Source organism: Mustela lutreola, chromosome 9 (genome assembly GCF_030435805.1).
Source record: "Mustela lutreola isolate mMusLut2 chromosome 9, mMusLut2.pri, whole genome shotgun sequence".
Taxonomy (NCBI): Eukaryota; Metazoa; Chordata; class Mammalia; order Carnivora; family Mustelidae; genus Mustela; species Mustela lutreola.
The window spans coordinates 66152215-66728930 of NC_081298.1; the positions used below are offsets into that span (position 1 = coordinate 66152215).

Consider the following 576716-nt stretch of genomic DNA (forward strand, 5'->3'; position numbering starts at 1 on the left):
TCTGCAGGGCCATTTGGATCCCCCTTGCATTTCGTTGTCATTCACCAAGCTTTGCTTTTGACTCCCGTGACTCTGTCCATCTTTCTGGAGCTGAGGCTACCTCAGCCTGGCCTGCCTTACCAGTCTTGCCATCGGCCTGTAAAACAACCCTCACCCTCCTCTGTGATTCTAGCTGGTGAGACTGTGACTCTACCCTGGGATATTGGCAGAGGGGTTGGTAGGAACGCAGTGGTGGGAAGAGCAATGTTTTACTTCTTTGGCATATTTCAGTATTTTTTATAGTAATTCCTACAAGGAGGCAGAGGCTTTCCCTAAGAGATCAGAGGAATTCCGGATGGCTTCTTCCTGCCACAGCCCCAAACTGAGATGGTATGTGAAGAGCAGGGCCTCCTTCTATTCTTTCAAGATGGAGAGACTGGACAGACCTGGGTTGACTTTGAGCTTGAGCTCTGAGATTGGGCTGTTCACATCGAGCAACAAGGGCTGTCATGTGTATCAAATGACATGTCCAGAAGGGTTTAGAAAAGCCCTAGAGCACTGCAGATGAAAGGGACCACGGGGTAAATCCTAAGCCCCTCGTCCCTCCCCTATCGACTGCTGTGACCCAGCTTCTCGAGGCCCGTCATGGCTTGCCCGACTATCCTCTGTTCCTCTCCCCTCCAACCCACCCAGCCACATGCAGTTGTACTCTGAATTTGGCTTCAGCCAGGGGCCGTGGCTCTTTGTGGCTACAAATCTCTTCTGCTGTTTCCATGTGAAGTTCTCTCTCCATTAAGTCAAAGCATGTCAGAAGCCACAGCGCTGTGGGGGACAGCTCTTCCTCCTCCCTCTGTGCTCTTTCCTTTCTTCCTCACTCCCACTCCACCCCACCCCCATTGCTCTCTGGACCTACAGGGGACCCGCTACACACCTGGAGGCCAAGGGCCACAGGTTGCTTGGGAGCCAGGCCCTGCTTCTGGCACCATCTGTCACCTGCTTCATGCCCCTGACCTCAGTGCAGCACAGAGCTGCCTGGACTCGGGCCCCCAGGACTGGGATTATTTTGAAAGCCCTGTTCTCTTGAAAACATAGTTCAAAATCTGTAAGGTCAGAATCAGTGGTTCTAAGCTACATTTTAGAATCCCCTGGGGAAACTTTAAAAAAATCTCGGTGCCGGCCCGTTCTCAGACAGATCACATGAAACTCTCGGAGGACTGGATTCAGGCCCAGTACTTTTTTTGTTAATACCTTCCCCCCAGCCCCAGGTGACTCTGATGAGCAGCCAAGATTGAGGGCTGCCTCAAAGAAAGTATGAAGGCACCATCACCAGTGATCCTGTGCGAGGTCCCGGCTGTCTTCCCAACCCTAGAGGTTTAGGAGGAAGATAGGCCCAGCTCTGAAGAAGAGTACCGTATTAGCTTCTGGCCGAGGCCTGAGGGGAGAGGATGGCACAGGCCCTGGTCAGTCTGGGTAAAGCTAGTATCGGAGTGTCATTGGGTAGAGCTTGTTCTGGGTAGAAAGGACCACAGGAGCCTTGAACCCTGGCACCTCTTACCAGCCTGACTCTGGGCAGGTCTCCTCACAGACCTTTGTTTTTGGCCAAGGGCAGGGTTGCAGGCATACAGAGCCTGTGGGTTGCCCAAAGGGTGGGTTTGGGCTTCTAGATACAGGATCACAAGGGCTGGGTGGGCTTGTGGGGACCAGTGCCAGAAACACAAAGCCTGGTCTGGCTTCTCTGCAGCCTCCCCAGAGAAGAGACGATCCTGGATGGCAGGAGGAGCCAAGTCTATAACCGTGGAAGCTGGGAAGTTAGGGATGATGAATTAGCAAGGGAGGGGTGAGAGATGGGACCCGGAAGTTGGGAAAGAAGTATAGCCAGAGGTAGGGGAAGCCCAGGGGGAGAACTTGTTAACCATACCCTTGGCCAAATCAGTGCTCAGGAAAACGTGTTACCCTCCTGGAGAGTGGTGGGGGTTCAGAGAGGCCCAGCCAGCAGCTGAGGAGGTAGCAGTGTGGCTGCTCTTTGTGGGAATGTGGCTTACTGCCTGAGAACTGTAGACCGGATGGTGGGCCCAGGCCCATCGACGCTGCATCTCTGGACACAGGAGTGGGCTAGGCAGGGACAGGAGGCGGGGATTGACAAGGCATTCCATTCACCCGGGTGGAACTGAGAGGCCTAGAAGCAGGGCAGGGTCGGACAGCAAGGCGGTGTGCTTAGAGATGTTTGGGTCACAGTTGGAGCTCAGGGCTTGATGAGGGCTGGCCATTGCTCCCTCATCCTTTTTCAGAAGTCCCAGAGCTCAGAGGTCCTGCCTGGCAACGGACCTCTTAAGGTACGTTCTTCTTAAAGAGAAAGGAAGTTGCTGGGGAATCCCGTGTTCAACAGGGCCAGAGAGGACACTTGGAAGCATGCCAGGCAGCATCATGCCTGCTGAGGCTTTAAATCCCCACCCCGTCCCGGGCTGGGCATGGGCTCTGGGTTGCAGAGTACCCCTGAGCCCACATGCCCAACCCTGTGCCTCAGGGAGCTTTCACCAAACTGTCTGCCTTAGTTTCCTGTGTCTTTTCCTATAGCCTTTGTTGCCTCAAACAACACAGACTTACTGTCTTATGGTTCTAGAGGTGAGAAGTCTCCAATCGGTCTCATTGGGCTCAAGTCAGGATGTTGGCAGGGTTCGTTCCAGAAGGAGCCTCCTCTGAGAGGCTCTGGGGGAAAAATGGTCTCCTTGTCTTTTTCAGTTTCTAGAGACCATCCGCCTTCCTTTGCTCGTGGCTTCTTCCTCAAATCACTCTACACTCCTGTTCCCAGCACAACCACTCCTGGCTCCAACCGTCCTGCTTTCCTTTCGTGAGGATCCCTGTGATTGTATTGGGTTCACCTAGATGATCCAGAAAATCTCCCTTTCTCAGGGCCCTTAATCATGTTTGCAGAGCCCCTTTACCGCGTGGGAGAAGAGGGTGCCGGGCTGGCTCAGTCTGTAGGGCAAGGGGCTCTTGATCTTGGGGTTGTGAATTCAAGCCCCACGTTGGGTGTAGGGATTGCTTAAAGAAATAAACATTAAAAATCTTTAAAAAAGAAAAAAAAAAACATGTAGGAGAACATATTCCCAGGTTCTGGGGATTAGGACAGAGACAACTTTGTGGGGGACATTATTCATACCTTCACAGCATCTATCTAACCTGTAGCTGGGATAAGGGAGTGAGGCATTCTTCTGCCAGAAATACTCCCCGCACCCGCCCTTGGTGTGCTAATTCCAAGCACCCTCCCCCTTCTTCCTAACTGGGGTAGGTGCCTCTTATTAATGCCCCAGCAGTCCTTCAAATACTTGCCTGAGGCCAGCATTGGACTGTGGGCTCCGGGATCATAGAGTCGGGACCTACTGGGCATCAGGGAATTTCCCGGTGCCTGGCACAGCATTAGCAGTTAGTAGGTGCTCATTGAATATGCCATGTGCTCCAAGACACACAGTTATCCTCTAGGAGATGGACAGGCTTGTATAAACTATGTTATGGAAGTTCCTTTGATTATTTTGGACCACAAAGAATTATTCAGCGAATGGCCATTAGCCTGAATAACCTTAGTTGTTGCTGGTGTTGGGTACTGACAGAAGTCATCTGATGAAATAAGTTTTTAAAAAAGAGGAGGTAAAGAAATTGAGTACCGATTTAGAAGTTCTTCCTGGAGGTTTGATAATAAGTTTTCAGGTGTTAGATGTTATAAACAAGCTCTCTCTAGATCACTTAAGAGGTACTTGTGTTAAAAGTTGCATTATGGGAAGTGGGATTGGGTGGGGCGGGGGGGGGGGGTCTCTTTTAGTGTTTTACAAGTGTTACTTCTAACTCCAGATAGAATTTCCAGTTAGAATTTCCAGGGCCACATTATTCCGGGATTTTAAAAGCACCCTATATTTTATTTGTTTTAATTCTAGCATAGTTAACATAGTGTTTTTGTTTTTTAGAGAAAGAGAGAGAGAATGAACACGTGGGGAGGAGGGTGAGAGAGAGAGAGAGGGAGAAGCAGACTCTCTGCTGAGCAGGGAGCTTGATGCGGGACTCGACCCCAAGACCCCGAGATCATGACCTGAGCCGAAGGCAGACACTTCACCAACTGAGATCTCCAGGCGCCCCAACATATAATATAACCCCAACAGTGTTTTATTAGTTTCAGGTATAGTCAAAGTGCCCAGGCTTAAATAACTTATATGGACATGAAAACGAAGTTTCTGGAAAATTGTGTCCAATGATCCATGTATCTACAATGCAGGTGAAGATCCTAATGGCGAAGATGCTTATTTTTACACTAATTTGTAGAGTAGGATTAAATACACATGTAAATTTATGAAGAAGATAAAATGGTTTGGGACCAACTGCAGGCCCTTGAGCAGCCACAGGAGACTCGGGAGGGCTGCGGCCCTCTGCCGAGCTTCTGCCTTAGCCACCCTCAGGGTAAAGCGCTGGGATGGCATGGGGGTTAGGTGAGAGGGAAAGCTAAGGTCAGCCTGTGGGAGGAGACAAGCTGGCCTTGCTCCGAATTTCTACCCCAAGTCTTCCAGGAGCAGGAGAGCCTCCCTAGAGTCCAGAGGGTCCCACTCGTGAGGGCACATGTAGGCACAGCTGAGGCCAAGTGTGTGGGGATGGGGGGCTGCCCTCAGGAAGAATAATCCCCCGGGCCTGTGCCTGCCTGATTGTTCTGCCAAGCGATAGTGTCCCCTACCGGGATGGTGAAAGGTGGGCAGTGGGGAAGAGATGCTTCGGGAAGGTATGGGAATTGGGTCCTGAAGAAGGAGGGGTACAGAGTGAGCCCCCGCAGGTGTTCTGGGAAGAGGACTTGCAGGGGTGGAGCAGCTGTGGGGGTGGGGCACGAGTCTTTGAAGCCACAGGAGACTTTACAGAGGCACAGAAGGAAGAAGGAAGGAGGAGAAAGAGAGCAAAGCCGAGGGAAAGTGCTGCTCCAAGCTAAGAGAAGCTGTCTGGATGCAGGACAGTGCCCTGGCCCCAGCTCCCCTCTGTGACACACCCCCAGCTTGCATGGGGCCAGGCCCCCGAAGCCCCTGCACTCTTGGCAGGGTGCTTCTCAAGGCAGCCCTTGGGGAGTGGGAGCAGTGTGGGAGGACACCACCCACAGCCACTGAGCCCTGGCCCTTGGTTGGGCGGCGGGTAGTGAGCCTTGGGCCCCTGGGCACAAGACCAGCGTGCAAGGGAACCTCTAATGGCCTCTTTCTTCCTCTGCTCTCCCCACCAGCCGAAGTGATTAAGATCACAGTTACAGATGGGGAGTCTTTTTTATTTTTTATTTTTTTTTATATATAATTTTTTATTTTTTATAAACATATATTTTTATCCCCAGGGGTACAGGTCTGTGAATCACCAGGTTTACACACTTCACAGCACTCACCAAAGCACATACCCTCCCCAATGTCCATAATCCCACCCCCTTCTCCCAAACCCCCTCCCCCCAGCAACCCTCAGTTTGTTTTGTGAGATTAAGAGTCACTTATGGTTTGTCTCCCTCCCAATCCCATTTTCTTTCATTTATTCTTCTCGTACCCACTTAAGCCCCCATGTTGCATCACCACTTCCTCATATCAGGGAGATCATATGATAGTTGTCTTTCTCCGCTTGACTTATTTCGCTAAGCATGATACGCTCTAGTTCCATCCATGTTGTCGCAAATGGCAAGATTTCACTTCTTTTAATGGCTGCATAGTATTCCATTGTGTATATATACCACATCTTCTTGATCCATTCATCTGTTGATGGACATCTAGGTTCTTTCCATAGATGGGGAGTCTTGACATCAGAGTCAGGCTGTTCGAGCTGGAAAGTTTGCTCGGGATGGAACGGAGCGCTAGTGCCTCCACCATCTTTTGGCCCTTCAGAGGAGGGGGGAAAGTCGGCTTCCCTCTTTCTTTCTGAGAGCTCTGTCTTCAGGAAGATTCATCTTCTCTTCATTCTTGCTCCCTGCCCCTCCCCACCAGCTGCCTTCCCTACTCCCCCTCACCCAGGGCTTCTCCTCCCCCACCCACTGCTTCCCCCTTCCACCATCCCACACTCCTATTACAGAGGCCAGACACCCTGCAGCCTTTAGCAATGTCAGTGTCCCGAAAGGCAAAGAGAGGCAAAAGGAAACAAAAGAGACAGAACAACCAAGGGGAGTACCTGGACTGGGGCTGGAGGAAAACAATGCTCCGAAGAACACGATCAACCAATGGGCATATGGATGGGACAGAGGATAAAAGAGCAGGTCAGTGTCAAACCTGGGATCAAGTCCTGCATCAGGCTCCTTGCTCAGCCGGGAGTCTGCTTCTCCCTCTCCCACTACCTGCTGCTCTCCCTGCTTGTGCGAGCGTTCTCTCTCTTTGACAAATAAATAAAAGCTTTAAAACAAAGTCCACAAGGACAGTTAAGGGAGAAAGAGAATCAGAGAGTGAGTGAGAACAGGAGAACAGTGACAGCACCAGTCTGGGGACCACCCTCTCCCCCGCCATGTCACATGGTCCCGGCAGGCAGGGCAGTGGCATCACATGGCCCGCACACAGCTCCTGTGGCGAGTCCGTCATGTTTCCGGGCTGCCTGGCATCTTTTGAACCCTCTTGCTATTTGGGGACGTTCCAGCCTCTTGAGGGACCTCCACTTAAGGAGTGTCCTCTCTGGCCGCAGAAGGGCGACAGCAGCAGGATGCACTGAGCATCACTCCTTCCTCCTCACCAAAGCCGGGGCCCAAGCCTTCAGCCAGTGGGGTGAGGCTGTGGCACCCCAGACCTACATCGCCCCCTTTAATGCTGCAGTAGAGGCCCCCCCCCCATGATGCACGTTTCCATGGACCCCAGAGGGACCAGCATGCTGCTTCAGGGACAGGCACTTCCTGTGGCTCTCCCTCAAGGGTCCATGAGTCGGTGCTGTGCCGGGTCCTCAGAAGGGGGCTGGTGGCCAGAGCACTGGCTCTGTAGGCCAGGACCTAGGTTCTCGGGCTCCGTGACCTCTCTTCCTTTCATGGGGACCAAACCCACCTCCCAGGGTGGTTGACTACCAAAGGAGCAACATGACAAGTATGTACATTGTCGAGTGCAAGGAGAGTATTACTAAAGGCTGCCACTTTCTTGCTAAGAGATGAGCCAGTTCAGAGTAGAGTTATGCCTTTGAGCCCAGCCTGGTTTCTGATGCCATCAGAGAAGCCAGATTGTGGCTGCTTTGGCCCCATGTCCATGCCCCACAGTTACTGTTCTCGGGCTCCTGGAAGCACCCCTTGTCTCTCTCTGGGAGCGACCTCCAGGGGTCTCTGTCCTTTGCAACTGGAACAGTCTGATAAAAATTCCAAGGAATTTCTGGCAGGGGACAGACAGGATACTCTCTCCATCACCACCTTCCTAGCCTCCACAGTCCTTCAGGTTGGCACCGTGGGGGTTGGTCTCACAGGTCGCTCATGTGTGAGGCTCCCTGATTATGGGCTGCCATCGGGAGCTGGCAGCATGGGCTGGGGGAGGTTTGTTTAGTTGGAAGCTTCCCAAGGCTGAGAAATATTTGCATGGTGATGACATCCGAGAGCCCGGTGGGGGAGCGAATGCAACAATGAGCTCTTTGGTATCAGAAAGGAGTCTGGGTGTTGGTGGCTGAAATTCCATTCATATTTATGCCTGTAGATAAACACTATTAATACTGAAGGGCTGTGTCCCAGAGCCTGCCAGGGGTGCTGGAGGTCCATGGGGGCGACTATGCAATCCTGAGTCTTGTCCCCAGACCGCAGCCCTTGTTCTGGCACCATGGATGGGACACTGTGTGTGTGTGTGTGCGTGTGTACAAGGGGAGGTCTGCAGATGGGAACTGGGGGTCAGGAAACGCCCGAGTCTCCACTTACTGCCTGACTCTCTAACATCTGACCAACCTCGGTCAGCTTGTGTCCGGAGTAGGAAGGCCTTCCCTCCCTTTCTCCATTCTCTTCTTTGTAGGGTGAGCTTTCTAGACCTTTCTCCAGGACTGGCACACGAGGTGATGCCACGTGTGGCCTCAGGCAGTCTTGGTCACTGCAAGGGTCCTCAAGCTGGTGGTGAGGGTGTGAAAGTAGTAACATGATACCAATTGTTTAATCACTGCAGACTGAATGTGTTTTCCTAAAGCATCACAGTGAAAGGGAAGCTGGGCCCCCACCAGCTCCAAAAAAGGCCCTTCCTCCCTGGAACAGCAAGGCTGTCCCCACAAGAATGGGGCTGAGGGTGAGGGCGGAGGAGGCAGGACCTCCATGAGGCCATGGGAGTGGGAAGTTCTCGCCTGTGCCAGGAGAGAATGGTACCCACTCTCTTCCAAGTGAGTGGCTGCAGCTCTGGGGGTGCACCTGATGATCCCATGGGGCACACAAAGAAAACAGAGCTTCTCTGCAAACCCCCGTCATCCTTCCAGATTGTGATGCATGTTTCTTCGATACAGGGTATACTGGCATGGGTGTGACGTGTTTTAGGAGTGCACTGGCATGGACTTCACGGAGAGGTGGTTGGTCAGGCCGCATGCAGCGGGCACCCTCGGCACGCAGCTCTCTCTGGGTACTTCTCCTCCAGGTACCCAAGATGTGCCACCCGCAGTGCCCACAGGCAGCGGGAGGCTCAGGCCCACGGGAGGTACAGTGGCAGGCGGAGGGGAAGCTTACTCTGGCGGCCCCACCCAGAACCCCCCACTGCCTCCTTCCAGTCCCCTCCAGGCTTCAGCACCTGCCTAACACCTCCCCCATCTCCCCCTGCTCCCACCAGTCTCTTCCCGGGCCCCTCCCTGCTTCCTCCTCCCCACCCCTCCCCACTCATGGCTTCTCAGGCCTCTTCCTGCAACACTCCCTCCTCACTAAGCACTCAAAGCCTGTTCTGGGATACCTATTGGAGGAAATGAACACACTGCATTCCTTCCAAGGATCTCTTTATTCCAGACCTTTATTTCAAATTGCCCACAACTTGGCCCAACCCTCAGAGGATTCCTCCAGAGTAATGCTGCCAGCAGAAATGCATTTGGTGCCTGTCCTGTGACCAATAGCCAACTACCAATCTTTGGGCATCCCGAGACAAATCATTTGCATCTCTCGTTAGGTTTTTTTCTAACAGAATTTCAGAATAAAAATAGATCTCTATCATATATATATCTATATATCTATATTTATACACACACAGAGAGACAGAGATCCTTCAACCAAGCAGTGAAGGCTCTGGTGTCCTCTGCTGTGTCCCTTGTGGTGCAGGCAACCAGGAGGGGGCAGGCCCTCTCTGGGAGGCACCCGGGGGTGCACAGTGCTGAGCCAGTGTGGTGAGGAGGGAAGGCCTTCCTACTCCGGACACAAGCTGACCGAGGTTGGTCAGGAGGGCGTTTCCCTGAGGAGCAGACTGGGCAATGACGAGCAGGACAGCCCTCATCCCGTCTTTCCACACACCTTAAGATGAGAGAGACGTACCAGATGGAGCTTTAAAAGTAAAACCCAAAGTGCAGATAAAAAAGGAATTCCCTGATAAGGCCACCCCACCCCACGCCACGCCACCCCAGGGGGCGGAGTAACTTCTTGGGGAGAATTCCAAGACCATCATGCAGCAGGGCTGGGGGAACCAGGGCAGATACCCACCCACCAGCTCCAGGTCCCCGGCTGACAGAGATCTGCTCTGTCCCCTGCACTGGTCTCTGACTACAGTCCTCACTGGGCCTCAGGCACCGGGGGACCAAATGGCCTGTAGTGGAAATGGACTGTGGATGAGAGGTACTGGGGTCAGTCCCAGAGACTGCCCACCTGCATATTATTATCTCAGAGGGTTCTGCATTGCACCCATTGCCCAGAAACCCAAGGCCTGAAGGAGTATGTTGATGCAAAGTGTGAGGAAGAGCTGGGTCCAGCTGCCATGTTTATATCCTAGGGTCTACAGCCTAGGGCTTAAGGAGGCCGCTTGGGCTGGGGCATGGTTCCAGAAAGATATGCATGGCAGAAATGGGAGGGGAGTTAGGGCCGGTGCTCAGTGCCTCTGGCCAGACACCAGAGGCCCAAAAGGCACTTGACAGCAGAGAGGAAGAGCAGTGGGGCCCAGCCAGCCTCATGGGGTAAAGAGGAGCATCCTGTAATAGCTCCAACCTGGGAGAGGAACCCAGAGATCCCATCCTCTTCCCACTTGCCAGCAGAATCTTCAAGCTCTGAGTGCCTGAGGCAAGACCTGAGTTGCCCAAAACCCAGTCCTGAGACTGGGGCTGAGATCAGGGCCCTAGGGCTTCCCAGGCACAGAGGCACAGGTAGAGGTGAAGTTCAGCTGTGAGGCTCCCCAACCTGCGCTCTCAGGGAGCAAGTCTGGTCACTTAGGGTTCAAGCAGACATCTCCCAAGGCACTGAGCTAGGAACCGGGGAAAACCCTCTTGACCTAGTCAGAGAGCAGTTTGTGGGGTCCATCTTTGGTGCTGAAGATCAGGGAGCTGAAGTTCGAGGCCAACACCTCTGCACAGTCTCTGGGCAACCCAGGATTGGGGATGTGGAGGGTGGCAGGTGTACTATGGGAGCTTTTAGACAGTGGGGGGAAGGGCTTAGGAGACCCAGACCCTTATTGCACATTGAGATGATGCAGAGACACTCTGGGGCAGATGCTCCCTTGCTGATGTGACTTCCCAGCTACTTCCTTCCTCATAAATGCCATGAAGGCGGTCTGAATCCCAAGGAGCAAGGGATTTGTTTTCGATGCAAATCTGGTCTACTGGGCTCCAGATGAGCAGCTCCCAGACCCAGCTGGCCCTGGAGGGAAAGCAGGACTGGAGTGGGGGGAGGCGAGGAGAACTAGGGCTGCAGCCTGCAGACGTGTTCCCTAGAGATGTATTTCCCTGAGGCACCACGCCTCCCCTGTCCTGTGCTCCCTGCTGCCTGCCTGTGTCCGCCTGCCTCCCGCCCCCTCGGGCAGCTCCCTCCCACCCTGCCGCTGCAGTGCCAAGTCACAGCTCTCTGGGGATGATGGAGAAGGGCAGCACCGGGCTGCTGGCCTCCAGCTCAAGGGCAGTGAGGAAGCAGTCGACAGCAGCCTCGCTCTGGCCCTGGGCCTGCAGCACCTCGCCCAGGCCCTGCCAGGCCTCATGGCAGGTGCTCTGCCTCTCCACAGCGTCCCGCAGCACCTTCTGGGCCAGACTCTTGTGGCCCAGCCGACTCAGCATCAGACCCTGGGGGGGCAAGCACAGGGCAAGGTTAGTGAGGGCGCCCTGTGGCAGGAGCATCCTGGCCATCAGGGCAAGGGGGCAGCTCAGCCACCAGAGAGAGGGCTCAGTGTCTCAGCCTTGGGAACCATCAAGTGACGGTTGTCGTTAACCCATGCAAATTGTACCTGTCCCCGCCCTAGCCCCCCGGATCACCCACCATGGGAGCTCCGTCCCTCCCAGCCTTGAGGATGAGCTTTCAAGTCAGCTGACCCAACTGTGTGCCTGCCCATTATAACTGGGGATGCTGGCAAGTTCCCTCTCTCTGGTCTTCCGTTTCCTCAGCTCTAAGTGGGAAAGACCGCAGTGCCCACCCTAGGGTTGTCAAGTTCGCACGAGTCAGTGTATGGAAAGCACTTGAAGAACACTGTCTGGCATGTGTGAGCTCTCAGTCAGTGGGTCTCTCACCCCGAGGCCTTGCTGCTACCCTGTGGAGCCACCCTTCCCCCCAGGGGTGTGGAGGAATGTGTGCGGCAGGCTTCAGACTCTACAACCTGAAGGCAGAACCTTAAGCTTATGGGTGTGTGTTGGGGGGAGGGGGGCACAGCTCTTTGGCCTGCATCAGCAGTGGTCTTGGTGGGACATCTGGGTCCTGGGACCTACGGCCCATCCCAGCCCGGCCTGGCAGGTGAGGGTCACAGGAGGGCGTTTGCTGGGTAGGACAGGCTCTGGTAGACGAATCAGGGGTGGCTAGGAAGCTTGGTGCTGCTGTTTGTCTTTAACAACCCTGCTGGCAGAGAGAGGAAGTGACAGGAATTGTCACAGAAGTTTGGGAAGTGAAACTGGGATGGTGTCCCTTCTGTGTCCTCTTTCACTCATACTGGGGCAGGGTGCAGGGAGGTGGGAGGACAGGGTAGTGAGTAAGGGGTGGGGGACAGGACCCCCCCTTTGGCCCCCAGTCCCAGAAGGGCTGCTCTGCTCCATCCCACTGATCTGTGTCCTAGCCCTTAAATGCAGCATGGGATGGCAGCACGGGGGTGTTGGGGGGAGGCTCCACTCATTCAAAGACGTGAGGTAAAGCCTAACACTGACTTCCTGGACAGGCGGGGGCTGGGCTGGGGGAGAGGAGCTGCCTTCTATGTTCCTGGAGCCCCCCCCCCCCCCCCAGCCCCGGGCGCCCGCCCACTGATGGCCATGTACATTTTTAGCTGGAACATTTTCCTCCTCACCACGCTCCTCAGAGTTAGGCCCTCTGTTGCTATGGAGACCCACCGGGAAAGATGCACATGCCCGATTTCCTAAAGTCCTCTGAGGCTTGGAACACAACCAGCGAGGCAAGAGTAAAAGACGGCACTCAGGCAGCCCTAGGCAAAGCCTCTCCCTCTCCCAAGGTGCTGGCCGTGGTCCTGGGGGGTGGGGACAGAGAAGGAAGGGGGAGGGATCTTCATCTCACCTCTTCAGGACAGGACAAAGCTGTCCCCAGGGAGCCCCATGGATGGGGTGGAGGGCAAGCGAGCTAAGGCAGGGCGGGGCCGGCCAGGAGCCGTGCTGACTCAGGGCCGCCCGGGAGTGGAGGGCAGCGCCCAGTCTGGCCAGCAGGGCCCTGGGCCAAGCCGTGCTGCCGGCATGGCCTGGGAGCTGGACCCTGAGCAGCAACCGATGGAACAGGGCCCACAGGGAGGAGGGAAGGCGGGCGAGACGACGGGCCGCCAGACACCAAAATTAAGCACCAAAAATGGAAGGTTTGCGCCCTGGGAGTCCTGCCCATGAAGGAGCAAGAGAGGACAGATGCGAAGGCCAGCGGGGCCTCATGGTGTGGGGGTGGGGCCACTGTGGGGTTTACATACTCAGTTTTCTAGATCAAGCTTCCACGGAGGATTCTATTTGAAAAGAGGGCTCTATCGCTAAAAAGGAGTTCGAAAAACCCTGATCTCCAGCGGTGTGTGGGTGTTTGGTAAGGGGCCAGATGTGGCCGCAGGCTAAACAGGGGTGTGTGTGTATGTGTGTGTGTGTGTGTGTGTCTTGCTCTGCTGGTTTTACTCAAGGTCTGCAGCAGGCTTCTCTGCATGTTTCTTGTAGAGAAAAGAGCCAGGGCTCCACAGCCAGAAGACCTAGCTAGGCTGGGCTGGAATCCCAGCTCTGCCACTGACAAGTGCAGTGACCATGGGCCACTGGCCTGTTTTCTCTGAGCTGTGGTTTCCTCATCTGTGAACCAGAGGACAGAATGGTACTTCCTGGTAGGGAATTGTTAAGAGTCTGCGAGGATGAATCTGCAATCATGTAGGCAGGGCCCACAGTGTGCTGACAGCAACGGGAAGCGTCCCCAGGATGAGCAGAGGGTCCTGTCAGAGTGAGGAGTAGAAGATGATTTCTCTAGAGGGCAAGGCTCCCTGTGGACAAAGACTCGGCCTGGGGTGGGGTTGGATCACATCCCCCATACCCTGGGGTGCTGACCTCAGAGCCTGAAAGGAGACACCGGGCTGGGGTCAGGCTGGGGCCCCGAAGCCCAGGGCCTGTAACAGGATCTGCTGCCACCTGCCTGAGACACCCGTCTGTTCCTGTTCGTGTTTGGTAGCAACTTGGAGCTGTTTGCTGCCTGACAACTGGGCAGGGCCAGCCTCAGGACGACGTGAGGTCTCACCTGCTCTGCCCCCAGCCTGGTGCTGTGCCAAGGGCCTGCCATCACCACCCCCTGCTCTGCACCCCCACCCTAGCCACCCAGAGAACAGGTCTCCAGGGAGATGGTGGGAACACCGTTCCACCCAAACGTCCCTGATGACTCTTCCCCACTCTGGCCAGGGGGCACCCTGAGCCAAGAGAAACCAGACCTGCCAGTAGGTGACTCAGCCTCTGACCCTCACCTGGGAGACGCCACAGCCAGGCGGCCGCAGCAGTCAAAAAGCAACGTGCGAGTTGCTCATGGCTGTTGAGCAACACACCTTTGGGAGGGGGCCAAGGTTACGGACATTCAGGGAGGGCAGGGCTATGGGGAAAGGCCCCGGAAATTCCCAACTTCATTCATTCCTCCTACCCTCCCTTCCTGGAGCTCAGGGAGGAGGGAACATCTGGCCTCATCTCAACTACCCAGGACCCTCCTCCTCCAGCAAGCCTCCCAGGATAGCACCTCCTGGCCACGCCATCGCCTTGAGGTTATGATTCATTACTGGTGGGCTCTCTTGTGCAAGCCATCTTAGGCTGAGAGGGGCAGGGTCCGTGGCTCCTGCCTGCTTGGCTATTCCCCACAAGTTGGCAGCTCAATAGAGTGCAGGTGGGAGGGTCCTGGGTTCTGAGCCAGGTATACCAGAGGCACTTAGGTGTGCGCGTTTGCTGACCTGCTTAGGGCTACAGGGACAGGCAGCCCGAGGGGCCCTCCCTGTTGGAAGATAAGGTTCTCTGGGGGTGGGGGGGAGGGGTACAAAGACTGCAGCCTGGGATGGGGATGAAGGAGAAGACAGGTCCCTCCTTCCTTTCTCAGTATTGCTACTACACACCATCTCACCCCATTAATTCAGTGCCTGACATTGTTGGCCAAGAGGGGAGGGGTAGCCGGAAGGTCTCGGCTGCATGTGTCTTTTTATTCTTCTGGGTTGGGGATGGGGGGGCCATACCCTGGGAAGCAGCCCCCAGCACTAGGCCAGCTGCAGGCCAGGCTGAGAGCTCCCTCCCAGTCCCTTCCCTCAAGTATTTATAGAAGTTATTTTGGGAATTTTCTTTCTGAGCTCAAGGCACATTCCTGGGATTCTGTAACAGCCTTTCCAGTTGGGAAGCAGGGAATCATTGCTGGAGCCTCCTGGTCCCAGGAGCCCTCTGCTTGGGGACCCTGGGCTACAGGGAGGAGCCTGGGGTGGGGCCACCTCTGAGGTTGCTCCCCTCACCCATCCTGAGGCTGACACACCCTGCGGAGGAGGCCCACATTCCAGCCGGAGCTGAGGCGCTCAGGCCCTCTCCGGATGCCAGGTTCTCCCAGGTGTCAGCCTCAACCCGTCCAACCAGACTGGGAATGAGGTGTCTCTCCGGGCTGAGAACAGAGCCCACAGAGCACCACATCCCTCCTGGAGCTGGGGCAGCTCCAAGGCCCCAGGCTGGTCCCACCTCCCTTTTGGGAAAAGGGGCACAAATTCTTCTAGACCCCACCCAACATCTGGTTGACAAGCTCCCCTAGGCTTTCATCCAAAGAGGCCAACAGACTCACTTAGAGCCCAACTAGGTGGGGGTAGCAGAGGCAGCCGTGATCGTGTGGCAGAACCCATTCCTCCCTTCAGGCTCCTGCCTACCCCCACACTCCCAGGTGAGATGTTGAACACCAGTGGGCCTCTTGGTGGTGGTGGTGGGGTTGTCTGTCTTCAGAGAGCCATGGACAGACTCAAAGGTGAACACTAGCTTGAGGAGAAAGCACATCACCTCCTAGGGGGCTCTGCCTTTTCCCCTCCCACATTTTGGACTGGTTTCAGGCTCTGGGCCTCTGGAGGCTCTGACCACTCTAGGGCATAGGTGGGCCCTCAGGCCTCGGTCAGGAGCCCAGACTGTGGATGATCCAACTGAACACCCTGTGAGGAGGAGTGAGGGGGGCACCATCGCAGAAGCTCCCTTCTCTGGATGGGAGGCGAAGCTAAGGGGAGGGGGCTCCTAACCCACTGGACAAGGGGAAGGCTGGAGCCTGCTGTACCCTCCCATCACAGGGAGTCTTTCAGACCATTGATTTTGGAGCTAAATTAAGCCAAAAGTGATGTGGGAAACAAAGGCAGAAGAAAAATTATTAAATTTCCTTACCACCTACAGCCCATTGACAAGTCCTTGAAACAGAGTGAACTTCCTCTAGGGACTCAGCTGCCTCGATGTTGACACTTTGCTAAGGGCAAAAGGCAATCCCCTCCAGACCCCTCCCCTCCAGGATACTGTAAGCCTACTTTAACATATAAAAATCCCTCTGGAAACTTCCTTTATCTCTAAACCTAAGATATGTGTTGGCAATCATCCCCCAAGCATAAAGCCCACTGATATCCATCATTAGATGGTAAAAAATGACCTTTCCCCAACAATAGCTCAAGGTCCTGGAAACCTTGCTTCCAAAATTCCTGAGAGACTTACACTATCCCTAACCTCCTTTCAACTTGTAAGTATATAATGGGCCACTCCTCATGACCCCAGTGCAGCTCTTTCTGCCCACGGGTCCTGTCCCCGTGCTTTCATAAAATCACCTTTTTGCACCAAAGGGATGCTGAGGACTTCAGGAGCCTACACTTAAGCACAAGGCTTTCGCAAAGTCTTGAGCCAGAGCCAAGGGAGCCTGCCTTCACCTTCTTGAAGGTCTCTGAGCCTGGGCTGGGGGCTGCACCAGCCCAAGAATGAGGTGGGTAGGCAAGGGCCTGAACCCTGGTGAGGCCACCGCTGGGGGACATGCCCCACACAGCGAGCCTCCAGAAATCCCTTCTCCCTCCCGCTCCACTCCACTCTACTTTCCCACCAGGGAATGCAGTCCTCAGGCAAGACTTGGGAGGGATGAGAGAGAGAACTCAGAATAAAACAACAGCACTCGGAGGCCAGATGGCCAACAAGACGTTCCTACGGAGCTTTCCTGCCAAATAGAGCAATGTTCCCTGTCTATCAGAGCTGGTGGGGCAGACGCAGATTCTATGGAGAGGAGCTGTGAGCATGCGTGCACACATGTGTGTGTGTGTGTGAAGGACTCAGGGTTCCTGCACAGACAGCACAACACAGCACAAGACTTCTGGGCCTTCCCGTTCCTCCCAGCTGCCTGCGTGCTCCTAGCTACTTGCCATAGTTCAAGAAGCCAAAAAGGAGGGAGAAGCCTAGAGCGGGTGGGTTGTCCAAGACCCCAAGGCATCAGGCCCCAGGAACCAGAAACCCTGCCGTTCTGTGTGCTTACTGGCCTCAGCTGGCACCAGGGAACCTTCAGAGGGCCAGGTACTGGGTGTTACTCTGCAGCTGCTCAAGACACCTTTCCTCCTTCCAGTCAGGAAATAGGCTAAAGCAGCCTGGCCTGACAGAGGTCAAAGCAAAAGGCCAAGCAGGGCCTCCTCAGAACCTGGCCTTTCCTGCTCCTCCTCCCCAGCGGTCTCAGGTCCCCAGCAGGCCTCGTCTGCTGAAGAGACCAGCCTGGAAATGGTTCTCACCCTCACCTCAGTCTCTGGCCTACTGAGCCCTGCTCTCAGCTAAGGTCAGCCTGGCCTTGCACTGTGGATACTCCTGTACCAGGCACAGGGCATTTGGGTCTGGGGTCCTGCACACCTCTGCCTTGGCCAGAAGCATCTGATGGGCTCAGTGAGGACCAAGAGGCTCTGCTACAGTGAATCTCTGGGGCTCGGCTCTGGGCCTCTACTTCCCTCTACAAACCCTCTACAAACCACGAGTGTCTGTTCCCAGCCTTCCATGTTTCAGCATGGAAAAGGTAAAAGTCACCCCAACTACTGGGCCATTAACTTACAGAATTAGTTAACTGAATAGAAACAGAGGACCTAGGTGTTTGGCATTGTGATGACCATTTTCCAGATGAGAACACTACGGTGCCAAGAGGTTGAGGTACTTGGTCATGGTGAAGCAGTAATATAGGCAAAGGGGGGCTTGGTCCAGGTCCATGAGACTCAGAGCCAAGCTCCCACCTCCAGACCCAAGCTGGGTCTCTGATTCTAGGGCTTAAATACCACCCCAGCCAACCAGCCCCAAACACAACCTACAGGTAGCTCTGAGGCCCTGGTCCCTGCCCAGCTCCCCCTCCTCCCTTCTCAGCACCCAGCTGGCAGCCCACAGAAATCTGGACATCCAGATGTTCCAAAGTGGGACATCCTTTGACTGACATCCTCAATCAAAGGCTGAGCTTAGGCTTCGGCCCTCTGCCACCAAGTCTTTTACACAAATGGTGACAAAAATGCATGTTGATTTATCTTTTCACAGCACTTAGGTCATCTGAACGCTAAAAGCTTCTTTGGAAGTCACAAGGGCCTAAATTATTACCCCCATTAGACAGAAGGCAAAACAGAGCCAGTGTTCCAAGAGCCCTGGAACACGAAGGCTGTTAGGGCCGGCTCTTTGTGTCACGTGGGTCATCTCTCCTGTCCAGTCCTGCCCTCTAGGTGCTCTGTGCCACCAGAGCTCACCCGTATGGCCTTAGAGAGCAGAGCCTGCTGTGGGATTCCTGGAGCACCTACATGGGGCCCATCCCAGCGCCACAGGCCTGGGTGGGGCAGGGTGGGCCAGAGCCCAGGTTCTGGCTGATTCAGGCCCCACCTCAGGGAGAGGCCAGGATGGTGGTGGCCAGCTTCTGGGATGTGGGGGATGCTATGGCAAGCCCCAGCCTGGGGAAAGAGAGACCAGAGATTCCGGGGCCAAATGGGGCCGGTCACATGCTATGGCCATGCCCCTGAACCCCAAATGCACCGGAGAAATGAGCCGGCAAGCTCCACAGTGGGAGCGAGGGGACCGAGTGCAGGGAACTAATTCACTGCCACATGCTCATCAGGGCAACAGATGACAGAAACGCTGTCTTCCTGTCTTTCCAGGGGCATGTGGAGGAAGAATAGGCTGGGTCATGAGGCCAGGACTGCTTCAGAAATTATATCCCCAGGAATTACATCACAGGAGCCAAAGTTCATTCAGGGCAGTTTCCCTCTGGGGCTGGGGGGCCTGCAGAGGAAAGGGTTCTGGGGAGACAGGGCAACCAAAGCCTGGAACTCTGTCCCAAGAAGGAAGCATGACCACGGGCAGGGCCAACCAGGAGCAGGGAGTCCTGGCCAGAGAGGTGCCAGGAAACCCCAGAGCCTGTGGCTGGGAAAGCAGGGTGGGGTGCCGCCCACAAACACGGGGGGTGGGGAGGCGGCATGCCTATCTACTTGCAGCTGAGGGTCTCAAGGGTTTTCCGCAGTGAGACAGCCTGCATTGAAGCATCCATGCATGTGGCTCCGCCAAGGGGCGAGGAGAACGGTCAGTCTGTGGCCAGGGCTAGTGACCCTCCAGGACTGAAGTCTTCCTTGGAGGCTCTCCTTGGCTTGACCATTCTATCAGTCCCTCTGGCTTGCTTGCCTTCCCCGGGCGTCTCTGTTCCCTCAGATATGCAGAGAGCCTTCTGGGAGGCGATGGGGCAGAGACAGGCTCAGAGAGAGAGGGCTGCTGCCCTGGATTCCTCACTACCACGCCCCCCGTGGAGTTCAAAGAACAGTGTCACTCGGGGGCCAACACCTCTGCTGATCTTGGGAAGGGCCATGCCTCCTTTCTCCTGTTTCTTCAGGGCAGGCAAGAAAAGTTCAGGTTTTCCCTTCTTAACAGGATACTTTTGCCCATAAATTCAGGGCTGAACACTCAGGTCGAGTGAGCAGGCTTTCTGGCTACCGGAAAGGGAGGTCAAGACAGAGCTGGCAAAGATGATCAGGACCTGCCCTGAGGTTTCGATGGGAATTTCCATCTGTAGGGAGCACGGCTTTTTCTTTCTGCATCTGGCAGTCTCCAGAAGTGAGCTGGCCATCCATGAGCCCCGTGGAGGAGGCAGCCCACAGGGCCAGGGCCCGATGGCACAGACTCCTCATGGGCACCGGAGAGGTATAGCTGGGTGGGAAAGCCTGAGCTGAGCCCAGCATGGAGCCTGAACCATGGAAAGGCCTCCCATCCCTGCCAGGGCAGGGGGATGGGGGTGGTGGGCAGTAGGCCTGGGAAAGTAGAGAACCTGCTTCTGGGCCAAAGTTCATGTTCTTCAAATGTCTGCCTCCTAAGAGCAGTAGCCCAACACTCCCAAGGCTTCCTCTGGCCTGTCCCCACATTTCCTGTTCCATGCATACAGCCACAGGGAGAGGCCGTGAGGCGGGGCTCCTAGTATTCTATGATCTTGCTCTCCAGACTATAAAGCGGAGCCCGGCACCCACACAGCTCACCAAGGGATCCAGAGCTCTCCCAGCCCAGGCCATGGGTGGCTATGCTCTCAGAGGAGGGGCGCCTCTCCTCTCCTTGCTCCCATCAGAGGCTGATGTCCTCATAGAAACACAGTGGTGTGGCAAGGCCAGGACATCCTCCTTGGGAATCTGCTTTGGCAATGACTGCATGGGGAGGGGATGGATACCAGTTTCCTTCCATGTTCCTTTCTCCAGATAATTCTCCAAGGATGCACCAACCTCCAGAATTCACAAAGGTTGAGACAACTGATGGGTCTCTCTCATTCTCTACTATTTTTACAGTGAATCCCTTACACAAAGGCCAAGTTGACTTAGACTGCCAGGGAGTGGCTTCCCTCATGTTGTACCATGGTGAAAAAGATCCCAAGGTCACACCAGTTGCCAGTGAGAAAAAGTGCTGTGATTGATTAGCAATGTCTGGACTGGGTGAGGAACTGGACAGCAGGGGCCTGTATGCTGTTTGCCTTCTCTGATGCTGCACTGTAGACCTCTAGAAATGTCACATCCTGTGATTAGCACTGGTCTAGGAACGACAAAGATTATTAGTCATCTGCCAAAGGAGACATCAGGAATGTAGAAGTTATGCATGTCTTTTCCTTAATTACCCAAGTGAATTAGAGCCAGAGCCAGGATGAGATCCCAGAGGTTCTGAGCCTGCAGCCAGCCTGGGAAAGACACTTACATCAGAGAAGGCAGGAGATCAACATGCAAAGGTGTTCCTGTGTCTTTGGGCAAAGAGGGCTTTATAAATCTTCTCCAGGCTTGAAATTTGCTATTCTCCAGGCATATGTGTGGGCTGCCAGCAGGAACAGAACGTGTGGAAAGCCAACGGGTTGCCCACGCCAGAGCTGACTGCCCCTCTGCTTATCTGTGACTTTAACAGTGGGCACGCCCGGCTCTGACTCGCTCTCATTTCATCCCCTCAGCCAGGCACCCCGGGGAAGAGAACAGGGGCCATTTCAGAAACATCTGTAGGGAGCCACTCTGGGCTGCTATTCTGTTACTATGGAAACCCGCCTCTGGAACTGGCCTCAATTTCAGGAAAACAGCTACAAACAATAATGAGCATAAATGAAGAATGGGCCACTGTTATTTCAAAATCATACCTGTTACTGGACTTCATTGGGTTTTAGGGTCCAAGACGCAGGCTCTGCTCTGCAAGCGCAGGAGAAGACAGATGTCTCTCTGCCTGGCTGCAGGCCTAAGGACACAGCCCGCATCCTCCCTAATCAAGTTTCTGGATGGGACCCCCAGGGAGGCATCTATCACAGGAGCTAATGTCTGAACTGCGGGAGGAAGGAGGATGTGCCTTGCAAAAAACAAACATTTGCTGAGCAGACTGCAAGGCAACACGCAGCCATGTGGAGGGGAACGCAGGCCAGGGTGTGACGTCACCGCGTGGGCGGTCTTCAGCTGACGCGGAACATTCACACAGGCCCAGGGCAGACATCCTTTAAGAAATCAAGCAGCAGGAATAACAGCTGAGCTGGGAGGCTCTAATCTGTTTTCAGGGGCTACTGGGGTTGGGAAGGACCCTATAAAGACCACCTGGCCCGGCTCCTCCCCCAAGTAGGATTTCTGTTCTCTTGGCAATGACCTCAACAGATACCTCCTGAGCTTGTACTTCTCCTATTCTTGAGAGCTATACTGTTGTTCCTGACACAGAGCGGAAATCGAACTCCCCGTGGCTGCTCCTTGGGAAGGAATCAGAACCCTTTTGGCAATGATAAACCTGCAGCCATCTGGGGTCATTCTGACCTCTTTATGTTCTGCATGTGGCTGATGTTGGGGATGCCCTCCCCTCAGAGGATGCTCATTTGGGGCATCTGAGGTGGGACCTGCACCCTGATAGGGGAACACTGTGTTGCTAATGGGATGTTCCTAAATTATACTTCAAAAATCACTGTGTTGACACATGCCTATACATTACATTTATCCTGATAACCTGCTCTCTGAAAGCAGCTAAGGAAATAAATAAATAAATAAAAGTAACTAAGGAAAGGAAGGAAAACCAGTTATCTCGCCGGTCTACTATACCAGCTGTCAGAGCAGGTATTCAATAAATGTTTCCTGCACCAGAGAATCCCCATTGCATAGATAAGTCAACCCGAGGCTCAGAGATGGGGGCCAACTTGCTCACGATCTCCTGGAAAGAGAATGGCAAGGCCAAGCCAAGAACACCAGCATCCTACTCCCAGCCTTCCAGACCTTCCCACAGAAAGTCACAGAACCGTGGGCACCCAAGTCCTGAGTGTCACGTCCCAGGACTGGGGCCTGCTGGGCCCTCTAACCCACCCCCCAGGGGCCATTTTCCATGTGTGCTCGAGCAAGGCCTGCCGTGACAGCCCACCCATGACATCCCCTGAATACCAGCAAAGAGACACGGAGCTCCTTTAAAGTGGGAGTGGTAGCCCAGTGAGCATCGAGGGCCCGAGGACTCCCAGAAAGCCGGGCATTTTGCCTGGAGTGTCCAGGACAAGGAGCTGAGGAGGAATCCCTTTGGGGTTACACTGCTTTACAGAAGCTTAGAGCAAAAAGGAAGTCATAAATATCAACCCATCCTAGATTTTTCATCAACTCAGGCAGGCTCTGACAGAAGGGGAATGGCCTGCCTCCACAAACCGGTTTGCCAGGTAGGGGGCCACCTCCCTGCAGACAACAGGGCCCACGCAGACGCAGACGGTAGAGGGGGTGAGAGGGGAGGAGGGTCCCCGAGGCTCCTCTCGGGGCTGGGGACTGACTCACCAGGCTGTGCATGATCCGCACACCATCAGGGTTCACTGTGAGTGCCTCCTTGTACAGCTGCTCAGCCTCCTCCAGGTTGCCCTTCATCTCAGCAAGCCGGCCCCGCATGTAGAGTACCGAGTGCGAGGTGGGGAAGAGGCCCGCCGCCTCTTGGATGCAGAAACCTGCCTCCTTGAGATGTCGCTGCTCCATGAACAGCTCAGCTGTGAAATCAGAAGGACAGTGGGAGGTGACCATGGGAGGAAAAGTCAGAGGCAGAGGCCCCCTCCCCACATCTGACCATAAGCCCCCAGAGTTTGAGGGTCTCAGGTGATGGGAACCTCCCCTGGAGTCACGGCAGCATGGGCCCCAGCTGGTTCCAGGCTGTGGGGGCAACAGCAGGGGACGGTTTCTGAGGGCTCGCTTGGTATCAGGCATAGACTGTCTCCACCGACACGACAGCCTGCACACCAAGCACTTCTATTAACCTGCCTCAGGGAGGGGTTCACTGGGCACAGAGAGGGTAGGGAAGCTGCCTAAGGCCATAGGGAGAGTCTGTTGTGCACCTGGGGTTGGCATCAGGCTGACTTCCAAGCTTGGCAGTGGAGGCACAAGTGGTATGCGTAAAGGTCGGTGGCTTTCTGCAGTGTCCCTCTGCCTGATGACCACGAGGGATGTAGGGATGGAGGCTGGTCAGGATGAGGCAGGTGCGTTCTCCCTAAGGCCCACACTCCTGGAGACGGATAGCGGGCCAAAGCCTGCTCCCAAGTGTCTTCTCTCACTTACTCCTCCCAAACGGCGCTCTCATGGGCCCTGGGCCCTGTGCTAACAAACTAGGCTGGGGGGGGGGGTGCTGCACCTCACTCTAGTCCCTCCATAGAAAGGGGCAAGACAGCACTGGGCTTCCAGCAGCTCCAGCCTCCCTCCAAAGCTCAGGGCTTTCTGCCACAGCAAGAGAACAGGGGATACTCATGCCTTTCACCAACAAGCTCGGAAGAGCTGTCCTATAACCAGTTGGCCTTCCTCCCCTAGATCACTGGAAAATGGGGCCATCTCTGATCCCAGGCCAACTCACATAAAGACATACTTCAGATCCACACCCAGAGCATGCACTTTTTAGAAACAAATTGGCTAGGCGGGCAGCTCCGTCATGGCCCGCTCAGCCTTCCTCTCCTGGCAGCCCCAGGCTCGGCTGCCCCTCCCAGGGCTGGTGCCTGAGCGCAGATGGGAGCACAGAAGGGCACGCAGAGCCTGGCTGGTGACTGTGCCAGGAGCTGTTCCTAGCACTGTCCAAGGGCTGAGGTTACACTAATTCAGGTTAGGTCTAGAGTGGGGTGGGTAACAGACATCCCCAAAGAAACTCCCAGAAAGAGGTGGAAAAGCCGGACCCAGGCATCACGTCTTCCTGTTCCAACAAGCTGCAGGAAGGAAGCCTAAGGCCTTGACTGCAGCACACGGCACTTGGGGTAATCAGCATGAGTGTTGCCTAAGGTTCATTGTGTAATCAAGAAGCTTGCCACATCCTATAAGATGACAGAGGCCTTTTTCAGCAAGGGGACTCTTTTCCTCTGGTGGAGATGAGAATTTGCAAGAATTAAGTAAACACAGAGGAGCCCCATTATCAGGCCAGAGAGAAACTTAGGCTCTTATCCCCATAGACAGCCTGAGAGGCACAGTCCCAAGACAGAAAGCACGGGAAGGTGAGGCCGAGAAGGGCAGGCTTTGAGCCAGGGCCTTGCTGGGAGGGCTGGCCAGAGCTCAGGGTCTTGTCTAGCCCGACCTAGGCTCTCCTCCCCTCTCTTCTGCTGTTGTGTTCCCTTCCGGAGCTGCTGCTTGGGGCTCTGAGCAGGCTGGCTTTGTAAGTGAGGGTCCAGTGTACAACTATTACGTACTGACCATGTGCCTGGCCCTTCCAGGAGAAGGAGAAAGAGTGGAGGTGGAGGGAGGTGGGACAGCTGAGCAACCAAACCGCTGGAGTGAGCCAAGGCAATGTAATGACAGGTGCCAATTCTGAAAGCTCTGGGCACTCAGGAGGAGTCAGGTCAGCTGTGCTGGTATGGTCAGGGAAGTCTTCCTGGGGGAGGCAATATTTGAGCTGGGGCCTGAAGGCACAGGGGCAGTTGGACTGACACAGAGAAGGGAAGATGTGCCAGCCCAGATGCCCCTTTCTATGGAGTTCCATAACCGAACTCCCCAGGGTTACTGGGGGCAAGGGGAGAAGCAGAAGGAAGCGTGAGGTGTGAGTGTTGGGGGCAGGGAGGCTGCTTCCTCTACCACCAGGAGCTCAGAAGCTCAGCTCAGAGGCTAGGCCCTCCACTCCCCTCACCCATGCCCAGCAGACCCGGCACACCTGCCGGCCTCATCCTGCCCCTGCTCATTAAACTGTTTACAACTCTCTGGCCTGCCTTCTGAGTCCTTGTCTCTGGAGGCTGTTTCTCGTCTCTCCCTTGGGGGCTCCTCCTAGTGCCTTCATATCAACAGATTTCAATTACAGGGATCCCCACCTCCCTCTTTCCTCGGGTCCCTGGGCCTTGTTGGGCTAGCCACACACCAAAGAACATGCCCGGAAAAATAGGTAGGGCTGCTTTGGTCCGATGGACTTCATTACCAGTTAGGCAGGAAACCAGATGACACAGAACAGAGCCAGAGAAGTGAGGTCTCCTGAGGGCTCCTGGCCGCCTTGCACACAGTCCCTGGCACACTCCGCCTCCAGGGCGGGGCCTCTGCCCTGCAGCCAGACCCACAGATCTGGGGGCTGCAGGGCACCCCTTCTTCCCAGCCTCAGCGTCCCCGGGCAACTGTTTTACCAAACATGGTGCTCCCCAGCCAGCCAGCATCAGCTCCAGCAGGAGCCGCACGTGGCACCGTGCCCGTCCACTGCCCTGATTTCTCGACCTCCCGGCCTTAACTGCTGGGGCCCCAAGGTACCCACCCATCCCGGCCTCTTCCCAGCCAGGGCTGGAGCAGTATTCCCGGTTACCGGACTTGGCTTCTCACAGTCCGGGCCACCACCCTGGCAAACAACCCTTGCTGTCCCCAGCACGGAGGGGCCTCTCCCTTCCCCTCAGCGCCTTCTCTCCCCCTCCATCCCGATTTCCCCACTTCTCTCATCTTCCTGTCTGCCTACCCTTGACCTCCCCTCCTGCCTCTGTGTCCCAGCTTTCCTCCCTCTTCCACCCGCCCCCCTCTGTGCTGCTCGGGGCAGGCTCCAAATGGAAAACATCTGTTCCCTGGAGCTTTGCAACAGTCCCTTTTATTATTTTTTTCTCTGAGGCATCCTGATCTAACCCTGCACCCAGAGCTGGTTCCAGTCTTTCTGTCAGAACCAAGCCCCATCGCACCCCCAGGACGGGGGATGAACCCACTCTCGATGGGCTGTTTGCACACACTCTTGGCAGGGAGGGCCTTGCCCCGGGGTCTCCTCCTGAGCAGAGGGGCAGGTGAGGGAGGGCTCAGGGTCAGGTCTGCGGCCTTTCAGGGGCCTCCCTGCGTGAGAGGTGCTTCCTGAAGACCCTCCGTAAGACCTCAGAAAGGAGGGGCACCCAGGCTAAAGGCAGAGGCACCTCAGTGGGAAGCTCAGGAAGTTAAGGTTAGGCCCTTAGCTAGCCTTGAACTCCAGAGAGGATCACCAAAACTGCCCCCTAAAGGACACAAGCGTCCTCCCCACAGAGCAGACCTTCAGGACATATGGACACCCAGAATAAAGGAGAAGGAAGAGAGGCAGACAAGGAAGGAGAGAGGCAGCTAGGGAACCAAGAGAATAAGAGAGAATCCAAAGGTCTAAAGGCATTCTGCAGGTGGTCAGAGACCCTCCACCTCAGGGACCCAGAGAGGGGCCCAATCTTCCTCCAGCCACAAGGGAGTCAAAGCTGCAGGGCCTGGGCTCGCAACTTCCTATCCCCGAGAGGCAGCTGGGAGGTGGGGGTGCTGCTGAGAAGAGAAGAAGAAAAAGCCCAAGCAAGGGAAGAGGGGACGTGGGAAGAAGGCACAGAAGGCAGGAGGAAGAAGGGCGGGGAGCGGGGATGGAGGGGAGTGTGAGGGAAGATGAAGAAAGGCATGAGAGGTGAGGGAACAAAAGCACAAGAGGAGCATGTGGGACCAAGAGTAAGGCAGAGCTGCTCCCTTGGCTGTAGTTCTTTTTTTGGAGAGGGGAGGGGGGAGAGAGAGAGAGTAAGGGTGGGGGAGGGACAGAGGGAGAGGGAGGATCTTTTCCCCTTTTTTTGAGAGGAAGAATCTTAAGCTGCGCTGACACGGGGCTCGGGGCTCGATCTCACAACCCTGGGTTCACGACCTGAAACTGAGTCGGACATGTGAATGTCTTCCTGAGCACCCAGGCGCCCCTCCCTTGACTATAATTTTATGATGAAGATGATCTTTTGGCTCAGCTCCGGCCACCCCACCCCAGTTCCCCAGTCTGCCCAGCTCACATCCAGGGTAGCTTTTACCTACCCGTGCCCAGGACCTCCTGAGGACTGTCTCCATAGGTGGTCCCCACTCTGAGCTGCCTTGGGCACAGGTGCTCTGCCCATCCTACAGGCTCTCTGGGCATAGATCCAGCCTGGACGGGGGGCTGTACTGGCTCTTGCTTGACGCATCTGTTTAGCAGCTGCGGCTCTGTGCCCAGTGCCCAGACACTGTGAATCTGGCATTTGGGAGCCGAGACTCAGGTCAGCTGCCCCGGACCGAGTGAAAGCCCATGGCTGCCTAGGAATGCCCTGGACCTCCAGGGCACGGGAACCCTTCCTTACATCTCTCTCCCTCCCTCCAGCACACTATTAGCTCCCAGAGACACGAGCTGCAGTGTCAGAGGGAGGTGGGCCATCTTGCTCTTCCAAAAGGCACCTCTTGACATGTGGACATGGGGGCATCTGTGAGGCCTTGTGCCATGATCACACGGACCCGCTGCCAAAGAGGCAACATTCCTGGGACTCCTCTCTCAAGGGGAAGCCCCCTGTGATGTTTGTCACATCTGACTGGAATAGGACAGAGGCCTGGTGAGGGCAGGCAGAAGGACAAGAGCTGGGAGACGAAGGGTACCATCTCCCAACCTAAGTGGGGGGACTGATGGGGCTGCAATAGTCCAGGGTGTGATTCATCCTGAATGAAAGCTGGGGGACGAGCACCTTCAGAAATGAAAAAGGAGGACATTCTTCCCTTCCTGCGCATTTGCTGTAGGGGCTGGAATCATTAGTTGGGGTGGGTGGGGGTAGGGATGCTGGTGAGGACACTCTCAGCCTAGGTCAGGTAGGACGAGGTTAGGGAGAAGTTTTTGCCTCAGGGATGTGGTCGCAGCAGCCCTTCATTCCCTAAGTGCTCGGCACATGCTTGCTGCTGATGGCTTCTGGAGTGCAGACGCTCCGGAATCCTCCGACGCTCAGAAGGGAAATCCTGGGACACTTTCTTACTTCCCTTTCTGGATGTGGCAGGCGTCCCTCAGTCTCTTCTCCCTTTCTCCGATAATGACAGAGCCCCTTTTTCATAGGGCATACAGACATCCAGAAGAGCGATATTTCCCAGAGTTCTCTGCAGCTAAGTGTGGTCATGTGACGAAGTTCTGGCCAATGGATCATGATGGAGACTGATGTATGCAAATTTCACACTAAATCCTTTCAGGGAGGGACTGTCCCCTTCTACTCTTGCTAGTTATGCCTTGGAAGGTGAATGTGCTGAAGGTGAATGGGCCACAGGGGTGAGAGTGACACCCCATAGAGAACAGAGCCCACATAATGGAAGGAACCTGGGTCCCTGGACCAGGAGAGCAGAGCTGTCATCCCAGTCAAGGGCACCATCTCTGAATTGTTATGAAAGGACAACAAAGTGTCTACCTTGCAGAAGTCCCTGCGATTCTGGATCGGTCACACACACCCAAACCTGTCTCTCTCTCTCTCTCTTTTTTTTTTTTAAAGATTTTATTTATTTGTTAGAGAGAGAGGGAGAGAGAGTGAGCACAGGCAGACAGAATGGCAGGCAGAGGCAGAGGGAGAAGCAGGCTCCCTGCAGAGCAAGGAGCCCGATATGGGACTCGATCCCAGGATGCTGGGATCATGACCCGAGCCGAAGGCAGCTGCTTAACCAACTGAGCCACCCAGGCGTCCCCCAAATCTGTTTCTTGATACCACACTGCCCAACCCTTACCTGGCACCACATTCAAAGCATTCAGATTTTGTTCTCAAGAGTTTTCCTGGGGCTGAATATCTTAGGATAACGTCCAGAGAAGAAAGGCTAATGTGCAAATTACTGAAGGACATGTATTTATACTGATAATTCCCACGCCTGATTACAAGCTTCAGGAAGTTAACCTTCCTGGAGTTACGAGACTATACTAGCACCCCGAGCATAAAGCCACATACCTGAACCATGGAAAGTAGGCTTGTGGAATGCAAACACATGTTCATTTGCTGCTGGTAGGAGACACCGCACAGCAATAAAATAAAGACCTTGGGAGTTCCAGAGTAGACAACGCACAACTCCGGGATCTGATCACCACCTCACTGATCCACATGGTGACGGCCCCGTGTGGGCGCAGCCTTCTACCCCAGGCACATGGACGGGCTGGGGTTCCAGTGTGCCTCTTGGGAGCCGGGCTGGCTCCTTGTCTTAGAAGAAGACAGGGGGCTGCTTGCCTAAGGGGAGGGCTTGCTTCATATCCCTCTGGAGTTTCAACCTTTCTCTTGCCACTTAGGACACAACAAGCTGGCTGGGGAGCATGACCTTCACATATTCCTAGCCTCCTAAGGGACCCTGATACGCTAACTGGGGCCATGTTTGCATTATTAAAATGCTTCCCTGTTTAGCCTGTGCAACCTGGGGAATTTCTTTCCCCAGATTCAGAACCTCGGGTGGGAGAGTAGGCGGAGGACTGCATGGTAATGGGGCCATATGTGAAATCCAGGGAGTGGAAAGCCTTAGATTCCCAGTGAACCATTTTCTGCCTCTAACTTGCAATGTCTGCTTGGCTCAGGAACTTTCTACCTGCAGCCTCCTCTGCGTCTCCCATGGAGGTGGGGGGTGTAGTGTAGGTGCCAGCCCCTGGGGAGAGATGGGCTCCCATCAGGGTAACCAGAAAATCGGGGAGGAACTTCCCTGAGCACCTACTATGTGCCCCACATGGTACCAACTGCTTTAATCATGAGCTCATTTTAGATCAGGACGGGCCCTAGGGAGCTGGCATTAGAACCCAGCCGTGGGTGATCCCAAGGTTGTCTGTGTCCCCAGTAGTAACTGACCCTCACATTCCATGCCAGCAGTGATGCCCTTACCTATCAAGAGGGACTGTCACCTGAATGGCCACCTCAGGGTTACCAGCCCTCTACCATCGTGAACTACACCCCCAGACCTCATCTCTTCTCCAGCAATTCCATGAGCTTTCTGGGGTCTGAGCTAGTTTTACTCAGGGGAGGGTGGGCAAGAAGGATGGACGGGGCCTGTATTTGAGCTAAGAGCACTGTCTTTCTTAAAATCTTCTTACATTTGTATTTGCTGCTGGGGAGCCTCCCCCCAGGCAGGCCCTGTCCCCATGTGGTAGAGAAAGAAACCCACAGCCAGACAAATGTAGTGACTCTTCTTGGACCAAGCAAAGAAGAGCGAGCTGAAACCAGAGCTCCAGGTTCCGGATCCTTAAACCTTTCTGTGAGCACTGCGGTCTACATAGGCCTTGTCAGGGGTCTTCACAGCCCCAGGAACCAGCCCCCACAACTCCAGAGCAGGACACGGCTCTGAGAGGCTTGCAGGCAGGTGGTAGGTGTCACTGGGGCAGGGGGACACTCACCAGCCTGGAGCCAGATCTGCTCCAATGTGGTCCACAGCTGCATGGGGCCCTGCTTCAGGACGGAGCTGGGCACCGTCAGCTCCGACATGGCCTCCTCCAGCCGGGAGGCTGCGATGGAGGATGCGTGCCGTGAGCCTGCCGAACGAGAGGAGAGGCGGCTGAGTAGTCATGAACCAGCTCACGGATGCACGGGGAAGGGCCCTCCTTGGCCCCTCAGCCACGACTGGGATGAGTCGCTCAGAATGGGCAGCTGGGCAGCAAGCCCACTCCGAGGAGTCGATCACTAAAGAAGACAGGCCTGGATGCTGGCCAAAGTGCCTGTAACACTAAGATCAGAAATGACCCGGATGTCCAACAACAGGGGGTGATTCAAAATCCACGCAGGGCTAATTGTCTGAGACCCCGCGGCCATCGCACGAATGGCACAGAGGCACGGAGCTGGAAGGAGAAGGGTGCTCACGGCACACAGTTGGGGGGGAAAAAAAGCCATAAAAGGGTACAACCAAGGGTTGTACAAACAAGGGTACAAAGAAATGGCCTGGAAGAAAGATCTTAGAGGCCATTACTATGGTCTGGGGGGTGAAACTGAAGGATTTTTCTCTTCTCCCTTCTCTCTTTGCTTTCTCTTTTCCCAGATGCACATTACTACTTCTTCTACAGAAAGGTCCCATTCAAGGCTGTGCTGAGCCAAATCCTTGAGTAGAAGCAGCTCGGCAGGCCCCTGTGGCTCTGAAGAACCCCGCCCCCCACCCCACCCGGGCAGCTCTGAGTGACTCTGGTCCCTGCTCAGGATATGTGGCTGTTGACATTTTTACACTTCACATGCAGATGAAACACGAGCCCTTTCTTCTCCCCCTAGCTGGGGCAATAAAGGCTCCAATAAACTCAGGAGACCTCGGAACACTCCCAGATGGTCTCAGTTTCCAAGATGAGCGCCCATGGAGCCTAATCATTTGCTCATGGTTCATCCCCTCTTCTCCGCAAGGGTGCCGGGCCCCCCTTCACCATCTCTGCTTTGGAGTCAGCAGCTCTGCAGTCAGCCCAGTGCCCCTCGGATGTGCCCCCGAGTCAGGTATGGGGCTCGGCCCGGGGCAGTCCAGCTCAGTCAGGGACAACAAAGGCGCACTCGGCTCACATCCGCAAGTGGACAGAAGGAGCAATGCCACAAACACAACTCCTTCGTGCTCTGTTCTGTGACCTGTTCTTCTTGTGCCTTGGCTATTCTGCTTTCATTGTATCCTCATTGAAACAGTCCACTTTGAGCTTAGAGTTGTAAATCAAAGCTCAGCTCATTCCTTCCTACTTGACTCCATCTACTAAGGTCACTTTAGTAGTAGACCCTGGCCTCAAGCTTAGCCTCCAGGGAGATGGTTTCTGGGCTCCACAGACGTCTCTCTGCTCGGGCTCTCCTCTCTGCACCCCCACCCAGGAGGCAGGGTCCCTCCTTTGCCTGTTCTAGCTGCTCACTTCCCACCCCAGAGTCAGCCAGAAAGGGGCCCGACGGCAGCTCCTTAGCTCCTCAGAACCAGGCTCTGGGGCTGCAGCTGCCTGGGAGCAGGGTGGGTTTGGCCAGGCGGGGCGATGCCACTCTCCCCACTTGTGCTCGGGCCGAGAGTGAGCCATGAACCCACATAGACAGCCGCCCGCCCACAGGCACGTTCTTACCGGAGTCTGCATCATGGGCGTCGGGCAGAGTCAGGTGCATGCCGCTCTGCTTCTTCAGGGTGATGCCCTCGCCGAGGCTCCCATCCTTTTCCAGGCCTCTGAAAGGCAAGGGAAGGCCAGGCCCTGGTGAGGCGGAGGGCTGGCAGGAAGAATAAGGGAGCCTTGTGCCAGGCCAACTCTGAGGCTGATTTCAGGGCAGGGAACTGAGTCAAAGCGGGACCATTAGAAAGGACCACCAGAGTGGCAGAACAGATCAGAGCTCAGGTGTGGGGTTCTAGAATCTGGGTCACTCTAGTAGCTACACTGACATGCTGTGAATCCTCAGCACATCTACACACACACACACACACACACACGCTGCCAACATGTGCCTGTGGGGTCATCAGTCTCCCCGCTGTTCCTCAATGCTACCACATTTCATCCCCACGGCTAACATTTGCTCATGCTGCTGCCACCAAGAATGTTCTCGCTGTTCTTCTGATCCACCCAAAACCCTCCATAATTTACAACTCAGCCCAGTGCCCTTCATCCATCCAGAAAGCCCTCTGTGGCTCCCGTGCCCTTCCTCCCTTGCACTCCATCAGCATGCTGCCAGCAGCACGTTCGAAATTCTCCCTCCTCTGAAGTGTGTGATGCTAGAAGCGCCCCAGGCCAGCAGGAGGTCTCTGCTACCTCCTGCTGCTTTCACAGTGTCTAGCAGAATGCCAGGCACAGAGCAGGCACCAAGGTCTGTCTCCCAAGGAAAGCCTGGTCTTCATGGGCTACCAGAAATGCCCCCAGCCCACATCCCAGGGAAGGAAGGTGTTCCTCACCCCATGCCCGGAAGAGCCAGGTACACAAGCATGGTCATCTCCCCTGCCCCCAATTCCCCAGGTCCTCGAAGCTCCCACACCATAGAGAGGCTCCTCTTTTCTCAGACTGGAAGGTCGGAGAGCTGCCAGCTCAGAAAGGTAGCACAGTCTATTGTGCCCATTGCCGCCAGGCGCTCTGCCCAGTTCTGGGGTCGCCCTTGAACCTGCTGCCTGGGAAAAGCTTGGAGAAAGGCCAAGGTGAAAATGGCAGGAGAGAAGGCAAACCAAGTCCTGGGGCCAGAGGCTTCTTCCCTCCACTGGGGCGCCCAGACGTTGGTCCCAGCAAGAATGCCAGGGCCCCATGCCTGCCATTTAAACTCGGGCTCATGCTGGCCTGAACTTGGGCCTGCTGGTGCACAGCCATTGTGTGGACATTAGAGGAGACCACCCACAAAACACAGTAGGTCCCAGTTGGGGCCTTTCCTCCCCATCCTCTTCCACTCCCGGAGGCACTTGAGTGTGGTGCCGAGGAGCCAGAAACACAGGCCACCCCTCCTCAGCTGTGGGACCCTCAGCAAAGCTACTTAGCCCTTCTGAGTCTTAGTTTTCTCATTTTGCTTAGTGTGTGCAGTAATCAGCGGGGGAGGTCGGTCTCACGAGGTTTCCGTGAGGAGTGTGGGAGGTGACAGAGGCAGGTGCCAGGCACCCACAGCCTCTTGTCCCACCTGCTCTCCCAGCCCCTGACGGGGACACTCCAAGGGCTCCAGAAACAGCCCATCTCAGGGACCTTTTGCCACCTGGGTCTAGGCCAAGATATAGCATCGCTCCTGCTCTAAAGAACCTGGCGGCCAGGCAGGAGGGAGCGTCCACGATTAACACTTAGAAAGACCTAGTCCAAGAGCATTGAGATAAAAGGGTCAGAGGCTGGGTGACTGCAGGCTCCGAGAAAGAAGGCATCTGAGCGGGGCCTGAGGGGTGTGAGCTGGCCAGGGTGGAGCAGAGAAGGAGGGCACCTGGGTTGGACAGGTAGGCCAGACCTTCAGGCTGTGGATTCTGGCCTCTGTCCTCAGCTGCCCCAAACCAGATTTCACAAGTTCTAGTTTCTGCTCTGTGGCTCCAGGTTCAGAAACCATGCTCCCTATTCTGGGGAAAGCCAGGAAGGGTACAGGATCCCGCCCTCTGGTCCTAGCAATGTGACTACAGAAAGCTGGCCTGCCTGAGCCCTACCTGACCTGAGTGGGGAACTGCAGGAGGTTCCCCGAAAGAGGTGCCTGGGGAACCTAGGAGGAGCTCCACTGGGCCCTCATATCAGAGACGAGTGTGTGGGTGGTGATATAAAGCGACCCCAGTGTGATCCTACAGCCCCAGCCCCTGTGAGAACATGGGGGCAGCCCCACAGATCTGCTGCCTGGAGGGGGCCCCTATGCCTGGAGGCAGAACACAGCTCGGGGGGACCCCACCAAGGCCTCCTGGATGGGCAGGCAACCAGCCACCCAGCCGATGGGGAGTCCCTGCCGCCTTCAAGGACAGCTCCTCTTTGTAAGGGGAGCCGGACTGCTGACCTGCCAACGTAGCTGCTGCCAGTGAGCAGCTAGCTGTGCAAGGGGCCTCTCAGGGCAGGTCCCCTCACACCAGAGTCTGGGCCTCACCCCCACATCACCCAGCTGCCAGAAAGCTCCCCATTCCCTTTCTGGAAAGTCCCTCACCCCAGAGCCTCCTACTGGCAGCTTCTACTCACTGGGTCCTGCTCTGCCCTGGAATCTCCCAGGCCTTTCAAAGGCCTTCAAAGAGAGGCAGACCCTACTTTGCCCAGGGATTGCTTTAACCCCCCTGGATTAGCCTGGGGCCCCCTCTGTAAATTTCACCATTAGAGACACATGCCTCTGGGGGACTGCGAAAGCCTTCTGGTCCCTGTGAAAATGCAAACACATCTGTCAGAGGGGGTCTTCCGGGAGAGGACACAGCTAGCAATTTCAGGGAAGGGAAGGGAGTCAGCACCAGAGGACAGGAGGACTATGTGCATGGGCCTGGCACAAAGCCCTTTTTTTGCTTTGGGCTGCACAGTGTCTGAGGGGATTGGAGCAAAGACTTTCAGCAGCTTCAACCTGGACTAGAGTGCCTACTCTGACCCAGGAAAAACCTAGAGCCCAGGCTGGGCGCTATGGTAGGAGACAGGATGTGTGGAGCCGGTGTGTGAGTTGGGGAGGGTGGGTGGAGCAGGCCCTTCAGGAACTCAGCTTCCCCCTCCTCTTCTAGCTTCCAAATGGAGCCAGGAAGAAGCGCTGGGCTCAGGATGGCTGGGACTCAGAGTACCCAGGTTCAAGCCCCAGCACTACCATGAAGCAGGTGAGTGACTCTGGAAAATTCTAGAAGGGTCTTGGACTCTCAGTTTCCCTCCTGGGCTGAGGCTAAGATCTGACAGTGTTTAAGATAGGAGCAACCATCCCAGAGCCTGGCCCAGACGCTCAGTAATGACTTCTTCTTACTCCTCTGAACTTCCGCTTCCTGAGATGGTTCTTTTTGTCCTTGCAGAGGACTGTCAAAAAGGTTAAAATTAGCCTTTGGATATGAAAGGCCCCAGGAGCAGTAAGGAGCAGACTCTGATTCAAATACTGTCACCACCCCAGGCATCATAGCCACTCAGCTGTGGGTTGTTGCCTTGGCAACCACCGCCCGCCAATGTGGCCATCCACACCATGGGCAACCCCGGAGACGATGTCGGCCACTCACCCCATCTGGGAGAAGTTGTACAGGGTCTGCCACAGCCGCAGCATCTGTCTGCAGGTCACGAGGGCTTCCTCCGGGCCTTTCAGCACCTGCTCCAGCTTCACCTTGGTGAACATCAGGCTGCAGGGAGGGACGGCAGCAGTTAGCACGCTGCTGCAAGGGCTCCCTTGCCCCTGACTTTTCTCCAGGCTAGGACCCCAAGGCATTCTGCCCCATCACTCTGCCGGTCCCCCACATCCACTTGGCCCCCATCCCAGACCCTCCTGACCAGCCTCTGAAGCACTGTCAAGTGTGGCTACGAGTCTCATTTGTTCCTCCTACCCACACCCACAGCATGCACTGTCCTCAATGACTGTGTGGCCATCCTTGTATTTACACGCTCCCCAGTGGCCCCCATATACAAGAGACAGTCCCAGAAGGCAACTCTTAATCAAGAAATGAAGCTAAGCAAGGAACTGGCAAAGAAAGGGCCCCTAAAAGGCAGAATTCTGCTTTAGACCTTGCCAGCACACAGTAAGTGCTCAGTTAACATCTCACTTGAAGTGCAGACTGTTTGCTGACCCTGGATACATGAGGACAGTCATTAGTCATGTGCTACTTTATCAAAGAATCCTTCACTGGATTTCCTAAAATAGCCAGCTCCCCTTATATGTGCAATAGGCTTAAAGTGCCACCAGATCCTATCTGGTTGTCGTTTAGAACACAGCCACTCTGCAAAGCAAGAGAACCACTTCAGAACCTCTTTCAACTTGAAAACTGGGAGTCTTCTGAGGTCAGGATGGTGTGTGATGTGGGGATGTGGCCCTGATGGGGGCTGGGAGGAGAGGGAAGGGGCTGGCCCCACCAGAAGGCAGACCACAGGAGGGAGGCCAACTGCTTCCTCCCTCTGCCCTGGACACAGCAGAGACCATCAGAACACTGCTCCTCAGAACCAGGGCAGAGGGTCTGGGCATCCTGCATGCCAGGTGTTGGCCCTTCAGTTGTCAGGGAGTCCTCGAGTCCCAGGGGAGGGTGGGTCAAGGCAGCTGGGGTTAGGAAATTCAAGGCAGTGGCCATTTACTAACGGCAGTGGAAGTCCTGGATTCTTTATACCGTGCGTCCTGCCAGCCACCCTGATGCACACCAGCTGCCTGGGCAGCATGTGAACTTGGCTGAGCCACTGAGACCCAAACAAGGCTGTGACTCTGGTTCTCACCGGGTGGGGAGCAGTGAGGCCCTTTTCATCCTGGCATCGCTGTTGGACAAATGCACATGACTGTCAGGCCCTGTACTTGATCACTGCCCGCTGCTTCTGCCGGCCCATCTGAGGCTGGCATGCAGGCCCTCGCAGCGGCTGAGTGTGCTTCCTGTGATCTGAGGCTGCAGGCACCGGATGGGGAGGCCAGCCTCCGCCTGGGAGCTTGCCACTCTGATCTTCTCCCTTACTTGGAGCATCCCCATCCTCCCACTGCTTTCCAGTCTCACCTCTCCATGTTCGTCCCTTCTCAAGTCTGACCTTAAATTCCACCTTCCCAGACGCTGAGGTTGCCTTGTGCCCTTCTTAGAAAATCTGCTAACTGGCTGGCTTACAAGGCCCTGAGGGCAGAAAGCGTGGTCCCCACCACATGGACTGCACAGGCCCGGGCAGGAATGTGGTCTCTGCATCCTAGTGCAATGAGAACCAGCCCTGCCATCCCTACCCTCCCTTCCCGGATTCTGCAAGGGTCCAACACTCTGCAAGTATTAGGCGCCTCCGCTTTAGGAATCTGGAGTAGAAGACACAGTTCCGCCTTCAAGGTAATATATTGGTGCTAAAGATGACACGGTGCCCAGATAATCAGGTAGTTCAGACTCAGTGCAGGGAAGGTAGAGATCAGAGATCCTGCTGGGGCTGGCCTGTGATGAAAAGGAGGGTGGGGTAGGGTGAGGTGGGGTGGGTTGGGAAGGGGCAGGAGCCAGAGGCTGGAGCAGCTGTCCATGAGGAGTGAAAACCCCTTCCTGCAGACTCAGGACACATCCACGCTCAAGAAAAGAACATCCAGGCAGGGCCACTCGGGGCTGGGCTAGGCTGGCTCCCGGGACAGTTCCCTGGGCACACCAGCCCGGAAGCCTTCCCCTGCGATGGCTCCTCCTCAGCTCCTCTCTGCTCGGCCCCTTCCCCCTCCTGTGTCCCCGAGGGCCAGTGTGAGTGGCAGACCGGACCACACCATGTGCCTAGAACATAAGTGACTGCAAGCTGAGCTGGCAGACGGAGACTTCTACCAACACAGGCTGTTATCCTCGTGGCTGCTGACATTCCTTTAGCGTGAGTGACCTAGCGCGGAATTTCTCAACCAAACCACATCCTTTCTGGGCTGGGGCAAGCGCTCCAACAGTCAGTTACCCTCTGGTCGGATCCTTCCCTCCCGGATCCTGGATCCTGGAGGCTCCAGATTAGCTCCTGAGATTTCCTTAGTCTCACAGCTGAGCACTGCCAAGAGGGATCTTCCTCAACAAAGAACCCTACCCAGACTGTCCGAGACATCAATTCAAGTGCCTTTGCACTGCGACCTTCCATTCCTGCCGCTCCTCCTGGGGCGCCCGTGTGCTGCTCCTACGGGTATTAGCAACAACCTGAATTGGGGGACAGGCTCCTGGACTCATCTGTGCCCTTCTGCACATCATCGCCATTGTTGGGACTCACCCCTTCCCTCCAACTGCCGGCCAGCTCCTAAGCAGAGGTCACCCTCGGACTACCTGTGTGTCCCCATGGCGGCCGTACACATGCCCCTCCAGGATACTCTTCACTGTGTTGTACTTCGTCATCTGCACACCTGGCGGCATGCCTCTAATTCATCGTTGGGCTCCCTCCACTCCTCTGTCGCGGTACAGGACACCCTCCCTATCCTGTATGCCAGGATGCATGGGGGGGCCTGGTTCTTCCCACGACAGTCGGAGAAGCCTGTGAGTGCTGGTGTGTTACTGTGGCTGGTGGGCAACACTTTCCAGCACACATTGGGGGTTCATGGAAAACGGTGCTTCCAGGCAGGGCTTCAGGGAAGCTGCTGGCGATGGGGGCCAGGGGATATGAAGGGCAAGCCTGGGCTCCCCACCCCTTCAGCCAGTCCAGCCTCTGGCAGGCCTGTTTCATATACCAAATGGATCCAAAACATCACCGGAAGAAAGGATTCTGAGACTCTGCAAAAGCCCACTATTTTAATTCGGTGGTTCTAGCCCTCCTCAGAGAAGCTGCAGCATGACCACCCCTGCCCTTCTCTGAATATTCAGGAGTCTTTCCTTAGCACTTAATTACACAATCCATACCTCTAGATATTATCTATTTATACACATTATCTATTTATATATGCTTATCTTTTTTTTGCCACATAGGCTTCTGAGTTCAAAGACACATTCCTATCGAGCGTTTTTAAATTCAGATAATCTAGAAATGGTCTATAGCCAGTCATGCCTACAGATGGTAAAACCATTGTCTATCCTGTCCTGTGTCCTGCCACGCATCCCCCCCAGGGGGGCAAGGACTCATTGTCCAGGGCCCTGCTTCCCGCCGCAGCACGGTCCTCCCTGCCTCTCCAGTGCCTGACACAGAGCTGAGCAGTGTCTACTTAGTTGTGGGGGGAGTTGGGTCATTACAACCAGCACATTCAGGGTCTCGTGATCTGTGTTAAATCAGAGCTGATTTCTGGCACCACCACGTCCCATGGCTGGGTCCTGCTTAGGAAGGAGGGGAGGACTCTGTTTGCTCAATGCCTCATCGCTGCAGAGCAGGCTATGGTGCCTCACAGCAAGCAACATGCTGGCTGAGTCTGTTCTCAGCTGTCTAGAAGCTGGGTTTTAACGGGGCCTGGATGGGACATGAAGCCATCTGGCTTCTTAGAGGACTCAGGGTCTTCCACCTGGAGGACAGTCACCCAGGCAGAGCCGGAAGTCCCACCAAGCAGTGGCCCTGACACAGGAAGACCTAGAACATGGGCATCTGTGGGCCCCCTGACCGCTCCCCAACGGGAGCCACCCTGGGAGAGGAGCGGCCATACTGCTGACCCCACACGGCAATGTCGTTCAGAGCAGACACACACTGGACCGGGGGTGAGAAACCCAAACGGAAGTCCCAACTCCACTGTCACCCAGCAGGAACACGTCACGGGTTCCAGTGACACAGGAGTGACATCTCCCACCAGAGGAACTGCAGTAATCTCTATGCGGCCACTGAGAAACACACAGCTGCACCCAGTCCTCAAGCACAGGCCAGCCCTGCGGCTGGGGGCAGGGACCCCCGCCCCCAAGCCACGGGCCTCACAGACCCAGAGGGGTGGGTTCCAGGCCTCGTGCCCTGGAAGGCTCTCAGAAAGCCTCCGTGGCCTGTTTGGCAAGGCAGGTGGTCCTCTGTGTGGATCCTGGGACTTCAGAAGTGTGTCAGAAAGGAAAGGGATGGGAAGGTATGGACGGAGGCCCAGCCCAGCAGGTCCAGGTGAAGCAGCTGCGGCTGAAACCCCTCTTGCAAGCACTTTCCTGTTTGTTAAGCAGTATAGGCCCAAGCGGAATAAACCCGAGGTCTTACAGGACTGAAGGCCCTTCCCACGCCTTGCATCGGAAGGCGGATGTGAAAGTGAGTGTGCTCTCTGGGGAAGGGGAAGGAGCAAGAGTCCATGTAAACACACCATGGGTTCTGTCCCACCCCAGGGGGGAGGGCTATGGGAAGGATTCCTGGGTCCTGGATCCACAGCCCAATCCAAGCAGCATGTGTGCCCTGGTCCTTGTAGGGAGGCCCAGGGAGGCCACAAGGCCACTCTCCAGGAGCTCACACCTTCCCTAAGAATGCCACCAGAGCTTGGAGGTCCACACTGGCCACCTCATGTGGCCAGGCTTGGGGATCCCTTAGGCAGTGTCTAAGGGTGTCCCCACCACACACACCTCTACCGTCGTTCTCTGCTCAAGGCGGGGACCGGCCACCTCCCGTGTCACCTGCACCGTCCCGCAGCTGGGGGTACAGACAGGCACTCGACCAGCATGGATAGGGCCAGCCCCTGCTGGACCATGAGGCATCTCAGCCTTGCCAGCATCTGTCTGCCTCTGGGCCAGCCCTTTTCCTTGAGAGGAAGATGCAGACCAGGGAGGCCGGTGTCTCTGGGTGTTCCCAGAGGACATCTTTGCCCACCTGCCCAGCCGCTCAGGCCAGGGGCTGCTGGAGGAAGTTTTGGGGGGAGGCACGGTTAGCCTGGCATCTGCCGCTTACTCCCTCACTTCCTGGGCCCTGCTTGGCCCCTGTTCCTGGGGTAGGATCAGCCTGCTAATTATTTGTTAAAAGGATTAAGATTTGGAGCCATTCCCATCTGAGGCACAGACAAATCATTTTTTCCTACTGCCATAGAGATATCTTAGGGTGAGCCTCCTCAAAAGTGGGTGAACATGAGCCCTTCCAAAGAAAATATTTTTTAAAAGAATTATTTTGTAAACGGGATATTTTTGTGAGGACGGCTTGAGCTAAGCAAGCCCTGTCCTGGGGTCAGAGGTTATCTTGTCCATTCTCCTTTTCCAGGAGCCTTGGATCAGTCTCTCCTTTGTGTCCCCCACCGGCTACTCCCCCCAGCACCCTGCTCCCAGTGGTAGGGGAGTACGTGCAGAGCACAGGCAGCTGCAGGAAGGACCTGGGCTGTAAGCACCATCAGTCCATATTTTCCCTTTCCGGTTCCTTTAAACAGCTCCCTATAAAATCACTCAGCACGTACAATAAGCGCCTGAGCACGGCCACAGCTGTCTAGCTGAAGGGCCCACCTCTTGCCCGTGGCTCACTCCCCAGCACACAAGAGCACATCATACTGAAACAGCCGTGGGCACCAGACAAAGCAGGTGCACGCCCAGGCCCCTTCCTAGCAGGTGCCTTCACCTCTCCGGGACAGTAACGGCACCACCCAGGAAGGCTTGCTGGGACGACCAAGGACAACAGAGCCCTATAAAGGCAGCCCTGAGGTACCTGGGTGGGTCAGTTGGTTAAGCAGCTGCCTTCGGCTCAGGTCATGATTCCCTGGTCCTGGGATCAAGCCCCGCATTGGGCTCCCTGCACAGTAGAGCGCCTGATTCTCTCTCTCCCTCTGCCTGCTGCTCTGCTTATTTGTGCTTTCTATCTCTCTGTCAAATAAATAAAATCTTAAAAAAAAAAAAAAAAAAGAAAGAAAAAGCTATGTGGCTGGCACATAGCCACCCCACAAGATAGGTCTCCTCAGCTCATGCCATCACTGCCAGTCTTCCCTAGCAGACTCTGTGCCTGGCAGGGACCACGTCTTTCTTATCTTCATATCGACGGACCTGATGTCACTCAACAAATCTTTGTTGAATAACAGAAGGAGTTCAAGCCACAAGGGCTCAAAGAGGCCTGGGGAGCTGTGGGCATTCCTGGGATCAGAGAAGTCCAAGAGAGGCTGCAGTGTCCCATGGCACTGTCCATTCTTCCTGGTCCCATCAACCCCATGCCACTGGCTCATGCCACTGGTCATCGTGGGAGCCCTCTCCACAGTGGGGGAGGGGATGGCAGCAGGTGTGGCAAATGCACAGAAGGGGGAATTATCTCTTTAAAGGACAGTAATTAGTAATTCCGGCTGATGGCTGTGCCGTGCTGTTTTAATGAAGAGTTCTATTTTTACAGAAAACACATAATTGAGTGAAAAAGCAGGCTATTCTTTGAGTCAGGCGGCCACGCCTCTGGAAAGTCTAAGTCCCCGGCCGGGGAGGCCAGAGTCTGCACACCGCATGGGGAAACAGGAAGTGGGCCCCATCCTCCGTGGCCCACGTTGGACTCGGCACTGAAAAGCAGGCTCCACGTGAGGTGACCCAAGTTCAAACCCTGGTTTCCCCTCTAGCCACCGGGTTTCTAAAGCAAGTCCTTTTACCTTCTCAGAACTTTAGTTTTGTATCCGTAAAATGGGAAGGATAGTGTCTGTACACCCAGGGGTGGGGGTGGGGGTGGGGCTGTTCTGTGGAAAAACTGCAGAAAGGCCCAGTAGGGGGCTTGTGCTTCGAGAAGTGCTCCATCCAGGTTTGCCCCACCTGCTGTGGCTGACCCATTCCCGATCCCACACAGCTGCATACTTATGCCCTCAAAGTGGGAATAATGGGGTTTGTTCATCCTCCCAGGGTCCCTGAGGAGATCAGGACTTAACACATGTGGAGCAGTTCAGAGCCTCCCACAGAGCACGAAGCGGATGCCCCACTCTCCTATTATTATTCTCCAAGCTTGTGGGGTTCAAGCATCTTGGGGCTGTCCAGCCCGCCACCTGGCTTGGGTTCTGGCCTCTGCTCTCTGCCCTGTACCAGCTGTCTGACCTTGAGATACCATCTAGCTCTCCCAGTAGTTTTTTCAAGTAGGAGGGCTGTAAAGAGCAGAAAATAAACACCCCCGAACAAGAAAACAGGGTAAGCGGAGCGAAGACTGGAAGATGTCAACAGCTGTGTGGGGGTCCCTCCTTCCCTCCAGAGCATCGGACTAAACCACTCCCATGGTCTACCCATTTGAGGGTCTAATGGGGATGCTGGGTGTCCAGCAGAGGGGCCCCCACGGGAGGAGGCGGGGGCAGAGCACAGGCCACAGTGTCTGCTCCAGAGAGTGCTTCCACCCACAAGGGGAAGTTCAAACAGAATATCTAAGGCAATCAGGAAACAAACCCAGAAGAGAATCCAGTACTCAATTGAGTAGTTCAGTTTTCCATTTTGACCAACAGGGGTGAGGGGTGGGGGGTGGGGGGGCTTCTAGGCAAAATGGAACTAGCAGGCTGGCCTAGCAGGGGTGATGACTTGGAGGTCGGGCAGGAGGCCCAGCTGAGTGCGCTCAGAGGCCCCACCGGGAGGACAGGATGGGGACAGGCTGTCTGGTGGGAGTCACCCCCACCACCCCCATTCAGGCTGCAGTCACCTGGCTCCAACACCTGGCTCTACCCAGTGGCCCAGGAAGCCAGGTGGGTGCAGGGCAACATAGATTGCACACACTCCTCCAAATTCCACGCCTCTGGGAGACTCCACCAGGGAAAATAACTGGTTGAAGTCAGACACATGCTCTTTGAGGGTATTATTTTAAAGTAACTCCAATAGGAGTGACCTCCCTGAAAGGCAGAGGGCCAGCAGGAAGCTCAGCCTTCTCACCTTCCTAGAGACTAACCCCCAATACGGAAGGGACCCTGACAACAGCTCTTAGCCCTAAAAACCAATGATTTCCTCTTGGGTCTGGTGCAGTAACTGACCTACGGACCCTCATCTTTTGAAGCTCATACTGTTAATTCCTCTTAATTCATTCAAGATGAACTACTTTTGAAGTATTAAACATCAACAGCCAGCAAACTTAGTGCTTCCCGAAATGAGCCCCTCCTTGCTTCAACAGCCCTGGTCCCGCAGGGAGAACAGCCTCAGGGCATTTCTGAGAGCAAGCCTGCACCTAGGCCTTCTTATCTGTACTGACCCAAGGTTGACCTAGCAGGCCTCCAGGCCCTGCTTCTCTCAGCTGCTGCCTAGCTCCAGTTATCTCCAGATGACTCTCCAAACACAAATGCCTGATCTTGAACAGATAAGAACCCAAACCCTGCAGAGCCTTGCCCTGACCATTCAGGAGTGGAAGAACTTCCAGAAAGAAGGCCCCTAGATAGAAGAAAGGTAGGATCCCAGTCCGGTATAAATCACCAAGAAGCAAACACACCTCAGGCTAGGTCTATATCCTCTGCCCAGTGAGCAGACCCTGGGGACCCAAAGACCACCCACTGCAGAAGGGAGGCCAACCCTGCCTCAGGGGCAAGAATACCCTCTCCCCCTGGGGCAGAAAGGCTTTGTCCTGGGGCTAGGCCACAGCGCCTGCCTCCAGCAAATGTTGTAGGCTGGGAGATCAGGGAGTGAGCATCAGGAAACAAGGAGCTAAAATCACTTCAAAACAAATTAAGAATTCTTTTTGGGGGGGAAAACAAACAAACAAACCACCTGCAAATAATACTTTCCTTTCCTTCTCTTCCCCAAACCAAACAACCTGGGTCATGGACCCTCCTGTGTAAGCCTAAGCAGACTGGCGGCGGGAGACCGAGGCCCCTGACTGCAGTGTCCCACAGAGCAAGATCACAGGAGGCTGCACAGAACCACAGGCAAAGGGAAATGCTGAATGTCAAAGCAGCTTAGCTGATGAGGAACTGACCTTTGGGGAAGAAAGTGCTGGTGCCAGTGATTATGCCTGGCTTAACACTTCCCTCAGCCACAGGGCCTGCAAGTTTAACCCCTGGCTCTTGTCCTCATGGGCGGGGAGAGGGGGGTGCCCACTGCTAGCCAGAAAAGTTTAATGAATCCAGAAAAGCGATAAACTCTGTTCGTGTTAATACCTTTGATTCCAGCCCCTTCACTGGAGTGTTGGTATTTTAAGTGTCTTTTTGATCTATTACAAGTCCTTCATAAGAGCCATCCAATAAACACAGCGGGTTTAAGTCAGAAATGTTAACACAGGCCCGGGACTCTGAGCCTTCTACCTAGTGGATTGCACCAATTGAAATAACCTGAGAAGAAGGTGAGGCAGCCCAGGTAGATCAGACAGGTGCCCTTGAGGCCATAGTTAGCCTCAACCAGAACCAGCCAAGGTCTGGCCCCAGCTAGCCTAGTTATCAGCTCAAACATTTTCCAAAACAGCCTAGGTTTCCTGGGGGAGATGGCTGTGCCGATAGTTTGTTTACACAGGGCGAGCTCCAGCTTGTGGAGAGGGCCGTATTATTCCTGCGTTGAGAGAAGGGCGGTATCCCCCCCAGGTTCTGACACACCTTCCCCTAGGATCTTCTAATTCCCCCGGGAACCTGGGCTGGCCTAGGCAGAAACTCCCAAAAGGGCCTAACGGGACCCCCCAAGGGTGGGGCGGGAGGAGGTGGTCTTGCCCGGTGCTTCCTCTGCCACCCGCCAGTCCACCCCTGGTCTGGGTTTTTCAAACCCAGTCTGGCAGGCTGCCAGGTCTGGGTGGGGGCAGTGACTGACAGGCTGGTTATTGGAAAGCTCCCATCATGAAGCCGAGGAATTTTGTTTGGTTACCATGGTGACCTTCACTACAAGCGCACTGACTAAAGCACAAGGAATCTGTTACCTAAAACCAGTGCCCCTGGAGCCCCAGCTTCAGGAGCCATGCTTATCAGTGGCCTGTACCCCTTGACCCCATATTCCTGCCCCTCCCCGGCGGAGCCTCCCAGCTGCCTCCGGCTGCCGTGCTGGGACTTGTGCAGGCGGCTCCCAGAGCTTGCACACGACCAGACCACGCACGTTCCGCTGTGGGGCCTGGCTTGGAAACCAGCTCTAAATAGGGAGTCTGCTGCCCCCCTGAGGCCCCCTGCAGGCCGGCCAGCACACGTGTCCAGGGCTTAGTGGGAAGCCCGCAGGATTTCAGGAAGCTGTGCAGGGTGTCTGGTTGCCCGGTGCCAGGTTCACACTGTCCCCACGGGGACATCAGTCTCTGCTTCATCACGTTTCTGCCTTTTAAACTTCTGCCTTTTAAGCCCAAGCTCCGTTCACTCAAGTTCATCCTGCAGCATGGAAATCAAGGTATTCTGTGCTGTGCTTTCTAATCCCTGAATTTCAAGGGATTTTCCGAAGTTCGGCTCCACAAGGGCTGGGTTTCTCTCCAGGAGTCATCTGTCTGCCTGGAGGAATGGTGGCCTCCCTTGGGCACAGCTAAGGAGCTCCCACACCTCTCACGGGGCTTCCTGCCTAGGCTTGTGCCTCCTGGGCCTGCAGGAATGGCGCCCTCCTCCAGCTCAGTGCCTTTCACGCACCCTGCCCACAGGGGTCCCACGCTATGGTCCCACACTGCGGGTGTGCTGCCTTCCAGACACCCCGCTGCCCTTGAACATGCTTCTAAACCGACTGCAAGACTTCTTTTTGTCTGAGTCTCACCACAGGACTCGGAGGCAGGACAGATGTCCGTGTCTGGTATTTGAGAAAGCTTCTGGAAGTGGCACAGGAGACAGACAGCATGACCCACTGTGACCCTCATGTGGGGATAAGCTCGCATGGAAAGGGCTCCATTCCACCCACTGGCCTGCCCCCTGCACTCCCATGCCCCGTGCCTGGCTCCCTCCACCCTCAACACTAGCCTGCCAGCCTCTTCCGTCACTAAGACAGCCTCTGGGAGCCAACGCACGCACAGGTTCTGCAGAAGAGAAGAGCCCCTGAAAAGCCTCAACCCGTTAGAGCAGCCTTGGGGGGCTCCCGGTGGCATACGGAGCTCAGGCTCTCACATGGAGACCTCACTGGGGACACAGAGGCCAGGGTAAAGGGGTTTTGATTTTTTTTGTTGTTTGTTTTGCTGCCATGGTATTGACGGGACCAGCAGGTGAATTATCTGCTGTGACAACAGCTGGGGCCACACGCAGCTTGTTCTTGGCACAGGGAGCAGCTGGAGGAGCAGAGCTCAGGCTCCAGGGAAGGGCAATGACATTTTTCAGTGATCCCTGGCCGGTAATGGGCTCAATGACATTTCCTGCTAATCCACGGGTTTCTGTACTCTGCCATCCCATCTGTGGGGACTGGAACTGCCTTATTCACAAAGAGCTGTGGTCAGGCTCTATGGTCACTCCAACAGAGCTCTGTGGCCTGTGGATTTTCCACACCCACTCCCAACCTCCTAGATATAGGTATTTTTTTAAGGGTTGTTTTTTTTTTTAAGGTAACAGAAATGTATTATCTCACAATATAGGAGGACAGACAAGACATATATAAATATATATATATATATATATATATATATATATATATATATATATATATTTTTTTTTTTTTTAAAGTTAGTTTTGCAGTCTTTTAGGGCTGGCTCCAATCAAGACAGAGGTCCTCATGACCTTCCAAGGGAGGGACTCATGGTGGCTTCGAGATAAAGAGTCTGCCCCTGTTTCTCTATCCCTACTGTCCCCACATGGGCAGGCTTTGCAGAGCAAGGCACCTCAGAGAATGGGATGCTCGGGTCCCCAGGCCTTTCTGCAGTGACATAAACCAGAAGAACCCTAGGGATGGTACTCAAACACTTTCCCTTCTTGGGTTTGAACCTCAGAGAGGTCTCCCTACTGCCAGCCCCATGGCAGGAGCTCCTGATGCCCTGGCAGTGACCTTGTGGTGTCTGGATGGAGCCATTCTGTTCTCATGCAGAACCCACCCCTTTAGAAGGCTTCTGCCAGCAGAAGTAGGGACACAGCTGACACAGAGTGGCATGGATATCCTACAGATCAACCAAGCACACAGTCTGAGCCAGGGAGGGGCCTATCACCTGTTTTGGGTTTAGGGTCCCATAGATGATCTGGTGAAAGCCATCTCCCTGGACACAGTAGCATAGGCACAACTGTTACGGTTCAGGTCTAGGCATTCTTGGTGGCCTAGAAGCACACCCATGGGCCTCATGACCAGGAGTCCCCAACCTCCCCAAGGACCACGTCTCCCCACCCTCCGCGACGACACTTTCAGTGAGTGAAGCCTCTGGTGAGGGAGTTGGCCCCTGAGTAAGGTGAGGGCGGGAAAGGGGGAAGCACCCGTGAAAGGCAGGGCATACATACTACTGATGAGGGGGTGAAAGACTGGGGAGAAGAGGGGCTTCTTCACCTAGCCCCAGAGCCCAGGGGCAGGAGGCGCCTCCCCTGAGGTAGGCTAGGGGTTGAGGGAGAGCCAGAACGCTGCCCTCCAAACCCAGCTTCCCCACCCTACACACTGTGGGCTCCAAGCAGATTTTCAAAAAGTGCCATTAGCCTCCCCACCTTAGGCCAGGGGACATGATTCTGTCAGCAGAAAACTTCAACCCAAAAGCTGGGAAGAAACACTGCATCGAGATGCCAAATGCTGGAACAGGAGGGCCCTTAGGGGACTGGGGGCCTGAGGAAGGGCCAGGTGGGCAGTAAGAGAATTCCCTGTGCCACTTCCTTCAGGACAGCTCTGTCCCCCTCTGCTCCCAGCCTCCACTGGCAGGTAACACTGCACTTGGGAAAAGGACTTGCTCATTAAACAACGTCAGATGCCAGGCCCGGACTCTTTCTTATGACACACACTCTGACCTGGGCCAGGGCCAGGACCCCTTCCCACTCTAGGAGTCTAAGATTCTCCTCCGCAGGGGCACCTGGGTGGCTCAGTGGGTTACGCCTCTGCCTTTGGCTCGGGTCATGATCTCAGGGTCCTGGGATGGAGCCCTGCATCGGGCTCTCCGCTCAGCAGGGAGGCTGCTCCACACACCCCCCCAACTCTCTGCCTGCCTCTCTGCCTACTTGTGATCTCTCTGTCAAATAAATAAAATCTTTAAAAAAGAAAAAATTCTCCTCCGCACAGTTTTTGTCTCCATCAAGCCTAACCGACAATGGAGTAAACACACACACACATGCACACACCTGTGTGCACACACGCACACGCACACAAGCACATGCATGGCTGGCAGCAGATAGTGGGTCAGACTCTGCCTGACGCTCATGAGAGTGGAGCTTGGAAAAAAGTGTTGTCATTGGTACTGGAAGAGGAGGGCCTTTGTCCTTTGTGTATTTTCACTGAAGGTAAAAAAATAAACTTCTACACAGTAGGTAATGCTGTACTGTGCTTGGGATTAATGAGACAAGGGAACTCATCTCTTGGCCACATACACTATTTTATCTGTGTTTTAGTATTCCCTAAGCTATCTGCCTTTTCAAGTGAACGGATTTCACTTTCAATTTCAGTAATCTCCCAAATGCAGGGCTGAGGCTGAGGGTCAGGTCCAGCTCCTCAACACTAAGGACGGGCTCTGTAGAGTTGGCCACGCAGCAGCTCTTCTTACTCCTGGCCCATGGGCAGCTGAGCCCCACTGGAGACAGGATGGCAGGAGGACAGGAAGGGTTAGGAGTCAGAGTGGGCACAGGGTCAGTGTGGACTAGGAGCAGTGGGGCTGACCTGCAGGGGGAACGCCCGCCCTTGGCTTTATGCACTGGGGCTGCTCTTCAATGGGGCACGCTGGGAGCTTACCGTAAGGGCTCCCTGCTGCTCCCAAAACACACTTCTTGAGCCTTGGTGAGGCCAAAGTCATCCTGCAAGGTTTGCAGGCAAAGCTACCCATAGCATCCTCTGAAGGAGGCCAAAGGCCCAGGAAAGCCAGCTCTGCTGCCAGTGAGTTGGGGATGGACAGAGGAGATGCCCAGGCCCCCCACATGAAGGGAACCTCCTTTGGCTGGGTCAGCTGCGGCTTCCCTTTATCAGCTAACATGGCTGCAGCACCCACCAGTTTCCCCTGATTCTTTGTGAGCCTGTCTTCATTGCCAGTGTAAGTCTCCCATCCAGTGAGCTGGCACTGCGCTTCTTTCTGCTCTCCAAAGCAAGACAGCCTTGGCTGTGCTAAATAGACCCGAAGGGGGAACATGGTGGGAATAGGGATGCTCCAGCGCCCATCATCCTGGCCTCCCAGGATCAAGGGAACAAGATCTATTGTCCCCAGTATCACATGCCTTAGGGAAGAGAACAGAAAACAAAAGATGACCGACTTCCTTACTTCCTCCTGCAGAGCCACACACCTTCCTGCCACAGCTGGTCCAGCATGTCTTCTGTTCCCCAGTGTCCTGACTGGGTGGCAGTGGGTCCTCTGTGTCTAGGTGGGGGCAGGAAAGTCTGACCCTGCCACACCCACCATGGCCTGGGCCAAATGATCGTGAACCCTGCTCCAAAAAGAGGGGCCCTTGGGCAGTGTGACCTGGTTGAGGGGGGCAGATATGGAGCGCCAAGGATGGAGGGAGAGGCCAGGACTGCTCAGGAAGGAGGGAACCCCTTTCTCCCAATGCCTGTGACCTGCCTAGGGGCAGGGAGGTGGTTCACTGGGCCTCTGCCAGCCCAGCCAGAGTGAGCAACTCACCCTGAACTGGTTGGGCCAGGGTTATGATTAGGTTACACAAGCAGTGTCCCTGTGTGGCTCAAACACAGAGCCCAAGGCGAGGTGGAAGCAGCTCCAGCACGTGCATGTGAACACAGTCTCCCCTGGGGTCCCTGTTCCCCCTAGAGCCTGCGGCTGTAGCATGGAGCTCACCACTCACGCCACCCTCCCCCCATGCCTCCAGGCACAGAATGACAGAGCCTTCTCTGACCCCATGGGGCCTGCCCCCCTCCATCCTCCAGCCAAGGGCTGTGCATGCAGTTGGCACTTAATCAGTGTGCGCCGGCTGGCTATGTGGCAGGGTGGGGGCGCGCACGGGCACCAGTGTCTGCGGCAGGCCGGCCCCTAGCCGTGTCCACAGGGAACTCACTTGAAGTTCTCGGGGTACTCTGTGATGGCCATGTTGATGACGTCCAGGGCGTGCTGGTAGTACTTCTGGGCAGAGAAAAGGAGGGCCAGCAGGTGGAGGGCATTGGCATCATCCCCGCACACTTTCAGGGCCTCCTGCAGCTGCTCCATGGCGCTGGAGATCTGCCCGAGAAGACAGCGGGCTTAGCAACCTTCTCCACCCAACCTCCCCCCAGGATTCCAGGGCTAGTGCCGGCCAATGAGGGCAGAGCAGACTCAAGTGAGACCCTGGGCCTTGGGTGCAGTGCTCTGACAAGAACACACGGCCCAAAGTACTGTGGCGAGAGGGTGCTATCATCCCAGGTCAGGCTTGGGAATAAAGAGGCAGGTTCATGGTGCAGCACAGAGGACCTGGGTGGGTGTGGGGGCTCCAAGGAGGCCAGCCCGGTCCCTTTGTGCAGAGCCAGAGGGGGCCTCTCCGCACCTGTCCGTGCAGGGATGGAGGTCAGCACTCAAACGCCCCTTCCTGCTCAGAGGCCCACCTTGGCAAGAGCTGCAGCTCTGGGGTCGGCAGGGAGGTGGTGGGGAAATAGAAGCTGGCCCTGCCACTTCTTCGCTAGAGTCATCGGTTGACCTCTCTGAGCTGCCGTTCTTAGCTACAAAGTGAGGAGGGCAGTCCTGCCTGTGCCAGGAGCTGAGAGGGTAGGATGACATGAGAGAACATTCTGCCCAGTTCTGCACATGTGTGAGATGTGCCTATCCCTCCTCAAGTCCCCAGAGCCCAGGCAGCCTCAGAGCAGTAATACACTGCCTTCTCATCCAGAGGCTTATCATGAACTTGACTGGCAAGAGAAGCACCGGCGCTTTTATGGAGGGTGAAAACTACAGAGCTCTCAGGTATGTGCACCCGTGTTCTTCGGAGCACCAGAGCAGAGTGCTGCTCCTTGAGGACAGTGGCAGAGAGGTACCAAGAGCCTCACCCCGGACCTGGAAGTCGAGCCTTGTGGGGAAAGGTTGGTGGAAGGTGAGGACCTAAATGCTTCCTGCAGTCACTCAGCAATGTCTAAGGAGACCGAACCCTTCAAGGGGCCTCGAGGGCCAAGATTAATCCCTTCCTGGGTGGCCCCATGGGCTTTACCACATTTTCTGACTTAATCCTCACTGGGTCCCTCAGAGATGCAGGGCAAAGGGACTCATGTAACAGATGAGAAAACAGGGATTCAGAGAGGTCAAGTCCTTGCAAAGGGTCACGTGGCTGGGCAAAGCAGTGGTAGCAGGAGCAACTCCACAGCCCTCAGGGACCTGGGAGTTAGGAAATGCGACAACCCACCTGGCGGACAAGGGCCAGCTGCAGCGAGACATAGAGGATGACTTGGGGGTCACTGGGCGCCAGCTGCTGGGCTCTGTATGGGGAGAAGGAGTGACAGATCAGCGAGCAAGGACTGGGCACCCTGTGTGTGCCATGGGCCTCCAGCATGCCAGCCCTGGGCTGTGTTCTACAGGGAGAAATGTCAGGGGTTCTCAGAGGTTGCCCAGTGGGGGAGAATGGTGGTGGCAGCCTGTGGGCAGCAGGCTCCCAGTGAGCTGGCCAAGGCCCTGTGATGGCCTTAGACAGAGCCTGGAGCCTGACCTCTCCTCCGCAGGACAGAAGGGAACAGCCCTGCCATTGGAGAGGCTGTGAAGGGCCTCTCTGGGACAGAAGCCTGGGGAATGAAGAGCTGGCCCTGGTAGCTCCGCAGGCATTGGCTCAGATGGGACTCTGTCACCTCCCTGGGTTCAGGAACAACGCCGCCAGGCCAGAGTGGGGCTGGATGTGCTAGTATGTTCCCATAAAGGTAGCACTAGATGTCTAGCACCGCCTACAGGCTAGCATCTTTCACAGCAGTACTGGGGAAGGGTTTCTCTGGCATCCCCCTCCCTTCCTCCCTCCAGCACCCTGGATGCCAGGAAATGTCTGTGAGGACAGCATGGGGGCTCCTTACAGCCCTCAAGTCAGTGAAGGGCTGGCAGGAGGCAAACACCAATTTTGAGTCCCTGCTACACTTAAGGTGCATTCGCGAGGTGCTTCTCTAGCTCTATCTCACAGAATTCTCACAACAGTCATGGGCTAATTCCCGGGTTAGAGCCCTGAGCTGCAGTGGGGAGGAGTCTGGGGGCAGTCTGCCATCACTGGAGGGCTCAGCCCACCCACCCCACCTCACCCCAGAGGCCTGTCCCCACTTCCCACATGAGCTCTCAGAGCCTTGGTTTCCTGGTCAATAAAATGGGGCCTGAAACCTTCAGTCTGCCTCCAGCAAGGGGTCCAGGGAGATAAAGCGTGTGAGTGTGCCACCTGGTGCCTCTGCTGGGCCGGTGGTCCCCTCTCACCTGTCCAGGGTCTGTAATGCTTTCCGGTGCAACTCATCTTGCTTGGATTTCAGAGTCGCTGCAGAAGAGAAGACAAAGATTGAGCTGTGAGGGGTTGCCAGACCAGCTCTGCCCCATCCCGGGCACGTGAGCCCTGGCCAGCAAATGCTTGCATTCAAGCAGTCTCTGTGGGATGGTGTGGGGCGTCCGCTTGGCCCCAGCTTCCCAGTGTGTGCCTTAGCATACCAGCTCCTTTCACCTCTTTGTCTTCTCTGCTACCTAACCCTTGAGAGACAGCCTCCAGGGGCTGATGCCTGCTTCCGGGGGCTTCCTTACTCACAGGACTCTGCTTTTGTAACCATTTTAACAATATTTCAGTGTTAAAATTTAATGGCAGGCGTTTGAAGCCTTAGGTGCACACCTGGTAAGCTTTAAAATGACTGTCAACCAGGCCCCAGCCCAGCCCTGGTCAGATTACTCTTCCACGTTTAGTCTGAATGGGACACCATCTCTCCCCTTCCTGCAAGCATAGAGAAGTCGGTGACTGCCTCACTGATGAGGGCACACGTGGCTGAGCGGGCAGGGTTCGGGAAAGAATGCCAGGCTCAGGGCAGCAAGAGTCGAATCCGTCCTCCAAACACAAGTATTTATTAAGCCCGACTGTGTACCCAGCGCTGCCCCACGTGTCAAGGGAGGTTTAAAAGATCCCAGAGGGACACAGCAGTGCTGAGGTAAGAGCAAAGCAGAATTCAGACACCCCGTGGGGTCCAGGCGGGCAGCGTATTACAGACTGCGAGCACCGAGAGTTCCAGAGGCGGGCAGCAGCTCTGCCAAGGGGCTGGGGCCACGCCTGGAAGGAAGCGCCCATGAAAAACGCATGTGTGAGAGTGATGAAGTCTGGTAAAAGAGTAGAAATGGGACTGAGGTGTGTGTGAGTGTGTGTGTGTGTGTGTGTGTGTACTCGAGGGAGATGTGCTGGGTGGTGGGGTGGGCACTGGTGGGAAGAGATGCCCGAGGGGCCCCTGGGAGGCCTGACCCCCCAAGCAGAGGCTCTGAGGCCCCAGCACTCACCATCAGTGGCCTGCAGGCTGTAAGTGAGGCCCAGTGCCAGGTAGCCCTTGGCAAGGAATTCCCCGGCTTCCTCCCCGAGGTTGATCACCATCATGGCAAAGCGCTCTGCGTCCTCCAGCTGCAAAGAGGAGAGGCACAGTTCACTGGGAGGGCCTTCCTGGCCCCGGCATGCCAGAGGTGCAGTCACCAGCCTGGGACACGCAGAGCCACAATTCCTCACGTGTGAGCAGCGCACGATCATAGGCCAGGTGCCTTGTCTAAGACCACACCACCACTAGGTGGAAGAAATAAGGCTATTTCCTATAGCAGCAACTCCCTAGACCTCTCCCCTGCAATCCAAGGGGCTGTGCTCCACATCACAGGGTGGTAGCTCTCACAGGAAACAGCTTCCCTCGCCCTAAACAGCTAGCTCCCTAGAGCTTACTCTGCCAAGAGTAGGGACCCAGGACCGGCCCAGTCTGTGACAGCTCCTTGCACCATCTGGTCTCCGTCTGTGCCTGCCCTGTGCAGCAAAGAGAGGGAAGCCGGGGCCGGGGGGCAGGCAGGGCCCTGGGACTGGTCTTGGGGACACCGTCAACCCTGCAGAACAGGCAGGCTGCCTCTGGCTCTGTCTGCGAGCTCGCTCCCGGACACAAGGAGCTCAAACTTTTCAGGGGAAAAAGGCCTGAGGTTGTTTTTGTCCTGGGAGCAGGAAGAACTGTTCCAGTTGGAAAGGGGCCAGTGGGCGCAGATCACGTGTGCACACACCATCACACATGTCATGTGACACGAAGAGGGACACACACAAGGCAGCCCTCTCAAGCCATCTGGGGCACCTAAAGCAGTCAGGCCAGTCAGGGAGGCGGGAGACAGCTGAGGGTCTCTGCCATGCCCACTCATAGCCCACAGGCCTCTAAGATGCCCTCCTCCTCCTCCCCAGCCCAGGAATGTCACCTGTCCATTAGTCTGGCACAGCAGTGTATTAGTGTTAGCGTCACCGAGAACAAGGACTGGCATACCCCAAAGGCCCACTGAAACCCAGATGTCACGGCCCACTGTGGGGGACATCTTGCCTCCAGCAGAGGCCCATCAGGGAGTTACCTTCAACCGAGGAGTTAAATTCAAACCCAAGTTGGCTCCTGGCCTTCACGCCAGTGTTGTTCCTGGCTACCCCACCCTGGAAGGAGAGGGTTCAGCTCTGCACATCTTGTGGCCTGACCACTGGCCACAGCCGGGATGCCGGTAGCCCTTCCAGCCCTGGGATGTGGAGCTGAGACCCCAAGACAGAGGCCATCGGCAAAGGGGATTTGGGTATGCCTGCCCTCTGCACACACCTATGGGAAGCCCTGTGCAGGAAAAGGGCTGAAGGAGCAGAGAGCCCACCATGCGGGGAGGGAAACAACAGAACCAAAACACGAGGAAGCAGAGCATATGACTTGACAGCCCAGACAACGATGGGGCAGTGGGGGGCAGGTCAGGGGGTGCTGAATCCCTCTGAGGCCTGTCTGCCGGCATGATACGTGCCGACGAGGGCAGCATTCCAGCCCCATCATGCTGCTGCTCTGCTTGCTGGCCTGGGCAGTGGGCCACCTCCAGTCTGGGGAAGCTGGTCACTGAGAGGAACAGGGAGTCTAAGGACCTAAGCTCTGACACCATCATGCCCCAGATCTCAAGGTCTTGGGGAGGCCGTAGCTTAGGAAACCCGTCCACTGCCTGCTGCCCAGCCTCCGCCAGCCAGGCAGGCCGAAAGCTGGAGCGGCTAAGATCAGTGTCCGGTGGCACCTGGCCCAGCGGGACCTGGAGCAGTGGGGGCGGGGGGTGTGTGAGCCTGAAAGACAAGCTGTGGACACTGGCTGTGGTCCTTGCCCAGCACCTGACAGCTGAGGAGTCAGGAGCAGATCACTTAGTTTCTGTGCCCCAAAGGTCCTCTTCTGCGAAATGGAGACTCAGACCCCCTACCCCTACCTGCTCCTCCGCACAGACCTCTGCTAAGGCTTCTGCAGCAGCAGGCTCTGTGATGGGCCCAGCTGGGGAGCCCCAACAACAAGGGAGAGGGAGGCCTGTATGAGCTCGCACACAATCCCCACAAGACAGGGTAGCCCCCGAGTAAGGCCCCACCGTGTGATGCTGGCATGGGGCCAGCGGGGCTCCAAGGGAAGGACAATCATGTGGCTATAGTTGTCCAAGGAAGACTCATGGCCGAGGGGGGACATGATTAAAGGGTTAAGTGAACAAATTGCCCCTCACCCCACATCCCATGACTGATGAAGCTCATCTCATACGCTGTCTTTAGGCATCATTATGCCCCATTCAAACAGGAGCAAGCTGTTTTATAAACCACCAAGTACAAGTTACAGATTCTAGAAACCCATCGCATCTATGTATAGACATTCTTCCCAAGACCATGTCCTTCTTCTCAGCAAACTCCAGCTTTGATCTCTGGTAACTCATGTAGGGAAGGTGCCGGGAATGAAGCTCAACGGCTACTGGCAAACAGGGAAAAGTCACTCTCCGGTTCACACACATCACAGTCTGGGCCAGGAGAGCTCACCAGACTTTAGCTTTAAAAAAAAAAAGTGCAGGGGCACCAGGGTGGCTCAGTGGGTTAAGCTGCTGCCTTCGACTCAGGTCATGATCTCAGAGTCCTGGGATAGAGTCCCGCATCAGGCTCTCTGCTCAGCAGGGAGCCTGCTTCCTCTTCTCTCTCTGGCTGCCTCTCTGCCTGCTTGTGATCTCTGTCAAATAAATAAATAAAATCTTTAAGAAAAAAAAAAAAGTGCAAAAGGGGTGCCCGGGTGGCTCAGTTAATTGAGCATCCGACTCAGGTCATAATCTTGGGGTCACGGGATCAAGCCCTGTTCCATGCTAGGTGTGGGGCCTGCTTGGGATTCGCTCTCTCCCTCTCTGTCTGCCCCTATGCACCCCCTCCCTCTTTAAAAAGTGAAAGCAGGGGCACCCTGGGTGGCTCAGTTGGTTAAGCATCTGACTCTTTATTGTGGCTCAGGTCATGATCTCAGGGTCAGGAGATTGAGCCTGCTTGAAATCCTCTTTCTCCCTCTGCCCCTCCCCCTCTAAATAAATATATCTTTAGGGCGCCTGGGTGGCTCAGTGGGTTAAGCCGCTGCCTTCGGCTCAGGTCATGATCTCAGGGTCCTGGGATCGAGTCCCGCATCGGGCTCTCTGCTCGGCGGGGAACCTGCTTCCCTCTCTCTCTCTCTGCCTGCCTCTCCGACTACTTGTGATTTCTCTCTGTCAAATAAATAAATAAAATCTTTAAAAAAAAAAAATCTTTAAAGACAAAAAAGGAGTTCTAAGTCAAAACCCATGAATGGGTCTCAACTTCCAATGTGAAAGCCACAGCTCTAATCCAGCGGCTGACCGAGCTGCCCAGCGCCGGTCTCCAGCCGCCCCCATCATCCTGCCCCCCGGGACTACCTCACTTAGCCATTCCAGTCTCCAGTCACTTCCTCTGGTGGCCTCGAAAGTCAACAGCTGGTGGAGCTAAGGTTGGGGCTTCTGCTCAGGTTACAGTGCTGGGCCCTCCTTGCACATCAAAACACCTCCAAAGGGATGGGTTTTTAAAGTTCTTTTCCACCATTCTCCTTCCAGTGATATACTGCTTTTTAATATCTTTTTTACCTACAGCAGCCCTGTCACTTCGCCACAAAGTCCAGGTAGAGACCCTCCATGCCCCCATGCCCCTCCTCTAAACTAGAGCAGTTTAGAGCCTGATGGCACAGGTGTCACACAGCTGAAGGTTCTGGGGCACAGGGAGCTTAGAGGACTTGTCCGAAGCCACCTGGCAAGGGAGTGACAGGCCTGAGTGTCCAACCCAGGTCTCCTTAGCCTGCGTCTGGATCCTTCTGAGCTGCCCAAGTCACGGCTGCCCTTGGCAGTTTCCGCCTTTCTTCCTCTCTGACCGTTTGGGAGAAGGATGCAGGAAGACTCTAACGTTTGGACCCTTTACTTTGGTTTTCCAGAAGGGCCATGTTCCCGTGACTTCACAGGTCCCGACAGCTCTCCAGACTGTTCAATTTGGTGCCTACACAGACAGGCCTCTGGCTCGGTGGCCTCATCCATCTTGCACTGGGCCAAAGAGGTTGTTCCCATGGCATTTCAGCCTCTTCCTCCCTTCCTGGGAATTGGAGAAAGTTCCCTTCTGAGCCTGCTAAGCATGTTGAAACAGCACCTCTGGTTCTCAGGCCATTCCAGGCCCCCGGGGCCTATTGCTAACTGCTCCACTGAAAACGCACTTCTCCCTTCCTGAGAGGAACAGGGCGAGGTTTCCTCATTTCCACATCCAGTGGCATGGTGGCTGGCATTCTTTCTTCCCTGCCTCATAAACCCTCAACTCGTCTTCCTGGCTCTGGCCACCCCTGGATCCGAACAAGGAAGGTAGAAACACAAAAGCACCTCCCTTCTGAGAACCTGGTGTTTTGAAGGTACTGTTGCTCAGCAGGTATCTGCCGTGTTCGAGACAGCGACGCTCCTTGGCTCTGGTGTCAGAGCCACCTGTATGGGGTGTTTGTGACTGCCAATGGGGTACAGAGGAGACCCAGAGAGGGTGAATTATTCCCTGAAGTCAAACAGCTGCTAACTGGGTAGGCAGGGATTTGAACTCTATGCTCTCTGCCTCCAAAGCCTGTGCCGTTTCCACACTTCTTCCCCTCAGGAAAGAAGCTGAAAGACACCACAGACCTTTTCCAGAGGAGCTTGGCCTGTTTTCCTGTTTCCTAACTCCCCTCTCGTGTGTGACATGCAGCACACATGCACACCCCCATCTCCTATCCTCCTAGGGAAGCCTCAACTTTTTAAATTATATACATTTTAAATAATTGTGTTTGGAGAAATACTAAAATAAAATATTTACAATTCTTTTCTTCCTGCCCCAAATGACCAGCTGGGGACCTTGGCAAGACATCAGCCACATCAAGGCAGGAGGCTGCCACGCACTGCTATCCCTAGGTCAGAGCCTCAGATGCCCCCTCCCTACCTAGAGGAGCCTCAGGCTAAGCCTCGGGGCCAGTGCTCTCCCACCTGCCCCCACGCCTGCCCTGGGGGGCAATCACCTTGCAGAACACCCCATGTCAGCCAGCCTGTAACTGCCTGGGTCCCTCTGCCTGGTGCACCATGACCTGAGGGCCATCTTTCTCTCAGACCCAGGCTCAGCCTAGGGCGTCCCACACTGGCTCTGGGCACACAGACAGGACGTGGGGACAGCAGGTGCTCCACCTCTGGGCACATGGCCACCCCGACTGGTTTCACCCAGCGCAGCTCGTTTTTCAGATGTCCCAGTTTCAGCTTCCCTTCCTGCAACCTTGGCCAAGCTGTCCCCCCAGATTTCTGTCCTCTGCTCATGGAGCTTGGCTGGGCAATGGCTGGGCCTGCTGGGGCTACTAGGAACCAGAAGAAATGTGATGGCAAAAGGCAGAGGTGGCCTCAGATGCCTTTCAGGAACTGTGCTCCATCCCAAACACCAGCACCCTTCAGCCTGTCGAGGTCAGACCCATTCTTCCTGCTCGTGGCCCTGGAATAGAGAGTGCTGGGCTGCCCCTCTTCTGGCCTCCTTGGCAAAAAAGGCTGCCTTTAGCTACCCACGGTCTGCTCTCTGCCCAGCACCAATTTGGGAACGTGGGACCCACTGAACCAGAGGCAGACTTCCCACACCATCCCTCCCAGCCAGCTGGGGTGGGAGTCATTCTAGAAGATATGAGTAGACATCTACCCACATGCAGGGTTCTTTGCTGGGAAGAAGGGCTCAGGGTGCAGATGTGGTAAGTAAAGAAGCTCCCCGACTAGTTGGGAAGAGAAGTACCACAGAACGCAGAATTGGCTGCTGAGCGGCTATGCTCATCAGCCAGCAGGATCTATCCAATAAGCACCGATGTGGACTCTGGGCTGGGGTTTCAACAAGGAAGAGAGACAGTATCTGCCCTTAAGAGACACAGGGGATTACCAGGTAAAGTGTTAGGTGTCCAAGGCAGGTATAAAAAGGGGCTTCAGGGAGGTCTGGGAGTTCCAGGTTAGGGACGGCTGCCAGGAGTCACCCCCACCCCTCCAGCAGGACCTGGCTTGAGCCTGGACCCAGTTTCAATCCTGGCTCAAACCAGCCTCCAAAGCCATGCAGGCTTCTCAGCTGAAGTTAAAGAGCTCACCGTCCTCCCCAGTTTTGATGACAAGTCTGCATGTTTAAGTTTCCTTTTGGGCTTTTCTATTTATGTTGTCATTGATGACTTTGCTCCTAACTCATCTGATTTCAATTTGGACTGATTGGATCCTAATTTTATTACCATGTAATCTGAATGCATGTAATGACTGTAATTACGTCGCTGAGGGAAACAGCTCCTCCACGGCGAGAAGGCCTAAATTTAGGCTTCCTGGCAAGGGCGCTTGCCGGCTGGGTGGACACCCATAGCCACCTCAGAGCTAGAGGCCTCGGGGAGGACAGGGGTCCATCCCAGCCCCAGCTTGGTGAGGCGATGGGTGTGAAGCCCCTCTGAGGAGCCCCAAGAACACTCAGGAGCATGAGCGAGGGGTCAGCGAGCCCACCGTCTCTGTGACCCCTAGCTCCCGCCACGGCCCTCTGTTGCAGAGCAATGGTCTGGGTGTCTCTGCTGACATATCACCCACATCCCCACAGCTCCCCACCTGTAAGATGCAGGGTGCCAACAGGTCCCCTGGAGAGACGTGAGGGGTAAGGGGTTTCCCCACTAATCCCAGGGTGGGGGAAGCAAGCAGTGATGAAAGAACCTACCACAGGCCTGAGCCCTCCACAGTCCAAGGCCTCCTCCTCTGTGCATCTCCTGACCCGTCCAGCCTTCTACATACTTTATGTCATTTATGCCACATCTGAGGAACAGACTGTTATCATCTCCATTTTAAGAATGAGGAAACCAAGGCACAGCAAGGTTGTATACCAAGACCACCTGGAGGTAAGGCAGGGAAACTCTAACCCAACTCACACCGCAGCCACTTCCTAATGCCTGGAGCAGAGGTGGTTCTGCCAGATTTCCCCTCACTGAAGCCACACTCTTTGAGCCTGGGGCCAGACACCATGCTTCCCCCTCCTCTGCCATTCACAGTGAGGGGGGCCACAGCGGCCATGCAGGCCTCAGCTACAGAATTCTGAGAACCAGGAGACAGACGGGAAGGTACTCTTCCCCCCCTTGCTCCTCACGCTAGGGAGGCAGTCCTCTTTGTAGTGAAGAGAGGACAAGGCCCACGGGGCAGCGAGGTGGGGACCCAGAGAGGGTGGGGGCCAGTTTCTGGTCCCTGGGAGACTTGGCAGGAAGGCTTCAAACATGGAGTCTCCCTTCCCAGGGCTGGATGCCTGAGGAGGGGCCAGTGGCAGTGGGAGGCAGACAGGCTGCTGTAGGCCCCTGGGGCCTGGAACAAGCTGGGCACCCAACCACAGAGAGGGTGGGCTTGGGAAGTTGGGAGAACAGGCAGGGGAGGCCTCTGTGTGGGAGTGGCTCCCCATGGGGAGACATGGGCCTGAAGGGCTGATGAAGGAATGGGAGCTATTTCGTCCGAAGAAAAGAGAGGTGGTAGGGCAGACAGCAAACAGGCAGGAGAGGATACATTTGTTCTAGGATGGCCCCTGACCTCAGGAGGCTGGTGTGGGCACAAGGAAGTGGGGACCCTTGGGAAGAAGGCTCCCAGTAGGAGGAGACACTTTTGCAGAGGCTCCGCCCCAAGACCCTGCAGGCTCAGAGCAGCCCCTCGGGGGAGCCTAAGGAGGAGAGGGCCCCAGGCCCAGTGCCTTTCATGGCTCCGTGCTGCTGGCTTCTGGGAGGGCCTCAGAGCCAAGCTGCCGAATACCTGGTCTATGTGGAGAGGGTGCACCTGCCCAGTCAGCCACCTTGGCAGAGCCCTTGGCAGGCAGCTGAGCACAGGGCAGGGGCCCGCAGGCTGAGGCCGCAAGGAATGAGGGGCCCAAGAAAAGAGGCCACCTCTAGTCCTGCCCACACAGCACTGCCCCCCATAGTAATGTGAACATCTGTCCAAATGACGGCCAGCCCAAATGTTCTGAGTCCTGCCCACTACCGCACCACTGGGCAGGCAGGGGCCCCTGCTACTTTTGACTTTACATTTGGTTCCCTGGAGACCACATCTCAAGACTGAACCATAAACCTGATACCAGCCTGAGTCAGGGAACCTACTGCTACAGACGGAGGCTGGTTTTCTCAGACGATTCCTCCTTCCAGGCCTGCCTGCCTCACAGCTCCCCACACAACCCCCACCCCACCCCTTATACATACAGCAAGGTGTGCATGCCCTGATCTCATGCCCACCTGCCGCCCTTCTGCAGGAGCCGCTGGGCCTAGGTCCCTGCCCCCACAGCTCACTCACCCAGTGCAGGGACCCAATGCAGACCTTGGCGGCCATCAGGGGCACGGTGGGGTCCGAGGGTCGAAGCTTCATGCACTCCTGCAGCAGTGACACGGCGTAGGCTGACTGCAGAAGAAAGGGCAGGTGACACCATCACTGGCAGCCCTGGGTCTCAACAGACTGGGGGTCTCATGCCTACAGCAGGGGGCTTTCCCAAATAACCAGGCCTTGCTCTGCACCCCTTTTCCCCTAGGAGGCAGGAAGAGGGCCCAGCGGGAGGAGCCCTGGCCATGCTGGCAGACAAATCCCTCCCTGGCCCCAGATTCCGCATCTGGAGAATAGAGGCTGTGAGCCTTGCCCAGGTAACAAAAGTTCAGGTAACAACAGGTAGAATTGCTTCTAAAAGAATTCAGATGTGAACTACAGAAATTTCAGGGGCAAAAAAGGGCTCTTTCAAACTTCTGAGTTCAACAGCCTTGGTTTACAGGTGACAAGATGAGGCCGAAGCTCCAGAGAACTGGGAGGCAGGGCCGTGGTCAGGAGATGAGGGGGGCATAATGGCTGGCAGAGGAGAAGGAGAGAAGCTGAGCTGGCAGAGGCAGAGAGACCCTCCAGACAGGAGTCTGGGGCCCCTCAAGGCTGCAGGGCCTAAGTCACAGAGACAGAGCCAGAATGGACCTACTGAGGATGGCCACATGTGGACAGAGGCCAGGACGGGAAACCATCCTCAGGCAGGCAGTAATGCTACCAGTCACAGTAAGGAGAAAAAGAACACCAGCTAACACTTATTCAGATGTTACTATGCACCACACAGTTATAAATCAGAGCTCAGCAAAACACAGCCCACAGGCCAAATGTGGCCCTCTGTCTTCTTCTGTGAATAAAGTTTTATTGGAACTCAGCCACGCCCATTCATGTATGTATTGCCTACGGCTATTTTTATGACACAGTGGAGTTCCACAGAGACTGTTTGGCCTGCATAATCAAAAACGTCTACTATCTGACCCTGTACGCAAAGTTTGCTTTCCCCTGCTCTAGGTGCTTTATAAATTAAAATTTCACAACTTTCCTATGAGGTAGGTGAGCATGTCCCTATTTACAGATGAGGAAACTGAAAGGCAGAAAAGTTATGTAGCTTATTCTAAGGCACAGTACCCATCCATGGCTCTAGGCTTGTAACTGCCCTTTCCTGCCTCTGCAGTGACTCCTAGGGCAGGAGAAGCAGCCTGGGTCGCCCCGCTAGACAGACAGACAGACACACACACACGCACACACACACACGCACACAAGACGCATACCACTCAGGGCTTCTGACTGCGTTCAACATTTTTCCAAGAAACTCAACAGGGACACCCCTCCCCCCAAGTGTGCACACTCCATACTTGTGTGACACCCCAGGCAGGCAGGGGCATGTGTGTGAGCACAGTTCCCCTGTACTAAGCCCTACTGTGAGCCAGGCTTCCTTACCATTACTTAGCTTTCACCCTCCCCAGCAACTCCAGGGGGACCACTGAGGCAATGGGGTCTCTGGAAGGCTTATCAGTTCAAACTCAGTGTGAAAGACTGGAAGAGAGAGAGATGGATGCCCAGTCTTTCTCTAACTACCCCTCCCTTCCCCACCAGCTAAAGAAAAGCTCTTCTCAGCCCAGATATCACAGACTGAGGCTCTGGGCTCAGGCATATCAGGCCTGTTCGAGATGTCTCAGCCAAGGGCTGGCTCTGTGCCTGGTGCTGGGCTGGGGTTGTGGGGTCACTGCAGGAAGAGGGAAGAGGCCATGGCTCTTGGCTATCAGGTGCCTGCAGAAAGGCCAGGGGGAGAAGACCAAAGCTACCATCCCCCGATGCTCTCTCAGAAAGCGAGGGTGTGAGACCCAGCACAGGTGGGCGACCGCAGATGTCCTATTCCAGGCCTGAGCTGTGGGGAAGGGGCCCACGTGAGGGGCCTGAAGGAGTCACCAGGCGATCCACTTCTGTGAATGCCACTCCCAACCCCTGGCCACGGAACCCCAGCCACACACTACAGCAAGCTTCGGGCTCCCCTAGGCCTCCTTCCCTGGCTGCTGCCCTCTGCAGAGTGGAAGTTTCTCTGTCCTTGAGATGGAGGTTCTACAACCCTGACCATCCATGTTCATGTCACACAGACACAAAGCATTGCTCTTTCTTTCTTTCTTTCTTTCTTTTTTTTTTTTTTTAAGATCTTGTTTATTTGACGGAGATCACAAGAAGTAGACAGAGAGGCAGGCAGAGAGAGGAAGGGAAGCAGGCTCCCTGCTGAGCAGAATGCCCGATGCAGGGCTCCATCCCAGGACCCTGGGATCATGATCTGAGCCAAAGGCAGAGGCTTTAACCCACTAAGCCACCCAGGCGCCCCAGCATTGCTCTTTTAGGAGCCATCAGAGGACTCTAGTAAGGGCAGGCAGCTTGGGGTTTTGTGTCTTTTTTTTTTTTTTTTTTTTTTGTCATGGCGGTTACCTAGCAACACAGACAATGTGACTGCTGAGGAGACCAAGAGAAGGAGCGACCTAAATCATGTCATGGACCTTGTCTTTTCTTCCAGCAGGCTGAGGTGTCCAACATATATACGTCCACCAGCCACACCTTTGGCACGAGTGCAGGTACAAAACCTTGATTCCTACCTTGGGCTTTAGCAAAAGCCCAGCTCTGTCCACTCTGCTGGAGGGCTGCCTGGGCCAACTAGACAGACTGAGCTGGTGTGCAGGGTTCCTGAGGGGGCAGGGAGTGTGCTTCCAGAACAATCTCCTGCTGCAGCAAAGGCAGGCATGGGTATAATTCCATGTCTCCAGCCTGTGGAGCCTCACGTGTGAGGAACTCACTAATCACCCCAACACCCTGCCTGTAAGCCCATTCTTGTGCCCACCTTGCTGGTCTGTGAAGGAGTCGGGCTGAGATACCAGCTCCCTGGAGCCTGGGATGTGCTGGACTGTGTGTGGACTCTGTGAGCCCGGCTCCTCTCAGGAGGGACATCGAAGATCCCATCCCTCCCAGGAGAACACCTTCTCCCTTGACTGGGGAATTTCCCGGCACAGGGTCAGAGATTAAAGCTACCTTCTGAGAGATTAAAGCTAGCCTTCTTCAGAGGAGGGCTCCCCAGCTTTCCTTTGCATCTCAAAGGGTCCCACAACCCAAGAAGGGTAAGGACCACGGCCCTGGCCCTGGCGCTGGGCCTCTCCTCCTGGCCCACACTCTCGCTATTGTAAGATCAGAGGTTCTTTGTTTCTCCAAGGCAGGAAGACACTGTCACATGCAGCTGTGAGCTGTCTGCCCAGGCTCCGAGCCCCACCTCCTCCCCTCCCTCAGGCCTTGCTCTAGCTGCAGCCTGAGCTCTCCCTGAGCCTTGGCAAGACCCTGCTGAGCACAGAGCCAGGATAGACCAGGTCTGTGCCTTTAAGATGTTTTGGGGGGTGATCAACATGGTGGTGCTGGGGAAGAGGTTTGGGAAGACAGAGGCCCACTGGGGGTTGGGGGGGAGGAGATCCCCCCACTTGATTCTCACTCTACTTCCCTGGCTCCTTCCCACCTATTCCGCGGCAGCACTGCTCTTCTTCCTGTTTCCTGCCTAACCTTTGTGGAGGAGGTGCCGGCAAGCCAAGGAGGGCCCTCCTCTGAGCCGAGCTGCTGGGCTAGAAATGGCAGGTGGCACAGATGGGCGGGGGAGGGGGCAGGAATTCCCTCAGCCCAACAAAAGGGCTCTGGGTGTTTACAGCTCTTGGAACGATTTGCAAGTTCCTGCCACCTTCTTTCCTGCCTTCGTAGCATCCTCGGCTCTAACACCCTCAGCACCCAGCTCTGGAAAGGTTTTCCTTTCATGTTACTGCTGAAAATAGAGGCTTATGTAAGTGTAATTCTCATCAGAGCAGAAACCAGGGGGTGCTGGAACAGGGCTTGGTGGGTAGAGAGCAAAGGCGGCCCTGGTGACTGGGGATAAAGTCAGACCCCTTGTGCGGGGCAGAGAGAGCTCCCCTTGCCTCTGTCCCAGCCACATCCACTGGCACAGTTCTCCCCCCAGACTCCCTGTGGGCACTGCCCCACTGCTCCACCTTTCAACCCTTTCGTCCTCGGCAGGTCCTTCCATGGGAAGGTCCTTTCCTGATGCCACACCTGACGGGCAGGAAGAGAGCTACGGCCCAAATGAATGCATCCCCACTCAGAACCTATGCCCCACGCCTGTTGCCTGCAGTGGTACTCAACAAGTCACACATGGAAGTGCGCTGTTGCCCCAGGTGTAACTCCCAGGTGGACACCAGACTCACACGGGGATCTGAGTGTGTGATCCTCTGCTGCCCCTCACTCTCCCAGAGGTGAAAATCCGATGCTGGAGAACATTTCTGACTCACCAAGGAGCCCTCTGCCCAGCCCTGGAGGGGACTGGAGGAGAGCAGAGGCCCCGAAGGCAGGTGTGCCACCTCCCTCCCCCGCAACACGATCCCTGGGTCTTACCTTCCCACAAGCCACCATGGAGAGGGCCACTTGGTACCAAAGGTGAAATTCTTCAAACGCAAACTTCATGGCTCGCTCTAGGCACTGAGGAGAGAGAGCCAGTTAGCAAGTAGCCCCCCAGAGGTCCTCCCACCTCCCACCCCCCGGCGATCCAATATCCCCCAGGACAATCACTGCTCAGATCACTTCCCATATGAGGCTGCAGGAGGCCCATACTTGGTTTCGTAAGAAAACTTCAGGCATAACACCTGTCCCTGCCACTGGACAGATTATTCTGTGTGACATTCCACAAGTCTCCTACCCTCTCTGGCCCTTGGTTCCTACCTCCCTCATATGTGACTGCCTCACAGGGTGCTGGGGAAAAGGGAATGAAATTGGGTCTGGGTTTTTAACATGTCAGCATCCCGTGAAAATAATTACTAGTATTTATTATTGTTGTGCATGGTACCACTCTGTTTTTTTCACACGTGTTAATAACTTACACATGGTTCCCAGCCACCCTGGGAGGTGGGTTCTACCATTAGTCCCATTTCATAGATGAGAACGGTGAGGTCTGAATGACTTGCTAGAGTCACAGAGCCAGTAAGTGGCAGAGCGGGCTGGCCCGCAAAGCCGCCCAAATGGAAAGGCTTTTCTGCATTCTGCTGTTCTCTATGACCACTGAGAAAACAGACTGCCCCACCAGCCTGTCCGATCCTGGACAACCCCAAATCAGGGACAGCCTGGTGAAATCTAGCAGATACTACAAGCACTTCCACACGATGGAGGCAGAAGCCAGGCTGTGAGGCCAGGATTCACCACGTGGCCACGGACAGGCGGGTTGGGGGCAGAGGTGAGTTTCCGGGACCAGACAGCATGGATGTTAAGAGCTCAATGCCCTGGGTTCACGAGCTGGCTCAGATGTACCCCTTCCACCATCGAGGGCAGGAAACCACCTCTCCAGGCCTTGCCTTCCTCACTGGTAAACTCAAGAGAACACCACTTCAAGAAGGTAGCACCTAAAAGCACCTTGCATGGTGCTGGGCACAGGCTGGGGCTCAAATGTCACCAGTTCCCTCAGGGGCCCTCCTAACTTCGTGGAAAGAGAAGCTACTATAGGAATGGGCCTCTTGTGCAAGGAGACAGGGGCCCCAGAGCCACTCTTGATTCCAGCCCATATTTGAAAGTTCTAAAATACGTGCACACCATTAGCCTTGTGAGGAACGGAGAGAGGGGCAGCTTGCTGCCTGCCTTCACTCCAGAGAGGAACCACCCTGGGAGCGCTGCCCCAGCAGGTTTTGCTCAATAGAATGGGGTTGCTCTGTCCAACTCAGGTGGGATGGGGTCCGGGGTCCTGACACATACCCAGCTCAGAGCTCTGCCAGCAGAGGCAGTCACAAAACACCAGCGTCATCCATGCGGGAAGCTGGGGGATGGATAATTTCCCCCCATGCTTCTTTATACAATGCCACGTGTTCTTTCGAAAGAAAAACACATTAAAAAGCTAGTAAAACCACCCAAACCCAAACCACTCATCCTGCCAGGAAAGCGCAGCTCTCCCAGCCCTAGCAATGGAATGGTTCCCAGCCCTATCTCCCAAGGAGACGGTACCCCCCTGGTGGAACGGGGAAGGGACTATGTGGGAGGTCCAGTGGTGGCCCCACCTGGCTTCTGGGGAGGGTGTGGGTCACCTTACCTCGGAGAGCATGACGTACTGGCCCCTCCTGCCCAGTGTGATACTCAGGAGGTCATAGATGGCTGCCGCGTTCCGCAGGCTTGCCGCCCGGTCCTCCTCCTGCTCTGGCGCCCGGCTCAGCACCACGTCCCGAGTAGCCTGTGGGGGGACATGGTTGGGGAGAGAGTAAGCACAGAAAATAAGCAACGGCCTGCCCCCGAGTCCCAGGGACTGTCGCCCTTACGCTGCTAACCCAGGCCACGCTCCCGAAATCAGCCAGGGCCCTGCCCCCACCCCCATGAAGGCTCCCATGAAAGAGAGAAAACCTCCATCCACAGCTGAGGATGGGGTAAGGAAGCCGTTCTGAGGGGCCCTGCTCTTCGGTGTGTTAGTCTACAAAGTCTCAAACCTACAGAAAAGATGCAAGGGTGACGGTGTTGACCACTCCTGCTTTGTCGCTCTCCGGTATAGGATAATAAGAATAGAGTCAGGAAGGTAAGATGACCCTTGACCCCTAAGTACAACCGCCAGAGAAATGCCTGTATTTCAGGAAGTATAAAACTGATCTAACTACCAGCTCACAGTCAGATCTATGGTCTGAGGCTTCTCATCCCAGAACCCCATCCAGGTCCACACCAACATTCTGGGGCCATGTCACTTCTGTCTCCTCTCATCCAGAAGGGCCCCACAACCCTCGTCTTTCAGACCCTAGCATTTTTGAGGATAGAGCGGAACAGTTTTGTGAAACAGTTCCTTGAAACTTGTAACTGTCCATGCACAGAAAGAGCTTCAGGTAACATCTGGAAGTGTCTAGATCAGGTGGTGGGCTGTGCTGCTGCTGCTTGACTCGTGGGCTGTAGCCCCTTGGTGCCATCAGCACCTCTGATAAGGACTTTCCAGCCCCATACCTCCTTCCCATCACCACTGTGTTCAACCCAGACCCAATGCTCAATTTCTTCAGACAACAGACCTCTCCTCTCAGAGCTCCCTAAGAAATCTCCAACACTAGGTGCTTGGTGCCTAGCAGTCAGGAGTTCAGCAGCTCAAAGCTGCCAGGTAGCTGCTGGGCCCTGGGACTGGGGGTGCTGGGAAAATATGCTTAAGGAGTAGGAGACTGTACATTCTGAAGTGGGAAGCTCTGTATCACCAAGTTTGAAATCTCCCCACTGGAGATTTGGGACTCTCTTGCTCTGGGGCCCATGGTCCCACTCCCTCTTATAAACCCATACTCTGGAGACACTCCGGCCTGGGAGTAATCAGCATGAATCATGGGGTCTCTGAGTTGAGCAGCACCAGGGCAGAGGCCAGGCTAGGAATGCTCTGTGACCACACACACACACACACACACACACACACACACACACACACACACCCCGAGAGGGCTGTATCTGCTGGAGCAAGGCTTGGTTCCAACCAGATGCTCCTGCTGGCTACTCCCAGTATCCTTCGCCCTCTGTAGTAGGCTGAACCCCCTTTTGTGTGTTGGAACTCGTTTTCTACTTGCCCACATAGGACCCCAAACCTGAGGATGCTGGGACAGAAGGGATGCTGGCCCTTAAAACCAATTTCTCACTGTCAGATCCACATTACTCTTCCCGTCGAGAGATGGTCTTCAAAACCTCCCTCTGGGCAGGAGTATGAAGCCCTTCCCCAGGTCAGGAGCTGAGGCCCCCATGGGTGAGGAGCCAAAGAGGCAGAAGAAACCCAGTCAGTGGCCTTCAGAGTGCAGGCTCTGAATGCATCCTGTTGTGCAGGCCTGAAGTACGTGCCCAGAGGCTTCTGGAAGCCAAAACGCCTCTAAGACCCAAGAAGTGACTCATCCATGGGGGCACTTCAGCAAGGCAGGCCAGTGGCCGGAGGCCGTGATGGGTGCCCGTCCAGCCATAGCAGGTGGAGGCTGCTGCCAGCCCCATGTACACGGAGCAGCCCACGGAGAAGGTTCAGGGTGCCAGGAGATCCCCAGAAAGGATTAGGGCTGGTACCAGCCTGACAAATAAGAGCCGGTGAGGAAGCCCAAAGAGTTAAGGGGAGAGGAGCAGAGAGGGAAAGCGCCAGAGAAAACCACCCACACAGGCACCATCAGGAAGAGAAGAAATTCTGAGAGGCTTGGCAGGAGCTATTTGACAAAGCGAAGTAGGAACACAAGACTGGCCACGTACCTCCCCACTCCTCCCCTTCCAACCCTCCCCTCCAGAACTCCCCAGCTCAGCCCCTGAGGGTGGGGCCCCGAGAGAGGGTGGGGCCCTGAGAGGCAGCCTCACCAGGCAGCCAAGACAAGGGTGGAGGCAATGAGAGGATGGGGCCATGGGGCCCAGAAGCAGCAGCGGGAGTAAGGAGTATTTGTGCTCAGTGCACTCTGACCTAGAAATCTGCTGGAAGAGAGGGATCCTGATGGAAAGGGAGCAGCGCAGGCAGCCTGCAGTGGGGTGATGGGGGGGCTCTTCTGTGGGGTATGGAGGGAAGCCTGGCTTGGCACATGCAGGATCTGGAAGCTATCCATGCAGACCAGTCTTGTTTTGGGGATGGTGGGCAGCGAGCTATGCCCACAGGTTGGCCTGTCCTTGAAGAGTAACTCCTGTGGACCCCAGCTCCCAACCTCCTCCAAACTGCCCAGGCACAAGGTCGAACTCTTGTGGCTGCCATGAGGCCTGGCCCACCCGGCCAGGTTCTCTCCCAACCTCTCCCAGTCCTCCCTCTGCCCCACAGAACTCCCCGCAGCACCCTCTCAGCACCACGGACTGTCTGTACCCTCTGTCACCCTGCGTGCCTCTGGGCTCCTCACAACTCAACTCAGATACTTGTCAACCTGACTGATCCCACCAGGCAAGGCTGCCCCCATTTTGTCCTTTCCCACCATGGGGCACACACCCCAGCCCCTGTATGCCCAAGGTTTCCCTTGTTCTGGGGCAGGGACATGTCTCACTGTCTACAGCACCTTCCTTGGTCCATGTTTGTAGAACGGGTGATGTTGAGCAAGAGTTCTGGGCTTGGTGTGGAACCGGTCTCCTCTTGCCCTCAAACTTGACCTTTAGGACAACAGTGTCTCTGTGTGGGGGGTATGGGAGGGGTGTGGCGCAGAAGGAGTAGATTTCCAGCACTGGTTTAGGATGAAGTCAGAAAACCAGGAACAAAACTGAACATGTCCTCAGCCTGGGGACTGGGCCTCCCCTGTAGGCCGACAGCAGAAAAAGGGTCTCCTGGGGGGGTGGGTCCTCAGAAACTGGCGCCTGTGTCAAAAGGGAAGCAAGGTTCTACAAAGGAAAACCGAAAGCAGAAGTCTGTCCTGGTTGCTATGGCTCCAGGGCAGGGCTGCGTTGGGAGGCGGGGGTGGGGCTCACTGGGTGAGGGAAGCGGGGCAGAAGGAAGAAAGCTGTGGTGGCCAGGGAAGGGGCAGGAATTCGTGCGCCCCCCCCCCCCAGGGTGGGGCCTCAGACACTCTGCTGGGGGCTTCCAGTTACCTCCTGCGCCTGCGTGCCCTGGGTAACCTGTTCCCTCCTCCCCTGGGCTTACCACCCTCAGGCCAAGGACTCTCCCAAATTCCCTGAATGCTCAGCCTGCCCTGGACTAGTCCCAGCCACTCTTTGCCTTCACCATTCAAACGGCCTCGCTAGGAAATCCTTCAGATCAAATGCAGACAGAGACAAGAATGTGCCTATGACCTATACAGCGAGATATAGACACTGACTATTCTTTTCACCAGCACCAACCTCACTCCTCTGGGAATCACCAAGAATATTCTCCTCCTGTTCCCCCCTGCATAATCTCTGCCGCCACCTCTATGGATGCCTCACCTTTGTATGGACCACACATTTTGTCCCAGGCAGGGTCCTGAGCTATACCTGCTCCTAACCCAGGCCCCCTGGCTGCCCCCACCCAGGGAAGCCTCCTCCAAAAGCATGCACCTCTGACCCCCCTCCTCCAACAGCTCATCATTGCCAGCTTGACCCGTATCTGGTCTTGGGAGAAGGATCCAGAAAGCAAACTTAGGGCCTTATGGGAGGACTGGCAGCGGAATTGCCATGTCCCCAGGCTGGCCAGCCCGTCTGAAAGCCAAGGCAGGCAACACTTCCTCCAACAGTCCTCCTTCCACTGCCACACATTAGCTTTTCAGGGTCACACCCCTCACATCTCATCCGGACTCACAGTAACCCCAGGGAGGTGCAGGAGCAAACCACTAGGTCCCCTTTGCCGATGGGAAACTGAGGCTCAGAATGTGAACTAATTGTGCAAGTTCCCCAGGAGGTAAGGCTGCACCTCCAAGGGCCCGTCCGGGACAGCTTCTGTTGCCTCATGGGCACCCCCTGCCAGCCCTGGTCCCGACTCTCTGCTGAGTGCAGGGCCTCAGACAGCACTGACCTTTGTTTCCAGCCAGCCCTGTTTCTCCTTTCTAATCCCCGACAAGAACAGGGTGAGAGAGTACTTTGCAAGTGGCATCTCATGATGACCTCATGTACCATTGTCCTATTTCATAGATGAGAAGACTGAGGCCCAGGGACTTTCCCCAGGGCACACAGATAGATGGGACCCAGATTAGAATCTAGACATTCTGACTTCAACCCCCAGAGGCCTCTGAAGAAGTGTGCAATAGCCTCGTCCATGCCATCAGAGGCCCTGGGATGGCTCTGCATATGGGGAAACCAGAGCAAAACACCAAACCAGACCTTCCCAATCAGGGAAAAAGCCCCTTGGGCAACATTTCCAGGGCCCTGCTCCACCCTGTTCTCAGCCACAGCTGCTCCACCTTGGCCAAGGACCCAGTCTCAGGGCCTGCAGCTGGCACCCCACAAAAACACCCCGAAAGGAGTCCTCTGGCAGCGTCTGTGCCTGGCACCTGCCCCTCCCTGGAGGGCACCGTCATTTTCCGCTCCTGCTGTCGTCCCCCACCAGCAGACATAATTACCACGGCTCTCAAGCTGCCAGTCCACGGAGCCAAGAAGTAACATACTCTGTGATGGGTCCATCCACCCAGAGCCCTGGCCAGACCCACGCCGGCCCCCACTCTCCTGCCGCGTCAGGCTTCTGCAGCAGACATCACAGCTCTTCCTGCCAGCGAGGGCGAGAGGCTCTCCCACCCTACCGAGACACCCGTTTGGAGCTGGCAGCATGCCCAAGCAGATCCCCTACCGTGGCTGCCTGCAGCAGAGCAAACCAAGGGCCAGACGCTGGAAGGATCCATGCTCCTCTGCGACTCCCAGATGGAATCAAGCCCAAGAAGCACTTTCCTTCTTTTTTTTTTTTTTTTAAACAGAATGGTATCCTCAAACCAATTTTTCTCCCAACCTAATCTGAGCCTTACTGTTCTCTAAAATGACCGAATCAGAAGCCAGCATTTATCAGGACAAAACAAACCTGTCTTGAACATCTATAACATACCAGGCATCTGTGTGTTCATTTTCTGGCTTTGTCTGTACAAGAAAGGCCTCATTAGCCTCGTTTTACAGATGAGAAAACTAAGGAGCAGGGAGGGAAGAACTTGTGGAGGCCACACAGATTATGAATGGCAAATTCAAGGCTCAGACTATTGGGTCTGACCCTGGATTTGACACAGTTCACCTGTAGGCTCCAGTCCCCAGAAGCTACCCATCCTCCCCACTCAGCACTAGGCCTTGGGAACCTTTTGGTTCCCAAGCACATGACACCAGCAGCAACTTCTCCACCAGCTGAATGAAACAGACCCACAGGTTCAGTCTGTCTCCACATATATTTTTATGCCTAGATGAGTATTTTTGAAAGGATCAAGACTTCTGTACTTCCTGGTTCTCCAACTGTTTGAGAAAATCAGACTAGTTTGATCCAGGGTTCTCTTAAAAACGAGAATATACACTTGGGCTTCAGCAGACTTGGGTGATTCATTCTGATACAAGGACCAGGATTTCCTCCTGGTCCCTGGATCCATCACCAGGAGATGGGAGTCCATCTGGGATGGGGGACAGGGATTGAACTCATCACTGTATTTCCGGGGTCAAGTACGGCCTGGCACACTACAGCTGCTCAAATGAGATGGGACGGACGGACGGACGGAGAAGCAAATGTATGGGTGGATGGATCGATTTTAACATGTCCCCAAACTAGGTCTAAAACACAAATCTTCAACCAGTTATCACTTGCATACCTTGCATTTCTGTGACAGCATTTGTAAGGATTCTATTTACCTCTTGAAAGATGGGGGGGGGGCATTCCCTATTCATTCTAATCGTGCCCAGTTAGCCTATAACAAAAACCACATCCAAGGTAACAGCCCCACACTCAGGACTGCCTGAGTTCCAGACCACAAAATAGGGGCTGACATGCTCAGGAAACCCTCACACTCCCTTTCTCAGAGCAGCTACTCTGGTGATCCTGGTGGTGGACAGCGTTGATGATTACGTCTCCTGGGCTGACTTTTACTGCAGCATAATGAATCCTGCAGGTATTAGGCAAAGCTAAGTAGCAGCCAAGGTAGCCAGCTGCTGTTCTAGAGGCTTCTCCCTATCAACGTCGCCAAACCCAAGCAGTACCAAAGGGAGATGAGGAAAACCCTGCAGGTACCTGGAGGCCAGGCTGAGCCTCAGGGTCCGGCCAAGGGATCAGGTCAGGGATCTGACTGAAAATGGGACCCGCAGGGAAGGAGGGCATGAAACAGGAGCTAGAGACAAGGCAGAGGCTGTCTGGTCACTCTGAGAAACAGCTCGGAGCCACTGAGGCCAGATCCAGATCATAGGAGGAAAGCTCTGTAGAAGAGAAGCCAAAGTTCTCCCCTCAAGTCCTGAAGTTTCTAAACGTGTGACAGGCTGGGTATGAGCAAGAGGAAACAAACCAGCAGGCCTTGGAGGAGTGCCTCCTCCCAGCCCAGTGCACGATTTCCTCTGCTTAACAGGCTACAGGGAATTCCCAGGACACCGCCTGGCAAGCAGGCCCACACCCCAAGCTTTTGGGGCAAGCCACCAAGTCACACGGCCTCCGGGAAAAGGGTAGGAGCTGCTAGGAGGGAAACTGCATATTGAGGAAGACTCATCTTTGTTCCAAATGTGGGCCACCTTTTTAGTAAAAGAAGATTCTCTACTCTGAGATAGGAAGAGGGCAGCTTAAAAGTTTGGGGTAGGGGTAGGGGAGGTAATTTAAAGGAAAGGCATCTGAACTCTGCTCCTGGGCACCCAGATCAGACAGAGGACACAAAAAATGGCTGGGGGAGGCAGAATCCAGCCTCAGCCCCCCTGCTGTCTCACGCCCATAGGCATGTCTCTGTTGGCAAAGCCCTCCCTGAGCCTCGTTTCATTTGATCCTCAAAATTACCCCCTTGGCCCTTTTACAGATGAGCAAACTGAGAACCAGAATAGCTCAGAAGCGGCAGAATCAGCCTGTGGTCCAGGGCTTGGGCTCCATGGCCCGAGCTTTTGGAAGCTATCTAGGGAGGCAGACGGGATTGGAACCACTGCTGTGAGGATTATTAATATGTGACCTTGACCAAGACAGATACCTGTCCTGAACCTTACTCTTCTCATCTCTAAGATGGGGAACATATTAGTTCAAGACTGAAACACATGAAATTGTTATTTTTCATATGGTTCAACATAAAATGACTCCCTCTATGAGATCATTGGCTTGGAATCTGGCAGAGAAAGGACAGAAGGAATGTTTCTGTTTTCACCTTTTTATCTCCCACCTGTCCTCAGCACGGGGGCGGGGGGGGGGGGTTCCTGAGACAGGAGGCTTCGGTGCCTTGTCATCTGAGGGTGTGGATGGGGAGATGGCTCAGGTGTGGGGGTCCGGGGGAGGAGGAGGTCTATGTCTGAGATTACATCATTAGAAACCAGGGCTCAGGGGCACCTAGTGGTTCAGTTGGTTAAGCCACTGCCTTCAGCTCAGGTCATGATCCTGGATTGTGTCCCACATCGGGCTCCCAGCTCTGCAGGGAGTCTGCTTCTCCCTCTGATCTCCCCTCTCATGCTCTCTCTCAACTCTCTCTAATAAATAAATAAAATCTTAAAAAAAAAAAAACAGGGCTCCATCTATGATCAGAGCGAGGGCCCATTTTCTGTGAGAAGTGCACTGTTCTCCCATGAAGATCAAATCTGGTGCTCGGCGTTTCTATCTGCACCTTAGGCGAACCAGTTAGATGCCTCTCCTTGGAGTAACCACTTAGCCCCTCACCTGCATGACCCCACAAACCTTTAAGTACCCCAGCCGAGCTGAGGAAGGCTATGAGCTCTCCCCACCCCAGTCCGGTGTTCTAGCTCCTCCTGCCTACCTGCTGATGGACCCATGGAGATAGAGGAAACCCACTGACCAAAGCACTCATAGTCCAGGTACTCAAGGGAACATTCAGTTCCATCTCTTTAGGAACCTGGCTCGTGGGTGCTTGTTTCTTAAACTCCCACTTCCACACACTGCTCTCAGGATGTGCCAATTTAACAAAGTTAGTTCTCAACCTAGGGCGGTCTCCAGCTCCCAAGCTCCGAGGGGCCCCTCAGTCAGAGGGCTGAGACCCAGCCCTGGACTCCTCCCCAGCACGCCACCACCCCTGGCTTCTGCAGCTCCTGCACAGCCCTAACCCCCTCCCCCAGACCAGTCCAGGCCATCCTTCTCACCACTCCCTGGACCACCCCTCTCTCCTCCACTGAGGCTCCACGGCCCATGCAAGCATGCGTGTGTGTCAGTCTGCACACGGGTGCATGCTTGGCTCATCTTCCCGCCTGCCGTGGGGGAAACAGGTGAAAACAGCCAAAGAGCACTTCATACAGGCTTCATCTGGCACGCGTTACCTCTCCTCTGCTTTCTTTTTCTTTCTTTTTTTTTTTTAAGATTGTATTTATTTATTTGACAGAGATCAAAAGTAGGCAGAGAGGCAGGCAGAGAGAGGAGGAAGCAGGCTCCCTGCTGAGCAGAGAGCCCGATGTGGGGCTCGATCCCAGGACATGGGGATCATGACCTGAGCCGAAGGCAGAGGCTTTAACCCACTGAGCCACCCAGGTGCCCCTGCTTTATTTTTCCATAGCACTTGATACTTGCACCTGGATATTGTAGTTCCTCATTAATTTCCTGTCCACCTCCCTCACTTGGATGTAAGCGCCACGAGGGCAGAGACTTTTTCTCTATTTGCTGCTGTGCTCCTGGCTTCTAGAACAGGGCCTGGCACAAAGATGATGATAATAAACCACTGCATGAACGAGTGAATTCCTTGAACAGGCAAACTCACCTCTGTGCACCATCTTGCAGGGGAAGACACTTACAGGGGAGTTTTAACTCGGAGGTGTTAGAATTGCCCATGGCCCTCAGCTAACTGTGGCAGAGCTGGAAGCACCTGCTCCTTCCAATCCCTCCCATCAGTCCCAGAACCAGCACAGGGCTGTGCTCAGCAGCCCTGAGCTGGTAATTGTCTTTGTAATCCCAGAAGAGGTGTTGGGGACTCCTAACTCAGGCCCCCAAATACAGCCTCGTGCACCAGACCCAAACCTAGGAAGTGAGACTCACCCTCACGCAGGGGCGCAGATACAAGGACCTTGCTTCAGGGACGTCCGTGGTAGGCCGAGCTGGGCCAGGAGCTGGGCCAGGACCTGGCGGCCTATGCCCAAGCCCCCGCAGCCCTACCCCACCAGGGCAGAAAAGGAAGGGCTTGGAGCTTACCATGGACTCACTGATGAGGAGCAGCAGGAGGGCTTCCTCTATATTATCCTTCGGGCAGTAGAGGCTGAAAAACACAAATGGCAGCCCCAGCTGCAGCACAAGCCACTCCAAGCAGCACGGCCAGCCCACCACGCGGCCCTTCTGCCCTGGAGTCAGAAGCAGCCCTGGTAAGGTGACCCCCTCCTGCATAATTCACAGACACCAAACACCACCTGCAGCTCCTCCTCCAGCCCCAGAGTGGCCGGCAGGGCCAGAAATACTGCAGGTGCTCTGGGGGAAGACATGCCCCTTCCAGCACCCAGGGCTGCACGACACAGCCAGGGCAAGGAGCAAGGGAGAGCTGTTCAGATCCCTTTGTCAATTATTAAACAAATAAGAGAGAAGGTATATGCAGACGAGTAGGAAGGCAGGCAACCTCCAAATAATTTGACCTTTGGATGCCTTCTAGGATGTTCCTCTCAACCCCCATCCTGGAGACTGTCTTCCCTAGTCTATTTGGCTCCTGTGGCTACTGAAGAGCCTGCCTGAGAGTGAGCTGGGAGGCAGCTGGAGGTAAGCACAGGGCAGAGAGAGGGGACATCAGAGCCCCAAGTGTGGCATGAGATGAGCACGGTCCAGCGAGCTTACTTGTCTCCTTCATAGAGGTGAGGTTTCCGCAGGGCCTGTGTGATGAAGGAGTTCTCCTCCTTGCTCATGAACTCGGGCAGCGGGTGGGACAGGGGGCTCCAGTAGCACTCCTCACTCAAGGAATGTAGCAGGACCCCTGCCAAATGCTTGGCCGCCATCTGGCAGAAAGGGAGGAACTCAGACCCAGAATGCCCCACACCCAGCACCCAGCCAAATCCGCCTGCCTTGCAATGCACTGCCCTTTCGGAGGCCCATCACTCCACTCCATTGCCAAGGAGCCCCCTGTTCTGTTTCCAGCACTGAGCCCCTCCCACCCCTTCTATTGGCCTTTGATGGCTTCAACTTAATCTTCTGTCCTCTCCTAGACAGAAGGTTTGTCTCCTCCTCTGGCCCCACAGAGCCCAGCACAGCTCTGAGTATTCAGCACACCCTCACAGAGCACGAAGTGACTGGCACAGCCAGCGCTCTTGACCAGATTCCTTCTTTTTTTTTTTTTTTTTTTTTTAAGAATTTTATTTATTTATTTGACATAGAGAGATCACAAGTAGGCAGAGAGGCAGGCAGAGAGAGAGGAAGGGAAGCAGGCCCCTGCTGAGCAGAGAGCCCGATGTGGGACTCGATCCCAGGACCCTGAGATCATGATCTGAGCCGAAGGCAGTGGTTTAACCCACTGAGCCACCCAGGCGCCCCGACCAGATTCCTTCTTGATCCTTAATCACAAATTCTAGACTGAGAAACAGCTGTGGCTCTGATTTGAGCTGAATTAAAGCCTAAGAAGGTAGGCCTGAATTGGGGCAGGAAAAGGAGTCCAGGTTATTTATTAAGCTCATAAACAACCCCTTGGGGCGCCTGGGTGGCTCAGTGGGTTAAAGCCTCTGCCTTCAGCTCAGGTCATGATCCCAGGGTCCTGAGATTGAGCCCCACATCAGGCTCTCTGCTCAGAGGGGAGCCTGCTTCCCTTTCTCTCTTTCTGCCTGCCTCTCTGCCTACTTGTGATCTCTGTCTGTGCAATAAATAAATAAAATCTTAAAAACAAACAAAAAAATACCAACAAAAAAAACGAATCTGTAAGAGTTAGCCTACCACCCTGCTAGGGAGGGATGACATCAGACTTTTACTCTGATCTAACGCTAGGGGCTCCGTGCAGTGCTGTGATAAGGATGCTGAGGGTGCTTCCTGGGGCTGGTGGGAGAGAATGCGGAGATCGATTAACAATGTCTGCCATGAGCACAGACAGGGAGAGGAAAAGTATGTAACATATTGTCATCCCTGATTCAGAGGCTGCCTGCTAGTGCTTCGGTAGTTTCCCACTGAAAGTGGCCCCCATATAAGCCAGCCACAGCCAGCACCCAGCCCCAAGGCCTCGCCGTGTTACCACTTTGAAGTTCTGAGTTGCTTTTGTCTCCACGGTGCGTAGGACCTCCCGTAGCTCTCTCATCCCTTTCACAATGTTCCTAAGGGAAAGACAGCAAAATCAGGGTCATTCTCAGCCTAGTTCCCACAGACATCGTCATCAAACCTGCAGACACAAGCAGGAGCCCGCCCATTTGAGTTTTACTTGAGAACACTCAACTAGAATGAAAGGTCAGAGCTATAACATCAGGATCCTAGAAGCCTAGAAGCCCAGGACGTTGTTGATCAAAGAACAGGAAGGATCCCTCTCCCCCACAGCCCCCTAGAACTCTGGCTTCCAGTTGACCACCAAAAGGAGACCAAGATTGAGTATTTCAAACAAGACATCATTTGCCCTAAAACCCTTGTCAGACGTTCTGACTTGAATCAGCCTCAAATTCTCCATCTTCACCCAGTACACCTGGTCAATGCTAGAGTCCATCCATACCTCTCAGTGCCCGTCACCAGGGCCCTAGACCAGCCTGCATCACCGGGGGCCTGGATAACCACAAGGACCAGTCTTGACTCCCCCCAACCCCTGACAGCCCTCTGGGCCCTGAAATAACTTGCAAGCTTTTTAAAGTATGACCCAGAATAAAAAATACATTTAAGCTGTAATACAGCACGCACATACTTTCCTTACATAAAACAGAAGCAAGCTTCTTGACCTACTACTTAGCTCTACTGTGTGCAATCCCCTCTGGTACTTCCAATTTGATGTCTTGCTCTGTTTCTCTTTTTTTAAATGCTGGTTGCAGCCACTAAACTGATCTTGCGGCCCACTAGTGGGTTATGGCCTGTGGTCTGAAACACTGCTCCATGGCCCCTGGAGGGGTCTGTATGCCCAATATGCAAATGTCATCTATTATCCCCTGCCCTCCACCCTCCCTCCCCCTGCCCCAGGCAAGGCTGGCCCCTTTGTCAGCATCCCCAGCGCTCACAGAATCCAGCCTAGGCCTTCATCTTGGCATCGTAGGGTTGGCAGGTCTGCCTCTTGCCTCTCACCCATCTCGTCCCCTGCCACTCAGGTCCTTTTTGAACAACCCACCATATCACCTCTGTCAACTCTTGGCACAGACTCTCCCCACTGCCTTAAACAGCCCTTCTGCACTCAACCTCAGAAAGCCTTCCCAATAACACTTCCTCCTTGCAGCCCTCCCAGACCCCTCCCCACCCTCACCCCTCTGGCCTACGTCCCTCTTGCACCCTGTTAATTCCTCTTTCAAAGCATGACCTTGTGTGGTCATTTTCCGCTTACGGGCTAAACCGTCGTGCACCGTGCACTCAGAGGGCACAGTGTCTTGCTGTGCCCTCACAGGGCTCCTGTCTTGCTCCCGAAGCTCAGCACCAGCACAGCTACTGGTACACAGGTGCTCAGCAAATATTTGGGCCCTGCCCTTCTCCTTTGCTCTGGGAGTTCCCTGGATCTCAGCTCACAGCAGAGAACAGAGGCTGCCAGGTCAGGAATTTTAGAAATGGAAGACCACAGAGAGGTGAAAAGCCAAAGGTGGCAGCCAGGAAAGCTCCAGGCACCCTTCCTGCATCTTTCATGCACAGAAGAGATTCCTGGGAGCTTTGGGGTCTGGACCCATGAAAGGACAAACAGGCAGACCAAGTCCCTGCCTTCTGGGAACTTCTGGTTTCAGAGAAGAAAGCAAAGATGTGCCAACTACCAACATTATAAATACAGACCCTTATCGCAGGGCTGAGGGTGGAGACAAAGACCCCAGGGACAGAGTCAGAGTCACAGTGACTTTCCCAGTCTGTCCAGAGCTTCAGAAGAACCAGGAGGGGCTCACAGGCCAGGGAGCCACAAGTGCCCTCGGTGACAATTCAAGTTTGGGTGCTGCCATGGCACAAAGTAGCCTAAGGAAGGGGTCACCTCCGTGGGCTGTACACGGTGTCCTCCTCAACAAACCAGGCCTTCAGTGTGGACAGCGTCTCCCAGACTTGTCATCTGCATCCCATGGTCACAAGTTCTGCCCCTAGTTGCACACTACCAATGGTCTTACTTAGCCAACACTTTTCTTTACATCTTCTTTTTTACTTTCATAGACGTATCTTAATCAAGAACACCTGGAATCATGGATTTGGTGTGTGAATTTTTTTCTTTTTTTGCCAGTAGACATTAAATACAGAAGTACTTATAAAAGGTCAGTCTTTGGGGTGCCTGGGTGGCTCAGTGGGTTAATCCTCTGCCTTCGGCTCAGGTCATGATCTCAGGGTCCTGGGATCGAGCCTCACTTCGGGCTCTCTGCTTGGCAGGGGGCCTGCTTCCTCCTCTCTGCCTGTGTCTCTGCCTACTTGTGATCTCTGTCTGTCAAATAAATAAATAAAATCTTTAAAAAATAAATAAAATAAATAAAATAAAAGGTCAGTCTTTGTATCACTCAAAACCACCTTGTGTATCACCAGCGGTACAGTTTGAGACACAAAATATTAGACCACAGTTTCTCAAAGTGTGGTCCTTGGACAAGCAGCATCAGCATCCTGGAAACTTAATAACAATGCTAACTCTGACATACACAAACACCCCCCACTCCAGACCAGCTGAATCAGAAACTCTGGGGTGAGCCCAGCAATCTGGGTTTTATCATGTTTTCAGGGGGTTACCGTGGTCATTCAGTTTTGAAAACCACCGGTATGGGTGATGCTTGGTGTCTTCCGGTTCTCCCGTACGAAGAAGCCAGTTTCCAAAAGGGACCACCTGACACAGAAACTCCAGCTTTTCAGCCAAATCCTAAATCTGCAATCTTGAGAAAGTGTAGCAGCCACCCGGAGTCCTTGTCTCCCTGCCCACAGGAAGAGGATTCCTCGCTGGCTCATAGTGCCATCAGGAAGGGGAACATGGTCACAGCCCAAACACACCCGAGCATGTGGGACAGGCACCCTACATAGTAGTATTTTCCTTTCCCCTTTTACTTCAGGTCCTAAAGATCTTCTTAAAGTTTGTTTTAATTTGCCACATTATTTTGCTTGGAAGTCCAGGAGTGAATGAGTAGAGGGCAGAGAACTTGAGGGGCCTGAGGGGATCTCCCAGCCTTGTGTCCACCTGTCTCCTCTCACAAGCCCTGCCCCCACAGGGGACACACACACACAGGACTTCCCTGGGAGACACACCACACGCAGGGACAAACTGGGGGTCCCCAGGACCCCGAGTAGGAGGAGCCTGCAGCAGAGGCCCTCCAGTCCCACTGAGGTCTCTGCCTTAGAAAGGAACCCAGAAGGCACCTGGGAGGCTCAGGTGGCTGAGCAACTACCTCCAGCTCAGGTCATGATCCTGGAGTCCCGAGATCGTGTCCTGCATCAGGCTCCCGGCTCCGAAGGGAGTCTGCTTCTCCCTCTGACCTTCTCCCCTCTCACTCTCTCTCAATAAATAAATAAATAAGAAAAGAACCGAGAGTTGGACAGCTGGCTAGGGGTCAGGCCAGCTGAGGGGACAGCCCAGCACCAGCCGCCATCAGGAAAGAGCAACAAGACAGACTTCATGGGCTTCCAGAAAAGAGAAGAAATGGCTGGCTCTGGGAAGTCTGCAGGAGAGTGATGCCCTGGCAGCTGGGCCAATGGCCACAGGCTGGGCCAAGGGGCTGGGCCCTGGGACTGCCCCAGAGCCTTAGGGCCCAGAGACAGCCCATGGCTCCCAGAACCTGTGGGTGATTTTCCACTCTGCGGGCTCCCTGCCAGCTTCCTCCCTGGCAGCCCAGCTCAGGCTGCTACCAGGAGCCCAGAGCCAAGAGGGACCATGGCCTCTTTCTCCCACTCCACCTCAAGGTCTGTCCTCTCTCTACCTTTAGTCTCTGCATCATCAGCATGAGGAGAGGGCATCCAGACCACGCACTGACATCGCCTACAGGGTGCAGAGAAATGTAGATGCCCAGGGACTATGCCTCCCCCGATACACACACACATACACACACACAATGAAGGATTCAGAACTGCATTTTCACAAGATGCCCTGTCCCAAAAGTTGTGTAATTTTACTATTTCCAAATCTGTAAGGGATTCTGGCATCTAAATCAGCTCCCAGAAATCCTTTCGCAAAGCAAGTAATCACTCTCAGGCATCTTTTGGGTAAATCCCAATTTTTATGGAATGCCCATAAAGAGAAAAACCAACACAGAGGCTCCAGTGGCCAAGGCTGTATGGGGAGAGATTTGGGGTCTCCTCTGACCCTGACCTCTTCTGAGATGTCGGGAACACTCCTTTGCCTCAGTTTATGCCTCCAGGGAACGGGAAATCAGGTGGGGTTTCTCCCACCAGCCTGAGCGAAAGCTCCCAATGCCAGGTAGAGCTGGGGCTCTGCCCAGCCCCGTGAGAGGGCGGCTTGAAAGATCTCTCTGTTTTCTGTCTCTCATGCTGACCTTTCAGAGCAGAGCGGCCACTTTTAACAATATCCAAACAGGGCCTCAGACCAACCCTGGCCCAGAATGAGGCTGCATGTGGAGAAGCCAGGAAGCCATCGATCCCCCAACTCAAGTCAAGCCTGGCTGGCTGGGAACAGAAAGACAGAGATGTGCAGGCAGGGATGGGTCATCAAGGGAAGCCTCCAGGTGGGAGATGCGAGGAGATGACAAGCCCCTCGCAGCCCCCTCTTCAGCAGTAGGCAGTGGGCAGATTTTCTTAAGTAGTCTGTCTTCCGCAGTCTTCACAGCTTCCAATGAGGCTGATACGGCAGGCTTTGTTCTCCCAGCGACCAGCACAACGCTTGACACACAGGAGGCACTCAAGAGATCACTGTGGAATAAATAAACTCCCATTTTCCAAAGGGAAAATGAAAGCCTAGTAGACACCGGCCTTTCCAGGCCATTGCTTATCCAAGGAGAGAGGCGGGCTGACCACAGGTACCAAGGCTTCAGACTTCTCTCCCTTTAAACTAAAAAGATTCCCGAGAAAGACAATGCTTGTCTTTTGACCCGGCAGGGTTATACTTTTCCTTTCCTGGCTGTGTGAACTCTAGGGCTCCTGAAATTCAGCTAAGTGACTCATCTTTCCAAAGTACCTACTGTGCACCCAGTGTCTGGCTGGTCATCAGCCCTGTTGACAAGAGACATTCAACGAACACTCGTGGAATGAACAGAGAGACAGAATGAGGAAATGAATAGCTTGTTAGTGGCCCCGCGGGTTTAAGGAACTCAGTCTGTTAAATCAGACACACTCCTGATTTATTAAGAGCCTAGCAAAGTGTTTTGCGTCCAGTAGGTCCTCAATAAATATTGTTTTGTTTTGCTTTTTGGTCTGGTTTGATCTGACACAGAGAATAAGAAACTGCGTGAAGTTTATGGTTGAATAGAATCTAAAGAGTCACTGGGGCAGGGAACCCCAGCCAGAAGCCCCCATTTCAGGGCTGGCATTAATGATGTAGTAGAGGTTTCTGGTCAGGGACCCAGAAGAGGACAGCCAGTTGGCAGATCCCAATAGCTGGAGGGTTGAATCAAGAGACAAAGTCAGGTGAAGTTCAAATACTTATCAGGCTGTTCACTCCTGCCACGGACCTGTAGCATCAGTTTCAAAAACTAAAGCTCTCCTCTTTGCCCCAAGTCCCAGAAAAGCCAGAAAAACACTTCCCTTGCAGGGCACTGAGGAGATCTGGGCAAAGAGATCTTTCCTGCCCAGCGAGGTGCAGGACGAGTAGTGAGTACTAACAATAAATTCAGGCTGTGCTTTAAGAGAGCCTGGGAGAGTGTGTCCTCTCCAATGGGCCTCAGAGGTCTCCCTGTGCCCCAAAGAGTGACACAGGTCACTAGGAGGCTCTCCGGGGCTTCCATGTTGGATTCTGGCCCCTGAATCCCCCTTAGTGCAGTCTGTCTCCTGCCCTCCTCAGCACTGCAGACAGTGGGGGGCTGCTACAAGGCAAAATCGCAAAATCCAAAATCGGAGCTGTTGAACACACCCCTCACGGAGTGGGGTGGGGGCAGACGCACAGGAGGCCAGACCTTCTAAGCCCCTCCCCCACAGCCATCTGCAGCCCAGGCAGCTTTCACTGCCTCTCAGCTAAGCATCTCTCTGGCAAGGTGAAGCATGTGGCAGTTGCACACCCACACACACGCACACATACCCACACCCCTCAGCGAGGGAGAGAGCTTTTATAAGGCTGAACACTGCCAAGCCCCAGGAAACTCCCTCAGAAAGCACACACACACTCCCTTCCTATTGTTTGGTTTTGGTACAGTGAGCACATATTGCTTTAGTAACTTAAAAAAAAAAAAAATTTTTTTTAACGTGAACGAAACATCCAGCCCACCTGGTTCAATACACATGGCTCAGGCTCCCTCTCAGCCCAGAGCCAAGAAGAGGCTCTGCAGGTCTAGGGAGAAGGAAGGGGATAAACCATGCCAAAGAGCATGGCCCCTTGCCCACTCTGAGGGAAGAAGCCTGTGGCTTATGTTCTTGTTTTGGGGAGCTGCCCAGAGGCTAGGGTCCTAGTGAGGTCAGGGCCCCAGACAGGGACAGTCAACCTTCCTGCTACTGCACTGCCCTGGGCTTCCCTCGTGCCTCAGCCCTGGAGCTGCTTCATGCAGAGGAAAACCAAACCTCCCCCTCAGCGTGGGCTCTGGGACCGGCCCCATTGTCCGCAGCCACCAGAACACAGAAGAAAGGTGCCCTCTCCAGGCAGCTGGCACCTAAGGAACTACCTGGAACAAAGCTCCGATCAGAGTCCACGGCTGCCCTCTGGTGGCAGTGAGGGGAATCGAACTGAGGGTCTCAAACCCCTGCCCTCTGGAAGGGGCCTCTCTCAATTCATAACTTTCAGGTCAGTTCATAACATTCAGTTCCAGGTCGGTTAGGAACCCTGTCATCAGCTACAGGGCAAGTGACAGGAATGAACAATGGATCAATAGGGCAAGGCCTCTAGAGAAAAATGTCCCTCAAACCTACTAAGTCCAGAGGCACCTGGGTGTCTCAGTGGGTTAAAACCTCTGCCTTCAGCTCAGGTCATGATCCCAGGATCCTGGGATCGAGCCCCACATCAAGCTCTCTGCTCAGCAGGGAGCCTGCTTCCTCCCCTCTCTCTGCCTGCCTCTCTGCTTACTTGTGATCTCTGCCTGTCAAATAAATAAAATCTTTACAACAACAGCAAAACAAAACAAAACAAACAAACAAAAACCCTACTAAGTCTAAAATACTTAGGCCCAGGTTTAACCACAGCCCGGAATAAAAGAGCTTTGGAGGTCAAGCAATGCCTGCACTCCCGATTTGTACAGTGGAGAACACCGCACCCTCTAAATCCTGTCATATCCTCACATGGAAGGATGAGGCTGGACTCTGGGAGCAGGCACTGCTTGTGGCCATCTGTCCTCAGGAGAAGAGCACCTCAGTCCACCCAGGGCCCACATGGAAATGGGCCCCAGCTCTGGGACTCTGCCCAGAAGCAGGTCCCACTACCTCCCCTTGCTCCTCAGGCCCCAAGGGAAGTCTTCTAACACTGAGAAGCTCCTGGTCCCCAAGAGCCCACCGTATCCCAGCAGCACCCCCACCTCCCTGCCTCCCTTCCCTCCCTAGCATCCAGCAATGTCTGATGGCTACAACTGGCTGCTGACTGCCTGCTCTGTGCTGGGATGGAAGGTCCCTAAGGAGGGGAGCTCGTCTTGTTCCCCTCTTCAACCTCCATGAGTCAGGTGGGATGCCTGGTGCACGGTGGCTTCTCAGAGGCTACCTGTGAAATGAACGCTTGGGCTGTTCTCTGGTATTTGTTCCTTAGTCCCTCCCCCTTACTGGGCTATGACCTCTCTTTATGTGGGCAAGGATTTTACCACCTTCCCAAACACCCTAAGAACCCCAGGTGAAGTAGAGGGGATTTAACCAACAGGAAATGGCTCTGAAGCCCTTAAAAGGCTTTTCAGAGCGGCCCTGGAGGAGAAGACACAAAGTCAGACATGGGAGTCCCACTGTAGCCCTGAACCTCTGCTTCTCACACCTCAGGCTAAGGCAGTGGTTCTCAGCTGGGGGTGATTTCGCCCTCTAACACCCGAGACATTTATCAACGTCTGGCCACGTTTTTGGTTGTCACACTTGGGGCAGAAAGAGCTCCTGGCATCTAGTGGGCGGAGGCCAGGGATGTTGCTAAAGCCTACGACGACCTGGTAACTGGCTCACAATGTGAACAGGTCAGTACCTAAGAAACCTGGATTGAGGTGCCCTTTTTTTTTAACTTCCTAACAATAACAAATATAGAGAGAGAGCCATTGGAACTGGTGATTCATCTAGGAAGATGGAACTCTGACCTGAAGACCATAATGAGTAATTACGAGAGCCCACACCACTGTGGCGGGTGGTAGGCAAGGCCCGGGACTGTGGGGGCACAGACCTCGCTCGGCTCCAAGGCTTGCTGGCTCTGGGCAAGTTATTCCCCCTCTCCTTTCTTCAGGAAGCGGGGACATTAGTAGTTCTTCATGGGATTCTGCCTGGCAGGCAGTAAGTATTCAACAAGCATGAGCTACTGTTAAGAGAAAAGGGGGAAAGAAATTATTTAAAGTCCAGCCGGGCACAAGGGACCACAACCCCTGCTTTAAAAATATCTTTCACGTTCCCGAGCCACCTCTGGGCTGGACGTGGGCACAGGAAATGGATGAAGGGGCTGAGCTGTTGACCACATGTCCCGGGGACTGCTGCTCAGCGCTCAAGCTTTCAAATGTTTGGGCTGTTTGCTTGGAAAGAAATGATTCAGTTTCCATTGCTCTTTATTTGGGAGGCACAGGGGGGCGGTGGGAGGGGAGAAGAGTCAGCATCCTGTCTTTCAAGATGAAAATCTGTGCTTCAGAAGGAAGGAGGAAGCAGGGTGGTGAGCAGAGCGACAGGACCAGAACAGTAACTGGAACTACTAGGGCTCTCCTAGAGGGGTGAGGGTTGGTTAATGCTCTGTCTGCTGCTGGCGGAAACACACACACACACACACACACAGCCAGAGTGGGCAGAACACAGACAGGGAGGAAGAGGCCCACTCGGGAGGGGTGGGACCAGCTTTGGGAAGAGGAGCCACCCACCATGAATGGTGACTCAGGGTCCCAGAGGAGTGGAGAGAGCCCTGAGTCAGCATAGCCACCATCAGTCCAACAACCACCAGGGCCCTGTCCTTCCCCCACACACCCCCACCCCACCCCACTGGAAACTTCGCGGGTTTCAAGGCTACTCAGAACCAAAGCTGGATCCCAGTGGGTGAGGCAGGGCAAGTTACTGTACCTTGTTGAGGCTCCGTCCCCTCTCGAGTGACCTGGGGTTACCAGACTCCCTTCACAGGACACTGTCCCCTCTAAACACATGCACACAGCGGGTGCTTGATAACTGCCCTCCTTCCCCTACCCAACCCCCTGCGGGCTGAACTTGACAGTCACCTTAACCTTGAAAGACCTGCAGCAAGTGTGGTGTGGGGAAGGGGAGCGGGCAGCCCTGAGGGAACTGCAGAGGAGAGGGGGTTCACAGCAACACCCACTGCGGTCTAAGCCCAGTACTCAAGGTGCTGTTCATTCCTGCCTCTCCTTGGACCCTCACTCCCGCCGTGGATACAGGATAAACAGAAGCCTCCTGCTCGAGGAAGCGGAGCCAGGGGTTGGGGGGTAGAAGAGGAACCCTCCCAGGGTTGCTGGGTGGTCTCACGCTCCCAAGGCCGACCTAGGCAACCTCCAGATGCCTAGGGCACTCCCCCAAACTCTTCAAACCGGAAGCAGAGGCCACACCTACCAAGCCTGGAGCACACTTGGAGCAAAGGCACAGGAGGCAGGAGCAGGGGAACATTACTCCCACCCCCCACCCCCCCCCACCCCCCCCCCCCCGGCTTCCTGCTGCAGGCACAGGTGGGGTCCTGCATGTGTAATCCTGGCTCTGCTGAGGACAGGCCACTTACATTCTCTGTGCCTCTCCTCTCCCACCCCCCCACCCCACCCCGCAGAACGGGGACGCAACAACAGCCCCTACCAGAGGGCTGCCAGGACAACCAAATACACAAGTGCCAGCATGGGCCTCCCACAGACTCAGCACGGATCACACGATGAATATTTGTTAAACGCCAGACTGAAGGGCACACGGGATTCCCAAAGATCAACTCCTAGGGGGTACCACACAGAAGAGCACCTCTACCCTTCACACCTACAGAGGCCTTGGGAGGGACGGCCTCTTAAACACACAGCAGGCATCACTCAGCACACGTTTCTGTAAAGGGCCGGGGAGTCCGCATTTCCGGATCTGCTATCCACTGCACTCCGGGTGAGAAACAGTATGTCAACGGCACTGTGGCTGTGTTCCAATAAAACTTTACTGGCAAGCACAGGCAGCGGCAGACCATGCTGCAAAGCTTCTGCTGAGGGGGCATCTCGTCACATCTCCCCTCACCCCCGAGAGCAGCACCTGCAGACCCGAGGGTGCCCCCCCACCACCAGGGCAGGGGCAGGGGTGGGCCAGGGCAGGGGCAGGGGCTGCCTGCAGCTAGGGGAAAGGAACCAAGCGGCAGCTGCCTGGGGAGCAAAAACAGGAACCAGCCCACCAGACCGCTGGGTCTCCGAAACTGAAGCTTCGCAACCAAAATAGGAAAGAAGAGCACAGACAGTGGAAATGGAATGGGGGGCAGCGTGCTTCCCGGGGCCCCGGCATGTCTTCCAGTCCTGCACCTTCCCAGCCACAGGGTGGGCTGAGGAGCCCAGGACTCTGGGCCAGCCCCACCCTCAGAGGATAAGCGGCCTGGGCTCTCTGGGCCTCCTGGTCCATGTGTCCCAAACAGGGACACCACTGCCTCCCTGGTCTGACGCTAGAAACACTGAAATGACAAACACAAAAGGTGTCCAAGCCTGGGCCAGCAGCTTACCCAGCTGTGGCCTGCCACGAAAAATGATACAAACAAATGATAACAATGTCTCCAACTTTCCAAGCAGCTGAGATGGATCCGGAGCTCTGGGAGGTATTCTCACCTGGGAGCTGGGTGACAGCCTGTCCTGGTGGGGATCCTTCCACCCTGTTCTTACCACTCAGAAGACAGGGAATCAAGCAGTATCCCCTAGTCTAACAGTGAGGGGAGAATGGAGACAGAGAAGGGGCGCACAGGCCTCCTCCAGGCCAGGGGTCCAGCTGGGGCAGGACTGTCCCCCTCCCCAGGTGTGTACCTCTGTCTATTCAGCCTGACAAGACGGGAACAGACCAGCCCCTAATATTCCTCTGGAGAGAGCAGACACCACACACACCCAGATCAGAGAGGCCAGATGTAACATGACCAGAGTCAGAAGCATCTCGGCCCCGAGAGAAACGTCCAGGTCCCACTCAGCTGCCAGCGACCTACCCCTTCTTCAGGTTTGTCACATAAGCGCTCTGGAGGGCGGCTTCCAGGAAGTAGGTGAGCTCATAGTCGACTGGGTGAGAGCCTTTCAGATGCCGTGACGTGGTGTTACTTGTGATCTGGGAAGGGAACACAGAGCCACTGTCTCAGAGTTCTCTATCAGAGGGGCTAGAGTGAAAGTCAGCCCTGGCGGATACGGCAGCCCCATCACCAGACCGCGTCCCTAGACACCTCAGAGGCACGCCCTGTGCCACTCTCAGACCATACGCAACCTAACTGGCTTTCGTTTAACATACGTCTGAAACACGCTCTCCTCATCCTAATGCTGATGCCCACAACAGTCCTGCAAAGCTGGTTTTGTCTGCATTTCATAGATGTGGAAACTGAGGCTCAGAATGTGACTGAGGTCACAAAGCCAGCACACACCTAGACCTCGAACTTCAGTTTGGCCATTTACAGGCTCAGGCTATTTCTACGACTTCTTGGTCTACTCATTCAACAAACCCTTGAAGGCCTACCATATACCAGGTGCTGACTCTGCCATGTAGCCACGGAAAGTCAGAATAGCCCAACGGCAAAGACCCCAGCTTCCAGGAAAACGTGAGCAGCAGTTGCATTATTAACTGAATAGTCCTCAAGCCTCAGCTCTAAGAGGGTCACCCAGTCCCATAGAGATAGGCCTGCCTGCCCCTTGTTACCTCCCTTCCCTGAACCAAGAAACAAGTCAATGAGCTGTCCCCTTACCTTTAGAAGAGCTTCTTAAGTTCCTTGGAGCTTGGAGCTGGGTCTTAGGAGGGACACACAGCATTTCTGAGAATGCACAGGGTTTCACGGCCTGCCCTCCCCCAACCCGAGATAAGTAGCTCCCAAGGCCCATTTGTCTGCCCACTGCCACAGGGCCCTGATTTTAGCCCTGCACACCATCACAGCCCATCATCGCAACTTCCAACTGAATGGGAGATGACCTATTCCACAGAAGTTTTCTCCAAACCATAGGCAATTCCAGTGGGAAGGGCTCCTAAAACACTGCTGTCTAGCCGGCATCCACGTGACCTTGGCAGAGGTCAACTCACGCAGGCCAAGCCTCCCGGCCAACTTCTCCCAGGGAATGCAGCTCAAGTACTGTTTTCCCCGAGTCCCCCAGTCACTTCTCCCTTCCTCCTAAAATCCAACCAAGCAGAGGGACGCTAGGGTAGTGACGCTCAACAGGGATGTGATTTTACCCTCCAGGGACATTTGGCGTATCTGGAGACATTTTTGGTGACCACCCCGTTTTGGCTGTTGTCATCTGTAGAGGCCAGGGATGCTGCTGAACATTTTATAACCCCTGGGCAGCCCCACACAGCAAATACTGGTCTGGTCCCAATGTTGAGAATGCTGGGGCTGAGAAAGCCTGCTGTGGGGGAAATCGGCCTGGCCCAGGGATGATTCCTCCACAAGGGCCTGTCACAAGACAGGTGCTGGGTTGACATTCTGGCACCTGCCAAAGCAGGTGAGGCTCAAACGTCTCCGGGCTCTGACCCTGGGAGTGTAGGAGTATAGCTCTGATCTCTTGTTGGGGAGAATTCCGGGGGTGGTGCCCAGGCATCCTGTTCAGTAGATGGTTAATAGGGGCTAGAAGGCCGGCTAGGGGGGCCCAGGGTTGGTGTCCTGAAGGAGGAGGTGCTCGGGAGCTGAGAGTCAGAGGGCCACCCTGGTGGGAGAAGCTGCCTTTCTCCAAGGCACAAAGGGCCACCCACGGGCTTAGTGGGGGCTTGCTGTGACAGGCCCTCCATGGAGGCAGCTGGAAGCAGAACACCGTGGTCCCAGCTCACCTTCTCCAACTCCTGCAGGAACACCTGAGCAATCCAGGAAGCCCTCTCGAAGCAGGTGATCACCTCCTCTTCCCTCTCGGTCAGGCGGTGGCGGGAAGCGATGGAGTTGGGCAGGCGTTCCAGGGAGAGGCCTGCGGGAGGAGGACGGCACCTCAGACCTGCCCTGCCCCGAACCCCCCCACCCCCCACCCCAGGCCCTGTCCACGGGCCCTGTCCATGGGCCCGAGGGTGAGCTCACCCCCCGGAAACCCAGGCTCAGGAGCAGCCAGTGGGGGGCAAGGTCCAAGGCAGGGAAGGAGGAGGCTAAAGCGGTGGTACTGGCAGTGGCTGGGTTCAAGCTGCAGGCTGACAGCGGGCACCCCCAAACCCGGCACAGGGAACCACACCGTTGCACCCCCATGTCCAACTGCTGCCTATCCTTCCAGGCCAGCTCCTCCAGGAACCATTCCTGACCCTCCTCCCAAGGCACTGGACAGAGACACCCACTCCCCAGCACTCAGCATCTCTATGCTGCACTGCGGGCGCTGACACCCAGCTCTTCTCCCCGCACTGCCCCCGCTCCCCCGCCCACTGAAAGCAAATCATGAGCCTTTCTGCACCACCACTGCGGTCCCTAGTATCTGCACACAACAGAAGCTGGAGCCAGGCCGCACTGCACAGTGGCACTGTGGCACCCTTCCACAGAACCAGTTTCAACCTTGCCTAAGTTATCCACGCACGGGTCAGCCTGCAGGAAGCGGACAGCTGCTGCCTTTGCCCTCCAGGAACCCACTTCCATTCTCCGGCCCCAACACCTCGCCTTCCCCGTGAGGGGCCCTCCTGCAGCATCCGAGTGCAAGGACCCCACTCCAGCTCCCAGGCAGAGCCGATGAGCATGGGGCCCCGGAAGTGTACTCTTTCCACTGGGGCTGGGAAGCTGGGAGTTCGCCAGCCTGTGAATGCTAGGGAAAACCTGCCTTAAAATAAGGCTACATAATGTGAATACAGTTCACGTGACTGAGCTGTACACTGGCACATGCTTACAAAGTTTTGTTATTTATTGTTTTTTACCACAATTAATTTTTTAAAATAAAATAAAGTAAAATCATTGCTCTAAAGCAAAAACAAAAACAAAAACATAAAACCGCCTCAAACAAGAACAAAATGCACCAAAGAAAGGGTCAAAAGCCAAGAAGGCACTATTGTGCTCATTAGCAGAGAGCGCTATAAAGGAAAACAACTATATTTGCATCTGTTTTGGATTCTTTTAAGGCCAGGAAAAGACTAAATAAGTTCATAGTCATGGGAAAAAAAAAAATCTAGAGTCAAGATGAGACCAGACTGAAGAGGGCAGATCCCTAACGACATCGTCTGAGTACCTGTCCGAGGCTCTACCCCCAAAACGTCCCAGTACGCGAGCCGTAACACCCCACCCCGTTTTGGGTCAAGTCAGTCTCAGCTGTGTTTCTGTCACATGTGACTCACGCACAGCCCTGACTAGAGAGTGCTATCCTGGACTGCTGCTTCCTCACGGGCAGAAGCCTGCTCTCTCACCTTCGCGTCACCGCGGTACGTCATACACAACAGGAGGAACAGTACTCAGGAGGAACCCACTGGAGGGGCTGTAGGGATAGAACCCCAGCTCTCTCCCGCCCCACGCCCCAACAGCCAACTGATGATGGTGCCCTCAACACTTCCCTTCCCCTTCTCTGCCTCCCTCGTTTCAGGCTTTACCTCCCTAGTGGACGGCCCCTGCCTCCAGCCTTGTTTTAACGCGTCCTGTGCCCTGCTCCCAGGGTGATGCTTCCAGAACTCCACCGCTTCAACCTTCAGGGTCCCCAGTGCTACAGGATGATGTCCAGACTCCTGGTGCTCTGCACCAGCCCCTCCAGGATTCCATCCCTGTCACTGGGCCATCCTTGTCACTCACCATGTGCTACAGGCTGAATGTTTGTGCCCCGACCCCCAGTCCCTATGTGGAAAACTTAGTGTCCAAGGTCATGGGTATGAGAAGCAGGGGTCTGTCTGTGGGAGGTGATGAAAGGGATTCGTAGCCTTATTAAAAAGACCCCAGAGAGTGGCCTCACCCCTTCCACCATGTGATGACAGCAAGAAATCAGTGGCTTGCAACCCGAAAGAGGGTCCTCCCCATAACCCAAGCACGCTGGTGCCCTGATCTCAGACTTCCAGCCTCCAGAGCTGTGAGAAATAAACGTATTGTGTATGAGCCTTCTAGTCTGTATTCTGTTAGAGCAGCCGGAGCTATGACACCAGAGCTGCCGCAGACACACCCAACCTCCTGTTTCCGGCTGCTGACCTTGTTCAAGGTTGTTCCTCCTACCTGGAATGCATCCCCCACTCCTGCACCTAACCCCCCAAGTCCACCCCAAATTACCACTTACCTTCTGCCCCTCCTAATATACCCTGGTATGACCAATCATTCCCTCCTGGGGCTTCAGTGTTTGCCTGACACACTCCTGTCCCACCATTTCTTATGCTTACTTCTTCACACGTGCGCCCAGGCTGCACACTTTTCAAGGCACAACCATCTCACACTCATCTTTTCACCAACTGGTGCACAGTGGGCATTCAGCAAGCACTGGCTGGCTGGCAGAATACCGGGCAAGCCTGACCCTGCCAGACAAAGTACAAAGTACCTAGCAGCAAATACAAGGTAAGGCATTCTCGTTTTTCTTGGCAAGATCCCAACTCATATGGATTCAGTGACCTTGCCCTCTGCCAGACTGTGGCGTGAATGGATCCAAAGGTTGGGGTGACTCGGCCCAGGCGAAGGCAGGCACAGAAGGTGAAGGCCCTTGCTCAACATAAAGACTCAGTGACCAGGGTCACTGAGTGTCACCATGTCTCCTTGCCAAATGACTCACGACCAGGAGGACCTCGCTCACGTTGTGCTAAACGGGGCGGAGGGAAAAGTGGGAGTCCTGGAGGAGACGCAGAGAGAAGGCAGAAGGCAGGCACCATGGCTCACTGCTGGTGCCGGCCCTACCCCCCTCCCCAGCTGCAGGGCCTGTCCACCCTGCAGGAAGGTGGGACATATCAACTGTTCAGAGGCCTGGCCTGGGAGACCAACGCATACGGCAGGAGGATGCAGACATTCCAGAAGCCCTACGGTGGATCTGTTTCAACACGGTCATTCTGTGGCTTCCCAGGGAGACACGCTGTTGGCTGAGCTCCCCACTTCCCCACAGCTGGGTACAGACCTGGGAAGGAGGATGCCTGCCGCCTGGCCGGCCAGGCTGCCTCCAGCGGGCTGACCACTGCAAAGTGCTGAGCTAAGGGACATCTTCCTGACAGGCATCACCAGCCATCACTTCATTTGTTCCCTCCACGCCCAGCAGGGGCCTCTCCGCCATGCTTCTCTGGAAATTCTCAGTCCCATTTTCCTGGAACACTTGCTGTGAAACCTCTCCTCTCTGAGGCCTTCTTACGCCTCCTGACTTCAGAACCAGCAGCACGTTGGCCCTGCCTCTCCTTTGCGCATGCGTTTTTACCACCCTGGAACCATTCCTCTCTGCCCATTTGTGATTACTCTGGGCACCCAGTGAGAGCAGGGCCTGGTGACTGGTGAGTGGGTGAAGGCACCCATTCACTTACATGGAGGAGAGCCCACAGGCTTTCTCCTGCTCCACTTAGAAAATGGTTTTTGCTGAATTCATAAACTGTGGCAGATGTATACAACAGAATACCGCTCAGACATAAACTAAAGGACAAACTCTTGATATACATACAACATGGATCAATCTCCAAGAAATCAGGTTGCACAGAAGATGCCAGATATCGAAAAAGTCCATGCATGTTCAAAAAAGGGCAAAATTATAATCTGTAGTAATAGAAACCAACCAATCACCCATCATTGCTGGGGGAACTGAGGCTGGGGGTAGAGAGAGAACCAACTGGAAAAGGGCCTGTGGGAAACTTCTGGGGGGTGATGGCAATGTTCTTTGTCTTTCCTGGGGTACTGGTTACCTGGGTAATTACACCTGTCCAACTCACCAAATGATATACTTAAGACTGGCGTACCTCGCTGAAAACTTATCAAAAATAATGGATAGGATGCCTTCTCCAAAGGAAGCAGTTGTGAGAGCAGAGAACTAAAAGACTGAACTACAAGAGCTATGGTCACTAAGGTGGTCCCCTGTGAGATGATCTCCAATATACACGAGACCAAACAGCTTCCTGGAGCTGGCAATGGCTTTTCCTAATGAGGGTCACAGCCTAATCATCCAGTTCTGCCCATAAAAAGGAGCTTCTTGACCTTACATTTGCTTTTTGACTCCCACGAAGGTCCATTTTCCTATCCACAAACATCTGATGGGAAACGCACAAGGGGACTCCAGGGCTTTGGTTGGTCCCTTCACCCTCTGCCTCCTGAGCCTTTCCACACAGGTGGCCAAACCACAATACTAGATCCCAGATGAAATGTGCCTTTTCTGAGCCGAGCCCCCAAAGGACCCTGGTGGTTGTCACACAGTCCTGTGAGTGGCAGGAAGCGAGGAGCTGCCAGGAATCTCAGCGCACTGCGTCTCAAGTCCCACTGGCAAAGGGGCCTTTCTGTGAAAACACTCAGCTCTATAAGCCAAGGGAGGGCCCCTTCCAAGAAGAGTGCTTGCTTTTACGTTAAGGCAAGTCATTAAGTCTGGACTCTTGGTTTGGAGGCAAGCTGATCTGGTTTAACCCTGGGCTCAACACCCAGGCGGGTCCGCCTCTTCAGGCTAAGATGACTCATCACATCACAGATGGGCGTCTTTCCAAGAAGCTCCACCCTTGGAGCCCTGGGCTTTAGATGCAGAGGTGGAGAGCACATTTCCTCTGCAGTGGAACTTTCCAGTTTGGCGGACCCCTCCTTCCCTATGGCACAAGGCACCCACAGAAGGCTAAGCCCAGAGTTAGGTACTTGGGTTGGTGGGGTAAGTGGGGGAGAGGAAGAAATGCAAGTGATTGCTTCAGCCCTCAGGGAGGAAGCCTCAAACCAGGTAGGGAAGAACCTTTATAAATCATACTCAGAAGCGGGCCATTGTGAGAATGCAAAATGGTACCGCTGCTGTGGCAAACAGTGACAGTTCCTCAAAAAAATTACAAACAGAATTATCTTATGAACCCAGCAATTCTGCTTCTGGGTTTAGATCCAAAGGAACTGAAAGGAGTGTCTCAAAGAGGTATTTGTAAACCCATGTTCACGGCAGCATTAGTCACAACAGGCTAAAACATCCCAAGAATCCACTGATGGGATGGATGGATAAAGAAAATGGGATACGTGCATACAACATACAATGGACTGTCACTGAGCCTTCAAAAAGACATAGCGTATGCCACATAGATAAACCTTAAAGCCATTATGCTAAGTGAAATAGGCCAGTCACCAAAAGATAATAGTCTACCAGTCTACTTCCCTGGGGAACCTAAAGGAGCCACTTCATGGAGACAGAAAGGAGAAGAGAAGTTGTCAGGGGCTGCTCGTAAGGGCAATGAGGTGATGTTTGGTGTGTACAGAGCTGGGGTTTTGCAACATAGAGTTCTGGAGGTTGGCTGCACAACTGAATGTCTGTAACACCACTGAGTTGTATGTCCGCTTAAACATGGTCCAGATAGCGAATTTTATGTTCCATGTATTAGACTACAGTTAAAAATAAAATCTTTAAAAATTAATTAAGATGCTTAATTTATTTTATAGCTATTTTACCAATGTTTTAACCTACAGTGTTAACCTACAGGGTGCTATTAGTTTCAGGTGTACGATCGAGTGATTCAACACTCCCATGCATCACCCAGTGCTCATCAAGACAAACGCACTCCTTACTCCCCCCTCACCTATTTCCCCCAACCCTCCCACCCTCTCCCCTCCCGTAACCATCAGTTTGTTCTCTATAGTTAAGAGTCTGTTTCTTGGTTTGTCTCTCCCTTTTTCCCCCCTTTTCTCATTCTTTCTTGTTTTTTAAATTCCATGTAGGAGTGCAAGCATACTGCACTGGACTGACTTATTTTGCTTAGCATTATGCTCTAGCTCTACCCATGTTGTTGCAAATAGCAAGATTTCATTCTATTTTATGCTGACATCTCATTGTACCTGTTTACCACATCCTCTTTAGCCGTTCATCAATCAGTGGGCACTTGGGCTTCTCCATATCTTGGCTATTGTAAATAAAGCTGTTATAAATATAGGGGTGCTTATATCTCTTTGAATTAGTGTTTTTGTATCTTCTGGGTAAAGCCCCAGTAGTGTGGTTACTGGATCACAGGGTAATTCTGTTTTGAACTTTTAACCTCCATACTGTTTTCCATACTGCTTTTCCATCAGTGTGCATTCTCACCCACAGTGTAAGAAGTAAGAAGGTTCCTTTTTTTCCACATCCTCGCCAACACCTGTTGTTTCTTGCATTGTTAATTTTAGCCATTTCGATGGGTGTGAGGTGTAATCTCATTGTGGTTTTGATTTGCATTTCCCTGATGATCAGTGATGTTGAACATCTTTTTGTGTCTGTATATTTTACCAATTTAAAAAAATGAAAAAAAGGGGAAAGTGGACAATTTGACTCCATGTGCCTCCAAAAAATTATTTATGCTTTGATCCAATAATTTACTTCTAGGAATTTTTCACTGAAAAATAAAATCGATGGCATATGCAAAAATTTCGTTTCAAAGATAACTATGGCAGCACTGAAGATGAGATTTAACCTACAGGTCCAATAACAGGGAACAAGCTTGCTAAACTACAAGAGATTCTTACAATGAGATTCTATGAAGCTTTAAGCAGCAACCATAGATATGTATTGAAAAATGGTTATAAAATACTCACTTTAGGGATGCCTGGTGGCTCAGCGGGTTAAGCCTCTGCCTTCAGCTCAGGTCATGATCTCAGGGTCCTGGGATCAAGTCCCACATCAGGCTCTCTGCTCAGCAGGGAGCCTGCTTTCCCCCCCTTCTCTCTCTCTGCCTGCTTCTCTGCCTACTTGTGATCTCTCCCTGTCCATGAATAAATAAAAATCTTTTAAAAAAAATACTCACTTTAAAGATTATAAAATATGATTGTATGAACTTATTTTTGTTTTACAAAAAACAAAAAACAAACAAACAAACAAAAAACACATATAAACCTACAGGAAAAAAGACTGGAAGTATATACCCAAAATGTGTATAGAGACCTAAGTCTTGGTTTCCTGAAACACAAAATGGGATCACTACCAACGTCCACCTCATGGGGGATGGTGAAATTGAAATCCGATGATATTGTATAGATGAGAACACACATGCTCTCTGAGAATGTTAAGTCAGGCTCATAGTGACCTCTCTGGGAGGGATTTGGTCCTTCCCTGGAGTGACAAATGAAACCTCTAATTCGAGGAGAGACTCCTTTCAACAATCCCCCGATAAAAGTACTAGAGTCCACACTAAATCCAGGTCTTCTGGTTTCAACACTGTCTGCTGTCTTGGCCCAGACTCCCTGTGTCTCCCCCTACCTGCTGTGACCCCCCAGGGGTTCCCGAAAGTCTCTGGGCCACCCTGGTGGCCCACTTTTCACGTGCATATCTGATGGCTGAGTTATAGCCGTCTTCATGTCGGTACTCGGGCCTCGACTACCCACCTCAAAGTCTAGCAGCACTCCACACCCCGAGCCCAGGAAGGCACTCAGCAAAGGCCAGGTGCATGCACAAAGAACACGCCTAGTCCCTTCTGAGATGCCCCAGCAGCATTCCCCGCCACTGGTTTCTCTCCCTCTGGAGGCCAGGCCCTGGCTCCCAGGACTGCGGTGTGGGGGCAGGGCAGCAGCACCCAGGGTCCTGACCCGCTTCCCCACAAGGCCAGCAACCCACGCCCCTTTGCAAAGGAAGCCAAAATCAACAGCTAATTCCTGCCATACCAGGACTACAAAAAAAAAAATCCAAACCAAATATGCCACTATGTTCTGCCCCTAGGAGCAGTCCGGTGTCTTTATTTTCAAAAGTTTCAATAAGCCACAAGTTCCCAGGTGGGAGCAGAATAGCTTGGGGTTGCACTGACCGAAAGAGAACAGAAAAACAAAAAGAAAAACTCAATGAGTGAGGAGAAGAGAATTTGCAGGTCATCATTCTCAAAGTTGCTAAATAGTTTTGGTTTTTTGGTTTTTTTCTTTACATTTTTACTTCCCCCGGCACCTTCACCATTTAGCACTTAGCTGTGGTATGTGGGGGAGAACCGAGGCCATTTTTCCTCCACGGATAGTCCCATCTTCCACCTGTCAGCTGGCGGCAAGCCTGTCCAGAGCATGGACGGCGGCCTCCCTGGTGCTGGGCTGGGAGCAAGACAAAAAAAGGGGCAGGACTCATCACTGGAGAAATGAGGGGTCTTTTCTCCCTCACATGACCACACTGAGCTAGCGACAGAGAAACGAAAGTGACACAGGCCCGAGGGGGAGGCAGCCATTTGCCAGGAACAGCCTTCTGAGAGGTGAACAATAACAGCGTGGCTTGTAGGGCTGAGCCGGGAGAGCTGGAGGTGCTGGTAGTGCAGGCCCTGAAGCTCTTGCCTGCCCATCAATGCACAGCTACCTAGGGCCAAACTTCTAGAACACCAGCAAAGTGACACCCTGAGCTTTACCACAAGGCTCTCAATGCCCCCTCATTTCCCAGCCAGTCCCACACCCACCCCCAACAAGTCACCTCCATTTCCCCTGGGCCTTCTCCTCGGAGTTTTCCTTTACCTGGAAGGCACCTCTTCTACTCAACTGCACATGATTCCTCCTTAAGTTCAGGTTCACCTCCAAGTCAAACTGGAAAAGCCTAACAACCAGCTATGGCTTGTTCACTTCCCTCTGCGACAGAGGTTCAATCCAACAAAAGTATTTTGGGGCATGAGGGATGACCCCAAATGCTGGAGTCAGAGAGAGCCTGAGTTCAAGTGCTGACCTGGTCACTACTGGAGTAACTTGAGCTGCCTGAGCTCTGGTATTCTGCCCTCCATACCTTTCACCTGCTTTGGTAAGAGCACCTGATTTTCCTTTGAGGAACCATTCCTGCAACTCAGTGCAGAAGATTCAGGTGGAGAAATCCCATCTCTGGCATCAACTCTGAAACCTGGATGAGACCAAGCCAGGTTAATGAGGCACTCTCTCCTCCTGCCATTCTAAGTGCTATGCACAGAACCATGTAAACCTGGAGGCTGCTGAGAAAGACATCAACACAAGGAGCCCCTGGATCCAGCTATGCCTGATGCCCTACTATCCATCTTGACTTTCTATTTACATGGGTGCATTCATTTCCAGTGCCTTCCTCCTTTTTCTTGTTGCTTTTCCAGCTAGCTGGAGTTGCATTTCTGTCATTATAACACTAATTCTGATTATAAAGAAACTGATCCCCAGAAGCATGATGTCAGAGGGGACAATTTCTGAAGTGCAAGACTGGCTGAGTTAAGATCAGCTTTGAGTGAGGAATTACCATCTCTCAACTAAGAAACTGGGATTCTAGATACACAGTGGCAGTAATGCCTGTTGAAATGCAGCCTATTTTATCTTGAGGTGAAGGCTGAAGCTTTAGGGCATCTGGAAGAACACTTTAGGATATTAGCCAACATTGGATACTTCTTAGGGTCCACAGTGAGGCCTACAAAAAGGACAAGCTTCACTCCTGGCAATCCCTCTGGATAATACAGCATAGTTCAGGGGCCTGTTTTTCTTGTGGACAATAATCCGAGGTGGCTGAGGGTCAAGTCAAATAATCAGGGTCGGAAATTTTCTCTTTTTTTTAAAGTAGGCTCCATGCCCAGCATGGAGTCCAACACGGGACTGAACTCACAACCTTGAGATCCAGACCTGAGCGGTTCTAAGAGTTGGACACTTAACTGACTGAGCCACCCTGGCACCTGAGGGTTGGAAATTCTCTGCTCCTACTGAAGGTACACCATAGGAAACAGAAAGACCAGATCCTATGGAGAGCTAAGGCTGGGGCCTGGGAAAGGCCTGATCCGCCGGAATCTCAGAAGGACCCTGTGCTTTGGCTCCCATGCTACAGGTCTAAATGCAGCTTGACAGCAAGAAGCATGAGCACCCCCAGCCCAGCCCACTGTTTACCCACTAAAACTGAAGGCTGGGGGCTGACAGGAGCCCTGAGGCCTGCTGCAGAGACAGAAACCTCTAGGTCTGGATCTAGAGCCAATGGTTTTGTGTCAATAAACAATAAACCTTTGGTACTAGTTTCTTATCCACAGAGATGAACTGATGCCAAATGTCCAAAGGTTTATTCCTAGGTTGTTCTGGAGAGCATCAGAGCCAGACCAACCCCAAACCTGGAAAACAAGGCCTCAGAACACTCAACTCTTTTTTTTTTTTTTTAAAGATTTTTTATTTATTTATTTGACAGAAAGAGATCACAGCAGGCAGAGAGGCAGGCAGAGAGAGAGAGGAAGGGAAGCAAGCTCCCTGCTGAGCAGAGAGCCCGATGCGGGACTCGATCCCAGGACCCTGAGATCACGACCTGAGCCGAAGGCAGCGGCTTAACCCACTGAGCCACCCAGGCGACCCTCAGAACACTCAACTCTTAAGGCAATCCCAGGCATGTTACCCCCATTTGGAAGTGGGCTGCTGATAAGCTGCACTTTGCAAATGCCCCTCTCAAGTGTCAAGGCAGAGCTCCCCATAGAGCAGAAGTGGGGGCAGCCCCATGGCTGGTACACCATGGCCAGCAGGAAGTTCATTGCCCTGCCCCCAGCAGGCCGCAGAAATAAGCTACAGACTAGCCACCTCTGGGGTGTTTCCGTTTCCTGATTTTTTCCAAGTGGTAGACTCCACTGACGCTATGATCGGTCGGTCTGTTCGGGGACTGGACAGGAAAGAGTGGCACCAGTTAGAGCTTGTGACTCATCAGTCTGGCCATAGCTCCCACATACTTAGCTCCTCCTCCAATGCAGCTGCTTCCCCCAGAGCCACATCATACCAGCAGCAGACTTTGCTCACCTGACTGCCACTCCCTTCAAGGGAAGGGACCCTAACTGTTCATCCGGGCATCCCTGGCATGTGCAGGCTGAAGCCCCTGCTGGCAAATTTCACTTTCTCCAGGAAGACATGGGCCAGGGATCAGGGGTTGCCAGATGCCTGGCAGGAGGAACATACTGACTTCGAACTGGGGAGACTTGGTCAAGGTCCGAATGAGCTTCAAGGAGGAAGAGAATGCTACAGTTTGCAGCTATGACCGCAGAAAGCCTGCTGGTGGAGAGGAACCTGAACTGTGCCTGCAGGGAGTCGTAGGGCTAGCTCTGTGCATGATCAATAAAGGGGACTGTTAGGCACGAGCAGCAGCTCAAGTAAAGGTGAAGGGGCAGAACTCTGTAGATCACATGGGACACCAGGAGCAGAACTCATTCAGCTGGAGCATGAATGGCTCCAGGAAAGGAGAAGAGGGAGAGAAGCCTGGGGGTGCAGAAGAAATGACCACCTGTGCCCCAGGGGCTTCAAGTTCAGCGGGGTCAGGGGCCATGAGCACACAGAATCACAGGCTCTGCCAAGGGCTTCACAGGGTGGGCAGCACTGCAGACGGACCTTTTGAGAAGGGCCTCAAAACCAAATTATTCTTGATTGCTTTTTAACCAAAGTAAATCCAAAATAAATGGAAGACATTCCCCCAAAACAAACCAAGATGGTGGCAGGGCAACACCATAAAATCAGGTATCTACTAGGGCGCCTGGTGGCACAGTGGGTTAAGCATCTCACTCAAGGTTTGCCTCAGGTTGTGATCTCAGGGTCATGAGACTGAGCCCTGAGTCAAGCTCCGCACTCAGCATAGAGTCCCCGAAAGTTTCTCTTGCCGCCCCCCGCCCCGCCTCTCCTCCATCCTGCACTCACTTTCGCTCTCTCTCTAATAAATAAATAAACCTTAAAAATAAAATAAATACCTATCACATGTACTTGGAATGGGCTCAAACGTTGCGTTTCCCCTGGTCTGACATGCTCAGTCAGGGGGTGGGGGGCTGACAGAAGTCACAAGGGTGCCACTGCAGGGCCTGGGGAACAGGGTAGGAGAGCAGCACATTTGCCACTCCAGTCCACGGTGATTGATGTTGACACAGAAAAGGATGTTTTCCGACCAGCTCACCCAGCAACACCACTGCCCCAGGATGCGCTCACACTAAGTGGACCCAGGGAACAATGGTTCCAGGCTTCACTGGAGGCTGCAGCTCTTAGTCAACACAGGGCTAACGGAGGCCAGGAGAGGCTGAAGCCTCCCATCTAACCAAGGCCCAGTAGGCCCTCTTCTGGGCCACCATCAGGGACAGAAGGACGGTGCCCATAGATATCGTCCCTCCTGGCTGGTCCCTGGCTTCTGCAGGAGAGGTTCTGTGTCATCTGTACTCCCCTTGTCTGCGTGAACCCCTCTCCACGGTAACTGTAATCTGCTCCCCAGGGGGCTCCTGTGTCACAGGCAGGACACAAGTGTGAGAGAGACAACCACAGCCATCAATCTAAGCTCTGCTACTTGTAGGTTGCATGACCTTGAACAGGCCTCAGTTTCTTCATCCATAGAGTGGGAATAACAACTGCCTCCCACCTCAGAGAGTAGAGACACGGATGAAACCCCTTATGGAAGCTGGAGGGTCATGGAAGCCCCAGGCAATACATACACCTGCGCAGGTGCCATTTCTGCATTCCAGGTAGGAGAAACCCAAGCCTGCCACAAGTGCCCCTTCTCTCAAGCACCTCTGTTGGTGTCTAGGGCCCTCCCTGAGAATCAGACAGCATCTTCTGGTCTAACCCACAACCCCCTGACTTCAGAGTAAGGCTTAGTCCTTATGAGTGTTGCCTCAGATGGACACATTGCCAGATCCTTCTGCCATGAAGGAGAAAGTGGGTGAGTTGCATGAATTTTTATGCCTTTTGGGCCCTGAGCCTGCTCCTGACTCCCCTAATAAGAACAGGAGCTCTGCACCGGAGTTACCCACATACTGTGCCCCCACTGAGCCCCCGGGCCTGGCCACTTCAGACTCCCCAGGGACGCACAGCCCCATCCTCCTCCCTCCAGCCCGGTGTGCCGAGAAAACCCTCTGCCCCACTAGATGGTACCAAGGTGGAACCACGAAGCAGAGCCCAGCACAAAATGGTAAAGGAGCTGTGGCGTAATGGCCTGGACTGGCAGGCTCCTGGAGGAGGCCACCTGGAGATGCACAGAGCCTGAGGCACTGCTGGCAGCCACGAGGCTGCCTCAGGGGGGAGCAGTCTAGTTCAAACACAAGCTGGCTGCTGTCCTGGGTAAGTCACTCCACTCCCATGAGCCTCGCTTGCACGTCTGGAACATGAGGGATGGGCCTAGATTGCTTCTATGATCTGCCTCCGTCCAGGAGACTGAGCAGCCCTCCCACGGGCCATCTCTGAGCTCTGGCTGCCCGGGTTCGATCAATCCCAGCTCTGCCATTTCCAGGGGAACCCATGCGTCCCTTCACCTTGTTGACCATAACTCCTTATCTGTAACAAGGGAATGAAAAGAACACCACCTCTTCAGGATTACTGTATGGATTCAGTGAGGGCAGGGAGTACTTGGCACGGAGGGAGGGATTCGTAACTATTATTCTTCTGTGAGTCCTGTGGCCTTCTGCCGTCACCATCCTTTCGATAGACTGAACGCTTGTGTCTCCCACCAGCTCCCATGTTGTATATAGCCCGAAACCCCAATGCGACGGTGTCTGGAGATGGTGCCTTTGAGAGGTAGTTAGGTTTAGATGAGGCCATGAGAGTGATAGGATTAGTGGCTTTATATGAAGACAGAGAGATGGAGGAAAGCCCATGTGAGGGCACAGCAAGAAGGTGGCCATGTGCAACCCATGCAGAGGGCCCTCATAGACACCAAACCTGCCGGGACCTTGATCTTGGACATCCCAGCCTCCAGAACTCTGAGAAATAAATCTCTGCTGTTGGAGCCACCCTGTCTGTGGGAGATTAAGATAACCCCACGACCCACCACCCGCATCCCCTACTCTCTGCACGGGGAAACCCACGAGGTTCCCCAGAACCCAGGATAATCAACATCCTGCTCACCCTGGAGGCCACATGCATGATCTCAAGCACACACAGGGTCAGGTCAGACTCAGCATGCCAAGCAGCAGGGCGCAGTCGCTGCAACAGGACAGGGAGGAGGAGTAGAGAGGAGGCAGGTAAGTGGGAGGCCACAAGCAGTCAGTGAGAGGCGGGGAGCTAGCACAGGCCGAGACCAAGCAGCCCACACCGGCGGCTCTTGGCTCCTTACCTCCCCTGCAGGACCTCTGAGCACCAGGACTGTGTTCCCCCAAGAAGCTGGAGGCGTGCTGGAAAGAGTAGAGAGCAGGAAACAGGGAGCAGTAGGTAGAGCCAAGTCTACAGGAGAAAGTGCTGGAAAGGGCCCCCACAGAAGGGTGTTAGGTTTGGGGAGTCCACAGCAGAGTGGTTTTCAAGAGGCCCAAAAGTCCCAAATGCTAAATGTAACAAGCCCCCATGACTGGCCTATGCTAGGGCACAGAAAAAGGGACGAGAGCGCACAGGGAGAAGACTCCACCTAATGGGTCATCCCACATGTCACCTGCCCTCCCGCACGCTGGTGCTGCGTCTGTCCAAGGTGACAATCTCGGCAGACTTCCTGCCATGATGTGAACAGTCTCTCCAAAGGGAAAGGGACCCAGGGGTGGACAAACAGCCCTCCAGCAAAAGCCAGGGTCAAAGTAGGCCATGCCCTGCACAGATGTCAGTCAATCCCCGGGATCCTAAGGAGACAGTAGGGAGGTTCCAGTACAAATCTCTGGGCAGTTCTGGGCACGGTATGTATCCTCTCTAGGCCTCAGTTTCCCCATGTGTAAGATGGAGAGAATGTCCCTACCTAAATCAAAGAAGGTGGCAAACACTCTACCATCTCAGACACCCAATCCCCCTATGGTCGTAAGCATGTCTAGACTTTTCTCTGGGGACTGGTTGGTGCTGAAATAAGGAAACGACCAAACATCTAAGACTCCTGACAACAATCTGGGCAGAGGGACTCCTAGGACACTTCACTGCCACCAAGGGCCACCCCTTAGGGCACTGCAATCCCAGGGTTCATAGATCCGGGGAAGGAGGAACCCGAAGCACAAGGTCTGGGGTCAGGCTTTTACTAATGTGTAACCCCTTCAAGGTCAGTTCAAGGGCACCAAATAGTGTCCCAAGCAGGCCACCATCCATAGCCCCGTATTATGAAATTTCTGCATCATTGACCGTGAGTGCCTGGGATCTCACTAGAACACCACTCCCTCTGGGAACTGGCTCTGACCTGCCCACCCCTGCCTGGGTGCCCTCCACAGGTGCCCACAAATACCTGAGGAGGGACAGGCTGCTCTAAACCACCGGGTACCCGACTGGCAGCCAATGTCAGTCACCAGCACCAGCCTGACAATGTTTAAGGGACATCGTTTAAGGCTCCCTCAACCTTGTGACCCAGAGGACGCCTCCTGGTCACGGTCACCCCAGTGAGGGCAGGCATCACAACTCTGTTCCACACACAAGCCAGCTAAGCCAGGAAAGGCAAAGCGGTAACCTGCCCAGGGATGTGCAGGTGGGGGACTGGTTTTTGACAGAGCCAAGGTGGGAACCTGAGTCCTCTGACATCTGGCCTGGTGGCTGCCGCCCGCCGGCGCACCCTGGCGTGCCTGGTCGCTGCTGGTGTCCGCCCGGCAGGTCAGCGCCCGAGTGCTACTAGGGTTTATATATCTTGGCCGCTGGCCAACAGCCACCACAGCATGTGGCCTATGGCGGCCACCTGCTGCTGGCAAGTGGGGCCAGACTGCAAGGGACTGAACACAGAGGGTGGGGAGCCACGGCACCCCCACTGGGCCCACACCTACCTTTGATGACAAAGGCCTCTGCCAGCAGCCGCATCTGATACAGTGGCTTGTTCTCCATGGACATGTCATCGATCCCGGCCCGTGCATACATGCTGATGGCATCTCGGTACGAGCCCTCCATGTAGTGCAGCTTGCCCTGGATCAGCATGGCCTCACACAAGTACTGTGGCTGAAAGGGCAACAGACCCCTTAGTGGGTTCCCGCCCTGACGTTCCCGCCCCAGTCCCACCCCACACCCTGGGATGAACCCCTGCCTCCTCCCTTGGATCCATGCCAGCTGGCCAAAGCCGCTCCTCCGGGAAGCCCTCACTGGCCATCCAGCACATGTGACAGTTCCCTGCTCCCCATGCCTGCACTATGGCTCTCAATGAAATTCTTACATGAGTGCCTAATCGTTGCAGGTGTGTGTGTGTGCACGCATGTCTTTTTCTATTTTTTAAAAGATTTTATTTATTTATTTGATAGATAGAGACACAGTATGAGAGGGAACACAAACAGGGGGTGGGAGTGGGAGAGGGAGAAGCAGGCTCCCTACTGAGCAGAGAGCCCAATGTTGGGGCTCGATCCCAAGACCCTGGGATCATGACATGACCTGAAGACAGATGCTTAACAACTGAGCCACCCAGGCGCCCCAATGTGTGTGCATGTCTTATGCCCCCAACCAGACTCCAGGCAGACTGCTCTCTCCTGAAGCCCCACAGGCATCGGCCCCGGGTTAATGCTCAGGAATTCAGGCATTGGTTCTCAACACAAACGGGGAATCAGGGACCCAGCCAAATGTTGTGGGGCCTGAAGCTCACATAACTGGGAGGGGAGTTCTCTTTACATGATTATCTGTACAAATATACAGGGAGGTCAAAAGCTATGAAAAGAAGCTGTGCAGGTAAGGGGCCAGCGGCTGAAGCCACAGCTGCGACAGCAGGACCTGGGTAGGGAGAATGGCCCCATCAGCAGTGAGGGAGGAAGGCAGGAGAGCCAAGGCCTGCAGGGCCACTGTCCTCATCTCAAGTGCACAGTCAAGTGCTTGAATTCAAACTTGTTTTCTTCCCTTTCTCCAGTGCTGCTTATGACTAAATCTTCACTCCATACAGACTCTTGGGGACTCCCTCAGGCTCCAGGAGGTCTGGTCAGCCCTGCCCCCAAGTCCTGCCCTTGGGCATGCGTCCAGTCCTACTCCAGTATCCCCTGCTTTCCATGACAACTTCTCCAGCCCTCTGCCTCCATGTCTGTGCCCCACCAACCCACTGCCCCTCTGGGCCAGGCTCTGGGCACGGCTCTCAACCCCAGCAGCAGTTGTGTCCACAAAGCTCCTTGGAGATACAGTGCTGGCCCCCAACCCAGGCTCTGTCACCAGCAGGAAAGTGCCACCCCTTTTTCCTTCTGGGAGATTGGAGTTTGGGGAACCTGTAGTCCCCAGGAAAGCTTCCACTACTCCCAACCACCCACTACCCTCTCAGAAGCCAACCAAGAGATAGGGAACAGAGCAAAGCCAAAATCTCTTAGTACATTGGTGTTTTGGTCATTGTAAATACACATTTTTCCCTTGCCTTTGCACACACAGTTCCCTATCTGGAACAGTATCCCCCTTCCCCTTGGTCTATCCAGATCTTCTTTCATCCTTTGGCAGCTTACTCAGGCCCACCTCTTCCTTTTTATTTTTTTTCCTTTTTTTTTCTTTCTTTTTTTAAGGCCTAGAAGCCTCCCTGAGTACCAGGGAACTCCTTTTGCTGCTGAACTCCTATAATGCCTCTGCCAAGTGGACCCTGTCAGCCCCTGTAGGCCTGACCTTCTTTGACTATGGGTTAACTTCCATGGCTGAATTTTTCAAGCACACTTGCTAGTCTCCCCAAATAGGCCACCTACTCCCTCCACCAGGGCCACAAATTATGCACTCCCAGAATCTTGTGGCCCACGGTCTCCCCTTGCTGGGCAAAGATTCTGCTGTTCCCCATACTGGTTCAAACCACAGGCCCATTTTCTCACTGCTCGGGCTTGTCTTCACCATGGGTGAGGGCGAGACAGTGACACCCACCCCTCACCTCCCATGACAGCAATGCCAAAAGCAGCAGAGTAACCCAAGTCCAGAAAAGGGCTTTGAACTTTTCTTTAGGAAGGAGTTAGATAAATACAGGCACGAGTCATTATCATTATTATCCTGCTCCACTGTAAATGTGGAGAAGGGCAGCTGAGCTCAGAAGGACACATTTCAGGGTGTGATGACAGGGAGTAGCTCCTAGTGGTTCCTGCTGGACCAATGGCAGCTCCCAACAGAGCTTCCACCAAGCTGGGGGAAAATTAAGGACCAAGTGAGTGCTTCAGATGCCAAATGTATACTACTTAAAGAGCTTCCTTTTACCCTGAAAGCATATCTGTCTTGCTTTTTGGTGTCAAAATGTATTCTCTTTTATGGAATGATGATAAAAGAAGGTCGTTTTCTTGTTGTTGGGTTGGTTTTTCTGTTTTATTTTGTTTTCATTTTTAATTTGTTTTTTTGTTTTATTTTAATGTCCTTACTGGGCAGAACTGGCCAAGTGTTGGCTGAGTGACTAACCTTTCCTGGGTCTCAGTTTCTTCCCTTGGAAAATGGGGATAACAGTAACTCCCACAGCAGGTTACGGAGAGGACCAATGAGATGGCACCGATGCCTGGTGCTATGGTGGGGGGAGGGAACGGCCAAAGTTACAGCAAAAGTTAGAACTGAGCTAGACAGGATCTCAGAGATCGCAGGCAGGAGGTTCCAAACTGCCCTGATGGGCCCACCCTGCTCACCTCTCCCCCCACCTCATCAGAGCTACTGGGGATACTCAGCACTCCAGCCGGGGCTTCATCTGCTGCCAGCAGAGACCATCCCCCAGCCACACCCTGGCCTTCGGGGTAAGACAGAGAATCCCACAAACTACTTTTGATATTTGATTGTGCCTAATAAACAACAAGATTTTGGCTTTGGCCTGAATAACTGTGACTATCTGAGTGCTGCTGGTGCCTGTGTTATGTCTTTGATTAAGAAAGCATGGTAAAATCTGTTCTTTAGAAAGGTGATTGGGCATACAAATGGTTTTCCTGATAATATACATAAATGCTACCAGCCAACACAAAGAATGAAGTATTGCCATGGGGAGAGCTCCAAGTGAAAGTTCTGGTCAAAAATGGATCCTATGGCTCTAGTAAGAAAAGAAAGCCTGATGTGTGTATATGTGTGTTCATTAATGCACAGAGAAAGGTGTGTGGGGCACACACCAAATGGTGACCAGCGCTAAACTCCAGGGATAGGGTGGCCTTGAGGCTGGCAAAGAAGAACTTTTATTTATTATTCAAACAGTTTGCTTATTTAATGACTTGTTAACAATAAGCCCAAGTTGTTTTACTGTAAAAACAATTTTTAGGGATCCCTGGTGGCTCAGTCGGTTAAACCGCTGCCTTCAGCTCAGGTCATGATCCCAGGGTCCTGGGATCGAGTCCCACATCAGGCTCCTTGTTCAGCGGGGAGCCTGCTTTTCTCTCTGCCTCTGCTTTTGCTCGCTCTCTCTCTCACACAAATAAAAAAAAAAAAACAAAACCCAATTTTAAATAGTTAACAGAGTCTGGAAAAGGAACAAAATTAAAAGGGGTTTTGGAGGGAGGAAGCTTGGGATCCATTAATCCAGTCCAGCCCTTTTGATTGGCAGATGAGGAACTGGAGGGCCCAAGAGGTCAAGGGAGGTTCTCCAGGTCAAAGAGCTAGTTTATTAGTGCAATACAAAACCTCCCACTCCTATAGTCATCCCTGCTGAGGAGTCTGAAGGCAATATCCTTAAACTCCCCATACACTTCCACCACAAAAAAAGCCCCACACTTCTTGGCCTGGTATTTCAGTCCCCACTTCCTGGCCCCAAAGTACCTCCATAACCTAATTTCTCACTGTTCCTTTTGATCCCGCTGTTTGATGTACTTTAATGAAAATCTTATAAGAGGAAATCTTATAAGAGGAATCTTATAAGAGGAAATGATATACTGCTTCCTTCTTGGAATGCCCTATCCTATCTCTATATGTCAGAACTCTCCCCCAACCTTCAAGGTACAGCCACTGTCCCCCCACCAACCATAAGAGTCCAATTCTAGTCCTACCATCACCCTAGGTTGACTCCCCACCTCACCCTAAGCAGTAGCCCCCTCGAACTTGCCCCTCACGTACATTACTGCTGTGGCATGTGTCACAGTCCATCAAGGATAATCTGCCAAGAGGACTTATTTTCCAGTAAACCTGCAACCTGCCTGAGAGCAGGCTCCACACTGGATTCATCTTTAGTACCCTCAGAGTACAATGCCTTGTGCCCTCAGTCACCATAAAAGCCATTTTAAAAAAGATTTTATTTATTTAATTTTCAGAGAGACAGAAAGAGAGAGTATGAGCACAAGCAGGAGGAACAGCCCACAAAGGGAGAAGCGGACTCTCCACGGAGCAAGAAGCCAAATACAGGACTCGATCCCAGGACCTTGGGATGATGACCTGAACTGAAGGGAGATGCCTAAGTGACTGAGCCACCCGGGTGTCCCACCATAGATGTTTAAGTCAATTAATCTATTACTCTGGAACATCTCTTAAAAAATCATGTCCTGTCTGGTTCTCTAATGATGTACCCATACCTCTATTACAACTCAGGATACACTGTAATCCAGACCAGTCTCAGACTTTAATGTATACAAGAAATTGCCAGGACAGCTTGTTAACACAAGGATTCTGACCCAGATTTTGCATTCCCTGGATGATACCCATACCACAGGTATGCTTGAAGCAGCAAAGGTCTGGAGAGAGTGGACGATACTTCCCTTGGTGCCTTTTATACAGTAGGTGCTCAATAAATGCACATAGATTTAAACAGGCTTGCCCTGTTACTGAGCTCTTCTGTCAGTAGCCAGACATGTTTGCCTGTTTCCAACTAAATCATGGGCTCACTGAGGTCTTATTTCCCTGGAACCCCCAAAGAGCAAAAGGACCAGGCACATACTAGCTCAACCAAGCATTGTATAATAGAACTGTAACATAAACCACATGTATAATTTAAGTTTTCCTAGTAAAATCTTCTAATCACACTAAAAAAGGCAAAAATAGGGTGCCTGGGTGGCTTAGTCAAGTAACTGTCTTTGGCTCAGGTCATGAACCTGGGGCCCTGGGATCAAGCCCCGGGCCCTGGGATCAAGCTCAGTGGACAGCCTGCTTGTCTCCCTTGTGCTTGCTTGCTCTCTTACTCTCTCTCCCCACAAATAAATAAAATCTTTAAAAATATAGTTAAAAAGAAATATTTCTAAAAAATCAAATAAAAGGCAAAACTAGGTGAAATTAATATTAATAGGATATATTATTTAATCTAGTCTATCCAAAATATTGTCATCTGAACACATAATCAGTATAAAGAATGAATCATCTTGAACACTCCTCATTTTGTGCTACATGGTCAGATTCCAGCGTGTGTTTTCCACTTACAGCACATCTCAGGTTGGACTGGCCCCATTGCGAGTACTGGAGAAGCACACGCCGCAGGCAGCTGCTGCGCTGAACAGTGCGGAGCCAACCCTTTAGGGGGCCTTGCTGCTCAGATGACCCAATGAGCCAGGGACCCTGCACACCAACAGATGGGAGGCAAGACAGAGAGGAGAGGAGGGGGCTGCCCACTTACAGACAGCCTCCCGTGATTAAGGATACTACTCAGGTGGTTTCTGGCTTCATTCATCTTCGGCTCATTCTTCTCAGGCAAAGGGATGGAGTCTTTTATCTTGGCGTGGTTCTCCTTCAAACACTGCTCCAGGAGGGCCTCGGCCAGGAGCAACTTCCCAATGTCATCTGAAAAACAGGGCAGGGATCCCCTGAACACGGCAGATCCCCTGACACTAGCCCATGTCCCTGTAGCCACCCGGCTATCCCACCCCAGCACAGAAGCAGCCCGAATCTGAGAAAAGAAATAAAGACCCAGTTTTCATAAAGTTAAACAGCCTTGAGAGTCAAAACACAGCCATTCTATCATACTCACAGCACAAACTGCTGTGTTTATTTTCTGTAGTTTAGTGGCTGGGGATGCAAAGTTCCCAATACCTAGGACAAATTCCCAGAATTTCAGAATTTAAAATGAGGGACAAAGTCACACCAATGCCCCACTGTGGGTAGCAAGTTCTTACTCCAAGAAGAAATCCCCCCCAAAAACAGCCCAAGAAGAAAAATATCGGAAGCAACTTAATGCATTTTCATGAGCTCCCAATTTCCGTATAACCAGAGTTGGTTTTCTGTATTTTTACAGTATTTTACCATAACCAGGGATAACCTAGCAATGAAAGCAAAGAGTTAAGGTGGGCAGCAGATGCACTGATGGAGCAGGGCAAATCCATGGACATGTCCAGTCCTGGCACTCTCTGGAGTTCTCTCCATATGTCAGCCTATCTCCAAACCTCACTGCCTGGCAGGGGAATTTGTACTGTTTGGTTCTATCTGCCACCTCCCCACACAGCACTGAAACCTCCAGGCTTGTGACCACCACAGCAGCGTCGACCCGGGGAATGGGTGGGATCCCCAGGGCTCTGAGATCACATGTGGTTTCACGACCACCATTTGGTGGCTGTGCTCAGTGTGACTGGTTCGCTGCCCCTTCCCTGAAACCAGGGTGAGGACCAGGCCCACCACCCAACAGAAGTTCCCAGCATACTGGGAACTTCTGCCAAGAGAACTGGACCCTCTCCACGGCTGGGTGAGGAAGCCAAGAGGCTCGGGGAGTCACGGGCCAATCGAAAATGCCTCCAGGAAGGTCTGCTTGGTCCCCAGCCTTCCCAGAGCTCTTTCTACTTGCCAGGATGGCGTTCTTAGACCCACCCGGGAATACTACTCCTTACTCTCAGGACCCCTGCAGTTTGCTCACAGCTCAAACCCACGGACTCCAAATTGCAGGCCTCTGAAGAGTCTCTCCACGGAGAGGAAATTCCCCACAGAGAACAGCCTGAAAGCCCAGATCCCAGAGAATGGTCCCTGGAGATTTTCCCTCTGAGGATGCCACAGTCTATTAGTGATCCTTGGCTGTCCGTCCCGTGATTTCGAAAATTAACATTTGGAGGAACTGCCCAAAAAAGTTCTTGTCAAAGCTAACCTCTGTCCCTGGTGGTGCAGAAGTGGGTGGGACCTCTCAAAAGACCCTGATGATTTGTATCAAAACTACGTGCACCCCATCGACTCCACAGTCCCACTGCTACAGAGGGAGGTCTTGGCACGTGTGTATAATGACTGATATAGAAAGTCACTCAGCGTTATTTATAATAGTAGAAAATTAGAGATAACTTTTATGTCCATCGACAGGAGGCTGATTAAATAAAGCACAGCACTTCCATAAAAAGGGACACCACACTGCCACGGAAAGGAATGAGAAGGTCTGTCTGCGCTGTTGGAGAATGAACTCCAAGACAAATCACTAAGAAAGCAGAGGGCACACAGCAGACGCAAACGTGTGTTTATGTATAAACACGTGATGGTATACACACATATCCCGATGGCCTTCCTGGCTTACGGGGAAGGTGGCAGAGATGGAAAGAGGCTTTTCACTCTTTACTTTTTGGTCCCTTTGGAAGGTTGACCCATGGGACTATATTATCTAGGCAAAAATAAAATCTGAGCGGCACCTGGGTGGCTCAGTGGATTAAAGCCTCTGCCTTCGGCTCAGGTCATGATCCCAGGGTCCTGGGATTGAGCCCCACATCAGGCCCTCTGCTCAGCGGGGAGCCCGCATCCCCCTCTCTCTGCCTGCCCCTCTGCCTCTCTGTGATCTCTCTCTCTCTCTCTGTCAAATAAATAAATAAAATCTTTAAAAAATAAAAAAATAAAAATAAATAAAATCTAAGTCAACTCAAGAATGAAAGCCAATCTTTTCCCTTTCCAAATCTCAGCTAGGAGGAGGGCTGGTTTGCTAAGCAGTGGGGGCCTGAGCAGTATTCCAGAGCTGTGGGCCACCAGGCCTGGGGCTCTCCTTCTCCAACCTGGTTTGCACCTGTTCAACCAGAGGAGAGTTAGGAACCCACTCCTTTTGAGGGAACTGTGTATCTCCCTCCATAGTCCTGCTGGGCTGGTTTCTCGCTCATCTGCAGCTCCCCACCAGGTTCTGCCTCCACCACCCAATGGCAGGAGCTGGCTCTGCTGTTCCTTTCAAGCCCAGAGAAACCAGCTTCCTCCCCAGCAACCCTGAATCTGGAAATACTCCCCAGGGCACACTCCTCTCCTCAAAAGAAGGGGCATATCCTCTGAACACATGCTGCTCCAAGTGTGGTGGGTGGACTGGGGTGATCTGTGTCTGTCACCCAGTTGATTATAATGTGACAAAATAATTTTAGAATCTGTTGACTTGAATAATAAAAAAATGAGAGGCAGCAGTTTGTGTATCTTATGAAAGTATCAGAGCCCAACAAATTGGGAATTAAAAAACAAAAAAGACACGAAAGTAAGCACTGCCCTGACCATAGAGTCTCTTTCACTGCAAAAGGGGGGAGGGCAGTGTTTGCTGAGGGCCTACTGGGTGCCGACTACTTTACTGTATAGTATCCTTTGATCTGCACGGCCCTAAAAGGTGGATATTACTACCATTTTATAGATGATAATAAAGATATGTAATATTGCTATGGTCCCAGCCCACAACAACATCATACCACATTCGTTGGTATGATGCAGGCAGACCGGCTGTCTGCCCTGCAGCCCATGCAGACCAGAGCTCCTGGTGGTTTAGAAATAAAGAAGTCTAAGGGCTGTGAACAGTACGTTCAAAGGTAATAGTAGTTCCAAGTAATAGGACTTCCAAATAGGAATTCCAGTAGCAATTCCAAAGGCAGGGATAAGAATTGTTCTTACTGTCACATACCTGTAAGTTTCAGACTGTTCTGTAAACTCACACTTCCCGGCCTTCTCACGCCTCTTGTGCACCACTCCCTGCCCCGCCCCCACCCCTGCCCTTCACCCCCCACACAGAGTCTGTGTTTGGTTTAACAGACATTCAGCAGGTGTTGGGAACTGAACTGACTTTCTTTTCTTCTTTGCCCACATCACTTCCCTCTCTACTCTGCCATCCTTCCCCTTCCTCTGAGCATCCCACCATTCCCAACTGGCCAGTCTATGAGACTGAAGACTATTTTAGAATTAAAAGTTCTAGATTTCCAGTTGTTCAATAAGAATCCAGGTGGTTTTGAGGCTTTCCCATTATTCCTTCTCTGAAGGTAAAATATGACTCTTTGTCATCTTGTCTGAAACCTACTCCTTATCCCGATTTGGGTAAAGTGTTGCAGCTTCTCCCCTTCCTGACAGTGAAACAGATTCTGGAAGCCTGAGTAGGGATTCGTGCGACCCAGTCCAGCCGCCTACCCTGGGCAGAGGCCCCGAGGAGGCCCCCACTGAGGCCCCTCAGACTCCCCACCCACCTGGTTTTGAAGGCTTCTAGCAGCTACCTTCCCATCTGCTCTCAGGGTGCTAAGTTCCAGGGACCCACTTCATAGATACCTGCCCCTTCCCCAGAAACCACATTTGCAGGGTGGTGCCCCATCTCCCCAGCCTGCCGATCTGCAGTCAGAAACCTGGGTCCAGCCAGGTACGCCCTTCCCCACGAAGTCAAACGGGGACACAGTGGTCTCTGCAGCTGCTTACCACGCAGGACCGCAGAGGGCTGGGAACTTGTAACCACAGCGAGAGGAGGAAGAGGCCAAAACTAGTGAGAGGCCACCTGCCTCAAACACACCCCCTCTAACGCCAACTGAAGAAACGCTCAGACCAATCTCCAGTTCAGGTTAAAAAAAAAAAAAAAAAGAGAGATGGGGGTGACTATAGATTAGGAGACTCTAGATGGATGGCTAGATAGATAGAGGGGCAGACAAGTGATAAAGAAAGTACACCTTAATTTTGCCGAATGTTTGAGATTTTCACACACAAAAAAAAATACTGCGGGAGAAAAGAGGCACCCAAACTACTAAGCAAATGCAATATGTAGGAACCCAATTGTAGCAAATGAACTGTAAAATTAAATCATTAGATTTTAACAGTGGGGGTGGGGGTGATAATAGTATGGTGGTTTTGTTTTTTCAAAAGAGCTCTTATTTGGCCAAAAAAGAAAGGATTATACAATTGATTACATAAAAATAGAAGACTGCAAAAAGGAAAGAAATTTCAACCCACTATCTAAACCATCATCTTATCTCACACTAAATCATCTTGTCTATGACATTCTGACTTACTGAAATCCTCCTTTCTCTTTAGAATTCTTTAGTGTAACAGACCTCTGATCTTAATTAAGAAAAACCACTTTTGGGGCGCCTGGGTGGCTCAGACGGTTAAGTGTCTGCCTTCAGCTCAGGTCATGATCCCAGGGTCCCTCTATTGCTCCCTCTGCTTGTGCTCTTTCACTCTCTCTCTCAAATAAATAAGTAAAATCTTAAAAAAAACAAAAACCAATTTTTTTTTTTTAGGATCTTACACTGGTTCCCAAGGGTCACCCCTTCTTTAGGTATGTGCTTACACTCCTGTAAATAAATCTCTTTGCAACTGAAAGGCTTCTTATTAATAAGTACCTACTACAGTATTCAGTGTGGGTAAAAAAATAGGTTGGGGTGTAGCTCAAACAAGATCATTCTTGAGCTCATAATCACTGATGCTGGTTAATGGATACACGGGATTCATTGTTCTGCTTTTCTGAGGTTTTGGAAATTTTTCATAATATTCATTTCTTTTTCTTTAACTGCCTGGATGGGTTCTTTGTTTTTACATGAACCAACTCCATCACAGCCAGCCACACTCTGGGGTTCCCCTGCTCCATCCTGACCAAATCTAAGCCGGATGTGTTTGAGAGCAAAGGTGCAAACAGTGGCACTTCCCCACTGGGCAGGTGGTGGGAGCAGCCTCCCCAGAGAAGAGGGGGCAGGGGCCCCTCAGCCTGAGCATCTCCTGACTCTTCACTCCCACCAGACCCCACAGAGGACACTCCCCAGGGAGTCCTCCCCTCTGGCCCTCTGAACTGAAATACATGGCCTGGAAGTGGTTTTTAGCTTCTGTAGGAAACCCTGCAGATACAAGCTGGGCTCAGGGCCTCCGTTTGCAAAATGGGGTTCAACTGGGGTTTAGCTCCCCCCTCAATATGTTCCCTCTCCTCTCCTCAAATATGTAACTGTTGAAGCTTCTGGTCACTGGTCTAAGCTCTGGTCACTGACTCTAAGAGGCCATGTAGTACAATAAGAATCTCCCTTCTGGTTTAAAGGGGTCAGTGCTACACCGCTCCAAAAAAACAGGCCCTCAGCTCCTCGGTGATCAAGGAACCATGAGGAGAGAATCAAAATAGCAGACAATCCAAAAAGTGCTCTATGCATAGGTTTAGGAGTCATTTATTTTCCTTCCTTGTGTGTGTATGTGTCTGTGTGTGCTGAGATAGTGTATCCAGATTTAACAGTGGGAGAAAAATCATTTGCAGAACCAAACTCAAAAGTTGGCAGGAGAGACTCCACTGCTCCCCTGAGTCTCCCTCCTGGTGCCAGGCAGTCCCCACAGTGAAGCCAAGCCAGGTGCCTCATGCCCCGCCCCCACGTTCACTAGTAGTAGACCTGATGGCAGGAACTGAGACTTGCATACAGGCTCTGCCACATACACATTACATGACCTCTTGGGGCCTTGGTGTCCCGATATCTAAAATGGAGACAATACGTCCTGCTCTCCCTATAAGGTTGTTTACAAGAATTTAAAAAAAAAGGAGGGGGGGAATCATTTTATAACCATACAATAACATTTATAAACTGTATCATATCAGTGTTTCCCAATATTGCTTCATAGAATATGGTGAAGGCAAGTTTGAGAAATGTGCTATTTATACTCTAACCTTGACTTGTACATCATAGGCAAGTGAACATATTAAAGGCTCTGAAGGAGTGCCTGGGTGGCTCAGTTTGGGTTGTGATCACAGGGACCTGGGATTAAGCCCCACATTGGGCTCCCTGCTTTGTGGGGAATCTGCTTCTCCCTTTCCCTCTGCCCCTTCTTCCACTTATGCTCTCTGTCTCTCACTCATTCTCTCTCAAATAAGTAACTAAAATCTTTGTTAAAATAAATAAATAAATAAAGGGGCACCCGGGTGGCTCAATTGTTAAGCGTCTGCCTTAGGCTCAGGTCATGATCCCAGAGTCCTAGGATGGAGCCCCACATCAGGTTCCCTGCTCCACCTGAAGCCTGCTTCTCCCTCTCCCCCTTCTCCTTATTGTATTCCCTCTCTCACTGTCTGTCTCTCTCTCTCTGTCAAATAGATAAATCAATCTTTTCAAAAACAAATAAATAAATAAAAATAAAGGTTCTGAAAAGTCCTGCAGTTAAAAAATAAATCTGTTTAACACTCTTGAATCTATTAGGTCCAGTTTCTTTACTTTTTGGCCTCCCTAAGTTCTTTCTTCTTGGAATACCAATTAACTATGTAATCTCCTTGAGACCTCTAGAAAGCAGTTTAGGAGATACAGACCCATATGAACTTGAAGAGGTCAAGTTCCTGTGTTGGCCCAGCCTGTTTCTCTGTGAGGCCAACCTTACTCAGATTCCCTTAACTCACCCAGACCCCAGTGCTCTTTGTATAGGTCCATTTCCTTTCCACACTCAGAAGCCCACACCACTACCTCGCTCCTCATTGGCATGCTCAGCTTGATCTCAAAGCCCCAAACTGACTGACTGTCTCTGTCACTAGCCCCCTCAGCATCTTTCTATCCTTCTCATTGGGCAAACACACTTCGCCTTTCCCAACCCCAGGCTGAGGCCAGCACACATTCTGCTGCTTCCCAAAAATTCCTTTTCCTCTGAGCTCCGCCATCTACCACACATTGCCCTCTGGTGACCTCGCTGCCTCCCCATCCCTTTTGGCAACTCCTCTCACTGGGATTTTGTGCTACACATCATTAAGAGGTTACAGTGCCAGTGGTTAAAAGGATATACTCAGAAGCCTAGACTCGAATCCTGCTTCTACCACTTATTGGCTAGATGATCAAGTTATTTAATTTCTCAGAGCCTCTGTCTCCATTATCTGTAAGTAAGGCAAACAAGAGTGCCTTCTTCATGGGTTTGTTGGGAAGAATTAATGAGTTGACTGAAATGCTTAGTAGGACAGTGCCTGGCACACAGTGAGTGCTGGGTAAGTGTTAGCTATGACTCCTACTATTATTATTATTCCACAGGCTGGGCAGTCTTTAAACCTCTTCATATCTGCATTCATTGACTCCCTGCCTCCTTCCACAAGGCTCTAAAGTGGTGGTGCACGAAGAGAGCAGGCGGAGGGCGCTCCAGTCTGAGCTGTGGGCACCAGGAACAGAATTTGAGGCTGGAGACTGGGGCGGGGTATTACCCCTGACTGCCACATCGGGGTGCTTTCCCGCCCCAGTGTAAGAGCCCAGCCCAGCCAAACCAGCCCTACTGCCAAAGTCACGGAGTGCTAGGGCTAGATGGGTCCCGAGCCCGACCGCAGATGAGGAAACTGAGGCTTAGCCGGCCTCTTCCCCACTTCACCACCCCACCCTGGCACTCTCGCCAACGCAGCCCTGTCTGCTGTGGACAGAGCACTGTTGTCAACTGGACTCGGAGGTTGGGGCAGGAGGTGAGGCCAAGAAGAGAGACGGATAGCCTTCACCTGAAGGAGTTTAGGGACCGGGTGCGGGGTGGAGGGACGGCGTTAGGAGTCCAGCCCTTGCTCTGAGCTGATCCGCGCAGATACCACCATTTCACAGCAGGCGGAGCTGCCCACAGGATCCCAAAGAGCAGGGAGCGAGAGCCGTTTCTCTCTCTCCCCCAAAGCGCCCAAACCTGCATGTGATTTTTCTCCTGGGGCATAAGAACCTTTCTCGTTACTCTTGTTGCTCCTAAAACCAGCACTACAGGAAGGGTAATACCGAAGGCGGCCGTCGCGGCAGGGGAGCAGTCAGGCCCGCTTCCTGGAGGCGGCGGCGCACTTTGCGCGCGGGGCGCTCGGGAGCCAGCCCCCTCCCTCACTTACCGGTGTCCAGCGAGGTGAACGCGGCGCTCGGGCTGGTTCGCCGGTTGCCTCCGCCGCCGGGCACAACGAGCGTCTGCAGCTGCCGGACCAGCTCGGGCATGCGGTCCCAGTGGCCCTCGGCGCGGCAGCGCTCCAGCTCGCTCTCCACCTTCAGGTGGGAGCCGTGCGCGCCCTTCGCAGCCATCTTCGCGCGGGCGCTGTCATGGGAGGCGCGGCCGAGAAGTGGAGACCCGGCCGGGGGCGGCGTCCAGGCTGGGGCGCACACGCGGGCGGGGACGGCGGGGGCGCGGGAGGCGGCCGGGGCCCAGGCGGCAGCGGGGGCCCTGGCGGCTGCCGGCGGGCAGTGGCAGCAGCAGCAGCACCCAGCGCACCGCCCGGTGCCTCCGGGCTGGGGCTCCGGCTGCGCGGCCCGGACGCGTCCAGGAGCAGCCTCCGCCTCTGCTGCAGCAGCTCCTGGCGCTGCTGCCGCCGCCGCTGCTGCAGCTGCTGCCACAGCCCCCGCCCCGGGCCCGGACGCCGCCAGCTGCGGACCCGCCCCTGGCCGCTGCTCCACCTCCGCGGGGGCGTGGCCCGGCCTCGGCGAGCCGGGCGCGCCGGCGGCCAGCGCGGCCACAGCAGCCAGGCGCGCGACGAGCGCTCGCGGCCGCCCCGCCGCCACCGCCAGGCCCCCGACGCCGCCGACTCCGCGCTCACTTTAATACTGCGCGGGGCCCCGGCGCCCAGGGGCGCCTCGCTCCCCGCCCCCTCCCCATCCCATCGGGGCCCTTGGCCTGGGGACCCCCCGCCCCGGCTTTGTGTGGTGGCCTCGTCACCGGCGCTGCCCCCGGCACGTCACAAATCCGGGGAGAGGCCGGCCGGCCCGTCGCCCCGGCCTGCGAGAGTGTGCCTCCCCGGGAGCCGGCCTTGCTGGGACGCGCGGCCCTGCGCGCCACCTCCGCCCCCCTCCGGGTTCCCGGGGATGCTCGCGCTGGAGACGCGGAGCGCAATAGGCCGTTCGGAGTTCGTCGACTCTCTGGGTGTCTACACTCTGAGTGACTTTTCATTTTCTTTTTTAACAGCGGAGTTCCTCTTTCCAACCTGATTACCTCGCACGACCTGGTTGGCCTGTCCTCTGCGGACTCCCGTTACCCTGGAGTTCTTAAAGGCGTTAAACTGTTAAGCTGTTTTCCAGCTTGGTATTTCTTTCTTAATTCTGCTGTCTGAAGACTGTAATCAAAACTCGCGGCAGGGCTTAGCCTGGCGCCCGTGGGGTACTAAGAAGTTCGAAGGATTACAGGGTGGCCTGAAGGAGAAGGGCTCTGGTTAGGAGGGGCCCGCGTTTGGGGCTGCTTGCCGTACAGTGTGAGGATTGAGGCCATGATGCAGGAAATCACAGCGACACCAAAAAGCTCCCCGTATGTAAGTGACAGACATATTGCATAGTGCAGACCGAAGACTCCAAAGTCAAAGTCAGGGCAAGCTTTTAAGTATAGTACAGACTCCTAAGAGTTAGAGGAGTCCACCTTCCGGCTCAAGGTGGAGAGCTTTGCCACTGTCTGACGCATGATCCCGGGAGTAGGCTTGACCATTTTGGTGTCAGGAGACTCCAGTATTTCGCGCATCAGGACCTCTCTAACTGTGGTAAGGTTTCTGTCCAGCAGAGCCCAGGGTCCTGGCGATTTAGTCATCCCCTCGGCTCTTTGCTATCTGGGATTACCTGTTGAAGGCCAATCTTCTGCCCCCCCCCCCAAAGCCCTGTTGGTTGGACACCCTCCAATCCAGGTTCCAAAGGCAGCTCCATTCCTTGCTGGGGCACAGCGTTTTCTGACTTAGCTGCTGCTCTGAGCACCTGCAGTCTGTTCTGAACTCCCAGGGGCCCGGAAATAGACAAAGGAAAACAAGGACAGCCCTGGCAGTTGGAATTTAAGGCCGGTTTACTCCATTTACACAAACACCGTGCCCATTTCTGTCACCTCCTCTAACTGGCATCTGGTTAGCCTTTGGCTGCCCTTTCTTGTCACCAGAACCAGCTTTCCGTTGGAGAGACTGTGCATGTCCTTTGGATGAGGGTACCCTGAGAATACCCTGCCTCAGGTCTGACGTGCCCCAGAGTCAGCCCTGGGGCAGGCAGGGGACAGCAGAGTTGAGGAGGGGAAGGCAGCCCTGATAGAAATAAGCAAACCTCCCCTCCTCCACTTTTTCTCCCTCTTCCTTTGCCAACCCTGCTCCCAGGTGGCAGGACTCTGGGAAACTAACTGAAGAATTGCCGCTTTTTCCTTTGACTCATGCACCAAGATTTGTGTGAGTATGGGGCATGGGAGAGAGGAACACAATATCGTGGTTAGATCTTCCAATGAGCTGGTCCTCAACAGTGCAGTCACATTCCTGGTCCCTTTGTAGTTCTTTTCCAGCAGAGATAAGCCCCCAGCCTGCTAGTGACCAGCATTTTTCAGGGGCATAGAGCCCGTAGGAATGAGAGCAAAGAGCAGCCATGATTGTATTAGTAATATTAGCCAAACTACAAGGCATGTGGAAAGTGTGGTGCTAGTTTTTATTTTTTAATAATCTGAAATCTCTCGGATGAGAGTTTGGGACAAATTCTGATAAAGATTGTCATGCTTTGTGGGCTGCAAAATGGCTATCAAAATAACTTGCTGATCAGGAGAAGCTGGATTGATTGCTTAACAGAGTGACTGATAGTCTTTTTTTTTTTTTTTTTTTCAGATACAGTGATAACGTTCCTTTACTGAAATTTTACCATATTCCAGACTCTTTGCTTAATGCTTTATATGTATTATTTTATTCAACCTCTAGAACAGCCCTCTAAAAGGCTCCCCCTTTGGAGTAGATTTCTTTTTTAATAAGTAGTACAGAAGTGATAACCCTTAGTATATCCAACAGTATACAACATATTTTTCCAGTCTGTTTAAAGTACATAAACTCATATATTTTTAAGTTAAAAATTTTATAGGTTACACACAATGTTACATTACTTTCTGTTATATCACAATATAGTGATCCCACATCTCTGTAGATTATGCTATGCTCACCACAAGTGTAGCTAACATCTGTTACCACACATAACTATCATAGTATAAGTGATAGTATATAGTATATTTCCTATGCTGTGTCTTTTATTCTCATGACTTATTCAGTCCATAACAAAATGTGTATTTCCCACTTCTCTTCATCCATTTTGCCTGTCCCCTCACCACCATCTTATACACAATTTTGAAACTTTTCAAAAAATATATTTTGTACACCTTCCTAGTTAGAAAATAGAAATTCATTATATGCTTTTTAAACAGTAACATAAACTCTACTGTATAAATTACTACAATAGAGTTGGAGTGACTGATAGTCTTAGCACAGCTAAGACTGCCTGACAGTCTTAGCACCTCAGAGAAAGTCTTGGAGTTCACAGGAGGTAAATCGACCTACCAAGAAAGGTGTAACTAATTTTAGGAAGCAATGAAGATGGTAGTGAATGAAGGACCAGCCAAGCTGACAAAAGACTCTACCAGTTCAGATGTTACCCCTCAACAAGGTGGAGAGGCTCTTGCCACTGGATCACAAGAGAAGCGGGTCTCGATTCTAACGAGGTTAAGGGCTTGGAGAGATCTCTCTCGTGTGCTTATAGGTTGAAGGTTTATGACATTTAGGCCCAGAATGGGAGGGTACTGAAGAGCTAATCTGAATTCAGAAAATGTCTGTTTATGTTCGGGTTCCCAAGGAAAAGGTTTGGTTAGCAAGGATGTGGGTAGGTCATATTAATGGCATGCCTGTTTAGAGAAGTTAGGATTGTTCTGCCTGCAGTGGCCCAAGGAACCTCATAATTGTCTTAGTTATTGGCCAGACACACATTGCACAGCTCATTGTCTGGAGTAAGGGATTTTCCTCCATGGGATGTCTTGTCTTGTAAACTGAGGCATAGTGGTCTCCCAGGTACTATTTTTGATTTTCCCTAGTGAAGACAAGTATTAACTTTTGATTTAAAGAGACACCAAAGCGGGGCACCTGGCTGGCTTGGTGGGTGGAGTGTGAGACTCTTGATCTTGGGGTTGTGATTCAAGCCTCATGTTGAGTGTAGATATTACTTAAAAATAAAATGTTTTTGTTTTTGTTTTTTAAATAAAATGTTTTAAAAGATTAAGAGATGGGATGCCTGGGTGGCTCAGTGGGTTAAGCCTCTTTGGCTCAGGTTATGATCTCAGGGTCTTGGGATCGAGCCCCACATCTGGCTTTCTGCTCGGCAGGAAACCTGCTTTCCCCTCTCCCTCTGCCTGCCTCTCTGCCTACTTGTGATCTCTCTCTCTCTCTCTGTCAAATAAATAAATTAAATTAAAAAATAAGGAGACACCAAAGAAAGTACGACACAGATCTACAACTGTAAAACATATGATCTCTGTAGCCGTTGAAGATAGAATATTATTTGAGTTTGATCCTAGCCCTGGGGTCCTAAATGAATCTATATTCCTGTCCACTGGGTTTTTCAACTGAGAGGATAGGAGAGTCACAAAGACCGGAACAAGGTGTGAGACTCATTTCTCTTTATGGCTCTTGGTTATTAGTTTTATCCCTTCTTTTCTCACCTTGTTTTAGAGGCTATTATGCAAGTTTGGGTAGAGATTAACCTTGATGGGTTTAGCTCCAGTAGAATATCATAATTTTTACTGATAAAAGAGGTTTAATCTGCTTGATTTACACACAGAAGTACTGATAAATCATTAACTGAATGAGCCAGGATCTGTTTATGAATAGGGCTGTCCTCTGGGACCAGACCAGAAGGAAGAGACCATCAGGGAAAATATTTAATATGGCAGTTCCGTTCACACAGTAAATCCCTTGCTATTAAGTTAATGAGTATGGTGTTCCTTGGTTAAAGGTTTGAGGCTGATGGTTATGGGCGGGGCAGGGGGGCTGGGGAAGGTATGGTGAGGATAAATGTGTGACTGGAGTAGTTTGAAGACTGCAGGTAAAAGGTTGCATAGTAGTGGTCAGGCTTAAGATTGGTATTTTTGTGTCCATATCAGTAAAACATCTGTAAGGTTGTCCTTTAATTTTCAGAGAAATGTTTCCTTGTGAGTTTAAGAGTAGAGAAACTGAACACCTTCACTGATGTCTCCATTGTTCATTTCTTAGTTTTAGAACTCTTTCAAAATATTCAGCAGGGTTTTGGAGGTCTGGCCTTGGGGCAGACCCATTCTAGTCTTTGCTTGCATGTTAACGCTCCTCTATTTCTGGTTCAAGTGCATTCACAAAAGGATAAGAGGGCAACCAGCATCACGTCTGCTCCAGGATCAACTCCTGCGTGCTGTCTATAGGTATTAACCTATCCCTGAGGTCTCCATCACATGTCCCCTCTTTTGGCTTGAACAACTGAATCAGAGCACAGTCTATTTTTCCAGGAAAGAGAGAGGATAGCCTCCAAAAGAGCCTGACAACTCTATAGCTTTTCTAAACCCCTTCGGCTCCCTGTGCACTTGAAGGCCTTTTTAGTCACCACTGGGGGTCTTCCCATTCTGATTTTTTCATTGAACTTCTTCCATCTAAGGGTCATACATAGGAGTTACCCAGGATATATGTGGCTGCTCTGGGCTATATGTTCCTCAAATGATTCTAAATTCTTCTGCAATGTTTCGCTCTTGTCTAGGCCCTGCAGAGTCTCTGGCAATGGCTTTCAGCTGAGAATGAAATCAGAGCTTAGAATCCATCATAAGAGGTTTTCTCTATTCCACTGGAGGTTTACTTTAAAGAGGTAAGTGAGCTTTGGGGTACCTAGCTGGCCAGGAAGGAGGGGGAGTGGGTCAGAGGAAGAGTTAGAGGGGTAGCAAGAGATGGAAGGGCACAGCCTGGGGAAAGAGGATAGTCGGCTTGATTTGGGGTTTGGGGGGGGGGATAAAAGATTTAACTTGTTCATATTTTTCTTTTGCTTTGGCCAAGCAATCTGTTAAGGAAGTAATTTTGCAATCCAGTTTCTTTTAGATGCTTCCTTATGCTGATAATAATGAAGACCGTTGGGTGCTTGGAATTACATTGCCTTTACATTCTAAGGCATCTCCCAAGTAAATAACTTTGTTTATATTGAAACTTCCTCATGGTGGCCACTGTAATTCTAAATTATCCTAGGTGAAATGATGCTATTTGGAAAGACAAGTGCACAAATTTGGATGTAGCATAAATACATGTAAGAAGCTAAAGTCTGGCCCAAGGAAGGCATGGGCTGAGTTTTCTACTGAGACAGAGCCATGAGAACCTGGCAATGGTCAGTCAAGACTTGCTTGTGTATCCTGTGGCTCAGGGCCCCCAACCTCACACTAAACCTTCTCCAACTGGGGCTCCGATGAATTTATACTTCCTAGCAGATAGAATATGTGGATCTTTGCTGAACCTCAAAACAAGTCTGAGGAAAGTTCTCATAAGTGGCCCAAGACAAAATTTGTCCCCAGGCCACGTTAGGGACATACTTATTGGGATCCATATCTGTTCTTGCCCCTGTCACCCTGCCTCTTACAGAGGCATAATAAAAAATGAGCAGGATGGAAATAGACAAGGAGTCATGTTGTTAGTAATAAGGCAGAGGTCGACTAAGAAGAAAAGATTTTCCAATATGCTCAAATGATTGAAGGATTCCTGAAAGGGTTTCCCTGTTACTGGAGACAAGTAGACCCTGTATTTGGGGAGCTCGGGCCCAAGACAAGACTTACATTTCTCCCTGGCATGGTCTATAAAAGACTCATGAGGGGCCTGAGGGCCTGAGAGGAGCACCCTTTCTGAGTCAGGGTCTTGACCACAATGGCAGGGAGTCCTCACTGGGGCTCATAGTCAAAGGCTGCTTCCTGAAAACAGTGACAAAACAACTTTGTGAGAGTGCAAAGCTGAGTTTGTTTTGATCACAGGAAGGGAAAACAGGACTATGGCTAGTCATAGTAGCATCTATATTGGGACAGCCACATCTGGATATTTATGAAGCGTTGGGTCTGTTTTAAGTCCCAATGAGGGGCTTGATTGGAACTCGGCAAGAATCACAATACAATAGCTGGGTATTGGGATTGGTTAGATGTAGTCTATTGAAAAGTTGCCAAGTTCTTCAAAAAGGTTGCTTCTTGGAGCACCTGGGGGGTTCCCTCTGGTTAAGCATCTGCCTTTGACTCAGGTCATGATCCCAGGGTGGTCCTGCTCAGCGTGGAGCCTGCTTCTCCCTCTTCTTCTGCTTCTCTCCCCTGCTTGCTCTCTCCCCTACTCTATCTCAAATAAATAAATAAAATCTTGAAAAAGAAAAGAAAAGAAAAGTTAGGTTACTTCTTGAGGGGCACTGACTGGCTCAGTTGGTAGAATGTGCAACTCTTGATCTTGGGGTTATGAGTTCAAGTCCCACATTGGGTGTCGAGATTACTTAAAAAAAAAAAAGGTTACTTCTTGAAATTTCTGCAAAAAACAATAGCTGTTTACAACTTTTCTCACCCCAGGCAAGCGTTTCCTACACTCAAAAACTCATGTCAATGTCAACAGCAGGCTGAGTGCAGGTGGTTTGGATTCTTCCTGTGTACTGATGTAAAGAAGTATTCTGTGTGATTGTTCCCACATTCCCTCACTTCATCAGATCGCTCTAATTTATACTCGTTGTGATAGTGCTGGGTGTAATTAGACCATCCAGAGGTGGAGACATCCCCTCCCTACTCTTACTCCCCTCTTCTCTCAGACTCTTGTATTTGCTATTCGGGGGCCCCCAGAGCCCTGTGTTCCCAACAGAAACCCTGAAAACCCTAAATTTGAATATAATGAAAACTTTTCTTCATAGCTATCAGTGCTTTCATGGACTCAGATCATCTGGATGTGGGATACAGAGCCTGCCCTGTCTTCCGTAGTCCCATGACCCACAGTCCTTCCACTTGGAAATCAGCTTTCACTTATGATGGTGGTTGTTGGCTCATGGCATTTCTGGCCCATGCTGTCTCACATCTTAACGATTAGTACTGTAGACTGGCCAGCTGAACCTAGGATGTTGCCATGAAAGCTCTGCTGGTTGTAGGGTCAGTCTTTCCCTTTGACAGCTGCCAGAAAAGTGCAGGTAACCATTAGGAGAGGGGAAAGGCCCTTATAAAGGCGAGCTTCAGGGGTGTCTTGGTGTCTTAGTCGGTTAAGCGGCTGCTTTCAGCTCAGGTCATGATCCCAGGGTCCTGGGATCGAGTCCCACATCGGGCTCCCTGCTCAGCAAAGAGACTGCTTCTCCCTCTCCCTCTGCCTGCCGCTCTGCCTACTTGTGCTCTCTCTCTATCTGTCAAATAAATAAATGAAATTTTTAAAAAATTAAAATTAAAAAAATATAAAGGCAAGCTTCAAAACCATGCATTCTTTATGCTTGGCATAGTGGGTACTCAGTGATTATTTATGACATTAATTTTAGAATCTTAGAATATTAAGAAGTTTTCTCAGGCCTGGGAGAGGAGAGCCCTGGGATGTCTCCTAGCCCCTCCCCTCCTCCATTGCATGTTTGCAATACTAGCACCTTCTCTGTGCACTGACTTCCCTCCCACCCCCTGGGTCCTTTCTGTTCCCTGCAGTCCCAGATGACTCCTGTTTCTCCTCAGTGCCTTCTGTGTCTTTTTGCAGGACTGCCACAATGGGTACCCACCCCAGAGTGGGGCCCCATACTTTCTCCTAGCCTTTGCCCGTGCTGGTTCTCTGCCTGGATACTGCTATCTTGGAGGTGAGGAGTCAGCCCAACCCAGGAGCCCTCAGAGCCTTTCAGCTCATGTTAGCTGGTCTAATTTTAAGTTCCACCACTCCTAAAACCAACCTGAGTGTATGCCCTTCAACGATTATAGCAGTTCTAGGCCTTAAAATGTTGCTTTGCTCTATCTCCTATTCAAATCCTTCTTTCTTTTTTTAAGTTTTGTTTGTTTGTTTAGTAATCTTTGCGCCCAACCCTGGGCCCAAACTCACAACCCTGAGATCAGGAGTCATATGCTCCACGGACTAAGGCAGCCGGGCGCCCCCTTACTTTCTTTTCTACCTTTTTAAAAATATTTTTGTTGTGGGGCGCCTGGGTGGCTCAGTGGGTTAAGCCGCTGTGCCTTCGGCTCAAGTCATGATCTCAGGGTCCTGGGATCGAGTCCCGCATCGGGCTCTCTGCTCAGCAGGGAGCCTGCTTCCTTCTCTCTCTCTCTGCCTGCCTCTCAGTGTACTTGTAATTTCTCTCTGTCAAATAAATAAATAAAATCTTAAAAAAAAATATTTTTGTTGCGAAAAATAACACAGTTGAAGGAAAGTAGATAAAACATAATTATTATGAAGCACTTCCATTAACTATCCATCTGGAAAAAAGTACGGTTTTACCAGCATCCCAGAGGGCCCCCAGTATATCCCTCCCCAAATACAACCCTGTTCTTTCTAAATGTAACTGCTGGCTTTTTATGGTAATTACTCCATTGCTTTCTTTGATAGTTACTTTTGTTCTTTTATGGTAATTACTTTCATTGCTTATTCCCAACTTCCCTCTTCCCTCTTTCTTTCTTTCCCTCTCTCTTTTTTTTTTTAAAGATTTTATTTATTTATTTATTTGACGTAAATAAATGTCCTCCAAGAGAGGGAGGACAAGCAGGGGCAGATAGAGAGGGAGAAGACTTCCCGCTGAGCAGGAAGCCGGATGCTGGGTTCCATCCCAGGACTCTGGGACCTTGACCTGAGCCTAAGGCCGATGCTTAAGGACTGAACCACCCAGGTGCCCCGTCTCTCCTTCTTACTGAAGTATAACGACATACAGTGTTATAAAACTTTTGGTGTACAATGTGTTGATTTTACTCCAACGTCTGATAAAGGATATCTGATTTAGAAAAATCCTTTTAATCCTAGTTGGTTAAAAGTTTTATTTTTTTTAAATGATGATTGGAGTTGAATTTTATTAATTATTTTTCTATACATCCTTGTATTTCTAGAATAAGATCAACTTAGTTGTATCTGTTTCCTGTTGCTTCTGTAACAAATTCCCAAATACATAGTATCTTAAAATACCACACTTTAATTATCTTACCATTCTTGAGGTCAGAAGTCCAAAGTGGGTCTTGAGGGCTAAATCGAGGTATTGGCAGAGCTGTGGTTTTCCTAGAGCTCTAGGGTGGTCCCTTTCTCCATCTTCAGAGCAAATCACTCCAATCTCTGCTTCCGTGGACACAACTCTCCAACTCTGACCCTCCTACTTTCCTCTTATGAGCACTCTTATGGAAATTAAGAAAAGCTTCTTAATTGGGCTCTATCCAGGATAATCTGCCCATGTCAGAGGCCTTAATTCAGTCACATTTTCCAAGTCCCTTTTGCCACGTATGATGACATTTTCACAGGTTTTGAGGATTCGGATGTAAACGTCTTTGGGAGCCATCATACTGTCCGCCACATTGGTTATAACATATTTTCCTTTTTATATGTTGCTTGATACAATATTTTACTTAGAATTTTTGTATCTGTGTTCGAGAGTGAGATTTGGCTAAATTTCTCTTCTGAAACTACCTTCACTGGCTTTTGGTATCATAGTTAAGCTATCCATATAAATGAATTGGCATGTATACTATTTATTTGCTATCCTCCAAAGTGTTTGTATACAGTAAACATTATTTTCCCCTTAGCTATTCAGTTTTTAAAGTACTGATTCAACCTATTTAAAAATTATAGTACTTAAAGTTTCTGTTTCTTCCTAGATCAATTTTAAGTAAGTTGTATTTTTCTAGAACTATATTCATTCCATCTAACTTCTCATATTTTAAACAAAAATTATTCATAAAATCCTCTTATTATCTTTTTAGTGCTTATAGAATGTATAGTGATATCTGCTTTTTTCATTCCTGGCACTGGTTATTTGTACATTCTCTCTCTTTAGTTTTTTTCTCTTTTTAATTTTCTTGATAATTTCCAAGGATTTATCAATTTTATTGGTCTCTTCAAAGACCCAGCCTTTGGTTTTATTGATCTTTTCTATGGCATATTCTTTTCCATTTCTTTAATGCTGTTATCCTTATAATTTCATTTATTTTACTGTATTTAGGTTTCTTTGGTACTTTTTCTTTGTTAAGATTTATTTATTTATTAGAGACAGAGCGAGCGAGCACACACAGAGGGAAGGAGCAGAGGGAGAGGGGAGAGAGAAAGCTAAGCAGACTCCATGCAGAGTGCAGAGCCTGATGTAGGGCTTAATCCTATAACCCTGAGATCACAACCTGAGCTGAAACCAAGAGTCAAATCTTAACTGATTGTGCCACACAGGTGCCCCTTCCTTTGGACTTCTATAAGAGTCAGAACAGGTTAGGTTATGTTGCAATAACAATCCAGAAAAAAAAACAAAAAACAAAAAACAAAAAACCTCGGGCATTTCTACGACATAGTTTATTTCTCAGTCACTCTAACTGTTCTGTCCGGGTTGGCTGGCTTCTTCTCCATACTATCTGTACCTTGGGACTTGAGCTGGCAGAACAGCCACTGTCCAGAACACTGACGGTCATCATGGCAGAGGGAAAAGAGACAGTGTGGTGAACTAGATGTTAAATCTTAAAACTTTTGTCTAGATGTGACACATCACAGTCCTGTATGAATTCCATTGACTAGAACAAGAAATAGAGCTAAGCCTGATGTTGATGCCCAGAGTTGGGTTAGTGAATCTTTGTGAATAGTAATATAGTATCCCATGACTTCTTTTTCTAACTTTTTGAGATTGAATCCTAGCTCATGCATTTTAGATCTTTCTTACCTTGTAATATATATACATTTAAGGCTGTAAATCTCCCTTTATCACCTATATCCCATAAGAATTGATACATTAAAAACTTTGTTAACATTTGGTTCAAAATATTTTCTAATTTCCTTTGTAATACTTTATTTGACCTGTGCTATTTAGAAGCATTTCTTAATTTCCAAATAAGTGTGGAGTTTTCTAAGTTAGTTTTTTTTTCTCATTGTAATTTCATTGAATCAGAGAATATATTTTATGTAATTTTAAGTCTTAGACTTCTTTTTGACCTCAGTTTTGACCACAGGATCTTGGGAAGAAGACCTCAAGCCTCAGATGACACCTCAGCCCTACCAAAACCTTGATTTCAGCCTTGTGAGACTCTGAGCAGTGAGCCTACTTGGTCCTTACATGGACTTTTGATTTACACAACAGAAAAATAAATGGGTATTGTTTTAAGCTGCTAAGTTTGTAGTAATTTATTACATAGGAACAGAAAATTAAAACAATGTTTCATGCGAATGGACATATCACTCTTTTTTCTTTCTTTCTTTCTTTCTTTTTTTTTTTTTTTTTGTCCAAAGATGTCTTCTCATGTTTGTATGTGAAGATTTTAGCTGGATGTAGAATTTTAGACTAGCGGTTTACTTTTAGCCTTTAAGATACTGTACTGCTTTCTGGTTTCCACTGTTGCCGTTGAGAAGTCACTTGTCTGTCAAGCTGTTGCTCCTTTGAAAACAATCTTTTTCCTCCTCTGCCTGTCTTTAATCTTGTTTCTTTTTCTTTTGTTTTCTGCAGATTTATTTTAATGTGTCAAGAGTAGATTTCCTATGATTAGTTTTGCTTGGGATTCGTTGTTCTTTGTGATTCTGAACTTAAAGTCTTTCATCAGCCATGGAAAATTATTTTATCTCTTCAAATATTGTCTCAGCCCATTCTCTCTTCTGCGACTCCAACTAAATAAAAGTAAGATCTTCTCACTGTATTCTCTGTATCTCTTACCCTTGCTTTTGGATTTTCTGTGTTGTCTCTCTTTATTTTAGATCATTGCCTTGGCCATATTTTTTTTCTTTTCTTTTTAAGATTTATTTATTTTAAAGAAAGAGCACATGAGCAGGGGGAGGGACAGAAAGAGAGGAAGAGATTCCTCAAGCAGACTCTCCACCGAGCACAGAGCCAGACCCTGAGATCATGACCTGAGCTGAAATCAAGAGTCAGACACCCAACCAACTGAACCACCCATGTGCCCCATCCTCTGCCAGGTTTTCTAAATAATTGACTCTCTCTTCTCATGCATCTAAACTGTTGAACCCATCTCTTGAGTTTTTAACATCTCTTACTGTATTTCTCCATTCTCAAGTTCTATTTGATTCTTTAAATAATCTGCCATTTTATCACAGAGAGAAGTCTTCCTTGACTTTCCACATCCTTGCCACAGGCCTGTTTGCATGCCCCTGTCACCATGTGCTTCCACAGCAACCCGGGCTCTAACCAGACTTACTGTATTTTCTTACCTTCTCTCCTTTAAGTATCTTGAGGATGGTAGATATCATCTACTCTGTATCTCCAGCATTTCACATCGTACCTGAATAGCAGCACTCAGTAATTGTGGTGAACTTTAACTAAAACAGCCTCCCTGACCACCTAACCCTGAACCCACTCTGAGAAGATGGAAAACCTTCGGGAAAGTCTCCACAACTCACAACTGTTCTTTGTGTGAGGAGAGTCTCCTGAAGATGGAATGCTAAGAGATGCTCATTTCTGTATCCAGGCTGATGGGGAGAAAAGTGGCAAGCAAGACAGACTCAGAAAAAAGAGGCTGGGGAGACCTCAGCGGGGTGAGTCTCTGAGAATGAGCACAAGTTACTGGGCAAGCTCAACTTTTCTGGGCTATGGAATTGGCTGGGTCTAATCCCATTACACCCAGACCTCCAAGGAATGAGGAGCTCCTAGCCAACATCTGAGTGGCGCTGCTATAGTGTATCTAGAAACTCAAGGCAGAATGGCTTTTAAAAAAGGAATGTTGTACAACCAGTATGCTGAATATGCAGGATTTATGGGTTGTATCCACCAAAGCTACTTTATTTTTGTCTTCCACTGCTTTTAATCCCTTCCAGTGGAGGAGAAGATGGTCTTTTCCAAGATGGTATATAAAAATCCTGCCAAGCTCATAAATTTTTCTTGGCACCCTTAGGTAAACATTGGGGGGTCACTTTAAGTCATAAATGCAGCCTTAATTAAATAATTAAAAGGGTCAAGCCTAATATACTAACCAATATTTAAATCTTCACTCAAAGATAAGATTTCTCTCCTACTCCCCCAAAGCTAGGGCCTGTGGCAGGAGGGCTGTGGGCAGCTGGGACAGAGCTGTGTTTAGCTTCTCCTCTTACTTACTTCCTCTTGCTGCTATTTCTGGCCCTTTCCCCTCTCCCCCTCCCCCTCCTCCTCCCTTTTTTTTTTTTTTTTTTTTTTTTTTTTTTTTTTTTTTTTAAGATTTATTTTATTTGAGAGAGGGAGAGTGAGCAAACAAGAGAGAGAGCACCAACAGAGGGAGCAGCAGAGGGAGAGGGAGAAGCAGGCTCCCTGTGGAGCAGGAAGCCCAGTGCAGCATTCAGTCCCAGGTCTCTGGGATCATGACCTGAGCTGAAGGCAGATGCTTAACCAACCAGGAACCTCCATTTCTGGCCTTTAAGGTTGAAGTGGGGAAAGGAGGAGAGGGAAGGGGGATAGTCCTGGTGAAATGGCTTTGTGGGGCCTATACCTGGGGACCCATAGACCAGAGGTCCTCAGCAGACATTGAAAGTTGATCTTGGGGGATTTCCCTGAGGTTCTGGGAGACTCCTCTGCTGGGCTTCTCTGACCCAGTTCCTTCATCTTCAGCAGGGACCCCCCTGACCTCTGCCTCGCTCCTTATAGCCTCAACTGTAGCACCTGTCACCCAGCCTTTCACTGCTGGGACCCCTTGTCCTCACTGGCCACTCTTGTTTGGGCTCCACCCCTGCCTCCTCCTTACCTGGTCCCCAGGACTTCTGTCTCATTTGATCTGCACATAGAGAGTTGAGCAGTTTTCATCCAGGCCATTTTCTCTCAGCCAAGGCTACTTGGTCTTCAGAACCAGCCAGCACCAGGCCATTGTCTATGTCCTCCTGCAGTGACCACACCTCAAGCTGCCTGAGTGGTCCCTCCCCTTGAAGGCTCTCTCACTAGACTGAAGGGTGAGGGGGCACAGATGACGGTGCACATTTTCCTAGGGAAGTCCTCCTCACAAAATCCTCCCTGAATCTCCCCTCTTCTGACTCTTGTATTTCCCCTCTCTGGGTGAGGAATGCCCTGGGTCGAGGACCAAGACACAGCTAACCAGATTTTGAAGATAGCCTTTGAGATCTTTGTGGTCTGCTCACACTTTGCTTTGATGCTCAATAACATATCTTGGCATTTCAATCAAAACCCTACTTAACATCCTGTTGGACTGGTTTTTAATCAGAATGAAACATCATTATTGTTTTTTTTTTCTGATTATGAAATTAAGGCACACTACTTATAAAATTAAACCAAAATACAAATGTAAAAGACAGTTGTAGCCCAGTGCAATTTTACCTCCCAGAGATAACTCAAAGGTAAGACTTTGCTTTATATCTTTCCAGACTTTTTTTCTTTGACACACTTTGACACATGTGCGCTTTTATTTTATTTTTTTTTAAGATTTTATTTATTTATTTGAGAGAGAGCACAAGTCGGGAGAGGGTCGGGGGGTGGGTGGTAGAGAGAAGCAGACTCCTCACTGGGCAGGGAGCCTAAAGCAGGGCTTGATCCCAGGATCCTGGGATCATGACCTGAGATGAAGGCAGAAACTTAACCAACTGAGCTACCCAGATGCCCCTTTCACTTTTGTTTTAATAGTGGAAATGGTATTGTACTGTAGGTGAACTCCAGAGAGCCTTTTCCCTACTGCCATAGGATATGTTAGCCCTCCCATCCCTTATGTACCTAAACTTATGTTGAAGTAGAAGAATTGATGAGAGCCTGGGCAATTACCTTTGTAGACTGAGTATCTAAAGGGTCAGTTTAGATATTGAATTAACTGGGTTTTAGTCGGGTGGACTAAATTTAGTTTCCTCTCTCCTCCCATCAGGACGGGTGCTTTAGAGGAAAGAAGATCAGTCAAAGAAAATTCAAGGGCTATATTTATTTCACATGAAGAGTACTATGTACATTACAAATGAAATTGATAGGTTGGAGGGTGTGTACTTTTTCAAGGCTTTTGATCTGCATTTCCACTGCACATCAGAAGACATTTTTCCTATATGTATTTTCATAACACTGGATATTTAAATTTTTGCCAGTCTCACAGGCCAGAAATAATAATTAAGCCTTTCCTTGTTTTTTTAATAAGGTTGAGCAAATTTTGCGTTAGGATAGAACATTTACTCATCGCCAGGGCTCCCTTTGCCCAAGTGTCCATTTTGATATCCAGATAAAATCTTAGTGAGTTTTGCCCAGGCTCAGGTTTTAAAGAACTCAGGCTAAAACAAATGGGCTCCAGAGTGGACTGAAAGAGGCCTATCCCTTCCCCAGGCCACAGGGCATAGTTGGCCCTAGGAAAGTAAAGGTGGAAGGAGATGCTTCCCAGAGAACTCCTGGAGGCCACCATCCGTGCTGCTTTAGGCCTGATCTGTCACCTTCCCCATGTTCACAGAATCTTGATCACTCCCTCATACCCCCAAAGCCTCATTGCATGCCCTGTCTCAGTAAACACTAGTGACCACAGACCAAAGCTTTTGTCCCAAGGGTAGCCAGGCTACCCATGGTCCAATTAATTAGCTGTTACAGATAGCTTGGCACTAAAAGATGGGCTCAATGAGAGCCCATCCCCATTTCTGGGGATTGCAACGAAGAAATGTGGAAAGAATGTATTTGTAAGCAGTGGGAATAAAGTTGTAAAGATAACAAGATAATGAGCTGAGCCTGGGGCAAGCCCAGGCCAGGCTAAGTCCACAGAGAGAGAACGATGTGCAGAGTCAAGGATCTATTCCCCTCCACACAGGGCTCTCTCCCAGGCCTGCACTGCGGCCTCCCACAACTAAGGCTGCAGCCCCCATGCCTGGCTCTGAGAGCCTGCAGCCCTCCAGCCCCCTGCTGCCTGCCCCCTGTTGCCTGCCCCCTGCAAGCCTGCAGCACCTTCAGCTCTGCCCCACACCTCCATTTACCTTGTGCATGGCCCCAGCAGTCACACACATGTTGTGCATGCCCACTGCCATTTGTAACAGCAGATAGAAGATGCTCCTGATAGACTCCAGATTGGGCTAGGCAAGCCACTCAGAACATCAGGGGAAATGTTTTCATTATAAAGGATAAAGGGTGTGTGAGCTTTTTCAGAAATGTTTTGAGCACATACAGAGCAAATTTATAGGAGCTTGCACGAAAAAGAAGACAAAGTGTTTTACACTAAATCCTCTCATTGAACTTGGAAGGAAGAGGGCTGTTTGCTTTAGGCCTGATCTTGGCAATACTGGTAATATATTATTATTAATAATATATTATTATTACATATAATAATATTTCTAAATGACCCACTTTATCCTCCACTTCCTCTGTTCTACCTTCATGCAGTAGAGGATGAGCCATCAATCAGTATGGAGAGGTTCATTTCAATACTCTGGAAAGTTCTGCGAATATATGGCACTTACTAAAATGAAATATCCTTCCAGGAGGATCCGTTTCTATCATTAAAACTTTACCCTTTTTTGAAAAAGAATGCTCTATCAAAAGAAGTCCCTTTTCATTTAATTTTCTCCATGTCAGGCATGGTCCTTGAGAACCATGGACCCTGAGAACCCTTCTCCTAATCACTCACAAAGAATAACGAACCACTTGATGACTAAGCAAAGGATTTGAGCTAATTTTTGGAGTAAACACTGGCTGGAAAAACTCCAGAAAGATTAGCTGCCTCTGCTTGTACAGTGACTATGAATCTGTAAAGTAAAATGCCAACTAAAGTTTTGTTTTTTTTTAACAAATTCCAATTTTATTTACTCCTAATATAAAATGCCAATTAAAGTTTTATAAATTAAATCTTATTAGGAGGGCAGAAATGATGACCATAGAAAATGTCCTCTATATGAGGAGACTTGTGTAATGTGAGCAGCCAGACTACAGTCTATAGTTGATTGAATGTGTTTAGCTAATGGCCTGTGTGGATCCCAGTTTCATGAGTCAAGGGCAGTTGCTCAATCCAGCTCCCACCTCCGCTCTGGAGCCTTCTCCTACCAGTCGGGTTCATGTTCATTGTCTCTGAACTCAGTTTTAACATGATCTGTGTCTTACAGTTCTGCTCTTTTCACTTTTAATATTCAATTCCTGCAATGCTTTTTTTTTTTCTTGAAGAGGTACTGTACTCAATACATTTTACAATGTCATGTCCCTCATGCCTCTTCCCTTCTTTTCTGTTTGTTATTGTAATCTTCAGTATATTTGTAAAAATCAGCATTCGAGATACAGACACCAGTAGGTGTCACTGATGGATAAGTGAATGAATTGTTAAACTGATTCACTCATCTGTCCCTTCAGTTACTGTTATTAAAACTGTGGTTAGAGTGGCACCTGGGTGGCTCAGTGGGTTAAGCCTCTGCCTTTGGCTTGGGTCATGATCTTAGGGTCCTGGGATGGAGCCCCACATCTCTGCTCAGTGGGGATCCTACTTCCCCCTCTCTCTCTGCCCGCCTCTCTGCCTACTTGTGATCTCTCTCTGTCAAATAAAAAAATAATTTTTTTTTTTTAAACTGTGGTTAGGGATGCCTGGGTGGCTCCGTTGTTAAGCATCTGCCTTTGGCTCGGGTCGTGATCCTGGGGTCCTGGGATCAAGTCTTGCGTTGGGCTGCCTGCTGGGCGGGAAGCCTGCTTCTCCCTCTCCCACTCTCCCTGCTTGTGTTCCCTCTCTCGCTGTGTCTCCGTCAAATAAGTAAAATCTTAAAACTAATAAAAACTGTGGTAGGTGTTGCGTAGAGAAGGGAAAACAACTGTTAATGTTGCTTAGAGAAGAACAAAACAGAATGGTGGGGGTTGGGGGGAAAAGATGGGAGAGAAGTCAGGAAAAGGTTTGTGAATTGCCTTTTCCTACCATTCATACTACATTTATATATGAATATATTCCATTCATGGTCTCTTTCTTTGAAAACATCTTGAAATCATGGTAAAATAAATAAAACTTTTTTTTTTTTAATTCAACTTTTAGTTGATTGGAGAGCTAAGCTCACAGAAGGTAGGGAACATTCTCAGTGGTCAAAAATTAAGAGGGAGCTCAGTTGAGGAGAGGGGTAGAGGGAATGTTGAATGAGTTGATTTGGAGCACCTCCAACCCCAGGACTTTATGAGTCTTCAGAACCAAGGCAATTTTGAACGGACCTATAGCAACAGAAGAGGAGACCTTGGATTAACAAAAGTAAAGAGACTTGACACTTCTGCATAAAACCAGGACTCTCAAAGGGTTATACCTTTGGTGAAAATAAGAACCAAAAATGAAATGTGCAGAAACGCACAGAGAAACAGTGAAGTTTTATCTCTTATCCCAGCCTCTTGCTTGGGGGAAAAAATGTTCTCCTGAGAACTTATAGTACCAGGATGCTCTTATTTAGGTCTAGAATTCAGTTTTACACTGCCTATAGAAACTGGGGGCCTGCGGATTGAAAAATTAACTTTAAAAATGAATACTCAACAGACAGAAGCAAACATAAAATCTCTCTGAAGAAACACCCCCTCCATCCAAGCCATGCAGGATTCCCATATACAAAACCACTAAAGATGAGCTCATCATCTAAAATTACAAAATGCAGGAAGAGGGGCACCTGGGTGGCTCAGTGGGTTGAAGCCTCTGCCTTCGGCTTGGGTCATGATCCATGATCCTGGAATGGAGCCCTGCATCGGGCTCTCTGCTCAGCGGGAGCCTGCTTTCCCCTCTCTCTCTCTGCCTGCCTCTCTGCTTACTTGTGATCTCTGTCTGTCAAATAAATAAATAAAATATATTAAAAAAAAGAAATGGTAATGTGTTTGACATTACCATTGTAATGCTATATCATTATATATACCCATGGGGGAAGGTATATCTACTAAGATGTTTAAGAAATCAACAGTCGTTGGACTTTTCACCAGCAGCTGTGAGTTTTTTGATAATAGTCAGGGATGGAAGAAGCGAAGTCATTAAATCCGGATGGCCATCATCTCCACCACCCCCATGTATGGTATGCCTGAATTCAGAACATCCAACAGAAGCCAGAACTCCACGGTGTTTCACTCTTATCAGAAAAAGGAATAAAAGGAGAAAGATGAAGTCCTACCCCAGTGCATTAATTAAAGCAGATTTTAGTCGCATCAGTAGTTTGAACGGCCCCTTTTGTGGTTATCCTGAGCTTTGTGTAGCCTGGGATAGTGCATCTGGGTACAATGCAGGCCGCATTTCATTGTTCAAAGTGGGGAAGGGATCGTGGTCACCAAAGGGGATGCTGGAAAAGCGAGGTGGCTTCAGATTCTAAGTTAGGTCCTTGTCAGGTAGGTCAATTTTAGCAAAGAATGCGTGTATGAAAACAGAGGGCCTAGAAAGTAATCTCTAGAACTACTTGTGCCTGGGCACCCCTTGGAACGTCTGCGTGTGCTCTCGGAGGTACTCGTGCTTCTTGGGAAACAGTGATGGGTCATGGTGATGGAATGAGGAACACAAAGAGTGTAAGATAGGCTGGCTGGTTCTTGTGACTTTAAGTATAAGAGAGCTTTAAAAAAATTGGGGGCACCTGACTGGCTCAGTCGGTAGAACATGTGACTCTTGTTCTCAGGATCATGAGTTCAAGCCCCATGTTAGGCATGGGGCCTGCTTTAAAAAAAAAAAAAAAAAAAAAAGTTAAATTGAAAAAAGTCACAAACCCAGAATTTTAAATTCTTAGCTCAAACCACAGTCAGAGCCTCTAGGACTGTCTTTAAAAAAGTCTCTTTTCTCTGAGAAGCAGCTAAAATCCAGATGCCGTGTCTGATACTGTGGGAACCAATATCACAACCTAAGATGAATTTATAAACCCATCGCGCCCTTCATGAGGAACCTGAGGCATTGACTAAGAACATACGGGACCTTGGGAATTAGGATGGGGAAATCAATGAAGGTGAGGTCACTGGGGCTTATTGCCAGTGGAAGGAGCTTCTTTCTCCCTTCCATCCTCAGTTCCCTTCCTGGTGTCCTCTATTAGCGGAGCCAGCAGAAGGCAACTGACCTGAGAGGCTAGGAAATGCTGTTTGCTGGGCTAGCCCCCTTGTGATGCAAAACACAAAAAGACAGAGGTATGGCTCTGAAGACAAGTATGCCCAGGACAGTCACCCCTGTGCTTTCTGCATGTACCACTAATGTCAGGAGCCTTGCCATGGCCTCTTATTGTCAAGTGGGATGTACTTTGCATTGTCCTTATCCCTGTCCCAAGCTCTCACCTGGTTTACTTTGCTGTTACACCTGACCCCTGGGAGTGCTTGGGAATCCTTGCCTCCTTTTGCTGAACTATGTTGGGGACTGGGGACTCCTTAAGGATGCTCTTAGACCCTAGAGGTCACCCTCAGTACTGTTTCTCATTGTTCAGATCCCATATTGGGCTCCGAGGGGCTTGTCATCTCCTAGAAAACACGTGGGGAATGTAGGGACACTGCCCTGCGCTCTCATGCTCTCAAGGCAGGAGCCCTTGAACCAGTTAGGGATCATCTTTAAAGGGATCCTGCACAAAAGCGTGTTTGCTGGGATGCTAAGGAAAGCAGATACTGAGAGAGGACCAGGAGCTTTTTGAAAGAGAGGTGTCAAGGAGACTGTCGTGAGGGACCCAGCTGGGAAGCCACACAGAAGCACCCTGACTGAATCAGCATCAAATTGATACGGGGAGGAAGAGCCAGCTTTCTGTACCAGTCGGGTAGGAACTTCCTTACCCCCACCACTCTCCAGTCCTCCCCCGACTCTGCCCTGATATGGTCACTAATAGCAGCTAGCCACAGGAGGAAGAGCTGGTGACTGACAGAGGGGATCGATCGATTGATTATTTTTTCAAATATAAGATTTTTTTTTAAAAAGCTTTTCCTAATTTGTCAGAGAGAGAGAGTGAGAGTGCACAAACCGGGGGAAGTGGCAGGCAGCTGCTGCTGAGCAGCCCTCCACATTAGCTGTTCCCTGAGCCCCCAGCGACCTCCACCTTGATCAATTCCGTTGAGGCCACATCTTGCTTGGCCTCTGTATCCCTTTGGAATGCAAGTGACAGTCTTACAGTAGCTTAAGCAAATAGGAGTTCTCCCCGCTTAATAGGATATCTGGTGGCAGCAGCCGCTGGTGCTGATTCAGCAGCCCCAGAGGTAGCCTTTCTGAAATTCTCCCTGACATCCTCCAACAGATGAGGATGACTGCTGAGGGGGTACATCGCCACTCGGGGCTGGAAGACGGGGAAAGGCCTGCACCAGTCACTTAGCTCTTTTATCAGAACTGCAGAAGATTTCCCAAGTTTCCCTGAGTCTCACTGCCAGAACTGTGTCACGTGGCTGTCTAGCTGCCAAAAAGACGGAAAAGTGAGTATTGAACACTTTTTAACCTTTATTGTAGAGACTGACAGGAGGAAGAGGGTGGACAATTGAGACGGGGTACCACCCAGTATAAGTCACCAGAGTCAGCATGATGCAGCTCTCTTTGGTTTCCTATAACCCACTCACACGCCTCTTTCCCATATGCACATTTTACATGGGACATACTCATTCCTCCATAAAGGAGATAATCCTGAAGTTTGACCCAGCTCCCACAGACAGCATGGAGTCCAGGTTCTCTGGGGTGCAGGCCCCTCTTTCAGGTCCAAATGTGGTTGCTCGTGGCCTGATGACTCAAGCTAATGGTTAAGTTCTCCACTAAAGTGCAAAAGACAGTACCAAGTGTTGGGAGAATAGGGAACAACAGAACTATCCCATGCTCTTGCTGGTGTATAAATCGTCACAGCCACTTGGGAAAACGTTTGGCGGTATCTGATAACGCCGAACATCTGTGTTCCCAACTGCCAGCAATTTCTATTCCAAGGTAGACACCTGACGGAGAAGTGAACAGACGTGCGATAAAAGAAACGTTCTACAACATTCAAATCAGTGGTATTTGTAATAGCCTCAAACCCAGATGTGCATAAACAGTAGAATAGAATAAGCGTACAGAAAAGAGAATGATCTAAAACTACACACACTATAGATGAATCTCAAAATGATATTGAGTCAAAGGAGCCAGACACACCCACTCAACAGGGAGAGGAGCTCCTGTACTTGAGACCCTTCCATACCTCACCCTCTGTATTACCAAATCTGACTATTCATCTGTATCTTTTATGATAAAATAAACTGGCAAACGCAAGTAAACATTTCCCTGAGTTCTGGAAACTACTCTAGCAAATGATCAAGTCCGAGGAGGGGGTTGTGGGAACCTCCAGTTTGTAGCCAAGTCGGACAGACCTTGTAGGTAACCTGGGGACCTACTACTTATGACTGTCATCGGAAGTGGGGAGCAATCTTATGGGACTGAGCCCTTAAACTGTGGGGTCTGCACCAAGTCCAGTTAGTGTCAGAATTGAATGGCATTATGGTACACTCAGCTGGTGTTGCAGAGAATTGCTTGGTGTGGGGAGAAAATCTACATACCTGGTGTCAGAGGTATCCTGTTTCTGAGTAAAGGAAAACGGGAGTGTCTCCTTCCTCTATAACAGTACAAAATAAAATGTATCAAAATGCTCCCAATGCACAATGTGAACAAACAAAGTTCCCTTCTTGGGGGGGGGGGGTGGAAAGAATGAAAAGCAGAAAATAGCCCTTTCAGTAACCCACCTCCATCCATGCTAGACAGCTAGAGCAAGGGATTTCTTCTGTGGCAGTACATCAAATTTTTCGTTGGGGAATCTGGTGGCCCCTCACTTCTGTCCTTGGGTTGTGCAAAATGCACAGTGTTTGAGTCCTACTCCCTGTTGGAAGGAATTCAGGAATCTAGGGATTGCCCTAAGGGTTAAATAGTAACAGAGGAATGTTGACCACGCTTGAGATTTTAGGGGCACAAATGATTCCCACAATCATTTGTTAGGCTTCTGGTCAATTCCATGCATAAGTAATCACAATTAAATAACTTGCATAATTTTTAAGTAGCTTTCTAATTAAAGATTTAAAATTTTTTTCCCCAAACAGGTAACACTTCTCTTGATTAAAAAAGAAAATCAAAACAAATCAAATCAAGGTCTTATTGTCACTTCTGGTCTCTTTTATCAGTTTCTTGTGTATACCTCGAGTGGTTTTTTGTTTTTTTTTTTTTTTTTTTTTTGCAAAATCAGCAAACCAGGCATTAGACTATTTAAGTCTTCGAGGGGCTGCTTTTTCGTGTGCTTACAGTTGAGAATTAAAAACAGCAGCAGAGAGAGACGCCACTTCAAGTCTGTTTTTGCTACCTTGAGCCTCAAGCTTATCTTTTTTTTTTTTTTAAAGATTTTATTTATTTATTTGACAGAGATCACAAGTAGGCAGAGAGGCAGGCAGAGAGAGGAGGAAGCAGGCTCCCTGCTGAGCAGAGAGCCCGATGATGCAGGGCCCGATCCTAGGACTCTGGGATCAGGACCTGAGCCGAAAGCAGAGGCTTTAACCAACCCACTGAGCCACCCAGGTGACCCTCAAGCTTATCTTCTGATAAAGCAGCCTCTTCCCTGTTTCCACTCGTGCTGGCTTCAGCTTGGGTGTACAAAGAAAATTATCTCAAACCAGTGAGGCTCCAGGTTGTGGGACTTGACCAGTCAGTAGAGCTGGGGAAAACAAGAGTAGCTCCTAGAATTTTGGCTTAAACAACTAAATGGATGGCAGTGATATTTACTAATGTGGACAAAACAGAAAGGTACATGTTTGGAGATGAAAATTAATTTGGCAGGAGGCCAAGTTAAGTTTTGAGATGCCAGTTAGACATTCATGTAAAGATGTCAAGTGTGCAAGTTTTTTTGAAGAATTAGGAATTATAGGGAGAGATCATCAGTAAAGAAAAATTTGAAGTCACCTGCTTATAAATGGTACCTAAATCCATAGGACTAGATGAAATCATATAAGGAGAGTGGGTAGATAGAAAAGGGGACTCAGGATAGAACCATCCCTGGGCCCTTTGGTATCAATAGATTGAGCAGAAGATAAGCTAGTGAAAAGAACCCGAGAAAGAATAGCCATGAGGTAGGAGGGCTAAGAGTGCCTGATGTCAGAAAACAAGAGAAGAAGTGTCTCAAAGTGGGAGTGGATGACTGTGTCGAATAGTACTGAGAGGGCAAGTCAAAACAGAGAACAGAGAAGGGACCACTGAATTTGCATGGAGTTAGTTGTTTCAGTAGCATGGTGCAGAGGAAATGAGAGCTAGCTTGTATGATGATGATGGGAATTGTCTATTAGAGAGGGAGCAGTTTGTAATTCAAGAGACACGATAGAGGTTAAGATCCACAGAAAAAGTGGAAGCATTGGGCAAACAGAATCAGAGCTCAAGACCATGTCTTATTTGTCTATCTGTTTGCTTTTAGCACAGTGTCCAGTACATAAGAAGTACTCAAGAAATGTTACTCAATCAATGAATAAATGAGCAAATGGAAGAACGGATGGATGGCAGGTGCAGGGCTGAAGAATGAACTAGGTCAAACAAGTTCAGAGTAAGGAAAGAACGGGGCCTTGAATTAACAGGGTTTCTTCAGGGACTTTGAGATCCTGGGCTTTTTCTCTGGGAGAGGGCTGACAGATTTCAGTCTCAGATGAAGATGGGAGAAGGAATGAGGAGTCATTGTCAATGGCAGTTACCTTGGCCAACTTTCAAGGCACTGATGTCCTAAAGCAGAATGCAAGGAGTGTTCCGGGATCATCTACTTAACCTCTTTCTTTCTCTCCCAGTCTCTCCCTTTCTGGATCCAGCATCACATGAAAGATGAGTATGTATCTTTATGAACACAAGTGGGATAGGGGATTTTAAAAATGACAGTCCCACATTCATTTACCCATCTGGTCAGTAGATCTTCATGGAACAAGAGTCTGGTATAGGAGAAAGTTGTAAAAGCAGCATTACGGCGCGTGGGGCTTGCATCTGTTTCTTTCTTTTTTTTTTTTTAAAGGTTTTTTTCTTTTAACATTTTATTCATTTATTTGACAGAGATCACAAGTAAGCATAGAGATAGGCAGAGAGAGGAAGGGAAGCAGGCTCCCTGCTGGGCAGAAAACCCGATGTCGGGGTCGATCCGAGGACCCTGAGATCATGACCCCAACTGAAGTCAGAGGCTTAACCCACTGAGCCACCCAGGCGCCCTGTTTTTTTCTTGAAGTGCTTTGTCTTCTACTAAGATAGCAGGTGATTCCACAAACTGCACAAGTTAGGTGGTATTTGAACTGGGCTGCCCATAAAATCTTGGCGGGACTCCTATAATACCAGTGAAAGGTACTGCAGATATACAGCTTGTGGAAAACAACAAGCAGGCTGGAAGCAGGCCAGTCTTGGAATCGCAGGATCCGTGGCTGGCTCCAACCTCTTCTAGGCGTTTCATCAGAAGAAGAATTAGAATTCCTATGTCTCTCTTCCCAACCTGCCTGCCGTGGGAGGTACCAAGGAACCTGTAAAGGTGGAGGCAGACTGGAAGCCAGCTGTAGCGTCTGACCCACCCGCATTAACCATTATCCGTCCCACGCCGGACTACATTCCTACATTCCCAGCAACCGCTGACACCCTATCGGTGCAGGTAGCCCAATCCGGACCCAAGCCGACTGTCGCCCTAGAGAAGGCAAGCAAAGGAACTGCTTCTGCCTGGCCCTTGATGGCCTTGAGCCCTTTACACGTGGAATCATCACAGCGGTCCACACCGCCGGGCGCCGGGAAGAGGCGGGGCTCTCTGGCGCCAATGGGCGGGCAGAAGGGAGCGCGCGTGCGCCCAGAGAGTCAGGCCGGGGGCGGGGCCAAGTAAAGCGTTCCGGGGACGGGGGCTGGCGAGGTTCATGCTGGAAGTCTTCGCGTCTAAGGAGAACTGGAAACTGGGCAGTGAGGGTGAGTGAACCCTGTAACACCTGGGACCCGGGCTTCGGCCTCTGAGGCCCGTGACCCCAACCTAGGTAATGAGGTCTGTGGGGCAGCACTCAGGGGGTCCGCAGTGGGGCGGGATCCCGGCGCCCTTCTTCCCGGCTCGGGGCCCCGGGGCTCCTGTCGGGGGACGGCAGCGGCCTGGGTGGGGGTCGCTGCCTCAGGAAGCTCAGCGGGCTGGGAGAAGAGACTCTGCTGGAACAGAGGCCGCCGGCGGCTTCGAAGTCAGATGGGTCCGGCTGGGGCCAAGAAGTCCCTGCCTTCTCGGACGACCTGCACGGAGGCCTGGGGCGTTAATCTCTGTCGCCAGCCGGTATCCCATCTGGGGGATGGAGACAAATGGGTCCCGGACGGGGCGAGTGGAAGGCAGGGGAAGCGGACTTCCTCTTGTATCCCCTTGCAGCCGGCGCCCAAGCCAGAATCCTGGGCGTCATTCTCCCCTCCCGCGCGACACCCTTTTACCCCCTCAGTCGAATCCATCGAACAACTCTCAGGTATTTCCACTTCGCCCCTGGTCCACAGCCTCCCTGCTGCAGCTAGCTCAGGCCCCCATTGCCCCTGGACTACCTCAGCGCCCTCCTGACTTGTTCCCAGCGCCTCTTGAACCCCTGTATTTGTAATGTACTGGAAAGCCAGAGCGAGATCTTAAAACACAGAACTGGTCGTGGCACCAGACGCCTTCCCCCATTCCCTTTCCGTCCTTCAGAGGATTCTCATTGTTCTTCCAGGCGCTAAAACAGAGCTTATATAGGCTGTTCATGAACTCTTTCCTCTTTTTGCCTTACTCTAGTTCTCTTCCCCACTCTGCTCCATTGGATTCGTTCCTCTGGCCACACAAACCTCCTTATCAAATGGACCAGGTATAGTTCCTGCGTATCCTAGAGTACCAGATTTCAGTTCCCCGCCAGCCTGCAGAATTATTCAGACAAGCTAATCATATCCTTCCATCTGCCTCTACTGTGTCTTCAACCTTATAGAGCCTTGTTTAGTTCCTGAATTGGACCAAGTTTCTTAGAGGCTCAGATGTTGGTTACATTGTTTTCATTCTGCCTGAAGTACTACATTTTAGTAGAAAACATCCTTCTTGTCCTTCATGTGTTACTCCAGGTGTAGGCTGGGGTTTCTTGTGGTACTCCGCAGGTGTCTGTTTACTGCTCTCTTTTCCACCAGGCTGTAATCCTTGTGACAGGGTCCATCTGGGTCAATGTTCTGCCCTCCGTACCTTGTGTGGCACTAGGCTGTTAGTAAAGAGTGTGTTGGTTGAATGCATAAATGAAGCTTGGCCGCTTCATGGGCTCCCGAGATAAACATATGTAGATCAAGTTATTGAATGCCCTGCTTTTCAGAACCAGTTTTCAACTCCCCTCTGCCCTCCAAGCCATGTAGCAATTTCTTTGGCCTAGGAATGTTCTATTGTTGCCTTCAGTCCAGGACCAAAGCGGTGGTAAATGGGAAGTATTGTTCAGAGTTTTTCTTTGACACTGATTTTGGGTACAGGATGTCTGGATATTGGTGAGTGTGGTTGCTTTGAGTTTGAATTAATTGAGGGCCACTGGCGTGAGAGAAAATCTGCTAATAGCTGCCACAGTCTTGATGGGAGGAAGGCCGGCTCAAACACTTACATGCTGATAGGGCAAATGGAACGAGATGGTGGGCCATGCTGGCCAGGCCAGCCCTAGTGGGAGGGCTCCAAAAGGAAGTTATTTTTCCAACTTGGGCCAGATCTGTGATAGGGAACAACACATCTGGGTGCCAGAAGCCAGTGCCCTGAATCAGATCTGAAGGTGTGCTATTCTGGGGGCAGTTTAGCTCGTTGTGTTAGAGTAAGGGAGAGACAGATAAGATAGGCTCCTGGCCCTCATAGAGGGAGGGAAAGAGAACAGTTTGTGACTGTGTGTCTGAGAGGCTGCTGACTAAGGTGGGAGGAGAGAATGACTGGTGTGGCTGGAAGAATCCCCAGACGACTTGTGAACGGGGCCTGGAAGGGAGAGGGAGGATAGATTAATGAACAGTGGGAGCAAAGGCTCCGAGCCTGGAACAGGCTGCTGGATCAGCAAGGGGAGCCCTGTTACACTCCAGGCACTGCAAAAGACCCACCACTGAGCATGGCCTGGCACTCTCCTCCCAGGACTGAGGCTCTTCCTTGTGAGGGATGTCTCAAATATGGTTTGGGCTCTGAAGTGGCTTTCAGAAGTCTCTCCTGTGGATTACCCGGCCCCCCCAAATCCTTTTTAAAAAATAATTTGGCCTTTATAATGTCTCAATTATATTTATATTATATATATACATATATACATGTGTATATATACATATAAAATAATTTGTGGTCTTTATAATTTCTCAGAGAAGGCAGTGAGCCTGGGAACTGCTGGGGCTTATCTACCAGGCTGTTTGCTCATGGTCTTGAACTAAGTCATTGGAGTATGGGTGATGCAACATGTTCTTCAGACAAAAGGGAATTGCTTCTGTTTCTTTTGGAATGTGACAGTTTAATTTGTTAGGTGACAGATTCCCTGTTTTTGTTGTAGCACTTGGAGGGAGAGTTTCTCCTCCGTGCTTGTAGATTGGGTGTAGACTGGGTTTTTCTTGTGTTCTGTTAGAAATCTGTTACAGTGAACCAAAATGGGCATGTTCAAAACCAGTGGTTCTTGGCCTTTCTTCTGCTTCCCTTGAAGAAGGGATAATGTGGACCCATAGTTATTATATTACTTATCACTTGGTTGCTTTTCGGTGTTATTTAAGTAGAACCTGTCCTTCCTACACACACACACACACACACACACACACACACACAATTTGATACATGAAGCCTCCAACCATATGGTTATAGGAATTATAGGTTTTAACCTATATATGGTTTTAGGTGCTATGAGTTCATTGATCACCCAACTGTCTGACAGAGATCTCCCATAAAAAAAGGTTTTATGCTCTTTATGCTCGGTTACATTGATATCAAAACTTGGCAGCATATCTGTGAAGGTGGGAATCCTTCCAGCCCTTAAGGACCATGGCACACAGGCTGAGAACTACCAGCCTTTTTGCCAAGCACTGTGCCTGATGCTGGGAATGTGGATTCAGTCCTTGCCCTCATAGAGCTCAGTCCAACAAGGAGCACTTACAAGTAATCAGGCAGTTTTCAGGGTCTCATTCACAACAGTTGTCAGACAGGACCCTTCTGAAGGGAGGCACTGGGAAGCATATGGGAAAAATGCCTAAGCCAGACTCAGAATTGAAGAAGGCTTGCTGGAGAAAGAGATGCCTACTGTGCATGAGTCTATGGGGTTTGGGAGGAACTGGCTTCTCTCTTTGGTCTCTCCTGTCCCAGAACTTCCAGACACGTGGTTAGACCAAGCTGTTCTGTGCTGGCCTAGGCAGTCACTGCGAGGAGTAACTTGAGACCTTGTTTTCAGGTACTAGGTACAGTGGCAGTGGCCTTGTCAGGGTCTGGACAGTTTTATTTGATAAAACTGGAAATGTAGTTTCTGTTACTGAATTATTTTCTAGAGATGAAAATTAAATGAAAGCTCCCTTTTTTATTCCATCCATACACATTGGAACAAAAGTATGGGGGGTAAATAACATTAAATACATATTTGTAAAGAAAACATGTTTTTAGTAGAAACTTCAGAATTCATAGAAAAGTAAGTAGAAAAATTAGAATCACATCTTGTAATTCAGAAAATAATATTCAACAGTTTTTAGTCATTTTTTAAAAAAAGATTTTATTTATTTATTTGACAGACCAAGATCATAAGTAGGCAGAGAGGCAGGCAGAGAGAGAGAGTGGAGGAAGCAGGCTCCCTGCTGAGCAGAGAGCCCGATGCGGGGCTCGATCCCAGGACCCCAGGATCATGACCTGAGCCGAAGGCAGAGGCTTTAACCCACTGAGCCACTCAGGTGCCTCTAGTCATTGTTTTATGTATGAAATATGCATATACTTTTCTGCTTACAAAATTATTCTTTTCCGACTTCAGCAGTCTGCTCTTTTTTATTTAAAGTATATTAAAAATCTTTTCTTATTGTTAAGTTTGACATTGCATTATGACGTCTCTATATGGTAGTAAGATTAGATGCTGCTTTTTGGCCTTCTGGAAGTTATATCCCAGTGATGGTTGTTCCATTAGGGAGGGGGACTATGGGAGGGGATACTGCTGATAGGCAAAATGGGTTTGGGAAACTTCCCGAACGTTGTAGGGATGACATTCTCCCAGAGAATTGCACCTTTTGGGATGGGTGCAATACAGCTACTTCTCAACGGCAGGTGCAGGGAGCAGAGGTATCAGCAGCTTTGGAGTCAGCTCTATGTGAGGTGGGTGCAAGGGAATGATTCCTACCTTAAGCTTTCCCTCTACTGCTGTCAGTTTGGGGTGGTGGCTATAGTTGGCCCATTAGAAATCACTGGCCTTGTTACTAGCAGTATCTGCACTACCTTTTGGGAGGTGAATGTGTAGTCTTTGTGTTGGTGGGAGGTCTCTTGGCTGTCCTTCACCTTCCTTTTTGAAGTCAGTCTGTAAGTCTCCGGAAGGACTGGGAATTTCAGTTTAACACAGAGTTAGTTGAGGCCTGCTTGAGCCTTGGTGGGGAATCCTGGGAATAAAGCACTCCTGCCCTCAGGAGCTTGCAGGGGCGCTGACTATGTCTTACTGACCATAGTTCCAGGTCTCTCCAAACTCCATGGGTACTTGATGGCCTCCTAATGTCTATGTAATTCTTCTTTCCAGAGTTCTTCCACAATGGTTGGACTGCATCTGTTGCAGTCGTGGGAGATGAATGAGGCAGGGTTTAATAGCCTTTGCTCTATGTCCCTAAGTGCAGGCCTTCATGTGACCTACCTCATCGTATGACCTGCCTCATTGCTTACCTTAACTACCACATTCCTACCCCGGTCTTGCTCCACTAATTACCTTCCCCGCACTGTGCCACTGGGTGAGCCATTCTGAAACCTAGCTCTGTCTGCTCTCCCACTCACAAATCCTCTGTGGCTCCGCATTCATCCTCCAGCCTCCTTGGCCTAGCATGTGAAGCCATATCCATTATGGCCTGGTCAATCTTTGTGTCCTTTGTCCACTGCTCTGCCTGCTTCATACCCTCTAGGCTTCCCCCAACTGAACCACTTGGAGTTTCTTTCCCACTTTTCTGACCTGCTTCTCGCTCAAACCATTGCCTTAGGCCTTCAGTCCCTGCACGTCCAATGTGTACTCATCTGTCCAGGCCCGAAAGTATCCCCAGGTCCATCAGCCTTCCCTGATCTTTCCCTTACCCAGAGGAAATTTCTTCCTCTAAACTTTCAGTTTTTTTTTTCTTTAGGACACCTCACTTTGTGCCTTTTTTAGTGTTCTCCATTGGAAACATTTTACCAAATTGTAAGCTTCTTACAGGCAGGAATAATCTTCAGATCCCTTTAAGCTCTCATGAGTTGCTTGGCATTCTGAAGGAACTTTAGGAAATGTCATGGGGCCCTCCCACCCCCTACTTGAATGCTGGGGACTTGGAGTGCCCAAGGTCATCCCACAGTCTAGTGGTATAGCTGGCCTTGGGCCCAGTTGGATGTGTTCTCTTTTGTCTTGTTCCATTCACTGAGTTCCTTCCCCAGAAGCACACTGTGTCACGTTTTTGAAAGAACCTTAGCTCTGGTGTTTTCACATGGACCTTCTGTGTTCCCCGCCTCCCAGGTACTGGCGACCATGAGATCTCTGCGGCTGCTCAGAACCCCCTTCCTGTGCGGCCTGCTCTGGGCCTTTTGTGCTCCAGGTTCCAGGGCTGAGGAACCTGGGGCCAGCTTCTCCCATCCTGGCAGCGTGGGCCTGGATAAGCATACAGTGCACGACCAAGAGTACGTATTCAGCCAGGGCTGGGGTCCCAGGGCCTCCCCTCTGCAGCAGCAGCCTGTACCCAGCTGCGATGGCTCCCTCTATCCACACTTCCCTCTGTTATTTGTACAACTCCTTGACATTTTTCAAGACCGATACTCCATAGAATTCCATAGAACGATAGCCATCTGTAAATCAGGCAGTTTTTTTCCACCATTGTTTCACACGTGGAGGATCTTGAGGCCCAGATGGGATAAACGACTTGTCTGAATTTATTCTGTCTCTCTCTCACCACAGACAGACATATAGACAACCGCCCAACACACACATGCACATTCACACTCACATGTGCACACACATTCTCACACACGTACACACAAGTAGTAGTGGCAGAACCCAGGACAGAACTAAGGTTTCTTGACTGACCAGACGTTTTTCTTTTTTCATTGGCACATTTAAATATTGAATTATTTGTTGCAACTTTTGTCCTGGGCCTGTTAGCCTCATACATTATTTGTTATCCTTAAATTGGCTCAAAACCATTTTTTTAATTGCTAGCCCCCAAAGTGTTAATGCAGCATTATAAACAATAAAGAAGGAAAAACACCTGTAATTTTGCCAGCTTAACAGGGGACCTGTTTGACTTTTTCCCTGCTCCTTTCATGGCCTTGCCTGTGTCTATCATCCTTGAGTGTGCTCTGCCACTCTTTCTGTTTGTTTTTCTGGGAATGGTGAGCTTTAGGATCTTGAACTTTTCAGTCCTTAAGGTTTTGGCATGATCCCAGGGTTGTTTCCAAGTGGTCTGAATCTAACTGTTGGTTTTTAGGCATATCATGGAGCATCTAGAAGGTGTCATCAACAAACCAGAAGCAGAGATGTCCCCACAAGAACTGCAGCTCCATTATTTCAAAATGCATGATTATGACGGCAATAATTTGCTTGATGGCCTAGAACTCTCCACAGCCATCACTCACGTTCATAAGGAGGTAGGTCAGCCGTGACTCAGTGGACAGCATCTTGGAAAGCCTCTTTCCCCTCCTCCCTGCCCCGGCAGTTCAGTCCCCAGTCTTGATGACCTGTGCTGTCCTTGTACAACAGTATTGCTACATCTCCTTTTTCTGCTCACCACTCCATTTTGCCTCTTCCTGTTCGGAGCCCTTTTGCGCAAAGGGTGTCCTACGGAGGCAGAAGCCCCAGGGCCTTGTATCTCTGACAAGGGCTACAGGCATTTCTGCTGCACCCCAGAGTTTGAGAACCAGCTCCTGAAAGGCAGACCACATTAAAATGCAGAGGAGGGGAAAAGTTGTTTTATTTGAGAAAGTGGTGAACCAGGGGCCCAAGGGGTCAAGGGACTCAGCAGTAATTGAGGGTTTGTGTGATATTACACAGTTCTCCACACAAAGCCATTTACAGAGCACTTTCAAGTGGGTTAGAGAACTCGTTTGATCTTTGCAACAGCCTGTGAGTCGGCAGGGCGGGCACTGTTATTCCCCAGTTTAGAGGTGAAGGAACTAAAATCAAGACGTTACATCTCTAGGTCTAGTGTCTGTCCCGCTCTGCCGCACTGCAGTGTATAGAGAGGAGGAGAGGCAGAGCTGGGGATGTGAGTGTGCTCCTGTTGGCTGCCAGGAGAGTAGATTTGGGTTTGCTGTGGGGAGCACAAATGGCTCTGTGTGGCAGAATGGCGGTGTCATGGGAAGATCGTTGGCTGAGGGAGGCGGACTGATGGATGTGGGGAGAGACTTGCGTCAGGGAGAGAACCTGAGATTCAGCAGTCCTGGCAGGCCAGGCTGGTGGTGGCTATAGGAGAGCAAAGAATGCCCACAGGAGAGGTGGCAAAGGAAGAGTCTGCCAGGGACGTGAACAGTGTTAGCTTCGCACTCGGCACAGTGTGCTCTGCTGTATCTGCTTCTGGAGCCGGGCCAGGCGCTTCACCTCAAAGATTGTAACAGGTTCTCCTGGTCAGCAGCACCTTCCTCTTCTTGTTCTGACCCCAAGATGCTGTCCAGGACAGACTGCTTGCACTTTCCAAGGGCGTGCTGTGCCCAGACCTGACGCTTGGGAGAGCCTGGGTTGTGAGTTTGTGGGTTTATGGGAATTAGGAACCTCATAATTCTGTGTAAGCCAGACCTAGGTTTCTACAGCGAATGTGGATTACTTTTGTTATTAGGAAAGCATGAAAAGTAATTATTACAACAAATAAGCAAGGGCCTGCTTTGATTGCATCTTTTTGTTTGTTTTTTTTTTTTTAAGATTTTATTTATTCATTTGACTGACAGAGATCACTAGTAGGCAGAGAGGCAGGGAGGTGGGGTGGGATGGAAGAAGGCTCCCTGCCAAGCAGAGAGCCTGATGCAGGGCTGGATCCCAGGACCATGAGATCATGACCTGAGCCAAAGGCAGAGGCTTAACCCACTGAGCCACCCAGGCGCCCCAGCATCTTTCTTTTTAACTGCAAATAGAAATCTAAATTGGATTGCTGTAAATTGACTCTATCTGATGCATGGTTGTAGATTCTCAGAAGCAGCCACATGCTACACTGAAGGAGCTTTTGGATACGTGAGCACAGACATTTTAGACATTAGCTAAATACTTCCAGTAAAATGTGCAACTCATCATTGTCTAATTTGTATTTTGTAGGAAGGGAATGAACAGGCCCCACCAATGAGTGAAGCTGAACTGATTAACTTAATAGATGGTGTTCTGAGAGACGATGACAAGAACAATGATGGATATATTGACTATGCTGAATTTGCAAAATCACTGCAGTAGGCACTGTTTGGCCATCTAGTTACATGCAAATGTGACCCGTTTTACAATGTGATCGAACACTTTTGGTAATGCAAAATAACTCATTTCCAACTATTGCTACAGTATTTTGGTAAAAACCTGTAGCAGTTTATTACACTGGGGTAAGAAAGAGGGATCAAGGGCAATGTAAGAGAAATGGGACATATGCAGCATCCCGTACTGTTCAGTCTCTTACTGGACAAGGGCTTGATTAAAGAATTCTCTTAAGAATATTGGATAATTGGAGCGTAGTACTCAGGAACTTAACTGTAGAATACTGCTAGTCTCTTGGTTTTCATTCAGGCTACCTGAAAAGTAAGACAAGCTTTGCCAAGTGGACACACTTCTCAGTAACAGTGAAGGAATAGCATAAATGCCAAATGTTTCCCCTGGTGGAACCTGTCTCTTCAGGTAAATGTTGTCAGTATTCTGCAAAGTGTCCCCGTCCCCCATCCACATCCATCTGTCCATCACCATCCACCCCCCCCCCCCACTCCCTGGGCAAGGGAGTATTAGGCTATTTTAAAGCCACTGTATAAGGATACCAGATCCTGAGTTCAGCAAGCCTTAGCATCTAAATTCTGTATCTTCTGGCACTTTGGAAGGAATACACCATTGACCTACATGATTTTCAATATTTTGTAGAACTACTGCCACCATCTTTCTTTTATGTCTTCTTCAGCTTAGGAGAGACCATGAAGTTAAACGTGTTTTTTATTCTAATCATTAGCAAATGTTTTAGCTTTCTTAATATTTGTATTTAACCCTTGTTTTGAGGGTTTGTTTTTGAAGTTTAGAAACTATATGGAATACAAGGACTGTATCCCTCCTCCTTGGTGCAGCGGGGGATAAAGCTACTAGCTGGTCTTGCCTAAGTGAGTGAGAGCACCAAGCACCAATTGCTGCAAGCTCTATTTAGAAGGAATGGCGTTTAAATTACCTCTTCTAGCTTAAATATGTGAATTCTTTCAGATCAGGAAAGATTAGATAAAGAAGCCTAAAAACTCTTAACAGTGCGAATCTCAATAATGGTTGAAATTGAGAAGCAGCAGCAAATTGTAATTTGGTTTATTGGATGTGATAGTGTGCCGGGATGGAATACCCAAAATGATGGTTGAATGGGGGAAAAAAACTGCATAGGATTTGCTGTAAGACACATAGAGACTTATTTTCTTTATTAAAGTATTCTTATAAGAAAGCATATGTATTTGTAAAAATGGTTTCCTGTGTCCAAGTATTTGTGCAATCAGAGCTGAATTGTAAACTATTCTTGTAATATCTAGTTATTTTGAAAGATTTATATAATGAATCCTGGATATATGACCAATAAAACTGATGAAACAAAATAAAGAGCAGTTGATTTTGTCCACACGGGGTCTTCACCCACATAAAGGTTTTGTTTAATACAGATGTTTACATGTGCCTATCCTATCACAGGCCCTATGACCCTCCTGGCTGTGCCCTGTTCCTTTTGGCTGGGGTAGATTCCCAGTAATCAGTCACTTTCTCCTTTGATGCATTTTTTCTTTTGAATGAAATCACTTTTTGGACCTTTTTTCCTTGGCCATGTTCAGATTATGATAGCATTGTCTAGCTTAGGAAAATACTGTGTTTTCTCCTGGAGTCTGGCAATGGTTTTTTCTTTGCCAGAAAATTTAATTACGTAGCATTTTTGAAAGTCTCCCAGGCCCAAGCAAAAAGTACAGTCTCCCCTGGCGTTTTGGGAATAACACTTTGTTCTGCCATTTGAAAAGGAAAGCAGGAAAGAAAGAGGGTGGGAGGGAAGAAGGGAGGATGGGAAGGAAGATGGTTAACCATTGCCTTCTTTCTCTCTTGCCCCTCAAGATCCTTGGATCTTGCACTGGCCCTTCCTCATCCAGAGCTGCCCCTCTGGGTGGATCTAATGAGGGGCTCACAGTTGGAAGAACCTCATACTGTTGGCAGCTAGGAAGGGACTGAGACAGCTGGGGAGCAGAGAAGCAGATCCTCAGAAGGCAGTCACCCCCATTAAATAGACAAGACAGAGATCTCCTTCCTCCTCCACAGCTAGTTTCTCTGTAGTTATTTCATTCTGGCCTTTGTGGTCCTGTTTAACAAATGTCCCTGGTGGGAGGAGCCTGTGTCTAGAGACGCAGAGACCTTCTTCTCATAATCCCTCCCTCTTGACCTCTTCTCTCCTACACAATACCTTGGCCTTCTCTTAGCCCACCTTAAGGATTTTTCAGAATGTGTCAGGAACAGCTCTGTACTTTCGTTTCCTTATCCCTAAAATGGAGATAAGTCTACCCAAGAGAGGCAGCCTTATATAAGCATACATTTTGGACTGAGGCAGACCCCGGTTAGACTCCCAGACCTGCTACTCCCCAGCCATGAACTTAAAATTTAGTTTCATACACACACACACACACACACACACACAATAAGAGAGGTTAAGAGGATTAACAAAGTGAGAGAAAGTGTAGAAAGCGTCTAGTAAGTGCCTGACACTGAAGAGTACTAAACACTGAGTCACCCATTCTTCTCTCTGGCTAGAGAGCCTGGGCCCCTTCCTCATTGCAGTGGGGGCTGAAGGGGCTGTCAAGGGATTGAGGACTCCTCAGGGGCAGAGGCTGAAAGATCTCTGCTTAGGTTACTCCACTGAATGTATAGATCATGGATGTCAATCCATTTGTCTGTCAAGGAACTATAGAACATGTTAGGATGTTCTACTATGTGGTGGTAAAATTAAATGTGATATCTGTGTGTGCATAATGTCTTTAACATACTCTTATTTTTCAAGGAAATTAAAGTACTGCATTTTGAATGATCTGAAGCTAGTAAGTATTGCTAAATTGCTCTCCAGAAGAGTTGTACTAATTAATATTTCATCTCTGTTGTAAGTGAAGAACCTATTTCCTTTAGCTAGACCCACAGCATAACCTGACAAGCTTCTCTAAACACAGAGGTATGAGACATTAGTACTTTTAATTTTTGGCTAGTCCTGCATTTGTTCATTTGTTGATTCATTCACTGAATGTTTATTGTATGTTTGCCATGTAACCTCTCCAGTCTAGATTCTGGATTTTAATTCCTTCTAGAGAGGAGAAAGAGAAAAACTTTTTGTCATATTCCAGATTCCCCTGAAGATGTTATCATCAGAGGACACAAATATTCTTCCATAGCATTCCCAATAAAAACAAGAGCTAAATCACATTTCTACCTCAAGAGGAAATCCATTTATCAAGGACCCAACCAAGGATCTAACATTTCAACTATGGAATTAGTAGCAGAAACTATGAATGTTATGTCTCAACTTTTGGATGTCAAAAACAAACGAAACCCAGGACTTCTCCTTTTGGGGAGATGGAATAGATAGACTTCTCTCTATTTCTGTAATGAAGTATGACAAAACCCTGGGAAATTATATATAAAACAAACATAGGACTCTGAAAGGTGGATAGAACAAGGCAGACTGGTTAGGGACATTGGCATGTGAACAAATACATGGCGGTGAGTGCTGTCTTGTGTTTGTTTTTTGTTTTTTGCCAAATATATCCCAGACTTGGAGCTAAGGAAGCTGGCAACCCAGGAATTCCAAAAGGAGCATACATAAAAAAGCCCCAACAAAAACCTGCTCTCTAGCCAGGGAATGAAGAAAAGAGCAACCTCATAAGACAAAACTTTCAGGCAAAAACTGTTCTATTCCAGCCAAGTGGTGGCCCTGCCAGCAGAGGCTGAGCAGGGAGCCTGGGCTGCCATCCTTCTAGGCTGTAAGAAAGTGTGGTCCTCCTTCCTGTATCTGAGGCGATGCCAGAGGAGGCCAGGTAGGGAGCTGGGACCTTCATTCCTCCCACTCCCTGGACAGTAACACAGCCCCTCTCTTGCCCACAGGGTCAGTGGAGCGCACATATGGAACCTGGCCCTGGAATCCCACCCCCAACTGGCTGGAGTGAGACTCCCTTCCCCCTTCCTGCTCTGTGTCTGAGGAGGCCTGGTGGAGGGTCAGGAGTTTCACCATCCAGTGATAACAACACCACCTCTATCTCTGAGTCAGTAGAGAACCTGTAGGGAATCCAAACTCCTGACCCCGCCCAGCAGTAAGGAGGAGCTGCTGGCCTCATGTATTGATGGAGGCTGAGTGGGGAGTAGACCTCTCCCTTCACCTGTCAGGAAGCAGGCAGCATCTGCCCTTCCCCTGCCACAGCAGTGTCATGGAAAACCAGTTAAAACAGGTTTAAATAAGATCCAGTCTCATTATATAATACAAAAATGCCCAAGTGTAGATAGAAAATTGCCTATCATACCAAGAGCCAGGAAGATCTCAAACCGAAGGAGAGAAGATGCCAGCACTCATAGCGGGTGTTAGAATTATCTGATGAGGGTTTGAAAGCAGTCATGACAAAAATACTTAAACGAACAATTAGGAACGTGAAACCAATGAAAAAACCAAGTCTCAACAAAGAAACAGAAGATATCAAGGGTAGCCAAATGGAAATTTGGGAACTAAAAAATGTAATAACCACAATAGAAACCTCAACAGCAGAATGAAGGGCATAGAAGAAAGAGCAGTGGACTGGAAGACAGAACAATCTATGCTACCCAATCTGCCCAACCCAGAGAAAAGAGCCTCCCCCCAGAAAATAAAAAAATGCATGGACTTCAGGGGCCTGTGGGACCGCAACAAAAGACTTTACATTCTTCCTTGTCATCAGCCCCAGAAGAAGAGGAAGAAGGTTGGAGCTGAAGAAGTACTCAGAGAAAAAATGGCTGAAAACTTTGTAGATTTGACAAAAGACAAGAATCTAGAGATGCATGAGCTAAGCAAACCCCAAGGAGAATAAGCCCAAGGAAACCTACTGAGACTCATCATAGTCAAACTTCTGAAAAATAAAGACCAAAAAAAAAAAAAAAAAAATCTCAAAAGCAGTGAGAGAGAAACAACAGCTTACCTATAAAGGAAAACAGCTTGAATGATGGCATATTTCCCATCAGAACCCATGGGTGCCAGAAAGAAGAGGCTCAGTAATTTTCAAGTACCAAAGGAAAGAATTCTCCATCCAGTATCCTAGATCTTGTGAAAATGTCCTTTAAGAATGAAGTGGGGGTGGCACCTGGGTGGCTCAGTGGGTTAAAGCCTCTGCCTTTGGCTCAGGTCATGATCCCAGGGTCCTGGGATGGAGTGCCACATCGGGCTTTCTGCTCAGCTGGGAGCCTGTTTCCCTTGCTCTCTCTCTGCCTGCCTCTTGGCCTGCTTGTGCTCTCTGTCTGTGAAATGAATGGGTAAACTCTTAAAAAAAAAAAAAAAAGAATGAAGGCAGGGCACCTGGATGGCTCAGAGGGTTAAGCCTCTGCCTTTGGCTCAGGTCACGATCTCAGGGTCCTGGGATCGAGCCCCACATCGGGCTCTCTGCTCAGCAGGGAGCCAGCTTTCCCCTCTCTCTCTCCCTGCCTCTCTGCCTACTTGTGATCCCTCTCTGTCAAATAAATAAAAATAAAATCTTAAAAAAAAAAAAATGAAGGGGAAATCAAGATAATTCTCAAAGGAAAACAAAGAACATTTGTCACCAGCAGACCTGCCCTAATAGAATGGCTAAGGAAGTTTTTTAAACAGAAAGACACAGTAAAAGAAGGAAGTTTAGAACATCAGAGATGGAGGAAGATCATGGAAAACAAAAATACATATACCTACAATCAACTTCTCTCAAATTTTGTAAATTATGCTTAATAGTTAAAGCAAAAATTACAACACAGTCTGATGTTCAAAATGTATGTGATGTGGAAAAGATATTTAAGACAATTAGATTGCAAATGGAGGAGGGTAGAATAATAGAAAAGCAAGTTTTCTGTACTTCACTTGAACTAGTAAACTGGAACAGTCAATGTGGAAAACAGTTTGGCAGCTTCTTTAAAAAACTGTGTAGCTACCATATAAATCAGCAGTTGCATTCCTGGGCATTTATGTTTGCACAAAACCCCACACACGGTTCATAGCCGCTTTATGTATAATAGCCGCAAATCAGAAACAACCCAGATGTCCTTACAAGCTGTGGGACATTCGTCCTGTGGGCGCCCCGCCCAGCAACTCAAAGGAGCAAACTGTTGATTACGAGCAACCACCTGGAAGCCTGGAGAGAGTTATGCTGAGTGAGGATTCCTGAAGTGACAAAAGTCACAGGAACAGATTAAGGAGGAGGTGGGACCAGGCGAGAAGTGGTGTGGCTGTAAAAGGGCAACATGTGACATCCTTGTGGTGAAACGGTCTGTTTTCTTGACTAAATCAGTGTTGATATCCTGGTTAGGATACTGCATTATGGTTTGGGATGATGCTACCATTGAGGGGTGGGAACTGGGTCAAGGGTGCACAGGAGCTCGTTCTCTTTCTCTTTCTCTCTCCTTTTTTTACAACTGCATGTGAATTATCTACAATTATCTCATGATAAAATCTTCAAGAAATAGTATTGAAAGACAGGGACTTCTCAACACCACAGTGGCCATTTTGAACTTGGGACCCCAGGGACTGTGTTGAAACAGGCCTGTTGTTTAGTGTCTGAGCCCTGGGGCTGTGTTGGCAGCGCTCATGATTACAGGCTTCTTTCGGGAGCTTTTAGAGAATTTGCTTTGCGCTGCCAGAGTTGAAAGGAAACATTGCACTGGGCATTCTCTGTCCATGAATTTCTAATTGCTTTCCCACTGGGTGGCTGGGGAAGGACAAGCAGGTCATGCCTGCCAAGGCTAAAAGGCCCTGCTGCCCATAGGGGAGAGAAAGTGTGAAGAGGTCCTTGTGTCCTAGGGGAGTGTGGTAGGGGGGTGGCCTTAGTGGAGGCTGAACTGAAGCAGACTCAGTGCCCTTGTCCCTAGCTGTGGCTACAGCCAAAGACAGTGGAGTGATGGGAGGTGTGGCCATAGTTGTGAATCTGAGAGAAGAGATCCAGCAGGGGTCCAAATTGAGATCTGGGGGAGTAGCCTTGAACTTCATAGATGTTAAAGAATCAGAATGCAGGAAATAGGGAGGGCTTCTCTACGAGGCAGGCTTTGGTGTCTATAGCTAAGTTCTGTGGGCTGTGGGGTAGGAGATGGGAATAAGGTGACCATATCTGAAGGGACAGGAGTGCTAAGCAACCCCAGGGGAAGGGGTGTATAAATGGTCGACCGCACCCGCCACCCCAGCTCAGCAAGTCAGAACCTGCTCTTTAATGGAATCCTGGTGACCTGTGTGCTCATTCAAATCGGAGAAGCACTGCTTTGGAGAGAAGGTGCCAGACACCTAGTGGGAAGAGATCTGAGCTGCCCGGTTCCTGCTGCTCTGAGAAAGGGTGGTTTTACTCTTCTTGGAATTCCAATAGCCTCCCATTGAATTGCCTTTTTCTACGTCTGGCCGACTTGGTTTCTATGTTGTTTGTAACCAAGAGAATCTTACTAATGCATGGGGCAAGCCGAAGGGACAACCATCCCCTCGCCCACCCTGCCCAAAGAATCAGCCAGTTTGCCTTGCCCACTGGATTCTGTCAACATAGGGTCAGTCCTCGGTGTTTGTAGATGCTTTGAGTCTTGTTCAGTGGAATTCCTCCTGAAATGAAAATGTTTTCCATCATTTATCTTTCAGTATCAAGGATTTTCTCAGATTCTTTCCAAAGGGAGAGTTTGCTGGGCTGAACAGAGAAATCATAGAAACCCTCCCATGTTTACACTTCGGCAAAGCCTGGCTCTGTTTCCCTGGATAGGGAGAGGACTGAAATTTCTCTGTGGGGCCCCTTTTAGTAAAATGCAAAGAAGACATCCATCTCTTCTCCTCCAAGGAGCCCTTTCTGGCTAGTCCAGTTCATGGTCACCTGTCCCTTCTCTGAACCTCTACTGCAGTGGTCCTTGACCTTTTGTATGCCATGGACTCCTTTACAGAATAAGGTTTTTGTATACATAAGATAAAAAACAAAGCATTTTTTTAAAGTTTATATTTTAATTGTCCAGGGCTCATCACGACACATACCCTTTATCCCCATCACCTATTTCACCCATCCCCTCCCCCACCTCCCTTCTGGTAACCCTTGCTTTGTTCTCTATAGTTAAGGGTCTGTTTCTTGGTTTCTCTCTCTCTTTTCCCTTTGCTCATTTGTTTTGTTTCTTAAATTCCACATGAGTGAAACCATATGGTATTTGTCTTTGACTTATTTCTTACCATAGCTCCATCCATGTTGTTGCAAATGGCAAGACTTCATTTTTTGTTAAGATTTTACTTACCGGGGCACCTGGGTGGCTCAGTGGGTTAAAGCCTCTGCCTTCAGCTCAGGTCGTGATCTCAGGGTCCTGGGATCGAGTCCCGCATCGGGCTCTCTGCTCAGCAGGGAGCCTGCTTCCTCCTCTCTCTCTCTCTCTCTGCCTCTCTGCCTACTTGTGATCTCTCTCTGTCAAATAAAAAAAAAAAAAAAAAAAGATTTTACTTACCTATTTGATAGAGTGAGAGAGAGCCCTTGAGTGGGGTAAAGGGCAGAGGGAGAAGCAAACTCCCCACCGAGCAGGCAGCCTGATATGGAACTTGACCCTGACTCCGTGATCATGACCCAAGCCGAAGGCAGACATCTAACAGACTGAGCCACCCAGGTGTCCCAAGATTCCATTCTTTTTTGTGGCTGTGTAATATTCCATTGCATAATGTATACCACATCTTCTCTATCCATTCATATTGTTGGACACTTGGGCTGCTTCCATAATGTGGGTATTGTAAATAATCCTGCTATAAATATAAGGGTGCATGTATCCCTTTATATTAGTGTTTTTGTGTTCTTTGGGTAAATACCCAGTGGTGGGATTGCTGTATCATAAGGTAGTTCTATTTTTAACTTTTTGAGGAACCCCCATGCTGTTTTCCACAGTGGCTGCACCAGTTTGCATTCCCACCAACAGTGCACGAGGGCTTCCTTCTTCTCCACATCCTCGCCAATACCTGTTGTTTCTTGTGTTGTTGACTTTAGCCATTCTGACGGGTATGAGCTGATATCTCAGTGTAGTTTTGACATTTCCCTGTGATGAGTAATGGTGAACAAACATCTTTTCATGGGTCTTCTTTGGAAAAATGTTTATTCATGTCTTCTGCCCATTTTTAATTGGATTATTTGTTTTTTGGGGGTGTTGAGTTTTATAAATTCTTCATGTATTTTGGATACTAACCCTTTATCAGGTATGTCATTTGCAAATATGTTCTCCCATTCTGTAGGTTGCTTTTTAGTTTTATTGATGATTTCCTTCACTGTGCAGAAGCTTTTTATTTTAATGTAGTCCTAATAGTTTCTTGGGGTTTTCTTGGCGGGGTGGGGGGGCGGGGGTTGCTTGACCTATCTAGAAAAAAGTTGCTATGGCCAATGTCAGGGAAATTACCGCCTGTGTTCTTTTCTAGGATTTTTATGGTTTCAGGTCTCATATTTAGGTCATTCATCCCTTTTGAATTGATGTTTGTGTATGGTGTAAGAAAGTAGTCTAGTTTCATTCTTTTGCTTGTAGCTGTCCAGTTTTCCTAATGCCATTTGTTGCAGAGACTGTCTTTTTCCCATTGGGTATTCTTTCCTGCTTTCTCAAAAATGAATTGACTATGTAATAGGGTGTTTATTTCTGGGTTTTCTATTCTGTTCCATTGACTTATGTGTTTATTGTTATGCCAGTACCATACTGTCTTAATGACTACAACTTTGGGTTGGGAAGCCCAGAATTGTGATGCCTCCAGCTTTGCTTTTCTTTTTCAAGATTGCTTTGGCTATTTGGGGTCTTTTGTCATTCCATACAAATTTTAAGATTGTTTTTTTTCTAGTCCTATGAAAAACGTGCTGGTGGTGTCTTGATAGAGATTGCAATAACGTGTAGGTTGCTCTGCATAGTAGACATCTGAACAACATTCGTTCTTCCAATCCACAAACAAAAATGTCTTTCCATTTCTTTGTGTTGTTTTCAATTTCCTTCATCAGTGAAAAAAAAAAAAAAAAAGCATTTGTAAGAAGCCAGTTATACTGAAATACAAATACCAAAATATTTTAAAAGGTGAGCAATTTTTAGGGGCACCTGGGTGGCTCAGTGGGTTAAAGCCTCTGCCTTTGGCTCAGGTCTAATCACCATAATTTCAAAGTAGTGATGAATAAATAATTTGAGGTATCTGCAACAATTGTACTGCAATAGGAAAACATTTTATAATTTCTATGAAATAATGAAGTCACAGGTTCTGCTACTAAACTTCACGTTTGTTGCTTGATTCATAATCGAAAAAAATGCTGAAGTTTCATTAAAATCAAGCTGTAATTTTTTCCCACTCAAGTTCATGGATCCCCTGAAGTGTATCTAGGAAGGGTCTGTGGACCTGAGGTTAAGAGTCCTTGCCCTGGGGAGTACGAGGTCAGTAATATGCAATAAATTCATTATAACCACTGAAGTAACAAGTGTTTTTAAAACCATAAGCCAACAGGTGTATATGAAGTGGCATTCCAGTCCCCTGCCCTCCACCAGAGTCTGCTCCTCTTCACCAGGATATTGTTTTGGCAATGGACCAGAGTATTATCTTCTCTGTACTACTGTATCCCCTGTACTACTAGTCCCACTCCAGTGCACAGCAGGAGGAATACTAGATCAGCATTTGTTGACTCTGTCTGTAATGACTCTTTGAATGCCAATATTTGATGATTCTGAGATTTTTATTATGTTGAAACCCTCAGGTCTCTTATGACACAGTGAACCACTAGATGGCAGCAGCGTTCCACAGACTGTCCTTTCCCTGCCCTCAGTATCCCATCCAGGGGCTGTTTATTTTTTGAAGGCTCAATTCCGTTTCAGTCCTGGAAAATTCAAGCTCACTCCCCTTCCCGCTTCCTCCCACCGCCATGGACTTCCCGGACAGGATTATCGCTGTATGATTTTGTTCCTCCAGTAAGGAGGAATGGGTAGTTAGTTACAGAGATTGTTCAAAGGGACGTGCAAAATGATCTGACTGGTCTGCGTGGGAAATTCGATCCCTCCCTGCATTTACAGAGCACCTACTACGTGTCAGACCTAATGCTACGCTTCACTTACATGGATCCACTGTCCCTGTCACAGGTGCAAGACTACATGTTGAGAATGGAGGGGAAGAGCAGCCGGGTCTTTGGGGAAATGGAAAGGTTTAGGGCTGCAACAGAGAAGCGTTGCTGGTATGAAGAGTAGTGTTCTCCCTGAGCTGTTCCCTCCACCAGGAACATTTAAGTTACAACAGACTCTGTGATCGCAGTGAAGCTAAAATTTGTATGTGGATGAAACCCAAAGGCAACACACAAACATGAAATCAGAAGTTGGGGTGCGATTAAAGAATGACGCTCTATAGCAAATGTTCTTTATACAAACTCCTCTGTCAATTGCCGTTACAGAACAACATAAAAACGTTAAGAAAATAATTGATGATGCTAGTAAGAAGTAGACCTTAAGCTAGCCCTTGAATATATTACCCATGCTTTTGGTAGACGAATCAGGTTTGGTGAGACCTTATAGTAGGTCGTGTTTGGGTCGCTGAAACTGGGAGGAACACAGAGGGCTTCTGTGTAGACTCAACCACGTTTGCTTCAAGGTGGAACAACAGCCTTTTAATCTTCAAATGCAGGAGGCAGGCTGACTGACCTCAGAGTGGCAGAGCTGAATTACAGGGTCCCTTTAATTTGATGGCACCCTCCCTTACTTCCACGGGATCCTCGGCAGAAAGATGGGCTGCTCCTCTTCCTATCTCCCTGTATCAAATGGCCACCAGAAGACCCCCCCGCAGAACACTCACATACAACAATGACAAAAACACACATGCGTGCACACTGTTTGAAAAGAGTAAAACCAGCATAGACTGAGCTACTTTGGGGAAAGGCAGGATTAAGCTGGCCCCAAGCCGTGGAAGAGATGCCCAGGGAGAGGAGGGGCTGTGGTGGCGCTGGGGACCCAGTAAACTCTGAACCGGTCAAGGCAGTCTGTGCCTTCACTTTGATAAGGTAACCTCGGCTTTTTCAACTTCTGTGCTCCTGTGCTTTCTTCTCCTGGTACAAATGCCGTCAGAAGGATCCCCACCTCCCACACTCTTATTATGATGGCTCTCCAGAGAGGCCAGGCTGCCCAAGGTGGTAGCAGCAGAGAGTAGGGGGGGAAGGCGGTGCATGGAGAGGCATGGGAGTTGATGAGACACAAGTGGGTTTGGAAAATAGGGTGGATTGAAAGAATCAAACCCTCAGGGAGGGGTGAGGGGAACTCTGCCAGTGCCTTGCACCCTGGAGTTTATATCCTCACGTTAATCCTAAAGGTTTATTCCAGCAAGCCCTCCAGGATGTTACCAAAACTCAGAAAGTCTAAGAAAGCTGAAACCCCAACAGAAGTGAGAAAACTGTGCTTTTAAAAAATATAATCTGTGGGACATGTGGGTAGCTCTATTGGTTAGGCAGCTGCGTTCAGCTCAGGTCATGATCCCAGGGTTCTGGGATCAAGTCCCACAACAGGCTCCTTGCTCAGCAGGGAGCCTGCTTCTCCCTCTCCCTCTGTCTGCCACTCCACCTGCTTGTGCCCTCTTGTTTGCTCTCTCAAATAACATCTTTTTTGAAAAATGTACTTCTTCATATTTTAAAATAATTTGGCAACAGTTTTTCTCTCTTGATGGTAAATGAAACAATGGTGTGGCTTGCAATCAGTGGAATCTTAGATTTGGTGAAAACAGATAATCATAAAGATAGAGCCATGAGCTCACCACCGTGATCCAGCCCCTACACGGACACCCAGGCCAGAATCCTAGTCCAGGTCACAGGGGATAATTGTCATCTCTCTCCTCAGATATGGGGGCTCCCACTGCCTTTGGGAGACAGGCGTGGGAGGAGGGTCTTGGGGTGACTGGATTGATCACCTTCTTGGCAGCTGAGGGCTGGGCTGTCTTCAAACTCCAGGGCACATCCAGGTGTGTGTTTAGAATGCAGGTTTTCAGGGCCTGCCCCGGAGGGTCTGGTTGGGTGGGTGTAGGAGTGGAGCCCCAGCCGACTCAGCCAGCCCTGGCTCCTCCTGGTGCCAGGGGACTCTCTGCTTATGGGCAGCATGTCCGTCATGGGTTCAGGAAATGATCCTTACCCGAAACTTGGAAACCCGAGTTTGCTTCCGGATGCTATCGGTCAGGTAGTGTGCTGAAGCTGGCTAATCCTGGTTCATGTGGAATTAGTCATAAGTTTCCATGTAGATAATTAACATTGAATAGTAAGGATACTATTAAACAACTTCATATAACTCTCTACAGTTTAACAAACTGTATTTAACGTGGCATAGCCTCACAAGGCAGACACTGCTATCCCCATTTTTCAGATGGGGAAACCAAGACTCAGAGGAGCTAAGTGTCATGTGGCTTATAAGTGAGGCAAGAACCACAGCATTTGATGTCCTTTCCCTGCCCCCTTCATTTTTCACAGCAGAGCCTGTGTGAAGATCTCAGGGTGGGTGGGATTGAGACAGCCCAACCCCCCAAGCCCCACAAGTTTCCTTCCCAAATCTTAAAGTAAGTTGGAAACCTTACACCCCCCCAAGGGAATCACTTGGGAGTGATGACCAAGCAAAGTCACAGAAGGTGCCATCAGCCGATGGTTTCGTGAATTCACTTACACAAACACACTGGAGGCAATGCTCAGCTCTAAGCCTTCAAACTATCAAAAGTTCCCAGATGTTTCCCTGGATTGTGTTCCTTGACTGCATGATGATTCCTCTACCCTCGTTCCTGTGTGTGCAGGGGAAGCAGAGCTCAGGGCTGAGGTGGCATTTCTTTCTCTTTCCCTTGGCTGCAATGAGGCTCGTGGTTTTCTCCAAGACAAACACTAAATTCTTGAAAGCTGAGACTGTCCACTCTGGGTGTGAATGCAGATGGTGATTTAGTCTTTGGTTTCTCCAAGTAAGAACTTTATTGCCCACGCTGCTTATTGACTTACGAGCTGATTAAAAGGATGGAAAAAAACCTCTCCCAGCTAAAGACACACACCAGACTTTTCCAGAGTTTAAAGAAAGTTGCAATTCAGCAGCAGTTTGGCTGCAGTTGACAGAAGGAGGTTTGAGCCAAATTCAGCCTTCGAATTAAGAAGGTGTTAAAAGGTTCAGGCTTGTAGCTCTAAGGAGTACAATGTCTTCCCTTAAAAAAACGGAAAAGTTAGCTTCCAAAGTTGATTCCCTCAATCTTGGGTTTTGATGAAAGGATAGAGGGGATTATTCAAATAAGTCAGGAATCCAGAGGGAACCGGGGAGACCTGGCCGATGGGGGCAGCATGACAGTCCTGATCAGCTGTCCTGATCACATCACACACTGGCCACCTGGGCACATAATCCCTCTGGGTCTCTGAGCTCTCATCTGTCATTGGTCGGGGCAGGGGAGGGGTGCGGCTTTTCACATGGAGACCTGGAGCTGACTCTTGCACAGATGGGTCTAGCCAGCACAGGGTTTTGACTCCCCTTTCCCTCTCTTGCTCCTCCCTGCCTGTCCCCCTCCCACTCCCCTTCCCTCCCCTCCTCTTCCATTCCCGCAATGTGCAAGCCATCAGGAGGGCTGTGCCCCTACGATTCATCGATTCATCCTTCCTACCATTTCCTGATTTTTATACCCATTTCACACACCCACAGAATAGGAGCCTGTTAAGGACTCTTGCAGCTTTAGAGATTCTATGACTAAGATCTTTGTGATTCATTCACATTTTGAAATACTAAAATCATTGGGCTGAAAAATATTCGTTGATATGTTAAAGTATTCACAATGTAATGCCAGTATATTAATAATATGCTCTTACCAGAAAGTCATGTACAAAAACGGGAACCATGGAAATCTCTGGGCTTTGAGATGGTGGATGACTCGTTTTTTAATCTTTCTGCATCACATGACATCATAATTATTAGTTTCTACCTGACGCCCTGGTGAACTGTAAGCTCTCTGAGTGCAGGGTCTGTGTCTAATGTGTTTCTTGATGTATCTGTAGTGCAGGTATGCAGAATGCACTAAATAAATATTCATTGAATGAATTTGTGAATGCTTTTCTGGGTTGTAGGAGTTGTCCGATGAGCATATATTACTTTTTTTTTTATTGTATTTATTTATTTATTTCGAGAGACAGCATAAGTGGGAGGAGGGACAGAGGGAGAGGGAGAAAGAGAATCTTAAGGAGGGCTCATTGTCACTACCCTGAGATTATGATCTGAACCGAAACCAAGCGTCAGATACTCAACTGACTGAGCCACTCAGGCCCCCTGAAGTGTATATTACTTTTATCATTATTGAGGCGTAGGAAAAGCAATAAATGTTAATGTAAAAAAATAATAAATTGTACTCTGATAAAAATTCATATCCTTAAAACAAACAACGTCAACAACCCACAGACATTTGAATATTAAGTAAGTAGCCAAATGTTGAACGGGGCTTATGCTGTCGTGTCATTTTAGAAGGAGCCAGCACAGGGTTGGCTGTGCTCGGGTGGCTCAGTCAGTTAAGCGTCTGCCTTCTGCTCAGGTCATGATCCCCATGTCCTGGGATGGAGCCCCGAGTTGGTCTCCCTGCTCAGTGGAGAGCCTGCCTCTCCCTCTCCCTGCCACTCACCCTGCTTAAGCTCTCTCTCTCTCTCTGACAAATCAATCTTAAAAAGAGAGAGAGAGAAGGAGACATTGTCAGGGCACCTGGGTAGCTCAGTCAGTTAAGGGTCTGCCTTTGGCTCAGGTTCTGGGATCGGCTCGCTCTCTCTCTGTGTCAAATACATGAATAAAATCTTTAGAAGGAGACACTGTCAGTTCCAGGGGCCCCCAGCCATGGGAGTGTCTCCAAGCATGGAATGTTCCCTGAGAGTCAGCTTTGAATAGCAGGCGCACCTGACAGCCCCGAGCCGCCTCAGGCTGAGCTGACCGGGGGAGGGGAAGACAGACGTCTAAACTGGGTGAGAGTTTGGGTGTTTGATATTCAATCGAAGTAGACTTTTTATTATAGAACATGAGATGATTTATTAAGACTCAAGAGTAACTAGAAAGCTATGGAAACTGCTCACAATTTTGTTGGAAGAATGGGAGTGACCCAAGGCTCTTCTGAGCCTCTGCTCACGCCCTCCTGAGGTATGCATGGATTCCATGTAAGAGATGAGTACCACCGCGTCCTTGAGGGAGGCTTCTGGACTCCTGGAGCCCTGCTTCTTAGTAGCCACTGCCCAGCGCAGCCCTGGCGCGCGTTCGATGCCTGAGGTGGCCAGCAAGTGTTTGTAAGGAGAACGACAGGGGATCTTTGGGCAGCTGGGTCTGCCTGCTGCACTAGTGACATGTGGTGAAGGGCAGAGGAGCAAGAAAGCAGACCGAGAGGATGCGTGTGTGTGACAACGGCACGGAAGGACCATGGTCGTGCGCACTCGTCAGAGCCCCCAGATGGGGTCAGCCCCCGGGTACCCTATCCTGTACCAGGGCCTCCTCCTAGGGTGTTTGTTGCCTGGGGTGGAAGGTCAGCCATTCGGCTTCATGTCAATGAGCCTGGGCAGAAACTGTGTTCTATTTTGGGTTCCCCCAGCAGCTCGCACTTGCTGAAAGCTTGCCATTGGATTCATTGATTGGCAGGGCAGGGCAAAGTCTATTTGGCTCTCAAACTTGGCTGTCCATCAGAATCACCTAGAGGGCTTTTAAAGCTCTGGTGCCCCGCTTCCACCCAGGCCAGTTACGTCAGACTCTCTGGGGGTGGACCTGGGGATCTGGGACCTTTTGAAGCTCCAGCCCCCTCCCCCACCCTTCCCCACCAGAAGCCCAGGCTGGGAGGTAGAGATGTACCTGAACTCTGGCCCTTCCTGCTACCTGCCCCAGCCTAATCCTGGCTGACCCCTGAGGGCTCCACCAGAATACTGTCCTGGGGCTTAATGAGCAGGTGAGAGGGGCTGGGGCGGGTTGGCGGGGGTGGGGGGGTGGTGGTGGTGGTGGTGGAAATGCCCCGCCTCTGCGAGGCTGCTTCTGTCTGTGCCTCAGGATGTAACCATGGTCACCAGCGGCTCAGGCTGAGATTTACGAGGCAAAAATTTCTCTCTCCATAAAAATGTCCTGTGTTCCTGTCATGAAGGGTAATTGAGGCTTTTAGCCCCTGTGTCACAGTCATCTCCCATCTCCTAGTGTTCCTGGTGGCATCGCCCACGGGGAATTAAGTCATAGTCTCCGGCAGTGAGTAACAGAGACTGCAAAGTGGACCTCCAGACCCAGTGAGTCAGCCAGGACCCGGGTCCCTGGAGAACTGCTCCTCCCACCCCCGGCCCTCACTTCCCCCAGACTGTGCCCTGTGGCTTCTGCTTCCCTATCTATTAAAGGAGGTGACTGTATTTCCTTCTTGGAGGTCATGCAAGTGAAAACCTAGAGCCTGCTGGTGGTGGTTCCTTTGAGCCACTTGAGTGCTGCTTCGTCCCCACAGGCCTCACATGCTTGCACAAACTCAATTTTATCTGCAGCAGGAGCTAAGTAGGTCCCACGAGCTGAATTCCACACAGCTGTGAGCTGGGGCTGAGGCCGCCACTGTTGGGTGATTGTAGGCCCATCGCCTTTACCTGCCAGGAAGCCCTGTTCCCTCCGAGCACCCAGTCCAGTCTGAGGGCTGCTGTCGTCTTAGCAGCCACGAAGCTGCCCCTGCTTGCAGCTCCATGAATTTGGATTCTGGATTTCTCGGTCCTCGACCGACCGGGGAACTGGAGGCTGTAGAGCCCGTGTCTCCAGAGGCCCCTCCCACAATTCCACTATGTCTCTGGCCCAGCTCTGCCTCGTCAAGGTGGGCAAGAGAGTTCAGGTTTAATCTCATCATGTGTTGAGGGCATTTCGTGTGTACTTTTTGTATATTTATGGGGTGAAATAGTGTATTGTTTTTGTTTTAATTTACATTTGTTCCAGATCCAACCCCACCAATTTATTTTGTTTTCCTTCTAATCTCAACCCAGAGGCATATATAATTTGGACTAGCATGTAATGAGCTTTGCAGTTTACCAAACACGCTCACATGTAAGAGCTAATGCAGTCCTCCCATCCAGATGATGGGGCTGGCTTACTGTTCCCACTTTGGGGATACGGAAAGTGGGGCTAAAGGCATTTAAAGACCTGAGATGCAAGTGGGCTGGAATACAAATCTGATGTCCTAGCTGTGCTGTTCCAGCCACCAAAATACCTTTCCTCCTGACTTTTTTTTTAAAAAGATTTATTTATTTATTTGAGAGAGAGAGAATGCATGGGGGGAGGGAAAGAATCCCTGAGTGGACTCCTGGCTGAGCACAGAGCCCAACATGGGGTTCAATCCCAGGACTCCGAGATCATGACATGAGCTGAAATCAAGGTTCAGCCACTTAACTGACTGAACCACCCAGGCACCCCCCCCCCACTCCTGACTTTGAATATGACTCTACAAACCTACACATTTTAAATTCTTCTCTTACTTAATGCTATTTCAGGAATATGGTTACCTTTTTTAGGGTCATTCTGGTTATCATTGGAATAGCTACATAAAATAACATTTTGCTGTTAATTTACTAGTTAGCCTTGGGTTGTTGCTCACTTAGGCCATTCTGGTTTGCTGCATTAGAAGCAACGCTATTGCAACCTTTTGGGGTTAGAGCAATTTTCTTCCTCTAAATTACTTTCTTAGAGAACATTCTCAAAAGTGGGATTAAGGACTAGAGGAGCATGAACATCTTTGTGATCTTGATTCACTTTGGTATTACTGACCTCCAGAGGAACCATTTACTCATTATCCACCATCATATGCATTCATTGATTTGTTGAACCATCCATCCCTCCCTCCATCCATCCATCTGCCTGTCTGTCCATCAGTCCAACCATCCATCCATCCCTCATCCCTTCCTCCATCCATCCATTATTCCTCCATCATCCGTCTGTCAGTCCAACCATCCATCTATCCCTCCTCCCTCCTTCTCTCCATCCACCCCTCCCTCCACCCCTGCCCCACCCACCCTTCTCTCCAACCCCTCCCCCATCCATTCTTCCCTCCATCCATCCATCTATCTGTCTGTCTGTCCAACCATCCATCCATCCATCCATCCATCCACCCACCATTTCCTCTATAGGCCTTACGTATATTGCACAAGACCCAGAAAGAGTGTGTTCTTGTATACATGTGTGGATGTGGGAAACACATCCATAGGAAAGGTTCCTGTTTCTACCCTTTTCTTAGACCAGCCTTTGCTGCTGTTTTCCTGGCTCCCCCTGAGCAACATGTTCCCAGGCCCTGTCCCCCACTTGCTGCCCTCAACTGACTCCTCGTTGATGCTGGCAGTCCTGGCTCCCTCAGCTTCTCTTTGCTTATTTTGGAAGGCCTGGCCATTTAGTTACAGCCACTGGAGTCATTTGGGACCAACTGTTTCCCCAGGGCCTGACTGGTTGAGGGTCTGTGCCAGAGACAGCTGGCCTGAGTCAGGGCAGGTCAGGTCTCTAGGGGAAAGAAAGGCCAGCAGTAGCTCTGGGATGTCCTCAAAGGCAGTGTCCTCTTGTGGGAGACTTGACTGTGGGTGAGCATGGCCCAGCCTCCCCTTGGAAGGTCACAGGATGCTTCTGAGATGCTGTGCTCCCTTCTGCCAACAGCCTGTGGCCCACCAATCCCAGGCTGTGACAGTATGCAAGCGTGTGATCATGCATGTGTATGTGTGTGTTTAGGGACATGGGTGGGGACTCTTCAAGAGAAATGAAGAAAATGGATTTTGTTTTAATTTTTAAAAATCTTCTGTTTATTAAATAAGTAAAATATTACTATAGCAGAAAGTACAGATGAGCAATATAAAAAAAAAATCATCCTGATTCCACCATCTGGCAGTGCCCATGCTAACATTGGGTGTACCACTTTGTATGGGATTGGTACGGCTAAAGCATGGGGACCTGACCAGGGCAAGGATGGGATGAGGCTGGAAGGTCTGTGTCGCCAGGAGTCACGAGCAGGCAGGTCCTGGCCTTGTCCTCAGACCTCGGGTCAGGCCTGACTCTGGCCACTTCCTGGCTACATGATCCTAGGCAAGTCACCCAATTCTCTGGACTTTCACTTGCTTATCTGTCAAACGGGAACAGTAGAATCTACTTTGTGGCATTAAATGAGAAGGATCATGTCTCATGCATGGCAAGTTGGTAGAAGCTTTTGGATAGGTGTCAGACCCCCTCCAGTGAGTTTGGATTTTCTCCTGTGAAGCTATATTTTAAGCAGGGAAGAGTTTTTCTTTCTTTCTTTCTTTTTTTTTTAGAAGATTTTATTTGTTTTAGACAGAGTGAAGTGAGAATGTGTGTGTGTGTGTGTGTGTGCGCGTGCGTGTGTGTGTTTATGTATACATGACCAGGAGGAGGGGCAGACAGAGGGGGAGAGAGAGAATCTCAAGCAGACTCCCCGCTGAGCGTGGAGACTGACATGGGCTTCAGTCTCATGGCCCTGAGGTCATGACCTGAGCTGAAATCAAGAGTCAGACACTCTACTGACTGAGACACACAGATGGCCTGGGAAGAATTTATTTCTTATGACTGACTGCTGTGAAGCCATATTTTAAGCAGGGAAGGGAAAAATTGATCTCTTACGGCTGATTGACTCTTTGAAAACCATTTGCAGAATCATGGGAGGTGTGAGGGAGTCTCACTCTTACAGACTGCTGGAGAGGGGGGCAGAGTTTCAACATAGAGCAGCTGGGTATCACGCAACAGAAAACTTGAAAAACCCTTTAGTGCGGCAGTGCAGTTGTAAACATCTCATCAGGTGGAGATTATCAGTCAAGATGCATGGCCAATGGTATGCATTCCTAGTGCTGTTGTCAACATTCTTTTAACCCTGATGTGTCCTTAGGATGGGATTACTACCAATAGTGAATGTAATTTTAGATTTGGTTTTATTAGCATGAAAAAATGTTTGTAGTTTATTGTCGAATGAAAATAACAGGTCACAAGAGTGGATCTATAGCTCAATTTCATATCTGTAAAAATGTACAGGCACCACTGTGTGTAGGAAATGTTGGGAGAGATTTCTAAGACCCTCGTTCCTTGGCTTAAGACACCAGAGATTCCTGGGGCTCTGGGGTGGCTCAGTTGGTTAAGCATCAGACTCTTGATTTTGGCTCAGGTCATGATCTCAGTGTTATTGAGAAGAAGCCCTGTGTTGGGCTCTACACTGCACATAGAGTCTGCTTAAGATTCTCTCTCCCTCTCCCTCTGACCCTCTGTGAGCTTGAGTGCTCACTCTCTCTCTCTCAGAAAAATTTTTTAAAAAGGACACCATTGATTCCTTAATGGAGTTCCCTGAAGCCGGCCCCAAGGGGCGTTAGTTACTGATAGCCAAATGCTTCAGGACCAATTCAGAAACAAGCCCATCAGCCCACAGGGTTCATGTTCCTCAGAATGTTCCCTGGATCAGGAAATAGATGCTTTCCTGCCTCGGTTTCCCCAGGGTAGGGTGGGGGCAGGCATTTGAAGGAAACTGGCTGCTCTCAACACTGTAAGCCAAGGAGAATTCAGCTTCCTAGAAGCAGAAGACACCAAGGTTAAACCCCACTCTTTTCATTCACTTGAGGGAGCCAAGAGAATCAAGGTCAACACTTGCCTTGGAACATCAGCCTGGGAGTGTTTATGGAGCCCCTATTATGTGCAAAGTAGTGAGGTGTCCAAAGATAAATGAGCCACATGCCTTGCCTTTAAGGAGTGCAGTTGGGGTGGGGAGGACAAAACTGCAGTAGGAAGAGAAGGGAGGTCCCAGAGTGGGGAGGGGGTACCCTGCTTGGGGGACTTGGGAAAGGCCTCACTGAGGAGGGGACTCTGAGCTGGTTTTGTAGGGTGAGGACACAGTATGGGTAGGCACCAGGCATTGGCCCAGGGAAATAGCATGTGCGGGACAGAGGCACCAAAAGGCAGCATGTCTCAGAAAGGCTCCGCCATCTCGGCTCCTCTGGACATCTGCTTTCTACTCTCCAGCAGCCTGCTTTCTCTGCTTTCCAGACTACAGGCTGGGGAACACAGCCAGAAGCTAGGGTTCTGGTCAGGGAGCCCGTGGGACCGGAGCTGGAATCTTAGTCTCCATTCCCATTTCTTGAGTCCTGAGCCCACTCCTGGCTTTGTCAATGGTGTCGGTGGGGCAAGAGCTGAGGACGCCTGTTTGGACAAGGCTGACACCTGATGGGCAGAGGGCAATTCCCAGAAGGAGGGTGGGGGCAGTGTCGCAGGGACGGGTCCCATATCCCCCCTGTACCACTAAGGGGTGGTTCCAGAAGCCTATGCCCGTAGAGCTCACATCCCTGCTAGCTTTAAGGCACATTCTTACCCCAAATGTGTTGGGAAATTGCAATTTTCCAGGTACGTGCTGCCCTACATGCACTCAGAGGGGTTGAGGCACACACGTCCACGCAGGCACGCACACACATCCACGCAGGCACGCACACACGGATCCTCACAGACCCAGAGCAAGAGGAGAAAAGTCAACTTCTGCAGTCTGGCTCCTTCCTCCCAGGATCACCAGCACAAACAATGCACGGTGACTCATCGCCTGTGACTCACAGCGCTGCGGGGCCTGAGGTCCTGCCGGCAAAGGGCGAATGGCTCGTTATTTGTCCTTTATGTTCTCTGAGATGGAGGAGCCCCCCAGCCTGGCCTGAACCTCCAACCCAGGGGAGCCTGATGGGGAAAAGCTCCTTAATTTAGGAACTAAAGGAGCACCCTAGGGAAACCCCTCTGACCTGTGTGCGGGGCTGGCAGCAGGGGTGTTACTCCATGAAAGGATTTACGGAAGACGTATTTCAACATAGCATTCCCCACTGGGCATTCGGAACAGGGTATGATTTCCCAAAACCCAATTTCCTGGCCTCCTTTCAGGAATCTGCTGGTTGTGCAAAGTGAAGTTGGTGTGTTGAGGGTGGGGCTGGGGGGGAATATCTTGGTGTGGAGTGGAGGGACAGAAATTTCCAGAGGAAAGGAACGGCCAGAGAGGGTCCTAGACTATTGGGGCCACATCCTACGACCATCTTGGGCACAGAAGCATCGCTGGCCACTGGCGGCCCCCTTTCTCCTTGGCCCTACCCTCACTTTCCCTGTCACCTGGCCCGGGCTCATGGCCAGAGATTGAAGGAGAAGCTGCTGTGGTCCTCGCTGGCAGCCCTAGTCTCTTCAGCTGTGCCTGAGAGCCTGGCGCCAAGGGATCAGACTCCTTCCCTGCTATCAGGGTCTAGCCTACATTCACTGCGGGCCCTGTGACGTTCAAGGGTGATGGGGACATGCCGCAGGCTGGCTGTTCAGCCAGGAGCCAAGAGTCCCACATTGAAAGCCTCAGGAAGGAGGGCTTTAAATTCTTATCCTGGGGTGGAGATGCAGGGAAAAGGGGCCATTCGGGCAGCAAACTTTCATTTAGAAAAGATGTTGCTGTGTCCTAGAGCAGGCTTGCACAGTTCTGGGAGCCAGATACACAAGCGTGAGGTCAGTAGCCACCCATGGTTCTGGGAGAAGGTGTGGCTGGGTATTCGATCCCTCTGGGCCTGAGTCCAGCCCTGTGGGCACAGGGAGCCGAGCTGTGTCACCTTTTCCCGTGGCCAGATAGATAAGGAGCTTGACGGTTGCTTGATGAAGTGGGCGTGGCTGTGGTGTCGGTGCAGCGGTGGCTGGTGGTGCATACTGAGCCTGCGGCCCTGTTGGGAGAGTTAAGATCTGCTCTTGAACCCTTCTCTCTGAGGGTTTAAGTTACTGAAACAAATCAGGGTATACCAGATAGTCCTGGGACTGAGACCCAGTGGCACGGAAGGACTACGATAAATCTCTGACATAAGTCATTGAAAAGATAAAAGGAGATGAAAGTAGTGGCCTGGGTGACCAAGAGGGACAAGCACGCTCTAGATGGATGCTATGTCATGAAGGACTTTCAGAACCAGGAGATCAGGTCCAGCCTGGCACGAACCCCACAGCCTCCAGGGACTCTGGAGAAGTTGCCCTAGGAACCTTGAGGACCCACAGCCCAGCCAGCAGATTGAAGGATCAAAAGTTTTTATAATTTGAATGAAAACTTTAAGGAACCACACACTTGTTCTGTATCTCAAGCTGGTAAGTAGTGGTTCATACCACGTACCAAGTGAGACAGGCTAGAGTATGCTACAGTACCAGAAAGCTCTAAAAATCTTAGTGGTTTAAAACAATAAATAAAGTTTACAGTTCTGTAGGGACTGTGCCTACTGTCAGTCAGGGATGCCATTATTGGGAACTTTGACGGTTGTCGTGGAAAAGTGCATACTGACTTTAAAACTGTCTTGCTGGAAGTGACTCCGGTCATTTCCACTCACACAGCAAGTCACACAACTCCACCTGGATTCAGGTGGCTGGGGATGTACACCTTTTCCAAGTGTCCAGAAGGAGAGAGAGAGCCAGAGCATTTGAGAACAGCCCCAGTGACTTCCACACACAAGCAGAGGGCATGGCCCACAGCAGGTTTCTGCTATAGATTCTGTTTGCCCAGGAATTCTGAGAAGGGGGACAGCACCATGCTAGGAATCAGGGAAGTCTTCCTGGAGGAGGTGAGAACTGAGGTTTGCTCGGAAGGTAAGCTGAAGGACAGCTTACCTTCAGACCTACTGATCTAGACAGGAGGAAGAGATCAGAGGGAGCAGCCCAAAATGGCAGATTTGGAAGGAGACCCTGTCTGTTGGCCATAGGGATCCTGTACTCACATACCCTTCCAATCCTGGTCTCTCTAAGCTTTAGGACTCATGGGGAGGAGAACAAAAGAAGCGGCTGGGCTGGATGAAGCAGAGATGAAAATTTTGGTGGCTGGTGACCAAATGAGGAGAGGAGACAGGCAGAGTCCCCTGTCGTCTTGTGCTTACCTGCAGGCTGGGCCCCTGGCCCTGTGTGAGCCCTGCCACGGCCATACTCATCTCTGGGCACAGAGGAGGTGCCTGTACAGAGAGAGGGGCTCTGGTCAGATATGTGGCTGTGCTCTCTGTTCCTCCTTCAGCCAGTGGACCCCAGACCCCCACAGTCGGGTCTTCCCTAGAACCAAATAAAGGGCCTTATTTGAGAGAAAGGGCCTCAGAGGGGGAAATGAGTCCAAGGTCACTCTGCCCATCAGTCACCCAGAAAAAGCAGTGGCTGAGGCACACTCGTGTCATTCTGCTTCATTCCATAGTGGGTGGCATGAGGCATCTGGAGAAGGGAAGACAGGGCCTTGCTGGGAGGTGTTCTGGTCTGGAGAAGGTGTGGCCCTTACCTTTGAGGCAGCCGCAGGCAACGCCTTGGGGCCGCTCTTGTCTGAAATGAGGGGGGCTCCACTCTGTTTCCCATCCTTCATAGCCATTAACTAACGTGGACACTAGGAAACCTAGGTGGGTAGAGAAGTCTGAGACTTCATTTGACTCCCAAGTGGGGCCACTCACAAGTAGAGTCTTCAGCCTGGCCTATCTCTAATGCCAAGTTGTTGCAAGGAATAAACGAGCCCTTTGATAAAAAAGGGCTAAGTCACATGATCAATATTAATTATAGATAATTTCTTTTCTGGACAGACAGAGATCACAAGTAGGCAGAGAGGCAGGCAGAGAGAGAGGCGGAAGCAGGCTCCCCGCTGAGCAGAGAGACCGATGTGGGGCTCGATCCCAGGACTCTGGAATCATGACCCAAGCTGAAGGCAGAGGCTTAACCCATTGAGCCACCCAGGTACCCCAATTATAGATAATTTGAAAACCAGGGCCTATCTACAGGTCAAGGCCTATCTGAGGTCAAGCCCCCAGGAGTGGTCTCAAGACTAGACCCGTCCCTCCCTTAGGCATGGTCACCTAGGACCAATACCCTGGGGGCAGGTAGTCTCCTGCAGGGCCAGCTTCCGAGGAGTGAGGAATGAAGGAAGGGTAGCAGGCTCCTGGGCTGAGGGAGGGTGGGCAGGGTGGGGATGGATGGGAGCCCGGGGAATCGGGAAAGAGGAATAGGCCAGAACACCTCCTGGGGCAAAGCTGATGGAGGGGACTCAGTACTATGTCCTGGGGTAGGAAGCAAGAGAACAAATTTATGATATTGGTGGTACAAATCCTATATACTGACCGATAAGGACCATGGTGGGAGATTGAACTTGCAGTGGAGAAGGACAGCAGAGGGGAAAAATGGAGAACATGGCAGCCCCAGCAGAAGACTGGCCACATTAGCCTCAGACCAGGGGTGTCCCTGTCCCTCTGTCCAGAGGCAAGCTCACAGTTCTCTGAGGAACTATGGGGTGGTGATGGCCAAGGCAGGGCTGGAGCAGGAGAGGGCTTGGCCTGGGGAACAGAGACCAGGCTCCAAGGATTGGGCAGCGGACCAGACACAAGGGCCAGGTCTCGGCACCCCCCACCCCTGGAACTGCATGTTTACAGCAAAAAGGTATTTGACTCTCCCTCAGATGGGTGCCTATGTCCACAAGACTATCCCCTACCTTATCTTGTCCAGTCAGTATCAGACACCCCCTGGGCTGTGAGCAGGGCAGGCTGGCTTTGCGTCTGAAGGGAAGGGGGATGGTCTTCGCCCCTTTTCCCTGCACAGACCCCCTGGTGGGCCAAAGGGCAGGACCACCTGCCCAGGCTTCGTAAGGAAACCTAGTGCACCCAATGACGATAATGGCTGCTCACTATTATCTAGCGCTCAACTCTGCTCCCAGGTCTCTTCTGCTGCAAGTCCTCACCACAGCCTTGCTGTGAGCACCCCCATTACCCATATGGGGAGACAGGCATGGACAGGTGGCAGTACTTGCCAGAGGTCACAGGGCAGGAGGGCATAGCTAGACTCACCGTCCAGCTCTCTCGGGCCTGCTCCAGTCCCAGCAGGAGCTGATCTCCTTGTAGTGACAAGTCCTTAACTCCCAGCAGATGCTGGCGCTGTGAGGGCTCCTGACCCAGGAGGGGAGAGGCCGGCTGGGCAGAGGGGTCGCAGAGGTCTGACAGGTCCAAGGGCAGAAATGAGGGTTAGGGGGTAAGAGGGAGGGAGGAGCTGGGGCTGAGGAGCAAGGTGAAATCGACAGCAAATGCAGACCCCATTTGGCATATAAGCAAATAAAAGTGAGCCTCAGTGGGCAGAAGCCATGTCATGGAGACAGCCCTGCTTTGGATGTTTGTGTTTTAAACAACTTGCTCAAACACCCTGAGCCAGGCCAGGGGAGGGTGTGTTCTGGGCTACTCCTGACAGACTCCTTCTTGGGCCCTTAACGGCCTATGACGTCAGAGAGGTCTGAACACACTGTAAGTTCCAAAGAAGAAAAAAAAAAAAAAACCCACCTAGCATACTGGAATGGGGGACGCTGAGGGGGGAAGGGCAGGAACCCCTCAAACTCAGGTAGGTGCTGCCTTCAGAAAAGCCTCAGGGGGGCTTCTGGGATGCTATTCTAGGCCCATAGCAGACTTTGCCCAGGAGGCTAGAGAGGTGGGCCAGGACACTACTTCTGTGATTTCTGCTCCTGCTGCCTCTCTCTCCTGAATGGCTGCTGATCCCACACCTTCCTCTCCATTCCTACCATCACAACTGTCATCCAGCCCTTCTTGCTTCTTCCTTGGGCTATTGCAATAGCTCCCAGTAGCACACATTGCCCCCAATCTGTCCTCCACACTACAGGATAGATATGAAGATCTGTTTCTTCTGAGGAACAGATCTTTATATCATGTTCTCCTATCTCCCACCCTTCAGTAGCTCCCTACAGCTCTCAGGACAAAGCATAAGCTCCTTAGGCTGTTCACTAGGCCTTCATGTTTTGCCCTCACTTAGCTTCAGCCTCACGACAGGTATCCCTCTTTACTTTATATTCATTCCATTTCAAAACCTGAAGTTTTCCCTGCACCATGCTCTTTTATACTTCTATGCCTTTGCATATTCTATATCCTCTGCCTCCAGATTTGGTTTTTGTTTCTGTGTTTTTTTTTTTTTTTTTTTTTTTCATTTTGGTTTGCCTATTGAGCTCCTACTCATCCTTCAAAACCCAGTGTAGAGCCATCTCCTCTCTGAAACTTTCCCTGGCCTCCTTGACCCAGGAAAATGTTTTCTTCCCTGACCTGCTCTCTTACCCTTACCTTGGTGAGGTTTTCTTATCTGTCTTCCCTACTAGACTAAGAATTCCTGGAAGGGAAGTTCCTTGAGTTCAGTGATGCTCAGCACAGAACCAGGTACATGGCATGGCCCAGAAAATGTTTAGTGAGTTGAATTTAATTCAGAGGCAGAAGGAGATTCAGCTCCTATTAGGGAGTCACAGGCCTCTCCTCAGGAAGGTCTGCCTGTCCGAGGGAGAAAGGCTGCCCTTTCTTGCCATGATAGCGTGGAGGACACTCAAATATAAATCAGTGCAGGAACACACATCAGGTATTAATGTGGCATCAACTCGTTCCAAAGTGGAATTCTAGAACCTTGAAGTTGAAAGGGACCCTGAGATCCAATGTTCTTGTTTTTATGCAAGGAAACTGAGGTCCCAAGCAGCTCATACCCCCCCCCCCACAACTTATCCATGTCGTGAGTGACTCAGGTGGGACAAGAAGACAGGTCCCCGCAATCACAGTTTGGGGACTGCACCACTTGGGAAGTCAGCCCCTCTGAGGTGTCACCTGGGGTTCAGCCTCTGTCCCTCACCTCCAGGTGCTCATCTGCACAAGTGGAGTCAGGGTGGGCTTCCGGTGAGGCCCCCACATGGTCTGCCCGCACCAAGGCCCTGCAGTTCAGATTAAGGAAGTTTCTCCGAGGCAAGGAGCCAGTTTTTATCATAGGAACTGCGGTTTCCTGAGAACACTGTGTTCCCGGAGGCCTCCCCTCCTCTCTGCAGAGCCCCATCCACCCCCACACCCTCTCCACGCAGGCACCCATTTTTGAAGTTCTGGCCTCTGCTCCCCATCCTCCATCCCCAGCCACAACCTGCCTAGGCTCTCACATCCTCACCCCAAAGACCAAAAGTCTGAAGTCATGCTCTGATCTTCCGTGTGACACGCAGGCAGTTGGTCAGAGTGGCCTTGTGGTGAGAACTGGTGTTCTAGGCAGGAAAGGGTCTCATCTAAGTCCAGGTGCATGTGAGCTCCATCGGGCACAAGACACATTCTCCCTCTGCACCTCTCCAAGGCAGCAGCTCCCCCTCCCCTGCCGCATCCTCTGTCCTCCAGCCTCCAGTTCTCGTGCCTTGTCCCCCTGCCGAGTTGAGTGGAGTTAAGTTGCTGTTGGGGTTGGGAACCACACGTCAGGACTGCTTTTCAGCTGCAAACTCCCAAGGGCCAAAGACACAATCTTTTATCTCCAGAGGCTCAAGGGCACAGCCGGCCCTCCCTTTTCTCTTCCTTTTTCTTCTTTTTGCAGTATAGCTCCCACCACCTGCTCTGGATGGCACGGCGAGATGAGAGGGCCGTAAGATGGGTGTCAGACCAGAGGACCCTGAAGGCATTTAATCATTCCCAACCTCCAGGCTGCTCACAGAAAAAGATGAAGGGAAGTAATAGGGATAGTTTGTCACTGGTTGGAGCTTTGACCTCAGAGTTAGGCAGCAACACTTAATGACCTTTTTCCTTAGGGAGTCAGGCCCCAGAGCCTTGGCCCCAAGAGCCCCTTCCCCCTAATGCCACAGAAGCCAGCACAGAAGCAGTGGGGGCCAGCGGGTGGGCCTTCCTGGAACAGAGGCAGGCTCACCTTGTCTGACTGCAGCACGTGGGGCTGAGGGAAGAAGGTGGGAGAAAGAGCTGTCTAGGGCTACTTGCAACAAGGGGGGTGAGGGTGCACACAGAGAAACATCTGTTTGAAGGGAGAGTTATCCATGGGCCTTTCCTCTTTGGGCTAAGCTCTGAGCTCAGCACTGCTTTGTGTTGGCCTGCAAGGGGCCCGGCCCCAGGGCATGAGGTCTTTAAATAGGCACAGTGACCCCAACCCACTAGCACATTGGCCCAAATGACATCCTTGAACTGGCTTAGGAGGGCAGTGGGAGGGGACAGAGAGAACATTCTCCCCGCTGGAGCCAAGGGCCACACCTGTACCTCTCCCCAAGCCCTAACGTGCCTACCTGGCTTTTTTTGTGGGGGGGGGGGGGCTTGCTTTTTATTGTTTTGTTTATTTGACTGTTTCCATGAAGGCCCTGGAGGCCATTTTCTTTTTACCAAGTTGTCTAGGCTCATTGTGGAGAATCAGGTGGCAGATGGGGGCGGTCTAGAGGGTTCTTCAGTGCCTGCCTTCTTAGAGGAGGCCCAGGATGCCTGGTGACCTTAGAACTGTGGCATTGTATCCTAACTGAGTGATGTTCTTTCCCCACATCTCACATTTCTTCAATTTCTCTAAATCCCCTCTCCCCGCCAAATATATACATATATTACTCAGATAAAATGGAGTTGCAAGGCAGTTGGTGTCGTGGAAAAGTGGCAACTCTGGGCTGCAATTTCTGTGTTCTCACTTCCCAACTACAAGAGCTTAGACAAGTTCCTAGCTCTGTGGGCCTGGGTTTGCTCATTTGCAAGACAGGGGCCTTGTCTTCCCAGGTGGCTGTGATGCTATGTGGGGACCACCTGGGCTGTGCCCGGCAGCATTACATGTTCAGCGAGAGGTAACGGTTACTCTAGATTAGAAAATAAATGCAAATAATAGTAATAATGAAAACTGACAGGTAAAGAACAGTCAGACACCAAACCAAGGATTTATATCTAATCCTACTCAATCTAAGAGTAGCTCTGTAGGGTAGGGACTATCATTAGCCCCAGTTTTACAGAAGGAACCTGGGACACAGTGAGGCAAGTAACTTGTTCAAGAAGTAGAGTCAGGATTCAACCCAGAGACCCTGACTCCAGAGTGGTTATTTTAGGAAGGGGCGGTGAGAAGGGGGGGAAGTGAAGCTTTGGCCCAGAGGTTGGTCTGCTCTTAAATATGGGAACCCTTTGGAGCATTTGGTAAAGATCTCATTGGGAAGGTTGGCTTGGCTAGGCTGCAAGACAGGGTTTCCTGATTCATCCCACATGGATGCTGGGTAGAGAGAGGAGCCTATCCTATCTTTCAGAGTTTCTGTTGAAAGAGATCATTTAGCTGCTCATCCAACTCGGATGCGTCCCAGGCAGCCCAGACCCAGCCAGTTGCGGGCGGGGGTGGCAGGGGGAAGCAGTGGGCAGGGCCCCATATCTCTGAGCGTGAGGACCCGAGAGGGGCTGAGATGGCAGCCGTGCTGACTTGCAAAAGCTATCTGTTGGCATGCAGATGGAGTGAAGGAGAGCTTGTAATTGTAGCCATAAATCAAATGTGGACAGGGAAAAAAACCGTCAGACTTTTTGCAGTTATTTTGTACAGAAGAGGTGGAAAAACACAGCTGTGGTGTGAGAGCTGGGCTGGCTGGATGTTGCCAGAGGTGGGACTTGCGGGTTCGCCACGGACTGCGGTGGGTGGGTTGGTGGGGGGGAGGTCCCTGGTCTCAGAAAGCTATTGCAATGGCCCTCGCTTTCAGGATGACAAAATAGACTGTTCGCGGAGAAGGTAGGCCCTTCCTCGCGGGGGCTATCCTGGAGGATACCTGAACAAGCCCAGCGTATCTTTAGCACTTTGCTTGCCTCTTTGTGGGTTTTGAGTTCGGGCTTTGCCACATAGAGCCCTGTGCCCTTTGGCAAGCCCCTAAAAGGTAAAGGGCTATATGCGTCTGCTGCCTGCCATCTGCTAGCTCCTGGGGTTGGCCTTCTCAGCTGGAATGTAGCTTCTTCCTCACTAATACCCCTGATTTAGTTCAAGCGTTCACTCCCTGCCCCCCTCCTCACCCCTCCACCCCCCAGCCTCCTGCTTCAGCCAGGCTGGGCCCATCCTTAGCTTCAGGAAGTGGTTCCCAACTGACTTCAGCCAATCCTGGCTGTCCCATTTGTTTTGCTTGTGATGGGCTTAGGCATGCACATGTAACCCAGTCCTCGCCAATGAGATATAAGGGCAGTCTGCTGGGGGTGCTCCAGGGGATTCCTTATTCTCTCCTACTCTTAGGAGAAGATGGTCTCTTACACTTTTTGATATTGTGCTCACAGCCACCGTGAGCATCTGCTCCCAGAGGCTGGCAGCGGGGATGAGGAGAGCAGAGCCGAGAGGTGGAAAGAACATGGGGCCTTGAGCCGCTGTGTTAACCATTGCTGGGGGCTGACTACCTTGTGATTTCCTGTTGTTGTCTAAGCCATTTCGAGTTGGGTTTTCTGTTAAGGGCAGTTGCATGTCCCTACCAGTTCTTGCTTCATGGAAAAATAGGTAGGTTCTGGAAATGTGTTCTTTTCCCCAAGTTAGAGGGTCCAGAGCTAGATTGCTTGGTCTCAGGGGTGTCATTCTCTTTTAGCTTTCCAGATAAGAGGGCACCCCCTCCCTCAGAGGCAAACACGTCCCCAGGGTGGGTTCAAATAACAGCTACTGTGGCCCTCCAACATTCAGGCCTTCTCTTGGGGTAGGGCTCATCATGGCAAGTGTGTTCTCTCAGGCAGACACACAACGATCTTAGAGTGCCTGTCCACTAAATGTCCCTCGTGGCTGTATTACGGGTGCCTGGCTTCGGTATGAGCTATTAATTGGAATGAGATATTTTACATGTGATGTGACTTATCAAGCAACCACTGTCTAGTTCGGCCTCGGAATGTCTTGTGCAAGTTGGAGACTAGGAACTCCACGATGCCTGCGAAAGATCTCTGGCTTTCTAGTAAGGGATCCTGGAGAATCTGCTCCATCTGGGAGCCTCCCACCCCAGCTCTTTGCCTGGGGGAGCTTATTAAAGCAGGACTGTCAGTTCCCTTGGTCCAGAGAGAAAGATTAAAGACCTACATCCCCCCCCTCCCTCTACCCCCACCCCACCTGCCTCCAAATCAGACAGCTGGACCACTAAGATGCTTGTCCCTTTCTGAGATGCTAGGGGACCAGGCAGAGGTCAGGGTGGAGACCGTTTCTGCTGGAGAAGACTCCCAGCCTGTGACCTGTATTTGACTAAAGGACCCTAACCAAGTAGGCCTCTGCTTGGTGTCCTGGGAGTCAAGTGCTCAAATCAAACAACCCCAGAGAGGACGCGTGAGATTGGACATGGACTGTCCCTGCTCTTACTCACATAACTGTCCCTGCTGTGGGGCTCTGTAAGGCCCAAGTTGAATCCATGAGTGGATCCTCAGTGGGAGGGCAGGGCAGCAGGAGTCCTGAGCCTAGCTGAGTCACAGTGAGAGCAGGATGATCTGCTCTCTCCAGGGACAACCTCAGCAGCTTGGGGCCAGAGGTGGACATCAGCCAAGAGAAGGCAGGGAGTACCTTGGGACTTTGTGTGCTCTGTCCTGCTATCCTCACTTCCTTGCTCATGGGGATGGAGCTTGTTCTCTTGGAGGCAGTGAGTGCCTTCCGTCCTATCCTCAGTTAGGAGGAAACAGAGACCGGTGACTCATAACAGCCTTGGGTTCAAATCCTGGCTGTGCCATTACTATTTGTGTGACTGTGTACTAGTTCTGTGACCACTGTGTCCTGCTGTCCTCAAGCACACAGTGGGGAAAAGCACAGCCTCCCTCTCACGGAGGGGTCAGGCATGTCACTTATGAGAGTCGGCATAGGGAGAGCACTCAGATCGGGCCATGGTAGGTGGCTAAAAGATGTGAGCTGCTATCATGACCTTGAGTCAGCCAGCAAGCGAGGCGGCCAACTGGGTTCTCTCCCAGAGTTGTTATCTAATCATAATCCCCCGTTGGTCGGACATGCTGGTACACCACAGTTCTGAACACAGCCCGGATTCTCCTTCAGCCCATGATTGACCCGGTCCTTTGTTACCGGTTCCATTTGGCCAATCGCCAGCAAGTAAGGGAGCTCTGGGATCAGCTGCATGGGTCAGCATGTGTAAGGGGGACAGGTGGGTTTTCAGACCCCTTCATCTAGGCCAGCTGGAGGTCTCTATGAGTCACGATGAGGACAATCAGGACCACCTAATCTAAAAAACCGAGGATTAGAGGACCTGTGGCTGAGCTAGAGAAGGGCCAGCAAGGAGGGCTGGCCAGGAAGCGATCCTGGCATGCAGGCTTGAGGGCTCTGGTCACAGAAGGCGGAAGGGCTGAGGTGGGCAGCCAGTAGCCTGGCCTGAATCACCCACTCGGGAGGTTGCCCATGGTGCTCATGGGACTCGGGTAGAACCCTGGGCAAAGCCATGAATGACAGCTCCCCAGGACTTTGGGGGCTGAAGCGAGGGGTTGAGGGGCATTCAGGATGGCTCCCCTAGATGCTTTTGCTCCTCTCTGAGCTGTGTTCTGAGCATGTCCCATGTGGAGATGGAGTCCAGGGCTGAGGGAATGACCTGTCATATGCAAGTAGGTGGCTGGCCCACACTAGAGACCTGGACACCTCTCTTCCGGTGATGCCCAAAACATTTGGGCAGGAGTGTTGGTGCCTGGGTGGCTCCGTCAGTTTAAGTGTCCAATTCTTGATCTCAGCTCAGGTCTTGATCTCAGGGTCATGAGTTTAAGACCTGTGCTAGGCTCCACGCTCAACATGGAGCCTACCTAAAATAAAAAATATTTCAAAAAAAAATATTTCAAGGGGGATGTCTGCCCTCATCCACCACACTTCTGCCCCGAGGCCTCCCTCCCGCTCCCCTACAGCTGTTCCCCAAACTGGATTAAGTGGTTTCTTCCGAAAAGTCTGCCTCTAGATGGTCTCTTTTTGAGTCTGAAAACAATCTGACCATAAAGAAAAGTTTGAAAAAAAATCAGCCATGTAATTGCCAAACATTGTTATTTTTCCTATTTTTCCAGTCTTGGCCCAAGTGTTGGCCTGTTTTCACCCCACCATCCTGTGTCCTACTTGTAAACCTGGCACCAGAAGCTTCAGTTACCCATTCTTATGATACATTAAATTGGCTCAAGGTTTTTTCCCAGTATGTGGTTCCCTATCTGCCCCTCTAGGTCTACTCTCCACTGTTCCCAGCCTGCTTTGACCTTGGTTGGAGGGGCACACCTCTAGGGTCTTTTGTGTATTTAAATTTCAGTTCCCTCTTAATCACCTCTCTAAAAGACCTGTCCCCCACTATAGTCACATTCTGAGGTACTGGGCATTAGGGCTGAACAATTCAGCCCATGGTGTCTTTTTCCTGCCCCTTCCCTGTGGGGTCACTGGGGCCTGGCTGCGCCCTCTGCAGAAGGTCACAGCTCTTGTCCGTCTTTTCAGACAGCCCCCAGCTGGTTCTCTCCAGTCCCCCTCAGGCCTAGGGGAGCAAACAGTGCAGGGCTGTTACCAGCCCTTGGGGTGTGCCCACGCACACACCCTGCCCTCACCTTTGTAAATGGTCCTTTTATTTCTCTCTCTCCTGTTATCCTTGTGGATCATGCCATCTGTCTCCTGCTGGGACCCTGCTGGTTATACCAGAGACAGTGGCAGACTCAACAGAGCTCCCAGCAGCGCTGAGGATTTCTGGGGGTGCCCCCCAGCTTCAGCTCACCAGTTTACTGTCTTTCCTTGGTGTTGGGAAATGTTGTCTTGGTCACACATTAGAGACAAGAGAGGAGAGATGGAGATAATCTTTCCTTTGCAGTAGAGCCAATAAATGCCCCACAGAGAACCTTACAGACCCCCGAAGACTCCCCCATGGCCCTTCCTCCCCACAGATATGCACTGAGTGTCTGAATGTTCCATTTGGAAGCTTCTCCCCCCTCCAGCTGCCAGCCCTAACTCTCAAATTACGGTTCTTTCTTTTGTATTATCCAATTCAGTGGCCTCTGCCACACTTTCAACCCATCCAGGCCATTCCCTGGGGGCTCCACATTTCACACCTAAGACACCCTCCTGGTACTGGGCCAGCTGTAGGTGGTCCCTGAAGACTCTGCCACCATCTGTAAACTACCAGTTCCCTCTTCTGCATTACAGCCTCTTTCCACTTAATACTGTAGAAGGACACGCTTCCCGTGTGTCATGCACACTCATGCTGTCCCAGAGAGGTGGCATCTCCGACCGCCCCCCTGTGTTGGGCATCTATGACATCTATGCTTCATTAAACAATCTGTAGACCCAGTACCTTCCTTCTTCATTCTCTTAGTCGCAGGGATGTGGAAGTGATCTAGGACCGCGTTTTCACCCCCTTGCCACACAGAAAGCTTTGACTTCCCCTGCGTTATCCTGCTGGTGGTGGTTAGTGGTGCTGATCCTGGGCCTGCGGTTCTCAGGACCACCACTGAGAGGGACTCACAAAGACCACAAAAGCCATCGGCCTTGGAGATCATGTGAAAGGGAACATTTGGCAAGGCCAGTGAATGTCGAACCCATGCTGAAGGAATTAGGATGGGAAGAGCTTTGCCACCAAGATTTTAATAGCTGCTGCTGGCTCTACAGACCTCTTTCCAATCCTGCCACCTGCATAACCAGCCAATGAGAACAGTTGCTTTTTCTATGGAGCCTAACAATCGCAGACTTTCCCAAAGTCTAGGCCGTGGAACACTGGTCACATGGCATCCTCTGAGAAAAGAATGTTGAGTGGTTAAGAAGGTTTGGAAAACACTCCACTTCTAATGTATTTGGTAAAGCCTCAGAATCAGGCAATAATAGAAAACACATTCATTTTTAAAACCCATTATTTTCCAAAGTTATTAGACCTTTTCTTTCTTTCTTTCTTTCTTTCTTTCTTTCTTTCTTTCTTTCTTTCTTTTTTCTTTCTTTAACATAATACCATTTAACATCTCACAAAACTTGAGGTTCATGGCACAGACTTTAGGAAACATTGCCCAAAGAAACATTACTGCAAGTCTCTCCTGAATTAAGACAAAAGGTAGAATTATCAAAGATGGTCAGCTTTATAATCCTGTGAAAATTGCGGATACAAACATGACCCCTAACCAGAGTGCGGGATGAGGTCATCTTTTGGTTGGGCTAACCAGGGGCAGTCCCGGGGTATACTGAGTAGCTACAGAAGAAAGTACGAATTAGGTCAGGGAAGGTTTGGGGAAGGTCTGGAGTCATAGGGAGCAGTATCACAAACCTAAGAAGTTAGGGATATTTGGGACATATTGTGAATCTTTTGAAGGAAAATCAACATAGAAAAATCCTACTCTGTTCCTGACTGTTTTTAACTACTCTTTTGAGACTGGGTTCTGAGCTGGGGCACGGGGGTTCTGTTCTTAGACTTCCCAGCTACCGAGCCTGGTTCTGTTGAGGCAGGACAGGGACGGCTGGAGGGCAGGCATCTGGGCTCAGGCCCACCTTCCCATCATCCTCTTTAGGGGATCCTAACTCTGGGTCCTAACTTTGGCATTTTAGTGCCATTTAGCCTTGCCTGAGGTGGTTTGCCTAGGGTCTCATCAACTGTGACCTTACCTCCTCCCACCCCCATGCCCTAAGGCAGTCCAGCCTGCCCCCAAGATCAGCGTGGACCCCAGGAAGGAGAGAGACTGCTGGGAGTGCTGGCCCAGGAGCCAAGGAGTTCTCCACAGACCCTGGCCTGGAACTGCAGCAAGCCGGGTGTTGTCTGCTTGCCAAGACGGACAAAACTGCCCCAGAGAGATGGGGAGAAAAGGGAGAGGAGTAGGTGAGATCTTCCATGCGAAGAGAAAGGGTCCAAAAGGTCATTTGTCGTGTGGCTGGTCTGGCCGTCCCTCTCTGCACTTCCAGCCAGACCCAGGGCACAAAGTGGGCCCTTCTCAGGCCCTAAAGTGGAGGGTTGCCAAGACCATGTGGCTTTGGGGAGGGGCGGGGACAGGAGCGCTGTACCCTCAGAGCTGCCGGTGATACTGAAAGAACCCCATCAGAACAATAAATTTGATGGCAGAAATGAGAACAACATGGACAATGAGGCCAACAGCAGCAACAGAGATGATAATAGTTCATCCCTTATTCATGGAACTAGTATTCACTGAGCCCCCGAGTGAATTCACTCCGTCTTACTGTTCACTGAGGGGACATTTGGGTGTGTGAGCTGGAGTCTGGATGGAGGCAGGGGCAGGGTATGGTGGCGGGTGGGGGCAGGCCTGTGGGGTAGGGCCCATGTGCATCAGGGAGAAGGAGGAAAAGGCTGGGGGAAGGCCGGGCGTGACTCTTAGTGACAGCATGAGGCCTGTGACTTTCTCCTGTGGCTGAGGGAGCCACTGGTGGTCCGGAAGGACTATGCTGGCAGAGGGGCGCTGGTACAGGCCTGTGATGGGATGGGAGAGAGGCTTGGCCTGGGGGCATCTGAGCTTCCGCAGGGCTGCCTTAGGAGAGTCTTCTGCCCTGTTCTCTGTGACGCCCACCCGTCAGCTCTTTGGAGCTGCCAATCTTCCCTTCAGGGAATTGGTGTCTTTTGGGCTTTTTGCAGCCCAGCCAAGAAGGGGAAACTCTCAGGCTTTCTGGAGAATCACATCTGACTGAACCCGGAATTCGAGGGAGTGGCTAACAAGCCTCTGGGAATCAGGGAGGCACCAACGACTGGAATCATCCACCTGGTGTAAAATAGCGCCAGCCCCTCCAACCAGCAGGGCTTCCTCATTGGCTGCACATTGGAATCACCTGGGACACCTAAAGAAATACTGATCTGTGGGCCACAGAGGTTCTGATTTAGTTGGTCTAGGGCGTGACTGGGCATTAGGACTTTAAAGCTCCCAGAGAGTTCTAGTGTGTGACCAGAGCTGGGGACCACTGCCCTGCAGCATTCGGAGGCTTTTTAGTCAGCAGTGACCCTGAAGCCACAGGCCTCCCCAAATCCAAGTCCTGCCTAGACACCCAGGGGTGGGCTCTCCCTAGGGTGACTGTAACACTAGCTTTCTTGAAGTGCCCTGAGGTCCTGAGAGGAGACTTCCTGATTCTCAGTGGAACCTGGTGAGGCCTGACACCAAGAGGGCCCTGTCCCCAGCACCTGTCTCTTTCTGTCCCTCGAAGCTACTCTTTCCTGCCCTGAGGCAGGAGCCCCACCCCAATCTGCCAAATTTTTTTTGAGAACCACTCAAGATAAAAATTTTCAAGATCATCTAAGAAGACGTGTGTAACCCACTGGAAATTTCAGGGCAGTGAGTCATTGTGCTCCTGAGCCCCTCGGATTCTTATGTAAGGTTGAATCACTTTTTGTGAAGTCTGTGCATAGCAGAAAAAAAATGGAAGGCTCTCAAGATGTGTGTGTGTGTGTGAGAGAGAGAGAGAGAGAAACAGAGGAAGTGAGAGATAGAGAGAGAGAGAACCAGAGAGCAAAAGAGCCGTGGCATCTGTAGCTTTCAGACACTGGTGGTAACCCTGAATTAACTTCAGAGGTTCCTCCTCCCCTCTCCTTGTTCTCCACTCCCTGTACTCCATTTTCCATCCAAATTTTACCCCTTCATAGAAGTGACTTATTTATTCCAGAGCACAGCTACTTGGGCTCAGGCACAGCTTGTCCCCGGATCCCCAGGACAGGGAGGGTACTGTGGGTGGGATGCCTCTGTTCCGCGCATCCTGGCTGGGGGCCGCACCCCTACTGTGTGCAGGCCCCAGAGCCCAAGAGGTGGGTAGGACATGCCTGGGCCCGGTTCTGGGTCTAGGTCCTTTATTTGTGGATTGCTCAGAAAAACACGGAGGCTGTGGAACAGGATCTAAGAGAATAAAGAATTGCAGGCACTTCAAGGGAAGTGAGGGAGCCCATTCCCTGGGGAATAAGTTTGCTTTTTGAGAGTTTGACCACAAAACTGACACGCAGATGTGGAGCAGACAGAAGCAAAGTCATTGTAAAAAAGAGAGAATGGGCCTAGGCCGGCAAGACCGATCTGGATGTAAAGAGAAAGAGGACACCGTGAGGGTGTCTAAGAGCCAGGCCCCAGAACACGGACACACCTGGTTCCCACTGCCTCACAGAGGGAAAGGGAATCTGGCTGCATCCTCCCAGTGACCGGCATGCCTGCTGGATGCGGGGCTGCCGAGGCCTCACACTGGTGCTGTCTGAGATTTCCAACCCATCCCCAGGAAGGACAGGCCCTGGCTTTGAGTCCAGGCTTTCCGGGACTGGCTCACACAAGAAGTGTGCCGTGGGAAAGGGGCGCCATTACATCTCCAGATGGGACAGCGACCAGGTAGTGATCACCTTCCTTGTGAATGAACAAATCCCTCTTTGGGGTGACAGAACAGTCCTGTGAGTGTGCCCTGTGGCACTCATTCCCTCCATCTTCAATGAAAGAGCATCAGGGCAGCCTGTGGAGGTGGTAAAGTCATCAGTAAATGGAACCTGTTGGTCTTCCCCTGAGGGTCCCCAGTGCCACACCGCTTTCTCTTCCTCCTGAGCGATGGTGTTCAGCAAGGTAGCCACTAGCCCCCCCTGTGGCTGTAATTTTCTAGGGGCGCCTGGCTGGCTTGGTTGCTAAGCATGCAACTCTTGAGCTTGGGATCAGGAGTTTGAACCCCATGTTGGGTGTAGAGATGACCCAAAAATGAACTCTTTAAAAAAAAATAATTTCCAGCATTGATTACATGTAGAAATTGTAATATTTTGGGTATATTGGATTAAAGAAAGTGTCATTAAGATTCACCTCTCTGGGGGCACCTGGGTGGCTCAGTGGGTTAAAGCCTCTGCTTTCAGCTCAGGTCATGATCCCAGGGTCCTGGGATCAGGCCCCACATCGGGCTCTCTGCTCAGCGGGGAGCCTGTTTCCCCCCTCTCCCTTTGCCTGCCTCTCTGCCTACTTGTGATCTCTCTGTCAAATATATAAATAAAATCTTAAAAAAAAAAAAAAGATTCACCTCTCTGGTTTCTTTTTACCATAGCTCCTGCCTCAAGCACCTCCAAAATGGAAATAAAGGGACAAAGACAACAGAAGAACAGACAACAGCCACAGAATCTTGGAAGCCAAAATCGGGTGGGTGAGGGGTCATGGACTTTATTGACCAGATAAAGTTGAATTCAACATTGATATACATTAGTGTCCCCCTTAAATTCACGGTCACCTGCAAGCTCACAGGGTGACCTTATTTGGAAATAGGGCTTTGCAGATGTAATCAGTTATGTTGAAAAGAGATTTTACTGGCTTAGGGAGGGGCTGCAGTGCCGTGGTCCCCATGAAGATACAGAGACACACACAGAAGCCCATGCTGGCTGCAGGCAGTATGGGGGTGGGGGGTCTCAGGTTTACCCAAGCTCATTGGCTCCTGGGCTTGGGGGCAGGGGAACAGAAGGCAGTGGGGGAGAAGCCACCTGGCTTAGCCAGCTCGGAATCATGTTTTTTTTGGCTGGAGCTGGGATTCCTCTTAAGGTTCCTGCCCCCAGAGATCAGCGTGGCTGGACTGGGTAGTGGGCGGAGTGTGTTTCCTTCTGTTTGTCCAGGTTGAGAGAGGGACCAAAGATCATCCATGGAATGTGTGAGGGACAAACAGCTCCCTCCAAGCCTGCCATCCTAGTGGGGGCTGTGGGACTGTCTTTAGAGGTGGGAGTTCAAGGGGCTGGGATTCAAAAAGGGTCTGACCCAGAACCCGGAAACAGCCCACGCTTTTGGGCGATTCTAGAGTTTCAGGGAAGCAGGCTGGACTGTTCTGGCTTTTCTAAGGTTTCCAAGGGATCCCAGAGATGACCTTGAAACCACTGTCTGGAGCCTGTCAGAAGAGACTCTCATTCCTCTGCACCCTGTACTACCTAGTATTATTATTTTTTTGTTATTGTTGAATGACTTTCCTAGAAACAGGTCAAGAGCTCAGGTCATCCGATTTTTACTGTGCAGGCCACCTGCACCTAACCAGGCCCCTCCATATTTGCTTTGAGGGGCACCTGATTGTCCTCTCTGCCTTAGAGATGCCATCCCTGGGGCATTGGTCACAGCTCCAATAGGAGCAGTAACACAGCAAGTCATTCTTTCTACAAGTATTTACCAAGTGCCATGAGGCCACGTGCCTGACCTCTTCCCAGCGCTGGGTGATGGGATGAGCTCTGACCTCCACTTTCTGGGCAGGAGTTCTCTGGCAATGCAGGCACTGAAGGCAGTGCCTGCATTCAGGCTGCCCAGGCGAGCATGGATTCTGACCAGTGAACGACTGGCTAGGCCAAGGACCTGGACTTGGCATAGTATCGAAGTGAGGGTGAGCTCTGGCGGGGGCCTGGGTGCCTCTGGCTCTCTTAGCAGGGAGCCTGCTTCCTTCCCTGGGCCTGGCTCCAGCTCTCAGCCTCTCCTCTCGCCTGCTTCTTATCTCCATTGCCAGTGTTTAGAAAACGTCATCCTGAATGGCCAGGGCTGAGAAGCTGTGAGAGCAAGAAGGGATTTGCTGCAGGGTGGTGGGGTGGGGGTGGGGGCCTGGGGGCCTGGTTTTGGCTCTCAGAGCTTATCAAAGCTGGAGGGGCCGCCAGAGGATGGCTACTGCTGCCAGATCCCCGTTCCCTGGCCCCACCAGCCCACCTCTCCATCACCTTGGAAAGGTTGAGATTTGTAGCTCTGATAGATGGGTGAGGGAATGAGATGGTTTCTCTAGACCGCAACTCCCCCCACCAGCACTTTTTAAACAGGAAATCCAAGGACACCCACTTTTTTTCTTGGTCAGCATAAGGCCAGAAGACCGACCCCGTGTGCTTAGGAAGAAGCCCTTCCAGCAGCCATGTGCAGAAGGCAACCATGCTGGGACAGGGGGGCAGCAAGGCCAGTGAGCCAGCCCACCTCTGGACCTTGCCCTTTCATGGGGAGTGCAGGCTTTAAGGACTCAGTGCCCTGGAGTGACAGAGCCCCCCGAACTTGCCTTCCTTCAGATTATAAGGACTCCAGTCACTAGCACTTCTAGTCTCTTGGCCATTTTCCAGTTCCCATGAGGACTGAAAAGAAAAAATGGACATTAGATCCAGTAATGGGGACACAGATAAACAGAGGGTGGGGGGTGTCTTGAGATTAGGGGCCCCTAGATTGCTGATAGAGCTACCCCTGGCAGGTTATTCATAGACCAACCCCTCCCCATGGGCTTTAGTGTATACCTAGGGGAGGCACAACCAGGAGACAGATGTTTTCTCCAGATTTTTCCAACCTTATGGCTTTTATAATTAGCTGTGGAAAAAACATCTTTTCCTTTCTTCATTTCTTTGAAAAAGCAAGATTGGCTTAAACACAAAGTGATCATTGGGGCCTTTTGAAAGTAGAAAAAATAAAGAGATGACCTTTTGAGAATAATGCTTCATTTCCTCATTCTGCTCCCCATCTCTCCCCAAGGGCTCGGGCCCCAGCCTCCGTGGAGAAAATGCCCCTGCTGTGGCTTTGACTCTAGCAGAGATGGAAGACCAGATAACAACCCCATGTTTCAAAGCCATTTTCCCCAAGGGCCCAACTGTTTGCAAAGCCTCTGAAAAAACCCTGGCCAACCTCCTGGGCCAGCTGCTGGCCTTGAAACTGAGGCTGCTTGGCCTGTCCAGGAAGCCCGTAAATCCCCAAGTCGGCAAGAAACTGCATTCTGCCTGGCTGCAGGCCCTGGACTGTCCTCAGCCAGTCTAGAAGCTGGTGTAAATAAGCACATTTATCTGAGGTAGACCTGGTTTTTTTCTGAGGAATTGTATTCCCTCAGGGGCATCAGCAATCAAAAAGTTGGTTGTTCCCTTTGGGAGCCATCGCTCTTTCCCACCTGACAGTTGATATTTAATTGATGGCGGCTGTCCTTCATAGGGCTTTTAGCACACCACATGTTATTAGTAAAATTTCAGCTAAAATGTTAACTCCTTTGCTTCTGAGGCAGAGAGTGCTGGTTCTCTTAATACCTGTTTAACCTGTTATAAGCCCCCCTAGGGATGGTTGCACATATATCATAGGTCAAAAATTCGAAAGTGTTGCATTCCCTGAGGCCTGAACCAAGCACAGCTTGCAGATGATATTTCCTGGCAGTTGAGGCAAACTGTGAGGGGAGAGTTACTCAGGATTGCTTCAAGTCTGGGAGAAAAGGAGGACCTTTTCTCTCGAGGGTTGAAGAACTGGGGAAACCATTCTGGAAGCCTTGAGGACATGGGATGTCAATATTAGAAAGACAAAAGATGGCTAACAGGTAGAATTTGGGACCCCACTGGGACCATGCGGCAGATGAGAGGCAGATGAGGCTAAACAGCTCAAGTAAATCTTCAGGCACTAGGCATGGTGGTGGGTTCTAGGAGAAAGCAGGGGAGTCCTAGATATAGCCCAGGCTGTTCTCAAAGCCCAAGAGCATCAGGAGGGAGGCTGCCAGCAAGACTGGCTGCCACAGGCCTTTCTTCTACGCATCCTGGCTCCTCGATGGCTACCAGGCCCCAGGCCAATCCCTGCATCTCTCTGTGCCTCGGTTTCCCCATCTGTGGTAGGGGATAGAAAGGTAGCTGAAGGAAAGGATGGGGACATGAAGGTTCCCCTGGGAAATGCTTAGTACAAGGAAGGAGCCAAGTGAGAAGGGGTGACTGTTGTGGGGACGCCCGGCCCTCTTGCCAGCTGAGTTCCATCTTGGCCCCAGGAGCCAGCAGGCTTTATAACCACAAGTGATCTTGAGATGGCTCTTGAACCACAGAGCTCGACAGGCGGGCAGTCCTGGCCCCCTCATGGACACACCGCTGAGTCTGTGCTGGCTGGGGGCATTCTGCCTCCTGGGCTTGTCCCTGAAGCTCTTGGTGGGCTGACAGTGCCCCAAGAGATCCTGGCCAGGCCTCTTCCCCTCTCCCCAGTCCTTCGCGCTTGGGTGTTTGGGATTAACATGCATCCCTTGAACCTTTTCATTTTTCTGCCCAGATGGAAACTTGGCCAGTTACCAGGCCTGGATGTGCTCGCGGTATGGCTGGGCTCAGGCCAAGCCCATGGTAATTATAATCACATGTGAGGCGCCCGCTGGCTCGCTGGGCGCCGGGGGCCAGGGGAGAGCATGGCTGCCAGTGGGGAGGACCTGGGCTGAGCACTGGGCTCCGGGCTCTGGGCTCCTGGCTCAAGGCAAGTGTGTGGACAGCAGGACCTTGGGCTCCTGCCCTCACCTCTCTGACCCTCGGTTTCCTCGTTTAAATGATGGGATTGGCTTACAGGAACTGGGAAGGCCCTGCCTATGCTCTAGGATCCCGGAGAGCATCAGCTGTGGACCGGCTGTCATGTGGACAGGCCCCCTCTGGTCTTCCCAGCCCTGGCCTGGCTTTCCACGGATCCGGAGTGGGACCTGTGCCTGCCCTTCTTCATCGATCTAGATGCTTCCTCACCAAACCCAGCGCCAGGGCCTATTGAGACTGTCAGGATCCCAGGGGCTGCGGGGGGGGGGGGGGGTGTAGCCCACCAGGGTGGGATTGGGGGTGCATAGGGAAGAGTCGAGAAGGAGAGGCAGAGAGTATCAAAGACAGCCTTCCCCAGCTGCCCTCTGGCACAAGGGCAAACGAGATCCCAAGTGCAGAAGCCCAGGGGCAGGAGTTGCCCCTCTGCTTGATTCCATCTCTTTCCCAGGGTAACATTACTCTGAGTGTGGATGCCGCAGCCCAGAGGTTCTTTATGCAGTCGATTGTTGTGGCTTTTTCCATTCACAGCGGAGTCTCTGAAGGCTGGAGGGTGAGGAGCTAATGGGTGTGACCACAGGCAGGGCTCACATTCTCCAGCACACGGTCTGTGCAGAGGCGAGGGCGAGGAGAGTTTCGGCAACTTCGCAGAATCCTTGCAGGTTCTCTCCCTCTCCCCACTTCTTCCTTGGTCTCTCCTTTCCTCCCCCGCGGCTTTTCTCACTCCCTCTTGTTCTTTCTTCCTCCCTTCTAGTCAGAGGAGCTGAATGATGTGGTCGAAAGAGAATGGCCTGGGGGGCAGGCAGCTTTGATCCTTAAGCCTCAGGCTTCTAGTCTACGATATTGGATGGCTGGCAGGGTTAATGATAACCTAACCACGGCATTGTGGGTAAGAGTGAATAGGATAGGGGCACTTGGGTAACTCAGTTAAGTGGCTGCCTTCAGCTCAGAGTCGTGATCCCAGAGTTCTGGGATCAAGCCCCATGTCATGCTCCTAGCTCAGCGGGGAGTCTGCTTCTCTCCCTGCTGCTCCCCGTCTTGTTCTCTCTCTCTCAAATAAGTAAATAAAGTCTTATTAAAAAAATTGAGTGGGAAAATATATTCAAAACTCTAAGCAGAACAGAGAAAAGTATTGATAAAAGGCAGCTTTATCCAAAGTATCAACAGAAATTCATCTTAAAAGATGAGTTATACTTAACATTTGTTCCCATCCTTAATAAAAATCAGGTAATTAAGACTTTTTTCTTCCTTGTTCTTTTAAAACAGAATGACCATATTCAGACAGATGGCTCTTTACTGCCTGTGGCTTCTGGTTTTCCTGCCTGAATAGAACTTAGAACCAGGCTGCCAGGGGCCTCCCATGCACCCCCCGAGGCCAAGTCCACGCAGAGGTAGGCGGGTGCTGCGGTCTGGCCAGGCCAGAGGACCAGCACCCCTCCAACCATCCTTCCTGTCTACTCAGCAGAGCGGTCACTGCCACTTCCTCGGCTGCGCTTGATGGGAATGAGGGGTTCAAAAGCCACGGTGTCCCAGGAAGAAGGGAAGAGGCATGGGAACTGAGAAGTAGAAGAGACATTTGACTATGTGTTGAGATGTGAATAAAGGCAAGATATTGGTCTCTACCCAGGATACTGTGTGGAGTACTAGACACTTAGGCAGGGGACAGGGTTGGATGCAGTGAGCAGACCCCTGTGGGGGGGTGCTGGTAAGTCACTCCTCCCTCTGTCTTCTCTGTCCTCATCGAAAACTAAGGGACTAAACACCAAGGTCTCTTCTGTCCCTAATCTTCCATGACTCTCTGATCTGTATGAGCCCAAGTCTGGTGGGCTCGGCACGAAGGGTAGGACTCTTCGTGCCTCCCTCCATCCCCAGATCTTCCCCCTGCCTGTGAAAGTCCACTCAGATCCCTGCTCCCTTGGACACAGACGACCAAGCGTGATACTTGCCAGATGGTAGGGCTACTTTCTGGAATCGTGAAACGGGGGAGCCGGAGCCAGCTAGCAAGCCCGACAGGGAAAGGGTGCTGGGGCTTGAAGCCCAGGGTGAGCAGAGATCGCGAGGGAGCTGCTGCTGGAGGCAGACAGGAGAAAAGCCAGCCACAGAGAGGAAAAGGGAGCCGGCACAGAGGGGAAAGAGGTGCCATCAGAGAGACCTCACAGCTCACCAGAGACAGGAAGAGCTCCTACTTCCAGAGACTGCCTTGGTTCAAGGTCAAATGTACTCAGAAAAAGACCCCTTACACTGAGGCTCTGGAGAGGCTTTTGGGGGAGGGGGGCACAAGATCCTGAACGAACAAAGAAACACCTTCCTTATTCTGTGGGTGGAACCGAGGTCACCTCTGCAGACCCGTCGTCGTGCACGTGTTAGGAAGGCTCCCTCCCGTGGTCCTGAGCACTGCCGCTCCACTGCTCTTCCCGCCAAGAGGTGAAGCGGTCTCTCCTCCCGTGAATCCAAGCTCGGCAAGGTGAGTTATTTTGGCCAGTGAAACCCTAGCAGATGTCAGCAGGGGCTTGAAACCCACTTGTGCATGAGGACTGCCCTCTCTCTGGCCACGGTTGGGAGCAGAGACTATGATGTGGGTGGGTCTGAGCCGGCTGAAGAAGCCACATGGAGAACAGAGGTCTGTCGGCCTTCAGCTTGCCGACTGCTGGACAGGTGAGTGAGAATGTGCCAGGCCGTCCACAGCCCTAACCAAACCATCAGGTGACTACGGCTGCATGCATGACCCCAGGCAAGACCAGTGGAAGACCCCCAACTGAGCCCAGCCAAACTGCTGACCTACAGAATTGTGAGCTGAGAAAGGGGTGGCTGTTTTGAGCCACTAGAGCGTAGGGGTGGTTTACTATTCTACCTGATACGGTCCCTGCGTAAGCGAGCCTCCAACATCCCCCCCGCCCCTGCCAAATATAGAGTCGGGCCCTGGAGGGAGACTCTGGTGGCTCTCAGGGGTGTGTGGCAGAAGCTGTCATCCCCAACAACAAACCATCCTCCCCCTTTTTCTTTTTAGGAAAGGAACTTTTTAGTAACGGCACCAGTCCAACGAACTAGAGACTCTTTTTTGCAGCTAAGTACGATGACATTTTTACTGATGGAATGGAATGAAAGGGATGTGTGCAACTTCTGTGTTACTTCTTTAAAAGGAATTTGCTTGCTCTACACTTCCTCCGTTCCCCCTTCCTGGAGGCTGGAATGCAGAGCTGGGGCCAGGAGGGTGGACCCCTGTGGCAGGGAGGCAGGACCTCGTAAGGTGGTGGCTCCTGTTGCCTAACACAGCTGACTGTGGGGAGCATTGTCACAAAAGGGGGGCTGCTGTGAAGGCAAGTGCTGGGCAGACAGGAGTGTGTCCACCACAAGAGGCTCCAAGCTCTCTCCCAACCCCTTTCTCTTGTCCCTCAGCCTCCTCCAGCTCCTACAGAAGGGACCGAGAGAAAAGGGGGTGAGCAGAGGAAGCAGCATGTGCAAAGGTCCAGAGGGGAAAACGGTCACGCTATGTTTGGTGCACTGAAAGCAGCTTGGAGTGGTGTGGGGGGGGGGGGCAGATCGGTGGAGGAGCGTGGCAGGAAGATGTGAGGCTGCTACCATGTCCTGAAAGGTGTTGGTCTGTGGGGAGTCCGCAGCTGGCTGTAACTTAAATAGAAGACTCTAGGTGCTGTGTAGAGCGTTGAAACATTTAAAGGGGACCAGGTGGAGGCAGGGAGGCCGGTTAGGAGGCTGTAGAAGTCGTCTAAGGAACAGACAGAGGAGAAAGGTGGTGCAAAGGAACAAGGCAAGCACGTTCAGAAAAATTTAGGAGGAAAAACGGACCAGATTTGTAGATAAGTCTGCTGTGGGGGATGTGGAAGAGGGAGGATTCCAGGCTGACTTGTGGGGCTGCAGACACCATTCACTACGACAAGGGACACAGGCAGAGAAGTGCTGTGGGGAAGGTGAAGCCAGTTGGCTTCTGTCTTGAACTTGCTGGGTGGGAGGTGCCCAGCAAGTTGGGACATTCAGATTATCGATGCTTTTTGCATAGACCAATTCTGGAGTCTTTTAATTGGTTGCTCTCCATTCCCTGCCCTCACTTTTAAAAATGAAATTAAGTCCAACCAGATTAAGATCCCAGATGATACACTGTCCTGATCACAACCTTCAGCGCTCTCCTGCTTTCTCAATGTCAGTCCGAGCTCTTGATCCCAGCGTCTGAAGTCCAATGTCCACTCTCCTCTGTCCACGTAGGCCGCAGCTCCTCTTCCTCGTCCTTTGTTCTGGCCACACTGAATCACTAAGTTTCCCCTTTTATAGTTTGCTGCCTTCACACCTTGCATCAGCCTGGAGCGCCCCCTTCTTATGGATACATATGAAAAATTTCACTTATCCTTCAAAGTCAAGTTCATACACTATTCCTCCATTAATTGGTCCCTAAATCCCTCGCTGGAGAGATAATCCCCCCGTCTGAATTTCCACAGTATTTTCTCTGTCATATTCTATATGCGCTATATATGTAAGATAAGACAGTGATTGACAGGCCTGGTACCAAAGGATGTAGGGACACAAGTAATTTTGGTTTCTTTATGTGGCATCTGTTCTCCTGCTTCTGCCCCAGAACCTCAGTTTTTCTCTAGGAACCACCCTTTCCCTACTCTCAGTCTTTGTGGTTTGGACAGGGCTGAACCCCACCCCGCTCATGAGACAAGGCCAAGTCGGGACTTATCAATCCAGTCGGACTTTGTGGGGGAAAGGGGCAGAAGGAGCCTTGGAAGGGAGAGTCAGGGCTGGGGTGGTCCCATTTATAGCTGTATTGAACCTCTTTTCATGTGCTCCTTGGCCATTTGCAGATCTTCTCTGGAGAAATGTCTATTTTGCTCTTTTGCTTGTTTTTATATTGTGTTATTTTTTAATTGAATTATAAGTGTTCTTTATATATTCTCCATACAGATCCCTGATCAGATAGATGATTTGTAAATATTTTATTCCATTCAGTGGGTTGTCTTTTTGCCTTCATGGTATCATCTGCAGCACAATTTTTAAAAAAATTTTAAGCATATTAAAAAAAACACTTTATTGAGGTATAATTTGTATACCATAAATTTCACCCATTTGAAATGCTACAATTGATTTTTAGTACATGTACAGAGTCAGGTATCACCTATAACCATCATCATAACATAGTGTTAGGACATTTCCATCACCCCCCAAAGAACTTTTGTGGCCATTTGCAGTCCACTCCTGTTACACCGGCAGCCCCAGCTTGCCACTCTGGATGTTTGGGACACCTCCTATAGCTGGAATCATACAACATGAAGTCTTTCACTTTTTCCGGATTTTTTCACGTAGCATAATGTGGTTGAGGTTTATCCGTGTTATAGCATGGGCCAGTAGTTTAATGGCTGACTAGAACTCCATTGTGTTTCTATTCAGTAGCTGATAGACGTTTGAGTTATTTCTAGTTTGGTGCTATTATGAATAGAGCTGCTCTGGGTCAGCGCCATTGTGTCAGGAGCTCGGCTGCCATAATGAAACACGGTGGTCTGGGGGCCTTAAACTATAGTTATTTCTCACAGTTCTGGAGGCTGGAAGCCCAAGATCCCAGTGCTGGCCCATTCAGTTCCCCTTCCTGGCTGGTAGATGGTGGCCTTTTCTCTCCCTCCTCTCCAGGCAGGGAGAGGGATTCAGTTTCTCTCTACCAGTGAACATACTAATCCCATCACAGAGGCCCCACACTTACGACCTCATCTAAACCCAGTTGCCTCTCAAAGGCCCTCCCTCCAAATACCGGGGAGGGAGGACATCAATGTAGGGATTTGGGGGGACACAAGCATTCAGTCCATTCTAGTAATTACTGATATGATTGGATTTTCATCTACCTTTTCGACATCTCTTGTCTGTTTTGTTCCTCCTTTACTGATTCCTTTTGTGTTAAATAGCTACCATTTTAATTTCTTTGTTGGTTTTTCCACTGGGTTCTTTTCTTTTCTTTTCTTTTTTAAAAGATTTTATAGATTTGACGGAGAGAGATCACAAGTAGGCAGAGAGGCAGGCAGAGAGAGAGAGGGAGAAGCAGGCTCCCCGCCGAGTGGAGAGCCCAACGTGGGGCTCGATTCCAGGACCCTGAGATCATGACCTGAGTCGAAGGCAGAGGCTTTAACCCACTGAGCCACCGAGGCGCCCCTCCACTGGGTTATTTTCTTGGTGGTTGTTCTAGGGAAAATTGGCATCTTAACTTATCACAAGGTAAGAGGATATTTAACATTTTATATGACGATTTGTTAGCTTGAATTAGTCAATAATTTAGTATTTAATAGAGGATGTAATTTAAATATTTTATATTTACATTAAATTTATACTAATGCAAGTTATTAGTTATTAAATTAACAATGATTTCATAAATAATTATTTCTTTAAAATTTAGGCATTTGGTATGTGGTCTCTGCCTGTCTCCCCGACCCTCGGGTCTGCGTGCGTTGGGGGCAGATGTGCCTTTCTCATATTTGCACGGGTGTATTTTTTCACATAGCTATATTCATGTACGAATTGTATATTATGACTACCCCAAATATTTGTCCTGCTTTTTATTTTATTTATGTATTTATTTTTAACCTTTAAACTTAACATTTTGTTGTAGGCATTTTTATTTGCCATAGATCTCTGTGAACTTCTCTTATAAAAGTTACCTAGGATTTCCTGGAGGGGGCAGGGCAGATTTCAGTTAACCATTTCTTTGCTTTAGGACAGTGAAGCCATTTTCAGTTTTTAGCTTTTTTCCTCACATGGCAGCGAGCATCTTGGTGCATCTCACACTTTCCCCATTTTAGAACCTTTGGCAAAAATCCCCACTGGTAAGATTACTCTGTTGAAGAGAACAAATATTTTTGTAGTTCTCAGTACCTATCACCATATGATTTTCCTCAAGAATGGTGGGGTGTGGTTGTGATGCCAACTGGGTACCAACTGGATTTTTTTTTTTTTTTTTTTTTGTATTTGACATTGTCTTTCTTTGGCTATTAGCTAGGTTGGAACATTTTTCTGTAAATCCATTTACTGGTTATAATTTATTTTATGTAAATAAAATGCCCCCATCTATTTATCGATAAGGCTCTTTGTTGGTTTTTAAATTTTCAGTTTATATGAGCTCTTATGTAATAATGCCCTCCTCAAAACTAGGAAGGAGGCAGAGTATAAATACATAAAAACAGACAGTAAACTTTTGTGTCCTTTATTTGCTGCCAATATTTCTCCCCACTTATGGCTTCCCCGCCATTTTTTTTAATGCAGAAATTTTACATTCTTCTGTAGCCAAACCCGCTAATCTCTCCTTTGTGATTTTATCAGTGATTTCCAAGTTTAATAAAAGACGTTCTCCCTCTGGAGATTTGATGAATGTTTAAGTCTCTCTTCTTTTGGTTTTCCAAGTTATTAAAAAGTATGGAGCTCTTTAATCCTTATAAAATTTCTCTGTAAAGACTCCTTTTGGTCTGAGGAAGGGGATGATTTCAAAGTATAAGTTTCTCAAATTCAGCAGTTTCCTTCCCTAGTTTCTTTGCCTGTGATGGTACCTGGGGCTGAGACTGACCAGGTCCTGCAGGCTGTCTGTCTGTCTATCTGGCTGGACAGAAGGGATGAGAATGAGAACTTGCCTTTTGAGCTACACCCACATCCAAGGGGCTGCACAGGGTCCTGGAAGAACATGACTTGGAACTGAGTTTGGCCCCGTGCGTGTGGACCCCCAGCCTCTCATTCTCCCTCCGCAAAACGGGGCCAAGAGTGCCTGACAGACAGGGCTGTTGTGAGGATGATAGGAGATGAAATACAGAAAGTTCTAGAACACCACTTGGCCTATCATGGATTTCTCAGGGCCCTTTATACCGACTTGACTCCTGGGTCCCACCTGATGACCAAAGGTGTCCCTGAGCTTCCCTCACCACAGAGTGTGGGCAGGCCTGCCAGAATAGTGAAGAGTATTTACTTTTTTAGGTGAGAAAATGAAGGGCTAGAAAGTTTAAATGGCGTGCTCCCTTCAGCAGCACACAGACTAAAATTGGAACCGTACAGAGAAAGCATGGCCCTTGCACAAGGATGACATGCAAATTCGTGAAGTGGCCCATATATATTTTTAAAAGGCAGTTTAAGTGTCAGAGCAGCAGATGTTTTTGACTGTTCTGACACACGGCACCCTCCAGCCCCGCTTTGCCTCAGTGCCTCAGGGTCCTCAATGCGAAATGGAGATAATTGTCTCCATCAGTCTCCACTGCTGAGGGGTTATTGGATAATCAAACGAAAGGCTCTGAAAGAGGCCACAGAAAAATCCAGAGCCAAGGTAGCGTCCCCATGGGCGGCTCAGTCCATTCCTCCCTCAGCCTAGACACAGATGAGGCCTTGTGTTAGGTCTGCGAGCTCCCTGCCTCCCCACCCCTGCTCCCCAGGAGAACCATGCAGAGACTCTGTGAAAGCCCCTTGTGCCTGCTGCTTGCTGGGCAAGAGGCCCAGGGCTTGGCGGAAGCCCCAGGAAGCAGAGCCTGGAGGTGAGCCGCACTCAGGCCCCACTGTGTTCAGCTAAGAGCAGCTTCTGAAGTCTCAGAGAGCCAAGGTGAGGAGGAATGTGGGGTCACCTTGGCCTCCCCCATTTCACAGATGTGGAAGCTCGGGCTCAGATAGGCAGCCACATAGTGGTCATGTCAGACCATGGGCCAGGGGGATCCTGGCTTCCAAATCCAGTGCACTTCCCTCTGTTGCTGCAGTGGCCTCTTTGGGAAGGGTTCCTCTGGCCCTTCCAGAAAATTCTTTGCAAGTTAATGACATTTGAACAAAACTGCATGATGTTCGAGGGTCAGAGTGCTTGCTTTGACAAGCATAGCAAAGCCCTAAGAACAAGATGCCTCCACAGTTGGGAGGGAGTTTCCTGGGAGCAGAATTTTCCAGAAAGGGAGAGCAGCATTTTGAGTTGGAGCTTGAATTTTTTGAAGAAGCTGGAAGAATGTGGGGGCAGGGGCTGGAGGCAGGCAAAGGTAGTACAGAAATTTGACACCACTACCCCACCCTGGCATTTAGGCATTTAAAAATAAAGTTGCTTTCTCTTTTAGCACTTAAAAAAAAAAAAAAAAGGAGAAGAAGAAGCCAGACTACTCGCATTGAAGTTTAAGAGGCTAGCAATAGTCCTGAACCCTGGCTGCACATTAGAATCCCCTGGCTGGTTTCAAAATCCCAGTGTCCAGATCAAACCCCCAAGCAAGCACACAGGAGTCTCTCAGGGGAGGACTCAGGCCTCAGCAGTTCTTAAAGCCTCGCAGGTAATTCTAATGAGCCACCAAGGTTGCCTAGGACACCACCAGACCCTGCATTACTTTGCCATCTGGTTTGTGAATCTAAACACATAAACATGTGGGGCAAATGTGTAATTCTGTTCACCACACACACTCTGCCCAGGCCTCAGGAACACCACCAGGAGAAATTCCACTCCTCTTCCCCATCCCACCCATTCCCAGTTCAGTCTTACTTTTAGGGCCCTGCCACAGGCCCACCTCCTCCAAGAGACAGTCCCAAATCAGGATAATTACTCTTCTACTTAGTTATATTGTGCCTCTGATTTGACTAGGGGCCCATGGCCAACATGTGGATCTTTCCTGTGGCTTTACCTGATGTGGGTTGTTCTTTCTGTGTTTAGCCAGGAGTATATTCTCTGCCCAACGAGATGGTTAAACCCTCTGAGGGCAAGACCCCCAGACTTTCTCTTCCCAGAAGCCCTGAGCAGACCAGGAGCCTTCAATCAAGACTTGTTGTCCAGGAGCTGAATGAAGTCATTGGATCCACCTGAGTTATTCTCCACACATTTAATTCTGACAATGACCCTGGGAAACTGGAACTGTGTTATTACTTTCTATCTCCATTTTATGATGAAAATGAAACTCAGCTCAAAAATCTGGATAAGGGGGCGCCTGGGTGGCCCAGTGGGTTAAGGCTTCTGACTTCGGCTCAGGTCATGATCCCGGGGTCCTGGAATCGAGCCCTGCGTCAGGCTCTCTGCTCCGCGGGGAGCCTGCTTCCTCCTCTCTCTCTGCCTGCCTCTCTGCCTACTTGTGATTTCTGTCTGTCAAATAAATAAATAAAATGTTAAAAAAAAAAAATCTGGATAAGGTCACACAGATCAAGGAAGTGGCAATACACCAGACCCATCGGGCTTTCTTCCCCACCACACAGGTTTCTTCTACCAATAGACATATCCCCAGAGCAGGCAAGACCTTGTTGGGGGCCAAATCGGGAGGCCTCTTCCTCCTGGAGACTTCTCTCTCTGACCAGGCAGTAGGGCAGTCAGTCTGGGAAGCTGTTTGGTCTCCAGCTCCTCAGATTTGAGAAGATGGTATAACAGGATAGAAGTTTCTGCTGAGATCTGAAGATGAGAGGCGTCGGTTCCCAGAGTCACTGGAAGCAAAAGGCCAATTTTATAAGGAAACATTTTTGAACTTGTTTTTACAAATCTTATAGCCCTTTTTCGGGTGCAGGGTCAGTTTGTTGGAGAATTGGGGGAAATGGCTTGTTTATTGAATGCCAGTTTCCTCCTCTGTGAGGAAAGTACCTGCCTCTCACATTAAACCCAAAAGGGGACTTTGTTGGAGCTTCTCAGGGAGATGAAGATGGGATTCCTGCCCTTGGGGTGGTGGACTGGTACTTGACTCCCACTTGTCTAGAGATGGTTGGCCAGTTGCCCAGTGAACGAACCAAGGGAGAGGTTGCTATGCTGAGATCAGCCTGACATCCCTGAATCCTCTGGGAGGAAGATGCATGGATGTCTCTCATGGAACAGAGTGGAAAGTGTCTGTTGTGGTTGAACTTTGCCCCAGGACCCAAAAGTGATGGCTGATACCCCTGAATCAGAGACAGAGCCACAGAGAAATGCAGCCACAGGTGGGGACAGAGGGTAGGGAATGGACTCTGGGGGCTTGCCTTGCCTCTGGGCCTCTGTCCTCTCACCTAACTGTGGAGCCCGGCAGCGAGGGTGGTTCTGTACCTGGCGAAGCCTTTCTTGATCCCATCGGCCCTCCTGGGGACTCTGTGCCCAGCGGTCCCCTCTCTCATGCCACATTGTATCTGTCTGGTCATTGACCATCTTCTCTTCCAGGAGAGTGGGGAGTACATGTGTTTTGTTTGCACAGCTCGGCTCAGCAGGGTACAGTTTTCTGGGGTCACTCAACACAGGGCTCTGCAAACTTCTTCTTAAAGGGCCAGAGAATGCTTTCCACTTTGCAGAGCCGCACAGCCTCTGAGGCTGCAATCCAGCTCTGCGGTCGTGGTCTGAGAGCAGCCCCAGACCTTCCATAAATGAGTGGGGGTCCTTTTGTCTGGTGACACTCTGTGTGCAGAAACAGGCTGCTGGCCAGAGGGCCGTGGTTGGCCAGCCCCAGACCCGGGGCTTCTCATGAATAAAATCACCCGTGAGCAAAAGGGAAACCTGCATGACATTTGGATGGGAACACGTGTGCATCTTCAGAACAAGCATGAAGGCAGGGCAGCCTGAGTGATGGGGCCCTTACAAGGGACGGACGAGTGGACTGGGGACTGTGATGTCCTCACTGAGCCATTGATGGGCCACGCATGGTCAACAGATGTCAGTGCCAGTGATTAGCTGTGGTAGAGGGCTGTTGCTGGGATCGCAGAGGATTCTGGATGTCATGTACTTAGGATGGGGCTTGAAACTTAGTTTTGAATAAGGCTGCTACCATTGTCAAATCTAAGACATACTTTTATTATTTTTTAAAGATTTTATTTGTCAGAGAGAGAGAGCACAAGTTGGGGAAGTGGCAGGTAGAGGGAGAAGAAGCCTCCCTGCCGAGCAGGGAGCCCATTGTGAGGCTCAATCCCAGGACTCTGGGATCATGGCCTAAGCAGAAGGCAGATGCTTAACCAACTGAGCCACCCAGGTGTCCCTAAGACGTAAAAAATTACAGTAAAATATGCATAAAATAAAATTCGCCATTTTAGTCATTTTTCAAATGTACAATCCAGCAGCATTTAATACATGCACTGTGTGTGCAGCCATCCACATTACCTAGCACTGGAACATTTTCATCACCCTGGAAGGCAGCCCGACGCACACTGAGCAACGATTCCCCATTCCTCTCTCTTCTAGGCTCCGCAGAACATACATTTTTGTTTTTAATTTATTTTCTTCCATCTTCACATCCCTGAGACCCAGCTGTGCTTACAGTCAAGGGTCTTAGGATCGCTGCTTTTCAGGCGGCAGTCCCATGTCCATGTTACCGAGGGCATGAGCGTAAACCAGGTCGTAGGTCTTTGGTAGAGTTTCGTGCATTCTTGGGTATTTTATTTGTTGAGTTTAAACTGCCATCCAAACTGCCTTCAAGGATGCTATGATTCAACAGAAAAATGAAAAAGTTGTTGAGTAGGAAGAAAGATACGGAACACAGCGGCAGGGCATAAATTTGATATTAATGAAGCAGATATACATCATCAGAGGAACAACCACCGTCTGTGCTCCCTCTGAAGCAACAGCCAAGTGCTTTCTGGGAGAGGACAGGAAGCTACCAACGGTTCAAGCTGAGCTATATTTTATAACTGAGATACGTCTAGAAGACGGGCTGTCACATAGGAAGCAAGGCAACTGGAGCCCAGAGAAACTGAAATCCTTTAGGGTAGATGATAAACAATTTCAAAGTAAGGAGAGGTTGGTGTGACTGGTTCATGTGTCACATGGGACTATTATTAAGACATCATGTCTCAGTTTCATGGCAGTATTATTTTTCTTGATGGCACATAAAAAACGGTGTATCTTACAATTGATGGCATCTTAAAATGAGATACAGTGTTATTGCCATCACGTTGCACAGTTATTTCTATTTGCTTGTTTCCCCCCACTAGACTGTCAATGTTTGAAAGACAAGGAGTTTATCTTACTGCTGAATCCTCAAGGCCTTGGCCAGTGTCTAGCGTGTGGGAGGAATCAACAAATGACGTGGAATGAACAAAACTCATTTGGGAGCTGAAGCTGAAATTAATCAGGATTAGCACCCAGCTTTAAGGTTTCTGTGAAAACTAAGTCAAAACCCAGCTTTAAAAATCCTGACTCGTCCTACTCCATGAGCATTTACTTGGTGGTGGTTTTGGTACCAAGTGGTATGACCTCCCAAACAATGGCCTCAATGGGATGTGAACTGATTACTGCCTCAGATTAAGGAAGTGTGGAAGTTAAGTGCCCAGGGGATGGTGGTACAGCAGCAGGACCATCCGGTTCTCAGGTTACTTTGGTCATGATGCTGTGCCAGCCTTACACATGGTATCCACCTCTAAGGTCTAAGATGGCTGCTTGAGCTCCAGACATTGTGTTCACATTCCAGCTGGCAGGAAGTACGAAAGGAGGTCAGAAAAGTAAATGTGAGTCCTTCCCCTAAACCATAAAGGCCACTCCACTTGTACTCCATCAGCTAGAACTTGACTACATCTAACCTCATGGAGCCCAGGAAACACGGGCTTTTGTCTAGGCAGTCACGTATCCCACTAAAATTCAGGGGTTCCATTCCTGAGGAAGAACGGGGAATGAATGTTGAGGGACAAGTAGCAGGCTCTGCCACAGCTGTGAAGCTCTGTGGTGTTGCTTCCATGGGCAACATGGTAAGTAGGCTTGTTCTCTCCTGGTGCTGGAAGGCTCTCCAGTGGCAGGAGGGCACAAGCCGGGCTGCGAACGTCGGGTAGGATTTAAATGAGCAGAAAGAACGGCTAAGGACATTTCTAATGGGAGAATGGCCACACAAGGGCTCAAAGGCAGGAAGGCACAAAGGTGTACCTGTGGGTTAGTAGGGTACCCTCGATCAAGCAGGGGCCAGGTGTCAGGAGTTAGCTAGCTTTTCCCAGCCCCAGAGCAGGGGGCCACCCCCAGAGCCTTGGTTTCCTCCTCTGTAAAACAGGCACAGAGACCATCCTATTGTGAGGATTCAATGAAATGCGGCAGGAGGGAGCCCTTATACACTGTAGATGTTCAAATACAATAGCCATTGGGGCACCTGGGGGGCTCAGTCATTAAGTGTCTGCCTTTGGCTCGGGTCATGATCCCGGGGTCCTGGGATCGATGCCCGCATATCAGGCTTCCTGTTCAGCCGGGAGTCTGCTTCTCCCTCTGCCTGCCACTCCCCCTGCTTGTGCACACTCTCTGACAAATAAATAAGTAAAATCTTAAAAAAAAAAAACAAAAAAAACAAAAAAAACCAAAAACCCAAAACCAAGAGCCACTGTCATGATAACATAGGTTCAGCCTTGAAATGGAGGAAGAATTTGCACTCCACACCCCCTTCCCTGGCAGCTCCCCACTCGCAGTGCCCCTGTGCAGGTATGACATGCAGTGGAGAGTGGAGGGCATGCAGGCAACCAGGGGAACAGGAGCCTTTAGTGGGGCAGAGAAGGGCACAGAGAGGCTCCTGGAATGTAAGACAGCGAGGGGGAAAATGCTGGGAGAGTGGGCCTGGATTGTCCTAGTGCCTGTTGCCCTGCTTTCCCCCATCAAGGAGCACAGTGATCAGTGTCCTGGGCTAGCCAGGGGTCAAGTCTGGGCCCCCGGGGCCCATGCAGGCTCGTGGGTTGGGTGCCAGCTTTCAGGAGGGCCAGCCATGGGGCTGGGGGAGCTCCTGTGGCAGAAACCAGAGGCGACAAAAGCTGAAAGTGAGGGTAGAAAGTGCCGGGTTGGGCCAGCCTTGGTCCAGCTTGGGCCTGGAGGTCTGACCAGGCTCTCCACAGAGATGGAAGAGTGTTTTAGTCCGGTAGGGCAGTCATAACAGAATCCCCTAGTCTGGGAGCTTGAACAACAGACACTGATGTCTCACAGCTCTGGAGGTGGGGAATCTGAGATCTGGATGCCGGCTGATTTATTCTCAGTGACAGCCTGCTCCTGGCTTGCAGATGGCCACCTTCTTGCTGTGTCCTCACATGGCAGAGAGAGAGGGAGAGAACTCTGGGCTCTCCTCTTCTTACAAGAACACTACCTGAACCTAATAACTTCCAAAGGCCTCACCTCCAGAACCTGTTCCAGGGGGTGAGGGGGTGGTATCAGGGTTCCAGTAAAAGAAGGAATGCAAACATATGTGAAGGAACCCAGACACTGAATCCATAACAAACACCTTGCGGCTGTTAGAAATCTGCCCTGGGCCCTGTGAGGTCCTGCTCAGCCCCCATCTTGGTTAGGGCCCTGGGCACCCATCATGGCGGTCGTATTTCTGTCTGGCCTGATGGAGCAGTCAGGTGGGAGCTTGGGAGCCACTTCCTCCTGCTGATGTGCAGGGAGGGAGGCTGCCTCGGCGGGGTGGGGGTGGGGGACGGGGGACGGAGGGGCGGGGGGCGGAGAGGCCCTGCAACCCCATCCCAAGGCTACCAGGGCTTCATTACACTGATGGAAACAAACTACCTTCCCCCCCAGCTTCATGAGATTTCTGCAAAGTAGGTTACGAAGCCGTAGTGATGAGTGCAGAGGGCAGGACTGGAGGGGAAGGAGAGTTAGAGAAATGGCCAGAGAGAAGCACCAACCAGGTCAGAGATGCCGAGGGGAGAGTGGGGAACAGGGGGGAGGAAGATGCGAAGACACGGAGATGGGGACAGGCAAAGAAAGACACTGGAGCAGAGGGAGTCGGAGAGAGAAATCAGAGGACAAAGTGGTCAAGATCCTGAGAGATGTGTGGGAAATGGGGTGTGTTAGAAGATAAAGCTGAGGACAGTGAAGAAGCCCCGAGGGAGGGGAGACAGACTGAGGGCCCTTTCCTACTCCAGCCAAACCCAGGAGAGAGAGAAAGCGAAACCCCGGTCTGTGCTGCGCAGCTCACTGGGCCCAGGGTCTCCCCTGGGTCTGGCCTGGTTACCTTCTCTCTAGTCCAACCCCTCACCTCCAGATTGGGTACCAGGGCCTACGGAGCCGAGTGAGGAGGGCTATTGATCAGATGGGTCCAGGGTGGCCAGGCCTGGGGGTGGGGATGGTGACCTCCAGGGTCCCCTGTTCGTCCCAGGGCTCACGGGACAGCAGCAGGCTGTGGCAGTGCTGGGAGGGAATCAAAATCCAGGGCTGAAGGAGGAGATGTAGAGATAAAGAACATCCCACATTCAGATGATTAGCCACAAGTTGTCCTCCCTTCCGGAGAGTGTGGTCTTCTTGAACCAGATGGTTGTGAATCATGCCCATCTCAGAGCACAGCCAGCCCTTTCCCTGAGAGCAAATCCCAGCAAGCTAGGGCCCTGTCTGACCCTGGCAGGAAGTGAGGCAGCTTTCCTAGAAAAGAATTCCATGGGCCTGTCCCCGCACCCATGGGGAAGCTCCAGACCTTAGGAGTTGGGTTCAGGACCCAAGACCAGGTTTGGCCAGAGTGGCCAGCAGGGCAGGGGACAGCCTGGATGTGTGTGTTGGGTAGAAGGAGCTAGCGGTCAGGGGTCTCAGAGACCAGGGAAGGACAACCCAACTAGGGACAGGGTGTACAGGAGGGGGAGGCAACAGACCACACTGAGCCTATAGGGGGCAGCAGAGGGCAGGACCTGCCTCGTGCCCTCTGCCCAGGGCTCCCCTGCATTTCCTCAGAAATGTTTGTGTCCAGACAAAGGCCCTGGGCAGGGGCTCTGAGTGTCATGAGCAACAATGTAGAAGCAGCTGGCAGCATGTCCTTGGAAAAGATCCCTTAAGAAGGTGAAGACAGCAGCGTTTTTCTTCAAAAACAGGGTGATGGGCGAGACAAGAACGGCAAGAGGCATTCCAGATTGGCTGGTCCCCCTTCAGGACACAGAAGGGGGCAGGAGCCTGCCCAAGGCCACACAGCCAAACCGTCATGTTTGTGTGTCTGCTTATAGGTCACTGAAGTGTAGTTGACAGCAAGGTTGTATTAGCTTGGTGCAGGGCAACATTGTGATTCAACAGCCCTCCTTCCTTGTACTCAAGGTCCCCACGGAACAGTACATTGTTGACTACATGCCTTGTGTAGTACTTTTCATCCCATGATTGGTTTTATAACAGGAACTTTTTTTTTTTTAAGGATTTTATTTATTTGTCATAGAGAGAGCACAAGCAGGCAGAGGCAGAGAGAGAAGCAGGCTCCCCGCTGGATAAAGAGCACGATGCGGGACTCGATCCCAGGACCCCAGGATCATGACCTGAGCTGAAGGCAGCGGCCCAACCGACTGAGCCACCCAGGCACCCCTATAAAAGGAACTTTTTTTATTTTTTAAGTAGGCTGCATGTCCAATGTGGGGCTGGAACTCACAACCCTGACCTAAAGAGTCGCATGTTGAGCCAGCCAGGCACCCTTAGAAATTTGTACTTTTTTTTTTTTAAGATTTTATTTATTTATTTGACAGACGGAGATCACAAGTAGGCAGAGAGGCAGGCAGAGAGAGAGGAGGAAGCAGGCTCCCCGCTGAGCAGAGAGCCCGATGCGGGACTCGATCCCAGGACTCTGGGATCATGACCTGAGCAGAAAGCAGAGACTTTAACCCAGGTGCCCCGAAATTTGTACTTCTGAATCCCCTTCACCTCCTCACCTATTCCCCAACCCCATCCTCTCCGGCAACTGCCAGTTTGTCCTCTGTATATAGGAGTCTGCTTCTGGTTTTGTTTTGTTTTGTTTTGTTTTTGGATTCCACATATAAGTGAGATCATAGGGTATCTGTCTTTCTCTCTCTGACTTACTTCACTTAGCATAATACTCTCTAGGTCCATCTATATTGTCATGAAAGGCAGAATTTCATTATTTAATGGCTAGCAGGCTAGCATTTGATTGTATACATATACCATGTGTATGTGTGTGTGTGTGTGTGTGTGTATATATATATATATATATATATATATATATATATATATATATGTATTGGTTTTTGTTTTTTTTTTTTTAAGCAAGAGAGGGTGGAAAGGGGCCGAAGACGACAGAGAGGATCTTAAGCAAACTCCTTGCTCAGCATGGAGTACAACGCAAGGCTCCATCTCACAAACCAGAGATCATGACCTAAGCCGAAACCAAGAGTTAGATGCTTCATCAACTGAGCCACCCGTGTGCCCCTATACCACATTTTCTTTAGCCACCTTTTGATGCTCTGTTCACCCATCTAACTTGCCTGCATTTTTCAGGTCTTATCTCAGCCTGCGATATAGGCAGGATTATTCCCATTTTACCAACAGGAAAACTGAGGTTCTCTGGGTGAGTTGCCACAAGATTCACCCCAGGCTAGAACTGAGAGGAGCCTGGGCTCCCAGCTCAGGGCTGCCCTCCTCCGCTGTGACAAGGCAGCTCATCTTCCATAACGTGGGGGAGGTGGCCTGTGCCACACTGACCGCTTGTCCACCCTCCCCAGCTTCCCACCCAAGCAAGCCCACCCTGTTTTGGCAGAGAAGGTGGTCCCCTGAGTGGAGCTCTCATTCTGTGTCCCTAACTAGACGGGCCCATCCCAGGCTAAGGGATTGGTTTATTTGGTGAAAAGCCTTGTTTTCCTGGGGCTACTCTTTTACATCGCTGCCCCCTTCCTGGCCCTTCGCCCGAGCCACCTCAGTTCCTCAGTGTGGGTGCGTGTGTCAGCTGCTGTGCTGGGCTGGAGGCTCTGGGGCAGCCACAGCGCCGTGACACATGGTTTGATGTGGGATGGGAATATTTTAAATCTTAGTTATCCTTCAGGGCAGGGAACATGTGGTTTCCAGAAGTCCGAGGGCACCGGTTCCCTGAAGAGGCGGAAGGGAAGTGAGGAGAAAGTGTCCAAAGGGTAGGGAGGGTGTGGGGGGGACCAGACTGAACTCACACAACTCTAGCCAGCCAAGCGTGGGCCTGGGAAAGACGCTGTCTGTGGACAAGTGTGGGTCGGTCCCTCTATACCCTGGAAGCAGCGCCCCCCCAACCCCAGCCCCCCGCCCTCTCGGGACCCCTGCTCCCAGCACGATTCCCACAGCATCAGCAACATGTTTGTTTTCCCGGTCTCCCTGGAGCAGCTCCTTCCACCCCCCGAGAGCGCCTCTGAGCCAAATGCTTCCCCCTTCTGTCAAGAGAGGGTGTGAGGAGGGGCCTCACATTTTCCTCGTCCCCCAAGCCCCAGGGAGACTGGAGAGACAGGACAGCAGGGCTCCAAACTCATCAACCAACTGCAAATGTGCCCATCTGGGTTTGGCACAGCGGATGCAGGTTGTCTCCTGCCTATGACCAGCTGGGCCAGGTCAGGGAACCACACCCGCCCCCACTCAAGAGGGATGCCCGCCCCCTCCCGGGCAGAGTGGCCAGACGGTGGCCAGGGAGCAGCCAGAGGACAGAGACAGCATGGGTGGCAGGCTCTGTGAGGCAGGCTCTTCCATTTGCTCCAAAGAGACGGATGGAGATGCCCTCAGTCCTGAGGTGTGGGAAGGTGGAAGGGCCTCTGCTGCCAACAGCTTCAGGACTGGGCTGGCCGGCCATCTTCCCGGGAAGCCTCCATGAGACTCAGCAGCCTCTAGGACCCTCTTCCCCCAAAGCTATGCGATTGGCCCGCTAGCCACCAACCTGAAGCAAGTCCCCCGCTTGGGTCCCTGGTTGCGTGGACTCACTGGGTGAGGCCCGAGCCGAGGCTGGCCTCCCTCCCACCTGTCTGGGCTGCGGTCTCAATCCCTAGGCCAGTCTGTGCAGCAAGTTGAGGACGTGGCTTTGCTGAACTTTGTGTAGAAAGAACTGTTTGTGGCCAATATCCTCCAAGGGACTCTGGGAGAGACAGGTACCAAGAGCTGCCTGGAGGTACCCCCTCCCCCAGCCATTAGGACTTTGACACAGGGTTCCTTCATTTATTGAGAGCCTACTCTGTGCCAGGCTGGGGATATAGAAGCCCAACCCATAGAGCTTTTATTTTAAAGATTTTTGAGAGAGAGCTCATGGTATTAGCAGAGAGGAAGGGAAGAGGGAGAGGGAGAAGCAGGCTCTCCGCTGAGTCCAGAACCTGACATGGGACTCGATCCCAAACTGAGCCAAAGGCAAACGGCTTAATCATCTGAGCCACATAGGGGCCCCCACATGGCGCATTTAGAGGCAGGTAGGGAAGCACAGAAGTAAGCCATAATCACAATCAAATGTGGTACATACACTGATAGGGGAGGTTAGGGTGTCTGGGTGCTCGTGGGGCCCTCACTCAGTTTTGGAGGTCAAGGAAGCTCTTCATGGAACATGAACACCTAAGACAATGCCTGAAGATGTTAAAGTGAGTGGCAAGGGTGGGGCAGGGATAGGGATGAGCTTTCCAGGTTGACAGGACAGTGGGGGCAAAGGCGAGAGGCATGATGGTATTTTCCAGAAGCAACTCCCAGAACAGGTGGTGGAGGAGGAGGGGAGGCCTGTGGAGACAGGCAGAGGTCCCTCACAAATGACCTAACATGTCTTCAGTTTTTATACCTTTCTTGATTCTTCAGCCAGAATTTTTCTCAGCCTCCTAATTCTAGCATGAAACCCAGTGGGAAATAATGACTTCCTGCCCTCCCAAGGAAGAAAACAAAACCCCAGTAATTTCTGCCTAGCCCCAGAATGGCAAAAGTTGACCCACGCTTAGGGTAGCCTAGATGATGGGAGTTTTCTCTTTTAAAAACAGGGCTTACTGGGTGCCTGGGTGGCTCAGTGGGTTAAGCCACTGCCTTCGGCTCAGGTCATGATCTCAGGGTCCTGGGATCAAGTCCCGCATTGGGCACTCTGCTCAGTGGGGAGCCTGCTTCCTCCTCTCTCTCTCTCTCTCTCTGCCTGCCTCTATGCCTGTTTGTGATCTCTCTCTGTCAAGTAGATAAATGAAATCTGGGAAAAAAAAAAAAAAAACAAAACCAGGGCTTACTGCTTTTCTATTTATAAAGGTAATGTGTGCTCAATGTAGAAAAGTAGAAAGATCACATATAATCCCTTCATTGGAGATCATCAACATTTTGGAATTTTCCTTCCAATCTTTTTTTTTTTTTTAATTTTTTTTTTCCGGTTACATAGTTGAGGTAGAACTAAATATAAATTTTCTTAAAAGCTTTGTACCCTTGATGTAACAGAAGTATGTTCTCTTGTTGTTAAAAAGTCTTCTTTATTTGTAAGGGCCGTGTCCCATGGAGTCTCTCCAGTTTCTCTGCCAACTCCAGGCCTCAGTGTCTTTGAGAAAAGTGGTGCCGGGGGCCCCTGAGCATCACAGTCACCTGGGATCCCCGGGGGCCAGCCAGGTTTCTCACATCAGGAGCTAGCACATGAGGCTGGAGAAGCTGCAGGGCTACCGAGCCCCTCCAGGTGCCGGGCAGCTCGGGTATAGCCTGAGGGCGGGCTGCTGTAAACCCTCCGGGCTGCGCTGCCCCTGCATAGCTCCTAGGGACTCATCGAGCTGAGAAGTCTCATTTTAATTCAGACACAATTATGTCTACCTGGTGGAATTGTCAGGAAAAAGCAGATACTGCCCTTGGAGCTCGGGGTCTGGCAGATGGAAGGTGCTCTGAAACACAGCAGCTGCTGTTAACGCTGTTCCCCAGTAGACAGACACTGTGTCCACACCCGCCCCAGGAAGGGCTTCACGCCCCCGGGACCCCGGTTCACCTCCTTTGCATCAAAGTCAGAATTTATGCTCGCCTTCTCACATCTATCGTACGGCAGCTGTTAAAAACATGTCGGATCACATCGCCCCAAGACAGAATATGTATAATTGCGACTGTCCCAGAAAGACAGAGGTTTATGGCCACAGGTGACCAGGGAAGGCCTGGGGGTGGCGGGGTGCAGAGGGTTCCAAACAGCGGGTGAGGGGCTGTCAGGCACCCGCTTCCCATCCAGTTGAGGAGGAGGGCTAGCCGCCTGTGCAAGCTGTCACTGGATGCGGAGGAGAGAAGCCTAGAGATGGAGAATAAGCACAAGTTCTTAGGGCAATTTGATGTTGCCACAAAATCTAAGTGTGTGATCCTCTCTTCTAGTAAGTCCTTTTTTGCTGTATATTACAAAAGCATTGGTCTGTGGCCGATCGAATGCTTACAAATTTGGGTCCTTCACAGAAAGTTTGAGGCACTGGTCTCGAGAGCGATACATGGTATCCTCTTTATTCCTCAAACAGCCTCTGCAGGGTCGTGAGGTAGGGGGTCCTTTCTCCTCCCTTTGTCCCCTGCCGGGAGCTAGCATCCATCCCAGCCCTTGCCAGCTAAGCTTCAGCTGTTCCCCATCTCCTCGTCCCACCCCTGCCACTAGGCATGGCCAAGACTCCGGAAGAAGACCCCACAGAGACTGGGGTTTCTGCAGGAGATGGGGGCGTTCCCTCAGGGTGAGCTGACACAGGGGGCTGCCGTGTTCCTGACGTGTCACAGGAAAGAAACTGCCCGGAGAAGAATCTGCCCTTCATTTGCCATCACGGGAGCGTTCCCTCCAATCCCAGCCCAATCCCGCTGCTGCGGCTGCTGTCCTGAGCTTGCCATCAGCTAATTGCCCAAGCCCCTGCTACATGCGGAGATGGGGACTTTGCTCTGGGAATACCAAGGGAAGGTATTTTTGGTAAGCACTTACTCTGATTAACTCATTTAATTTTCAGGACAGCCACATGGGAGAGGTCCTGTTTTTACCTTGCATAGAAGAATCTCAAGTAGGTTAGGGGACAGGCTTAAAAATCACAAAGCTAATAAGTGGCAGGTGTGGGGGTCAAGGCTGCGCTACTCTTGACCCTGAGCTTTTCACTTCAGTTTGGTGCCATGGACCTGCCCAGGAGGGGTTTGCAGTCCAGTGGGGTGTGTGAGACCCCTGGAGAATCTTACAAGAGTCAGACGGTCCTGACTTACGGCCAAGGGAGGGAGGGAGGAAGGGAGGGGCAGAGACCATGGGGGACTTTGGCGAGGGAAGTAGCCATTCTCAAGGCCCTGCTCCTCAGCTCCCCCGTGCTCCCCTGGGAGCACACTCATATCCTGTGTCCTTGCCCCCTCCCTCCCCAGACATGATCTCACTCCTTCTCAACCCTGGAGGCCCCAGAAAAGAGATTTTTTCCTCCCACACACGAGAACTTGGAGACCCGCAAGCCCCCTATCCCCCTGTTCGGGCTGCCCCGGTTCCCTGCAGGGCCGGGATGGGCGGCTCAGTACCCCATGCTCCTCAGCCCCTCCTGATACCGCACCCCATCCCCAATTTCTCCCCAAAGCTCTTTGCCTTCAAACCATATCTTTTGTACTTTCTGTCCTTGAGAAGGATTTGCAGTAGGAATCCCAGACGGAAGAGCCCTGCTGGAGGTCTTTCTGCCTTTCTACCCTGGTATCCTCTGCTCATGGGGGGCGGGGGTGGTGTCAGTGCGGTCAGAGTGGGACCCTGGCAGCCGGCATCAGGAGGTCCAAGATAACATCTGGTTGCCTTAATCTCTCAGGAGCCCGTCACTTAGACTTTCAGCATCCCTATCCTAGAAAATCAGGGTGCTTGGGAGGATTAAATGGGAAATCACTGAGAGAGCTCGCTGCCAGCTCTTTGGCTTCCCTCAAGTTCTCGGCTTTCTTGAGTCTTGCCCACCCTTTAAAGCTCGCCTCAAGCCCACCACCTCTAGGAAGACCTCCCTAAGTACACCAGCCTGATCTTTGGCCTGAAGGGGTCATCATCGATACCTGGTCATCTGCTGCATGGCCCTGCAGCTCTAGAGACACGGGAACAGCAAGTATCACTCAGGACCATGCGTTGGAATCCACCATGTTTCGCCGAACCAGACCCAGTGCAAGCTCGAGTTTACTCTACAGCCGAGCTCCTTTGTCTTAGGACTGCTCGTCTTCCCACTGTTTTTACTGGCGGCCAGATTTGAGGGCTCTCAACAACCCAGGTTGGAGGGGGTGGGTCTGGGGAGAGATTTTGGTTATCCTGGTTATGCTGGTAAAGACAGTGAGGCCAAGAAACTCCAAGAGCAGGCCAAGGTCACAGGACTGGGCAGTTGATTGCAGAGTCCGGGTTCAAACCCGAGTTTTGATGCTTTTTCTACTCCCTAGGCGCCACAGTGTCATCGGGGCCAGAATCAAGCCAAACCAAATACCGGGAGCATGTCCGTTTGGGGCTCATATGACCTCTGGGGTGGACTTTTGCTTTTTCTTTGCTTCCCCTACTCCCTCCTCCAGGTGTCCCTCCCAGAAGTCGACCCTCTTCCCCCCAGAGAGCCAGCCCAGCCCAGTTGGCAGGGGTGGCTCCAACTCAGAAGCCCTAGACCCGGCCCTGTGCATAACTTGAAACCAGGTTTTCCCCCCAGGTTCTGTACCCCCAGGCCAGCCTGCCCTGCAGATCTTTGCTCTGGGCAGCACCAATAGTCCCACTTCCAAAAGGCCCTGGAGGCTAGGGGACGGTTTTAAATAGCCACTGACAAGCCCATTTGTGAGGCCTGGTTTCAATTAGTTATCAGTGCTTGATTGAATTAGGTTTAATTGTTGGTGGGCGCTGAAGTGATGAACGAGGTGTGGCTTTAAATAGGAACGGCCTTGTTTCAGCCTCGACCTGAGCAGGAACTAGAGTGCAGATCTGCTCTCCTCCTGTTCTGAGGGCACTGGGAGGAAGGTGGGCTGAGCTAGGCTGACCTGGGCTGCTTCCCCTGTTCACCAGGGCTTTATTATTCCAGCAAAGAAATTCGAAAAGATCCTGACGGGGCCTGTGGGAGGTGAAGTCTCGATGATTTGATCAAGCAACCCATCAGTCACTTTCCTCACGGCCCTTTGACTGGGCTTGCTTATTTCCATCTGTGCCGTGCAGCTGTCCCCAGACCCATCTTCCCAGAGTCACAGAGGAAGAGGGGGACAGGGCTGAGCAGACAGCTCTGCTGTGCTTGGGAGCCAGGAGCCCAGATTCAGGCCTCCCTTTCCTTTTCTGGGCTCTCGGATCCTGCTTCACCTGTAACCTAAGACGAAGCTTTCCCACCCACTTCCTTCTAGTAGTTGTTGTGGGATCAAGGGGCTCATGTGGAGGAGGAGCCCTGAAAACTGTCATCTGTGCCATTACTGCTGGCAAATCAGAGCCCCCGCCCCCCACCCAGCCCTGGGCTGCCAAGCTGGGGGGGGTGTGGGATGTAGATATGTGGGTGGGGAGAGGGAACCTCAGTTTGCCCCTGTGGCCCAAAGGCCTTTCCCACCCACAGGGCACCACCAGCTCAGTACCTTGGTGTCTTCCTCAGTTGCTGGGACTTTTCAGTGCTTTGGGCCAAGTACGAGTCCCTATCCGACCCCTCTTGCCTGGTGGCCTGCCTGGTGGGCTCCCCTGGCTGAACCGTTCACCCTAAGCCTCCCGTACTTTCCACCCGGAGCCCAGGGCAGCATTCACAAGTGAGGGCAAGAGAAGCCTCACAGGGCCAGGGTGCTGGATCGGGATCCGGATCCTTGGGAGAGCACCCACGCCGTACCCATAGCCACACCAGTCTGAGGGCAAGAATATGGATGATCGAGGGTCATCTGGGGCCATCTTCCCATTTCTGAAGAACAAGTATGGCCCAGGGTGGAGGTCTGGATCTCCTCCCTTTACCTGGAGTCAGACTGAGGATTTTTGGGGCCTGTGGGAAAGTGACAGGGAAGGAGTTTTTAGCTCAACCCTGGAAAGCCTAAAGATGTGGCTTTCCCAGGGAACACCAGGGGAGCTCAGACAACGCCTGGGTGAAACTTCTATTGAGAGTGCTGCAGAAGGGATGCTCCCCACATCCCCCTGCTGGGACAGACCCAGCCATGTTGGAGCTGGAGGGCCACAGCCTGCTTCCACCCTGACCTCCTCGCTTCCTGAGCTTAACCCAACTGCCTCATGGCTCCCTGAGCCTCCAGCCCTGGGTTTGTGAAACAGGGAAGTGAGGCCCTCCTTGGGGAAGCTGGTGTGAGGAGTTGGAAATAGAAGCTAACAGATGCGAAAGCACTCCTTGCTTGGCCCCGGGCTGGCTGACTGTGGACTTAAGCCATTGGGGGCTGGCCCTGGGGACCAATGATGGTCTCCTGCAACTCTGGGTGGCCCCCACTTTAATCGGCACACTGGCCCCAGGCACCCAGCGACCCAGGTGCAGAAGCCACCAGGTGCCTGCAGTGCTGATAGGGATGTGCTAGGAGCGGGCAGGTAGAAGCACCGGGTCCTTGGATTGACATCCTTGTGGAGGGGGCTCTGGAGGGGGCAGGGAAGAAAGCGCGGACCTCGTTTCCCTTTCTGAGCTACATGTGACAGCTGTAACTGTGCCCGCAATGTGCTGGGCAGCCAGCAGGCCCTGATAGGGCCTGGGCCACATTCTCTAGGTCCTCTTCCCACAGAAGTGTCCAGGGGGTGGACTTGGGCCCTCTTCACAGTGCCAAAATAAACTAGCATTGTTTCCAGCAACACAGGAGGCCTCAGTGAAGCAGCTTTTGCCAAACCCCACAAGGAAGCCAGGGAAGGGAGGGGAGCCTGCAGTGAGTGGTGCCCCCTCCCCCACCCGCCTCCTTAGCTTTCTCTTGACTTCCAGAAAACTCCACGCAGGCAAGCAAGCCCTAAAGCAAATACTGGTGGGCACTGTGGGAATCTGGGTTTTTAGGGCATAAAGAAGGGACTGGAACTCCCATTTGTTGAATGCTTACCATGTGCTACTTACCTTGCCTATAAAGATAGTCGTGTTCATGGGCTGGGGATACACAGAGACCTGGGTTCAAATTCTGACCATGTTCTTTTGCTAACTACGTGGTTTGGGCAAGGAAACAACTTCTCTGAGCTTGTTTCTTCATAGGGAAAATGGAGCTCATAATGCTATACTTCAGAGCATTGGGCTGAAGATTCACTTTTAGTTAGTAACACAGGGCACATAAAATGCACTCAATATGTTAATTGTCATTGCTATTAAACAGTTGCTATTGGTAACCATACCAGCATCATTATTATTAATAGTATTCTTTTCAAACTTCATGACAATGCCCAAGAGGTAAGTGCTGTGTGCATCTATTGCTGGTATAGAAACTGAGGCTTCAGAGTGCGATCGAGGCCGTATTTCAGGGCCTGATGGTTAATGAGTGGCAAGCTCAGGATTCCAAATGGGGTCTACCTAGCTCCAAGGCCCACGCTGGTCATGCCTGCTTCTGAGATGGGGTCGACTGGGCTTCCTGACACAGGTTGCTCCGAGGCTTCCAAGCTGGAAAGCAACAAGACCAAAGCCTGTGGGGGATCACTGTCATGTCCCAGCTGGTCCTTGGACTTCACAGTCTCGGCCACCATTCAGCTGGGCCTGGCTGACCACTAATGCTCACGGTTGCCCTTGCCAGGCCCCAGGGCTCCTCTGTCCTTGGAGCATCCACCCAAAGCAAGTGTCTGCACAACTGGACCCCAGGCTGCACAGCTGTCTTCCCATTTCTGCACACGGACAGCTTGTCGAAGCTGAGCCAAAGCAGCCTGGGATTTCAATTTTGGCTCTGTTTCTCACTAGCTGGGTGACACTGGACTTATTACTTGCCGCCTCTGAGCTTCAGTTTTCTCATCTGCAATGCTAGGACAACGGTACCTAGCTCTGGATCCCTATGAGAATTGCACGAGCCAATGAACATGACAGTAAGTGTCTGGAAGGTGTTTACTCCTCCACCTCCTGCCCTTCCCTGTGTCTTGAAACAAGCGCTCCCTGGGACCTGGGACTGTGGGGCCCCAGGCCAGGACCCATTTTTCCTCCTTAGACATGGACTCTCCCCGCATGTCATCCTTAATGAAAAATGAATAACTCATGTGTTCGTTTCATTAAATGCTGCCTCCACAAAAGTGTGGGCTTGTGCAATTCTCCAAAGACTGTCAACTGGAAGATATCTCAGAATTCCTCGTAAATCAAAAGGTTTCATTTTGCTGCCAAGACAGTCAATTTTCTCTGCCTTGAGTCAGGCCGAGGGGCGGTACTGGGCTGGGATCTGAGTCAAGAGACCCGCCTGCTGGTCCAGACTCTGCCGATGACCATTGCAGGATGAGAGCAAATCTCTTTTTGTCTCTAAGACCTCAGGTTCCTCCTCTGAAATATGGGTGGTATGTGTGTTGGGGCAGCCTGCTAGAGGGTCTTCTATGCCCTCCACCAATTTGAAAATGCTGGAACTTGATCTTTCCTTCTCCGTCTGCTTCCCTCTACCCTCGCAGACTCCACCTCTCCAGTCCCCTTCCCGCCCTCCTCCTTCCATCGCTGTCACGTCTACCTCTCCTGTCAATCAGACCAGATCAGCCCAGAGCAGGCACTGGAGAAAAAAGGTCTATGCGTTCCTGGCAGACGACAATATTCTAATGCCCTTATTGCAAAAGCAGCCCTTCTTTGGGGTGAAAAGAAGGGCAGCCAAACTCTGTGTTCGTTTCTATTATGGGGTCCAGAAAGGCAGGCGGGGGCTGGGGGTGGGCAGGGACGTTCACTCTTGGAGTTAAGGGTGGATACATTTAGAAGTAAGAGATGGCCTCTGCTCTGGCCTTGGGAAGGGGCCCTGGGCCAGTCCCTGGGGGCTTCATGGTTGCCTGGTGGAGCAGGTTCCAGGCCACCCAGAGGGGTCCAAGGCCTGCAGGGGAGGGAGGTGGAGAGTACCCAGGGGGAAGGGCCCTGAGGCAATTCAGCCTCCTAAGAACTGCAGTCTGAGTCGGTCTCCTGTGGAGGAGAGGGGAGAACAGCGAACGTGTTTGGGTTTCTTCACCACTGGGTCCATCTGACTGACAGAGATAGAAACAGAGGACTAGAAAGACTGCCCGGTGAAGGGGTTGGGAGGGAGAGGGAGAGCCAGAGAAAGGGGGAGGGGACAACAGAGAAGCAAAGAAGGGAAAGAGGAAGAGAGAAAAGACAGGAGGGCAGAAGAGAGGAAAGCAGGCAAGAAGGAAGAGAAAAAGGAAAGAAAGAGAACGAGAAAGGAACATGTCCCCCAAAACTCATCATCTAAGTGCTCAACCTCTAAGACTGAGGGGGCAAGGCAGGCATGCGGAGGACCAGCCCTTGGTGGTGGAGGTGGGGGGCAACTTCCCACCATCCCCCTCCTGGGCCCTCCTGGTGCCGACCCTCCAGGCCTCCCCAGCAAAGGCCAGTTCTGAGCTTCCTCATTGCACCAGTCTGCGACTCCTATTTACCCCAAACACAAGTGAGTAATTGCCCCAGAGCTGTGCAAGGAAGCAGCAGGCCTTGTGTGGGGGGGCGAGTCCCAGCAGCCTAATTCGATGGGCACAGAACTGAGGATTCAGAATACAGCACGCACTGTCCCCCTCACTACATCACTAAGTACGCTCTCGACGGTTTTACCACACCAGCACATTTACACATACAAACCCCCTCTATTCCCCACGTTTGGTTTAAAAAATCTCTCCACTCGTCCTGCAAATAAAATCCCATCAAAGACCTATGACCAGTAAGAGCTCTGTCCATCTGTCTGTCGGTTCTGTCCGTCCGTCCATTCATCTAGAGTCTGCCCTTTCAGGGACTTTTAATTGAGTATCTAGAGTGTGCCAGGCACTCTGCTCTTAAGGGGTCAACAGAAAGAGCTCAGGCCTTGCCCTCAAGGGGCACACTTTCTGTAGGGTAAGCACACATAAACAGTTATTAGAATCTATCATGATAAATGGAATAATAAGGGTGTTAGCAATCGTTATCCAGGAAAACCAAAACAAGACAAATCAACCACGCCAGGTGACTGTTACAGGTCACCTGTAACAGAGTGGGGTGCGGGGGGTGTGGCTCCCGGCTTCCAGCAGTAGCCACCCTGCACTCTGCGCCCCCACTGGGAGATACAGGACTTGGTCAGCGACAGAGCCCTGATGCAGATCTGGCATCTACTTTTCAAAAGAAAATACTGTTTTGTAAATGCGCAAAACTTATTCAGAGTTTAAAGAGTACCTATAAAGAAAGTATCTCTGCAACCGCCCATGAGATCAAGAAATAGTCGCTTACCTGTGAAGCATCCCCCGCTCCACACGTCTCCTGATGAAATCTCCCTCCCTTCTCCACAGAGGTGACGTGATTCGGACTTTTCTGGTCACCATTACCTTGCTTTCCTTGATGGTTTTACCTCTCTGTACGCACCCTGAAAATATTAGGGAAAGACGTAAGAGACAAAATGGTCGGATGATAGCCATTTCATACAGTTTAAGCTAGTTGTGTAGCTGATCTTTATGCTCGGTAAATAAACACTTACTGTACGCATTCTTTTTTTCTCAATTGAGATATAATTGACTTTGTGTAGCCTGCCCTGCTGCCTTCTTCTAGGATGCAAGTATAATAAATCCTTTCATTTCATATGCATCCCCAAGTGCAATGTCCATGCGTGTTGGAGTGATCAGTAAAGAACCTACAAGGGACTTACTTCCTTTATAACACATTTCCTAACCACTCTTTTTAAAATTCATTGTTCTTGGGGCGCCTGGGTGGCTCAGTTGGTTGGATGACTGCCTTCGGCTCAGGTCATGATCCTGGAGTCCCGGGATCGAGTCCCACATCGGGCTCCCAGCTCCATGGGGAGTCTGCTTCTCCCTCTGACCTTCTCCTCGCTCATGTTCTCTCTCACTGTCTCTCTCTCAAATAAATAAATAAAATCTTTAAAAAAAAATAAAATAAAATTCATTGTTCTTTTTAATGACTCATTCTTGTTAAACTTTTCATTTTATTTATTCTGTAAGGTTTTTAAAAAATTTATTTATTTATTTATTTACTTACTTACTTACTTATTTGAGAGAAAGCAAATGTGAGAGAGATCACAGAGGGAGAAGGTGAGGGAGAAGCAGAGTCCCAGCTGTGCAGAGAGCCTGATGCAGGGCTGGATCCCAGGACCCTGGGATCCTGACCCAAGCTGAAGGCAGATGCTTAATCAACTGAGCTGCCCAGGTGCCCCTATTTTCTAAGATTTTATTTATTTATTTGTTTATTTATTTATTTATTTATCTGAGCACGATCAGGGGGAGCAGTAGGCAGAGGGAGAGGAAGGAGCAAGGAGCTCAATGTGGGGCTCAATCCCAGGATCCTGGGATCATGACCTGAGCTAAAGGCAGACGCTTAACTGACTAAGCCATCCAGGCAAAACCTCCTCCACTCTTTTATTGCAGCATCATTTTTAAAAAGTCTTTTTCTTTTTCCCCAGTGCTCTGTAATCCAACCTCTATCATATGTCAAGTATCCCTATACACGTGAATCTGTTCACGGGCTCTCTCTTAGGTTTCACTGATCTATTTCTCTACGCCTATGATGACACAGTGTCTGAATTACTATAACTTTATAGTAAGTCGTAATTCCTGGTAGGACAATTCCTTCACTTTGTTTTTCTTCTTCTTATTGCACTCTCCTCTGAATTTGACAACAAGTCTACCAAATCCTACATGCAATCATGGGTTGGGATTTTGATTGGAATGCATTGAACCCACATATAAATTTGTGGGAAAGGACATCTTTATACTGCAACTCATCCATTCATGAAGATAGTATACCTCTGCATTCCTTACAGCATCCCTTAATGTCTCTCAATAAAGTTTAATATTTTTTTTTTATAGAAGTCTAGCCTACAGGCCCTTGGAGCCCCATACTGCTGCCATGTCTTCTGGGGCCAACGTGAATGCCCCACAGCACTTTATGGAGCCGCTCCAGCTGGAGGCCAGTGTGGAGAGGGTCAAGGTCTGGCAGGCAGCTGCAGAGCTTCAACAGTGCTGTATGCGGAATGCTTGCTGGTAGGTAGACAACCATAAGAACTAGGTAGGTAGGTAGGTAGGAAGCAGCACCTCCAGATCCCAGGATCTGGGCCCCTGGAGATCCTTTATCCTAAAGGATCCTTTATCCTAAAGGCTGGAAAGAAGTTCGCTGAGGCATGCTTTTAAGTGTAAAGCGGTGAATGACTGACTGCCTCCAAGTCTCAAGAAAATGCTTCTCCAGACAAATGACTTTTAGATATTTCACACCTTTCTTGTGGCCTGGTCCTAGAGCCAAAATTCTACAGAAGTTCATGAGTTTCTTCAAATAAGGAAACTGGGTGAAGGAGGATACTTTAAATAATAATGGCCTCATTCTTTTGGTAAAGTGTTTTTATGTTTAAAACCAACAAGAATGTTACCACCAAATACACAACACCTCTTTCATAAGCAAATTACTGTGTTTCTATACTTGGAATAGAAATTGTTTTATTTACTGGATGTATGAATTATTTTATTTACTGGTGCTTACATTTTGGGAAGGGAAACCTTTTTGTTAAAAATTTGAGTATTTGGGGGCACTGGGTGGTGCAGTCCGTTAAGTGTCTGACTTGATTTTGGCTCAGGTCCTGATCTCATGGTCCTGATTTCCAGCTCCAAGTCTGCTCTCTTGTGCTCTCTCTCTCTCAAACAAATAAATAAATCTTTATTTAAAAATTGAGTATTTCTTTAGTTGTTCCTAAGATTTTATCCCATAACAAAACTTGTTTTTTTCTTTTGAATATAACAGTTTCTAAATGAAAATAAGCAAGTTGAAAACTGGGGGAAGAATAGACTTTATTAATCAAATGATGTTGTGATTTTTCTAAATGAGAAGATTGTTTTACTTGTAACACTAAGTATGGGAGCTGTTTCTTAGCAAACTTGTTTGGAAGATTCATGTTGTGTGGTGATTAGATTGCCTCATCCTGTTTATGAAGCAGATTTGGTCTTTGTCTTAAGTTCCTCTACTTTATAACTGTGGTTGTACTCAAACAAACCACATTATTTCATATCTTTAAAAAAGATGTTTAAATAGTGGAATAATGGAATATTGGAATAATGGGAAATACAACCTAAATGAATTATTAATGTCACAAGTATTTTACTTCGATGATGTGCCTTTGATTCAATTTGGGACACTTTTAAAAGGGTACTTTATTTGTGTTTGTAATAATCTTCAATGAGTTTGGAAATGAAATTTCTGCTTAATTCATAATTTTCCTAAAGTCTAACATTTTATTAGACTCAGTCATAAATACCTCATTTTTGATGAAAGTGTAAATTATCACTTTTTAAAAAATTTCATTGTCTCATGTTTATTGTCCATGTATTGAAAAAAAACTCATTTTAGGTATGTTTCTTTTATACCCAGCAATCTTGCAAAACTCTCTTATTAGTCAAGTAATATTAGTAGACCCTTGGGGTTTTATTCACATAATGTTATTTGTACATATTCAAAGTTTTGTTTATGTTTTTCTCAATCTTAGCCCTTACTTTTTTTTTTTCTTTTTTACTGAAATGGGTAGGACTTCCAGCACAATGTTGATAGAAATGGTGACACTTCTTGTCTTGTTTTCCATCTCAAAGGCAGTGGTTGGACAAGACGATCTCTTGAGTGCCTTCCAACCCCCAAATCTTGATTTTCCTCATGATCATATTCTTTCTGGATAAGGCAGCTACTCAGCCTTCTGGAGTCTTTCTCCCAGTCCAGAATAAGAGTCATGATTTGTATCCAGGTCTTCAATAGTTGCATACGCCCAGTCTGAATCAGAAGATCTTAAGAGTTTGATCTCTTATTCTTCAATACGTCATACTTATGGAAATCATTTACTCCCAAAAGTCAGTTCCTCCCCAAAGTCTCAAACTATTTCTGGTTCACATTTTGAAACATGAATTAAAAAAACAAAACAAAACAAAACAAAACAAAAAAACCTGTTATGAATGAGAGGTTGGCTATGTGTTCTTTCTTTCTTAAAACTCTCCCTGTTCAGGGCGCCTGCGTGGCTCAGTGGGTTAAGCCGCTGCCTTTGGCGCAGGTCATGATCTCAGGGTCCTGGGATCGAGTCCCGCATCGGACTCTCTGCTCGGCAGGGAGCCTGCTTCCCTCTCTCTCTCTCTGCCTGCCTCTCCATCTACTTGTGATTTCTCTCTGTCAGATAAATAAATAAAATCTTTAAAAAAAAAAAAAACTCTCCCTGTTCAAATGGAGATGCAACGTTGGGGGTTTGGGGGGTAGGAAAAGAATAAATGAAACAAGATGGGATCGGGAGAGAGACAAACCATAAGAGGCTCTTAATCTCACAAAACAAACTGGGGGTTGCTGGGAGGAGGGGGGTGGGAGAGGGGGTTGAGGTTATGGACATTGGGGAGGGTATGTGCTATGGTGAATGCTGTGAAGTATGTAAACCTGGCGATTCACAGACCTGTACCCCTGGGGCTAATAATACATTATATGTTTATTTAAAAAAAATTTAAAAATAAAAAAAAACCCCTCCTTGTTCTCCTTCAAGGAGGTAGAGGAGGATAATGACTTTTCCCCCTAGTCTAACCCCTGCCTAAAAGACCAGTCATGCTGTGCTGTGCTATCTTCTCTGGGGTCTCCAAGCTGCATCCAGTGGTAAGGACACCAGGTGCAGCACAACTGGGCTCACCTGACTAGCCCTCTTTCACTACCAATACCTAATATTCTACCTTTATGAAGGTGATAAAACAAACAGCTATTGGATGAAAGTTTACGAAACAAGAATTGAGGCTCATGTTCTCCATGTTGTTCCATCTTCCTTGTACAGGAAGGAGGCACAGATATAACAGACCTTTGAACAATGTGGGGTGAGAGATGCCAACCCTCCATGCAGTCAAAAATTCACAAACAACTTTTGACGACCCAAAACTTAACTACCAATAGCCTACCATTCACCGTAAGCCTTACTGATAACGGAAACAGTCAATTAACACATATTGTGTATGTTATATGTAATAAGTTCTGCATTCTTACAAGAAAGTCAGCTACATAAAACAAAATGTTATTAAGAAAATCATGAGAGAAAATACATTTACAGTCCCCTATTGTAAAAAGCCCACATATAAGTGGACCCATGCGGTCCAATCCCCTGTTGTTCTAGGGTCAACTGAGCATTTCTTTTGAAATTTAATATCAGCATAGTTGGTTTCTCCTGTTGAACAGTTAGGTTTCTGCAACGGGGTAAACACTTTTAGATGGATTTTCATATACTATAAATCTTGTTGTTCGGGGGTTTCTGGTCCCCCGAAGCAATGTTTGGGGCATGAGGTTTGAGGGAGGCATATAAAATATCAGCTCAACTCATTCAGACGAGATTGTTGTCTGCATCAATAGCAAGTCTCTTGGATGAAATGTGGTCATGGTTAAAGGAAAGGGTTTTCTAAATTCCTTTAGCTCTCATGTAAGAGTTGGGTCTGCCCGACTAGTTCTGAGAAAACGAAGAGGGAACACCTGCTCCTTCTATTCTGCTAGACCGTGAGCAGGAGATGGGGGTAGAGAGAACAGATGGGTCATACACCAAGGTTTTTCTCTGCTGCCACCATTCTTGCCTCCACCACCTTTCCCACACACAATCTGGCACTCTGGGAGTTCCCGAAGCATCCAGAAAAGTATGAAGGCGACAGTTAGTGTCTGGGCCAGGGATCCCTTACCTGTGCAGGTGGGGGAAGAGTGCAAGTCCCGGAGAAGCAGCCATGTAATGACATGGAGGAGCAGCAGGAAGCGGTAGCTAGGGAAGCATGAGATAGCGCCAGAGCAGGTGCCAAGTGCTCACTCGCACAACAGGCAGGGACCATGGGTTCCAGGGATGCATCCAGGCATAGCACCCCAGAAAGCCAGATGGGGTCCATCCCACTGAGGTGGTCACCAGTGCAGGAAGTGGGCTAGTCCAGCCTCTTGCGGAGGAGGGCAGTGAGAATCCAGCGTAGGTCGCAGGGACTCAAAGACCCTCTCCCAGCTGCCACGAGGAGCTGGTCACAACCATTGGCCATACTGGGTTCAGAAGCAGAGAAAGTAGTCTCCCAAAGGTTGAGATTCACTTGAGTCATACAAGTTATTTAAGACCATCTTAGTGATTGAGTTAGATTGGAATCTAATTCCAGTCTAATTTTAGACTAATTTGTCTAAATTTACCAATTTAAGTAAAAACTAATGTTGGTATAAAGAATACATTAATATTGGGGTGCCTGGTGGCTCAGTTGTTAAGTGTCTGACTTCAGCTCAGGTCATGATCCCAGGGTCCTGTGATCAAGACCCATGTCAGGATCCCTGCTCGGCTGGGAGCCTGCTTCTGCCTCTTGCACTCCCCCGTTTGTGTTCCTGCTCTCACTGTCTCTGTCAAACAAATAAATAAAATCTTTTTTAAAAAAGAGAATACATTAATATTACATATTAAAACTTTTTTTTCAACTTAAGCTTTCTTCTTTTTCCTCTGATTTTATAAGAAATTTTAAAACCTTTTCATGGGCTCCTAAAACTGTCATGGGCTCCAGGTGTCATGCCCATCGCATCTGCCCTTGCCCTGGGCATGCCTCGTTGTTCTTGTCTTTCTCCTCTGTAAAATGGGTTTGCTGGACTACATGACGGAATGCACACAAGACTTAGGCTCATGGTGATAACACTGGTTTCTTTTCTTCATTTCCATGGACTTGATTTTCTATTTCAGTGATCTTGCTGCATGTGTGGTTTTTATTGTGAGTCACCTTCAAATTCTCTTTGGAAGTAGAAGGGGTATAACTTAGAAATTCAAATTCCTTTTTACTTCCTCAGCACTTAGCACAATGCCTTGCTTTATATCCTCAATCCTTGTTTGTTGACTGTGCCGGTAAATGGCTCTCTCCCTTCCCAGCCTCCGCCCACCACCCTGTCCCACGCAGGGCCTAACACAATCCAGAAGCAACCTTCCTCTGTTTCTTTTTCCTCTCCTCTCTCCCTCAAAATTCTTCTTTCCTCAGTGGCCTGGGCTCAGCAGGACATAAGAGTGAGGACAGTTCCACCAAACCCAGTGATCTCCTCACAGCCCACTGGGGTTGGATTCTAACCCTGTCCTGTCAACGAGGAACCTGTGGTGCAAAAAGTAAGGAATTCACTCAGCAAATGCTGAGACATGGATTTGAACCCTGGCCTCTCTGACTATGACATGGGTGTGATGGGTTAAGCCTCCATGATTTGCAGTTTTTACATTGGACTCCTCGGGGAGGTAACCCGAAGAAGGCCTTTCCAGACATGAGAGAGATGTCTGTAGACACTTTGGGGGATTTCTTCACGAGGTTCAAATCAAACACTGAAGTCCCCACAGGCATGGGCTAATAAGCTTTACCACTCTCACCTGTGCCCCACCATCCACCAAGCTGAAAGTTTCTGTTGAAACCCCCTTCTTGAACGTTAGAGGCCAGTGATGCCAGAAGTAAGGGTGAACAACAAGGAGCCACAGAGATCAAGCTAAGGGGTTAAAACGTTGTGTCCGTCAAGAGGCCTGAACACGTTTCCTTCATAAGCCAGACATCTGGGTGCTTGTCCTTGGCCCAGCCTGGAGCTTTGCTGATGGTAGCAGTGCAACAACGAGGGAGCGCCTGTGAGGCCTTAGAGCCAGCAGCACGTGGCAGAAACATTGGCCCAACAGGACCCAACACGTCACCACCCTTCGAGCACCTACTGTGTGCTGCGTGCTGGGGAGAGACGCGGGAATAAAATGTCTTCCCGCTGATCCAAGAGAAGGCAAGGCAAAATTTGCCCCGTGACAGGATAAAATCTGCAATTAAAAAAAAAAAAACCCGAGGCATGTGAAAGTTTATTTATGTCTTATTACACAAGCTCCTCCATTCTCTGCCTCCGCCCCCACCCCCAATCTGTCATATTCGGGGATCTGGGGCTCCGAGCATTAGAATGAATTAAATAGATTCGGTGGCATGTCAGGGCTGGGAGGTGGAGAAAAGAAGGTGCAAGAATGAGATGTGGAGGGACAAGTTCAAAAAAGACCGGATATTGGAAGTCAATGCATGATCTCCGGGAGCAGAGACTGCGGGTCAGACAGACACCTGGAATGTTCCAGTTGGAACCATCATGTTCTCAATAATAGTGACAGTCTCACATTTCATGAATGCATCCACTGCCAGGCCCCCTTCTAAGCCTTTTACACATATTAGCCCATGTTATCTTCCCAAGTACTTTGGGAGGTAGCTTCTATTGCAAACCCTATATTACTGATGAGAAGCCAGAGAGGACCAGGACTTGAGCCACCACCATGCCACCAAGAGGCACCTCCTACCCCACCTAACCGTCATGCACCTGGGGCCTCTGCCCAGGTGGGACTGTGGGGCAGGTGAGGTCTGGGTCGCCTGTGGGCTATGGCCCCCGCCCAGAAGGGCTTGGAGCAGAAAGTGGGGAGTGGGACTGCATCCTGGCTCAACTGCTGACCCGGTGGCTTTGGGCAAGTTCCTCGCCCTTTTCGTGTCTCTGGTTCCTTGTACAATGAATGAGGGTCGATGATGATGGTGGCGACACAGCACACCTCATAGGGTGCGTGATGGTTTAATACGGTTCTGCACAAAAGGGGTTTAACACAGTGCCTGGTCCAAGTGCTCAGCGAATGGCAGGCGGCCCTGAGACTACGAGTGGATTCCTAGGAGAGCTCCCACCACCCCACAGGGCTTTGTGGACTACCCGCACACTCCGGTTCACTCAGCACCAGTGTCTGGTCCAGCCTTCCGCACTCACACAGCCCAGCTGGCGACTCACAGTGGCACCACAGAGAGGCAGAAGACTGAGGATGAGCAGCCCTGCCTGTGGAGCCTGGCCTCAAACCCATGTCCATGGTGGGAAATGGGGATGACTGCCCCGGACCCATGGGAACACCTCAGACGCGGGAGGCCTGTGACAGGCCACAGGGATGCTGGAGACACCGGCTGGTTCCTACCTCTGAGGGGTTATGGTCTGGCAGAGGCACGTGGCTCTCCCACATGAACCAATTAGTGGACCAGGCAGGATTTCCCCAGCACCGCACAAATCCTGGACTAAAAGAGCGGGTGTGAGCAGAGCAGAGAGGGAGAAGGCCAAGGGGCTACAAGAAGTGATGTGTGTGTGTGTGCTCTGTGACTTGGCTACCCCAAGGGCTTTGGCTGACCTCCACGCTTTTGACTAGGCATGTAGAATTTTCTTTCTCCTTTTGGTAAGGGGGCAACACTGTAGCCAGAGGTGAGGCACAGCCAAGCCATAGGGCCTCCTTCTCAGGGCCACTCTGGGCTGGGCTCACGCTGCAGTATTACCAGTAGATGGGCCAATAAAAAGAAGCCCTTCAAAGATGTGCTCATGCAGATGATTCTATCCCACCTGTCAACAAGGGAGGCCTGGCAACCATCTGTTAGATTCTTTATTCCCACCCCTCCCCTTTCATTTTTAACCACAGATTTTCACAGTTTGCATTACTTATTTAAATCTGTTATTTAAAAAAAAAAATACATGTATTGCTAAGTAAGCTGATGACAGCTTCTGCCCATTGAAGCCTCTTCTTCCCATTTTCCATGGCTGCCTGGGATACGTGGGAGATCCTTATATGCAAGCTTGTGTCCTTTGAGCAGGCTGGATTTAAGATTCAGGATTTAGGACTTGATGCTCTGTACTTGAGTTGGGGGAGGGGCACGCAGAGCCAGAATTTCAGCCTTGGGGCTTTGTTGCTGACTCTCCTGGTCCCTGACTGTGAAATTTAATGGGACACAACCTTAAGACTAACAATGAGCTCTGGGTTTCTCAATCTTTACCATGGGGAATGTCGATCCCTGCTTGAACCCAGAGATGACACCGCATGCTTAAATTCAATGCTCTTTAAGTCATGCTGCATAGCCAAACCATCAGTCAGTTATTAAGCACCTACTGCGTACCAGACCCTGGACACCAGGCAACAGCACTACCTCGGAGTGAGAGACGAAGTCCCTATTCTCACGGAATTGACACTTCAGTGCAGGAGAGACAGACCAGAAAAGCCAGTAAGGACAACTGGGGTCAGTGCTGTGAAAGAAACTAATGGGACCATATAAAGAAAGAATAGTGAGAAGGACCTCTGGGCAAGGAGAGCCCCTGGGGAGTGACGTGGGAGCTGGGACCGGAGGATAAGAGGCAGGAACAATCCTGCTCACTCACAGATGGAAAGCCAGCACAGAATCACCGAGGTACAAAGGGCCTGACATATTTGAAGAGCAGGAGAATAATCTCGCCCTGGGGCTCCTTCCCACGCCCTACCCTCCAAGACACTGAGGTCTCCTGCGGCCATCTCTGTCTTAGGTGCTCCTCAAGACTGGGGAGGACCAGACCCTGTGCTTGTGTCATTCCTGCAGAGCACCCTGAGGGGCCTGGCCTCCCGGCTCGCCCAGTGGCTCCAGGCATTGCCTGCCTACACCTGGCCAAAGGCCCACAGGAGATCTGAAACCTCCTCTCCCCAACACCGGCTTGTCTCTTGTCTTCCCCCTCAACTCCCGCACTGGCCAGCAGCAGCCAGCTCCCCGGCCCTGCTGCCTTCTTGAGTCTCCAATCCCTCCCCCACAGCCTCATCAGCCAGCTTGGTTTTTGCTGTGGTCACAGAGCCCCATTCACTTCTCCCGTCCAAACCTTCAGCCTTCCACACACTGCCAGGAGGGCGCTACTGCCCATGGGCCTTTCTTTCCAGAGACAGCGGATCATTTCTTCAAGGCCTCTTCTGATGCCACTCCCTTCCACACTCCCAGATGCCTTTCTCCCTCCTCCCCCTATGTTCTTGGCACTTCACTGTAACACTTATCTATTGCTAATGTTTGAATCTCTTCTTAGGTTCCCAAGGTCAAGGTCTGAAGCACGTTTATATTTTTCTTCCTAATACCTGATGCAGAGGAGATGATCAGTAAAGATTTTTGAATGAATCCCTCATGAGCCCCTTGGAATAATGGCCTCCTTCATTTACTCAGCATTCACCAAAGCTCTTTCAAAACTCTGTCCTGTTCTCTGCTCACAACATTCTGTAAGAGCAGATGATGACCCATAGCACAGACAGGGAAGTGGAGAAACATTATCTGACTTACTCTAGAGTGTACACTAATTAATGGCAGGCGGGGACCCAGGCCTAATGGCCTATTCCTAGTCCAGAGCTCTTCAGCAGTCTCAAAGCATCCAAAGCCTGGAGCCAGAAAAACAGAAAATTTCTCAGAATTAACATTAAAATATAGGTTGAATGTACAAAGCTCACCCAGTTATGACACAAACTTTATTAAAGTGTATCTTAGGATATGAGCTAATACAGCCTCTCAAGCATTCATGCAAGAAGCATTTATTGAGCACCTATTGTATACTGGGCTCTGCTCTGGGAGACTCTAAGGAATTACAAATCTCTCCTTCATAGCATTTATAATTATTCAGGGGGAAGAACCCACAGTGACACAACAAATGGAGGACAGAAATCAGTATAAGGTGTTACATAGGTAGATACAGAAGCTCTAGATGGCACCGGGTTATTTCAGAAAGCCTCCTGGAGAAGGTACTAGGAGGTCATTCCTATGGGAGGGGGGAGTGAGAGTGGAGAGGAGGAGTGGAAATGAAGAGCAGGGACAGAAAGACACAGTGGAAATGGGGGCAGCCCAGGGACTGGCTGGAGTGAGGAGCTTCAGGGGGACACCTGTGGGAGTGTTGCTTCTGGAAACCAGCAGAGAATCTTGAGATGGTCTTCCTGGATGTTCTTTCCACAAGCATTTCTCTGCTTCAGTTGCCAGAAGCAGTTTTAAGGAAAACTAACTCAATCTCTGCACAGAATAGATGCCTTGTTCCAGGGGATTCTAAGAGGGTAGGATCTGTCTTCTGATTCTACTTAGCTCAACTCAACTCAGCTCAGCCTAGCTCAACTGAGCTCCACTCAGTTCAGCTCAACTCAGGTCAACTCTGTTCAGCTTAGCTCAGATCAACTCCACTCAACTGAGCTCCACTCAATTCAGCTCAACTCAACTAAACTCAGTCAGCTCAGCTCAACCTCCGCTCAGCTCAGTTTAACCTCTCTCTTCACACGACCTGCCAGCCATAGGTCATCACCTTCCTATCTTCAACCGCTACAGACAAAACTGGTAATATAGGTAAAACACATAAATAGAGAAAATTTCTCTTTTCTGTCCCAACCTTAATCATGACACTACATGCCCCTTTACCTCTTCCTTCTCCCCTCCCAGGCTCTCCTAATAAGAAGCAAGAGCCCAGCTCCTTTAGTGAATATGGGAGCTGGGGGATGGTTGGCAGTCTCCAGCCATTATGGGAAAGCCTCTGGAGGACACAGGCCAGCCAGAGTGTGACTCCTCTTCTCCCCTTGCAAATGGAGCCCATGGTGAAATGGGCAGGAGGACAGAAGGGGTCATTGCAGGCCAATGGCCTCACCTGACCTGACACTGAGGTTGTGCTGGAATACTAGTGAGGCTCCAGAGTGTCCTTAGGTTGGCTATAAAGGTTATAAGAAGGTTCCTAAAAGACCAAGTACTTGTGAATTGCATGGAAAAGCAGGTTTGGTGGGGCCCTTCTTTATTCCTTTGTTCAGAGCCAGGCCTCAGGGCTGACTGGACAGTAGGCAAGGCAAGGTTCTACATTCTCTCATTCTTTCCTCGAGCAACTGCTCATGCATTTTAGCAACTCTTTAACCTCAAAGACCCTCAAAGTTGGTCACTGTGTAGCTGTGTAGATCACATGCATCTCTGACTGAGCCCATTGGCCTTATCACAACACCCTTGAGTTGTTGTTCATACCCTATAGAGGCCACCAAGTAGAAAGTCATATAGTCCCATACTGCTCCTCATGGGTCAACACAGGAGACAGTCACTGATGAAAACATCTATAGTATTCCAACACATTTCCTGGGGAAATTTTCCTTACCTCTTTTCATAACTTCTCTCAAGGCGTAAAATCCCTTATCCAGCTCTAACCTGAAATTAATCTCCTACTACAGTATCAGCCAGTTCTTTTGGTCTGATCCTCAGAGACTGCCCATTGAGGGAGGAATGCCAGGCTCTGCACCATTACTGGGAGTGGATGGCTGGGGAAAAGAAACAAAAGAGGAGGGGAAATTCCTACAGCCATTTTGAAATAAGAGGAATTGTGGTAGATGCTGAAATAACTGATTGCTACGGTTTATTGAGCACTCCCTCAATGAACTTTACAACCATCCCATTTGAGCATCACATGGAGGCCTCATTAGCTATCCTACAAATAAGGAAACTAGAGCCTCAGAGATGAAGTTACCCGCCTGATGGCATAGTAGCTGAGGGCAAAGCTCAGATCTATGTAAAGGCTTATGATCTCAACCTTATAATATTCATGTATTAAAAAAAATTATGGAGTATCTACTACATGCCAGGCATGGTTATAGTCATTGAGAACATGGGCAAATACAAATACAGACAAATATCCCTGCCTCACCTATTTCGGAGACATTCACAGAATCACAACTGCCGTGGGGATGTAAGTATTCAGTACAGATGAGTCAGAGTGGCCCAGAGACACTGAGTGGCATGCTCTTGGTCACTTAGGATGTCCAAAGGAAGAATCAGGTGTCCTGAGTCTTGGCCTCCCCTTGCTATTGTTCCCCATCTTTGGAAGTGAACGTTCACCAGACAGTCATAAGGCCTTTGATTTTTTGGATTCCTTGCCTGGGAAGTCCTCCTCCATGCTTTGGCGGGCTTTTCCTTCCCCAGGACCTCGTCTTAAGGCCTGGGACCCTGGTGTACTGAGCTGTCTGGGTGCCTGCTGCTTGCAGAGGGCTATGCTCTTTGTCCTAGACCTTCATCTTCTGGAAGTGCATAAATGCATGGCATTAAATTTTTTTTAATGCATGATATTTATGAGTTTTTTTTCCTCCTGGGGCCACACCATGTTCTGAAATGTGAACATGGCAAGCAGGATGGTTACATTTTTAGATCAGTAAGTACAACCAGATGTGTGGATGGGGCTGAAGAAACACAGCAAACTTTTGAGAGGTATGCAGGGCCCTTCGACATGGCCTGTTTCTCTCATCTCGTCTCTGGGGAAATGAGTTCATGACTGGAAAAAAGAAAAGAAAAAAATGCACAGGTCTAAGTGCTCTCCAAATGAGTACCAGGTTCATGTACCCCTGGCCAAGCAGGGGGCCTGGTCCTGCATTCGTGCACCCATCTCTCAGTGATGGCAGACAATTGCCAGGTGCCTGACCCAGTTCTCTCTCATCTCAGTCCAACACACAACCATGAAACTGATGAGGAAAATGCAGGTCAGTCTGGCTTAGTAATTTGGGCAGAGTCACACAGGTAGGCAGCAGCAGGGCTGAGATTCACAGCAGGACGATTGGACTCCAAAGTCCATTTTCCTTAGACCACCACATCATCTCTTTAGAGCAGTCTCTCACTCCCCAGGAAGGCACTGGTGAGGGGTGGGAGACCTGCCAGGCTCCAGCAAGCTGTGGAGGCTCTATCCCAGGTAACAGTGGGAAACACCTTCCAGCAGTGTTGGGGCAGGCAGTGATAAGGACACAGGGGGGTAAAAAGTAGAAGTCAGTCCTGAGGAATTCAAAACCAAAAGTGAGGCAAAACACAGGAGCATCTGTAAGTTGTGAATGGCACATTTCACTACACAATCACGCTTCAACTTGCTTTTGGGGAAGCACTTAAAGCAAGTGCTTTAAAAGTTCTGAACTGTGACCTAGAGTAATGTGGGAAGCATTTCAGGTGGAGGGATTTAAGCTGCATCTTGAAGGGCAGGAAGAATTTGGAGAGGGAGAAGGTTATGAAAAGGTAAGACGCTGAGAGTGTGTAAAAGGGCTGCAGCACAGAAGGGGATTAAAGGGGTGGTATTGGGGAGATGAGAAATAATATGTATTAAGCACTAATCATGTGCCATCAACTGTGCTGGAGGGCTTCTATGTATTAGCTTATTAACTTCAGTCAATTATATTTAGTTTTAATTTACATGTAAGAAAATACATACATTTTAAGGGTACAACATAGCCTCAGTGACCTGTGCAATAATATCAACCAGTTTGATGTCCATGAAATTGGAATTCCAGATAGACAAGAGGAAGAAACAGAAAAAAAAATGTTTCAAGAAATTATGGCCATATTTTTCCTTCAAATTTGGTGAGAACTATAAACATATAAATCCAAATGTGTTACACAATATGATTGAGTTTCTGAAAAACAGTGACAAAGAGAACATCTTTAAAGCACCCAGAGAAAAAAGACACATTTTGTACAAAGGAACAGAGAAAATTAATCACGGACTTATTATTAGAAACTATGCACTCCAGAAGACAGTGGAATGCGTCTTAAAGTGTTGAAAGGAAAAAAAAATGTCAACCCGGAATTTTAAATCTAGCAAAAAAATAATTCAAAAGTGAAGGTGAAATGATGACTTTTTCAGACAGATGAAAAGATGAGGGCATTTGTTGCCAGTAGGCCTGAACTTAAAAAATATTACAGTTCTTCAGGCAGTAGGAAAATGGTGCCAGATGGAAAGCTGGATCAACACAAAAGACTGGAGAGACTGGGAAATGGTAAATATGTGGATAAAAATAAAAGACCTTTTTATCCCCCCTCATTTAAAATTTTTGCAAAAAAAAAAAAAAGATTTAAAGCAAAAGAATGTATTGTGGGGTTAATAACACATGCAGCAATAAAACATCTGACAACAATAGTACAGAGTACAGAGGGAAAATGGAAGTATGGGAGGTTGGGAGGTTCTGATATGTGAAGTAGTGTAATATTATTTGAAGTTAGGTTGTGATACATTTATTTCAAGCTCTAGAGAAGCTACTAAAAAAAACAAAATGATATAGTTAGCAAGTCAATAATGGGGATAAAATGGAATACCAAAAAAGTACAATTAATGCAAAAGAAGACAAAAAGAATAAAAAGGAAACAAAGAACAGATGGGACAAATAGAAAATAAGTAGCCAGATGGTAGATATAAACCTGACTCTATCAATTACATTAAATGTAAATGATCTAAACTCTTTCCCTTGATGAGCAGATAGCTTTCAGAAACAGACTCTCTCCCTCTTGAGGTGGGACTCTTGCACTAAACCCTCAAGGATCGAAGTGGAAGGGATGGTGACTACTGGAAGGGAGCCTTGACTCAACTGGCTCTCATGGGAGCTGGGACCTGAGATGGGCAATTTATCCTGAGCTAAGGCTATACTCCCCATTTTTCCAGGAACTGGGTCCTCTAGCTGTTGGCCCCTGGCTCTTTCAGGACCTCAGCCCACATGTGATCATCATGGTAAGCATGTACTTCTCTCCCCTTTCGGCACCACAACCTTCTGCTTTGGCTCCCATTTCCAAATGTCAGCAACCTCTTAGTTTCTCATACTTATGCCCTGAAATCTTAGCGTGTCCTGGATCACCTTTTTTTAATCAGGCCACGGCTCAGAAGAGGTAACCTCAGGTCAGAATCCCATGCTGGTAGGTAGTTGTACCTGTAAGGGGAGGAGGGGCAGATTCTCATGGGAGTGGGCCATTGGAGAGTGAACAAGATTGGCCTTACATTAAAGAATTCACAGAAAAAAAGTTTCCATGTGGCAATAGCCAGACTTAGACCTTGAAGGCCTGAACATGAGCTAAAAGAACATTAGTTCACATTGTCCTTCTTGCCTTCTTGTAGAACTGGGCATAAGGTCATAGGATCCATATATGACTCTCTTATTAAAGATCTTCCTTTATGTATGATTCCAGCAGAGAAGTTTCATAATTTGCTTGGTTAATTCCTCACTTTCCTGGGAGGGAACAGAAAGTTAGAGTGAAATGCTGGTCAAGCCAAATTGCAATTCCCTGCAGGTGTTGGACATGATAAACTGGCAGGTGTTTGAGTAGAAAGAGCATTGATCAACCTCCCCACCCCAAATCAGGAGACCTCAGACTCCCTCTGGGACTCTGAGTTCTCCCATCCTTAGGGCCGGCCCTGCTCAATGTGGGGGCTGAGCAGCAGGGTGAGGCCTGGAGGGATCTGGAGTCAGCAGAGTTGGGGTAGGGCCCCTGCTTCCAGCTCCATAGACAGCCCTGCCAGGATGGCTTGGAGCTGTTCCCTGGCCTGGGACCACCCCTGGGAAGCAACAGGCTACAGGCTCTGAGATAGGGCATCAGAACTGCTGGAAGGGTCACAGAATTCTGCCAGAGCTAAAGCTGACATGGCCTCAGAGCAGCCCATGGAACCTGGGGTCAGGAGACTAAGAAGCCCAGCCCTGCTCAAGAGAGCCTCGAAGTGACCACACTTTCTTATTCCTGCTTTCATCATATTAACCCAGGAATAACCAGTGTTTTCAGCATCCTAAATCACATATTTGGAAGCTGCATCAGGCTAGAAAAACACAAAACCTACAGAGTTGGCCAGGTTCAGATTGCCTTCAGACTTGTCACACTTGATCCTGTATTCAGCCCCATGTCACCAGGTTGTCCTGCCTCAACAAGGCCAGATACTGTCGTTGTCCTTGTTGAGACACCAGCCAAGTTCCAATGTTCTAGCCAAATGTCGCCATCTCCAGAAACACTTGCAAGAACTTAGACTTGGAAATCGGCTTGGTAAAGAGAGCTTGACAGAGAAATCCAGCCAGCTGTAGGGGGTGGGGGACTGGGTGGGCAGGGGCTGTGGAATCAAGGTGGGCAGGACTGCCTCGGGCCTCAGATGGCCATCTAGGTGCCTCTAGGGACTTGATCTCTGCCCCCAGGGGGACAGGACTATCCTGACTGGCCCCACCTCAGGGACTAAACCCTCCGGGTCCTGCAGACCTCCCTGATTCCAGCATGTTGTAAGATTGAGTGAGGCCACATGCCAGCCTCTGGGGGAGCCCTCACCCACTCTGGTAGGGTGCTACCTACTATAATTGGGTCACCACAGCACATTAGCCAGCCTGTCAGATACGGGAATACGACCCCCTTTGCCTTACTCACTGCACCAGACTATTAGATCAGTGCAAAACAGAAGAGCTGTGCAAATATCCATGCACTGAAAAAAGGTAACGATAGCACCTGCTGGAAAGACATTTAACCTGAAGGCCTTATTTTGTTACTCACAGCATTTGCCTGCAAAAAAGTCAAGAGGGATCTCCTTTCCCTTTTGCTATACTAGACACCAGATGAGATGTCTTCCCCCTTACTTTGTGGAAACTGCATCTCACCAATGCATTTGGTAAAGGAAACCAGCCCTGGTAGCTACTGTGTGCAGTAGGTCATGATTGTGGTTATGGTTATGGTTAATTGTCTTGGGGTGGGCTAACCACCTAGAAATTTAGAGCATGTATGTAGCAGGAGAGCACTTGGACAGTCTCCAGGTGGCTGGACGGGTAACATAAACTCGAGAGCGGCCGGAGGGGCCAACGTTTTCTACCTGGCCCCTGACTCAACCCTGGGGCACAGAGCCCACACAGGCTCTGCCAAGGGATTCCTCCAAACTTGCTCTAACGGCCTCGTCCGCTCCTTCCTTTTCTCCCTAGCAGTGGTTTCTGTTTTCCTTGAGCAGTTTTGGTTAGATTTATTCCTGGGTACCTGATTTGTTTTTATTCTATCCTAAGTGGCATTTAGTTTTAACAGAGAGAGGTTGGCCATTTGGGAAGCTGGCAGTCTGGTCCCTGACTTGAGGCCAGTTTGGGCCCCCAGAGGAAGCAAGCTCTCAGGCCACCTAGCTACTCTTTCTGCTTCATTCCTTGCTGGTGATTTGAGTTTCATTCTGCTATCATTTCCTTCTGTCTAAAACAAAACAAAACAAAACTGCCTTTAGCATTGCTTTGTGCTGGGGCCAAAATCTCTTAGTTTTCTTTCATCGCGAATGGCCTTATGTTGCCTTCATTCATGAGGGAGATTTTTGCCCGATAGAAAGTTTTGGGCTGACAGATTTCCTTTTCGCCCTTCGAAACTCTTGTTCTCCTCTCCTGGCCGTCACAGTTTCTAATGAGAAGTCAGCTCCTCACTCAAGAGTTGTTCCCTGTATGTAAATGTTGTTCTTTTCTTGTTTCTTCTGCAAGGTTGTCCTTTGTATTTGGCTTCCGATAGTTTGACCATAAAATGCTTTAGTATATAGCCCCCTTGGTTTCTCTGAATACTCTGAAGGTATATATTTATGTTTTCAACAAATTTGGGAAATCTTCAGCCATCATTTCTACCAGTTGGGTTTTTTTTTTTTGTTTCCCCCTTCCCTATTTTCTCTCTCGTGTCCTTTTGGAATTTCAATGACACCTATTTTAGGCTGATATTATCTGAGAGATCTCTGAGGCTCCCTTTATGCTGTCAATCTTTCAAAAAAACAACATGGGGTGCCTGGGTGGCTCAGTCGGTTAAATCCTCTGCCTTTGGCTCAGGTCATGATCCCAAGGTCCTGGGATTGAGCCCCACATCGGGCTCTCTGCTCAGCAGGGAGCCTGCTTCCTCCTCTCTCTCTGCCTGCCTCTCTGCCTACTTGTGATCTCTCTCTGTCAAATAAATAAAATCTTAAAAAAAAAAAAGAAGAAGAAGAAAAAACAACTCTGGGTTTCCTACTGGATAATTTCTAATGATCTATCTTCAGGTTCTCTCACTTCTCCCTCTGTCTCCATTCTGCTGTTAAATTTATCCAGTAGATTTTCTAAGTCCAGTAGATCAAGGAGTTACCTATTTTTGTTTTTATCTACATGCTGAAATTTCCTGTCTTGATTCCTTGTGAGCATACTTTCTTTTACTTCATTGAAGATAGCTTCCGATAACTGCTTTAAAGTTCTTTTCTGCTAATTCCACATCCAGTTCAGCTCTGTTTTGTTTTGTTTTCTGGTTGTTGTTGTTTTTTTTGTTTGTTTGTTTGTTTTGTTTCTTTTTTAGGGGGGTTGCTATTAATAATTTTTTCTCTTGAGAATGTGTTCTATATTCTTGGTTGTTGGTATGTTGGGTACCTTTAGATTCCTGGACATTATGAAGGGGAAATTACAGAGACTCTGGTTTATGTTATTTTATCCTGATGAGTCTTATTTCTTTTCTTTTTCTTTCCAAAAAAATTCTTCCTTCCATTCTTCTTTTTCTCTTTTAAAGAGGGCATGTATCTTTGTTGGAGTCCAACTGCAACTGACGCTTCCTTGTTCAGCACTTCCGAGCTTAGCTGAGCTCCTCTGTCTTCTGCAGGGCTGCTGTGGCTTTGCTCCACGCACCTGTGATAGGAGGCAGGCAGAGTGTGGGGAGCCTCCCCCAGCATGTGTGCTTCCCCTGCCCTCAGGCTCTTATGTCCCTGGAAGGACAGCACATCATCTCCCAGCACCCCCAGCACCCCATAGGCTATGCTGACTGCCTGGCCCTCATCTGGAAGCTGTGGAAATGGAATGTCATTCACACAACTCCCCTCCCACAGGTGTGGCCTCCCGCCACCATCTGCCTGCTTCTGTTCACTCACAGTGCCTTCAGATAGTTGTCTTTTACTTTAGTTGGGAATCATTTGTATTCTGTTCAGAGTTTCCAGCTACCACCTACGGGGGCAGGGAGGTGGTCAGGTAGGGTCTTTCTCAGGCAATACCAGCAGTGCAAATTCTTCTTGAATTTAAGTTTCAGCTTCACCAATTTCTAGCTCTGTGACCTCAGACAGCTGCCTCACTTCCCCAAGCCTTGGTATGCACATCTGTAAACTAGGATAATAAGAGCACTTGGCGTAGAGGGTTGTGTTGCGGATAAGGACAGATAAAATGTATGTCTGGTGTGGAGCGATGAAGGAAGGGCAGCTCTTGCTGAACTCTGCATGCTCCCGAATGGGGGGGAAGTCAGCTGATTCCGTCTTCCCAACCAACTAGATGCGCATCTAATGAGCAGCGACTGTGCGCCCAGCACCAGACGGACAGTGAAGACCTTGCAGTCAAGGAGGTCACATCCTAGTTGAAACCCAGGGGGCAGAGCACAGTGGCACAGGGCCTCAGGAAACAGATGCCAAGTGCTGAGGAGAAGGGGTGGCAGGGACTCACACATGAGGACATGGTCTTCCTCAAGAGTTGCATAAAGCTCCTTTTTCTGCTTGGGAAGGCAATTTCACCATGAGGTTTTCAGTAACAGGCCCTTGCGGTATGAATTAACAATCTCATTGGCTGGCAACGAATACATTGGTGCCAGATGAGCTTCTCAGACACATTTTCCCGAACCTCTTGTGTTTCCTGGTCCTAGTGGAAGGCCTCCCCTGCAGCTCCCCACCCCCACCCACACAGTCAGACATCTGTCATACCTGTGACACCTGCACGGGAGGGAAACTCTACCCACCTCATGTCCCACATGGATACTCTCAAACATGATTTAGCTGGGCGAAGAGCTGAGGTCATCCCTTTACTACCCTCGGGACTCACACTGAGCCAGGCCGATGAGCAGGTGGCTCCCCGATTTGGTCCATTCGGGCTGCTCTAACAACATACCACAGACTGGGTGACTTATAAGCAGCAGACACTATGCTCACTGTCGGAGCCTGGGAGTCAGATCAGGGTCCTAGCACGGCTGGGTGAGGGTGGTCTTCTGGGTCACGGACTTCCCCACAAGATGGACAGAGGCTGCCAGGAGGCTCTCTGGAGCCTCTTTTATAAGGTACTAACCCTGTGTATGAGGACCCTACTCTCACAACTTGCACTCCTCCTAAAGACCCCGTCTCTGAATACCATCACCTATGCCCGTTAGATTCCAACATAGGAACTGGGTCGGGGGTACTGACATTTAGACTGTCCCCTCCCCAAATGCTGTGACTTGGGGCATTGAGAGACCCACTTGTCCCTCCCCATGTCTCCTCTCTCCTGAAATTGCTGTGAATGGTTTAGAAAGGAAAGGCAGAGGATTGCCTGCTAGTAGGGGCTCTATCCTTAATTCAGGGAAGTCATACTACTTGCTTACAGATGTTGAATGTCACAGCTGGCAGAAGATATGTCTGGAAATCACTCTTTAGACTTCTCCCATTTGTTGGGGATGCTTTGGCCACAAGACATCAAAATAAGTAAACAAAACAGGACAAAAACAAGTTCCTTCAGTAGGGATGGAGCACGTGCATGGGGGGGGGGCAGGGAAGCCAGTCATTCAACTTCCTCCAGGCTGACATGTATGTGTCAGGCACTGAGACGGGGCTGGTGACACACAGGTGACCTAGGTTCCATTCTTGCTCTTCAGGCTTTCACCACTGGCTGAAGTGTCTGGAATGAAAAATCAGTGTGGGCTCTCATGCAAAAATCTGTTCCAGTAATGGAGGAACAACCAGAAGACAAAGGGAAGCTGGAGGGGGTGAGAGGTGTCAGAGAAAACAGGAGTGTGGATAATGGGGCCTGGGGCTGAGCAGTGCTTTGCCAGGCAGGTGGGGCTGAACGGACAGAAGGAAGGCCAGGGTAAGGACAAAGAACAGTAGGCACGGAGACAGGCCGGAGAAGTGAGTGGTGTTCAGGGCTGTGAGAATCCCAGAGTGGCTGGGGCGCCAAGCGCCTTGTTGGGGAGAGCAGCAAGAGGAGGTGGTGGGAAGGTGGTCAGTGGTCAGACCACAAGAGGCCCTGGTGTGTCAGCCCAAGGGATCTGGATTGCATTCATTGCCTGGGCCGTCAGTGGGGCAGCGGTCTGCAGAAGTGATGCCTGGGAGCTGAGGTGAGAGGGCAGGCTGGGGGAAAGGCAGGCCTGAGTAACCAGGCCAGGGCAAGTAAAGGAGAGGCGGGAAGAGCATTGGGCACGGCCTGCCACACAGTCAAGCTTAGGGCTGTTCCCCAACCTGAGATTGTTTCTTGGGATGAATTTTAGGGTGTTGCATTTGCTTGTTGTTTTATACAAAAAGCCTTGCCTAAAATAAAACACGTCACCATTTTGATTTACTTCTTGGCACCCAAAATAACCCATGTGGCAACACAGCACAGGCTCAGGGACTCTCTGGTCCAACTCCTGATTTAATGGAAGGTCTTTCAGAAAAGGCTTGACCTGGTCTGAGTTCCCTGCAAACGGATCCAGTGCAATCCAACCAGGTCATCTGCACACGACGTGGAAGGACAGAGTGTGTCTGTTGAGAAAGTGGCTTTCAACCTTCCACACAGAATAGTTTTGAGGTTTCAAATGGAATATTTTCCATTCTTACCAAGCACTACTTATATTTATGATTAGCACTGCTGAGGCCAAAACAGTGGTGCTGGCTGCAGGGATCTGAAGCTGAGTATCTGCCCTGTAGGTCCCTTTTTAAGCAAACAGCACCCCATCTCCCGATCAGGCTTGAGAGCCTGTTGCCGCCGTTCACAGTTGTGATATATGCAAGTGGCAGCGAATGTCCACAGTGATCAGTAAGTTAGTTGACTGCATCTGTTTATGTCTTGCCTTGTTCTTCTGAACAAATGATGTGTATTGAGGGTACTTCAAAAATGGGCAAAAATTACATTGGGACAAATGGGAAAAATTAAAAACTTTGCCATTATAAATTTTGTTTTGGCACCAAAGATTTTCATTAGAGGAAAATAATAGCTGTATTTAGAATAGATAAGCCAACAGGTTGAAAACACAATTTGCTGATAATTGGTGGATGGTGTACTAGTGAGTGGAGGAAAAATATGGAGTACTATGAAAATATGGTGTACTATTGAATGGAGGAAAAAAATATGACATGTATCCATAAGCATATACGCATATACATAAACACACATACACACACACACACATATTGGTATCCAGCTCTGAATGAGAGAATGTTAAGGGTTAAATTTCTCAGAATCAGATACTGAGGCAGGACTTGGGGTGCAAGATACTCTTAGGGATCCACATCTGTGAAGGGAATAGAGAAAGGATGGGACAAAGGGAGACAATGCAGCAGGGAGCTCTGAAGCGAGTGAATGCCATCTCACAGAGTTGTCTAAAATAGCTTTGCCGTTTTTGTTTTGTTTTGTTTTTGTTTTTCTTAAAGTAAACTCTACACCCAGTGTGGAGCTTGAACTCATGACCCTGAGATCAAAAGTGGCCTGCTCCACAACTGAGCCAACCAGGTCCCCCCAATTTTTTGTTTGTTTGTTTACTTAAAGAAATTATTTAAAAAAAAAAATAGCTGCCTGTGCCTTTACATTCCTGCCTCTCAGTTACTGATTGGAAGGGCATGGCCTCGAGTATGGCGGCTCCTTACAGCTGAGGCCCACGCTGAAGGAGCTGGCCCCCGGGAAGCTGACTACTGCCCAGGCTGCCCCTAGACGGGCAGCAGCTTCCTTCGAGGACAGGGATCTAGCTGGTACATCTCGTCTACCACAGGACCACGGTACCCTTATACTCTTGGTCATTTTCATTTTGACTATCTTTTTTGGCTGACTATAACTCACTCTGGAGTCTCCTTCCCACCTCCCGGTGCTGCCTCCCCCGTTTCTCAGTTCTCTTTCTATTCTTGCTTAACTGAAGGCGGTTTGAGGGTAGGACGGCAAAGAAGTTCCGGCCCTTTCCCTTCACCTCTCCAGCGCTGGATGTGGCTGTGTGCAAATATTTATAGTCTCACTGACCTCCAATCCCTCAGGCTTGGCTTCAGCCTCTAGTTCACAGCTTCTAGCTTCAATGCTTTTGTCCAAATCACGAATCCCCTGAAACAGGCCCCACCCTGCCTCTGTTCTCACTGCTCATAACCTACATTTTTTTTTTTAAAAGATTTTATTTATTTATCAGAGAGAGAGAGGGAGAGAGAGCGAGCACAGGCAGACAGAAAGGCGGGCAGAGGCAGAGGGAGAAGCAAGCTCCCCGCTGAGCATGGAGTCCGATGTGGGACTCGATCCCAGGATGCTGGGATCATGACCTGAGCTGAAGGCACCTGCTTAACCAACTGAGCCACCCAGGCGTCCCAACTCATAACCTACATTTGAGGCAACATTTAACCATACATTTTCTTAAATCCTTTGTTTTGTACACAAGTCTTTGCCAAAATTAATAATTGAGGAGTAGGGATATGTACTTTTTTTATTCCCTGAAGTGCCCAGATAGTACTACTAGGTGCTCGGTATGTTCTCCTCTATTTTGTATTGAACCAAAGGAAACTTTTCTTTAAAAGGTGTGTCCAAAAGGTAGAGCGGTTAAATTCCAGCCACACACAGTTTTGGCTGCCACCATTTCCTATCTGAAGGAAAATCAGTGCTTGTGGAAGGATCTGGAGGAGTGACATATGGGAACTTAAGTTCATTCATGTACCAACCAGCAACTGAATGAAGGGCTCCCAGAGTCATACCGCAGGTGGATGGAGTTACTGGATCCAAGTTAGAATCCACTGCTCTTGAACTCTTAACCTCAAGAGCCAGCAGTCATTTTACTCAAAGCATCAGCACCTGCTGTGATCCAATTTAAGATTCTACAAGGTATATCATACAAGGCAAAGGCAGCATAGTCCACTTGGCATATTTAAGATAATTTAAACTCACTCAAAACTGCTGGCTCCCTAGAGTGTAGTGTGGGGGCTCCTGCGGTTCTAAGTCCTTTTCAAGGGACCTGGGGAGTCAAAACTATTTCGTACTAATATTAGGACATTATTTACTCTTTTCACATTCTTTCTCTCATGAGTATGTAGTGGAGTTTTCCAGAGGACATGTGGTATATAATGACATTGCTCTGGCAACTAATGGAATGTGTGTTTTGTGTTTCCTAGAACTTTCTGAGGTGGTAGGTTGAGAGTATAAATATGTGTATTTTCAGACATTAACGAATCCAGCTTGTTTGCAATACCTGGACTACGCTCTTACTATCTTTCCTTATACCTGCTATAATTTCTATAACCTCATCATTGTCTAGTGTATTGTTTTGAAATCCCAAAGTTTTCCAGCCATCTCTTTGGAAACTCAGCAAGAAATGAGTATACTTTACTGTTATTTTTTGCAATAACTTTTTTTCAGAAACTTTTCAAATTTTAAAAATTGCATCTAAAACTTTTCTTTAGGGGTGCTTAGGTGGCTCAGTGGGTTAAGCCTCTGCCTTTGGCTCAGGTCATGATCTCAGGGTCCTGGGATTGAGCCCCGCATTGGGCTCTCTGCTCAGCAGCGAGCCTGCCCCCAACCCCCACTTTGTCTCTGCCCGCCTCTCTGCCTACTTGTGATCTCTCTCTCTCTATGTCAAATAAAGAAATAAAATCTTAAAAAAAAATAAATAAAAATTTTATTTAGACATCCTATTTTATTCAAAAATAAAATTCAGAAGTTATTTTTATTATCTTTAACGATGAATCAGTGGCTTGAAAACAAAGAAACAAGAAGACTCACTCTTTCAATCCTGCTCTGTGGCATCTATGTTCAAAGATACTGAAGAAAATGAAATGGAAGAATATCCATTATTTGATTCCTCTTCTCCTTTCCCAACGACATATCTACTTGAGGCCAGATTTCCTTCATATGTTTTAACAAAAGCAACATATTGCAAAAGATTGAGTGCAGAGGCAGATAAGAGTAGCCAGCTGTCTCTATGAAGCCAGATATTGAAGAGACTTTAAAAAATTATGATAATGTTGCTCTTCTCACTAAATTTCTATAAAACAGATTCACTTTTCCAAAAAATATTTGTGTTGATCTATTATGGGTTTATTATTTTTTAAAAATAACAAATGTATTTTAATTTGTCTCAATTTCAAAATAGTAAGTATTGATAAATCAACAAATAAAAGGTTTGGGGCAGTCGTCAATACCTTATCATAGAGTGTAATGGAGCCTTGAGACCAAAAAGTTTGGGCACTACTGCCCTAAACTGAACCTAGGACTTTAGGCAAATGGGCTCAAGTGACCTGAGGCATGCATCAGTTAGAGGAGGCACATGGTTGTAATTAATTCCAGAAAGAGAAAAGAGAACATAGCACAGATAAAAGTCCCAGAATTGCCTTGCCTGGACATCTGATGGGGACTACAGCAGAGCTTTTGTAAGGGTTGGGCCATGTCCTTTCTTAAAGAAGTCATTTATTGGACAGAGAGACATCCTAAGTAGAGAGAGATTCTTTTTTTCCCCAAGTTTTTGGTGTTTTTAGTCACTTAACATATTTAACCAAAAAACTGAAATTAAGTGTATCTTGGGTCACTCATTGTTATCCTTTCATTCAATCATAGAATAAAGTTATCAGGATCAAACACTATAAAGTTTTTTTTACCTAAAAGAACTAGAATCACCCAAGAGATGGGGACTATTCTTTTTTCAGAATTTTTCTGGTTTGATTGTATTTAAAAACAACAACAAACACAACAACAAAACCCCCCGTGGTATTAGCTTTCTTGCGCTCAAAGAAGAATCCAATGATTTAAGGTGGATTTGAGCTTCGATTCTAAGAATTGTAGTCCAAGAAGTCTGTTTTGGAATACCCTCCATTCACTTTGAACTTCCTTCCCCTGCTGACAGGCTTGGGAGAAGTTTGTGCCCCTGCTTTGAAGACCACACATGCTGCTTCCCAGGCCATGATGCAAGCGCCAGACAGACACTGGAAGTCAAAATACCACTTTCCTTGGCTGGATCTGAATTACGGTTTCAGAGACATTCCTCAAATGTGTAATATAGATTTCAGAACACTCCATTAGAAACTGCTCCAGTGTGGGTCCCAAGGAAAAGATTCTAAGCATCTTGCCTTCAGAGAACAAAAGCACCACTCTGGATGGCCATCGGGGATACCCAGGAACATGCAGGAGTGACAGCTACGCAGTCCTTCACCTATGTTGCACTGTCTCTGGTCTCTTTTTTGGGAAAAACTTTGGTATGAGGTAAAAGCACTTCCCTCCTTTAACAGCTGCACTATAGGTCACACAAGGCCCCACATCCCAACAAAGGGGTGGGCACTTCAACTTCAAAGCAAAAATGGTGTCTTCTAAACCATTAGCATTTTGAGAATCAGAAGATGTGAATGCAGTCCCTTTATGGATTTTTGTTTAAGATTTACTTGTTCATTTGAGAGAGACAGAGACAGAAAGATCAAGGGGAAGGGGGAGAAGGAAAGAGAGAGTTGCAAGCAGATTCCATGCTGAATGTGGAGCCCAACACAGGGCTTGATCTCAAGACCCTGAAATCACGACTTGAGCTGAAGCCAAGAGTCAGATGCTTAACCAACTGTGCCACCTGGGCACCCTGATCTTTTTATGGTTTAAAGGGGGCATGAGCAGAATGATACAATAAGGCCTGGAAAGTTGAGTCTCAATTTCAAAGTTAACAAAATGAGAGACTTTTTACTATGAGGCACTCAGCTAATTAAGTCATAAGGTTAGAATAAAGCACAATGACTTTTTATTCATGTTTTTGACATAAGGCAAGGTAAAATGAGCATTTACACAATGCCATCTTGTTCTTCAGTTCCTTCAAATGGAAGATAATAAAATTTTAGGGCAAAAGACTACATTTTATACATTTGAAATGTACGCACAATAGATACTTAAATTATTTTTGAAAATTCATTCATTCTTTCAACAAATATTTACTGAACGTATGTCATGAGCCAAGTAGTGAGCAGGGCACTAGGCACATAACCAGGAAACAACGTCTTCGCCCTCAAGAAGGTCACACTAACAGCCAGCAATGATTCCATGTATAAAATGGGGGAGCTGTCAAACTAATTAGATGAAAGGGGACACTAGGGAATTTGAGATTTCCAGAAATCTCAATCATGAAAGGCACCACATTCGTTTTCAAATCCCCAGGCAGCAACTGATGACCATGTGGATTTCCCACAGGATGACCCGATTATGATCATTTGTGTTGGTGGTACAAGACGGGTGCAACATGTCTTAGGGCATTAGGCAGTCATGCCCCATGCCCTGTGTGTGTGTCCAGGTCCTATGGTTTCAGCCAAGATTATAACACGGAATGGTACATTCGGAGAATAAGAATTAATGGAACTTTTTTCTATGTGTACTGCCACATTTCTACCGAAATGTAAAAACATGAACTAAATTTATAATAACTATACTTCTATTAAACCCAAGGATAAATTCTTTTGCTTTATGGAAGACTGGAACATCTTATGAGCATTGAAATAAAATCTGAATAGAATTATGGTTGGCTTTATTCTATCTGCTTCCCAGTAATTTTCCGTGCAAGAAGTTTTATAGATTTTCTTCCCCAGGAAGATTTAGAGATCATGTTTCAACATTTAGACTATGTCCTTCAATAAAACCCCACATTAAACTAGCAGTATATAGGAGAACTACTGGCTGAATCTACATTTTGGCCAAGATTTCAGAAAAAATACCAATTTTGAGATAGCACTCTGGATTTCAGTTCTGTATTTGTACTAATGGAATAATAATGATGGATATAAGGGTAAAGGAAACAATCAGAACATTTACTGAGCACTTACTACATGCCAGCCACTATAATGCACACTTCTCAAGGACCATTCAACATAGTATTTCCACACCACGATAAGGCAGTGGATAAGGTAGATGAAGCAGCCACGCCTGAGAAGTCAAGACGCTTACCTGTTTAGTAGTATGTAGTTGAGCAGAGGCACACCCCAAGTAATCTGACAACAGCTACACAGCTATGAAATAAATGTGAATTCTTTAGAAGGATGCTATGTAAAGAACTTCTTTCAAGAAGGCCACAGTGTCTCGTGACAAGAAGCAGCAAAGGCCAAGAGAAACTGACTTGACCAAGACATGAGAGGAGGCTCCTGAACCTGAATGTTAGCCTTTCCAACCCCACCAAATACCAACTCCCTAGAGTCTCATCACATCTCATACAAGGTTCCAAAGGCACGGTTTTCCTTCTTCTTCTTTATTTGAGAGAGAGCTCACAAGCAGAGGGGAGGGGCAAAAGGAGCAGGCTCCTGGCTGAGCAGGGAGCCCAACACAGCTCCATCCCAGGACCCCAGGATCATGACTTAAGCCAAAGGCATACGCTTAACCTTCTGAGCCACCCAGGTGCCCCTACCTTTTCCTTTTTTAAAATGACTTTCAGTACCATGTAACCAGGGTCTGTATTTTCACATATAGTTACCTCCAACTCCGTGACTGCTGCCTTCGTGTTTCCAGCATTCATCTGTCCTGGTGCTTTTCCCATTTGCCACAGCAAGGCCATGAGGTTAGTTATTTTCTTAGCTCTTTTTCAAAGCTACCTGGATGGCAGCTTTGTGCCCAAACCAAAAAGAACACAGACTCGGCATTTCTTCCATTCCAACATGAACTTCTGAGTCCCCTTGAATCTCTTCACTCAGTTCACAAGGACTGAAGGACTAGTGACCCTGTATTAGTCCACTAGGGTTTTGGTTCAGTGAACTGAGACTATAACCACAATCCATGTGAAAACATCACACCATACTTGTAATGTTTCTCCATTTCCAAAGCAGCATTCTTTTGTGGCTTCAGTGGAGTTCTAAGTAGTTTTAAGGTGTTAGTATAAAACACTTTTTTGTACTTATATTATGTATATATCTTCTTTGTATTAGAACTCACTAGAAGCTACCCCCAAAGCTGGAGGGGTGGGGAGAAGCATGCTTTAAAAAAATCTCAACATATGCAGGAGGAAGATGATTTAGACACTATGTATGAAAACAAGATTAGAGAAACAAACGGAGGGCGGAAGTAGAGCTGTGTCTATTTGGTTTTATCACTCAGAGGGCCCTGTATTCTGAATATTCAGGCAGAAAACACAATCTACATCTTCTGTATCTCTACTATTTGTATTATACTCGGAAACAACTTTTTCAAGTTTCAGATTTGATGTATTTCCAGTTTTCTCCTTTTAATGAAAGATCCTCCTCCACCTTCCTTTAAATACCTAGTTGTACTTTTAGCATTACTACAGTGGTGGGCTTCGTCTTAAAGGGCAAGCTTTTTAAGAGGAACTATTTTTATAGTCACCAGCCTTTGCTACATAGCTATGGCAGACTTAAAAGTGATCCAAATGCATTGGAAAAGGTATCCAACCTACTACTAGGAAGTATTTTGATTTAAACATAACACACACATCGTCGTTTTAGGTAAGCAGCTGATAAATGAAGAAACTGGCAGTGGTAGCATGTTAATGGATGATGGGAAAGCTCAGTTATCTGATTCTTATTACACTTTGCCTTTTCTGAAAAAGGCAGAACAAATGCTGGCAAGAAGGCATCCATGGTCCAAATGCGTGAAGAGATTCTAGAGAAAAACACAGATGCTATAAATATGTTCAAATAGCTTGGCCTAGGTTAATTTTTTTCCCAGAGAACTAAGAGTCTCTAAAAAAGGTCTCTGAAGGCTGGGTCATTAGAGATGTTGAGGAAAACAGAAGGTGTACTGGAAGACCAGAGAAAGGCAATCTCTGTATTTAAAAGAGAAGAAACAGATGGTTCCACAAACTGCAGACCAATGAAACTGACACAATCTTGGGCAACATTCTGGCAGGGATTATTAAATGTAGGGCCTATGAGAACTTAGAAAGGAAGGTGATAATCTCCGGGAACTAGCAAGGGCTCACCAAGAACAATTCATGTCAGATTAACCTTACCTTCTCTCATGTTATAAAATAACTTAATAGATTATATAAACAGAGCAATCTAGATTTTAGAAAGAAATGCAATAAGGTTGTCATTTTTCTGTCAGTAAATTGGAGAAATAAAGTGGTTGTTCCTTCACTCACTCATTTAACAAATCTTTATCTACTCTGTGTTAAGCACTCTGCTAGGCACTGAGGATAAAAATCAAACAAAACAGACATGGTCTCTGTTCTCAGAGTTTCTCAAGAACCAAAGAGTTTCTCAAAACCCAAAGACTCAAAATATATGCAAGTTTTTGTAATAAAGACTATGAAGGAAACAAAGGCAGGGCAGAGATAGAGAATACTATGAGGGAACTCTCCTTTAAATAGCATGGTCTCTCTGAGATGACATTTAAGTTTAGGTGTAAAGAATAAAAAAAATCTATCTTGCTATGTGGAAGAATGGGGGATGAGAATTTCACAAGGGAGCAACATGCACAAAGGCCCTGAGGTAGGAGAGAGACTGGAGCGTCTGAGCCATTGAAAGGCCAGTGGGACAGGAGAGCAGCGAGTAAGGAGCAAAGGAGGACTAGAAAAAGTTGGCGCAACAGGCAGGGCCACTCCCCAGATAACGAACTGGAGAACAGGAGACTCTAGTGGCCTGTTCTTTCAACACTTTTACCAATGGTTTAGAATCTGTTTTTATCAGTCGTTGGAAATCTACTGTCCTCTTGAGATGTCAATAAAAAAATGAGTGTTGGAAGAAACATCAATTTGGCTGACAAAATTAGTATCCAAAAAGTATAGCAGCTAAGGACTTAGGTTCTGGCCTCAGACCTTATTTAAATCTAGCCCTGACTTTCACTCTCTGTGACCTTGGACCAATTACTTAACCCCTCTAGGTTAAGAATCAAAGACATGTAGAGGATTATTTACCAGGCAGCTCAGGTAAATCTTATGTACTACACAATAAACCATCGGCTGCACTAGGTTATATATGGTTTCCTGGGCCTGGAAGCTCTTCTGGCAGCTTTCCCTTTATTACTGAGTGCATCATCTAGCCTCTGACATAGTGTTTATAGATCAAATGTGGCCCTTACCTTTGTTTTTGTTCATGTCACCAATAAACTATACTGCCTCCCAGACTATCTTACTGTTGGAAGGATGAGAAATTTAGCAGAGCCAAATTTTAGAAATTAATTCTGGCCTTCTAATCTTCATCATTCAGGAAGAAACTGCTGTAAGTTAAGACAATGTTTTAAGGATAGGATTTGCAAATTTATATCATCCACAATGTTGGAACTATTATACCAAAAGATTTCTCTATTCCTGTAATGTTAAAATCCAACATTGTCTCAATTGCACATAAGAGCACCTAAGAAATATTTACAGAATTAGATGAGAACGTTTTCAATAATTATTACAGTTCAATTTTAAGAGTATCTTAAGGAGTTTAAAAAAAGCCCTATAAATTTCAATAATTCATTTTAAAAATAGGAACAATGAGAGGTAGGCTTAAATGCCTAATAACATGTATTTTAAAACAGATAAGATTAAACCATTTAGTGTAATGATAAATTTACCTGGTTAAAAAAATTCCCTAAATCTTGGGTTTCCAGTTAGAAAGGGTTGCTTAGTAAACACCTAGAGAAAGAAATGTTGGGTGGTAATATTATACATTCCTAAAGGTAATCTTGACTACTAAACAAACATCCAATGCAGCTTTCACTTACTAAAATTAACCAAAAAACCTACATTAGTCACAATAGCATGTGGCAAGTTAAATGCACTGACTCCCTCTTCAATCTCAGCATTTTTGTCAGATAAGAAAAATTTTTTTGATGTTCCTTTAACTTCTACTTAATTTTCGCATTTTCTCTATGAAAGTGTATCTAGGAGTGATGAAGTTTCTCTTATTTGATCAAATATTTATTCACTTTTTGCATTAAAAATGTGCCTTTCAAAAATATACTCCCCATATTTTGCTTTATTTAAAAACAGATAGGATGCATATTATATTAAATGGGACATACTAGCTTGGCTTCCTCATGATTTGCTTGAATTTGGAGAAACTATGACAAATTTAACTCAAAATCTCCTAGGCAAGCAAATCGCTTGCCTTTCTTTACCCCAAAATGTTTTTTTTTCCCCCTCTTGCAACTGCTTTCAGATGTACTCCTCAGTTTAATGCCTGTGTTAGCAATCTGATCAAGGCAAATTTCACAGGGCTTCCTGACTCTAATCTCTCCTGGTTATAACCCATTTTACAGCTGCTGGCTTAATTTCTAATACTATCTTAAGAATCTAGATAAATTTAGGCTCTTCAGTATGGCACATTCAAATGCCACAAACAACAGATTCTTTACCTTCATCCTGCTCCTCATCAGTTGCTAGCGACCACTACACTTCCATGCCTGGCTTCCTCATCACCCTCTGCTAAGTCCAATTATTAGACATTCTTGTGATCAAACAGACCTGACACCAAATCACTCTGCCTCCACTTAGAGTCCTCTGTTTTTCTTATCAAGCATGTAAGCAGGTTTTGTCTCATTACTTTTTCCTTGGTCTATTTCCAATATATTCTCATCATTACACATTTCTGTATTTGTCTGTGTCCTAGCTTAGAAGTCCCATGAGGCAAGGGATCTCCTACCGAAATTTATTTCAAGAAACCATCGGCGACTGGGCCTCTACACTATCAGTTACTCTAACCACTGAATGATCTGCCTCAAGAGTTGAAGGTATGTAAGAAGCCTAGGTCCCTGCTGAATCAGGAAAGGAGTAGAATCTGGAGCACATCTGTATACCCTCTCAAAGTAATTTGAGGCCTACAACTCTCTTTCTTCTGCTTTATGTTCTCATCTATCTGTATCTATCTTTATCTTATAAATTTTCAAATCTTTTGCTGTAAAAACTCATGAAAAAATAATGGAAGGGAACATAATAAATGTTAACAGCAGTCACCTCTTGGAAAATTACAAAAATGGAAACTGGGAATGGGTTGGGGTTGGTGATGGGAACAGGGTTGGGGTTGGTGATGGGAAATGATAGAGAAAATGATAACATGGACTGTTTCTTAAAATTTTGGGGGCACTGATTCTTTATAATCTTCAGTACTTCCTAAATGTTCCATAACTAACATAAAAATCTACACTAAGACACACAAGTAATTTGACATGGGAAGCATGACAATCAAATCTGGCATGGATAAAATTTTAAAACTGAGTGCAAGGTTTATGATTTAGTATTTAAAAACTTACTGAAAGGCAAAATCCTCTACGTTTTTAGATTTTCAAAAATATCTAATGATACAGAAACTTGAATTGACAAACCAAGATAAATGTTACCATAATTCTCCCCCTGAAGAAATACTTAACCCCATGCAAAATTTAGTTGTTGCCATCCTGTCCTCTGGTTTGAAATACTATCCATATAGAGACTCCCCTCTTCCTGACCCCCCCCCCCCCATTCTACATGCATATATCCAACTGCCTGCTCAAAGTCCAATCTCAACCTATCCAAGGCAGAATCCAATCTACACCCTCCAATTTGCTCCTCTACTGGTTTTCTGAAATCTCAACTAATAGCATCACCATCTTTGCTCAAAATCAGGGTCATTGTTTCTTTCTTCCCATCTAATCCATCACCAAATTGTCAGCTTTGCCACCAAAAAAGGCATCCTGAATCTGACTTCTCCCTACAACTACCAACCCAGTCCAGGCTCTCACCATCTTTCACCTAGATGACTGTAAGTCTCCCTTATTTTATCCCATTATAGCCTGTTCCCCATCTACTAGACAAATAGCAAACCCTGTCACTCCCTTGCTTAAAACCCTCCAATGGCTTACCATCGCATTCAGAATAAAATCTAAATTCCTTTCTGTGGGCTCACAGTCCAAGCAGTTAGGCCCTTGCCACTCTACCTTATCCCCTGCCATTCCCCACCACACTCAAGGGACTCACTTCAGTCTTATTGCATTCCCTCTCGTCAAATAAGCTCATTCCTGCTTGGAGACTAGTTTTTTTGTTCTTTCCTTCAAAATGCTTTTTTTATCTTGGTGATTTTCTTCTCATCATTCAAGGTCATTATTTCCCCAGTGACCTATAACTTTGTTTTGTACCCCAACGTATAACCATCACCTGAGATGGTGACTGGCACATGGGTCCTCAGTAAATATTTGTGAATGGGTGGTTGAAAAGCAGCTAAATATTCAATCAAGCTTCCTGGGCATGGAAACAGTTGTTCCGAATGATCCATACTTTTGCAATGGCAACTCCTCCCCCGTCTCCTCTCAAAAAGACCCCGATAACCAAGCATCTACCAAAAAATCTCCAACCCCAAATCTTAGAATCTGCCACAATTTAGAAGTCTGTGTTCTGTATGAGCTGTGCAAAAACAGGAAACAGAGCCTGAGCCTCACAGATATGGAGTGTTTATGTATACACACATACCAAGCAGGACTGTCCCCTTTGGAGACTTTTCACCTTGAAGCCAGCCCTGTGTGTGCATGTGCTGGGCTACAGAATAAGCGGAGAACTGGTGTGAGTTCCCCTGTGTTAACACACTCCGAGACATGGCTCTGCCACCTCTCCTGTGAGAGTGCTGACTCACTCACAGCCTCTGTGCCTCTACCAAAAAGCAGCTTTATAGTTTTTTTTTACTACAAAAATAAAGAATTAGTCTACTAAGACCAATCTCAATAAAACTGACCAAACTAGTGTTCAGTGCCAGGTAGCAAAGGCAACTTGAGATAAAAATGAATAGCAACCAGATCAAAATGGTCAAGTAAAAAGGCTCATAAACTCTGAATTTTGTCAAAGTGAAGCAAAGAATTCAAGTTCCAATTTTTGTGGCTCAAGCCATTATAAATCTTATGTAAACCTTCCAATGGACCATAAGAACAGGAACAGTTTGTGGAGTATGATTATTTGGGCTCAATTATTGTTGAAGAAATATACATTTAACAATGACTCTTAATAACTATATTTATATCAAGCTGTTTCTTCTTCAAATATTTTTTACTGTGTTTAGCTAGGAAATACTGATGCATGTTTTCTTGTTTTGAGTATATTATAAATGTGACTGTATCAGCAAAACTAAACTTTAGGTGGCTAATCAAATTTGAATAGTACAAGAATAGTGTGTGTGTGTGTGTGTGTGTGTGTATAGAATAAGGCCTCTATATGATTTTAAATGAGATGGTGATAATATTGTTTAAAGTAATATTAACATCATACGTGTGTGCATGTGTGAATACAGATATACACAGATAAAGAGAGATAATGAATGAATTAATGAATGCATGCAAGAAAGAATGATAATGGATAGGAATCAGACCAACCTTTCCTTGCATTGTTAATTACTTTACTATGAAGATGTTTCCAAACTTCTAAAGAATTTCCTGGTTTGTATTAAAACGCACTTCAAAAAGACCATGAAAACAGATATTTAGTTGACAAGCTACAATGGGGTTCGGAAAAAGACACAATGAATATAGACTAAGGTGCAATATCATGCTGGTGATTTTTCTTTTTTAAAACGTAAGCCACTAATTTTTTGAGAAAAAAATTTTAAACCAAAGGTTGCATATTAATATTACACACAAACTGAAACATGTGACTTTTAGCACAGTGTATACATGCTTACATAAAACTCAAATATTTACACATTTAAAACAATTTCCATTTAACATATGAAAGTTCTGAAATACATAAAAGCATTAATATTTTCTATAAAACTACAATTAGAACATCAATTTGCTACAAGCATATAAAACATCAAGTGCTTTCTTGGAGTTTCAAGTTTCCTCTTTAAAACAAGATCTTGCTTGCATATATCATCTTTCTCCAGTAATCAGTAAGGACTTTTTTTCCCAAGAGATTATTTTCCAGATACATTATAAGCTCAAGAAAACGGACCCAACAATTATGCAATATAATTATGTCATAACAACTTAATTGCACATATGCTTTAAAGTAGGTTTGGATGACGTTCTCAAACACTTTGGTATATGTTCCTTAGGGACTTCTATTAGAAATAACAGGAATTTTAAGTCCCCTCAATCCCCATTTTGCTTTAAAAATGGACAAGTCTTTGGTTAAAGTTCTGTATTTTGGGCATTTATGATTAATAAAAATGGTCCCCAAACCAATAAATGGCGCTGATGTGATATCAGTTCACAAGACTTCATTTAACTTGTTTCTGATGAAGTGGAAGGTGGAAGGCTAAAGATATCCATTTATTATAACACATCATTGATAGTTTCAATCTTCCATTTATACGCAGAGAAATCAATAGGTGAGTCAGTATTTCTCTGTCATTTTGTGTTATAATCTAAACTGTACAGTAACTGCAGTAACTAGAGCTACTGTTCCACAGTATATGTGATGACGATTGGAAAGATGAGTAGCATTAAATTTAGAGTTAGCTTACCGAGAATAAGTCAGTATTAGACTGTACAGTAATTCTGCATTAACTATAGTAGGTTGGCAGGTAATGCTTATTTAAAAACCCCATACCATTCCATTTACAAGAGAAATTGTTGCAAATGTATAAAACAGCAGATATACAAGAACACCAAACATACTTTATTAGCACAAAAAAGCAGCCATAACAAGGCACAGCAAGCAGAAACGTACATTAGCAGTCAAAGGGTTAGTGTTGCATACAAATATAGCTTTTCTTTTTTGTAGCCTTGGCAATAGCCATCAGGATGTAAAAGAACTTTCTGTAGCAGCAGGTAAGGAAACCAAGGAGCACTCACCAGTGGTACAGAGCACATTAACAAAAAGACACAAAAATGGATTTGACTAGTGCAAAATGTCTAGGACAGAACTGTAAATTCAGTTCAATACTAAGAAGCAAACACTAGGACTTGGTATTACTTCCAAAATAGCTCACTTAATTAGTATTGCATAATATTCTAAGTGACAAAAAGGTGCTAAGTAAAGTTATTTACAGATACAACAGTTGTACAGTACCTTTTAAATCTGCAATTAGGGTTTCGGATTTTCCATTAGAAATTAACTGCACTGAAATTCTACAAATTGTACTTAAGCAATTCAGCTACGAGCGTTTACAACAAAGAGCTAAATAGTGCCGTCCAAATTGTTCACTGCAATTTAAAAATCATCTCAACATCAGCAACCACCGCTGTTATCATATACGGACTTGTTTGGGCATCTTCTAGTCTCACGTTCTTCATGGTTCACAAACGCATCATGGGCACAGGAAAAGATCCAACTTTAAATAATCAACAAGTAGACCACACATACTAACTTAAGAACTCACACACAGGACTACATTGCAGCTCTTCCCAATGTGTTTTACGTTAAAGCACTCATTCAAAATAAAATGAATACCTAAGGCCTTGAAATAAATCAACTACTAACTTTATAAGCCTGAACTTTTAAAAGCAACTATTTAGAAAACCTGGTTGGCTTAACAGTACCTTTTGCAGAAGAGACAGGAGACTGATTATAAACTCTATCAACACTTAAGTGAACTGCACTCTGCCCTTGTGGCCAGAAAATTGCATTTTTCTTTTTTCTTCAAGGAAGGCAGTCTTTATTTTTTGGACTTCCAAAGCTTGATCTATAGTAACTACAAACAGCGCTACTTTTGGAAGGTTATAGAAAAATTCTTAGAAAAAATAACAATTTCAAACATTAGTCACACTGTTGAAATACTCTTCCAATATTAATAATTTGTTCTTCAGTAAGAAATAGAATTCTTCATAACAAATGCCCCCGAGTTGCTTCACTCAATTCCAACAGTCATTATAAACCAAACCATTCGCTCGATCGACAAAATGCCTTCGCAGCCTTACTGAACACCTGTAGCTCTGTCCTCTGTTGTCTCAAATAGGCACCACATTTATCTGAGGAAGTAACAGCAGATCGCATCTGACAGATACTAACACTAAGCCTACATACTGCACTGAAAGACACCTAACACTGACACGTGTGCTTGCTATAGGTGTACTGTCTGGTGCACAGAAAAGCAGATCTAGATAAGGCCCACTGGGGGCAGGAGAGTTTACTTCGCCTTGACTGGTTCTCGTTCTAACCAGCGAACTCTAACTTTTTGCTTGTAATGATACTCTTTCAAAAAATCCTGCAACATTGATGGTAAAGGAAGCCCATCAATTCCATCATATGTAGTGCATCTACAGATTACTGCACGGCAGATATACTGCAGGCTAAAAGGGAAAGTCCTGTTTAGTGATATAGTAAGCAAGGGTTCAAAAAACATGCAAGAACTGGGATCTTTATAATGTTCCAAAAGTCCTGTTACAGTGGAGGAGTGAAATACACAAGGGTCGTGGGCGTCAAAACTAAAGTTGTGATTCCACTGTTCAATTCGGGCATGCAGGGACCTGTTGTAGCGACGGAAGCTCACAGAGAAGAGGTAGTCCTCTTGCGCAGAGTCCCTGAGCAAGAATGTGCCTTCAGGTTTCCCTTCAAGGAGGGCTTCCGCTTCGTAACGGTCCATCACTCCCCAGTAACAGGGATTCCCTGTAATCTGGAGCAAGTCAGGCACGAGGCAGTGTATGTAATCGATCTGCGTATGGACTTTCCAAGCTCCCTGTCTGCTAACGTGGGCATGGCTGTCTCCGGACACCTGACGTTGCTTCTGCCTACGTGACTGCAGACACAGGGTGGTAGTGTCCTCTTCTGAGTCACAATTAGCTTGTGGAATTGCACTACTGTCCCCACTTACTTCAGTCATTCCAGGAGCTAACTTTGGTCCCAGTTTATATAACGGATTAACCTGTGCGGTGGCTTCAAAGGTATGTATTTGTGCATTGGGCGGAGGGTCAACCCCCTCTTCAATACTGAGCCGTCTTCTCTCTCGAAGCCTATCTTCTTCATCTTCCGTGGAAACCAAGGATGGATCAAACGTATCAAAAAATGTTGAGTGTGGGCTCACAGGGGCTGTATGCTGTTTAATCAAATGCCATTTTTGGGCTAAATCTGAGCCAGCAGGAAAAGGGCATTTCTCAAGCATTAATTCAGAAAGGTGTATTTTTCTTTTATTAGAAAAGAGGGGTTTTGACTGCTTGCTGTAAGTTCTCATGGGAAAACACAAGCCTACAGTGTCCTGCAACCTCTGTCTCAGAGAGCGGCTCCCCACAGTTCTGCTGGACACGCTGTCCATGTCATGTACAGAGCTCACACCATACCGCCTCTCTCTCCTTTGAAGTCCGCTTCGAGTTCTACCGAACTTTTTATCAGTATCCAATGAACTCTGTGTCTTTGTGGAACAGGAATGTTTTTTCTTCCCACCCCATGGAGCATGCCGAGAGTAGGAATCCCTTCTTGCAAGTCTCGCTCCTGGGGTGACACAGGAATCATTATCCTTTTCAATGCTTATTTCAACAATCTGAGGAATTTCAGTGGCACAGTTTTGGTTTCTCCTTGAAGAATTCTTGGAAGGGCTTAATCCCAGTTGTAAGGCAACGTTTTCTCTTAAGGGACTGCTTTGTTGCTGAGGAGCCGAGTCTCCTGTACTGATGTTTCTCTCTTTCACAGACAAACATCTATTGGAGTTCATGTCCACATTTTCACTACGGCTCCCTCCCTCGTGACTGAAGAGATTCTGACACCTGTATTTGAAGTTATTCCACATCTTTCCCACTTTATCCATTGATTATAATATCTAAAGACAAAATAGGAAGAGGAGAAACTGGAGTTAAGGTGGTGCGTGCAAACACAACTGACAGCAAACCCCACGCCCACCCCGCAATTGGAAATTTTGGTGATGCTGGTCAGGAACGACCCCCCTTCCATGCCCTGCTGAAACAAGGAGGCAGACACTCCTGGGAGCTGCTGGTAGTCCTAAGGTCGCCGGCCCTCTGCCCTCCCGCAGCACTCAGTGCACCATTAGTCAGGCCTTTCCTCACTCCCCATTTCGTTTCAGGCGGAATACCCAGCTCTCGCAGGAAAAGAAACAAACCCTCTCAATTAAACTCTGGGTTCTTTTTCCCACGCATCAACCTAATTTCATCATGACACTGATTTCTGTGTCCTTACTACAAATAATTTGGGCACTGCCTCAAGTATTACCGAGGGAAAATATGTTCTGTATTGCTGAAATGGATCTGTATTCCACTGCTCCAAAGTTGAAATCAGGACATTTGTGTAACACATCAAGATTAGTTAAAAAATCCTGAGATAATATTCTTCCCTATTTCACTTACCAACTGCTATATTCCACTCATCTGGCAATGTAAAGCTTACAGATCAATCACTTGTGAAAATTCAGTACCTTCCCTCCCTACTCTGCAATGTATTAAATTTTTTCTGTGATTTTAAAGAAGCAGTTTGAGTAGAAAGGCAAATTAGGAGGAAATAAAGAAAATATTTAGATTTAAATGGAAAGGTGTCTTTCAGCTTCCCAATTCTTTATCCCGGAAGAGCGTGGAAATAATAAAGTAACAGAAAAGGCTATGATACTGAAGTAATTAACAAAATAAAAGAAAAAATATGTATTTTGGCATCTGTTATTTTTGCTCCTTAAAAAAACAAAAAAAAAACAAAACAAAAAACACTGAGAGCAGATTATTGCACTTCACAAATAAATTTACGACTCTAACACAGACTGGCTCATTCAATAAAAGCCAACATTCTAGAAGAAAGAGAAAAATGTAAACTTAAAGTTCAGCTGGTTTTTTGTCCCAACAGAATAGCAGATTTTTTTTTTTTAAAAAAACATCTCTCTTTCTATTTTGCCACTTAATAAGTATGGCACACCCCCTCCCAATTTTTTGTTCATGTTTATTATCTCATCATGTACTACTTTTCAGTTTAGAATCAGTACTGGAAAACTGTGGATTTTTTTTTTTTTAACAGTGATGAGAGGCATTAGAGATGATTCTCCCATTGCTGTGATTAATATTCTTTGTGATAAATACCTGGATTTTCAAGACATTGACTAGGGTTAAGACGACAATAAAAAATAAACTTTATGTATTTCGTTCTAGTTTCTTCCGGAAAGGGGTCCTGGACTAATTATAATGCCAACATAGAGAATTTAAGTCTATGAGTTCATAAAATACACCTTCAGATTATTCTTCACTGCAAGCATACCGCTAGGTATATAGGAGTTTGCATGGTAGGTGGTATATATATTCTACTATAATCTGTTAGATGGATTGGATTTAAATCTTTAAATCTTAATAAACTCTATCAGAACATCTGTCTCCTCCCCTTTGCAAATATCTTTTTTGTAAGCTTTTTTTTTTGAAGTTTACGCTATTTGAACATGACATGCTTTGTTGTTATCACTTCTTTTTTTTTTTTTGACATTAAGATTCTGTCCTTTGCTCACAGTTCATTTACACATGGGGCTAATCCCTGCCTTATTCTTGGTGACTCCAACATCTTTGTAGATGTACTCTTCCAATATCCTCAGTCCCTTCTAATCTACTTTTCTTCTCAGTTCTTTCTTTCTTTAAGATTGTATTTATTTATTTGACAGAGAGAGCAGGGGCAGGGGGAGCGGCAAGCAGACAGAGAGGGAGAAAGCAGGCTCCCTGCTGAGCAGGGAGCCCAATGTGGGGCTCTATCCCAGGGCCCTGGGATCATGATCCAAGCAGAAGGCAGATGTTTAACTGACTGAGCCACCCAGGTGCCCCTCAGTTCTTTATTTTTAAGCTGCTTTTTAAAATCTACCTAATTCATATATTTATACAGGTCTACCTTGGAGATAGTATTATAGGATTGGTTCCAGACTATGAAATAAAATGAGTACTGAAATAAAGCAGGTCAAATGAATTTTCTGGTTTCCCAGTGCACAGAAATGTTTACATGACATTGTGGTCTATTAAGTGTTCAACAGTAGAAGGTCTTAAAAAAAAAAAAAAAAACCCCAAAACCCAATGTATATACCTTATTAAAAAATGCTTTATTGCTAAAAATGCTAACCAGTTTTCAGTAAGTTGCAATCACCATAGATCACCATAACAAATATAATAGCAATAATAATAATGAAAAAGCTTTAAATATTCCAAGAATTACTAAAATGGGGCACAGAGACATTGGGCAAATGCTGCTGGAAATAACAGCACCGACAGACATGCTGGACAATACCTCAGAACTTCAAGTTAAAACATACAGTCTCTGCAAGGTGCAATAAAGTGGAATGTGATAAAATGAAGTATCCTACAGTCTATTTTTCAAAAGGTGTCCTTATTTTCAAAAGATACCCCACCTCAAGCTCTGACTGACCCCCTTCGATAAATTTCTCCAGGCTCTACCTCTAGTTCTATCCAAGGTAAAAGAGCAATAGTCAGGAGGATCCTGAGCATACAGACTGAACAAGTATCCCAGTGTTCTGCTTTATAATTCACTTTCTGAACAAACCGGTTCCTCTCATGCTTGAGCCAGCAATATAAATTGCTTTGTCTCCTTTTAACATCCTCATTTGCAAGCATTTATACTGTTTTCTCCATTCTGTTAATTTCTAGCTACCTGCCTCTACCAAAAATTTGTTAACCCATTAGGCTTAGGCTTACTTCTTGTGGGTTTATGCTTTATATATTTTTTTATTCCTTTAATTTTAGTTGGGTTCCAGGAATAAGTAGAGTTAAAATGCCAGTGTTCAATAGGACATTTAACAGGAAAGTCCCCTTTTCACTGTTAAAGAGAGTGAATAGTACACCACACAGTCCCCCCTCCCCCAGATGAGTGATTCTTTCCAAATGGAGAAATACCAATTTCACCCCCTGGAGGGAGGGATCCACACAATAAACACTGGCTACATAATAAATCACCTGGAAGGCTTCTGAAACTACCTGATACACAAGCCCCTCCTAAGAGACTGTGATTTCACTGGTTTGGAGATGGGTCTGGACACTGCTGTTTGTTTTTTGTTTTTGTTTTTTTAAATAAGCTCTTTGGGCGATTCTACAGTAGAGAAGGAAAACCACTGACTAAGGATACTGCAGCCACAGGCTCCAATGGTAGCTCTGAAAAAGAGAAGTAAAAAGGACACTGCTCCAGGGCAGTTGGCAGGATGTGAGTAGTTCTAAATAAACTACCTACCACAATCTCATCACTGTTTCTCTTGGTCTTATTTTTGCCATGTACCCAAGAAGCCTGCAGAGTCTTAAGAAAGACTGTCTATAGCAGTGCTTCTATAACCATCTAGAATGAAGAGGCAAGTTCTCTTTTTAATTTCGCAGACCAATTCTTTTGTAAAACAAGTATAAATTATTCGGAAAAATGAAATGTAAAAAAAGACATTTGAAATATAAGTGCCAATTTTCTTATTGGACTGAACAGAAATAAAAAAACTATCAAATAGCTATGAAATATTTTAAATGCTTACTTTTAATTCCTGTACTTAATTTGTCAGAGACTGGCAACAAACTGTACACATGTTCATGGCCCTTGTTCTGAACAGCTCTCATCTGGAGCGTGCTATCCAACACATGTGGTCACTGTGCCCCTGAAATGTGGCTTGTGCCACATAATGAAATGACTAATAGTTTGTATATAATTGGCTAAATACATTATTAAAATTAATTTCTCTGCTTTTTACCTTTTAAATGTGGCTACTAAAAGATTAAATATTACATGTATGGTCCAAATTGTATTTCTATTGGCCAGTACTCATCTAGAACAGGGGTCAACAGACCATAGCCCAAGTGGACAGATCTGGCTTATGGCCTGTTTCTGTATGGACCCCAGCCAAGAATGGTTTTTACATTTTTAAAGGGGTTTAAAAAAAAAAAAAAAAAAAAAAAGCAACCCACAAAGAACATTCGACAGAGACCACATGTCTGCAAAGCCTAAAATATTTTCTATCTGGCCTCTTACAGAGGAAAGTTTGCTGACCCTAGTCTAAAGTATGTAAGATTATAAACCATACCGCTGTAAACACCAGAAGCCTGTCTTCTTCACGTTTATAAGATAAATTCCAGGGCAATTTAAAGATATTTGATAAGCAGACCATATCTGAAAGATGACTGTCCATTTTAGTTTTGTAGAAGTTGTATAAACAAGTAGGACCTGCAGAAAACACGTGTATGTGCCAGGTTACAGAAGGCAGTTTCTGACTCTGAACCTGTGCTGCAGTTTCATAGAGCATGAAATTCTGTGTATTCTCCAATCCTCATCTCTGCTGTGAGATTGCATTGTGACAAAATATTCTAATTTAAAGAAGGACTATTATGCTTCCACATCCCTTGGGGACAGAAAGCTGCCCTTTCTTGATGTGGGGAATGCCATGTGGGTGGCTGTGATACTGCAAAGAATAAAACACTGACACAATTCAGAGAAAAGTCCAAGTAAGAAGAATCAGGAAGGCACTTCCATGATCTTAGTATTTACAATGTCAGTTTTGAGGTTCTTTGGTTTGGTTTGTCATTAAATTTTTGAAAAGCGTATTCAGCTGAAACCTTTTGAGACCTAACTTACAAGTCTAGTACTTTAGGGCTTTATATGAAGTCACACAAGACTTAAAAAAGTGTTATATTTCAAAGGTACTGATTCTAGAATATAGGTGCAACAGCCATTACCAGCTTTCACATTTCTACACCGGCACAGCTAGCCTTAAAACTATTCAAAGCAAATTTCTAAAACGTCATTGCTTCCTCCAAGGACTATCATAATTTAAAACTGGTTTTATAATTGTTATAAGTTGAAGAGTTTCTGTTGAAAAATGATACCTGACAGGATAAGCTACAAATCAAAATTATGGAAAATTAGAGGTCAAATTCCATTACTACGAAAATTTACATATATAAAAAAATAAGGACTATAGGTAATGGCCCTCTTCATGCCAAGTAGTATCTTTTACAAAATTTCCACAGAAAAAAATAATTGAAACAGTTCCTGGGGTTCATTTCAATGGGACTTAACCCATACTTTATTAGAAATCAATTAAATTCAGTAAGTTTTAAGACTACATGGCCTGCCACAGTGGTAAAGAGGAGGACTATAACCCAACCCACAGCCCTCTTCTCCTCCAATTCCATCTTAATTATTTAGTCATGGTAATTCCTATCCAGTGAAAAGTCTCAGTCACACAGACGCATGGATTGATTCAAGTCTTTCTGCACCAACTTCAGTCAGGTATGAGAGGCAGTTTAGGAGATACAAATTTTAATTGATATTTTGGTGGTACTTTCAATAATTTTTGAAAAGAGATAATATAATGTTTAATATTAAGAGTGAGCCAGAGGGCGCCTAGGTGGCTCAATGGGCTAAAGCCTCTGCCTTCGGCTCAGGTCATGATCTCAGGGTCCTGGGATCGAGCCCCACATCGGGCTCTCTGCTCGGCGGGGAGCCTGCTTCCTCCTCTCTCTCTCCTGCCTCTCTGCCTACTTGTGATCTCTCTGTCAAATAAATAAATAAAATCTTATTAAAAAACAAAAACAAAAACAAAAAAAACGTGAGCCAAAAATCCAGGGATGCATGGTTGTCATAGCTATAGTCCCTTAAAGAATCAGAGAACCACTTGGGCTTTTTAAAATGCTATTTTATTTATTGATTTATTTATTGACTTATTGGCAGGGAGGAGAGAGGAAAAGGGAACGGAGGGGAGGGGGAGGATAGGGAGAGAGAGAATCTCAAGAAGGCTCCACACACAGCATGGAGCCCAACACGGAGCTTGATCTCACAACTCTGAGAACATGACCTGAGCGTGAGGAATTGGACACTTAATACAATGAGCCACCTAGATGCCCCCAAAATGTTATTTAACCGTTACTTATACACTCTATTGTGACATGGTCTGTATTATCTAACTGGATGCATATTTACTTTTTATACTGCTATCTAATATTATGTTCAACTGTACAAAATTACTGTCTTGTTGGTAATAAATGGTCATATAATTTACTTCATATAGTTTATACTTTTACAACACACACAATATATTAATATAGTAGACCATGAACATATGCATTCAAAAAAGGTGAGGCCCAATGATCTACGACACCCAGATATTCCTGTTCTCATGGTTTGAGTTATACTTTTACTTAGTTACGTTAGCTTCCAAAACAGGTCATGTTATTTATACTAATTATTGTAATTATGTGATTTGTTAATCAACCTAATGAAATGTGGAGGAGTGGGAGACTGTGTTGAATAACTTTGAAATAGTGAATAAAAAGGGAGATACCCATTATATGTTAAAGATAAAAAATAAAATTAAGTAAAATAAGAGAAGAAAAAAAGGGCAATACCCCCGATGAATTAGGTCTAAGCAAGAAAACAGAAAAGAATTACTGTTAACAAAACAAAAAAAATCCCAATTAGAAAAAATATTGCAAGGAATACTACAAGGAATTCTAAAGTCAGAATGCATCATAAGAGTTCGAATTTTTGTTCTACTTAAAGAACCCAAACTGGAAATCTTAGATGATACATTGTGGGTGTGGTTTCTACAAGGAAAGCAATATACAACTGCAACTAGTGAGCCTACTCTCAAAAGAAAAGATTTTGGCTCCTTAATAAAAAGTCTGACAAATGAACATGCAGTCTTATTCTTGAAGTTAGAGTAAAATATTTAAGGTATATATCTTTTTCTATATCCCTTCTTGCTTTATTAGACTTTGCAGACTACTGGTCTTAATTGAATCAGATAAGAGGTCTTCCTCAATAACCATTTAATTAAAACTTATAGTAGTGCCAGCAGGGTGTAGTACAAAGTCCTAGAAGTACTGAGACATGACCTAGTTTGAGGGATGGTGAGCAAAGATGACCTCTCTCTGAGGAGATGAGATTTCAAAATTCTGTCCTTGAAGGATGAATTAGGACTGTGTTTTACAGGCAGAGTGAACAGCATTGCAAACAAGCCCAGGCAGGAATGGGCAAAGCCTGAATAATGGCTAAATGAACAGAGACTAGCAAGCGAACGAAGAATGCACAGGTGAGGCTGAAGGGGTAAGCTCTGGAATCCAGGATCAGAGAACAAGACAGAAAGCTATTACTGCCCTGAAGACTACTGCAGTGTATACATAAGAGGTCGACTGGATAGTGAAAGTGAAAATGGATATGGAATGTTAAGAAGTCAAATCTACAGATTAATGATTGACTGGAAACTAAGGAACGAAGAAGAGACAGGTGTCAAAAAAAAAACAAAAAACAAAAAACAAAAAAAAAACCCACAACCCCGCCAAGTGTCTGGTTTGGGAAAATGGGTGAATGAACACATTATTTCAGAAACAGGAAACACAATAGACAAAGCAATTTGGGAAGTGAGGGGTTGGTGAAAGTAACTATTTTCAAGTTAGGAAATGCTGCAGTTGAGTCCCCCATTGCGATATCTAAGTGAAGCCTCACTGGTCCATTAGTGTAGATTCATATAATGGATTACTACATAGTAGGCATGACCAACTACAGCTGTTTGCATCTACATGTGAATCTCAAAAGCAAAATGCTTAGAGAAAGAAACAATATAGTCAATATGTACATATGAACCAATATACTCTAAAAAAAATAAAAGGATTTTATTTGTTTATTTGAGAGAGAGCATGAGCAGGGGGAGAGGCAGACAAGGAGCGGAGGAAGAGAGAAACAAGCAGATCCCCTCACTGCGCAGGAAGCCCCGTGCCGGGCTTGATACCATGACCCAGATATCACACCCTAAGCCGAAGTCAGATGCTTACATGACTGAGCCACCCAGGTGCCCTTGAATTAATTTACCTTTTAATCAGGCAAATCCCTGTCTTTAGGCATATATGGATAAATAATAAAAATGTAAAAACCAAGAAAATGGCTTTCTATTGAAGGGAAGCATAAAGAATTAGGAAGAGGCACTCAGGAAGCTTTGAAAACACTGAGGGAGGCAGTCAGTGTACCTGGCTGGGTCAGTAGGTGAAGTATGCAACTCTTGATCTCAGGGTCAGGAGTCCAAAACCTTGTACTGGGCATGGAGCCTACTTAAAAAAATAAAAGAATAAATAAAGAATAAAACACTGGTAATTTTCTATTTCTTAGCCTGGGTGATAGGTACGTGGTTTCACTTATTAACTACTCTTTAGACTGATTTACATTTTATTCATTCTTTTCTGTGCATGACACACTGCATAATAAGAAAAATTTAAATTATGCAGGTCACATTTTGACCACAATGGGAATAACCAAATATTAAACAAAACAACCACTAGGAAAATATAAAGCTCACAACTCAAGTTAAAGAGGGATCCAAAACTGCAAAGTATAGGCCATTTAGAAAACTGCATATTCATATATTGGGAATTTTTTTTCTACATGTCAATTTGGTGATCTTTATTAAAATGATTAATTTTAAACAGATTTCTCCAATGTGGTAGAAGGGTCAGCAATCTTTTTCTGAAAAGGGCCATATAACAAGTAAGTGTTTTAGGCTTTCCAGGCCATTTGTTCTCTATGGCATCTACTGAACTCTGCCATTATAGCCTGAACACAGCCACAGAAAGTAAGTACATGAGTAAGTATGACTGCATGTCAATAAAACTTCATTTGTGGTTAGTGAAATTCAAATTTCATGTAATTTTCACTTGCTTTTTTTAAAAAAAAAGATTTTATTTATTCATTTGGCAGACAGAGATCACAAGTAGGCAGAGAGGCAGGCAGAGAGAGAAGAAGGGAAGCAGGTTCTCTGCTCAGCAGACAGCCTGATGCGAGGCTCACTCCCAGGACCCTGAGATCATGACCTGAGCTGAAGGCAGAGGCTTTACCCTCCTGAGCCATCCAGGCACCCCTAATTTTCACTTGTTACAAAATTCCTTTTCTTCTGATTTTTTTTCAACCATTTAAAAATATAAAATCATCCTTACCTCACTAGCTATACAAAAACAAGTGGCAAGCCAGATCTAGCCTCTAGGTCATTGTTTACCAACTTCTGATATGACACAATATAACACTTTTGATATTACATTTACTAAAACTAGTGGTCATTCATTCTATGGAACAATTCAGGGAAACATCAATCTAAGAAGATCATTTTAAGTATGTAATGATAAAGTTATATGGATGGTTCCTAGAGCATAATAGTGGAGTAAGTACAAACTATTTCTTGTAAAAATGAAACACATACATACATATTATGAAAGAGTTGAAACACTACGTAAACTACTGAAAAGTCTAACCTCACCTGAAGTTCCACCGCCTTCGCCCCAAGAGAGGACCACTGTTATGTTAGTATGTTCTCTCTCTCTCTCTCTTTTTAAAGATTTTATTTATTTGAGAGAGAAAGTGAGAGAGTGAGCAAGCACATGTGGGGATGATGGGGGAAAAGCAGAGGGACAGGGAGAAGAGGACTCCCAACTGAGCAGGGAGCCAATGCTCCATCCCAGGACCCTGGGACCATGGCCTGAGCCAAAGGTGGATGCTTAATCAGTTGAACCACACGGGCACCCTAGTATGTGTTCTCTTTTATGCAAGAGGATGTACATAAGATTCTTTTACAATTAAAAAAACTTCTCCATCTTTATCCTTCCCCATTTCTTGAAAAATGTATTTTTTTTTTTTAAATTAGGTATGTCAGAGATAGGATCAGAAAAATAAAAGAGAAAAATGCCTGGCAGCTATGTTTTTTAAACTGACAAATCCAAGAGTCTTTGAAGTAAGCAATAAAACAAACATAAAAAGCCAAAAACCAACAACAGGCAAACATCTACAAAACTGAAAACATAATAATAATGATGATGACACTGATGGGCTGAGGATATGATTTCCATTACTGAATGCTAACATGTGCCAGGCACTGACATAAAAATTTTACTTCTTCTGACAGCCCTGTGAGTAAAAATGCTCTCAATTTTATAGATGTAGAAATTAATACAACTGAGAGATTAGTAATACCCTTGGGGTGAGTTTCTTCCATTATTATCAGACTGTTCAGGTTTTCTCTCTTCTTGAATACAGTTTAGACCTGTACACTAACACCTCTATGTCCAAAAAGTGTTGTTACAAAGCTCTTTTAAAATCTCAAGGAATATATCATTTCTATATTTTTATAACTATCATAGAGCAAGAAAAGGATGGAACCGATATTAAAAGCTGACAAAGCCAGCAAATACATAGTCAAAAGAGAATTACTAGCTGTTCCATTTTGGTTGTAATGAGTGGAACAATACTCTGACCAAAAGAATGTGCAGCAAAAGGTCTATTCATAGGCTTGCTGTGAATATTTTGCTGTCTATTCTGTGCCTATGAATGAATAAAATCTGAAAAAAAAAAAAAAAAAAAAAAAAAAAGAATGTGTTTGAAACCACATGCCTAATTTCAAGGGTTGAAGCTTAAGAATTCTTATACTATTTTCTGCATATTAAGAGAAATACAATAGTCCATTTAGAAAAAGACATCAAATTAGGATTCAAGTCATAGCATTAGACTGCATTAATACCTTTCCCCAAAAGATAAGTTAAGGATGATTTCTTAAAAAAAAAAAAAAAAAAAAAAAAAGGGCAAATAAAATTTGCATCTCCATTTCTCAAATTTTACTCATACAATTCTAACTTCCAGTGTAGGAGGGAGCTCCAGACCATCAAAATCCAATTCTTAAACCAAATCACTTGCAGAGACGCTGTCTACTTTTTGCTCCCAGGAGCAAGGGCACAGGGATGAGACAGTCTAAGTGGAAATAGGGGAGGCCAGGAGGTTCAATTCCAGCTTTACCACTTCAGAATGCTGTAAACTTTGATGTATTCATACTTGGATAAAATTCTGAACCAAATTTCTCTCCTGGTAAAATGAGGATAACAACACCTACCTCTTGGGTTGGGTATGAGGATTTGAAGCCACATCTATTAAAGCCTTTGACACATGACACACTCAAAAGACAGGAGGCTTCAAAAATGTTACCAGTAGTATCTAGCATAGAACTTTAGTTTTTCTTTCTTTTAAAAAATAATTATCCTATTCAGTTTTGGGTCATGACAAAATGTCAGTATTTTCCAATTCTGTCAGATTCCAAATTCTATTAACCATTTAAACTTCTGTATGATTTCCTAGGAAACACTACGGGGATTTCAATGTTCCGTAGCAGCTGAAGCTATAGTTCATCTACAGCCTAAACGAAGCATAGTTAATCTGTATAGTACTGGGCAAGGCCCAGGAACATAGTCCTCATTCATTTTTTTTTTTTTTTTTTGCTCCAAAATTCCTTCTTAGTCTATAAAAAGAGTACCACATTTAAATTTTACCATACAGATACTGACCCTAGAGAAGTGTAAAATCCTAATAAGTTATACCTCATTTTCTATGGAGAAAGCATCTTATGTAATGAACTAACAAATATACCATTCACTGAAACACATCTTATCTGGCTGGCATTATTGGCAGAGTGTGGTGGAACACAAGGAACATATGCTTTAGCTTCAGAGAAGCCAAAAATCAAATTCAAGCACTCTGCTAGCTGTGTGAAATCTAACTCTCAGCGTTTCCATCTAAAAATAAGAACAATTACCTTCTCTTACACGGGTTTCTAAGAGGATAACACGATAATAGGTAAGTACAGCTGAATATCATAGGGGCTCAAAAATGGTAACTTCTGTTTTTCAACCAATCCAAGGCAAGAGAAGGTACGTTTTGGTGATAGCAAAAAGCAAAGCTGTTTTATGTCTGGGGAGAGATGATTGGTGAGTTAGTCTTGCCTTTATCTCTATCTCCTTTCAAGGATGTCCCCTCAGACACCTCGGGCACCTTCCGTAAGCACTGGAACAGTGTGTGTTTCCTAGTGTAAACGCTCCTCTACAGATGGGCATCAACAACCCAGCTCCACATCTCTCTCAATGCTAAAGGCAGCTACAAACAAAAACCAACAACGCTAAACAACTCTCAGCTGAGAAACTGAGTGGAGCAAGGGGACTACATCCGACTAGCCTTAATCCAGAAAAGAATCTCTGATCTGGGGAAGAATTTAACAATGAGCTCAATGAGCTCATTGTGATCCTACTAATAATTTATAAAGAATATTCAGTTACTATTGGTAAGTGAGCAATTGTAATCTGGGCCATTTCCTTCTCTAGGAAAGGCAACCATTTTTACAAACCCTGAGTTTAGTCTCATCAGAAATACGAAGACTCTAAGGACAAAAATAAGATGATTTTTTGGATAACAATACTTTACTTTTATCCTTTTATTTTCTATCATAAGCTACTTAGAATACATTTATTCTCTGTATATAAACTGAAAGGGCACTATTCTTTTCTATGCCAAATTTTAGGTCTGTAGAAAACTAAGGGTCTTTAAATAATTTGAGAGCTTGTAATAAATCCAAGAAAGAAAGAAAACAAACATAATTAGGACAGCTTCAATGTTCTTGATCTAGATTGTCTACCAGCTTAAAAAAAAGAAAATTTGAACATTATGAAATTAGTCTATTCTTTAGAAAGATATTTGGGAGGGGTCTTGGGAGAAATAAAAGCAAACAAGGATACCTTTTAACCACTTAAGAAAAACTAAAGTCAAAAGAAACATTTTGACCAAAATTATAGACTAGGAACTCCAAGGAATATATCCCAGTTTTGTGTTATGTATTACCATGTGACATACAATTTAATTTTTTTTTTAAATAGGGCAATTAGACAATGATTTAGCTCATTAACAGAACTGAAATAAAACGTCACCTATCAGAAGCTGAGAAATTAGTAAGCTGAAAAATGATAAAAAAAACCCCTCAATTTAACATTTATTGATACCACATGTGGAACACTTCATAAAGCTGAAGTTCTCAGATGAGAATACTTAAAGCCCTTGCTCTACCCACCCTTACTCTAAGCCAATCCACAGTTTAAACAAAGAATATATTCTCTGGACACCAAGTGCATGACAGCAGAGAACTGCAAGCTAGAAATGGGGGCAGGAGTTCAAGAGAAGAGAGGTGCTGTGTGCTTGCACATTGACAAGACCAAGAGAACACCACAACCATGAGAAAGCACAATAGTCTAGGGCCATGAACCATAGAGATACATAAGACATAAAGAAGGGACAAGTAGAGATATAAAATAAAGATTTAAAAGATAAAAGACCATTAAGAACAACTTTAAGTCAATAAATTTAAAAACTTAGAATGGCTAGATATTTTGAAAAGTATAAATTTCCTAAACTGACTCAAGGAGAAATTAAAAAATCAATAGCCCATAACTCTTAAAAACTTGGAATCTGTAGTTAAAAATCTTTGCATAGGAAAGCACCAACCCAAGCAAGCATTCCAGGCAGAAGTCAGTCCAGCAACTGTGATTTCTAATCACTAGTGGCCAGAGCAAGAGCTCAGGGTCAAAAAAGAAGCGAAAGCCAGCATAATAAAGCAAGAAGAAGAAATAAATGCATACTAATTGGAGAGGAAGAAGTGAAACTGTCCATTCTCAGAGGACCGTGACTGTCCATATAGAAAACACTAAGGAATCTTTAAAAAGGAAGGAGAGAAGGAAGAAAGGAAGGGAAAGAGGGAGGGAGAGAAGGGAGGAAGGAAAAATGGAACACTCTAGAACTAACACAAGTAAGTTCTCAGCAGGGTTATAGGATACAAGATCAACACACAAATCAAATCACATATCTATATACTAACCACAGACAACGGAAACTGAAATTAAAGGTCTTGTGACAAAGATAATGACCTTAAAGGGCAAGAAAATAGACTAATATTCTGTGAAATAATTCCTTTCGCCAAACATCTATATGCTTCAGAAGAATGAGATAAAAATGGAAGGGGGAAAATATGATAGACTCCTAAAGCTGCCCCTGCCTTTGTACGTCCCTTAGCGAGCAGTGAACTGGAAGAACATTCTCTATAGTCCAGCCCATAACCATGCCAGGTCCATGCCTTCTATCTCTACTGCCCTCTCCCAGGTTCAGGCTTCAGCATCATTTGCATGTCTGAGTTGTAACAGCTGCCCAGCATAGCCTACCCTTCTCCACTCACCGGCCCCTGGAACATCTTCCATAATACTGATCCCATGATTTCAAGCAGCTAAGAAAAAAGTCAAGGACTCGATGTCTAGCTACTTCCTCCACACTTAAGAACTATGCACAAAAGGAGCAACAAAACAATAGTTCTCAGTATCATAACTTAGGAATATAAAGGGAAATGACATTACTGAAATTATATCACTTGGAGAAAGAAGGTAACCAAATGGTTGTTTTTATGTGTATAAAGAATCTTTCTTTAAAAAGGAGAATTCCTTAGAAACTCCTAGAAAAAAATTAATATTGTAAAAATGTAAATAAACAACCAAAAGAGATTTGTGAGAAGTCTTTCATGGGAGATGTTAAAGAGGATAAGCAACCCTCTGTCTCTGGCCAGCCCAGGTAGTCTTTCCTCTACAAGCAACTGAACTAACTAATCTCAAGGGACTGTGATTTTTTTTTAGAATTAAAAAAAAATAAGCATAGCATTCCACAAAGTGACATTACTTAAGATCTAGCAGTAGTACAGCAGTTACAGCTCTGACTCCTGATCACACTACTGTCCCGTTGACCTAAAATATAACCCTAACATCCAACATACTGAGTTATCTGAAGAGTCTCATACTCTATGTCACATGGTAGTGTTTCAGTCAGGTGCTGATTTAATACTCAATCTAATACAAGTCAGTGCCAGCTGCAAAAATACCTAATAAAAGTCATGCAGTTCTGTCAATACAACCCCCCACCTCCCACAAGCCTGATCTCCCCTTATAAAAACCTTTCTACACAGTTTAAGGAATACCTACTTCCCATAAACATAGCTTAGAATGGGGGTTCTTTTTACAAATACAGAAAAGTAAGCTTCAATAGTTTCAAAAATGAACCAAGCAGTTTCAAGTACAGTTAATTCTCATATTCTTTGTTAATGAGGGAAAAACTACTTCAGGAAGATTAACAAATTTCTTAGGCATTATCAGATTTGAAATAGATTAAGATTTATTTATTTAAATAGTTCACATTATAACTGTTTGAAGTATAGCAGGTAAAAAATAGTCTGTTAGTGCTTTCAAGTAATCCTGGAACCCCATTTCTATGAGAGAATTCTCCACTTTGTCAAATCATAACAGACTCTAATTTTCCCAATAAAACGTCAAACTTGCCAGTTAAATGCTTGGATCTAATGTAGATGAAATACTGCACAACTGCTATTTCTAACTGTTAATTATAAATATACGTAAGTCAAAATCTCATTTTTAGAAATCCTGATTATTATGTTAAAATAGCTAGTTTAAGGAATATCTAACCATCCACAAAGATTTTCTATGCTCTGTACTTGATCAAATTACTTCAGATATGTTGTCTGCTTACTTTGACTCCCTACAGATATACTTTACTGGAATTACAACTTAATATTATGTCCTTAACTTTTATTAAGAATTTATAAAATGGAGTGCCTGGCTGGCTCAGTCAGAAGAGTATGTGACTCTAGATCTTGGGTTTGTGAGTTTGAGCCCCATGTTGGGTACAGATATTACTAACAACAACAACAACAAAAAGAAGAAGAAACAAACAAAAAAAAGAATTTATAAAATAAATGGTCTACATTATTCCCTATTCGAAAAAATAGTACCAAAGATATCATCCCTTATATAAAGACCCACACAAAAAACTCCTTTTTGGCTTTACTGCCAAGATTTATCTCTTTAAAAAAAAAATCAATATACTTTCTTCAAGCAATGAAAAACACAAGTCATTGTGTTCCTCCTTTTTTCTGCTATTACCAACAGGAAACCCAAATGGAAGACCTTAGTTTATAAATATGTGATAGAGCTGGAGATCCCCCTCCCACTCCCTTATGTAAGTCTAGATCAAGTATCATTATACTAAATGTCCAAGTATCAGTTTATTGCTCATCATCTTTTTGAAGAAGATTTTATTTATTTGACAGAGACAGCACAAGCAGGGGGAACAGGAGAGGCGGACTCCCTAGTGAGCAGGGGCTTGATCCCAGGACTCCAGGACCATGACCAAAGCTGAAGGCAGATGCTTAACGGACTGAGCCACCCAGGCACCCTTGCTAATCATCTTTTTTTCTTCTGTTTGGAAGTAGATGGGAATAAAAATAGAGTTAACAGTCAAATTTTCTGAAACTTGAAAACTACTACCTCTGGGTCTAAAATTTAGTAATCTCAAATGTTCCTTAAGAGGAACATTTGGGTAGGAATGGGTAGGAATTTTGATGGATTATAAAAACAGATAAACCCACCACTAAAAAATGTAGTAAGTAAAAGAAACCATATGACCTTTCAAAGAGGAGATGGGAAATCCTATTTAAACAAAACGCTGAAGAAAGAAACCAGAAGAAATTCAAAAGTTTAACGACATTAAACTCTGGATGTCAAAAAATACGCCATAAACAAAATTAAAGGACAAATGATATACTGTACCTTTAGACCACACTTTTCACAATCAGAAATTTATTCTAAGAAAACAGATAAGGACAGAGATTTATATGTGAGATAGTCCTCATAGTATTATTATCTTAGCAAAAAACTAGCAATAACTGTATATTTTAGTTAACAGAATTGTGGTCCTTTCATATGCTGAGATAACAGGCATTAAAAACGATGTCTGGTGGCGCCTGGGTGACTCAGTCGTTAAGCATCTGCGTTCAGCTCAGGTCATGGATCCCAGGGTCCTGGGATCGAGCCTCACATCGCATAGGGCTCTCTGTTCAGCAGGAAGCCTGCTTCTCTCTCGCCCACTCCCCCTGCTTGTGTTCCCTCTCTCACTGTGTCTCTCTCTGTCAAATAAATGAAAACAAAACAAAACAAAACAAAACTTTAAAAATAAATAAATAAATAAATAAGAACGATGTCTCTAGAGTATTTAGTATTCTGGAAATGTTCATGATATTAAATCAATATGGATATAAAACAGTCTATCTAAATTGACCTCAACACACACATATGCACATAAACATTTAATAAAAAGATTATGGATAGGGGATGCTACTGTGGTTATCTTGGGTGGCTTGGGATTATTTAATTTCATTTTTCCCCCTTTTTTGTATTTTCTAAAACACTACATTCAAATGTATTAATTTCCTAGCTGGAAAAAAAAGTTATTCAAAAAGGAAATAGATCTTGAAAAAGAGCATCTGATTTCATATTATAAACCCAAAATTATGTGTAAAATGTAGAGAAATAAATAATAAAGTAACTGAAACAATTCAATTAATTCAAATGATTGAAAGGTCACTTTTAAACAAAAGGTGGCTAACAGTGAGGAAGGAAAAAGACACAAAGACATAGTGGAGTGAGAGGGTTGGGTGAACCAAATCAACGAAAAAAGGAATAACATAATACAGAGATCTCCACAAAACCAGTGTGATTTTTCTCAAACAGTACTAGGGTTCCATAGTAAGTAACACTGGGTTGGGAAATATAAAACATCCTTTCCGGAGTACCGATAATAAGTAATGTGCATTTTTTTGTATATGGAGATACTATTTATAGGATAACTAACAGAAATAGATTATGTGATGCCATATAACAGTACCACTTTTAGCACAGCTGAGCTTAGAAGACGAGTTTCCAAACCATAATCAAAAGAAGGGAGTAAGCAGTGGTAGGAAGAGTGCATATTCCATTGCCATAAAAACATTTTCAGTTGTTAATCAAAAAAGTGGCATTATGATATGAATTCAACTCTTTCCGTATGTATCAGTCTCTTCTGATTGTAGAGTACAGACATTCACTAAGGTTGGCAAATGTAGTTGGGCAAGACGGGGGACAATGACTGGTTTTAAGCATGAATTTGAGGGAAAGGGAAACAAGACTTCTCACAGAAATCTAAGAACTATCAGTTAACACAGGTCAACTAGGCCTTAAGGAAGCTGCAATGGAGAATGTGATCTAGTTCCAAGGTCGCCCTAGTGGACCGTGCAGTGGGAGTTTGTGGGTCCTCATTCTAGTCCTCTTGCCATTGCTGTGACTCAGCAACTCCCTGGGTACCCGGCTTTTGGTATCTGATTTGCCTCCAGCCACCAGCTGGTCTCTCTGCTCCTATACTCTAATTTTTTCTTTTAACCCCAAAGCTGTCAGTTGGTCATACCTCTGGCTAATTCTTGGGGCATCACAGGTCCCTCCTACCTCCTTCTCTTGACTTTTCAAATTTTGCTCCCTTCCACTGCTTAACTGCAAAATCTGACTTTCTGTAAGTTCTCTGATCCACATCATCAGTGTACTCTTACAGTAACCATCACTCCCTGCTACTTGTCTGAGTACATCCAAACAGAAAATTAAAAGCAGCAAGAGCTAGATTTCTTTAACCAGCCAATGAGATCTGTGGGAACCTGACTGGTTCAGCTCGTTCCTATCTGGACATAACTCTCTATGCTACTACACCTGGGTGGCCAGTGGCTGACCTATGACTGGTGCCTTTGATATGGGCACCTGCACCAGTCCAAGCACCTATAGCCAAATAAGAGAAGGTCATTTACAATGTAAAGCATGGCTACCCTGGTTTACTCCCTCAGCAAATGTTCCCCTTGGACATGACTGGGGGAACAGCAGGAGCTGCAATTGCTCTGTTGACAACACATAATAATATGGAGATGTTCAATACTACTCCAGAATCGTACTCCAGAGTTTCATAAATCATATTCCCTGGATTACTAGTATGCTATAAAATATTAAGAGGTATGCTACAGATAAAGTTTGCAGTTTAAGTAAGATAATGCCCAAACCTCTGAGAAGAGAACTTCCTGAGCATTACCACCTATACTTACTTAACAAAAGCAGTGTAATTAAGATTTCACAGGACACTAATACTATGTGGATCAGTTTGGAAAATGCTGTCCTACAGAGCTGCAACTTTGCCCACAATCCAAAACCCACTGCAATGCTAATTTCAAGAAAGCAGGGACTTACTTCTGTTTTGTGTCATGCTTGGTATATATTAGATACTCAATATATGAATGTTTGTGAAAGTCATTAACATGGAGGCTGAAGGAAAAACAGGAAATAGGAGGCTAAGTGGGAAAAAAATTCAAGAGGATACCATCTCTGGTAATGACAGACTAAGATTTTTCTGACCAAGCCTCCTGCCGAAAACAATTAAAAATCCCTGGATACGAAAAAAACAAAAACAAAAACACAAAAAACCAACAACATCTTAAAATAAAAAGTTGACAACATGGTGGGAAACTGCCAGACAAATTCTAGGGTCAACTGGGACCCCGAGAGGTAACAGGAACCCCCCAAAGACTACTGGCCCTGAGGGCACCTACATACAGAACACAACAAATTAGGGTGCTTAGGTGGCTCCGCTGGTTAAGTGTCTGTCTTCGGCTCAAGTTGTGATCCTAGGGTCCTGGGATTGAGTCCCGCATCAGGCTCCCTGATCATCAAGGAGTCTGCTTCTCCCTCTGCCCCTCCCCCTGCTCATGCTCGCTCTCTCTCAAATAAATAAAATCTTAAAAAAAAAAAAAAAAAAAAAGAACACGGCAAATTGGGTCTTTGGTTTCAATAGCCTCACTGATGGGAACAAATGTCAATGGAAAAATTCCTCAAAAGATAGAGAGTACAAGGGTACTCTTCCCCACATTCAACTGGAACCACAAAGGGCTATAACCTCAGGCAAAGATCAACTGTAACAAAACCTAAATCCTCATCTCACTCCTAGGGCACCACAGGGAAGGTTTTAGTCCAGAGAGAAGCAAGAGAAAAAAGCCCAGTGGGTAGGGTATCCAGGATATAGGTTCCTAAGAAGTTTGTCCACCCCAGACAGGGGTCTGCAATCTGGTTTGAATGACATATTCATGTGGTAGAACAGAATGGGTACAACAGATTAGAGAAATAAAAATGTCAGATACATAACACATGGACGAATGGCACAAAAATAAGTCAGACAAAAAAAGACTACAGGGGCACCTGGGTGGCTCAGTTGGTTGAGCGTCTGCCTTAGGCTCAGGTCATGATTCCAGGGTCCTGGGGATCAGGTCCCGAATCAGGCTCCCTGCTCGGCGGAGAGCCTACTTCTCCTTCTCCCTCTGCCTGCTGCTCTGCTTACTTGTGCTATCTCTCTGTCAAGTAAATAAATAAAATCTTGAAAAAAAAAAAAAAAAGACTACATATTGACACACAAACATCATACATATGTCTGCGTGTATGTGCAGAAAAAGGGAAAAAGTAAAGTACCTCATTTAGGGATGTACACCTAGGTGGTAAACTTTAAAGAGAAAGAAGAAATAATGAAGACTAAAGTAAGAATTTGGTAACTTGTGGGGGATGGGATGGGGTAAAGAAGCTGGGGCTTGACTGTGGTGGGGCACACAGCAGACTTCTGGTATACTGGCAGTGTGCTGTGCTTTATAACAACTCATTAAACGTACCTTATATTTATTCATTGTTCAATATATGTGTATGTTATATTTCACCATATAAAGGGAAAATAAAGAGCAAAAAGGAAGCTTACACAAGAGAGAACAAAGAAAGCAGAAAGCAGAATTTGTTGCAGGCCACTAGCAAAGTGCTACTAACCACCACCTCAGGAATCTGTAGTGAAACCTAAATTGTAGTCCTCCTATGTACTAATCATTTCCCTGACTGGATTACCTTTAGCAGTACTGTAACATACATCTAATACAATTTCTAATTGAATTATAAGAGAAACTCTCCTTTGCCAAGTTTTTTCCGGACTTGACTCCATATGGTCATGTAAGTTTTGCTATACACACGAAGAGCCATTCCGAGAGAAAACCATAAACATTTGGCACAGCAGATCCAACAAAATGTTCCACTGAAGAAAAACATGAAACATTCAATTACGTACTGGCAGATTACTTCCAAAGTTATGAAATTAAACTACATGTTAAATGTTAATAACATAACTTACCGTATTTAAGAACATAACTCTCCATAGTACGACAGTATTCAGCTGTAATATCTATTTGTTCTAAGATGTCCTTTTATGAAAGAAACTCTTAAGTTCTTGCCTCTGTTCTTCATCTCACTAGCCGTGGAAGCAATCTGGATTCCGTTTTCTTATTTAACAGTGGGGGAAAACTTCAGTTTCCTGGATATAATTTATGAGTATTATCTACTCAACTAACTTAACTTAGTCCCTTGAAATGAAGCTAATGGGAAAAAAACTGTATTTGATTTTAAGAGTTTTTACATCTATGTAGAAGCTATGAGAACATATGTTCTTGCCTTTACAGTGATAGGTATTTCTAGGACCGATTCTTACCTCCTCCAGCATGGCCGGCTATGTGGGGAGCATACTTCCAGGCCACACATTCTACTCACTTTTCAATCTAATAGCTTAAAAAGTCTGTCTCAATTTGGCTATTCCCAATCATACCTCAGATTTACTATATCTAAAATGATCTTAAGATTTCTCCCCAAATTGGGATATCAGTACCCATTTTCTACAGAAAACACCCTTATATTCAGTGGATGTTTATATTTACCCTTATACTTAATGTTACCTAACAGTTTCTTTTTCCAGAATGGCTCTCAGATTTACCTTTTCTCTTTCACTGCCAGTAACCCTGTCCAGATTTCTACTGCACTTTCCTAGCGCAGTAGAACAACACCTCATAGACTCTCCTCTCTTCCTAGACTCAGAACACCAGCCAGACTCATTTCCTTTCAGGAACAATCATTGGTCACATGCAGCACCTCCTATCTGACTTTCACTCGCTGCCATCTGTCATTAGGCCGCATTTTACCCCCACTGAATTCTCCTTCCTCTTCCTTCTCCCTTCACTACTCTGTTCTTCACAGTTCAATTTTCATGTTAAATGTCTAAACCAAGCTCCAATTTCTCAAAAAGGGTTACTGCTAATACCACAATGTGCTCTTTTTCTTTTCCCCCACAATGTGTTCTTTTCTGCTCAGATGCTTGCAGGAGGGTTAATCTTATCACTGCAATGGTACTATAAGATTAAAAAATCAAGGAAATCTTACGCTTCTTCTTGTAACTCAAAACACTTAGGGGAGACATAGGAGTTTACAGCCAGATATTTTTGGAAAAGACAGAACCAAGGTGCTCTATTCTATTTTAGTGCTTTGGTCTTGGCTCAAGGAAATTAGTAAAATCAATAGCTGGCCTGTGAGCTGGCTAGTCAAGTCTGACTCACCATTTTGCCAAACTGAACCAACAATCAGCAGCCACAGGAAAGTGATTGAATTCTGTTTAAACCACTGGAGATGTCCTCTACTTACATTATCTGAAAGCTTGATCGGGGAATTTTAGTAAAAGAACTAGATAGCTAATTTGGACTATGTGCTCATTGGAAGAGAGGCCCAAACCCAGAATTTTCTAGGCATCAGTCATATTACTGGCAATCAAATATGCAATCATTACTGTCAATAACTAGTTTCCACCTAATAACAAAGGGGGGGCAGGTGGTAGGAATGGAGCTAATTTTCCTTAAGCTACCCACTCATAACCCTTTCTTCTTCAATATTGGATTATTTCATAAAAGCAAAACCACCAAGCTACAGCCATAATTCATAATTTCTTTCTCACTGTCCAGAAGCAGTAAAATCTCCATATTATTGTAATTGGGGGGTGGCAGAGGGAAAGGGAAAGAAAGAATCTTAGATAGGCTTCATGCCCAATGCAGAGCCCAGTGTGGGGCTCAATCTCACAACCTGAGATCATGACGAGAGCCCAAATCAGAGTCAGATACTTAGCTGACTCTGCCACCCAGGAGCCCCTCCATATTTTATTTTTTTAAAAATTTTATTTATTTATTTTAAATAATCTCTACACTCAATGTGGGGCTCAAACTCTTGACCGTAAGATGAAGAGGTGCATGTTCCTCCAACCAAGCCAGCCAGGTGCCCCTAAAATTTCCATATTTAAAAATGATAGGGACTCACAAGTTGTACTCTCCTGTGGCTTTATCATATAATGAAATCTTGGTAAAAGCCACTTCTATTTCTTCCTAATACCCATTCTCCAAACTTCTCACCAGGCTAATGTTTTTCATAATTTAATTTTATTTTTTAGTTTATACCTGAGTAACTATAATTGGGAGGGGGAGATTATGTCCTATAAAACTGTTTCTAATATAAGTGATTGTTTCCCCCTTCTTTTCTTAAATTTCCTTTTAAAAAGGGATATAAGTATGTGCTTTGTGTTTGAGAGTAGTGGTGGTGAAATTATAATAGAATAAGACTCTATTTCTCCTGAAGATATTTGTCAAAAACAAAATCTCACATAAAGTGTAAGATAGCAACCCAAACATCCACTGACATATGAACAAATAAATAAAAGGTGGTACGTATAGAGGAAGTATATTTAGCCTTATAAAGGGAAGAAATTCTGACACAGGCTGCAACATGGATAACCCTGAAGACATGATGCTAACTAAAAGAAGCCAGTCACGACAGATGAATATTAAATGATCCCATGTATCTGAGGTTTTTCAGAGTTCTCAACTTCACGGAGACAGCAAGCAAAACGGTGGCTGCCAGGGCTGGACAGAGAGAACACAGAGTCAGTGTTTCATGGGGGCAGAGTTTCAGTCAGGGAAGACAGAAGAAAAGTTCAGGTGATGATGGTGACGGCTGCACAACGATGTGGATGTACTTGGCGCTACACGGTTATGTATCTAAAGATGGTTAAAACAGTGAACTTCCATGTGTATTTCACCACAGTTTAAAAAACCCGTAAAACACAGGGAAGAATATACACCCTTTTAAGTCCCTTTGTGTTCTGTGTGTTCAGTACGTTCAGAGGCACTCCTGAAAAGGAGAAGCCATGCCCTCCACTATTGGCAGTGTCCTCTCCATGTAATGGAGAAAATGGAGAAAAAAAAAAGTCTAAGAAATTAAGGTCTACATAAGCAATTTCCCTGTTCACATGGGTATTTAAATATCACTGGCTGCTGTATCTCTGGTAATTCTGCTGTAATCTTCCTGAATGTCTACCCATTCATTCAACACTTCACCAGCATGGACTCTGTGCTAAACTTTATGTAAGATGCTGACGTTTGAGAGAGAGAGAGAGAGAAAGAAAGACAAGCATACTCCATCTGAGAGAGAGAAAGAAAGAAAGACAAGCATACTCCATCTGAGACATCCACAATCTGGTGGGGAAGGCAAACAAATTACAACACAACCTAAATTCGAATTCATTCTAATCAGTGCCGCTGGGAAGACAAAGCGCAAAGCAACTACTGCTAGTTGCATGCCATACTTGTTCTCCCCTTCTTCCAGAATAAAAGCTGCTAAGAAGATAAAAGACTCTATTCCTCAGCCTTCCTTTGCACCAGTGAGGTACAGCAGATAAGCAGTGTGTGAGACCCAGGGAAACTTTTAAGAGAGAGCTCACATACGCCCTTGGTCCCTTTTTAGCTCCTTCCCACGTCTGGCTGCTTAAAACAGATACCTCAATTATGGACCGTGAGGACAGGGTCAAATCTAAGAGATTCCGAAGCTCTGAGCTGGAAATTACTTCCTTAATGACTTTATAGAGAAAAGTAATCATTTCATTCAGCCCTATCCTGCAAATTCTAAACTTATAGGAGAGAAAGAAAATTCTCTCTTGTTCTCAGGCCTGCCTGTTATTTTGGAGGTTCTGGTGCCTAATCCCAGTTTAGGAAGGGTATTTAAAGGGAAGGGAAGGGTCAGGGAAGGCCTGACCGAAGAGGAAATTTTGCGCTAGGTTTTGAAGAATGACGTTACCTACCCAAGCGGAGAAAGTCATTTCAAGTACAGATCATGCAAAGGCACAGACTCAGGAAAGGGTCTAGCTTTCCAGGGGAAGTGGAGTGGCTCAGACGCTAAAGTACAGGGCAGGTGGAATGAAGTAAAAGAACAAGCAACCTGAAAAGCTGGGAAAAATTCATTTTAAAGGGTATTACATGCCATGTTTAAAAAAAAAAAAAAAAAAAAAAAAAAAAGGACTTTTATATTCCTGTACTTAACCGCATGAAATGACTATGACTTCATAGATGATTCTCTCCATATTCTAAAAGAGACAAATAAATAGCTCAGTCAGAAAACAATTACAACTGTATGGATTACAGTATAGTGAGGATAGGGGTTAGTAACACAGGAAAGAAAATCTTACTTCTGTAAGTCAAAGGCACACTAGTATCGCTATAAATGTTGACTGACTAGAAAAAATAATTATCCAGCATAAGGAAAAGATTAGGGGGTGCCTGGGTGGCTCAGTGGGTTGGGCCTCTGCCTTGGGCACAGGTCATGGTATCAGGGTCAATCTAGGCCAGAATTGGGCTCTCCACTCAGCAGGGAGCCTGCTTTCCCTCTCTCTCTACCTGCCTTTCTGTCTACTTGTGATCTCTCTCTGTCAAATGAATAAATTAAAAAAAAAAAAAGATTAGGACTACTGAGAGAGTTAAGGGAGAAGAATATGAACAATATAGAAGAGGAAATATACAAATAATTTGGCAATGTGTGGACCATATAAGGATCAGAATACCCACCTCCACCTCAGGGTACTGAGGTCAAAGAATTATACTGTAACTATGGACATCTGATTATACATTTTATTTTTATAATATACTTATACCCATGGTTTCCTTTCACAAGTAGCTATCATAAGTTAGTAAAAGTAATAGCCAAAGAGCACTAGTCTATAGAAGGAATTTGGTTATTTGATGATCAAATAACTTTTCCTATCAAGAGTTATAATAAGAGTGAGGGAGAAAAGAAAATCAGTGCTCTATTAAGAGTTTGAAGTTTTATTCAAATGAGTAGTATTTTTTTTACATTTCTGCAAAAATCACGTATTATTGTTGTAAATTTTTAGTTTTATAATTTAAAAAACCACCACCAATGCCTCATAAAAAATGTTAAATACAGCAACTGTTACCTCCCAGAAGTATCAGGGACAAATTATTGAGAGTATATGGCTTCTGTGACTCCATATCCATTAATTATATCCACCAAAGTTTCAAAGATCAGAAGATTCTAAAATAAAGTCTTACAATGTTTCCATTATTTTTGTCTTTAGCTCTCCCTAAATTTATGTACTGCATTTTAGCCTTTTAACAAATATCTACTGTATGCTGATCATACAAAACTATGTGAGATACCAGAGTTTAAGAAAACTGTAGAACATGTCTTTTATATATATCTTGATATTCTTGTTTTTAATTCATTATAAAGAGTCTTTGTTACCTTCAATCAGATTATGAGTTTTATCAATATCCCACCCTGATAATAGGCATCAAAACGCTTGCTAAGGAACACTCAGAAAAAGGATTTAATTTTTTTAAAGGTGGGGGAGATGGCTTTCTCAATTTAGCTTTTGCTTGAAAGAATGCAGTTATAGCACTTACTAACCCTGGAATTTCTCCTGATATTTATTCATCCCTTACAATGGTTATTCTATACGATAAAATAATTGGGCAAAAACAGGAATCCAGTGCACAAAGAGAGATCTTTGACCCAAGTAATTATGTCTCAATGAATGCATATTACAATAAAAAAACTTCTCTAATGATGAGTCACCACACCATTTTTAAACATTGGAAATATAAGGCTAACAGTGAAACTAGCTATTGTGAAAGCTGGTTATAAAGTCACCTGATTCATTACCATAGAGAAGACTCTATGGCCCTACTCCTCAAACTCAAGAAATGGCAGTAATGTTAAAAGTGACTTCTAGGAACATACAAAGGACATCGTTGCTAGTAAGCATCTACAGCTTCTATAATATTCTCAAAGGAGTCAAGGCCATGGAAGATCTACCCTGGCTCCTCCTCATGTCACCAGGGTCCAGCTGGGTATCCTTCAATCTGCCCTCCACACTGTCACCAGGGAATGTCTATAAAGCAGTCTCAAAAAACATAATTCTCTGTCCAAAATATTTCAGTGCTCTCTACCCCACTAAGGGATAAAATGCAAATTCTTTCAAGGGAAGTATGTGGCCACTGAGAATCTGGCCCCTACCTTTTAGATATTACCTTTCAGTAAGTGTTTCCTTTTCCTCTCCCTTCCAAGTTCTAATCCTCTTTTAATACTGAACCATGTATAAGTTTCCTGAACACATCAGGCTTCCATTTGCATGCTTTTTCATGTTGCTGTTCCCTTGCCTGGAACGCCCTCCCCCTACTTTTACTACACCTGGTACACCACTACACTCCTTCCTCACATCTCAGTTCAACTGCCATCTTCTCATCAAGTCCTCCAAGACTCCTCCAGGCAACCCAAAGAGCTCCTCCTTCCTGTTGTGAGGGTAAACTAGTTCTCAGAAGGGGAAAAAAGCCCTGATATAGTCACTTCTGCTATAACATTTGTTTTGAAAACTCAAATTTGTGTCAGTGTGCTTGTTATATTAGGGAACAACACAAACACAGCATAAATCCCATTTGCTTGTGTGCCTTGAAATGCTAGACGAATGCAGACCACCGCCCCCAGCCCTGTGCACCCAGCTCCAACACCTCCCAGCTACCCTCAGGCCCCCTCCTGCGTTAGGGTCATCCCTGTCCACATCCAGTGGTAACTTTCCCTCAGACTTCAGACATCTATTTCTAATTCACAGTAACTCATAAAAGGCAACCTTTCCTATGCCCACTTCCAAAGGCAGACTTCAAGTCGTTTTCATGTTAAAGCACAATATTTATTATTATATTTATGTTTTTCTTAACCATTTTAACATGTAAAACTCTGCTGTCCCTTTTATTCAGTTCCTACCTTAAAAAAAAAAAAAAAAAAAAGGTGTTACTGAGGAAGTTTTTGAGTGTTATGTCCCATTTTTCCCTAAGATTGGGAACTTTCAGGAAAGCACATGTCCCATGACAATAGTAGTCACTGTCTGTATGGAGCTCCACCACAGGTGATTGCAAATACTATCAGTTGGGCTCCTGTGTCCACTTTGGCTCTAACAAAACAGACCCATAGTAAGTACAAGTCTTTATCTTAGCATTAACTGTTTTTCTATTTAAAGATAGCAAGCTTTAAACAGGGTCCTCTTTACCTTAATACCAACATTCCCTAAAGACTACCCAGCTGTTAGTAGATGTCCTGCTAATGTAAACACTATAAGGTAACAAGACTTAAGACCTAATATAAATAATGCTAACTATAAAATCTATTTCTACAATGAAAAATTACTATCTACTCTGCTCCAACCCCCAGCCATCCTATTAGTAAATGGAGAGATGGGATTAAAACAGTGTTTCTAACTCAAAAGTTTATCGCAAAGACAATGCTTCATAACCAATTTACTAATCTACGTGTAGATTATAGACTAATTTAAAAAACAGATTCTGGAGATGTAATCTAACGGATTTTTCTGGATGATTAATAAATTTATATAAGATGTCTTACAAGAGGGGCACCTGGGCAGTTCAGTTGGTTAAGGTTCAGCTCAGATCATGATCCCAGGGTCCTAGGATTGAGCCCTTTAGGGCTCCCTGCTCGGTGGGGAGCCTGATTCTCCCTCTCCATCTTCAGGCCCTCCCCCTGCTTGTGTGCTCTCTATCTCTCTCTGTCAAATAAATACATTAAATCTTTTTTTTAAAAAAAGGTGTCTTCAAGAGTATGCATATTTGACATATATTTAATCTTTAGTGAGAAAGATAAAATTACACAAAATAGGACCTCTCCTACATATATGGGCCATTTTGTCTAGTTCACTCTTAATCTAAGCCTATATAAAAAGTTACCCTGAAATCTAAGATAAACAGCATTAATATATACTAAAATTAAAATAAGCATTAGTGGGGCACCTGGGTGGCTCAGTAGGTTAAAGCCTCTGCCTTTGGCTCAGGTCATGATCCCGGGGTCCTGGGATTGAGCCCCTCATCGGGCTCTCTGCCTACTTGTGATCTCTATCTGATAAATGACTAAAATCTTTAAAAATAAAATGAAATAAGCATTAGAGAGCACAGTGATTACCAGTGATTTATTGGCCAAAAACCACATGTAAGTTGATTTCTTTATATACATATAGGCACACATACGTACACAAACACGTTTAAAATCTTAAAATTAATAATATTTATATTTTAACTACTGCTTCCTTGAGATAGAGAAAAGTATGAATTCAAAACTATGTATTAGTGATTAGTGAAGAACAAAAAAAATTTGTTCTTCCTCAGCATACTACCTCATGTCTCAAACAATGGTGAAAAGTTACATCAGCTTCTTCAAGTTTTGCTAAGAACTAAAACATACTGCATGCCTGTGAATCCAACAACACAGAGAACACAGAGAACTGCTGCTCCCATTTAGCATGCATCAGAACAACCCAGGCTTATAAAACAAGTTACTGAGCCTCACTCTTAGAGTTCTGATTCAGTACTTTGCAGGTGGGGCTAGAGATTTTGTATTTCTAACAACTTCTCAAGTGATTCCGATGCTGTTGGTACTAGAACCACACCTTGGAGTCAGAAATACCTGTGTTCAAACCCGGGCCTATCACTTAGTATCTCTGTTCTCTGGACATAGTTTAAAAGTTTTACCCCTCAATTTTCCCATGTCTAAAAGGCAGAGAGTTACCAGAAAATTAAGCAAATAATGTATTTAAAGTGCCCACACATGGTGAGGACTCAAATGGTAACTATGTATGTTGGCTGAATGAGTGAATGCCAGACTTAAAAATACACACAAGTGCTGGCTAAGAAGGAGTAAAAACACTCCACACCCTGTCTCTCTTACTGAACACAATATAAAATCTAAATACAATGACTGGAGCCACTATTTAAAGAATCCAAAAAGTAAATGGTGGCAGCCAGACTGAGGAAGAAGAGCAGAATTCAAAGTATCATAGAAGCCGTGCCCGATTACTGCCCCTAACCCTCATCCTGTTGCCTAGACTGGGGGAACCTAGAAGTGGTATCAACACAGGCAGTGTTCCAGAAGAAGCCCTCTAGATCTGGCTGAGCAGGAAAAGGGATCTCCTGACAATAACAGCAGGGGGCCCATAGGTACCCAGAAGTCTGAGGAAAGTCTCCAATCCCAGAAGCTATGGTTTCAAGAGGGTGTTGCAAACCTCTCTTCCAAACACCCTCTCTACCACCACCACCTGTGTTCCCACCACTTGTCCCTGGATGTGGGTGCAAATGCAAGAAGTCAGCAGAGGAGAAGCTTTCTGGCTACAGGACCAAAAAGGGGAGCCCCCGGGAAGTAGGAAGTATGAGAGAAATTGCTGAATGGGTGGAACTCAGAAAAGCAACTCCATAATGTTGATTATGACCCCCTGGGCTCACTCCTGAGCAGAACATGGCATGAATTTCATCCTAAACAACAAACCAGAACCTTTGAGAACTGAACAGAGATAGAAAGTCACCTATCTCCAACTGGCCAATGGGTAGTACACACAGGACAGATCCAAGCAGCAAAGCACTGTAGGCTTTGAAAACCGAACTGACACTGAAACCACAACCCACAGAAAGCTGGCTGCAACTTGCATGCCAAACCCGACAGGGGCGACTGCATACTAAACCACAAAAATGAACATCCTCCATAGAATTTAAACAAGACCCACAACCTGATGATACTGAAGAATGCAATCCAAAATTGCGTAGGAACATCTCAACTGGCATGGAACAATAAACACACTGATACTGAGATGATACCAACTGTTGGAATTATCTGACAAGACTTTAAAGCATTATTATAAAAATGCTCCAAGAAGGGTGAACACTCTTGAAAAGAAGATGTCTCAGCAAAGAAACAGAATCAAATGGAAATTTTATAACTGAAATAATCCACTGGATGGGCTTAATAAGTAAAATGGAGATGACAAAAGAAAGCCAGTGAACTCTAAGACAGACTGATAAAAAATATCTGTACAACAAACAAAACAAAACAAAATGAACAGAGTACCAAGGATCTTTAGGATACCAAAAGGATTAACATTAGCATCACTGGCATCCTAAAAGGAGTGAGAGTGTAGTATAGAAAAGTACTGGAGAAAATGAAGGCTGAAAACTTCACAAACTTGTTAAAAGACACAATGTAAATACACATCTGAGAAGCTGAGAGAACCTAAAGAGAAAAAACCCCTGAAAAATATATGCTTAGACACATCATAGTCAAACTGATAAAAACTAAAAACAGTGAAAAAATTTAAAAGTAGCCAGAAAAATGAAGTGATGCATTTCTTAAAGGGGAACAGTAACTTGAATCAATGAGTTTCTCACCACAAGCCACCAAGTCCAAAAGAAAATGGCATATTTTTAAAGGGCTGAAACAAAAGAACTGTCAACACAGAATTTCTATATCCAGTGAAAATACCCTTCAGGAATGAAGTCAAAATAAAGACATTCTCAAGACATTCTCTTAGTCTTACCTAGACTAAGAGAATTCATTGCCAGCACATTTGTTCTTAAAGAATCACTAAATGGCAGAAGGGAAAGGATGCCAAGGGAAAAAGAGAACATTAGTAATGAAGAAAGAAAAAAGAAATGATAAACATCTGGATAAATATAATAAACTATTTTTCTCTTCTTGAAATCCTTAAAATACATTTGGCAGTTGAAAGCAAAAACAGTAACACTGCATTTTCTTTTCTTCTTCTTTTTTTTTTTTTTTAAGATTTTATTTATTTAACAGAGAGAGAGGGGGAAGCAGGCTCCCTGCTTAACCCACTGAGCCACCCAGGCACCCCGAATACTGCATTTTCAATGTATATAGATATAACATATGTATATAGATATAACATAATGTATATAGATATAACATATAAAACATTACAACAAAAAAAGAGGAGGATAAAAAGACACATAAGTGTTAAGATTTCTATATCCCACTCAAATGGAAAAATATTATAAGCAGACTATAAAAATTTAAATACAGGCATGCCTCAGAGATATTGCAGGTTCAGTTCTAAACGACTGCAATAAAGCAAATATCACCAAAAAAAAGTGATTTAAATGAATTTTTGGTTTCCCAGAGCATATAAAAGTTATGTTTACACTATCTGCAGTCTCTTAAGTGTGCAACAGCATTATGTCTGAAAAAACAATGTACATACCTTAACAATTACTTTATTGCTAAAAAATGCTATCATCTGAGCCTTCAGTGAGTCAGTAACTGAACACAGATAGCCAAATATAATAATTTTTTTAAAGATTTTATTTATTTATTTGACAGACAGATATCAGAAGTAGGCAGAGAGGCAGGCAGAGAGAGACAGGGGGAAAGCAGACTCCCCGCTGAGCAGAGAGCCCGATGCGGGGCTCGATCCCAGTACCCTGCGACCATGAACTCAGCCGAAGGCAGAAGCTTTAACCCAATAAACCACCCAGGCGCCCCCAAATATAATATTAAATCGAATTGCATATTGTGAGAATTACTAAAATGTGACACAGAGACACGATGCAAGCTGTTGGAAAAATGGCACCAAAAGAACTGCATGACACAGGGCTGCTTCACAAACCTTCGAACAGTTTTAAAAAAGAAAAAAGTGCAGTATCTATGAAGTGTGATAAAACAAGGTATGCTTAAATGTATATTATAATCCCTAGACCAAACACACACACACACACACACAGCAGAATGAGATATATTAAAAAAAAACAAAACCCACAATACATAAGTTAAACTGGAATACCAAAAACTATTCAAATAGCACAAAAGAAGACAGGAAAGGGGAAAAGAAGAACAAAATTCAAAAGAATGCAAAGCAAAATAAAATAGTAGCACTAAATCTGAACACAGAAGTAATTACATTAAATGTAAAACATTTAAACACACTAATTAAAACACAAAGATGGGGCGCCTGGGTGGCTCAGTGGGTTAAGCCTCTGCCTTCAGCTCGGGTCATGATCTCAGGGTCCTGGGATCGAGTCCCGCATCGGGCTCTCTGCTCGGCAGGGAGTCTGCTTCCTCCTCTCTCTCTGCCTGCCTCTCTGTCTACTTGTGATCTCTGTCTGTCAAATAAATAAAATCTTTAAATAAATAAATAAATAAATAAATAAAATAAAACACAAAGATGATTAGAATGGATTTTTTAAAAGGATGATCCAATTATATGGCACCTACAAGAAATTTATTTCAAATATGATGATATGGGTAGGTTAGAAGTAAAAGGACAGAAAAAAGTATATCATGGAAATATTAATCAAAAGACAGATGGAGGAGCTATATTAGTATCAAATATAGCAAACTTCAAAGCAGAGAAAATTAACAGGCATAGAAGGATCATTATATAACAATAAAAGGGTCAATTCACCAAGAAGATATAATAATCCTAAGTGTGTATGCACCTAACAAAAGAACTTCAAAATACATGAAGCAAAAGCTGACAAAACTGGAAGGATTAAATAAACAAAATAGACAAACCTCCAATTATAGTTATCTCGGCATCTATATAAATAATAGACAAAAAAAAAAAAATCACAGGGAAATAGAACTGAACAATCCCATCAACCAACTGAATCTGACATTTATAGATCAGTCCACCCAACAGGAGTAGAGTATACTTTCTTTTCAAGTACACAAAGATGTTCACAGAGACTGTAACTCAGGTCATAGAACAAATCTGACAAATTTAAAAGACCAAATATGTTCTATGGCCATAATGAATTACACTAGAAATCATTAACAGCAAGAAAACAGAAAAATCTCTAAAAACTTAGAAATCTGGTGATGCACTTATAAATAATCCACAGGTCAGAGAAGAAATTTCAAGGGAAATTAGAAAGTATTTTTAACTGAAAGATAAAAATACATCAGAATCTATATAATGTAGTTTTTTTTTTAAAAGATTTTATTTATTTATTTGACAGAGAGAGATCACAAGCAGGCAGAGAGGCAGGCAGAGAGAGAGGAAGGGAAGCAGGCCCCCTGCTGAGCAGAGCGCCCCATGCGGGACTTGATCCCAGGACCCCGAGATCATGACCTGAGCCCAAGGCAGTGGCTTAACCCACTGAGCCACCCAGGCGCCCCTATATAATGTAGTTAAGCAATGTTCAGATGAAAATAGTTCCAAGAAGTAAAAAAAAAAAAGGAAATACCGAGGTACAAATCTAACAAAACATGTACAAAAGCTGTATGCTGAAAATAACATTATTAAAAACAAACAAACAAAGAAAACCTAAATAAATGGGAAAACTTACCACATCCATGGACTAGAGAAGTTCAACATACTCAGGGTATCAATTCTTCCCATTTGATCTATAGCTTAATATACTTCTAATCAAACCACTGCCCCCACAAAATACAGATCGAGTTATCTTAAAATAAAAAGCAAAGGAACTAAAATAGCCAAACAATTCTGAAGAAGAATAAAATTAAGCAAATCATACTAACTGGTTTTAAAACTTACTCTAAAGCTACATTAACTAAGACAGTATGGTACTGCATAATAAACAGTTTCAAAAGGTTATATACTGTATAATTTCACTTATGTAACACAGTGTTTGTCAGGGATTAAGAGGTGTGATACAGAGGGACAGCATGGGAAAGTTTTGGTGGTGATGGCACTATGTTGTATCCTGGTTGTGGTGGTAGTTATGTGGATATATATAAGAGTTAAAATTTATAGAACTGTACATCCCCCCACAACAATTTTACTGTATATTAATTTAAGAATCTTCTAAGCTTTAAAAAAATATATACTAGAAATTATCTTAGGACTTCCTAAGTTTTTACAAATTAAGGTTCTAAAGCAAATGTTTTGAGTATGTGTACATCAGTACAAGGGGAACATGCAGAGGCAGGAGAATTCAATTTTTAAAAATTACTTAAAAAGATATGGCATAGGAATAAATTCTAGACTCACGTATAAATTCAACTGTATCTCTCAACCAACCACAGAGGCTACTCATACCTAATATCAACAAAACACGTATTTAATAATGCCTTGTATAAAAGATAATTTGAGATAAGACAAATACAGCATATATCAAATCCAAAGAAAGTTTGACTGAAGATTCCACATTCATACTAGATATTATTTTGGTCCTTGGAATGGAAATGACATCACTGTCCATTATCAGTATGGTATGTTCCTTGTTTTTTCTAATAGCAGCTAAAGATTTACAATGGTTTATCCATATTTTTCTCATATGATTCCACTTGATATACACTTTCAAGAATGCTGACCAGATGAAGAAAATATGCCATATATAATGAAGTTATTTTTCAGCCACAAAAAAGGGAGAAAGTTGTACCATTTGCAACAACATGATGAACCTAAAGGACATTAAGCTAAGTGACATAAGCCAGACACAGAGAGACAAGTTCTGTATGATTTCACTAATATGCAGAATCTATAAAAGTTGAATCCACAGAAGCAGAATAGAATGGTGGTTGCCAGGGACTCGGGGGTAGGGGAAATAGGAGAGATGCTGGTCAAAGGGCATGAACTTTCAGTTATAAGATGAACAATTTCTGGGGATAAAATATACAGCACAGTGACTATGGTCAATATTACTGTACTGTACACTTCAAACTGATGAGAGTAAATCCTGAATATTCTCACCAAAAAAAGAAGGTGTGTGTAACTATTGGAGGCAATAATGTATAAATTACCTTGATTGTGGTAATCATTTCACAATGTACATGCTTATCAAATCATCACACTATATACCTTAAATATATACAATTTCTATTTCTCAATTATATCTCAGTAAAGTTGGTGGGGTCCAGGTGGAGGCAAGAATGCTGACTGGAACCACATACCAAGACTGGTCACAACTGCACCAATCTGTAACACATCCTAAGAAGACATGAAATTTTTTCTTTTTCTTCTAAGAAATAAAAAAGCAAATGAGCCCCCCAAAACACGCAGAGGATTATAATTCAAGATAGCTATTCACTACAACCATACGTATTTTTGGATGACTGCCATAAATTAGTAGGTTTTCTCAGACTGTGATTTTTTAACAAACAAAAACACAACTAGAGGACCAAAAAGAATTTATTTAAATAAGTGAGCAACCTCACTGTCCCTAACTTTATCTAGTTCTTAAGGCATTCAAAGTAAATTATTTGTGGAAGCGCTCCTTTCCTTTCAAATGACAAGAGCACTTTTATATCTCTTTTTAATCTAAAATCTTATCAGGATATAAGCTTTATATAACAAATCCACTCTTGCAAGAGCTGAATGGATGTTAAAATGTAGTTTGGTACAATTAGAAAATTGACAACAAATATTTACCTACTGATTGACAAGTTAATTGTAGAATGCTTAAAATATTTTAATTTCTAGGACTAATACAAAAAAGAAATCACAGTGGTATAGGTCCTCAAGGACTTAGCTGAGTAGATGGAACAGACCCACGAGATAATTAGACACCATAATTGTAAATAAGAAAGTACTATATAGAACAATTAGAGATAACACCTAAGAAGATGTCAAAACACTCTTTAGTAACTCTCCCATACAAGTCAAGTGGTAATTCAGAAGAGAAAATAAATTAGGCTGTTGTGGGGAGGCCCTGGAATCCAGTGAAGAGGAGTGGGCTCGGGCCAGAGGCCTGCCTCAGCTCTGCCATGAAAAACTTCTGGCTAAGTCCCAACTGCTCCATGGTGCCTAGTTAGCAAACATGGTACTTGACACACACACAAAAGGACATTTGCTCACTCACTTCTGATTTGGATATGGCTACGCATGGAAGGAAGGGCAGGCCAGGGGCTTCTAGAAGAAACTCACTCCGAATACCTGCAACTCAGGACTATGGCAAGCTCACTGCCTGAATTCAATTTTGCCTTCTCACAACCATGTGAAACAGAGGATGCTGACACCAACAGAACAAGCCGGCTGCTCTTGTGGCCTCCTCCAGAGCAGAATCTCTTATACTAAGGGTCTCACTGTCCTAAGCCCAGCTGCACTGGCAATTCGCAGTCTCAGGAACCCCCTATGATCTATCAGCTGTCTGGCTTAATTTCAGTCTGGTTCCCTGGGTCTCAGTAAGTTTAACTCAAAGAGAAGAAACTGGATCAGGTCCTTACAACATCACAATCTATGAATATAATAAATAGAAATATGAATCGTAGAATATAAAACTTACTAAGTTGCCAGCTATGAGTAAAATACAGCTTATTAAATATGTTATCTAGACTTTGTTTTACAAGAAATATCAAGTTGTTTTAGAAATGCCAAACCAGAAAAGCAGAACACTACGGAAGTCCTTAAAAGAATGATTCTTACCTTAGTCTTAAGATATCAAAAAATGGTTAGATCTCACAGTAGAACATAACCTATGTTATGTACAAAGACTCATTACAGTTTTTCACTAGGTTGAATTAAATTTTACCACTCAGGACAATATTCTCATAAATCAAGTAGTGTTAGTACCTCTACAACACCAAGCACATCAGAGGACCCAGCAATGTCTGCAGAGAACAAGAAACGATTACCTTTCTTAACTGCCAAGACTCAAATTCAGCAGCAGAGCAAAGCAAGTCTTAACAATTACTGAATGGGGACACCTGGGTGGCTCAGCGGGTTAAAGCCTTTGCCTTCAGCTCAGGTCAAGATCCCAGGGTCCTGGGATGGAGCCCCGCATCCCCGTATCCCCACATCAGGCTTTCTGCTCAACAGGGAACCTGCTTCCCTTCCTCTCTCTCTCTCTCTGTGCCTCTCTGCCTACTGGTGATCTCTGTAGGTCAAATAAATAAACAAAATCTTTAAAAAAAAAAAATTCTGAATGGCAACTAGGAGCTAGGCATTGCACTGGTCACTTTACATGGATAACCTTATTTGGTTCCTGCATAATCCTATGAGGTAGCTAGTTATTACCATTTTAATGATGAGAAAATTGAGATTCAGGAGGTTAAGAAATTTGCCTAGAGCTACAGAGCCCTTGACAAAGCTTAAATGAGGTGATCAAGGAAGAATGTACCACTGTCCCAAGTGTGTTCAGGGAAAAGCTCTGATCAGCAGACCCGACTGTTCACATCCCTTTGGTAGACACAGGCCTACTATGGTGATGTGGGTAATGTGGGCCATCAAACAATCATGGCTTGATATTATTTCTTAATGTAAATTTAAAAATTAATGTTGTTTTCCAAATGAGTCTTCAGTAAATCTGCTTAGGATGAATCCCTTTCCCATGACCAAAATGAGTTTCTGGATCTACAACTGCTGAGGAACAGACATCAGACTACTCAAGTTAAGGTCATTCTCTGAGGTCTGGTATGAATGGCACCTCCCTGGAGGACGTGTCTATTTCTTTTTTTTCATTAACCACAACATTCTTTTGTCTCTTCTTCTGAATATTAACTTTCTCTGTTGGATTTCTAACACGTTCTATATATAGCAAAAATGTGAAGCTGAGTCACTAGTGAGTTCCTGAAGAGCACCAGACCAGGTCCATATGCTCAAGATGCCAGGGAGAAAAATACAAATACAGTATTTTATTGAGAAAACTAAACATTATTACTTCTCTCTATATATAAGGACATCTACATCTTCAAGGAGGTAGGCACAGTAGGTAGTTAACAGCAGTAGTAGTATAGGTAGTAAGACAAAACTTTAAGAAGCAAAAAGCTCTGGGATACAGAAAAAAGGAAAAAAAGCAAGCAATATTCAATCTCTTCAAGTGTACAAAGAAGTGTTTGATAGAAACCCACAATTTTAAACTATAAAACATGGGAGATTGCCTTAGTTTAGAAAAAAAGTTTAGAATATAGAATACACATCTAATGTAAGAATAAATGTCTCTTTCACTAGATTTATACTGATAAAGCTCAAGCTGCAGAATCTGCAAGAATGGAAAAGAGGCGGGGTGCCTGGATGGCTCAGTGGGTTAAGCCTCTGCCTTTGGCTCAGCTCATGATCTCAGGGTCCTGGGATCGAGCCCCACATCGGGCTCTCTGCTCAGTCGGGAGCCTGCTTCCCCCTCTCTCTGTCTCTGCCTGCCTCTCTGCCTACTTGTGACCTCTGTCTGTCAAATAAAGAAATAAAATTGAAAAATTAAAAAAAAAGGAAAAGGGGCATGATCAAGAGGGGGAAAACTAAAAATTACTTAAATTCTTCCTTCATCCTCCCAATCATTAATTTAACACAACTTGAAAAACTAAAGCAAGTTGCTTTTTAGATGATTATTAACATCGTAGTACATGCTTATTATAGAAAATGTGGAAAACATTAAATAGTGTATGAGCTGATTGAAAAATAACCCATAATCTAACTACTCACAGTTAGCATGTTTTATATCCTATCTTTTAAATAAAGATTTCCTTTATAAAAACCTCAAAAGTATCACCCTACTTTTTTTGTTTACTGCACTGTGAACATTTTCTTATAGCTTATATCTTTTAAACATACTAAAACTCACATTTTTAGTATACTGAACAAAAATTTTAAAGAACATGATCTATAATGGTTTTATAGTATTTGGTCATACAGTAGCATAATCTAACCATTTCAGAGGCTCCCCATTTTTAAACATTATAAGTAGCACTGTAATGAATAAGCAATACATACCCACACATACATTTACATGCATCCCTTATTTCCTTGTAATAAATTCCTAAAGATGGAATTTTGAGGCAAAGGGTATGAACAATTTTAAGGATTCTGAGTATTACCAAATTATCAGTGTAATGAACTGAGTGTTTGCATATGCCCAAGACCCCATGTTGAAATCTAATTAATCTCTGATATGACAGTATTTGAAAAATGGGGCCTTTGGGAGGTAATTCAGTCATGAGGGTGGAGCCCTCATGAATGGGATTAGTGCACTTACAAGAGGCCAGAGAGCTAACCAGCCCTCTTTCTACCACTTGAGGAAACAAGAAGTCTGCAGTCTACAACCCTAAAAAAGGGTTCACTAGAACCCAGCCATGCTGGCATCCTACCTAGGACTTCTAGCCTCCAGAACTATGAGAAATAAATTCTGCTTATAAGCCCCCTGTTGTTTCTAATACCATAAGTTTTTGGTATTTTGTTCTAGCAGCCTGAGTTAAGGTAGCAGTCATTTAGAAATTTGTATTGGGTGCCTGGGTGGCTCAGTGGGTTAAAGCCTCTGCCTTCAGCTCAGGTCATGATCCCAGGGTCCTGGGATCGAGCCCTGCAGAGCCCAGCAGGCTCAGCAGAGAGCCTGCTTCCTTTCCTCTCTCTGCCTGCCTCTGCCTAATTGTGATCTCTGTCTGTCAAATAAATAAATAAAATATTAAAAAAAAAGAAAGAAAAAAAGAGAAAATTGTATCAATTTATGCAATTTATTCCTACCAAAAGTAGGAATTTGCCAACACTTGAGTCTTTTAATATGACAGACCTAATAAAGCATGCAACCTATGACATAATGTTTTGCACTTCCAAGGCTTTTTCCATAAGTTTACTTCATAAACTTAGAGGAAAATATTTTGTAGTAAAATTTTTTTTACCTGTGGTTAAACAATTTTTCCAGGTTGTTTTTCAAACAAATTTACCTCTGTTAATTAAATGTTAACTGAAACAGTATGAATTGCATAAATTCATTTAAAAACTAAGGTTATTCTTCTATGTGTATATTTCCAGTAACAGGTGTCTGAAATAATGAAGACAATCACAGTAAACTCTGGGTTTTAAGATACTGAGTTTTCTTCCTTCCTATGTTACTTTGAAATTTTTATTTATTTTTAATTTTCAAAAAAATTTTTTTTCATATACTTTCTTTCTACCTCTCTGGTATGGCTTAAAAATTAAAAGATGAGCTACCATTCTTTAAAATGAACCCATATGCTAAATAAAAAGTATGATATATCAAAAATTATAAAGTTTTTCAAAAGAAGAAACATTAAAAACCTACAAATCTGTTTACAGTTATGATGTGGTAGCTGGTACTGGGCTAGACCTCCTTCTGTAAATGACTATAAAACTGAGCAACAAACATAAAATATTATTTGCAGAGATTGGGCAGTGCAGGTCTGTGATTCCTGAGCAAAGGGAAACAAAGATTCCTGAATGCCCTGATATTCTTTTTGTGCCACAGGGAAGGAAAACCCGAAAAGAGCACAGAGATCTCACTGAATTGAGGAAACAGAACTTAAGGTTTAAAGCTAATGAAGTCACTGGAATTTAAGAGGCAGAATACAAGAAAGAAGGGAGCTGTGGAGAGAAAAAGTTTCAAAAATTTGTAAAGAGATCTCCTAATTCTTTGCCGAGACTAACCTGCACATGCACAAGACAAGATTCCTTGAGACCAAAGAATAAAATTTGGGGGGAAAACGACTACAGAGTGTGAGGTGAACAACTATTTGAGCTTGCAAAGGTCTGGGAGACATTCAAATTCTGCAGTTAGAATGGAGAGACCTCACTGAACATCACATGCATTTAATAGACACCCTAGAAAGGCCATACCTCTGTATCAGGGTTAAGCTAGTTCTGGAATAAATAAAATGCTTAAAACCAAAGATAAAGAGAAAAACAGAGACCCTTTAAAGCAGCCAGAAGAGCAAAAAAAAGACATACTATACCAAAAGACAACAGTAAAAATAATCGCTAACTTCTTATCAGAAATTTTAAGCTAGAGGATATTTAAATGAGGACTTTAAAGTGTTACAAGGGCGTGGGGGGAATGCTATCAACTTGAAATTCTATATTCAGAATAAATATCCTTCAAAAATGAAGGCAAAAGAGAATAAAACAAGGTCCAGAACTGTCCTCCTGCCATAAACAAGTAGAAAACTAGTCAAAATATAAAACAACTGTTTCCAGCTAGTATACAACAGGTCATATGGAAACATGATCCTTGAAAGAAGGAAAACAAATGAGGTGAGCCCAAGACTGTTCCAGGTTTCCCCGTGGAACCATAGCACATGCAACAGAACCCAAGTAGAGGTAAAAGTCTCACTGAGTTGAGATGACAGAGCTTGGAATTTGAGAAGTCTGAGAAAGCTAGAATTTGTAGCATAATACCACAAAGGAAGAAACTAAATATGAATGCTCCAAAAACCCCCAAGAAGTGTCCTTGAATTTCCAGCTAAATACCAATCTGCGTATGTGTTGTATGGAAATCTATGAGGCTAGACTGAAAACAACTTCCAAAAAAATATCAAATGCTGGGAAGCTCCAACCCAAACAACTCCCAAAGTTCACACAGGGCCAGGATCATTCAGTTTCCGCCAACTTAGGGTGAATAAACCTTGATGAAGACATGAGGCAATCAAGGAAGACACAAGAAGGGGCACGCCTCAGGAGTGGGCCCAAACTAGCCCTACACTGAAAGCTATTCTAGAACTGCCAAAACCCAAACCCAAAAAAACCTTAAAACAAAACTCAAAAGATCAAGCTGATCCACAAATAAATTAACTGCCTGCCAGAACAAAACTTAGTACTCAAGAAAGGAAAAAAAAAAAATCAAGACACTCAACATTAACTCCATAAAAATTACAGACATAGGAAAAAATGAGAAATGGTAACTTACAATCAGGATGTAGAAGTGATAGAGAGTAGAAGAACTTTTAATAGAAAGATTTTATTTTTTATTTTTTTAAAAAGATTTATTTATTTGGCAGGGCGGTGGTGGGGAGAATGTTTGTACACGAGTAGGGGGAGGGACAGAGAGAGAGGGAGAAAGAATCTCAAGCAGACTCCTTATGGAGTGCAGAGCCCAATGCGGGGCTTGAGCCCATGACCCAAAGACCACGATCTGAGTCCAAAGCAAGAGTTGGACACCTAACCTAAGCCACCCAGGCTCCCTGAGAACTTTTAGTATAAGGACTTTAAAACAGTATTTAGAAAAAAATTTAAAGGCTTAAAGAAAAAGATGAACATAAGGAAGAAAAGATAGAAATTTCAACAGAAAAAGGGAAATTATTTTTAAGAAAAACAGTGGTAATTCTAGAACTATAAAAAAGTATACCTGATATTAAAAATTAACTGGATGGAAATAAGAGCATATTAGACAAAGGAAACTTAAGAAAAAAATCAGTGTACCTGAAGACAGGGCAAGAAAACCTTTTCAAACTAAATGGAAAGAAAAATAGTTTGGAAGAAAAATGGACAGAGCTTCAATGACCTGCCCAAAAAACACATGTAGGACTGAAGTCTGAGGAGCAAAGAAACATTTGGGAATCTAAAATTTTGAAGAGAGATGGCTAAAAATTTCACAAATATGATGAAAACAATATAACAGAACTAAGAAGCTCAGTAAGTCCCAGGATAAACAAAAATGAAACCAAACTAAGGAGTATCATAGTAAAGTTGTTGAAATCCAATCAAAGAGAGAAAAATCTTAGGAGCAACCAAAGGGTAAAGGTATATTATATATAGGAAAACAGATGTAAGAATCACCATAGAATTCTTGTCAGTAGCTATGCAACTAAAAAAGTAAAAAAAAAAAAAAAAAAAAAAAAAAAAAAAAAATCTTTAAAGTGCTAAAAGGAGGGGGGAAAAAGTGAAAACCTAGAATTCTGTATCCACAAACAATAGCTTTCAAAATTAAAAGCAAAATAAGGGGGTGGGGGAAGCTACACTATAAGAAATTTGTAAAGGGAAGTTTTCAAACAAAAGGAATAGGATATCCACAAACTTGGATCTACACAAAGAAATAAATATCTAAAGAAATGGTTAAAATGAAGGTAAATATTAAAGACATTTTTCTCATTTTTTAAAAGATTTTACTTATTTAAGAGAGAGGACATACAAGCAGAGGGGAAGAGGCAGAGGGAGCCTCCCTGCTGAGGACCCTGGGATTATGACATGAGCCCAAGGCAGGAGCTTAACCAAACTGAGCCACCCAGACAGCTCCATTTTTCTCATTTTTAATTACTCTAAAAGGTAAGTGCCTATCAAAAGCAAAAACCAGTAATGGAATTTAAAGCATAAAATCAAAATGTATGACCAAAAAAAAAAAAAAATGCCCAAAGGATGAGAGGAATTGAAAGTATATCAATATGTAAGATTTTTGCATGATACATGAAGTGGCATATTATTTGAGAGTAAACTGTTAGTAAAAATAACCCATCCAAAAGCAGATAGAAAACCAAGGGGGGAAAAAAACAATACACAAACAATAAAACAGTACATTTTAATCCAACCATATCAATAACTATATTAAATGTAAATGGTCTAAATTAGTGGTTGGCAAACTTTTTCTAAATTAGTGTTAGCAAGCCACAGAATATTTTAGGCTTAAAGGACTAAAATGGTCTCTGTATGACCAGATGGTCACTAAAGGACAAATGGTCTCTATCCCAACTACTAAACCTTGACATCATAGCACAGAAGCAGCCAGAGATAGTATGTAAATGAATGGGCATCACTGTGTCCCAATAAAACATTCACATAAACAGGTGGATGCCTGGGTGGCTCAGTCAGTTGGGTGTCTGCCTTTGGCTGAGGTCACAAACCCAGAGTCCTGGGATCAAGTCCTGTATCCAGCTCTCTGCTCAGTGGGGAGTCTGCTTCTCCCTCTACCCCTTACCCTGCTTGTGCTCTCTCACTCTCCCACTCTGACAAATAAATAAAATCTTAAAAAACAAAACAAAACAAAGCAAAAAAAACAAAAAAACAAAAAACAGGCAGTAGGCCAAATTTGGTCTGCCAGTCATAGTTTTGCCAACACAGTCTAAACATACCAAATTATAAAGATGTCAGATTGGATAAAAAAGCAAGACCCAACTACATGCTTTGTACCAAAAAGGCACTTGAAATATAAATGACATAAATAGATTAAAAGTAAGTGGATGGAAAAAGATACACCATGCAAATATTAATCAAAGGAAATTTTAGTATCACACAGAGACTTCAGAACAAGAGAAATTACCAGTAACTGACCCCAGAGGGGTCAATTCATCAAGACTCAACCCTAAATGTGCTGTTAACACATGCAACAGTGCTTAGAATATGAAACAAATCTAAAGGAACTGAAAGGAGAAACAGACAAATCTAAACTTGTATGTGAAAATTTCAACTCTCTTCTTGACAGAACAAGTAAATAGCAAATTGTTTAAAATATAAGGAGATATACAAAGACCAACCTAACTTAACTGATATTTACGGAACACAGCACCCAATAAGAGAAGATACATTTTTCTCAAGTACAAATTGAACATTAACCAAGATACACATGTGGGGACATAAACCAATCACATAGTATAAATGGACTGAAATTATTAAGAATATGTTCTCTGATCAAAATGGCATTAAATGAGAACACAGTAACAAAATACCCGCAAAATCCAAAATATTTGGAAATTATTTGACAACACTTCAGAGCAATCCATAGGTCAAAGAAAAAAATTACAAATGAAAAAAGAAAATATTTTGAATGAAAATAATACTGCAAATTTATGGCTTTAAAAGTTGATAATTTTTTTTTTTAAAAGATTTATTTATTTATTTATTTGACAGACAGAGATCACAAGCAGGCAGAGAGGCAGGCAAATAGAGAGAAGGAAGCAGGCTCCCTGCTGAGCAGAGAGCCCGATGAGGGGTTCGATCCCAGGACGCTGAGATCATGACCTGAGCCGAAGGCAGAGGCTTTAACTCACTGAGCCACCCAGGTGCCCCAAAAGTTGATAATCTTTTAAAATAAATTGTTAATTCAATGATCTAAACTTCTGCCTTAAAAGCTAAAAAAAGTATAACAAGTTAACTCAAAGGGAGGAGGAAGTAAGGAATTAATGAAAGATCAACGCATGGACTAGAAAAGAGATAAACCACAGAGAAAAATCAACAAAACTGAAAGATGATTTTTGAAAGGACTGATAAAATTGATTAAGCCCTAGCCAGACTAATCATGAGAGGAAAGGTGAAACGGACAAATGCTTCAAGACACAAATTACTGAAACAGGACTAAAAAGAAACAGAACAATCTTATATCTTTTTATTTAAAAATTGAATCCTTAAGAACCTTTCCATAAAAAAACAAACACACACAACCTTCCACGCCAAGATAGCTTCATTGGTGAATTCCAACAAGCATTTAAGGAAGAACATCAATTGTACCCAACTCTTCTGTAAAAGAAATTGAGAGGGGACATTGTTAGTGGGAGTATAAAATGGTAAAACTACCTCGGAAATTGTTCTGTCAGTTTCTCATAAAGTTAAACCTACACCCATCCTATAGCCCAGCAATTCGATGTCTAGGTAGTCACCCACAAATAAGGAATATTCATGTCACAAAAGCCTTGTACAAGAATGTTCGTGGGAGCATTACTCCTAGAAGTTGAAGACCAGATACACGCTCTTCCTACAGTAATAGATAAATTATAGTATATCCATACAATGGAATGCTACTCAGCAACTGAAAGGAACTAACTACTGCTACATGTAACATGGATGAATCTGTATTTTAAACAAGGGCTTCGGGCACCTGGGTGGCTCAGTGGGTTAAGCCGCTGCCTTCCGCTCAGGTCATGATCTCGGGGTGCCGGGATCGAGTCCCGCATGGGGCTCTCTGCTCGGCAGGGAGCCTACTCCCTCCTCTCTCTCTCTCTGCCTGCCTCTCTGCCTACTTGTGATTTCTCTCTGTCAAATAAATAAATAAAATCTTAAAAAAAAAAAAAAAGGGCTTCATATAAATTTTATACCCAGGGAAGTTTGAGAACCACTATTACAGAAGCATATATATAATAACAAAAAAGGAAATCTTAAGAGATTTAGGGAGTTTATAAATTAAACAGTACACATACATTATAAACTGTATATAACAGTTGTCATTTTCTATAGATGCTTAATTGCTATTTTTTTTTAAAGATTTTTATTTATTTATTTGACAGGCAGAGATCACAAGTAGGCAGAGAGGCAGGCAGAGAGAGAGAGGAGGAAGCAGGCTCCCCACTGAGCAGAGAGCCCGACGTGGGGCTCGATCCCAGGACCCTGAGCCGAAGGCAGAGGCTTTAACCCACTGAGCCACCCAGTGGGTTAACTGCTATTTCAATTATGATCACAATAGTCCTGTGTTCAAATTTCTACTTGTGTCCTCCATAGACCTCCAGTTCCAAATTTTAGTCTTTGATCCTATAACTACCCTAATTTCTCATTAATTCCAACTTAAACTATACATTTTAGATAAGGAATCCTGTTGACCAGATCCTTTGCTTTTTTTCCTTAATGCTCTACTACATTGGTAGTTTTCTTGACCTCTTAATAGTGGTATTCTTACTGTTTGCTTCACAGTCTTGACTTTCTACCTTAAACTGAACCCAAAACTCATCTTTTCCACTAAGTACTAAACCACCTCAGATTTTTTCCAAATTCCCTCAGCACTTGAAGATCTTTCTCCTAAAAGATGGGCTATTTATTTTACTGAGTTTGGACACCTCCTCTTAATGACTCACCAACTCCATTCCATTCCCTGAACTGGCTTAGAGAGTAGAACCTTTGGAAGAAAATTGAAAAGATTACAGTTCTGTTTAAGGTTCTTTCTCTTGTGATGTTTTTAATTTTCCCTCTTGGAATGCATTCTATTTGCCAGAATCTTAAGCTCTATAATGCTAAAAGGTAGGAGAGAAAGAGAAGCAAAGAGAGGGTTGATTAGTCCAGAGCTTCTCTGGACTAGATTTTTAAAGAAGGTGAAAAGGCCTTCAGACTTCAGTATCTGTTTAGACCACCTCACCAGCCCAAGGAAGCAAACAAGACTCCAAAGAGAGTTTCAGTGAGGAGTAAGAAAGTGCATTTGTTATGAATTCCCAGTGTTGTCCTGGAAAGCCAGTATATTGTGATATACTGTTCCAAAGACACTAAAATATATTTCTGGCAGATGTTTCTACATATTGTTTTTAAGGTTAGGTGGGGGGGGGGTTGAGTTGAGGGGGGACAAAAGGTAAATATTAAAAAATTGTCCATACTCTTGAACTAAGTGCCAGTTTTGGCAGTTACTTTTTGTTCTGTATACATTATTATTTAGGAATTATGGTCATTACTCACCTTCACAAGCTTCAACTCTAAACGTTTGCCTTCTAAATCCTATCTATAAACCTGGCCACACTTCTGAGCTAGACCCATATTTTTATCTGATGTTTTGGTTATGTTATTACTCATCTAAAAAGCGTAACTACTTACCTGAACACAAACCCACTATTCGCCCCTCTCAAACTTGCACGTATTATTCAACTGCCAAGTCAGAAACCTTAGACTCATCCTCAGCTTCTATCACCTGCAAACACTAACCAAGTCTGGAGGGCTTAAACTCCTATATATCTGTGGTATCAGTGCTCTTGTTTCTATCCCCACTACAAATCCCTTAATTCAGACCATCATAATCACTTTCCTGAACTAGAGCAGAATCTTAAATGGCATCCCTGCCTGTGATCTACCTATGGGACGCCAGACAGAATGCCTCATTCACTTACCCTGCCATATGTATGATTTAGAGAATAAATACCTCCAATTTCTCTTCCACCAACGCTTCCCTTTACTACTACTATAATCAGTATCCTATGTCACTTCCCCTGCTACAAAACAAAATAAAAACTCAAACTCCATGTATGGCATATGAGACCATTAACAGCTTGTTCATTCTACCTTGATTCTAGTCTGATTTCCTAATTTTCTTTTGTACTCATTTTGACAGATCAAACTTTATCCTCCTCCTTAAACACACTATACTCTTTCATTTTTAATAAAATAATCTAGAATAGGGGGCGCCTGGGTGGCTCAGTGGGTTAAGCCTCTGCCTTCAGCTCAGGTCATGATCTCAGGGTCCTGGGATCGAGCCCCACATCGGGCTCTCTGCTCGGCAGGGGGCCTGCTTCCTCCTCTCTGCCTGTATCTCTGCCTACTTCTGATCTCTGTCTGTCAAATAAATAAATAAAATCTTTAAAAAAAAAATCTAGAATAAATAATCAGTCCAGCTTGCTTTATTTTTAATGATCTCCCTTACACTATTTAAAGCCATTACCTAAACCTGTACAGAAGTAATGAGTGAACAAACCATCAGAAGATACAGCCAACTCTCAATTAACTTATTGTCATATTCTTATTACCATGGTCAGTGTAGACTAAATGGGAAAGTGAGTAAACCATTTCAAAAGTGAGTGGCTTGGTAAGCTTCATCCTTACCATAAATTAATGCTAAGTCTTCAGTTACGGACTTACTACCCTCCTTTTGATTGACAGGCACAAAGAACTATAACTCCAATTTCTTCACGTCTATCCTTTTCCTTCATCTTTAACAACTCCCTTTCCCATTTCTGCTGTCACTCCTCTGTACTTTCCTTCCCCAGCTATCTAAGTTTTTCTAATACCCTCTTTGTCCGCCCTTTACAAGAACATCAGTATTCCTCTATCACTCTTCTTGGTAGAGCACCTAAAATCTTATGAAGTACTTCCACATATACTTACTCATTTGATACTGCAACCTTATTTTGGGGGATTCCAAAGTCAACAAATATCAAGGGTGGGGGGGGCGGTAGATGGCAGTTTATACTGTCAAAATTAAAAGGACACAAGGAAACCTCATTTAGAATGGAGTCAGGAGGCCAGGAGGGGGAGCTCTCATGCCCTACCACTTTAGTCCACTGAAAACCCAACAGGAAGAGAGGTACCTTGCAAGTCAGTACTCCTTTAACTGCTACTTTACTATTCCAGCAGGAGGAGCAACAGCCCAGCCAATGAGAGACTGTCACAACTCAGCCAATGAAAGCCGCTATACTTCTGCTAGCTTAATCCAATGAACTTTTTGTTTATAACAGTTCTCTCACTTTCTCCCTTTGCTCTATAAAAGAGAGATCCTCTCCTTTGTTCCCTAGACTTGCTTGTGGTTTTGCCATCACTTGCTTGTTTAGGATTGCAATTCTCTGCTATTTCCAGGTAAAGCCATTTTTGCCAGTAAAATGGCTTGCGGTTTTATTTCTAAGGTCAACAATATACAGCAGATGCTGCTCATCTACGTAAAATTTAAGATACTTTATAACTCATCTGAGGAAACTGCAGTTCAAAAAAGTTATTATTCATCCAACATAGTGCTATTCCCTCTGCCTAGAACTCCACAATCCCTCTTCACCAGGTCATCTCTCAAGACACATCTCAAGCCTTCCCCTACTCCCAGAGCAAACGTATTACACCTATTTCAATGCTATCCTAATGTTTTCTCACACCACTTCTATCATACCACTGGAAGAATCCAGGTATGTGGACTCTTAACTCTGGTGTCTTTTCTACCAAACAAGATTTTCTTATTAAATAATGTTACCTTATTAATGCCCATTAATAATCCAGTATTTTATAGTGAAGAGGAGAAACATTTTATGGATGGCCTGTGCTATTTTCCAATCTCTAGGGTAAAATTGTACACCAAAAGAACCCTTATCTTTCCTTAAAATACCAGGAATTTAAGGAATGTCTCCAAATCCTCTCAAAGTATATAGATATGATCTCTCCTGGTAATGGCATTCAAAACTGCCACAGCAAAGGAGAAAAACAGCATTTCATTACCCCTAAATTAAACTGTTGTAAGTTTTAAAAGATGCCTGTTAATATCTTGGGAAACATTTAGATTAACAATCAAAAGATGAGGGCCTTAGTCCCTACTCCACATACTGGGTAACTTGGGAAAGTCACTTAACTTCCCTGAATCAAATTTTCTTTTTTGAGAAAACTGGACAATTTACTTCCCTTTCAGAAATGTTTGGAGAATTCAGTGAAAAAAATGACTGCAAATCACTTAGTCTGGAACATAATGAACAGTCAAAAACAAACAAACAATCTCTTTTATAATTATTTTCATGGACATCATTTTTATCTTCAGAACTATGGCCAACAACTTTAACCTTAATACATTTCAGGACTTTGTGGCCCAGCAACAACTACAATTAATGCACTCATAGAAGCTATCTCCAAGACTTCTGGATCCCCTTTCCGGGTCACAACTCAGGTCATGTAAATATAATTTGGAGTATCTTCTCCTAAATTCATTATCTTGTTCTCTGCACACAGAAACTCAAAGGATGTTCCTGTAGCTTCTCCTTGTTGGCTTGGCTATCAACTACCTGGAACAGCACCCAGAATCAGCTGCAAATCTGGCAACTTTCACTGCCAGTCTGTCTTTTAAATCATTTATAAAAAAGAAAAAAATGTTATATAAAATTAGTCCCAACACTGATCACCTGAAGGGTAATGAGGCTGGACTACTGTCTCATGTTAATAATTAAAGTTGAAGACTAAATAATTAGATAAATAAGCTCCCCTTTGGCTATGTACATATTTTAACCCCTAAAAAACATACCTGGACTTCTCCCAATAGATTTCATTTAATGTTTAGTAAGTTTATTCTTCAGCTTTGGAATATTTCACCTGTTTTCCATACACAAAGACACACTAATCTGCAGAACCCAGGGTCTATGTTAGGGTTAAAATCATACAAAATCCTGATTTTTTTTTTTCTTAAAGATTTTATTTATTTGTCAGAGACAGAGGGAGAGAGAGCGAGCGAGTACAGGCAGACAGAGGCAGAGGGAGAAGCAGGCTCCATGGGACTCAATCCCAGGACCCTGGGATCATGACCTGAGCCGAAGGCAGCTGCTTAACTAACTGAGCCACCCAGGCGTCCCCAAAATCCTGATTTTCCTCCATATTTCTCATTTATTTCATATTTCATATTTCAACTATATTTCAACCTCCAATTCTTAACTCCCCTTACTCTGACTACCCACTATATATGAAGAGGCTTGAAGTTCAGCTCCCAAATCATTCCTGTTCCAACACTCTACCTTTCATTTTCCATTTTAAGTATATATACATTATTTAAGTAAGCTTCTAACTTTTTAATTGCTTGAAATATAGTATATCAATACTTGATTACCACATCTACCTGAAGAATCTTGCCCAGAACAGAAAGACTGGATATTATTCCTGTTACAGGAATCTTCAAATAAAATAAGGAAGTCATAATTTGAAGACAATCCCAGAGCAATAAGCCTATTTCAAAAAAAATTTTAAGATTTTTATTTATTTCTTTGACAGAGAGATCACAGTAGGCAGAGAGGCAGGGGGGGGGGCGGGGGCAGGCTCCCTACTGAGCAGAGAGCCGGATGTGCAACTGGATCCCAGGACGCTGAGATCATGACCTGAGCCAAAGGCAGATGCTTACCCCACTGAGCCACGCAGGCACCCCTTCGAAAATACTTTTTAAAATTATCTTCCTCATTTATTATTAGCTTTGATAAAAGATTATTGTATGACATTTCATCAAATCAAAGGTAAATTTAATTTTGGTATTAAACATCACATTAGCAAAAGGCTTACAGACTGATAGAGAAACTGTGGAAATATATTCTTGCTCTACTGTACTTGGCAGTGTCATTATGATTATGAACTCTCTCAAGTCATTCCTTGGGCTTTTTCACCTACATGTACAACAAGAAAGGGAGCTAACTAATTCTCAGTTAAACTACTCAGATGCAAATTTACCAAATATTAACATGAAGCAACAGTCCAGCCAGTTACCCTTCAAGATTACTTTTGCTCTAACCAGATTCAAAAGCCTTCTCTCCATTACCCATGAAAAAGTAAGATAATTGGCTAACTCAGAAAAAGAATTTATTGAGTAAGGAAAATGATTCGTAGCTTCCTTTGGTCATTCTCTAACATCTTCATTGAAGCTAAGAAAGTAGTTTGCATGGTCCATACTAAGTCCTTGTATCCGTGAATTTTAAGTATGAATAACTGGCAATTCACAATGCCATAATTATTTTTAAACATAAAAAAATTGCAACTTAATGAAAAATTGAGCAATAATTGGTTATATTTTATTATAACACAGTATTTCAGGTTTTTTAAGATTTTATTTATTTGACAGAGAGATCACAAGTAGGTAGAGAGGTAGGCAGAGAGAGAAGGGGAAGCAGGCTCCCTGCTGAGCAGAGACACACCCCCCCCCCCCCCCCGCCAATGTAGGGCTCAATCCCAGGACCCTGAGACCATACCTGAACCAAAAGCAGAAGCTTAACCCACTGAGCCACCCAGGCGCCGCAATTACATGGTATTTCTAATGTCTCTTGAAACCATACTTAAATATTTTATTCCCATAATTAGATTATGTAATTGATTGGAAGAAAAGATCTGCATGTCAGTTCTACAAAATTCCTAAAAGCATTTCATGATTCCAAAATTGACCAATAAACTGTAATAATTTCATAATCTTTATTATAATAGTTAATCAAAAGAAGATTAGGTGTTGGTCACTCTCAAACATTAAAATTCTGTATCAGGGAAAGAAAAATATGATCCTGAAAGCTTTTGATAGCTCCATGTAATGCTTATTTCAGATTAAAGGGATAGGGGGAGACAAGATGGCGGGGAACTAGGAAGAGGCGCCGTTTCAACCTATACCCTAAAGTGAGCTGATTACCTACCAAAGAACTCTGATCACCTATGAAATCAGCCTGAGATTAGAATTATACACTTTTGGATCTCAGATTAAAGGGATGACCCATGTATTTATCACCTGAAGTATCTACCCACAAAATGCCTGACTGAGATCTAAAAAAAAATAGCATGAATCTACAACTAACATAATAAAAATGCTTTTGAGCTACACTTACTTCTGCTTTTAATCTCTAACCTGTAAAATGGACTCAATTCAATGAAATTCTAAAAATATGGGTAATTAAAAATATGTGATTTTTTAAAAAATCACTGAAATTATATTTAAAAAGAGACTTAAAAAAGTACACTCATGTATGACAGTAAGTTACATGTTGTGACAGTAAGTTAAGGTGCATGAGAACCAAAGTCAAGGAAGAGCTGTTATAAAAGCAATAGAAGAACCTGGTAAGGCAGAACCAAAGAATATGTAGGAAACGTCCACCACTGTCATTTAAAAAACACCTGTTAAACCACATGTTCATACTAATTAGAACTGGGTTACAGCAAAGTAAAAAACAAAATGTTACAAAGTTGGAATTACACAAATTTTATCATTAAAACCCAACAATATAATAAATGAGGTTATCAAAACATTCACTTAATAGAAAACAAGGTTCAAGGATTTTCTCATGGCTTCATTGACAGAAAGGAGTTGTAATGAATAACATATCTTATAAATTCCTGATTTCCTTACCTAATCTTACCCAGTAAGCCTTTGGAACTCACCGCATTTTCACTAGAATACCTGCAAATCTATTACTGGTATTTTGATTCTAGAATAATGTTACTGCAACAAGGTTTCCACATGACATTTAGAAAATCAGACACACTCTAACTTGATAAGCATACCTAATTAAAGGTGCAAGACAAGCAGAGGAAGGAGAAAACAAACATGAGGGCATCAGCTGCACTAAAAGCCTTGTAAGATAGACTCTTAGGTGATCATGTATTTATCTAGGAGTTTTTGGTAGCCTCAAAGTGACTTCATTAATAGTGAAGAAACAAATGGGCACACAAGTGTCTGTACACACCTAATGAGCCATAAAGAACAGTGTCCAATATCTGTTGCACTCTTACTGTGTGCTAAGGAAAGAAACACTTTTGGGGCGCCTGGGTGGCTCAGTGGGTTAAGCCGCTGCCTTCAGCTCAGGTCATGATCTCAGGGTCCTGGGATGGAGTCCCGCATCGGGCTCTCTGCTTGGCAGGGAGCCTGCTTCCTCCTCTCTCTCTCTGCCTGCCTCTGTGCCTCTATGCCTACTTGTGATCTCTGTCAAATAAATAAATAAAATCTTTAAAAAAAAAAAAAAAAAAAAAAGAAACACTTTGAATCCTCACTACTCTCCTATGAGGTGGTTATTTACTACTACCCTCACTCTACAGATAAGGAAACCTAAAGTACACAGTGGCTAAATCATCTGCCAAACATCAATGTTATTAAGCCGCTGAAATACAAAGTCAGTCGTTCTCTATTACAACTATGATAGAAATTGTGTTTTCATAATTGTCAAGTAATTCTACTATTGCTCTTATTTTTAAAGGTACTAAAGCCCATTTTAACATAACAAAACTACATTTACCGAGAATAATTTTCATATAATTTACTTGGAAAATACAGGAACCTTTTGGATTCTGAAGATCTTGTAAGCAATTAAGTCTTAGCATAAAAATCACAGAACACAAGCCTGCTCCAAGCTCATCTAATATTTTAATCTAGATGACATGACAGTTTGTCTCTTTCCAATGAAAAAGAAATATCAGCACTTCCACTAACAATGAGCCATATTGTTTAAAACTTTTCAATAAAAGCTTATCCTGTTTTATATCATTTCATGTATCAATGTAGTCAATTCAAACTTCCCCATCCTTAGCAGAGAACAACATCACAAATAATCCAAAAACCATTTACAGTTGGCACTGCAACTCTTTAGAAATAAACAATGTGAATGTGATAATGTAGAAAAACCCTGGACTAGAGTCCCGGAGACCTGCCCACCCATCCTGGCTCTCTCACTACCTACCAATTTAGTCCCTTTCCAGGGTTTCTGGGCCTTGGGTTCCTGACCTGCAAAATAATCATCTCCACCGCCTACTCTCCCACCTCTAAAAGAAACATGACTCTTGTACATACATCTTTTTTTCCAAGCTTCCCATTCTCCATCTATTTAGCTATTATCATTACTTTGCAGGCATTAAACATTATTTTTCCCTGGTTCTACAAAAGGAGAAAACAATCCATTAACTAAGGTGATAAGGGAAAGCCCTCAGGACCACTAGTTTACCATAGATGAATCTCAAGGTGAACAATGTAGAAGCCATTATAATGCTAAAAGGTGTTAGGTTTCAATATTTTAGGCTACTGTTTTTTGTGCCAGTACATTCTCCCTAAGGACAAACAGTAAAATTCAAGGACAATAAAGAAAAAAAAATTGTAATTATCCATCAGTTATTGAAAAACTAAAAAGGTGACAAATGAAAATATTAGTACTTTTTTGGAGAACATTTCATATCATTCACAAATTTTCTCAGATATGTTTAAGTACTCCCTACCAAAAAAAAAAAAAAGGTTTTCCTTTTTTAAATTGTGAGGAATTAGTCATTTAACATACATGTGATTAAGAAAATATTTAAAAGATGAAAAGATCTAGCTGTGCAATTCTTAACTTCCTTTTCTCAATGACTTGAAGAATCTCAAAGGGATGCCAGAGGTAGAATCTGTGGACCTCCACAGCCTGACCCTGGTATGCATTTTCTACCGTCCTAACCCATTTTCAAGAGTGTTATGCAAATACAAGATTACTAAAATTAAATTAAGCATCTGACATTAATATTGAACTGTTAGAAAGCTCATCCTGATTTGCTTTCTAGAGCTGCTACATTACCAGCATCTTCTCAGCACAATACTTAAAGTTGACCTTGTAAAGAAACACTTAAAAGCACGTGAATTACTTAATAATCTTGTAGACTAAAAGTTTAAGTAGCAAATTCTAACAGCATAGTCAGTCCACTCTAAATGTTATGTCAGGAAGAAGTAAGCCACAGCTATAGGTTCAGAGACCTGAAGAAAGGATATTCAGCGGATATAACGGCGACTGCAAGAATTTCATGGTACAGTTATGAGCATTTCCAGCAAAACTAGTAACTGGTAAAGCAACATCAAACATGTACATACATTTTAAAATAAAGGGTAACTGACAAGCTCCAGCAGCAAGCCTCCTCCCGGGTGGAATGCCAAAATAAATGTCAGAAATCACCTCGTGAATCCAGTCCCCCAGCCTTCCAAAGTTTGGAACCAAATCGACATGTGTACTTAAACTGCTTCTTAGCATCCTTCTTTAAATGCAACTCTCTCCCCAGAAAGTCAGTTCGCTTCGGCTACTTGAATGCCCAAATCCCAGCACCAAAGAATCGTAGGAGCCCAAGTAGTTGCAGAAGGGTCTTCCAACGGCCGCCTGCGCATCCCTTTCCACCTCGCGTTAAAGCCCTGGAGGTGCTCTGGTCACTTCCCCATCCAAGTTCCCCAGTTCTCTCATCTCCCAGCGGACCGCTTCTCGTCGACCTTGAAGACCCCCCGGATTGGAGCCCGAGAGCCCAAGTGACCTGGCCAGTTGGCCCCTTCCCCGCAGCACGCGTTAACTGCCCCCGCAGTCTCCGGTGGCCTCCCTCCGACCCCTATCACGAACTCCCTCCTACAGGCACCGAACGACCTCCTTTCCCTTAGGCGCCCCACGTCTCTCCAACCAGAAAAATCATTCATCAGAAATGCATCGAGAGCCTACTAAGCGCAAGCCCCCACTACGCGCAGCGCGGTCTGCACAGGGCTCGCGGCCCGAACTCGCCGTCCCCCGCCCGCCGTCTCCTCCGGGCCCGAGGGCCGGCGCTGCCTCAGCCCGGGGTGTGGAGGCGCTGGCCGGAGGCGGACTGCGCCGGGCGCGGGCACCCGAGGACCCGCAGGCGGCCGCTAACGGCGGCGCGGGGGGCCGGGAACAAGCGCGGGCCGGGCGCGGGCTGCGGGGACACTCACCGGTCCGGGCGCGCGGGGCGGCCTCATCCAGGGGCACCTGCGGCCAGGCGGACGGGCCCGGACGGCGCAGTCACGGAGAGGGCGAGTCCGCCCGCCGCTCCCGTCCCGTCCCCTCCAACTGCCCGATCGAGCGCAGTCTCGTTTCCTCTGGACGGAGCCCAGGGACCCCAGCTCTGCCGGATGCCCCCGCCAGGCCCCCACCCCCTTCCCCGGCCGCCTCCCCCCTTTACCCTTTCCCCTCCCCCCTCCCCCCAACCCCCCACCGGAATGGAAAATACCTCCCGGGGCGGGGGGCGGCGGGGGCACGCCTCTCTGAAGGGCAGCCTACCGTGACCAATAGCAGGCGGGGCTCTGGAGGGGCGGGATTCCTAGCGGCCAATCCGGAGGCGTGTAGGTGAAGGCCGAAGAAGGGAGGCAGAGAGAGAGAGGGGGGCGGCCCGGGAGTCAGGGAGGTCCAGCGGCTCGGGTGTGCGCTGTGCGCGGCTGCCATTTTGGAGTCGGGCAGCTGAGACGGCGGCCAAGTCCGGCCCGGGGGAAAGGGAGAAGCCAGTCAGGTAGGAAAGAGGCTGTCACGTGGGTTAGAGGGGCGGGGTAAAGCGGGCTGTAGCCGGAGGGGAGGGGTCGGAGGCTGCGAGTCACGGGGGCTGAAGGGGGTCACGTGGCCGGAGAAGGGCTAGCGGTGGGCTTGGGGGCGGAAGGTCAACCTGAGGTGGGAGAGGGAAGAAAGCTTTGTCCCTGGCTTCAGCTCTGTTAGGGAAATGGAAAGGAAAAATGATGAATGGAGGGTGTGAGTGCCGGGCCGGAAAATGTGAATGAGTCTCCCTAGCTCCCTCCAGCATGAAGCCACCCAGTCACTGAATTCCAAAATGCATGGGAACCTGGGCATTTCATTTAATTCACGTAGTCCCATCCCTACTCCCTGCTGTCACAAACATGACTCAGATCTGATGGAGGGGTGATTATCCTCCACTTTTTGCCCGCGCTTTATGTGGAAGGGCCCCCGCCCTAGAAATGGCTGAAAGGGTAAAAGAGTAGTTGAGGCATTGTGACGCCAGGACAACTCCTTACATCTGGCGTTTTGGAAACCGCGTCGTCATTCGCAAATTTCCTGGCCAGTTCTGTCTGGGCCATACCATGATCACGTTCCAACGCCTCCTAACTTAAACAAAAACAAACAAAACAAAAAACAACTTGCCTGTGAGCCCCTGCTTAACGCTCATCTGTATTTCAATTCATGATTTAAGTACAGCCTAAATTAAACTCCCTACTAGTACATGGAAAGTGCTCCTCTTAAGTAAGGTTACCGGTGACATCCATGCAACCAAGTTCAAAGTCACTTTTAAGTTCTTATTTGATCTCTCCTGCAGGAAACTGGATGGACTATACATCCCTCTTTAAGCTTTTTCTCCTCCACAGGGCACCCCTCACCCCAGTTTGCCTGACACTATAAACACTCAAAAGATTATTAATCTTACTAAATCTGTTATCTGTCAGCTAGTTAAGAGAGTCCCAAGAGCTGATTTTCAGTCCTCATCTCAGTAGGTGCGTAGTCATTCTACCGCACACTTGGTGACCTAACCACTTTGGTGGTTGTGTGTACCTTTAATGACGTCCAGATAAGTGTTTTTGGACATCTCCACTTGAACCTTATTATGACCTATCTAAATCAGAACTCAAATACCCTCAGAAGTGCTCTATTTCCTCTGCTCCTTATCTTTTTGATAATGTCCCCATCCACTCCAACAAATCCAGAACCAAGCACCTGGGTGCAATCCTCCGTGCTTCTCCCTCACTGCTGTAAGTACTTCCCTTACCTTTTCTAATTTTGTCACGTGGATTATATTTACTAGATGCCCTTTCCTCTCCATTTCTACAACCAGAGCCTCACCTGGGTCACTTATTCATTAAGCCACTGAGCACTGTACTATGTTCCAGGCATTGTTTGAGAGCTCGGGATATGTGGTGAACCAAGTGACAAGGTTGGTGAGATAAACATTATATGAGTAAGCTAATAAATGGACAAGATAACTCAGGGGATAATAAGTGCTATGAAGCCAAAACAAAAACAAAAAACAAAACCCGGAAACCTGTAAAAATCTCCTAAATTGTTGCCTATCTCTTTATCTCAATTCCTCCCCACCCTCACGTCACATCTTCTCATCCTTTTTATTCTCAAAAAGGGAATGGCCCTGAGCCTTTCACCTGGAGACTTAATTTTATTCCCTTTCATCTGCCATGACTTCCTTCTCTATTACAGCTGCCTGAATATGAATCCCTCTACTAGAAGATAAGCTACTGTAGAGCCATTGTACCTTATATATATCTTGGTGCCTCCACAGTGCCTTGGCTCAGAATAGGTACTCACAAATGACTGTTAAATGGTGAATTTCCTGACACCTGAACCAAGCTGCCACAAAAGCATCTCTAGCCCAAATCAGAATGGGAAGATCCATGAACTTAGCTACTAGAGTATAGTGACAGTGGTACCTCACGGGCAGGGGTGGGGATATGAATGAAGTCACCTCCTTTGGTTCCTTACAGGTCCGGACTTCCATGATGCTGTGCCCCATGAGTGGCAGTAGTTGCTTCGTAAACACTATTTTACTTGAGAGTGCCAAGTGTATGTGAGCAATTTAAAAGTACTTTTTGTTTCTGATGATGAGCTTTAAACCCAGAGCATTCTGGGTAAATTGCCAGGATAGGCCCTGCAGGAGAAGGTTGCAGTTGCCACTTCACTTTGTATTTCCAGGCCCTTGGGTATTGCACCCCAACAGGGAGTGAGATGTTGCCAGTTCTGTCATAGTCATTGTAATTAAATCCAAGTTCTGGCAAAGGGCAGTGCATAATTATGAAGTATTATTATGGTTTTTATCATTATTAGGCACCCAGCTGCCCAGCCCAGGAAACCACAGTAGTAAAACACTGAGAAGCCAAGCTCCTCTCCCAGCTGGCATGAATCAAGACCAGGTGTATTGGCACACAGTCTTGCAGCTCCACTCGTCAAGACGAGACCTTCTGTCCCCTCTTTTTGGCAAGATAAAAATTTAAATGAATGGGAAGAGGAAATGTGAAGAAGGACCTTTGCCACTGCCTTTGAATCAAGTTCCTTTCTTCTCCTCTCACCAGAATGGTCTCCCCTATGATTTATTGTGTAAATCTTCTTCAACTTTATTCTTGACCATCCAGCTTCCCAAATATCATTTCCCAGGGTCTTTTGAGAATGTATTAGTTAGGGTGGGATATAGAGAACAGAAAACTTTTTATTTTCAAGAAATTTATGGTATGGGCTAACTAATGCAGAAAGTATAGTCAGGCTTTGACAAGACATCTGCCTTTCACTGAGCACCTACTCACCACCATACTCAGCACCTTCACATATGCTATGTGACTTAATTCCTATCCTCCCCCCAAAAAGTAGATTTTATTATCCTCATTTTCTTCAAGGTCTCAAAGACTAGGTAAATAACAGAACTGAGATTCCAACATAAATATACAGATTTGGTGATTGTATATTCATGGTGGATGTGTCCACACTGATAGATGAATATAGGCATCAGACTTCCCTCTTTCTACTGAATCATACAAAGTAGATTTTAAGCTGAGCACTGAAAGGACAATTCAGAAGTGATGTTGAGAGAATGGTGCCAAATGAGAAAGCCAAATTGGCCATAAGCCTAAAATCAATCAATAAGGACAGATTTCTTGTTCAGCAATGTCATATTATATTCTTCAAGTACTTTTATTGTCTCAGCTACTCCAAATGCAGAAGTCACCCCAGGTGGTACAGGGTGGGTTGACAATGGAGGAGGGTGGCTTAGGGAGGGAATATGCTTTTGAATGGAGAACTCCCAAATTGCCCATAAACTGGCACATCTAGCACTGGCTTCTGGAATAGCCAAAACCATGGCAGCTTTCCCTGCTGCCAATCACTTGTTTTTAACTGATACATGTAGAACAATTTTCCATTCTCTTCGTTTTTTCTAAAACAATTGATTAACAAGTTTTTAAAGATTTTATTTATTTATTTGAGAGACATCACGAGCAGGGGGCAGAGGCAGAGGAAGAAGAAGCAGACTCCCTGCCGAACAGGGAGCCCAATGCAGGACTCAGTACTAGAACCCTGAGATCATGACCTGGGCCGAAAGCAGACACTTAACCAACTGAGCCACCCCTGAGTCTCTGATTAACAGTTTTTAAATACAGTTTGTTAGAACTTACTATGTTGTACAAGGAAGTTCATTTTTATTTTTAGTACTTTTTAAGGGATTTAAGATTTTTAAAAATGCACTCATATTAAATGTACGGTCTGATCTGTTGTGAGATGTGTATGCCCTTGTAACCACTATCATAATTGTGAAATAGAAATTTCCCTCCCCCCAAAAAAGTTCCTTTGAACCCCTTTTTTTTTTTAAGATTTTATTTGACAGACAGAGATCACAAGTAGGCAAAGAGGCAGGCAGAGAGAGAGAGAGAGGAGGAAGCAGGCTCCCTGCAGAGCAGAGAGCCCGACATGGGGCTCAATCCCAGGACCCTGGTATCATGACCCGAGCCAAAGGCAGAGGCTTTAACCTACTGAGCCACCCAAGTGCCCCTGAACCCTTTTGCATAGGAATTTTAATACAACTTGTATTCTAATGACACCAAAATTTAGATTTCCAGTCAACCTTGCTTCCAAAGTCTAGGCCCAAGGCTGCCTGCTTGACATGTCCACCTGGATGTTGCAAACAGGCACCTCAAACCAAGCGAAACTGAAAGATGAAGCAGACTGTGCTTTATCTTTGCTACAAGAAAACCCCCACTTCTGATTCCCTTCTGAAATCATGTTTCTGTATTCTTTAGTTTGGTTGACATAATCATCATCTAGAAATTTTTAAGTATAATCTTCTCCCCCTCTAATACCTCCCCAGAAGTGAGTCTTATTCAAACAAACATTTTTAAATCAGCCCTTTGCATTTTCAGTATTCTCATTCAGACACTTGCTTGCAAGATCACCAAAACCAAAACAAAACAAAAAACCCTCCTAACTTGCTTCTTCATGCTCCAATTCATCCACCAATCTGCCACTTTAATTTTCTTTTGAAAACCTAGATCTGACTGTTTCAATCCTTTGCATTCAGGGACTGCCCAACTGCCTAAAAATGACACTGAAAATCTTTCATGGTATGGCCCAACCTCCCCATCTGGACTCCTCTGCTCCCTGCCACGTAGAGCCGGCTATCCATTTTCATCCCTCTATGCTTTTCATCAAATATCAATCTGAAATGTGCCTCCTGCTCCACCTAAAAACACTTGCTTCCCTTTCACAGCCCCATTTATAAGACTTTCCTTTATGAAGCCTTCCCAGACGTCTCCAGATACACAGTCTCTCTCTGCTACACTTGACTCCCCCCATATCATGTTGCACATACATTTATCATGGTGAATAGACATAGTGGTTAAATGGAATAGGAGAGCTGAGTCAGAAGATCTGAGTCTAACTTAGAAATCTCATTCATCGCTTGCTGTATTAGCCAAAGCAAATGACATAACTTCTCTGAGCTTCAGTTATTGAATCTATGAGTTGGTACTAACAATAACCATAATAATCCCCTACCTCATAGGACTCTTGTGGTGATCAAACAAGTAATTATAAATGTGAACATAGGTTGCAGTATATGGATATTACATGTTATAATTACACATTTGTATCTTCTGATAGATTTTGAACTTCTCGAGCGCAAAAACCAATATCTGGCCATCCACCAGATGCAGTGCCTATCTAGGCCTACTCCTTGCCTAGATTGGTTTATGGCAGAAGTTGTCATTTTTGGTAGGATCATATTCTCTCAATTAACTCTCTTAATACTATTTTCTGTGTTTCTTCAAAAGCCAATCGTGACATCCTCACTTCTTTTTATAATTGTTTATTGCCTTTTCAATTAAATAGCTACATTGAAAGGTCTCTAAGGAACGGAAATAAATATTCTATCATTAGTTTTAAGCACTTTGATTTATTTGACAAAAAGTTTTTAGAGTCATTATGTGCCCAGCCCTGTTCTAAGCTCTGGTCATACAGTGGCATACAAGAGACTTCACAAAACTTATGTTATCGTGGGGACAATAAGCATGCAGGAGCAGTAAAGATGTTCATCTATACAGTTAAAGATGCTACAAATAGAGCAATATGGAGGACGGGGCGGGTGTAGCTGGAGTGGTCAGGGAAAGCCACTCTGGAAGCCTGTAGAGCATCAGTGATGACACGGGAGGCAAGCATACAAAAAGAAGGCAGGATAGCCTTGCAGGTGAAAGGAAGAGCAGAGAGGTCCTGAGCCCTGAGACAGAAGCAGACCAAGTTGATACAAGGAACTGAAAGGCAGCCTGTGGGGAGTGGAGGGAGTGAAGGGCTGTGGTAGGAGGCTACGTCAAAGAAGCAGACAGGGACCAGATCTCTTGCAAGGTCATGTAAAGAGTTAAATGTTTATTCTAATTGTAATTGGAAACCACTGAAGGGTTTTAAGCAGGAGTGTGATAAAATTTGATTTTTTAAATAAGATTTTATTTATTTGTCAGAAAGTGAGAGAGAGAAAGAGCATAAACCGGGAATGGCAGGCCAAGGGAGAAGCAGGCTGCCTGCTGAGCAAGCAGCCCAGACAATGCCATGTGGGGCTCAATCCCAGGACCCCAGGGTTATGACCTGAGTCAAAGACTCTTAACCAACTGAGCCACCCAGGCGTCCCTGATTTGGTTTTTAAAAGATCACTTTAACTGCATATGGAGAATATATTCTGGGGACAGTAGGAGAAGGGATTAGAAGGTAGACTGGTTGTTTTCAGTCAACAGAGATGTTGGTCTGAATTAGGGTGGTGCTAAGGATGGTGAAGAGTAGTTTGGGGTATGTTTGGCAATAGGACTGATAGGACTTACTGATAGATTTAATGACAGTAAGGGAAAGACATTCAAGAGGGCTCAGGGTTATGGTCAAAGCCATTAGGTGGATAAAAGTTCAGTTTACTGAGTTCACACAGTACCTGTGGGGGCTCTGCCCTGGGCTCTGAGAATACAAAGGTCCGTGAATAAGACAGAGTTCTTGGCCTTAAGAGGTCACAGTCTGGAAGGATTGCCTCCTACCTCCTACACTGATGACTTCGGTAGGAGGTTTTGTTTTTGTTTTTGAAGATTTTATTTATTTAGAGAGTGAGGGTATGGTGGTGGGAAGGGAGAGAGAGAAGGAAAACCTCAAGGCTTCGCTGTGCTGAGCATGCAGCCCAATGCGGGGCTCCATCTCAGGAACCTGAGATCATGACCTGAGCAGAAATCAAGAGTTGGACACTTAACCTGAGCCTCTCAGCCACCCAGGAGCCCTGCTGTAGGACGTTTTAAGCACAATTACAGAAGTACATATAGGTTATGGCACATCAAGAAGGATTCCCTAGCCCAGTTTAGCCAACCGAACCAGGAGTCCTGCCTTCTTGGGAAGATAAGTAGGAGAGTTTCTCAACACCTGTGAGATGTGTGCAGTAATCCACACTCTAGTTTAACTTAACTCTTTATAAATACAGTAGCTGTCAGCAGCATTTGCCAGGGTCTCCGATTTGTTACTACTTTGAAGAGAAGAGGAACGGGGCGGGTGGCTCAGTTGGTGGCTCAGTTGGTTAAGCATCTGCCATCACTTTAGGTCATGATCCAGGGTCCTGGGATCAAGCCCCACATCCCTCTCCTCTGCCTGCTGCTCCCCTTGCTTGTGCTCTTTCTCTATATATGTCAAATAAATGAATAAAATCTTTAAAAAAAAAAAAAAAGAGGACGGGAAAGAAAGCTATGGAGAAAGTAAGAGTCAGGATAAACAGAAAGGCAAGGTGCCCAGCTAACAATAGGGTCTGGGCTTCTACTGCAGCCCTCTGCTCAAAACCTACCAACAATATGCCCTTGATTGAGGATATGTTCTGCTTTGTTTCACTTTAATTGCAGCTGCAACTTTTATGAAATTACCATATGGCTCCTGAATGACTTCTCTCAAGCTTTTTTTCTTTTTGGTATTTAATAACTTCTATTTGACCCACTGACACATTCACATTTCAAAAATCCAAATAAGAAAGGATATAATGAAAAGTCTTATCTTCTCCTTCTCCTTCACCCACTTCTGTACCCCACCCACCTGGATAGGTAGAGATAACTAGACGGATTTTTTCTATGTATCCTTCTAGTGTTTGTTCACACAGATACAAGCAGTCTTTATATTTATTCTCTTCCTGCTTCTTACAGAAGAGGTGGCCTACTTTATCCCCTGATCTGGATCTTGTTTTTCCCTTTAACAATGTATCTTGGAGACCTTTCCTATCAGTACTAGGAGAGCTTCCTCATTCTTTTAAACAGCTGCATAGCATTACACTGCAGGATCTGCCATAGTTCATTTAACTATTCCCCTATTGATGAATCCTTGGGCTGTGTCCAGTCTTTGCTACTTATTACAAACAATCCTATACTGTATAACCCAACACATATGTCTGCAGGTATAGCCTTAGGATAAATCCTTGGGAGTCTTGCAAATACTTTTAATAATATCTTCTAAAAGAATGTTCTGAGATAGTGTGACTAGGTTTCCAAATTAGAACCTCAGCTTTCCAGGCATTGACTCTTGCATTCCACCAAGAGAGTAGTTCCTCATTTTTCAGCCTGTCAGTTATGCCTTTATGTTTTTTCCAATAAGGAATTAAAAAAAACATTTAATCTGCTCTCCTGCAACCAACCATAGTTGGCATATTGTTTTAAAAAAGAAGAAAAAATAGACTAAAATGCAGTTGAAGCATGCTCCAGTTAATGAATTGCAAGCTCTAGAAAATACTTGATTTTTCTTCATTCAACATGTAGAAGCATCTCTAGAATGAAGTCTCAGATGGGGATGACAGGTTAGAAGGTGAGGACTATAGGGTATCCCTGCCCCAGCCAGCTCCCAGTGTTACCCCAGCCTCAGGGCCAAATATTCCTCGGCCATTTTTGTTAGCATTTCTTTTCATTTTTTTTAGTAATTCTTCATTCTCCCATAGTTGCTTTTGAAAAACAGGTTTATGGTTTTGGTGAAATGGGTAGGTTTGGTCAATGTGTTTTATAACTAGGCCATGTAAAGTAAATGTGCTGTTTTTATACTACCCCCCCCCTCCAAAGACTTTTTCTTATTTGTTATATTCCAGATATATAAGACCAGGATGGAAAAATTCTAGGACACTTAATTTACATGAGCTTGTTGGGAGAACATTTATGGATGCAGAAATATACACAAGTGATGTGGCAATGAGAGCTGCCCTTTAAAAAAAAAAAAAAAATATATATATATATATACACACACACACACAGACACCTGTATATACATATGTATATATATATTTCTCTCTATATATAAAATTTTAACTATATCTATATATGTATCTATATCTATCTATCTATATATTTGAAGAAGCTAGCCCACCTGTATTACTATCATTATTGGAAAATAAAATTATCTTTCCACATAGTACTTCTCTTTAGTTTGGCTCCATGTAGGTGGAGGTGTTTTGTTTTGTTTTTTTTTTTTTTTAATAATTATAACATGAGAGAAAGTGTTAAAAATAAACCATGAAGTTGACAAGGTACAGCAAATAGCCATCCAGAAAGCTTTTCTTAGCTCTAAAGCTTTCTCTCTCAAGAATCACAAAAACTACAAATTGTAGAACCGTCTAGTTTCTGTAGCGTGTCTAGTCCCAACTGTAATTGAAGTTATCTTACATTTTTATTTTTTATTTAAAAAAATTTTGGGGGCGCCTGGGTGGCTCAATGGGTTGAAGTCTCTGCCTTCAGCTCAAGTCATGATCCCAGGGTCCTGGGATCCAGCTCCATATCGGGCTCTCTGCTCGGCAGGGAGCCTGCTTCCTCCCCTCTCTCTCTCTGCCTGCCTCTCTGCCTACTTGTGATCTCTCTCTCTCTGTCAAATAAATAAAATCTTAAAAAAAAAAAAAGAATGATCATAAAAAATTTTTAAAAACATTTTTATTTATTTATTTGACAGAGAGAGAAAGGGCAAGCCCAAGCAGGGGGAGCAGCAGGCAGAGGGAGAGGGAGAAGCAGGCTCCCTGCTGAGCAGGGAGCTCAATGCAGCACTTATCCCAGGACCCAAAGATCATGACCAGAGCCAAAGACAGAGGCTGAAGGGACCGAGCCATCCCGGTACCCCTATCTTAAATTTTTTAAATGTCTCACATAAAGATTCTACATCCTCCCTTTGGCCATTACTTTTTTCCCCCTTAGCTGGTAAGACTTGGACTCTCTCTTTAGAATATAACCAGAATTATTGTTCCCTACCCTTCCTTCCCCTCTCCTCCCCACTTCCCCTCCTTCTTCTTCTTCACACATTTATTCTTTCATAAGAAAGTTAGAACAACTGTCATTTTTTTAAAAACTTCTCTTTGGATTTTGGTTGGCACTGGGATTTCCAGGTAGACAATTGTATCATATGTAAATAATAGTAAATCTTATTCATATTTTTGTCCTTTTTGTATCAGCAGAATTCCCTCTTAAGTGAAAAAATACATGCTGAAATTATTTGTTCATCCAATCCCTGAGTATCTGTAGAGAACATCCATTCTACTGACCACACTCTCATTTTGTTCTGGGGGCTATGGTCCTCCCTTACTCTCAGTCCCTGGACTTGGGGAGAAGATTGATGTCTACAACTTCCCCCGCCCCGATTTCAGGGGTGAAACATATTAGCCTTGGTCGTCTAGTATACCCTATTTCTCTTGCCACAGTAATCCATTCTAGACCTAGAACATTGGTTCTGAATTTGAACCTAGAGACAAGTACTCCATGGAGTGGCTTGCATCCGTATTGGGTAATGAAGACATTGCCTAAGAATGAAGCCAATACTGAAGATGCTGAATTTAGAAATGAAGAGAGAGAGATCAAATCCTAGGTCACCCTGTTTGAGCCCTAGATCAAACTTCATCTGAACTAGATCCTCTAAATTATTAAGTTACATGAACCAATAAATTTATCTTTTTAATTAAGATAGTTTGGATTACATTTTTCACCTTTGGCATGCAAAGGACTTATAGTTGATGCAGTATCTTCTAACAAAATTGGGCAAATTAAACTTATGTTGTTCCCATGGTTTGACAAATTACATGATTTCCCCAGCTAATTCCCAGACTCCTCTCTTCTTGCACTTAGAGTGACTCTACCATTGCAGCATACCTGTCTAAATCCCAATCCAGAGTCCTGCACCCCTTCCCCCAAGGACTTCTCCAGTTCTGTGCTTAAACCCAGCCCACTGGTGAAGTTAAAGAAGGAAAGGAACAGATGGCAACCTGATTCATAGTGCTCTTACAGGGAATTAAGCCAATTTATTTTGGGGGTCAGTTCCAGTTCAGTTTCAGCAGTGAATGAAAGTTGTTTGAATCCATTTCTGGTTCAGATCTGTAATCATCTGCAGTAATCCAAAGTTCTTCACAAGAGAAAAATATTTTGGGGAGTTAATATTTGTTCCAATTTGAGAAAACTATGTAATGTGGAATCAAGCACCTGTCTTATTAGGCCTTCTGTGCTAAAAGAAGTAGCATATGGGCAGGACAGGGAGGCGATTAATAGTGTACTTAATACTAAAATAATCAGCCTAGATGGCCTCCATTATAAGCAGTGTTATAAAATCTACTCCTTGGATTTGCTTTTAATATTCTCAGTCCACATCAGAGAACACTTTGAAATATCATATCACATAATATTGACCAAATTATTAAAATATTGGTTGAAACATTTTTTGAAATTTTTGCCTCTGTTAGAGGAATACATACTTTATAGGTGAAACATTTATGGTCTCTGAAAATTATTTCTGATTAGTGTGACATTATGTCAGTATCTTAAGGTGCTCAGACTTAGCAGTATTCATGAAAAATGTACTGAAAATCTAGGTTCAGCATAGGGAATGTTGTCAATGGTATTGTAATAGCATTGTATGGTGACAGATGGTAGCTGCACTTGTGGGAGCATAGCATAAAGTATAGACTTGTTAAATCACTGTGTTGCACCCCTGAAACTAATGCAACATTGTGTGCCAACTACACTTCAATTTTTAAAAAAAATATAGGCTCAGAATATTCACAGGCCCATTTTTAAATTGCTTCAGGTCATCTAATGGATATGTTCTGATAGGAAGCACTTTTGTCTCGTTGCTCCCATTATAAATACATATATATTTATAGGTAATAAATATAAATTAAATAAGTAAGTAAAATTTGAAGACACAAAATGCTCAGCTTGTTCCAAAATATTTTTTTGTTGGTGGATTGTGTGCAAACAAAAAGAATGACAGATGCCATCCTTATACTTTACGAAAACACCTCTTGCTTATGCATGTGTAAGGAGGACGTTGGATTTGACAAGGTGCAAAGGGATGTCTTACAGATGGTACACGTGAGGCCCATCAGGACAGGTCTTCCCAAACTAACGGAGCTGTAAAAGCAGTTGTCATGTGCATGTCTGCCACACCTGTTCAACAGAGAAATTCCCACCTGTAAATATGGTCTCCAGAATCAGAGCATAGGACTGACTGAGCTTAGTTTAGTTTTCTGTTAGTCTGAGAGAGACTATGACCACCAAAATGGATTTCATACCTTTTTGTGACTCTTCTGGGATTTTTACATTTTCCCTGGCATTGTGTTATTTAAAATTAAAGTTTAAGATTAAAATTCTTTTACTTGGTCCTTGAAGAAATAACCATAATTTATCTTATAACATTAAATTCATTGGCAGTGTGCTTTGGTGGGAATAAATTTGTGTTCTGCAAAAGGGCTTGGATATACAGAATTTCAATGCCTCAAATGATGTAATTTTCTATAATATTTAGCCTGCCATTTTTAGTTTGGTGTTTGTATAATAGGAGATTTCGAAGAAAAAGCTAAAGAGAGGCTAATTTGCTTGGTAGTGCTTCTGCTCTTTTGTTCTTTTAGAATCTAAAATTAACCAACATCTGCAGTGTCAACAAGGACTCCATATGGCATTCAAGTTTGTACTTTTCCTAAATAATGCATTTGAGGCAATATAATCTGAGAAGAATTCTGAGGTGATAATGAGTAGAATGCCTCATGTTGCATAGCACTTTATAGTTTCAAAATGATTTAACAACTGGGACCTTGTTTGAGCCTCACAACAGTGTTAAGAGGTCAGGGGTTCAGGTGTTTCTTATTCTTGTTGAACAGATGAGAAGATGGAGGTCCAAAGTATTGAAGAGAAATGGCCATTGTCACAAACCTGGTGAGTGGCAGCATGAGAAGGAAACCCAAGCCATCTGGTATCTAATCACCCTTTCTACCGTATTACTAGGATCAAGTTGTTGACAACCCATTGTTAAAATAGCATGTTTTCAAAATAATAGATCCCACAACAACTCTGTAGGAAAATTTTAAAAAATTACTAGAAACTAACAAACGTGTATTTGGTTTTCTAGAGTTTAAGAGATTTCATTTGTTCAATTAAATTAACAGATGATTTCCACAGAAGTTCATCTATTTAACTCTTGTGATTTCCTGTTTTACCTACAAAAAAAAAAAGTTCCCACCGAAATGCTTTTTCTCCTTGTGAAATCGTACTTCATAAATCTTTATTTGTCATATCCAGAAAATCTAAAAACTATTCTGTAAGAGATGTTACAACTGAGAGTGTTTTCTTTATAGTAATACATAATCATTTAAGTCGAACTGAGTTTTGAAACACTTCATTTTATTCAAGCTTCTGTGAATTTCTGCAACAGGGCAATTATTCAGAATTTCTGGGATAAGAAAAAAAGTAGGTTGAAGTTAAAGAATGTATTAGAAACATAGCTTGTGACTGAGACATAGCCATAAATTTAGAAGGAACCCATTTTTGAAAGCATAAATAATGTTATTGCCAATCCATACTTTATAGAAATTTCTAGCTACATATTATTACCATTTCTACTTTAAAATGCAGAGAAACTCAATTGCTTCCACTTCTTGAGAGTTTGAGGCTTAAAAATTATGAATGCTGGCATTCTTGAAGAGGAACACTGTGAGTTTGTAATATCGAAAAGGCACTGGCATTCTTTTACATTAACAGGCAGATATATTTCCAACAAGTGGAAGACAAAGGACTCTACCAGCATGAGGAGCAGCCAGCAAGAATTTTAATCAGGATTTGGCTCAGTCTGCACTGGTTCTGACTTCACAAAAGTGCATCTTCAGGAAGTACCTTTCTACCAAGTGGAAAGCTGGCAAGACACAGCATTAGAGGTTGCTGACACCAAGACAACCAGAGCTCACTCAAAACTTAAAATTTTGCCTCCCCATTTGTTGCTTGGATATGTCTCAAAGAATTACACGCAGAAAAGCAAGATTTAAACTTGATATTATCCAAAACATTTTTGCGACTCTACTCTCCTCCCTAGTCTATGTCCGGGATTAGTGGAAATACACCAAACATTTTTGAAAAGGTCATCTAACCTAAGTAGAAGAATGTTATCTTTCCATGCATGAAAATACTTGGACATGAGAGCCATGAAAAGGATTGGGGAGAAAAGGACAAGAAGAACATTATGGAATGTACAAGTAATAGGGAGGAATTAGGGAGAGTTGGGGAATTTGGTTAGGAAAGCTTTAGAGAGGGGTGCCTGGGTGGCTCAGTGGGTTGAGCCTCTGCCTTTGGCTCAGGTCATGATCCCAGGATCCAGGGATCGAGCCCTGCATCAGGCTCTCTGCTCAGCAGGGAGCCTGCTTCCCTCTCTCTGTGCCTGACTCTCTGCCTACTTGCGATCTCTGTCAAATAAATAAAATCTTTAAAAAAAAAAAAAAAAAAAAGGAAAGCTTTAGAGAGGGGAGGGTTAAGTCATTAGAGTTGGTAGTAATTCCCATCTGGCTAAATTGTAGGAATCTGGAGGGAGGGGCCCAGGGGTGCTAGAAGACAGTTCTCATGATGGTAGCATTCAGAGTTAACCTGACAGTGGAGAGACAGCAGCAGTGCCAAGGCTGGGAGAAGGCCACAGTTTGAAGAAGGCAAATACTTAAGGGACCACGAGAACCCCAGCTGCACTTCTTTTTGCTTATTCAGTCAGATCCAGTTTTTTCCCCCTTCCCATCTCCACACCTCTGCCTACCCCTCACCCCTCAACCCCCACCATGAGAAAAATCTGTGTTGACTGGCCCCAGTTTGTTTAACTGAGTCCTCCTTTACCCAGTGAATGATTTGTGGAGCCTGGGGCTGGTAATCATTATTTAGCAGTGACTTCAGCATTAATCAATCAGAACTGGAATGATACAACTTTGTTCCCACTCCGCCCACTCACAACCACAACCTTTTTGTGCTACAGCGAAGTAACGTGGTCCCTTGGCTATGTTGCCGCTGATTAATGGACTGTTGAACGGGCCAGTACAACTCCCACAATAGTCTAGTGCTTTTCTGCCAGATTGGCTTAAAAAACAAAAGAAAGGCAGCCGATCATGTCAAACCATGTTAGCCAATACCTGTATTGTCTCTCTGAATTATAAAGCACAACAGTACATCTCGTTCTCTGCAATTCATTATTAGAAGAAAGAATATGAGGAAGTATTAGGCCATGCTTGTGCCACACGAGAGAGCTAGACAATCCTGCACTCTCCTGCACTGCCCATTGGAACGTGTCATTTGCACCCTGAGGCAGTCACTATAACTCTCAAAATGAGAAGCAATACCACCCTCTCTTCCGCTCCTTGCCTGGATGCTGCAGAACAGTGACCTTCAGAGGAGGTGGGCGGACGTGGCCTTGCCAGGAGATGCTAAGCACCCAAGACTCGACTACCTAAAATAACTCATTAAACTGCCCCTCCCAAATTACCCACTCCACATATATCACCACCACAGGAGGAATTAGGTACCCCAAGGTCACCCTAAGGGTGTCTGTGAACTTTGACTTCCTCCCTCAACAGACACCGTTAGGTTGGCCTTTTGAGGCCTCTGGGCTCCCGGGAAGCTGATTTCTCCTGTGTAAAAACATCAAGAGCCAGGAAGAATGGAACACCACATGATTTATTCCTGAATCGCTCATCCTGTTGGATATGCCCCAGGGTGGAGTTATTCTTGCTGTCACAAATAATTCAGCCCTGAGCGGATCAACATGTTTAAAAGAAGTTTCCAAATATGTCTAAAACTCTAGGTGCAGAAACACAAGTACCAATTAACAAGGGCAATTTCAAATAGAACAGAGGTTGGAAATTAGAAAAACAAAGAGGCACAGGATATAGCGGAGGGAGCCAGCTCTGTTGGTAACGGGTTGTATGCCCTCAGTCATATTATGCCTGTGTCTCAGTTTCCTCGACTCCAAAATAGACACTAAGATGAAAGGAATTTGGTGAGAGACACTTTTGAGAAATGGCAATTTATGTTCTCTCTCTGTATTTTTCCCTTTCCCTCTCCCATTCTGTCTGGCTTACGTGTTTTTACCTCAGGAGAGATGTGGGGGTTGGACTTCCAAGCTTTGGTTCCAAATAAACCCATGAGGAGAGGAGAGTTTGCGGTAACTTGTATTTTCCAGACTAAAGAGATCTGTTCTCCCAGAAACAGCAAGGATGTCATCCTGCTTCTTGGCAGTACCCTTGAGATATATGCCTCAGGAAGGCTGCATCTTTGCTGAAGAGCCCCTCTTTTCTAGAAATGCACTTTGGGACTTACTCATGTGGAGTAATGATGGCAAGAGCCTCCAGAGGTCCTGGCACTTCTTAAGATGCCTGGTCCCTGCCAGAGCCCTCAGTAAGTGTGTAAAAGATACTTCCCACTTATCTGAGGTGGATTTCCTGTCTGCCCTACAGCACAGGGGCTCCAAGTTTAAATTGAATTATATACTCTAAAAACTCTAAGGAATCATCAGTGGTAAGCTGGCCACTAGTTTAATTTGTGTCTCTTTACCATTTATTAAAACTAAGCCTAAACAAGTCTTAACACGCTGTAGGAAATCCACTTTCTGGGGGCTGAATTCACCATGGGTTTACTTTTGCCAGCCCTCCTTATCATTGCCTTTTCTGCACCTACCCTTGCTGGCCTCCACGTTTTCTCATTTGGGATGTTTGACTGAGAAAGGCTGGTGGCACCTTGAGAAACATCATGTGCCTTCTCCCAAATCCCTGCATATTTTCTTTAAAGTCGGAAAGGGGTGTCTCTCATCCTTAAGTGTACATATTTAGGTTGTCTGTGTTGCGCTGAGGAGCAACTTTAAGTAAAAACCCATAGCCAGGGGACCAAGTCTGTGGTCAGCTTCTCTGGGAGCCATGTACCTTCTTGAAGTTGTTAATAAAACAAATAAAACAAAACAAATAAAAATTTGAAGATCTTTTATGCAATTGTCTTTGGTGTTACTGCTGCTATCAGGTGAAGAGGACGTCTATTGCTTCAGGGCTGTGCCGTATTTAGAAAGGGGCAAAATAGATCGTATAAATCTTTCCCCTTAGAAAGAGGCAAAATATCAGTGCAAGTGAAAACCTTCCAGGAAAGGCTGCTTGCTTTGGGGATATCTAAAAGCACTTATTGGACATAATCTCATGTGTATTTTTCTTGGTAGCAGATGTAAATTACCATGTTCTTCTAAGGCCATTTTCCTGCTATGGCTGGCTTTTCTCTTTAAATATTTTAGGAGGAAAAGTAATGTATTTTCTGTTTGTTTTGTGGTGGCGGTGGTGGTGATGATGATGGTGATGATGATTTATAATTTGGAGAGTCTATATTCTTGATTCAGTCAAAATAATCCTTGAGTCACTTCATACTTCACTCCAAATAGTCTTTCTCAGAACTTGGAAAACAAAGTAAAATGGTACTCCAAATATTCCCTTCCCTCTTATCTTTATGAATCCTCCCATAGAGCCAAGGAATTGCCATTCTAGGGTCTGAGGGGAGGAAACCCCCCTCTAAATTTAAAGCCTCCTGAACTGGATTACCTATGCTATTCAAAGAACTAAGTATTTTGAAAATTCTAGAAATAGCAATGCAAACATTCTTCTCCCAATAGAAACTACTAAAAGTAGTTATATGGTCTATCTCTTAAAGTGGAATTTTTTCCTTCCATCTTAATTAAATGAGAAATAAAAGGAAGTCATACACAAAGCTTTCAGAACAATGACTACAATGTAAGAGATGGAGTTCCCACCAAAAAAGAAAAGAAAAGGATGTTGAAATATGGGAGCAAAATGAGGTCTTACTCAAGTAGTTTCTTATGCTTCAACCAAAAGCTGGAAGAATTAATAGAAGCTCTAAAGAAAGGTAGAGGAAAGCACAGTAGAGAAAAGCAGAGGACTGCAGAAAATAATAAGTCTGTAAAGGAATAAATCGAGTCTGGGATGATTCTTTACTAAAATATTTGCAAATTGCAGTTTTCAAATAAAATATGAGATTGAAAAAACTCATTTCCAGAAAAGGTGACAAAATCAATGTGTAAAAAAAGCCCATTTTGAACTGAGAGCCTTCAGAGAAGACAAGGTCAGCTCAAGGTCAGCTCTCTGGAGAGAAGTTGAAACAAAAAGCAAAGCAGCACAGAGGCGTGCGCTCCTTAAAAACCACCACGACTTGAGTTTTTCCACCCTGTGTGACAGACAGCACTCTCAAAGGCAAATGTCTTGGCCTTATGTGGTCTACTTCCAAAGGAAGATGGGGTTTAGTCTACTGTATTAGTTATTTATTGCTGTGTAACAAATATCTCAAAACTTAAAGCTCAGACGGACAACGCTGTTATCTCACAGTTTATTTCTGTCGGGAATCCAAGTGCAGCATAGCTGGGTCCTCCTGCTAAGGGCCTCTGTCTCTTACAAGACTGCAGTCAAGGCCTTTGTCACAGGGGCTGAGAATCCTTCTCCCAGCTCATTCAGTGCCCTTGGATCGAGGACCTCAGTTCTCACTGTGTGTTGGCCAGAGACTCTCAGTTTGGTGCCATGTGTCACGTGAGCCTGTCCACGGCTCCCAACGCATTGCAGCTGGCTTCCCTCAGAGCCAGTGCATGAGAGAACGCCAAGAGAATGTACAAGGAGGATGGCAGTCAGTCTTTTGTAATCTAGTCTTGGAACTGGCTTTTGCAGTGTTTTATTTATCAGAATCAAGTCACCAAGACCAGCTCATAGTCAAGGGAGGAGAATACCAGGGAAGCAGTATCATTGGGAACCATCTTAAGAGCTGTCAACCCCTTCAACTTATTTTATTCTTCCCTTAATTTTATAGCATAGAAATAAGAGGCTGTCATCTTCAAAACCAAAAATACATTTTTTGGGAAAAAGTGCTCCAGAAATCTATATGCCCATGGTCTCTTTTATTCATCAGTTAATGGCTTTTTTGTTTACATTATCTATATGGCAATGAGCAGCCCAGATTATCTTAGCCAATAGGCAAACGGTTTGAATAAATGAAGGATATACTCATTTACATGTTTCATTGGGATGCAAGCTCAATGAGAGCAGAGATTTTATCTTGTTCTCTTTTGTATCCCCAGTGTATATCATAGTGCTTACTATATAGTTTTCAACAAGTAGTTGTTGAATGAATGGCTTCCACTATATTTACTGTGGATCTGTTATGACATGTCAGGCACTTGACTTCACTTCTTTAGAAACTGAACATCAGAAATACTTGATTTTGTACCCAAGAGTGGAAAGAATAGATTTTTATTACTTGGGATTTCCAAAAGCAGCCACAGTCAGTGACCATTTTTGTTCACAATTCAGAGTCTACGGAAAGAAAGGCCCACTCCACTTTCTCATAAAGGAAGAATGTGGCCTTTTCTCTGTTAATAGGTCTTACCTGTGGTCTATTACTCATTTTTTGAGAGGACTATAAAGGACCAATATTTTAAAAAAAAAACTAAACACTTAAACTAGGTTTAAAAAAATCATGAAAGTAAAATATGCACATACTTTAAAAACATATAAAAGCATATAAATTGACAAATTCTCACCCTATGATTCCATCCCTAGTCCCACCTCAACTGCAAAAATAAGGAGTTTAACTATTTCTTAGATATTATTACAAGTATTTTTAACACAAATACAATGTGTGTGTGTGCATGTGTGTATAAATGTGGGATCATCGTGATATATTTCTCTACTCTGCCTTTTTTCATTTAATGATAGTCTGGGAACCTATATAGACCTATCTTAATTTTTTTCTTGGCTGCATAATATTCCACTGTAGAGATGTGCCATAATTTATTCAGTGAGTTCCTACTTAACAGATACTCATTTCCACCACCCCGCCAAACTTTTTACTTACTAAAAACAGTGCTGCAGTGGGCATACCTATACATATATCTTTGCATATTTTTGTGAGTTTATCTTCAAGACAAACTCCTAACAGTGGTATTGCTGGGCCAAAGGATATATATGTTTAAAATCTTTAAAGCCTCTTTTTATTATAAAATAAAACACAAATACAGAAAACCAAACCAGTTACAGAGCTTAATGGATTGTTATAAGCACCCTTTTAACCATCATCCAGATCAAGAAACAGACTGTCATCCATGTCCAGATCCCTCCAAGTGAAGTCTGATCACAACTACCTCCCTCTGAAACTAATCGTGGTACTGACATCTGTAGACATCACTTTCTTCTATTTTATTATGGCTTTATCACCCAAGTGGCATCCATAAATGTGATACTTTTGTTTTGTCTATTAAAAAAAATCCCCTTATAAGTCTTTTATACCTCTCCAGGTGTACAGTTTTCCCCTCCACCCTTTTCTTTTCCATACAACTTCTCTACTGAACAACTCAGCATTTGACCAGTGGAATTTCCTACAGTCTGAATGTTGGCAACTATGTATTCTGGATATGGCTCAACATGTTCCCCTGTCCTCCAGTTTCCTGCAAACTGATGGCTGGATTTGGAGGCTTGATGAGACTCAGGTTTGATTCTTTTGGCAAGATGACGAGTGGTACATCAGGAACTACATAAAAGCTAGTTGTCTCACTATCATATGATTTCCCTGATATGAGGAAGTGGTGATGCAACATGGGGGCTTAAGTGGGTAGGAGAAGAATAAATGAAACAAGATGGGATTGGGAGGGAGACAAACCATAAGTGACTCTTAATCTCACAAAACAAACTGAGGGTTGCTGGGGGGAGGGGGTTTGGGAGAAGGGGGTGGGATTATGGACATTGGGGAGGGTATGTGCTTTGGTGAGTGCTGTGAAGTGTGTAAACCTGGTGATTCACAGACCTGTACCCCTGGGGATAAAAATATATGTTTATAAAAAATAAAAAATTAAAAAAAAAAAAAGCTAGTTGTCTCTCTTTGTGACTTTAGTAATTACTGATGTTCGGTGCTTAGATCCATTCATTTATTGTGGGCTGCATAATATTCTAATTTTTTAAAAGATTTTATTTTTTTATTTGACAGACAGAGAGAGAGGAGGAAGCAGGCTCCCTGCTGAGCAGAGAGCCTATTATGGGGCTTGACTGGAGAACTCTGGGATCATGACCTGAGGTGAAGGCAGAGGCTTTAACCCACTGAGCCACCCAGGCGCTCCCAGAATATTCTAATTATGTTATTTCATTTTCACTGATTAGTTGGAATATTTATGGGAGATATTTCCTCATTCTATTATTTGCTTAAACCTAATGGTATAATTCAGATAGCAAAAGAAAAGTAAATGCTAATTTTTTCCCCTTTACTTACCAGTTTCCAAAATAATGAATGTTCTCTACCATTATCTTCAAACGTCGCTTTTTATTTTGACTATTATGAATTCATGTATTCAATTTATTTTATGAGTTTCAAGTCATTACAATCATTATCTTCACTACAGCTCAATTTGTTCCATCTTTGGCCAGTGAGAGCCTCTTCCATTGGTACTTGAGTCCTTTTGACATGGCCCTAGTGGTCTTTGATAGCTTCCTTGCTATTTGATATGACAAGACACTCTAGCCTCATTCTGTACGTCTATTGCCCCAGACTTGGAATCTGCCATTTCTCCAACAAGCTCTGTTTTTTTTTGTTTTTTAAAGCAGGAAATGGTATTTTAAGCCATAGTCTAGGCACAAGCTGTGTTCATCATTACTGTGTTCTTCCCAGTTTCTAAGATTTTTCAGTGGACAGAGCTAGGAAATAGCTGTATGGGGTTTTTTTGTTTGTTTGTTTGTTTTGTCTAAGATATATTTATTTATTTCAGAGAGGGGTGAGGGACAGAGGGAGAGAGAATCTCAAGAAGGCTCCCTGCTGAGTGCAGAGTCCAACGTGGGGCTCAATCCCACAACCCTGAGATCATAACCCAAACCGAAATTAAGAGTCAGATACTCAACCTACTGAACCAACTACATGCCCAAACCATATGGTTTTTTTAAAAATTTTTTTAATTTTTTAAAAAAGATTTTATTTATTCATTTGACAGGCAGAGATCACAAGTAAGCAGAGAGGCAGGCAGAGAGAGAGAGAGAGAGAGAGAGAGAGAGGTGGAAGCGGGCTCCCTACTGAGCAGAGAACCTGATGCGGGACTCCATCCCAGGACCCTGGGACCAGGAACTGAGCTGAAGGCAGAGGCTTTAACCCACTGAGCCACCCAGGCACCCCCCAAACCATATGTTTTTAAAGATAAAATACTTCATGAGCTCATTTAGATATTTCCAATTTGAATTTATTATCATAGGTTTTTACAAGTATAAGAGGCTCAGAAAAATAGTACTAGTACTACCATCACCAATATGATCGCCCACAGTTACATTTAAAAATATATATATATGTTGGGGCACCTGGGTGGCTCAGTCGTTAAGCTTCTGCCTTTGGCTCAGGTCATGATCCCAGGGTCCTGGGATCAAGCCCCATATTGGGCTCCCTGCTCAGCGGGAAGCCTGCTTCTCCCTCTCCCACTCCCCCTGCTTGTGTTTCCTCTCTCGCTATGCCCCTCTCTGTCAAATAAATAAATAAATAAAATCTTCTTTTAAAAAGTCTGTCTTTATTTTTATTTATTTATTAATTTATTTATTTTAAGTAAGCTCTACTCCCAATGTGGGGCTTGGGGCTTGAACTCAGGACCCTGAGGTCAAGAGCTGCATGCTCCACAGACTTAGCCAGCCAGGAGCCCCAAAGTTACATTTTTTCATTCGCTCTTTTCTTTTGCCTCTACTGTATATCTACGTTGTCAGAGTATATAACCATTGCATACACTACTCACTCCCATCTACCCCTCACTTAATCTTGATTCTTCAAGTAGTTATGTATTTAACACTGACTACTATTCTTGGTATTGATGTGTCTCTAGTCGTTTTAGGGCTTGTTTACTAGTAGATACCCAGGAAGTGTTCACAGAAACAATGTCTCCTGTGTTCTTACATGGCCATAATACTTTGAGTCCTTTGCACCTGAAGGTTGGTTTTTCTAGATATAAAATCATCAGCTCACATTTAGTTATGAATCTTAAATATATTATTATATTTTCCTTGGACATAAGTGTTGTTGAAACATCTGATGTTAACCTAATTTTCTTTCCCTTTTAAATCACTGTCTTGAAAAACTACATGCCCAAAGAGCTTTTTCTTTTTAAAAATATAGTAACTTTATCAGACTATGTCTTGGTGTACATCATTCTGAATCAATATGCTCAGGTACATGATATACTTTTTCTATATGTAGTTCTATTTTTTTTTCTTTTTTAATTTCAGGGAAGTTTCTTGAATATTTTCAAAAGAAGTATTTGTTCTTTGGGTCTCTTCTTCAGGGACTCCCATTATTGTATGTTGGGTCTTCTTTGCCTACTGTCAATATTGGTCCCTTTCTCTTGATCCTTTTTCTTTCTTTCTTCATTTCATATAGATTTTAGAGATATTTCCCCTCATTTTTACCTTATACTCATTTTAAGGTTTATTTGTTATAATTATTTGCTATTGTGTTCCTTGTAATTTCATTTTTACTTCTTTTTTTAAACTTTAAGTTTTTATTTATAGTTAGTTAACATATAGTGTAATATTAGTTTCCAGAGTATAATTTAGTGATTCATCACTTACATATAACACCCAGTGTTCATCATAAGTGCCCTCCTTAATGCCCATCCCCCATCTACCCCATCCCCCACCCACTTCATGCAGTATTTGTCTTTTTCTGACTGACTTATTTCGCTAAGCATTATATATTCTTGCTCTACCCACGTCATTGCAAAAGGCAAGATTTCATTCTTTTTTTTGATGGCTGAGTAATATTCCTGTGTGTGTGTGTGTGTGTGTGTGTGTGTGTATTAGTTATTCATTCATCAGTCAGTGGACATTTGGATTCTTTCCCTAAATTGGCTATTGTTGATAATGTTGGTAGTATCCAAAGAACTTCACCCAAAAAACAAATAATCCAGTCAAGAAATGGACAGAAGACATGAATAGACATTTTTTCCAAAGTAGCGTATGTCAAAACCTTTAAGTTCCATGCACAGAAGACACTGTTAATTGTTAAAACTTATTTGGCTTGTGAGACCCATTTTCTCCTCACTGCACTGGCTACACATTAGCCAGAGACTGAGAAGTCTTTCTTTTTGTTGTTTTTCTTAACATGTACCATCCTGTCTTGATGACTATGGCTTTGTTATAATACTTAAAGTTCAGAATTGTGATGTTTCCAGCTTTGCTTTTCTTTTTCAAGATTGCTTTGGCTATCCAGGATCTCTTGTGGTTCCACACAAATCTTAGGATTGTTTGTTCTAGTTCTGTGAAAAATACTGGTGCTATTTTGGTAGGGGTTGAATTAAATGTGTGGATTGCTTTGGGTAGTATGGACATTTTAACAATATTTTTTTTTCCAATCCAGGTGCATGGCATGTTTTTCCATTTCTTTGTGTCCTCTTCAATTTCTTTCATAAGTGTTTTATAATTTTCAAATATAGCTCTTTTACCTCTTTGGTTAAGTTTATTCCTAGGTGTTTTGTGACTTTTGGTGCATTTATTTGTGATTTTTGGTGCATTTATTTCTAGGTGTTTTTGTGACTTTTGGTGCATTTTTAAGTGGGAATGAGGAATTGATCTTATTTTTACTTCTGAAATAAATTTTTCTTTTATTTCTAATTCTCTTCTGAGTTCTGTCTCATTTCTGATTTTTTTCCTAATTTGGATTTATGTTATCCCTTCATGTGCAACTGTCCTAATGTCTTTCACTTCATTTTGAAATGGTGGGTTTCTGTTCTGATCCTGTTTAAGGACTTGCCTTTCTGAAGTGATTTCATTGTCTGTAGGAATATCATTCTGCCCCTTCATTTCTTTTTTTCCTAATGTTTCTGTGAAATCTGAGCTTCATTTTTTTTCTGTTGTTCATTTCTATGTAAAATTAGATTTCCTGAACTTTTAGAAAGAAGCATGGTTTGGTTAAAGGCATGACTAAGAAGTTAGGAAAACTGACTTCATGGGGGTCCCTCTTGTTTTCATGAAGTGCTCAAAAACAAGGTGGCTGGCTGTGTTCTCCCGATTTTTATCTGAAATTTCTCTTCTTCTGTCTCTCTTGTCCTAGTTCAGCTCAGTTTTGGTTTTACTCCCACAAGATCCTCCGCAATGTGGGCCCTCTTGGAAAGATGCCCTGGCTGGTCAGTCTAAAGAGTTCATAGGGTTGACACAACTTCAACCCATTCAGTCCTTCTTACTGCGGGCTCCATGCAGTCACCCACTATGAAGTACAAATTTCTAGACTTAGCTGTTTTCATCATGTTGACCCATCATGCTTTCCAGTGAATACCTGCTGGCTGTTCTTAAGCTTTCCTGCTCTCAGAGCTTCTGGATACACTGTGTCTTCCCTTTGCTTCTTCTTACATAGGTGCTGATAATTTGCAGGTCTTGTGGCTATCCCCGTCTGTTTATGTTTGAAATTTATGGGGATACTTTGTCACCTAGCTTTCCTATAAATATTTAAGGAGCTTTGGTTTTGCTGTCTAATTATTCTGTTTTTGTGAAGGGATCTGGGGAGATTTAAAGCTGTGCTGCTACCTATTTCATCTTCCCCATATTCTCTCCCCGCTTTAAAATTTGGTAGGTATTACCAAATTACTTGAAGGGTGATGCACATTCTGTGGACCTTTGCTTTAAATTAATAAGCTTCTGGGGCTCCTGGGTGGCTCAGTTGGTTAAGCATCTGCCTTTGTCATGAATCCAGGGTTCTGGGTTCGAGTTTCACGTCAGGCTCCCTGCTCAGTGCAGAGCTTGCTTCTTCCTCTCCCTCTGTCCCTCCCCCCGCTTGTACTCTCTCATTCTCTCTCTCAAATAAATGATTAAATGAATAAAATCTTTTTAAAAATTGGTAAGCTTCCTATTTCTTTTTTTTTTTTTTAAATTCAAACACTTTTCTTTTTTTTTTTTTTTTTTTAAAGATTTTATTTATTTACTTGAGAGAGAGACAGTGAGAGAGAGCATGAACGAGGAGAAGGTCAGAGAGAGAAGCAGACTCCCCATGGAGCTGGGAGTCCGATGCGGGACTCGATCCCGGGACTCCAGGATCATGACCTGAGCCGAAGGCAGTCGTCCAACCAACTGAGCCACCCAGGCGTCCCAAGCTTCCTATTTCTAAACAGCAAAAGGAAAACAGTGAACATTCTGGGAGACTATATATCCTAAGCATTTTCATCCTGAACCATAAGTCTGCAGACAAGTACCAAAGAGCTTTGTAAATAGGAGCTGATGGGATATTAAATTCTGTAGAAGATTTATAGAACCTATATGGACTGCTCTGAGATGATCAGTGCCCCTGGAGGACATACTGCCTTTCAGAGGCCCAGTCAGGAGGAAGGTGCATTTGCTATAGCGTTCTTGGAGCAGAAAATGAAGATCTTCTCAGGGTCAAGCTTGAATATAAATATGTTGGAGGAATTCATTTGGGCTTCTCTCAAGCCATGGGTCACACGTCTGGGTTTTTTCAGGTCTCCTCAAAAATTAAGTCAGCTGGGAAGGATAGTTGGTTTTTATTACATTCTTCTATTCCAACAGTCTTCTCATTAACAAGAGACAGCTTCTGACAGAGACTTTTAGTTATGTGCTAAAAAAACTCGCCTTTTTGGACCTCATATTTAGTTTATGTCTATACTATAAAAACAAGTCCAAGGCCTCTAAAATTAGCAACTGGCATGGTACTGTCTAGTCAGTTAGTGCAGATATTTAATGTAGAAAAAGAAAACATTCTGTATTTGACTTATCTTTCCAGACTGATGTGTGGATGAGTTCCTAACCATTGACTAATTCCATATTTTAGAATATTAGACTTGGCAATCTTCATCCTTGTGCTTGAGTCAACATTTGTCCCTCTGAATTCAGTGAAATATGAGACCACCTGCTTAGTGGCCTGATCATGTAAGGGCAAAGATCCCACTTACATCTCTACACAGCCCAACTGGCACTGAACTTGTCACTAGAAAACTCAAGATGAAAACCCAGTAGAGAGGCACCTGGGTGGCTCAGTTGGTTAAACATCTGCCTTCGGTTCAGGTCATGACCCCAGGGTCCTGGGATTGAGCACCACATCAGGCTCCCTGCTTGAAGAGAGCCTGCTTCTTCCTCTCCCTCTGCTGCTCCCCCAGCTTGTGTGTACTCTTTCTCTTTCTCTCTCTGTCAAATAAATAAATACAAAATCTGAAAAAGAAAAAGAAAACCCAGTAGAGGCTTTCTCTGGGGAGTTTCAAGGCCAGTCATGGCTCTCTAAACTAGACAAAAAGTATTTAGAATTGACAGCAGTTCAGTGAAAGATTGAAGAAACCCTGAACCACCTGTACTACTAATTTTCATCTTCTTTTTTATTAAAGCTTTTCCTGAGTGCATGGGTACAGTGTTGCCTTTTTTGAAGGCTTGCTAAAGAAACACTTAAAAGCATCAGTTTCTAGAACTAATTAATTTTTCTAAATGTATGTTGCTGTCATATTCATATTCATTCTACAGAATACTAGACCGCAGGCTATCTAGATGGTCCCAAAGGGAATATTACCTCCTGAAAATTTGAAACCCATACACTCTATCCATTTTTCATCAGTCCACCACATGATTTCCATTCATCCATCAAAAACATTCACAGAGTTAACTAAACTTCCACCAGACATCTGCATTAAGCAGTATAATCTGCAAGATAGTGCAATATTTCTCATGTACTTATTAGAGTAAAGCCTCATCAATTATTTATCATACATTTCCTACACACAAGGTGCCATGCTAAATCATATCTAACATTGTAGAGAGTCTAGTTTAAAAGCAGTTAATTACCTAAATGCAACTTTCACAGTTGACATTTGTGAAGCATGAAATGTCAAAAGCTATATTTTTAAGTTCCATGCACAGAAGACAGTGTTAATTGTTAAAATTTATTTGGCTTGTGAGACCTATTTTCTCCTCACGGCACTGGCTACACATTACCCAGAGACTGAGAAGTCTTTTTTTGTTGTTGTGTTTTTAACATGCACACTGTGGAAAAAAAAGAAAAAAAAAAAAAAAGATGAAAAAGAACCTTTACAGCGAAGAAGAGAAAATAGAGTTTAGTGAGGGAGTAGAAATATGTTAAAGAGAATATGGAAATTCATGGGGAATAAGGAGAGGGTTTGTTGTTTCGTATTTTGCAGGATGACAGGAGTGATATGTTGGTTTTTATTTTGTTTTGCTTGTTTGTTTTCTTTGAGCACATAGGTGAGTGCTTAAGTGTAGATAGAAAAACAAAATCAGAGAAGAGAATGCAGCAGCAGACAAGGAGTTTTAAAGGAATGTTCTAGACAGGTGTTTGAGGCAGTAGGGCTGTATTGTTTATTTGTTTTTTGCAGTAAGGAAGTGCAGACAGCGAGGCAATGTCTGGGTAGGAAACATGGATTGATGACAAATGGTTGTGAGAGATACTGGCTTGTTTATTATTAAAGAATTATGTAGGCATCAATTTGGATATATATAGAATCAAGGTAACCTACACCTCACCCACTTATTGCCTACTCTTGGAAACCATACACATCAATACAAACATTAAGAACTAGGAAAGTTCCAGAAAGGCCTCAGAAATGACTTGAGGACAAGCAACCTCCTGCCTGGGGTAAAGACTGAAAAGGAACGTGATTAAATTTTATGAAAGTAGGAAGTTCATATACTGTGTAATCAGGAATGACTCACCAGATTATCCAACACTAAAACTAAAGGGGGAGAAGGAGCCCTTGAACTTTGAAAAATGTAATTTTAGAACATGTAAGAGGAAATTGTACTTTACTCTTTGAGTTATAAATTGGTCATACCAATAAGTGACACAGACATGAACAAAATAAATGCAATAGCAATTTAGGTAACTGCATGGAGAAAGAACTCATTGTGAGTTCTTTAAAGGGAGCTAGAGCTATTTAGGATATGCCTATAGTTTTGTAAAGATGTTGTCCTGAATATCAGTTTTATCTTTCCGCAAAAACATCTCTCGGCTTGTCTATCAGAGTAGTCTTCTGAATGAACGATATTTGGGCTTACCGACTGGGACATCTAGTACCTAGCACAGTGCCTGGTAGGAAGTAGGCTGTTGGTCTTTGCTTGATTCCTTGAATCTCTTATGTACTTCAAGGATGTATGGCCTTCTGAAAACTGATGTTGTTTATCTAATATCCTAATATTTAATTTGTATGTGGAAATCATTTGAGCAATGCACATAATTGTCACTAATAAATAAACAAATGGTATGAATTGCTATTAGCAATGGGATGTTAATGCATAGGATGAAAGACTAGGTTCCACTGTGGCTTCTGCAACTGCTCAAGGAGTGGTCCATTCCCCCGGAGAAGTAAAATGATACAGATAAACAAGACTACAATGAGGCAGATAGCTGCCTTAATGAGCCAGTCTGGTATTGCTTCAAACCCAGATTCTTTAAATATGTGCTTCATATTTACTTAAAGAGAGCCTGACAACTACAAGTGAAAGAGGATAGGATCTTTCTATTGGCTTGAATAATTTAGTTCTGACCCAAACTTGTACCCTGTGCTCCACAGGTGAAACCTTGGAGAAGCCATTTAAAGTCCCCACGTGGGTGCCTGGGTGGCTCAGTGGTTGGGCCGCTGCCTTCGGCTCAGGTCATGATCTCAGGATCCTGGGATCGAGTCCCGCATCGGGCTCTCTGCTCGGCAGGGAGCCTGCTTCCTCCTCTCTCTCTCTGCCTGCCTCTCTACCTACTTGTGATTTCTCTCTGTCAAATAAATAAATAAAATCTTTAAAAAAAAAAAAAAAAATCAATTTGGATATATATAGAATCAAGGTAACCTACACCTCACCCACTTATTGCCTACTCTTGGAAACCATACACATCAATACAAACATTAAGAACTAGGAAAGTTCCAGAAAGGCCTCAGAAATGACTTGAGGACAAGCAACCTCCTGCCTGGGGTAAAGACTGAAAAGGAACGTGATTAAATTTTATGAAAGTAGGAAGTTCATATACTGTGTAATCAGGAATGACTCACCAGATTATCCAACACTAAAACTAAAGGGGGAGAAGGAGCCCTTGAACTTTGAAAAATGTAATTTTAGAACATGTAAGAGGAAATTGTACTTTACTCTTTGAGTTATAAATTGGTCATACCAATAAGTGACACAGACATGAACAAAATAAATGCAATAGCAATTTAGGTAACTGCATGGAGAAAGAACTCATTGTGAGTTCTTTAAAGGGAGCTAGAGCTATTTAGGATATGCCTATAGTTTTGTAAAGATGTTGTCCTGAATATCAGTTTTATCTTTCCGCAAAAACATCTCTCGGCTTGTCTATCAGAGTAGTCTTCTGAATGAACGATATTTGGGCTTACCGACTGGGACATCTAGTACCTAGCACAGTGCCTGGTAGGAAGTAGGCTGTTGGTCTTTGCTTGATTCCTTGAATCTCTTATGTACTTCAAGGATGTATGGCCTTCTGAAAACTGATGTTGTTTATCTAATATCCTAATATTTAATTTGTATGTGGAAATCATTTGAGCAATGCACATAATTGTCACTAATAAATAAACAAATGGTATGAATTGCTATTAGCAATGGGATGTTAATGCATAGGATGAAAGACTAGGTTCCACTGTGGCTTCTGCAACTGCTCAAGGAGTGGTCCATTCCCCCGGAGAAGTAAAATGATACAGATAAACAAGACTACAATGAGGCAGATAGCTGCCTTAATGAGCCAGTCTGGTATTGCTTCAAACCCAGATTCTTTAAATATGTGCTTCATATTTACTTAAAGAGAGCCTGACAACTACAAGTGAAAGAGGATAGGATCTTTCTATTGGCTTGAATAATTTAGTTCTGACCCAAACTTGTACCCTGTGCTCCACAGGTGAAACCTTGGAGAAGCCATTTAAAGTCCCCACGTGGGTGCCTGGGTGGCTCAGTGGGTTAAGCCTCTGCCTTTAGCTCAGGTCATGATCTCAGGGTCCTGGGATTGAGGCCTGCATCAGGCTCTCTACTCTTCAGGGATCCTGCTTCTCCCTCTCTCTTTGCCTGCCTCTCTGCCTCTGTGATCGCTCTCTCTATCAAACAAATAAATAAAATCCTTAAAAAAAAGAATGATTTTTTAAAAAATAAATAAAGTCCCCATGTCTCACTTATTCAATAAAAACTGAGCTTCTATTATATGTAAGACACTGTGGGGAGCACAGTTTCTGCCTTGTCTGGGCCCACAGTTTACTTGGGGGGATAAAATTCACTTGTAAAACAAGTGAATTTTAAATACTACCTCCTGAAAATTTGAAACCCATACACTCTATCCATTTTTCATCAGTCCACCACATGATTTCCATTCATCCATCAAAAACATTCACAGAGTTAACTAAACTTCCACCAGACATCTGCGTTAAGCAGTATAATCTGCAAGATAGTGCAATATTTCTCATGTACTTGTTAGAGTAAAGCCTCATCAATTATTTATCATACATTTCCTACACACAAGGTGCCATGCTAAATCATATTTAACAAAAGCAATATATGATAGCCTCAAAGTTGCATTTTTTTTTTTTTAAAGTAATGGCACCCCCAGCAAGAGCAATTGTTTCCTGCTGCAATAATCAGGAGGACAGCATAGAAGAGAGGACAATTGAGCTTGGACTGAAAGGATGATTACGTTTCACTGAACACAGAATTGGGGGACTGCTGTTCAAGCAAGTGACATGGCAGGAGCAAAGGTGCTGAGGCAGAAAGCGCTATGCTGTTTTGGTGTGGCTGGACAGATGGTTTGTGTGGGCAGACAGTGGGAGAGAAGACTAGAAACCTGTTTCTTCCATGGCATGTGCTAGGAACTTTTTCATTTCAGTTGCTACACTGAATAAATAAATTAAGGAAGGTTGGTAGAAAGAACCCCACAATGAAAAGCAGGAGACCAGACGTCAGTGTTGTCACCAATTTTCTGGAGTCCTTCAAAGGAATCACTGTGAGGCTGTGTTATTCTTAGCATTGAGTGGAGGTAATTGGGCTAGTGCCTACCTGGTCCTAAGGGTTACCAGGGTGAAATGAACGATCTGAAAGAAGACTCTTAGAAAAGTAAAACTACTTTCCCCCCTATCATGAATAGTTATGGATTAAAGTAAATTTAGATATTCCTGGTAGCAACAAATGTGTGTTTTCTACCTAGAGTAGTTTACAGGATAATCTCACTTCTTATTTACAAGTGAAAGAAACTGTGTGCGTTGGGGAGGGGAAGTTGAGACTGTGATGATCCTTTGGGCCAGCTAGCAATACAACAAGGTCTCCTGGACGGAGGCAGGGACAGAGGCGGTGTAGAGTTTGCTGCTCAGTGTCAAACGAGAGGCCCATCAAAGCACCTGGAGACAAGCCAGGGGAGCAAGCTTCCTGGAAGTACGAGTCTGGATGGAAGAATTCATTGAGCCCAGGAATATCATCAGATTGCAAAAGCCTCCTGGTGTCCTTCCAACTCTACACCATGACCTTGCTCCAGCAGCTCATGACCCGTGCACAGGTTGCTGATGCAGAACAGGAAGGAGGGCTCTTTGCCAGTGACTCACCTGGAGCCAATCTACTTTGGCAGCCAGCCACAAGTACAGGATGGGTGTGCCTCCATCACAGCTTCTTGGATGAGTCTTGCTGTTTGCAGCCAGCTTTCCTCAGCTCTGAGGTTCCAGGATGGACTCTCTACCCAGTCGGAGTTTTAAGTACAGCCACCCATTTCTCAAATGGGCTTTGGTTTAAAAGATTCTTTACTGACTCAAATCAGGTCAAGACACCCATGAAGACACCCTATGCAGATCCCAGGGGGTGTGGCGGCTTTTGATATTTACACTCTGTGTATATGAGAAGGTACTGGCGGACAGACCCATCCCTGTGGCACTGCCACCAAAGCCGCAAAGGAGTGGCTGTCTTCTGGAGAGTTTTCCTTGGCGCCCTTGCCCAGAGTCATTGCCATGTCAGGTCAGTGACCAGATGAGCTCATTTCCCCCAGTGTGGTGAGTTATCCTAGAAAATCTAGACCAAACCCCTATGAAGCGGAGTCTCAAGTCTCCAGTTTTCATGATGGAGTGTTTCCACAGGCATCTTCTTCCTAAGCAAACACTGGAGTCGCCATCTCAAGTAGCGCTCATGGGCAGTTGCAGGAAAGGAAGTGAGGACTGGGTGGCTGTGAGTTTGGGGCTGCACTGAGATGCACTGCACCTATATGTTCTGTTCCCTAGGAAAGCTGATTTAGGGCCAGTGTCAGGTGTCTCTGACTGGGAGAATCCTGGGCTCCCTCATTCAATTTGGGCCACACCACAGAGAAGCATGGGCCCCAGAGGAGAAGTGCAAACACAGGGGGAAAGAACCTGAGTACAGAGGAGCTATGTCGCCAATCACCAGGTATGGACAAGACGAGAACAGCTAACATCGCTACCTATAGAGAATTAGAGCAACACTTGTCTGGATTCTTTTTTCTTTTCTTTTCTTTTCTTTTTTTTAGATTTTATTTACTTTTTTGAGAGAGAGACAGAGCCAGGGGAGGGACAGAGGGAGCAGCAGATCCCCTGCTGACCAGGGGCTTGATCTTGGGACTCCAGGATCATGACCGGAGCCAAAGGCAGACGCTCAACCTACTGAGCCACCCAGGTGCCCCTTGTCTGCATCTTTTGAAAAAGTTTCTCTTCAAGTGAGCAAGAAACATTCTTCTGGGGGAAGTTCTCCACCACATGAGTCTCCTGGTCTAGGAAGTAATACCAAAACACCTCCATTTAAATCTAGAGGTAAAAATGCCTGTCATTTCATTGTGTGCCTGCCTCTTATATCAATATGATTTCAGAAGGGTTGGCTGGTACATGTGACATGTCTCCATTACCATGAGGTAGGTGAGTGTCAGAAAAGTATTGTTAATGGCATTTGAGAATCTGTCAGTGTCCTAGTACTGTAAGTGAAGACAGTGATGAGTAGAACTGAGGTACAACTCCAAGAAGACAAGCACAGAGCCCAGTGGCAAGCCATGAACAGGACTGGCATTTTGCAGCAAAGCTGCCATGAATGAGATCAACCTTAACTAATTACACCTTGGCATACAGCTGGGAGTTACTTGGCAGCCCAGAAAAGCCTTGTCAAGACAGGTGAGGGTCTGAGCCTCAAGATTTTTGATTTGCATGCTGAGCCATCCAGGTGGACCAGGGTCAAATGAGGTCTCTGAATCATGGGGTTAACCATACTCTCACCTAAGTCCTGACAACCTGGCAAGAGTGAGCCATCGGGAACATGTAGATATGCCATGTGGGGCTGTGTCGCCACAAGTCTGCAGCATATAGATTTATGTTTCTGATTATTCATGACTTATTTTTGTATAATGACATATATTTACAATAGACATTTATGTACTAAATGTCGTTATTTTCTCCCAACTTGGACTAGGTTAAAAATTTTAGGAAACCTATCTTTACCATCACAGGTAGTTCAGAGTTGGGACATAGAGTAGTAAGTTTCCACTCCTCAAACATGGTGACTTTGGAAGATTCACTGGATGTGTAAGATTTTCATTCTCTGATACCAACCTTCTGGAAGTGCGTCCAGAATAGTTTCACTGAAACGCAGTTCCAAAAGCAGCAGAACGGACATTGGAATGGCTGGGGATCTGTACCTGGGCTTCCTCTTTGTGAGATTATTGCACTGGAAAGAATTTGCTTTTTTTTCCTCTTCATTTTTTTTTTTTTTTGAGTATAGTTGAAGGGTATTTTCTTTGCTCAACTCTTTTCAAGAAGTAGAGTAACCCCTACCTGTTCTGTTCCCTCCTTCACTGTGTCCCCTCAATATTTGTGGACTCCTTTCCCTTGGAATTGTTTACTGCATGCTGCTCTGTGATACGTCTTGTGTAGTAAGCCAAGCGGGTCCCAGGGCGAGCCATGGGTCCTGCTACCTCATTAACCAGAATTTCCCCAGAGCAGGGCCTGGTTCTCTCCCATCCAGCCTTATATACTCATGGGGCAGAAGCACTTGACTCACCTCCTATCTCCTCCCCAGGGCCTTTGCATTGGCCCTTGACCTCAGGTTGCTGTCCAACCATGTGGCTGCAATAGGACCATGAGAAAATAGGCTTCCTCTTCATAGTAAAACATGCAGTCATGGCCACCTCTGATTCAGAGACCATGGAGTCTGGGAATTTCTGGGAATTCTCAGGTGGCTGGCAGAGGTCTGCTCCTTCTTTCCATTCTCATGCACTCTCCCTTTCCCGTTCCTTCCCTTTGTCTCATGCTAATTTTCTATACCCTAGTCTGAAAGCCTTGTACAGGCAAGAAAATCTTCAACATCTCCCTGTACAATTATCACAAGCTAAAATAAAAAACAAATGCAAAAGGTAAAATATATTGCAAAGCCGTGGCATCGCCCTTGAGTCTTTGCAGTTGGTGGTGTCATTGTTCGTGAGCTGATGAAGCTGGGAATTGGAGTTGGGTGGTAGTTAGATACCTATTAGAGAGTTTTGGAACCACTTCTCTGAGCTTCACCATATCATGTAGCCCCAAATTATTTGGATCCATTCTGGGGCAACTGCTTGGCCTGGAATTGTCCTCCAAGTTCGTTCATTGGCTCTTTTCCTTTTCCTTTTCTTTCTTTCTTTTCTCTCTCCCCCCCTCCCCCGCTTTATTTCTATTTCATGGATTGGCTGCATTTAGCAGAGTAGAGTTAGTGTTTTTAATGGCCTGAAAAATGATATCCAGATGCTCCATACAAAGGAGGGGCCCTTCCCTCTAATTGTGAGACTGCCATAGTGATCCTGAGCCTGGTCCCTCCCAGCTGGACAGTTGCCCTGAGCTCCCAGGGGGTCTACCTTGGGAGACCGCCCGGGAGCTCCAACTGGCCCCAAACTCAAGGAAGGAAGGCAAACCATCTGGAATGCATCGTCCAGATTGGCTCCACTCTGCCCAGGCACCCTGACAGCTTTTTGGGACTGCTTGAGGCTTGGATTTAATCCATCAGGCTCTCCAGTCTGAGGCCTCCAGACCTCTCTGTCTCCTTCCAGAATCTGGATCCCACAGAGGCACAATTAGGCCTGCTAGCCACTTCCAAGTTTGGCTTACTTAGGAAAAGAACCAAGGTGTGCTCTGAGAGACACTTTCTAGCAGCTCTTGGACTAGGAACAGATAAAGGAAAGGGACTGGTTTCAGCAAAAGCCTTTCCCTTTCCACCCCATTCTATTCCCACTGCCATATCCTGACCATCCACACCAGCCCTGACGATTGACACTTATTTGGAGAGGAGAAAGAAAATTTGTCCATTCCAGGATGCTTTGGGAGCCTTTAAAAAGGACAACCTCGCTTTCCCTAGCATTGTTTCACCATGCAAAGCCTGCTTGAGAGAAATAAAGGGATAATCTCTATAGGCAGGGGAGTGGTTAGAAAGGAGTTTGGAACTATCCTCAAACCAAATTGCAGGAAAAGGATTGAGGGTTTAAAATTCTTTTTCTCTGAAACCATAAACCCCTACAAGCTATCAGTGCATTTATTGCTAATTCTTTTTCTTAGGGCAATAAATATTTTGTTAGAATTCAAGAATAAATTGTTCCTTTACAAAGGCTAAGCATCCTTCTTACCATTTTTTCTGTACTTCTGATTTGTTTCTTCATAGACAAGAAAAAGATAATTCCCCCCAAATCCCTAACCATGGGAGCACAGATTCCAAGTTAATTGGATCCAAATTTAATAAAATCTAGTATGTCTCAAATCAGGCTAGTTCTCCCAAATGGTTAGAGTGTAGTGGCAGTGAATCCCAGAATAACCCAGCACACCACCCCCCCAAAACCCTGCCAAGAGTTGCCTTTGAAGCCTCCAGTGTGTTTGGCAATGGGGTAGTTTCCATGTTCCTGCCTGAGTCGTCCACCTGGCAGTTGTTTCTGTGTCTAGGACTCGTCTCTGCTGCTTCCAGCCCCACTTTAAGTCTCTGCTCACCCCTCTGGTGTTGGCCACCCAGAACCTGCAGATGACAGTCTGGGATCATGATGGAATGCTGCTAGAAACACAGAAGTCTCAGCAGAAGTGAGTGAAGCAGGCCCTGCTTCTGGATATTGTCCCACTCTCTCCCTGGGTCACCCCCACAAAGGCTGCACAGGTATATCAACATTTGGAGCAAAGAGGAGGTCTTATTGGCCCACAGAAGACAAGTTAGAGTTGAATAGCAGAAGTTCTCTGGTCACTCCACATAGGGAACCTTTACTTTCCCCTAGGATCCAGCTATAGGTTCGGGTATAGGCCAACCCTCCAGCCCAGGAAGGGGATCAGTGGAAGCATAGTCCCTCACCCTTGGCTGGTCAGTGGAGTCCAGCCTCAGAAGGTCAGAGTGGAGCTCCTGGTCAGAGTGGAGCTCTAGCCTCAGAAGGGGATTTAGGTGCTAAGCAGGATAAAGGGGGTTACATATTGGACACCATAGTCAAAGCTTTGTGAACTTGGAGAATATAGGCAGAGCTGTGACTCAGAGCCAATCTGTGTGACCAGTGGTTGCCACAGAGGCCTCGGATCTGGGGCATATTGACGAGCAAAGATACAAGGGGAGTAAAATAGGCACTAGGGTTTTAGGAGTGGGCACCTGGCTGTGGGAACAGGACCTAATCCTAAATCCCACTGGATGATAGGGTGAGTGGGCTGGGCTGGGCTATTTATATACTGAGCCAGCAGGGCCAGTGAGGTTGGGACAGGGAAGGCAAAGGAAGAAGGAAGCAATGGGGAGACTGGTCATCTTCAGCCATAAAGGAGAGCATGTTTATTATTAGAACAGCACCTCCCTGATACTCTGGCCATATACCAGCCTGAAGAGGTGGGGAAAGCACCAGATTAGGAGTCAGGAGTCTGTTCTAGTCTGGTTCTAGTCAGTAACCGGCTGTGGGCCCTCTGACATTTATTTTCATTAACTGTTAGGCTTCAGCTTCCTCATCTGTGACATCAGGAGATGGGGTTAAATCAGCGATTCTCACATGCATCCTCATATGACGTTGGATCTGTTCAGATAGATGAAATCAATAGATTTCATAGATAGAGAGAGACAGACAATCTCTGTCTCTGTCTCTCTCCCCGCCCCTCTCACTCTCTCTCACACACACTACAAGCCACATATAACTTGGCTAGTAAAATACCAGTCTTCTGATGTGGTAGTTAAAAGCTCTATGACCAGGTCTGCACTCCGTGTTCCAGAAACCCAGCCCACATCCTCTTTCTCATTAGCCTGTCGCTGAAACTGGAGCCTGGCTCTACAATGGATACATTACAGTTCTAGTCAGCAGGTGGCAAATTGTATAATCAATTCTTGTCTCCTCTACCTCCTGCCCAATTAGCTGGAGATAAGAAAGGAAGATTTATTCTTTTCCACAAGCAAGGTCACAGCCTGAAGTCGAAATAGAAGCCAGTTTCCATCCTGGCTCTCCGAGGCTGCTGCATTGGATTGGCTAGGAGGCAGGTGGATCTGCCTGGTAGCAGAGATTTAATAGGCAAAACGGTGCAGGGAGGAGAACCAGAAGGGAGGAATAGCTTCACTAAGCCTGTTGCCTTCTAGTTATAAAAAAAAAAAAAATTTATAGATCTATTTATAACCCGTCTTGCTCCACAAAGGATTTGAGGCACTGCCTTCTTGTTGGAAAACCCTTGATGCCAGTACTTGGCATCTGATACCATGGACTCTTCTGAGCTGATGCAAGGGGCTAAGTCTTATGCACACAGCCTCTGTGGAGGGTACAATGGCTCCTCTAGGCAGTGTATTCTAGAATATCCTCTTCCTGCTCATCCCCTTCCTTCCATCTGCCTCCACAGAGAAAATGTTGTCACCATAACCTGGGGCACCTGGGTGGCTCAGCGGTTTAAAACCTCTGCCTTCAGCTCGGGTCATGATCCTGGGGTCCTGGGATCGAGCCACGCATCGGGCTCTCTGCTCAGCAAGGAGCCTGCTTCCCCCCCCGACCCCCCCGCCTGCCTCTCTACGTACTTATGATCTCTGTCAAATAAATAAATAAAATCTAAAAAAAAAAAAAAAAATCTATAAATAAATAAATAAATAAACTACATAACCTGACTCCTGGCTTTACATTTTCCCAGTAAGGTCCAGTAAACAAGATCCACTAGGAAACATTCAAGTGATCAGTTTGAGGAGTAGTTGTCAAAGGTGTGTACACACAGGGAACTCTTCAGCTTCCTTCAGAGGTCTGTTCCTTGTTGGAATGTGGCAACTGATCAGTCATTAGTTAGCTACTTACTCTGAGTTGATCTGGGTCAGGGGAAGGGGCAGGATTCAACTGAAACTTGGCAAATGCCTAAAAGAGAGCCAGGCCTATGGTAAATACTCAATAAGTGTTACTTAAAAACCAACCAGGGGTGCCTGGGTAGCTCAGTGAGTTAAGCCTCTGGTTTCGGCTCAGGTCATGATCTCAGGGTCCTGGAATCGAGCCCCGCATCGGGCTCTCTGCTCGGTGGGGAGCCTGCCTCCCTCTCTCTCTCTGCCTGTCTGTCTGCCTACTTGTGATCTCTATCAAATAAATAAAATATCTTTTAAAAAAAACAAAAAGCAAAAAACAAAAACCAACCAACCAACCCACGCAGTAATGGATGCAGATTTGTACTGGGACCATCTAGATCCTCTTTGGGAGAAAACAGGCCACAGCCGTGGTTTAAACTAGGTTTATTTCTTTGTGGCACTAATTGATCCCTGTGACTCTGAGTCCCCAGTTCTGGCCTCTTTTCCTCCTTCCCTTATCTCCTTAGCGTGGGACAGTACTGAACACCTGAGTCACTCCTAGTTTTCCTTTCTCATAGTAAATATTTCCAGTTCCTTAATAAACCCCCTCAAAGGAGATTTACAAGAGAGATTTAGGTACATATACGAAGTCCCTGGGCCAGTAGACTGATAAAAACAGGTAGGGAAAGGGGCGCCTGGGTGGACTCAGTCTGTTAAGTGTCTGAATTCAGCTCAGGTCATGATCTCAGGTCCTGGGATCAAGCCCCACATTGGTCTACCAGCTCAGCGGGGAGCGTGCTTTTCCCTCTCCCTCTGCCCCTTCCCCCTGCTCATGCTTTCTCAAATAAATAAATAAAATCTTAAAAAAAAAAAAAAAACACTAAACTAAGTAGGGACAGCCTTGTATCATTTTTGACGTTGGCAAGCTTCCCCATACCATCTTGCTTGAGGCCCTGGAGGCCCTGGCCCCTGGATTTCAGATATGATCTGGTCACTGGTACCACCTTGCATGTTTAGACCCTGCTCTATCCCATGTGGCCCTCGGTGCTCTACATGTAGATGTTCCCTTCCCTGCTTCTTCCATTTATCCACAACACTGCCTGCTAAGGTTCTTTCTGGAACGTGACAAACCATTTAAAAATTTTTATAGGGAAGAGACAAGAGCAAAGAATAGATAAAACATGTCTTTTTTTTTTTTTTTTAAGGATTTTATTTATTTACTTGACACAGACAGAAAGTGAGCACAAGCAGGCAGAGTGGTAGAGGGAGAGAGAGAAGGAGGTTCTCCACTGAACATAGAGCCCAACGTGGGGTTCAATCCCAGGACCCTGGGATCATGACCTGAGCTGAAGGCAGATGCCCAACTGACTAAGCCATCCAGGTGCCCCAGATAAAACACTTCTAAAAAAAGAAAAGATACCCTACCAGATATCAAGGCTTATTATTAGCTGATAGAAATTAGAACTGTGTTATTGGTGCAAGGATATAAATATACCAGTAGAACAGAAGAAAGAATCTAGAAACAGACCCACATGCATATATAAATATGACCGAGAAGACACGACTGGCAAGTGTGATTGTGATCCGTTCTATAAATGGTACTGTAAAATTGGTACCCATTAATATGAAAAAAAAAAAAAGAGGATGGACCCTTACTACAAACAAAGATGAATTTTGTAAGATTATTTATTTATTTATTTATTTGAGGGAGAAAGAGAGAGAGGGCAGAAGGAAATGAAGAAGCAGATTCCCCTCTGAGCAGGGAGCCTGATGCAGGCCGTTCTTAGGACCCTGAGACCACTTATGTAGCCAAAGGTGGACACTTCACCAGCTAAGCCACCCAGGCGCCCCAAAGATGATTTTCTGATAGAATAAAATTTAAGTATAAGAGACACAATTTTAAAGATCTTTTAGAAGAAACTACGGAGTAAGTTTATTAACTCAGAATAAGTAAGAGTATCTCAAATAAGCCACAGCAGGCAGAAACCATAAAGGAAAATTTAATGCAAATTTATACATTAAAATTTTAAACTTCTGTTCATGAGAATTCACCTTAATAAGAGTGAAAAGGCAAGCCACACTTTAGGAAAAAACATTTGCCACATATGTCAACTGGCAGAGGATTAGTGTCTAGAACATAGGAAGGACACAAATGGGTCAGGAAGAAAGAGAAACACCCAAATAGTAAAAGAGACAAAAGACATAAACAAGCATTCAGAAATGGGCAATGAACAAGGGAAAAGATGCAAATACAAAATGCAAACCAAATCTACCTAATTCATATCCACCAGATAGCCAAAAGTTAAAAAGTCCAACAATAACAAATGCTGGAAAAAATGTGGAACAACCAGAACTCATATCTTATTAGTGTGAGCAAAAATTGGTCCTAGTATAGGAAAACAATTTGGCATTTCCTGGTAAGGGGCAAGGTAAGCACACCTGAAAACCCAGCAATTCTACACCCAGGTCAGTAAGTCTCAGTCTCTCTCCCCTCTCTCTCCCCATATCGGTATCATATCCACATTTATGTCTCTATAGCTGGAGACATTATGCAAGAATGTTTCATGCCGCATATTCAGACTGAGCCACCCAAATATCCACCAACACTAAGTGAACACGTAAGTTTCGTTGTGTTCATTCCGCCTACAATTAGACAGCAGTGAAAATGAACAACAGCTACACGCATGAGTGTAGATGGATCTCACGGGCACCAGCCCCTCCAGGATGTCCTCCCTTTGGCCCCAGTACAGTGAGTGTCTCCCTGGTTCCTGACCCACAGAAGCTTTCATCAGAATTCAGCTGGGACTACTATTGATCAATTACTTGAGAAAATGGGTTAGAGCTGATGAGACAATGAAGTACTCCAGGTTTAAACATCTTATTTTAACTGAAACAGACATATATTGGTTCATTTGCCAGGCTTTTGATGAAAAGCCTAGGCTTTTCATTTGGGCCTGAGTTCCTAATCATCTTTTTTTGCAACGTTCCGGTTTCTCCAAGGTGGAGCAAGACCACAGTCACTTGAGAAGCCCAAGGTCACAGGGCTTGCAACAGAACTGGTACTGGAATGACTTTGTGTTTCTCAGCACAGTGCTGAGCGGAGGAGTGTCCTATAAATTCAGTTGAACTGCACAGAGCTACTTGGAAGGGTGCCCGCTGAGGGTTGGGATAGGAACAAAAAGGATAAGCTGTAAGATGCAGGCGGGTGCCAAGAAAACTGGACTTAGATTATCACACTGCCTCTCGTGGTCTTCCCTTGATCAAGTACCGGGCACAACTAGGAGCACACACACAAAGCTTCACACAGGGTCTCTCTTCCCCTGATGGCTCACTCTGGGACTTCATGCTTTTTTGGTCTGTGTGTTGGGGGGTGGACTGGGAAGGCTGGGGAGGAGGGGAGGACACAGATGGTGAGGAGCAGGCTTTGGCTTCCCTCCTAAGCTCAGCTTCCCCGGCATCTCTGGCCCCTTCTCTGTCCAGCCTGTGCTCCGATGTTAGAATCTAGTTTATAGCTATTTAAAAGTCTGCACTTGACCCTGGAATACTGGCAAGCTCCAGAGGATTTAGAGATCATAAGTACACTTTCCTAGTGCTGTTGATGCTTCATGTGAGAGCTTAGCAAGTGCCAAGGAGACAGTCGATATATATGTGTATGTGTCTGTGTGTGTGTACATGTGTGCATATATGTGTGTGTGTGTGTGCCCGCACATGTGATCTTTCCCCAACCTAGGCCAGGCACGCATAGATTGCACGGGGTGTCAGGAAGTGCCCTTCCAGTTCAGGGCTCCTAGAATTTCAAGGTACACATGCTGCTGTAGATTTTATTGTTTCTCATAAATATTATCTTGTTTCCCGCACATGGGCAGTGCTCTCCCAGGCTTTGCAGGGGAGGCCATGCAAGTCCAGCCTGTTTGTTTTGGCCCAGCCTGCTGAGGGATAAAGCAAGGCCGGTACTGGCCCTTCCCTGGCCCTTCCCGGGGTGCTGGCAGCCAGCTGTGTGGGAACAGGCAGCTGCACGGGGAGAGATGACCGAGTCCCAGCACAGTGGCTACAGCAGCTGGAGTAGGAGGTGTGGGGAGTGGTGAGGTAGAAACCCTTTAGCACTGTGTTTTCTCATCCTCCTGCCCTCTCAGAGATCCTGGTGTAGGAGAACTGGAGCATGGCGGTACAACTGGCAGAAAAAAAGATGGAATTTCCTGAAGTACTCCTGATCAGTACTCTATGAGTATTATTTATTTCCTGTTAGTATGGTTTAGGTTTTTGAGAGATTTGGGCTGGGCTGGAGGAAGACTTTTTTTTGCGAACAAGGGTAATTAAATCCTGGGTCAGAAACTCAGATCCCTCTAGAACAGCTTCCTGATTTTACAGATGTTCAAACTATAGCCCAGAGAGGTTTGCTAATTTGCTCCAGGTCACACAGCTCATTTGGTGGTACATATTAAGAAGGCTTTATTTTTAAGTTTTCATTTTAATTCGAGTTAATTAACTTAGAGTGTTATATTAGTTTCAGGCGTACAATATAGTGATCCAACACTCTGTAAGATACCCTGTGCTCATGATGACAAGTGCCCTCTTTAATCCCTATCACCTATTTAATCCCTCCCCCCCTCCCATCCCCTCTGAGAACCATCAGTTTGTTCTCTATGATTAAGAGTCTGTTTCTTGCTTTCTCTCTCTTTCTCTTATTTTTCCCCCTTTGTTTTGTTGCTTTAATTCCACATATAAGTGCAAGCATGTAGTATTTATCTTTCTGTGACTGACATTTCGCTAAGCATTTTACTCTCTAGCTCCATCCATGTTGTTTCAAATGGCAGAATTTCATTCTTTGTAGGGTTGAACTATATTCCATTCTATATATCTTACATCTTCTTATCCATTCATTAATCGATGGACACTTGGGCCGCTTCCATATATTGGATATTGTAGATGAAGCTGCAGTAAACAAAGGGGTGACTGGATTCCTTTGAATTAGTGTTTTTGTGTTCTTTGGGTAAATACCCAGTAGTGCAATTGCTGGGTCATAGGGTAGTCCTATTTTTAACTTTTTGAGGAGCCTCCATACTGTTTTCACAGTGGCTGTACCAGTTTCTATTCCCACAGTTTGCACAAGAGGTTTCCTTTTTCTCCACATCCTTGCCAGCACTCATTGTTTCTTGTGTTGTTGATTTTAGTCATTCTGACTGGTGTGAGGTGGTATTTCACTGTGGTTTTGATTTGTACTTTCCTGATGATGAGTGATGTGGAGCATCTTTTCATGTGTCTGTGGGCCATCTGGATGTCTTCTTTAGAGAAATATCTATTTATGTCTTGAGTTTGATAAATTCTTTATATATTTTGGATAGTAACCTGTATCAGACATGTCATTTGCAAATATTTTCTCCCATTCTGTAGACTGCCTTTTTGTTTTGTCGATTGTTTCCTTTCCTGTGCTTTTTATCTTGATGGAAGTCCCAATATTTCATTTTTCTTTTGTTTCCCTTGCCTCCAGAGACATATCTAGAAAGAAGTTGCTACAACTGATGTCAAAGAAGCTACTGCCTGTGCTATCTTCTAGGATTTATGGTTTCCTGTCTCACATTTAGGTCTTTAACCCATTTTGAATTTATGTTTGTGTATAGCGTAAGAAAGTGGTCCAGTTTCATTCTTTTCATGTAGCTGTCCAGTTTTCCCAACATCATTTGTTGAAGAGACTATCTTTTTCCCATTGGATATTCTTTCCTGCCTTGTCGAAGATTAATTGACCATGTAATTATGGATTTATTTCTGGAGTTTATATTCTGTTCTATTGAGCCATGTGTTTATTTTTATACCAGTACCATACTGTTTTAATGACTACAGCTTTGTAATATAACTTGAAACCCAGAATTGTGATGCCTCCAGCTTTGCTTTTCTTTTTCAAGATTGCTTTGGCTATTTGAGGGTCTTTTGTGGTTCCATACAAGTTTTAAGATTTTTCATTCCAGTTCTGTGAAAAATGCTGGTGGTATTTTGATAGGGGTTGTGCTAAATGTGTGGATTGCTTTGGGTGGTATAGACATTTTAACAATATTTGCTTTTGCAATCCCTGAGCATAGAATGCCTTTCCATTTCTTTGTGTTGTCTTCAGTTTCTTCAATCAGTGTTGTATAGTTTTCAGAATGCAGGTTTTCACCTCTTTGTTTAGGTTTTTCCCTAGGTATCTTTTTATTATTGGTGCAATTGTAAATGGGATTACTTTCTTAATTTCTCTTTTTGCTGCTTCATTATTGATGTATAGAAATGCAACAGATTTCTGTACATTGATTTTGTGTCCTATGGCCTTTTTTTTTTTTTAAGATATGTTTATTTAAGGGGCACCTGGGGTGGCTCAGTCAGTTAAGCATCTGCCTTTGGCTCAGATCATGGTCCCAGAGTCCTGGGATTGAGCCCTCCGCTGGGTTCACTGCTCAGTGGGGAGTTTGCTTCTCCCTCTGCCCCTTCCCCAACTTGTACTCACTCTTGCTCTCTCTCAAATACATTAATAAAATCTTTTTTAAAACAAGATTTATTCGAGAGAGGGGGAGAGGAGAGAGGGAGAAAGGGGTGGGGAGTGGGGGAGAGGCAGAGGGAGAGAATCTCAAGCAGACTCCCTACCGAGTGAAGAGCTGGTCTCAGGGCTCATCTCAAGAGCATGAGATCATGACCTGTGCCAAAACCAAGAGTTGGCAGGTTAACCAACTGAGCCACCCAGGTGCCCCTGTATCCTGTGATTAATGAACTTATTTACAGTTTTTTGTTGGTCTTTTGGTTTTTCTACATAGAGTAGCATTTCATCTGCAAAGAGTGAAAGTTTTCCTTCTTCCTTACTGATATGGATTCCTTTTATTTCTTTTTATTGTCTGATTGCTGGGCCTAGGACTTCCATCTCTGAGTTGAATAAAAGTGATTAGAGTGGACATCCTTGTCTTGTTCCTAACCTTAAGGGCAAATCTCTCAGCTTTCCCCTATTAAGGATGATGTTAGCTGTAATTCTTTCGTTAAGTGGACTTTATAGGTTGAGGTGTGTTCCCTCTAAACCTACATTGTTGAGGGTTTTTTTTTTTTTTTTAATCATGAATCCATGTTGTACTTTGTCAGATGCCTTTTCTGCATCTATTGAAATGACCATTTGGTTCTCATCCTTTCTCGTATTGACGTGATATATCACATCGATTGATTTGCAAGTATTTGGAAACCAGGATTAAATCCCACTTGATCATGGGGAATGGAAATGCTTTTTTTTTTTTTTTTGATATATTGTTGAATTTTGTTTTCTTTTATTTTGTTAAGAATTTTTACATCCATATTCATCAGGGATATTGGCCTGTACTTCTCTTTTAGTGGAGTCTCTATCTGGCTTTGGTATCAGGATAATACTGGCCTCATGGAATGAATTTGAAAGTTTTCCTTCCTTTTCTATTTTAAGAAGAGTATTAATTTTTCTTTAAATTTTTGTTAGAATTTGCCTATAAATCCATCTGGTCCTGGACTTTTGTTTGTTGGGAGTGTTTTGGTTACTGACTCAATTGCTTTGCTGGTTATTGGTCTGTAACAATTTTCTACTTCTCTGTTTCAGTTTTGGGTAACTTATACGTTTCTAGGGATTTATCCATTTCTTTCAGGTTGTCCAATTTGTTGGCATATAGATTTTCATAATATTCTCTTGTTGTTTTTAGAAGTCTTTTTTTTTTTAAAGGGCTGACTCAGAAAACTTTCATTAATTTTTACACTAAGTGAAAAGCAAATTAGCAACTGACTTCTCTGTTTACTAGCTCTGGTACTTTGTGTAAGTTACTTATCTTCCATGTCCTCCTCTCTAAAGTGGGATAAATAACACCTTTCAGAACCATTGCGAGGATGAATAAGTTGACATATGTTTGGCATCGATCTCAAGCTCTCTAACGGCTCAGTAAATACTAGTTCCCTTTTGCTTCTCTCAGTATTCATTTTTTCCTCTTCCTGACCTTTAAAGTCCTTGTAAAGAAAAGTAAAATAAGTTCACACCTTATTTCACGGACAGGCTTAGCTCAAATCCATATGGTAAGGCAATGTCAACAGAAGTGTCCCTGGCAACCCAGATACATCATTGTGAATGGCATCATGGGAAGGACCTGAGAGCAGAGGCTGAAGTGGGGCAGGGGGTGGGAGGGTGGGGAGTGGATTTACCGAAGGGAAAGGCCACCAGATGGAAAGTCAGGGGAGACTCTCTTCCCACTGAAAAGCAGAAATGTGCTAAAGGAGGAGAGGCGTCAGGGAGGTGACAATGACCACAAGACAAGGGTAAGATGCTCTTCTCCCGAGAGGACTGGAAGGCCATCTGTGGGTGTTGGATTAAGTAAGGAGGCCAGTGATGACTGAACAGCCCACAGATCCCAGGAGGGCTGCAAGCAGGGCAAGTCAGTGCCCCAGGGCAGGAATGGGAGTGTCAGAAATGTGGGACTGCCTGGGGATGCAGTCCAAGGAAAGATACCGCCCCCGTCCTCCGCAGCATTGTGAGCTGAGGAAGGACGTGCCCAACCCAGGCAGTGTTTGGCGGCATTGGCAGAGAGGGGCTTGCCAGCTTCATATACCAACCACCAAATTAGGGATTCTAAAAACTGTTTTATGTTCATTACACTTCTTCTTACAGCTCCTGTGCCAGAGATGCTTGGCAGTGGGAAGCAGACTACTTGATTTGCGTAATAGATATTTTCACATACAGCATACATAAAAAACAAAAACAAAAGTGTCATAAAATTTTAATCTGGGCTTTTCGTAGCAGCAGTGGGAAGCACAGAGATTTCATCATCATGCTATCTCCTCTAGGATCTGTAGAACAAAACAGAACATTCGCGGAAAAAGAACGTGTTACTGTTAAGCAACATTGGACCGGGGGACCACTGAATGCAGAGTCGAATGCACAATGTGGGTGGCTTTCCCCTCACGCCCCATTGGAGCCCAATTCCAGTCTTGGAAGCTTTCCTAGTAGAAAACTACATGGTGACTTTAGCTAAACCTCCCCAGGCCACATTAGTTTGTGGGAGAGGATGCCATCGCCTTTGAACAGCAGGGGTCCCAGATACTTCTTTCCTCCCACAGATCATCCCTGGGTAGTCTCCCTATTGTTGTATGCCTCTCCACCACAGGGTGGCTCTCCTCTGCAGCTTCCTACCCACAACCCAAGACCCCAGAAGCCAGAGTTGAAATGCTAGGTGCCAAGATTGCCCAGCTATCACCCAAATCCACCTGGCCCCCACCACAAGCGGCCCTGAGGTACCAGTCCAGGCAGGGGTTAACATCCACTCAAAGGCGAGAGACTTTGCCAGTCCTGGTTGCCAGTGACTTGAGGAGGGCCGCATCCAAGCGACAGATAGAAAAGCAAACCAGGGGACGCCTGGGTGGCTCAGTTGGTTAGGCAGCTGCCTTCGGCTCAGGTCATGATCCCAGCGTCCTGGGATCGAGTCCCACGTCGGGCTCCTTGCTCAATGGGGAGTCTGCTTCTCCCTCTGACTCTGCCTGCCACTCTGTCTGCCTGTGCTCATTCTCTCTCTCTCTCTCTGACAAATAAATAAAATCTTAAAAAGAAAAGAAAAGAAAACCAGGTACCATGCAAACCAGCTGTCTTTGTGAAAGGGCCCAGGGGCAGAGCAGCACAGCGGGAAGAATTCCCTGAGCCTAAGAGCTCAGAGTGGCTGAGGTGGAAGGAGAGATGGATGTGACTTGGCTGGACAGCCTGTGTCCATTTAATGTCTACTGCCCTTGGCACTCACTCTGGGTCACTCTCACTGATGCTTCATATGACTCTTACTAGGTTTCCTAAACCAAGCTTAATACCCCCTCTGATAAAGAACTTGGGTGAGTTCCTAGGACTTTACCAGGAGTCTAAAGCTGTTTGTATGTAACATCACCACCTCTCATCAAAGATACTCGTCTTTGCCTCACCCAGCCCTGCCTGGTCCCCCCCCCCCCCCCCCCCCGGGTTCCCCCTGCCTGGGGCAGGTGGGCGTGTGGCTTCCCTGCAGTCAGGGGAGCAAATCAAAAACAGAGCTGGTGAAGGGAGAGGGCTGGGCCTGGTGAGCCAAAGATGAGCGTTGAGAAGGAGGAAGCCAGGGAGGTAATTCCAGGACAATGGCGGTTTCAGGCTGGCAAGCAGGGGTATGGTGAGGAGAAAAGTCTGAAACATGGGCTGGAGCCATGGCCCTACCCAGGCCTTCCATAGCAGGAGGCAAGGAAAGTCTGCATGTATAGTCCTCCCTGGCCATACACGCCCCAGGCCCAGGTGTGGGCCCCTCCAGATACCTCAGCTTTCCTATCAGGGCTTTCTGGGACTTCTTCCCTGAGTTGAGAACTTGTTTAGTGTCCTTCTTAGTTCAGGAAAGTAAAGCCTGGAGTTTGGGGACCAGTCATCAATCCTTAACATACTTTCTGCCACTTCTCCCCAGAGGCCTATGACGTCTGTCATGCAAATAGGATCTTCAGGCTGTTCCTAAGTTCAGGAGAGTAGATGTACCTTGTCCCAACCCAGATTTTTACTGTCTGACCATTTGACCGTTTTCTTAAACTGCCAGTTACATTTTTTAAAATTATGACATATAATATAGGTCTTGTCACTCCAATTAAATAGTAAGGTACTTTCTAAGTATTGAGTGCTTATTATGTTCTAGACTCTTTGTTAAGTGCTTTATGTATTTGAACACATCAAATCTACATAACCACCCTATGAAGTGGTACCATCATTTTTTATCCCCACTTTCCTGGAGGGCGAAGTGAACAGAGATGTCAATAAAACTAGCCCAAGGTTCTGGTTCTTATGAGTTGAGCAAATCACAGCCTCTCTGTGCCTCGGTCTCCTCATCTCTAAAATGGGATTTAAAAAAAAAAGACAGTTCCTGCCTGATAATACTGCTATAAAAATTAACTGCACTGTTACTAAAGCGCAACAGTGCCTGACCCACATGTGTTTGTTAAGTAACAAATGAATATCGAAAGGGCAGAGCTGGTTGTAACCCAGGTGATTTGATTGCAGAGCACACATTCCTAACCACTATCCATGTTCTTGTTGATTGTGTCCTGTTCTGTTTCTTCTGAAAGGTTTGGCAGGGCTTTTGGTTTCCACCTCACAAAGACAGGGAAACTGAGCTATGGAAGTTCAGGGCTACACGTGAGCTTCTCTTCTGGAGAATTCCATGGTGACTTATCATGTATTCTCAAAGGCCAGGCTCTGCTCTGATCACTTTACACATATTAGGTCTTATACTTCAGGCACAGTCTTAGGAGGTAGGTACTGTTATCCATTCCATTTTATAGAAGAGGAGACTAAGGTACAGACCAGTCTGCTGTCATATCTATCCTCTACCTGAGACCAATCAGTTCTGCTCCCAGGCCCTGAAATAGGAGCTGTGGGCCAGTAACCCAGGAGCTCAGCACAAAGGTATCCTGCCGAGGGATCTACACCTACCCTTGACTCCCCTTTTTTGCCTTGGACTATGACCAAGCCTTCTACTGGACTCCAGGTTCAATGGCTTACCATGGCCTACCTTCCACAGGCTTATCAGGATCTCCCAGTCTGGCCCATTTCTTGGATGACCAGCAGTCATAGTTTGCCCAGGAATGCCCCAGTTTTAAAGCTGAAAGTCCTGTGTTATGTGAAACCTTTCAGTCCTGGGCAAACCAGGATTTTTGTTTACCCTGCACACTGCGTAAGCCTGTAGCCACTCTTACCCAGTGAAGCTTTGCTCTTGGTGCCTGGTAACACATGCAGCTTCCTACAGATCTCCAGAAAATAACCTCTCCTCTCCAAATGATCCCTCAAATTGTCATAATTTAGCAACATCTCTGTCACATTTTATTTTTTTTTTCAAGATTTTATTTATTTATTTGACAGAGATCACAATAGGCAGAGAGGCAGGCAGAGAAAGAGGAGGAAGCAGGCTCCCTGCTGATGCGGGGCTCGATCTCAGGACCCTGGGATCATAACCTAAGCCGAAGGCAGAGGCTTTAACCCACTGAGCCACACAGGCACTCCTGTGTCACATTTTAAATCAAAAGAGCATAAAGTATAATAAAAAATCTTGTTTTCCAGATGGAGGAGATGTCTTGGATTTACTTTTCTAAAACACACTGATGGGCTATAAGCCAGCAGTTTCCTCTCTGTCCTTCACACTTGACCCACCAAGCTATTATTTTGTTTTCCCTCTGTGTTTCCAGTTTCCCCAAACACTTCTAATGATTTCCTTTCAGCCCAAAGCAAGTAGCAGAATAGAGACCTGGGCTTAACCTAGATGTCCACCAATAGAGGAATGGATAAAGAAGATGTGGCATATATAATATGTATCTCTCTCTCACACACATACACACACGTGTATGCGCAGGAATATTATACAGCCATCAAAAATGAAGTCTTGCCATTTACAATGACATAGATGGAACTAGAGGGTATTATGCTAAATGAAATAAGTCAATTAGAGAAAGATGATTATCATATGATCTCATTGATATGAGGAATTTGAGAAACAAGACAAAGGACCAAGGGGAAGGGAGAGAAAAATGAAGCAAGATGAAGCAGGAGAGGGAGACAAACCATAACAGACTCTTAATCTCAGGAAACAAACTGAGGGCTGCAGGATTGGAGGGTGTTGGGAGGCATGGGGTGGCTGGGGAATGGACATCAGGGAGGGCATGTGCTATTGTGCTATGGTGAGTGCTGTGAGTGTATAAGCCTGATGATTCACAGACCTGTTCCCCCTGAAACAACTAATACATCATACATACACACACACACACACACACACACACACACACACTATTTATTTGACAGAGAGAGACAGAGAGAGAGGTAACATAAGCAGGGGGAGTGGGTGGGGGAAAAACAGGCTTGTCAAGCAGGGAGCCTGATGTGGGGCTTGATCCCAGGATACTGGGATCATGACCGGAGCCGAAGGTAGATGCTTAATGACTGAGACACCCAGGTGCTCAGTACATTATATATTAATAAAAAAATCATTTCCTTGTATAAATTAAATATGTATGCATTAAAAAAAAAAAAAAAGGAGAGAGAGACCTGGGTTTCGCTTCAGGAAGATCGCATGAGTAGAAGAAAGAATGTGAGCTTCGGAGGCAGAAACACTGGGTGTGGATCCTGTCTCTGACTTGTCATCTTATGTCTTTGTGCAAGTTACTTGGCCCCCCTGAATATTGTCTGTAAAAGGATCACATGAGAAGATCTGTGATGACGTCTGCAGAGTGACTCACAAGGAGTGGGATAATGGCTGATGGATCCCACAGCTCAAGACAGGAGCTCCCTGTGGGCTGGCAGGTCCTGGTCCTAAATCTGAGTTGAGACACCCAGAGAGATACTGCTGGGCGACTGATAAGTGCCTCATGTGGTCTCCTCGCCAGCTTCTTTTTACCTCCAGTGGCCATTGCCTAGGGAAACTATTAAAAAGTCGCAGGATCCTGTACTCCTTCAAACTGCTTTTTACAATCTGAAATCAAAATTTAACTTCTGTCTTCCTTACCTGACCACAAATTCCCTAAAGGCAGGGACCATGTCTATCTTGTTCACTGTTGTAGATTCAGCAGCCAAATCAGTGCTTGACACACAGTGGGCGTTCAATAAATGCATGTTGAATGAAATGAATGAATGAATCAAGCGACCAGCAAAGGCACTAGGAGGAAGACCGCAATCAAAGGGAGGGTTAGGCAGAAATACGCCACTAGATGGCGCTGTTGCCCTGCGTGTAAACTATTCAGCCGCCTTTCTCGCGACGGAGAATGGGTGGCTGACTCAATTTCCATTTTGAGTTGGAAGCGAAGATGCTGGATTAAAACGTCTGTCTTTTATGGAGCATCCCTGCAGCCAATTTTACAACACATTTCCTACAGTTCTGACAACCACCGCAGGAGAGACTATCTCATTTTACCGATGAAGAAATAAATTCCCAGTAATTTTAAGTAACTTTTCTAAAGAGGCACAGCTTGCGGGTGACCAAGGCGGCCCTGATGTGTTTGGCCTCCAAGCCCGTGTTCTTTTCAGTACACCCCGCTTCCCCTCCAGCAGTCTGATGCAACCAATGAACAGCCTTCCCACTGTGATAGGTATCCACCCTTCCCCCTACTTTTGTTCTCACAGCTGGTAGTTTTATCACGTGTCCAATCAGAACCTATCCACACAGCCTTTGGTTTCTAAAAGGTCAGTTTACAGGGAGGGAGTTGACAGGCAGAATAGAGTCCATGTTTCTTAGACCAGAGGTTTGCTTTAAGTCATGGATGGGTTGAGTAGTGTTCTGAGGAAGGAGGAAATAACCTTCAATTTATCAATTAGTCATCAGTAGTTCTTCATGCAACATCTCTATTGCACACACAGGGTTACGATCTGGTTGGGCAGATTAGACTCACATATGGGACGTTAATATATTGCATATATTGTAGAGATATATGCGGTAAGAGCATTAGGCGTTCAGAGGCCAGGATTCCTATGACTAGGGTGATCACAGATCTCTAAGTCAAGCTTGACCTTCACAAGAAATGCATTTTGCGAGATGGGGGCAAGGAAATCGGTCCATTTCTACAAAAAGTGTGGACCAAGGGGCAGCGGGTTTGACAGCACCTGAGAGCTTGTTAGAAATGCAGAATCTCTGGTCTGGCTTCAGACCTCATGAACCAGAATCTGCATTTTAACAAGTTCTCCAGATGATTTGCACACATTAAAGAATTTTGGGGACTAAGTATTTGTATTTATATGACCCTTTAAAATGAAATAATAATCTAACTAAAACACTTTAATTTCACTATTTAGTTTTAATTTTGGACGTTGATTTGCTCTTAAAAGAATGGTACTAAATATTCTCAAACTTCTGCCATTCCTCTCAAAAGAAACTGTGGACGTTCCTAATAGCTAAATTTTCTGTGGCCTGGTGATTTACTAGCTGGAAGGAAAGTTCTTATCCAAAGCACCTTTGCAAGTATTTGTGCAATGAGAATTGCTCAATAAACTAGGCCTTGAAAAATCTTAAAGGATGTTTTTTAAATCATACCACTAAAGAAGTTTACCTTATATTCAATGCAATTTTGGTTCATTCTAGTTCTTTGCAGGTGGCATATGATGGAACCATAATACTGGATCAAGTCTCTGCAGGTCACTCCCTACACCCCCAACCCCCACCCCACACCCCCACTGCCCTTCCATCTATCATTCTGGGTAAATGATAGTTGTCAGAATGTAGAATCCATGATAACCGTGATGAAGTTAGACACCCAGTCACTAGCATATCGACAATACTTGATTTACTATCTCAGAAGTGATGATGCCGTGTGTCTAATTGTGGCCCTATTTCTCTTCTTCACTTGTGGAATTTGGGTGAGTCCATTCGGAAAGGCAGCCTGGTATATAGAAAAGGCGTGAGACAGCTAAGTGAGATCACTTGGGCCCTGGTGTGACACATGTGAGCTGTGTCGTGTCATTTCTCTAGATCTCTCTTCCCTATCTCTAAACCTGGGAGGTGGAACCAGGTAATTGCTAAGATTCCTTCCTGGTTTAGCATTATATGAGCCTAGTTAAACTAGGAGTTAGAGCATGGGTAGTTATTCATTAAACTCAGATTATATACCCCCAAATAGAAATGGCCCATGCTGTCTTCACTTACAGATATAAAAGTTGAGAAGGCTGGTTACCATCGCAATTCACCTTCGTGGAGTCATTTTAGAAGTTCGATTCTGGAAAGTGACAATATTATGTACTGGCACCTGCAAACTCCCTAATGTTTCCCTTGCTTCCATTCTTGCTCTGGGCTACGGTGCCAAGAGTTGTCCTAATCTGGAGAAGCAATCAGAGTTCTCAAGCTGCCTTTCGGTCTGCTAGAACAGAAGGTGCTGACAGGGTGGGAGGAAAGGCAGGCCTCCTTTCAGTTTACTGATTCTACAGCCGCCCTTCACAAACGCCAGCAAATATTTTGCGATGTTGCAAGGTGTTACGAGAAGTGAAAAGCAAGCTGTGATTCAGCTGGTATGAAGACTTTGCAAATAAAAAAGAATGATCTGTTTTGCAGCAAACTATTATTTCTGCCAGAGCCCACAGAATGGAATACAAAAAGAGGTATTTCTGCAAGACACTGCCATCATACATAGCGGGTTTTCCAATTGGCTTAGCAGGTCCCCACCTGTGGCCCTCAGACCCCCGGGAGCTGTGGGATTACCTCAAGGGGTGGGCATATCCCTGTGCACGTTCTTTCTTTACTACACGGAATGAAAACTCTGCCCATCCACACAGACGGACTATGTCTCAAATTTGCATCAGTGTTGTAATGAATAAAAGAAATTAACTTACAATGTTACAAAATATATCTTAGCCTTTTGTTATGTGGTTTCTTAATCAACTGACACCAAAATTGGCATTAGTTTTATGTTTAAGAAAAAAATTTTCTTGGTGTTCAAATACAGCCTTCACACTTGGCAGATTGCTTGACTCAATCCTGGTTCAGAGAATATGGACCACTTACGAGCAGGAGAGACCCTTTCCTCCAGTTACTGGCTTTGATTTCAAGGCATATATGGATAATATATTCACAATTTGGTTTCTAAAACCTTAAAACCTGTTAGGAAGACATTTAAATGGTTAGTTGAGCACTGCTCCTCTCTGAGAAATGTTATCTGGGAATAGAAGCTATAAGCAGTGGGTACATTTCTTAGGCCACAAATTCATAATAAGAAATATAAGCTAAATTTTATTTCTAGCTGCCATTTCCTTGCATTATCAGAAATTGAATCTGAGTGAGCTTGTAGATTTTCATCTCTTCTTTTCCCTGGGATTGTGTCTGGTTTCTGGGAGGACCTTATGAGGTGCCAAGGTGTGCAGTGGTGTTGGTGGGGGCAGTGGAGGGAGTAAAGAACCTGGCCTTGTCATCCTTCCACACACGTATCTATTGAACCATACTGTTTCATGACCTCTTCAGGTGCACGAGCAACCTCCATTTCTCCAGGGTCCTCTTGGGCACGAGGAGACATGCTTCCATAAGGCCTTAAAGACTTGGCAAGCCTGTGGATGGCCCCTTCAGTGGGACCCACCATGTACACATTTCTTTTCTGAAGTTTTTTTTTTTTTTTGCCAAAGATGGTGAGAGAGCACAAGTAGTGGGAGCGGCAGAGGGAGATGGAGAAGCAGACTCCCTGCTGAGCAAGGAGTCCAATGCCGAACTCGAACCCAGGACCCTAGGATCATGACTTAAGTGGAAGGCAGAGGCTTAACCCACTGAGCCACCCAGGTGCCCCATCTTTTCTGAAGTCTCGCGACCTTCCTGAGGCTGTGCTAAGGATACAAGGAACATGTCCTCTCTATTCCCAGACCGCATAGAAACATCTGGGATTGCGCCACCTTCCCTAGGTGAGCCTGTGGAGTAACACACAGGGCCCAGCATTGACGTCTTTGCTCTTGGTATTTGCCCAGGAATTTCCTCCCCACACCCCACCCCCTCCCAGGCACAGGGAACCCTTTTCTATTCTCCTTAGCTTTTCTTCCAAGTATTTTATCTATGCTGCTAGGTGTTTCTCTTCTTCTTTTTCCTAAGGGCAGCTTCTGGAGCCAAAAGCCAGGAAGACACTCTTCTTTCTCTGCTTCCTGCTGTCACATCCCTCCTCTGAAATAAGAACCTTGAACTAGGTGACACCTGGGTGGCTCAGCTGGTTAAGCATCTGCCTTCAGCTCAGGTCATGATCCCGGGGTCCTGGGATCAAGTCCTGCATCGGGCTCCCTGCTTGGCAGGGAGCCTGCTTCTCTCTCTGCCTGCCTCTCCCCTGCTTGTGCTTGTTCACTCTCACTCTCTATCTGACAAATAAATTAATTAAAAAAAAAAAAAAAAAAAAAAGAACCTTGACCTAGCCCAGCAGCCTGAATGAGGGGAAGAAAAGAGGGGGAGAAAAGGGGAAAGGGACCTGCTGATATTATGCTGCCACACAAATAAATTAATGTTGCCTTCATGGACCCGAATGAAATCAGATACTGAGCAAAACGTGAACTGCGGTAGGATACTTAAAATAAGACCTCCAGCCCCAGAGCAGTTTTTCTTTGGGCTTTTCACATCTCCTGAAGTGTGGCACCCAGAGCTTAGTGGCTTTTAGACATGACACTAAAATATAAAAGGATCTTCTTTAAGGATGGGGTGAACGATGAGCTCCACAGTGGCACATGGAGGCCTTTTTGGCCAATCAGACCTAGGTGTTGGGAGACGAAGGGTAGGCTGGGAAGAAAGGGGCAGCAGCTGCACGCCTTGAGGCACTCTTACTCACACACCCTGTCAAGAACTTTCCTGCTTGTGGAGCTGTTGGAAAGGCAGCTAGCTGCCTCTAACTCAGTGGTCCTTTTCCAAGTGGTCCTTCTCCAAGGAGATCCGACGTCCCTTCATTCACTCAAAAGCATTGACTTCCTACCCTCAACTGCATGCTGGGGAACAAGTAATCAAATCCCATTTGGGTCTTGGTGAATTTATCTAAGTCTCTTACTGAACAACAACAAAAAAAGACGTGGCCTCTGGACTTAAAGATCTCATAGTTTAGTTGGGGGAGGGAGTTGCCCAGGGAAAGACAAATGAAGGGGCGATCTCTTGCTGAGGTGTCCGAGCAGGCTTCAGAGTAGGGTGGCAGGGTAGAACTTGGGAGGAGCCCCAGGGCTCTGGGGTGGAGGGCAAGATGGGACAGGTCAGGCTGAGTGGCAGGCTAGCCGCCACTTACTGGGGAGGAGGCCACGGGAGCCTCTGGTGTGGCTCAGACACAGCCCCAAATTTCCAGGAGCAGTGATGGCTATACATTTCAAATGTGGTAATTAGGAACACATATTTTTTCTCATTCAAAAGAGCTAACTCCTACATGACTAGGCAGGAAGATTCTATTTCCCTGTTTCTCAGCTGTTTGAGTCAGGAGCCCAGGGGAGGAACACGGGGGTGGAGGTTCCTTCACAGTGCAAAAGCAACAAAGGGCTCTCCCTCTCTCCTCTTGGAGAGAGAGTGGCAGCTGACTCCAAAGATCCTATATTTTAGGCAAAGAAGAGTCTGTTGGTAAACCATGTAGGAGCCCCCAGAGTGATAAAGCAGAGCTTTTGCAGCGATGTATTTTTATCGCTGACTGCTTGGCTACAGCTCGCTTGTTCCAAGTGGGCGGCCTCAGCTAACTATGCTCGTCGGAGCATGGAGTGAGCGCCTTAAAAATACAGGTTTGTTGCACCCGATTCATACGGATACCGAGTTCACAGTTATTTTATAAAAGGAGGATAGTGTGAGAAGGTAGGAGGCTCTTTGGCCCACTAACTCTTGAAATAGGATTCTGTTTCTCCAGCTGTGAAGAATGAAAATTAATACCCTGTTTGAGGAACCTCAACCACGTCATCTACAGGGTAACTCCTTGTTACGGTAACAAATGAAAGGCTGCATTTGGAGAAAGGCCCCGGTATTCCAGATCACACAGGAAATAATTACACAGTATTATTTTTGAGTGTGTGTAGCAAGAAAATATAATGCTTGGGTAAATAGCCAGAACAGACAAAAGACGTGTGTGTTGAACTGTAAACAATGATCTAAATCAAATTACTTAATTGTTTAGTTCATAAATATACAATAATATGTGCTTTTGCTTATGCCAACAAGATAATCTTTAGAGAGGTCTCAGTGACTTCTGGCCTGAAATTTAGTCCACAAAGTGATTATGGAATTAAGATACAATAGAAATGGCCTGGGAAAGCATGGTCCGATTACTGTGTAGTCACTAATCTTTAACATCAACCCAAGGTTTTAAAAAAAAAACGCCGATCATTTCTAGAGCTATCTAGAACAGGGGTCAGCAGACTTTCTCTTAAAGGGACAAACAGTAAATATTTTAGGCTTGCCACTCTGCCATTGTGCCCAAAAGCGACCACAGGCGATCTGTTAAGGAATGACCGTGACTGTATTCCAATAAAATTTCCTATGCAAAAATAGGTGACCAGCTGGAGGGCCATGGTTTGCTGACCTTTCATCTTGAATAACCACAGAGATGTCGAAAAATTGTGAGTTTATTTGGGAAAGCTAGGAGTTCCATGGAGCAGACCGATTCCTGTGGAGGTGTGGGGTGAGATGGGCAAACTGTGCCCTTTACCGATAAACACTGCATCAGGAGGTCTGGAGGAGGACTGTCTGGTGCTATCAGAGAGGCCAGCTGACTCGTAGGCAGCAGCCCTGGTGCTGGATTCAGGAAGAGTTGCTAGTCTGAGGTGCAAACTCCTTACACAGATGGAGCAAGTACACTTGGCCAACCCCACAGTCTTCACACTTTCGCCTCTCTTGGCGGCTTTGTGAGGTAGCAAGGGGATTCTGGATCTGACCACATCTTCAAAAGGTAAGGTTAGACACCAAAAAGTTCCAGCTTCCCTTCCAATTCGGATTCTTTAAAACAATTGTTTCATCTGGGCAGGTCAGTTCTCCTGCCATATTCCTTGTTGCTGCTGAACCAACATCACTGAGTAAGCATTCTGTGCTCCGCCTGTCTCTGTCACAGCTGGTGGCTCGGGGATGTGCAACTTACACCCTGACTTGAAAGGTGGGGCTGGGTCCTAATTCTCTTTCATGCCTTTGAACTGAGACCAGAGAGAAGATGCCCTTGGTGGCAGAGATGTAGCCAGAAAGGTTATATGGGGCTCAGGGCCTGGAAGGGCCCCAGGTGGGCCTTGTATAGGACAGAGAGAGGGTTTCAGCTTCTTTCCAAGTTCTGCGATCCAAGAGGGCTGCTGTTCATCAGGAATCCTTCTATTCCAGTGAGGCCACTCTGTGGATTTATAATGACCTCCCTTTCCCTTTTCTTGAGTTGTGTTCATTGGATCTTTTCTTAATAAATCACACAGTGCTCTAGGAGGCACATTTCCTGCCACAACTAAAGCTGTACATAACACATTTGAGGTCTGCCACCCTGATTGTTAGAGTCTATGGGTTCGACTGTAATCTATTTAATTTCTATACCAGCTGCTGGTAACAAGCACAATCAAATTCTCCTTATCAAGGACTTTTCAGTCTGTCCTTTCCATTCCCATCCCTCGACAGTGGCCTCATACTTATCACTCCGATCTGGATTTCAGCCCTGGTCTCCTAGAAAACTCCTTTGCCTCTACTCATTCCCTTTTCTCGTCCATCTGTTGTCAGAGCTGTTAGATTAATTTTTATAAACCTACTTTCATCAATCACGTCTCAGATGAAAAGTCTAAAGTGCTTCCTACTGCCTTCTGGATATGGTCTGATCTCTTCAAACCAGTATTTTAGGCTTCATAATCTGGTCCCACTTTATCTATTATACTCATATCTCTCATACCCTTCAACATGAACTTCAATTTCAGCCAGGTCAATCTTCCATCACCTCCATCCATTTCTCTCTTCCTTTCCACTTCTGTGTCTTGGCTTATTTTCGTCCCCACCACTTCTCCTATTAATTAGAAGATCTCCTTTCTGTATGAAAATCTAATGATGTTATCTCTGAAAAATAGAAATCTAATATTATCTGTAAGAAAGAGAAGGGGTGGGAAGGAAATGGGGACCATTAGAAACATGACAGAACTATCAGAAGTATATGAAATTGTAGCTGCTAGGTAAGGATGACAGAATGAAGCACACATCTAATTCTCATAGTTTCCAACCTCCCAATGTAAAACTACACTAATAGTATTTTGGGGAGTGGCATAAATCCCAAGGATAAAGAGTGAAAGAAGATACCAAAGGAACTAAATTTTAGAGGGTAGAAAGCAGACAGATGGCAATGGACTTGGCAGACGTGAAAGACCAAACTGTCAACTGACATTAAGTCAAGATAAAAACAAATTCAATATGCACTCCAGAATCCTCCAAAGACTCAGGGATCACTGGCAGCTGTGAAAGGGGCGTGAACTGGGATGTTAAATTAAGGAAGACTGGTTGAATGAAGGCTGAGGATCAGGAGGAGTCTCGGGTCTCCCCTCCCCCCATTCCACATCACTGGCTGATTGTTCCTCCCACACGCTGGCCAAAGTCTAGAGGTTTAGGTTCCAGAGATGGGAAAACAGATGGTTTCTAAATGAAGGAACACCAGCACAGCTGAGGGTGGGTGTGAAGTGTTTCAAACAGGAGAATAAGTGAACGCATGTGTCTTGAAGGCTCCCTGCTCTCTTCCTCCACTTTATCCTTCAGGCCAGAGAAACTGAAGGACAATTCTGTGGAGAATATAACCATCTCAAAAGGAAATATGTAAAGATATTGACTTTAGATGACAACCTAAATAGGTCATCTCACATTAGAGATTTTCAACTAGAGACACAGGCAACGTCTGGAAATAGTTTTGATTGTCACAAACCTGGTGGCGTGGGTGCTGTTGGCATCTCGTGGGTAGAGGCCAGGGATGTTGCTAAGTATCCTACAAGGCACAGAAAAGCCTCCCACACCAGAGTATAAGCCAGCGCACAATGTCAGTGGTGTCACTGCTGATAAATTGTGCCCTACATGAAATTCATGGTCAACTTGCCCATCAAAAAAAGCAACGTTTCCAAAAGTCTCCTACTCTATTATGAGAGCAGAAAACAAAACCAATGGCCAGACAACTGGGGAGGCCTTCTAACGAGGATAGGGATGTAAACAAACAGATAAAAGCAACTGGAAAAAGGGGTTCCATGGGTGGCTTTTTTGGTTGTGTCTGACTCTTGATCTCAACTCAGGTCTTGATGTCAGGGTTGTGAGTTCAAGCCCCTTGTTGGGCTCTATGCTGGGCGTAGAGCCTACCTAAAACAAAGAAAAGCAACTGGGAAAAGAGACTCTGTAGGAGGAAGAAAACTCTAAAAAAACTATATTAGACTTCCACTTATGACCATGATTAGTATGGACCAGATTTACCTTCCTGCTCTAAACAGCTAGAAAACTGGAAAAGATTTAGAAAACTGTTTTCCAATATTGGATAACATACAACTCAGGACTTCCTTTCATATCTAAGTTCTGGATTTGACTTTTTTTTAAATTAAGTTTTCTATTTTAAATCAAGTATAGTTAACAGTGTTTTATTCGTTTCAGGTGTACACTACAGTGATTCAACAATTCGATACATTACTCAGCGGTTGTCAGGATAGGTGTACTCTTTCTGGATTTGACCTTTGTGTATAGGGTCCAGTTTGAATTTACTGAACAATTTCCCCACTGATTTACAAATGCCACTTTTCCATTCAGGGATTCATCTACTCCTGTCTCTCTGTTTCTTTGTGCTGGTACCATACTGTATTCTTCACAATGTTGTTGGAAACTCAAATCCATCTGTTTGATCTTGGAAGTTGCTAAAACTGCGAATCTATTAGCATGACGGAAAACCAAAAACCAAGAACACTATTGCCATCTGGCGGAGAGACCTACTATTACCACATCTGAACGAGACCTGCTGTGTCTCCCCTCCTCACTCCCCCATTTAGTCAATGAGTCCTGAAAAATCTTCCTTTATCAGTTCTCTCTAATCTGTCCCTTCACTTCCATTCTCCCGGTACTTACACCTTAGTCTACTTCCTACTTTGCTAGGACTGTTGCCTTTGAACCAGCCCCTCTCTTTAGTCACTATTCTTTCAATATCTTCTTTGTTGCTATTGTCACACCTTACAATTTCACATTAATTTGATGGGTCACTTACAAAGTTCTTGCTTATGAGAAAACATTTTGGAGCTAGTAACAGCAATCTGACTAGGGACAAACAGAGAGCACAAAGTAGAATCTTGATAAATGTTAGCTGAATTGAAAAAAGTTATTTAGTGCCATTTGTTCATTTGCCAAATTTATCTGGGAGGAGGCATAGGCACATGTTTCCAAAATTTTTTTTTAATTCTGAAATACCAGACTGATGAAAAATTCACATGTGTAATTTTGCTGTGGGCTTTCCTAAAATATTTTTAATTGCAAAATACAAGACCAATATAAATAAAAATTCAGAGTTCTGCAAATGAGTGACTCTATGGATGATGTTGGGAGCCAGGGTTCTCCCTGAGGAAGAAGATACAATATGGAATGGGAGAAGACAAGGAAGAACCCAGAGAGGCTGAATTGGAGGTGAAGGTATTAGTAAACTTGTGGTTTCTAGTATATGTTTTTTAGCTCTTTCTTGAAAGCCCCTTTCTTGAAGAGAACTAGTTTCAACGGCAACCCAGCAGGGCCCAGACCTTAGCATCCAAACACCGTTCTCCACTAAGAGAAACTAGGGATTGTTGGAGAAATGGCTGTCTCCTGGGCTGGGTAGGAAAAAATATAGGATAAATTTGAAACATCTTGTGCTAGAAAGTAAGGAATTCTTCAAGAAAGAATGAGAACATGTCTAGAAGACCCAGGAGCCACCTTGAAAGGTCTCCCACTGGCCAAATCTGGGACAACTTGACATGGGAACAAATGAGAGTTACAGACCTGAATAAAATAGCAATCCATGAATTCACGCTAAGTTGGAAAAAGAAAGCTTGTCCTTACCGGAGAATGCCAACTAATAAATGTAAAAGGAATGACAGAATTGGAAAGCCATTTGGCAACTGTCAGGGTAACAATTAATTCAGCCAAGAAACATTATCGGATGCTAAAATTAGTATGTGAAAGTTTGCTGAGAAACAGAATATTTACAGTCTCAAATTATCTCCCTACAAAATGCTTAACTTAATGGAAAAGAGTATTAACTTTACAGTGAAGAAATCTAGCAGATACCACTTAAAACCAGTGATCCAATTAACTCCTGGTAATGGAATAACCGACACCATAATGATATCCTGGTTCTTAGGAAATACACACTTAAGCATTTGTGGTAAAAGGGCATTGTATCTGTAACTAACACTCCAATGGTCAAGGGGGAAAAAAAGCATTTAATTATTTATTTTTAGCATGATTTTTAAAAAAGATTTTTACTTGACACAGACAGAAACAGCCAGAGAGTGAACACAAGCAGGGTAAGTGAGAGTTACAGACCTTCTTCCTGCAGAGGAAGAAGCAGGCTTCCTGCTGAGCAGGGAGCCTGATGCAGGGCTCTATCCCAGGACTCTGGGATCAGGGCCTGAGCCGAAGGTAGACACTTAATAACTGAGCCACCCAGGGACCCCATTAAAAAAAAAAAAAAAAAAAAAGGATTTATTCTCTACAGATATCTATACTGATAAAGGGAAATCTCCCCCTTAGTGTCAGATGACTACTAGTTAATACAAAAAGAATGATGTAGTTAGAAAATCGGTTTTGTAAACATCCCAGGGGAAAATGTTTTCAGGTAAGAATCATCAAAGGGTGCTAAATCTACAAGGGGCAGGTTTATGTGGAATAGAATATCAACATGGTCTCAAAAGTTTCTCCTCACAAATTATGTACTAATTGTGAAAGGAAAAATCGTTAATGATACAGTGGAGAAATTGGATGACATCTTACCCAATTGTTCAAAATGGACATCAATATGGGGCAAAGGGATATTGCTGAGTCTGGATGTGACCCTGGGAGGCCACATCACTCATATAGCGTTTTAGCTCATACTGCATGACCCAAATCTAACCACAGGGAAACATTACAAAAATCCAAACTGAAGGAAAATCTCTATTTTAACTGTCCTGTATTCTTCAATAGATCAATACTACAAAAGACAAAGGCTGAAGAACCATTCTAGAGGACAGAATCCTGAGACTCTAAGGAAGATCCTGGAGTAGATTCTGTAGCTCAAAAATAAAATTACCAATGGAACAACTGAACTCGGAATAGGGGCTATCAGTGAAAGCATTCTATCACTGTTAAATGCCTGAACTTGAGAACTGTATTAAGTGTACTTGTTTTTATGAAGTCTATCTGTAACACTACAGGTGAAACGGTAGGTCTGCAACGTACTCTCAGATGGGTCAGGAAAAATATATAACGAGATAGAAGATGGTAAACCCAACATGAGAAACATAAAAAAAAGAAGTCTAAATGTAGAACAATGTAGGTTTCTTCTACTTAAAATGTTCAGAACACATACATATATGTGCATATAAATACATATATTTCTAGGACACTGTAATTAGTAGTCTCTTGCTCCCCCAGGTAAGGGAAATAGGAGCTAAAATGTATAAGGTGGCACGAGGGCAAAACAGTTAAGACTTTTCTCAATGTTTAATTCCACTCCACAGAAAAAACGGATTTTTTAAATATGTGCACACAAACTTCTGCACCTGTGTAATTACATCATTTTGATGACTGCATAATCTATGAATGAATGTACTTAAAAGTGTTCTATGGGTATTTGTTTCTAATATGTATATTTTAAATACAATGAGATTTTAAAAATTATGTTATTTCATCATTTTTATATTTACTTTGATAAAAGCTATTTGGCCTTAATTGTTATTTTATAGTTTTTTGTTGTTTTAGAGGCGGGGAGAGTGCTGGGGGTTGCAGAGGGAGAAGGAAAGAATCTTAAGCAGGATCCACTCCCAGCACAGAGCTGTCTCAGGGCTTGATTTCAGGACCCTGAGATCATGACCTGAGGTGAAACCAGGAGTTGGATGCTTAACTGACTGAGCTACCCAGGCATACCTTATAGTTTGTTTTTAATGCCTTCCTTTTAAAAAATATTTTATATTCATGTTTTGTTTGGGCATTTTCCTCCTCATCTAACAAATCTTATTCAATTTAGGGCATACTAGGATTTCAATAATATGAAGATTTATAATACTTTGAGTCTATCTTGAGTATAATACTAATAAAAATATTCATGGAAGAACTTGAGTCTGGCCAGGAGATTGTTTCTGGAAGTTATGCAAGGCATGAATATGAAATGTAAGTTGCAGAAGTCTAGATCCCAGCTGATACCTGAGAAATGTACTTTCCTAAAGCCGACCAACCCAACTTTTAACGGATCTGGGCCACTCTCTAAGTGGATCCTATTTTAGTTTCCTTGTGATGATTTAAATGAAAAATCCCTAATTGATTCAAGTACGAGGAGATACTTCCTGCTCTCAGAGCTATTTTTGTTATATTTTGGATCACCCTTATGATCTTTCTGGATAAGAATAAAAATGTATCAGGGCACCTGGGTGGCTCAGTGGGTTAAGCCTCTGCCTTCAGCTCAGGTCATGATCTCAGGGTCCTGGAATTGAGCCCCGCATCGGGCTCTCTGCTCAACAGTGAGCCTGCTTCCTCCTCTCTCTGCCTACCTCTCTGCCTACTTGTGATCTCTCTCTCTCTCTGTCAAATAAATAAATAAAATCTTTAAAAAAAAAATAACAATGTCTCTTAGAGAAATACTATTTGTAAAACCTTACAGATAAAGTTGAAACTTTAAATACTTTCCATAATAATTTTAAAACAAATAGAAAAGTAGTTATCTAGGCATTGCCCAAACTAGCAAACAATACAGTCAGAACAGCTAGAGGTGATCCTAAGAACCGAAGGCCAAGATGTCTGCTTATGCCTTCTTTGCGCAGACATGCAGAGAACCTGAGGTGAAAAATCCAGAGGTCCCTGTCAATTTTGCAGAATTTTCCAAGATGTGCTCTAAGAGGAAGACAATGTCTGGGAAAGAGAAGTCTAAATTTGATGAAATGGCAAAGACAGATAAAGTGCGTTATGATCGGGAAATGAAGGATTATGGACCAGCTAAGGGCAGCAAGGAGGAGGACCCTAATATCCCCAAAAGGCTACTATCTGGATTCTTCCTGTTCTGTTCAGAATTCTGCCCCAAGATCAAATCTACAAACCCTGGTATCTCTAATGGAGATGTGGCAAAGCTGGGTGAGATGTGGAATCACTTAAGTGACACTGAAAAGCAACCTTACAACGGTAATGCAGAGAAGCTTAAGAAGTATGAGAAGGATGTCGCTGACTGTAAGTCTAAAGGAAAGCTTGACGGTGCAAAGGATCCCAACACCCAACAAAGTTGCCCGGAAGGAAGTAGAAGAGGAAGATGAAGAAGACAAGGAGGATCAAGAGGAGAAGATGGAGGAGGGGAGGAGGAGGAGGAGGAATAAAAAAACCGTTGATCTGTTAAAAAAAAAAAAGAAAAGAAAAGAAAGAAATGTAGTATCTATACCATGTATATCATCATGTTATCTGTCCTACATGTTTTATAGAGATATGTATTCATACATACTGCGCTTGGCAACAGGAAATACGTTTTTGGTTTCCCATAGTAGGCTGCAAGTTTCAAAAGCAGAAGTCTTAAACCTCTAAAGGCAGCATAAGAAAAAAATCTTTGTTTGAACCTCAAAGTTGTCTTTTAGCAATCTTTACCATATATAAAAGAAGAGTCAAGATGTTGATTTTGTTCTATTTATTTTTGGTGGGTGGGGAGGGGAGGTAAAAAAAAAAAGTTTGGGTTTTGCTTCAAAGAGTTTTCCTAAAGAGAAGTAACTCATTCATTACACATTCCCATGGATATACACTGTTTCTTGGCTTTAAACTTTCAGGACAGTTTGAATTCAAGGTAATTGTGATAAAATGTACTTCTGAAATTCAGTGTATTCATTTGGACACACATGGGGTGACCCCTTGTGTTCTCATTCTCATACAAAAGGTACTGGCACTTTGGCCTCAAGAACAAGTAAAAGTATCATAAACACAACTTGTGATTTGGGTCTGGGCTAATGACTAAGGAACTATACAGCTGTAATGGTCTCGGATATTTCAATGCCCTGTGAACCTACAATTAATAAAGAGACTGCTGATTCTAAGAACTATGCCAACAACAAGGGAATGAAAGAAGAGTTATAAGTCTGATGCAAAGTTCAGAGCAAAATATCAATAATCTCCTCCTCACTTTTGTGATATCAATAAATAAAGTAGAGAGTGAGGATAAGAATTATATGAATAATGATAAAGAAAAACCATCTACAGAAATCAGAAAATATTTTTCATTAAACTTGTCACTTATTCTAGTTCAACAAGTTGCTTGTGAGGAAAAGAACTAAGGCAAGAAACCAGTTACTTGTTGTTTAGAACTTCTTAAGAGCAAAAAATGAACACCAATCAACTTCCTTGGTTTAATATTATCTTATAACGTGTTATTTTGGAACTTGAACAACTGTGTTATGCCTTGAAAGTTGAAAGCGAAAAATAAAAATCACATAGAAAGCCAGAAATGTCATTAACACATCTACACAGACGTTTGCTTGTAGTTTTTGGTATCCAAAACCTTTTTTCCACACATTGCGCAGATGCCTAAAACAAACAAACAAAACATGTAAGCAATCACATCATAATACCGACTATTAAAACCAATCAAATACCAAGTATCAACAGTTTGCTTTATGTAAGTCATTCCCGAGGCTTAGGATGAGAAAAGAGAAAAAGACAGCACAGACCTGTAACTACCAACAATTCCCAAGTTTTGTCTTGCCTTAGAAAAAAGAGCTCTTGACAGCATCTATGAAAGGCTACTCCTTTCCTGTGTTATCTAAGACAGTATCAAGAGTAGGCTCAATATGAATAGAAAAATGGTATTGAAAGAAACTTACCCTTTTTGTAGGCACAGCCCTGGCAATAATGAGAACCTGGTTGATGCACAGAACTTTTACAAATCCTGCAAGTGGAGAACTTATTCTTTCCATATGGATCGAATCTAGAGTTTTTTTTGTTTTTTTTTTTTAAAGAGAAAGAAAAAAAAAATGTATAATAGAATAGAAACACTTAAATGACCTCCCTTAAGCAACGAAGGGATGAAACCATGCACTCTGTTCTCTGTTACACTCTCCAATTGCCAGGCATGGCACGCTTGCAGGGGCCACTCTCCCAACGCCTGCACACCCCTACCCCTTCCAGGGGAATTGTATGCTGGTGAAGAGTCAGTTCCTTAATCCCAAACCCATTTCTATGAGTTGTAATTGCCAATCTATGTGTATGATATAGTTTCATATTATGGAAACTGATGAAATGTGGATAAAAAAAGCATGACCAATTCTATTAAAAACTATGAGAATTCTTTAGGATAGGCTGGGTCAGTGTGAATCACTGAACTGCTGCTGAATATGGGCAAGATCGTAAGTGAAAGGACTCGGCACTTTGCAAGTCTGTCAGTTCTGGCTCCACTTTAAAGATACCGGAAATGTGCATTCTGGTTATGATTTATGTGAGGAAAATGATGAAGAACTCTTATCAGTAGACTCAGACTCAAAAAGCCCGTCTCGGTGCCAAATGACTGATGAATGCATGTGCCGTTATGTGCTGTGACTTACAAGAAGGTACATGTACGTTTTAATAACTTCCTCCTTTAGCTGACATTTTCCATTAATTGATCCAATCCCTTTGTGGAAAAGAGTTTCTACTACGTAAGAGTGCTACCTTATAGTGCTTGGAGTAGAAAATAACTCCCTCTAAACTGGCCCTAACTTTTGTAACAATACTCATATACCGGATACCAACACTGTCCTAGACCTTGCTTCTTCTCTTGGGGTAGTAAAATACAACAGCTCATTTTCAAAGGTTAATTTCTCCAAACCCAACAGAATGTCCCTTTACTCTGCACAAGGGAAGATAGACACTGTTCTTTTTAATAAGCTCAACTGGTGTGCATCCATATGGATGTTTTCTTTTGCTTCAAACCATATTTTATTCTAAGATGCACATTTCAGTATGTCTGAAATCTTACAGTTAGTTGACAGAGACTTTTCTTTCTTTAAGCAATGATACATCTTCTAAATGTTGGTATCTGGGACACCTGAGTGGCTCAGTCGGTTAACATCTGCCTTCGGCTCAGGTGGTCTTGGGTCTGAGTCCCACACTGGGCTCCTTAATCAGCGCGGAGCCTGCCCCCTGCCTGCTGCTACCCCTGCTTGTGCCTGTGCTCTCTGTATCTCTCTCTAACAAACAAAGTCTTTAAAATCAATCAATCAATCAATCAATCAATCAATGTTGGTATCTTAGATTCAATGTCATACATTCACATTCCAATGTGAGACATTTAGAGTATCCAAAGTAACAGCTACTTATTAATGATACTGGAGTGAGGTTGGGAGCATGAAGGAACTGGAAGTATCTAACACTGTACAATTTGTAAAAATTATAACTTAGTTCCTAATAACTGAGCAGTCTTAGAAGATATCAGTAAGTCAGAGCAATACTTAAGTGTGATGCTCCACTGAAGATTAAGTCTTGTGTGCTGTTTTATATCCATTATTTAATAAGTACCATTATGTATATGGTAGCCAGGCACTACAGGTAGTAAAAGCTTTATTATTATTATTATTATTTCTAATCCTTGGGGTAACGTCATGAAACAGGTATTTATTCATTCAGCAAATATGTGGTGAGTGCCTACTATGTCCCTGTCACTGTTTTACATACCAAAGATGAACCTGACAGACAAAGCCTCTGCCCTCCTCAAGTTAACATTCTAGTAAGACAATAAATAAAAGACAGATAGTAAGTAAAGAAACAAACATGCTTTTCAGATAGTAATACATCTTGTAGAGACAATTCAAACAGGACATTGTGGCAGACATGAGGGGAAGGAGGGAAGATATCAGTTCAAATGCCCATTAGGGACCCACTCTGAGGAGGTGACATTTCAGCTAAGATCCTAGGAACAAAAAGATGCCAGCCAGGTAAGCTCCGTGGGAAGAACTGTAGGAGGAGGGAACAGCAAGTACAAACCTCTTCCAGTGGGAATGGGCTTGGTCTAGCTGATGCAGGAGTTGGTACAAGGAAGTCAGAGAGGGGGGATGGGCCAGATTACGGAAAACCTTGTAATAAGGTGGAAGGGAGGGGTTACATCATATTCTGCATGAAACGAAAAGCAAGGCAGGGTTCTGAGGAAAGCATTTATGTAACCTTTAAAGGACCACTCTGGCTACTATGAGACTGAACCATAAAGAACTAGAGAGGAAGAAGAAAGATGGAAAGTTATTATGGCATCTAAGTAAGAAACACCAGTGGTTTGGAAGAGGGTAACAGCAGTGAGATGGACAGGAGGAGGCAGATGCAGGTTATATGCTGGTGGCAATGCTAAAGAGCTTGCTGATAAAAGGGAAGTGAGGAAAAGGGAGGGATCAATGCAGAATTCTAGCTCTTAGGCTCAAAGGGCTGGACTGGAGTGGTGTGATGATGAGAAGACTGCAGGAACAGATGCCTGTTAGACACCAAACTGGTAAGTCAGGTAGGCACTTGCATATATCTTTGGAGCTCAGAGAAGAAGTCTGATTTATAGTCATTAATAAACCTAATTTATAGTCATTAACATACTATTTGAATTTAAAGCCTCTGGACTAAAGTCACTTGAGGAAAGAGTATACATTTATAAATAGAAAAAAAAGAGAAAGGTCTAGGATTGAGTCCAAAGGCACTTGACTGAGAAAGAATGGTGAATTGGGAGGAAAAAAGAGTACGGTACCCAAGAGCCAAGAGAACAGAAGGTTGCAGAGGCATCAGGTTGGTTCAGTGAGTGAAAAAAGCGACTCTACTCTCATCTCCACGGCTGTGAGCTCAGGCCCCACACTGAAGGTAGAGCTTAATTAAAAATAAGAGAGAACAGAAGGTTGCAAAAATGAGAGCTGTTAAAAGATTAAGTAAGAAAAAATAGAGAAGTCCATCAGGTGTGAACTTGCTGAGAGCAACTGCAGGTGTTTGGTGAGGCTGAAGGCCCAGTGGAGTGGCTGAAATTGCAAATGGAACTTCAGACGCTGAGAAAGCATCTGAGAGGAAGGCTTTTGAAAACTTTTGCTGTGGAGGGAAGCAAGGAAATGGGAGTGGCAGCTAAAAGGATTCATAGAATTTTTAAGACTGGAAATAGTAAAGCATGGTGTCAAAAAGTGATTTTTAGAGTGGGAGACACTTTTATCTCCATTCTTAGATGAAAAAGTAAAGTTTAGAAAAGTCAAGAAATTGGCTTAATTTCCTGAAGGTCCCAGAGCTGGGCAGGAACAGAGTCTAAATTCAAATAAGGGCTGACTCCAGACCTTCTGATCTGTCCACGTCTATTACCTCCAGTTTGTATGAAAATTAAGAACCAGATAAAATAACCCACAGTAAACCCAAACCAGGCAATATTATTCCAAAACTAGTCCTATAATCAATACCACACTGAAGCACCTCAATGAAACTGCAAAGTAGTTTTAGGGATAAGAAACAGTAGTTTTCAAAAGAAAAAGAATGAGATAAAGTAAAAGTCATGTTTTCTGGTGAAATTATATATTAAAAAAATAGCACTAATATCTTCATATATTCATACATTGAGGAGGAGCAAGGTGAAACCAGCAGGTTATAACAGACGGCTTGGCTTTGCATGCCAGGACCTACTGAACTCTGTTATATCATGAGAGAATGATGCACACCAAATTCACTCCAGTATGTTTAATTAAGACTAAAGAGAATGGAAAGTTATATGCCTGCAGAGTGGCTGCTCCTATACCTACCTTGCTTTTTTTGAAGTCAAAGCTTTATTTTCATTCAGCTTTCTTCCACCACTTTCTAAATCAAAATATACATGTATTTTAGTGGGTTATTTCTGCACATTTCACTATAACATATATATTTAACATTTAACAATTAGTTAAAAAGTTCATTCTTTGGCCTCCTACCAGTAGACTAGCCTGTATCAAAATTTTCAAAAATCCCTAGTTAATAGCCACTACTTGAATAGGAAACATTTATTATGGAGGAATAAAATTATGGATAATCATCTTATTTCTCAGGCTCAGAGGATTTTAGGGATGGGTCTACACTGAATTTATCTAGCATAAAGTCTTAAAGCCACCACTTTGGTGCCATAGACCCTGCATACAAGTACAAGTATTTCTTTTCCTTCCCTTTGGAAATACCTCAACTGTATCTAATGATATGACAGTGAAAATGTAAATGTGTAAATGAATTGTTCAAGAATATAAAAGTCAGGTTAAGAGAGTGGGAATTAAATACAGACTTTAATAAAGCAGAATCAAATCAGTTACTATGATCTATTCATTGGTAGAAAAATCATTTAATGATTTTGCTCTTTTGCCTGACAGATGACAAACCCTTAACATGTAACCCAGAGAACTAAATAAAAGAAGACATTAAATTGTTGGGGGATCTGGGATTCTTTAGTGTTTAAGAGATGAAATACTTTGCACACACAAGATTTCTTTTTACAAATAAAGTAAAGCGAAAACATTAATCACAGGAAGCACGGGATTCAACTTCTCTTTTCTAAATGGAAAAATACCTGTGGTATTCCTTGCACCATCTTTCCATGTGTCTGGAGTGATAACAGTACCAAGTTTCTTTTCACCTGTTGTAACAAGATAATAGAAGTAAGGGGAACTCAGATTTACTATCTAATAAATATACTACATGGCGCTTAAAATTCACAGTGGTATCAACCATTGTCTTACAGTAGGAGCTTTTTCATGCCGGAGTAGGGGCTGTGAACTGAGACTGAAGATACTAACTGTAGGTAATGGGTAGCTGACTCTCGGTGACATCTGTACAGTATGAGTAATGACGGGCTTTTCCTGTACCATGTATACTTTAAACAAATCTGATAAATCTAAACAAATCTGATACTTATTCCGTAAGTATTTACTAAACGCTTATGATATGTAAACTGTTATACAAAGTTCAGAGAGAAATAAAATGATAAATTAGATAAAGCTCTAGGTTTCAAGGTATGTACAACACACTATTTTCTCTAACAGTGGTCCTTAACCTGGGTCCCAGGGGTAGACCTCAGAAGACAAGGGAAAAAGATGAAGTTGAACACCACACTACTATATAGCCACATTTTTTGGTAAGAGTCCATAGCTTTCATCAGATTTTTCAAAGGGGGTCAGAGACCTCTGAAAAAGAACCATTCAAACCAAAATATAAACTAGAAAATAAAAAGCATAGTAGCAGACAGCTGAAGTCCTAGAAGAAATTCCACGGAGAAAGAAATAACATTAGGTGGGGAAATCCAGGAAAGCCTGTGAAGAAGGCAGGAAGAGGGTCTGGATCTGGCAGTGGGACTGTGAAGAATGAGGAGGAGAGATGATGAAAGCAAACTAGAGAAAGGACATATCCTGAAGAAAGGCATGGAAAGCTCAGGGTACACATGGGCATGCTAGGAGTGGTTTGGCCAAAGAGTGAGGGTAAGAGTAAGTGAAAATAAAGTTGGAAAGATAAGCCAGCCTCATTGTGGAGGGTCATCCTGAATTCCAGGCTCTAAATATAAAAACCCAAAATTAATCTCTGCACACTGAGAATTTGTTAAAGGTTTTAAATATAGAAAGTGATAGAGTGCACGTATATTTAGGTTCAATGCAAATATCTTGTGATTACTCTAAACCATGTCCTTGCATAATGATGAAGGACAGTAAGACAAAGTCTTTACCCTTTGGTTCTACTGTCTGGCATTTGGTAGACATTTAATACTTGTTGCATGAATGAAAAGAAAAGGTGACAAAATACAAGAATGAAAGGTGGAGTCAGGGTCTAACTGAGCATTTTTATAAGGAAGGGGAGCTGATTAAAGATTCCAAAGGCTACAGAGACAAAGAGGTAGGGAGGGATGGCAACAGGGACACGAGTAGAATTCTCCTTGAAGAAAGGGAAAGAAGTAAATCGGCATGGATGCAGATCTGTTTATGGGTATAGTAAAAGAAGTTGAGAATGTTCCCATTTAATTACCTTGCTTTTCTTATGCCTATAAGAAGGTATTTGTCAAAAGAGCATGAGGTAGATGAAGCTGTTAAAGTTTAAGGGACTGGAGAGCTTGGAATAGTCATAGCAACAAAGGGCAAGGGGACTGATTAAAGAGAAGTAAAAAAGATTGATGAGTAGTATTAAAGATCCTGGAGATTAGGAATTGTGTACTTTTAGTGGTACCAACTGGTTCATTTGTACAGTTTTCCCCAGTGGCCTTCAAACACACATGCAGGACAGTTTAGAGAGAGAAGAGCCAAAGGCAGGGAGAACACAGTTTGAAGGGAAAGGGGCTGGTAAGGGATCACATTAGTCTAACTTGAGTGATGGGGACCTCAGCTAGGGTACTTGAGGGGTAAATGAGAGGCTAGGGAAAATATGAGCTATTGAATGGAGGTAAAAACAGCAGGACATGCACGTGTTTGGATGCAGATTCACAAAGGAATGGGGGATGCATGAGAGATGATTCAGGCTTTGTGAATGGGTGACTGACTGGGAGGACTGCCATGCCATTAAATGATGGAAGAGAAAGTATAGATTTGTGAAATAGGGTGACAAATTCAGTCTTGGAAGTACTAAACTGCTACGTAACAACCAGATGGAGGTTCCCAGTATTGTCTGAAGAAAATTCTTCTATTGGTCTTACTTTAGAGAGGTCGACTGGAGATGTGGATTAGACTGGCATGGATATGCTACTTGAAGCCAGATAGTTCCAAAACAAATGTCAAAAGAAGGTCAGACACAGATCACTAGGAAACATCTATTTTAAAGGAAAAGGAGAATAAGAAAACTCAGAGAGTATAGTGGTAGAGGAGCACACGGAGAAATAAATTCAAAGGGAATTGAGACTAAGTTTCAAAGTCACAGAATAGAAAAGGACTGAAAGAAAGGTCTTTGAATTAAGACTCTATTTTTATTTGAAAAATAAGAGTCTATAGAAGGTAGAAAGGTATTAGAACAAAGAAATAATACACAGACTTTCAGAAGTGCAGAGAAGTAAAAAGCAGGTGACCCTTTAGAACACATATCACGTCTAGATCCAACTATCTGTATTTATTTTAGTACCACATTAGATCTTGGGTTCTCAGAATTTTTATCACCTTAGGAAATTAACTCTCACAATTTGCCCAGTATCCTCAATTTCCTTGAGAAAATGCATTTATGGTGTAAAGAATATCACACAAAACAAGTTAAACCAGGCAGGATACCAGTCCTCTAAAGTTAAAATATACAGAATTAACACAAATTGCATAAAAGGCTAAATTTACATGTTTAGGAACCAAACTACATAAGAGAGAAGACATCAAGGAAGGTGCATAACCTAAATACATGTAAGTCATATTTACTCAAACAGGCAAAACAAAAAAACTTCTTAAGTACTGGATGGAGTAGAGTTAAAAGATGTCAATGTCAAAAAGCTTAATGTGCTTTTTGGAGTGATGAAAATATTCTAAAATTGTAATGATGGTTGCACAACCCTATGAATATACTGAAAATAACAGAATTGTACATTTTAAATGGGTGACTTGTACCTATGTCAATTACATTGCAATAATTTTTTAAAAGCTTAGTATGAGATGATGATATAAAAGCACAGAAAAATGGAAATATTAGTTCCACTCTACCCCTCATAAAATGGAGCAGAGTTTAATTCTGAGTGCCATGCATTGGTGGTTATGACAGAAATAACCAGTTTTTTTGAGTATACACTAAGGCACTTTTAACAGGCTTTACCTACATTATCTAATTCTCACAAAACCCATAAATTATGTATTATTCTCATTTTTCAGATGAGAAAACTGGGGCCAAGAAATATTAGATAACTCACCCATAGTTATTCTTTTACCTAAAGTAAAAACTGTGATTCAAACTCATGGGTGCCTGTGTTCAAAGGTTTATCTACTGTTGGGGGGCGTCTTATAACAAAATCCAGATAAAAGGACTTGAACCCTTGTCTCAGAAGAGTCAGAAATGTCCAGCCTGAGGAAAAAGACTTAGGGTATGACGGCTGTTTGAAAGCAAACAGTCTATGACATTAAAAAGCCATATTTTCTAGAAAGCTCAAGAGTTTATATTAGAATTATTGATGGCAACTATAGGGAGGAAGGACTTTTCTAGAAGCCAGTGACATTGATACAGACTACTGTGAAGGTGGTACAACTTTCTGAACCTTGCCTCAATACCACAGGTATTCATGCAAAGAGCATTTACGCCATCGGACAGGCTGCTAACTTTGGGTTGCTAGTTAAAATATAGGATGCCCAGTTAAATTTAAATTTCAAACAATGAATGGTGTTTTAGTACTGTCACTAAAAGTAGGGCCAAAGCACTTTCAGTAGTGAGGAGCAGCAAGCAAAGACAAGTCTCAAATATTGAATGGGACACACTTCCCCTAATAAAAGTATTCATATTTTTAATGTCTGCTAAATCTGGAAACTCTAGATATTGTATATCTTTTAAGATCCATTCCAACCCTGAGGGTCTGTGAAGCGAAGGAGCCAGTCAAGCGCTGTACGGGATGAGATCCCGAGTTGGGGGAGGCAAAGGAAATAGACAAATGAGTGCAAAAGAGACCACTCTGAACGCAGAATAACTATATGGTCGTTGGGGAGAGAAGGAATGGTCAAAGGGGTAGCAGGACAAAGGCCAGAATCGGAGACCCGTGGCCGAAAGAAAAAAAAGAAAACGCAAAGTACCCTAAGAACTCCAGTTAGCCTCGCCTAGCCTCCGTCTCCCAGAGATGTGGCCCCTTAACTTACATTTTTCGCACACCATCCTTCCCCGAAGGCTCCCTCGGCCGCAGAAACAGCAGCAGCTTGAAAATGTCAACACAACAGCCAGGGAAGGATTCCCCTTCCGGGTTACGACAACCCACTTCCGGCCCCTCCTCCCATCGCCCCGCCCATCCCACACCTGAAAAGCGGCGGGAGGAATTAAAAGCGAGCTGGAAGGCGGGGCTGCTACTACTGCCCGCCCCTCCGCTTCTGCAATTGGCTGTGCGATCTTGGGTCTCCGTCCCACAGGCCTGCGCCTGCGCGAGGGCTAGGGCGGCGAGTCGTACCTGATGGTTGGAGGTAGTTACCTCCGCTTCTCTTCCGCTGGCGGGAGAGTTAGGTAAGCCCAGCCGAACCCTCCCTGCACGCGAGCCTCCCGGGGTGTGCGGACAGCCCCCACCAACTGCCCATGTGGCCGACAGTATCTGTGCCCCCAGCCCGCCTGCGCCCGCCGTCCGTCCGAGCGCCACCCTTCCTGCGTGACCCAGGGGCTGCCCTGATGGACCCGGCCCTCTTGCAGATCCGTTTTTCTGTGTGTTGCCCTCCGTTTCTCCTGGTCTCCGCGCGGATGCTCTTTGATTATGCTTCTCAGCGCGTCCCCCATTGCTCACACTTGCCCTGGGTGAGGCTTGCGCAGAGTCCTGAGCGACCGAGTTTGGGGTGGGGCTGTAGAGACAGGTCCTGGCGATTTCCGTGGAGGCTCCTCCTGTGCGAGCCTGGGGACCTGGGAACCCGGGCTAGGTCAGACCCCGGGGGTCAGGGCGGTGGCAGCCGGAGGAGCGCCCGACGGATGTCCTCGTGTGCTTGCAGGGCCCACCCCAGGGCTGCTTTTGCAGGACCCACCCTCTTTCTTTCGTTCTTGTTCATTCATTCAGTAAGCGTCTGAGTTGGGTACTGCGCACTGTATTAGATCCAGATCTACTCATGTCATTTGGGATTCTGAGAGGGGCCCAGAAAAATATCCGGAGAGGTATCTGTTGAGATGGTGTATTCCGGATCCTCTGCCCCGTCTGTCATTCGGCAGAGGATAGGACCTGCGAGAAACTTTTCCTTTTTCCCTTCTATTGTTCATTCTCTTCTCAATCCCTAGTGTGTATCTTTATATCAAAGAGGCGAGGCTTTGATGTGGCTTTAGTGCTTGGGAGCTTGGGACCTTGGGACCTTGGACCTGTCTCGACACTAACTTGTCTTTGGCTGTTTCCTTATCAGTAGAATATTTGCCTTGGGAAATTACAGAATTATATCAGAACAGTTAGGATAAGGCCTGGACTTGCCCTGTTGTTTTTCTGGAATATTCACCACAGTGGATTATTACTTTAAATTAATAAGGTTCTACTTAATATTAAGTATTGTACCTAACATTAGTATTAACATTACTAAGTAAGTTAGTAACAATACATTATGTATTGTGTTAGGTAATTTATGAATAAACATATACATATAATGAGTATTTTATAGAGACAATGAGAGAAAGTAGACTTTTTCCCTCCTATTTATGATCTACTTTTGATTGGAACTTAGCACGTGTAACAGACATTGTCATTTTGGTATTTCTGGAGCATTGGGATCCCTGAGTTTAGCATAATGTTCTTTGAACTTTCTTGATTACACTGGTCACCGTTTTGAGTATTCAAGTGTGCACTTGGTGTCACTTGTCATTTACCAGAAGATGTTAACTACTGTAATATTAGACAAGGGTCCACAATGATTTTAAAAAAATGCCAACAGTTTGGCTAAAGTGTATTCATGGGGTTCCTAGAATGCATAGATTATACTTCCAGCAAGAGCAAATCATTAATCTGTGCATGTTGTTTTTACCTCTGTGATTTTGGCAAAAAAAGAGAAAGAAAAAAGAAAACAAATCCCTTAATTGGTCCTAGTACACGATCCTTTTACAGAAACCAGTTACAAATATTTAAGGAATTAGTAAATTTGTCCTTTTTAGACTCTGAGACATTTTTGAGCCATATTAGTCTACATGTACATTTATACATATGCATCTTACCATATTCTGAAACTAATACATTGTGCATAGAAAATTGACTTGTTCATGCTTACTTTTAGGCGTTGGAGCATTTAGACAATGGAAAAAATTATTATTGGATATGCTGTTTTCTTAATTTGTTTTTCATTAGCCTCTCAAGAAAACACCATGAAAGATACTGATATCAAGAGACTACTGTATACCCATCTTTTATGCATATTTTCAATTATCCTAAGCATCTTCATTCCATCATTCTTCTTGGAGAACTTCTCAATATTGGAAACACACTTGACATGGTTGTGCATCTGTTCTGTTTTTGTAACTGCCGTCAATCTAGTATTATATTTAGTAGTGAAACCAAATGCATCCTCTAAAAGAAGTTCATTATCATACAAGGTAAGGCTTATTTCTTGATAATTGATTTTTAGATAGGAGTAGTGTTCCTTTTAATAAAAGAATAAAGTATTAGTCAAGTACTTATGGGGTTATTTACTGTGAGTAAAGAGAACCTGATTTTTTATCTTTTTTCAGATCAGTAGCCTGTTATTGCTGGAAGGCTGCCCACAATGTTTGATAGATCCTTTGCCATGCATCATTTGTGGAATTAGGATGTCTTCAGTGGATATTACAGCATTTTGAATCTAGATAGTCATGTTTTAGGTCACCACTGAAGATAAATTCATGACGTAGCAGTCATATCTTAAACTTTATAAGACATTTTATTTTCATTTATTTTTTCCATTTCTGAGAGAAAATGGATTTTTCAGAAATTACAAAATAAGTCTTGTGGTAGCTTTGTTTTGAACATGGCCTTCCTTGACTAAACAGTGTTAAAGTTTTCAGATATCAGAATCTATTTTCTGAAATGTTCACTATCTTATAATACTTGACTATTACTTTAAATTAATAAAGTCTTCCCTTAACATTACTCAATACTATGTGTAGCTCTCTTAGATCATTTAAAACACATTTACTGCTCTATGATTTAAAAACTCACTGTGTCTGTTATAATTAGATCTTCTTGCACTCCAAATCAAGTAGGTCCCACACTGATTTGTAGACATGCAGGTCTTTTTTCATATGCATCATATAGTCACATGAATATGATTTGGGGAATTACTTAATATTATACAGTTTTCCTAGGAATTTTGTTTTTAAATGAAAAAAAAAACTGTAGTCCTTATTTTCTGCAAAGATTTCATGTATCACATAATAAGAATTGTCTGGTGTTTTTTTGAATCATAGTGTTCTGTTGTTGGTAAATACTTTATAAATACTGATTCGTGGTGTAGCTCAGTGCATACCATAGGAACAGAAATGCTTTTTTATTCTAGTGCTGATTGGGAGGGTGGAATATGGGTAGTGATTTGTGACTTGTAGGCTGTTTTGTGGGGCTGTCTGGAGGTCTGTGCACTGTGCACAGGAGATGGAATCTGACTTCAGGCTTCCGAAAGTAAAGAACATTCAACTGTTGCACACATGGGAATAAGTTGTATTTGTAGATAAAGTGGAAGTATTTGCTGTCCTCTAGGCATTGTCTTGAGCCTTCAAATCATTCTCATTTCTTTTTTAGGTAGTGAGGTTTTTGAAATGCTGTATCTACTTTCTTATGTCATGTTTCTTCTTTCATGTCATTTTTGTTCTATATGGAGCACCACTCATAGAGTAAGTCTGAAATTTGTACCTTAAGGCAATTATATTTGAAACACTTGTTTACTGAACAAAGCACTAATTCTGTTTGTGAGGAATGAAAAACCATGGTGTGTTTAACTACCAGATCACAGGAGGATACTGACATCATTGCCCTTTCTTAGTAATGATATTCTTTTAACATTACTTCATAATAAGAATAACTTAATTCATTAAATGCTCCTCTTACCTAGCCTTCTATTACCCCATTGCATGTAGGGGCAGGGAGGTAGATGAGAAACTATTCCAATAAATGTGTGGACCTTGGAACCTCTAAGGGAGCTTACTATAATGATATGTATAAATTAGTTAGAATTAGCATATCAGTTATTAGTAAATATGATTCTGAAGTGCTTGAAGTTTTTCTTAAGAAAATTCCGTAGATTCCTATATTTAATTATTTAATAACCTAATGTTGATAGGGTTTTTTTTTAAGATTTTATTTATTTATTTGACAGAGGGCAGGAAGGTGGGGGGTTGCTGAAGCAGGCCCCCTGCTGAGCAGGGAGCCGGATGTGGGGATGTGGTGGGGATATGGGGCTCCATCCTGGGACTTGGGGATCATGACCTGAGCCGAAGGCAGAGGCTTAACTGACTGAGCCACCCAGGCACCCCTAATGTTGATAGTTTAAGGGCAGAATTTAACTCAACACTGTTTCAAAGCTGACCAGTTTTTTTTTAAAAAAAAAAAACTAGATTCATGAGTATTTCTTATTTAATGTTCATCATAGATTGGGAAACCTTATTTAAAAGTGATTAGTGATCACAGTGAGGTAAGTTGTGACACACAGATACATCTATGTATGTAGTCATATATATTTACACACAGTTGTATATATACACACACTAAATTAACAGGTAGTTCTTTTCTAGAGAGGGGAGGACAAGACCTTTTAATGGGAAATGGTAGTTTCTATTTAATTCATTGTCGAGTAGAATGAGTGTCTTGAGCAGTAGTACTAAAACCAGCAGCATCAGCATTTTATCAAAAGCAAGTTCTCAGACCTCAGAAATGCTATGGGTACAGCTTCCCCAAGCTTTAGTTTATCTCACTTTCCAAGTGGCTCCAGTATAAGCTAGAGTTGAACCAGTGGTTATAGATAAAGTTCCAGAGGAACTTCTTCAGGAAGAAAGTTTATTATCTAAAAATGGGGTTTCTTGCAGTAGAGAGTCTCATATAGATTAGAGGGTATTTAACACTTCTGAACTCTATCATTAAAGCCAGATATTTGGGACACTTGGGTGGCTCAGTTGGTTGAGTGTCTGCCTTCAACTCAGGTCATGATTCCAGGGTCCTGGAATCAAGTCCTGCATCAGGCTTCTTGCTCAGCCGGGAGCCTGCTTCTCCCTCTGCGGGCCACTCCCCCTGGTTGTATGCATGCTCTCTCGCTCTCTATCTCTGGCAAATAAATAAATAAAATCTTTAAAAAAAAAAAAAATGAAGCTAGATATTTGCTAGGTTGTTTTTCATAGCTTGTTTTTCAGTATTAAAATTTTTTGTAATTATCATTTTGGTAGGACTTGTGTTACCTTTCAAAGTAAAGTATAAGAAAATGTTTTCATGTTGGATCTATTTAAGTAACCAAGATTATGTAGTGTACATACACCTTTAATGCTTTTTAAAAATTAATAAAGCTTTTTTTTTTCCTAGGTTGGTGTTGGAAACATTTTTATTTGCAGTTACTTTGTCAACCTTTACTACTGTACCTTGTTTGTGTTTGTTAGGGCCAAACATCAAAGCATGGCTAAGAGTTTTCAGTAGAAATGGGTAAGTTTTAATTTTATATTTTAGTGGAGTTTGAAATTTTAAAAAGTTAATGTAGTATTAATTAATGTACATTAATTAATGTAGCATTTTTCCATTCCTGGATGCTTTCAGATTATTCTATGAGTGTTTTTCAGGACTGTGTTTCTCAGAGATGCCTCAAGGGCCCACCACAGTTGGGAAGTGGGGATAGGGAAGGGGTTATATTACATTTGAGGGGGACTCAAGCAGGTAGAACTAGAGGCTCCTCCTTCCACTTTAGCAAGATCAGCTCTGCTTTTCTTCTGTATGGGAGGATCCCACTTTGCCTTTTGTTTGAAAAAAGGTTTCCACTACCAAAAGAAGGCTTTGAGAACCACTCCTCAGGAATGATTTGTCTCTGTACTAAAATTGCTACAGATAAAATTGCTTCCATACCTCTTACAATGTAGAATTGGGGTCCAAAATTTAAAAATGCTTATTAGTGTAATAACTGTAATTTCTTATTTAGCCTTTTTGGGGGTAAGACTTCTGAGTGCAAGTTTTAGAGGATTTTATTTCCTTAGCAGCCACGTATAAGTATAAATTCAGCACAGCTAAGTTAAAATTTTAGCTTCTACAAAAGCATTGAAACGGTTCGTATCAGAAATGGTTAAATTTAAGTAAGAAAGCCGAAAGCTTATTTGGTGCTCATGATTTTGTCCCATTTATCACCCAGTAGCAAAAATTTCTTGAGTTCTTACTCTGTGCTCCATGCTGTGCAGGCTTTGTGTGGATTCTGAAGTATTAGAATCCACACAAGAAGTTGTATGGTCTGGGCACCTGGGTGGCTCAGTGGGTTAAGCCCCTGCCTTCGGCTCAGGTCATGATCTCGGGGTCCTGGGATCAAGTCCCACATCGGGCTCTCTGCTCAGCAGGGAGGCTGTTTCCCTCTCTCTCTGCCTGCCTCTCCATCTACTTGTGATTTCTCTCTGTCAAAATAAATACATAAAAAAAATCTTTAAAAAAAAAAAAAAGAAGTTGTATGGTCAAGAGACAAGAATAAATCAAACAAACAATATGAGATTAAAATTGTGTAAATCAGATAGTAAGTGCTATTAGAACTCAGAGAGGTAGGAAAGCTGGAAGGAGAATGATCTGTAAAGGATTCGGATCGGGAGTGTGAGATTTGGTGAGATGAAGGGAAAAGGGAAAGACATACGTGATAAGATAATGAAGGAAGCTATAGAAACTGAAGGGAAAGTGATAGTTTTGTAATTTGGAAGGGAACAACCAGTATAGTACAGAGGATGCATGCTAGCTATTAGCTAGGCTCCATGAATTACTGACATTTTCCTTTTGAAATGAATATTGTTTCCCTGCAGAACTGTCTTCTGGTATTGATAAGGTCTCTAGAAAACAAAAGTGCAGTCATTGAAAACTCTTTCCCACATTGTTACCATAGTATTCCTAATGGCATTCATTTCTTTTAGCATTTTAGTTTGAATTTGTTAAGCAGTGAAAACCAGTAGAAACAGTATAGATTTGGATTGGTGATTTATCTAGCTTTGAACTGTGTTTCTGATAATGGCATATTTGGGGGAGACATTATCATCTGATTCTGATTGTGCAGTTAGTTCTGCCATAGTATGGCGTGTGCATTCCTAGGAATCCCTGCACTATGCAAAATTGGACACTAAAAAACACAGAACTTATGGGAAAGGCGGGATTGAGGCATAACACTCAAAACCTCTGACAATAAATCCTAAAAAAAATAGGAACTTAATAAAAATGGTAGTATAGTTTTATTCCTGTTAAATAGTTAAGAAATAGATAAACATTATAATGAATATGGTCCTTTTCTTTGGGAAAAACAAACAAACCTACCTGAAATTTGCTTTTTGGGAGTAGCGTGGGAAGAGTTGCCACTCGTAAGTTATTGTGAAGTTGTAAAGGAGGGTTGTTAGAAATCTGATGGGAAGTTAAGGACTGGATGTGGGAGGTGTGACTCATACACATGAGGGAAACTAAGGGAGCTGGGAGCTGGGGTTTGTTTTGTTTTGTTTTTGTTGTTTTATGTTTCAATTTTTTATTTAAATTCCAGTTAGTTAACATATAGTGTAATATTAGTTTCAGGAGTAAAATTTAGTAATTCATCACTTACATACAGCACCCAGTGCTCCTCACAAGTGTTCTCCTTAATGCCAATCCCCCATATATCCCCCCAACCCTGCCCTGCCCACATCCCCTCCAGCAACCCAGGGAGATGGGTTTTTTAAAAATAGTATTGAGATAAAATTCAAAGACTATGCATACACTTTGCCTATTTAAAGTGTACAGTTCAGTGGTTTTAATATATCCACAAGAGTCTTGCAGCCGTCATCACAGTAAAGTTTAGAATATTTTCATCACCTCAAGAAAAAAAACTTCATACCCTTTAGGTATCACTTCCTTATCCCCTCTCCCCCAGCCCTAAGCAATTACTAATCTCTTTACTGTTTCTGTAGATTTGCCTGTTCTGGACATTCATAAGAATGTTATTATATAAAATACGGTATTTTGTGATTAGCTTCTTTCACTTACCCATAATATTTTCAAGGTTCATTTTGCTTATCCATTCATTAACTGGTGGACATCCATGTTGTTTCTGCATTTTGCTGTTATGACTAAGCAGCTTGTAAGCATTTGTATACAGGTTTTTGTATGGACATAATGTTTTGAGTTTTTTGAGTATGTGCTTAGGAGTGGAATTTCTGGGTCTTATGATAACTTGTTTAATCGTTTGAGGAACTGCCAGTTTTCCAAGGTGGATGCACCATTTTACATTCCACAGCAGGGTATGAAGGCTCCAGTTCTCCTGCGTCCTTGCCAACAGTTGTTATTATCTGCCCTTATGATTATCGCCATCCTAATAGACGTAAATTGTTATCTCCTTGTGTTTTTTATTTCCAATTCCCTACCAGCTAATGATGTCAAGCATCTTTTCATGTGCCTATTAGCAATTACATGTCTTCCTTAGAGAAATATCTCTTCAGATCCTTTGGTTATTTTTGAGTTGGGTTATTGGTCTTTTTTTACTATTAAGTTGTAAGAGTACTTTATATATTCTAAATACAGATCCTTTAGTGTTTACATGATTTGCACATTCTCTCTGTGGGTTATCTTTTCACTTTCTTCATTGGGTCCTTTGAAGCACAAATGATTTTAATTTTGATGAAATCTTATTTATCAGTTTTTGTCTTTTGTTGCTTGTGCATCTTTAAGGGTCCTATCTAAAAATCCATTGCCAGATCCACGGTCATAAAGATTTACTCCTATGTTTTCTTCCAAGAGTTTTATAGTTTTAGGATTTACATTTGGGTCTTTAGTCCATTTTGTATTAGTTTTCATATACAGTGTGAGGTAAGGGTCTACTTTCATTCTTTTGCATGCAACTCACCAGTTATCCCAGCACCTTTTGTTGAAAAGGCTATTCTCCACCTTTCAGGGATTTGGGCATCCTTGTCAAAAATCAGTTGATCATAAACACATGATCTTTCTTTGTTTTTCCATTGACCTATATGTCTATCCTTATGTCAGTACACCACTGTTTTGATTATGTGATAGATGTTTGGGGGATGTGCACATTTTATGTGTTCATACACTGCTAAGTGCCATTGGGTGAAGTTTTTATGTCTTCACTTAGACATTTTCAGGTGAAATTTTTCAGGTGAAATTGCTCATATTGTTTTTTCAATTTTTCAGGTGAAATTGCTCATATCGTTACCTAATATATCAGTCAAACTGGAACAAATTTGCATGTTCAAAATAAGCATTATAGCAGAACTGGCTATATATATATATATATAAATGCCTAATATTTTAAAATTAAAAAAAAATCAAACTTCAAAACTCGAGAGAAACAGAGAAACTACCCTTCTCTTAGTAACTTACCACAAATTTAATATGTATATATTTTCTAATTCTGCTTTAACCCTATTTCTACATTTAGCCTGAACTATACCTTGCATCATGCCTGTTATTTTTGGCTGGGTTAAAAAGAGCTTTTTAAAAACTTTATTATAAAATTCAACTTTTGGATACTTTGAGATTTGCAGAATTAATTTGTTGTCACCTTGTTTTTGTACCCGTTGGCACTTTATCCCTTCTCAGAAGGATCTATAACAAAGTAAAACTAAAAATTATAGGAAGGGGAATACCATTTTCCGGCTAGCAAGCAAACTGACAAAGATCTGTGAGTTTCATAATACATAGTGTTAAAGGTTTGGGGAGGTAGTGCCAATGGGAATACAAATTTGTTCAAGCTCTGTGAAGGGCAGTTTGGTAATATCTGTAAAAATAAAAATACCCATCTTTGACCTAGCAGTTCCACTTCTAGGATCTTATGCACTAGGTATATTTTCATACCTACAAAATATTGAATGTGTAAGATTACTCATTGTAGCTTTGAAAACAGCTTAAATATCCTTTAATAAGGGGTGGGTTATGTTAAATTTAATGTAGCTAAAGAACAACAACAACCCAACCATTTCTTTATTTACTGATACGCTGTTAAGTGGAAAAAAGCATGGTGAAGAAATGTATGTAGGATGCTACCATTTATGTAAAAAGTGGGCAGGAGAAAATAGATAGACCTGTGTATCTTTGGAAGAATACATGAGAAACTGATAAAAATACTGGTTATCTCTGGGGAGGGAGTCTGAGAAGCTAGGGGACCAGCTCAGAAGACTTTGCACCAACTAACTACTCTTTGGTGTCTTTTGAAATTTAAACCATAGTAATATAGTACCTAGTCAAAATGAAAATTATAATAGGTTAGGTTTTGGCATATTAAGCTTATTTGGGGAGTATTGAAAGTTAGGCCTGTATCAAGAAGTTTTTAGATTTCTTTTATGCCACCTAAACTTCGGTAGACTGCAAAAATAGCCTTCGAAAATTTCTAACATGCAACAAGATAATAGCTCAGTTGCTGGAGGTCTGTAGCTAAAAACAATCAGTTTGTAATATGAAACAGTTAACATCACACAGGGAGGGGCATGAAATAGTAATGTGCAGAAGTAACAACTTTTAAAGCATGGTCATGTATCTTTTTTTTTTTTTTTTAAGATTTTATTTATGTATTTGTCAGAGAGAGTGAGCACAGGCAGACAGAGTGGCAGGCAGAGGCAGAGGGAAAAGCAGACTCCCTGCTGAACAAGGAGCCTGATGTGGGACTTGATCCTAGGACGCTGGGATCATGACCTGAGCTGAAGGCAGCTTCTTAACCAACTGAGCCACCCAGGCGTCCCAAGCATGTTCATGTTTCTTATAGCATTTAAATTTCACAGCATTCTGGTAAGATACTTCTGTTTTCACATTTTTCTTGGTGAAGATACTGGAAAGCTGACAGGTTTAGTGATTTGCCCAAGCCCTGGAATAGCCAGTAAGCAGTAGAGCTGGGACTTGAATGCAGATCATCTGATAGGACAGAAGGTTTTAGAAGACCACACTGAGGGTCAGAAAATGAACTCCTGCCTTCTCTTTGTAGTGGCCCAAGTGATCTTAGAGAAGCTATTCATTTAACTGCAGAGATCCTCATGTGCAATACTGTTAGAATACTAATAAACCACTTCTCAGGGTTATTATCAGAACTGAGTGAGATAAATGAAATCAAATAGCAAATGCTTAAGAAATGTTTGTCGAATGGATTAACAAATGTCAGGGAGCATTTTTATATTTCATTCTTCCAATCCTGGCTGCTGTTTGTCTTAGTACCTCTTCCTGGTTTAGGTAGCAGACCAAGGAGTACAGGGCATGGACAACCATGGAGAAGGAGGAAATTTTTTCAGTTGGTTTAATGTAAAATTAATTTGAGCTTTGTCATGAGAGAGCAACTTAAATCTTCATGTCTCCATCATCCCAGGCGATAGTTCAGTTTCTTCCCTAGCATTTTTATCACACTTTAAGAATTTCGCATAGAAAGCATGTCAAATTTTGAATGAATTAAGGGAACAGTTAATTTGATAGGTTAACTTGTTTAATGTTAGTGTTGGTCTTCTTAAATGTTCACCGTTAGGCAAAAATATTTTTAAAATGCAAAGATCTGGTGGTTCTGAAGTGATAATATGAAATACATATACAACTTGTATATTATTTCAGAATTGCCCCAGTACACAGTTAGCATTATTTATATTGAGTCACAACTTTGGTTTCAGAGAATTGGAGGTTATACTAACAGGAATAATACATTTTGTTTCTACTCGATAATTATTTACAACAGAAATTAAAGTTCTGATTTGAAGTCCTTATGCTCTAGTTCTAATTCATTAAAAGTTCATAAAATACTTTGATTAAAGATTTTAGGGCTTTAAATATTTTTATCCTTTATCCTATGTCTTAGCCTATAAAACACAGAAGCGTTTTTTTGTTTTGTTTTGGTATTACTGAAATATGACTAAAATGTTCAGAACGAACAGGCCAGTTTTGAATTGGGCTTACATCTTGCTCGGTATGGAATCAATATAAGTGTTTTATACTTTTCTATGCAAAATAAGTACTATATCCAAATTGTTTATTTATTTGCATGATTAATATTGAAGATGATAACCCAGTGAAGACTGAGAAATATAAAAGCTTTGATCCTGAGAACTGTGTAGGAATTCTGTCCCAAGAGTTCTGTTGCTGTTGAGATTTAATACTTAACTAAATGACATAAATGACACTATTTAACAAGATTTTTCCTTAAAGTAAATAATGAAGTTATTCTATATTAAAAAAATACAAAGGAATGCTATTTTAAAGAAACCTGAAGGTAGAAAAATAATTTGGTCTCTTCTGCCAACTTCTATTTGGTATTTATTACTGAGCATACTTAATGTGACTAGTATAATTCAGTTTGTTACCTTGCTGTTATAATTATTGTGGGGTTTTTTCCTTTTGTAGACTTTCTTACAAAAGAAAGTAATATTCTGACTACCTTAAACCTATATTTTTCATTGGAATTCGCTTTTTGATTTATCAGTTCTTTTATGCTGCTTTTGGCATGTTTTAGCTTATGATCTGACCACTTTTGGTGAACTGAAAAACTTGAATTTCTGAATAGGTTCCTGAATTTGTGGTTATCTTGCCAAGATCAAGATAGTAAGACTTGTTTGTTTAGATAAAGACAGGCATTTTTGGTCATCTTTCATGGTAATCGATTTTATGTTGAAAAAACTACCGAGGACATTTAAAATGACCAAAAATTTATACATTATTTAAAAAGGATAATTTAGCCATGATAAGGCATGAAAATTTAGTGGCAAAGAGGCACTGGTTTTAATATTCATTCAGTAGGGGAGTCAAGTTCTGTAAATTATCTCTAGCCACCAGGAAGAGTTATGTGGGGTCTCCTTTTTAGATGAAGAGCTGAATAGTTAAAAGATCAGCTCCATTTGAAGAAGCATTGTTTTGATGTCGGTCTATCTAAGCCACAGTGCTCACTGTTCGTTACCCCAGGCACCTGATACAATGTCTAGAACATAGTAAGCATTCAGCATGGTCATTTCAATTAATGTTTGATAGGATGCATTTCAGTGGAGGCAAATAATATGGACAGTTACTTGCAGCTCGTTGTTACGAAGATTGATCTGTAATATTGTTTCAGTTTTCAAGTTTGTCCACAGGGTAGTGAGCCATTTATTCTAGTCTCAGCCCTCTTGACTATGTATACATTCCTTAACTATGAAAAAATTAACCCCGGAACATAGAATTTAGATGACTTTGTCATGGAAACTTACAGAAGGGGAATAAACCAGTGTCAGCACTGCTATAAATTAGTTAATAGAAAAGAATTTATTTTTAATCTTGTTTATTACAAAAGAATATATAATGTAAAAACGCAAATAATAGAAAAATATAGAAGGCTAAAGATCCTATAATCCTATCAGAGAAGCAACCATTGCGACAGATTTTAGTCTAAGCTTGTCCACAAGTATCACATATTTGCAGTTTATACTATCACTGCTTTATAACTTCTTTTTTAACTTTTTAAGAACATTGCTAGCTGTATGTGTGTATAATCTACCTCTACCTCTTCTAGCATAATGTCCTTAGTATATCTTCATCCTTAAGTAAGAATACTGCCATTTATATTGGTTTCAACAATCGGGAAACTGATTATCTGATAGAGATTGTATGGTTCTAGACACAGACAGTCAAAGTGTAACTGTGCTTCTCACTGAGTCTCCTTGTTCTTAGCCTCAGGCTGTTATAAGCTAATCACTGGGAGAGAGCAGGGAATCACCATGATTTAATTAGTCTGACCATCAGGGGTGAGATGAATGTTGGGCAAGCATCCCCTGTACCGTGGTTTATTTAATTTCCTACTGAAGATTATTTTCAAGTTTTCAGGATTTTAAATAATGCTATTCTGACATCTCTGTACCATATAATTTTATATACTTGTACAATAGTTTCAGTAGACTAGATTCCTGGTGTGGAATTCCTAGATCAAAAGAAGTTGACAGGGACTGCCCAGCTAAAGTTTTGATTTGAAGAATATGAACTTAACCTACCAATAGAGTGCTGTTTCCCTAATTCCCAGTCAGGGCTGTTTCCTTTTTAACAATTTATGAGGGCTGCTGCCTACTGGGCTCTGCCAAGGGGCCAGACTGCTACCACTGTAGCTTCATCTGATTTCTAATGGGATGCATAAGCTCTGGTTAGAAATTTTGGGAAGTTTGATCTGTCGAGCAATTTATTAAGTTTCAACAGAATATTACTGATTAAATTGCACAGATAGCATTTCCCTTATGTTGTCTCCCTGCTTCCATTCTTTTCTTCTGCCTCAGGTTGCAGAAAACTGAGTAGTGAATAACATCCGATCCTCAAATGCAGCTTCAAGACAGGAAAAATTGGTGCTATTTAAGTTGGGAAGACAGTTTTAAAGATAATTCACTCATTGTATCTGAGCAAATATGTAGTGTGGGCAGTGTGCCCATGCAAAGTGTGAGCAAGATGAAAAGAAATGGCACGGCAACCATAAAAACACATTGTAGAATAGTAAGAAAAAGGCACGTGGAAGACCAAAGAATCCAGTCTGGAAGAAGATAGTACCCAGGGGAAAAAAACAAACTCTACACGGTTTATCATAGAAAAGTGTCATTAAGAGCATAAATTCAATAAAAGCTCAAAGATAAGATGATGGGAAAAAATGAGGTGGAGAAGGAGATTGCAGAATTAAGGACATAAAATGAGAATCCAAACCACACACCACAGGTCATAAATTAGAAACAGACAAATTAAGAAATCAAGTTCTAGCTTGGAAGAAAGGTTTGAGCCAATCAGAATGAAAGAGGGGAAGAATAAAGCAGTTAGAAAAGAAATGATAAATGCAGAGAACAAAGGAGATGAACTTAAGACTAGCTACTGTTCCTAAAATAACAAAACAGGAAGTAATTCAGATTTGATGGAAGACAGCTTCCCCAAATGAAGGAATCGTGCAGTTTGCACATTAAGGGGACTCATTACATTAAAAAAAGTAGTTACAAATTAGGGTTACAGTGAACAAAATGGGAGCATTATAAAAGTAATATAAGCAATAGAAGTTAGACAGCGGAGGAAGGGAAGATGGAGTAAATACAACTCTACCCCCACCTACTCTGGCTGGCCCCAGATCCTACAGCTATTTGGTACGGTCTCTTCAGGGAATGGGGATTAAATGAAATTCTGCGTATTGAATGATGAATCCTCACATGCCTATTCCTTTTCACTCCTTTGGCCCAGAATACTGACAGCCAGGCTAGGCGGGGTATAGAAAAGTACTTTCAGGGGAAAAAAAAACAGCACAAAAGAAAAACCTACAGTTCCTGACATTTGAGGGTTCTCTGAAAGGCAGGGTTCCTATTCACTCCCTGGTACAGTGAATCCCACCAGGAGACTCATGCTGCTCATGCACAGTGAACATCTAGTCATCTGTTTAGTGTGCTTCTTTGTTGTTGTTGTTGTTTTTTTTTTAGACATACCTTTATTCAGATACAACTTCATACCATAAAACCCATCATTTCAAGTATACAATTCGGTGGTTTTTAAGTATAGACACAGCTTTGTAACCATCACCACAACCTAATTTTAGAACATCTTACCATGCCAAAAAGAAACTCTGCCCATTAGCAGTCCCCCTCCTACCCACCCTGGCACACCCCCTCACCCCCTTCCCAGGCAACCACTAAAATACTTGCTGTCTCTCTAGATTTGCCTGTTCTGAACAGTTCGTAGAATGAGAAATGAACAATCACTAGGTGTTTCAGGCACACCTCTAAAGTGAAATGCAGAAATGAAAACAAAAAAGAAACTCAGTAGAAACAAAGGTGATATAAAAACCAGAAGATAATTCTAAAAAATGTCTGTTGTTTTATATCCATAAGACATGAACAGGATACAGTCAAAAGGAATATTCAGGGAACAAGAAGGCTCTTGGAAATTAAAAAATATGAGAGAAAAAAATTCAACAGAAATAGAGACAAAAAGTTAAAAATTTCCTTTAATCAAACAGAAAAGGCAAAAATATGGAAAATGGATTAAAAGGTTAAAAAAAAAAATCAGAGGGCTAATTCCAAATGGTAGTATTCCCAGCAAAAGAGTAAGAAAAAGACAATCTTAAGGTATCTGGGCAATCTTAAGGTATTAAAAAGAAAATGCCAAGAACCAAAAGACTTGACATTATTGATTAAGAAGGCCCATGGGTTTCCAGCGTCCTGGCTGAAAAGACACCCACTCCAAGACATAGGGTTGTGAAATTTTAGATGACCCAGAGTTACGAGAAAATTCCCAAGGCTACCAGAGAGGACAGTGGAGGGAGGAACATCTTACCTGGAGAGGAGTGGGAGCCAGAATGTCTGAACTTTTCATGTGGGAAACAGAAAATAATGGACCAATCCCTTCAAAATTCTGAGGCAAAATGATTTTCAACAGTTACGGTCAAGTGCTTTTTAGACTTTAAACAATCTTTAAAATCTATTTTACCCTTTCTCAGGAATCTACTGAAGGAGATACTTTAAAAAAAGTCAAGAAAAATGAGAGTATAAGTAAGTCTTGGGAGTTTAGGAAGCAGGACACCAAAAAGCATTGAGAGAGGCAAAGGGAATTCACAGGATGATGGTGTAGGGAACTTACAGGACAGCAGCTATGCCTGAGGCCTAGGGAGCGGCCAGTCCAGCTGGGAGCAGGTGAGATGCCTCCAAAAAGAAAGACAGAAGGAAAACAGAGCACAAACAAGTATTTAGAGGTGATGTTTAGTTTTTTTGGAATATTTGAGGATGGTTTAGTGACAGGTACATAAACAAATGGAGGATAAAGCAAGGCAGTTCTTAACATCCAAAGAACATGAAAAAATTACTATAAAAAAAGAAATGTGACTGGTTTACTATGTGGTTCAGCTGTTTTGAACATTTTCATGACCGTAATGATGTAGATACTTTGCTGTTGTTTCAGCCAAGAGGAAGTGTTACCATGCAGGAGGGATGGTGATTCAGGGAGAGATGAGTATGTGTTCATTGAAGGCTTGTGGGGAAAGGGTACTACGTCCTCTACTTCCAGTGTAGAAAGCAGGGAGTAACTACATCTTGAAAAGTCTATACCTAATGTATGATCTTTGCATTTTGAGATACATAGAAGAAACAGTGAAGAGTTTACAGTTTCTGCCTTGGAAGCAGAAATCAGGAAGGACTAGAGAGGGGTGTAGGGAGGGATTGGTAGTAGGTGTCACCCTCTGACTGTGATCTGGGACCTTGAAGGTGTTGATATGTATTATGATTTTGATGAATATTAAATTTTAATTTTACAAAGATATGTTACAGAGTTTTTCTATTTTTAAAACTAGGTCTTAGGTCCATTTTTAAAAATATTTATTATGTGTGAGATCATAACCCCTTTGGATACATCAAACAAAATAGAGGACAGCTTCTTACGTGTTTACACATTTTGTAAATGATGGCCTCAGTGTGCTATAAAAATGAAAAATGTGCAGGCATGGATCTTGCCCCTTAGCCCAAGGAACTTGGAGCTTAGATGTTAGATAAGCTGTGTACTGGACCCTTGATGAAGCATAGCTCTGATCATATCTCCCTTGATTTAAAACCTTCAGTGGCTTCTTTAGTGTGACTTTTCAGGTTTTTCCAAAATCCTAACCCTAAATCTACCCTAATAAGATACTGCGTCACACCCACTAAGGTGGCTGGTTTCAGTAATAACAAGAATTAGCAAGGATGGGGCGAAATTGGAATTCTTAGACATTGCGAGTGGCAATATAAGACGGCTCAGCTGCTTTGGAAAACAGCCTGGCAGTTCCTTTAAAAGGTTAGACATAGTTGTCATACGACCCAGCAATGCCTTTTCTTACTGTATCCCCAAGAAAAATCAGAACATATGTCCACACAAAACTTGTGTGTGACTATTTATAGTAGCATTATGCATAGTGGCCAGAAAGAACAACTCTAATGTCCCAGGAAGTGATGCATGGGAAAAATAAATGTGATTATATCCATATAATACATTATTATTTGGAAATAAAAAAGAAGGAAGCATGCTGCAAAGTGGATGGATCTTGAAAAATTATGCTAAGTGAAAGAAGCCAGTCACAGAAGACCATGTTTGATTCCATGTATACGAAATGTTCAGAATAGGCAAATCCATGGAGACAGATAGTAGATTAATGGTAGCCTGGGGCTAGAGGGAAGGGAAAATGGGGAGTGATTGCTAACAGGTAAAAGGGTGTTTTGGGATGATGGTTGCACAGCTGTAAATACACTGAAAAACATTGGGTTGTGCACTTTAAATGTGTGAATTCTATGGTTGGGGAAAGGTTATCTGGGGCAGATTTTCACTGTATTCAGCGAAGATCTTATTTTTTAAAATCCTCTCACCTACTTTTCCAGCCTTGTTTCGTCGTCTTCACTCAGCCTCAACCAATCTTACTTTCCTTCTTTCTACCTGCGAGGCTTTCTCCAGTTCATCAAGCCCACATGCCACTGGTTCTTCCAGTTCTGGCGGAACTTCCTCTTCCACAAAATGGAAGAAGTAAACCCCTCCCAGCAGAAAGTAAACCTGGCTCGCAACCGCTCCCAAACTTTAGGTCTCTAGACACATTATGTATTGCAACATACAGGAGTTGTGTGTTAAGTGAAAACTAGCCAACATTTGACAGCCACAGATGGTCAAAAATAACCCTAGGAAATCCTTTAAATTGCCCAAACAGTACAGTTACCTCTTTACATTAAACTCATCAGTTTTTTTTTCCCCTCCGAGATTGAAACAGCTCTCTTGTTGAATGCTAGCTAAAGAAATTGACTTGCATTTTTAGGTGTTATATAAAATAAAAAAGAACAATAACAATTGCCTAGAAAGTAATGTGAATTTGGGCCTATGGCGATTGGCTCCAGTCTTCTTCCAGAAAATCGATTTCAAGAGCTGAAGTTCTTATCTTTTGTAGGGTGGGGGAGGGGCAGTAATGAGAGAGACAGTTGATGGAGGGATTGGCTTATGAACTGACGTGTCATTTGGGGCTACTTTAATTCAGTGTATATTTTATGTGTCTGGCCTGTTTCTAATGAAAGAAATCCTCTAACAAAACAGATGTCTTCAGTAATTCCCACACTTGCTGGAAGAAGAAACTGCTTCTCATAAACTTGATAATAAGTCAACCTTGCATTTTAAACACCTGAATATTTGGAACCCGATGTACTACATTGTGGTGGGGTTTTACTTTTCTGTAACCAGACTCGTGCTCCACATGGCTGAGTGGTCACACTCTGAGGGGCAGAGAATGGCAGAATTGTGTCTTTCCACCTTTATATTCTAAGATACACACTTAATAAATAAGAATGGTAGGCAGAATTGCTGGATCTTTTGAAATCTTTTGTTCTTTCTCTACCCCTCCCCCACCAAATAGAGTTGATCTGTTTAAATGAAATGTGCCATAGGAAAGACTAGTTGAGTACTAGTATAGCTGTTAAACAAGGCAAAACAAAATAGCAAAACTGGGTTTATAACATGATTCATTTTAATTTTGATAAAGGATGTATACATTTATGCATATTTCATTCCAAACATATTTGTGCATGAATAAAGTATGTCTGGAAGGATATGTACTCTGTTGGTAATCACAGCTGCCACTGGGAAGAGGAACCAGAGTTGATAAGGATAAGGGTGGGAGGAAGACTTAGCTTTCATTGCAAATGCTCTTTCCGATTGTTTGACTCTCACCATGTGTACATACTACCTTTCCAACTGAAAAACATTTATATCATCTTCCTAATTGGTTGTTAATAGTTCAGGGTTAAGTAGATGTCAATTTGAGCTGGTTGTTAAATGAACAGAACCTGTATGTGTAGTGTTATTGGCACTACTATTTGATTCTCTAGCAGCTAAGAGAGATACCACCAGTGATTTACATATTTGTGTTTTACAGAGTTACATCCATTTGGGAGAACAGTCTTCAGATCACTACAATTTCTAGCTTTATAGGAACATGGCTTGGAGCCTTTCCTATTCCACTCGATTGGGAGAGACCATGGCAGGTTGGTTTCAGCTGCTTAAAGCAACAAAATAAACGGACAGTGATGGTAAAACTGATGAAGCTAACCAGTATGTCTGTATAAATTGTGTTATTCGGTTAGGTAGGGATCCAGTTCCCTCTGTCGCCGTAATCTAGGTGATTTCGTACTGGCCCCAGGGCCCATAAGCATCTGGATCAGCCCTGTTCTGTTTTCCAGGCACTGTTTTCTACATGCATGGGTGAATAAATAAGCTTGCTTGTGTTATTTATAGGAGTCTTTAAAAAACAGAATAGAAGTTATAGGAATTTCCTGTTTTCAACTTTGATACTCATTGCCTTTGTGGTCTTAGATGCGTATCTTCTTAATTTGATTTATGGCCAAGTTGAATGTTGATTTTGAAGTATTTTTTAAAAGCATAGAGCAAAGTCAGTTTTGAAATAGGGGTACGTGATGTTGAAGGAAGCTCATGAACATCAGGTTTTTTAATTCCGATCACTGTAGGATATAGCTAATAAGCTAGATAAAGCACTATGAGGTAAGTGTTCTTTTTATTCCCATTTTACAGATGAGGAAACTGATTCCCAGAGGATATGTATTATTTCCAAGATCACTGACCTAGTAATGAATATATCTTTGTCTACATTTTTAGTGACTTCTGTAGTATGCCATTATATAGTTAACCCTAAGTTAGTTTAACAGATTCACTACTGATCTTTTAGGTTATTGCCAGTATTTCACTGTTCTAGATACCTTTGAATCTATATTTTCATGCATTTTTCAATTATTTTCTCAAGATAATCTCCCAAGTGGAATTGTAGTATTAAAAACTAAATATGCGAGTGAAATAAGTCAAGCAATGAGAGTCAGTTTTCATATAGTTTCACTTATTTGTGGAGTATAACACAGAGGACATGGGGAGATGGAGAGAAGGGAGTTGAGAGAAATTGGAGGGGGAGATGAACCATGAGAGACTATGGACTCTGAAAAACAATCTGAGGGTTTTGAAGGGGCGGGGGGAAGGAAGGTGGGTGAGCCTGATGGTGGGTATTATGGAGGGCATGTACTGCATGGAGCACTGGTACACTGAAAAGAAATTCAAAAATTAAAATTTTTTAAAAAAATTAAAAAAAAACTAAATATACTTTCTTTTTTCAACACAAAGAACATGGTTTTCTATATCAAAGACAGTATGTATTTATTTAGAAAATTTAAGCAACATCAGTAATTATAAAGAAGAAAGTAAAAATTATCAAGTATCTAACCACCCAGAGGCAACCCTCATTTCATTTGCATTTTGGTGATAATTTGTGCAGTTCTTTCTCCGTATGTATAACTATAATATATATGTCATTTTAACACCCTGTCCACAGTCACTTCATTGCTAAATCAAAGAAAGACTTTGAAGACTGCTGTCGGGACTTCTCTGAGCACTAACTCACTGGAAACACTTTCCCTGCTTGAAACTCTTTTCTTGACTTTCTGCAACAGCTTCTTTTGGACCATCTCTTCCTAAAACAGCAGTATTCCCTTGATTTCCAGCATCTTTGTTCTCACTCTCCCTGCACGATCTCCTCTGCTGGCCATGATCGCAATTAAAATATGGCTACTGAAGCCCAAAGCTTTATTTCCTTCTCCCCTTCCCCGACTTAAAAATGCAGCAGGGTGTTCCTCTTTAGGCTCCATAATCACCTTAAACTTAACATGCTTAAAATTTGGCTTTTTCTCTCTCCCCCTGTAATGTAAAGAGCACTCTCATTTACACATTCACTTGAGTCAGAAACCTGGGAGTCATCCTTAATACCTCCTTCTCCTTAACAGCTCAGGTTGAACTGGTCACTGGTCCTTTTGATTTTAGTTTAGTGTTTTTTTGTTTTGTTTTGTTTTTTTTCACATCTCTTGGATCTGACTTCTCTCCATTTACATTTAATTCTCTAATGTGTACAAGTGTCTCTCATCTTGTTTGTGTCTTCCCTGCAACCACTCTTTACATAGCAAAATACACACCTGACCCTGTTGTTTCTCCCACTCAGCAGCTTCCAGTGACTTCCTCACTGCTTGCCTTGAATAAAAGCAGGAGTCCTTTGGTATAATTTATAAGGTGTGATCTTTCTTCTACTAAGATGTGTCATACGTGTTATTCAGCTCCCAGCTCTTTCATATACTATGTGATTTGAACAAGCTAACTGTAAAATGGAGGTAATAGCAGTTGTGAGGATTAAATGAGATCATTTGTAAGAAATGTTAGCTATTTTAAATTACAGTTACCATTCTTCTAAGTCTTTGGAAAATAGTACTGTCATTTCCTTAAGAGAAATTCTTCAAGTAGAATTACTGGATATGCATTTTCGTGTACTCTTTAATCCCCATCCCCATTTCCCCATCCCACCAACTTCTTCCCTGTGTAACCATCAGTTCTCTATAACTAAGAGTCTGTTGCTTGGTTCGTCTCTCTCTTTTTTTTCTCCTTTGTTTTGTTTCTTTAATTCCACGTATGAGTGAAATCATATGGTATTTTTCTTTCTCTGACTGACTTTACTTAGCATTCTACTCTCTAGCTCTATCCATGTTGTTGCAGATGGCAAGCTTTCATTCTTCTTTTTATGGCTGAGTAACGTTCCATTGTATATACCACATCTTCTTTATCTGTTCATCTGTTGACGGACACTTGAACTGCTTCCATAATTTGGCTATTGTAAATAATGCTGCTATAAACGTAGGGGTGCGTGTATCCCTTTGAATTAGGGTTTTTTGTATTTTTGTGAGTCCCAGATCATAGGGTAATGCTATTTTTAATTTTGGGGCAAAGCTCCATACTGTTTTCCATTGGCTGCGCCAGTTTGCATTCCCACTCACACTGCAAAAGGGTTCTTTTTTCTCCACATCCTGACTTACCCCTGTTATTTCCTGTGTTGTGGATTTTAGCCATTGTGACAGGTGTGAGGTAATACCTCTTTGTAGTTTTGGTTTGCATTTCCCTGATGATGAGTGATGTATATATGTCATTTTTAATCTTTTTTTTTTCCCGTCAGCTGTATGTTATGGAGCTCACTCCTTGTCAGTGGAAATTTACATACAAGTAATACTCCATTATTTGAGTAAAATCATATATCAGTTTGTTAATGAATACTTAGATTATTTATAGTTTCACATTTCTTGATTTGCTATTAATTATGGTGATTATCATATTTAAACATAATCTTTGCATATTTGTCCAGTTTTCTCAAACTAGATGATAGCTGGGTTAAATCTTTGATATGTATCTCACTTTCCAAAGGCTTTTAAGGGATTTGGATTATATGTCTTGCACTAAATGCCTACTTTTAAGTCCATTCTTTGTTCTATTTGATGTCCTGTCTCCTAGACAGACAGGTTGTTCTTTTACGTTCAATAAGTCTGGTGGGTTTGCCCTTCCCTATAATAATCCTTTATTGTATATTATAGAAATCCCTGGAGGTTTGGGGTATCGCTAATACCCGTATCAAGGTTTTCATGCTGATAAAGGTATCTTTTATACTGGGAGATAGAGATCTGTTTGTACTCAAGTTACCATCTTATGGAACTTAATTTCATGCAGTAGTGTCAGTGATTTCTAAATCGGAGCAGGATAATCAGAATCATAGATAGTACATATAGAAAATTGTGTTTTAACCTGCATTAGATTCATTACTTTCAGATATATGCAATTAAGTCTAAATATAAAATATTGGTATATAAAGCACCATGGGCTGCATGTTTAGTGAGTTGGTAAGGCCATGTATGATTAACATGTCAGTTTGCATATAGATGGAATATTTTAGAATGTAAATGTTTGATATTTTACAATATATACAATACAATGGCTAAATCATAAGCTTATAAGACTATGTAGAAGTAGAAACTGAATTATGGGGAATAGATGTGCCGAAATCTGCGTTTAGGTTTGCATAGAAAATACATGTGTTAATGATTTACAGTCCATTTATCTGTTTTGGATTGTTGAGGCTTTTAGCTACTGACTCAGACTTTTCTACCCCCGTTCTTGTTCACAATAAGAGGTAAGCTGGATCCAGATTGAAGGGTTCACTTTTTTAAATTAATGTGAAGTTCCCATTTGAATTACTTTTTTTAAAAAAGACTTTCTAGGTGTTCCTGGGTGGCTCAGTGGGATAAAGCCTCTGCCTTTGGCTTAGGTCATGATCCCAGGGTCCTGGGATCAAGCCCCCTCATCGGGCTCTCTGCTTGGCAGGGAGCCTGCTTCCTCCTCTCTCTCTGCCTGCCTCTCTGCCTACTTGTGATCGCTCTGTCAAATAAATAAATAAAATCTTTAAAAAAAAAAAAAGACTTTCTAGCTAGCTTATTTATGTAACAAGTACTGGTCTGCCTTAAGAATGTTTGATTCGACTGGACTATTACTTGTTCTTTGTCTTTACTGTCAGGTTGTTTTCAGAGTGTTCTTAGTTAATGACCTATGTATTCACTATAACCTTTTAAAAATTATGATACATGCTGTTGGTGGCATGATAGAACTAATGTAATCATCTTTATTCATATAATAATCACCTGCCCCTCTCTCTCTCAGCAGTTACTTGCTGATAAACTAGGGAAATCGTGAGGCTTCTTTGTTTTCCTTTACTTTTTAATTTCAACAAGCAAGGTGTTTTGTTTTGCTCTGTTCTTCCTAAGTAACTACCTAAAGTCAGTACTCAGTGTGGCTCATGATACTGATAGACTCTGCCAGAGTAACAATAAACCTAAGAAAGGAATATGGTGTTACTTCAAAAGGGAGATTGTTCTTTTTCTTTTCTTTTCTTTTTTCTTTTTTTTTGGAGATTTTTTTAGAGCAAAATTTCATGAGAAGAGACTATATAAGTAATATTATCTAAAATATAACATGTTTATATGTTCCTTGTAGCCCAGTACAGATATGATATGTTTGTGATAAAGCAAGCTCCTCTGGATTGTCATATGGTTTTATTTATATTCTAGTTGGAAAAACAAGAGTATCCAGTTAAGGATTTCTTCTTTAAAAACACACACACATTGGGGCGCCTGGGTGGCTCAGTGGTTTAAGCCGCTGCCTTCGGCTCAGGTCATGATCTCAGGGTCCTGGGATCGGGTCCCGCATCGGGCTCTCTGCTCGGCAGAGAGCCTGCTTCCCTCTCTCTCTCTCTGCCTGCCTCTCCATCTACTTGTGATTTCTCTCTGCCAAATAAATAAATAAAATCTTTAAAAAAAAAAAAATAAAAAAAAAAAAAAAATAAAAACACACACACAAACAACCCCACAAAAACTTCTACATGTATTAGTTCAGTTCCCTCTACTTTGAACTCAAATCTGACTCTGTATAAAGTTCCAGAGGCCAAACATAAACTTAAAATGATGTGAGTTCTGTATCTAGCAGTTTCCAGCTTAGGTATTTTTTTAATATCATTTCATCACCAAATGATTGGAAGGCCCATTGAAACTAGGTAATCCCAGGGCGCCTGGGTGGCTCAGTGGGTTAAAGCCTCTGCCTTTGGCTCAGGTCATGATCCCAGGGTTCTGGGATCGAGCTCCGCATCGGCTCTCTGCTCGGCAGGGAGCCTGCTTCCTCCTTCTCTCTCTCTGTCTGCCTCTCAGCCTACTTGTAATCTCTGCCTGTCAAATAAATAAATAAAATCTTTGAAAAAAAAAAAAAGAAAGAAAATAGGTAATCCCAGAGGGGGAAAAAAAAGTTTTTTCATTTAATAAAGGAGTTTTAAATAATTTTAAGTAATGACAAGTGACAAAAGGTAGTAGGCATCTCTATAGTTAGAGAAAGCCTTCTCTTTGTAGGAGGCAGCAGGAGGATTTGATTAAAGAGAATATGGTAGGGTGGCTACCAGTAACCTTATTGGTAATTTTTGTTGTCTTTTAAAAAAATATTTGCAAGACATACTCTCTTCCGTGCCATAATTACTTGCCTTAAATATCAGCGAGAAAAAATAAACATTAAAAATGCCCATAACCCAGAAAGCCTTCTTCACTCCCAGAAAATGCTGATTTTTTTTAGTTACTGACAAAATAAACATTTGACTGTGGAAAACCTGTGTACATTACACTTATTTGCTGTAACTAAATAGCTAATTAGTAAGTATTTAAGTTCTTACTGTGTTCAAAGCATGTATTCAGTGTAAATATAACAGGTATTTTGATATTACATAAGACTGGAATTTAATTATTTGATAATAATTTAGATTCACACTTAATATGCTCTAAATTTTATAGAATGGTTATGTGCTTTTCATCTGGAAAAATGTCTTATTTCCTTTATCAGAAATAGGCCAGTATTGGGGGTGCCTGGGTGGCTCAGTGGGTTAAGCCTCTGTCTTTGGCTCAGGTCAGGGTATCAGGGTCCTGGAATCAACCTCACTATGGGGCTCTCTGCTCAGTGGGGAGCCTGCTTCCCCGTCTCTCTCTGCCTGCCTCTCTGCCTACTTGTGATCTCTCTCTGTCAAATAAATAAATCTTAAAAAAAAAAAAATAGGCCAGTATTTTATGTTGATAAAAAAAAATTAATGGAAGTTTAAGAAATGTTGTTGGTTATTCTGCGCAAAGGAAATTTGCCATGAAGTTTTTTTTTTTTTTTTTTAAAGATTTTATTTATTTATTTGACAGAGAGAGATTACAAGTAGGCAGAGAGGCAGGCAGAGAGAGAGAGGAGAAAGCAGGCTCCCCGCTGAGCAGAGAGCCCGATGCGGGACTCGATCCCAGGACCCTGGGATCATGACCTGAGCGGAAGGCAGCGGCTTAACCCACTGAGCCACCCAGGCGCCCTGCCATGAAGTTTTTAAACCCACTTGTTTTATTACTTGGTGGACAGATAACATGATAATTAAGAGCTCTGGCATCAGATTACTAGGTTCAAAAATCCTGGCTCTGCCACTTACTAGTGAGGATTAAATAATATAATCCTTCTAAAGCACTTAGTTCAGAACTTGACACACAGTTACCGCTTAATCAATGCTATAGGCATTTGTGACCTATAAAAGGAGTCATTTAATGACTTTTTAGCATTCAAAAAAAAATGCAGATTCTATTATTTGGGTTCTCAGAGTGTTAAGAGAGTGCATTGATAGTCTCCTTGTGTTATTTATTCATTCTACCCAAGTCCTTCAGTTGGTAGAGTGGATTGTTTAATTCATCTTTTTGTTCTTTGGTATGTAGGGTATTTGGATTTGACATAATTTTCAATTCTGTCCAACATCTATCTCAGATGGCAATAAAAAGAAAATATAAAATGTGTAGATCTTTTACTAGGCATGGGGCCTGGCACTGTCCACAGGTAACTTAATCCAAACAAGTGTAGTGCAAGGTGGGTTTTTTTTTTAGCTTTACTTTTTTTTTCAGTGTTCCAAGGTTCATTGTTCAGTCACTTTTTAACACGTAAGAATGTCAAAGTGTGGGGAGAGGCGTACACATTTTGCTCAGCATTACTGGGCTGATCAAAGGAAGCCTTAGGATCCAAACCTGATTCTTTTCCTTGCTGGGAACTCTGAAACAGAACTGCTCTTCCTGTCCTTTTCCTTTTTCTTCCTTCCTTCCATCCTTCTCTCCTTTCTACCTTTCCTTTTCTTTCCTCTTTCCCTTTCCCCTTTCCCCTTTCCTTTTTTCTTTCGTTTGTTCTTTCTCTCATGGTTTAGATCTCTTTGGAAAAGCTTGAGTAGTTACTGTATGGCATTTCCTCCCACACATAAGAATTTCATATAAATGCCATGACCACTGTGGAGTATGTATTTTAGACCATAAAATTAAATACGTTTGTAGGAGAGAATGTGAAGTTACTATGCAAAAGCTTTTGTGCCTAGAAAACCCACAACTGCCTTTAAACTTTGGGCTTGAGTGCTGCTGTCTCTAAAATGTTATTGAACCAGATAATCACATCTCTTTTGAGTGTACTTATTTTCTATAAAGTTAAAAAGCAAAATTGATTTTAAGACCTTTTTAAAGCAATTTAAAATTGTTTAAAAATATTTGTACTTACTCCCATAACAGATAATTAAGGCATCGTTACATGTTACAATCTTTGTTTTCTCTAGTTTTATCAGGTTACAAATTTACTATTTGTGAAAAATGTATATTCATTTTCCAAAGTCACAGATGCTATAGATAATTCTTCCATAAATTGAAGCTAGAGAGCATAAGGATTACCGGAAATAATGCTAGAACAAGGGAAAAAACTAAGATCATGGATTTAATTATTGAAGAGTGGCATGTCTTTACGCTAATCGGTGTTTCTTTTATCAATATATGTATTTTATCAATATAACACTGTATATAGACAGACAAAAATAAGTATTTATATGAATTTTATATTAATATGATTTGTATTTCAAGCATGGGGAAAAAAACCCATACTACTTGACAGAAAATGGTTTTGTATTTTTTAAAAAATATTTATTTGACAGAGATCACAAGTAGGCAGAGAGGCAGGCAGAGAGAGAGAGGGAAGCAGGCTCCCTGCTGAGCAGAGAGCCCCATGTGGGGCTCAATCCCAGGACCCTGGGATCATGACCTGAGCCGAAGGCAGAGCTTTAACTCACTGAGCCATCCAGACGCCCCAGAACATGGTTTTCTATTTAAAAGGTGGATTCGTTGTATGGGAATCATGCTGATAATGCTCTGCCAGCAGCGAAAGAATGGTGCTAGCCAGGCTATCATATTTGTACGATCTTGACCATGTATCATCACTTTCACAAAAGTTTCCAGATTGGAGACCACACACCTCTCTGCAAATAGTTCTTCTAAATCTGTGCTCTAGGTCATGCGAGAGTGTAGAGTGCACCTGGAATGGTACGGATTTACCACCAGAGAAATGTGTCCAGATGAGTAAATTCATCTATAATGTACTCCCACACTAAACAATAGCATTTGCTTTAAGAAAATCTAGCAAAACACCTCACTTACCAACCAAATACAGAGTAAAATATAAATCATCATTTAAAGCCAGTATAAGTGTCAGCAGGCTTTGAAAGATGAATTTGATCTGTCCTGCAACACACATTTGTGATAAGCACAATAAACATTAAAAAGTAGCTTGTGAGAAGTTTAGAACTAGCTCCCTTTTATCTGAAAGAGCCAGTAATCCTAAAGACTGTGAGTTGTTCTCACAACTTACACCGTTTCCAGGTTTTCTGGTCTGCAACTACATCAATTTCCCTGTGGTATCTGTGACATCATATACCTTTACAAAAATTGTAGCACTTATTTTTTAAGAATTTGTCATTTTAATATCCAAAATCAAATAATCTTAGTTTCAATTTAACTGCTTGGTTTATAGTAGGGGCTCAATAGTTTTGAATTAATGGAGTTTGAGTGAATAGAGTCATTGATAGGAGACTATTAAAAATGACACAAATGTCTACAAGTGGTTGGTTTAAACAAGTGGTTGGTTTTGTACTTAAACTTCTTTAAATTTATGAAAAATGACAGCAAGGAGCAGGAATTGCCCTTCTATTTCTGAGGTGAGGCTACATATGATTAACATAATGCAGTGTGTTGTGTGGCTTTTGAGAGTTTTCTCATTAACTTTATACTCCACAGACATTCCATGTGAAGGATGGCATGTATTAAAGAGGATTACCAGGACAAGGGAATAGTTCCTACAGAATGTATTCCTACAACACAACATTGCTCATGAATTATTTTATTTGTTCTAAACTGCCACTTCTAATTAACACCAATTTGTGTCAGTTACTTAAGAAATGTATCGGTGATCACATAAGTTTGGCTTTTTCAAGGTAAAACATATACAGAATAATAACTAATGCATGGTACTTTACAGCTTTAATAACAAATAGCCCCACATTTAAGTACAAGAGGGAGTATTACCCCTGTTTTGCACATTGGCAAACAGACTCATATGGGTCAGTGATCTGGTCGAGGCCACACAGCCAACTAAGTGGCTGACCTGGCTCCTCAGCTCAGCTCCTTCTCAGTCCACTGATTGTGCTCCTTCCCAGAAAAGCAAAGTAAAGCTTTTAAGTGAAATAGGAGGTGTTTTTAAAAGGAGCCCAATGTTTTTATACATTTGTTTTAAAACTTTCATTGAATATCTGAAAGTAGCATCAGTAGAAATCGTCATCTAATTTGAAATACCTGATCATCATTTTAAGAATCCTGTGATAGCTTGTAAATTGCCGTACTCAGTGACATACTAACCAGCTGTTCCACGGTCTTGTCAGAAACCTTGTGGGTAGCATTTCAGTGACAGTACAAGATTAAAGACCTACCTGCATTTAATACATATTAAAGGAACCAAATACTGTGCAGACTATAATTAAAATAGATTTAAGCCTTTTACTCTCAAATCACATAATAAACAAATTACTGAATACATTACTGAAATTGATCCTTAAAATTCTGAACCAAAATGTAGAGGGTCATTGTATTACTTTGATCAACCAGAACAGTTAATAAAATACTTCTTAGGGTTGAATGATGAAGAATACAGGGATTCTTAACCAGGAGTCTATAGATGGGGTCTTTGAGCCCCCAAAATGGTATAATATATACATATACAATCTATGGATTGTATTTGACAAGAAAAAAACATGAATTCTGTCAAATGTAGTTTTTATTTTGGGGGGGAGAGGATGGGACAGAGGGAGAGGGAGACAAGAGATTCTTTAGCAGGTGGGCTCAATCTCATGACCCTGAGATCATGACCTTAGCCAAAATCAAGAATTGGACGCTTAAATGACTGAGCCACCTATTCACCCCTAGATGTAGCTTTTTAAATTACAATTTAAAATTTGGGGAGGAATTTTTTTTTTTTTAAAGATTTTATTTATTTATTTGACAGAGAGAAATCACAAGTAGGCAGGCAGAGAGGCAGGCAGAGAGAGAGGAAGGGAAGCAGGCCCCCTGCTGAGCAGAGCCCGATGTGGGACTCGATCCCAGGACCCTGAGATCATGACCTGAACCGAAGGCAGCGGCTTAACCCACTGAGCCACCCAGGCGTCCGGGGAGGAATTTTTTAATAGCAGATTTAGAGATGGTGTATTTGGGGGATGATGGTATTCTAGATTATAATGACAACTTTTTTATGTCTGTTAGGAATACGGACTAAAAGATTATTATTAATAGCTCAGTACTATGTACTATTAATAGTTCATTTACTATGTGCCAGATACTGTTATAGGTATGGTTCTAAGAGCTATATAATAATAGCATATTATCTCATTTAATCATTACAGCAATCCTGTGAGGTGGGTTTTGTTTTTTTTTTTTTTAGATTTTTTTTTTTTTAAGATTTTATTTATTTATGTGACAGACAGAGATCACAAGTAGGCAGAGAGGCAGAGAGAGAGAGAGGAGGAAGCAGGCACCCTGCGGAGCAGAGAGCCCAATGCAGGGCTCAATCCCAGGGTGATTTGAACTGTAGGCAGAGTCTTTAATCCACTGAGCCACCAAGGCACCCCTGAGGTGGGTTTTATGATGATCCTCATTTCACAGATGAGAAACCAAGGTACAGGGAAATTAGGTGACTTGTGCAGGGTCACATATTTAATAAATGTCAGAGCCAAGACTCAAGTCCAGTCTAATACAAAAATTAGTATTCTTGAATCATTATTCTATAGTAGTTGGAACATGTTTTGAGAGTCTCAACACTATATAGATACATCAGTAATGCCTGATGAGCAGTGTGGTCTTCAGGTGGAAATAAGCTTATATAATTTTGAAATGTCTTTAAACCAGCCATAACATGGATTTGTTTAAAAGAGAAAACATACAAAGTTAAATCTGTATATTATTTATTAAGAAATTGATTTTTGGCTTATTACCGTGAAATTGTTTTTCTTGTGAGGGAAACACAACTTATTGCTGGTACCAGGTTCCCAGACTCTATCATATTAGGCCTTTCTTAATTCTGAGTATTTGAAGAGAACACTGACCTTTTTTGGTTTAAGTGATGAAAAAACAATGTTAAGGAGTCATTTGGTTTAAAGAAAGGATAATAGTAGTAAGTAGCAAGACACTTTGTTCATGTGATGTAGCTATTCATTTTTTTAAATAGGTTTTTTAACAGTAACTATAATAATTTTACCCACTTGCATGATAAATTATCTTTTGTCATACAACGGGATTTTTTTTAGTCCATTTAAGTGGTTAAAATTTTTTAATTTATAAAAAACTGGATAAAAAGAAGACAGTCATTTTGGTGGCAAACACTTGTGAATGACTTCCTTTACATGAATATCTTGGAGTTTTCTATTTTCCTTAAACAAAACAAGGTAATTATATATAGCCATCTCAATGAGCCTAATTTGAAGAAATGTCTGTAGCATTGCAGTTGGATTGTCTGTTCAGTAGCTGATACCACAGTTGTTTTGGTTTTAAGCCTATTTGTGGCATGAAGAATGTTAAACAGAAACATCTCTATGTGTAAGACAAGTACCTAGTTTTAAATGGAAAACCCCAAGATCTCAGTATGAAAATGGAAGATGAAGCTAGGGATGGTTTGCTAAGTCAATGTGCAGTCTCTTGCCCTTGTGTAGTTCTAAATATTTTAAAGCAGTTGTAAGAAGGTTAGCAGGAAATTCAGTCATGAGAACCTTAGAGGAAAGGTGATTCAGTGGGCAGCCTCCCCGAACTCCCTTCAGCTCAGCTGCTCCTTTTGCCATTCCCTATCCTGGGAATAAAAAATCAGACAGATTGCCCTTACATGAAGAAATACTCCTTTAAAAAAGTGTGTCACAGTTAAAGGCTCCTTATTTCCAGGGAAGTCAAGCAGGAAAGCCTGACTTATCACTAGCAAGTAGCCTTTAAAGCCAGTCCAACATGTTAACTTGTCGATGGCATGGATTTCTTAAGAATTAAATAAATAGCAAGTGTTCTAAGCCTTAACCCCTCATTAGACACAACTTTTAAACTAGTATCTCATCTTGGCATTCCACTGGAGGCCCATTATGGCAGCTGTTTAAAGAGAAAGAGAGAGAGAGAGAGAGAGAGAGAGAGAGAGTGTGTGTGTGTGTGTGTGTGTGTGTTTGGAAATGAAGAGCCATACTGAAATTACAAAGCAAGTTAAGTAGAATTTAGAGACTCACATTGGAATTTGGCTAGGATTCATGATGCATTATTATTGTCTCTACACTTTGACACTTTTTAACAAAGTGCAGGTGCTCACCCTTGGCTGGTGATTAGACTTACAGCATGAGAAAGAGAGGAATGAATGTTATCCCAAACATTTACATAGGGTGTTAAATAAAAACTACTAAGGTAAGAAGTTCAGTGCTTTACATAGATAGTAAACTATGCATATTATTTTATTTATAACCCCATGTGTTAAGATGGGACACTGTTTAAGTAACAATCACTTAAAAAACAACAACCAACAAACCAGTATTTAATTTGGTACTTAAGAGTAATAATTAAAAATCAAATGGAAGCAATGCCTAAAGTAACTAATTCACAATAAAACCATTAATTCAGGCTCTACTTATTAGAAATAAGATCATTCAACATGGGCTAACCTAAAATGTATCTGTAGAGACAGAACAAGGGTACAAGTTAGCAAAGTATTAGAAATGAGATTTCAGGGAGCCCCTAAAATTATTTTTAAGAACTTCAGAACTGATTATATGCGAAAAATATAACTACGTTTCTTTTAAGTTCATTCATACATGACCTTATTTCAAGCAACTATTTGCATTGACTAGCAAAACTCATGTCAGTAAAATATTTTCGAAGTATTTTATTTCCCAACTACTTGACTACTTTGAACGAGTTGTTCCAGTGATTAGTCTCAATTTCTGCTGAAACTTAAATCTTTAATGAAGATGTGCTTCTGAAAATAAGGCAATTTTTCTACAATCTGCTCATGAATAGGAAACAAATCTTTGGTTTTTAGTTAGGGTGGCAGGAAGGATTGAGTGCAAAAAGAAATACTAAGGAATCAAAGCAATAAAGAGGCTCTTAATAAGCAATGGGAAACTCCAAACCCCATCAAGGTCAATAGAGTACCTAAGGCACCTCAGGTTCAGATGATACAATCATCTTTGCTTAGAGTTCGAATAGTCTATATACAGGGTTTTTTACCATCTTAAGAATGTGCAGCTGAAAAGGTAATGTCCAACAATATTGTGAATAAGAAAGAAGAGAATCATAAGAGTTGATAAATGGGAGAGATGTTGGAGGTCCTCTTCTACCTCCCATGTTTATTATAGATGAAGAAACTGAGGCCCAGGCAGGAAACCGAGTGACACCAGAGTTTGTTCCCAGATTCCTAGTCCACTTCTCGTAGGGCAGATCAAATTCTAGACTTTAACTTTAATTGGCTAGTAAACCAAGTATGAAAAGTTTCAGAAGTGAATTTGAAGAAGAAAAAAAAAATCCCCATCAAATCCCCAAAGGCGAGGTGGAAATGTATAATACTTTACTGTCTTAATTCCTTTATACCATGTGTTGGTCAACATAGTTAATATACTGATTTATGCAATTCCTTTCAGTTGTATCTAAAAATAGTTAATAATTAATCGACCCAAATTAAATGAGAAAGTTACATAAAGATTCTGTTTGAGCACACATAAGGCCGTGGTACTTAATATGAACTGTCACTTTGGGAGAAGGAAGATGTCCACTGGATGTCCAGTTCAGAGAGAAAGTTCCTGACTAGTTACCCAGTAGACTCTTCACTCTTCAATGGGGAAGATGATGCTTCTATTTTTAAAAATCTCTACAAAGCTTACAGACAAGACAGTACATCCTAGATTTGTGACTGATAAGAGCATTTAAGGCTGTCATTTTCAAGTATAAAAGTTTAGTGTTCCATTACCCAATCTGTGCAATAGACACAGCTATTAGCTCAAGTCATGGAAATTAACAGAAGCTCACCAAAGACATAAATAACTCATAGCTTAGTCAACAGCAAGTTTAAGTGGAGGAAAGGCTGGAGAAAAATGTATGGGTTAGATTATGCTTGTCTGAACTGCATTAATTTGTTCACACTGAAACTTTGTCTAACACTACTGTCTGTTGCATGGCATATGGAACAAGGCAGATCCATAGCAGACCAAACAAGGAAGCATAATTAGGTTATAGAACGAGTAATTAAGATGGTTCACCTCTAACACAATTCTGCAGCCTGAGTCCCCAGAGAAAGATTAGAAAAGGCTCCAGTATACCAAATAAGCCTCACAGGTGAACAAAAAAAAAATTTTTTTTTTCAAAGCAGGGCCTTTCACCTAGGGACTAGCACGTACTGCTTGTGGATGAAAGAAATCAACATTATTTATTTCTGGCTTGCTTGATCTAATATTGCAAAATGTAATATGGCTGGACAAAATGGGTATTTAGAAGCCAGTATTGCATTTAACTGACACTTTTAGGTGTGTACATTAAGTTGTAGTTCTAGAACTTCTGCTCTTGTTCCAATACCTGTGTCTGAAAGGTAACATCAGTATTATTATGGAAGCAGTTGCTTTGTTATAAATTCCATATAACATGCTCAAATTCTAGGTCTCTTTTCTTTAGCACTATTTAAAGTTTTCTTGTAGTTTGGTCAGCATACACACATCTCATGTCATCTGATTACATAAGCCAAGGTAGAAATTAAAAGACAAAATTGCCAACTACTTCAGACAGCTATATCAAGTCCAGGATTATGACAAAGTCTGACCCAGAATTTTAATTTGTAATTTTAGGATGTATCTCATGCAGTTTGGGGAGCATCAAACTAAGTCTACCGTCGCCAGAAGCCTTGTTACAGTCAAATGTACATTAACTAGAATGTGTACATTTTTAGTGTTCATGATAAATGCAGTTATAACCTTATTACACTTTTGGCATTCTGTAAGAAAGCACATTAAGCTTTAATATAGAAATATTTAGGTTCACTTGTGCTCAAGTTATAATAAAACAGTTATTCTTTTTTGATCTCATACATTCTCTCCTCAGGTATGGCCCATCTCCTGTACGCTTGGAGCGACCTTTGGCTACGTGGCTGGCCTTGTGATTTCACCACTCTGGATATACTGGAATAGAAAGCAACTTACATACAAGAACAATTAATTGGAGCAAAGGGAGAAGATATTTCTTTGTGCAGATTCCATAAAGACTGTGCAGAAATGTTTATGGTCTAAGCCAGGCAGTTCCATTTACAGCACTGTTTTTTTATGTAGTTACAACATGGTGTGATTGTAGCTTTTTAAACTATGAAACCCCTGAGAGATTGTACCTTCTAGTTGAAATAAAGTATTTATAATAGATTGTGGCTTCAGATGCTGTTTGCTGCTTCTTGGACCTTTAAGAAACATTCTTAAGGTTTTTTTTTTTTTTCTTTCAAGTTTTAAACTGCTTCATTATTTAGAAGAGGTCTGGGTATAGTTGTAGCATTTCATATGCTTTTTAAGAGAAATGGACAGTTTCCTTGGCCACTGAAGATGTTTCTCACGTAATCAAACAACAGTTTATACATCTTGATCCTATTCTTTTTTTTACTGTGTGTTTCTTTGGAGTTAAAATGGCTATGATAGCCTCATCAAAAACAGTCTTCAATCCCTTCTGGGTTAAAGCCGAACATTCCACATAGCAGCATGCTCCTATCTAGGAGAAAAAGAAATCACAAACATATAAAATCTTTTTTACACAGTTGGTATGACACAACACACCATTATAAGGAAAATGAGAAAATAACAGCTATGCAGAAGGAATGAAATCGTCATCCATATTCATAAAAACCCAGAGACAGCCAACTAAAAGGTAAGTGTATATTCTTCCACACTTACTCTATGAAAATTGATGTCATTCATCACGTATTTACTGGTTACCTACCATATGCCAAGCACTGTTTTAGGTGCTGGAGATAATGTCAGAGAACTGAACAGAAGACCAAAGTGCTTGCTGTATGATACTTACACATGCTTAAATTCTCCTGGGGGAGGGGCCCACCAAGGGAACCGAGGGCAGATGGTACAGAGCACCAGCACGGGGGAGATGGGGCGTGCACAGAACACAGGTGGGAAGCTTCCCAACAAAGTGGTGTGAGCAGTGAGGGCCACGTCCAAGCGGACGGAGCCACCACTGGGAAGACGGTAATGTGGGAGCATGAATGGAGCATTCAGAGGATGCTAAGGAAGCCAGAAGGGCAGGAGAGAGGGAGCAGCAGAAACTGGTAAGCGGTGAGGCCGGCCGATGAGGCAGCCCTGAGGCCGGAATAGGGACCTTGGCTTCTCCTCTAGGAGAGGCTCCGTTTGTTCATTCACTGGAAATTCACTGCGCATTCTTATTTGCCAAATGAAAGCATACAGCAAGGAACAAAATAAGTCTCCCAGACTCACGAAGCTTACATTTTAGAGGGAGAAGGACCACCACGAGCTACTAGAGTTTGAATGTCAGAAGGGAATATGTGGTCTGGAGACAACTGGGGAAGGAAGGTGGATAGGGAGTGGGACAAGATCAGGCAAGGCCTCACTGAGAAGGTGACACCTGAGCAGAGACCTGGAAGGAGTGAGAAAATAGTGTTCCGTAAGGAAGAACTCCAGGCAGAGGGAGGGGCAAAAGTACAAAGACCCCGAGGTCCGAAATCTGGGGATGCAGCAAGAAGGCCTTGTGCCGAGACTATAGTCAGTGAGGGCGGACACGCCGGGGTCCGTAGGCCTCTGTGACTAGCTGGGGAGCCACTGGAAGATTGTGAGCAGAGCAGTGACCTGATCGAGCTTGTATTTTTGACTCACTCAGGCTGCTGTGTTGAGAACAGGTGGACATGGGTCACAGACAGAAGCAGAAAGATGAGTCAGAGCTGTTCCGGTAATCCGGGCTGGAGACAAAGGGGCCTGACCAGACTGTTCGAGGAGCAGATGATGAGGGGCCTGTGGACACTGGAGGGATTCGGAAGTCAGGACAAGAGCTTTGGCTGCCTGGCTGCCACACAGGAGGAGAGCGAGAGCTAAGTCGAGTGTGACCTCAAGGTTTTTTGAGCCGAGTAACTGGGAGGACGGGCACAGAGGATAAAATTAGGAATTCTGTTTTGGACATGTTAATTTTTAGATGCTTAGCCACCCAGATGGATTTGTTGGGTGAACAGCTGGATTACCGAGTCTGGAGTTTAGGGAAATGGTCAGGCTGGAGATGGGAACTTGGCAATCTTCAGGGGCAGACTTTTCAAACCCCAAGACTGACAGCAGCTCACCTGGGCCTAGGGAGGGTGGGTGCAGAAGAAGAGATGTTCCAGAAGCCGCGTGCTGATCCCTGGGCATCTAGCATGCAGAGACAGGGACTGGAGACATGGAGGAAGGGCCACTGCCGGGGGCAAACCCCAGGAGAGGGCAAGCAAGGGAGCCAGGTAAAAGTATTTGAAGAAGAAACCCACTGCCCCAAATGCTGCCAACAGGCCTTCAGGTGGGATCCTAGTGTTTTGCAACCATTTTTTCCCCCTTAAACTACATAATATAAACATCACAATAGCTATTAGTATAAATTTTTAATAGATGCATGGGCTTTTTTAATTTTCTGTTATAAACAACGCAGCAACTTCATAACCATCTCTTTAAGCACATCTGTAATAGTTTAAGATAAATTCCTACATATGGAATTGCCTGATCAAAAGTGTGCACGATTTTAGGCTTCTGAATATTGGCTATCAATGACCAATAATACAAGAGAGTGTCCTGCACCCTGGAACAGTTGCTATTTTTTTTTTTTTTTTTGCCAATTTTATAGGCAGAAATTGAACTTACATTTGACTACTAAGGACTATGAATAGATTTCCTATATTCAATGGCAATCTATATTTTTTGATAAATTTTCCACTGATGGTATAGCCCATTTTTCTACTTGGGGCATAGATGTCTTTTTCTGATTAATTTATATGTAAGGAACTCCTGTATACTAAGTATATTAACCCATTTTTCAGCCATATGTGTCACGTTTGTTTTATGACTTTAAATTTTATCTCTGGCATTTGATGTATCAAATTTTTAAGTAGTTAAATCACCAATATTTTCATTTACAGTTTTACTCTATGACATTTTAGAAATTCCTTCTCTCCCAGGGATTATGAAATTAAATACACAGAATTTCTAAAGCAATGTGTCAGCGAAGCTATTTGTCTTTTGTTTTAGGGAAAACTGTCCTCCAAAAAGTTTTCTCGCTTTCTTCTGCCTCCTGATAGTACACGTTAAAAGACCTTATTAGATTCTGTTTCCACAAAAGTCCTATTAAAGTCATATCGAAAAAAATTGAATTAATAATGTTAGGGCCAAAGCCTAGCTTCAGGGTGAAGGTGAACAGAAGTTACAAGTTTTAGGCACATCACAGTGGTATACTTTCCAGAATGCTAATATTTCCTATCTTTCATAAAAGGACTGGAAGAAAATTCAACACATTTCTTTTTAAGCCTAGCCATCATTTTTTTTTTTTTTTTTTTTTTTTTTTTTTTTTAAAGATTTCATTTATTTATTTGACAGAGAGAGATCACAAGCAGATGGAGAGGCAGGCAGAGAGGGAGATAGAGGGAAACAGGCTCCCTGCTGAGCAGAGAGCCCGATGCGGGACTCGATCCCAGGATCCTGAGATCATGACCTGAGCCGAAGGCAGCGGCTTAATCCACTGAGCCACCCAGGCGCCCTAGCCATCATTTTTTAACTACAGATTTAAACTCATCCTATATGCCATTCCACCACCTACTCTGTGGGTCTTCACCGAAGACAGAGTCTGCTCTGGCACAGTATAAACGTTTAAAAGATTTAAATGGGCTTTCTTTGATACCTCTTTCTACAGGTAACTTACGAGGAAAATACTGTTGGCAGTGTCGTGCAGGTGTGAGCACCTGGACTCTGTGGTCAGGCCTCCCCTGCAACCCAGCTCTACCATTTATTACGTGTGGGACCTGACAAATTATCTGACGTCGCCAACCCCTCCATTTGTCACAGACCCACCCGAGCAGGTGCAAGGATTAAATGAGATAATGCATGTAGCAGCACTTAGCACAGTGCCCGGTATACAGTAAAGGCACAATAAATGTTAGTTTCAATGATCACCCAAGCTGCTTTTACAATTATTTTTACATTCTGTAAAGGTTCTGTTACCTCTTTTGCTAGTTTCTGTCCTTGTTCCACACAAATGGGTTTTTCTTTCATGTCATTCAGTCTTGCTAAAGTTTTGGGGTCATCTCGGAGATCAATCTAATCAAGAAAGGTCAATATGTCCCATAATGTTACAAGTCTTTAAAGATAAAGCATGTAGTCCCATTTAATCCCACATACCCAAAAAAGATCAAACAGATGAACTTCACTTTGAAAGCCAACTGGTATGATTGCTTTACCTGGGCACTGCTTTTCCAAATTCTTATTTTTCTATAATTAGAATTTGCAACTGAGATTAAACATGCATATCGTCTGCTAAACCTTAGGACTATTTGTCTCAAAGTGACCCCACAAGAGAGGCTAAAGAGACTATTCTTAAATGGGTAAAATCAAAGCAGACATACCTGAGTTCCTATTAATAAGAAGGGTACATTTGGTGCATATTCCTTAAGTTCCGGTACCCACTCCTCTTTCACATTTTGAAATGAGGCTGGATTTACCACAGAGAAGCATATAAGGAAGACATCAGTCATTGGGTAAGATAAAGGCCTCAGACGATCATAGTCTTCCTAAGGAAGAGAGAAAAAGCTCATTATTCCCATCTCTTTAGTTGACTAATAATAGGTATGTAAGGTTACATGGTCAGAGAAGCAAAGTCAGGAGAATTCCTCAAACAGAATGTGTGGCCCTCTACACGAAACAAGGTAATTCCATTTGTGTTTGTTACTCTTCCTCTTGAGGTTACCAGTGGGCTAAGAATATGACAACACCATTAACAACCACAGGGGAACTTGGAGAAAATAAACCGCGATTACTAAGGCCATTGCTAAAAACATTCTTTTTTTAAAAGATTTTATTTGTTTGACAGACAGAGATCCCAAGTAGGCAGAGAGGCAGGCAGAGACAGAGGAGGAGCAGGCTCCCTGCTGAGCAGAGAGCCCGATGCAGGGCTCAATCCTAGGACCCTGGGATTATGACCTGAGCTGATGGCAGAGGCTCTAACCCACTGAGCCACCCAGGCGCTCCTATTGCTAAAAACGTTTTAAACTGAGATGTTTGCACCAAGAATTGATTAAAGCTGGAAGTTGTCTGACTCTTCTAATTTATAATGACTAACAGATGCTGAATGTTTACTGTGTGTCGGGTCGTGATCCAGAACGCTCCCCCCTGCATTCCTTAGTTCATCCTCCTGACAGCTACATGACATAAGTACTGATTCCTGTTTTCCGCGGCAGGAAAAGGAGGCTGTGTAAGAGTGTACAGCCAGTGGAGAGCAGACAGGATTCAAACCCTGGCAGTCTTAATCCAGAACCTACACCTTAACCACTACACACTTCCCAGAGACCTCAAATTGCTGTCTTCCCTGTTGATAAGGTTTTCTTAATTACACAAGCGTGCAAGTTTAAAGACAGAAACATAAAAAGTAAATGCACAAAAATCCCCCTTTCCTCTTCAATTTCCATTCTCTTCCCCAAATGTAGACCTTTCCAGGCATACCTTTCCAGTTCTTTTTCTATGCATGTATAAACCTCCAACTATGCATATTCAGACATCTGTACATAGAAGAGATCAAGTGATCTGTGCTGTTCTGCACCCCTCAGAGCTTTCCAAATGAGAATACGTTAGACTATCTAATTTTATATTTTTAAAAAGATTTATTTAGTCATTTTGGGGGGAGGGGCAAAAGGAGAGGGTGAGAGAGAAGCAGACTGCCCCCTGAGTGCAGAGCCCGACTGGGAGCTCGATCTCATGACCTGAGATGATGACCTCAGCTGAAACCAAGAGTCGGATGCTTCACCGACGGAGCCACCCAGGTGCCCCTGCATTACTACATAATTTTAAACTGCTGCTTTGAATTCCAGTCCTATCAATGGCTCTTTCAGGATCTCACCCTCACAAAAGGCAGAAGATTCTATTTTGCTTAGACTACTTTCTGTGACCCCAAATATTCTGGTTATTTCCATTCTAACAAGTGAATAGTCAAGACTCCATTTTTGTCGTGGTTAGAGTCTCCTCTGGTTTCAGGGAAGCTTTATTCTTCGCCTCGGCCTCCACGCCTTCACGGCTAAAATGGCAAGAAACGCGGAGCTGAAGGAGTATTCAAAACACCTTCCGCTCCCCGTTCAGCTGTAGCATTTCCCTCACGGGACAACTTTCCTTTCATGTCATCTTCTGACATTTTTCTTTTCTTTTTTAAAAACTTTATTTATTTAAGAGAGAGAGAGCATGAGTGGGCTGAGAAGCAGAGAGAGAGGGAGAAGCAGACTCCCTGAAGAACAGGGAGCCCAACGTGGGGCTTGATCCAGAGACCCTGAGATCAGGACCTGAGCCAAAGGCAGATGATTACCCAAGCCATTCAGGTACCAATGCCCCTCCCCACCCCAACATTTTTTTTTAATAGAATGTTCAACACGAGTGTATTCAAGTCTCAAACTTGACTTGGGAGTTAACCCTTCTGTTTTCCTGTGATGCTTTCAAAAAGCACACCACCAGTCTGGAGCCGGGTGCAGTGGAAGGTTTCTCAGGTGCTGGCTAATACAGGACAAGAGGGGAAATGCCATCCGCAAACTTCTTTACCCTTTATTTTTAAAATGGGGGCCCTCTAACTGGGTTTGAAGAAATCAGTGCTCTGGCATTAATGAATGGCGTTAATTGAAGAAATCAGGTAGCGTGGGGGTAGAACAATTTGTACCCCAACCAGTTACTTTAAGATACTCTGAAAAAACTGAACATGTTTTTACAATTTAGTGTGAGTGTTGCCTGGTAGGATGGGTCCACGGACTAATCAGTGGCCATGAGGGGAAGCAGGGACAGCACCGATCTTAGCATTCCACCTGGCAGCTCCTGAGCAAACGTGTGCTCAGCATGGTCAGGCAGTGGACGGGTGGACGCTATTGTTAAAAATCTCTCTGCATCCGTACGTACTTAGCCGATTTTCACAGAATGAGAAATGAGGATACTATCTCATAGGATTCTGAGGGATAAAAATCATGCAACAAAAGCATTCGGCCCCTGCCAGGCACATGTGGGGACTCTGTCAGTGCTTTAACATAAATCCTTCATCCCACGGGAAACTGATTCTCCTTTTCCTCTGCTAATCCACACAGGGTCCCCTCCATCTCACATTGGGGCTGGTTCACAGCGCTCTCCCACCGCAGAGAAGAAACTCTTGTGAGAAATAACATTTTCTCCACTGGCATCAAAATACACCAATCAAACTGAGGTCTCTTGAGGACAGTATAATTTTCAGATCAATAAAAGAGAATGCTATATTATCATTGTACTAATTAGTCATTTTGGAACTCAAGAGCCTGAGGACTATTTAAAATGTAAGAAAAGAGAAAGAAGGAAAGAAAGAAAGGGAGAGAGAGGAAGGAAGGAAGGAAGGAAACCAGATTTTTTTAATGAAAATTTTACTTTTCAAGCATATTTACCTCATCAGGGAAACAGAATTTGTACCCGTTTTCTAGAAGGGGATTACAAGAAATAAAGAATAAGTGAGGGGTGCCTGGGTGGTTCAGTAGGTTGAGTCCTCTGCCTTCAGCTCAGGACTTGATCTCAGGGTCTTGGGATCGAGCCCCACCACATCAGGCTCTCTGCTCAGCAGGGAGCCTGCTTCCTCCAATCTCTCTCTGCCTACTTGTGCTCTCTGTCAAATAAATAAATAAAACTTAAAAAAAAAAAAAAAAGAATAAGTGAATGCAAAGTCCTCTAGAAATGCTTAGTAACAACACAAATATTCCATAGAACATAGGTCTGTTACATGGATCCCTTTCATAACCATAATATAGACTCTCCTCAGTGAGAGACATGCAGCCACAGAGGAAGGAAATCAGACTAATGATTTCCACACACTTGTTAAATTGCAAACTTTGTTGGAATAATTAAACTGTGATGGACCGAGTTATAAAAACAAAACAACAAAGACAAGTATGTTTAGAATTCCTTGGAAGGCAGTGTTACTTCTTATGTCTGAACTATGGACAATGAACTTCTGCCTCTAATCTGTGGCTAAATAACCGGCAGTTATTATAAGAAGGAGACCTTTCTCCTTCTATTCAGCCTGAGTAATTAGAAGTCCAAAAGACAGCAAATTAAAAAAAAGAAATAAATTGTCCCCTGAGCAGGCTGTACCCTGCATCACTGTACGACACTGTTTACACCTGCATGGTGGGTGTAAACAGTGTCGTACAGTGATGCAGGGTACAGCCTGCTCAGGGGACAATTTGTCAGGTGAACTTCATGTGCAACGAGGACCCGGATTTGGGGGATAAATAGGCTGAGGCATACGGCATCTTTCATCTCCAGCTTAATTTCGAAATTTGGCGACACAAAGCAAGTTGAATGTGGAGCAACAGCCGTTATTTTTAAATAGCCACTTATCCAAAGTAAGAACACCTCAAAGCCGGTTCTCTAATGTCCTCCTTAATTACCCAATCAGTTATATTTTAATTCTAAGGTTTTAAAAAGGTAGATATTTAAATATTTCCATACCGTCAGTGGAACATTCTCAGGAGTAGATAAAAGCATATTAAAGACAACTATCATGGGGCACCTGGGTGGCTCAGTCGGTGAAGCATCTGCCTTCGGCTCAGGTCATGATCCCAGGGTTCTGGGATCGAGCCCCACATCCGGCTCCCTGTTCCACGGGGAGCCTGCTTCCCCCTCTCCCTCTGCAGGAGTCCCCTGCTTGTGTTTGCTCTCTCTCTCTCTGTCAAATAAATAAGTAAAATCTTAAAAAAAAAAAAAAAAAGACAACTACCTTAATATGAGAAACTATGGTAAGTTTGGTCAACAGGATTGTTGGATGGCTTAGTAAAATCTTTAGCTTCTTATCCAACTGGTGAAGTACCAGAGCTATCCATTTTTCAAAACTGTGTTCTGAGAGCTTGGTGATTAGGCTCTCCATTCTTGTCAAGAGTCTTTGTGATGATGACAGCCCAAACCCCTGAAAACCATCACGCTCTTACAACCTGACCAGAGTTGGGCCACAAGAAGAGCCTGAAGAAACAGGCCTTGACAGGAAACAGGAAACTGCAGCAAATGCCCATCAGCCATGAGACCTCTCTTCACAGACAGTTCGGCCGCCAGGGCCCGAGAGCGCCCCTACTTCTGCACCACCTCGGTCCCCTTCCTCTGGACTTGGTGCTCCCTCCTCCTTTTGTGAATTCTGTGTAAAATAGATCTTTTTAGGATGTGTTGGCCTATTTAAAATACATATCCAAAACTTAGAGCTGAAGCAAAACCACCCAGAGTGGACAGGGTAGGCCTGATCATGCTTTGTTAGCTGGCATGCTAAACACACACTTGATCTTTCAACTCAACCAGCAAAGATTCACGGAGCCCCCACCTCATGGGAGATGTTCCAAGGAGACACACACACAAAGAAAGGAAATAACGGTCCCCTCTGCCCCATGGCTCATGGTTCTGTTGGCAGTTCAGGATGTATACACGGACGATAGTTATAGGGTGCCTGGCTGTCTCAGTCGGTGGAGTACGTGACTCTTGATCTCAGGGTTGTGAGTTCAAGCCCCACGCTGGATGTAGAGATCACTTAAAAATAAAATATTAAAAAAAAAAAAAAAAGACCTATACGATGAAAGAAAGAAAAGTATAAACTAAAGTAGGTATAAATGCTTCATCCAAGAAGCATAGGACCGTGAAGTACAATCATCAGGGCAATGAAGGACAAGACTCAGATCATATGCGCAAAGCGCTCTCATAACATATCTGTATGTTAGAAAAAAAAAAAAGGCAACCAGCTCACACGGGCAGTGATGTGCACAATGTGTCTGTGGGCCTCACTGGTGCTTTGTGGACCTCAAAGCCCCAGCCTAGAAGAAGACATCGGGGCGCTGGTGCGGCCACACGCAGAAGTCTAGCACCAAAGAGGAAGAATCTGATGGGTGGGGAGAGACACGAACATTTCTAACAGTCTCTGCTCAGGGTGGGTTCATGGTAAGGAAGACAAAAGTGTGCAGACACTTCCTCACAAGTCAGAGCAGGGTAAACACTAAGAGTGACAGTAATGAGGCGAAGCTAAGACTCAGAAGACATGTATTTAGTCGTGCCTGACTGAACAGAAAGGACTGGCACAGATGCCAACTGCCAGCCACGTGGCTTTGGTCAACTCACTTCTTTCTTAGAGGCTTAGTGTCTCTGTCCACAAACTGGGAGAATGTCAGGGACAAATGCCTTGAAGGCTATAAAGTGCTCTAAGGAAGTTTTAAACTGCGGAAGAATCCAGGATGTTAGCTTGATTGAGGAAATAGCCATTTATCAAAAACTACAAGAGTCTTCCTCTGTAACAACTTATGATGAGAAAAAGCGGGACCACAGCAGATTAATTCTTTAACAGGCAAGCCCCAGATGCCCAAAGTCTAGAACAGCTCCTGACTCCTTGAGGAGATAAAATGTAAGATGAGAATGGCTCTTACAACTGGTGGCTTGTGGAAGAAAAAGGGGCAACTCTGTCACTTTCGAAGTGCACAGCGGCAATCTCTAGCCGAACATCTGTTTCTAGTAAGAAGCCCCAAAATAGGTATCAGGCACGGCTCTGGGAACACTCCACCCCGCAAAGCACGCTCTCCCAAAGCCAGGAGGCCACGTGCACCGCAGCTAGCTTCTGAAGATGAAAAGTGTTTTGTCAGAAGGCCAACTTATAACCACTTCTGCAGTCATTCTCCTTAGTAGTAGTCTGTGAAGCCCCGTCTCCTTTGTGTAGTTTCTGGGTCACCTTTTGAGTTCATTTTGCATTTAACTCTGTGAAATGAAAACATCACTTTTCAGCCCCACCCCCCTGCCCCCTTAAAAATAACTGTTTTTCAAGGAAACTGGGTTAGGTCCCTTTGAGGAGCATATTGTTAAGTGGGTTCAACAAGCATCTGCGATGAGTTTATTGAATTTACCCACCCCCTCCCCGAACTAAAGCACACTGGGGGAGGGAAAGAATTTTGTTAAAGGGCTAGAAATTCCTAAGAGGTCAATGTTTTCAAAAGGTCTCCAAATATTTGGCTTTATTAGTAGTGTTTTTTGAACTTTAGTTCGGTTGTAAAGCAGTATTTCTAAGACCACCGGCCTGAGTAGCTGTTAAGTAAAAAAATTCTTGAAATGGAAGGTTTAGCCTCTAATTTTTGGCGACTGTCATCTTTACGTACTTTGATGCACAGTAAGTCAGTCTTCCAATTAACGTAACGATTATTTGAGAGCTAGTGAACTGGATCTTTGGCTTCTGTTCCACCACCCTCTTCCTCCTGACCACCCTCCTGATCCTAAGTCCTGTTCAGATGGGCAGGAGCAAAAGGAGAGAAAATGAGGCACGGGGGAGCAGACAGACGGCGTGCTCCCCGACCAAGTCCTCGCAAACCAGCACTTCCTCATCTCCAGAAGGAGAGGCCTGCCCTGGATGGCCACATCACACGCTTAAAACTGCTCAGCCTCTCGCTTTCACCCTTGGGAGCAGCCCTAGTAACAGATTTCATGTGGGAGGAGGCTTCAACTGCTGGCTAAAAATCAAGCGTTAGGATTCTCTTTTCTCTGCGCTGACCCCACAAGGCAGAGGATCAAGACTTAGCTAAATATGGCCTTTCGGCGAGCTTCATTTCCCCATCTGTGAAGGGAGAATAAATATAGCAAACACATGTTAAGATAAATGAGCGAGCTGGTCAAGTGTTTTGAGCTCTTCAACACACAAGCCTGACTTTCCAAAAAAAGACAAACCACAACTTCAGAGCTGGCGCGATTTCTTTTGTGCGCAGCGAGACGACTTCCCTTGTTGTAAAGGACTGAGAGCTCAAAGTCTGTATCGTCTGCAGCTGTAATTACGCGTCGCTTTCCCTGAAACAGAGGTCAGCGAGCCTAAGGCATGCACACAGAAAGTAAATGTCAGGCCACACTCCCATGCAGGATACTCCTTTTCGGGTTTTCTCAGCACATTTCATGGCGGTGGAAAATTCATTCATTTATCCCACCGAGTATCCAGCACTAGGCGCTGGCCACGGTGCAGGCTACAGTGAAAAACACACCTGGCCCCGGAGGCTCACAGGGTAGCAGAGGGAAGGCAAGTGCGTCTCAGCTCAGGCAGGACTGCTCCGCATCAGAGGCTTTTGGAGATGTGGGGGTTGTTTCTATGGTCAACACCAATGGGGGCCTCTACTGGCAATGAGGGATGGGAGCCAGCGTCCTGTGTTAACTTGTGTAACGAGTAACGGTCCCAGGTACCACAGGACTAGTGAGCGTACTGCGAGGCGTTGATAAACATGACAGACCCTTTTATAAAGACCCGAACTAGGACCTAACTCCGTTGTACATAAAAGCACAAAGTATTTGTTGCGTGGTTTTCATGAATTTTCTAGGATGGTAACTTCAGTGCAAATTGAAGGAGAAAGGGAGGCCATACTTTATTTGGCTCAAATCATAATAGGAGTTGCGCGTTACTGTAAGAATAACGGCACACCACAGGCAATATCGCTCTTTGCGTGGAACTACCAATAAGACACAATTATATTCGTCAACCTCGATAGCTGGGCCTTCGTGGTCATTCCACCTGCAAGTGTAGGCATCTGACTACTTCACTGTGATTTGTGGAGCACTCAGACCTGGAAACTTAGGAATTTAATGCTGAAATAAATATTTTTATTGTGACTTTCCTTTTATTCTCCTTCCTGTCGTAAGATGTTACGTTGAATTAAAATGATGTGTATCAAGTACGCCTCCTGCAGATTTCATTTGAGGAAGAGGAAAGGAGACAGGTTTGTTATGAACAGGGGAGATGGGTCTGACACAGTTGAGGCACGGAGGCAGGCATTTAACAAAATGAGACCAAAGTGACAAGAAATGCAAATCAGGATAGTTGCTCAGAGGGAAAATAACCCAGGAGGCCAGGTTCAGTCTAGGGGTGAGGAAAGACCTGTTGGGTGGAGAGACTCTAACCTGAGATCTGGGGGGCAGTTTAAGGAGGCAGATACTGGACAGTATGTGCAAAAGCCCTGGGGCAGAATCACCCTGACAGACAGATGAGGTCCTGGGGAAAGGCCAGAGTGACAGACAAGGCAGGGCTGGAAAGGAAGCCATCCTGGGCCATCAGAGCCATTGCAATGAAAAGTTATGGAAAGGTTCGGGGCAGGGAGGAAGTGGTATAACTTATTTTTTTTTTTAAAGGCAACTCAGGCTGCTTTGTGGAGAATGAATTAGAGGTGGACTGGAGAGCTGGAGAAAGGCTGTGACAGTAATTCAGCCTAGAGAAGATAATAGCATGGACCCAGTGGGAGTGGCCGACAGCTGGAAAAATGGAGGATTCTAGATCTACCCTGGAAGTGGACTCAGACTTGGGGGACGAGCTGGACGTGGAGCTGAAGGTCAGGAAGGGCTCTGGAAGAATCCAGGGTTCAGCTTGTGCAGCTGAATGGATAGATAATGTCTTGGACAGAGAAGACAAAGCCTGTGGGTAGAAAAGCACATGAGGGAGAAAACTCAATAGGCCAGTTGCTGGACGTATTAAGCTTCAGATGTCAAGTATCTAGTCAGGAAAGTGTATGTGGAGGAGCTCTCTGCCTTCTGAGTGTCTAGATGCTTCCTGGTAGCTAAATTAGAAGCATTCCAAATTCGACATTTCTGCATTACAATAATTTCTTCTCTCTCTCAAACGTGCAACTCCTCCTATGTTCGCCCTCCCAGTGAAAGATACCACCACTCATTCAGGTGTGAGCCAGACCCGGAGACATCCCAGATACTTAGCAAGAGAGCCCCTTGCCCAGGCGCCCACTGTCCTTCCCCTCCCAAACCTCTTTACCTGGGTAGTTCCTATTCAGCTTCCAAGCTTTGGTCTAAAAATCTCTGCATCCAACAAACCTTCCCTGAACCCGCAGTTCAGACTAACACCCACTGTTCTGTGCTTCCTTGGCACCCTGGGCCCCTCCCTCCATCTTACATTCTACTAGAACCGGACTGGCTCTCTTCTTGTCTGAATCCTCCACAGACTCCCTGAGGGCAGGGGACAGTTCAAAGCCTGGCTCATAGTAGCGGCTTATCAAATCATTGTTGCATGAATGAGGCTGGTGTGTTCGAAGGTGAAGCCCAAAAGGTTCCCGGCTGCCGGATCGCCGCTGGCTTGCACCAGGCTAGCTACAAAGCTGGAGAAGGTGGAGCAAGTGAATTCTCCAGCAACAGGCTAGTTTCTCCCACTGCTGTCACCGCCTTCAGCCAAGAATCAAACTGCCTCCTGCAATCAAGGCAATTTTCCTGTGATGCACTGAGGGGTCCAACCCTTTGGCCTGAGCGATGGGAGCCCTGAAGTAATGGCGCCTCAGACCGAGATCCTTGCAGCATTTTTAGTTCCTGCTACTGCTCTTCGCCACTGCCTTTTCTTCAGTGCCCTGACCTTTACTGTAACTGGGTAAGGAGGATATTGTTGACTGTCTACCCAGCACCCTTCTCCTACTTCCACCCTTCCAAAACCGATTTAGTTCATCTCTCCTTCCACCCTTCCAAAACCAATTTAGTTCATCTCTCCTTCACCCCAAGGCATGCCTCCACGGCCTCAGAGTCCAGACTCAGCTAAGGTGATCCCTGGTTAGACTAAGCCGTCTTGGAGTCCCACTGGCTACTGTCAGGTTCCTGAGTGGGTACCTGACCTAGGTTGTCCAATCAGAATGAAGTAGCCCCTGGATTTTTCCACGAGGTTCATTACCGATCCCCAGGGTCATGGTCACTGGGGTTTGGGTGGGTACATGATCTGAGAAGTCCGATCAGAATGAAGTATTCCCTAGACTACCTGAGGTAGCAACCCCGCCTCCGTCTTCTCCGGCTGCTCCTCTTCGTCGCTTCCCCTCCCCCCATCCACCCCATCAGTATATAAGGATTTGTCCCTCACTGGCCCCATCTCTGCAGCTCATGGAGACTATCTGGGGACTCCTTTCTACATCAGCCAGTGCTCTGGTCCCTGTACCACAGTGGAGCAGGTGCTGCCCCAGGGCTAGCCACACCCAGGGAGGCATATGTGAGTCCCAGGACAGACACTGCCAGGGGCCCATCCACATCTGGTTCACAGGTCACCTGGGCCTCCTACAGCAGGGGCTGGGGGTACCACATGGAGCACAGACAGCCAACACAGAACTGGGAGTTAGGGACGAGCCAGATCCAGGAGAAACACCATCTTCCTCAGCTGGGGACTAACACCCACCATTCGTTCTCTGCCTTTGAGGCCAGGGAAGACGCTCTCAAAGCCTGAAGACACCCACTGACATGGATACTTACTCCTGGGCTTTTAATGTACTAGGAAGACAAGCAGCCAAACGGCAAGAAAAGACCCCAGGAACGACACTCCGATTAAGCCTGAAATGCTGGTTTCTCTCCATGCCCAGAATGAGGCAGCCAAACTGCACAGAAGAGCTAAACCATGACTAACAGGCCCATTTGGAATCCGAGTACTTGAACCACACTCCTTGGCCAAACATACAGTGCAACCTGTCATCTGAGCCGAGAAGACTTCGGGGCAGGCAGTTAAAATCAGGGCAACCTAATGTAGTTCACAAATACACTTTCACGGAACAGACCCTTGGAAAAACACACAATTTAGGTTAGGGTGATGAACACTTTAGCAACTAGATCGAGGTGCTGGGTTTGCGACACTGTGAATGTATTAAGTGCCACTGGATGGCACACTTTAAGATGATTAACTTTATGTTGCATCAATTTCACCTTAATTTCAGAAAAATACACACCGGTCCACAGGTATGCAAAGTGGAGCCCTCGTGCCTACCCGCACACGCGCACACATACACACACACACACAGACACATTCTCACAGAGAGCTCTTTGAAATACAGGGCAGAAACACCCAACGCATCAAGTCCTGGGGACCTGAGTTAGATCACCACTATGCTGCTCCCAGTGTTGAGCAAGGCTTACCCCTCTTGGGGAGCGCTCTATACCCCTGACTCTACCTGCCTTGCATCACTTCCTTTATCTGCCCCCCTTCAGCTCTGGACTACAGAAGATTCCCAACAGAGCTCTCCCAGTCCTGTAGCAAGTAACCACACCACCTTACTCCAGCCTTATTTCACTTCCCAGCCCCGGGAAGGGCAGCTTGCTCCCGCGTTCATGCCAGCTCCAGCTTTCCCACTCATCCTGCACCATTAGCCTATGATGTAGGGCAGCTCTCACTTCCCAGAGGAAGAAGCCAAGGCTTGGAGAAGCTCCTCCCGCATCCAGAGGCACAGGAGAGTGGGGCAGAAGTGAGGCAGGAATGCCGTCCTAACAACTACTTTAGGGCTCTCCTGGCCCCTTTGTTTTGACCAGGCTGTACATCATAGGCTCTGGACACAGACTTTTTAAAACTCAGAATCACAGGCTTACTAGCTGTGTGGCCTTGGGCAAGTTACTTCCCACTTCTTTCCTGTATCTAGAAAATGGAGTAAGTGTTGGGAAGACTGAATGAGAAGGAGCTCTATACAGTAGGAAAGGCTCTCCCGCGGATGTGGTGGCTGTTGGCTTATGAACGTGCGCGGGGTGGTTCCTTGTCCACTCGGTTTCAGCCACTTTGGGGCAGAGGAATAAGCAGGTGGCAAAGGAGGGCTAACAGTGAATCAACTTTGTGGGAAGCACACTGAGAAGTGTTGCTGGTTTCCTAAGTGCATAGCTGGTGGCAGTCCAGGCCAGAAGGCAGCATTTTATTAAAACTGTACTGCACTCGGACCATGGCAGGGCCGCCGTGGCCTCGCAGGCTCATGCTGCTCACAGCTGCAGGCAGTTTTCAGTGGCTATGGAATGGTAACTGGACGCACGTTTGCACCGGCAATCCCGTGTGTTCCGAGAGGCTCCGCCAATCCACATCCGCCGGCGCTCCCACTGTAGAGAACCTGGCCGGGGAGCTGAGGCATGTGTAGAAGCAAACCAAGAGCTGGGGAACCGAAATCAGAGAGACAGAGCGCTCCAGGCCGATCAGGAAGCCGGCGACAATGAAACCTGGTGAGTAAAGCACCAGATACGTGGTCATTCCCGTGGTTTCAGGTGTCCATTCTCTTTCGTGTATCCTCATGGAACCCTGGAGGCAGCAAGGGGACAGGTGTTCTGCCCCTGCCCTCCTGGGCACCGAGGCCGGCAGCTGTGCCCAGGGCACCAGGTGAAGAGGTGGGGAGACTCACTCAAGCAGCTGGGCAGGGCAGGGGGGGAGCGTGGTTTTCGGTCTTAGAGGTGTGGGCCATACGGTGTGGCCAGATTGCATGGGGACCTGCGCAGTGCCTGCTCCCGGCCCACCAGCTGCTCCCCACTAAGGTGAGTCCCGTTGAGCCCGCCATCCAGCACGTCGGCTCCCTCAGTGCGTGTGTCATGTGCTGCCTGAAGTCAGACAGAACACCTGTCCCTTCAGGGAGGCATCACCTGACTTAGGTGATCTAGTAAGACACTGGCAGCGGGGGGCAGGGGGCACTGAATTATAGACAGGGAGCCAGAGGGCTTGGTCTGAGGTCTGGTGCTCCCATTCATGGGCCATGAGGGTAACCTGCACAAGTTATTTCAGTGTCTCTGGGTCTGTTTTCTTATCCATTAAAAAAAAAAGGAGGCAGGACAGGAAGGTAATATCACCTGCCTCTAAAGGTCGTTGTTATGGCTAAATGAAATCAACACATCCAAAGAAGAAGTCAAATGTAGGCACAAAATTAATGACAGGGGACACATGTGCTAAGTGGCACAGGAGTTCAAAGGGGAGAAGGTTTGTCCATCCTTGAGGATTAGAAAAGGCTGTGTGGAAAAATCCACATGATCTAATGTTTCTGTATTAGTCTCCCACCGTGGCACAGACCTTCAGAAGACTTCCCTGGCCCCCCCAACGGGACCCCTTAGAAAGTCCAAGCCCTTTAGCCTGGTGGTGGAGGCTAGCCACCGCTGACATCCAATCTCCTCCTTAACTTATGACTACCAGCTTCCCTGATGACCACCCAATGGAGGCGCTCTGCTTCTCTCCTATGCGTCTCCCTCTATGTTTTCTCTTGGCCTGTGATGCCTTGTCCTGCCTGTGTCCCCTCCTCATCCCAAACCCATACACAGGGGCCATCTTCTCACCTAAGAAAACTGCCCATCCCCAGAGCTGGAAGTGCTCCTGCCCGCCTCCCGCTGTCATTAATACCTGTGGGTACAGTGACTAAGTCAAGGGAACTTGACACCCTAGGACACCCTAATTCTCAGACACTAGGCTACATTTTGCAAATTAGATTAATGAGAATCAAACTGCAGCTGTTATTAGTCATCTGCAATGTGGGTCACACTGGAGAACACCCAAATCTAATCAAGGGGACTAAAATGTATCTAAGCGAATCTATAACCTAATACAGCATGTTTTGGCCTGGCTGAAAAATAAGTTAACTGAAAAGTCGTGGTCTATACAGACTCTGCACAGTCTAGTAAAGAAGAAATTGCATAATTAGAATATCAGTATCCACTTAGCTCTGCCGACGGTTAAGACACTGGCTGTTGTGGACACACAGATCATAGTCACTGGGGAGCCACACTCTCCTGTGGAAGGAAAAGCTCATCAGAGGGTTCCAGGACGTAGAGAAAATATATATTTCCTCTAAGATTTCTAATTCTGTGTGTTGCAAAGCCTCCATCCCAAGCAAGCCAAAATTCATTTCCCCAAGTCCCCTGATGCTAAGGAAAGCTGCACTGGATAGCAGGCACCGGAAAGCATATCCATCACTCTAACTTTGTTCTTCATATTTATGTTTCTAGCTAAGAAAAAAAAAATGGGATTACTTTAGTTAAATCCCAGCCAACTGAACACATGCGTTTATCTCTGAGTGCTCCAAAATCCTCTAACATTATGGTAATTAAAAAAAAAAAAAAAGGCATAAAGCCACAGGGACAAAGCAAATAGGAAAGGAGACAAGAGCAAAACAATTCTAGAAGCTGGGAGGAGAAAGAATGAGAGGGACTTGACTTAGCAGACTCAGGAGGACAGCAATGAGAGGAAGGTAGGAGGCACCTAAAGACAGAGCCCCCTGAAGGTGTAGGAAGGGCAGCTCCCTGTTCTTCTGCAGGTGGACTGAAGCTGGAGCCACGGACAAGGGGATGACGTGTGTCTGCTTACACAGCATCTAAATTCCAGATGCGGTTCTCTATCATGGTGAGTGCTTTCCCCAACCCTGACAACAGGTGGGGGTAGGTAGTATCCACAGAGGGTAGAACAGAGGGTCCCCTGGTTGGGAGGATGCAAGATCCAGTTGAATGTCCTGAACACAAGGTCAGGACACATGCTAAAAATTAAGACCACTACTCTGCTTCCACCACTCGCTTCCCAGAATGGTGGCAGCCATGCCTGAACCCCTCAGACAGGAGAGTGGAAGATTCTTTTCTAAGGAATATGAGTAGCCCAAGGGCAGAGACCAAAATCTGATGTTGAAGAGTCCCCAGTGAAAAGGCCCCAACAGATCACCTCTAGCAATGGTTCTCAACTGGGGGTGCCAGGGGTAATGAAGGGTCACGTTGCCCCAAGGGAACATTTGGGAGACATTTTTGCTTGTCATGACTGGGACGAGATGCTACAGGCACCTACCTAGTGGGAAGAGGCCAGGGATGCTGCTAAATGTCCTGCAATACACAGGACGGCCACCATAACCAAAAATTTTCTGGCCCAAAATAAAATCGAGAGTGCTGAGGTAGGGAAATCCTGACCTTCAGTAAGGACGAGAGTCAGCCAACTTCACTCATACACACAGAACTTCCCACATGCCCCAGTGCCACTCTCATAAAAGTCCTCTGAGGAACAACCATTAAAGACAGATCCAAATGTGATACTATGCAAAGAGACATAAAGCTTCGGATAACTATCATTAACATCCTTAGAGAAATTAGAAAAGACACTCAATCAAAAAAGCAAAACAAACTAGACTTAGAAGATGCCAAAGGAAAAGAAAAAGGAGCATCTAAAGAACAGGAAAAGGCTCTTAAAAATTAAAAATAGAACCACAATGGGACACCTGGGTGGCTCAGTAGGTTAAGCCTCTGCCTTCGGCTCAGGTCATGGTCTCAGGGTCCTGGGATCGAGCCCCACATCAGGCTCTTTGCTCAGAGGGGATCCTGCTTTCCCCTCTCTCTCTCTCTCTGCCTGCCTCTCCCCTACCTGTGATCTCTCTGTCAAATAAATAAAATTAAGGAAAAAAAAATAGAACCAAATTTAAAGAAACAATAGGATGGACAGTAAAATTGAGGAACGCTCCCTAAAACAAAGCAAAAACACAGAGGGAACAAATATTTTAAAAATTAGAGGACCAGTCCAAGAACTCGAACATTTAAATCTTGGGAGTTGTAGTGTAACAGAAAAGATCAACTGGAAATGAAGAGATCAAAGAAACAAACCAAGAAAATTTCTCAGAACTGAAGGATATGGGTTTCCAGATTGGAAGGGCCCATGATAGCTAGCTAGACCTTACCCCAATATCATGATTGTGAAATTTCAGGAGGGTAAAATGGCAGGTCCTAAAAGTTTCCAGAGTGGAGCGAAATTCTTGATAGCACATCAAGGATCAGATTGGCATCAGACTTTTTAACAGCATGTATCAAAGCAAGACGACAATGGAACCATGCCTTCAAAATGCTGAGAAGGAAGAAACAGGTTTCCAATCAATTTTCAAAGTGTCCATCAGATCTGCAGGACGTAAAAACATTTTCAGAAACACCAGGTGTCCAAAGTTTTGCCTACAATGCACCCTTTCTCAGGAAACTAATAAAAATATGCCCTCACAGAATGAAGGAATAAGCCAAGAAGACATGAAAAAGAGAAAAAGGGATCTAATCCAAGAGACAAAGCCCAAGGCCATCCCATAACAGTTAGGGGAAATCCCAAGCTGTGTAGCAGGCTGGAGGCAACCAGCCCAGACTGGGGCACATCAGAGGACTGGTGAGGGATGCCTTCAAGAAGAAACTGGTAGAATATGTAACATGTCCAAATGCATGGAATTGCAAGATTGGGGCAAAACTGAAACATGCAGTGAAAAAAGCAAGGAAAGAGGCAATAAAATTACTCATTCCAGGGAACAAAATCTAGTACAAAAGGGAAGCGTAATTATAGCACACTGCAAGGCTGGACTGTGCTGACACAGTGACAAGAATGTAAACATCGATCAGTGATCGAACAGAAATCACCATCTCGCTACTGCGCAAGGGGAATGGGAAGTGGAAGGCATATACACAAGCACTAAGGTCCTCATTCTTGGTGTGAAGTCAAAAGAGGGTAGTTTTTACCAAATTCAACAGCTACAAGTTTAATTTGGGAGTAGGAAATGACTTTTCTGTAGGGGAAGTGGAGAGGGATCTATTGTTTTTGGAAAAGGTTCTCATAGAACTGCTGACCCTTTAAACTATGTGCATATACAACTTCAGTAAAAATGAAATGACTTCGGGGTGCCTGGGTGGCTCAGTGGGTTAAGCCTCTGCCTTTGGCTCAGGTCATAACCTCAGGGTCCTGGGATGGAGCCCTGCGTTGGGCTCTCTGCTCAGCGAGGAGCCTGCTTCCTCCTCTCTCTCTGCCTGCTCTCTGCCTGCTTATGATCTGTCTGTCAAATAAATAAATCTTTAAAAAAAATGAAATGACTTCTTAAAAATTAGAGGAAAATAGAATAAAGAAGTAAATTTCTACATATATTCAGTATCACCACCTAGAGTCAAACACTAACATTTTGACAGTTTTGTTCCAATTTTTTCTCTTCATATATGACATATATGGGTATTTTTCAAAGTTGTCATCATGAGATGTGTGTGTGTGTGTATATATATATATACACACACACAGTTTTGAACTCTGCTCTTTTACACATAACACATCATTAGCCTTTTCACTATCTTTAAATATTTGTTGAAAGCAGGTATTTTGGAAAAGATTTTATTTATTTGAGAGAGAAAGAGAAAGTAAGGAGGGAGAGGGAGAGAGAGAATCTGAAGCAGATCCTCCCTCCCTGACTCCTCAGTCAGAGCCTGATGCGGGGCTTGATCCCGCGATCGCAAGATCATGACCTGAACAGAAACTGAGAGTCAAATGCTTAACCGACTGAGCCACCCAGGCACCCCTCGAAAGCAGATTTTAATGGCTGCGATTATCCTAATACACATCATGCTATCATTTAACAAATCGCTTTTTAATATGCATTGATGTGTTCACAATTTATCACTATTTTAAAAATCATGAAAAAAAAAAAACAGTTCTTTGCAAATCTGTGTACTCTGAATGCTTCCTTGGTGTAAATTTGTAGAAATGGATCCCTGAAGTGATCTTTGCCAAATTAACCCTCAACAGTTTGGGTTCGCTTTTACTCCCAACAGTGGTGCACAGAGCATCAGCTTCCTTAACTCCTGGGTATCAATTTTTCCCTTCTTGCCCAATGTGATAGGTAAAATGAAAAGTTTTTATTTGCATTATCTCTGCATATTGTAAGTTCACTGGCTAGAATAGTCCCTATTTATCCACAGGGATACATTTCAAGATCCTCAGTGAATGCCTGATAAGAAAATAAAACAATATACTATAATGAAAGTTATGTGAAGTGGTCTCTCTCCCTCTCTCAAAATATCTTACTGTAGATATGGACTTGCCCTCCCTGTGATGCTGTGAGATGCTAAAATGCCCACGTGATTAGATGCAGCGAGGTGATGCCGTAAGTCACCACTATGACGTAGCGCTAGGTAGGACACTCCTGCCCTTCCGATGGCATGTCAGAAGGAGGACACTTCTGGACTGCAGCTGACCACGGGTAACTGAAGCTTCAAGAAGCAAAACCCCGGGTGGTGTGGGGGATTACTGTATGCTTTTCCTCTTTTGGGAGCTTTTGGTTTATGTCTTGTGTCTATTTTCCCACCAAGACCACATGGTAAATTACTCCTTTGGCAACCTCATTTATATCTGGATCTCTTATGAGTTAACACAAATCAGACCCATGGACCCAATGATCCGTGAGTGCCTGGGTTGTGTTTCTGAATCTCAATGGCCTCACTATCTGTGAGGCTCTGGGCAAGTGGCCAAGCAGTGCAATGCCTTTGTGTCTCCCCTCACGTTCTACCATTTCCACCTTCTCACGGCACATCACATTGTTTTCTTTCTCTTTCTCTCTCTCTCTCCCTCCCTGCACATCACATTTCTACTTGCATTTTGATCATCTGTATACATCTTCTCTTCCTACTAGACTCTAAATTCCTACTGATGGGTCTTTATTCCTCACCTCACCTGTGTTTAACAGATACTCTTAGATCTGCTGAATAAAGATATAAAGGTGTTGGTGGGGATTGGGAGACTATGAACAGAGGTACAGATTGAACCAGACCCTGGAAGGGGAAATGGGAGACCAGCTCCATCCCTGCTCAGGAAGGGGTGAAGAGAGTGTGAGGGTATGCGGAACAGAGCTCTACTTTCTGCCTCAGCACCCAAAAACGGGTTCCTAGGACCTGGGGCAGAGTGTCCATGTAATAATGGCTGATAAAAAGGAATAAAAAGGAAAGACGTGGATTATTCAGCCATAAAAAGGAAATGAATTACTGAACATCCTATATTATATATATTATATATATATGTACATGTATATATATATAAATTCTATGAATTTTGAAAACATTACACCAAGTGAAGAAGCCTGACAGAAAAGGCTTACATGATTCCACTTCTATGAAACTTCTGAAATAAGCAAGTCCATAGAGATAGAAAGTAGTTCAGTGCTTGCCAGGGGCTGGGGGACAGGAAAATGGATAGTGACTGCTAATGGGTAGAGGGTTTCTTTGGGGGATGATGAGAATGTTCTGGAATTAAATAGTGGCAATGATTGCACAACTTTGTCCATATATAAAATCCACTGAATGTGAATTATATCTCAATTTTATGAGAGGGAAAGAAGTAAAACTCACACACCCAGTGGTTTGGTCCATGAGGAATTTCAGAGGAATCAGTTTCTTTCTAACATCAGCTTGCCTGGACAGTGAAGCTTCCATGCCGCTCTGTGAGGTGGGACAGCAGGGTGTCCTAGCTCCCTGCAGGGAGCACTGGTGTCTCCCCTCCTTCCAGGCCAAGCTGAACAGGTCAGCCCACGGGCTCTCCCCTCCTCTTGCTGTTAGCAGAGTGCCACAGGACAGGGCGACACACTGCAGGGCTCCTGTAGAGCCAGACTTGCTGGAGAACAGTTCACACCCTGGTCCGTATTTTATCCAAGCAGACCTGGCAGCTTTTCTGCTAACGGGTTCCATGAGTTAAGAAATGAATTCTATTACACTTAAATGGGCGATGCTTTAGAATGACTACCTATAATCTGATTTTAAAGACCTTCCGTAATGTCCAGACAGATCAGAATCCCCTTTAAAATGAGCTGTTCTCATCAGAGAGGTTCTTTCCATAATAATCTTTCCGACAGATGCCCCTAAACCCCACACTCACCTACCTCCTGCTGGGATCCCCCAACTTTTTGCCAAGTGCTGGGCACCACGGGCAGTCCCCCTCTGAGGGCTTATAATCTGGGTGCCGAGGAAAGAGTTCTATATGAATGAGACCAGAGGCTAGGCTATGGCCTATAGACAATTTCTCCGTTGAAATTCAAAGAAGGGGTTCAACTGCAAGATGGCCAGAGTCACAGAGGAGGGAGGAGGTCACAGGGCACCTCAGCCTCAGGAGGGCCTTCTCACTTCCCACAGATCTGGACAAAGACCTGGACGAAGGCTTCAGCCTTTACACACACCCCCAGAAGGAAGCAGGGAACCTGCCACCTCTCTCCTCTTGCCGCTCATATCCAGCCCCTTCCCCATCCCTCCAGGGCCAGAGGCCACTAGAAACAGCCCAAGGTAATAAATGTGAGCCCTGAGCCAGCTCACTGGGGAGGACAGCCCTTTGAAAAGTAAGCTGGGGAAAATGGAATTTTAATTGAACTGGACGTTCAGGAGTAAATGTTCTCTCTCCCTGGCAGCTCTTAGAGGGGGCGTACTTTGAGCCAACACATTCATAATCCCAACCATTATGCCATGTGAAAGAGGATGGTTTTTCTATACTGAAACAAGCTGGGGAAAAAAAGAAGGGGGGGGGCAGAGACAGAGAGAGAGGGAGGGAGGGAGAGAGAGGGGGAGGAAGGAAGGAAGGTAGGTCGGTTGGTCGGTTGGTCGGTCAGCCAGCCAGGAGAATGGAAGAGGACACTTACACAGAAAGCTTTGGTCAGCCAGAGTAATTACTGCCGAGATGCATGTCTGAGTAACAGCCCTTCCTCCAACTGCTCCTGGTGACCTGCCTGGGGACTTTTAATACAAAAGGACGTCATAGCCCATCTGTTGCTTTGGAACTAATTTAGCACAAACCAAACTGGCAGAGTCCTCAGGGGCAGGTCTGTCAGCACCTGGAGTGCTAACCTCAGCTACAGTGAACAGAGCAGGGCCCAGGCCCCAATCTGTCTAGCCACTTAAGGCACAGGAGAAAAATGCCTTGGCACTTAGACCTCATTAAGGAATACCAGTGGAGCCTACTATGTGCCCTGGGCCAGACAGCACATCAATGGAGCCAAGGGCAGCTTAGGAAGTTCTGTTTCAAGTTCCTTCTGATAGTGCCCTTGGCCACATCTGTACCAAACCAGCTAAGTAGGGAGCTTCGATTCATTCCAATAAGTATCAAGAGTCCCAGCCATGTGTACAGAACTAGAAATAGGATGGATGGCACTGCATTTGGTAGCGTAGGGGTTAAAAAGTAAATAAATTATGTTCCCTGCACTCCAGGGACAGTGTCTGGGGGGCCAAATGCATGTATGTGATGTCTGTGTGTGATGTGTGTCCAGCATATGCATGTGTGCACGTGTATATGCACAGAGTAGGTGTGTAAATCCATGGAGGATGTGTATATGTATGTTGTATATGCAATGTGTGCTGGATGTGTGTGTGTATGGGGTTATGTGTGTATATGGGGGGGGTGTGAGGTTTGTCTATGTGCATGGTGTATATGTGTGTCTGTGTGAGGGAGTGTATACGGGGAGGGGTGTGTATGTGGTGTGCATGTGTGTGGTGTGTATGTGGTGTGTGTGTGTGTGTGTAAGGGGGTATGTGTCTATGTGTATAGTGTGTGAGGCATGTGTGTTGTGTGTGTGGTGTGGTGCATATATGATATGTGTGTATGTGTGTGTATGTGTATGATGCATATGTGATGTGTGGTATGTGTGGCGGTATGTCTCTGTGTGATGTACGTACATGATATGCGGTGTGTGTGGTGTGTGTATGTGCATGATGTATATGTGTGTGTGGAGGGGGTGTATGTGGTGTGAGGGGTGTGTGTGTGGTATATATGTGATATGGTGTGTATATATATGAGGGGGTAGTGTCTACGCATGTAGTGTATGAGGCATGTGTGTAGTGTATATGTGTGTATGTGTGTGGTGTGTATGTATATAGGTGGTGTGGGAGGAGTGGGGAAAATATGGGGGGGGCAGGGGAGGGGCTGAGGGGAGGCGGCTTGCTATGAGGAGATAGTGAGTACACAATATTTAGTAACTCAGACTTTTCAGCCCGCATCAGAATCCCCCGGAGGGTCTATAGGAACAGAGCTGTTGGGGAGTTTCTGATTCAGGAGGTCTGGGGTGGCCTCTAAGAAAGTGGATTTCTAACAAGTTCTCAGGAGATGGTCTCGGTTCGAGGAGCACATCTGAGAAGGAGGGCAGTAACTCAAACTTTGCTGAGCATCTAGGACAGGGCAGAATCCGAGCTGCGCACTTCCGGCGCCTACAAATCAACCTGGCAAACCCCTACGGAGCTGAGCTCTCATGCGCAGCCGGTCTCCTACCAGAGCCGGGACCCTCTGCCCTCCCACCCCGTAAACAGGGTGAGGACCCTACCCTTTTGCTGAACAGGGAGCTCAGACCCAGATGCGGTCCTCCCCAATGGTTTGCTGACAGACTGCATGAAGGTTTTCATTTCGTCCTGAAACCACGGGGGCTACCGCAGGGGCCGGAAGAAAGGGGTCCCTGCAGAGCTCATGTCCATGCGGACAGCTCAGGAAGGCAAACAAAATGAGCAGGGGTGGGAGAGGCAGTCTCTGGCTGTAAACAGGGAATACTCAGTTGTAAGTGGGACAGACTGGAAATGTTTCATTTGGAAACAGTTTTCCCCTAAAAAGGAGCTCTTAGGGGGAGGAAGGCCTAGAGCAGCGCTATGGGGACAGAAAAGGCACTGTGGCAGGCCAAAGCTGGCCAGCCTGGCGGTCCCCAGTGACCAAGCTCATGTCAGGTCAAGGCTAGGAGGCCACAAACAAGGGGCAAACAAGGGCAAAGATGCAAAGGGCTGGGGAGGGGGCTCCTGGGCTGGAGGAGAGCCAGCTGAAGTTAACACAGAACTTGCCCGGTCCCCCTTTCCCTGCACCCAAAGGGCACTGAGCGGCTTCCGCATCCTCACCCACAGCTCAGCCGCCTGCACCACCAGGGGAGGACTCTTTTCAAGCAGGAGTGTGGGTTAATGAACACACTGACCAAACACCCTTCACTTCTGGGGGCCAGCGTTTGGGGGGCCATGTGAGCAGCAGCCCCGACCCCTCCACCACCAGACACCATTCCACCAGCTCTTCCATCTGGAAAAGCGATGCTCTCCCGGCGTACTTGTTGCATGAAAAATTCAACGACGGAATACGGGCGATGTAAAAGAGACATCTAACACCATGGAGCTGATTAGCATGAGGAATTTGACATAAAGAACCCAGGGCTTGGAGAAGGACAGCTTGCTTGCTGTTTGTTGCCTTTCACCAGCTTCATGGTCTGGAAGGCGTCCTTAACCTCCCCGACCCGCAAACGGAGGCAAACACCACTTGCTTCCTGTCCTCACAGAGCAGGCGAGAAGCATCTGGGAGGTACCAAATGCAACATGCTTTGCAGTCTATAAAATACCACTCAGTGGGGAGTGTGTCGTTAGTAAAACCCTCAGATTCTACCCTGAGTCTAGGCAGGGCTGGCAAGTCTGGGGAGTGGGAGAGAGGCGGCTGGTTCCCTGCTCCCACCAGCCACTTGAAAAGAAGACAGTAACAAAAATAAAGTCCCTCCCCTCCCCTTTCTGTTCTTTCTATTAAAATCAACAAGCAACACAGCACCAGATTAATATCCCTCTAATTACTAAGTTGTCAGTTACTGGGTGAAACACTCCCTCATTTAATGATCAGCCCGGCTCCACAAGTCGACACTGATACCAGGGATCTGGGAGCCACATGGACACATTTGGGACATCCCACTGTGCCTGTGTTCCCCATCCTCTTCCTCCCCACCCAGAATACAAGCTCCCAGTGACCTTCTGCCGCGTGACCTCATTCAATCCAATGCTCCCCCTTGTCTTCCTTCACGGGACAGAGACGAGATCATGAGTTCTGTATGTGGTGGCGGGGCGCGGGGGCGGGGGGGAGGCAGCAGTGAAGTTGCTGGGCAGGATGGCTCCCGCTGGAAGGGACCACCCAAGCCGAGGGTTGCCCGTCCCAGGCCCTACCCCTCGGCCTTGAGCCTGAGAACTGGAAGCTTTGGTTTGATCCAATGACTCTGCGAGGTGGTTCATCTACCATCCCCATTTCACAGCTGAGAAAAAGGAATTTCCAAGCCCTGGCAGTGCAGTGTGGGGGCTCACAGCTGCTACCAATATCTTCTACTCTCTCCCACCTCTTCCCACAAGCCCACATCTTCCACAAAGCTCAGCTCTGCCACCTCTTTGGGGGAGGGACCAGGGAGCAGTTGGTTTCATAGGATGAGATTTCCCAGCTATGTAGGCCATCTGACCCCTCCTGTCCCCTCCCATGGAACACAGAGCCAATGCTGCATCAACATCACGGGAGCTGAGCTGGTGTGGGCCCCCAGCACCGGCCAGGACCATCACCCTCAGCCACCACGCAGGGTGACCACGGCAACCCTGGGAGGCAGACATCATCGCCCCCGTGCACCAGGGCTGGGGAGCCAGCTGGCCCTCCGGCCTTACAACATCAGAGAAGAGGAGTGGGATTCAGAGCTGGTCTGGAGAATCCAAACCCACACCACCGCGACCTAGATGTGAGAGGCCCTAGGAAAGTTGCAAAGGCCTGAGCCCACGAGAGTTCTGGGGGACGGGCCCACTGGTGACCACTAAACCTCCAGGCTCTCGGTGGGGATGTAATGGCTGCCTGGGCATCCCTTTGAGCCTGGGATTCCTTTGACCCTTGTAGACTGTTTTAAAGCTATTTTCCAAGCAACGGGTTGTGCCTGAAGCTATCACCTAAAGGCTCTCACCTTAGTCTTGGGTTAACCTTTTCACAGAAATGAGCTGACGGCCAAAGAAAAATCAACTCATTCTGAGAAGTATTTGTCGTATGCCTTCCATGCGCTGGGCACCTTAGTAAGGGCTGGAATCGGTGAGGAGAGAAAGACAGTCTTCACAGAGCTCAGAGGGAGTGAGGAGCGGCCCCAGAGGGCCCGGCAGGCAGTGGATCTGGGAGAACTCTTCGCCAAGAATCCTGGGAGAGCACCCATGAACCCACCATGGCCCGGGGCCACCAGCCCGCCCAGCCTCCCCACCATCCTCCCCGTGCTTCCTCTACCAAGCAGCTGCCTGCCAGAAACTAAAAGAGGAACAGCAAACTGCTGAGGGCAAGGAACTGCTCCTTGATCCAGGCTTGCCAAATTAGGGCAAAACCAAGCCCACTCAAGGGAAAAGGAAATCCAGCTGAGACTCACCAATTTCAGGTTTTAAAGACATGTGTGGTCTTGGTTTCTATTTTTTTGTAACTTCTTCTCTTCCCTCCTCCTTGCAGTTTGCTACTCTGTATTGGAGGCCTCTACCCACTGCTGCCAAGCCATGTGTCCTTGCTGGAAACGGACACCTCCATGGAAAGCTGCTTTGTTCTGTCTTGTTCCAATACCATTAGGTCTCATCTCCTGAAACCCCAAATTCCACAACAAAACCGCAAACACCCAGTTCCCCATAAGGCCTCTGACCCACGAGCTGTAAAATAATGCCTCCCATCTTTTTCATCACTGGGCACACATAGAAATGACATTTGCCCAGGCTTCTTGAGGCTGCACAAGGCCCCCCACCCCTCCCGGGGCAGACAGGATGTGATCTGAGCACACCTGTAACACCTGCTTCTGATACACCTGCCGGGAAGCACTGGTTCCCAGAGTACAAACGTCCATAAACCTCAAGACCACCACGACCGATGTGGAAGAGGCAGCCTGATGGGTCAGGGGATGGGGACAGGGCCCATGTACACACAAACGGAAACCAGTGAGAGAGGACGCAGACTGCCCCCACCCCGGGGTTCCTGCCTGCACAACCACGGTCTGAGCTGACACATCCCAAACAGCTGAACAGAGTGACAACAAGGGAAGCGCGGAGCACTGGGTCACTGCAGAGGCGATGGAGCAACAAAGGCAGTCCACCCTCCCAATGCAAGGGAGGAAACCAGCGTTACGTGTGATGTGGTGCAGGCTGGAGATATAAATAGCTTCTATAAAGGTGAGGGAAAACGCACAGCCGACAAATCTAGTAGGTTACTAAGGGAAACCGGGATGCTTAGTACCCACGGCTCACCTGTTGAAGCTGCGCTGGGGCCCAGGGTCTGCTCTCTGGGCACTTCCAGGACAGAGTGCCGGGCTGCGGGCCCCTGGAGCCCATGGAGTGCGAGTGTGTGCTTCCCACGCCCTACCGATGCGCCCTGCAAGCCCCTTCCAAAGGAAGGAAAACCTTCTTCCTAATGGCCTCTCTGTCTAGTTCCCATAAGCCTACTTAACTCTCAATTTCCCCATCTAGCAAAAGTCTACCTCGGCAGGTAACCAGAGGACGCCTGCCTGAAGGCAGGAGAAGCCCAATGAGTGGCAAACTGCGGCCCTCCCCCTGGTCCCTTCCTGTTCTACGAGGCCTTTAGGGGCCTGCCACCCCAGGAAACACAGAAGATGGGGCATTCCGAGGCTGCCTCCCCTGGAGATTCCCTTCTGGAGGGGAAGTACTTCCCTGGTTCCCCAGAGGGCTTGGAGGGCAGCCATAGCTGCTGGGCTCTGTCAAGTAAGAAACAGATCTCACTTGTCACTGAAGAGCCAACCCCAGGGACACCTAAGTTAAAGCTATTTATAGCTCTATGTATGCATCCTTGAACCTGTGTGTGTTTCAGTCAACAGACATAGCAACACCACACCCAAAAGCATACATATGGACTTCCACACACAGAGGCAGCGGATAAATCTGGAACTTTAGGGAACACAAACGCACCCCCAACACACACCCTCTTGTGGGTGGGTATTCTGGGACCTGGGATAAACCGGGCGCCAGTCCTTCCCGCTTGAGAGTATCAAGTTCTGCCTTCCTGCCAAGGATGAAGAGATCAGCCTGGAACCCGCAGCCCAAGAGCAACTTGCCAGGTGGCTCTGCACCCCACAGAGAGCGAGAACTCTTCCCACTTCCCCTGAGCCCCAAACAGCACCGAGGCAGGAGGGGAAACACTGCTGGTCCCATCCCTCCCTGAATGGACAATGGGTCTGCTGCTACAGGGCCTCCACTGCAGTCCTGAGAGACTGGCAAGAAAGGAGAAGCTCCACAGAGACCCAGGCCGGAAGCCAGACCCCTCCACAGGGCCCTGGCGACGGGGAAGCCACCACTGCCCTCAACTTCCACTCCAAAATGCTGGGCGGTCAAAATGTCAGAGCTGCTCCTGGGCCACCCAGGGGCTTTGCCAAGCAAGAGAGGGTGCTTCCCTTTGGCCAAGGGTGTTGGGGATGTTGAGGGATGTGCCCAGGCAGAGCACATGACGCGGACTAAAGCAGCCCAGCACACACTCATGTTCATCATTCCCTCTCCCTCCCCCTCCCTCTGCCAACAACCAAAGAGGCCAAGGGGGAAGCAACCTCCTCTGGAAGGCCAAAGGTCATCCACAACAGTCATTTTCTATGTTCCCTAATGTGAAAATTGGGCTAATGTTACCTACAGCTTTGAACCTGACTGAGGTCAAAGAGACCAAGAGCAAGCACAGACTGGAAGTTCCCACTCAAGGGAAGCACTGATTCTGTTAGTCAAATACAGTGAGTGAACATTCTGAACCAAGATTATGGAGAGAAAGTGACGTTTTCCAGGGCTGTGCACTTCCTCCTCAACCCTTCTTACGTCCCCAAGTGGAAGAGACTGAAACCTACAGACCGCACTTGTTTCTCAAAGTGCACACAGAACACCTAGTTTTCCGAAGTCTCTCTCCCGTCACTGGGCACACAGGCTCTGACGGAGAAAGGACACCATCTGATACCACAGGGCTTGTGGAGCAGGGAGCACTGGACCGCGTCCATGGGTCCAGTGGTGGGGACTGTGGGAATCCTGAAGTAGGAGCTGGCTCCATACCTCGGGGTGAGAAGGTTCCAGCATCTGGCATCTAGTGGAATTTCTATCAACTCCAGACATAATACACTATTCTCTTCCGCCTGTGACCCCCCTCCCCCAACAAAGCTGCCCAGAGTACAGTACAATAATTTCTTGTAATATTTATACCCATTTACTATGAGTGAAGAACAGTGTCAGCTGCTTTTATATACAGGAAACAGTTTAAGCCAGTCTACAACACTGCAGCACAGTTTCGAATTATCCATGTTCTTACTAGATCACAAAGAAGGTTAAGTACAGCCAGAATCACATGACTAGTAGAGCAAGGTGGAGATCTGAGCCCAGGCCTCTTTGGTTCCAAAGCCCGTGGGCCTTTCTCTGTCGTCTGTGAGGCTTAAAAATGTCTCTCTATATGTACACGTGTGTGTATGCATGTCTATGTGTTTACTGATCATTACTGTTATCATAAGATTAATCTGATACTGATTCATACAGGCATGAGAACTTAATGACCAAGAACAACACAGGAATTTCTTATTTAACACACATGAACAGATACCGGGTTCAGACACTTCTGTGCTATCATCAGCCATGGCAGACGTCTATCTTAAATTTATTCTTTTGTAATCCCTAAGTGCTTAGCACAGTGCTAGGTATACACTAGGCACTCCTCACTTCATCCTGTTGATGATTACTTGCTAAGATTGCTTATTAGTAATAAACTCTTAAACACTGAAAGATGAATTATCACTAACTTTGATCTAAAAGGAAAAGTTCCAAGCACTCCTGGGTGGCTCAGTTGGTTAAGCATCTGCCTTCGGCTCAGGTCATGATCCCAGGGTCTTGGGATCAAGTCCTCCATCAGGCTCTCCACTGCTTGTGTGTGTGCTCTCTCTCTGACATAATACATTTTTAAAATCTTTAAAAAGAAAATAAATAAATAAAAGGAAAAGTTCCAGACATTGGGAAAAAAACACTAAGGGGCCCTAATACACATCTTGGCCAACAGAGTAGATGTCCCACCACTGGGTCAAAACAGTAATAGTTTGATGCCATTTGGTATGTGTCTTACAATCTCCGCTGGACACAGCAATCATGAGGACATATGGGAAGCCCTGGTTTTGTGAGGGGCTCAACTTCGGGTGATGATTAGAATCTGGGTTCTCTCCTCTGTAGCAGTAGCACACGACCCCCACTCAGAGAATGGCTGTCCAGGTTCCAGGTACTGAGTCTACAGACCCACAAGGACTCTAATCATCCCAGGTGGCATCTCAGCCCACCTCAACCGGGGGCAAATTCAGACCCAGGTCATAACCCCAGCAATACCTGTCAGTAGCTGTGTGATCTGAGGTCAGCTACCTAGCTTCTCTGAGCCCCAGTTTCTCCATCTACAGAGAAAGACTATCACTTAGCTCATGGGAAAAAAGAATATTTCACGTGGCTGCCCCAAGCCTGATATGCAGAAGAAACTCAGTAAATATTAGTTGGGTTTGAATGTGCACAGAACAGCTCTGACATACACACATCCTTTTGAATAGGGCTCGTGGTCAAATGAATGGTCATGGTGACAAGTTAAAGGAGGAAAGGGAAGAGGTGGTAGTGAGAGAAGTTAAAATTAGAGATGATATTTAAAAACCAGTCTCCTTTTCAACCAACGATTTCAACCTGTTATTTATCAACCCGTCCAGCTCAAAAGTTGGGTTTTACTTAATGGACTGTGTTCTGCCTCTTGCCCTCCATACGTTCTGATAGAGTAACTAACAGCTACAAGGCAGGCACCCAAATGGGGCTCTGGCAAGCTAAGGACTGGTTGTACTGACCTGGGTGGCCTCTGGCACCTTGCACTGCCCACAGTTTCTCTATCCTCAGATGCTTTTCTAACTTAACAGCTTAGAAACCAGAAGCCACATCAAGACACCCTCTGCAAGGCATTTTTCGGAATCCAACCTGGTACAACAATTCTGAAATCCAAATCTAGAAAAGCTACAAAGAAAAGATCCCCTTTATTGAGCACCTACCCAAGTGTGCCAACTCAGTGCTGAGCATCTGGCACAGTATAGGAACAGGGTATGTTTTCCATTCTAAGATAAGGAAACTGCACTGACACTTGCCAGAACACTCTCTAAGCCCCTCAGCTGTTCACATGTCCTCAAGGATTCAAGTCTGCACGACACGTGGAAACTTCTGCCCAACCCTGCATGTCTAATAACAGGGCTGGATTCTGCAAAACTTCATTACAGGCAATCATCCCACCTCCACAGCAAAAGTGGGTCTAGGAAGAGGGACAGGGCAAGAGGAGAGCCACCTCTGCTATGTTAATGGTCAGAGGCCGCCAGGAGGACTGCGAATCTTCTTTCTGCACAATAATCTCTCCCAAAGAAAACCCAGTCACCTGGCCTTCCTACGGAAGGGAAGGGGGAGGGGAAAAAAAAGCTCCTCCTCCAAGATTCATACTGAACTCCTAACCCTTTTTCCTCCTCCCTTCCCCGGGGAGTGGCTGGATGGTGGCTGTTTCTTTTCTTTTTTTTTCCCTGTGGTCCTCTGGTAACACCACAAATTACGTTTGCAGGGACTCGAGTCCCAGAGTGCAATGATGTTGTAATAAACAGAACCGGGACCAAATGCCTTCCCATCATATTAGATGATGCCATTTCGCACCAATCAGGCTCCTCCGGCAGGCAGACCACTCACCAATAAGGGACCAGACAGAGGCTGCGAGGGGGAGACCTGGTCATCTGCAACTAAAAATAAGGGCGCTTCTTGATTGGCCGCTTCCACTTTGCAACAGGAGTTGGGACCCACACACCAGGCACCGTACAGAAAGCACACACAGGCAAAAACTTTCATAGCCCAGGGGTTCGCATGGGGTGGGCAGGGATGGGTTTGTTGTTAGGGTGGGGTTTTTTTTGTTTTTGTTTTTTCCTTTTCCTAATTTGCTGACTTAAAAAAGAAATAATGTCTTGATCCAGACGGACCCTTCGAAGACACACCCTCCTTCCTAGACATCTCAGTTTCCAAAGGCCACGTACAGCCACCCTGAATTGAGGAAAGGCAAGGGGGTGTCGGCCAGGGGCCAAGACACTCACCTGTCCGGCCGTGTCATAGAGTCCCAGGAGATACTGCTTGCCCCCTACGGTGACGCTGACTGCAAGGGCAGAAGTGGGGGCGGGGAGAGAAGCTCCATTATCCCGGGTCTGGGGCAATCTCGCTCCCCATCAGGACCTGCTTTTGGCAACCCAGCCGGAGGCATGCGGGCGCTCCCCGGGAGATGTCACCCCTTCTCCCTTGTGCCGGGCTCACTGTTTAGTGGCAGCGAGGACGGGGTGTGATGTGGCCCCACTTGCCCACTCCCTTCTCCCAAGTCCCCTAGCCACGTCTCGACCAGTGCCCCAAGTTGTTTCCCCCGGGGTTTGGGGCAATAAGGAGGAGCCCATGGGAAGGTCAAGAAGGTCGGCCCAGGCAGTCGGAGGGTTGGGAAGTGTGGGGAGCCGGGACTGACAGGGGGTGGGGCGGGGTAGGAAGAGGGGTCTCCCCGGCCCCTACAGGGAGGGCCAGAGAGGAGGCCTGGGGGTGGGGCTGGGAGCCCCGCGTAAGGCCGGGCTGTGGGGAGAGTGCGGAGCGCGCTCGGGGGAGGCGGTGAGGGGGCTCCGCCAAAGTTGTTCCAAAGTTCCCGGCCCGGGGAGCGGCCCCTTAGTCAGCAGTTCCGAGGCTTACCTGCGTAGTGGTCGAAGACGGTGGGCACGTACTCCTCCGGGAAGGCGTCGTTGGCATAGCTCATGAGTAGGCACGTCTTGCCCACCGCCCCGTCGCCGACCACCACGCACTTGAGCATCAGAGCGCCGGGCCCGTGAGCCATGCTGCGGCCGGCCGGCCTCCGGGCATGGTCCCCCCGGAGCCCCCGCCCCGGTCCCGGGCTCAGCCCCAGCCCGCCTGGGGGGTCCGCCGCCGCCGCCGCTCCGCGCAGCAGGGCCGCCCCCCCGGCCCCATGCAGCGGCTCCCCCCGCCCGAGGGGAGGGGGCGGCGGGCCCGGAGCGCTGCCGCCGCCTCGGTCGCTGCCCGGATCCCCGCCCGGGCCCCGGTCGCCTCGCCCGCCCGCTGCACCCACCGCTCGGCGCCCGCGCCCTCTCCCCGGCCCGGCCTCCCCAGGAGGATCCGCTGGATCATAAGACTGGCCGGCCCCGGGGGAGACAGCAACTTTGGGGAGGGCAGCGGAGGGGAGGGGCCAGGCGGCTCTCCCCGCCCCGCGCCGGCCCGGGCCCCCTCCCGGCTGGGCCCCGGAGGAGGGCGGGCCCAAGCGCCACCCGGAGAGCCGGCCGCCTGCCCAGCGCCCCCGCCCGCCGGCTGCGCGCCCCGCGCCCCGCGCCCCGCGCCCCGCCCGCCGCTCGGGCCTGCCGGCTCACCCTAGCTTGACTCCCCGCGAGCGCTGGGGAGGGGGCGAGGGGGAGGAGCCACGGAGTAGCGAGCCGGGGCCGGAGTCTGGGCCGGGGGGCGGAGGGGGGAACTGGTGGGGGGAGGGGAAGGTGAGGCTGGGGGAGGTGGCCGCGAGGGAAGCGCTCGGGAGGAGCCGAGGGCTCCTCGCGCAAGTGGCCGCAGCGCCGGGAAGCGTCCAAAGGCCCGGGTTTGGAAGAAGCCGAGGAGGCCTCTTGGGGGGAACCACGACGACTTCAACGGTGACGCAATAGTCATGCAAAATTATACATAGATATTTAAACTCCACCCGGAAGGCAGAATCTGTCCTATCGGCCTCTAAGGGCACAACAGAACTAGAAATCCGGGAAGGAAGAAAGGCCAAGAGGGTTTAAAAAACAATTTTTTAAAGGTGTTTGGGGTGATGGGGGAGGGGTGGTGGCGGCCCCACAGCTGGAGAGTAGGAACTCGGGCTTATTGCTTGGTTCCCCATCCCACCACCACCCCCAGGCTCTTCACAGCACGGAGCTTGAATCATTTACTTTGAAACTGGTGACTAAGGGAGTTACAGCATCTTGAACCACTGAAGCCAGCCCCGGCCAGCCAGCAAAGGGAGACCCAGCTGGCTCTGGACACGGCAAATGGATCCGTGCTTCCTCTGGAGGCAGCATCCTCAGAGGTCCTTCGAAAGTGTGAGGATGTGATCCATGAGGAGTGATACTCTTATTCTAAGACTTGCCACTGATCCTGGGGGGGCAACCCCTGATCCCTGCCTGGGAAACGCTCGGGAACACCATGTGGCCAGGTCCTGTTCACTGGCCTCTCCTGCTGCCCTGACCATGAGGCAGTGGGTGGAGGGCAGGGGAGAGTGGGTACACTCCACCCTGACACCACAACCCCCACCCCCTGCTCGCATGGAGAAATCGCTTTCTTTCATTGATTCACAAGATTGGAAAATGCTACTTTGAGAGACTGTGCAGAGGTCAACTGGACCATCTGCCTTAGTGCTCCCTGGGGTTATAGGTAAGCAAACAGACTTAGAGAGGCAAAGTGGTTATCCCAGAGGCTTCCAGCTAAGTCTGGCGGTCAAAGACCAGCACACTTCGGGGAATGCCTCACTTCTTGGGCCTCAACTCCCAAACCCCTGGTCTGATTTCCACTATCCCAGAAAGACTTGCTAGATTATTGGAAGGTCCTTGTGCAGTCACACTGAACATCTCCCAAGACCCCTCCATTTGGGTCTAAGTGTGGGTATAGCCATTGCCTCACTGCTTTAGGTTATGTAGGGAATCTGGAAGATAATTTGTGTGTACTGAATGACAGGTTAGGGAAGGCAGTATAGTGCCTTAAAGTCAGATCTTGGTTAAAGGCCAGTCTCTGGCACTTGCTGTGAAAGGGTAAGAAAGGAGGACTTGCCCCCTTTGCATACAAGACCATTGCTTTAGGCAGCTTGTGTTCTAAAAGGTAAGTCTATCAGAAGAGGTTAAGGAGCTCCCAGAGTACCACCTTCAGGGAAAATCCATTGGATCCCAGCTCTGACACTAGTTAACAATGTTAACCTGAGCATGTCACTTCTCTTCTCCTGGCCTCAGCTTTCCCATCTATAAATGTGAGCTTCTCCGTAAGGGTGGAATCAGGTCTTGCCCCTGAGAACCCTGGAGCCCTTTAGAACGTGTCCCACCAAATCCTGGTAAAAGCTTTGGGACAAGGAAAGAAGCAGTTGCTGGAGACACGGGGAAGGCTCCTGTGAAGAATGATGAGGTGTGTTCTGGGACTGGAGGAAAATGGCATCTCAGAGGCTTCCCCTGTCCAGGACTTCCTTCTCTCAGTTCTTACAGTACTCCTTAAAGGGGCAGATACTCACTAGGGAGCCAGGGAGCTGGAGCATTTGCTCCAGAACCTTGAAAAATGGCAGGGAACCCAGGTTGTTTACGCTCTGGGAGAAGCTCTGGGAATGTCAGAGCACCCCAAGTGGTGAATTGATGTTGGATGAATCATGGAGTGGTGATTTCATTGGCGATGGTGACCTCATCCCTTTGACCCATCAAGAAACCAAAATGGACTGCCAGGAATACTCAGAGCTCTGGGCTGATCCCACCAGTTGTGCATGTGGAGTGCAGTGGGGGTGGGGTAGGAGGGACTTACCCTGGTCAGCCCACAGATGGGTTAGCTGGAAGGACCAACCAGATCTCAACAGAAAGCTTACTTTCCTATGAGCAAAGAGGATAATGTCTCAAGTGGCTAAAACAAAAACAAACCAACCAACCAACCGAAAAGCGCAAACAAAACAAAACAAATAACAACAACAACAGAAAAACAGAAAGCAGTTGTCCAATTTTGGGATTGGAAGGACAGGAAGCAACTTTGTTTCTAAGCATCCCACAGACTCTGTGCTTGATTTTCTGCCTTTGTGATGGCAAGTGTCAAAACACACAGAGGTCTGTGTGAGGACAGTGAAATCTTTCCTTTGTCTTCTCCTCTTTTCCCCCTACTCCTTCGTCTTCAATGATTCACCCAGGGTTTCATTTCCCAGTGTTTACTGAGGTCCAGTAGATGCCAGGCTGTATTCCTGGACGTGGGACGAGGAGCTGGAAAGCCACAGTCGCTGGAGAGGGAGGCAGAAACAAGCTGATGAGTGAACTGGTGATTACTGTATAACGTGGTCAGTGCTATACTGGAGCCTAAGGAACAGCCTTCTGGAACTGCAGTAAAGGCTGTTAGGACCTAACTGTAGGTGTGCTGAGGAAAGATTTCCAGGAGGGAAATCACTGGCCTGGGGTTTAAGAGGCTAAGAGGAGTAAGATAAGAATGACTGGGAAAGATAGCCCTGCCCAGGTTAGGAAGACATAGCACACAATTTGGGGGGATTGGTGAACCCTCTAGAGTGAACAGATTATAGGATTAATGATGCAGGGAAGCTGTTTTGTAGTAAATTGGGAACTAATTAATTAAATTAACTAATTAATTTAATTAAATTTGCAGAACTGTGCGATATGCCCAGGTATTGTGTGGGTACTTGGTACTTATCTATGTGGGTTGTCTTCTCTGGACACCCACCATACGAGATAAAATTTGTAGAGAACATCTGCTGGGTTGTCTGCTCATCCAGAATGGACCATTTTCTTCTGCTAAATGTTCTCCCTCATGTATTCCCTATGATCATGCGGCTTAATAGAAGCGGCTATCTTCTTACACCTGTTTTTGACCCCTGTTGATCAGGCCTGGGTGGGTGCCTGATCCAAGAGGGGACAGTCAGAGCCCTTCCTGAAAGGACTGACTGAATTTGGGATTCAAAACAGGAGTCTCCCCTGTTTTGCTAACTAAACTAGAATGTGAGCCTGGAAGCTGTTGGTCATTCATGTTTCATGTTTCAGCCCTTCACGAAATAGCCAGTCCAAGAAAATAAAGCCAAAATGCAGAAAGAAGCAAAAACGGAACTACAGATCCTCCCTTGCCACCATCCCTGAGAAAGAGCAGAGATGATACAGGCTATTTGTGAGTTCTGTTTCTCGTTATCGCTGAGACCCTGTTGTACCACTGTTCTTCAGTTGGTCCCTTGACTTCATGAGTTTCTCCTTCTTTTTTGCCTAATGAGTGTGAGGTCGTTTTCTATCACAGGTAAGCAAAGGAATCCAGCCTATAGTTGAGATCGGTGATGTGCAGAGAAATGAAGAAACGAAGAAATCGGCCCAAAGTCACACAGCTAGATTTCAAAATGATCTACCTTCAAAGCTCAGCTATTTCCCACATTCCACAGGAGGGAGGCATCAAAAGTTTTTCAATAGGAAAACGACAAGTTTAGAGCTCTCTTTTTAGAAGATCGCTGTGGTGGAGGTATAGAAGATAAATTTGGAGGGCATGAGAGTGAAGGCAGAGAGCATGAGAAGGAGCGAGGTCATGAAAATCTGAACCCAGCATCGCTGTGAAAATAAAGAGGAGACCCTGGGGATCGGGGCTCTGTAGAGGACAGAATCCACCCGGCTTCGTAACAGCATGTGGAAGAGGAGGCTGATTCTGAGGCTTCTGTGTTGTGTTGGCATTGACCTTCTCCCTCTCTTTTGCTTTGCAATCTCCTGTCTTTATTTTCTCTACTCCTTCATTGGGCTTCCTGCCCATTTTTTAAAATCTTTCCCGTCTCCTATTACCTAACCATGCAACCAACTGCTTAAACCAAGTTGAGAGTAGAACTCCAGAAAGACAGTAAGGTTCTACAACATATTCATTTTTTAAGTCATTTTGTTTGTGTGCCCTCACATCTGCCCCAGAAATGGAAAAATGGATTCCAGTAGATCATTTGGTGTCTAGGCTAGGATGCTTTGGGTTGCAATAAATAGAAAAGTCAACCCAGTTGGCTTCACCAGCAAAGGAAGCATTTGGGGGCACCTGGGTGGCTCAGTGGGTTGAGCCACTGCCTTCGGCTCAGATCATGATCTCAGAGTCCTAGGATCAAGCCCTGCATCGGGCTCTCTGCTCGGCAGGGAGCCCGCTTCCTCCTCTCTCTCTGCCTGCCTCTCTGCCTACTTGTGATCTCTCTCTATCAAATAAATAAATAAAATCTTTAAATTAAAAAAAAAAGGAAGCATATGGACTTCTTTAGTCGAAACATCCAGAAGTCACTCGAGCTTCAGGCATGACTTCTCAATATTCTGACTCTATTTTTATTTATGTCACGCTGCCCAGAAGGAGGGAGAGCTTCTTTTGACTCACTCATTGCACAAAATTTGGATTTTTTCTGATCAGATCAGCTTAGTTCATCCCTGAACCGTCCCTTAGTCATGCTGGCCAGCAGGATGTCAGACGGTTATTGCCTTACATGTAGGCCACTGCCCATCCCTGAAACCATCGCTGTGACACAGAGTTGGGACTCCCCTGACTGAGCCTACTGGGACCAACCAAAGGCTAGAGTTTCTCTCCCACTGAGATTCTGTGTCTCCCCCACAGTGGAGGGCAGGTACGGGGGTGATGTGCACTGGGAGGCAACCAACAATTCAGTTCCATCGGAATTATGCACAACATTTCTTGGGCTCCCCTAAGCTATCCTAGAAATAAAGAACTTTAGGAGAAGCAAAATTCAAGGGAAGGAGGAAGTAAGAGTTACCCAAGTCAAATCCATGATTTGTTCCATATTTCAGTGAGTTGGTTTGTCAATAAATAAACTTGTGCTCGCTCAGACCGCTAATTCTTGGCTTATAGTAGGGACTCTTCTCTACCCTCTGAATCTCTTTCTTAGAATTATTGGTGAAAAAAAAAAAAAGAATTATTGGTAAGGAGGTAGAATGGTTATCATCCTTTTACCTGGGCCGTTCTTGTCTTCTGTTGCATTTCTTTCCTCCACACATGCCCAGTATTTCCAGTCTGAAGCCTTTTCTCTCTCTAGGCCTCTCCTGCTTCCCAGACTCCCCCTGTCCTATCTTCATAGCATCATGCCATATGCTATACCCATTTCTCTTTTCCCTCCCACCACTAAAACCTCCTGTCAGCATCCTTTTTTCTTAGGACTCAGACATGATGTAACTTGCATAGGGTTTTTTTTTGTTTTTTTTTTTTGTTGTATTTAAAGCTAAGGTGTTGGGGGCACCTGGGTGGCTCAGTGAATTAAAGTCTCTGCCTTTGGCTCAGGTCATGATCCCAGGACCCTGCGGTCGAGCTGCGGTCGAGCTCCACATCAGGCTGTCTGCTCAGCAGGGAGCCTGCTTCCTCTTCTCTCTCTGCCTACTTGTGATCTCTTTCTGTTAAATAATTTTTTTTAAAAAAATTTAAAGCTAAGGTGTTAGTAATGGCTTAAATGTTACAGCATTTATTAAAGGTCAGTCAGTGGTCCTTAATGATCAGAACAATAAATAAACCCAGTAAGATTGGCTCACTTGGTTTTCATTTCTCATTATACTTCTAGAAAACAGCTAGATCTCTTTTTTTCCATTTCATTACATACCAGAAACTCAAAAGTATGCCCCAGCCTCTGAGAATTTTGACTCAAGAACCATTAATAATATTTTGCCATCTTAATTCCTGTCTTCTTCTGCAACCTAAGGTCAGAAGGCCAGTCATTATAACCGATGGGGTTGCTACCAATTGCTGAACTGTAGAAAAGGATGCTTCCCTAGAAGTATCATGGAATACTCGTATGATCTGGGAGTGACCCTCTCTCATAAGCTGCAAAGGAGACTGGATCACAGATCCCTATTCTATAAACGAAATCGGTAATTTTATTCCATGCTTCAGCACTAAGAGTACAGAAGGTCATCCAAACTCACTAACTATAGTTCCTCCATAGAGATGTTTTAGCTACTCAGCATCATGATAACATTTTGAATTGGGGGAATCTTCCCCTTCATGAGTCTTGGTAGGAAGAAAAGATTGTCCCTTATGGAGGCTGAAAATTACTGATTTTGCTCTCCTCAGCAGACTCTAGAGCTCGTCCAACTAGAGTTAAGTTCAGGGCACACTCTGTGTGGGGACTGCAGCATTAGCAGTGGGTACACAATCTAGTTCCTGACAGGAAGTGGCACCTAAGGGTAGGCAGTGGTGGTGGTTCCTGTGGCATATTTAAGTTCCCGGTACAGAATTGACAGCTGTACACACGGATTGTCCAGAATTTGTTGGCAGCCATGGTACCAGAAGTGTTTTTTCTCATCAGAACAGTGTCTGAAGCATATGTTGGGCATGGTTCCTATAAAGGGAGTTGAGCAGCTTCTCTGGTCCTTCTGCAGTCCTGTGAGCTACCATGATCCTTTGGGGTTCCTTGTCTGTTCAGTCAGCCATAGATGGCTTCTGTTCCTTGCGACCCAGCCTCTTGAGAAGGGCCTGGAAGAGCACATCACTGTATTGAATGCACCTAATTCAGAGGAAGTGGAAGAGGAATTCTACCATATCCGAGTAATGGGTACCAGATTGCCTTTAGTTTTAGTCCATTCAGGCTGCTATTCCAAAATACCACAGACTGAGTAGGTTATAAGCAACAGCAACTTAAATCTCACAGTTCTAGGTAAGGGCTGGGAGTTTGGATCAGTTCATCAGCACAGTTGGGTGAGGACCCTCTTCTGGGTTGCAGATTTCTTATTGTGTCCTCACATGGAAGAAGGGGTGAAGGAGCTCTGCTGGGCCTCTTTTATAAGGGCACTAATCCCACTCATGAGGGCTCTGCTTCCTAAAGGCCCCACCTCTTAACACCATCACATTAGGCATTAGTGCGGACACATTCTGCCTGTATGTCTTCTGAATGTAAGCAACTCGAAAATTGTACAAAATAATATGATATCACTATTTTCAGATATTGGACAGCACATAGCACAGGACTGTGATTCCTGAAAGAAAGTAACAAATGGAAGAAGCCCTGCTGTCCCCCTAAATTTCTGGTGGAAGTGCCTTTTGAATTGCAGCCAATCAGGGAGAATGTAAAGACCATGGCAGTCTTACTGAGTTGAGGAGATGACTTTTCAAGGCAGAGAATCAGAGAAGAGGGACTATGACAGCAGCAAAGACTCCAGAACTATCCTCCTGAGAGTGCTGCTAATACTAAGTTGCTCATAGACACAGTGAAACCCCTCAGTGCTAGCTAAAGGACCACCAGAGAGCGTGGACTGGGTATGGTTGATTTTCAGCCAGCCAGTGTGGAGAGACCTTGTTGAATGTCCAGAAAATTCAGAGAAACTCCAAAAAGTTATACATGAGTAAGGGCTAAATTAGACCTAGAACCTAATACCTCCAGATGTCCCCTTAACAAACTTTATAAACAAGCCTCATAAGAACTAAGCCCACCCATTGGGACGCCTGGGTGGCTCAGTTGGTTGGGCAGCTGCCTTCGGCTCAGGTCATGATCCCAGCGTCCTGGGATCGAGTCCCATATCGGGCTCCTTGCTCCACAGGGAGCCTGCTTCTCCGTCTGACTCTGCCTTCCACTCTGTCTGCCTGTGCTCGCTCTCGCTCGCTCTCTCTGACAAATAAATAAAAAATCTTAAAAAAAAAAAAAAGAACTAAGCCCACCCACTAGGACCATGACTGCAGGCCAAAACAAATTTCATGATTCTTTAAAGGCCAGCGACAAAATACGGACATTCAACAACACAAAATTCAGAATGTTAAGAATTACCAGATGTGCAAAAAGAGTAAGGAAATACAATCGGGAAAACAATCAGGAAAAACAAACCAGAAATGATGGAGATAGTGAAATTAGCAGATGAAGAATTAAAAAGGCTTGATAATTACATATGAGGACTTAAAGGAAAATGTGAACCTACCAAGGAAGGGAATGGAAGAGAGAGCAAGAGAACCAAATTGAACTTCTAGAGTTGAAGACTATAATATCTGAAATGAAAATTTCACTGGCTGGGCTTAACAGCAGGTAGGACATTGTAGAGGAAAGTACCTATAACATTAAAGACATCACACTAGAAATAATGCAGAAAGAAACACAGAGACCAAAAGACCAAGGAAATAATACAGAACATGCAACACAGTAGCTGTGTCCTAAACTGTGGACTCCCGAGCCCTTCAGTAAAGGTCGGAATTTCCAGTAGATTCCACAGGGGCAGGGCTCACCTGCACCCCTTTGGCCCAACAGGTTGTAAAGTTCTGTGATAATGCTTGTTGGTTGGTAAATGCTCCTTGGTCTTAAATGCCCCCACCTTGCCCCCATCACTCCAGGCCTTTTCCTGGCTCCTTCTGACCTCCAGATTCAACATCTAAAGAATTAATGCTTGGCAGAGCTTAGGTCTTTCAAGACCCCACTCCAACTGAGCAGGATCACTCTGGTTGGTTAGTTTAATTATACTGAAGGTCATCCCTGACTGGGGGATGGGTTAGATGGTGGGAGCCTACCTGGGCCTTCCAGTCACCCATCTGAGTAGGAGAAACTCGACCAGAGGACCCTGGGCAAACTCATTTAAACAACTCACATTTTTAAAAGTTCTTACTGAACTTTGTGTTCCGGGAATGTGGACAGGACCCAAGGAGGTGTCTCTCTGGCGCAGCCCACTACAGACCCTCTTCCCAACTTCACATGCCTCTCTCTTTTGTTTGAAAGAGGGTTGCAAACCCTGTGATTGTGGCAATCTCTAGAGGAGACAATGTCCTCATCACCTATCATTCATCTGTATGCAACAGAGAATCATCGTCACTCCACTGGTGGGCACTGGCCTCTGTGGGAAGGGTTAAGAGGAGTATGGGAGGAGGGGTCAGAAATAGTACTTTCTCCAGCAGGGTCAGGGGAAGTCTCTGTGCGTGGTGATATGTTCATTCTCTTCCTTGCGAGCCACACCCTTCCCTGGGGCAGGGGTTAAGTTGTGTCTCCCCGCAGAGCCTAGGCTGGTCAAGGACCCAGTGAGACTTAAATCCAAATTGAAGCAGCACTTGTTCTCTGAATGTGTCCCCTGAGCTGAGGACTGGTAACCAACATTGTTCTTGTGCGTTTCTGAGCAAGTGAAGTACCTGTACTCTCTTGAGATGGCCGTGGCCATAGCTCCCAGGCTGGAGGCTTGGCTGGTCAGCTCCTTCCAAGGGCTTGTGTCCCCCAGGGCTTCTTGCTGACCTTATTCTCACCCTCAGCCCCTCAGGAGGCTTTCTGGGGCTAGGACCGCTGTCCAGTCCCTGCAGGAGTGTGGTTCTAGGAAGGAAAGATGACAGGGGCCCTTTAGGCAGGGATGGAAGGGAAGGGCTTCTCTTTTGGGGGAAGCCATCACTGAAAACCTTTTAACTCAGCAACTTTGAAGCGGATTGCTCTTGGGGAGAAGCTAGCCGCTTTGAAGGAACCTTCCTGCAGGTGTTTGAAAAGGAGAAATGACGCTGTGAATTCGTAATGTAAAGTGTGGGGGGGAACATTTCTTGCCCTGCCTGGTTCTCTCATTCATCTTACCTGCCTGGCTCCTACCAGCGCTCGCTTTCTCTGGCCCCAACGGAAGGTTTGCCCCTGGGATGGAGTTCCTGGGTGAAACTGTATGTGGCCCATCACTCCTCAGCCACTGAAGCAGAGATAAAGTGTTATGGCCACTTCTGATTCTCTCTCTGGGTGTCTCCTTTTATTTTCTGATGAAATGAACTCTCTGGCTCTTGCTTTCTTCCCCGTCCGCCCTCAACTTGCTTCCGAGGGAGCAGCAAGCAGAATGGCTACTTTCCTGGGTTGGGGTGGGGGAGACCCCGGCGGCGGTGGTGGAGGGGGGACCTCCACCCCACTCCACGCAGCAGAAAGTGCCTCCAGGTCCAGCCCTGCGTCATCAAAGCAGCAGATTCCCCTACCACATCTCCTCTTATCCCAAACTCCCCTTCCCGTCTTCTTGTCTAGGGGCTCATCTGTTGCTCTCTACCCAGCGTTTGGCTCACAGCCAGACTCTTTGGCCTCTGCCACCGTCAGGCTAACCTTCCTAAATCCAGGTTTGGCCAAGTTCCCACCCTGCTCGGAAGCCTTTGCTGAGTCTCCTTTACCCAGGTGCTCCAGCTCTCAATCACGGACGTGTCAAACCTTTCCCAGCTGAACTCCAACCTTCCGTCTGGACATTGCTCACTCCCACTCGCCCCTGTGGGCCTGTCTGCTGTTGCCCAAACCGGTCCTCTCGCACATGCCTACCTACCATCGTGCCTTTGCCCACAGCATCCTCCGTCTCTGGCCCATCTCACTCTTTCTGCCCCCCAAAATGGTCCACGCTTCATGCCCGTCTTGACCCCTCCCTCCTGGATGAGCCCTTGCTCTCCCAACGGCTCCTTCAGCTGAAGCCTGCAGCCTGCGTCCTTTCCTGGCTGCCATCCCAACCCATTCTGGGTGCCAGGCACCTCTCTACATTTCTGAGCCAAGGTCCTCTCTGGAAACTCAAAGGCGTTGCTTAGAATCGGATGTCCAGGCAGACTTGAGGGATTCTTGTCTATTTGGATAAATTCTCCTTCATGAATACTACCAACTCGCTACCTTTTCCGGGGTAGGTATCTGTGAGGTGCCTCCAGAGTGAGGTGTCTATGCTCATGGATGGTATATCTGGAACCACCCGCTACCCAGTTTACCTGTCCAAAGGGTGATATGTCATAGAAGAGTGCATGATGAGCTTGGAAGGGGGCTTGGGGTTACGTCTCTTCATCTAATTTTCTGGCAACTGCTGCTTCCTAACACAGCAGGTGAGGACCTGTTCATCTCTTCCTCCTCCCCATTACATCTTGGGCTTGGGAGATAGGGCTGGTGTCTGCCTTGCTCTCAACCTCCAGTGTCTGGTCCGTAATAGGTATTCAACCCCTATTTGTCAAAAGAAAAAAAGGGGGGATGCCCCTTGCCACATATTTAGTATTTGAAATTCCCCCAAAGGAGTCATTATTCTAAAATTTCCTCACCCGCTTCCTGGGCTCTGCAAGTTACTCTGTGCTCCAAGGTCTGGAAAGCCCCTTCCTTCCCTCACTCTGTCATCTCCACGGGTCTGGAGGCCCATGTTTGGTGCTTCTTCTCCTTTGGCTAGGGTAGGTAGCCCACACCCAGACATGGCTGCCCTCAGACTTGCTTACAGACCCCAACGGGGATGCAGAACACTTGCTCCACAGTGTGCGCACGGCTCCAGACTGACGAACGCATTTTGCCCACCAGACCCTTCTGCCTCCTCTTCCCCTCTATCATGGTCCTGGGGATGCTGCACTTGGCAGGGTATACACAGACCACAGAGGTGAGGGCGAGAGAAGAGAGCTTTCCCAGCACACACCTCCTTTAAGGACCCCGCCTATGCCCCATGCACGCCAAGTCAGCGGTTTTGAAAATGTCCCCTTCCCCAGGGTCACGAGCAGGGATTTCCAGGGTGTTAGCAAGCTTCTATTGCGTGACCTGGGTGATGGCTACAGGATATTTGCCTCGTAGTAATTCCTTAAGCCATACATTTACGTTTGATATGCTTTTTTGAATGTGTGTTATATTGCACATAGAAAAGACAAAAAAAAAAAAAGAAAAGAAAAAAGAAAAGAAGGAAGTCCCCTCCCCCTCCAGCCTCGTGCTCTACTCTCACACCCTTAATCCAACCCATCCTTGTTTAACCAGTTCCTATTTCCACACAGCCCCTGAGGGAGAAGGAGCACCATGTCCTCAAGGAATTTCCTCGAGGAAGCCGGGTAATTGGAGCAACAAAAGACACGGCCTCCAGCTCTGCCTTATATCTGGAAAATAGGCCATCCTGTCATAATTCTGAGGAGCCCAGAGGTCAAGGAAGTGGTGGGGCTCAAACTGGGCCTTGAAGATACTGGTGGGATTCAGGTAAGCGGAGAGAAGCAGAAAAGGGCTTTTTAGCCTGGAGAATGGCATGATCTAAAAAAGCTGCTAGGTGGGACGGAGCTGGTGCTGAATAGTCCTCGAGAATGGAACTGGCGTCTACGGCCATACCACCCTGAACGCGCCCGATCTCATCTGATCTCGAAAGCTAAGCAGGGTCGGGCCTGGTTAGTACTTGGATGGGAGAATGGAACTGGCATGGAGAGCCCTGGATGCTGTCCCCAGCCCCGAGGGAGGGCAGGGTGGGCGCCATTCCAGTGTCCATCTGCCTCGTGGGCATGGAGGGGTCTGTGTCCTTAGCAAGAGCGGACATGTGCGTTTCACATTTCTTGGTTTGTTTTGTTCAAGCCACGGGCTCGTGTGGGCTCATAATCCCCATCCCAGACAGACTGGAAGTTCTATCTGCCAGACACATTGCAGCCGCTTGGTCAGGTCCTGCCTTGACAAGCTGTTTTGAAGTCAGAATGCAGGAGGCGGCGGGAACTTAGGACAGCGGGTTCATGGAACAGTCCTGCGTGCCAGCCTGTGAGCTGACTTCACCCCCTGCTCTGCCCAAGCGTCCTGGGATTTGGGACGTTACCCACCGTCGCCAAGGATGTGGCTGGTCACCTGAGACCGTGGGGAAGGGGGCCACAGAGGGCTGGGAGGTTCCCAAGCTCCACGTGGGGCTACAAAGTTTCATACATCGGGAGGCAAGACTCGGGTGTGTTTCCAGTCCCTTTGGGAATGGAACTCCGATCGGTTGTAAGTACTCTACACACACAGAGTGACTGTGATGGGGCTGAAGCCTGAAGCGGAGAAGAGCCGGTAATACGAGCAGTAGGAATGAGAACCAGCACCAGCAGGTGCAGAGAGGAACACTGCAGCTGGCGTGAGGCTGAACACGGGCTCCTTCCGTCTGATCCTCATGAAGATCCCCCCACGTGGACGCCGTTGGCACTTCCACGAGAGGAGAGCGCGGACACTTTGAGGTGTGAGCTGCTTTCCCGAAGTCATGGAAGTGGTCAAGGCAGAACTAGGATCCGAATTCCAGAAATCTGACTCCAGCACCCATGCCGTGCAAGCTGGTGATGCCCATGGAAGCCCTGCCTGGTCTGGGGAAGGAGGTTCTTCCTCACCGACCGACCAGAGGGGAGTCCAGGGGCCCCTGTGGTGGGTGCGGCACTCTTAAAGAGCGTCTGGCAAATTTTGTTTGTGCTGGTTTCTTCTGAAACAGCCTTTGAATTTGGCTTCCCGTGCGACCCACATACAGGGAAGGAAGGTCATGATCTGCCAACGTGACAGTCGTATTTTTCATTAGTCAATGCACAAGCTGGCTGCCCAGGTTCACACACAGATCTGTTTCTGAGGGCTTGGAGAAAGCAAGCCCACCCCAGAGCTGAAGCCTGCCTCGTGCCAACTGCATTGAGATTCTGAGGATGCAAGGGTGGCCCCCAACCTGGTCCGTGAGCCAAGGAAATCCCTCTAGGCCTCCTTTTGGCAGGCTTGGCGAGCCTTCAGCGACAGCCTGGCTCTCAGGACTTGAGTTGCTGCCTGGTCAGACGGTGACGGTCGTCGGCAGAGAGAAGGAAGCAACAGTGCCAGGCTCCAGTGTGCATTCCAAGTTCTACATTCCGTGCACAGACTCCCGGCGCCAGAGCGAAGGCTGACCCTTGGCAGGACACTGGGTAAGTAGGGTACGTTTTTCCCTCTACAACATCACCTGAGGCTTCTCGAATCTCCCACTCTCTACGCTTTCATTCACAGTGGCTCCTAAAGCTGGTGACCAAGGGGGGGTTACCCTGGAAGACTAAAAAAAAAACCCAAAAAACATTTAATTATCTTATTTAGAAGCAGAGAATATTGTGCTCTGCTTACAAAAGTGCAGTGTTTTAAAAAATTACATCCTGAAACAAGGGGACGGTTTGCAAGATTTCAAACACCAAATCTTTGTCTTTATCACCAGTGGTGGTTGGTTTTACCACCAAACTTGGTGAGTAATTTAACTTTCTGGGCATTCTTTTCTTTTTTTTTTAATTGTGGCTTTAAAATATATATATATAGGGCGCCTGGGTGGCTCAGTGGGTTAAGCCGCTGCCTTCGGCTCAGGTCATGATCTCAGGGTCCTGGGATCGAGTCCCGCGTCGGGCTCTCTGCTCAGCGGGGAGCCTGCTTCCTCCTCTCTCTCTCTGCCTGCCTCTCTGCCTACTTGTGATTTCTCTCTGTCAAATAAATAAATAAAATCTTTAAAAAAAAATATATATATATATATATATACACACACACATATATATATATATACATACATATATATATATATATATGTATGTATACACAACAGGAAATCTACCCACTTAACAAATTTTTAAGTATATGGTACAGTATTGTTAACTGTATCTGCATTGTACCATGACAGATCCCTAGATCTGCGTGACTGAAACACTATACCCATTAAACAGTGATTGTCCATCTCCCCCATCCCTAGTCCCAGGCAACCACCATTCTGCTTTCTGCTTCTGACTTTGACTCCTTTAGATACCTCATGCAAATAGCATATGCAGCATTTGTCCTTCTCTGATTGACTTATTTCACTTAGCATAATATCCTCAAGATTCATCCATGTTGCCACATATCATAGGATTTTCTTTTTTTTTTTTTTTAAGGTTGAATAATACTCCATTCTGTGTATGTACCACATAATTTATATCCATTCATTGGTGATGGAAGCACAGTTAGGTTGTTTTCATATCTTGGCTGGTGTGAATAGTTTTTTTTTTTTTTTTTAAGATTTTATTTATTTATTTGACAGAGAGAGATCACAAGTAGGCAGAGAGGCAGGCAGAGAGAGAGAGGAGGAAGCAGGCTCCCTGCTGAGCAGAGAGCCCAATGCGGGACTCGATCCCAGGACCCTGAGATCACGACCTGAGCCGAAGGCAGCGGCTTAACCCACTGAGCCACCGAGGCGCCCCAATAGTTTTTACAGTAAACATGAAAGTGCTAATGTCTCTTCAAGATCCTGATTTTTTTTTTTAAGATTTTATTTATTTATTTGACAGACAGAGATCACAAGTAGGCAGAGAAGCAGGCAGAGAGAGGAGAAAGCAGGCTTCCTGCCCCACAGAGAGCCCGATGTGGGGCTCGATTCCAGGACCCTGGGATCATGACCTGAGCCGAAGGCAGAGGCCTCAACCCACTGACCCACCCAGACGCCCCATCTCTTCAAGATCCTGATTTTAATTCTTCTGGATAAATACCCAGAAGTGGGGTTGCAGAGAGAGAGGGGAAAGCAGGCTTCCTGCTGAGCAGAGAGCCTGATGTGGGGCTCAATCCCAAGATGCCTGAGCCAAAGGCAGAGGCTTCACTCCCTGAGCCACCCAGGTGCATCAGTGCTCATTACTCTTAATCCACTTTATCTATTTCACTCATCCCCCCACCAGTCTCTTCTCTAAAAGCAACCACTTTGTCCTCTGTATTTAAGAGTCTGGTTTTTTTTTTTTTTTTTGTCTCTTTTTTGTTTACTCACTTGTCTTGTTTCCTAACTTCCACATATGAGTGAAATCATATGTTATTTGTCTTTCTCCAACTGACTTATTTTACTTAGCATTATATTGAATAGGACTGTTTTCTTAATTTCCTTTTTGCATTACTCATTGTTATTCAGAAACACAACTGATTTTTTGTGTGTTGATTTCATATCCTGCAAACTTGATGAATTTTTTTATTAGTTCCAGCTGGGCTTTTTAATTTTTTTTTTTTTTAAGAATCATTAAGGTTTTCTAGATATGGGATATAAGGTATGAGATAATTTTACCTCTTTTTCTGATTTAGAAAACTTTTCTTTCTTTCTTGTCTAAATGCTATAGCTAAGACTTCTAGTAAATATGTTGAATACAAGTGGCAAAAGTAGGCATCATTATTTTGTTCCTGATGTTAGAGGAAAGACTTAGATCTTTCAGTGTTTCACTGTTAAGTACGTTAGCTCTGGGCTTTTCATATATGGCCTGTCCTATATGGAGGTAATTTCCTTCTATTCCTATTTTTTGAGTGTTTTTATCATAAAAGGATGATGAATTTTGTTAATTGCTTTTATGCATCTGTTGAAATCATCACGTGATTTGATCCCTCATTCTGTTACTGTGGTGTATCACACTGATAGATTTTTGTATGTTGAACCATCTTTGTGTCACAAGGATTAACACCACTGGCTAAGGTGTATGATTCTATGTGCTGTTGAATTGGGTTTGTTAGTATTAGTCATTAGGAATATTGGCCTGTGGTCTTTTCTTGCAGTGTCTTTGGCTTTGATATCAGGGTAATGCCAGCCTCATGAAATAACTTCCAAAGTGTTTCCCATTCTTCAGTTTTTTGGAAGAGTTTGAGAAAGATTAGCATTAATATTTTAATTTTTGGTAGAATTCTCCAATGAGCCGTCTGGTCCTGGGCTTTTGTTTATTGGGAAGATTTGATTACTTATTTGATCTCCTTACTTGTTATAGGTATGTTCAGATTTTCAATTTCTGGTTTGTTGTATGTTTCTAGGAATTTAGTTCTTCTGGGTTTTCCAATTTGTTGTTATGTAACTGTTTATTGTAGTCTTTTATAATCCTTTCTTACTTTTGTGGCTGTAGTAGTACTCATTTTTCATTTCTGATTTTATTTGAATCTTTATTTTTTTTAAGTCTAGCTGAAGGTTTGCCAATTTTATCTTTTCAAAAATCAACTTGTAGTTTTAATGATTTTTCTCCATTTTTGTTTCATGTATTTCTGCTTTAATCTTTATTTTTAAAAATATTTATTTATTTATTAGTTTGTTTATTTATTCATTCATTCAGAGCGAGTGGAGAGGGGGTAGAGGGAGAGTAAGAGAGAATCCCAAGCAGGTTCCATGCCCAGTGTGGAGTCTGACTTGGAGCTCAATCTCACAACCCTGAGATCATGAACCAAGCTGAAATCAAGAGTCAGACATTCATAAGACTAAGCCACCCAAGTGCTGAACGAATCTTTATTATTTATTTTATTTTTCTGATTTTGGGCTGATTTGTTCTTCTTTTTCTAGATCCTTGAGGTGTAGAGATAGATTGAGATTTTTCTTCTTTTTTTAAATATAGGCATTGGCTGCTATAAACTTCCCTCTTAGTACTGCTTGACCTGCATACCATAAGTTCTGATTATGTTGTGTTTTCATTTTTGTTTGGCTCAAGATATTTTCTAATTTCTCTTTTGATTTCTTCTTTGACCCATTGGTTGTACAAGAGAGTATTGTTCAATTTCCACATATTTGTGAATTTTCCAGTTTTTCCTTCTGCTGTTGATTTCCAGTTTCATTCCATTGTGGTCAGAAGAGATACTTGCTATGATTTCAGTCTTCTTAAATTTGTTAAGAACTTGTTTTATGACCTTACATGACCTGTGCTAGAAAATTGTTCCCCATGTTGCTGAGAAGAATGTATATTCTGCTGCTGTTGGATGGACTGTTCTGGGTATGTCTGTCTATGTGTCTGATGGTTCCATTTGGTTTATATTTTTGTTCAAGCACTTCTGTTTCCTTGTTGGTCTTCTGTCTGGATATTGTATCCATTATTGAAATAGGATATTAAAACCTCCTAATATTGGGACGCCTGGGTGGCTCAGTTGGTTAAGCAGCTGCCTTCGGCTCAGGTCATGATCCCAGTGTCCTGGGATTGAGTCCCACATCGGGCTCCTTGCTCCGCAGGGAGGCTGCTTCTCCCTCTGACTCTGCCTGCGCTCGCTCTTGCTCTCTCTCTCTCTGACAAATAAATAAATAAAATCTTTAAAAAAAAAAAACAAAACCTCCTAATATTACTGCATTGATGTCTATTACTCCCTTCAGTTCTGACATTTGCTTCATATATTTGGGGGCTCTGATATTAGGTGTATATATATATTTATAATTATTATATCTTCCTGGTGAATTGACCCTTCATCATTATATGTCTTTTTTTTTTTTTTTCGTTATGAAAGTTTTTGGCTTAAAGTCTGTTTTGTATGACATAAGAATGGACACTCCTGCTCTCTTTTGGTTACCATTTGCGCAGAATATCTTTTTCCATTCTTTCACTTTCAGCCTATGTGCATCATCTAAAGTGAGTATCTTGTAGACAGCATATATTTGCGTTTTTAAAAAATGTGTATCTGTTCAGCCACTCTATGGAGTTTAATCAGTTTACATTTAAAGTAATTATTTATAGGGAAGAACATGCTATTGCCATTTTGGTAATTGTTTTATGTATGTCCTGTCCTTTCTTGCTGCCTTACTTTATATTTTGTTGACTGGCTTTAGCGACAAGACTTGATTTCTTTCGTATTTTCATTTGTGAACCTGGATGTCCATTTCCTTCGTCAGACTTGGAGGAGTGTTTGGCCATTATTTCTTCAAATATACTTTCTGTCACTGGAAATCTCATACTGCATATATTGATTCACTTAATGTTTTCCCACGTGTCCCTTAGGCTTTCTTAACTTTCTTCTTTTTCTTCTTTTTTCCTTAGTGTGTGTCTCTGCCTGGGTAATTTCAGATGAGCTGTCTTTGAATTTGCTGGCTCATTCTTCTCTAAATTAAGTTTGTCATTGAACTTCTGCAGTGAATTTCTCAATTCGGTTATATTCTTTAGCTCCAAAATTTGTTTGGTTCTTTTAAAATATTTTCTCTCTCTGCTGCTGTTAGTCTTATTTTATTCATGTATCATTTTCCTGAGCTCATTAAGCATCACAGGAAGACCTTTTTTTTTTTTTCCCTCTAGGAAGGCTTTTTAAGATCTGGATTCTCAGACCCTACTGGCAGAGATTCTAATTCAGTAGTCTGTAGTGGAGCCTAGAAATCTGTTTTTCTGAAAGTTTCCCTGGGTGATTCAGATGTACATATAGAGTTGGAAAACACTTGCAATGAAAAGACTACCTTCAACCCCTCCCACCTCCCTCTTCTCTCCAAGGTGCCACCATCTGTCTGCCAGTGTTCTGCCTCTGCATTATCTAAGGGATCTTGAAACCCTTCTGCCTCCAGGCAGCTTTCCTGGATTGAATCCTGTCTGACCATGAATTTCTTAACATTCTCCCTAGCCAGCCCAAAATGGGCCTATACTACCTATTTATGTATTAATTTGGCATTTCATCCCTTCAGTTTGCTATATGAGTCTTAAGCCGTCATTGTCTAAAAAAAAAACTTCTGGACTAAGTCTGCCCTAAGTTTTTTATTATTTAATGATGGAAAAAGTGGTGAGTATAGTAGAGATAGAACTCTGCGCACCCAGGTTCATGTCTCTGTCCTTACAGGGTATGGCCTGGGATAGGTTGCTTTTCCTTTCTCGGCCTCAGTTTCCTCATCTGTGAAATGAGCAGTGACTAGATGTTCACCATGATCCTTACTTTTAGACTCTGACTCTCTTCTTCCTTCTCTCCTGCACTCCATAGCCAAAGAAGTGGAATTCTGAAGTTATTCCTGAAACTCTGCCCTAAATCAAAGGAGCCAGAGGGCCTGCAAGTTCCCCCTGTTCTTCCCTTTCCAGAAGCAACAATGGCCTTGAGTGATGTTGATGTGCAGAAGCAGATTAAGCACATGATGGCTTTCATTGAGCAGGAAGCCAATGAGAAGGCAGAAGAAATAGATGCCAAGTCTGAGGAAGAGTTCAACATCGAGAAAGGACGCCTTGTGCAAACCCAACGACTGAAGATTATGGAGTATTACGAGAAGAAGGAGAAGCAGATAGAACAGCAGAAGAAGATCCAGATGTCCACCATGAGGAATCAGGCCAGGCTGAAAGTCCTGAGAGCCCGAGATGACCTCATCTCAGAGTTGCTGAATGATGCAAAGCTGAGACTCAGCAGGATTGTGGCAGATCCAGAAATCTACCAGGGGCTGCTGGATAAGCTAGTGCTTCAGGGTCTGCTCCGGCTGCTTGAGCCTGTGGTAATTGTCCGCTGCAGGCCACAGGACATCCTCCTGGTGGAGGCTGCGGTGCAAAAAGCCATCCCCGAGTATATGATCATCTCCCAAAAATGTGTGGAAGTCCAAATTGATCAAGAGGTGCACCTGGCTATGAATACAGCTGGAGGTGTGGAGGTCTACAGTGGCAATCAGAGAATAAAGGTTTCCAATACCCTAGAAAGTCGACTGGATCTCTTGGCCCAACAAAAGATGCCTGAAATACGAGAGGCCTTGTTTGGAGCCAATGCCAACAGAAAGTTTTTCATATAAGCCTCTGCCAAGTGAAACTCAGGTTGAATTGCTAAGCCATTGAAAGCATATGTTATTAGGGCAAAGGAAACTAGTCAGGTTTCCTCCTCTTTGTTGCTTTGATAGAATTCTGTCTTCTTTCATGAAATACCCTTGGAATAGCTAAACGCATATTTTGGAATAAAACCTGAAAATGCTTAGAAATCTAATTCTGGTTTATCCATACATACTGAATCTTCTGGTCAGTTCAATAGTCTCAGTTGAAGAGAGTAAAATTTGCTCTTTAGCTTGTCCTTTGGTTGAGATGTGAATGATGTTAATGATTTGTGGGTCTGAGTACTCTAAAATTCTTTAATATTATCTGAAGTGTATTTTATTTCTTTTGCTTCTGCTTTCTGTACTTATTTAGTGAAGTTTAGGGATCTTTTTTTGGACAAGGCCAACTTCGTGGGCGTGACTGGAATAGTCACATAGGGTTCTATGTGCAAAATAGCCCAGTCCTTGAGGTTTAATGCTCTGTAGCCAGTGACTTGAAATTCTTAGTTTTATCTTTGAAACTGTGTTTTGTAAGTGACTTTGGAGCATGGGCTGGGGGCTTGGAGCCTTGGCTTATGCACTGTACCAACTACCAAAGCCTACCCTTCTCCCTGGGATGGCTTCCTGGCCACTCACTTCCCAGCTTGCTGGTGCCCAAGACCCACTTTCCCCCTCTCACCTGGTCCACATTGCTGCTTCTGCCTTTGGTGAGGGCTGGGTGTGCCTGCAGGGAGGCTCAGGGATGTGCGCAGGCTCTGCCGAGTCACAGTGCTGAACATAGTGGTGGCCATCTCTGCCCCAGGATGGCAGCCCTGCGGCACATTCAGCAAGTGACCTGGTGAGGTTGGGTCTCTTGCCCGCTCCATACTGAGCACATCCTGGTGTGGAGGTTTACCTGGGACTCCCTTGTCTGCTATGGGTGTGGCCTACTGGAATGGAAGCTGTTTGGCTTGACCCTTAACCCCAGCGGGGGCATAGCACATAAATCTAGGGGCTGGTGGGAAGGAGGACCCAGCAGTTGTCAAGCTTGCTGGGCCTGAGACTCAGGTTGGGAACTTTAGGACCTTATGAAGGTCTGTACTTGCCCCGGAAAGTATCCCAGTCCATCAGACAGCTCAGTGCTTAGGGGGACTTAGGCTCATTTCTTTGGCCAGTTTGAAACATCTTCCAGGAGAAGCCAAGAAATACAGGTTGTATAATTTTGGTGATTCTCCATATAGGTATTGCACTATATAAAGAAAAATGATAAAATTCATGTTAATGGTTGAAAATTCTAATTTTTATTTACTTATCCATTAAAGAGCAAATAAATACCGTAAGTCAAAAGAGAGACCCCAGAAGAAAGAAAAAAATTTTATCTTTTAGGACTCTCCCTATACTTCTTGAACAAAGGATTCTTACATTTTCCTTTTGCATTGGGCCTGTAAATTAGGTTGCTAGTTCTGTAAGTTTATGTTGATAAACATAATCTATGCCTGTTTAATTTATATATTAAATATAAATATAAATATATATATTAAAATAAAGGTTTTTTTGAAGAAAAGAAACCCCAAGCCACTCTGTCAAGGACAAAGTCTGGCTTACATGGTCAGGGACAGAATGCTGTGAAGTCCAAACACGAAGTAGGGGGCAGGTATTAGAAATCAGGGTCTCACAAAGCCTGGGAATAGGAAACTCTTATGGTCTCAGGAGAGGGCTAGACCTGGGAATCAGAAAGCCATCCAAAATCCTCTATCAGGCTGTTTCATTTTTCTTTTAAGAGTGACTTTCTCTACTGCACAGTTTCAACAGTAGGATATACATACCTCAGAAAGTTTACATTCTAAAGTTTACATGGTATAGTTCCAAAAACAAACTTCTCTTATGATTCTACTTTCCTGAGAAGAAATCCATGTAGCCCAGCTCGGATTAGATGTCCTCCCCTTTGGTCCAGCTAACATCTTGGGGGCACTTCTTAGAGAAAAGGGGGTCTTTGTCAGCTAGACTGTCTCTCCAGAGGGTATCTACTAGGTAGGCTTTTTTGACTTATGAGTTCAGTCATTTACTGAACATTTTCTGAATGCCAGCAATGAGCTAGATCCTTTGCTAGCTGCTGGGCTGCAAAGGATACAATGGGGTCCTGTCATTTAGTTATTGACACATCAACAGATAAGGGTCACGGTAATGATACAAGGTCTCACGCTCACCTAGAGCTATGTAAGAGGTAATATGAGAATATGGTGTAGGGAGAGAAGATCACAGAAGGCTTCTGGGGTGCTGGCAGTTGAGCCAAAGAAAGCACTTCAAGCAAAGGAAGAGGGGAAGCATATGCAAAGGTCCTGAGGTGTGAAAAAGCAAGTGGTGTTAGAGGAACTACAGATAGTTCAGTGTAATGGAGTATGAGGGATGCAGGGGGATGGGACAACGGATGAGATTCGAAAGATGGACAGAACCTGACTATGAGATGCAGTGGGCCTTGCTCCTGAATTAGGCTAATTCTGCTGGGTAGGTGATGAGGGTTCATTGAAGGACTTTAAACAGGAGTGGAACCATGAGAGATGGACTTTTAAAAGATTATGCTAGTGTCACTGTGTGTGGAAAACACATTGGAGGGGTGGAGAGACTGGAGGCAGGAGCCCTGTTGAGAATCCCAGTGAGAGATGATAAATAATCGATGCAGCCCTTTTGTGAAATAGGTCAAATTCCTTGATGCACAGGCTGGAAGAGACAAGAAGGAGTGACTTCTGTCTTACCCCCCTCCCCCTCCCTGTCCCCCAGGAAATCCTTTCCCTCATCCAGGCGTGAGGCTTTCTGTCAGTTTTGCTTCATCTTACAGTTTTTCCTTATAAGAGTGTTCTTCCCCTCAGAGCCTTCCCCCTTCTCTTCCCCTCTCTCTCATTCCAGGCCCAGCAAACCATTCTCTTCGCAGCTGAGTCCTCAGCCACCTCCCTTCCTGGGAACCCAGACCCCACTTTCTGCTGTAATCCAGGAGTATCTGAACCCCCTTGGCTTGCCCCAGTGCTGGCCTTCTGAGCTGCCTTAAGGTCATCATGGGGCCCCTGACATTAATTCACCTCCAAAACAGCTGACGGAGATTTCATGACAGTTTGATAGGAAGTTGAGGAGAGCTCTACAGAGTGCCTGTGGGGCCCAATTACCCTCGGCCCCATTTATTTTATTTGTTTTTTTGAGATCTTATTTATTTGAGAGAGGGAGCAGAAAATTGGAGGGAGAGGAGAGGAAGTAGGAGAAGCAGGCCTCCCCCCCAGCAGGAAGCCAGACAATGGGAGGCTCTGCAGGGTCCTAGGATCATGACCTGAGCCAAAGGCAGATACTTGGCCCAATGAGCCACCCAGGCGCCCCTCCCTTAAGTTCCATTTAAACATCTCTGTTTCTCCGAACTTTTCTCTCACCCAGGGCTGCTGGATACTTTCTCTTTCTCCTCAGACTTTTACCCCTTAGCCTCTCAACGCCTGGGCTCCAGTCTCCTCCATCATAATGTCCCCTCAGCAAAACAAAAGCTGGTGGCTAAGGAAGCCTGCCCTCCCACAGTCCCTGGCTGCAAGGCCTCTACAGATGGTGATGACTTCTCATGCCCCACCTTTATTTACTGTCAGCTGCTTTTTCTACTAGGCCTGTTTTTAGACAACGCTTCTTGCGGGCAGGGACAGTGTTTCGATTCTTCCTACTTGCATTTCCTGCTGCCCAGTTATTTTAGTGCTGACCTTGGGCGAGACCACGTAGTGTGTTCTGAGCAGACATCTACCGGTGCGAACCTTTTCCCCAGCCTGCCTCTGGTTTCTAGATGGAGGCCTCCAGAGTCTCTCTTCTCTTTGACCCTTAGATGCCATAGCAAGAGCCAAGTATGTGAGATGGGGGCCAAGGGAAGGGAATCCCAGGACTGTAATCCAGGGATGGTGTTTGACAAGAAAATCCTGCAAGGTGGGAGGAGTCTGGGGTCAAGCAGGACTGTGTCCACCACGCACCCTCTCCCCGCCACCTCACTAGGAATCTGTGGGTTTACTACTTTTCTTCCTTCCCTGGGAAACGAATGAAAGGGGCTTTGATTTGAACCTGGGTGCAAATGTGGGGGCTGTGGAGGGCCTGGGTCCTCCTTAGTGGCCTCAGCCATGGGAGATGCAAACCTTATCCTTCAGCACCAGCCCTGACCTGTGGGGCAGGCTGCTTGTCACCTTCCTGACAGCTGCACTCTTGCAGGGGTCTTTGCTTTAGAAGGGCTTGCACGGGGCATTTCTGGTCAGTTGACTGGTACAAACAGGTGCTTGGCTGGCTTGGTCAGCGGAACCTATGACTCTCAATCTCAGGGTTGTGAGTTCAAGCCCTACATTGAATACTGATTATTTTTTAAATGAAACAAAATCTTAAAAACAAAAAACAAAAAACACCCTAAACCCCAAACCGAAAGTACACACATTCTTTATTAGCATTAACTGCCCTACCCTCACATAGGCGTGTACCTCCTATAAGCTCCTTGGGCCCCTGAGAGCCAAAAGGAGCAAACTGTTACAACCGCAGGCAGGCACAACCCTTCCCTACCACTCTCCTCCTTAACACTTCCTCCTGAGGTGCAAGGGAAGCTGTTTGCAGCTGTGGTGCTATGGGGGGAGGCTGCTTCTGCACAATCCCGCCTTCCCTGCTGGGGGAGGGCTAGGGGAATCTGAACACCCACCAGAGCCAGGCAGTGCCCCTCACTGAAACCTCTGCCCCAGGAACCCAGGAATCCTGTTGCCAGGGGTCACTTGGTGAAGGGAGAGCCTACATTTTCCAATCCTGAGTTGCCCGAAGAGGCAGAAATGGAGGGCATGTCTGAGCATTTGCTGGAACCTCAGAGGAGGCAGGGAAAGTAGACCAGCAGATTACAAAGTGCTGCAGGGCTTCCTCTTGGTTTCTAGGGTCCCAGGACCCCGGAAGTGGGTCAGCAGATCTATTCTGGGCCAACCACAACTCCCCACACCTCTGGGGAGCAAGTGCAGCCCTTTGCTGAGCTCCCCCTGGGAAATGCTCAAGCTTTTGCCCCTTCCTCTGTACTCCTCTGTGTCCTTCCTTGTAGGCTCCCTGTCTATTACCTCATCTCTGAAATCATGCCGGTACTGATAGCACTGGGAAAGGATTGAGTCCCACCTCCTGCCCCGACCTCTCTAAACTCGATTCTGAAGCATGATAGACCCTCGATGTCAGAGCACCCCACATGCTTCTGGACAATCCCACAGCTCACCTGATAACGTTTTCTGCAGGGCAGCATCCTTTTCCCTGGGCAGTGGGCTACTTACTGCCCTTCTCCCTACAGACACAGCAAGAGGGACCCCGGCTTCCAGAGACCCTCCTGACAGACCCTTGGCCCAGCTCACCACACCCTCCCACATAGCCTGGAATTATGGAACTGAGCCCATTCGTCTGTCACTGGGAGATAAGCCCATAGAGGGTGATGTTTGACTCATGGATTCATGTCCTGGTGCTTATAGAAGGGAAGGGATCAAGAAAGCCAGATGCACATTTGGCATCTGAAGCTCAGGGAAGCAAGGAGCAGGCCAGGGTCTTAATCAGCTAATAAGACTCCTGGGACTGCAAAGAAAACACCTGAAAAGATAGGATTGTTGTTATTCATTTTATGAAAAACTTGCTGTATAGACACTCCAGAAATCTGACTTCTGCTGGGACAAACATGTCAGCAAAGGCCAGAGCTGCATCTTTGGAGAATGCCTCCTTTCTCCTCCCTGGGGTGTTCTGATGCTAGGGCTCAGTCACAGTGAAGGACCACAGAGAAGAGGTACCAGTGGGTGACTGCACAAAGCATGTAACTTGAGGGGGCCCAGGGAAAGAATGGGGGTCTGAGGGTTATGCTGGGGATCAGAGTGGGGGTGGGGGGAAGGTGGGTCCATCGCAAAGCACCTAGCCCAGAACTGGCACAGAGCAGTTGTTAATGAACTTGTATGGAAGCAAGGAGCAGGCAGAGAGGGAGGAGAGAGAAGAAAAAGTAGAAGCAAGATGCACTGGCACCCAACTGGAAAAGCGGGAGCCACAGGGAATATTCGAAGATTCTTGTCTTTCCTCATTTGGAATTTGAGTCTTGAGTTTTCTTTTGGTCAAATTCAAATCAGCAGATCTCTTATTCATTCATTCATTCCACAGATATTTACTGGATGGTTACCAGATGTCAGGCGCTCTGCCAGGCACTGCAGCCCTTACAGTTACTGCCCCAGCTTTCACAAAGGAGCATTCTAGAACATTCTAATGTGGCTGGGAGAGCCGCAAGTGGGAGGGGTCAGGGTTTGGGAAGGGACACCAAATGAGCAGACAACTGGTGATTTCCAGGTGATCTAAGTGCCATAAAGAAGTCAAGAGTTTTGGACTCTCACCTAAAGCATGAGAAGGAGCCAGGCCTGCTTACATCAGAGAGGAAGGGTGAGCAGAAGGAAAGGAAATGCTGTGCAGAGGGAGCCACAAGTATAAGGCACCAGGCAGAAAAAAGCTCTCCTGCTTTGAGGAGTAGAGAGGAGGCCAGTGGGACTTTACTAAGTGAGCGAAGGAGAAAGAAAAGGGTCAATGTCTGATCATACTGGGTCTCATGGGTGGCATTTGAGGAGTTTGGATTTATTCTAAGTACAATGGGAGGTCATTCAGGGCTTGCAACACAAAAGGCACAGGACCTCATTTTTTTTTTTAAACAAGTTTATTTAAACATCAAGAGTCTTAACTTGAAACTATCTAGGATTTATTTCTTTTAGAATAACTTGTCCAGGGGTGCCTGGGTGGCTCAGTGGGTTAAAGCCTCTCCCAAGGTTGGGATCAAGCCCTGCATTGAATCGGGCTCTCTGCTCAGCGGGGAGCCTGCTTCCCCCCTCTTTCTCTGCCTGCCTCTCTGCCTACTTGTGATCTCTGTCTGTCAAATAAATAAATGAAATCTTTAAAAAAATAATAATTTGTCCCTACTTAAAGACAGGTTGCCCTACAGCTAACAGTGACATTGAAAATATCATTTAAAAATTATAATTTATAAAATCATAAAATTGTCCTTGGTTGTACAATGATAAATGAAAAACATTATATTCTCCAGGTGAAGAAAGTATGTAAAATTTCCATGTTGTTCTTTCTTTGTCCAATAATGAGAACAAGCTAACTTACCAGGCTATAAAGGTAAGATCTGAGGGAGCATGCCACTAATAGAAAAGGGGGCTATTTTCATAGAATCAGTATTTTTCCTTAATTCATCTCCGTTTGCTGATGATCAAAACATACCACTGGCCATTTAGTTTAAAAAAAAAACACACAATATGCTTGTGTACATACATACTTGATGTACAGTAAAGGAATGGGGAGGGGGAATGGAAGGCTAGAGAAAGCTGTACTATAGGAGTCAGGATGTGATGGACCCAAATCACAGCTTTTCACTGTGAACATCTTGGCCTGGTGACTCAGAGTTCTGGAGTAAAGCAGCAGGTTCCCTTTTTAGCCGCTAAACACCTCCCGTCTGTTGCTGGGACACAGCCAATGTATCTTCAGCCTCTGTATCCAATCCAACAGTGCAGGCTCCTCTGTTTCATTTATTGGCTGCCTGTCAATTCAGAATCTGATCGGCCTCATTGACAAACGCTGTCGTTCACCATAGGCTTTCATTAGTTTTTGAAGTGCTCTATGCTTCAGTCTTACAGTGTGCCGCGGAACCTTCTTGCTGGCCACTTTCCAGCTAATGTGGTTCTCAGTCTTAACGCCTTCCTGGGGCCTTTCCTAGGCCATGGGGAGCGTGGAGTCTCCTCGGCTGCCTCTTCACAAAAGGGGTACTGGGTTTGCAGTGGAAGAGCCCACAGGCAGCACCAGGAGTGGCAGAAGTGGGACACGAACTCATTTTACTGTGTAAAATGTATCTGCTTTTCCATTAGGTCCCCAGGATAGCATTTGCCCCTCCCCTTCTTTGTTCCAAAGAAACTGCGCAGACCCCACAGAAATAGGGAAGCAAGTACCCGGTCATCAGTCAGCTCAGACAGCTGGACAGGTCTCTCTCTAGGCAAGACTTTTTATTTTTATTTTTTTCCTGAAAAGCCCCTGTAGTATTCTGGGCCAATGACATCCCTTTTCCTTCCAGAAAGTTCCATTAAGGTCATCTTCATCTTCAGTAGCCAGAACTTAAATGGACTATTGGCACAAGTAGGCCTAGCCAAACTCCTGCCTCCCTTTCTCCTTATCAGGGATGCTTTCCTGCCATGGGACCACGAACCCTGGGCTTAGCCCCACTTCTTAGCACTTTGTGCTGTTACCATACTTACCCAATCTCCTGATTGTCTCTTTGCTCTTTACAGCATGTCCTTCTTTCTATACCACTCAAACCCTGCCTTCCTGACTCCTGCCTTCTGGAAGCTTTGCCCACTGGGCTCTGGAATCCTTGGACTTGAACACACCTTTGGACTTCTAACCCTTTGGTTTGTTTCCTGTATTTGGAGATAGGGTTTGTTTTCCTGGAAAGGGAATTGGGTCTCAGTTTGGGGTCTTAATAATAGTGGTTTCTGTTCTCTCTGTGCAGTCCTTCCATAAGGGAATCTGTGTTGTTTATAGGCCAGAGCCCTGGGGTAGGAAATTGAAAGCCTGGGTTCTGTTACCAGGTTGCCACTCATTGGCTAGGTTACTAGCAAAGTAACTCACCTTTTTCTATGCCTTAATTTTCCAATAAGTAAAGTGGGAGAGAAAATGCCTATTTTCATAGGGGTGTTTTGGCAATGAACTGAAATAAAACAGAAAGGCAAAAGAGATGCCCACGTGTCCATGCGAATTCTAATGACTGACCCTTAACTCAGTGAAAAATTTTTATTACACAAGAAATAGGAAGAAATTATAGTGCTTAAAAATTTTTATAAATCACATATAATTTTACCATCCTAATATAGTTACCTTCTTTTTTTCCATATTTCACAGTGATATTCAAATAACTTTGCATGATACACCTACCATTTTACTCCTCATATGGAACTGCTTAGTCTTTATAAATTTCATTTTCAATGCCTATAAATCATTGCACCTAATATGTTTTATAATTTATTTTAACAATTCAGACAGTAATTGACATTTGAGTTATTCTCAAGTTTTTATTCTGATAAACTGTGCTGCAGTTAGCACATGGCTTTTTAATGGAATCAATCTGTATAAAGCATTTCATTTACTTATTACATTAATACACACACATTGTTGAAAAATTTAAAGACCCAGAGTAGTATAAAGCAAATTTAAATCACAGGTAATTGTTCCACTGAGAGATGCCATTGTGAAACTGTAGAGTCTGTCCTTCCATTATTTTTTTGTGCATATATTGTGGTGGGGGGTATGCATACACATTACTGGCCTATTGGTACATGCACAGAGCTGTGTCCTGATTCCTTTCCACTGTGACAGGTAGTTAAGAGCATGGGAGTTAAGAGGCTAGAGGCAGGAGGCTGGGTTCAGAGTCCCTGAGTTTAAATCCTGTTTCTGCCGCTTGTCGGTTAAGCCCTTTGGATAAACTAGATGCCTCAATTTTCATGCTTTATTTGCTAGTCAACCTTAGGCAAGTTCCTCCTCCAGGCCACAGCTTTTAGAAGGAGGATAAAAATAGAATTTGTCTCCTATGGGTGTAAGAATCAACCTATATAAACTTTTTGGCAGAACACCTGGCACATAGTAAGTACTCAACAAATATTCCCTACGGTTATTTTTTTCCCATGCATCTTCCATGCCGTGACAAAATCTTGAAAATCACCATTTCAAACACCTGATTATTGCTCTTTTATACCCTACTCTATTCAAGTTCATCATATATATTGTTTAGTTTCTATAACAAGGCGGTGGTTTTTGCGCACCTACACCTTTGCCCCAGTTGGGATTATTTCCATAGGCAGGCATCCTAGAACTGAAATGAATGGGTTAAGAGTATGACAATTTTTAAATGACTCTTTAATAGCTATGCCAAATTGCTTTGGCAGAAAAAATTTTAAAGAACGGGGCTTAAGCATGGTTTTCAGTCTCGGATTCTTTTTTCCCACTCCTTCCTTCCTTTCTTCCCCAGCCCTTAAATCATAGCCTGTGAAGCCATACCCTTCAGGGTCTTAGACTTTTGACACGGTCCCTTGGTGTGAAAGGGGCCGGCGGGCTCGAGAGGGAGGAGGGAGAGAAAACCGTTTTGAAAGTCACACTCCCGGACTGTTTTAGTGAGTGTACCAGAGTGACAGATGCGGTGGCGGTCACGTGACCTGAGCATGACCTCATAGCTCCCAGCTCCCGGTTCCTCGCCCCCGCCCTGAGCGACCAGCGGTGGCAGGAGGCGGAGGGCGTCGTCATCGCCCTACGCGGCGGGTTACCTAAAGGAGCTGTGGGAATTTGGGAATGCTCCTTGGTTCCCTGGGCGCCGAGAATGGGGACGCTAGGAAGCCCAAACTTCATCGCAGGTTTAGCTAGCATTTGTGGAATGCTATAGGGTGCCGGGTTCTGGCTGCAGGCCAGGCTCGGCGCCAGGCGCTGTACACATCTCATCTGGCTTACTTACTATCCCTATCTTACTGGAGACCCAATTGAGAGAACTCCCGGCCCGCGCTGGGAGTGAGGACCGACCTGTAGGAAACCGCGCGCGGGGCTGGGGGTCGGGGTGTCGGGAGAGGGTTGTGTGTGTGCATGCGCGTAAAGGCTGCCCAGCCAGAGTGGGCGTGAGGGCCGGGGTGGCGCTGGCGCCGGGGGCTCGGGGAGGAACCCTGCGGCGGAGGCAGCAAGGGCAAACCAGGGCTCACGGGACCTGACAGGGTATCTGGAGTGGAGAGTATTGATTGGATGGAGGGAGAGCTCCTTGGCCCATTTCCCACCAACCCAGGGCGGGGGAGAGCCGCGCAACGTGGAGAATGCCCTCAAGTCTCCCAAGATGTAGGAACATACTCAAAGTTTGGTTGGTTTCGCATTTATTCTACGTAGGTTCCTTGCACGCAAGAGCCAGACTTGGGGGCCCTTGTGTGTGGGTGTGTGTGTGGGGGGATGTCTAAAATTTTTATTGCAGACTCCTAGAAGAATGGTGGAAATCTAGGTACCCCTCTTGCACCTTTGTAGGAGCAAACATTCCATTTTTTTTCATAGTATAGTGACATAGGGTGTGCTCTCTAGTGTGTGTAAATATTGAAAAATAAAACTGTTTCAGAATGAAGTACTATAACAATTGATACCCACTGCCATCTTTAAAAAAAAAAAAACGTGAAGTTTGTAACAGTAGGAACAATGTCATCTTTTTTTCCCCTCCAGTTTATATTTTCATTCTACTTTTCCTACAGAAATTCATCCTCATCTATTTTTATGACTGGGTTTTATATATCACCTTATCATACTTCCCTCCAAAAGCTATGTATATAAAATGAATTACTTTTTTAAAATTTCCTGTGGCCACAGATTCTGTTAGAGAATATTTTGTCTGGATTTGTACCATGACAACTAGTATACAATTAATCAAAACAAATGCTATTAGGAATTTTAATAGATACTAAGAAAGCAAAAAATAAAGCTTAATTGGAAATACATTTCTTAATGAGATGAAGATATTTTCCTGCCCCAGTTAGTTCCTATCTCAATAAATGAATGTTACTGCTAGATGAGGTCACGCCAGCATTAATTTGTTCATGTGTGTGTATGGGTATGTGTGTGTGTGTGTGTGTGTTTTAATAGATGCAAGAGCTGAGCTCAGAAGCCTTTTCACTTAAGTACAAAGGAATATAAGGAGTTTGTCAGTCGATTTTATAAATTTCTTTTGAGTTACATGCCTAGGATCCTATGGGTGGGTCATTAAAAATCTGTCTGCTGACAAAAGAAGAGACCCTTCGCTTAAATGAAAGCAGAGAATCGGAAACTCGTGTATTTGCCCAGTCAGCAGTCATTCCTTTCCTCTACACAGATATAAGGATTTATTTATTTATTTTTTTAGATTTTATTTATTTATTTGACAGAGAGAAATCACAAGTAGATGGATAGGCAGGCAGAGAGAGAGAGAGAGAGGGAAGCAGGCTCCCTGCCGAGCAGAGAGCCCGATGCGGGACTCGATCCCAGGACCCTGAGATCATGAACTGAGCCGAAGGCAGCGGCTTAACCCACTGAGCCACCCAGGCTCCCCAGATATAAGGATTTAGATGGTAGTTTCATTGCACCATACATTTTTCCCCCTCAAGTCAATGCACCATGGTAAGGTTTGGGATGGGTGAGGGGTGTGCCTTTCCCTTGGGAGGTGGTAGACTGTGAAATGGGAAGTAGGAGGGGAACCAGCAGCATCCCTGGACCGTGACCTCGGACCTCTGTGAGCTCAGAGCTTACAGGGGAGAGCCCAGGTGGAAGTTGAGGGCTCGTCCTGTGAGGCTCTTAAAATGACCCGCACCCAAATCATGCCCTGTGATGATCCTCCAGTATCCCCAAGATCTCCTGCACCCTGGTTTGTACTAGCCCACGGCTGAATGAATGATGAGCCAAGGAAGGGAAACAGTGGGGCAAGGGAGAACGGAGAGGTTCTGAAAGTCTCTTTGCAGGAAGGGGCAGGGCTCTGGTGGAGGGTCCTCCCTGAGGAGTGGCAGCCTGTCCGCATGGTCTTTCTGTGGAGGGGTAGCAGCAGCAGTGATCTGAGCCCATGCACATTGGCTGCGGTCCATCTCCAGACCAGGCTCTTCTCTCAGAGCTTGCCTTCTCCTTTTCGTTCAGCCTACTTTGAGCTCTCGAAAGAACTTCCTTCTCATTCTTCTGTGCAGGGCCTCTGCAGGCCAGCGGTGGGTGGGGGTGGGGGTTCCCCACAGAACAGTCAGAGTGGAGAGAATGCCATGGGGCCAACCAGGGCCGGAGAAAGCTAGAGCCGCTGACAGAGTGTGGCTACTTGGCTGGCTTGCCTTTCCTTCCTGTCCCAGGGTGTGCTCGTTTGTGGGGCCTTGGCTGACCTCTGTGGCACATGTGTGTCAGTAGAGGAAGGCCCCCTCTGGACAGATATGGTACCATGAGCCCATGAGGTGGGGGACACACGAGAAACCTTTGTACTAAGACAAAGGTTCCCCTTCCTCTGGATTGACACAGCCCAGTGCCCAGGGTTGTGGCTTGGCCATGGGAAGGTGGGCTGTATCTCAGCTCCCACTCGCTCCTCAGCTGGGCACTTGGGCACGCATACCTGCATGACCAAGTGGGGCACACCCCTGCCTTTGAACAGTTTCTTCTCCCTGGAGCATTGTCCTTCGAGCTAGATTAGCCAAATCCTACCCATCCTTTGTGGCATTGTTCAGATGCCACCTTCTTTAAGAACCAGGCTCCTCCAGCCCACCATCATCTCTCCCACCTCTCTCATTCTCTGGCTTCCTGTCATGCCTTCAGTCTGTAGACGTTAATCACACTGGACATGATGGGACCAGGTTAACCCTAGAGCAGTGGTTCTCAACTGGGGGCAATTTTGACCCCCAGCGGATATTCGGCCATGTCTGGAGACATTTATTATTGTCACAACTAAAACAGGGAGCCTGTTACTGGCATCTAGCGGGTAGAGGCCAGTGATGCTGTTAAATATCCTACATCGCCCAGGACAACCCCCTACCCCCCACTCCCCATCTGGCTCAAAATATCCACAGTGCTAAGAGCAACTCTGGACGAGATGCCCCAACCCCTCGTGGTGCTAGAACAGGGCTGTTTTCCCTCAGGAAGTGGAGAGATGACTCCCTTTCCTGCTGAGGTTGTGCACGTGAGAACTCTACCTCTTGCCGTGTCTCCCCAACTCCCAGGTTTAGGTCCATCTCCACATCTTTCTCCACAGACAGGTTGGGAGCAGACGCCATGATACATCCTCCATTAACGCTTGCCAGTCCCAGGTTCCAACTCATTTAATCCTTTTTTCTTTCGCCAAATGGGAAAGCCCTGGTGTGACTCAGAACACTTGGCTCCAAGTGACAGATACCCAATTTAAATCGACGTTAACAGCAACTGAAAAGCTTTAGGGATGTCTCTTATTTCCAGTAGATCCTGGGGCCAACAAGGACTCACTTCTCTTTCCATCTCCTTCCCACCTGTATCTCCCTGTCAGTGTCTTATCTCTTCTTGGCTCTGCTTTTCTCTTTGTAGGCTTTTCTCTCAAGCAGCCTTTCCCCTAGGGGAACAAGATGGCCACCAGCCACGGTGGATATACAGTCCACTTGCTCAGAGCTTATCTTCCAGGAGCTCTAGCAGAAGTCCCAGGTTTGAGACTCATTGGTCAGGCTTAGGTCACGTGCCCACACAGAAACTAATCATTCAGACCAGGAGACGGAATGCTCTGAGTGGCTGGTCTGGATCTTGGGTCCACTCTTGACTGGAAATCAGCCCCTTTGAACTTCATGGACCAAGATAAGGGAACACAGAGCTCCCCCAAAAGAAAAGCAATGGTGAACACACACAGTGCGTATCACTGGAGCCAGCCTATGACCTGGCCCGTCTGGGGTCTGCCCCACTAGTTTATGGTACATGTGCGGATTATGTCTGAACCCTACTGGTGGACATGCCAAGGATGAAGTGGAGATCCCTCCTCCGTGTGATCAATTCATGCCCTAGGAGAGTCTAGAAATTAGTATCCAGAATGTTAGCCTTCCTAATGAGGCTTTGTAATGGAACATAAGCACATCCTTATCCAAGAAATGTTCTGCTGATGGTGAGATTATAGGCTTTAGGGCAGGTCAGTGGACAACATATTTTCAATTCAAGAGGGCTTTTGGAAGCCCAGAAGAAGAGTAAGTAGGTATCCATCCAGCCTCCCATGTTTGGGATCTAAACATCCTTGAGGTAATTTCCTAGTAATTTATTTGTGCCTGGGATGAGCAGAATCAGGTGGGGGAGATATTAGAGGGGAGCCATAGATGAGGAATCACAGTCAAGGTGCCTGGGTAGAGAGGAGAGAGCTGGTTGTAGGCAGCAGCCCAAAGGAGCTCTTCTCAGAGCTACTTTTTCTCCCCCTCACTTTTCCTCCCCCTTCCTGATTCCTCCGTTGCCATGACAATTAATGATGCTCCCTCCCCCTCTTCCCCTCTCCTGCTAGCTCTGGTCCCCAGGCCCAACCTCTCTGTCTGATCAACCTCCCAGGGCTGTTGCCTGCCTCCCTCCACCTCACCCAGCCTGGGCACCCAGCCTCACCATCCACCCCCAACCCACTCTCTTGCCTCATTTCCCTTCTTCCAGGCCCCTGCATTACCCCTGCTTTAATCCTGATCCAGGCTTGAGCCACATTCCCATCTTCCTTCAAGCAGTTGTATGGAAATTAGATTTTTGCCACTCTAACTGGATTTGAAATGCATTAAGAGATCTGTCTCTTGAAACACCTCAAGGCAAGACAGTTGTGGAGGGCAGAAGGATCCCTCGCTGCAGCTTCCGTTCTTAAACAGTGCTGGAGTGAATCCCATTCTATTTTTGTACTAGGAGAGCTTTCTGTTTAAAGAAATCCCCTAGCCAGTGTCTGAGTGAAGCAGAGACTCTATCATAAAGGAAATCACATCTCAAGCTCAGGGACTGTGAGCCAGTGGGTCCACAGTATGGCTGCAACAATTAAAAAACTTAAAAAAATAATAAAAGAAGGAGGAGGAAAGAAAGAAAGAAACCAACTCCATTCACTATCAGCAAATATCACATAGAGAGCCTGGATTTCCTGCCTGACCTTGAATGGACACGGGGTCAGCATCCTGACTTGGTGAAAATGGGTGGGAGGGAGGGGAGTAGAGGCTGCCTCCTTCCTGCTGGCCCATCATTTCCCGTTAGCCACACCTGGGCAGCTTCCCTGTTTTACCTGCTTCACATGGGCCCTCCCGATATCCCAGTTTTTTTTTTTTTTTTTTAAGATTTATTTATTTATTTATTGGACAGAGAGATCACAAGTAGACAGAGAGGCAGGCAGAGAGAGAGAGAGAGAGAGAAGCAGACTCCCCGCTGAGCCGAGAGCCCGACGCGGGGCTCGATCCCAGGACCCCGAGATCATGACCTGAGCCGAAGGCAGCAGCTTAACCCACTGAGCCACCCAGGCGCCCCCCGATATCCCAGTTTTTGACTCCGGCCCTAGCTGATCTGTTTGGAGCATCAGGACTGTCCCACACTGTGTGGTTCGCTTAGGGGAGTTATCTGAAAGCAGGTGAGCTTTCTTTGCTTTGCCACGCTTCCAGAGTCTTCCAGTCAAAGTTCATCATTTTTTAGGAACCCACGCCGTCACGTACTGAAGTGGGCTGGGTGGGAGAGTGCGGCGGGTGATTTGGGTTTGTGAGGATACAGAAATCACCAAAAGTGAATGTCAGTGAGAGTGAACTCTTAGGTTTCTCTCTGGGTCTGACCACCGCCCTCTGCTTTCATATGCCTGCCATTGTATCCTGGTCTGCACAGAGCCCAGCATGGCTGATTGTAGAGAGGAGACCCCCCAGGCCAGCTGCAGACTCCCTCACCTGACTTGAGGGACCCAGTAGATGTTGGGTCGGGTCCAGATGAAGTTCTCCAGGGCTTTGAGCGTGTATCTCCCTCTCACCTCTTAGGAAAATGGTGGGATGCATGGACCAGGTAGGCTAGTGAGAGAGGACTTACATCCCTGTCCCCCCTCAGAGACATTTTCCTCTACAGCCATTGGTGGGAGGAAATGAGAGACTGGGTAGAATTCAGAGGTAGCTTTTTAAGCCCATACCTTTGAGGCTGCTACCCCTCCGTAGACACAGTTGAAGAGACCCAGTGGGTCCACACCTTACCGTTTGAAATACAGTCACAGCACTCTTCGTGTGTGTTATCCAGGTAGCTCTGAATCTTCACTCACAAACCCAAGCCCACGAGACATAGATTTGGGTTTTTCTTATAAATCAACTTTTGGCTCCTTCTCCTTGCCATACCTAGTCTCTGCCACCTTCAGGCTGAGTTAGCTCAGGCAACTCCTGAACCTCTCTTCCTGGGTTTTCCCAGATGCAAAGTGGAGATAGTCACAGGGCTCCCTGGGGAGGGGCTAAAATGTGATGACATGAAGTGCCCTGGACAGGGCAGAATCCCCAGGGAGTTCTGAGTGAGCTTGCACCCCTCCCTTAGAAGCCTTCAAAGAATGCTTTAGCTCAAGGAGCCTCTCTCAGGTTGCCCACTGCATCCTTTCCTTTATTGGCTTGTTCATTTATTTGTTAAGCACCGGTAGGTCTCCAGCAGCCACACTAACAGCCAGCGCCCACATTTTGGGCAGGGTGCGGGGGAGAGAAGAGAGGCTCCATGTTTGGGAGGTCCCACCTGGCCCTTCCTCGGCTGGAGAACAGCTTCTGAAACACCCCCTCCCAGCAAACCACCACCCCAGCCCCGCCCCCTGGCAAATCCAGGCTTGCCTTGCTCAGCACTTTCTGGAGGGCTTCCTGGTGGCCATCTTCCAAGGCCAGCTCTCTGCCCTAAGACCCTACAAAGGCTCCTTTGATGAGAAGTTTGGGGGAAAGTGACTGTCATTTGATATAAGAGAGGCTCAGAGGGGTAAAAAGTGTAACTTTATTCTCTTACTTGGGGATTTTTCTAGCCCAGAGAAAAATGATCAGCTGAATGGGGCTGGGGGTAGAGCCCTAGAGTCAGAGTTGGAAAGCCTGAGGTTTCTCTTATCCCTGTGATTGGCAGCTGGCGAGCCTGGAGCAGGGCCCGAGGGCCTGGAACTGCCCGCTACTCAGACTCCGCTTCTAGAGCTGGCAGGTGGGCATGGGCACCCTTGGCCTGGAGAAGGCCTGTCCTCCCCTCAGATCACCAGACGCAGGCTCCTCCACCCCTCAGTCTGCTCCAGGGGCCCCCACACCTTTTCAGAGGGCACAGAGCCCACTGCCCTCTCTCTGGCTGCTAGGGTACCTGGGGACATGTTCTCTCTGAGGCTGGGATTGAGAGGCACCCCACACCCCAAGGGTCTCCTCCATCTCCCTCCAGCCCCGGCTGGGGCACCTGCTGTGCTCAGGGGGACCTCGGCCATCGTCGGGGTGGAGGGCACATTTGGTTTCAGTTCTGCTGTCACAACCGTGAAATTCTCTATTAAGAAATTAATAAAATAAAAATTATAATAATAAATAAAATTAATAAATAATAAAATAAATAAAGTGAAAAATAAATAAATAAATACTAAAATAAAAAAATAATAATAAAAATTTAAGCCTAGGTTTTGAACACAGGACCTGGCATTGTCCTTTTGCCTTGGGCTCCACAAATTGGGAGCCTGTCCCCTCTACTTCTTGTGGCTCTTCAGGTCAGGTGTGTTTACTAGGGCCTCTCACGTGAATGGCTCTGCATTTTCTTACCTGTCACTACAGCCCTGTGAGGGGGCTCACCCCACCCAACTCAGGGCTGAGGAGAAGGCTTCTGTGAGCATCTGTCCTGTGACTGCACAGGCCCCTTGAGGCCACCCCTTTGTTCTCCTAGAGGAACAAAAATGCTACCTGCTGCCAGGATCCGTAAACCCTCCTGCTTCAGTGTGGGAAGTGCACAAGTCCAAAGCCGATCCTGCTTTTTGCTCTGAAGAGCTCCCAAACCCTTTGAGGGTGCTTAATAAATACTGACTAGTGAACCTCAGCTGCAGCTCCTTTGGCTAATTAAATCCAAATAAGTCACAGACTTTAAATTATGCAACGAGGCTTGGCCAAAACAGCTTAAAATGTGGGAGCCCTAGCTTTTCTGCTATGCCCTATGGAAAAATCCCATCTTTTAATCATGCTTAACCTTCCTGAAGGAACAGTGGCAACCTTTAAATAATGAATGAATGCATATTAGCAAGATTCTCTCAAGCTACACACACGGAAGCTAGATCAAAAAAGGGACAGAGGCAGAGACAGGCCTGGGGGCATTCTGGAAGTTTCTGGTAAATCCCTGTCTGCCGGGAGAAATCATTTGGTTCCTCAGAAGCCCAGAGCATGGGCTCCTGAAGGCACAGAGGGAGGAGGGGCAGCCGGGCCACCTGGGCTGTGCCAGATGTTGGGGGAAGCTCCTAGGACCTTCCAGGGGCTCCAGACTCAGTTGTCCTCTTTCTCCTTCCCATCTGGCCTCCACACCCCCTGCTGGAAGGTCCTCCAGGCCAAGAGCAGTAACTTCCCCACAGGTTGAATTGAAACCCATCCCCCAGAGTAGTCCTTTTCGTAAGAGTCATTGGGAATATTGTCACATGTGGCTGTAACAGTGGGTGAGGGCTGGCAGGGCCTGGGATGTGCCATTTCTAAGATGCCCCAGGCAATGCTGAAGGGGCTGGATCACTAGTAGCAAGGATTTAGGTTTTGTAATGCATGCAGCTGCCCTTTGCAATCAGCTAAGGGACTTTGGAAGCTACTGAACCACAGATCAGATCAATTAAATTAGAATTTCTGAAGTCAGTCTCTAGGCTTTTGTCCCTTTTTCCCCCCACTGAGTTAGAGTTTATATAATTTACAGGTCATCCAAATGAAGCCTGGAAACCTTAACTTGTTGGCAGCCACCTGCTAAGGTGGGATTAGAAACTGGCAAGGCTGGGAAGTGACCTTTGGAACCAAGCCTGTCCCCGCTTCCCACCTGCAGATCCCAGCAGTCTCTTGGACTCTAGTAATATCTTCGGGCTTGGGGTTACAACCTGCGCGATTCCATCCGGGGCTTGGGGTTACAACCTGCGCGATTCCATCCGGGGAGCAAGAAAGAAAGATCCTTCCATCGTTTCCTCCCAAAGCCTGCCTGAAACTTTACTGCTAGTGTTGCTTGTTGTGCCTAAAAATCGGAATGGATCTGTGTAACGGGTTACACCCTCAATCTTTAGCAGCTTGGTGCGTGGGCTGACCAGAGAGATGGGGATGGGGACGGGGGGGGGGGGGGGGCGCCACTGGGCTCCCTTCTGTGAACTCTGGGACTCAGGATGGGGAGGGACTCTAGGAGCAAACTTGTCCCTTACAGCTTTGCTAAGGGCGCTGGGCACAGAGGGGCATACCCTTCTAGTCCCCAGGTCCCAGGCTGGGCTGCTGTCCAGATGTGTTAAGATCCTGGGGCCTTAGGCAGAGGTCAGGATGAAGGAAGAGCTGTTCCAGCCACGTGTCCAGAGAAAACCATGGCCTTCCTGCTGTGGTAAATGAAGCCCAAGGGCAGTAGTGCCATAGTGGGCCAGGCCTGGATTGGCTACACCCGTGCCCCACCCCATGTCTTACCCCACCAAGACTGGCGTAGCACGGGGTGAACGCAAGCTAGGCCTAAGTCTACCCATGGTAGACATAGTTATTTGCTTATTCAATATCCATACCTCTCTCTCCCCACACTGTCAGAATCCCAATTTTATTCAAGGCTGCAACAGCGCCCAGGTGAAAAACTTATCTCAGATGCCCTGCAGCTAGGAGCAGACCCCTCCCTGACCCAATCTGACCAAAGAGATGTTTCTAGAACACTTTTATTTATTTATTTAAGATTTTTTTTTTTTTTTTTAGATTTTTTTATTTGACAGATCACAAGTAGGCAGAGAGAGAGGGTGGGGGAAGCAGGCTCCCCGCTGAGCAGAGAGCTAGATGCTGGGCTCAATCCCAGCACCCTGGGATCACGACCTGAGCCGAAAGCGGAGGCTTTAACCCACTGAGCCACCCAGGTGCCCCTAGAAAGTTTTTAAAAGCAGCCACTTCTTTTCCCTGTCTTTTCTGACCTGGAGTTGTGGATTTGATACTTGGAGCTACAGCAGCCATTTTAAGACCATGAGGCTGAAGGCCGTGTGTGAGGAGAATAAAAGCTGAGTGCTAAGAAGGTGGAGCAAAAAGCAGCCTGGGTCTTCTCTGATTTCCTAGAGCTGTTTTACCGGTCACGGACTGCCTTAATTGGGTTTTCTTAGTATGTGAGAAGCATAAGCCTCTATCTGGTTAAGCCACTGAGGTTGGGTTTATCACTGAATGCAGTCCTCACACTCAGGACCTTAGAATGGTCCCAGATTGAAAATGGAAAGAGGAGGTCAAGGCAAGAACAAGGTTACCATAAAGGAGGTATTTTTTCCCTTTTTTGGAAGGGAGTTACTCACTCTGTGATCTTCAGGGATTCCATTTCCCAAGGGATTAATTTCATATTCCTCGGACCAACATTCAAGACTATAAAATTTGTTCCCATATCAATTTTCCAGGCACAGTACCCTTTACACCATTTATTGGAGCAGGAATGATCCTTCTCGTTTTCCTCCATCCTCTGTACACACTCCCACCCTGATCTTAAGTTTGTGTGAGTTTCCTCTCCTTTCCACTTGTCTCAGGCCTACCTGCTCTTGTGGGTTGCTCTTTTGAAAAGTCTTCCTCTCACCCTGGGCGGGCTCCAGGGACCTCTCCTTCTTTGATTTCCTTCATCACTGAGGTCTGTATGCTGACAGTGTCTTTACATTTTCATGTACGTTAACCTCATCCTGCCTGCAAACCTGCGAAATCCTTCAAGGCAGGGTCTTGGGAGCATGGTTGTGTAGCAAGGTTGTGTGTTTGGGAGTCAGACTTAAGATCCACGATGGTCTTGGGTAAGTCATTTAACCTCTCTGAGCTTTGTGACCTGGAGATCATATGCATGTCTTCCTCCTAGGATTTTGGCGAAGGTTATCTCCATAAATATTTAGCAAAGTACCTGGCACATTGAAGGTGCTCAAGAAGTTAGATGTTGTCTTGTTAACTGCTTGGTAATCCTCACCTGTGCCTTCTTCCTATCCTGTGCAATTCTCCCCACTGTGGTCTCTCCCCCTTCTGATTTTCTGCTCTGAATTTGAACCAGGAGAATTCTGCCAGGTTTGGGAAGTGACCGTGAACTGTCTTCATTTTCCCAGAGGGCATACCTTAGGCTACTGGCGTCAGTCTTTGGTCACAGGAGGAGAACTAGGAGGGAGATTTCATGCCCATTGTTAAGGATGTGATGCTGCTTAACTGTTCAAGGGAGTTAAGTCTTTCTTTGAAGATTTATAAGGAAAATGCACGGATCTTAGTCCAGTTCAACAGGGCAATGAACTAAATGGTTTTATAGCACATGGTATTTTTTACAAACTCTCGAATCCATCTGCTATAACAAGTCAAATCCCGGGGCCCTAATCTTTTTGATACCCTGATTTCCTCCTCCTTTAACCTCAATCCCACCCCAGGATCCTGGGTCAAATACAATGACTATGAGAACTGACCCATAACAAAAACTATCATTCAAAGTTTCATGAGAAATGACAGCTTTGTTGCTTTCAGGTAAATATCGGTCATGTGCACCTATAAATGGGGGTGAATGTGTTGATTTGGGTGGAAAATGAGAAGTCACCAAAGCTTCCATGGCACGCTAGTGTGTACTGACCCTGAATCTCAGACCGATCTTCTTTTCATGTGTTTTCACAGAGTCTCCCTCGCAGAGCCCGGTGAGACAGAAGCTTATTTTTTCATCCCTCTTAAAGGCCCACCTCTATGTCCCAGAAAAGGAAGGGTCATTACAGACTTGCCTGATTATACTACTGCCTCCACCCTCATTCTGTTTGCTGCCTTATCCCCAGGGCCTCCTGTGCAGGCGGCAGGTTGCAGTCCTCCTTCCTGGTTGGGCAGGGTCAGAGCGGCTGAGGACCTGCTAGCCGGGGTGTGTATGTGAGAGGAGGGGTCGGGTCTGTGACGATGGTGGAGTTGAACTCCTCGTTACATACCTATCAGACACTTCATTTTGTGTCTGCTCTGAACCCTCTGGTGTTCAAAGTCTGTTCCTTTTCGTTGCTGCTGCCTGTGTCTTTGGGGCTGGAGGGTTGTGTCCATCTCTGCACTGGACAACTGTTTATTTGCTGTGCGTCTTTGTGTGTGTATACACGTGTGCACGTTTGTGCATGCATTTGGGATGTGAGGGTTGGACTGTGTGGCCCATGTTTGCTTTTTGTTTTTATTTTTCCTTCCTACTTTCCATTAATGCAGCCCTGCCCTCTTGCTCTGGTCCCAGTCAGGTGTTTGAGCCCTCCTTCCCCAACCCTCCTGGGAGCAGGTGTGCTCTGCCCCATGGTAGGGATAACCTTTACCCATCAGACCCTGAAAGGCCTTTCCTGGGCTCCCTGGAGCTTCAGCAGCTCTCTTTGAACTGTCTTGAGGGCAGGCTCCCAGCTGCTCGGGCCCAGTGCTAAGTGGACTCTTGTCCATGGCCTGGTACTGCTATCCTGACATGTCTGCAGAGCTGGGAAGAGCCTGGGGAGGCTTGGCTCCTGCATGAGTCTCCAGTTACTGCTGTAACACAGTCCTACACACTTAGTGGCTTAAAGCAGCTCAGATTTATTCTCTTACAGTTCTGGTGGTCACATGTCTAAAATGGCTTGGCTGGAGCTACATTCTTTCTGCAGGCTCTAGGAGAACATTCATTTCTGTGCCTTCCCTAAAGGCTACCTGCTCTACTTGGCTCATCCCAGCTTCTGCTTCTGTGGCCACATCCCCTTCCTTCTCCTACTGTCACCCTCCTGCCTACCTCTTGTGAAAAGCCTTGTGATGACCATTGGGCCTGTAGAATAATCCAGGCTCATCTCCCCTGTAAGGTCTTTAACTTAATCACCTCTCCAAGTCTCTTTTGCTCTGTAAGGTAATATAGCAAAACATCTGGGCTTTTGGGATGTGCACTTCTTTGGGGGGCTTATCCACAAGCCTACCACAGCACCCCACACCTCAGAGAAGATCTGTACAAGTGAGGAGATGTGGTAGATCCCAAACCAACCTGGTCATAGTATGATTTCTAGGATTCTAGAAACCCCAAGCTCCTTCACCCTCTAAATACCTACCTAGATCGGTCACTTCTGAGATCCTCCCCTCAGGGCCCAAAGCATCTTCATCCACACTGAGAACTCAGGCTTTGTATAAGGCCTAAACATGGTTCGTCACACTAAAATGTAAATGGTTGATAGCAGAGCCTTTCCTAACAGCAAGCTCTGACTGGAGGGAGGCTTGTGTGAGGGAAGGAGGAGGGAGGCAAGCCAGGGGCTAACTTGGATTGTGTCGTAGTAACCCGCTGGCATGGGGGTTCCCAGTGATGGAGGGAGCAAAAGCACCTAGAAGTAGGACCATAAAGTTTTAATCAAACAGAGCAAAATGGCCGCAATGCAGAACAGGTAGTGCTTGGAGAAGAGAAAGAAGATCATCTCCTTGGTGACATAGATTATGTGTATAAAGATGAAGCAGTACAGGAACATGGCAAACTGGTTCTGGGGGAGCAGGAGGTCCTGGAGGCCTCCCGAGAACTGTGGGGGAAAGAAGAGAGCTCTGCTGGCCAAACCATGCTGCTTGGCAACCAGGCAGGTCTGGTCTCAGTCCTGTTCCCGTCCCTTCCAGAATATGACCTCAGGCAGGCCATCTTCCTCACCTGAGGGAAGGGTCACCATGTCCCCCTCACAGACTACAGGAGGAAGAGTGGGCCAAGAACGGAAGCATCCCTAGCAAGGTCATGGGCACATAGAGGGACCTCCTAGGTCTTTACTTCTTCAGTCTGCCCTCATTCCTCCTGAGTCAGGCACCAGGCGACAACATTCTTTCTCTGAGTTCTCTGCTGCCTCCAGTCACAAGCGTGCAGACTGTCTCTGACTCTGAGATCCCCAGATCTGCATACCTGTCCTCGGAAATGTTCTCTGGATGGCTTGCCCTGACACTCAGCCTTGTTCTCTGCACAGTTGCTCAATGAGAGGGCACAAGTGCCTGTTTCTGACTGTTTTTGTCCTGGCACATGTCTCAGGGGTTATTCTGTGGCCTATTGGCCAGAGGTTGGGTCTCCCTGGTGGACAGGTGGTCAGAGACAGGTGATAGGACTTCCAATATTCCACAGTATCGAGCCTGGGGAAAGCAGCTTGAGTCGTCTGGCTGATTCTGCCTGCGCATTGCTCATTTCTGAAATCTATGCAATTGAGGTCCAACAAGCCCGCATTTTAACTGTAGAAAGCATCAACGTATAAGTATAGCGAAAGCTGACAAAACTATTTTGATCTGTAGTTAAGAAGGCATCACCCATGGTTTATTCTCTAAAATATCTTTTAAAATCACGCCATGCCTTTTGTAAGCAGGCAGATGGCTGGTACCGGGTTACCCTAACCTAGCGAGAAACAGACGCACAGAGGTAGTTTCCAGTACAATGAAATCTCCCCACCCATTCATCTAGAAAAAGAGAAAGTGGGGAGGGGGCTTAAACATCACCTGCCAGTAAATGCACAAAACATTAAACAGCTTTGTAAACGATTACCAAAGACCAGGGTTGTGGACACACCATTGTTTGGACAACTATAGAAAATGTGAGGGCAAATCTATAAACCCGAGAGGGCAGAAAATGACTCCGGTGATGCCATTTCTAAAGTGAATACCAAGGCAAGTTGAAGACCAGAGGAGGAAACCCAGGATTCTAGCGGGATGGGGTGCTGCGTGGGTGGTCTGCCCATCTACTGCGGCTCCCGGTCTATTGGCTTCTGCCCACAAAAGCGGCCAGCATGCGTTTTCAGCCTGAAATGCTCATGGGTGACAATTATGATTTTGACAACCAAACATGCATTTGTGTGACCTTTTAGACTTTTCACCACATTTTCAGTGGTCTGTCTTTTGAGCAGAAGACAGCAGATAAGACTATACACCAAGGGTTTCCAGCTCATCCAGCAAGAGTAAGATTTTCAAACTAAAAAAGGGAAAACAAATATGGTTAGAAGGAGGCAGAGAGCAAAGGCACAATATCTCAACCTCGGGTGTGTTAAGTATTTCAGGCTCCGACTCCTGACACATTTTACCCCACGATACTGAGAACAATGCCCCAAGCTTGGAAATGGAACTTACTAGAGAGGGAAAAAAAAAAAAAAAAAAAACTCAGGAAATGTGCCAGAATCTTAGAGACAAGCAAATATTTTCTAGATTTTTAAAAGGAGGGGGAAAATGGATGGATTCTGGAGATATCAGTTCAGTAAGCTTGATTTGGCTTAGCAAAACCATTCAGTGTATAATTAAGCAGGTATTGTGTGAGCAAAAAAAATTGTTAAAACCCAGCATGTGTTCATTGAAAACAAATCATGCAAAAACCAATCTCTTTTTCTAAAAAAAAAAAAAAAAAAAAAAAGGACCAGTCAATTAGGGAAATGCTATAGGTAGTATAATATCTTAATTCTGGGAAACCATCTGCCAGTGTGTCTCAAGATAGTTTTTTGGACAAGGTAGAGAAATGTGAGCTGGATAAAATGTAACCCAAGGGTGCTGATTAATGGAACATTGCTAACCTGTAGGGAGATCTTTTAGTGGTATTTACTTTAGGTCATATCCTCCTCAACAATTATAGCAATGACTTGGATAAAGGCAGAAGGCAAGTTTCTCAGAAGTGAGGATGACTCAGAGCTGGGAAGCATAGCTAATACATTACATCCCAATAAAACTGAAAAGTGATGAATGTAAGTTGTTGCATTTGGGTCAAGAAGTGAATTGCATGAGTACATAAAAATGGTAATAGCTAACATTTATTGAGTGCTTACCTAAATGTGCCAGGCTCAGGGCAAAGTGCCTTGCATGTATGCTCTCCTTCACTCCTCACTGGGACCCTATGCGGTGGGGACTACTTTCTAGATGCGCAAATCTAGGCTCAAGGAGGATTCATCTCTTGTGCAATATCACGCAGTTTATACACAGTACAGCCAGAGTTTTAACTCAGGGCTGATTTTAAAGCCCAGGCAACATGCTTTCAACAATGGCATCTTTAGGCTATTTAGGACTTAGAGTGGCCCTGGCCTCACAGTGCTAATAAGCCCTTCCCATCCCATGTGACAGAAAGTAGGCTTTCTTATCCCCTCATTTAATACACATCTCCTGGCTGGAGATGCCTCCGTTTTAGTTGGCAACAAGGCAGAGCAATCCCACGGAACAAATGCGGCTCTGACCCCGGGAGATGATAGTTTTATCCAAATCCCTGGGCGGACTGCTGTCCGTCTCCTCTTTTTTTTTTTTTTTTTTTTTTAAATTTTATTTATTTATTTGACAGAGAGAGATCACAAGTAGGCAGAGAGGCAGGCAGAGAGAGAGAGGAGGAAGCAGGCTCCCTGCTGAGCAGAGAGCCCGATGCGGGACTGGATCCCAGGACCCTGAGATCATGACCTGAGCTGAAGGCAGCGGCTCAACCCATTGAGTCACCCAGGCGCCCCGACTCCCGTCTCCCGTCTCTTAAGCGAGATACAGAGAGAACTAGAGAATGCTGGAAAGCCAGTCACAGAGGAAGCGGTGAAGACTTTCCCGGAGAAGGAAAGCTGTGGGCAGGCGGAACCGGGGTTCCGAGGCCCCTCCCAGGGTCAGCTCTCCTTCAAGAGTTGATCTAGCTTTGCCAGGACGCTAAGCTGGATCAGGGAGGGATGCAGGCCTGAAGCAGCTCAGTGGGCTCCCCCTGGAGGGCAGGGAGGGGTTCCCCCAGCCCTCCGGGCGGAGCCTGCGGGCCTCTTGCCAGCACACCCTACTTTTAGGTCACCTACCAGGCGGGGCGTCACCTGCTGCTGCAGCTGCTCCATCACCTCCTCGTGCTGCCGCTGGCGCTCGTTCTCCTCGTGCACATACTTGAGCCGCGTGAGCTCGAACTCCATGCGCACCTTCTCCAGCTCCATCTCGGTGTTGCGCTCGGTCCCCGGGGTCTCCGGGGCGGCCCGAGCGGGGGGCAGCTCCCCGAGTTCAGGCCCGTCGCCCGCCTGGCCCTTGGTGGTGGAGCCAGCCTTGGAGGACCCGGACTTGGGTGGCCCTGGGCAGCCTCCGTTCTCACAAGCTTCCATCTCCTCTAGGTGGTCGTGGGAAGAGTCTGGCTTCGGGGACTCTGCCTCCTGGAGCAGTGAAGGGGAGATTTAGGGGACACTGAGGAGTGCGCCTGGGGCTGCCCCTGCCCCACCCTGGGTACCTCCGCAGCCTGCCGGCCACCACGGACTGGACGGTCGTGGAAGAGAGCTATGACCTGTAAGGATCTAGGCTGAGCTCTAGCCAGAGGTGCACTCACCCGGAGTTAGCAGGCCCTGAGCGTCACAGGGAAGGGGAGGGCACCCTGACATGAGGGAAGGGTGCCCTCAAGTTGCAAGGAGAGGCTTGAGGAGTTGAGGCAGAAGTCTGTCTTCCTGGTAAATTTCCCACCCCCACTCTAACTTTGAGATAGTCAGAAACCCAGTGTAGGGGACCAACACAAGGGCTATGGGGGAGCAGGGTCCTATTCGCAGAGGGAGGACAGGGCCCTGAATGGGGAGGGAGGTGGTAGAGACCAAAGCCAGCCTCAGATGATTTCACAATCTTACTAAGGGCTACCTGGTCCCTGGTGACAGCTGGGGGGACGGGGTACATGTGACTTGCTCTTTTTAGTAGCTCTCTGGGATCCCCCAGCACTCAGCTCCTATCACGTGTCCCCATGACACCCTCCTCCCCACGTAGGGACAGGCGGGGGCAGTGAAACAAGGTATCCACCCCCGCCCCTTACCAAAGAAGCCCTTGATTTCCCTTCAGACATGGGGTCATCAGGTGCCGCCTTGGGGAAGGTTGGGCAGCTTTCTCCTGCTCCCCGGGCTTCCATCATTTCTCTGTCCTCTGCTGCCATCCAGAAAACCACAATGCTGCCAATTGGGGCCAAAGGACATCTTTGAAGGTACTAACATTTGGTTTCACCAGATTCCATAGTCGGGCCACCATCACAATCCCCTGTCCTCATAATAACCCACATTCTACTAGTTGCTAGGGCCCCTTTGGTGGAGGCTGTGACACACCTTTGAGGCCCATTGTTAGGAACTACACGATGGGCCTTTGCCACTGTAGGTACTCCTTTAGACACTAGAATTCCACCACTTGAAATCCAGAGTTCCGGCATCTGAAATCTCCATTGGGTCCCTCTTTTAAAGGCAGACTGCATCAGGATGAGTTCAGCTAGCTCCACAAACCTTGTTGGAGGCTAAATCGTCTCTCCCCCCAAATTCCTATGTTGAAGCCCTAATCCCCAGTGCCTTAGAATGTATTACCTTATTTAGAGCGAGGGCCTTTCTAGAAGTGATTCAGTTAAAATGAGGTCATTAGGGTAGGTTCTATCCCAGTATGACTGATATGCTTGTAAGAAGAGGAAATTTGGGCACGGACCTGCACAGAAGGAAGATGGACTGAATGTAAGGGAGAAGACGACCATCTACAAGGAGAGAGGCATGTATCAGTGTTCTCCAGAGAATCTATCTATCTATCTATCTATCTCTATATTGTTTTGACTATATATTGAATATATTTGAAAAGAAATATATATTATTTTCAAATAAATATATTTGAATATGTGTATATTTATTTATAAAATATAATAATTATAAGATATATAATAATTATAATAATTTTATAATTTATAATTATAATTTTTATAATTATAAAATGTAATATATATATATTTATTTTCAAATATCTTAAATAAAAATACAAATATATTTTAATATAAAAACAATAAATATGTATATTTATATTTTTATATGTGATTTATTATAAGGAATTGGCTCCTGCGATTGCAGAGGCTGAGCAGAAATGGCATGATTCTGCCACTTCTGTCTGTGAGTGGGATTCCCAGGAAAGCTCATGGTGTAATTTGCAGTCCTAATCCAAAGGTCTAATAAGGAGGAGAGCTATGGGTGTAAGTCCCAGTCCCTGGCCAGGAGAAAACTGATAGCTCAGCTCAAGCAGTTAAACAGAGAGAACCAAGTGGGAGTGAAAGGGGCAGAGGGGGAAGGTAGAAAGAGAAGGAGAAGGAGAAAGAATCTGACACAGACTCCACACTGAGTGCTGAGCCTGACTCAGGCTCGATCCCGTTACTGCGAGATATGACCTGAGCTGAAATCAAGAATCGGATGCTCAACCGGCTGAACCACCCAGGTGCCCCGTTTAAAAATTTTAAAAAAGACTGATTTATTTATTTGAGAGAGCGAACAGCGGGGGGCAGAGGGAAACAGAATCCTCAAGCAGACTCCGTGCTGAGTGCAGAACCCAATGGGGGGCTCCATCCCAGGATCCTGAGATCATGACCTGAGCTGAAATCAAGAGTCTGATGCTTAACTGACTGAGCCACCCAGGCACCCATCTCCCGTGGTTTTATTCTACTCAGGCCCTCAAAGGACTAGATACGCCCATCCACAATGGGTGGGGCCACCTGCTTTACTCAGCCCAACAATTCAAATGCTCATCTCTCCAGAAATACCCTCACACACACACCGAGAAGTAATTGGGGCACCCTATGAGCCCAGTCAGATTGAGACAAAATTACTACAGCAGGGCTGGAACGGACCCTTCCCTCAGTGCTTTTGGAAGGAACCAGCCCCCATGACACCTTGATGTTAGACATCCACCCTCCAGACTGGAGACACATGTGAGAAGACACATTTCTGTGGTTTAAGACTCCCATTCTGTGGTGCTGTGTACTTTGTTGTGGAAACCCTCACACGCTAATACAACTCCCCTTATTCACGGAATGGTCTGAGAGGGACCAACACAGAAACTGGGAGGCTGGGGTACATATGTTGCCATCTTCACTTTCATGAAAATGACAGAACACCTTTTCAGGAGTTGGAGACAAAATTGCATTCTGGAAAGAGAGAAGGCTGCATGTGAATTTTAGCTTTACTACGCTTACTAGCTGTGTGGCCAACGGAAAGTGATTTTACCTGCCTGGGGCTCAGTGTCCTCATTGATACATAGGGGTGAGATTTACCATTTGGCTGCACTATGAAGCCTGGATATGAAAACCAGGTAGTGTATTTGCCCGCTACCTGCCTAGACAGAGGCTAAGTAAATCATCACCATCGTCACCATTATCGTAAGGGGTGGGTCTGTCACTGGAGACGAGAAAGTGCTTACTATCTACCATCTTACAAATCTTGCAATTTGACAACCATGCTTTTGTTTCCCAGCATTATGACGATTACCAGGGGAACAGGATCAGAGTTCCTGGGTAAGATGCTGAGATAGCCTCAAGCACTGGAAGTAGGATTGCTAGATAAACACAGGATGCCCAGTTAAATTTGGATGCCAAGTAGGTAATTTTTTTGTGTAAATGTGTTCTAAAAATTGCATGGAATGCACTTACTGTAAAAAAAAATTATTCCTTGTTTTCCAGAAATTCAAATTTAAGTGGAGATCCTTTCTTTCTTTCTTTCTTTCTTTCTTTCTTTCTTTCTTTGTCTGATGTTAATGAGGAGGGACCTACCCAAAGAAACAATGATGCATGACCAAATAATGCACTGTCATTAAAAATAACAAAGTACTAAAAAGCACAATATGTGCTCTGGGTAGTTGTATCAGTTATCTGTCAACCAACCATAGAATGTCAGTGGTATAAAAAATTAACATTTATTTAGTTCAGGCATCTGAGAGTTGGCTGATCTAGGCTGGGCTCAACTAGGAGGGTTGTCCAAAGCAACTTCGTTCCACATGTGCCTCATCCTCTTCTTGGGAACAGTGGGTTAACCTAGGCATGCTCTCTTCATGGTAACGGAAAAAGCACAAGAGTCCTTGGAATTGGTACACCATCACTTCATCTTATACTATTGGCTTTGGCCAATAATATAAGGTGACCATAGAGCCAAAATCAAAGTCAAGAAAAGGGGAGAAATGTGTTTTGCTTTTTTAGTGGAAAGAACTAGAAAGCTGTAGGTTGAATGGCTACAGGGCAGGATGATGAAGTATTGGGACCTATAAGGCAATGTAGTCAGTCACTGTAGTTAAGAAGACCCATCCAAGATGGCTGAAGCAGCTGGGAAGGGTTTGGTGGAAGAGGTACCATGGAGGGTAGGTGGAATTCAGGTAAGAAAGAAGCATTTGCATGAGTATGACCTCAACTGCTCGTTCTTAGCCATTTTCCTCTCCACGTCTGCTCTCGGCCCCTCTCCACCCTGACCTTTTCTCAGGAGGCCGACCTCCACGAAACTGCCTTCATTCATTAGCAGAGCTGCATATTCCAAAGCAAAATGGAGTCTAGGACTCTCATTTCTCCTGCCCCAAGGTAAGAGCCTCTCACACACACACACACACCCTTTAGGGAACTCTGCAGGAAGCTGCGGATGTGGGTCTCATGAGTCTTGGGTTGATTTGGGACTCCTGGCAGCATGAAGAGGGTCTCCCCTCTGCCACCCGGCCCAGGCAAAGGCAGGTTATAGTAAAGCCACATGAGGGAGCAGAGGAGATGGGATCACATGGGAGCCCAGCAGGGACTGGGAGGCCTGGGTCTCCCCAGGGCCGTTCCATGCTGGGCTCGGCCGCTGAGCTGTCCCTGCTGTAACATGCAGGTTCTGGTGGTTCTGCGTCTCTGTGTCCTTTCACTTCTCACCAACATCTGCCACGTTCCCCCTACATCATAGCTTTGGTGTATTTGGGGTTTCTACATCCTCTCAATTTCAGCTTCCTGGTAACTGCAGCTTGGAATGGCCCATTGGGACGCTGGCTGTGTGGCTTCCCTCTGCGTCTCCTGTCCTATGCTTGTCCTATCTTACTCACTTGTGACTTCCCGGTAGACTTTTCCAAAGGCAAGAGTCAGAATGACTCGGTTTGTCTCTCTCTGGGCAGAACTCCTTGTTCTAGCCACTGGGAAGTTTGCGGTGCTCCCAGCATGCTCAGCCAGGTTCAGCCCTGAGGTGGAAAAGTGGAAGATGGGGGAAGGCAGGGAGGGACAAGGCAGCCTCGGGTTGTCCTCAAGCAGGAGCTGTGGGGCGGGGGAGCGGGGCAGAGGTTTCCTTTAGAAGGGGTACCGGGTGTGGCAGGCACCATGTTATTTATGGGCGCTTTCACAGAGCAACAAATCAATTCGAGGTTTGGCTGATAACCAGATGAGAGTCTTGGATATTAGCACAGCACTCACAAGCTTTCACGTTCGTTGTCTCATTTGATTCTCAGAATGCCCTGGTGCGGCCGTTATAAAGCAGGTACAATTATTGCCTGACAGGCAAAGAACCTGAGTTACACAGGGAGGGAAAGAGATTGGTGTCTGAATGCTAAGGACATTATTGGCTGTGACAGGACTGGAATGCAGGTTTCCCGTCTCCTTCCCCGGCATTTTTTTTTTTTTAAAGATTTTATTTATTTATTTGACAGAGACAGAGATCACAAGTAGGCAAAGAGGCAGGCAGAGAGAGGAAAAAAAGCAGGCTCCCTGCTGAGCAGAAAGCCTGATGCAGGGCTTGATCCAGAACTCTGGGATCATGACCCGAGCCAAAGGAGGAGGCTTCACCACCCAGGTGCCCCTTCCCTGGCATTTTTTATATTAGATCATAGGGACAGTTGTTGGGGCTCCAGCTCTAAGAGGTGAGATTATTTTTTTGTCGTGAAAATAAAGAAGTCAATATGTACAATAGATATGATGACATTGTTTATGATAGGAAAAGACTGGGAAAATGTTAAATTTCCACCAGAAGAGCTCTGCTTAAATAATAAGTGCTATGCCTATGGTAAGAATACTATGCACATTTGGGGGTGCCTGTGTGGCTCAGTCAGTTAAGCATCTGCCTTTGGCTCAGGTCATGATCCCGGAGTCGTGAGATCAAGCCCCACATCAGGCTCCCTGCTTCTCCCCTGCAGCCATGCTCTCTCTCTCTCTCTCAAATAAATAAATAAAATCTTAAAAAAGAATACTATGCATATTTAAAAAGAGTAAGACTTGAGAAAAAAATGAATAAGGGGGGGGAGGCATCAGTGCAAATATGGAATGCTCTCCAAGATATATTATTCAGTGGAAAAGCAAAAACAGGGCTCCCATATGTATTAAAAGATGAAAACACATTATACTTGTGTATGCCTACAATATGCCTGGAAATATACACAGTAAATTGGTTCATGGTGCTGTCTCTGAGCTGGGAGAGCTGAGGGATTGGGGCTTTGGGGTGGGATGGAGACATTCTGAACTGCATAGCATTTTGTACTATGATGTTTTGAAAAAAATTGTGTGCTTATACATTTTCAATTAAAAATTTTTAAATGGGGGCACCTGGGTGGCTCAGTGGGTTAAAGCCTCTGCCTTCGCCTCAGGTCTTGATCTCAGGATCCTGGGATGGAGCGCCCCCCCCCCCCCCCCCAGCATCGGGCTCTCTGCTCGGCAGGGAACCTGCTTCCTCCTCTCTCTCTGCCTACTTGTGATCTCTGTCTGTCAAATAAATAGATAAATAGATACAATCTTTAAAAAAATTTTAAAAAAAGATTTAAAAATTTTTAAAATGAACCTGGATGAGAGAGTTTTGCTCAGTGTAGGTGAAGGACGTTCATCGTAATTGAGTATAGGCAGGGATCCTGGAGCCACTGGGTTGTTGTCATCCTACACATCACCCACCCTTCTCTGACTCTCTCTCCACTCTGCAATAGACTTTACTTCAGTCTGGGAAGGAAGCCTCACTGCTGAAATGTCTTCTTCCCTTCCTGGCTGCCCCAGAGCCGTGTTGTGGCTTTTCAGCCCTTGAGCGCAGGTGTGCTGGTCCATTTAGAGAGTCATCGTCATAACTCCAGTAAGAGCTTACATTTCTCGAGCCCTAAGAATGTGCTGGGTGCAGAGAATCTTTCATGGACTCTACTACGTAATTTTTCAGAGACGCCCCGTGAGTTAGGTGCCATTATGATCTCCATCTTTCTAGAGGTGGTAACTGAGTTTCAGAGAGGTCAAGTCACCTCCCCACAGCGACAGGAACAGGGGAAGTCTGTTAAGCACCAAAGTCCCTGTATCAAATTCCTTCCTGCTTGAAATATTTGGAATCATTCCCGTGTTCCTGCCTGAACCCTGGTTGACACAGGGGCTGTTCAAGAGGAGAAAGTCCTTCGAGGTGCTCAGAGTTTTGCAGGGGTGGGAATCCACCTGGGGAAGGAGCAAGGAGCTGTGGAGGAGGGTGCCTCCAAAGACGACGCAGAGATGTGGGTGAAGGCATGTGCAGGAGTGTTTTATCATTCAGAGCCTTATCAGGACACAGAAACCACACGGTAATTCCAACAGGGAAGGCAGATGGTAAAGAATCATTTATGAACCAGTGGCAGGAGAATGCCTACTGAGGGGTAAAGAGAACTCTAAAAACTACAGGAAGGAATAAAGTGGGGGAGCTGAGGTCAGGTCTCACTGAAGAGGGTCTGGCTGGAGCCACTGAACAATGAAAACTTTACTAAGGCCAAGGTCAAGTAGATCCAGGCTGGCAAGCGGGGAACTACCTAATGGGATGTCAACAGAACTCACCAGGCAGCTGCTTAGGGTTTGGTGTTGAACTTAGCAGGAAGTCACTGGAGAGGACCTCAACTTGTTGTGAAGCTGCCCCTGAGGTGTCCCCGAGACTCTGAGCAGCGTTGAGTCACCAGCTGTCCCCACCAAGCGTTGCAGCATGGAGCGAGTAAGCAAAGAGGAGGACCTACCTTCCTTCTGCGGTGTCTCTCTGGCGCCCTCTCCTGACAAAGCATCACATTGCGCAGCGGCGTTTCTAGGCTCTGGCGTCTGCACAGGGACCAGGGCAATGAAGGCTGGGTTTGCAGCCGAGAGCCAGTAACTTAATAAGGGGCACAGTGTGAGTATGCCAGGAATTCAGTTCCCTTTCAACATACCTGCCCCAGTGCCCTGGGGAATGTCCTGTTTTTTGAGAAGTTCTTGCAAATCAGTAACGCACCCCGTTCCTGACCCTGTGTTAGGTACAGATGAGAGCACCACGAATCCTCAGAGGCAACTCTTATCCTTGTGGAACACGTCATCAGGATGGAGAGAGAAGGAATGCCACATACCCTAGCCTGCCTGTGTTCCGGGCTTTTTGTTGGCAGTGTCCTGAGCCCACAAAACCTTCTCTCTTTTATCTCCAACTACGACAGTGCCCTCCAATCTCTAGGGTCCATCCTGGCTACTGCCACCTGTGAAACTGGGTGCTTTGTGTCTCTGGCTGCTTGGTGTTAAAGTGATGTGGTGTTTGTCCCATCTCTCCGGCTAGGTGAGAGGCTGGGTGGGGCAGGGCCAGCTGCCTTGCTCACGCTGCCCCTTGCTGGGGCAGGCAGCGGTTCCCTTCCGGCTAGTATCACATAGACGGGCAGGCCAGAGTGCCGAGGAGCTATGCCTTCTCCTGTTTGTCTTTACACACCCAGCAGAACCAGAGACCTCACTTCCTACCCACTTTCCTGGTTTGATCCCTCTACTTTGATGTGGGTGAATCAGCAGCTGATGAATTTCCATAGAGCTACGTGTAAAGTAAACTCTTATATGTGTGACTATTTTAAATGCTTGGGAAGTAGGGTGATGGGTATGGGAACTCTGCCATTTAAAGGAATTTTGTGCATAATTTCACAAAGCTGCTTTCCTCCCATCTATTAAGAATGCACATCCAGTGGCCGTTCACATCCGGGGTTTGTTCAAGCAGAGGCCACCTGTGGCAACCTCGGAGAAGCCAGAATATAAGCGCGCTTATGCCCTCACCAGACTGGAGCTGCCGATAGGAGGAAGATTCCCACGAAGAGCATCCTGAAGGCCGAGATTCTGGATTTCCCTCATTCAGAGCAGGAAGGGGCTGTGGAGACTCCAGCCTGGGCCACGAGGCTCTCAGTAACCTCTTCTGATTCATTCATTTGCGGTCAGCGAAAGGGACGAGTGGAGTGCGGCGGAGAATGTTCTGCTCTGGTCATGGAGGTCCTGGGGTTCGGGCTCAAATGGTGCTGCTAGCTAAGCCAAGACCTTGGCAAGTGATCGAAACCCCTCCAAGTGGTGCAGCTTCTGTGAGTAAAGCCGGGGCAGTTAAGCCTGCCCTGCATCGCACACGCCTGCTGCGGTTGTTTCCTTCTCCAGGCAGAGGGGTACCCGCTCTTCGGAACTGCCCGCAGCTGGCCTTCCGGACTGTGCAGGCCCGTCAATGCTGCTCTCAAAAAAAGCCTCTTTGAATGTTTCATCTGACCCTCTCCTTTCATTTCATGGGAGTTACCATCAAATAAATGTATTCCAGGAAGGAGCTTCCCTCTCTTCACCTTTGTGCGGGGCACCCTCCGGGGCCTCCCCGGCAACCCTAGGAGGGGAGCCAACTCTGTGAAGCAGCTGTTGGTCAATACTGCCCCCTGGTGGCCGAGCGGGGCCTCCCCGGGAGGCTTTCGGCCTGGAGTTTTTCAGATTCCTAATTCTGACCATTTGCAGAATTATCAGAAGGGCACCCAGAAGAGCAGGCCCACAGGACCCTTGGAAGGGGTTCCAGATCCGGAGCATGCCTGGTGTCAACCCACATCGGATAGCACTGGCTGTATGGACGTCCGTGTTCCAGAGAGGAGATTAAGGGTGGCGGGCTGGGGGGGGTGGGGGGGGGGGAGGAAAATCTCATAAACAAAGACGCGGGAGGTGTTTGGGGGAGCCTCTGGGAACGCGCGAGCACAGAGCCGTACAGGTCCTTGGCACCAGGCGCTGACACGGGCTCGGCAGCCATTCACGAAGGTCCGTGTTTCATTTCCTCCGGAGGGATGCCCATCACCCGTAGGTGCGCGGCAAGAAAGGGTGGCTCGTAGGTGTTAAGTGGTTTGCTCACGTCACAGCTGTGAAGAGTCAAATTGAGATCCAAACCCAGCCTGGCGTTTTCCTCGCCCTTGGTCACGGCCCTCACTGTCGTCCCACACCTGCCGACTGAGAGCCAGGGGCCCCGCAGCCCCCACGAGACGCCTTCAGCCGGATCCCATGACCCCGCTTCTCTCCCCCCCCTCTAGACACCCGGCCGGGTTCCCCGTTAGGTGTTTGAACCACGATGGGGAACAAGGGCAGTGGTGGGACTCAGCGAGACTTTCTTGAGCCTTCTAGGCCCTCCCTTTTTGCCGCTACCCCTCAAATGTCACTTTCTCAGTTTCCCCGGGGAGACCATTTCCTCTTTCTGCCCCAAGCAGATTTTCCTTTTGGGGGTCTTGTGGCATGTGGTACATCTCCCTCGTGACACGAATCACCTTGAAATGTTACTAATGGTTCTCAGGTGTTTCTGGACTTTTTTTTTTTTTTTCTTGTGACATTTTAGGTTCATAGAAAAAATATTTTCTTTCTTCCTTTCTTCCTTCCTTCATATCAAAGTTTCTTTCTTCCTTCCTTCCTTTCTTTCGTTTGTTCTTTATTTCGTTCGTTCTTTTTCTTTCGTTCTTTCTTTCTTTCTTGACAAAGACTGACTCATCTCTCTCCCCCAGCACCTAGCCCGGCATCTGACACACAGTTTCGGCTCAACCACCTGTTTATTGAGTAATGAGGAAGGCAAGACACATTGGAGAGGGTTAAAACACAACAACAACATCCTATATCGTTCAGTGCAGTTTGCTGTAGCACGTGAAATCAATGAGTGCGCTCTCGGCCCGGCCCTTAAAGGTTTTTTGTTCTTTTGTTTGTTTGTTTTTTGTTTTTTGTTTTTTTAATGGCCCTCCGCTGGCGGATTTTCAAGTTCGCTCCAGAAACCTCTGCCCATGGAAGAGGCCTCTCCCTGGAGGCAGTACCACTTTTGTCCAGAAGATGACAGCCGAGGCCAGTAGAAAAGCCTGGCGGCCCTCAGAGTCAAACTCGCGTAGTTGACCCCTTTTTGTAAAAGACGCTAGAACCTGAAACCCATTTGCTGACCCTATAAATGCGCATGGCTGATAAGAACTGGCTTTTGGCCAATCCCTGTGAAGAGGAGTTTTTAGGAAAATGTCTTTGAAGGGAAATTATGACAGCGGGTCGTCAGGGGGTTGCTCCTCATAAACAATGTTGGAGTAGTTTCTCAAACGCTGTGGAAAACGAACTTAATATAAAGCAGACACACTCCTCAAACTCTGAAGGACTCAGGACAACATTCGTTTTTGCCTCGTGAAGCTCATTTCTTTGGAAATCCTTCCCAGCCCTGGGGCCGCCTCTGGGGTTGGCTGGAAGCTTCTCTTTGGTCATCCCTCTGCACCTCCGCACAGGTCTGCACACTCCAAAGAGGTAAGTAACAGTTTCTGACTTGAGCTGACTGGAAGAGGAGACAGTCCCACAAAATAGCCTGGGGACTTGCTAGCATGGTAGGCATTTGCCAAACAGCTTCCTCTCCCCAACCCCCCCGCCCCAGCATTAATCAGGCCTACCTATATTTTCTCCCCAGAGTCCGTCGTATTACTAAGTTAAGGCCAGATCTCCCCAGCTCCCTGCTTCAGGGGATGTGGGTGCGACCGTGGGAAGAGGGAAACAGCTCCCTAATCTTGGGCTAAACCAGATTTTAAGGCTGCAGCCATCCCCACCCCCATTTTCCTTCTGACCTAAATCCTCCCCTGAAGCTGAGCTGGGCTCCAGGCCAGGGTGTCCGCTGTGGACAAAGGCGCCCTGTTCTGTAGGCCTGGCTACTGTTTTCCTACACGGTCTGACAAACGGTGCGGAACTCCCCCAAGTCAACGTGAAAACCCAGAAATCGGCAAAGATGGCCTTTGCCTGAGTCGGAGCTACCTCCCAGGAAACCAGAAACACTGCCCCCTCGTGTTTCTCTCACAGGGCACTGGGGCCGTTTACTTGGAGTCACCTCTGGCCTAGGTGTGGCTGCTTCCACAGAGGGCGCTGGGCAGGAGGCCTCCTCCGGCAGAGCATGCCCTATTTTTTCTGGCTGACTGGGGAGCCAACCATTACTCACTGCATCCCCTCAGGGTCTTTGGAGCGTGAGTGCCACCTCCCCCCTTCTTTCTGCTCCTCTGCCTCTGGCATTGTAGGGGTAGCCGGGAAGAGCTGGAGACCAGGACTAGTTCTGCTGAAATGACCCATTACCATGCAGACCTGAGGGGACAGATCTCTTACCTCTTGAGGCACAGGTTCCACTCTGCAAAATGGGCATAACAACACTTGTCCTAACTTGCCGGTTGGCAGGAGGCCACATCCCGACAGGTGGTGCCGATGACGAATGGGGTATGCATTCAGGACAGACAGGGCTCTCCACGGGGCCTGGAAGAGGGACCAAGGTGGAAGAAGGAGGGAGGGGCAGAAGGGTGACAGGGATGTAGGCCATGCACATTATGGGGGAGGGTCTGGCAGATGGGGAAATGGTGAGAACAATGGCACAGTGGCAAGAATCCATGGGCCATTTCCTGGAAACAGGCCCAGGAAATACATCATTCTGGCTTAATCAGAAGTGTGTGTGTGTGTGTATACATTCATGCAATATGCCTATAATGGGGAGGCAGTCTGGAAGCTTGGTATAAGATCTAATTATGGAAGGCTTTGATGTCCTGGCTCATTACTTTGGGGGAATATTACAAGTTTATGAGCAAGGATCCCATGCCAAGTCGTGTGAGGAAGATTGATGTGGCCATTTGTGTGTTAAGAGAGGGTTGGAGAGACCAAGGGTAGCCATGTAGGAGGCTGTTGTAAGTTCTGGGACAGAGAGGAGGATGTGTGAGGGTAAGATGGTGCGCCCAAAGGACCGCTAGAAAACCCATTATGCATGAAGGTCAATGGCACTTGGCTGAATTCAGGCCTGAGACAAGGAGATGGTGGTACCATGGCAGAAACTGGCCCTGGGGGAAAGCCTGGTGTGGGGAGAAAATCAGCCTTAAGTTCTTCCACCTGGGGTGACTGGGTTCATTTGGCCAGATAGAAGCCGTAACTGTGAGAAGGAGAGCGGAAGCTCCTGATCCACGGGTCTCCTCCAGCAGGCTCTCTCCACCGCTTTGGGCTCCTTGTCCTTTCAGAAGATGCTCTCCACCCTGACCCTGTGTCAGGACTCGGCCTCTAGGTACCAAACAGTTTGAGAAACTGGGCCGACTGGCCTGGCTTTCTGCTGAGATCTGACCTTGGCCTAGGTGGAAAGATCCTAGCCATGCCTGGGCTTAGCGTCACTAGGAGCTGGTGTTCCTCTCCCTGCAAAGCCAAACCTCAGTGGTTTTTCCTGGGTTGGGAGAAAGTCTAGCCACATTTGGCAGGCCTCTGTGGGAAGCAGGGGCCAGGAGTTCTGCCGAAGAAGGAGGAGAGAGACAGCAAGAATGGTAGATCATTTGGGGGGGGGGGGCAAAAGGCAGCAGGGGGCATTTTGTGTTTGTGGTTCAGGCCCTTTCAGACAGCTGCTCATATGATGGATGGAGACATTTATTTGCGGCAGTTTTCTTGGAATCCCTAATCTTTCATCAGTGCTCAGCAGCCTGCAGGAGAACACTGCTAGCATTGTGAGGTGTGCATTTCGATTCTAAGAGAGTCGCAGATGCAGGCAGGACACTGATGAAATGAAGAAGTGGCCAGAGGTGTGAGCACCCACAAGGAGGAGTCTGGTGGGGGAGGGTGGGCCCAGCTCTGCGGCTGACCAGTGCCTCCCTCCCCCAAGATGTCAGTCTTCTCGTCTGTCAAGTGACAAACGGAGGATCTCCAAGCCCCTTTCATATCCTGACATTTTTGTCACATTTTGTGTCATGGTCCCAGCCTGGGCCTTGGGCTCTGGGGGTGATGTTGGAGAAAAACACATAGACTTTGCTGTCTGGAAAGACCACATCAACATTGACCGTCTCCGGCCCCTCAGAAGCTTTTGAATCAGCCTTGATCAGCTGAACAGAGCTCTGGTCTTGTGAGCCACTATCAACCCTCATGTTGCCCATTGTTTGGCTCCTACCACGAGCTGGTTGTAAGAAATAATTTTGATGAGACATGGTCAAAGACTCATTTTCAAACATTTAAAAAAGCAATTCAGTGCTTTTTAATTTTTTTCCCCAAAGGGAATTTTATGTGGACTTAGGATAAAAACGGCCTGTTGTGGTAGAAGGGGCTTCGAGTGCTCAGGCTCCTCTGCAAATCCCTGGGCCAATCTAAGGGCTGGACACCTAATGACAGATACAGGGACTGGTGAAGTCCTAATTCATGTCCTTTAAAAGCTAGCCGTGAATGCTCCCCCATATCTTCTCTCCAGCTTCCACTGAGGACACAGCCTGTAATATCCCAACCTCCACGGGAGAAAGGTCTGTCAGCAGTTCTTAGTAGGAAAAGCTTTATCTTTTCCTCAGGAACTAAAATGTCCTTTAATTCTTTGTCCTAAAACAAGCAACACGCTGTCTCCCCCGAGAGGAACTTTGCGGTAGTAAGATGTGTATCATTTCATGCATTTCCCTCTCTGTGCTGTGTGGTGGATTGGCACTTGGCATCCATTTCAGACCCCTTCCGTGCACCTTCCCGTACCTGAGAGGTTGGAAAAGCTAAAAATGGCATTTCCCGGATTCCCCTGCTCCTAGGATTCTGGATTGAAAGTAGTTTCTGTCATGAGATGGACCCATGAGATGTGTGGAGGTGGAGCGGAAGGGGAGGTGGTCTTCAGGCTGTGTCAGTTCTTGCTGGCGGCCAGCATGCTTTGGGGGTGTGGATGTTTTCGCGGTTGTGACCTGATGTCCAGCCATGAGCCCCATGGGTGTCTTAGCACACTGGTGGGTGGCGGGGTCTCCCCTGTCCTGGGATTGGGCGTTTGGTGGGGTGTTCTTCATTTCAAGGATTCTGTGTGATGGGCTTCGATTCTCTGTCATCCTGCCCATAGTAGAGGTGGCAGCTCCCTTGGCAGACAAGTTACGTGGCAGGCTTCTGCTCATCCTTCCCTACAGCCCAGCGTAGCACCGTTCCTCCCACTCTTTACACATAAGCACAGATTCCTTATGTTACACTGCTTTTGTTTAATCAACGCACACAAGACAGGATTGTTTCCCATTCTTTTTTTTTTTTTTTTTTTTTTGATTGTTTCCCATTCTTTTTTTTTTTTTTTTTTTTTTTTTTTTTTTTTTTAAAGATTTTATTTATTTATTTGACAGAGACATTCTTGATCTCTGACAGAAACTCCTCAGTCACCAGGATATGCTGGGATTCAAGTCATCTTGCTCCTTGCTCCTCAGTGGAGCTCCAAGGGTCTCTGAGCCTCAGTTTCCACATCTACAGCTCTATGATAGCACTAATCTCACTGTATGGTACTCAGATCATTGCTTCCCTCCCTCCTGGGCTCCTGTCTCCTTCCATGACCAACATCCGTTTGCGGTATTATAGCTTATCAGACCTTTCCCCTGTTATTACTAGATGCTCACAACCACGGTGGGAGGTTGGTAGGGAATTTTGTTAGGATTACAAAACCACAAGGTAATTGCCTCCGTAGAGGCATGGACAGAATGTAGCTGGAGAATGGGTGGAATGCTTTAGGTTGCTTGGGGCAAGGCTTGAGGAGGATGTGGTACCTGAGTGAACAGTGAAGAATGAGATGTCATTGGATCAGATAGGCAGGGGTAGGACTACCAGCAGAGCAAAGAGCATGTGCAAAGGCTGGGGGGCACATTCAGGGGAGTCAGTGAATGTGCGTTCAGGACTGCTGGAGTGGAGAATGGGAGGGACAGGAGGTGAGGTAGGTGTGGAGGGCCTGTGTGAACAGCCTGGCATTCTTGTCTGAAAAGGGTTTTGATTTACCCTATAGATGACTGAGAAGCAGGGGAACCATTTCACGGAGTGACCGTTCTGGCATGACATGGAGGATGGGCTGGAGGAGCGAGACTCGTGGGGGTGGAATCAAAGGGACGGAATGATCGGATGTGGGGCATGAGAGAGGGAGAGAGTGATGTGCATTCATCTCACTTTCTGTCTTGGCAAGACAGTGCTCATGGAGAAAGGGAACTCTGAAAGAGCAGCAGATTTGGACTTGTCAAATTTGAGATTATCCAGGAACCACCTAGTTACCTAGGTCTGAAACTTGGGGGAGAGAGGTCTGTCTGAAGGTACAGATTTTCGGTAAGTCAGCGTTCAGGTGGTGGTTAAAACTTCGAGTGGATGATCTTGTTTAAGAACAATGAGAGCTGGGGGGTCCACTGATACTTCATGGAAAAGAAGAGGAGAAAAGAAGGAATGGTTCCAGGAAGATGCAGTGGTTCTCAGGGTCACAACTGCAGAGAGATCCAAAAATGTGAGGACTGGGAAGTTCTCTTTGGGCCTGGTAGAAGTTCATTGGTGACCTTGGTAATTCTATTTATTTTTAACCAATACTTACTGAATGCTTACAAGATGGCAGGTGTTGTTCTTAGATATTGAGGTCTATCAATGAATAATCTCATTCCAGTGAGGGGAGACACTACATAACAACTAAATATTTTTATAGTGTGCTAGAAGGGGGTAACTGCTATAAAGGGAAAAGGTTGAACATATACAGGGCAAATCAGGAATGCTGGACAGAGGTTGCAATTTTAAATATGGTGGTCAGAAAGTTACATGAGAGCAAAGGTTTGAAAGTGGTGAGAAGTTGACCATTTGACTCTCTGGAGCAAAAGTATTTCAGATAAAAAGCCAAGCCTTGGGGTGCCTACCTTCGGCTCAGGTCATGATCTCAGGGTCCTGGGATCGAGTCCCACATTAGGCTCTCTGCTCAGCAGGGAGCCTGCTTTCTCCTCTCTCTGCCTTCCTCTCTGCCTACTTTTGATCTGTCTCCGTCAAAGTAATAAATAAAATCTTAAAAAAAGAAATCTTCTTTAAAAAAGGCCTAGCCAGTGAACAGGGCTTAAGGTGGATATGCCTGGCATGTTCCACGAATAGTGGGGAAGCCAGTGTGGCTAGAGGGGAGTGAGTGAGGGAGGAAGATAGTAGGAGATCCCATCAAGGGGGTAAGATAGAGAGTGGGGGCTTGGTAGATAATGGGAAGGACTTTGACTCTGGGGAGCCACTGGAGACTTTTGAGCCAAGGAATGGCATGGTCTAACTTATGCTTTAAAAAAAGATTATTCTGGCTACTGCATTGATAATAGACTGTAGGGAGGGGAGGGGAGCAAGAGGGAGACCTGTTGCAATGGTCCAGGCAAGAGATGATGGTGTCTTGAGTCAGGATGGTGACATAAGCAGTGGTCAGAAGGATCAAATTCTGGATATATTTCGAAGGTAGAGCCACCAGTATTCCAGATGGGTTGGGCTGTGGGGTATGAGGCAAAGAAAAGGACGACTTCAAATTTCTTATCGTCTTTCCAGTTGCTCATGCTGTTTCCCTCAACTGAGATGGTGAGGATTGTGGGTGAAGAAGGTTTGGGTTCAAAGATTAGAAGTTTAGTTTGGGGCACATTGAGTTTGTACTGCCCATTAGACATCCAAATATCGATGTTGAGTGGGAATTTTCAGTGGTGTGGGAGAGGGGAAAGCGCGAGTGTCCCCACCGGGGAGTGGATTGGAGGTGAGAAAATGGAGGTTGAAATGTAGACCCCATGTCCTAGAAGTCCAGCTGTGGGAGAGAAGGGTACTGTATGTGAAAGTGAGGGGAGGGTTGAGTTGAAGAATCTTTTGAAAGAAGACCTGTAAATGTGTCTGTAGAAGAAGAGAAGAATCCAGTGAGAACCCCTAGGTTGGCAATTCTAGAAGGGAAATTGTTCCTGATGGCAGCAAGTCCTTAAATAAGCCAATGATAACAGACATATCTGAACATCCAGAATGCCTTTTCTCCTGAGGAGGGGTAATGTGGAGCAGAGATGTAGATAGGTTTCTAAGGAGTGGCAATGGAGGGGCAGGAAGTTGAGAGGCTTTAATTTATGTTTCTGCAAAAGAGGAATTAGGCTCAACCAAGAGAGAAGATAATTGAGCTGGGAACTTGGGGAAAAACATGAAAGTCAGAAATGACCCTGAGGGAATGGGAGTAGTTGTGGAGGGATTGCTGAGAGCCATGGGGGTATAGCTGATGCTATAAATTGATGGGGTACCATTCTTCCTTGTGGTGAGATTTTCTCCAGAAGTCCTAAGGGTAACTTAGGTATAGAAGGTGGATAATCTTGGTTTAGGGTTTTATGGAGTACAAGTGCTAGAAGGATAAGCAGATGATTGAGCTGAGGTGGCTGTCAAGTTAACAACTGAAGTCAAACCCTGTGGGGTCTTGGCTAGATGGGGGAGGAAGTGAAGTCAAGAGATACTGATAGATATGGAGAGAAGCAGGTAGAGTCAGGAGTTCAGAGGTCAAGGTGAGGTCACAGAGTAGGTGTGGTGGGAGGACCTGAGTGAGAGCTAGAGGAATCAGATTGCGACCTGGGAGTGAGTGTTGAAGTTAGGACTTCGAAGATGAAGTGGTTCTCAGTGGTTGTAATCTAGAAGATGGACCCTCCAGGGGGATGAGCAGCCCAACAGAGACGGGAGGTGAAGGTCAGTGGAGCTGAGAATATTAAAGACCTGGAGATGGGGATATTAGATGTCACTAACATAGATTCAAAATTTTCCTGAGATGATGCTGGGAATTGGAGTGAAAAGGAAATCAGTGGGTCGAGATGATAAACTTCTCAGTCTAAACTGGGGAGAGTTCAGGTGTTCCCTAAAGAATCATGATAATGAGGAGTTGGGGTCAGTACAATTCTTGGCTTAGTACTAAGGGAGAGGGATGTCCAAAAGCTGAAGAAGAATGGCCTGGTAAGTTTGTTCCTCTTTTTGAAGTTTCTCTGCACATTTTTGCCCTTCTGTTCTGGGCTATGTTTCATGTAGCCTCCTGATATTGGTGACTTCTCTCAGTGTCTTTGTTTCACAATATCGTTAGGTCCGTGGGAATAGGTATAAGGAACTCTCACAATAAAGGTTGGTTTAAACATGGAGAGTTGGCCAGAAGGGGACTTGGGCTGGGTATATTACCTGGAACAAACTGGTGAGAGCTGTACTTTTTCTCCAACAATTTGTGTTTTCTTTTTTCTTCTTTAAGATTTATTTACTTATTGGATTTTTTTTAAAAGAAGATTTATTTATTTATTTGTTAGAGAGTGAATGCAAGGGGAGTGGAGGGGCACTGTGTCGGGGGGGAGAGTGGCAGAAGGTGAGAATCTCAGGAAGACTCTGCCTCGCATAGAGCCCCACACCAGCTGAACGCAGGGCTTGATCTCAGGACCTTGAGGTCATGACCTGAGCCAAAACCAAGACTCGGACACCCAACTGACTGAGTCACCCATGTGCCCCCCAATTTATGTTTTCAGCAAGAATGTCCTATCCCCTAAATTCAAGGTCTAAGGATGACTGGCCTTGCCTGGAAAATACCAGAAATGTTCCATTCCCATGTGTGTCACCTTCTGGGACCTTGGGGTCTGGAAGCGTCCCTGAAACCTGAGTGTGCTCGGGCTCTGATGATCTGACACCTGCTGGGAAACATGAGGAAGTGGAAAAGAAGCCAAATGGAGAAGTGGCTGCTGGAAACCAGAGACTCCAGCAGAAGCGGAGCTGTACAATGAACAGCAAACTCTACACAAAAGCAAATATTTAATTTGAGGTGGCGCTTTATTTTCTTTATATCAGAATAATGCAGACCTTGGATCAAAGCCTCTGGGGCTAATGACAAAAAAATTAAATTAAGTGTAATTATACGCCACTCAAAGAGTCCTGGGAAGCCATTGAAATATGCAAGAGTCCTTTGTGCAAGGTGGTGTTAGTTCTTCCTGACTGAGAAGCACACACTGAAGAAGAGGTTGGTTGAGTAGAGGTAATTACGTTTGGTAAACTCAATTATCACTTCTCAGCAGCTGTAATGGGTTCTGCTCAAACAATGGAAAAATGATTATGTATCCTAGCCCTTTGATGATCCAAGTGAATAAAAGAAGACATAACAGAGTTTCTAGAACATGGCAGCTTCCAGACAAGACCAGGTTCTGTGTTGTGAAAGATACTTCAGGACTTGTTAGGACACATCAGACTGACCCATTTAGCCCACGGGTCCGTAGCAAGTTTTTGATGCCAGGTGTGGAGGGGTGTTGGTAGCTCCTGAAGGCAGGTATGGCGTTGAGCACTCTGCTGTTCTGCGCGTGCCACAGGCCTTGGCTGTAGCTGGTTTGGTAATGCTCTGTTTGCCTCCCCTGAGTGAGGAGGACTTGCTCTTTGGTGTTTTGATACAAATGGCTACATAGGTTTCCCTTTGGTGGTCCTTGTAAAAGGCAGGGTTAGCTCTCCCCTTGATTCTACCTTAGCCCTTAGAGATTTAGATCTGTAAAAATCAACAAAACAGAAGCTAGCTTTAGCCATAAACCAGTTAGGAGTTGAACTGGGTTAATGGTATTCTTTTCAAATCACGTGAGTGTGCCCAAATGGGCCTTCCCAGTTTTTTCACCCCATCTTTGCTTTACCCTCTGACCCATGTGTCCAGTGGTTTAGAGACAGGTTCAAAAGGTACTTCATAGGCAGTCCTTCCCTCCTCCTCCGCCTTCCCTTTCTCCACCTTTCCGAGCTGTCCTCCCCCAGTCCCTACCCCCTGAAGTCCTTACCTAGACCTAGTGTCCCCTCTCTCAGCCTCTCCAATGGTGACTTTCCAAGTTGTCCTCTGCCAACTTCCTCTAACTTCTCTCCTCTTTTCTTCAACTCCCTTGACCCAGTCCTACCGGCTCGGTACCTGTCACAGGGGTGGGGGCAGCATTTCCCAGGGGCCTCCAGACTGTCTTCCTGCAGACCCGTCCTCCATGATGTTGCTGGAATACTCTTTGGAAACCAAGGCAAACAAAACACAGAGGGAGCTCTCTGCCCAGGGTCTACCGGTGGGGAGGACGGAGACTCTGGATTGAGAGACCCAGCTCTACCATGTCCTAGCTGTGAAACTAAGTCTCAAAACGGGGACTAACGCGATCCCTGTTTCAGAGGGCTATTGTGACCATTCTGTGAGCAAACCTTCCCTGGCTAAGAAGGTGAAGCTGGAGGCTTGCTGCCATTTTATGAAGCTTCTTAACCGCATGTCCCCTTCAGAGTGAGCAGGCTGCGACAACTTTAAATAAGAATCAGATTAACTAGATCAGTCCCACTTATACATGATTTAAAATACAGGCCGATGATGGGAGAAGGTAAAAGGAGAACCTGCCCTTCAAATAAGGCTCGGCCAAGATCATTTCAACTATTCATCCTAAATCGCTTTTGCATCATTGTGCCTGCACATTCCTCTTTGCTAGGCTTGGAAGCTGACACAATGTGTAGTGTTTCCCACTTCGCTATGGCATCTTTACGTGCCGCTTCATGGATTTTAAATGATTCTTGCCCAGGGCAAGAATATTGTCATGCGTAGGCAGTTTATAGTTGAACAGAATTGCCCTCTCTCTCGGTGTGACATGGCGAGGACACTGGTGATAACGATTGCTTGAAGAGGAATGTCTTGGGTGCAAACTAGGGGACAGGTTACGGAAGGAAGGCTACACTAAGAACCCCAGAGTGGGGGTAGGGAAACTTCAAACTGGCCCAGGAGTGGGCCCTGGCTGGTCTGCCTCCCCGATGGTGCTTGAGGTTTTCTGTTCTCCTGGATGTGGTGGAGTTAGTGCTGCATACTAGCCCCTGCCTGGTGTGAGAGCCTCTGAGCTGCTGTGTAAGAGGGACTGTGTTTTATTCCTCTCTGTACAGCAGGGAAAGGGTGGGTCTCTCTCTAGCAGTCTGATCTGAAAAATCCAAACTTACCGTTTTTCACTTTGCACAGGGGTGATTGATGTTACAAAACGTAACCAATGATCCCTACTGCATCTAAAATGTTTTCTTCCTGATCACGTTCGTGGGACTTCCGATTGGGGAAAGGAAATAGAAATTAAGGTGGCTTTAAACCAAATCTTCTTCTCTTAAAGACTGATGGAAAAGTAGTAAGTACAACCCTATTGCACAAAATTCGGTGTGGAAGAATTTGGACACATTAAAAAAAAAAAAGTCAGCTAGAAAGTAAGGTGAACATCATTTGCTAAACTTCAGAGTTTACTCTGGTAGAATCCCAAGGATCTCCAGCTTGGAAAGGACACTTGATCCCTTGCCCTGCTGAATGTATGCTCTCCGAGGTCTCTCTCCCGCTCTCTCTCTTTTAAAGATTTTTCTGTCAGAGGGAACACAAGCAGGGGGAGTGGCATGCAGAGGGAGAAGCAGGCTCTCCGATAAGCAGGGAGCTCAGTGCGGGGCTTGATCCCAGGACCCTGGGATCATGACTCAAGCCAAAAGCAGGTTCAGCAACTGTCTGAACTCCCAAGGCGTCCCTCTCTGAGGTCTCTTGACAGATGGGCATGGAGACTTTGGGACTGGAACATCTGCTGGGGCAGGGAGGTCCCCTTCCCTATAAGCCAGTCTTGGATGCTCTGATTGTAGGCGAGCTCCTCCTCCTGTGGCGAAATTTCCTGCCTTCCCTGGAACTTCCTTTGGTGGCCCTTGGATTCCACACCGTGGAGAAATACCAAACAACCTATCCTCCCTGTCCACCTTCCAGCTGCTTCTCTGGAGTGTGCTCCTGTCCAGTCTAAGTGCCCTCAGTCCTACATGCTCCAGCAGACAAGGTCCTAGACCCTTGCCTTCTGACCTGTCTTCCGGGCAAAGGCCAGCTTCTTGATATCTAGCAAAGGTATGAGGTTTCTGGGCTTTGGACTTGAGTAATCCCACTTCAAGCCTCAATGGGTAGAAGAGACCATCCTGCGGTGATTCTCTTCTTCTTTGTGGGACATTGAAAGTAAGGAATGGGGAAATAACTGCTGATTCCATCCAAATTTAGTTATCCGTTGGCTCTCTAATGATGGGTCCAGTTACTTCTCTGGGTTACCTAGGAGTCATGAGGGGGAGAATGGATAAAGATGTATCAGAAAAGAAGAGGGGGTCTTGACCGTTTTCTTCCCAGAACATAAAATAGGATCTCTTTCATTTGTGGTCCTAGAATATAAGAGCTGCTAGAGCCTTTGAGGTCATGTCCACCAGCCTTGATGTCCATATAACAAGACTGATTCCAGAGAGGTTAAGTGAACTGTCCAAGGCCACAGAGACATTTAATGACAGGCCCCAGACTCGAGCCTAGCTCTCTAGGGTACTTTCCGTCAATTTCTGCTGCTTCTAAGACTCTCCTCTACATGCTTTCCCACTCTACTTTTGTGGGCAGTTCTCCCAGCCCCAAACCTCTTTGTTCCTCTGACCAGTATTCTTATCTGAAAAGCTCATTTTGAAAACACAAGCACCAAAGTCAGAAGATGCCTTGGCACCTTTTTTTTTTTTTTTTTCCCATGAGAATCTTTTGCACTGTGGTTTGTGAAGGAAGCTGACTTTAGCAATCTAGGTGACGTGGTGGTTATCAAGAGAGAACAGTGGCCGTTGAGATAATGTATGTGCCTAAATATGTCAGCAGGTGCAAAAGCTGTCTTGTCCCACTGGGGCTACAGGAAATGTATACACCCAAATATTCGGGTCACAGATAGGTCAGAGAGATAGCATCGTACCAGGGGGTCAGACCAGCCGCAGTGTGGTTTCTCTAGACACATTGCTTCCCTACGGCTGGGGAACAGAAATGCCCATCTCTAGAAAATGCCTGAATGTTTGGATGGGCACCCATAGTGAGAAAACTCGTTTAAACAAAATTTCTGCAGAGTCTGGGGCCATCGTTAATATTAATCTCTCGTCTACACACTGCCTCTGGAAGATAACTTGCACCTTCCAATTTCTTTTGTTTCTCCATGCTTTTCATTCATTCGCTCAGCCAGTAGTTATTTCAAACAACTCCTTTAAGATTCACCTGGAATCCCATGCCCTTGGGGATGTCTCTGTTGTCCACTCCAGCCCTTGGGACTCTCTCTCTGCCTTGGCTCTGGTTGGTCTCTAGCATGAACTTGAGAAATGAGTTCCATGTTCTTAATTCAAAATCATGTTATCAGTTCAGTAAGAGCCCGTTCTATACCAGGTGCCAGAGTGATCTGTTTATACAGGCAGTCTTGTGAACTGTGAAGATTGTTTTTTTCCCCCCAATATGTATATTTTTATTTCCTTTTCTTGTCTTACTGCAGTAGCTAGGATTTCCAATGTGATCATGAAGGAGAATGATGAGCGTGAACACCTCTGCCTTGTTCCTGAACTTAGGGGAAAGTAACCCATTTTTCACCATTAAATGGGATGTTAGCTGTAGGTTTTTGCAGATGTTCTGTATCACACTGATGAAGGTTCCCCTCTGTTCCTAGTTTGCTGAGGGTTTTGTTGTTGTTGTTTCCTTTTTCTTTTTTTTTCCCCCACAGATGGGTGTTGAATTCTGTTAAAATACCTTTTCTGAATCAATTAATATGATTATATGATTTTTCTTCTTTAGCCTGATGAATTCGTGAGTTACATCAATTTTTTTAAGATTTTTTTTTTTTTTTTGACAGAGAGAGATCACAAGTAGGCAGAGAGGCAGGCAGAGAGAGAGGAGGAAGCAGGATCCCTGCTGAGCAGAGAGCCCATTGCGGGGCTCGATTCCAGGACCGTGAGATCACAACCCAAGCCAAAGGCAGAGGGTTAACCCACTGAGCCACCCAGGCACCCCTACATCAATTTTTGAATGTTGAACCAGCCTTGCATACTTGGGATAAATTCTGCTGGGTCATGATATATGGTTCTTGTTATATGTTATATGTTAATATTTGAGAGTTCAGCTTGATCTACCTAAGCCCCAGCTATGAATAAATCATTCCCTTGTTCAGAAACCTCAATGGCCCTCAAGGTCAATCAACTAAAATCCAGATTCCTTACTCCTTCAAAGCCCTATAGAATTTGGCTTCATATTATCCGTCTGTGCTTCTTCTCCCACTACTTTCTGTGACCTACCCTCTATTTCCCCTGAACATTTTCTCTCTCTCTTTTTAAAAATATTTATTTATTTGACAGACAGAGACCACAAGGAGGCAGAGAGGCAAGCAGAGAGAGAGGAGGAAGCAGGCTCCCCACTGAGCAGAGAGCCCGATGCGGGGCTCGATTCCAGGACTCCGGCATCATGACCTGAGCCGAAGGCAGAGCCTTTAACCCACTGAGCCACCCAGGTGCCCCTCCCCTGAACATTTTCTATAATTTCTAACTGTACTGTGTTGAACATCCCATTCCCTGCCATTGGGACCAGGCATAACATTCAACTTTTTCCCACTCCCATTTCCTGGATCCCTATTTTTCTTCAATACCCTGCTCAAATTATATTGGGAATTGTGTCTTTTTATCTCTGTATCTCCTGAAAAACAGCGTCTCCTACCTAAGATGCTTAGGAAAGGATCCTGGAACTCCACTGTGGCTTCATTTCTCAGAATCTGACTTTCAGTCTTTGGTTTTTTTTTTTTTTTTTTTTTTTGATTTCTGATATTGAGATCATCTAGGTCAGCATTTTAAGCGAAGTAGTGATCCCCATCTGTATGAACTCAGAAAAGTCACTTCTGTGGTGAAACATTCGCCACCTCATGGTCGGTTCTGTCGCTGGACTTTGTAACTGTTAGGAAGTTCACGTGATGTTGAGCCAAGTTTTTGCCACCTGTGATTTCTGTTATCGGTTCAGCGGTCACTGGAGGAATTTGTAGCTTTCATGAAGTGTTTTATAGAAGACCGCTTCGGGGAGTGTGGAGATCTTAGGCTTTTTGAACTACCTTTGGGTAGTCTTGGGATCCCAGCCCACTGTGCTGCTTACTAACTGTATTGTCTTGGATGAGTCAGTGGACTTGCCAGAGCCTCTGTTTCCCCATCTTTAAAATGGGGATAGTATGTTTTCGAATGAATGACAGAATGTGTGAAATAGATTATTATTACCAAGGACAGCACCTGGGATAAAGTATTCACCAGTTCAGCAATTATTGAGCTTCTATAGTATACACAGTATGAGGTGTCATGGAGAATCAAACATGTTTAATTCTCCCCACTTAAGGCTAATTCCAATTACATGAAAACCTATCTCAAATATGTCACTTCAGATGAATAACAGGAGGACCTTAGTCCTTCACTTGCCTGTGGGATGAGGCCAGCTTGGTAGATGAGGGTTGCGATTTCTGATGGGGACAACACCATCCTTTCTTGGTATCAGGACTTACCTCTTAGAATTAATTGATAATGTGATCAGTTTAGTTGAAGTTGCCAGTGGCAGTTTGGCAAGGCCAGACTGTGGTGTGATGCTTGTGTGGGAAGGAAAAAGGGAAATAGACCCTCAGTGTTTTGGTGAGTTGAGCGCGCTGTGGACAGTTGGGCAAGGGAGGGGGGAGGGACAAATGAGAATTCCTTAGAACTCTCTTTTCACATCACCAGAAGACTTTGTGGTGGCAAGTATCTATTTTCATAGACCATAATTCATAGTGACGTCCAAGCCTTTTTTTCTTCTTTGCCTTGGTATACTCTTCCCCCTTCTTTCTCATGCTAGCTTGCTCATTTTTTTTTTCAACAACTTGTAAAGATATCTCTGTGTGTTGTTCATTTTGGTTAGATTCTGCAGTGTTTCTTTTTAATCCTTGAATTGATACTAAGATTCTAAGTGTCCTGAGCACTTTTTAAATGTTTTGTGGTCTTAATGGGCCATTGGTAATGGCCGCTTGGAACATTTCCTACGCTAACGGGCTAGTGGCTGATCTCTATGACCTACAGGTTTTGGGGCTTTGCCCCACATTGGAGTAGATGCAGAACTAATTCCTGTGGGAAACTTTGCTGCTCCTCTTGGCCCTGTTCTGGGTGGAGATTCAGTGGATTTTCATGCTGGCTCCAATCCTGATTAGGCTCCTTAACTTGGCCAAAGAGGACATTGGCTCCACCCTCCACTGGGCTGATGGCCAGCGTATGTCCAGCCTGCCTTTAATAGGAAAAAGAAAGCTTTTCCTGATCGTATAACTTCAAACTCTGCGGCTCTATTCTTATCAGAAGCTGATTTTTAAGAAACAATTATTAGGGAGGATTGCTTGAAGGATAAGCCATTCATCTGTTTCTCTATATTCTTAAATATTATCTTTGGGGTCAAAGGTTATCATCAGGTGGCTGCAGACTCCAACTGTATTGTCTTAGTCTTTCAAATAATTCATGTTGATGGGTTGAACTTTGACCTGTGCCACTAGTCTGTACTTAAATGTGTGCCATTTGTCTGTACTGACCCTTGAATCCTGCTCTTGTTTTTACTGGTCCTCACTGAAGGTGGAAATCATTCCAGCCAACTCCCTTGGGGCAGGGAGAAGAATCCTTGCTGGTTTCAGAGCTAGTGTAAGCTGTGTGTCTTCCAAGTATATATATATATATATATATATATATATATATATATATATATATAAAATTTTTTTTTTTTTTCCTGTTAGAAACCAGGAAACTGGAGGGGCACCTGAGTATCTCAGTTGTTAAACATCTGCCTTCAGTTCAGGTCATGATCTCAGAGTCCCCATTTTGGGCTTCCTGCTCAGTGGGGAGTCTGCCTCTGCCTCTGCCTCTCCCTTTCCACTCACAATCTCTCTCTCTCAAGTAAATAAATAAAACCTTCAAAAAAAAACCCAAAAAACAAAAAACCAGGAAACTTGCAACTTACGTTATTCTCTGTGTATTTGCTCTGGGGAGTGAACTGTCAAATTTGTGGTTCTCTCTCTACCTAGTGTTGTGTCTTACTCCTTTGCTTTATCTTTTTGGCCTACTCTTATTTTTCCTTCAGGCTAATTTTCTCACTGAAACAAAACTCTAATTGTGCTGTATGGAGATCTGTAACTGGCACAGGGCCGTCTATGAGCAGGTCAGGGCAGATCGCAAATCTATGAAAGGCTACTGTCCTTTGATGAAGGTCAGCGCAGCGTATGGGAAATTCCAGAGGCAAGAGCAAAGGGCAGTGTTCTCCATGGAGAACAGAGGTCGACGTCTGGCTGACCGTCCTCTCTCCTCCCCCCTGTCTCCAGCCATACACTCAGGCCGCAAGGTTCAGCTTTCTCAGGAAATCCTGGAGATGAGGCAGAAATGGAAGTCTGGGCCCCCTGATCAGAAATGCAGTCATCCTGGGTGGCTGATTGGGGTCACAACCAAAACCAAGCACACCCTTTGTCAGGACCCCATAGCCACAGTTGGCCTCTCCTCCAGGGTGACGAGCAGCTGCTGCGAACAGCCACCGGCCACCGGCCACCGGCCACCTACCCGCTGTGGGGCAGAGCCTCCAGAGCTCCCAGTGTCTGTGTGACTCCTTGCATCAGGAGGCCTCAGATTAGTCACCTTTCCTCTACCCACCGAGGAGACAGATGGGCCAGTGAGCTCCATACAATCCCAGCTAAGAGGTAGAGGGACTTGGGATGACTCCCAGGGACTCCTTATGGCTGAGGAAGACATTCTCAGCTTAGCCTCTTCCTGTAAGATGCCCTCACGGCTGTGCTCTGTGCCCTGCGCTCAGGCTGCTCTAGGCCCTGCTCTGCACATGCGTGCTATGGCCTCCTTCAGGCCCACTTGAGTCCCTCACGTTCTCTCCACACCTGGGATGACTCTAGCCTCAGTTCAGGAGCCTGCTGGGCCCTTACATTCTGCTGTCCCTGTGGCTAGGCCATTGCATTTGTCCATGGCTCCACTCCAACTCGATCTTACACTTCTGGAGGGCAGCATGCATATCTTTACCTGAGTCTTCTGTTTCTCACAGACCTTAACACATTCTGAGGCAACAATAGGTACTCAAAAATTTTTCCTCCTTTCCTGCTGCTGTTCTGCCCTGTCCTCTTCCTGTGTGCCTCCTGCTTCTCCTCCTGTTTATGGGACTCTGGAGGAACAGTTCTGCTGTGGTAACAAGTAATGCCCGAACCTCAGTGGTACACAGGTTTGTTTCTGTGTCATGAGAGCTACTCTGGGTCAGCTGGGGCTCTGCTCCATGTGTCTTCTCTTCTGGGATGCCTGCTGAGGGGAAGTCCTCATTTGAGACAAGCTGTGGCTGAAGGAAAGAGCAGCAGAACCAGAAGAAATTCCCCTTGTCCTTCAGGCTTTTTCAGTCCTTCCTATTCACATTCCATTGGCTGAAGCCAAGTTATATGGCCAAACCTGATGTTGGTGGGGATTGGGAACCCCACCTATGGGAAGGCAGTGGTGGGATATGTGACCATCTTTCAAGCAAGAGAGCCAAGAGTTGGGAACAATGAAGCCTGTTACTGTAGACTCCTTGTAGGTGCCTGGCTTTGCTGGGGGCAGCACATAAATCATGTATAATTCTCTCCAGGTAGAGTAGTTTTAGGGCGTGTGATAATTTTAGTCCTGTTTTATGACAACGAATCAGAGGCTCAGGTAATTTATTGAAGCCGCTTTCGAATGAATGAATGAATGAATGAATGATTATCTGCATTTCTTTCAGCTTTTCTGGCCAACCCCTAATGCTTGGGCCCCATCAGCATTTTCCTTCTCTAGATAAGGCTGCCAGTTTCATTCGAAGAGCTTTCTGTGTGATCCTATGGAAGAGCGTCCAGTAGGCCTTAAGGTCTTTGTTAATGCTCCAGATTAAGATACTTATATTTTATTTTATTTATTTTAAAAAATTTTTAATTTGTTTAATTTATTTTAAAGATTTTCTTTATTTATTTGCCAGAAAGAGAGAGAGAGGGAGCACAAGTAGGGGGAGCAGCAGACAGAGGGAGAGGGAGAAGCAGACTCCCTGCTGAGCAGGGAGCTCAATGTGGGACTTGATCCCAGGACCCTGGAATCATGACCTGAGCCGAAGGCAGATGCTTAATGACTGACCCACCCAGGGTGTCCCGAGATACATTTTAGTGGAGACGTCTGAAGATGCCTCAGTCCCCAGTGGTGAGGCTAATGGCGCAAACTTAAAGCCACAGCCACATGTGGGACTAAGGGAACCTTGTTGACAATACATGTTAAACCTCTCTCTCTCATTTTTAAAGTTCTCATTTAAATTCCAGTTAGTTAACATACAGTGTAATATTAGTTTCAGGCGTACAGTGTAATGATTCAACACTTCCGTACATCGCCCTGTGCTCATCACAAGTGCCCTCCTTCATGCCATCAGCTATTTTCCCCATCCCCCCACCCACCTCCCCTCTGATAACCATCAGTTTGTTCTCTAGAGTTCTAAAGAGTCAGTTTCTTAGTTTGCATATTTTCCCCCTTTGCTCATTTGTTTCTTAAATACCACATATAAGTGAAATAATATGGTATTTGTCTTCTTTGACTGACTGGATTCACTTTGCATAATGCTGTCCAGATCCATTCATGTTGTTGCAAATGGCAAGATTCCATTCTTTTTGATGGCTGAATAATACTCCATTGTATATATATACCACCTCTTCTTTATCCCTCATCAGCTGATGGGCCCTTGGGCTATTTCCATACTTTGGCTGTTGTAGATAATGCTGTTGTAAACATCAGGGTGCATGTATCCCTTTGAATTGGTGTGTTTTTGTGTTCTTTGGGTAAGTTCCTAGTAGTGCAATTGCTGGATTGTGGAGTAGTTTTATTTTTGACTTTTTGAGGAATCCCCATACTGTTTTCCACAGTGGCTGCACCAGTTTGCCTTCCCACCAACAGTGCAAGAATGTCCCCCTTTCTCCATATCCTCACCAACACCTGCTGTTTCATGTGTTGTTGATTTTAACCATTCTGACAGGCGTGAGGTGATGTCTTACTGTGGTTTTGATTTGCATTTCCCTGATGATGAGAGATGTTGACCATCTTTTCATGTGTCTATTGGCCATCTGGATGTCTTCTTTGGAAAAATGTTTATTCCTGTCTTTTGCCCACTTTTCTTCTCTCTCTCTCTCTCTCTTTTTTTTTTTTAAGACTTTTTTTTTTTTTTTTTTTTGACAGACAGAGATCACAAGTAGGCAAAGAGGCAGGCAGAGAGAGGGGGGGAAGCAGGCTCCCTGCTGAGCAGAGAGCCCAATGCGGGGCTTGATCCCAGGACCCTGCGATCATGACCTGAGCCAAAGGCAGAGGCTTTAACCCACTGAGCCACCCAGGCACCCCCACTTTTCTTCTCTTAATAAATGTTCCAAATTGCTGGTCTCAAAGCATTAGTGGGTCTTGACTTGAAATCAGTTTCATGGGTCATCAAAGATGTATTTTAAAAAATGAAATATGGTGTCTAGGTGGTTCAGTCCATTAAGTGTCTGCCTTCAGCTCAGGTCTTTATCTCAGGGTCCTGGGATTGAGCACTGCCTCTGGGCTCCCGGCTTAGCGGGGAGTCTGCCTCTCCCTCTGCTCCTCCCCCCACTCATGCATGTGTGTGCACACACACTTTCTCTCTCAAATAAATATGAAATATTTATTTGAAAATGAAATAAAATAGAATGGGGTAAAGAGTATTAGACTGCATCATACTCCTGTCAGTTACGTGTGTATGTGTCGCATATATACAGAATTGCAATGTAAAATGAGGTTTTTTTGGTTCTTTTTGTGGAGTTTCATCAAAAAAGCTTTGAAAGCCACAATATCTTTTTCAGTTAATCCACTTGGGTCTATCCTTTCTGAGATCCAGTTCAATAAATACCTTCAAGGCCGAAGTCTGCCTTCACTGTTCCATCTCACCGTGGAGGGCTTGTCTGGCTGACAAGCATGGCTTCTCCCTCTCTCCAACGTATCCAGAACCTAATGTAGGACTAGGATGCTGGAGGCTTCCCAAAAAAGGTGTGTTTGTTATGTTACCTTATGTCTGCAAGAACAAAGTGGTTGATAGAGACACTCTTTTCAGCTTTACGATGCCACGATCTTACCTTTTTTGTTGCAGAAAAAAGCAAGTCACCAAAATGTTTCATCATGCTTTGAAAATGTGACACCTAAAACATTTTCTTTCTTTTGGACTCTGTCCTCCTGCCTCATTCCTATGCCTGTGTCACCAGATGTTTTCAAGTACCCGAATGTTCGCCAGTTCATGTAGATGGTGGACCTTTGTTGTTTTTGTCTAACTCCCACCCCCCCACACCACTTTCCTGCCAGTTCTGCTCCTGTGTTCTATTTTCAGCATTCAGCCATAGCAGTTAGACCAATGGATAAGTGTGTGACCCAAACAAAGCCAGCCAGAAACCTTTCTTGGGTTTTTCTCTGATGAAGCGGAGATAGTTTTCTCGTTTCCTGGACCTGTAGATAGGTACTCAGAGTGCTGTTAAGCCCAGAGCCTTTTGTGCCTCTTCCGTCCCCCGTTGGCACAAGGAGGTTGTACACAGTAGGGGACAAGGGCCACATTCAGAGATTGGGTATGTGGTGCTGGTTTGAGAATGAAAGACCAAGGAATCACAGGGCATGACGAGAACACAGTTTGAGCTCTTGGATCCATCTGACCTCATGCCAGATGTCTGCATTTTTTTTCTGGGTCCCGTTTATCAATATGTTTGTGTGTATAAACTAGTTTCAGTTTGGTTCTGTCCCTTGCATCAGAAGGAGTCTGGATCAACATGGTAGCTTATGATATCTGGATGGTTTTCTAAAAATACCACTTTGGATCCAATCTGTTCACATAACTTTTGTTAAAAATCCTTCTTTCCAAAAGTATTTAAGCATAAAAAATGTGCTGGGCACAATGTGAACTCTAGATGGTAACAATTCTGTAGCAAGTTGCGCTTCAATGTTTTTTCCAGTTTTTGCTTAGTGCAATAAGTAACATGACATGGGGCACCTGGGTGGCTCAGTCAGTGAAGTGTCTGACTCTTAGTTCAAGTCTTGATCTCAGGGTCATGAGATCGAGCCCCATGTCCGGTGCCACAGATCCTGCTTAAGATTCTCCCACTCCTTATACCCCTCCCCTCTCTAAAAAAAAATAAATAACATGACCTGGTTCAAGAGAACCTTTCAGAGAGTCAGATTGATCACTCTTTCCACTAAAGTATTTTTTTTCTGTTTTCCATCTTTTCATGTAGTGTTCCCTTCTATGCAAGATCGTTTTCCATGGTGAAAATTATAGTGTAACCCAAATTTAGATTTCTATTTTTTCTCTTAAAGTAACCTTCATATTAATAATTTCTATAAAACAGAGTTTCCCACCCTCTTCATCACTGACTTTCGGGGGCTTATCCTATGCACTGGGGTATGTGGAGCTCTCTGGCCTTTCTTGCTTAGATGCCCATAGAAGTCCTCCTCCTTCTCCCCCATTGAGACAACCAAAAATGTCTTCAGACACTGCCAAATGTCTCTTGGCAGGGAAAAATTGTTTCTGCTTGAGAACCACTGCTGTACAATATTCCTTTAACTCAATACCATAATCTTCTTAACTAGTGTCCTATATTTGGACATTGAGATGACTGCCTATTAATTACTACTATAAATAATGCAAAAATGTATCCCTTGGACATGTACCTTTTTCTATAATAAAATTGATTTCCTGAAAATAAATTCATCAGGTTCAAGTGGTAAGAACACTTTTAGGGGCTTAACACTTGTTGCCAAGTTGCTTTTCAAAATACTTCCATCAGTATGTACCTTCCTGTCATCTTGCCAGTATGTAGTCTAATATGTGGCAATTTCAGCTTCATGTGTTACAAGGAATCTAGAAGTTGTAGTTGGACTGGTCTGGACTTGAACTCAGCATTAGCCCTCTTAGCAAGTTGACCTCAAATAGTTTCTTAATCTTTTGGCCTCAGTGTCTTCATTCATAAAATGGGCATATGGGTTTATGCCTTGCAGGGTCGTGCTCAAAAACAGCTATTAACTGTCCTTGTCCTTCATCCCCATGGATGCTCAAAATACCTCTGGCTAGAAGTAGGTACTGAAAAATATCACTTCTGTTTTATAAAGGCTGTAGCGGGGGCTTCATGATCGAAAAGGAGATCTGTGCTCTCCTAGGAGGCAAGGGTTTATTGCATCCATTTGCAGTTTGTGTCCGCCATCTGAATGGGCTGCACCAGGGTCTGCCCTGTGGGGGCCAGCGGAGCAAAAGTTGATAGGCATTCTTGTCTGAAGCCTGAAATTAGAAGAGCCATAGGCAGAAACAGCAGACCTGAGGATTGAATGGGGCAGAAGCCTGTGGTGAGGGCTGTGGGTATACCCAGGAGGATGGCAGTACCAGGAGCTGTGGGGCAGAGGTAGAAAGCTTTATGGGGACCTGAGATGGGCAGCAGGTAAGCCATATGCTATGGAGGAAGAGGAGAACATATGGAAGGTGGTGATGGTTGCATCAGCGGGGACAGGTAGAAGCCCAGAAGTGTGGGGAGCCCCAGCCAGCACAGCAGGGGGAGCCTGCAGGAGGGGGTAGTAAAGGAAGGCCCGTAGGGAGGGGGAGCTCAGGGAGAGTCAGGACAAGGTCACACTGCTGGCTGGGCCCCCAGGCCTGCTGCTGCTGCTTGGGTATGGTGGACCAGGTATTTTCAAAGGAATTGCTGAATGGACCGGAAAGCTTGTTTGAGCCGGTAACAGCAGGACTCTTGTTGATGAAACTAGCAGAAATACGGTGCATACAACTTTAAGCAGAAAGAAAATACTATTGGAAAAGTTGAAAACAATTACTATATGAGGGGCATCTTGGTGGCTCAGTCAATTAAGCATCTGCCTTCAGCTCAGGCTCAAGTTGTGATCCTGGGGTCCTAGGATTAGCCCTGAGCATCACTGAGCTCCCTGCTCTCCGGGGAGCCTGCTTCTTCTTCTTCTTTTGCTGCTCCCCCTGCTGTGCCCTCTCTCTCTCAAATAAATAAAATCGAAAAAAAAAAAAAAAAGATCACTCTATGACCCAGCTATTCTACTCCTAAGTGCATATCCTCCAAAAGGAAAATAGAGACCAAAAACTTGTACATGCATGCTCCTAGCAGCACTCTTCACATAGCCAAAAGTTGGAAGCAACTCCTGTCCGTCAGTGGGTGAGTGGATACACAAATTATTGGGTGTGCATATAATGGAATGTGATCCAGTCACAAAAAGAAATTGATAAGATGCTACAACACGGATGAAACTTGAAGACCTTCCACTAACTGAAGAAGCCAGAGACAAAGGTCAGGTGGTAGGTCTGTTTATAGGAAATGTCCAGAATAGGTCCACCCTAGAGACAAATTGATTACTAGGGCTGCTAGGAGTGGCAGGAAGGATGGGAAGCAACTGCTTAATCCTATGGGGTTTTCTGTTGGGATGATGAAAGGTTTGTGGAATTAGCAGTATGCTTGCCCAACTTGGTGAATGTGCTCAGTGCCATGAAATTGCACTTTAAAGTGGTTACTTTCATGCCGTGTGAGTTTCACCTCATTAAAAGTCAACTCTCACAGCTTTAGAAAGGGCCTGCGCTCGGCTGGTCCTCAGGAACAGCCAGAATCAGGGGTTCCAAGCCCCTGGGAGGCTTCCCTCCGGCTTTCGGTGAGTCTAGGTTGTGCTCACCCATCACAGAAGGGACATGGTAGCAGATAATTCCAAGGTACATGCGGCCTCCCAGATTCTCAGTCTTTATGACAGTGTTCCTTTATTAGCCCAGTGCTGATCCACTGCCCATACCTGGGTCATTCAAACGCAGCAGGGATAGGGTCAAAAAAGCCTTCAGGGAACAGGGAACAGATGAAGCCGGCATACTCACACAAGGTCAGTTCTGGGGCCTGGGCACAGATTTCCAAGGGAGAATAAAAAAGATCTCACCAAACTAAGTCCACCTTGCAAATTTGATATATAAAAGGTCAAAGTAAATGCCACCTTTCTGAGGAGCACCCCCTCCTCCCTAAACTCTATGTCCAATATACATGCTGATTCCCTGCGAGCACTCTCCAGTAGGTTCCCAACTAGTGCCTTGCTTCTGCCACCACCTCTCTGCAGTCTCTTCTCTACAAATCATCAGCCAATCAGATCATGTCCCACCGTTCCCTAAACCAGTCTGTGCCTTTCCACGGCATTTTAAAATAAATGCAAACTCTCGGGGTATGCAGCTCCTTACTTAGGTGGCTCTTAACCCCGCCTGCACTTTGGAACCACCTGGAATGGTTTCTAAATATACTGATGCTTGGCTTTCCAGAGAACAGTTGAATCTGAACCTCAGAGTGAGGAGATGGGGGGCTGGGCATGAGTATTTTCTTTCCTTCTTTCTATCTTCTTTCCTCCGTCCCTCCTTTCTCTCGGTTTTTAAAGATTTCTTTATTTTAGAGGTGCTTGCATGCATGCACAGGGTTGAGGATGGGGGGAAGGCAGAGGGAGAGAATATTCGAGCAGACTTCCGCTGAGCGCAGAACAGACAACAAGGTTCTATCCGGCTCCTGCGACCCATTGAACTCACGACCTGAGCCCAAACCAAGAGATGGATGCTCAACTGACTGAGCCATCCAGGCACCCCGTGAGCATGGATATTTTCTAGAAGCGGTAGAACTGGTTCTCTATTGCAGCCAGAATTGAGAGCTACTGCCCTACACGGTCTGGTAGCTAGCTGCCTGCCTCTCTGACTTCTCTCTTATCACTCTCCTCCCTCATTCCCACACTCTTACCACATTGGCCTTCTTTCGGCTGTGTAAGTCCAGACAAGCTTATCCTGACCCCAGGGCATTTGCACTGACTCTTTGGCTTGGTATGTCTTACCCTCAGGTCTTCTTCGCTCTACTGGCTGCTTCTTGCTTCACAGATCTGGGCCCAAATTTCACCTTCTGACCCTTGGCCCGTTTTTTTATCTGCAGTTGTTTCTACCTTTTCCTCTTCAATTGCTTTCTATCAAGTTGCTCTTTTTCCTGTTTTTCACAGTAACTGTCAGCATCTGAAGTAAACTTAAAAGGAAATCTGTTCGTGTCCTATGTCTTATGCAGGAATGTTAATTTTGTGCAAAAGGGATAAACATAGTTTATAGCTGTACCTAGCATTTAATATATGACCGAACTCTTGCATCTTGAATTCCACATCATGTAGACGTGGATTATCCACAAGGCTATTGAGCACTTGGTATGTGGCTTGTAGAAGAGAGTAAATGTAAAATATGCACTAAATGTTAAAGACTTAGTATAAAAATGTACAGTACCTTGATAATAGTGTATCATTTCAACATGTAACAGCTCTTTAATATTTTTGATAAATTGAGTTAACTAAATAATGAAAATTAATCTTTCCTGTTTCCTTTTCCTTTTTGTAATGTGCTTATTAGCAAATTTTAAATTACATGTGGGTCAGATTGAATTTCTGTTGGCTTGTTAAGGAGTTGAAAGGGCAGGTCACTCTGCCAGGGTTCATTCTTACCTGCCCCGTAATTCACAGCTCTATACTTGGAGTTCCAGTTCCAGGAAGGTTTGGTGACCCTCACAGGTTTCTGGTTTCTGCAGACAATGTCCATGGAGGTGCCAGGCTAAGGACTTTTATCACCTTGTTTTTGACCCCCTCTCACCCTCTCTACCTCTGGTACTTCTTCCCTTGCTCACCATTGGTCCCTCATTGGATTCTTCTTCAGTTTTTCCTATAATCTTTTCCGTCAACAATGGCTATTATGCTGTTTGGCAATCCCGCTTTCTGTTTTTCATTATATCTTGGAAAGGGCCACAAAAACCTGTTGAAAAGAGCCAGAGAGTTGTGAACTGGATGGGACCACAGGGAACATTTTCTAATTATGAGATTTGACCTCAGAGAAGCTTTGCTTACAGTCACCCTGGGGGTAATCATGGAGTCCAAACTCAAGTGCAGAGGTTAATAAGGTGTGTAATAGAAGGTGATGTACAAGCTGCAGCCTCTGGGTTCCAGTGGGCAGACAGGTGTGAGCAGATGATGACGTACATAATATGTCTGTTTCAGGACATGAGAGGAAGGTGCCAAGGGCTGTGGCTGGTGCATAAGGGGCTCTCATAACGGAAAGGAGCTCAAGAGGTGGAGGACATCTACTTTAAGCAATTTACTTGGCTCTTTCTGAAGCTCCATTGTGACCCTGGCCACAGGACCTTGGTTTGCCTGGATATAGACAGCTCTCTGAGGAAGTCCATCATCTTGATGTCCAGGGGTTTCTGAGAATATGAACCAAGTCTGGTATTAAAATCTTTACTTCGTAAGGCGGATTGGACTTCTACGTCTATAAAAAACCATGAAATGAACCCATTTATTCATTCCACAAGAACATTTGGAGAGACTGCCATGTGTTAGGCACTGCAAATACAGAGTTGACCAAGATGTGGTCTTTTGGAACCACAAGGGAGGTCATCTGAGAACAAGGTAATGGAGAGATGGAGAGAACCTGAGTCCTCAGTTGTCCTCTGGCTTATTCTGAGTAAGCCAGTGCTGCAATTTGCACCGTGTCTGGATCTCCTTATTTAAAGGCCTGGTTAGTCAAGCTTTCTTACTGATTGTAGGTGAAGGTGTCCTATCCGATTGGACCAGTGTTCCTGGGGTGACCTTTCTACCCCTGGCTATGTCCCTGGGAGGCTTCATTGTCTCTCTTCTAGATGCCCATCACCTCTGAGGAAGATAGTGATGAATTAGATACAGATTAGGTACAGAATTAGATGATTTTCCATGGGACATCCACTTTCCACTGATCCCTTTCCTGTCTCCCGGCTCACCAGCACCCCCATCCCTCATGTCCTGGTTATCCAGCTTAGACACTGCCACCTGTTGCTTGGGGACCACTCTGGCCAGGATCCTAAAACCCCACCTGTGTGTTTCCGGCCCACTTTCACACTTTCCAGTCTCAAATAAACGCTTGGGACTACTCAGCAATTGTACTCTGCTTCTCTCATCCACTCATTTTCTCACACTCCACAAGGACTACTTTAAAAACCTTTATTTTTGCCAAATTCCATTTCATTCTTCAGTATCTCCTATATTGCTAAGAAAATTGGAGTTATCAGGTGGGAGCTTGCTTTGACTCCCCCACCAAACCTATAAACCAAGCTGTATTTACACCCCCCTGTTCTTATTGTCTTTCTGTTCTTATAAATTCCTTTTTCTTTCTAAAGTCACCCATTGCACTTTGTTTGGATCTCACCCCTCGTATAAATCATTAATCATGTCTCACTTTTGTAAGCATTTAAAATTTTCTTTTTTTTTTTAATTTATTTATTTGAGAGAGAGACAGTGAGAAAGAGCATGAGTGAGGAGAAAGTCAGAGGGAGAAGCAGACTCCCCATGGAGCTGGGCGCCTGATGCGGGACTCAATCCCGGGATTCCGGGATCATGACCTGAGGTGAAGGCAGTCATCCAACCAACTGAGCCACCCAGGCGTCCCAGCATTTAAAATTTTCTATCTTAAAGAAAAATTCTTCCTTGGTCCCCTGACCTATTCTATGCCCTTCTCCTCATACAGCCAAACTTCTAGAAATCGTTGTCTGCACTTGCTGCAGGACCATGGGGATTTTGACTGGGATTGCATTGAATCTGTAGATCAACATGGGGAGAAATCATATCTCAGAAATACTGTCTTCAAATCCACAAACATCGTAAAACATTTGGTCTTCATCTTTAATTTTTCTTACTATTTTACACTTTGTGGGGTTCTTAGAGAACCTTTGTTAAGTCCTAGATTTTTCTTGTTTTTTTTTTCTTGCTACTGTAAATGGTACTCTAAAATTTTTGTTTTCTGTTTTTTTTGCTTCTGTATAGAAACAGAGCTGAAACTCGTTTGTTGACCCTGGGGCAGCAATCTCACCCAATTTACTTACTACCTGTGATAATATACCTGTAGATAACTTTGGATTTTTGCATGTACACTGTTCTATCACCTGCAAATAATACTGGTTTCTTGCTTTCTGCTCCTTGCTGACTTAGTACTTGTTCAGTTCCTCCAGCACAATGAAGAGAAATAGTGATAGTGTGAAAAATTGTCTCATGTTTTACTTTTCCAAAATTAAATATAATTGACATACAATATTATGTTAGTTTCAGGTGTATAACCTACTGATTCAACATTTATATATGTTATGAAATAATATCTAGCTACCATCTGCCACCATATATAGTTATTACGGTATTGTTGACTATCTCCCACATTGTACGTTACATCTCCATGACTCATTTATTTTATAACCTGATATTTGTATCTCTTAATCCCTTTCACCTCTTTTGCCGATATCTCTCCCACCTTCCCCTCAGGCAACCACTATTGTGTTATCTCTCAGTCTGTTTCTGTTTTGCTCATATGTTGTTTTTTTTTTTTAAAGATCCCCCATTTAAGTGAAATCACATGGCATCTGTCTTTCTCTGACTTATTTCACTTAGCATAATACCCTTGATGTCCATCCATGTTTTTGCAGATGACAAGATTTTTTTTTTTGATGGCTGAGTAATATTTGCTTGTGTATATCTATATAGCAAATCTTTCTCCATTCATCTGGTGAGGCACCACTTAAGTTACTTTCATATCTCAGCTATTGTAAATAAAGCTGCAGTGAACATAGGCATGACTGTATCTTTTCAAATTGATGTTTTCACTTTGGTTGAATACCCAGAAGTGAAATTACTAGATCATATAGTGGTTCTCTTTTTAATTTTTTGAGGAAGAGCCCTACTGTTTTCCATAATGGCTGCATCAGTTTACATTCTCACCAACAGTGCGCAAAGGTTCCCTTTACTCGTCATCCTCACCAACCCCTGCTATTTCTTGTCTTTTTGATAATAGCCATACTGACAGTACACGATGATATCTCCTTGTGGGTTTGATTTGCATTTCCCTGATGATTAGCCATGTTGAACATCTTCTCATGTCTGTTCATCATCTGTATGTCTTCTTTGGAATAATGTCTGTTCAGGTTCTCTGGCCATTTAAAAAATTTGTGGTTTTTTGGTGTTCAATTGTATGAGTTATTTATATATTTTGTATATTAACTCCTTATTGGAAGTATCGGTAGGTTGGCTTCTTCCATTCAGTAGGTTGGCTTTTCACTTTGTTGATGGTTCCTTCATTGTACCAGAAGCTTTTTGGCTCGATATAGTTCCATTTGTTTTTTTGCTTTTGCCTTTGCCTAAGGAGATAGATCCAAAAAGTTCATTGCTGAGATCGACACCCAAGAGTTTACTGCCTGTTTTCTTTGAGGAGTTTTACAAATTCAGATCTTACATTTAGGTCTTTAGTCCATTTTGAGTTTATATTCATATATGTAAGTTTGTTACATTCATATATATGAATTTATATTCATATATGTATGAGAAAGTTGTTCTGATCCATTCTTTTGCATCTATCTTCCCAGTGTTTCCAACACCATTTATTGAAGAGATGGTCTTTTCCCCCATAGTATACTCTTGCTCCTTTGTTGTAGAGTAATTGACCATGTGTGCTTTATTTCTGGGCTTTCTATTCTGTTCATTGATCTACATTTCTGTTTTTTTGTTTGTTTGTTTTTTGTTTTGGTCAGCATCATACCATTTAGATTACTGTAGTTTTGGGTATAGTTTAAAATCAGGGTCCATGATACCTGCAGATGTGTTCTTCTTTCTTAAGATTAGTTTGGGGCTATTGGGGGCTTTTGTGTTTCCAGAAAAATTTTAGGATTATTTGTTATGTGGGAAGTGCTATTGATATTTTGGTAGGGATTGCATGAAATCTGTAGATTGCTTTGGGTAGATGGACATTTTAGCAATGTTCTTCCAATCCATGACCATGGAATATCTTTCCACTTATTTATATCCTCTTCAATTTCTTTCATCACTGTCCTACAGTTTTCAGAGTACTGGTATTTAACCTCCTAGCTTCCTTAAATTTATTCCTAGGCATTGTATTTTTTTCAATGCAATTGTAAAGAGGATTGTTTTCTTAAATTCTCTTTCTGCTAGTTTGCTATTGGTATATGGAAACACAACAGACCTCTTTCTTTCTTTTATTGAAGTATAGTTGGCATACAAGATTACATTGGTTTCACGTGTATGACATAGTGATTTGTCAAGTCTCTACATGGTGCTATCCTCACCACAAGTGTTCACTACCATCTGTCACCATTAACACTATTATAATACCATTAATTATATTCCATGTGCTGTATCTTTCATCTCTGTGGCCTGATCATTCCATAACTGGAAGTCTATATGTCCCACACCTATTTACTCATTTTACCTGTACCCATTCCCACTTCTTTGGCAACTATCAGTTTGTTCTCTGTATTACGGGTCTCTTTCTGCTTTTGTTTGTTTCATCTTTTAGATTCCACATAAAAGTGAAATCATATGGTATCTGTCTGGCTCTGACTTACTTCGCTTAGCATAATACCCTTGATGTCTACCATGTTGTTGCAAAGGCAAGATATCCTCCTTTTTAATGGTTGGGTAATATTCCATTACATGTATCTGTACACACACACACCCACACCAAATCCTCATTCATTCATATACTGATGGATGTTCAAATTGCTTTCATATCTTGACTATAGTAAATAATGCTTCAATAGACATAGTGGTCCATAAACCTTTCCAGATTAGTGTTGTTTTCTTTGGGCAAATACTTAGTAGTGTAATTACTGGATCATATACTATTTCTGTTTTATTTAAGGAAACTCCATAGTGTTTTCTACAGTGGCAACACCAGTTGACATTCCCATCAACAGTTCTTGAGAGTTCCTTTTCCTCTACCTCCCCATCATTACTTCTTCTTTCTTATCTTTTCAAATCTAGCCATTCTGATAGGTGTAAAGTGGTATCTCATTATGATTTTGATTTGCATTTCCCTGATGATTAGTGATAGTAAGCATCTCTTCATGGGTCTGTTGGCCATCTGCATATCTTCTTTGAAAAAATGTCTATTAAGTTCATCTGTCCATTTTTTAGTTGGATGATGATAATTATTGTTTTTGGTGTTGAGTTGCGTAAGTTCTTTATGTATTTTGGATATCAACCCCTTATTGGATATATCATTTGTAATATCTTTTCAGTTGCCTTTTCATTTTGTTGATGGTCTCCTTTATTGTGTGAAGGCTTTTTATTTTGGTGTAATATCAGTATTTATTTTTGGTTTGGTTTCCGTTGCTTGAGGAGATGTAGCCATAAATATATTGGTAAGGCTGACGTTAAAGGGATTACTGCCTATGTTTCTTCTAGGAGTTTTATGATTTCAGATCTTACATTTAGGTCTTTTATCCATTTTAAGTTATTTTCATGTATGGTATAAGGAAGTAATAGTTTCCTTCTTTCTCATGTAGCTATCCAATTTTTCTAACACCATTTGTTGGAGACCCGTCTTTCCCCATTGTATATTTCTGCCTCCTTTGTCATAGATTAATTGACCGTGTAAGCTTGGGTTTGTTTCTGCACTTTCTATTCTGTACCATTGATTATGTGTCTATTTTTGTGTCAATAACCTATTGTCTTGATATTATAGCTTCGTAGTAGTCTGTCTTGAACTTTGGAATGGTAATACCTTGAGTTTTGTTCCTTCTCAAGATTGCTTTGGTTCTTTACGGTCTTTGGTGATTCCATACAGATTTTGATATTCTAGTTCTGTGAAAAATCCTATTGGCATTTTGATAGGGATCACATTGCTTTGGGTAGTAGGGACATTTTAGCAACATTAATTTTTCCAGCCCATGAGCATGGAGTATCTTTCCATCTGTTTGCATGGTCTTCAGTTTCTTTCATCATTTTTAAAAATATTTTATTTATTTATTTATTTATTTATTTATTTGATAGAAATCACAAGTTGGCAGAGAGGCAGGCAGAGAGAGAGGAAAGGAAGCAGGCTCCTCGCTGAGCAGAGAGCCTGACATGGAGCTCAGTCCCAGGACCCTGAGATCATGACCTGAGCCGAAGGCAGAGGCTTTAACCCACTGAGCCACCCAGGCGCCCCTCCTCAGTGTTTTATAGTCTTCAGAGAATAGGTCTCTCACCTCCTTGGTTAAGTTTATTCCTATGTATTTTATTCTTTTTGGCTCAACTGTAAATGGAATTGATTTCTTATTTTTTCTCTTCCTGATAATTTGTTGTTAGCAAATAGAAACACAACAGATTTCTGGGTATTAACTGTGTATCCTGCAACTTGACTGAATTCATTTATTACTACTAATCATTTTTTCGTGGTGTCTTCAGGGTTTTCTGTGTGTGGTAGTATGTCATCTCTATGTAGTGACAGTCTAACTTCTTACTTACCAAGTTGAATGTCTTTTATTTCTTCTCTGATTACTGTGGCTAGGACTGCCACTACTGTGAATAAAAGTCGTAAGAGTAGACATTCTTGCTTTGATCCTGATCTTTGAGAAGAAACTGTCTTTGAGTCGGGTGTGAGCTGTGGGTTTGTCATTTTATATGACATTGAGCATTTATTTCATTCATTTTTAATGTGATGTATCATGTTTGATTTGTGGCTATTGAAACATCCTTGTATCCCTGGAATAAATCCTACTTGATCATGGTGAATGATTCCTTTAATGTATTCTTGAATTTATTTTTAATTTAAAGATTTTTATTTATTTATTTGACAGAAAGAGACAGCAAGGGAGGCAGCACAAGCAGGGGGAGTGGTAGAGGGAGAAGCAGGCTGAGCAGGGAACCCGATGCAGGGCTCGATTCCAGGACTCTGGGATCATGACCTGAGCTGAAGGGACACACTTGAGCCATCCACGCGCCCCATGTACTGTTGAATTTGGCTTGCTAATGTTTGGTTGAGGATTTTTACATCTATGTTTATCAGGAATATTAACCTACAGTTTTCTTTTTCTCATAGTGTCTTTGTCTGGTTTTGGTATCAGGGCATGTTGGCCTCATAAAACGACCTTGTAAGCAATCCTTCCTTTTCAGTGTTTTGGAATTGTTTGAGGAGGAGTGATGTTAACTCTTCTTTAAATCTTTGATGGAATTCACCTGCAAAGACTTCTGGTCTTAACCTTCTATTTGTTAGGGATTTGATTACTGATTCAATTGTGTTACTAGTAACTAGTCTGTTGAGATTTTCTATTTTTTCCTGATTCAGTTTTGAAAGATTGTATGTTTCTAGAAATATCCATTTCTTCTTTTAAGTCGTCCAATTTGTTGGTATATGGTATTCATAGTAGTCCCTTATAATCTGTTGTATTTCTGTGGTGGTGGTTGCTACTTCACCTCTTTCATTTCTGATTTTATTTATTTGGGTCCTCTTTTTTCTTGACAAATCTGGATGTAGGTCCATCTATTTTGTTTATCTTTCCAAAGAACTGGCTTTTGGTTTTATTGGTCTCTTGTTTTTTTTTAGTCTCTGTGTCATTTACTTCTGCTCTGATCTTTATTATTTCCTTCCTTCTACTAATTTTGGACTTTATTCTTTTTCTAGTTCCTTTATGTGTAAGGTTAGATTGTTTATTTGAACTTTTTCTTGTTTCTTGAGGTAGGTCGGTATGGTATAAATGTTCCTTTTAGAATTGCTTCTGCTCTGTTCCAAAGATTTTGAACTGTTGGTGTTTTTTTTTTTTTAAGATATTATTTATTTGTCACAGAGAGTGATCACAAGTAGGCAAAGAGAGAGGGGGAAGCAGGCTCCCCGTTGAGCAGAGAGCCTGATGTGGGCCTCGATCCCAGGACCCTGAGATCATGACCTGAGCTGAAGGCAGAGGCTTAACCCACTGAGCCACCCAGCTGCCCTGAACTGTTGTGTTTTCATTTTCATTTGGCTCAAGGTATTTTTTTGAATTTCTCTTTGATTTCTTTATTGACCCATTGCTTGTTTAGTAGCATGCTGTATAGCATACGTGTGCTTCCAGTTTTTTTCTTGTGATTTCTAGTTTCATACTATTGTGGCTGGAAAAGATACAGGACATGATTTTAATCTTCTTAAGTTTATTGAGACTTGTTTTGTGGCCTAACACGCGATCTGACCTAGAAAATGTTCTATGTGCAGTTGGAAAGAATGTGCATTCTGTTCGTGCTTGGAATAGTCTGTGTTTACCTATTAAGGCCATTTTGTCTAATGTGTCCTTTAAAAACAGTTTCCTTATTGAATTTCTGTCTGGATGATCTATCTGTTGTTGTAAGAGATGTGTTGAAGTCTCATTATTGTACTACTGTCAGCTTCTTTGCATCTCAATATTTATGTGTGTATTTAGGTGCTCCAATGTCAGGTATACAGATATTTACAATTACTAAATTCTCTTATTGGATTGGTCCCTTTATCATAGTGTGATGGCATTCTTTGCCTCTTATTTCAAGGTTTGTTTTAAAGTCTGTTTTGTCTAAAAGAAGGATTGCTAACATTTTTTTTTTCACTTCCATTTGCATGGGATATAATTCTCCAGCTTTCGTTTTCACTCTGTCTTTAAGTCTGAGGTGAATCTCTTGTAGGCAGCATATAGATGGGTCTTGTTTTTGTTTTTGTTTTAATCCATTCTGCTATCCTTTGTCTTATGATTAGAGCATTCAGACCATTTACACTTAAAGTAATTATAAATAGGTATGTGCTTATTGCCATTTTGTTACTTCTGATTGTTTTGTAGTTTTGTTTCTTTCTTCTCTTGCTCTTTTTCTTTGTAATTGGTATGCTTGGCTTTCCTTTTCTTTTTTAGGGGGTGGTGGTGCATCTATCACAGGTTTTGTATTAATGGTTACCATGAAATTCATATATAACATCCTATATATAAGTCTATATTAAGTTGATGATCACTTAAGTTCAGACACATTCTGAGAGAACCTTTCTGTTCTCTGCCTCCACATTTTATGTATATGACATCATATAGTACATATTTTTATTCATATGTTTCCTACTTATGGCTTTTTCTTTTCCACTTAAAGAAGTGCCTTTAACATTTCTTGCAAGGCCAATTTAGTGGTGATGAACTTCTTTAACTCTTATTTGTCTTGGAAACTCTTTATCTCTCCTTTATTCTGAATGATAATTTTGCTGGATAGAATATTCTTGGTTGTAGAATTTTCTCCTTTCTGCACTTTGAATATATCATGCCACTCTCTTCTGGCCTGCAAAGTTTCTGCTGAAAAATTAATTGAGGGCCTTATGGGATTTCCCTTATACCTAACTATTTGCTTCTCTCTTGCTGCATTTAAAATTTTCTCTTTAACTTTTGACATTTTAATTATCATTGTTGTGGTGTGGACTTCTTTGGGTTCATCTTGTTTGGAACTTTGTTTCCTGAACATGGATTTCTATTTCCTTTCCCAGGGTGGGGACATTTTCAGCTCTTTCTTTAAATACAATTTCTGTTCCCTTTTCTCCTCTCTTTTTGGGAACCCTATAATGTGAAAGTTTGTTCACTTAATGTTTTCCAAGAGGTCCCTTAACTTATCCCCAGTTCTTAAAAATTCTTTTTGTTTAAAAGATTTTATTTATTCATTTGACAGATCACAAGTAGGCAAAGAAGCAGGCAGAGAGAAA

At 46.0% G+C, this 576716-nt stretch overlaps 9 protein-coding genes, 2 long non-coding RNA genes, 1 other non-coding gene and 2 pseudogenes across 24 annotated transcripts; 8 read left to right on the top strand and 6 right to left on the bottom strand.

Annotated features, from left to right (window-relative positions):
• Positions 1–10282: 10282 nt before the first annotated feature.
• Positions 10283–123355, bottom strand: TTC7A (tetratricopeptide repeat domain 7A). Of its 4 annotated transcripts, XM_059134545.1 has the most exons (20): positions 123172–123355; positions 114835–114998; positions 109181–109349; positions 93383–93513; positions 91572–91687; positions 80295–80373; positions 78920–79077; positions 78293–78356; positions 68711–68848; positions 67036–67119; positions 62599–62703; positions 54268–54385; positions 53218–53275; positions 52181–52253; positions 50873–51033; positions 35676–35792; positions 32155–32252; positions 30490–30624; positions 22743–22945; positions 10283–11127 (listed from the first exon to the last, which is right to left on the bottom strand). In XM_059134545.1, the coding sequence occupies exons 1-20, from the start codon at positions 123353–123355 to the stop codon at positions 10906–10908; spliced, it is 2577 nt and encodes an 858-aa protein (XP_058990528.1). In that variant the 3' UTR covers positions 10283–10905. The 4 variants fall into 4 exon arrangements, with proteins under 4 accessions (XP_058990528.1, XP_058990529.1, XP_058990530.1 ...); XM_059134546.1 differs by lacking the exon at positions 62599–62703; XM_059134547.1 differs by lacking the exon at positions 114835–114998 and having other exon boundaries at positions 123172–123297.
• A 445-nt stretch (positions 123356–123800) lies between these two features.
• On the top strand, positions 123801–135327 carry LOC131808507 (uncharacterized). Of its 4 annotated transcripts, none has more exons than XR_009344799.1 (6): positions 123801–124791; positions 125383–125451; positions 128401–128474; positions 128804–128908; positions 131764–131860; positions 135162–135327. It is a non-coding gene; the product is annotated as an uncharacterized LOC131808507 (long non-coding RNA). The 4 variants fall into 4 exon arrangements; XR_009344801.1 differs by having other exon boundaries at positions 135174–135327; XR_009344800.1 differs by having other exon boundaries at positions 123801–124569.
• A 14542-nt stretch (positions 135328–149869) lies between these two features.
• Positions 149870–159910, top strand: MCFD2 (multiple coagulation factor deficiency 2, ER cargo receptor complex subunit). Its single transcript, XM_059134550.1, has 4 exons — positions 149870–149992; positions 155633–155793; positions 156597–156756; positions 158411–159910. The coding sequence occupies exons 2-4, from the start codon at positions 155645–155647 to the stop codon at positions 158540–158542; spliced, it is 441 nt and encodes a 146-aa protein (XP_058990533.1). The 5' UTR covers positions 149870–149992; positions 155633–155644; the 3' UTR covers positions 158543–159910.
• Positions 159911–175115: 15205 nt separating this feature from the next.
• On the top strand, positions 175116–206828 carry LOC131808508 (uncharacterized). The gene is made up of 3 exons (XR_009344803.1): positions 175116–175409; positions 199130–199221; positions 204573–206828. It is a non-coding gene; the product is annotated as an uncharacterized LOC131808508 (long non-coding RNA).
• Positions 206829–211293: 4465 nt separating this feature from the next.
• Positions 211294–211396, top strand: LOC131808681 (U6 spliceosomal RNA). The gene has a single exon (XR_009344890.1). It is a non-coding gene; the product is annotated as a U6 spliceosomal RNA (small nuclear RNA).
• Positions 211397–214998: 3602 nt separating this feature from the next.
• On the bottom strand, positions 214999–331680 carry SOCS5 (suppressor of cytokine signaling 5). 3 transcript variants are annotated; one of them, XR_009344804.1, is made up of 3 exons: positions 331221–331482; positions 233064–233196; positions 214999–215645 (listed from the first exon to the last, which is right to left on the bottom strand). XR_009344804.1 is itself a non-coding variant. In XM_059134553.1 (2 exons), the coding sequence occupies exon 2, from the start codon at positions 273810–273812 to the stop codon at positions 272202–272204; it is 1611 nt and encodes a 536-aa protein (XP_058990536.1). In that variant the 5' UTR covers positions 273813–273824; positions 331549–331680; the 3' UTR covers positions 269595–272201. The 3 variants fall into 3 exon arrangements, 2 of the variants coding, with proteins under 2 accessions (XP_058990536.1, XP_058990535.1); XM_059134553.1 differs by lacking the exons at positions 214999–215645; positions 233064–233196; positions 331221–331482 and adding exons at positions 269595–273824; positions 331549–331680; XM_059134552.1 differs by lacking the exons at positions 214999–215645; positions 233064–233196 and adding an exon at positions 269595–273824 and having other exon boundaries at positions 331221–331472.
• Positions 331653–445217, top strand: PIGF (phosphatidylinositol glycan anchor biosynthesis class F). 5 transcript variants are annotated; one of them, XM_059134559.1, is made up of 6 exons: positions 331653–331774; positions 344423–344477; positions 412661–412752; positions 414428–414544; positions 428925–429033; positions 444907–445217. In XM_059134559.1, the coding sequence occupies exons 2-6, from the start codon at positions 344457–344459 to the stop codon at positions 445018–445020; spliced, it is 453 nt and encodes a 150-aa protein (XP_058990542.1). In that variant the 5' UTR covers positions 331653–331774; positions 344423–344456; the 3' UTR covers positions 445021–445217. The 5 variants fall into 5 exon arrangements, with proteins under 5 accessions (XP_058990542.1, XP_058990538.1, XP_058990537.1 ...); XM_059134555.1 differs by lacking the exons at positions 331653–331774; positions 344423–344477 and adding exons at positions 409308–409443; positions 411239–411483; XM_059134554.1 differs by lacking the exons at positions 331653–331774; positions 344423–344477 and adding exons at positions 409338–409443; positions 411168–411483.
• Positions 398082–398745, top strand: LOC131808512 (high mobility group protein B3-like). The gene has a single exon (XM_059134561.1). The coding sequence runs from the start codon at positions 398139–398141 to the stop codon at positions 398646–398648; it is 510 nt and encodes a 169-aa protein (XP_058990544.1). The 5' UTR covers positions 398082–398138; the 3' UTR covers positions 398649–398745.
• On the bottom strand, positions 398996–409235 carry CRIPT (CXXC repeat containing interactor of PDZ3 domain). Its single transcript, XM_059134562.1, has 5 exons — positions 409089–409235; positions 404873–404938; positions 404085–404139; positions 400194–400297; positions 398996–399897 (listed from the first exon to the last, which is right to left on the bottom strand). The coding sequence occupies exons 1-5, from the start codon at positions 409102–409104 to the stop codon at positions 399833–399835; spliced, it is 306 nt and encodes a 101-aa protein (XP_058990545.1). The 5' UTR covers positions 409105–409235; the 3' UTR covers positions 398996–399832.
• Positions 442260–481635, bottom strand: RHOQ (ras homolog family member Q). Its single transcript, XM_059134560.1, has 5 exons — positions 481035–481635; positions 480407–480465; positions 449438–449602; positions 449037–449132; positions 442260–445554 (listed from the first exon to the last, which is right to left on the bottom strand). The coding sequence occupies exons 1-5, from the start codon at positions 481174–481176 to the stop codon at positions 445399–445401; spliced, it is 618 nt and encodes a 205-aa protein (XP_058990543.1). The 5' UTR covers positions 481177–481635; the 3' UTR covers positions 442260–445398.
• A 12412-nt stretch (positions 481636–494047) lies between these two features.
• On the top strand, positions 494048–494174 carry LOC131808621 (5S ribosomal RNA; annotated as a pseudogene).
• Positions 494175–495469: 1295 nt separating this feature from the next.
• Positions 495470–502307, top strand: ATP6V1E2 (ATPase H+ transporting V1 subunit E2). The gene is made up of 2 exons (XM_059133504.1): positions 495470–495617; positions 501358–502307. Exon 2 carries the CDS (start codon positions 501461–501463, stop codon positions 502139–502141), a length of 681 nt encoding a protein of 226 aa, XP_058989487.1. The 5' UTR covers positions 495470–495617; positions 501358–501460; the 3' UTR covers positions 502142–502307.
• A 7302-nt stretch (positions 502308–509609) lies between these two features.
• LOC131807893 (small ubiquitin-related modifier 4-like) lies at positions 509610–509890 on the bottom strand (annotated as a pseudogene).
• A 16201-nt stretch (positions 509891–526091) lies between these two features.
• Positions 526092–530693, bottom strand: TMEM247 (transmembrane protein 247). The gene is made up of 3 exons (XM_059134353.1): positions 530492–530693; positions 529515–529853; positions 526092–526280 (listed from the first exon to the last, which is right to left on the bottom strand). Exons 1-3 carry the CDS (start codon positions 530606–530608, stop codon positions 526092–526094), a joined length of 645 nt encoding a protein of 214 aa, XP_058990336.1. The 5' UTR covers positions 530609–530693.
• Positions 530694–576716: the final 46023 nt, after the last annotated feature.

Excerpts from the sequence above, each read along its gene's own strand:
- TMEM247 (XM_059134353.1), bottom strand. The coding sequence starts at position 530,608 with ATGGCAGCAGAGGACAGAGAAATGATGGAAGCCCGGGGAGCAGGAGAA. Across the intron at positions 529,854-530,491 it reads GGAAATCAAGGGCTTCTTTG|GAGGCAGAGTCCCCGAAGCC; the intron begins GTAAGGGGCGGG and ends TCACTGCTCCAG. Across the intron at positions 526,281-529,514 it reads AGCAGGTGACGCCCCGCCTG|TTCTCGGGAGGCCTCCAGGA; the intron begins GTAGGTGACCTA and ends TTTCCCCCACAG.
- PIGF (XM_059134554.1), top strand. The coding sequence starts at position 411,187 with ATGGAAAAAATTATTATTGGATATGCTGTTTTCTTAATTTGTTTTTCA. Across the intron at positions 411,484-412,660 it reads GAAGTTCATTATCATACAAG|GTAGTGAGGTTTTTGAAATG; the intron begins GTAAGGCTTATT and ends TTTCTTTTTTAG. Across the intron at positions 412,753-414,427 it reads TATGGAGCACCACTCATAGA|GTTGGTGTTGGAAACATTTT; the intron begins GTAAGTCTGAAA and ends TTTTTTTCCTAG.
- SOCS5 (XM_059134553.1), bottom strand. The coding sequence starts at position 273,812 with ATGGATAAAGTGGGAAAGATGTGGAATAACTTCAAATACAGGTGTCAG.
- TTC7A (XM_059134545.1), bottom strand. The coding sequence starts at position 123,355 with ATGGCTGCGAAGGGCGCGCACGGCTCCCACCTGAAGGTGGAGAGCGAG. Across the intron at positions 67,120-68,710 it reads AGTACGTCATGCTCTCCGAG|TGCCTAGAGCGAGCCATGAA; the intron begins GTAAGGTGACCC and ends CTCTCTCCTCAG. Across the intron at positions 62,704-67,035 it reads CCATGGTGGCTTGTGGGAAG|TCAGCCTACGCCGTGTCACT; the intron begins GTAAGACCCAGG and ends TTTCTTCTGCAG.
- CRIPT (XM_059134562.1), bottom strand. Across the intron at positions 404,140-404,872 it reads TGGTGCAAGGAATACCACAG|AAAGTGGTGGAAGAAAGCTG; the intron begins GTATTTTTCCAT and ends ATTTTGATTTAG. Across the intron at positions 400,298-404,084 it reads TTGACTTCAAAAAAAGCAAG|ATTCGATCCATATGGAAAGA; the intron begins GTAGGTATAGGA and ends AAAAAACTCTAG.
- RHOQ (XM_059134560.1), bottom strand. The coding sequence starts at position 481,176 with ATGGCTCACGGGCCCGGCGCTCTGATGCTCAAGTGCGTGGTGGTCGGC. Across the intron at positions 480,466-481,034 it reads CGTCTTCGACCACTACGCAG|TCAGCGTCACCGTAGGGGGC; the intron begins GTAAGCCTCGGA and ends CTGCCCTTGCAG. Across the intron at positions 449,603-480,406 it reads TCTATGACACGGCCGGACAG|GAAGACTATGATCGTCTGAG; the intron begins GTGAGTGTCTTG and ends TCTCTTCCTTAG.
- MCFD2 (XM_059134550.1), top strand. The coding sequence starts at position 155,645 with ATGAGATCTCTGCGGCTGCTCAGAACCCCCTTCCTGTGCGGCCTGCTC. Across the intron at positions 155,794-156,596 it reads CATACAGTGCACGACCAAGA|GCATATCATGGAGCATCTAG; the intron begins GTACGTATTCAG and ends GTTGGTTTTTAG. Across the intron at positions 156,757-158,410 it reads TCACTCACGTTCATAAGGAG|GAAGGGAATGAACAGGCCCC; the intron begins GTAGGTCAGCCG and ends TGTATTTTGTAG.
- ATP6V1E2 (XM_059133504.1), top strand. The coding sequence starts at position 501,461 with ATGGCCTTGAGTGATGTTGATGTGCAGAAGCAGATTAAGCACATGATG.
- LOC131808512 (XM_059134561.1), top strand. The coding sequence starts at position 398,139 with ATGTCTGCTTATGCCTTCTTTGCGCAGACATGCAGAGAACCTGAGGTG.